Source organism: Buteo buteo, chromosome 12 (genome assembly GCF_964188355.1).
Source record: "Buteo buteo chromosome 12, bButBut1.hap1.1, whole genome shotgun sequence".
Lineage (NCBI taxonomy): Eukaryota > Metazoa > Chordata > Aves > Accipitriformes > Accipitridae > Buteo > Buteo buteo.
Window position 1 is genome coordinate 27,914,604 of NC_134182.1, and position 576,716 is coordinate 28,491,319.

Sequence of the window (576,716 nt, forward strand, 5' to 3'; positions counted from 1 at the left end):
TTTGACAATGTTTCACACCTCAGATACCACAAAAGGGATATTTTTTAGCCAGCAAACAATAAACTTTACAATTTTAATGGCAAAAGGCTCAATGCATTTGTTGACCAACTTGGAAATGGCTGTGACTTTCCACATTTTGAACTTGTCCTCATGCTGTTCTTTCTTCTTTTTTTTTTTTTCCATAAAATTTAGTTGATAAAATATATATATATTTACTACTGATACATCCTTTTCTGGAATTACCCACTGGTGGGACCAGTGTAAGTTCTGTATCTATCAGTTTGTCTCCTCCTTAGCTCTATTTTATACCACTGTTATAATGAGAAAGAACATAGCCACGGACAGAGTGAAATGGACTTAGCAAACATACACTTCAATGCATAGCACTTAGATAAGCATTTCCAACCATGATGTGTAAATAAATTATAAAATACAAGCAACTCTATAAAACAAGAACATCCTGAGTTTACAAATAAATTATATCCTTCATACATAGAATATGATGTGAATGTTAGTAACCAGCAGTTTCAGCTATGGGAGGGAAAGAAGTAAAACTTAGAAAAGTTAGTATCTATGCATACATAAAACATATATGTATGTGTGCTATATGTAAATACTCACACACATACATATACAATATAGAAGGTGAATACATCCATATCTATATTATAGAGAGAATATGTAATATAGCTGAAACTGCCTCAAGCACCAATTTATTACCATTATTATAAATTTTGCTCAATACTTAAGTAGGACCACTCAAAGTAAGATGGTTTTGGTCATGTTTTATTTCCTGTCCTATTTGAAGGTGGTTTGAAATATTATAGACGAATGCTACTATTTCACTTTCAGCACCTCCATTCTTTGCAGAATCATCATGCTCTTTGTGAGCTTCAGAACGTTGCATAAGCGAGCACCAGTCTGCAGTCTGTGAAGCTGGTGGCAAAATCCGTATTGACTTCAATGGGATTAGGATAAGGGTGCTACATTTTCAAGGGAAATTGATATTTCTTTTTTTTTAAAGCTTGCTTGAGAAGGAGAAAGAAGAAAAGATAAAGACAATAATAAAACGGTTTATTATGTCCAAGAGCAGGTATGGAAGCTCAGATAACCCTGGGATGAGCGCACAATAAATGCAAGAGATAGAGATTATTAACTTTGCACTGACAAATCATTCACAGTCTTGTTTGCCATAGTTATTTGGAAACCTGTTTCAAATCTTGCGATAGCTAGCAATGGCCAGCCTTGCATCTCCAAAAACTGCTGCGTGTCGCCAGTGCAAAAGCCTATGGAGTAACAAAACAAAAGACCATGAGGACATCAGGATTAAGCAAAGTATGTCATCCATCAGTGGATTTGAGAAACAGTGCCTCTCTGTAGAGTCATCATCCACTCCTATCAGTATTTAGTGATACGAATGCTTTGATCTCTGTGGTGAGCTGGTACATCCCTGATGCTGTGCAACTGTCCCTCCCATATGAACTGGCATCAGAGGGTCGCTCAACCTCTGGTTTTATGAGAATCATATTTGCTTCTGCAATGCAGAAGCTTCAAGTTACAATTTTACAGCTACTAGGACTAGACAGAAAGCTTTATCTCATAGGCAGCTGAGAGTCCAGGCTTTCAGTTGATGTAACTATGCTGTATGCCTCATGCATATGCAGAAATTGTTGCATTTAACAGGATGATTGTAAAATATCTTGCCTTAAATTCATGACACCCTGAAATATAGAGTAGTTCATTTGGATTACTTTTACAGGCTTTAACATTTCAATGACAGCCTCTACATGGGAACTGCAGCAACTTGGCTTTGTAGGCTGAAGAACGTGTGGAAGAAAGGACCTTTAAAAGCAGCTTTCAGAATTGTTTCAAGCATAAGTTTTCCCTATAGTGTGGCATAAGTTAGCTTCATCCTGGTGAGTGCAAGAAGTTTTATAGGTACTCCTTGGAGGAGGAAGGGGGAGTGATGTTGATGCCCTCACTACTCTGCTATAACTCTCCTGACTCTTAATGCAATTGTGCCTCAGTTATACCAGTGCAGGTGAGATGAGAACAGGCCCAGTAAAGACCTAAGAAAGGAGAGCCCGAGTATCAGTTTGCTTCCTTGCCTTTCTGTGAAACAGTATTTCAGAATACTTAGATCTGAATGAATTGACAAGGAATTGTTTTGAGGCAAATACAAAGCATGCATGGCAGGAGAAAAGACACGTGTTGTTATGACAAACGCACCAGGAATTAGGCATCTCCCACACCTTCTAGGATACAACGTGACCCAGCACCCAGTGTCAGCAGGTGTGCGAGCATGGCTTTCTGCCCACTCTGAGAGCTCACACAGACCCGTGGGATGTCTGAATCCAGATCGCAGCCAAATTCTCCAGTCTAAGGTCTCACTTGAATTTGTGGCAATATAGCAAGTTCAGTCCCTTGTATAAATAAGGTTCACGAATGCCAAGATGAGCAGTTCTCAAAATGAGGGCCCAAACTGTCCCCCAGCTGCCCATGCCTGAGCACAGCAGTGGGGATGCGGAGCAGTGCTGGTATTCTGCAGCCATTACACAACCCGACAATGAAGAACTGTGATCTCCTGTTACACGTGTGAACAAAGAATTAACCTTCAAATCTAATTACGTTAACATGTTTCCTACTAAAGCTGTCCCAGAGAAATAAGATTGATTTCTGAATATGCAAATGATTCAGCATTACATTCACGTTGCTCTTGTGTATTTTGGGCAACTTGATGCCTTTTAAAAAAATCAGCATAAAACCAGCATTACGCTGGCAATTGCTTAGAGTGGGACTTCCTGGATGACTTGCAGAAGTTTATGGAACTTCTGTAAAATGCTGGCTACCGTAGACTAAGATCAATTTCATAATAAGGTCCTGATGCTTTTAATTTTCTCTTTTGAAGATATTTGAAGTATAATAATATAAATTCTGAAGTAAAAAGCTATTTTCAACAAGAAAACATTTCATAGATGTCAAATCTCCACAAATTTTCATTCCCTTTTATGCATTAAGCCACCACAACTCCTAAAAATATAGGGGCAAATTCTGAAATGTACTGACACAAAGTCAAAAAAGAGATGAGTATGGATTTTAGGATATGAATACTAGTATATGATGGGAGTGTTAATGGGTAGTCTAAATCCTCAGAAAGAAAATAATTGTAAGGACTGTGATTCTGCTCAGTTAGTACATAATTTGCAGTATGCCAAATTCATCCTTGGCATAATCCATTTGATTTCAAGAATCAGTTTTGGTCCATTGGGATAAACAAGGCAAACATATGCTCTTACTGTTTAAAATAATGGCTAGATATAAGAACTTTTTGCTATGCTTCCTCATCTACAGAGGTACCAAATCTAGACACAATGAATAATTGAGTTAATGATGCTGAGGAATATTACACATAATAGATATTTTACAGTAGCTCTGAAATGTGTCCACTTGATTTATAGAAACATCATGACTTTTGTCTAAGTCCCAGACTATGTGAGAGGGCATCTCTTGTTAATAATGCATTCTGTGCATGCACCATTTGCTATGATTTCACTTTCCTTCTATCAAGTGTATGTTTAGTTTTACTGTTCCGCTTGCCATATACCATCTCACTGCAGGTCCCCAGGGAGCCCAACATGCCCATTTTGGGCTGCTTGTTTTCAGCAGGGGAAGGACAACATGTCCCCATTACTCAATGACCACCCTCCAGCAAATGCATTTTCAGAAATGCTTAAGCTTAAAGAAGGCAACATTTAATTTCATGCGCACAACTTGAAGGGGGGGAGGTGTTCTTCCTTGAATGTGGGGACACAGCCTGGGAGACAGGCTTAGTGCAGTGTCACAGGTGAGACCGGTACAGGCCTGCCTGGGGATGCAGGGGTGTAAGAGATGGGAGCTGGCTATGAAAGTCTCTTCTCCTGTGTGTAGGTGACCTGGCAGCATGCGTCTGGGGCTCTGTGGGACTAAGCCCATAAAGAGAGATGCACTCCATATCCCAAGGGTGCTAGGTCTTCATCCAGCACAAAACTGCAGGGGAGATTCCCATGGCTCTGTAGAGTTGTACTGAATTCATGGAGCTCTGCAGAGAAAAGGTGGCCTCAACAGAACCAATACGTAAGAAGTGCTACTGAAATCATTACAGAGAGAAACAAAGCTAGATTGTTTGGGGTTTTTTTTTCAGAGTTTTTTTTTGCCTGGAGAAAGAAGAGGAGAGAGATCAGACCTATGTCCTTAATACTTACTTGGAATATGAGTTTCATGATAGGAAAATGCTGTGGAACAGACTAGAAAGCAACTTTCATATGGGACCTTTTTTCCCTCCAAGTAATCCTATAGCATGTAAGAAGGATCTTCTACAAAATCCAGTGACAACGCTAATAGAATGAATGAGATTTGTTATACAAGTTGTAGAGTATTAAAAGAAAATAAAACTACATAAATTCTATTTCTCTCTCTTTTTTTTTTTTTAAAGGGGATTTTTTGCAGCTAACCACTAGAAAATCTATCAGTATTTTTGTAGGGTTATTTTTCCATTGGGACTTGCTGCTTGGGATATTGTAAGATGGCATTAATATGGTGGTGCAGGTAAAAGAAGAGATGCATTTAAGTACAGCAGTAAATTGATGCATATTGAGTATAGGTTAAATGATGCTCTTATTTTCTCACAAGCAACAGGAGGGTAGCACAAGTGTATGTGAGAGGGATTTTTATGAATGGGCTTATTTCAATACAGAAGAAGAAGAAGAAACGTAATTCAACAAAATAATTGTTCATGCCCATATGTAATTAAAATGCAGACTTTGCACATTTCTTTAAGAAACACAAAGGATGTTCCTTCCCACATACTGTTTTGTAGATAAAGAGGCAAACAAGTAGAACATTTGAATGTGCATTGAGGCGCAGACCCTTGTCCTTTTGATGTCAATGTGAATTTTGCCATGGCTTCAGTACTGGAGAGTTGATAAGGAAAATGCTATAGCCAACATGCTTGAAGTGCTGTATCCACTCATTCATGACTTCTGTTTATTTCCAGACACACTGAGCTGAGCAGAGCCTGCAATCCTCAGGTACATCTGTGACTATGGACAGACTGGGCCAGGGACCAAAAGCTGCCAAAACATGTTTTGCAATGGTATATGTCAAAAAGAGGTGAAGCTAAATTTTATCAGTCATAGTCTCAAGAAAGAAAGACAGAATAAATCACTCATTTCTGGACTGATAAGCATGGGAGCCCTCAGTCTAAAGAGTAATTTTCCAGAAGTTATTAGCACCAGAGAAAGGGGTTAGGACAGAAGTGCCTCCTCATCCATAACTCTAGCCAGTATGAAGCTAAAAATACATGAAAAAGAAAACAGGTTATAGGGGTTGGATCAAACGGAAATGATATGTACTTCACAGTAATGTCACCTCTCCTCTCTCATACATTGCAGAACCTACGGGCTGAGAAAATTACTGTGTCCTCCAGCATGTAAGATAGTACAGAAAAACATATAAGCAAACCTTACTCACTGCTAGAAATATTTTTTGTGTGATCTGGGAAAGTTGAATTTCTCTTTGAGTGGCCTTACTCTGGTAACAAGAAAAGACAGTTAACATTTATTCATATGTTGTACTGATTAGGAAAGATCTCTACAAACACAAGTTACTTAGAAACAGCAAGTCTGAAAACACCAAGAGAAAAACAAGCTGTAAATACATTTCAAAAGTGTGTTTGTTTTTTTCCTTTTTCTTTTCTTGACTAGCACCATCTGTACACAATAAAGTATGAACATAAATGTTTGGATAATAAAGATTTGCAAGGCACTTAAACAGTTTTTCTGGATAGGTTTTCTTTTAATGAACCTCTCAACGGAAGTCCTACAACCACCTTTCCTCCTCCCTCAGCTAATGCAGGGAAAGAAGTGTCTTCTGCCAGCAGTTCTTATTTACAGACGTGTCCTTAAAGGTTCCTCAAAGTGCTCTTTTAGGCTAAGAGAATCAACAACCTTATATCTCCATTTTTCATGCTCGTCCTGTTTTTTTTAATACTACTCTTCTGTATAGTATAGCAAATCTCTCATACACACAGTTGAGACTTGACTCCAACCTTCATCCTCATTCTGTTGTCTTTGGGATGCTGTTCAGAAGGGAAAAGGAGGATGGCAGAGATGCGCATTGAAATTCTCTTGAGGTTCATACTTTATCGGTGTCTAGAGGTGATGTCAAAACAGGTGATCATCATGAGATGGGCCTTGCAGAAGTTGACACGGTTTTCCAAACGCTCAGTCACACACTCCAGGGCCTCCAGGTATTCCAGAGAATCCAGCTCAAATACCTGCTCCAGATCAACTGTGGGAAAGAAAAGACACAGATAGGAAAAGCAGATAAAACCCAGTGCTGGTTGGTGGGAGAGACAGAGTAATTCAAGTCTTCAAACCCATCAGTAACGTATAGAACATTATCTCTGGCTTGCCATTGTCATTAAAAGTTGCCTTTTCTGTTTAAAGGCTATTAAAATGGCACAGCTGCTTGCTGATAGTGAAAAATTCTGTTAAGATTGCATTGGATGCTTTTTTGAGTGATATGATCTGCCATCCTCTCCAGAACTGCAGGTGCCTTTTGTCGCACTCCAACACTGTTAAGCAAATGTTGAATGCTCAGCGTGTATTGACTCTCTCACACATTCTGCTGACCAGAAAGAGATTTAAATAGGTGCTGTGCCCTGGAAGGACAAGTCCTTTGCTGAATTCAGAACTCGGAGTTAGAAACCAACCTCCAATCTCCTTGCTCCTCACATCTCTCCCTATTCCATATGATTCTCACTAGACCTCTCAAGAGTGGCAAGGGAAGGCGTACACATCAACTACTCCAACACAGGTGCCCATATGCTGCCAGAGACCAGCTGGCAGCGGCTTCCATGGAAGCTTAGTGTGAGATACGTTGGCTGAGCCAGCACTTCCCATCTTATCTGGTCCCTGAGGTCTGTGCTGTCCTTGAGGCTTTCTGCATTTATCACACTGGAATCAGAAGCAAAGGCATCATACAGTAAGCAGACGGCAATGTATGGCAAATTCTCTGCTCCCTTTAAATCCGCCCTTTCTACCTCTCTTCCTTAATAGCATTCCTGAAACATACACTGTGGTTGTTTTGCAGGGTGTACCAATCTAGTGTTAACTTATGGCAGCTGTCAAAGGAAGAGTTAGGATGCTCTAAGAGAACACACCAGCCAACCTCCTTTTGCCACTTGCAATTATCCCAAATAAATTGAAAATATTTTTTTTTTCTAGAACTCTTTGACATGAACTCATCTGATTACTAATACTAAAATTGTTGTAGCATTAGTGCAGTACTCTTTATCTTTCTTCCTTTGAGGTGTTGAGGTTCTTTATCATTTGAATGTGAATGCCCTTTAAGCTCTCTGAACTTTACACATCTATAGTTATAACAAATGGGCCAAATTCATTTCTCATGTAAGCCCACTGGTGCCAAGGGACAAGTTTGCTCCACAGTGTTATTTTGTGGTAGAAGAACAGATTTATAATATTGCTCATATGTCTGAGTGATCTGAGGCCAAAAAAAAAATATCTCATTTTCAGGAGCTGTGGACTGAAACGCGTGAATGCTAATCTACCAATGGCAATATTCACCACTACAATGCTGTACCATTTCAACATTCAGCTCTCAGGCAAAAAAGGATTGTTCAGTTCTACTGTCAACATTTAAGAATTATAGCGACTAGCTATAGAAATACAGTCAAACTAAAAGTTGCCCTTAGGTCATATGTCGGTTCATTTTGGTTTACAAACACAGTAGCTCACATCTCATTCTTAACAAACATTTCTGCTCCCCTCCGTCCCCCCATTAAATAAACCAAAGGGCACCTATGAGTCCAGGCAATGAAATGATGTTCTTACATTCACTAAGCCATTTATTAGGATCCAGCATCAGGTACTGTTTGGTCACCTCCAGTTCTCTCATTAACCACTCGTACTTGGCCTTGACCTCAGCAATTCTCTGTTGGCGATGCTCCAGGATTTTCAGCTTGGCATTGAAACATATTACCTCCTGCCAACCAGGAAAAAGGAGCAGGGAAGGAATAGGTGAAGAGGAGAAGAAATAGCCAGATCCATTCAGTCAAATGATCTTCTAATCAATAATACTAACAATGAGCCATTTACTCTGGAAGTATATGAATCACTGCATGAAATCATCCATCATCTGTTTTATTTTTATTGCTTTTGTTTGGGTTTGATGCTTTCCATCAGTGAGCTTTGAAGACTTTGCAATGATAGTTAATAATAAACCATAATAATTAATAACAGGCAGCATCTTGAAATCAGATTAACTGTAGAAAAACATTTCTGGTTTTTGTCACTGAAGTTTGGCTAAGAAAATCTAAGCTCTTGGGAGAAGGAAATCCATGGCTTGCTGTATTAAAATCCTGAATACATCTTTGTGCTTGGTGCATGAGAAATGCAGTAGTCATATTATAAAATAAGAGAACTGGTAGCAATATAAAATTTAAAACATCCTTTAACAAAAGGAATATGTTATGAAAAGCTCTAGCAATTCACAATCGTTAATAAAGAAGATATATTTTCTGTAAAGATATGGGGCACAGTAACAGCACAGGGTGCAGTGCTGTCTGGAGACACCCAGCCTGGCCTCGTATGACTTCTGTGGGGTGGCAGCCATCAAGACGTGCAGTAAATGAGCCCACAGTGAGGGCTGTGCTGCTCTCACTAGTGTGGGAGCAGTCCCAATACCAGAACTATCCTCCTCCAAGACTGTGTGAAGGTCTCAACACTATTCTGCCTTCTGCTCTGTAGACAAATCTGCTGTGTGGGTGAAGTGCAGTGGAAAGCCCACCCCACCAAGTGATGTTTTTCTCCATACAAAATCATATCAGAGAACAACATCACAAACAGCCTAACCAAGTGGAAGGGACTAGGAAGAAAAAGTGCCTTAAAATAATAATAAAGTCTACATCCACAGCTACTCTAAAATTGGTGCTATTCCACCGACTTCAGATACTCTTCTCAATCATACCTCTCAAGAGCTGACCTTTACAATTCCCTGATCTTTTAGTAAATTTGGAGGCCTGAGGTTGGCAGGAACAACTTTGTTAGAGAGAAGACATTAGCTATCCTGAAAACAATACCATCAAAGTACTTCAGGCACCATTGATGCCTTGAAAGACATATGTGACAAGATGCTGAAGCACTAGGGGCAAAAATGCAAGGTACCAATGTCTGTTAGCTGCTGCAGAAGAAGACATAACTTAGGTCATAACTGCTCTTAAATGAGATAATAGGTTTTGCTGCCTGTTGAACTAATCATATACAATACTACACATTTTTGACTGCATAATCTGAATTCCCCCTCCTACACCCTCCAGGAGGAGGGAGACAGATTACATGGATTGCACTCACCTTGCTGTCCCCACCTCGTCGCCGCTGGAGCCTCTCCACATCATCTATCTCATAGACTTTGATCTCAAAGGGCTCCCCCAGCCCCCTCTGCCCACTTCGCAGGGGCCCATCCACCCAGCGGACCCCGGGGCTGTTGGCAGGCTTCCTTGCTGGGGAAGCAGTATCAAGTGATAAAGCTGGAATAAGCCTCCGTCTCTGTGAACCTGCGAATGCAGAAGTGCCATTTCATGTTAGCACAGTTATTGCCTCTCCTTTCTGCTCCATCTGCAGAGATGTCTACAAACTATACATAATCAGCCTTCTTACACACAGAAGAAAATGGAGCGAAAACCCAAGGACGCCATGGAAGTTGGGGTAAGCTGTAGCTGCAATGTCCTGTACCCACTCACCATAGTCGGATCCTCACATGTTCTTTGATGCCTGACTCCAGGATTTGATCCTCAGAGGGCATATGTACCCTAAAGTTTCCAGAGCTTGTGCCTGCTTCCCTTTGCTCAGGTCTCGGTGTGTACAGGTATGCCAATGAAGGACCAGAGCAGCAGGTTGGAACTGGTCTAGCTTTGCCTTCCTATCTCTTTACTGGTACTGGCTCTTACAGCCTAAGGACAAGCATTAGCCAGCCTCCGCATAGACCATCTCCAGGGGAGGTGTGGGTTTGATTTTTTTTAATCACAACACAAAAAGCACTTTGATACCCAAGTTCTTTTACTATGCTGGAGTTGAGTGCCAGTATACCACCACCTAGTCCCTTGCATAATGCCACTGTAGGCTGGGTAGAGCAGTAAAAAAACTAGAGGGGCCAAAACACCTGCAGTAAGTACACCCAAGCTTGGTGGTTGCCACCAGAGTTGCACTAGCCTTGTCTCTATTCAGTAGAATATTCTTCTAAAACATTTCCCACTTATGCACTTACTGCAGCACTGGTGATGGGCAAGAAAGCAGCAAGAACGATGGGCTGGCAGAAGAATTAGTCACTGTGTCTGCTTTAATACCAGTGCTCGTGCACACCCATCCTGCTTTATAATACCAGCACAGCGGATGGGAGCACTGCAATAGCTGAAAATGTATGATGGTTGATAAAGCCTATACTATACGGACATCATCTGCCATGTGAGTTCCCAAGTCAGAGCCTAAGGTAAAGCAAGGGAGAAAAAGTACATCACTGGCCTGATGGCAGCGGTAAGGAAGCTGAGCATATGGTTTGTTGGGAGAAAGAACAGACACACACAAAAAAGAAAAACAACTGGTTACATTTCCTTGCTTTGTTTAGTACAATCAGAGCTACGTCTGGGTTTAAAAAAAAAATAATTTTGTAGCTGACAACTCCTGCAGGGTGTCCCCTAGAAGACAGCAGGAATAGAAGGGATGGGAGAAACCAAAACCAAAAGCTGGAGCCAGCAAGTTTGAATGAAACTATTAACTGACTCCCTTGGCTGCAAGAACAAAACTGATGCCAGCAGGGAAGGGATGCAGAATGATCATGCAGGTTTTATTTTAAAAACAAGATAAAATCATTTAGAGGAATCTCCAGCACTACATTTATTGAAACTTGAATGTAAATAGCTTCAACATGTCTGCCAACTTGGTGCTTCAATGAAAGCCAACACCATCCCCCCCCTCCCCCGAAAACAAAAATATCTATTGATTGCCTAGTTTTTGGATTCGCAAGTAACAAAGCATTGTCTAGTTTCATTCATGGGAATCTGTTTCTCTGCTGACTTTGCAAACTATCACATCTTATCCCATTGATTTCTGAGTGCAGCAGTCTGTGCTAGAAACCAGCAGTTAGTAACCAGTAATTAACCTGTAAATGCTAGCTCTAAAATGGATGAGAACGGTCTATCTTGCTGTCTATCTGGAAAGCCCAGTGTACAGGCTTTTATTTGAATGCATCTGAGATAATTCTATGCAAGAAAAGGAGGCCACAGCCAAGGTGGATAGACAGGGAGCTCTACGAGGCCCCTGTATACCAAATGGCCTAAGATCTGGACTGCCCATCCTGTCACACCTATCATAGTTGTATTTACTACTCAAACCGCAGCCCAGCAAAAAAGCCCATGCCAGAACAAATGAAGCCTTACAAATACCAGCAAGAAGGAGTTATTTTACACCTGTGGTACCAGTCAGTGGGAGTGAATGTCAGCATTCACTTACCTTGAATGCAAATCAGTTAATCTCTACATTAAAATGCCTGATCAAGGGACCAATCAGATCTTGACAAAAGGAAAAGCAAGACCTGACCCATTACCATAGCTAAAAAGGGACAACAACAAGAAAGACACAGTTTGGGAAGACCACAACAAACTGCAGTGCTAAGGGTAACTCATCAGCGATGCTAGAGAAAGGCAGCCAAATGGTGAGAGCAGCTGCTTACTTGAAGGGAGGTGAGACAGGGTGACGGACTATTAAATTTTGTTACATGCAGAGAAAGATTCTGCAATGGGCTCAGCCCCTCCTGGAAAACGGGCCTTCCACTTGCTTAGATGTGAAGGGCACCGAGTACACCCCTAGTGTCACTCAAGAAAAACAGGATTTAGGCATTAAATGTTTTTTAAAATACTTTTAGGCTTTTGGCCATGGTGTCTCACAGGAGCAGTCCTTAAAATTTTGTCTGAGTGTAAAAGCAATCTCTCTCCTATCTTTGCTGCTCATCAACTTTCAGAGCCAGCAACACTTACAAGCATCAGATCTGACCTCCTGTGTAATGCAGCCAAGTGCTGCTAATTCTTTTCACTTTGTGCCCTGCATTGATGGTCACATCTCCTTTCCCGCCATGCCTATGGACTAGCTCTGGCATTTCAAGGAAGCAGTGGAGCAGACTGGAAATTCCTTCTGTCCAGCTCTCCCATGCATGGCTGAACTATGACTAAAGTAGTGCCTTTTTCTGTGGTGTTTGATTTTCTTCCTTTTTTCTTCCATCTTTCTTTTTTCCCCACTGTGGCTGTTAACACCACCTTCTCATGTAGTGGGGCACTTTTAAACCATCCCTGCTGGAAGAACTGCCTCTCCGACCAGAGCTAAAGCCCAGGCCTGAGACACTTGGGGGATGGCTCTGATTCACCTTGCCACGAGAACAGCATCAGGCTCTTATTTGGAGCAAAGCAAAACAGATGTCACTAGGGTTTGAATTACAGGGATGATGGTAAATGTTTTTGCATTTAGTTCCCATTCATATCCATTTGGCTCAATGAGAAACAGAAGCCTGTGGTCTGGAAGGAGGGCTCCAACCTAGGGCTCCGACTAATAGTGCTTATCCCTCGGAGAAGAGGCAGCAGAGACTATGGTAGTGGCAGGAGACATGCTAACATGAGCTCATTATGTTTTTCTAGCCAGAGCTCGCACCTGGATAGCCTGTGGGTTATCACAAAGGGAGGCTGCCAGCTCTCGGTGCACCAGGGGAATGCGGCAGGGCAAAGCCACCTGAGGCAGGCAGACTTGCTGCCATCTGCCCAGGGGCTCCTGCGGGACGCGGAGGCTGCCTGTGCAAGTCTCCCTGCCCTATCACAGCGGGTACGTCCATGCGTGAGGCAGAGGAGAAAGAGAAAGAGGGATGTGTTTTTATCTGAGCCTTGAATGCTGACTCAGGATGATTTATCTGAGGTTTAGAGCGCTTTCGGGAGAAATGAAATGAAAGATCTGCATCTTTGCAGTGAGGCAAAACCGAATCTAGTCTATTCTAAACATGCACTGATTAATAGGCTGCTTATTAGCACAGGTACAGAAAATAATGGTGTCTTTTGACAGGAGACTCCTGCCACTGACCTCTCCATTTAGCCTCTGTTTTTTCTGACTTCACCTTAACTGGGATCAGTAAGGAGATACAGGCAAAGCAGAGCTTCAGGGTGAGTGTCACAAAGCAGCTGACAGCTTGATCATCCGTATCCACATGCAGACACAACAATTAAATTGTTAAAATGAATAGTTTTGCATTTACATAGAAAATACCCATTCGAAGTCCCAAATTTATTGGGAGCACTTGATGGGGTTAGGATCTCATAAATTTTAACTGTATAACAAATAAAATGCTTTGTAGGAATTACAGCACATCACTCCTCTACTTCCCTGCACACATCTTACGAAGGCAGCGATCAGCTGGGGAGCTCAGCAGAAGCAGCTCTCAGCAGGTCCCTCCCGCCTCTGCCCCACGAGCTGGGACTGGGGGAGCACCCACCCTGCCCAGCACCTCAGCAAACCGGCTGACCCTCCTGCCACGTAAGTGGGATGCATTCCTCCATTAAAAAAGAGAAATTTATACCAAAAATCGACCTGAAAGAAATCCTGTAAGCTGAAGCCAGGACAGAATAATGACACTTTCATTTATGACGATACAACATGTAAAGTAACATGCCATTTGCTAAATGTCTCGGAGGATATGTTGTTCACTTAGTTTGAATTTAGCCACACTCAGAATAACCCCTCTTGAGCCTAGCTTGAGTATGAATAATCAGACTATGACATAGCCCTGAAAATGCACAGAATACAAAATTTGCTTTTGCAACAGATCTGTTCCTCTACCTTGAGCTATAGGTTAAGGTTTGGCCAGGTTAAAAGATAAAGGGGAGTTACGCAGCAGTGAGGGTGTGCAGTGTGAAAGCAGATCTGACTGAAGAGTGGCACTGACGCTACAACATACTTCAGTAAAGGTAAGTCCAGCAAAGCCTTCAGGTATCAGAAACACAGACCAAGCCAGCTAGGTATGTAAGAGAAACTTTAAGGATAAGAAGACTCATTGACCTCAGCAAAATTGCCCCACTGCATAAGGATGTGTGCTCATAAAAGTATGTGTTGACCAGGGCAGAAACTATAAGAGGTCTGGTTTTGGTTAAGTACTGTGTATTTTGGAGTGTTCTCCTTAGATTTCTTTCCAAGCACACATTCCAGACTGAGCATCTTTTCTGTGAAAAAGGTAAAGGCAAAAAGTATAAATGCAAAATCTTCATGAAAAGAAGCCTGATGCATATCTCTTCAAAGGAGGATACATCTGAATGGGATGCAAAACAACTGCTGTCCTAGAAATTTTAAGGTGTTTCAAACAGAAAATGAAACTGTAACTTGATACATCATAATTTCAGAAGTTTATAGTGTGTGCTCAAAGGCAGGATGTGGAGCCAAAGCTATTCCCCACTGCGCTTAATGTTATGGGAGGTAAAATTGCCTTTCTGTACAGAACCTGTTGTTCAGCATTTTGTTTTTTCTCACTAGACAGTCAATCCAAACTCAAGGCGATTACAAAAAACAACACTGGCTAAGTAGAGCAGTACCCCTAAGCTCCCACCATTCCTTCTGTGGCTTCATTTCCAAGAAATATTGTGCTTCCAGTAGCAATAGCATCAACCTCAAATATGGCATCAAACTGTTTGCTTACTAGGAAAGATTATCCGTCCTGTTCCCCCTGCTGCTCCTCACTGTCTGACAACAGGGCTCCTGCTTTGTTTGAGTTGAAAACACAGTGCTGACTTCTCCTCTCATTCCCATTTCCTAATGTGATCTGCCCTTACGGGCAATTGTCCATGACTGAATCAACTCCTCTCCATTCCTTTGACATCCTTTCTCCTTGTTTATTTTATAGTGCACTTTCCCCTGTGCAGTGCACATAGCTATTCACTCCTTGGATTTTCATAGAGTTTGCAGAGTTCCCTTCCCAATTACTGAAGACATTGCAAATGCTTTCAAGTGGAAGGCCACTCTGATGGTGTGGAGACTTCACCAGAAGTATTTAGGGGCCCATCTTGAGGTCAGTACTACAAACACCAAAGAATTCAGGCATTTATTGCCAGAAATTCTAAACAGCATTTGCTCATCCTGGCAACCCAGATTACATAGGAAGGACCATGTTGCACCTCAACACCTGGAATAAGAAGCGCTGACAGGATCCATCATTCAGAAGAAAATCTTCTACGTCCACCTCACTGTAAAATAATTCAGTCTGTATTCTGTGTTGACTTATATGCAATCCTGCTGTTGTGAATCAATAACAAGTACAAGGACACTTAAGGCTAGAAATCACTGCTTGTTGTACATAGGAATAAAGCAACCCTTGTTTATAATCTTCCAGCCATACCTATACTAGATATGTTGCTTCCATACCGATATAAGGAACATGCTGAGGTACAGCCTACTCCTAATTTTTTTCTACCCACCCAGTTCATTTCTTAATTTTGCTTCCTGAATTACTGTCTCACTTTAAAAGGAGCTTTTCAAGGCAGTTTAGAGCTGGTGAATGAGCACTGCTGAAACCAGATCAGGAAGCAGCCCTCCTGCAGCGTGGCAGGTTGACAAGTAATCAGGGAGATGCTCCAGGGAAGATGCACATCACAGGGGGTGAGTTTTCAGCACCCATGATCCCTAGTAAAAAATGACCAGAGTCTCTTCCAAATACTTATCTCACTACAGGCTGGATTTTGGTTTAACAGGTATTTGTCAGCATTGTGGTATTATTTAAGGAGCTGGTTATTGTTGCTACAGTACTGCACTAAATGGCTGCGCCAATCGCTTGGGCAGCAAAGGCAGAGGCTGGAGGGGGAAGGGGCTCTGCAGCCAGAGCATTAGCTCCCAACAGGACAGTGGTGGAGGCATTCCAGTGAGCTAATTCTGTGGCAGTGTCAGGAGCAGGTTTTATTTACACCCAGCCTAATGGTGTGCGACTCAGTCATGCATGTTACATGGAGCCTTCACCGTGCACAATAGCCGGCTGCCATTTCCTCTATTAAATCATTCCTATGTTCATGTGGCTGAAAGCTCAGTGCTGGCACGCAGTAGTCAAGCGTGTAAAAAATGATTACTCTGATCCCTTTCAACACAGATTTGCTGCCTGAAATGGCCTGGCTTTGACCTGGGAAAATCAATGCTGTTGTTTTAATGAACAAAAAAAAATGGGAGCTGAAGCCCATACTTCCCTTCCCTCTGCTCCCCCCAGGCCTGTCCAGCCAGCAGTTACATGCATAAAGTGGTCGCTTGCAAGCAAAGAAGCTTTTTCCTGTATAATTCTAAACATCCTTTGTCATGGTAAAGGTACAATGCAGGATATCAATTAGCTACCATCACTTGTAAGCAAGTTGAAGTAGAAATGCTGGAGATGCCCTACGGCTTTGTGATACAAAGGGCAATTTTCAGCTCCCCACACTGTGCCTTAGGCAGTCTAAACATGAACCAAATTCCTTTTCACTTGGATTCAACAAGAAAAGCTCAGACTCTTTTTGTTGGTGTTTTGTTTCATCATTATCATTTTGGCCACGTTTCAAAATGTGATGCTTTGCAATATTGGTTGGAGATGGACTTTCATAATTTACAGCCCACGGATTCAGCCTCTGTTTTTTCCTGCTGCTTTCATAGGCAGGGCTAAGTGCTTCCAGAGAGTGAATATGTTTGAATATAGAGTTTTCAGGGCTTTCCAGGAACCTCTAAATCTCCATCTTTAAAACCATCCTACCAGTAAAACCCAGAGCACACAAGTAAGAGAGAAAAACTGATTCTAATTGTTGATAATAGTTGTCATGTCATAACAGTCTGTCTTTTTATTAAAGTGTTTAAAATCATGTAGCAATTTGCTCTGCTTTGGTGGTGAAACTTAGTACTGAGAAAGAGCCGCAAGGAGTCATGAAACTTTACTGCAAAAGCCATAAAATGCTGCAGCAGGAATCTCTAATTATCTATAGTCAGACAGGTTCCCCATGCAAAGAAGATTAAACCATGTGCACAAACACACACACACCAATCCTATCCTGGACAGACAAAAGCAGGGTCCTGCAAGTGCTGAGATACACAACTCCAACTCAGGGCACAGGTTTAAACTTTAGGAAGCCATCATTTGGAAACCCTAATTTTCACCCAGTCTCCTTTCTACTTGACCTTACTTTCAACAGCATCCCTTAGATTTCTGTTTTCTGATGCTCACTGGTACTCCATGTTCAGGAAGGCTGAACTGGCCCTGACTGATGCAGGGCACTTTACAGTAAGGACTTTCTCCCCTAAACCTCACCTCTTTGACTGTCTCCTTCCTTCCCACATCTTCCTCTCATGCCCGAGTCCTGGGTCTTTGCCCCTGTGAGTGGATCTGTGCACACCAGCCAACAGGCAGCGGTCCCCACTGGTGCGTTACAACTGCTGCACACTACTTGAGCCACAGAGCACTGCCCTCAGTGTTTCACCCTGCCAGCACCTGCCCCAGCACTGGTAAGGCTCCAGGCTCAGACTCGGCCCCAAAAAACCTCAACTAGAGAAATCAAAGGAGACACGCTCCTCGGCAGAGGTCCATCCCATCTCGGCAGAGCGCTGCAAGCAGTGATAGCCTGCAGCCCTTAGGTCTAACTCCATTTCACATGGGAGTGGGACTCTCTTAGGCACCCAACCCTATTCCCAAAGGCATCAGGAAAGAAAACAGCCTCAGGAAGATCTCTGTGGTCTGTGATACAAATACAGCTTTGGTAAAATGGAGTTCAGTCGGAATGCATTTCCTGTTCACATACAGGAGTACGTATTATGAAAGCACCCCTCTCATTGCCTTTCCATTGAGCACCACTGGGCCATTGCACTTGAAATTTCTGAGGAATTAAAAAATAATATATAATTGGTGCTAGTGATGACTGTACAAACTACGCCCTAACACTTCAGTGCCCTGCTCAAGACAGCACTGCCTACCCAAGAGAGAGGAGACTAGAGCCAGAGCCAGAAATGTGGCTGAGATCCCAACTGTTTCTTAGAGGGGAAGGGCTAATGGAGCAAGCGAAGAAATCAGAGAAACCATAGTTGCACAGATGCTTGCGGGCAGAGAGGGAGGAAGGGCCTGTCACAAAAAGAAAATAACAAATTAAGCCTTTCTCTCCACTGCTCGGCAAGGGCAGGGCTGTGCGGCCAAGTCAGTTGGTGTTGAGGATAGGAGTCAAGGGTGCCTGTAATTTAACCCTGGATCTGGCTCTCACTTAATTGTAGGCATTGGGCAAGTCAGTAAAGTTCTCTGCCTTCATTTGTCCATCTGTAAAATGGGGTCTGGAATAATAGTTACACCACAGGGTGGATTAAAGAGCAGCTGTACAAAGCTTTGAAATGTACAGCTGTAGATCAGGGCTGAATAGCTCTGCTTCTGCCATAAGCAGTCACTTTGGGGCAATATATGCTGCCATGATGTTATAGGACCAATGTTAAATGATAGAAAGATGGGGATGTTTATTAAATGGATATGTTAGCTTCAGGGGAAAGGCTTATGTGCTTCATGATGTAAACACACGATTTTTCAATAGGTACCAGAATGCAAGAGGCAATTTTTTTTATTATTTTATTTTAGTTTTGTACACACAAGACTGGGCTGTCTGTGAACTGTACAGGTACCCAGGCAGAGCCCAAAATTTAACCAAAGGCTAACACAGAAGGATATGAACTAACTTTATCTTTCAAAAGCTGACAATGTAGGTCTGATGCTTCATGTATGACATCCAGGGCAGAAGCACCTACACATACAAATAATGCACTTAAGAGCATTGAAAGACAAGATCTTAATCTCAAGAAAAAAATTGATGTCTCTCCAATGTGTCAGAACTTCAAAAGTAATTGTGAGATCTGACAGGGCTGCTGGTGATTCTCTTAAAGACTCTTTATGGCTCCTCTTACAGGGGCCTTGGGCTGATTCATGTTGATCGTGTCTGACAGCTAGCATTTCTGTTAATAATAATCATAAATAAAGTGGACAAGGTTGCCTGACCTGAAATGAGCATATCTATAGTGCCATATCCATTACAGCACAGTGGATCTGTGACCGCAAATCAGGAAAGGTCCAATGCTCTTGACACTATGTATTAAAATAATATCTGTCTTTTAAGAGCTCAGAACCTTTGTCTAGTATCTGTTTCATTAAAAAGTGTTCCTTAAGAGAGAAAATTCACACTAGAACAGACCTATTGAAAGGAGATATTACAGAGGATGAAAGATTGCAAACCTTTGCGGTTTTTTTGTTTATTATGCAATAAAAATATATTTGTGAACAGCTCTAGTCTCCCTTATATCTCAGCTCCTCCTGCATTGAAGTCATAATCCTGGGTTTATGCCATCATAAATCCACTGACATGTGAAAAATTATACTATTATCAAACACATCAAAACAGAATTATGATTTCACTGCTGCAGGACCAAATGCAAACAGAAGCTGGGTTATAAGAAAGGGGTTATAAGAAAGTGAAGCCTTATTAATTTCTGGGCAGTGGTTTGCTGCTAGAGATATGGAAGGTAGTAAAGATTTTTTTTTTAATTTGCATAAAACTTCCGATTGTACTTATACACAAATACAAGTCATTCAAAACAATATAGGAATTACTTGCTGATATGGAGAATCACTCAAAAGTAAAGTATCAGAGATGATACACTGGGAATCTCTTCACAAGCAGGTAACAGGCTGAATTAAGAGAAAAGCTTTGTAAATTAGTTTGAGGGAGGTCAATGTGCTAGGCTATGCTGAGCCTACCAGCGCAGGCAACTTCCACGGACACAGGCCCTCCACTGAAAACTGTCCACCCCAGAGATTCAGGTCCAGAAACAGGTAGATATCTGCAACACTGCTGACCAAGGAGAGAGAAACTAGCCCACACAAGAAATTAGAATAAAGAGATTAATCTGTCGGCCAGCCAAAAAAGCTGTGTTTGGTGAAAAAGACAGGTCAGATGTTACACAGCAGTAAAAAAGCACCAAAGCTTAGACTCCTCACGTTCCCTGCTAAGGAAAGGTTCCTGCTCACCCCCTCGCTCAGTGCCTTTGCATACCTGCACAGCATGACAAATCAGTGTCACTGCTCTGCCAGGTAGGCTCAAGGCTGGCTAGACCATGGAAAAGCCTCTTCTCTCCAGGTGTCTTCTAGACTGCTACAAAAGCAACCTGAAACCTGAGTCTCAAACAGTCCTCTCTTCATAACTCCCTTTTCACGGCCACTGACACAACGTTCAGTCCTGCACGGGGGTTATCAAAAGCCAAAGTTGTGAGTGAAAATATAACTCTGATATAAAGTACAACACACAGATCTGAAGCTCATCTGCAATTACAACACAATGTTTTTCTCAGTCATATCTCCAGCTTTGTCCAGCCTCTAATGTGCTATCAAAGCAGAGAGAAGTGAAATGAAACAACTAGTTTTATGAGCATTGGAGTAAACAAATCCTGGTCTTCTACTGATTTAGGTTTGGGATGAACTCTGATGTCTAAAGAATCTGCAGGCTCTGCCTGAAACTTTTCTCAGAGTATTTTTTTAAGGTACCTCCCCTAGGGAATGGGGCATGTCCTCTAGTGTGTAATAAGGATAAATCTACACTGCCATTTTCTTTCTGTTCCCTCAGCTGCACAGCTGCCTGTTTTCACAGAACTTGATAAATTTTTCCATCTGAATGTCCTGTGGAAAAAGTCCATATTATATGGGCAGCTTCTCCACAAGACACAATCCAGTTGTCAGTATATACCCACAAATGCCACCTCTGTGAACAGCTTTGTTTTCCTTTTCCACAACATACAAATCTTCCTTCTTTTTCTTGCAAGTTACTATTAAAAAGTTTATATCTGAAAGCAGCTATTAGAGGAACAACTCCCCAGAAAGAGGAAAATCAATTTATTACCATGTAAACTGAAGGGATAGGAAAGAGATTTTCTCATAGGATGCAAAGATAACTTCAGAAAGATTATTTCATTGCTTGGTCTGTGCTTGCACTGTGTAGAGTGATCACTTTCAGATGCATCCTCTAAACAGGTACAATCAGCCATGCACTTATGGATATGGCTTTAATAGCAGTATCTATTGTATTCCCATCTGCGCTGCACATGTTCTTCCTGCTACCACAGTCAAGAGCATAAAGAAAGGGAGAGTTATGCATTATTCAGTTCATTCATGGCAAATGAATCCCAGAGGTGAGTATCCTAGCAAGTGAAATGGCTGGTGAATTAGGAACACTATGAGAATAACACATTTTGGACAGCCAGCGCTACTGTAGGATAAGTAGCATGCACTACATACCTGTGCACACCAGTTCCAATGCCAATGTGCATTTTTTTCAAAAGTACGCTAGGCAGGACTCACACTTCAGGTTGGGAAAACAGCACCCAGGAAAAAGGTGAGGTAACCAGCTGATGGATGTTCATCATCCCTGCCCTGCAATTTTCTGAAACACATTCTGCTGGGAAGATGTACCAGTTGCAACTGCACAGACTCTTGGCATGACCCAGGAGGCTCTTGCTATCTAATTAAAAAGTCCTGATGTAGTATGAAAGCTACTGGGGACTATATCTGAACAAAAATGAAGTCTTTCTGATCCTTTCTATGATTGCTAAAGCACTTCAGTGCAGTAGTCCCCATGTATTATTATTAATATAATTTAATTATTTGTTATCAATAAATTACTGAGAAAAGAAGGACTCATAACTCAAAAGTTAAAAACTAAGAGTCTCAGAGGCAGGATAACATCTTTCAAGGGGCATGGGCACAATTTTGTTCCATCTTCTAGGTGGGAAGAAGGAACTCCGCGGTAGTTTCAGCTGCGGGGCATCTTGCATCTTTGGGCATTCAGAGCACACAAGCAGCAAAAGTGGGCTCACAACAGATACTGCTATTCAGTAAGACTCTGGTCTTCTGCTGGTGAAATACGTGCATACCAAGAGGGGAGTCTGTGCCCAAACTGCTTAAGAATATTTCATTGCCTCACAAAGGCATCTTTCTGGAATCAAATCAGAATATTTGTATAAATAAATACATGAATGTGGCTGCCATTGGCAATACTTACCAGTTTTAGGGATAAATGTTCTTCTGTTCATGTGAAGTAAACCTAAGTGAAATGAATGAGTGGAAGACTCTGCTGCAAAGGCAATGCAACCACACAGGATTTGTGCATGTTGCAAAATTAAGAAACTTGGAGCTTAGGATGCTTATCCTGGCCTCGCTTCTCTGCTAAGAGATATAGCTGGTACTGAATTGGCTCACCCTTAGGGCTAGCCCTCCCCACCATGTACTAGTTATCTGCTTTGGTCTGCGACCCTCTTTCACAGCACTGCAAGCTTACCTGCATTTGATCGTTTCTTTGGATTTTTCAGACTTCGGCACCTGCTGCTCACGGAGCTGCTGTTCTCACTCATGGAGTCTTGTGCTGAAGAGGCGCTCCCCGTCGCCTCACTGTCCCTCATCATGCTCTCGTAGCCACTGCTCCCTCCGCTGTGGTAAAAGAGGGCTGTTTTCCCCATGGCGGGAGGCAGCTCCCCGCTCAGGACACTGCTGTTGTCGCTCCCGTGACCACTGCTGCAGCGGTGAGGTTTCCGAGGAGGGGTGATCTTGCTGTAAGGTGAAGGCAGCATGTGAACAGTTGGCTTCTCATCTCCGGCAAGGCCCCCGCGCTCGTCTGCCTCTGAGCTTCCCCGCAGCTGTAAGCCTCGGGCACTGGCGCTCCCTTGGAGCAGCTCCGAAATCCGCCCGTTGACGGCCCGAAGGGGCAATTTGGAAGCAAGGCTGGAGCCCCGGTTTCTGCTGAGGGACTGCGTTGACCAGGACATGTTCTTCCCACTCGGAGGCAAACTGGAGCTCTGCCCTACGGACTGAGGCAGAGACTTGGTCGAGAAGCTGAGTGTTTTGGTGGCAGAGGCAGACAGGCTGCGGGCCTTGGGACTTGCCAGCAGGAGCTTGCTGACTGCAGAGATCTTCGACTGGCTGGCTTTTGGGGAGGCCCCTGCCGACTGGGAGAGGCCCGAGTTGGTGGGTGAGGACATGACACTGCGGCTGAAGCTCCTTCCGGCCCTAGGCATGGTGGTGTCTTTGCCAGGGCTCATTTTGGAGCTCACGGAGGACAGGCTTTCTGCTCTTTCCAGCGACAAACACTCATAGTGGCTTCCTGTGGACCTCCCAAGGGAGTTGGTCCTGCTGGCAAGCTGCTCCAGTTTGGCACTGAAGAGCTTGCTGCTGCTGTTGTTGCCGATGCTGTCGATGCCAGGGCCCTTCTGTTTGGCATTCAGCTCCTCGGGGAAGCTGGCCAGGAAGGATCCGGGCTGGCTGGAGGGACTGCTCGTGGTGCTGCTGGCTGCGCTGTGCTGGGGGCTGGCTCTGTTCTTCTGATCCAAGCTTGACTTTCTCACCGGTGGCAGAGGAGGGGTCCCTTTGGGACGAGTGAGGACACAGTGTTTGGGAGAGGCCATTTTCTTGTCAAGGCTCGCCTTAGAAAACTGGGGGAGGGCAGAAGAGCTGACTCCACTGCTGTCAGTGGCAGTAGGAGGGAGGTGACCGCCAGGCTCCTCCGGCTTGCTTGCCTTCGGGAGCCCTCGAGGGAGGCTGCCATTCTTCAAGCCATCACTGGAATGAACAGGGCTTTGGGTTGCAGAGCCAGACGCTGCCACCTCACACCCATCCACAACCCTCTTTAGACTGTCAGATCCTGGGGAGATAGAGGCATCCCCGCTGCTGCTGCTAAACCTGTCTGCTGAGGACTGCTTTGTGCTGTGCTCAGGCTTGGCTGAAATTGCAGCTGTGTCAGGCCTTGGCCCATCACTGCTCCCAGAGCTGTCCTTTTTTACATCTTCTTCTCTCTTCAGCCAAGGGTCTTCAAATTTTATATCCTTCTTAGCACTGGATTCTTTCCCGTCATGGGGATGAGCAACCTTTGGGTCTGCAGTTACTGCCGGTACAGTGTCATCAGTATCTTGTGCTTTGAAGGGATTAACGGCAATACATGGATACACGGTAATGTTTGTCTTCATTGGGATGTAGCCTTCACAGCTGCTGAGGCTTGCAGTGTTTTTGATTGTGACAGTAGTTTTCCCTAGAGCTGATATTTTACAGCCTTTCATGGGTGGCACTTTGCCGAAAGCTTCCTCCCCCATTTCCGACAGTATAAGCATGTTGTCAGTCACTGGCTTCTGTTTGTCACTTACACAAATCATGCTGGCACTTTGTATGCTCGCAAACTCAGAAACAGGGGGTTCTGCCATTGCTTCCCCATGCCCATAGCATGCCTGGGCTATGAAGCTGTGGCACGACTGTTCACCATCACTCCCTGTGCTCATTTCACTCAGCCATGAGCTGATGGATGAGCGCCTGCTGCCATCATCCTGGGATTTGTCATCCAGGCCCAACTTTGGAAGTGGAAGGAACTGTGTGATGCTGACTTCAGACACAGGAGCTGCACTGGAGTAACATTCAAGATCTTCAGATATGCTGCTGATAATACTGACTGGCCTAGACCCAGAGGCCAAAGCCTGCACAGAGCAATCACTGTTAAAACTGATGATACTGGTTGGGCGCCCATTGTCAAGGACCCCACTAATGGTTAGCTCTTCTACAAGGGTGAACACCAGCTCGTCCTCTCCATTCAGCTCTAATGGCTGCTGCACCGTCACCATGGTGGTGCTCAGAATCTCCTTCTTGGATTCTGGAGAAATGCTTTGCTGCCGATCTTCATCAAGAATGGTCTCTTCAAAATCCCCATTGCTGGAGGACACCAATTTCTTCATGATCTGAGGGCTCATGCCTACAGGTGGGGTCCGGATTTCTGGCTGCAATAAAGATTCACTAGATGTCATCCCAGTATCCTTACTCAGGGGAGCTGGTGGGGGAGTGGAGCTGGGCAGGACTCCTTTCTGTGTATAGACCTTGCACCTCTGGGAAGGAGAAGTTGGTGGCTTGTACTCAGATGTCTTCGAGAGGCTAGCAATGCCAAGCCGGGGTGAACCCATTGGCCGAGGTTTGCCTTCCACAAATCCACAAGTGTTGAGACCTTCTCTGCTGCTCTGCAAGCTGGTGCTGTGTGCTAACTGACAAGAGCTAAGCTCTTTACTAGAGCTGCCTGTTACACTCCTGGGAGAAGATGGAGTTGAAACGTTTGTAAGTGCTCCAGAAGGAACAGGGGAATGATTTCGCTTAGTTTTGCTGGGTGTTGCATTTATATTTTCCTTGGCTTCTCTATCAGGATGCTGACATTCTGGTATCGTATCTTCCTTATCTGACTCTGGTAAGTGGCTAAGCTCTGCCAGCTGGCTTGAGACAGAGCACTTAGACATCTGGTCTGAGCTAAATTGAGCAGGCACCTCTTCAAAGGGAAATTTGTCGGTCTCTTCACTGCCATCTATGCAATCCAGCCTCTCCTGGAGCTCTGCAAAGGTGTTGCACTTCAGGCAGTCTCTTTCAGATGTGCTGGGCCCCAATTCATTAACCTCCTCTGACCTGCCCTCATTTTTGGTCTTTTGCAGAGCAGGAACTATGGGTACAAAGTCAGGGGGACCCTCATTATCTGTCAGTTCCTTATCAGAAAGGGCAGTGCCATTGGGGCCAACGTAAATCACTGTGTCACACGACTGCTCACTGCTAGATGAATAATCAGGATCACTTGATAAATGCAAAATAGGGAAGTCTGGGTCAACAGTGTTTCTAGAATGGAAAGGTCTCAGCTGGGTTGGCCTCCGCATCCTGCCCTCCTCACAAGAGCTCTCTCCTCCAGAAGAACTTGATGTGTACTGCAATATGAGAGAGAGACACCACAACATTTCAGCATTGCAAACAGCTCCTTGCACAAAGTGCATATACAGAAAGGTCACAGTCACATCTAAACTAGGAAATCTCTAAACGAAGGCACAGTACTCTGAAGCTTCTTATCCACAGTCCTACAGCAAACACAGAAAAGTAATCAGTGGAGAACCCAATGCCCCAGCTCTGTGTCCCACTTGAAATCATGAGACTTCCAAAAAAAAGTACTGAACAAATGGATTAGGGTCTTCCTTAATTGAGCCTGGCTAAAGAAATCAGATATTTGGCAAAGGCTTTGCTCTGTGTGTATGTGTGTGTGTGGAATTGTATAACATGCACTCAGAGGTCTCTGGAGACACACTGCTGCGACGGTGTGTGGACTGAATCCCTTCACTTGTCCCTCTTCAATCCATCGTCAAAAAAGGTTTTGTCAATCCATAGGCTGTTAATTTAAATGAAATGCATAAAATTCACTCATTGTGCCCAACTCACACTGTAAGCTGTACAGAAGGAACCAGGACTCTAAAACATGAAAGTGGATACAGTCCATCCTCACTCTACTTCTTGGAAAATCTATCACCTGTATTTGGAAGCAGTGGGAATAAAACTGGCATCAATGCTGGCAATGGACACACTGCTTTGCATTTATTTTGCTCCTGCTCAATCTGAGAAGCATAGAGAATATAATTCTTCGTTAATTCCAATTTCCTTTAACTCTACAGCAGTTTCATTCCTTATTATTTCATTAGCACTAAGAGGATAATTGAAAATAAATGCTCTCTGACAGCTCTGTCACTAAATGAGGCCAGCTTACAAACCTGCTAGAGCAGGTATGTCTGAACTCACTCCTCTGTATCTGAAGCTAAAGAGTTTACCCCCCACTAGTCTCTGCTCTGTGCTCTAAGCCACTTGCCTAGGACAGGGTACGTACAACAACGCACACACTTTGGAATTGATTACTGATTTTGTTACATGCTGCTTGACCCTATTAAGGATTCTTCAGGGTCTTTCTTCCTCCCTCCTCCACCATTACAAGAAGGGAGTTATACATTGTCTTACCTTAGTTTTCTTTTTCTTCATCCTGAGGACCCTTGATGCAATCTGGATGGTGGACAGCGTCTCAGCATAGTTCCCCGCAGCGGCTGAAATGTGAGCTATCATTGTGGTGCGGCAGTTCATATTCCCCAAAGACTCCCGAAGCAACATGGTGAGCTTGCTGTCTCTGCAAAACAAAATGAATTAAGGCTACATTAGCGAGCAAGGTTTCACTTTGACCATCGTGATGTGACCTGAGCCTCAGCAAGATTTTTTTCTCCTCTTTTTAATGGAATCCTAATTAGTTTCCTTCCTCAGGTTTGCACTATGTTGTGTCTGCAGCTGAGCATGCTGAAAGACCCTGGACTACACTTTAAATTTCTTTCCTTTTCCCAATTTCCCCTTTCTGTTTTCTTCTGGCCTCAGTCCTTCTGCACTGTTAACACTGCCAATACAGAGATGCAGACTAGTGTTGGAGACTAACTGTTAAGGAGCCGCTGCAGCAAACACCAAACTTCTGCCCTTTTCCAGTGCACAGTGTGCAAGCAAACTCTGGCCCAGCTCTGGAGAGCAAGAGGGTAGTGGATTAGATTAGAGGACCCAAATTTTTTCTTGCCTTCTAGGGCACTGGGTAACTCAATAATAATAATAATAATAGTTAAATCACTGAAATAATTTGGGATGATGCTGGTGAAATACAAAACAATCAAGCCTTAGGACTTTGCACAATTGTTCTTTCATATTAGATCTCTTCTTCCACTGAGGCAGAAATCAAATTTTCTGTTCTTGCCATTTACTCTACTGTTCAGCATAGGATAGCTTTTGAAATGCTGGTGCTTTATTGTGAGGCTGTCTGTGACTGGACTAAGAATATGAATTTTAACAGCAAGATGATGCATATATAATGCTTCTGTGATGGTCATCTAATCCTGTAGTCAGAAATGCACAATGTAATTTTTAAAAAGAACTTTAGCTACAAGGTGTACAGGTCAACTGGATGGTTAATTGAGAAACGGCATCCTTTTGAAAAGAGCCTCTCCTACACTAAAGGTTGTGGATGATAGTTACATATGGCTGAAAGCAAAGACAGCAACAGCCTGATATTTACCTATTGTGAAAGGAATTGTTTTCACTGTTGTAACGATAGCAATACTTTAAGTGGCTGGGCATCAGATTTTTGGGGCTCACTGCTCAATATTGACTAATAACCTATGGTGCATGTATGCCTTTGGTCATCCACTCAACGTTTCCAGCTCACAGAAATTCTGCATAAATCTGCAACTGCTGAGAACTGAAGTTATGCTTACAGGATGGGACTGACAGACGAACACCAAAATTCTTGAACCACTCTTTTTGATTGAGTAAACAACAGCATTTGGGATGCATGTTTTGAGGCATCTAGCAATAAGTCTGGGGAGCTCATAAATTGTGCTTCTCCTGAGATTTCCAGCACTTGTGATTTCAGCTAGGCTAGCAATACTGGAAGTAAACCATTTTTTGTTTCAGGATTTTTTGCTTCCATCTGCTCCAGACACATTGAAGACAGTGTGGTGTCTTTGAGAAGCAAACATCCTTAAAGACTGTACTGAGACAGCCTCACTCGTTTCACTTGTGACCTAAGGCTTCTTTGAATCCACAGATCCAGAGTTAATAGGCTGCTGTATCTCAGGTTAGTGGCCCTCCTTTCCATCAAGGAATAATTAAGATGTCAAATTTTGTACATCAGTTGCTGCCACTCCAATGCAGAGTTACGCAGAAATTATTAACATCTGCACAGAAATCAATAACAAGCCTTTCATTTGCTAGTGCTTCTATCATAGCAAAACACAAGACAACAGGGGAAAGGGCAAAAGAATACATTCTGAACATGTCGGTCTCCTGAGAATACATAACCCATGCAGCCAGCATCAGCACACTGCGGCATGGCTCTCCTAGAGGTATATGCATTATGAATATAAAATAATCTGTGCCATCTGCCTTGTACTGAAATACACACTTGCAAGAAGAAGGACGATACAAAGGAAATACCTATTCTATAATTCAAAGGATCCTCTGACATATATCAGGTAGGAAGTAAAGGGCAGATTTGTTTAGGATTAAAGCCTGAAACCTAGCAGCAAAAAAGCCCAGCCAACACTGATTTCTAATTTCAGAGTTTGCTCATTCAGCACAGTCTGCATCTTGACTATCAACTTCACTTTGCATGTAGACAAAATAACTAGCTTCATGTCACTATTGTACACTGGAAAATAAAGAGGAAGAAATTTGCTAAACACAGATTTTTGTCAATTCTAGGTATTGTCATAAGACAAGTTGACCTGTTCAAGGTTCACTGATCTCTCACAGTAGCACCCACTAACTTCTAAAGGAAAGAAAGAAAATCAAAGAGAACATAATAACACAAAAATGTGTGGCTCTAATTTTTAACTCACCCTATCCTCATCAAGTAAAATATTGGTAAAATATTTTGGATGTCTCACTGAAATTTGCTTGACAGACAGTGTGAGACACAAAGTAGATGCTTTGTTCTTCTGAATGCTGACATGGCATTTCTGCCTGAAAAAAAGAAAGGCTCTGAATTGTTTCATTAGCTGATTCATGAGCTGGTATTTGCAAAAGCAAAATTTCCTGTGAAAGCAGAAGGTTTTTTACAAAGGGATGCACTGGAAGAGCTTTGAGAAGGAAGACCTTTGTTGATTTTCTGGCTGTGCAAACTAAACTAAGACACAGGAAATTTTGAAGAAGCTCACAGAAGGGCTGCTGCTCCTGGGTGTATGTTGTTCACTGTATTAAGCAGAGGCTGGCTTGCTGAAGGTCCCAGATTTCTCACAGGAGCATAGTGAAACGCACCAATGTCTTTATAGCAAATGGGAGATCTTCAGGAATGTTAATGGTCCATTTCTATTCTGCTCCAAGAGCAATAAAATGATATGCCAAAGCAGCATGATGACCCCATTTTATATACTTGTCTTCATTCTAAATGTATTTCTATCCCATCCACTAATGTTTTTATAGTTTAGGAAATTTGCCATAACCCATCGTGAATATGGGGATATAATACACAGAGAACAATGAAGGTGGGGTCAGGATACCACACTTCAGACTCCAAAGCCTGTATATCGGTAAGTCCATTCTGCAGCCTTTTCAGTATTTAAAAGTTACCTCATTTTTCCAACTGCATCACTTGGTCTAATAAAATACATTACCCTTACTTGTAAACCTTTTCTTGCCTAACTCCTTAGATCATAGTGGCTACAGCAAAATACTACTAAATACTGTTCATACACCTCACACACAGGTAAAACCCCAAAATAAACTATGCAAAGCTCTATCTCTGGAAAAGTCCAGAGGCAGGAACCCTGGGGGCAGGAAACTAAACTCAGATGTCTCTAGGAAGTATGTCAGCAGATACGGTACAGATGATCCAGAAAGGAAGAACTGTGCAGATTGCCAGATGGAAAGGTCCAGTTTGTTCCATGGAGTAGCAGCCCTCCACATGGAGAGGAGCTCTCTCTTCTCCACGCTGCTCCCTTACCTCCCCTATATTTCCACCCTCTCACATTACAGCAGCTACTGGATGGCTTACAGTGCTATTTTCTGAATCTCTCTATAGCTACCATAAGGAACCCTAGCAGGTATTAGACCTCCCCAAAAGAGAGATGTGGCAGTGCTGCAGTGAGCACAGTGTTCTCTAGTTCTTCTCCATGCAAACTTCACCATGCAAACTGGGATCAGTGTAAATTAGTCCTTTCACTTGCTCAGTAAGAAGGAAAAATGTACAACTTCATGCTCCTCTTATACATATCTGTATTTTCCTTCCTCATGAATGATTAATTATGCTCAGATTCAAACAATACAGAATCTTATATTGAAGAATGAAGTAGTCAAGATCATGATACGTTTCCTTGGACACTGCATATATCCCACTTGCCTATGTGCATTAAGTCAAAGTCTTTAATTTCACGACTGGATACTATTTTTCCACTAGACCCTTGCCTCAATTACTGCACAGGATAAACAGTGCTCACTGAGCAAAAAGTTATTCAGTCTTTCATTTAATCCTTGCCTTTTAATGTGTGGACTTGTGCCTTATCTACTGTTAGGACTATACAAACTCAGCTCTGAATCCAGAATGACCGATTTCTTTAAAAGTTCTTTTTTTTTTTTTTTTCTTTTTCCTGTGGAGCTCATCAATGCAGTATCTGATGAATGCCTGTAAGGTGAGGTATATAATCCTCTGATAATACCTGCAGCATCGAAGACTTCAATGAATACAGGTGTTTGGTGTGAAGCACTAATCTTTCAGAGTACTGAGCATTATATAGTCTTTTATATTCAAAGTACAGCTAACTTTGACTTCTCTTGCAGAGAAAATGGGGAAGCTGGTTCTCAGCCTGGGTACCCAGAAAACCAGGAACACACAATTAATAGCCCATCTAAAAATTTTAGGAACGCATTGGCAGAGCCAGTTCTTAAGGTGGCACCAGCTCCCTTCAGAATACCTCCCTTCTCCTCCACAGCCCTCAGTCCCATTTTCTATACGCCTTCTAACTTCTGCTACAAATTAGGGAAGGAATTTATTGACAATGACCACATCACTGTACAGTCCTGATTCATCTCTAAAGCAGGTCCTTTATCTGCCTTGAAAAAGATGATAACTGAGGCGGGGCGGGGGGGTAATCCTGCAAAGACAACACAATATATAGCCCATGGGGCCAAAGTAAGTTAGCCAGGACAACCTTAATTTGACATTTCCTGCCTCTGTAGTGATTGATTTCACAATCTGAATGCTCTTATTATATATATTTTATGTAAGTTCACGTGGATTTGTGTTTGCACTTCAGTGAGACATCAGTAAGCCTGGAGCCTTCCTATGTATTAAAAAGCCTCAGTTGCTGAACTACCTGACTAGCTGGCAGCAGCAGCCAGCTGCCACCTTTTGTATGGATGAGCAGTAGAGAAGGAGGACACGACCCACAATTTACCATGAGGTTTTGCTAGTATTTGCTGCCTGTAGAAAAACAGTGGGACTCAAGAACATCACAATCTTTTCCTGTGCTGTAGGAGAGCTGTGCTTTCATGTCTTCACATCCTTTTTGCCATGCTCTACTCTCATCAGACAATCCTGTTCTCTTCTATCAGTGTCTATCCTGGGCTTTCTTCATCCAACCTTCTTACTCATTCTCATTCCCATACCGTGATCCTCACCTCCAGCTCCTCACCTAAACAGCCCAGCAGAGCTCCATTTCATCCTGCAGCGGTCTAACCAGCTACACCGGACTTTGCCAGGCTCCAGCAACACTGCTAGACACTCTCCCAGTACTAATCTCCTCTTTCCTCACCTCTTGGTCCCACTAATGTCCTCCACCGTCGCTGGTTGACCTCCAAGACCCCCTTCCCCACTCGAGTCCCCCCAGGTGCTCACTGATACCCAGCAGAGGAACCCCATAACCCTGCCATAATTTGGCATGGCTGACTGCATCATGCTGCCCAGGTGAGGCACAGGCCAGGGTGAGGGGGCACAGCATGGGCAGTGCCTGTCAGGTCCTTCAGCTTTATGAGAATCCATGTGAGCAATGTGTTTGAAGTGAGCTACATGGAAAAGAGGCAAATGGTAATTGCTTTTGTTTAGGGCTGCAAAATAGAATTCATTAATAGAAAATGAAGCAATAAGAATAAATATTATGCTCAGGAAATTCGCAGGAGTTTTTGTTGCCCAGCATCTCCGTGTGGGAGAGGGAAACACAGGACAGTTCCATACAAGGAGGGAATACTGGAGAGGAAGATCCAGCTAAAGTCTTGGAATAATGATTTTTCTGTGGAATTATTTAACCAATTCTATTATACGATTTCTTTGGGGTATTTTTTCCCCCCACCTTAATAAAAAATACTTTCTTTGTCTTCCCTTTCCTCTCACCCCACTGCTATGAGGATTTTGGCTATTCAGTGACAACAGCAGCACCATCAGGAATAGAAATAATAACATTCCAAAAGGGATACAATACAATGTTATAACTAAGCTTTAGGACATGCAAGGGGTGTGTGTGTGTGTGTGTGTGTGCTCTCTATTAATCATATACCTTGGTGTCTTCCTAGGCACTTGGCCAAAAGGAGAAAGTTGTCAACTCCCTCAAGGTGCTATTGTTACAGGATCACACTATGTATGCCCTCAGGTGTCTTGTAATCTAATTATTTATAGAGGTATGTCAAAGGAAAAAATCTCAGTAACTGTGGCAGTTATTTTTGATCATGAAGTCTTAACTCTGCTCCCTTGTGCTGATGCACTGCTTTATTCACAGTAATAAATGCTTGCATAACAAGGGAACCACAGAAATACTCCATTTGGTTTTGGCTCTTATTGCATGGAAATAATCTCTACAGAGGACAGTTTATAGCTTAAAAAGCACAAGCCCAATAGTCGATGTTACAGGTGTGTAACAGCTGAGTTCATGATGAACCAGTACAGTTTGCTTAGCTGTGTCTTTCCGTTAATAATTTTGATAGAGGGAGAAAGGAAATGGGAGCAATGTGTGTAGGCACAGGCAAAATGAGGCCAGGTGGAGTGATAAAGCCCTCAGTGGTTCAGCCACGTTAGGCCTGGCTTTGTTAGCAGAACAAAGTGAGGCAGTTTAAGAAAGATAGGTAACATGTTGGATCTTTAACCTGGGGAATCCTTCACCTGGTGAAATGAGGCATTGGGGGAATAATGAACTTGTTCCAGGTGGAAGCTGACTAGCCTTAAAGGGAAAATTAAGCAAAGTGGAAATCTCCACTGCCGCTGCAGTTAGTTATCATGTATGAGGTACACTAGGACAACCCAGAAAGCTGTGCTCACTGTATAGGGGAAGGGACAGCCAGCTGAAAGGACTGTGCTGAGGGGATACCGCTCAGGTTCACGTACTGGGAAAATCACAACCACATCTGGAAGGGATGTGACACTGCAGCAGTCAAGAGCAGGAGAAAAGTGGTGTTGTAGCCAAGTATGGGCTAACAGGGACTTATACTTAAATTCTAGTATTAGAAAATGCATATAAAATATAGGGGTGTTCCCCCTACAATTCTTGTCTTTTAAGAGCCTAACTATGCAAATTTCATATTGCAGAACAATCCTTGTGCCTGTGACAACATATGAGCATGTGGCAGATGCACAAAATAGCATCTTTTGTTTCTTTTCACCAAAGACAGAAAAGAAAATTAATGGCAGAAGGACAGAGTCCCAATAACTGCAGCTACTCTGACTCCTTGAAACAGACCATCCCTCTCACCATAAAAGGGGCTCTTTTGTATAAAAGTTGCTCCCCAAACTGATGAAACTTAGTCTACAAAACAGACAAGGAGCACCTTGTTATCCAAAAATTACATAAAAGTGCCCCACTCTTTGGAGGTCCCACTGACTGATCTCAGCAATTCAAGCTTATCCAAAGTAGAACTATCTCACAATAAAGCAGTCGCTAGCACACAACAGCTTCGCTTTTATCTACATACTAAAGAGTGCATCGTTTCTGACATTGCCAGCCCAGGTCAGAGCTGCACACTGCTATGCTAGCCCTGGAGAAGCACAGAGAAAAATGGCACCTCCATCTTCTTATTTCTGCCTTGTGCCACCAGTGAAGCTAAAGCAGCACAAGCTTTGTTTAAATACTTCAGCCAACAAGAGAAAAAAGTTCCTCGCAGTCTTTGCCCTGGCTGTGTGAATTTATGTGGTTTGGTTCAGGTGCACTTCACATTGGCAATACCAAACTGAAGACACAAACCCTTATTTACAGGTCAACGTGTTACTCAGATAAGAGCTGAGATCCAGATGTACTTTCAAGTCACAGCAAGTGCAAGTGCTGGGGTGGGAGGGAGGAGGTGGTTGGGAGGGCAGCTCTGCTGGAGACCAGTGATGGTTTCAGAGAGATGACTGCACTGAAAATGAACAAAATGATCCCTCTCACTTCTGTACTCCAACTCCCAGCACAAAGCCAAGCATCATTCACAAGCAACCATTAAAAACACACAAACAAAGCTCAAAGATAATCAAAAAGGAAGAGGATCCTAGTGGTCTGTCTCATTACAGTGCCAGCTCCTAATAAATTCTAGCTGAAAAACAGAAGCTCAATTAATCCAGGGAGCTAATTAGGCTCAGCAACTCTATGTTGGAGTTAAAGCCAGATTCCTCAAAACCAGCAATGCCACTGGTTAAGAAAACATGTGTAATAAATAGACTGTGATTTACAGGAAAAAAATTTTTCCACAGTTAAAACTAATAATGATCCAGATTTTAAATAATTTAAGGACTCTGTATGTGCCCAGGCTCTGTGCTAACTTCTACCAAGGTACGCTCACAAAGGGAAGGAAAAAGCCTTCCCTTCCCCCCATGCTGTTCCTTGTTTGGCTCCCTTACTTGGAAGCATTACAGCAACCACAAGTTTGGCTCAGCTTATCTCCATGAAGCCATTGGGTTGCTTTATATGAGAAGGCAACAGTTGTACCTGCTACGGAATAGCAACTGGAGCAGCTTCGGAGCCTGCCTGCCTCTCCTCCAGTCTACCAGTGCCCCAGCAGCGCAGCGGGAGCGCTGGGAAGGGAAGGGGTGGAGAGTGGCTGGCCAGTGCCTGTACCTATAGGGCAGCAAGAGGGGAAAACACATAGCAAGAAAGAAGCATGAGGAAACATCCCCTGACAATCTGCTGAGGACACGTTCTGGAAACCACCTTCACACCAGCCCCTCTGATGGCTAATATTGGCAGGAGCACAGCAAAGAGACACCCAGCGAGGGCATTTCCAACACCCCCGCATCAGCGTGAAGAGCAGGATCCACTCCTGTTGCTCAGCACCTCCGCTTGCAGGGCTGCTGCCCCCAGCTCCCGCTGCCTTCACAGGGTCAAGCAGTAGGGTGATGAAAGCAAGGCTCTCCACTCTGCACTCAGCGTGGCTAAGCAAAGGGGTTGTTTTTCAGAAGGCCTCGGCTCCCTGCAGCTCAGCTGCTGCCAGATTCATCGGCGGGGGTCACACGTGCTGAAGAGCCACCACCGGTGACAGCCCCTGCAGAGAGGGCAGGGCAGCGGCCACCTCGACTCCCCTTGCAGCGCAAACAAGCACCTGCCTGCCAGACTGGCACGACTCGTGTTACCCGCGCCCCAGGCAGCTAGGTGACCATTTCAGCTGCTGCCCCGGTGAATACACTACGGCAATTTGGAGGGGGGACAGAAAGGCTCCTTGCTGCCACACCAAGGACTCCTGCGCTGCCCGGCCGGAGGCAGCCCGCTGCTGCGCACACAGCGGCACCCGTGAGCCCCCGCAGCAAGCGACAGCACTTTGCCCTTTGCTTGCAAGGAGTGTTGTGATTCGTATGTATTGAGAGTGGAATACCAGGGTTATTTCCTCAAACGAAAATTAACTTCAAATGTTTGTAATTGATCCATGAATATTCATGATCTTTTGGGAGGATTTCATAATTACTTCATTCTGCTTAGGCTCATTTGATCTACAGTAGTGACAGCAGTAGTTTACACTCCTTCATCAAGATGCCAACAATTTGGCAGCATGACCTTCCCAGTTTCCTGTGCTGGAGAGCAGCTCTAGTTAGCCTAATTGCAATCCCAAATGGAGTGGTACCTGAAAATAAATTGACTGCTGTTCAGTTTTAGAAACCACTCCACTTGGCACTGCTACTAGCATAAATAGATGACATTTCCAGGAAACTGGGAAGGTCACTCAGCAAAATACTTCACATTTTGATAAGTAAGATTTTAAATGCTGACCTCCTAGAGCCTTCGGCCTACAGCATTACAGCAGAGGGCAGTGAAAGTGCACACACTTCTGTGCGGAAGAGAAAAGAAGAAAAAAGAAGGCAGACTTTGGTTGTCATTAATATTATGCAAATTACACAATTCATCTATGCCACTCACTAGACGTATTCCCAACGAAAGTTAGGCTTAAGAGTTCATATTGCCTATGCACCTGCATGCAAGCTTGCCTCATCACCTCCAGCAATAAACTTCTAGCCTGTTGGCCAGTTTGAAGAAACTTTGAGAAAATAATATAAAAGCCTCAAAGATGGTTAGTCACTGTAAATGCTGTGAGAACTGATGGCTTGAGAGGATGGAGAGAAATCTTATTTGTGCTCCCACAGAAACAAGACTGAAACTCCTTAAACTCCACTCTTGAACACACCAGAGAAAGCACACAGATGAGACAAATTCCCAACCACAGGGGAACTTTCAGCCAGTATTTATGCCCTTTTGGATATCAAAATTAAGAGACAAATTGTTAGAAAGAAACATTATTTTCTCAATGCTGATGCTCTCAGAACTGTTCATTTAGATCAACAGACCAAAAAATATGCACTCATATGAAAGTGCATCCTGACTATAAGCTGCCAAAACATAAAGTAAAGCAGTAAAAATATTAAACTAACAGCATTAAAGCAAAATAAACAGTCAGAAGCCTTAAGCATGCTTCCATCTCTGGTAACCAATTTATTATTACCTTTTAAAGTTCCTCTTCACATACAGCTCCAAACTCTGCTTCACAGAGAAGCATGAAACTGCTAAAAGCTGCTAAAAGAAGCAATCCCTATCCATTGGCAAAGAACATGGAATTTACAGCAGACAAGTGATGTGCTAACCTAGGATGGGAATCAAGCAGGTGAAGCAAGTTCCAAAACAGGGGAATTTTTTAGGTGTCACCTCCCATTTATCAGTTGGGGACACACTGGCCTCAGTTGCTTAGCTCCAAACCATCTAGGAATTAAAAAACCATGACTGTTATTTAGGAATACTGTATTGGCATGTACGGGTAATATGTACAGATCCTAGACAACGTGCATGCCCATCTCCTTCCAAAAATCTGGGTAAGTAATAAGGTGGCTAAGTACGGACTTAGCTGTCTAACTTTACACATTCTTTCTGTCTTGAGAAGACTAAGAAAGCTGAACTTCTCCTTTACACCTATCTTCTTTAAAATGCAAAATGGACTAGAAACCTGGTTTCACTTCACAGACTCCATTTACTTTACTATTCAATATATAGTTTCAGGGTCAAAATAAGTTTCTTAGACATCTGCAACAATGTTTGCAGAATCTGATGAACATGGTGTTCTCTGGCCTGAAAATCCTTGGCCTCTTTATTTGTACTGTCAACAATCAATAGGGGTAGGGTGAGCTTGTTAGGAACTGGAGAGAGACCAAAAAATCCTTTCACATAAAAATGAATGGCCATCAGACAGTGACAACTTTCATCCACAGATGGACTGAGCTACTCACACAATGGGCTGATTTAGAGATGAGATGAGACAGACTGAGTGACAACAGTGATGATGTTATGCTGCATGACAATTAAAGATCATAGATGAAGAAATGTCTACCCATGCCTGGTTTTGGTGATGTCTGAAAACAAGCCTCAAAATTGAGATTTTATGAACTGAAACCCATGGCACTATGGTCCAAACCCAGCTGTCACTGAAATCTACAGAAAGTCTCCCATAAGCTTCAGTAGGGTCTGAACTGGGCTTTTACGGATTTGGTGACTGGGTACATGAGATAATGAATAAAATAATCCCTTCTGAAGTCACATACATGGCAATGAAGTTAAACTGTGGAATCACAGGCAGTTTTATGATGACATTTTTGGCAGCATAGGGCCAAATCTAGCAGCTGCTGCAGGGCAGTGGGAATTTTGTCATCTATAAACACAGGCACAAGAATACTAAATGTCTGGTTCTTTTACCCCTCTCACACTCTATCACACTTTATTCACAGAGGACTCCAAACAAAACCTGAGGGACCCCAGTCTCCATGCAAGTACTACGTATTGTAAGTAAAAGTGGCCAAATCAATATATAATGATTTTTAATGTATATATATTTGCTATTTAAACCATTTGGAGATAGGTTGTATCAAATATATTTATATTCATCTATGCAGCAATTTAAAATATTAATGATGCACATGCATTTTTTATGTTATCTGAAGTTTCACTCCCCCTTTAAATGGATTCATCTATTTATTTTGCCCACTATAATACCATTAATTAGACAAGCTCCTCAATAGGCTCTCCAAGACTTCAGAGATCTCTTAATAGCCTGTGACAGCAAAGGAAAGGAACTCTTTTAAACTCACCATTTAGTAATTGTTACATAGCTTGCAGTTTTACCTGAGGTAACCAGAGTGTGCTTTAGAGTTCTATAGGTATCTATTATGCCCAGAAAATCAACTGTAAATTCAAGTATTTCCATGTTAATAGCTGCCTCTCCACAAGGCTGGTAGTTGGAACAGACTTGTGAGTGCCAGAAAGCAATACACAACTACTAATGTTTTATGTATTTAGTTTTAAATGATAAAAAGCTATCTATTAAAGAGTTAGCTGTTCAAAATCCCAGAAGCACTAGAACAAAATTTCAAAGACAAGCTGAGCCAGTCTTTCATAAAAAGCTCCTTTCAACCTTCAACCGTCTTCAAAAAGCCTCAAACTGGACTCATTTACAATGTGCCTGGCAGGTCCCTCTTCTGTTTACAAAGACGCTGCTGAAGCTCAGGAATTCTGCAGCTGAAAATAGTTGAGGCTGCAAGAATATTTTGGCACAGTACTCATTCTAGTCTTATACTCTCTCCTCAGCATCTGCCGTTGAATTTAGACAGAGACAGGATACTAGAAGGTCATTTGGCCTGAATCAATATGGCCATTCTTACGTTCTTAGTGTTAGGTTATAGTGGTTTACAGTGATGCTCTGCAGCCTCCTTCCTGAATCCCCTCCGCATGCCTGCTGTGCTCTCCTAAGGATGGAAAAAAGCGTTCCTCAGCACCCAGTCAATGCAGCCCTGGTCGATGTGTCTGGAGACAGAAGACAGGCCAAGAGCAAAGACAGTCATTCTGTTAAGGAGAGCGCATGCATAACAACCACAGAAGGAGAAGGAGGAGAGAGAAATGCAGTTTGGTCCTGTGAGCCTGATTCCTGTGGGACTGTCATCAAAGCGAAGGTGATACTTGGGGTGAGAAGAAACTGTGAATTAGTAGCTCCTGCCCCTACCCAGTACAGACAGTCATGTAATCCTCCTTAAGCATTTAGAAAACCCATCCTTAAAAACATTAGGGCTTCCTAGCACTGCCCACACACACTTCCATTTCAGAGTGCCACGCTGAAAGCCATCTACTCCTCTATTTGCCCATGATCCAACACGGCCCTTTGGTTTCCATTGCTCTCACTCCCCGGGGGCAGGAATGCTCCTGCCACATGTACAGACATCACTTACACGCCTCCTCACGCACTCTCTGTTCCCTGACTCTATTTGGGTATGCAAGCCAAATTAATTTCATCTTCTCTCACATGAAAAGCTAACCTGCTCCCCTTGCCAGTCTTTCTTGCACTTGCTTCCATCTGAATTCACTCTTTGTTTATATGGGTGACCAGAGCTGTATCCAGGAGAAGAATCACTAGTCCCTTGCATAAAGGCATTACAGTTTTTCTGCTGCCACTCCTAATGCCTCCTCAGACTTCATTACCTTCTCACTGTTCCATCAGCTGTGGACACCCGTGATCATTAACCAATATGCCTAAATCAGCACACACCCCACCCCCTCTTCTAGCTTGATGAGCTCCCAGATTTCAGTAGAAATTGTTAGCAGTCTGTCAGGGCAAGTCCTTGCATTAGTGCCAGTTCTATTACTGTAGCCCTCGAGGTCCCACAGCTGCTGCCGTGTGATGCTCTGATCTTCCTTTGTATAGATGATGGCTCTCAGCTTTGTGTAACCAGCCACTATGATTAGCATGCTCCTGCTTTGTGTGTCAAGGCTGCTGATAATAACACTAAACAAAAACTCTCCCAAAACTGGTCCTTGAAGAACTTCCCTGGTGGCCATCCCTCTACTCTGATAGCTCCCACTTCAATGCTAGCTACTGTCTCATCAGTCTTCACTACCTGATGCATCTCACAGCTCCTTGTTTTCTTCAGCTTAACTAATAATTGCTCAGGGGACACTACTCAGTTATTTACTCAGGTCTAGACAGATTACATTTACCACTGTTCTTTCACCTAGACATTCAGACATTAGGTATCATGTCTGCATAAAACAGAGGATGAGAGCTGTATCCAGAGGGTTGTATCCAAATGTATACCTATTTTGGGAGGAGTGTTGAATTTAAATGCACAGATAACTGTTCCAGGTTTCCCTGTCTTGGGAACAGTCAAGATACTTCAACGCTTACCCTCTGAGAAGGCAATACCTGCTGTCTGGATTTACTCTGAGGTAAGTTTTAACTCAGTCCTTCAGGATTTGTTCCTCTAACATCTGAATACTAATACTGAATTTTTGTTGCAGTGAGACTTTCTTAACACCTCAGTGTTAACTTTTGCAGCTATTGCAGTAACAAACATTGATCACTTAATTCAAAAGATCTAGCAGTGAACTCATTTAAGCTCCTCTCTTCTATCTCTCCTCCTCCTCCATACACACTGATGAGCAAATCATTTAGAGAGGGGTTTGTCTACTGACTGTATGAATTTTACTCAGCAGGAAAATACATTCATCTAATTGCATTTCAAATGGTAAGGATCTGAATAAATGAACAAGTTGTTCTATGAATAGAGGAATTAATGAAGACTAGTTTCCTGTGGGTTTGTGTCCTCCATTTCCTACATTTCTGCTGTCCCCTCTTCTGCATAGTCCCTATGACCTCACCTTGCCACATCCCACATAACTCATCTCCGCCAGCTGAAACTCCTTCCTCTCTCCCTGTTGGCTTGTGCGTGCTGGCTGGGTGGCATCCGGCTCAGCTGGCTGGCAAGCCAGCACGCAACGGAGCAGGTAACTGCTGGCTTCACACCTTCATGGCCCAGCCTGCTTCTGCCCTGTTCCTCTCCCAGTCCCAGGAGTCTTCCACAGACCTCGGATATCTGAAGTCCTGTCCCTGTGTTAAATCTGATTGGAAATGGTCAATTAAAAGGCCAATTATAAAACTTATTTGGATGACTAGCAGTGAGATGGTGTGATCGTGTATGCTTCAGCCTCTCAGGAGGTGGCTAAATATCTCTTGGAGCACACATGTCAGAGCAAGTCCTGCTCACGGAGCTTGTCAGGCTTCACAGTTTTGAAGCACAACATTGTGCATAGCAGTCATTCCTACCACCAGCTACTGAGGACAGACAGGACATTTCCTGTATTAGCATTATGAGAGTGATTAGAGCCACCTAATTATAGCTGTACAATGACAAAAATCTCAGCTCACAGATGTCAAGTTAGCCAGGCTTTTAAGTCTTTCATGTCCTGTAGCTTAGATTATTCCTGCTTTATAATTTTTCACATCCATGTTATGATTTTATGTCCAATTAATTCTGTGGGAGGACAGCAGTTCTCAAATGAACACGGAGTAAATACAATCAATAACAAACGGGCTGTTAGGAGAGCTGAAGCCATTATTGCATTGTTAATATTTTCTGTAGTTCAGGTTTAGTTTGGGGTTTTTTTTCTGTGATGTATGACATTAAATACAAAGCAAATGGTTTAAAGGTCCTGTTCTGTTTTAAAAGCCACTACTGTACCAGTTTCAAAAAAAGTAATAATGACCCAAAAGGGACCAAAGAAGTTTTGACAACCCATGAATCTTCTTGTTCATGGGTTTTGACAACCCACAAACACTGGGATTGAGTGCACCCTCAGCAAGTTTGTGGATGACACCAAGCCGTGTGGTGTGGTGGACACACTGGATGAAAGGAATGTCATCCAGAGGGACCTTGACAGGCTGGAGAGGTGGGCCTGTGCAAACTTCATGAAGTTCAACAAGGCCAAGTGCAAGGTCCTGCACATGCATCAGGGCAATCCCAAGCATAAATACAGGCTGAGCGAGGAGTGGTTTGAGAGCAGCCCTGCAGAGAAGGACTTGGGGGTGTTGGTTGATGAGAAGCTCAACATGACCCAGCAATGTGCACTTGCAGCCCAGAAAGCCAACCATATCCTGGGCTGCATCAAAAGAAGCATGACCAGCAGGTCCAGGGAGGTGATTGTCCCCCCCTACTCCACTCTCATGAGGCCCCACTTGGAGTACTGTGCTCAGCTCTGGGGCCCCCAGCATAAGAAGGACACGGACCTGTTGAAGCGAGTCCAGAGGAGGGCCACAAAGATGATTAGAGGGCTGGAACACCTCTCCTGTGAAGACAGGCTGGGAGAGTTGGGGTTGTTCAGCCTGGAGAAGAGAAGGCTCTGGGGAGACCCTATAGCAGCCTGCCAGTACCTAGAGGGGGGCTACAAGAAGGCGGGAGAGGGACTTTTTACAAGGGCTTGTAGTGATACAAGGTGTAATGGCTTTAAACTGGAAAAGGGTAGGTGTAGATTAGATGTAGAGAAGAAATTCTTTACTGTGAGGGTGGTGAGGCACTGGAACAGGTTGCCCAGAGAGGCTGTGGATGCCTCGTCCCTGGCAGTGTTCAAGGCCAGGTTGGATGGGGCTTTGAGCAACCTGGTCTAGTGGAAGGTGTCCCTGCCCATGGCAGGGGGCTTGGAACTAGATGATCTTTAAGGTCCCTTCTAACCCAAATTATTCTATGATTCTATGATTCCCTCAGAGCAGCAGATTTGCATATAGTGTAGCTAAGAGGTGTTTTTGACCCAAACTCTTAACTTGTCATATATAAAGAAAAGCTTTATTTTCATTTCAGTGTTTTTGTTGCAGTGTAATTCCAAGAAACACCAATTAGCTATCAAATGCTGACAACTTGCACTTATGACTGATTAGGGCTAGATATGAACTATAAACCTAGCACATTACCACAGTGCAACAGCTCATTACCAGTCTAGCTTTCCTAGCTAATCTTTTCTCCTAATTTTTATTTAGGGACCTTCTGGCTAGCTCATCTGAAAATTATATGCTAATGATCTGAGCAAAATTGAGAGCTTTAAATGGTAACATGGGAGAAAAAATAATTCTGTTTGATCTCTTTATGTCATGATAGATGCCATTTAATCAATTAGCACAGCAGAACATACCATTCCATTTCAGACCTGGCAAATTTAAAAGAAACCAGAAAAGGGTGAGAGCTTCACACACCTCTAGACCTTCTCCACCATGTAAAAGAGCATCATATAGTATCAGAGAATGTGTAGGAGCACAGTCACTGAGACAGTAGTTGACACACTATTTCCTGTGGGTGTCCTACAAGTCTGCCATAGGGGATTGCCAAGGATGTGACCGCTGCTAGTAGAGAGGACATGTCAGAGACAGGGTCACAGCACTGTGCACCGTGTCCTGTGGAGATGTCAGGCAGCAGGGTGACCCAACAGGCATCCTGGGGTCCCTGCTGCCAGTTAAGCGTCCAGAAGGTTTAACATGGGACACCGGGGCACTGGAATGCCCCAGAATTGGAAATGTGGCTTCCAATTATGTCTGCCTCCTTCTCCCCTAGCTGCTTGAGGTTATGGAATTATTTGAGAAACTGCAGCCAGAATTCAGATTCTAAATAACCATGGACTAAAGATCCTGCAGCAGTGACAATGAGTGCTTCACAGTTATTTGCCAGAACTATCTGATAAATAAAAACTACTTCTGAAATATATTGGAGATAAAGAAGGAAAACAACAGGATGTTTCATAATGTTACCAGTTGTTAATGAGTGCACAGGATTAAAGATGGTAAGATGTAGGTAGGGACACATAGGAAAATTTATCTGATCCACATTCTGTAAAGCTTGTATAAATTAAGGGCATCATAGAATATAAAAGTTCTATATTTAATAATTCATGTAAACAGATTGAAAGCGATGACAGAAATATTTGAGAAGCAGCACAAGATCACATTTAGGGGCTATCTCATTTCCTGCAATCTAACTGTGCTGGAGTTTCTTTTCTGAAGACTAAGAGATTCACCCAACAATACCAATATTGTACCCTGTGTTTACTGGTTCCTACTCTGAATGAGTGAAAAATAAAGATGGTAAAAATGCATATTAATGCCTTGAAAAACAAATTATGTCTCTAAATCAACCACTTGAACACATCCATTGCTGGTCTATACTTGTGCAATTCAAAACTTGGATAATGGCAGAGCACGGTATGCTGAGTGAGTTCTCAACACTCATCTAGCCCTGACCTGAAGACAATAAGTGCATAGCCTTTGATCTGCAAAAAGCTGGACCTTTTTCCTAAATATGGTGGTAGAGAATTTTACTTCCTATTATGGATGAAAGGAGCAAGAATCCCTCAGGACTCCCCTTCTTGGAACCTGCACAGCAAGAGGACTGAAGATTTGCCGATCTCTGCCCGTCTTTCTAGATCTCCCAAAAGAATGTTCTCTATTTAAATATGCAAAGGTTTGCAGATTTAACTGCCGGAAACATAATCAGACCATGGGGCTGGGAGATGTTCATTTTCTATGAGAAAGGAGCCAGAAGGAAAAAGCACCATACATACTCCTATTGCATATTATGAGATTAACCATATTATGAAATTAACAAAAGAGAACTTATTCTGGCATTCAGGTATTGCAAAATGCAGTGAAAGGTCATATGGACAGCATATAATTTATAATATTTGCATAGAATACTTAACTTTGTCCCTTTGTATTTAAGACAATAAGCATTGGTAAACTTTATTAGTTGGCTTCTGGCACAATAGGATTGTACTTCCAAATTGTGCAGTCTTAAAAAGCAACTTATATGACGCTTCAGTTACTGGCACAATTAATGTACAATTACTACGCAGAGAAGAATACAGAATTGATTAGGTTTAATATGGACTACAGACTAGACATTAGTAGGAAACATTTGGATTTTTATATTTCTGGGAGATGAATTAAGGTGAAGCAACACACTGGTAATACTTATCATGAAGCATACAGTTATTGGTTTTATATCTATACAGATAACATAAAATTATTAAGAAAGTTATTTGTCTTCTGAACTTAAGGTTAGTTTCAATAGAGAGATGCTGTTTAATGCATAAAATAGATGTGTAATTGCTAGTCAAAGTGACTCTCACATACCCACGCCATTATTGCTAGAGTTGAATATTACCCTATTATAATTTCATACACAGCCCGCAACATTCTTTATTCATAGCCCACAACTAAATGTTCCTGTTAAAAAAATGTGGTGTTTTGTTGTTACTCTCTTCAATTATCTATTGTTCTGTAATCTTCAGCGAGAGGGATACCTTTAGCAACACCAGAGTTTGCTCTCTGATTAGGCATCTGAACAGTTGCTAGTGTGAAGCTGAGATTCCTTAAAAGAATTGGGTAATGCTCCACAGAGAAGCACCATTGATGGATGGAACATGGCTAATGGAATTAAAAATGTATTTTCAAGCGTTATACTATCTTTTGCATGGGTGTGATACAATAGCATTATCAGAGAAAAATCAAAATCTTATGTATTAAAAAATGTAAATTCTTCTCTAATCAAATGAGCCAATTTTTGAAGAAAACCTTATTGTGGTATCTGTTTCCATCAGCCAGTTTATTGTCAAATATACATACTGACTTGCTTGTAATTCTTTGCTTTCATTGTCTTATCTCTCTGTGAAAAAAGATGTTTGGTAGAAAAGTTTTAGCAAAACTATGAATTTTCTTGGGACCATGAAAAAATCCATTTCAGTTTTCAGAGTATACCTAACAGATGTGATTGTGATACCAGCAGAGACCGGGGGAGTTGGGCTACAGTGCTCAGAAGCATCATGGCCCTGCCTGGACAAGGCCTGACCCTGCTGGGAAGACAGGTGACAGCCCCTAGGAGCATGTACGGTAGAGAGACCCAAAGCATCACCTTCAGATTCAGAGCAGCCTGAGCCTTCTCCCAAACAACACCCTCATCACCATGCGGCTCACTGCAGTGTGAGGGGAACGGACATGGCACCTGCAAAGGGACACAAAGGACTTCACCGGTTGTGTAATCTACTTTATGTTTATGTCTGACACACACAAAAATGATTCCAGGCAAAGCGGCCCACAGAGGACTGCAATCAAGAGTAGCTCAAAACCAACAAAAGCCACTGATTATAATGCCATTGCACAGCACGCAGCCATCCAAAATGGCAGCAGTCACCTAACAAGAGAAAAGAAAATCTGTTACTAGTTTAACAGGCTTATTTCATATTCTGTATGATGCAAAGGTCCTAAAGGTTACCAAAGCACACCCTCACTTTTTCTGTAAAACACAGTCCACAGTAAGCAGCCTCAACCCTTGGCTTCAAAAAACAGGAGTGTTTTGCAAATCTCACTGCTGCACAATGTGGTAGGGTGCCAACTGGTTCTCCTTCGCAGACATGTATTTTCAGAGTCAAATCTTATTCAGCTTTGGTCCTCCATAAGCCCCTCTTTCACATCAGTGTAAACTATTGCAACTCCAGCAGTTACCCTCAGTTCCCTTTGACATGAAAAGAACTATCTTCCACCACTCCAGAAATGTCTGCACATGAGAGAGATGAGCAGGATTCAGGAGGTGCATGTCAGCAGAGTACACAGAGCTCCTAGAAAACTCTCTCTCCGTCTCTGAAAAAGTGCAGTTATTTCTCTGACACCATACCTTTGGAAACATTTTTTTTGTTATGCAGTACATGCCAATTGGGTAGCAGATCTAGATACTGCATCTAATTCCCGTCCTCTTGCATGGGCATGTAACTTCAAAGCACATCACACAGAGCCTGTGAAAACCGTTGTTTGCAAGAGAGAGGAAACGCAGTCTAGGAGCACAAAAGATTCTGCTACTCTGTTTATAGCTGGAGGCAGACATGAAAATTGTGTTCAGTCCTTAAAAGACTGCTCTGAGGAGATTCAGGTCCCACTTGCAAAGAGATGATGAGGTGCTTTTAACAGCTCACCTTGTAAGTGCCTCCCCTCGCTTGTTCTCCGTCTGTCTCCGAGTCAAGCGGCGCAGATGCCTAGCGCAGTCTGAGCTGCCCAAGGGACTGGCACACACGACATGGGAGCTCTGTGAGACCTCTGCCCTCTGGAGCTCCCACTGAAGGCAGGCAGGACACCCAGGAAAGCTGCAGTCTGTGCAAGCTGCCTGCGTCGAGGGCAGCAAGAGAGACACTTCAATCAGTGAAAGCACCCACTCCTGCAGAGAGTGTAATACACCATGTGTTCTTTTCCGAGCCCCAAAATCCCTTCACGTCTAGGACAGCTCCCAACTTTCTCCTTTTGTTCTGTTTATAGGCTGAAGACTGTACGTCCATAGCTCCCAGGGTTGTAACAGCACCCAAACCAGCTGCCACCACCATTCTGCTACCCAGCTCTCTGCTCTTCAGAACCAGCTGTATCAAAGGGAGCCAGAAGGGCTGATATTTCTGGCAGTAGGACATATATTTTGTTATCGATTTTCAAAATGAGTGAAGCTTTATTTCTGTCCAAGAGCACAAACTAAGGAATAGGGAGAGAAACAATTTAGTAACTCTGCCCACTCCTCAAAAATAACCCATTGGAAAATAGTTTTAAATATGGCAGGTAGAACAGTTTTGCTGATGGGGTAATGAGACTAAATACAGCTAAAACAGTTAAACCTGCTGTCTGAAATTAATTTTACTGAGTCTTGTCACATATTGCTAGAAAGCATGTCACCTGATGGCATTTATAAACAAACAAAATTTTAAAAATTTAAATAATCCAAGAAGTTTTTTCTCCAGCAGGAGAGAGAGCTAATTTTAATATTTCAGAAGATAGTTCTAACCAGCCTGCTTAACTCTAAAAAGTCAATGCATATTTTAAAAAATTCACTTCACATCTGTTCATTGTGTACAGGCCTGGAGGCAACCACCAGCCCAAAAACTTTGATCATCCAGCAGAAGCTAGCTAGTATCTGAAGAGCACAAGAGGATTTGCCTTCATTGCTTTTCTCTCAAACGTGTTATGAAAATAAGAACTTCAAAAAGAGTTTGTATGGAAAAAAATAATCTTGCAATTGCAATGCCATTCAAATGCTCTTGCAGCAATAAGACAAACTGGCTGAAAGAGTCTCCATTTACAACCACACAATTCTCTTCAAAGCTTCTAGGGCCTGTCACTTCATGGAGGGGGTGGTGTTAAATGGAGTCCAAGAAAAGAAAGAGTATGAAGAAAAATTGTTCAACTATTTGCCCAGAAAACGTAAACCAAGTTTTTGTTTATTTTTAAGTTAAGGTTGCAAATACTATTTATATATTGAAGAGGAAAATCAAATAGTCCTGCTTGTGCCACTTAAGTAGTCACAAATCCCTATTTATGTGGCAAGTTCCTGTATAACCTTCTTGAGCTCCAACTTCATGGTCACAGACCCATTTAGAACCAGTCAATAGATGACTGTACATTTCCAGTTTTCACATTCACCAATTCCACCAATCATCTCCCTTGCAATCCGAAACAAACTCAACACTAGGTAACACTTAACCACATACTGCCCCTTTCAACAAATAAGCTGTTAATCATCAAATAGTGAACATGAACTATGGTATACAATATCCCTTAGCAAGGATTTGAGGATTATCTCATCTAATTAGATTTAAGCATGTTTTCTAATCTGTTGGCTTAAACCAAAGCCCAATAAAAAGATTTCCATTGACTTACACTGAGTTTTGGCTCAAGCACAGGGAGAACCTGATTTTGCAATTCAAAGAGAAAGAGACCTTAAAAAAAAAGTGTAACTAAATGAAGAAGGAAGGAAAGCAGTTAACTGAGTAAAATCATCTGGCACAGAAATGGAGACTGGACATCCCATATGCCTGCTAGGGTACAGTCTTGAGAAAGACACCACTGAGACTTTCTGGATTTCTTTGATGCCATGCAAGTCTAACAGTCCAGCCGACTGCTAGTTTTCAGACTCCCAAAAGCAGAGGAGATTCTAGTAGACACACTAGGAAATGTTTTATTAGTTATTTGTATAACTGCCAGCCATGTGCAAACACTTTCCAAACAAGGATGAAGACAAATTATCAAAATGGAAGTACAGTTATTGAAAATTGTTAAAGATTTGGTGCCAGAACTCTGCACTGAAATTGCGTAAGGCTAGCCCCTAACCAATCTGGAACTCTTTATTATGTAACTGTTATTTGTTAGTTACATGTTTATTTTGCTTTTAAATCTTTCTACCAATGTAGTGTTCACTTCAGCTCTCAGGAAGATATTCCATTGACTAACAGGAATCATTGTTAGCATGCTTTCAAGTTTAAATTCCTCTGCCTCGTTACTTAAGGATAAGAAATCATACTGCCACTTTGTCTCACCAGAAACAATTTTTTCCTTCTGTGTGTATTCACATCCTTGAAATACTACAGAGTAGTTGTCATCTCCCCTCTCAGAGGTCTCCTTTTCCCTGGAAGCTATGAAGCTTAATTTCTGTCATGGTGTTCTTCCAGGTGAGTAACCCTTTCATCTTGGACCATTCATAATTCTTCTTGCTTCTCTTTTAAATTCTCTGCAGCCTGTAACCTCTTCTTAGCAATAAGATGCCCAACTCCGAACAAGGGGCTACATACTAGCACTATACAAAGAAAAGCTATTTTCTTTGGCCATTTGCAGTGGGATGTCTCTGCTTTCTTGTCCTGAGCCACACTGATTTTGTGCAGGGAAAGAAGGATCAGTATGGAAACGAAAGTTAATTTCACAGATCATATCCATATGCAACTATTCAAGAAACCACAGGTAACCAAAAACATGAAGTAAGACTAATAAATACTGCTACATGCTTTTTGATAATTTGCTGCATTGCACAAGAGCTAGTTATTCCAAGAATATGACTATTTAAAAATTGTTCAATTATACATGAAATGAATTATCACCACATTTCCACGCAAGAAAATGTATTAATGTTCAATTGAGCCTGAACCAGTGGTGGAACAGGTGAGAATAAACTGCTGGATACCCTGACTGAAGGTTCAAAATGGCATTTTAATGAATTAAGTAGAGATTCATTTGTAGATGAAATCACCACAATGGCCTATTTGGGTCCCACTCAAGTTATATTTCAGCAATAACTGCACGCTACTGGATTGCTTGTTCATTACCAGTCAAGTCTGTGCTGGCCCAGGACCAAAGTAGTGTCCTTCCATGATGCAGCTATCTGCTGCTGATAGGAATGGCTATTTAAATGCAATCAGTAATTGCTATTAAATCTGAGTATAAGACACAAGCACTTCCCTTCTCATTTCATTTTGCAGTCCATCATTATTTGCTTGTTACAATATCTGTAAAGTGGTAATTCGTCAAGTGGTTCAGAGAGCATTAAAAGAGGTAGCTTATGAGGCCTGATTCTTCCCACTTGAACACTTGTGCAGAATGGAGCCATGTCAGCTGAGGTCTGTTGTAAAACTGTTGTAACAGGGGATCAGGATCAGTGAATGCAACACACTCTCTTACATCCAGTACACATGCACGCAGACACCTCTGCTCCAATAATTATCACGTTGCCAGTCTGGCAGGACTGAGTTGAAAACCCAAAGCTGGGGAATGGCAGCTCCGCTGAAGCTTTCCTTGAGGATTTTGTCTACTATCTCTCATTAACTTGATGATGAAACACAGTACTGTAAGACATGTGCAGATAAAGCTCAAATCTGCACTATCAGCTGTACAAACTGTCCTACAATAAAGTGCATTGTTGATGAACACTACAACAGCGATTGCTGGAGCATGCAAAATCTGTTATCCTCATGGTCCTGAGTTGCAGATTAAATTACACTAATAAAATGCAAGAAGTTTTCCTACATTCACAGCCTGTGCATCCCTGATTCCATCTATTTTATGTAGTTCCCCGGAACATAGAAGAAAATTGTCAGAAATTCAGCCTAGTAAAACTGCCAGCTACAGAAAAACCCCAAAGGTGAAAGTAATTGCCAGATGCTCCAAGTCCTCATTATATCCATGCTGACAGTGTTTCAGTGCTCTTGCTGGCAACTGCATTGCTCTTCCACGTTGCCAAAGCACTCTGGCTAGTGTCAAAGAGCATGCACCTAAGGCCAGGTCCTCAGCTGGTGTAATATGGCATTGCTCAGTGCCTTCAGTGTCTGTTCGCCAAGGCTCCGGTCCATACAACCTGGCTGCCAACATCATGGAAAAATTCTTTTGTTCCTGAGCAGCTCATGTTTTTGATAGCTAATTAAGAACTATTTCACATTCAACAAAATCTCTGTTGACTGCTCTCCTACAATTGGATCATTCAAGGGTATTTCTTATTCCTCTTTTTGAATGGGCTCATTTCTTTTTCTCTTTTGCTTCCCAGTTCTTTTTTGTGGATTGTTGTCTCCTCTACACATTATCTCAGTGTCTCTCAGAGCTCTCCCATTCATTTTGGGCCATTTCCCAGTCCTGTGACTCTGTTTCAGCTATCACTCATATCCTCATTTTCATTCATTTCCCCTTCTTCTGCTCTCACATTTCCACAAGTAAAACAGCAAAACAGTTCTTCATCCAATTCTAATATATTCAATACTAAATTAACACAGAAAGATTGGAGATTCCAAAGGTCTCATCAGATTCTTTCTGAGGCTTTCTGTGGTCTTTGTACCATGTTCTCACTGAGAAGAAGCAAAAGCAAGGAACAGAAGACCAGTAGATGCAGCAGTGGAAAGCAAAAGTGATTGAAATCTCTCAATTAAAAAAAATAAATTATTTCAGGTTTAGGCACTGATGAATTAACCATTAAACAGATTGCTCATTGGGCATGTAGTTCAGTTTTGGCATTAAATTCTTAGGCCTAGTAAGCAGACATGGTTGTGTGAATCCCACAAAACTAAGACTTAATACAAGCTTGTAAATAAGGATAAAATCTCCAATACTAATACCAGTTATTGTACAAAAATTGTATTGTGAACTGGTTTTCAGCTTTCCTTATCTCTTCCTGAAAAGTTTTCACTGACTTTTCTTCTGATAACAATAATCTAACTCATGCTATAAATGCAAAGGCAAGCCGTATAAACAAAAGGTACCTGGGATCACAGTTCTCTTCAAACACAGGGTTTTTTACACGGATGAAACAACTGCAGACAGATACACTCATTCAACCAAGAAAATAATCTGAATTACTGGATCCATCCAAACCTCATTTTCATTTTTAATTCAATAATTAACTAACAATATAAAGAAAATATCTGATATACAGCATATTTTTAGGCTCATCTTTTATATCACAATACTATAATCCAACACTTTCCCTTTTCTCTGCTTCACTTAAAAGCAGTAATAGCCTACCCTTGACCAAAAAAACACAGATTTTGCATCCCATTAGGACCATCTATGTGAGTCCTTAAGTCTAAAAAAAGGTGAAAAAATAAGGTAACAGTCCTAGCAACAGTTAAAATGTAAGTAATGCTTTTTGCCAAGTTTGAATGCCCTTTACAAAGTCCTATTTGATTTTTTTCTAGCTCAGTTTTATAAATGGGAATAAATAAATAAATACAGAAATAAATTATTTTCCAAAGGTCATGCAGAAAGAAAGAATGGATTAGCCCATGGTTTAAGCACCAGATTAGATCTTAAAACATGGTGGCTCTGCCACTAAGCCTCTTGTGCAACCTTGCACCAGTCACTTAATATCATTTTATTTTCTACAGATAGGATTAAAAAAAACCAATACCAGCATGTAAGTAAGATCTGGGAGGAACTGCAACCATATGACAGAGAAGCAGAAGTGCCAAGAATAAAATTCATGCTTTTGACTCATGCCCATCTATTTTATGGACAAGACTCCTTGGATAAGCATAAGCATGTAGTTCAAAATATAGGATGCCTCCAGAAACACTAGCACATTGGGATAGCACATTAAGAGAGAAGCCTATTAAATAAAACAAGCAACAATTTCTGAAAGAGAAATTCATACAGCCTTGCACTTTTCTAAACAGTTTTCTTACATTCTCATAGTCATTAAAATGTATAAAAATGATTATTTCCAAAACAGCATTACCATGAATTATCACCACTCCTGTTGCCTAGCAACTGGAGTAATTTTTGAATAGTGAGCTATATAAACCAGTATCTGGAGTTTGTGCAAATGGGTATTCATTTGAGGGTTTAAAACACATTCATCTTGGAAATCAGAGGCAGATAATGCAGCACTAATGTAAAGCTGAAATGCTCTTAAAAAAATAAAATGGCACTAACAATTACTGCAGCTTAGCAAAACCCTCCTGTAGCAGATCTGAGCCCTGTCAAACTAAGTCAGGGTAGGAGCTGACTCCCTTGCTCTCCCTTGGGCTTGAAACCTTTTCAATTTTTATGAAGATATTTGACATTCCTGTGGAGAAAATAATTCTTGCCCAGTCTTTTGAGGGATTTGCTCCTAACTCAAGAGCAAATTAAACTGGTGGCATTAAATGGCAATGTATTTAAGTCAAATTAAAAATTCTATTTTATAAAACATTCTATTTTATATAACATTTATATAACATTATTTATATAACACAGAACAATGTGCTTAGTAAGGTTCAAAATAGGTCTGGACATTAATAGTGACAAAAAGATAATCCACTGAGATATTAGAGAGAGATTGTAAGTACATATACGAAAGAAAGATACAAACTCCCAGAAATCACAGCCTGGTCACTCATTAGCTGCATGTTGTTGCCCATTATAGGGATTCTTGCCCATTCTTCAGACCCATGTGCAATTTAACTTGAATGCAGGACAAGATCCCAAACCGTATCAACCTGTATTGTTTGATGTCTGAAGATTTCTACATTACTTTCTTACAACTTTAGTAGACAAGTTCCTGCTAAAGCTAGAGTCAGTCTGTGTTACTATTCCCAAAATGTGGAGGGGTGTGGGGGTGTTCCCAAGGGAGAAAGATTCCAACTTAATGACTTCCAAGGCTTAGCCTTATGGGTAAGAAAAAAAAATGCAAAATGTGCTGAACAGCAGCATGTGTTTTTCACAGAGACTGCAGGCAGAGAGGCAAATTCATCTCTGGCATAAACACAGAGCCCACTGAAGGCAATGCAGTAGCATCTGCTTATACCAGCTATGAATCTGAACAAGCTTTTGCCTACAACTACTACCTGCGGAGATAAAGCTGGATACAGCACTGAAGGGAGTTTAGGAGCCTGCAGCCTCTCAGAGTTTAGAGAACTAAATTTCTGCAGTAAGAGAAAACCTGATGTCTATGAAATTGTGAGTTTCCGGGCTCCGAGGAAGCCATGCAGTGCCTACTGACAGGCTGCCATAAAATACTTAATGGCTGTTTAATAGCTCAGATAAAGAAAAGATGCTCCATTTTGTCTGCTGCTCTATGGAAATTTGCTGGGACCACACACACAATATGCAGTGCTGTCACATAAGAAAACATTTCCATTGTTTTCCTTTGGTCCCACTCAAAAAAGGCAGTTAACAAAATTTAAATTTTATCCTTAACAATGAAAGAGAACACACCTAAAGAAAGGGAAATGATCTCAGATGGATAGGCTAGCCACTGCTCTAAACAAGAGGTGCTACTGAACACATATCACATCAGTCTTTGGGATGCTCAGCCTCTTCTAGGATACAGCACATTCCACCCCCCGCCCTCCTTCCTCTTTTCTCCACCGAGGAACAGCACAGATCTGTGCTGCCGGATCACTGAGCAAATAGTATTTGCGCTCACCCAGCCACCAAGACTCTTATTTCCATTGCTCATGAACAGATCATATTTGGGAAAAAATGCTTTCTGCACTCTTCTCAGCAAGAAGTGGATAAAATTTGCTCCAAAATATGCCAATATGTTTTTCAAATTACCTTTTTAAAGTCCTCCTTAGAAACAGAGATATTCCCTCTGATTTACAGATGATCAACCACTTCCCTATATTTATAGTCTATACTATCTGCTCTTATAGGAGCAAATTCAAGAGGAGATGCTGGCCTGAAGAGAGCTTTTATCTTGTTTCAGCAGTACAGAAACGTTGATGAGCAAGTATACTGGCACCTCTGGCTGTGTAAGCTCAGAAGTGCAACAGCTGGGAATCGTAGAAGGAAGATTGGTAGCGCAGCAAGTAGAAGACATGTTTGGTTAACACTTTTCTCCCAGTCAGGCACTGCCAGGAAAGACAGCTATGGTATTTGGTAACTATTCCTTGTATGTTTAGTTCTAGCCTAGGGAGCATCATTAACATCATTTTTCTATTCCTACAGTTTGCCTTCCCTTCAGTCCATAAAAACTGACAGGAAGGAAGAGAGGCTTTTGATAAGCATAGTTTGAGGTACACTTTGTGAAGTGTAGAGTTCAAGCTATTTTCACACTATGACTAGGTGCATGATCCACAAAATATTTCATGAACGCTTATACATACAAATTTGGTTGGCCCTTAACTAAATTCCAGTCTGACTGAATTCCAGGAACAGGAATATTTCCAGAGAGCATATTTTAAGCCCAGACTGCCTAATTTTGGAAAATAAATGTTAGAAGAAAAATAAAATTATAAACAAACTCAATTCATCTTTATTTTCCAAAATGAAGACAAAACCAAAGAAGTAAAACTTGTCAATACTTTGTAATCTTGAATGAACATGCGAGAATATCTATCCTTTAATGGATACAGAAGGGAATCTAGCCACCAGATGAGGAAAAGGCTGAGGTACTTAATGCCTTCTTTGCCTTAGTCTTTAATAGGGAGACCAGTTATCCTCAGGGTACTCCGCCTCCTGAGCTGGAAGGTGAGGATGAAGAGCAGAGTATACCCTCCTTAATCCAGGAGGAAATAGTTAGTGACCTACTACGCCATCTGGACACTCACAAATCTATGGGACCCAATGGGATCCACCCAAGAGTACTGAGGGAACTGGTGGAGGTGCTTGCCAAGCCGCTCTCCACCATCTATCAGCAATCCTGGTCAACAGGGGAGGTTCCACAGGACTGGAGGCTTGCCAATGTGACTCCCATTTACAAGAAGTGTCGGAGGGAGGATCCGGGGAACTACAGGGCTGTCAGCCTGACCTCGGTACCAGGGAAGATTATGGAATGGTTTGTCTTGAGAGCACTCACATGGCAAGTCCAGGACAAGCAGGGGACCAGGCCCAGTCAGCATGGGTTTATGAAAGGCAGGTCCTGCTTGACCGACCTGATCTCCTTCTATGACCAGGTGACCCGCCTAGTGGATGAGGGAAGGGCTGTGGATTTTATCTACCTTGACTTCAGCAAGGCCTTTGACACTGTCTCTCATGGCATACTCCTTGAGAAGCTGGGATCTCATGGTTTGGACAAGTGCACTCTTTGCTGGGTGAAAAACTGGCTGGATGGACAAGCCCAGAGGGTTGTGGTGAATGGGGTGAAATCCAGTTGACAGCGGGTCACAAGTGGTGTTCCTCAGGGCTCAGTGTTGGGGCCGGTTCTGTTTAATATCTTTATCAATGATTTGGATGAGGGGATTGAGTGCACCCTCAGCAAGTTTGCAGATGACACCAAGTTGGGAGGGAGGGTCGATCTGCTTGAGGGTAGGGAGGCTCTACAGAGGGATCTGGACAGGCTGGATCGATGGGCTGAGGCCAATTGTATGAAGTTCAACAAGGCCAAGTGCCGGGTCCTGCACTTTGGTCACAGCAACCCCGTGCAGCGCTACAGGCTTGGGGAAGAGTGGCTGGAAAGCTGCCCGGCAGAGAAAGAGCTGGGGGTGCTGGCTGGCAGCCGGCTGAATACGAGCCAGCAGTGTGCCCAGGTGGCCAAGGCGGCCAACGGCATCCTGGCCTGCATCAGAAATAGTGTGGCCAGCAGGAGCAGGGAGGTGGTTGTTCCCCTGTACTCGGCACTAGGGAGGCTGCACCTTGAGTACTGTGTTCAGTTTTGGGCCCCTCACTACAGGAAAGACATTGAGGTGCTGGAGCGTGTCCAGAGAAGGGCAACCAAGTTGGTGAGGGGCCTGGAGCATAAGTCTTATGAGGAGCGGCTGAGGGAACTGGGGTTGTTTAGTTTAGAGAACAGGAGGCTGAGGGGAGACCTTATCGCTCTCTACAACTACCTGAAGGGGGGTTGTAGTGAGGTGGGTGCTGGTCTCTTCTGTCAGGTGGCTGGAGATAGAACAAGAGGAAACGGCCTCAAGTTGAGGCAAGGGAGATTTAGGTTAGATATTAGGAAAAATTTTTTTACTGGGAGGGTTGTCAGACATTGGAATAGGCTGCCCAGGGAAGTGGTTGAGTCACCATCCCTGGAGATATTAAAAAAGCACGTAGATGGGGTACTGCGTAACATGGATTAGTGGGCATGGATGATGGTTGGACTCAATGATCTTGAAGGTCTTTTCCAACCTAAATGATTCTATAATTCTATGAAAATAGTCATGTTTGCAGCCTTTAACATGATAAAAAGGGTAAAACGTATGGACTGAAATAGCCTCTGTGACTTGGTTCGTTTTTCGTGTCATCCTGTTGTTCCTAACTCCAGATGTCTTATACGTGTCCTTCATGAATGGTGACGTTCATTAGCAGTTTGATTACAAGATGCGTACAGTAAGCCATTCCTGTGATGCCAGTTGCTACTCACTAGGCTTTAGGCTAGAGAAAAGCAATACTGTCCACAAAATCAGAAACTTCTCAATAGGAAGGCTGTATGACTGTCTGGGTTGGGTAATGAATCAAACTTGCTTTCAGAGCTGCACACATGACAAATGGGGTGAGACAACGATGAAGAGAAATGAGTACAAAACATACCCACTAGGTGAGCAATTGCTCTCATTTCCCAGAAGCTACCTGCAGCAGCAAAGGCCACTTGTCTAGTGTGACAAATAGGGCCTACTTCTTTTTTGTGAGTGAAAGGCTGACACTGAGATTCAAACCATACAAAAATAAAATGCAAAGTAACCTTGGATCACAGAAAGAATCTCATGACAAACACACATGCTCATTGTGACATATATTTTCAAGAAACTAAATTCCACACAATGGACAGCAAAATAATTTTCTCTGTAGTGCTGCATTATGGCAGCAATGTTTGTCTCTGTGGAACGAATATGAAACTGGCTCTCAGATGCTTTGAAACATTAAAAAAACTTTGAACAGTCCTAGAAAACAAAATCCTAATGTGCTGAACTTCAAGCGTTAAGATCTTTAAGACACCTGGGTCCTATTCCAGCAGACTTCTTCCATTGAATCCTGAATGTCAAATACAGTGTAGCTTCCAGATGTAAGGTTAGATCGGGTGTCACTGAACCTTAGGCAGGTTTTGCCGTACCTCAGGAGGGCTGCAGTGAGCCCAGCAGACTGTCTCCCTGCTTACCCCAAGTCTGCCTCAGGCCCAGGCAAGCAAACCACTTGCAAGCATCCTCTTATTAGGTGCAACATAGAATACTACTTACTTGTACGGGATGTGTTTGCTTCCATTGACAAGGGCCAGGATGACATTGCCCAGCGCTGACAATGAGAGACAGAGGCCAGAGCTTCCCTCCCGGTTTTTGCTGAGCACTTTCACGCAGCTACCCAGGTCAATAAGGTGCAAGCGGCTGCGACCTCCAGACACTGGCATAAACAAAGAAAGCAAACAGTTAGCATGTGCCTCCAAAAACAGCTTCCCAGGAAAGCAAAAGACTCGCCAGGACTTGCGAAGAGGAAACAATCCAGAAACCTTTCCTAATTCATGTTAGCAGCAACAAACTGTAGGGGTCCTATTCACTCACTGTCAGCATTTATTGCTGCACGTTGCTGTCCATGCTGGACTTTCTTCAAAATTGCCGAGGCTTTCAGTACTCACTGGCTCCTGCAGGTTTAACTCTGAGAGTCACCGCTGTGCTTTTTTGCTTTTTTTTTTTTTTTTTTAATATAGCTCTATTAGCCTGTACCTGAGTTGGCTCTGTTTCTGTCTCTGTCTTTATTGTTCCTCTGTCCAGAAATCTATAGGCTGGGAATTGCTGCTAGGGTGAGCAGTGATCCTGTGGTAGCTTCTCTTATCTTTCCCATCTTGAATACTGGATCTTCAGAAGAACCTGTGGTGTCTGTGGGACATTCAACTTTGCTTTAAGTCTATATACTTTTACATTATAATTTGGGCTAAGAAAAGGTTTGCCATGCCATGGGTAATGGATTACCGATAAGTTGCTCTGTTCTGAAAATAGTTTCTGTCAAACTGTCAGTAGGCCCCTATGATTTTTTCTTGTTTACTCTGTATCGACACACTTCCTTTAAAGTGAAAAGATGCTACAGTTGAAACATGAAGATTAACAGACATTTACTCTATTTAAAAGCTGATGGTTCCTTATGAGCCCAGGATGGGGACTATACAGACTTTACAGAAGTGCTTCTAATTCTCTATTATCTCAAGACAATTTTCTAGCTGGGTCTTTTTATCATCTGATCCTTGACCACTCCTCCCTATTCTCAAAAGTTAGTTTAGAAGCAATCTGTAGGAAAAGGCACTTTTATTTCTAGGATCTTAACTCAACAGTTAAGAGCACTATTTGAAGACACAAACAAAACTTAAAGAGAAGCAGAAATACTTTCACATCCGAGTTTACCTCTATGCAAATAAACTCATAGCCATTTTGACACAGGACCTCAACTTATGCATCTGGTAAAAAAAAATATTAGCTGTGTGGGGAGACCAGTTCACAAGCAAAGATGGCAATGGGAGCAACTACATGATGGAGACCTTAGGAAAGAAGTTTCCAGATACATTTCATTACTTTGGGAATGTCTTATCAACCACAAGCATGTTTTTTCAATGACCCTGCATTCAGCAGCTGTGGTACAGGCACATGGTATACAGGCATGTAGGCGCCATAGGAGGTAGAAGGAAATAGGTTTACATAGATATGTGAAGAAGACACTTGTAAAACTTCTACATGCTGACAAAAAGGTGATACACGATCGTATTATGTTGCATATTCCCTCATAGAAAGTCTACTATGAAAAATGTATATAAATATAGGAAACATACAGCTACTAAAGGTATATATAACTATTAGCTGTAACTTAAAACATGTTAACATACACTGAAAAAATAAGGAGAGAGAGATTTCATTTTGCAAGCACTGAAAAACACAGGGCTGACTGCTTATTGCTACTACTTGGTGTCTTGCATTACACAAAACTTTCCATAAAAATATAAAGCTTTTCTGTAGAATATGTTATATACAATTTTATAATTCTGTTTCAGCTGTAGGTGAAAGCTAATTAAAGTGAACAACAATAAAACTACAAGTAGATTTTTATGATAAAAGAAAAAAGAAAAATTATTAAAGAGAAGGAAGAAAAGAAGATAAGAAAATAAAAGAGCAGCAAAACAGAGAGAAAAAAAGAAAGAAGAAAGAGAGAGGAAGAGAGGACTTTTTCTGTGAAAGTGGTTTATGCTATGGGATTTGAGAATAATATTCCAAAAATGTAGCCAGCATCTCTGTCAACAATTGTTAAAATACAGTAACTTCTGCTTCTTTTACGTCTTGTTAGTGCTTCAGCTACATCAGGTATTAGGCAACACAGGAGTTCCATGTAATAAATTATACTGTGATACTGGTTAAGTCATGCTGAGTATCACGAAACTGAAGTGAAGAATAAATATCTGATTAAAACTAATGTTGCTGGCTAGACATTCAAAGCGCTGTAATAGTCCCAGATTATACAACAACCCATTAAACATGTCCATGGAAGTTTCACCACTGTGCTCTCAGTTGTGGGATACTTCTCAGGAGGAAGTATCCACACGCACTACGGGCTCCTGCACTCACTGCAGAAAGCCAGGCTTTCCTGGGCAACCGTCCAGGCAGCTGCACCTTCACCTCCTCTGGACTGCTCATGGAGGACTTTTGCCTCCTCTCTAAGTGTCCTTAAAACTCTTAGACTTAAGAGTCCCTGAGTCCTCTAAGACTGCTATCCTCAGAAGGCTGAAATTACCTTTTTTGAGTATCCCTCAATGATTTACTTAGAAAAACAAAGAAATGTGTTTAATTGCTACTGAAAATGACTGCAGGTGACTTTTCTGAATTACATATAATAAATATTCCTGTTGCTAAGATTACCAGACATTGGAGAAACAAAAGAAAATGAGAGAAATCACTACCCTTCAAAATCTTAGTCATATTGTTTCCACACATATTCCTATTATACAGGTTGAGGAAATCCAGAATAAGAGAAATTATCAAATCTTTCCTTCTTATTTAATTTACAAGTCAAAGTAAGACATTTTTAGCATGGCAGATCCACTTGCTTGATCTGAAAATGAAGTTATTTGTTAGGCAAGTTCTCCACTAATGTGCCTGGCAACTATAAAGAGAAGCAGAACATTCTAACACTTCTTTTTGTCTATGGCTGCAAAGACTTTTCAGAGCTGACAGCTGAAAAATGACTGTGCCAGTTCTGCCACAATGCCATTTATTTCAATGGTGCTAAGCCTGCTTCATGACATTCCTGGTAATGAATCTAACAAGGAGGTAAGTACAGTACCAATGCGTTACTAACAGTCATTTTTTACCAAAATCGTATGTTAGCCAGCCCTTAATCTCTTACCTTTTAGAAGCTGGGTTTCTTTTTTTTTTTTTCTTTTTTTTCTTTTTCCTATCCTTTTTTAATCCTGTTACTGGAATCTTTATATCTCTACTATCTTCACATTGTTTTCTGAAAAGTCCTTCATTACAGCAGGAGACAGTGATAATCACTAGGCGCCCTTTCTGAGCAGCTGGAATTCCCCCCTCATTCAATTATCAGCGAGATCTGACCCTGCCTGGCTTGTGAGGCCACTCAGATATGGGACCTTGAAGACAGGAGGTGGTATGGCCACGAGACAAAGATATAACTACAGGCAGTGGGCAAAGCATGCCATATTATAATCCAACAGGATGATGTCTTATTTTTTTAAAATGACTCATTATAGCCACAGGAAAATATTTTTTCCCTTTTATTAATTGCATTTGAAAATAGTAGAAAAGGACTGTGTGTACATGTACTTGCATGCAGTAAAAAGCATGGAGCATTAAATAATTGCAATAATAATTCCCTGCAAATCAGCCATCTTTATTGCTATGAACCAGTCCGTTTGAGCATTCAGTCTTCCTTTCCACCGCAGGGTGGTTAATTAATAAACCTTCAGTTAATTGAGATTTCTGCCTGCCAATTCCACAGGGGTTATTACTTAAACACATGCAAACTGCATTTCCATTTAGAGCAACTTTTGGGTTTTCTATCTTATAAGTACTGTCAACGTAAATTTTCTGCATTCAAACATTAGACATTAATACTGCAGTGGTGTTCACCCACTACACATCATAGCTTGCAATCTATTCCTTATTACAAATAACTTATGTAGAGCCAGGAGCTGAAACATATGCTATTTCTGCAGAGTTGCTTAAGCCCACAAATTTAAAGAAGCAGAGGTCTCTGGTGTCTTTCAAACAAACATTTTTTCCTGGTAAAAAATGATTATTTCAAAAAAAGAATTTTAATGTGAAAGTTTTCTTTTTCTGTGGGGGTGCTTCTTATATTATACAAATCTTTTATCACTGGAACTTACTAAAAAAAGCCCCTTTGTATATCTCCAGTTATAAACAATTTGGGAGACTTGAAACAGAAGATAAATATAATAAAAAAATACAAATGGTGCGAGTCAAATGAAACCTTTGAAAATTACAGAAACATAAAAGTAGACACGGAGGTATCTTTTCCTCACAAGTGGGAGATGGAAGTAAAGACACAAGCCAGTGAAATCATCTATGGCAAAGAGAGGGAGCAAGCCAGTCTGAGAAGCCCAGAGCCTTTACAAAGAACCATGAGAGTGCTTTGTGTACATGTAGTTGGGCCAATAACTAAAGTATCATGTATCTCTGAGAAAAGCTATGGTTACGCATTGCCAGCATCAGTTTCCACACACATTGCCCTGTTTAGGTGCCGAAGAGGAATAGCTAACCTAAGGGTGGCAGGGAACGCCCGTTGCCACAATATTTTTATCCATGACCTCAACACTATCAGTAAAGATAATACCAAAAGCCAATCCGAAAAGCACTTTTTTTTAGATACAGAGGCTCACACAGTGCTGAGGACTAGCTGTTGGTATCTCTACAAATGCAACTAAATTGACAATTAATGGTAATAATCCCCAGTGGCCTTTAACGGCCTTTGGTGGGCCTTTAACAGGCAGGTGGACAGTCTGCTGGTATGAATGGCCCCACCCCATTCTGAATGGAGAACTCTGCTAATTTTCACCACTAAAGAATATTGTTTAAAGGCTTGCTTAAAGCCAGTCTCCAGGCAGGCACAGGTGAAACCAAAGGGAGCAAATAGACAGCTTACTTCCGCCTTTGCCGCTCTTCTCCATGCGGTACTGGTAGATGTGCAGAGTGAAGAGCATGTGGGAGTTGCGGTGATCCTCCTCGTCGCAATCCCGCTGGCTGCTGCGACGTGAGGCAATGGCGGCGTCGAGGAAGAAGGCAGCCTTCTCCGCCGTAGGGGCGCGGAGCTCGCTCTGATTCTGAAGCTGCGGGTTAACACAAGGGAGAAATGACCTAGAAACTCCCACACAAGTCAACACTACCAGACAACTTCCTGCAGTCAACACGCACTGTAGATACGTTGGCTTCTGATGGGACCAAAAAGGAGGAGGTGCCTGATGGAATGAGACCCTCCTGACACTGGTAGTGACAATACCATGTCCTCCAGGAGCCCCATGATTGAATCCAGGATTTTGAGGGTTCTTACTTGGGGTACCTCTGGTGGGAGTTGTTACAAATAAACCCCAACAACTGAAAACTGTCCTATGGGCTGGACAGATGAATAAATTTGTTCCTTCACTTTCCCAGAATTTTAAGCTATTTATGCTTATTAATTATTCACTGTTTTCACTGCCTTTTTTTTCCCTGCATTGATGGCTCTGGCAATCACTGTGTCGTTCTGAGGGTTAGAAGTGGAAAAAAAATAATTGTGGAAGACATGTCAATCCCAAACTCAACAGTTGGTGGAGACTGGCAGGGGCAGGACTACATGTTACCCCTCAGAAAGTGTTAGAAGGGAGCAATCCGCAGACAAATCCAGGGAACAACAGGAGTGAAGCTTGTGTTCAGCCCCATAGCATGGGGGGAGCAGCACAGCAGAGAAGCCATTTTCTTGCCCCTTCATACCACAAGCTTATGCACCTGTTCACAAGCCAGGGCAACCCATTAAAAGGAACAAGGCAGGTAATATGCATACATTCACATTTGCTGGACCTCAGTCCCAGTCCCCAGCCTGCTCTTCTCTCTCCAAAGGGACAGACAGCATAGGAGGGCAGATATTATTAACCCCCCCTAACATTAGGAATGCATGCGTGTTTCATGTCACCTAAGATTAGTTTGTCTGTGGAAGAGACATGTGACAGTATAATCTGATGGCATTAGTTTTGGCAGTACGCAGAGCTGGCCCACAGCCCATAGGATAGACTTGTTCTGTCTGGCCTAAAAACAGTGAGGAACTCTCATTCTCAGGGTTTGTTCCCCTGCTATGTAATACAGCTAGAAGTTAAGTTCTTGTAAAGAAGACAGTGCTCCTGTCTTCTCTTCGTGACCATTAATCAGCCTGAGAAGGGATAAAGCTGAGGCTGTGCATGGGATGGGGTGGCACAGTTGAAGGCTAAGCTCTCTCTAGAAAGAGGGAGGGGGGAAGGAAGGAGTTAACAAGGCAAGCAGAAGGCAGGCCAGTCTGTAGGCTGATCCCACTAATGTAAGCAACAAGAAAATGTGCATACTTGGAAAGGTCCAATGACAGACAGTATGACATATGGTGATTATTCATTTGCTATCCACACTGCTGATTTTGCATATCTGTATGGCTATAATAGAATATCCTCCCTTCATCTGAGGATTTTGAGAATTCAGGTGTAGGACACATGACTCCAGAACATCGCTGTGTCTTGTAAACACACATAAAAAGGCTTTTTTTTCTTGCAATTTAATTCAGTATTTTACACTACAGAGATACATAGACATCTCATGGAGCTACCTTTTCTCCACTGATCTAAAATAATTCATTTTGTATATAGCTGTTCTGTCTGTACCTATATGAAAATAAGCAACAAAAATGGGATATTTATTATTATTATTGCTGTTGTGCTTAAATACCTTAGTAAAGCATTAAGCTCTAATGAGAGGCTAGTTGTTACACAGTTATGCAACATATGCAACATGCGTATGCTAATGCAGATCTTAACTGTCCCATCTATCACCCCAATGGGAACTGTGAAGACTCAAGTCTCCCATCTTATATTCACTAGACTGCATCCATTACTGGATACCAGAGGGTGAGACCTCTTATGATACTGTAAGTATTTCATAAAGCACTAAAGCCAGGAGTCAAGTGAGAATGAGAACCCTAATTGTTATTTAAAATCAAGACACAACTTTGTAGTCCTCGGGTAGAATGGAAAAGAATGGAAAATATGATCTAAGTATGTCTGAAAGGCTTAAACCACAAAGAAATAAACCACAAAATTTATTACTTGCTGTTTAAAATCTCACGATTCATGACTTTTGTGGATATGAATCATGATTTTTAGATGCTTGGAGCTGGAAATAGGGTACATGACCCTGCAGGTCTGTTCCCTCCTCCCTCCATTCCCCATCCTTGGATAGGCAGTGCTCTGCAGGTTCTCGATGGAAGCAGCCATTGCCTTTAAGGTTGAAAGAATGTATTCAAGCTCCATCATGCTGGTTTGCTCCCTCTTCATCTAGTCATACAAAATTCAGATTTATTCCCTCACGGACAGCAAAAGGAAAGACTAGGCCTTTTTTTCTCCTCAAACCAAGAGGGGGGAAAAAAACAGGGCTGCTGAAACTTTCTAGTGGTTACCCAGGAAATACATGAGCCAGTTAATCATTCCTGCTAAACCTCCAAACCTGAAAAGAGTTCGAGTTATTCTTGGCTTGCCCAGCTCAGGAATTTATTTCTTGGCAGCAATTAATAAGTAGCAATTAATGCTTCCTACAACATTGCTAGAGCAAGTGCTATAAATAATGTAGTTTATAAAGAGATAAACAGCCATATTAATGGTGTCCAGCTATTTGTGCAGTACTGTAAATATTTTAGCTTGTTATTTTACAAAAGAGAGATCACACTTTCTTTTTATTTTTTTTTAAGAATGAGGTGAATTTTTGTTTGGACTGAATGTTTTCACATTTTATTGCAAACACAAGCCCCTGCTCAACATCTATTATACCAGAGGTACAAATATTTAGGCCAGGAGAGCAGATGGCCCTGCAGCTGCAGGTCATAAAGTTCTTGCATGTTTTAAAGTAAACACTTTCAAGTCTATAAACTTTATGCTCTGGGTAGTTCTTGGATTTGAACCATATCAATAGCTTAAAACAAACAAACAAAAAAAAGTCACATTTCTTGTTTCAGTGTAAAATGAACTTTGGATTTACCTGCATGCCACAAATGGGGTCTTCACAAAGGTAGACACCTGGGGACTGGCCATCTTGCAGGCTGCCTGTAGCCACTTCTGACAACAAGTCTCTCAGATTTTCTTCCTTCCCCCACACTTCCACTGCAGAAATTCGGACCGAAAAGCGGGCTCCTGTCTTCTCTTTGCGTTCATTAATCAACTTGAAGAGCCAGGAGATGGCACAAGGGATTATGCCGAGGTTTTGCATGGAATCATCCTTTCCGATCATGGTGTATGACTTCCCTGTCAGGAATGGGGGGATGGAGAAAAGATAAAATCACTCCCAGGACCTTCACAGCCTTCTGCCAAGAGAGATTATCCTGCACAGCCTCATGAAAACAACTTCTTCACTACAGTAAGGACAGTCAGCAAGGGAGAAAGATAGGCAGGCAGACAAATAGTACATGGAAAATGCAGATTAAATCTTGAGCTGTTTTCAAAAATCATTACCTCATGCATTCCTCTGACATCTCCCATTCCCCAGGCAGGTCCCTACCATGCAACACTGCAGCCTCTGCTGTGGGTGAATAGTGGGGGGAATTGAGCAGAGCAGGAGTGCCATAGTCTCTAAAAATCCCTGCTTTAGATACTGTGAGTGTGGTATTCTTTGAATACCATTTTACTTCAAAGCACTATATTACTCTTCATATGCTGGGGTTGGGATTGACATAAACCTGGTCCCAGGATCATACAGGTGTAACTTCATCCAGAAAAAAACCCAGGTACATGTGGTCATTTGGTGCAGAAGTGGGTCCACAACAAGAAATATTTTATCTGGGTCAAAACCTTTCCCCGGTTTGCTATTATTTGACTCTGCAATTATAGCTCTGGCTTGTCTCTGCTGTAAAAGTTTGCTGATGAAGAACAGACACAGAGTACTATCATACTTCTTTAGGTGTCACTACATACAATGCTCTTAGACAAGTTTTCTAAAGCTCCTAAATTTATAAGCCAAATGATAAAGGTATACATCTTTTCAGGCAAGTACTTGTGGCTTCTACCTTGCTTCATTTCTTATGTTGAATCTCTGTGGAAAAAGATCAGTGAAGAAAACATTTCTATGCACGCGTCTGTGGCAAGGTCTGGGTGTGTCCAGGGCTGGTGCAATGGTGGTGGTGCAGTTAACGAAGAAACTGCAGAGACTCAGCTGTGCTCCAGCAAAGCCCTAGCCTCCCTAAGGACATGTAGCACTTGTGAGATGCCATTAGATGGTGGCTGTGTTTTCCATCTCATTTGCCATCCTGTGTTCGGTAGGTCACAGGGTGTTAAATATCCAAGTGCTCATCCTAGTGTTACTCCTGCCTGGCCCTGAGGGGCCTTGCAGTTAGTTGGACCAGTGGCACTGCTCCATTCATTGCACTAGAGCTGGTGGCATTGCAGCATTCAGTACTCTCCAGTTTCTGTTGCCTACATTTTGGGATAATCATGGCCTGATACAGCTTGATCTTCTTTATCACTTGAAAAACTGATTTGCCCTTTTAAGTTGTATGTGTACATCTGTGTTTCTTGGAGACAGTAAAGAATGGAGATCATTGCACACATACAATACAATACAACCATCTTCATTAGAGAGACAATATTTTCAAAATACTGTTAGACAAGCATGAACAAAATACATGATTACTCTTGAAATCCAGTTATTTCAGAAGAGTAACATGTTAATGATGATGACTCTCCTTTTTATTGTCTTTCCATGAATACCTGAAATGCTGTTGATGCATTTGCAAAGAGCGAGTTTTGATCCATTGGTAACATTCAGTTAACCATTAGAACAGGATTTGTTGGAGACAGAATAGGAAGAGGTTAGTAATGAGTGAATTGTCTAACCAGGGAATAGACTATAAATCAAATTATTTGAGTGCCCAGTCACAGCACTTGAATAGGGCCATCACAAACATCAAGTACTTGAGTGGATACTCACAGCCTTTACACAGCTTGATAAAAGTGGTATTTTGGCAAACAGTCTCCAATACCAAGCACATTTGTAGAACTGTAGATCACTGTTGGATCCTTCATTAGCAATTCACTGTTGGATCATTCATTAACAATTGAAGACAGTGCTAAAAATTGCTATAGTACTCAGGGGACAGAAGGAAGCAACAACTCAAAGATAACTTCTGTTTCAAAGAGCATGCCGTCCAACATTTAGACAATATACAAAGTGAACAGATGTGTAAGCGAGAGGTGAAGGTGTAGTACAAGGTCATACATAGTGTACCATTTTCAAATACAATTACTATGCACAGACGAATGAAGTTTGTTTTCCCTAGTCTAATGTACTAGCAATCTTGGGTTAAAAATATTCACTTTGCTGCTTGAGTAGGGAAATTTAACAATACCAACCAAGCTTGGCATGGCCAAAGCAGAACACGCAGCCATCTGCGCCATTGACCACCGACTGGATCACCTCAGCCACAGTCCCAGCACATACTTCAGCCTGTCACAGGTATTTAAAAAGAAAAAGAAAAAAAAGAAGAAAAAAAAAAAAGAAACAAAAGAAAACCATTAACAATAAAAAAGAAAATCAACAGAGTATTTTCACTGGAAAATGGTCATAATGTCATCAGTGCTCCAGATAGGATGTTGAAGGATCAAAAAGTCTAATCCTGCTTGCCTCATTCATGTGACCTATGCGGCTGATGGGAATGATATTACTTGTGTAAGCACATGAAGCAGGACTTTTGCTCTGTGTCAGGTAAGTTTCATTTGCTGAAGCATCAACATCCTTTATGGGGTTAAACAAAATACACATACTGTAACAGGATGCAGTTGGTTGGTTAGAACTGCCTATTTAGGGGACTTTAAAAATACATTTTTGATTAAAAAACCGTCGAATACTAAGGAGCTTTTACAGGCTCTGTTACTTGCCCAATTATGGCCTGAGTTCAATTCCACTATCAAGTGGGTAGGGAATGTAAGGGGAACAAACAGCCTCTTTGGTATTAGTTAGGTGACATTTCTTAATTTTTCTCTACATTGTTATGAGTCTTAGCTTTTTGCAGCAGTAGATTCCATCCTGAAGACTGTAGCAGTATTTTAAGAAGTACAACATACAAATTTACCTTGGGCATTCTTAAATTTAAGACAGATTTAAGGTTCAAGCAGGTTGAATGGTCTACAGTGCTTCTACAGCAACTGCCTATCAATAGTGGGTGAAACTAAATCAGAATTCGCACTTTAGGCTTTTATGTGAAGCACTTTGCATTTGACAATAAATCATGTAAATTCACCTAGTTCATGGGTATTTCTAGACTATCTCTATAACAGTAAATAAAATGGGCAAGGAAAAGGATGGTTCACAGGCCAGCCCTTGAACTGCATCCAGGCATTAGTCTGGGAGGTGCTAGCTGCCTGGACCAGAACTAGGTCAGGGATCGACTTAATGATACGATCATATGACAGTGCTTTAGCTGGCCCTGTGTTCTAACTCTGTTTAGCTTATGAGTACAGAAACAGCCTTACAGTACTGTTTTCTAGTTATACTTTGTAATGTTACTTTACTCTTTTACTGTCCTCCTCATGACATTTGGGTAACATAGTTCATCAAACCAAAGAAGTCTAATAAAAATAAGAAATCTGAATATATACACATGAATAAAGATTTGTGGACAAATATCCCTATCCTACTATTGTAAACTGTAGAATAGAACACTGCATAAATAATCCTTGACTTCTTAATGAATAGAGGACTGCATTAGAGAACTGCAGTTCTGATCAGATCGCTGTATACACCAAATAACAAGATTTTATAATATACAATAACTTGTTGATATTGAGGATTGCCTACTAGGCACCATTTAGCACATTTATTGCACATATAATTTTAGAAGCAATTATTTACAGTGAAGAATAAAGAAAGCACAAAATTATCGAGATAGAATTTAATAAGCTGATTTCATTATGGATGACATTGGCGGACCAAATTCAGCCCTGGTCCAGCTCCACTGAAAGTACTACTGTTGCAGCAGAAACAAATTTGGCACCAGTGCATGCTATTGTTTAGATAACTATTCTGATCACACGTTGCCTACCTGTGATGCATCTTGGGGGAAAACTGCATCAAAAGCAAACATTTTGGGTGGAACCTGGTTTCCCCTTTTCTGGAAAGCATTCTGACCTCCACAGGCCAATGGGTCATAGAGTGTGATTTGCTTCTTACGGGGGTCAACTTTTAAGAAAGAGCTGGACTCAGATGTGTCTCTGGCAAGTGTGGAAGAGATGCGCACCATGACTTTGACCTGTCAGCAAACACACAAAAAGATGATCACATTTGATTAGTCTGTTGGATGCTCTAGACTGTTATGTTAAATGAACTTTCCAATTACACTCGAACAAATCATACTTGCTTGCTGTAGCTAGTGTCTCAGTGGAAGTCAGTGAAGACACAGTAATTATTATGGGCAGAATTTGGTCTAAAATACACAATGAATAAAACCAGAACTCATCTCCATCTACTTCAACAAGCAACTTGTGTATTTAGAGGTACGAGGTACATCATGGTGTTTTAGTGTCAATGTTACTCAAGTTTAATGATGAGGTACTACATCACCTGGTCTCACTCTCAATATAAATTGAAAATTAACTGTACCCCAGTGGCCCAATTAAGAAAGCTGAAAGGTAATCTAGACTGCTAAGCTATCAGAACCCCTGCAGTTTCTACGAAGCAGTCTGATCAATAAAAGCACATAAAAGCCAGATCTGTAATTTACACCTTTCGCTTCTAATCCAAATGCAAAAAGATGAAGTACTCAGTTCTAAGTGTCATCATCAAAGAGTTGTGAAAAGATCCCTGTTTTAATGGTCAGATTTTGAAATTATTGTCAAGGGAGTGGAATGTAATAAGCGATAAAAGATTTGTTAAAACATGTTAGCTCACAACTCATTAAATGGCTACATAATAAGATGTTATTCCTAAGACAAAAATACATGTTCATGGATTTAATGAGGTTATACTGCATCCTTAGCCCAGTTGGTAAGCAATTTAGATATAAGTAAAACTGATGACAATCAGTCTGGCTTTGGTTCTCCCCATAAATTCACTACCTGCAGACACATGAGTTCCTGAACTTTACAGGGCAAACATCACCTCTCTGTCAGCTCTAGCCACACCTGCAGGCACTTTGTCCTAGAGCAGACTGACTTTCACACCAAACAGACAGAACTTTCATCTTAATGCCCCTTAATTGTATGCCACTTGTATCAAACCCACCTACGGTTAGCATGCAAGTGACCACAGAGGGTCACCTCATCACAGGGCAGGAGGACATCTGCTGTTAGAACAGCAGATGCACCCTGGGAGGAGGTTGTAGCCCTAAAAGTTACACAAGGCTGCAGTCCCTGTTGGCCTCACTGAGGCTGGTGCTCTTTGTAGGTAGATCTCATTTCATACTGGCCTAAGCTCATCCCACATGGAAATAAATCAGCTGCTTTGAGAGGTAAAATCTGGGCAAATTAATTTTTGACACAACTCCTTTGAATACAACAGAATGAGACTGGAGATTAATTGGCATTATTCAGTATTTTTTTTTTATGTCTTCTCTGTATATCTGTGAGTCAGTGGTAATTTGACTATATATTTTAACCTGGGAAAACAAGTTGTCATTAGATGGCGAAATGGTCACACATCTGTGCATATGATTTCAGTTTTACACAATTAGTTGAGGGAGAGAGGAAAAATACTGCTTGGGTATGAATGGGTTCTCTTCTCAACTCCTCAGCTAAGCTGCTTATGAAACCTAACCTCTAACTGAAAAAAAGCCACTTCCAATATTTTGCCAAAGGCATTCTTCTAAACCCAACCCTAAGAAGAGCTGATTTCTGCTACGGACAAAGGCAGCCAAAACCCCATCAGTCCACATGAATTGGGCAAGGTTTGAATGTTTATTCCAGCCCTAGGTCTCCTGGCAGCTCAGAAGCACTAGTCAAATTAGCAGGGAAGGGAAGGAGTACAAGGCTGTGAATCCTAGAGGAGCAAGAAAACAAAGAACAGTATCAGACTTGATCTGTTTTCCTATTTTCAACTTTGGATGCCTTTGGCTTTTTCTACTGTGTCCCACATTTTTAAACAGATGCCAATAGCAAGAGCATTAGACTGATCTGCTGGAAACCAAAATAAATGGTAATCTTCAACTGCTTTAAATAAAATACTTGCTCTGCTTTAGAAAACTATTTCACTATAGGTTTACATGTATTTTTGCTGCTATGAATCCATGCCCTCCAGATCCTTGATCCTTGTGTGGAAAGAAGAGTTACCTGAATACCCTGGGGCTAAGTTTCTTTGGGTTTTGGACAATGGATAGTGCGTAAAATTTAACAAACTTTCATATACAGACAGTCTAAGAGTTCTTTCTGGCCTCAAACTGCACGGGCATTCAGTTTTAACTTCAGCTACACCAATTTTGTTACAGTATAATATCACCGGCTTGGGTCCTGATTTAAACCTGTTCACACAAAATCAGATTAATACCTGTCACTTCTTACTGAAATGATACCGCAAATCCTCCTAACTTCCAACAGCTACAGTGATAGAAGCTGAGGCATCAGGTTTCTCTTTCCCTGGAGTAAAAGACCAATTTAACTGAAATCCTAAAAATTTACTTGCATCAGATAAACTGAATGAACCACTATAAAAAAAGAGCTCAACTCAGAAGTCCCAGGAGTTGTCTAACAGCATACATTTTCTGACCATTTGGCTCCTCAGCTCTGGCAAATATAGACATTTCTCAAGAAAAATACTGCTATTGCCATGAACCTTTGTATTTCCTGTGCATTGGGGATTTTTGTTTTGAGACATAATGGTTCACAGAATCATAGAATCACTTAGGTTGGAAAAGACTTATAAGTTCATAAAGTCCAACTGTTAACCTAACACTACCAAGTCCACTGCTAAACCATGTCCCTAAGCACCACATCTACATAGAATCACAAAATCATTTAGGGTGGAAAAGACCATGTCCATGTGTGTTAGGGCAGAGGGACATCATATTGATTACATGTAGGTATCCTGATAGCTGGACCACTTCTTACTCCGAAGCTAGTTTGTTGGCAGCTGGCATGAAGATGTCCGTGCACCTTGGCACAGCTTATCAGGGGTAATTCCTCTCACCACCATTTAGACCAGCCTGCAGGAGCTGTCTCCATCCAAACCAGTTGTCTGACCCCTTTGTAGACAACAGAGACAAATAGGCACTTAATTCATGTGGTCTGTTTAGTGGATCTGCCTTCCAGATAAGAAGACTTGCACTCCACAGATGCTTCTTGCTTTCTCCACACCACCACAGGTATATATGATTACCTGAGACGTAGATTCCTGCATTGTAGACTAAAGTTATTCTTTTTACTGTAAGCATAATAAAAATCCTTTCCCTTGGCAGCACAGCCCCTGGCCCAAATTCAGCAGCACACACAAATCTGTGTGACAGTCTTCAGCAAAAATCACATGCTAGCAAAAATAAAGATGGGCGCATGGGCGTGATGGACACTGAACATAAGTAGTAGCAATAGATTATTTGAACTCATCTTGTAATTTGTAGACCCTAAAGTATTCTTCCAGGCCAGTTTCACACCAGTGTAACTCTTTCACATTACTCCTGATTTACATTACATTAATTGAGAAGACAATGAGATCCTGGCTGTGCAAAATATATGTCCAATATTATGCCACAGGAGCTGTGACTATAGCAAAAGCCCAACAAGCAGGCAAGATACAGGCAAACTTCAGTCCTGAGAAACACGTATTGGGATTCAGAACTGCATACATAACTGTGGCACAATAAGCTAGGCAGACCAAAACAGATTTTAAAACATCTGAGCTGGATGTATCTTCTGAGGACACAGGCAGGCTTGTGGTCTGGGAATCAGGTTGAGATTGGGGAGCTAGGACCTCTCCTAACGTCTGTGCCTCAGATGCAGTGCGATTGTGAACTAGCAATGCAATCTCTGTTTCACACTCCCCACCTGTACAACGGGCTGAGTTGCAGCTTACTTCATGGCAAGGCATACTGATACATTCAGTCATTACCAGGCCTCAAAGGACTGGCAGTTGCTATTAGGTAGGCACTCCATTATTAAACATTATTATGCATGTAACCTAAACCCAAGGATTCATGCAAAGCATTTCCCAATAGTAGTTATGACAAGAGTAAATCAACTAAGCTACAGCAGTAGAAAAGATGGGAGACCACGGCCGCCGCCTCTGCCGTTTCACAGTCCTTCGTGCAATTTATAGCTGGGGGTAGCGGGGGGAGGCTCAGAGTCCATGCTGGCCCCCGCAATCCATGCCATGGGGGAGGCAGTGCGAGGACGAGGGAACATAACTCAGCCAGCTATGGGGATAGTGCAGGAACTTAATGGACTTAAAAGACTTCAGTTCAATTTAAGGAACAGACAGGTTGAAGATCACAGTGCTGCTCTGGGGAAGGCAGAAATACAGTACGGTTAATTTGAAACTAACTGAACAGTGAAGTTTAAGAACTCTAATACTTTATGCGTACAATTTATATTTAAATAAACTGTAAATTGAACTTCTCCTTAAAAAGAAGAAAGCAGGTTTTCTGCTTCACTTCCTACGTGTCATTACTCCTTTAGTCCAATGCTACAGTTTCCCACTAATCTCCTGTAATTGAAGGGTTTAAGAGATACCACTTGCGATTAATGGGACCACTCAGTCTGCCAGAAATTCTTATCTGAATCCCAGTGATCAGGTCTTGGCAGCACTCAGCCTTAGACACACCCCTGACTGTTTCTACAGGGAAACATGAAAGCAGTCTCAAGACAAGTGCTGTTGGTAAAATAAACAACCTGGGCCTAATTTTGATCTGATTTTACACTCATGCAAATCTGGCTGAACTCAGCATGCATTATCCTAGTTTAAGAGTGGAGAGAGAGAATAAAAGAAAAGGTCACTTGCTCTGCAGCATTATTGTGCCTTTTCTAGGATATAACTTCACCTCTTAATTCTGCTCGTGCTGGAAGCATTTTTTAATGTGTTCTCTTCTGCGAGTTCACAGGATTTCATTTTGACAACTATTCCATCCAACAGGACACCCATTTACTTCTCTGGATTTCAGTTCCTGCCTACAAAGATTTCTTCTGTCCTTTAATATGTTCTACAGTCATTGAATTCCACAATATTACTCCCGACGTGCAATGCCACAAACGAAAGCAGAATCAGACAGAGCTATACTGTTTAGGTTTCCTCAATAGGGTTTCTCTGGATTTTTGTATATGCATTTATTCTATACGTGTGTGTGCGCATTTAAATTATATATGCTATTTTTTAAAAAAAGCATATACATTTTCTGAATATATCTAAAAATGTAATGTATATACATTTTTCATAATTTTCTCTGTAAATGGTAATTATTGGCACTGAGGAGTTCCTTCACAGGTACCATTCAGCAGCATCAAGGGAAGATATAGGGGAATTGCTGTAATATCACTATGCTTCTGTACTGTAAAAATAAGCACAGACCTTTTAATCAGCTCTATCACAATTTCAGCTGCCTGAACCATGTTCCTTTGCCTCCTCCTTTTTTATCTACTGTATCCCTATAGAGACACCAACTATTTCTTGAAGAAGGAATTTGCTAATTGCAGGATTTTCCCCAGCTAAGCTAAACTCAATTTGTGACCTACCATGGACCTTTTGTTATGTTCTTGCTCTGTGGAGAAGGACAAAGGTTCAGCACGCTCTGCAAAGTAGAACTGATGCCATAGGAAAAAAAAGAGAACAAGAGTACAGCCCCAGCCCCTGCCACTCCCACGTCTCCTGTGCCCGCGGGGGTCTGTCTGGAGGATCCCCAGTGAAATGAGCACAGAAGGTGGGAGAGGTAAGCTGTGTCAAATCTGCATCAAACACGAATAACTACCAACAGGCTGGAATGAGGCAACACAAGCGATTGGAGATTGACGCTGCGGATGCTATCACTTCCTTCTACTCTGGCCTGTAAGATTTTGTTTGGGGTTCATTTATCTAATTACTGCAGGGACAGAGCTAGACAGTTGTTGCTTTGGGCACTGTGCTTGCCTTTATGAGCTGCTTTTCTCATCAATCATTTGAGCAGCTTCTGCTGGACGTGTGCTGGGTGGTGGTGGGAGGCAGGAGCTGCCGTGCAGTCACGGGTGAGACAGGCCAGCTGGGGCTATTGAGCTGTATTAGCACTCCATCAATGTAATGGCAATCACTGGCTGCAGGAACAGCCTTATTGGAGGTTAATGAAGAGTGGGGTTTGTAATTTCTCACTGTTACAGTTGTAAATAATGGTGGCAGGCACGCATTTTTGCTGTAGCCAGCCACAAAATACTACAGCACAAGAAAATCTGACATCCCAAATGCTTATTAACATACATGCTTTCGCATGATGGATGTAAAGCTAGAAGCCTTTCTATAGTGCCCAGAGAATATGGAAACAGTCAGTTGGGCATTTTAAACGATCTTTTTTACAGATCATGAGACAATTAACTAATCGTGCTAACATGAAATCTAGGAGGTCAAGATAAACAGACTAAGCCCGAATGAGACAAATAGACAATTGTATGAGTGGAAGTTGCTTTAATGGAAGTCTCCTGGTCACATTTGAAAAAAAAACAACACCAAACTGGGGTAAATTATGCCAGTGTAAGCTGGTCAGGAAGCATGTGTAAACAGGCCTCATTGCCTTTTTTCTATTTTCACTAAAGTAACTCTTGTAGGCTTCAGTGCTTCACTTCAGCACAAATTAGAAGACACTCAGGCCTGATCACTCTTGTCTGGGGAAATGGCTGTTACTGCTCTGCCGCTTTGCAAAAGCAGTGAAAACAATTGAAAAAACACCACCATTAGGGCTTGGCAGGTCTCCTCTTTTTTACAACTGTCCCTGTGTTTATTTCTTGTGTAATTGCTAAAACTTTACCAGCTCATCAACCCCATCCTGTACAGCAGTTAAACTAATTTGCACTCGTAGCAATAATGGGAAGTAGCTTACTGTACCCAAACACTGATTGTATTATTCGAAAAACTTGCCCTTATCAGGATTGTACCCTTTTTCAATTGGATGATGTAACTTTATTAATAAATTCAGTAAAATCTGATGTGAAATATGCTCAGGTCATAGGGGATGGCTCAGTGACCTCTTGTTTTGTTCGCATCAGCAGTAGCTTTGAGTTTTGTGACTGTAGTTTGGTACGGTCAAAAGACAGTGCTGAGCACCGATGCTCTCTGAAACCAGCATGTACATCTGCCCAGCCACTTAGCTGTCACATTGCTACTTCAGCATTTACTGAAGGTTAACACAGAACACTGCAACTTTCTTCTGCTCTTAAAAAAAAAAAAAAAAAAAGACATGAGGATCAACCTGTCATGGAAACAACCTTTCCCTAAGTTTCCCCACATGCAGCAAACAGACTGTGTGTTCCTGGTTTTCCTTTTGCTGCCTTCTGATCTCTTTGAGGGAAGCCTGCATTTCAGACCTGCATAGCTGGGGCAGTCTGCATGTTGCCTCAAGCAGGGGGAGGATTTTTCCCAGCTTCTGACACTCTCTGCATACCTGCACATAGATCCACAGAAGCGTACCTGCACCTATGATGGGGCCAACAGCAGCCTAACTCAGCTCATGTGCAGGGATGAAATTCCAGCTTCTTTTTTTTGGAGAAGATCTTTAAACATCACTGTTAGTGGCATTATCATGAGAACTGAAAAAAGCAAAACAGCCTTCAACAATCCCAGCGTGAACAACATGGGATCAGCTGGCAAATCTTGTCTTCCCTGCAGTGGATCTGCAGATACATAAGCACGCATCTACCAGTAGAGTCAGCAGATGCCTTACTTAAGCCTCTAACACACTACTGCAAAAATTTGCTCTGCTTCTCTCACTCCGATAAGAACTTATTTTTCTTCACCGAATAGCAAGTACAGTTGGCTGCCACAAATTTCAAGATCTCATTTCCTTGGCATGAGATCTCTTTACCTTTCAAAATCAGATATTTTGCTTTACTTCAGTGACCTTTTAGAGTAGAGGGTTTCCCGCTTTCCTTTTTTCTACTTAATACGAATTTTTCAAAAGGGTCTTTAGATAGAAAGTATCTATCTAGTAAATTAAACAAGGCAAAAACTGTTCCCTGGCACAAAATGGCAAGCATCCTTCCCTGTAATTCTCATCCTCTGCTATGGTGTGGCCATATCCATTGGTCTACCAAGATGGTCACTTGCTGTGGTGGGTTGACCCTGGTTGGATGCCAGGTGCCCACCAAAGCCGCTCTATCACTCCCCCTCCTCAGCTGGGGGGGAAGAAAATATAACAGAAGGCTCGTGGGTCAAGATAAGGACAGTTTAATACAGTGATAGCAAAGGTCGCGCGTGCGAAAGCAAAGAAAAAAAAAACAGATGATGTTATTCTCTACTTCCCATCAGCAGGCGATGTCTAGCCACTTCTCGGGAAGCAGGGCTTCAGTACGCGTAGTGGTTGCTCCGGAAGACAAAATGCCCCCCCTCTGTCTCCCTTTACTTAGCTTTTATATCTGAGCTGACGTCATATGGTATGGAATATCTGTTTGGTTAGTTTAGGTCAGCTGTCCTGATTGTGTCCCCTCCCAAGATCTTGCCCTGCCCCAGCCTGCCATTGAGGGGAGGGCAAAAAATGTTGGGGAGACAGCCTTGATGCTGTGCCAGCACTGCTCAGCAGTAGCCAAAACACTGGTGTGCTATCAACACCTTTCTAGCTACTGATGCAGGGCACAGTGCTATGAGGGCTGCTGTGGGGAGTATTAACTCCATCTCAGCCAGACCCAATACACTTGCCCATGCTAATTTAAAAACCATGCCTGGAATTGTTTGGGAGAACAGTCCAGTAGTCCAACAGCATGCCAGGGACCTTGTTAACAATGCGGGAGTATGGATGATTGACTGCCGATGCCCAGGAACATTTCCTGCTCCTGTTTAATTTACTTTATAGTCTGTACTGGTTTTAGCTGGAATGGTTAATTTTCTTCATAATAGCTTCTATAGTGCTACATTTTGGATTTGTAATGAAAACAGTGTTGATGACACAGGCATGTTTTAGTTATTGCTAAGCTGTCCTTACACACCATTAAGACCTTTTCTGCTTCTCATCCCACCCCACCAGTGAGTAGGCTGGGAGCGCACAAGAAGTTGGGAGGGGACACAGCTGGGACAGCTGACCACAACTGACCAAAGGGATATTCCATACCATATGACATCATGCACAGCAATAAGAGCTGGGGAAAGAAGGAAGAAGGGGGGGACATTCAGAGTTATGGCATTTGTCTTCCCAAGTAACCATGATGTGATGGAGCCCTGCTTTCCTGGAAATGGCTGAACACCTGCCTGCCCACGGGAAGTGGTGAATGAATTCCTTGTTTTGCTTTGCTTCTGCACGCAGCTTTTGCTCTTTCTAGTAAACCGTCTTTATGTCAACCCATGAGTTTTCACTTTTACCCTTCCAATTCCCTCGCACATCCTGCTGGGAGGGAGTGAGCGAGGGGCTCTGTGGGGCTGAGCTGCCTACCAGGGTCAAACCATGACATAGTCCCAGCCACAGAACACAGCTTACCCATGTTTTCTATTCTTTAAGTTAAATACAAGAAACTCAGGTGGTGCAGTAGTGACCTCCCATGCATGTGATGTACCATATGTTGCTCTGTTCTCTTCCAACCTAGCTTGATATCTACAGATCCTACAGACAGATCAGCCAAACCCATCAAACACATGTGCGGCACCAGCGAGCCAAGCCTCCCTGAAGGAACTTCTCTGCTCTTGTGATCGATGACAAGGCTGCTGTAGTTCTTGCTGCCTACACAGGGTTGCCATCAGCCCCCAGGGGAAGAGGGAGCCAGCAGTGGTGAGCCACTTGGCTCTTTCTCATAGGCCATGCTCATATTCTGCTGCAGTGCATAAAGACTGAAGAGAACTTTGCTTCACTGATTAAAGCTTCCTCTTAGAGACCCACCCTTCCAGCAAAACATGACTGTACTGCCTTGGCTGCCACAAGGACTGGTGTTGATAGAAAGCAGTAGCAATATCAACAGTAGCAATATCTCAAGCATGTGCATTGATAATTATGTCTGCTATATAACTTCTAAGAGCCCTGGGTTCCCTTTTTGTGAAGCTGTGAAAAAGATGCATAGGATACGGCTTGGTAAGTTAAGCAGGAAGTTCATCTCATCCCTAATTAGAGAAAAGGTGGCACCGAGGGCTTCGCATTATACGTTCTCAGGAGAACAGGAATTCCCAGATGAAAAACGCTCTCTGCTTTTTTGTCTAAGGAAACAAGACTTTCTATGGAAAGAATGCAGATAAAAGACAAAGTTTCCCTTGCGCATGTCTTTGAGATGTCTTGTCAGTGCTAGAGAAACAAAGGATATACAGGTATTGCACAGAAGATGTATAATCACAATTGTAAGCTTTTCCATTATTCATAAAGATGATCTCCATGACTGCATACAAAAGGAGATTCCCCAGTCTGCACATAACAGTGTATGGCATAGCACCATAAATAATGAGTAGCGATGCAATCAGATAAGAAGGATTTACATTATTTAAGCCAAGCCAGAAGAAGTGACAAATTGCAGTTTAATGCAGATAAGTGTGGAGAAAGATGTGTAAAGCTTTGGAGTGGCAGTTGGTAATGACAGCCAGTAAAAGGGATGGTTCATGCTACTGACTAAGAAAAAGATTTGGGAGTTCATGGGGAGGAAAAGAATCCCAAAGAAAGCAAGGGGTGGCATTGCTAAAGACAGTCTATATAAATGGAAGGAGGTACAATTATCATATTAGGCAATATGGGTGAGATATCTAATAAGTGCTTGGGTATTCAGAGGAGAAATCCAGTCTCCAGAAGGGAAGTATAACCAGCCTCCAGTGCCATATGTTGCATGAAACAATCAGCAGAAACTTCAAGGATTGGAGCTAGATGCTTTAGTCAGAAATTTAATACATTATAATGCCATTGAATTCAGCAATAATTCCTTATTTATCTGCAAGTATATAAAAGGACAATTTGACCCTAGTTAGGAACAACCACCAACAAAATGAAACTTGAAAAAGGAGGAAATCATAAAACCTGGATCCAAGCAATGATATGATTTATATTGTTAGTGAACCATTCACCTGAAGATCCTACAGGGCTTTGCAAAGGCTTCTAACAGGATTAAGACATATATTTACAATTATGTTCATTTTTCAACTGCAAAAATAAAGTGTAAGAATAAATGAATCATCTAAGATCCCAGGAAAGGCTTGCTTTACCTAAACAGACTACCTGAACTCTAGTTCTGCCCTTTCTTACCCCATACCTGCAGGCTATAATGTTTACAAGGACATAAACATGATAGTGAATATACGTTTTCTTTGATGTTGTATCCTATTTAATACTACCGGCATGCTTCTATCTTTGGCAGTGGTACAGGAAGGCACAATAACTACAGAGCCCAAGCAGCCAGTCACTTAGAATTAATAAGATCCATTTGTAATGCTGTATATTATCTCTAACTAAAAATTACATTTGTTGAGCCTTAAAAGAAACCTGTGGAACAGATTTTTATGGTGGGATTGATTTTTACATGCCTCTGAAACAAACAGGATTATTTATCATGCCTGGGACAAAAGAACAGAATCATAGGATAATTTGGGTTAGAAGGGACCTTAAAGATCATCTAGTTCCAAGCCCCCTGCCATAGGCAGGGACACCTTCCACTAGACCAGGTTGCTCAAAGCCCCATCCAACCTGGCCTTGAACACTTCCAGGGATAGGGCATCCACAGCCTCTCTGGGCAACCTGTTCCAGTGCCTCACCACCCTCACAGTGAAGAACTTCTTCCCTACACCTAATCTAAACCTACCCTCTTCCAGTTTAAAGCCATTATGCCTTGTATCACTACAAGCCCTTGTAAAAAGTCCCTCTCCCGCTTTCTTGTAGCCCCCCCTTAGGTACTGGAAGGCTGCTATAGGGTCTCCCCAGAGCCTTCTCTTCTCCAGGCTGAACAACCCCAACTCTCCCAGCCTGTCTTCACAGGAGAGGTGTTCCAGCCCTCTAATCATCTTCGTGGCCCTCCTCTGGACTCGCTCCAACAGGTCTGTGTCCTTCTTATGCTGGGGGCCCCAGAGCTGAGCACAGGGGCCCAGCTCCAGGTGGGGCCTCATGAGAGTGGAATAGGGGGGGACAATCACCTCCCTGGACCTGCTGGTCATGCTTCTTTTGATGCAGCCCAGGATATGGTTGGCTTTCTGGGCTGCAAGTGCACATTGCTGGGTCATGTTGAGCTTCTCATCAACCAACACCCCCAAGTCCTTCTCTGCAGGGCTGCTCTCAAACCACTCCTCGCTCAGCCTGTATTTGTGCTTGCGATTGCCCTGACGCATGTGCAGGACCTTGCACTTGGCCTTGTTGAACTTCATGAAGTTTGCACAGGCCCACCTCTCCAGCCTGTCAAGGTCCCTCTGGATGACATTCCTTCCATCCAGTGTGCCCACCACACCACACAGCTTGGTGTCATCCACAAACTTGCTGTGGGTGCACGCAATCCCACTGGCCATGTTAGCAACAAAGATGTTAAACAGCACCGGTCCCAATAGCCCGCCCTGGGAATGCTTCTCATCACTGCTCTCCACTTGGACATCAAGACACCGACCGCAATTCTTTGAGTGTGACCATCCAGCCAATTCCTTATCCACTGAGTGCTCCATCCATCAAATCCATGTCTCTCCAATTTAGAGACAAGGTCGTCGTGCAGGACAGCGTCAAACACTTTGTGCATGTCCAGGTAGATGACATCCATTGCTCTCCCCTTATCCATCAACACTGCAAACCCATTGTAAAAGGCCACCAAATCTGTCAGGCATGATTTGTCCTTAGTGAAGCCATGTTGGCTGTCACCATCCACCTTCTTATTTTCCATGTACCCTAGTATAGTTTCCAGGAGGATCTGCTCCATGATCTTGCTGGGCACAGAGGTGAGACTCACTAGCCTGTAGTTCCCTGGGACTTCCTTTTTTCCCTTTTCAAAAATGGGGGTTAGTTTCCCCTTTTCCAGTCAGTGGGAACTTCCCCGGACTGCCATGACTTCTCAAATATGATGGATAGTGGCTTAGCCACTTCCGCCACCAGTTCCCTCCGGACCCATGGATCCATCTCATCAGGTCTCATGGACTTGTGCACCTTTAGGTTCCTTAGACAGTCTCAAACCTGATCTTCTCCTATGGTGGGCAGTTCTTCATTCTGCCAGCCCCAGAAGACGATACAAGTTGCATCTAAAGGTTCACATAACTCCATAATATCCCATCTCCAACAGTGACTCAACAGTCTGCCTTGTGAGCCTTCCACTGTGTTGGTCTGCAGTGGCATCCCACTGGTCCCGTCTGAGCTGTGCTTTGCCAATACCCACACAGCCCACATGCCACTTGCATCCTGCCAAGACACAAACTAGGGGGAACTTAAACTTTCAGGAGAGAACCACAGGCTCTGATGAGACAACTTGTAGTTTGAATCAAATCTATAGCCCATTCGGGACATTATTGGGCTTGGGCATGTTCATAGTGCCATTTGTGGGATGCTGTCCCTCCTTTTGGGCATGGGGAGAGGAGTGCCCCAGAAAGGTCTCCCATGGGTACATACAGTACATGAAGCTGCCTCTCCCAGCTCCTCCAGAACCTGTTGCTGAGGCTCTGGTTGCTTCTCCTTCCTCAGATTTTTTTTTTTTTTTTTTTTTTTTAATGCCTTCCCCAGTACTAACATTCAATTGCTTTCTGACCAGTAGTGAACATCGTGTTGGGATTTTCAGTATCCTCTAGAAGGCACTACAACCTGACTCTTACCCCTGAAGGAAAGTAAATCCAAGGAAGTCATATGTCTGAGCAAATTTGTTCCTAAAAGCTGGGGATCAGCAAACACAGCCTCTGGTGGTACAAGGATGTTCTTTCTTACTTGGAAAAATCCAAAGACTTATTAGCTAAGTCTACACTGCTGGTGCAAATGATCTCTGTGTTGTACTCTGCAGTATTGGTTCCTGGGCATGCATCTGACTCCAGGTACAGTGCAGCTCATCTCCACTGCATCCTGCGTTCCCATCGGAAGAAATCCAGTCATGCAGGCAAGGGGGATGGTACAGTATGCTTAGCAATGCTCCTGATCTGTCTGATCACAGAACCAAGACATCAGGACTGTAATGCTTTCCTGTGTTTTTTTTACTGAACATAATAGCTAAATAAGAGAATTAAAATGATACCAAACCAGAGAGGCAGACAAACAAAAAAAGACAGAAAGAAAACTAAACAGGAACCCCCAGAGAACTTAATGGAAACAGTACTTTGACAAATGAAACTTGCCTCGTGTCACAGGGAGACACTAACTTCTTTTACCCTCAGCTGTAGTATACAGCATAACACTGCTACTAAACCCCTTCCTTGATGAATACAACTCTATAGCAATGAGAAACAGCCAACAAAGTGCCCATCTGCCTAGTGACCCCTACCACTAACTATTTCATCCACTGCTTGCTGCCTTGTTAAATGCTACAATAAATAATGGCAGTGTTTGTGAATAGATCAGGTAACTAACCACTTGCCCTAGAATGAATATCCAGTGCTTGTTAGTAGTTTTTGTACATGCCCTCAGCTGTAATTCTGCAATCTTAATTCAGGCAAAATTCCCATCGTCTTCAACCTCAACTGCCATTTCCTGACTTTTGAGCACTTAACCATGCAACCTTAACATTCCTTTAACATTGCTGTTCGTCAACAGAATAATTCATTATGTTGTGTGTAGCTCAGGGACTGTGTAATTCTTCTAGCAAGTAGCAGCCTTTAATGAATGGCACCTGATCAATAATGCAGAAATCAACATCTGAGAATAAATAAAAAGCCTTTTTCATGAGGGGTGTCTGTAGGAAATGTCAAAACCATTTATCAAGGGTCCAGGCTGATAGCCTGCAGCTGCTGTCCACAAGAACTATAAAAATGAACTTTGTTGAGTCCTGCAAATATTTTTTTTGTATTGAGTACTATTAGCTTTTTCCATGACCGAAACACAAAACAAGGACTTATGGAGTATGAATGCAATGAGCATTACAAGAGCTTTTTTAAAGTAAAACTTTGCCATAATAGTACTTTGTCCCTAAGCTGCTAGTTATACAGATTATTTTATGCACCTTGGTTTCCAGGTGCACCTTTAAAACAATCCTCATTGTGACACTAGACAGGCTGAGCTGCTTAATACAAATGCAAAAATGCATTTGTATTTGGGTTTCAAAACCTCAGTTTAACAAGGCATTGGACAAACATTACAAACCAAGACAATGGTAAGCACTTTACCTCTTCCTGATATCTAGGTGAAGCATGTATCAAAGGAGCAGGTAGTTTTGACTGTTTTGAAAAGCTTTTATGTCTCTTAATGAATAATCTAACAGAGAAGCACAGGGCAAATCCAGCTCCTTTGCTGACAATTCACATCCGGCGGTAGAGTAGCAATAGTTAAGGGCTATAATCACCATTGACAAATATGAGCAAGATGATGAAAACAGCAGTTTAATGAAGTTTGCTTTAGTCCCACATGGCTTAAACCCTTCATTTTAAGTGCCAGAGTGATCCCTCCTTGTCAAATCCTAAGTCTAGGGTGATCAGTTTTCTAGGCAGGTTATTTAAATAGCTAAGAATAATCTCATTCTGGACTCTACATAACAAGCAAGGCTCCTTCCATTGCACCTATCACCAGGATGGGGACTGCATCAGCCACACAAGCTTACTTTCTAAAGATCAAGCTCTTGATCACTTAGGAGCTGCTCAAGAAGGCTTCACCTTCAGCTAGCCTGAACTATACTGACAATTTGACTTCTCTCTTTTCTCATGCAGGCAGGCAGAGTGATCTGGTGGTGGACAAGAACAAGTGGAGGACCTTGATGAGGTTGGGCAGGCAACAATTCTATGGCTCCATCCTCTCTCAGAGGTGTGTGACAGAGCTGGCTGCTTCATCTCCTCTAAAATCTTATAATTTCCACTTTAGTCACAATGATGTCACCATGAATCAACAATGAGATCCAGCATTTTCAAAACTGAGATCACTCAGCAAAGGCCTTTGTGCCTTTGGTGGGTAACAATCCCTGCAGAGACATTGCATCTCTGTTGACACTACTGGAAAGATCCTAGCTATTACACCAATGAATCTGTTTCTAAATCCATCTCTTTAAACAGTGCTTTTCCATCTACTATGAAAATTTCTGTGGTAACACTGCTATTTGTCATCGGTGGCACTGCATGCCAGACAATGGCTATGAAAGTAACAGTCAGTGCACAGGTTTCACACATGATTGAAGCAACTAGCCTTCTCTTGAGCAATAAAGGGATCTTTCATTTTAAGATAATTCATCCTCCATGCTTGTCACTACTGTAGCTTAGTATCAGGGAAGAAATGATCTCTGATGCCTTGTAACGTTTTGTCACTCATCACAAAATAGAGAGATTAATGAAGGAAAAAAGGGGGGAGGGGTTGAGGGGTTGGTTTGGGTTTTTTTAAGACACATCTTCCCACAGTAGATCAGAGCATAAGCAGAACCAGTAAGGTAAAATATACCAGAATGGTAAAAGGGAAGATAACACAACAAATACCACTTACAGACTGATTTTTAATGTGCAGCACAGAATGAAGCTTGATAAAATATTCAAACTTCAAATTGAAACGTGATCCTAAATCAGCACTGTGTGGTAGGGAGGAAGACAGCTCTACTGCCTGTCTGTCTGGTGAAGGATGGTTTTATACCACAAAACCTGAAAAAGGTATGTCTTGAAGTAAGTGGGACTGCTTGAGTACAGACTGATGATATACATTAGTATGAAAAGTGAGAAGCACAGAAAGTGAGTGTGGCCGGGGTTGGGCCAGAATCCAAATGAGAGTCATGCCAACCACAACAATATTCAGGTTTTCACTGGTGGAGCCAAAGCCCTAACTTGGATCAACTTTGGTTTTCCTCACTTCTTTCCTTCCAAATAGTTCCTGGAAGTGACAGTACCACATTTAGACAGAATGGACCACAAATCTGTCCAGCTGGGAAGCCTCAGGTACAGTCACAGGCATTATGACAACTATTACGGGGAAAAATTAACAATGTGGGGTTTTAATTGCACTTCTAAAGCTACCTTTATCACTTGTTGTCCAGTACTATAGCTGTACATTCGACCTTCATTTTTTTAAGGACTGTCCTCACAGCAACACTCAACTGTGAGTGCTGCAAGCCATGCAGCTTTGTGCTTATCTCTTTAATAGCCAAGTATCTTTCATTCTTACATAGTATTTTTGCTATACAAAGAAAAAATTGGGATATAGATCTTACTTTAGATAGTGTGCATCTCAACTTTGGGTATATTTACATCTGGCTTTTGACTCAGATTATTCAATAACATAAAGCCTAATAAATGGTAATATGTCATGGTTCACACAACTTTCTCTATACCACTGCTTTTACTGTATTTCTGTTAAATGCTGCACATCTTACCTGACTGCACGTGAATGTGCATTAGCTAATATTCAATACAAGTTTTGGTAAGGTGAATATTGCATATGAAATCACCAAAGTAAAGGAAATTCATTCTGTCATTAATTTCTACCAATTTGCATAAACGTTGCAAGAAATGTGGTCTCTGTCAAGATGCTTCAGGACATATCCTGTGAAATAACAAGATAGAACAGGGTACATTTTCAATGGAGTGACTATCTCTGGATGTCCTTGGATAGTGTGGGATTCAGGAAACCTCTTAATATTATTTTAATTAAGCTGTTACAGTCCATCATGTCAAAACATAAAAATACAGATTATATAAAACTGCATTAGGGGACCTTACAAAGCCCTGATTAATGGCCTGATAGGTTGTAAAATGAATCCAAACTGTAAATTTATACCGAGGGCTTTTCTAAAATGTGAATTATTGACTTGACAGATCATAATAACTCTTTCCAAACTATTCTGGTCTATGGTTCAAATCTTTTCTATATAGCTCACTGACATGCACAGTAAGTCTAATTTACTATGTCTCTTGCTGCACGAACATCTACAGACTGTAACATCCTCTGAAATGTATTCTGAAATATTGCAAGTGACCAGATGGACAAAGGCATGAGGAAGAAAATGTCATTAATCTATAATGACTTCCAGATAAGAGTAACTTAGAGTCCCTCCTACTAGCTCACCTGGCAGAAAAGTTTCTACCGTTAATGAGGTATACCAATGCCGGAATATGTTACATGGAATCTGCTTTATGCATCAGCTACCTTGGCTCTCCAGTGATTTCCATTAGAATAAGGTGGTTTATTTGCTGTTTTGGGATGCCATTATTTTCTATAGCCATAACACAAGACAGATATTTTTAATACCTAGCAGATTACACCTAGACTGCTATATTAACATGAACCTCAGAAAAACACTTGAACCCCAAACTTCTTATCTGGATATATTTTAATCACTTTTAATTACCTCTGAAGACTGGAGCAAACCTCAGCTCATCAGATAGGAAATCCTAGACACTGTAGGAGAAGGCGGCATTCTGGATCCTATGGAGCTCAGCCCCTATAGACCATACAGATGCAACTGGATCAAGTTACTCTGTTCCAGCAACTGACACTCACTGTTGCAAATATCTACAAAAGGCTTTAAAACATAGGCCCCTGTCCCCCAAGAGGGCAGGGATGAACTCAAAGCCTGTCTTGCTGAACATCTGGAATGTGACACTTATTTCCCTGAAGTTAAAATTCAAAACTCAGATCAGCCAGTATATTTTGCAAAATGCCTTCTTTTTCCCTTAGTAAGAGAAGGACTCTCACTTATGCATATCTCAATTGAGAATTTGTATCTTGTCGCAACATATACAGTTGAAGCTGTTTTGGTTACAAGAAATCCCAAACACATTTTAACTTGACAACTTTCAATTACATCTTTAAAAATCCCACACTCAGAATTTCTATTTTGGCAGGATAGAAACTTTGATATTTCAAAATATGATTTTGTTTTGAATAGAAATAAAAATCCACAAGACTGAAATTTTCTGAGAAATGCTGAAATTTTTTAGAATTAATTTTAAATGTCTGTGTTGGTAAAACAAAGTATTTTCCTCTCACTGACTTTAAAAATACTTTGAAAGTGTCATCTATATGATGCATTATATATAAACAAAAAGTAATTTTGAAATTAAAATAATTCCATACTTATGGAGTACTGTCAACCCAAATTTGGTTTTGGGGGGAAAAAAACCCACAAACAAAAAACCAACCAAACAAAAACAGATTGAAAAATTTTCACCTATTTTTAGCTCAATTAGTAGTTCAACTTTTAATTAATTCCATCAGTTTTTAAATAACCTGATTAGATTAATATTGGGAACTAGCATGACCTGACAGAGAGCAGCTATCCTGAAATATAGCTACTGATACAAAAAATTACATTAGATAATTAAGTTGTTGCTTTAGTAGAACTAGACCTACTAACTGGGCATGTATTAAACACTTAAGTACTGAAAGAGTTAAGAAAATCCCAGTAGAAAAAAAAAAAAATTAAAACCTTGACATTTGTCTCCATAAAACTGAGAATAATAAGATTGAGCAAATTGATATTTATAAAGAGTTCTAATCACACAATTATGTTATCTTTTTGAAGTAGTGTAACATGTATTTTGTAGAGCTAAACTATACTTCGTTACTCTCTCTCGAGATGCACACTCAGAGCAAAGTCTACAAACATTCACCACATTTCTGCATTAATAAAACCGATTCATTCTCTTAACATGAAACAAGACGAGTTAAAAAAAAAAAGATACCTCCAAAATCCAGCCTAAAAGCCAACACTTTTTTGCGCAGAAAACTTTGAAGTTTCTGCAGGCATACATGGCATACTATCCTGAATCTACATTTTCCGGAGAGTCTGCAAAAGAAAAGCAGGAATGCTTTTCATGTATAAACCTAGAAAATCATGTAGAAATCTATATAATAAACCCTTTGCAAATAGTTCCTGCATAAGAATAAAAATGTAGCGGAGGAGTATACAGAACTGCTCTAAAGAAAAATGATAGGTAGATATTTAAAATGTTTTAAAAATATTTGTCAATATTCACGCACAGACAAGCCAAAATTTATGAGATGAAATCCTGGCCCACCGACTTTATCCACAAACTATCCTTCAGACAGATTAGCTAATCATAGAACTTCAACTTGTTTAAGTCAATTCAACTCTTCAAGATTAAAGGGATCTTTTCAGGCTGGAAGGAAAAGGTTTCACTAGAAAGAATAAACAAAAGTAAGAAAGGGAGATCATGGTCAGAGGAAACTCTTAAGAAAAATAGTCAAACTCCTTGGAAAGAGGAGCATACCTGCTGGCTGGGGATCAGGGGCTGGACTTGGCCTTCGAGATTCCTCCACCTCATCCACCACCTTCTTCCTCAGAAGAGAAAAAGAAGGGCTAGCTGGGGACCACCATCGCCCCAAGGGCTAAATATCTCCCCCAGGACTTGAACGCAGGCAATTACTTTAACTCTGCTGATGCCTTTGGTGAAGAGAAGGAAGAAAGCCTACACATGGCCAAACACTTGAAACACCTTCTGCATCAGTATGGGACATCATCCCTATGTTGAGGTTCAGCTATCCTCTGTACATTGGGAAATTTGCTGTTGAAATACTGGAAACTATAGTAAGTGAAAGGTTTATAAATGACAGGAAGATGAAGCTGGCTTTTCTAGTTCTAACATCTCATGATAGATGCTTAAATAAAAAAATCACTTTGAATTCTCAAGCAGGGAAAGTAACTGTAGGAATTATAATACCAAGCATTTCCCTTCAATATGCAGTACTCACTACTACATAAGGCTATTAAGGTAACTGGATTTTTTTTTTTTAGTGTCTGGATGATGGTGTGACCTTGTCCTGGTTTCGGCTGGGATAATTTTCTTTCTAGTAGCTGGTATGGTGTTGTGTTTTGGGTTCAGTATGAGAAGAATGTTGATAACACACTGATGTTTTCAGTTGTTGCCAAGTAATATTTAGACTAAGTCAAGGATTTTTCAGCTTCCTATGCCCAGCCAGCAAGAAGGTTGGAGGGACACAAGGAGTTGGGAGGGGACACAGCCAGGAGAGCTGACCCAGACTGGCCAAGGGGTATTCCATATCATGTGATGTCATGCCCAGCATATAAACGGGGGGGAGTTGGCCTGGGATGCATGCACTCCCGCTGCTTGGGAACTGACTGGGCATCAGTCGGTGAGTGGTGAGTGATTGCACTGTGCATCACTTGTTTTGTATACTCCACTTCTTTTATTATTGTTGTTGCTTTGTTATTGCTATTATTATAATTATTAGTTTCTTCCTTTCTGTCCTATTAAACTGTTCTTAACTCACGAGTTTTACATTTTTTCCTTTCCTGATTCTCTCCCCCATCCCGGGGGGGTGGGGGGTGGGCGGGGGGCAAGTGAGTGAATGGCTGCGTGGTGCTTAGTTGCTGGCTGGGGTTAAACCGCAACAGACCTTAAGAGGATTTGTTCTGCACTTATGGTCCCAAGGGGATGCTTCAAATAATAAAACCTCCTACCACACCTGTCACCTAATTGTCCACAGGTGTTAGAAAAGAATCCTTCCTCTCCTTTTCCCCAGCCAATGCTGCTGCACAGTTTGCAACTTAGTTTAAGGTGTCCTTTAAATCACGAGGCAATGGCCTTTCATTGAAGCAGCAGGAGACGGGACTGTATAGACCACTGACCTAATCTGTGCCAAATACACATACGCATGTTCATGAGTTTGTATGGATCTATTTGATGCCCTTGCATCTCCACCCGTGCTCAATGCCTTCAAGAGCAGGTTTTCTCCTCCTTCCTTCCATTCCATTATACATTCATATACAACTCAATTCTCTGGGCCTTGCTATAGTGACTCATTAGGTAAATGCTATTAATTACATTGTAAGATACTCTACTATCTTGAGGAGAAAAGATCATCTCTTTGCCCTCAGCATCTGACAATCAATGAATCAACACTTTATCAGGCGAAATACTACTCTCTCCTGATAAATTCTATGGAATGAAGTTTTTTAAAAGTAAGGTATTGCTCAACATAGCCTCAAATTTCAAAATTACTGACAGAGTAAGTGTTAAGTAGCCCGAGAACTTGCAGGATCTCACCTTCCTTACAGTATAATTCAGGCACACAGGCAAGGCATAAAGGTGCAGGACTGTAACCACCTGCAACAAATGGCACTGTGGAAGTGTCCAAACAAGCACCAAAAATGCTGCATGGGATTGGTGGTATTCCTATTAATCTGCCATAGACACAGCCTGAACAGTTTTCTTGCAGGTCTCTATCAGCACTCTTCATTTCTCACCTCGAAATGCTCTACTGCTATTCCAGTCCTAAGCCTCTTCTGGCCAGAGATGGAAACCTGCCAAAGCATGCAGGAGTACTGTGAATGAGGTGTGCTAAAGAGTCCTCTGGGCTACAAACTCATTTTTACACAAGGTCTGAGCAAGGGTGTGAGCCCAGATGTCTAGAGATAGACTATTGCATTAACCTACTGTGCCATTTGTCTGCATTCATAACAAACTCATGCTGTATTTTACGGACACAGCTGCACTTCTCTTCAGCCGCACGGTGACAAAAGAAGTGCTATAATATTAATTTGCAGAAAAAAAAAAAAAGTTCCATGTGGAGCCATCTTTTGGACTGACAGAAGATGCATACTTTTCCACTGACACCGCAGGGAACAGTCATCAGATGTCAAGGGGGATTTTTCAAAAGCCTTCAGAGACCTAATTAGGCTACCACTGAAGCCAGTGATAAAATTCCTGTTACCTTTAGAGGAACAGGAACAGAGGTGGGCCCTTGCTGTGCTCTGCCAAAGCTTCTGCTCTCTCACCCATGTGTTATGCCACAGCTCAGACTGTTTTCCTCTGGTCATTTGGACCTGGTCCATAACCTGGTCCTATGTCATCTGTTTTTCCAGTCTGACTTAGAAGATTATTGAAACAACACTGAGCAAACTGATGACAAAGATAGAAACAACAACAATAACTGCCACTAAAGATCAATTTTTCAGTGCATGATGGAAGAGGAAACTGTCTCATCTGAGAGCTGTAAAGATTTTTAAAATACTGCTCTAAAAAATAGGGAGATTGGTGGCTGAGCTTTCCTAGTTTAACACCCTTATTGTGACCAACCGATAAATAAATTTATCCAGTGGATTCATTGACATGAAATAAAAAAGAATCGGGTTGGGGTTTTTTTTCCAATTTCAGCCAATGATAAATTCCTCTTTATTTTACTAGCTCTCTCACATTGTATTAACAGAACTTTATGAAGTGTTTGCCAGGCCAAAGGCTAATCTAATTACATAGATTTTTCTGGATCAGATCCATTTGTTACAGACTATTTCAGTGACTTGGCTTCTGTCTGTGCATGTATGTGTCTACACAAAATGATAAAATCAATGTTCTCTCCCTCAAGCTGGGAGTTTCAATACTTTTATACACAGCCTTCTCAAAAGATTCCAAATGTATTTAAAAAAAGAAGAAGAAATGGAGAGGTCATTTTTTAGCATGAGTTCATCTGAGATGATAATTTACACTGCAAAATTACTGTGTATCAAATAAATATTCTTCTCCCCAGTAAAGTCTTTAAAAATGTCTGTGTTCACTAAGACAGAGATGTAGCTTCCTTTTCTCTCCTCACTCTTCCTCTTTTCTCTGATTCCCAGCTGCTCAAATCATTACTGTTCTGCAACAGAGCCAAATTCACAACTGATGTGCAAGACTGGTTTATGCAGTGAAGGACTGTAAGTGCGTGCTTAGGTAGTCAACAGAAAACCCACATGGGTATAATGTACCTCTTGAGAGTGTAAAATGTCTATTGAAGGAGTCAAAAACAGATGTCTGGTTAGATTCATCATTCTCCTGTTCCAGTACATGAAACTCCATGTGCCGAATCACATACCAGCACATTGTGCACATGGGACAGCGCATGTCCACTTGCCTGGTGCAAGAGCCCCAGAGCTAGTGTGTGAAATGTACTGCTCCAGCCGCACCTCTCCTCCTCCTTGGCCCAAGACACCAGCCACAGCTAGTTAGCACATCAGTCAGCAGCTCAGAAAGCGGGAAAGAGGCTTCACCAGGCTTCAATATTAGGAGATGCAGTCTTGGCCATAGGGGACCTTGAGATGAGGTTCAGCTGCAGTCAGTTTCATATGCATCACATGAGACTTGACAACCTTGCTTAAATCTTAAACCCCACTAAAATTGTTTGGCACATCTCTGGCACTATGACCACGTTAAGGTGCTCCCTGACCAGCTGTTGATTCTCCCAAAGTAGGGAAAGTCTACAGAATTGCTAAATAGGAGCAAGCCTGGTTTTCTGGGAAGAACACCAACCTTTGAAGGGTTCAGCTAATTGCACACACTGAAAATCCTAACAAACCCAAACACAAGCTACATAAGAGTCATCTTCTGAGGTTCTTGAGAATATATTAGCTATTAGATGCTAAACATTTCCCCATCATCAGCAAGAACTCAGAGATATTTCAGGCATCCATGTTGGGCAATTTTCTGCTTTGCTACAAGAAAATTTCAGTGAAGCTATTCAGCCACCAGCCTGCTTGTATTCTAGTAAAGTAACTTACTACTGCTTCTCATGTTCAACCTCTATTCTCTCTCTCTCCATCTCTTTCCCTCCAACCCCTAATCATTTTGCTATAAATTTGATGACCAAAAGGGGCAGAAGAGAGCAAAGGTGACATTTACTTACCAGAAAGTAAAGTGGTTACTGGTTGAAGAAAATAATGACATCCAGGGAAGGGCCAAAGTGCAGAAACTGCCAAAGAACCTGTCTTCTACTACTGTCACCTTTAATAACGTTCATCCTGGTTTTTGTTAAAACATGAAAATGAAACCATTCAACTCAGATGGCTGCTGCCAGTCTGTCTACCTGTCAGCCTCAGAGAGGAATTTGGTTTCTGTATTTCTCTGCAGCAGCATGACAAAGTCATTGAGCTGCTGAATCCAATATTCATGTAATACACGCAATGTAAGGGCCTCCCAAGGTAAAGCAGCATATCTGGGAAATCTGTATTCCCACTGGACAGCCTCATATGGGATCACTGTGACAAAGGCGTGCCATGAGCAAAGGAAATGCTGCAGGAGCATGCACCGCTCCAAAAACTCTCAGGCAGAAGCAATGGCTGCTGACAGGGCCACTGAAAGTACACAAGAGAGCCCTGCAGCTCTTCAGCTCTTGCAACTAAGAACAAAAGATAGTGCAAACACACAAGGAAGGTCAGGAGCTGCCTAGAGCCCCTGTTATCCCTCTCATCATTCCTGTATGAAGTGAAGCACATGGGGGACTGAGAACGTGGCCACAGTACCACCCATCTGCAGACTTTCCAGTCTAAGGAAGGGGAAGGAGCAATCTGTCCACCTCGTTTCTGGTAATGTTCAAATGACTTCTCATCCAAGCCTCAAGGTGCCTGCATCCAGCCCCAGTGTCCCAGCAAAAGCCCTGCACTGAGGTTCCCAGGCATCATTCAGGTAATAGATTTTTTAAGTTTACTTGACTTTGAACTCCATAAAGCTAACGAGTGTTTTCTGAGAAGCCACAGCATACACAGAAGAGAAACCAAATTGTTCTAATTAAAGGCCTTCTCCTGTTATCAGAGGATATTGGATTAGTGCAAACCACATTAGAGGAAACTAGTTAATCCATGTTTGGTTGATTTGTACACTGGGGAAGCCAAAAGATTTTAGCAGTCACTATTATTTACAGCAGCTATAACATCCTGTCAGTTTAATGACAGAAAATCCAGCGTTACTTTTTTGGCTGAATGATGAGGGTTTTCTTTTTTTTTAAATGTACACATTTCTAACTATCTGACTTCTAAACCAATACTATAAATATACTTTGATTTGTGATGTTAACTTCAAGAATATCCATGACACGTGAATTAACTGTGCTGATAAACTACAGAGAGTTGCAAATAGGAACATGATGTAACAGCCATGGTAAGTCATTTCAGGAGTACTTTAATTCCACATGACAACAGTTCTCTTGATGGAGGGGTGGGCTGGAAGAGGCCAGGATTTGCCTGGATTATTCTCTAGGATTACTAGCGTGCATCCTGACACAACATCTACAGTTATGTTCAACAGAAAACATGAGAACTCTGTCATGTCCCACTGTGTGCGTAAGCCAGAACAGCCTATTCAGCTTTTGCATTTCTTTCTGAGTGAACATACTAACAAATAATGAGCATGCCTCCAAACACACTCTTTGTTAAAGTGAAAATGGGGTTCTTCACTTATGGTCCCAAAGTTTCCACATTCCAGGTGGGTCGTTTCTGGCCTTTTTCTCCTTGGCACACTGTTTAGACAAAGAAGCGTCTGTATGCTTCACTAACCCTGACGTTGTACTGTAGGCTTGAACTTTCAGGCTAGGTGATATTTTTCCCTTTTCTAAATGAATGCCTTGTTCAACACATTGTTGATACAGGCTGAAGAGAGGTATATTATACCATAAGGGACCAGTTTACATACAGCAATACGCTTTTTTTTATTAATGCAATCCATCATTTACCTTATCCTCTCTGTGAAAAAAACAAAAGGATCAAATTTATATGTAACTGCCCAACGCAGAGATTTTTGTAAGGCTTGTTTATGAAAAGAGAAACCAGTGTGGGAGTAAAATATAATTCATAACATATAAATACTTCCTAAAGGTACAATAAAGCTCATGGCATCAGCAGAAATAAAAAGCACTATGGGAAAAATAGTAGCAGATCCTGACATTAGAAGGCAGCAGAGAGAGGTCAGGGAGGGTAAGGGGGAGCTGGTAGCCCCACTCTGGCCCACACAGAGTGAGCAGCAGCATTAGCTGAGCAGGAGGGAAGAGAATGTGAAGATTCTGTCTTTGGTAAGTCTGTTAAAATGCTGCTTCTAGCAAGCAATATCTCAAATATCAGCTAATACAGACATTTGATATTGCAGTAATGGCATCTGGACCAATTACAGTTCTTCTGTATACCTCTTTTCACATAACCAGAGTGAAACCAAGTACTTGTCTAATTCTTCTATCTGTAAAGAAAATAAGACATGATGAATTAGGTGCAAGTTCCTAAGATTTTCGGCACCAGATCTTGAGCAGATGTAAATAAGCGCTGATCAGCAGAGCTGCTCTCACAGAGCTCTGCCCTGATCTACTCAATCATTGTCTTCTGCTGTGGCTCAGGCATGTTCCTCCCCTTTTATAACAGAGTAAGGTCAGCAGGACAACTGGGGAAAGCTGGATGGGAGTGAAGACACAGCCTGGTGTAAGAGGAAAAGACAGATTCCAAAAAAAGGGAGACAACACGGAAGACAGCCCTGAGATGAACGTGGGAGGATGAAAAAGTGGCACTAAGGAAGACAGCATGGATGGACCATATTCCTGGAAGGAAAGACATAAGGCAATGAGGGACAAGCTGTAGACAGGGGCTATTATCTGCAGAGTAAGAGTGGTATTGCAGTCCAGAAAACTAGACACAGCTAATAAAAGGGTAGGCTGGAAGGGTTAAATTTCACAGTCATTAATGAACTGAAATTATAAATTATAAATCCTGAATTTACAAGTCCTGAAATTATAAATCCTTTCAGATCTGTCACCATTGTAGTAATGATGCCCTGCCTCTTCATTTCACTGCAGAGACCATTTCTGCTTATGAGACTGTAAGCAATTAGAACAAGAGCCCTCGCCATCATGCAATATATCAGAAGACACACAGATCAGAAGACCAGCACATGACAAACTATATACTTGGGGTGCAGTTTCTATAAAGTATGTAAGAGATGCAATGGGATATAATGTTTTTGGCAGCTGCTGTCAGTTAACAACAGAAATAGAAAAAACAAAAAGCAAGAAAACTAGAGGACAAGAAACTGAAGTTACCACAGACAACTTTCTATATCAGAAATGGAATGGAAAGAAGATAGTGCCCTATTTCACTTCATCAGGAGGTGATTGCTTCTCTTGTTATTGGTATAACAAGCAGTCCTCACTGTAAGCATTTGGCTCTGTTCTGTTTTCATGTACTCTGGGCCTCCCAAACCTGTTGATCCTGTGAAAACAAGCCTTCTGAGAAAATAAGCAAAGAGTTTAGGAAAAAAGTTACACTTTTTACAGCAGCAGAAACAGCTATTGAATTCCAGCTTTGCAGCACTGCTGTACTGTGGGCTGGCAGCTTTCACAAAGAGAAGCCTCTAGGTCTGGGGTTTGTAAGCAATTTGCCACACTTGTCATCCTTGCTGTATAAAAGCCTTTCCCGGAGGACATTGTTCTAACAAAATTATCCACTGCGAAGGCCAGCAGCATGCTCATCGTGTCTCAATCAAGGCTGCATAAAGAGGAAAGTCAACCATGCATGTCTATCATTTGGACGATTAGCCTTCCTGACTGCAGACACTATTCTAAAAGGCTAGTCCTCAGAAGCACCTAATTTCTCAGTTGGAAATTATTTCTCTTTGTCTGTCAGAAGCACATAGCAATGAATGTCCTCCGAGAACAATATTCAGCAGCTTAAAGCAGAATCAATGCAAATACATCAGAAGCATCCTTGTAACCTCTCTATGACCAAATAACAACAAAGGGTATTTGTGATATGGAGTATCTGAAAAGCACAACAAAAGAAAGAAGATGAGCACAGCACACTGGTCCTCATGCACCTCCATTTACACCTTTGATACCACTCCTGTCAGTCTCCTTTGCTTAGCCTGTATTCCTTCTGCACCTCAACAGCTGTACTAAATACAATTATTTTTAAAAAGGAAAAGAAAACCGCACATGGTCAAAAAAAAAGGAAGAAGTATTTCCAAGGAACCCCTCTTAATCACAATATACTGCTTTAATCTCTGAACTGTATTCTGTATCTGATTTATACTAAATTACACTAAATTCTGTTATCAGTTAAGTTTTTCAGTAGTCTCATCTGCTTGTACTCCCTGGTAATTCAAAGAAAACTCATGAATTGCAAGTGACTTCCTTCCAGATCCACAAGTATAAGGGTTGGATGAGCATACATGATAAAATACAGCAATTTACACAACAACGTAAAAATTATTGCTTAATCTGCAATAATGATTCGTCTACCACCTTGTGTACCTTCCGCGAAGGCAAAGTTCTGAGTCAGGCAAGGTCTAAGAATTTCCAGTTCATTCTTACTTTCCTTCCTCAATTCTTTTGTGACATTTTTAACATCTACTCAAAAGAAATTCTTCAAAGGGACCAGATCTGAACCATGATGACAAAGGCATGTCTAGATGGAGCTAGGAGTAACACTGGGGTTTTTTTCAGTCTGAATTGAAAGGAAAGTTCACTTCTCTCCTTATCTGTCTTATCTCTAAGATCAGTAAAACACAGACAAATTGGCTTCTTAATGGGGGAAAAAAGGCACAAGCAAAAGCATTTTTATACTATACGGTTACAACAGCCTTTACTTTCAAGCTCAACTAAATATCAGCAAATGCAAATTAATGTCTCACTTAATATGAAGCTCTTCTTGCCAGCTTATAATCCTCCTCATCCTTCCTCCTCCTCCCCTGTACTCTTGAACTTAATGAAGTCTCTGGCAGCTATTTGGTTTGTGTAAATTAAAAGGCACCACTGCATGACAGAGGTGGGTTTTTTTGACTTCTCCATGCAGAGGCTGCGATGTGAACTGAAGGCTTCATTGCTGGGACAGCCTACCCAAGGTGCATAAATCAAAATCTATTTTTGTAATTTTTTTTTTTTAATGAAGTGAATTAAAAACTAGGGAAGATGCCATGTTGACAATTTTGTTCTCTAAAGAGACCAGGTGCTGCATAAACTGTATCCAGATGAGTTTACCTATTAACATACCTCAGCTCTATTTGACTAGGGCCATTTCAAGGGGCAAAAGGATTGTTTAGCATCTGTGCCTGTTTAATCCTGGGCTCTCAGTCAAGACTGCTAATTCACATACTGGTTTTCCTGATCTATTTGTCTATTCATTGACAGACCACCAACAGCCTTCCCTCCACTGCTCTGAATCTCCAGCTGTCTGGATTTTGAAAATATCAGGTCCTAAGACTCTCCTTTTAAGAAAGTATCTCTCCATTCTGCTTCCATTTTCAGATATAATACAAACTATTAAAATAAAACAGGCTCTCATAGTCTCTTTGAAAAATTGATTTCTCCAGCATAACATCTCTCCGAGAATCCAAAGAACAGAATTCTTGCACATCTCAGCACAGGAAAAGGCAGTTGTTGGAGGGTCCTCTGCCCGCTGTGGGGTGACTGCTGCCCTAAATAATCCCTGAACTCCAGTTACCGCACACGTTGCTGTTATGTGTGGTGTTACTGGGTGGATACAAGGGCAGCAGATCTGTGAGCATCCCCCTAAGGACTGCACAGCCAGGCAAAAGCAAGATACAATTTATCTTTCCATTCTTAAAATCCCAACAGCAGGAACACACAGTGTTCATGAAACAACCATTTCTAATTCAGTATTTGCCTTCTGCTTGTGAGAGTCATAGCTGAATTTGGCTCATATTGTTTCAGAAAGCAGTCAGTCTTACAGAGCCTTGCATCCTTTTGCCTTCTGTTCAGAAGCCTGTTTCGACTTCTAGCTCTAAAGAAATTCACTTCCAATAGTAACATTTACATGACAAATACTCAATTCAGTGTCTGATTCAGATCTTATTTGTTGTATTCCACAATTTGCTAAAACATAGCTTGTTATGAGGGATGAAAGGTCAGTCTCCAGAAAGTATCAAAATCAGTTGCCAGCCTTTAACTAGTCACAGTTTGAGTTTCTTATCAGCTGGACTTTGAACAACCATTACAAATTTGGACTTGAATCATTTACTTCAAAACAAGTAAGCATGTTGCAAGGTAATGCTGTGTGCATTTTGTCTCTGCCAGTTAGGAGGAAGATGCTAACAGTCCTCCAAGGAGATGATTGAGGGGTATGGGTGGGTGGCAGTGCTGCAGGATTAAGGTGTCGGGAAGAAGGGAGGGAGAGAGCATGTTACCACAGCTTTGCTTTATCTGTCTTGTCAGGTCATTTGATCCTAGACTAAGTAATGAACGTGTTTACTTAGTAGTGTATTTTTAAAACATTTCCCTGGGGGCCAGAGAGTTTGGTGAATAGTCTTCTATCTCACAGTAGTAAAAAGGAAATAAAAGAATTAGACTATGAGGGAGCAAGTTAAACAGAAGTGGAAGGGTAGTTAAGAGATGTAAAGATAAGTGTAACTTGCAGAGAAAGAAAAGCTGAGCTTTGTCCAGAGTCTGGTATTTTAGACTCACTTGCTAGCTAGAACATATCTTCTCTACCTGTGTTTCCACACGTTCTAGGACTACTCTGCAGGAGAGACAGATTGATATAAATCATTGTGTAACACACACACAAAAAAACCCAAAACAACAAACAAACAAAAAAACCCAGAAAAATCACAAAAAACCCAGTGAGATGCAAAAGTCTTCCTACGAAAACTCTTAGAGACTAGAAGGTACTTTCAGCTCTTCCAACCTTCCTTGAAAAAGTGAGGGGGAGGGGGGAATAAATGCAGGGCAGGCACCCACCTTGTATATTTTCTGTCTAGACAGTAACTGGGAAATCTGTAAAAAAATATTAGTAGCTTGCCTCTGTTGTACTCTTTGCAGATCTGTTTAGTCCCCCAACCGAATCTCCACAGTCTAGCCCTGAGAGACAGTGGATGCCGACAATGCCTTATAACAAGGATAGTCTAATTAATTGTTGTTTTGTGATTATTGCCTGAGAATTTAGTGAAGGGAGACCCAGACATATGAGAAGAGCAGTTTCAATCTTTATACTTTAACTCTAGTTTTCAGTAACTAATTGCATGTCTTTCCTTTTTCCCCTTTGCCTCCCTTTAGATGCAACAAAAAAGCAAACCTTTTACTGATGCATATGTAAATCACATCAGGACAAAAAAAGCCTTCCTGTTCCAGTGCCTCACCACCCTCACAGTGAAGAACTTCTTCCCTACACCTAATCTAAACCTACCCTCTTCCAGTTTAAAGCCATTATGCCTTGTATCACTACAAGCCCTTGTAAAAAGTCCCTCTCCCGCTTTCTTGTAGCCCCCCCTTAGGTACTGGAAGGCTGCTATAGGGTCTCCCCAGAGCCTTCTCTTCTCCAGGCTGAACAACCCCAACTCTCCCAGCCTGTCTTCACAGGAGAGGTGTTCCAGCCCTCTAATCATCTTCGTGGCCCTCCTCTGGACTCGCTCCAACAGGTCCGTGTCCTTCTTATGCTGGGGGCCCCAGAGCTGAGCACAGGGGCCCAGCTCCAGGTGGGGCCTCATGAGAGTGGAGTAGGGGGGGACAATCACCTCCCTGGACCTGCTGGTCATGCTTCTTTTGATGCAGCCCCGGATATGGTTGGCTTTCTGGGCTGCAAGTGCACATTGCTGGGTCATGTTGAGCTTCTCATCAACCAACACCCCCAAGTCCTTCTCTGCAGGGCTGCTCTCAAACCACTCCTCGTTCAGCCTGTATTTGTGCTTGCGATTGCCCTGACGCATGTGCAGGACCTTGCACTTGGCCTTGTTGAACTTCATGAAGTTTGCACAGGCCCACCTCTCCAGCCTGTCAAGGTCCCTCTGGATGACATTCCTTCCATCCAGTGTGCCCACCACACCACACAGCTTGGTGTCATCCACAAACTTGCTGTGGGTGCACGCAATCCCACTGGCCATGTTAGCAACAAAGATGTTAAACAGCACCGGTCCCAATAGCCCGCCCTGGGAATGCTTCTCATCACTGCTCTCCACTTGGACATCAAGACACCGACCGCAATTCTTTGAGTGTGACCATCCAGCCAATTCCTTATCCACTGAGTGCTCCATCCATCAAATCCATGTCTCTCCAATTTAGAGACAAGGTCGTCGTGCAGGACAGCGTCAAACACTTTGTGCATGTCCAGGTAGATGACGTCCATTGCTCTCCCCTTATCCATCAACACTGCAAACCCATTGTAAAAGGCCACCAAATCTGTCAGGCATGATTTGTCCTTAGTGAAGCCATGTTGGCTGTCACCATCCACCTTCTTATTTTCCATGTACCCTAGTATAGTTTCCAGGAGGATCTGCTCCATGATCTTGCTGGGAACAGAGGTGAGACTCACTAGCCTGTAGTTCCCTGGGACTTCCTTTTTTCCCTTTTCAAAAATGGGGGTTAGTTTCCCCTTTTCCAGTCAGTGGGAACTTCCCTGGACTGCCATGACTTCTCAAATATGATGGATAGTGGCTTAGCCACTTCCGCCACCAGTTCCCTCCAGACCCATGGATCCATCTCATCAGGTCTCATGGACTTGTGCACCTTTAGGTTCCTTAGACAGTCTCAAACCTGATCTTCTCCTGTGGTGGGCAGTTCCTCATTCTCCAGTCCGTGCCTTTGCCTTCTGCAACTTGGGTGGTGTGGCTGGAGCACTTGCTGGTGAAGACTGAGGCAAAAAAGTCATTGAGTACCTCAGCCTTCTCCATTTGCCTGGTAACCAGGTCTCCCGTTTCCTTCCAGAGAGGGCCCACATTCTCCCTAGTCTTCCTTTTATTACTGATGTACCTATAGAAGTTTTTCTTGTTGCCCTTGATGTCTCTGGACAGATTTAATTCTTTCAGGGCTTTGGCTTTCCCAGCGTGATCCCTGACTGCTTGGACAATTTCTCTGTATTCCTCCCAGGCTGCCTGTCCTTGCTTCCACCCTCTGTAGGCTTTCTTTTTGTGTTTGAATTTGTCCAGGAGCTACCTGGTCATCCATGCAGGTCTCCTGGCATTTTTGCCTGACTTCCTTTTTGTTGGGCTGCATCGCTCCTGAGATTGGAGGAGGTGATCCTTGAATATTAACCAGCTTTCTTGGGCCGCTCTTCCCTCCAGGGCTTTATCCCATGGTACTCTACTAAGCAGATATCTGAAGAGGACAAAGTCTGCTCTCCTGAAGGGTAGCGAGCCTGCTGTGCACCCTCCTCACTGCCCTAAGAATCTTGAACTCCACCACTTCATAGTCACTGCAGCTGAGGCTGCTCTTGAGCTTCACATTCCCCACCAGTCCCACCTTGTTAGTGAGAACAAGGTCCAGTATAGCACCTGTCCTCATTGGCTCCTCTATCACTTGGAGAAGGAAATTGTCACCAATGCATTCCAGGAACCTCCTGGATTACTTATGCCCTGCTTTGTTCCTCCAACAGATACCAGGGTGGTTGAAGCCCCCCATGAGGACCAGGGCTCGCAACGTGAGGCTGCTCCTATCTATCTATAGAGGCCCTCATCCACTTGGGTCTTCCTGGTCAGGTGGCTTCTAGCAGACCCCCACTATAATGTCACCTGTCCTTGCCTTCCCTTTAATCCTGACCCATAAACTCTCGGTTGGCTCCTCATCCATCCCCAGGTGGAACTCCATGCACTCAGCTGGCATTGACACAGAGGACGATGGCTATGGATCATGGATACAAGTATCACAGATACTCAGTTTGTTGGCAGGTTCTGTAAAGATGGCTATGAATCCTGAAAGTTTCATCATCCACATGAATTCATGTGCTCAGAGTGTTTCAGTCATCTAGTTCACAAGATGAAAATGTTCCACAAGCTGCTTTTGTCAAGAGTAAGCACAGGTCGATGGAGTCTGCCCACTTCTCATTTGGCCACTGTAGTTTACCTACTTTCACTGCTTCACCTTGAACATGAAGCTGGTGAATTCACCTACTGCTATGTTCATCCCTGATGTTCTAATCTACACCATTTACATTAGTGGAGGTAAAACCTGAATGAAGAAGAGTGACCAGGCAATAGTGTGCCACTCTATTTCAGAAGTTGACCATCAAATTGTGCTGAACACTTACAATACTAATGGCATGCACAGAAAGTTCAGGATCAGTGTGCAGACAATACACCCTTTTGTCCTTGCCTCCCTCCTCCTCCCCAGGTTATCTCTCATCCCCTCCAAAGGGCTTTCTTCTTCTGTTACTGAAGAAAGCAATATTTGAGCAACAGCTTTCTCCACCCTTTTAATCTGACAAATCATGGAGAATATTCCTGTGGCAACCAGCTGTGATAAACTATTCTGTACAGTAGATTGAATTCTTCAGTAATAACAATATTACACGAAGAAGCTTTTTGGACTATTAAAACCATGTTAAAAGCAGGATGACATGATTTATAGTCTTTGATGCTGAGCTCCCATATTGCTTGTTTCACAAATGATGTTGCTTTCCAGAAAAATGGTGGAGTAATAGTTGTGCTGCAGGTCTTTGCTAAGCTTCTTCTCCATCAGTGTATTGGGCGTTCAGCTGAATGGGCTTCCCTTGATAGCCTTATCTCTCGGTGGGCCAGTGTGGCTTGGATGGAGCTGTGTGAAATGGCACATGGCACTAGCTCCAATACCTATTTCATTGAGAGCAGAACTTGAGTGTCCTGAAAATTGCTTAGCAAACAGGACTTGAAATCAAAGTGACAGCAGTCTCATGCCCTAAGGAAGGCACATTTTGGTACCCAGCAGGGTATCAAAGAGTAGTTCTGAGTCATTTTTTTAATTCTATGGAAAGGAACCATGCAGTGGCCCCAAATCAGGTAAAGCCCTGCCAGGTCAGTGACTTACAGACATAGGCTGTGCAAGAAAGAATGGGGAGAAGGGCACAATCATCCAGTTGCAGACAACCAGATACTCACATTTCTCTTTGCCCAGCCCAGCTATTACACTTCAAGAGACTCAGAGACACTGGGGATTTCATGCCACTGCAATCTGGAGGGAGCTTACAAACCTCCAGGGAACAGTCTGCATCAATTTGTCCTGAAGCCTGAATATTTGACATTTGTAACATCTTGTCTGCCTTTTTATTGTGGGCTTGGAGTGGGAGGAGAAAATGATAAGAGGTTTTTGTAGAAGACGCCTAATAATCAGAATACTCTTCTTATTCACCATTATTAGTCCCTACTGAATTAGATGGATCAGGAAAAGATACTTCATTTCTTTGGAAATAAAGAAGAACAGTCTGAAATCTTGAGGAAATATTACGCCTATTAGTGTCTATGTAAAAGCCCTAGAAATAATGCTCATGGAGATAAGATGAAGAATAAGAAGATAACAAAGGCAAAACAGCAAAGGCAAATTTCCCCCTATGTGCTGCTCTGCAATTAACTGTTTGAAGCAATTCCCGATCCCCTTAATCTCAAGAACTCTGCTTATCTGCCCATCCAGTTATTTTTAATTTGTACTTCTATTATTACTGCTGCATTATTAATGCACCCTGATAAGATAGGAAATAGCTTGGTGGTGTTCTGTTTCAGCAATGCCTTGCGCAGCATAATAGTCTTTATGATTAATAACTCCCTCCCATCTGAGGAGATTCACGATTCCCACCACTCACTGAGTACGAGGCCCCGGGGGAATCCCGTTTCCTCCTCTGTGTTGCTATTCCATTTCCCAAAAGCAGCCTGGGCCTCCTTGTGTTTATCACGTCTGCACATGCTGTTATCAATCCGAGTGCATGCCTTCTACTTCTGTCTGGCCAGGCAATACACATCCCTGGTGCCTCAGTCAGATCTCGTGCCAGCACATACCTTAGCACTGCTCCTCATAGCTGACAAAAAGGCAATGTTTACAGTATTTTCTTGGGGCAGGTGGGGAAGGGAGGGCAGCTTTTCTAGCCACATTTCTTCCAGAATCTGGGCTCAGGTGCTGTGGCTGAGCTAGTCAAGAACAGATTTCTATAGCAAATCAAGATTTGGTTTTGGATAAACCTCCAGCAATACCAAATGATGGAAAGAAGGGGGCAAGACATTACAGCAAATACAGTTTGAAATACATATGTCATATTTTCTGTGGGAAAAGGGGGCAGGGAAGAAAGGATCAACAGTTTTTAATTTTTCCCACATCTATGTTTCTGTAATGGAGTATGTGATGCTGTAAGGGTTATTGTACAGCTTTCCTATTGGCATTTTAATACACACCACATTTTAACACCACATCTTTTTCTAACTAAGCATCTCCCCTTCAGTATAAACATTGTAAATTGAGCCAACCTGTGGAAAAATCCAACAGCAATTAATATGGATGAGAGTAACTGGGATCTACAGAAACGCAATAGAGCCTCACGGATACCTAGAGAATTTAATGTAAAATGCTGCTATTTGTATGAGCATTTTCAATCACCTCATATGAGAAAAAAGATCATGCAATGTATAGGAGGACTGAGCTAAGGAAGGAGGAGGATATTATTCTTGATTAAAATCCATGAGAAGTTACTGGAAGTGTCTTAAGGAAATGTTTAGTCCTCTCTCAAAAAAAAAATCTTCTATTTTATAAATATAAATAACTATAGCTAGTTAGCCTCCCAATTTTTTCAGATAACTTGCTCAGAAGCTCCATATATAGCTTTTTCCTATATATTCCCACTGTACTGGTAGGGAAAGGGAGATGAATACATTTAAACACATATATATATGCATCTATATATGTTTCTAGATACAAATGTACACACCATATGTATAGTGTGAATTACACATATACCTACCCATCCAACTATTGCAGATGCACCCATTCTGTTTCTCACTTCTGAGTGCTACAGGAGAGGTTTTGAGGGTCACAGGCCTTAAAAATATATTAACCTACCTCCTGATTTTTTAAGATCAGACAGGTCAATGATTTCAAACTTTGTTTTTACCTTTTCTATATAGAAAGATTCTTCCATAAAGAGAAATGCGAACATTAAAGTATTGCTTTTCATACCTGGCATTTCGTATCTCACTATCCAATGAAAGATCTTTTAACTACTAATCACTTTGGCAACAATATAGAAGAAAAAGTCTATTTACATTTGGAAAATGAAATGGCATTTGGGTATCAGGAATCCAGATCCACTAACGATATGTTTCCAAACCCCAAGCCACACTGCCTATCCTTCTGGGAAGGATTCCTCACTGGAAGTGATTCACAGGTCACGTTACAGAGCAATGAGAATCCAGGCATCTGAGGGCCAGTAGCTGTAACCTAATGGGTGTGCACATTGTGACCAGCTTTACAGATCCATCCTGGCAGAAGTACAGCTGAACATCTCTGGTCCTTAAATCAATAAAGATCAGTTCAACTTTCCTTTGGTTTGCATAAGGAAAAATGTGCAAAAGCCTGCTTGGTCCTTTTCCTTGAAGGTCTGGCTGCTTTATGCAGCCTGCTCAGTTGCATGCAGGTCTGCTCAACCAGACCCGGGTGCAATATAGTGAGCCTCCGATGTTTTTTAGACTGGAAAGCAGAGGATGCAGACTACCACCTGGAGGAGAGATGCAAGTATCTAGACCTTTCTGTAAGCATCTCGTTACTATACCTCCCAGTAGCTGGTTTTCTATTAAAGGTTCAGAGCAGAACACAAGAAGAGACTGTGTTCCTACTCAGGGAGAGTTTCATTTCACCTTACTTGAGCCAGCCAAAACACAGATATCTCATTCAAAGGCAGCTGTCTAGGTTGCCTCTGTAATCAACTGAAAAAGAAGGTAACATCTGGTAGGCAAGTCAGCCCATCCTAATATAGGTAGCACTTCTCTCCATTCCTCCATGGGAGGAATTCATATGACCAGCCTAGATCAGAAGGATAGTGATCAGTTCACTTAAGCTAGCAACATGAATCGCAGCGTAAGGGAGTGCAATGGTGGCAGTAAAGAGGGAGGAAAAAGATAGGGAGATAATGACTTGGAGCATGGGGATACAGGTGTCTCATAAAAGCACAAAAAAATCAACAAATGTCTCCAGAGACATATTCCCCAAAATGGGTTTGATTCCTAAAGGAAAAGGCAAAAAAGGGGGGAGAGATGGTGAATGAGAAGAGATATATCTAATGGTATTCCCAGTATTAAAATACAGTTCATGCTAGGCTCTTCCTCAGCTGGGCTGGTTATCTATTTAAGTTACTGTTGTACCAGAGAAACAAGGTAAAGCCCAGACCTGTAGAATGATGGAAAGCAGAATAACCTTGCAGCTGAATCAAGAGGCTCAGCTGAATCATTAGCCCACGATGTTACAGCAGTGCTGTAGCTGAGCATCCCACAGTGTCACCATCCCACCTGCAGCACTGAGTACTGCTCTCAGACACATGCTGAGAAGAGTCAAACACAAAAGGAAAAGGCTGGGAGGAGAAGAGCTTTAGGAAGTTTTAAAGGGGGGAAAAAATTGTTATAAGGCCTACAGCTGAGTACTTAAAGTACAGTGCCTGCAATTTGCATAAGATCTCAGAAAACTTGCCATGATCCCAGGTTTAGCAAACTATTCAGCATTTAATTTCCTTCCTCAGCATTGTCTGAGAGACACCCTTGTAATTTTCAGTTTCTTTCATCTTGACTTTCCTGATACATATTAACCTCTTCTTCATGGATTTAAAAATTAATTTAATGGGGTGAGAGGTGAGGGGGAGAGGGCAGGGAGGAAGGGGACATATCAAAAAGTAGTACTGAAAGTCTTAGAAATGAAGTGGAAGTGATTAACTAGAACTATTATAATGCCCCAAAATATCAACCAGCAGTACAACCTAAATTGAAAAGCAAAGGAAATAAAAAGACAATAGGTCAGAAAAACTTTGAGAAAATCAAAGTGTTAAAAACAATGACTTTTTATATTCTAGAAAAATCCAGTAGTTTTCATTCAAATTGCATAACCTTCAATGTTAAGAGACTTTAAAATGTGGCCACTATACTGTCATACTATTTCAACAACATGAGAATATGTTTAAAGCATACCTACTAGGTGACCAATATTAAAGATTTCTATAGCTTCATTAGGTTGACAACACTGAGACAGTCAAATTAATTGACCCACGTGGGCCTTATGTATAAGGCTTATAGGCAACTAGATGTCTACAAATTATGATCATTCATGCCACTAAGTGACTTCAATCAAGAAAACAGTCAACTGACCTAAAAGTTATAGATTGCTGGGCATAAAATCATGCATTTATGACAATGCAGAGGGCGCTGTATAAATCAAGTCACTTAGGAACATACAAAGCCTAGTAGCACCAGACTGAAGTGATTTCAGCAAGCTGATTTTATTTTGATCCTCAATGTTTACAGGAAAATTCCTCAAAACAGACCACAGGAAACAATACAAAACTAGGCTTTACAGCTGTTTCCCTGGGTGAAATGTACTATAAAAGAATCACGGAAAGGATTGATTCTTCCAACACAGAAATAAGAAGTATTATCAAAATGAGGTACAGCCTTTTCCATATTTTGTCTGTCCAGTTCAATTCTACTGCAAATCTCCTCTACCCACCTCCCGTGCTCACAAGCTCACTCATCAGTACAATTTCTGAATACACATAGGAAGATGTCACTAAGGAGAGGAACACCATTTTTCATATTCTTTGAGGCAAAAAAGTAATTTACTGAGCAACGGTCTCTTATCCATATTTGCTATCACCAATAGTTGGTGCTCAGATTAGGGTACAAGTCTTCCTCTATGACATATGGAAAGAGGTGCTTTTTTTCCAAAGCCAAGAGTTTAATTTAAGGACTGTAAGTTACTCTCTAGAAAAACCTCACTTTCTGTGTTGCCATTTTCAGCCCTTCCCAGTGAAAAGGGAGATGTCTACTAGTTTGAAAGATGGCTTTATTTTATGGAAAATCAGCAGAGGCGAAGGAATTAACAGAAGAGAAAGATACCTTAGTATCACGCTTGACCACACGATGCCCAGATTGGTGGAGCACTCCTAATGCCATACAGCAGAACTGCTCCATTTTGTGGATTCAGATGTAAGGACAGCAACAGTATTCTGCCTTCAATTTTCCCATTTCAGATGTAAACCTATTCCTTAGTGTCTGCCTCCATCTGCAATGCTCCAGGAAACGATTACACTAGCATCCACCTGCCATGAGCTCCTCTCTCTGGGTCTGCTCCTTGCCAACTGACCTTAGGAATCCCATTATCAGGAATGGCAGCTTGTCAGGCCAGGAACTTTGGAGCCACTTCCTAAGCTTTTAACAGCTTGCAGGTGGGCCAAAATGGACCCACTGCCCTTAAACTGGCTTATTAATAGGTAGGGGCAAGACCTAATCTTCCCCTCCTAAAGGGACTGGCTAGATTATATGGCCGAAATGCAGCCCTGCTTCTCCACGCAAGCATTCTCTCTTGCATGGTGTAAAGTTTAGGCAACAGGCCAGATTTTCTCTTAGCAGGCTTGGTTGATATGTGCTCCTAGCTCCCATGAAGTAGCAGCTTCTGCACGTCACAAAGAGAAGGAACAGCAATTATGGCCATTCTCTAAATCGTAGAAACGTGACTGCATAGAAATTTCTTTAAAATAGGTCTGTCTTTAAATCTCACAGCCAACCAAAATGCAATCTGACAGAGTACAGGCATGCCTGGGTTGGTATTTCCACATCCAGGATAAGCTTGACTTTAGAGAAAGACAAACTAAGTGTGCATAGAAAATATGATTGAGGGAGGTAAGAGATTATTGTTTGTAGCAATTGTTCCAGCTTTTATTAATTTCACCTTTTTCTTAAAGCAGTTTCAGGTATGAAAACTCCTCCCAGAAAAGCCCACCTAGCAGGAATCTAGCCAAAGAGCATGAAAGCCTCCACCAGGTCCAAACAGTAGATTTGGTGAGGAAAATCCCAGTTCTGAGCAACTCCGTCTAGAGGCAAACGGCCACCTGGATTTCATTCCAAGTGGAACTAACTATTTAATTTCTGCAACAATCATGTTGACAACAAAGATGAACACATATGTCTCCTTTAAATGCCTCAAGGGATCATCTTTTTTTTTTCTTCCCCATTTCAGTAACCATGGTAACTTTGGGCAAAACCAGCTCTCACTTCAGAAATTGTTTTCTGTGATAAAGGGTTTAAAATCACATTTGTCACCTAACCATTAACTTTTTCCCCCTATACACCTGAGTAATGAAGGACAGAGTACCTCTGCTTTACAAAGGAAAGAGAACCTATTTGATTCTCTCTGAAAAACCTTCAAGATGGATGGCAGCGAAGTGAAATACAGAACATATTTTGCAAGTTGTGCTTGGTTTTTTGCTGACCTTAACACAGGTTTTCATAAACACCTGCTTAATGTATACCATAATGTTGCCAAAAAAATCGTCACATCCACCAATCAGCTAGCCAAAATGCAAATTCTGATAGTAGAAAAGGAGGTTTCCTATATCTTTTGGACTTAATCAAGACGTGCATCAATTTTGTTCCCTTCAAATCAACTTTGCAAATCACATAAGTCTAAGAATGTCTGTCTACTTTCCACTGCACTGATACAATGAGTTGACACAGCTATTGAAAACATCTTTTGACAAAGACTATTCAAATCATGACTCATACAGGCTATAGCCAATAGAATACTTACTCATTATTAACACACATATTGCACTGTTATAGCTTGGATTAAAGCATGTCAAGGCCAGTGCAATAATTGTTGCCCTACTTAGTGAAAAGTCCAATAAACTATTTCAAGGCAGCAGATAGCTGAAATACTAGCAGTTTGCAAACCCAAAGCATTGGCATACACTTCTGACCCCTTCCAAAAGACAGTTCTGAATCTACTCAGATGAACTGCTTGGGCAGTAGGGCTTTCTTCACTGTGACTTTTGGCAGATGTACATATAAACAAGAAATAGCACAAGTGGAGAAGCAGGGACAGAAAGAACAACAAGGAGAAGAAAAACTTGAACAAACATTGGTACTGTAGGACAAAGAAATGCCCTTAAACTGAGGAAGGAATGAGACATTGAAGTCCTAGGTGAAAGGACCTGGTGGAGTAAGAAGGAAAATTGCCTTTAGTTGCTTCTCTCTGTTGGCATTCAAGATTTTGTATTTCCTTGTAAAGGAACTGAATTGAACTAACAATACCTGATGCATCCCCTTCATAATCTCTTCCCCTATCTCGAAAAGTCTGCAAAGCACTGCATCTTGACTAGCCACTTGGATCAAAAGGATAGTAGCATGTTATATGATCAATATACAAAGTGGGATGGTGTGACATAAGACCATCTTTTGATTTTTTACAATGACACTACCACTGTCTTTTTTCGGCCAAAGACATAAGACTCTGTCTGTTAATCGTCAGTGGTATTCTGCTTTTGTGGACCTCCTGCCTCCGAAGAGGAAAGGAGTATCACACCTTTCCCCACACAAATGTGCTCTCCTTCACCAAACAAGACACTTACTAGCTAGACTTTATGGTAGGAACCTTCAGTGGGGCTCAGGGAGGTGGGTACCAGCTCCCAGTGACATTCACAAAAATTCAAAGGAATGACACAGCTGAGTGCCTCTGAAAATTCTCTGCTGTTTTGGTGGAGGCAATTTCAGGTCAGACAAAATCCTTCTGATGCTTCCAGATAGAGTTTTATGCAAATCAAAGTGAGGAAAAGGCGAGCTGCAGACTAATGTAAAGGGAACAGTAGACTTTACATTTATCTCAATCAAATATTGTGCTTTAATGGAAGATTAAATTCTTACAGCCAGGCACTGAAAAATTTTAACTGAACCTTTTTTAGTATGTGACACAGGTCTTTAGGAGCAAGGCGTATGACTTAGGAGTGTCTATCACAGAACCAATCTCCTACCAGCATATTGTGGGCATTCCTGGCATTTGGCCATAGCTTGGCTCCCATTCACAGCCCTTCCCAGCCAGGTTCCGTGCTCAGCCCCTGCCAGGAGACCAGGTCCCGCATCTCTCACTCACTTGCTAGACTCTCAAAAACCCCGCTCTGTGCTGCTTCCTACCCTGCCCTACACACTTGGAAAGGTCTCCTCAGAAGCATCTGCAGTGTAACCTATTACTCCCCCTCCAAAGATTTTCATAATCTCCTCTTCTACAACACCTACTAAAGCTTGACAAGGGGTATCTAATATTAGACTGTTGATGGGTTGAGGGCACCGCTATCAAGATGACCAATAATACCTCATTGTTTCTTCTTGCTTCCCGTCTCTCTGTCTGTCTGGTCTTCCTCCCTACACTGAGATCATAAGTGCCCTGGTACAGAAACCATTTTTTTTAATCTGAATTTATACATTATTTAGCAAAATGGGTCTGGGCTCTGCAAGCAGGAGTCCTGATGCTATAGAAAAATAAAAAGTAAGCACAAGATCACAAATTACAGTCCATTTTGCTAATAGGTTGAAATGACTTCCCAAAGAAGGTACAATGACGACTTCTTTCTCCCTGGTAGAAACCTTTTGCATAAGGATCATTTTAACACACAAACATTGCTATTTTATTTTCAGATTAACAAGAACCAACAAAAAACAATTCACACCAAAAAGTAATATATAAGGAAAAGTAAACTAATCTCTGCCCAAACATAACAAATACCTCTCAGTGACAGTTTTATAAGACTACACACAGGAAAATAATAAATTAAAGAAAGCACAGAGACTACATCCATTCATCCTGAACCCTGTGCCACCTGAAAACAACCTATTTATTAAGGCTGGCAGAAAATTTTTCATACAAGCTGTTTTTCATGGGTAACGTGGGATTCAGCAAAACAACATCTTTCACAGAAAGAACATTTTGGATTTTCATCAAAAGTCTTGGTTTAGTTTCAGCTTTGTTTGACAGAAAATGGAGGGGAGGGAAGAAGATTGGGGAGCAAATCTAAGCAAACCTTAATAGAATGCCCTTACACTAGTTAATCTGAGTGCAGTCATGGAATAATTCATTATTTCTGCATGGAAAGCCTTTTTGCTCTGTTTCTTGGCTCATTGTCAAGAAGGACAAAACAGGCTTAAGGAGTATGTTCCAGAAAATGATGGGACTTGGGGAAACTGCACATACAGTCATCCAGAACAGTGGCATACTGTGTGTGTGTAAACCCAGCAAAAGCAATCTACGACTCTCAGAATACGATCATTCAAAGCAGAGAGAGAAGGAAAAGTGATGTTCGAGCTGTGGCAGTTTATGGAGCAGGACTGTTTCTCAATCCAAAAGAAAACTCTCCGCTCTCAAGAAACAACTGCGGGGATACCACACTACCACCCGGGGATCAGCTCCCTCTGCCAGCAAATGCAAACCCAAAGCACACGTGTATGTTATGATCCATACAAGCACCACTGCTAATATATTTGCAACATGGTTACAAACCTTTTATTTTATTTCCAAAAAGTTCTCCCTGAAGTGAGTGCAACAAAAAATCTGATCCTTTACTACTTTATTTCACTTTGACACTGCAGTATTTCTGCTAAGGTCAATGGTGTATCTAACAGTGAAGTAAAATGGTGATTATGCAGTCCCAACATTTCATTATTAATACCATCTTCCCCCCTTCTGTGAAGCTGAACTTTAGCTTTCAAATAATACTTCTTCCAAATTCCAGGCTGGTACAGTTTGATTTGCCAGGCCTTTTGTAAGAAAAGGTGTGAAGCATGCAGCCTGAGTATACACTCTCTAATTCTCTTCTCTTTGTCAGTTTAGACTTTAGTTGTATCCATATCCATACTAACTGCTAATTAACTTTTAAATACGTTGCTGATAGGCAAATCCTCCTAGTTTAACTCACAAAAATTACATGCCCGCACATGACAGCTGAGAAACTCTACAATTTTAAATAAATCATTGTCATCAAGTTTGCAATGAGAAGCAGAATCTTTGAAATTTCTAGTAGAAGTGAAAATATAAAATGGCAACTGTTTGGTGGCAAGTTCATTTTAGAAAACTGTGAAATGAAATTGAACCTCAAAGTCTATGATTTGAAGTACCTGACTTCCTATCCCACAGCGTCTTGGATACCCACCCACGCTGTCAAACGGACAGCTGTCAATCTAACACCAAGCTAGCAACATCCAGAGTCTGTGCCAGGGCTGCCAGCCCTATAGCTAAGAGTCTCCCTGCCAGGAAGCCCGACCAGGGCAGTCTGTGCACAGCCGTCCCCAGCGGTCTCAGAAATCCAGAGTCCTTGGTAATGGCCAGATTTCCAGTTCTGGTGAACCAGACTTTCCAGTAACAAACTGTCATGTTAGAAATTGCCCAGCCTGCTCAAACCCAAAGCAAGTTTTATCACACTGGGATTGCTGGTAAAATGCTATTTAAACACAAACCAGAAAAAAACCTAAGTGACTGAAAATAACATTTAGCTTCCCTGAACCTGCTTCCTCCACACAGGTCTACATTTTATAAATTTATACACTTAGACAAAATACTATATGAGAGAAAATGCTGAGAAAAGTAACATAGGTTTTTTTAGCATGCTCCTATCAAAACATATGCCAACCAAACTGAACATAACATGTATAAATAACAACAATAAAAAATAAAAAGCAAACAAGCTGGAAATTCCATTACCTTATCTGAAGTTTCCTCAGTCTGACAGATAAATTATATTGTTATTCTGCAGTTACTTACTTATTATGCCTCACACCTATTTCTGACATATTAAAATGAAAATTGTGCTACAGAGGTAAACTGATGGGAAACTTTGATGAAAGTATACAAACTTCAGATCATAATTATAGGGTGACTCCTAGAAGAAGACAGAGGTGAAAAATGAAACTGAATTCCAGAAACCATAGGTTAGACATATTTGTGCTAATGGAAATGTGGAAAAAAGAAAGAATTTTCTCTATTTTAGCTATATGAATTAACTTAATTTGGTTTATTACTTTGGAGAAATGTGTTAAAACTTTTTTTTAAAAACCTCTTAGCTATTTCTTGTATACTCTGATAGCTATGGGATAGTAAGTCTAAACTGAAAAGAAATATCCTCCTTCATCGGCTGGACTGCAAAATTTCAGTTTTACTCATACGGGTGGAAAGCCTGGAGCCTGTTCTGGTACATGGTGTTGATGAAGCAGCAAATCATAGGTCTGTTTGGGCATATTGCAAAACTGTTTCCCAAGCCCTATCCACTGGAAACCAATAATTAGAGGAGCAAGGAAGGTTCAGATCAAGCTTGCAGTGTTTTGAGAGAGCTATGTTTGTGTCTTTCTGTGTGTAGACACCTTTCTTCGGAAGGGGAAAACCAATAATCGGGAGAAGTGCCCACACAGTTCAACAAGGGAAATTAGCCCCTTGTTTTCATAAACACACCCTTCATTATTTCTCAGTGGAATTTTTAATTTTATTCAGATATAACCTGTCCCAAGCACAGAAAAGTAAGGATCTGGAGAGCATGGCTTCTAATGTAAATATTTTCCATAGCAGCTTCTTACAGCAATGAACAGGTTCAAGTTTAGTCCTCTCACTAAAGTCAGAGTATGCATCACTACTAAGTTTTATGAGATCATGACAGATTTGTACATTACTTCCCACCTTCCAGGCAAGATGAAAGAAAGAGAGCCCTATGTGGAGGGAATCCCTTTTCAAACAGGCATTAAACCATCCATGAAAGTAATACCGTTGTTCTTTGAAAAAAACACTGGAACTGCACAAGAAAGTGAGTATCCAAAATCAGGAGTGAAAATTCTGAAGCCAATCCTATGCTCAGCACTCCTAGATCATATATTACAATTTCTCTTCTAAACACAAAGATTTTCACCAAATTCATTGTCACTGCTTAGTATTCAATGAATATGGAAAAGCCCCGCACACAGATGCTTGCATAAGAAACTACCTTGATTAAAGCAAACTGCTGTCCTCAGCAACTGCATGCGTGTATTCCCAGATGTAATATGCCAGGCTCGCCATTTATGACAGGGAAAAAGGAAGGGCCACTCAAACAAACAACAAAGCAACAGCAAACTATATAACCACCTCCTCCATTGCCTCAACCATTTTCCATTATAAGTGTGCACCTAAACAGCATTTTAAGAGGGTATGATTACGAAGAGTGGGAAGAAATAACATGACAGAAGGAAAAAGGAGCAATTCATCATTATCAGCATAGGCTTTGTTCAAGTACATGGTATGGTGGGTTGACCCTGGCTGGACGCCAGGTGCCCACCAAAGCCGTTCTATCACTCCCCTCCTCAGCTGGACAGGGGAGAGAAAATATAACAAAGGGCTGGTGGGTCGAGATAAGGACAGGAGAGATCGCTCACCAATTACCATCACAGGCAAAACAGACTCAGCTTGGGAAAAATTAACTCAATTTATTACCAATCAACCAGAGTAGGGTAAAGAGAAATAAAACCAAATCTCAGAACACCTTCCCTCCACCCCTCACTTCTTCCCAGGCACAACTTCACTCTCGGATTCTCTACCACCGCCCCCCCCGCCCAGCGGCACAGCGGGATGGGGATGGGGTTTATGGTCAGTTCATCACACGTTATTTTCTGCCACTTCATCCTCCTCAGGGGGAGGACTCATCACTCTCTTCCCCTGCTTCAACATGGGGTCCCTCCCATGGGAGACAGTCCTCCATGAACTTCTCCAACTGGGTCCTTCCCACAGGCTGCAGTTCTTCATGAACTGCTCCAGCATGGGTCCTTTCCACGGTGTGCAGTCCTTCAGGCACAGACTGCTCCAGCGTGGGTCCCCCATGGGGTCACAGGTCCTGCCAGAAAACCTGCTCCATGGGCTCCTCTCTCCACAGATCCGCAGGTCCTGCCAGCAGCCTGCTCCAGCATGGGCTTCCCACAGGGTCACAGCCTCCTTCGGGCACCCACCTGCTCCAGTGTGGGGTTCTCCATGGGCTGCAGGTGGAGATCTGCTCCACTGTGGACCTCCATGGACTGCAGGGGGACAGCCTGCCTCACCAGGGTCTTCACCACAGGCTGCAGGGGAATCTCTGCTCCGGCACCTGGAGCACCTCCTCCCCCTCCTTCTTCACTGACCTTGGGGTCTGCAGGGTTGGTTCTCTTACATGTTCTCACTCCTCTCCGGCTGCCATTTCCGCCTGTCCCAACTTTTTTTCCCGTCTTAAATCTGTTATCCCAGAGGTGCTACCATTATCGCTGATTGGCTCGGCCTTGGCCGGCAGCAGGTCCATCTTAGAGCCGACTGGCATTGGCTCTGTCGGACACAGGGGAAGCTTCCAGCAGCTTCTTACAGAAGCCACCCCTGTAACCCCCCCGGCTACAAAAACCTGGCCACACAAAGCCAATACGCATGGCCCAGTCTTGCCCTGACTGCGCTGGAAGAAAGCCAGGAAACATGAGGTGGAAACAAATTACAGTGTGTCCAGCCAAGACACCAGTCTGGACAGCAAGGGGATCATGAACCCAGAATATGCCACAGCAAGCAACTGCTGCGCAGTTTAAACACAGCCACAGAGACCAACTGCTTCAGAAACCCTGGCAGAACAAGCATTACCACCACCTAGTAGCACTGTGGTCCCAATACAGGTGCATTTAGTGTAGCTGGCCTTGATATGTATTGCTGCTGCACGATTAGGTCTGGCTGCGTTGATGTCAACTTCAACTTTATTAGTTCACTTGCATTAATTAACTTACATTGTTAGGCCTTTATACATGTGTTCAGGGACCGATTGCAGTAAAGCCAACTGAGAAAGGACATGGTCTTTCAATTCCCTTAAAGTTTTGTGCAAGGATAAAATCTTCTCCCAGAGAAAACAAGTGTTTTAGTGATATTTGCAAGGCCTACCTTGCCCAAACCAGGGGTGTCTTTCACTTTGCTGACTGCCCTCAACAAACATGGTGGTGCAGGTGGTGGGGAGGTCTGAAGGATACTTGTGAAGCTGGTAGAGAAGAGAGGAGATTCAGGAACAGATGATGCAGAAGGCCTGTGCTTCTTCTTTTTGGAAGACAGGTTCAATTTCTGAGCAGCTCTGTGGGGAAAAATGACAAGAGTGAGGCAAAACAACCCCAAACTCATCAACATAAGCAGTCAAGAATAAAGAAAGGTATTTATCAGGTTACTACTTATGTAGGATCTCAGTTTTGATCTCACTAATCCCAACAGTTTTATAATTCTTGTTCTTCACTCATTATCGCTAGTTTAACGTCACTGACTTCACAAAGTTGCTCCAAATTTACACAGTCTGCATTAAGTAGGGTCACAATCAGGCCTCTGTTGCTATCTCATCTGTTGAAGCAATTCAGCCTGCAAGAAAGCTCCAAAACCTCCAATTAAATCAATGAGCTATACAGCAATTTCTGTTCTCAAATTAAGTTCAGTCACCAAATGGTTCACAAAGAATTGTGTCTCATTCATAAGCCTCTGATTAGAAAATGAATACTTGTGCAATGTTTGGATGTAAGCAGCCACTGTTAAGTTAATTAGTATTAAATGCTCAGGTGAATTTGCTGAGGTGTAAGAAGCCTTGCACTAGCTGTTTTAAATTTTTATCACCTCTTAAAACATAAGCCAGTCTGAAAACTGAACAATCGGTGACCAGTGAAAACATTGCTGTTTGCAATGAGATGGAGATAATCATACCAACTACAGCTGCATTAACCACAAAGCAGGGAAGACAATGACAACTGGTTTTAATACTATGGTATTCTTAGATAAGAATGCTGAAGTTTGTATAGACTTTGATTTAAAAGCTAAGCTTTTCTGGTACAGAAACTTTCCATACTTTTGTTCTGCAAAATGTTTTGTTTTGAGAGACAATTCAACATTCAGCCTTTGTTGCAACTGTTTTGTTTCAACACTTGTGTGTTCTGTACTGACCAGGGATAATGTTAATATTAATCATGATGTCCCATGCTTTCCCTTTTGTAAAATGAGCACTTTAAACAGAGCAGGTCAACTGGAGCACCATCTCAAAGGAGAGATGGATATAACAATTCATGAGGCTACTTTCATGTTGTTTGCTTTGGCAGACAAATTGTGAATTGAGATAGGTATAGAAGGAGCCTGTGCTGACAGTAGCTCTCCTTACTTTGTTTAAGTGTGACAGTCAAGACCAATAATTCTAAATCCTCTTAAGTTTTAAGAATTAGCTCCATTACACTGGTATCAGTATACATTATCCAACACTGAAATTTATAAAAGTAATTACATTATTTTATCCCAAGGAGTCAGGGAAAAAAGACTGAACCTACATACACACACACACACTCAATTCAGTATGCAAGTACCTTGTGTTTGTATCAGATGCCTCAGACACATGAACAAATTACTGCTGGGCGTGAAGTTGCCATATGTCAGCTGGTTGTGTACACACTGTGTGCACTGCCAGCATGTATTCTTTTAGCCTATGGCAAGTGAAAAGCAGTTCCAGATAGATTAGTTTTTAATAAAAGAAAAACACTAGGAAATTTTAATTGACCTGACACAGAATTACAACTCAGAAGTTTCTGTACCACCTCCTTGTCCTTGTTCTTCCCCTTCCCTCTAGCCTAAAGGCTGCAGTTCATCACCTGGCCCTCCCTTTTTAAGAGTCTGCTTTCTTTTTCATAGGAAACATAATCAAAATGTGTTGGTCAAAACCAAAGTAAAAAGCACCAATTTCTCCTTTTCCTAGCAACATTTCAATGGTTTGAGAGGATTCAAAGATTTCAGCTTCCACACTCTCTGTCATTAATGCTTTTATGACATTGTCCATGCTGAATCAAGATTTTCTGTATGTCTTAGCTTTGCTACAAAATTATTTTAAGCAAAATCTTGTACTAAGTGCAACAATTGGAAATACATATGTTAGCCAAACACACTGAAAAATTTACTTCTGTGGTCAAGCTCAGTAGTCCAGTCTTAAATATAGACAATGGCTCCACCCACTCTGGTCATACATCTGGTCCCATTGACTCACCTCGGGTGAAAACACATTTCCTAAAAGCCATTTTCTAAGTTGACTGACAGAGCCATTATCCCTCTTGCTACTAAATGCTTCTCCAGCATTTGCTGTTCTTTTTACAAAGCCAGTAGTATAATACAAACCACTTCTTGACCCAACCAAGCCCATAGCTGGCATTTTCTTAAAGAAAAAACATTGTTGGAGGTACCTGGCCTTTTCAAAACCTTGGAACTATATTCTAGTTTGACAGTTATAACCTTTGAGATTGCATTCAAATGGAAGAACCTGCATTTTCCTTTACATTTTTGGCCTGCAACTGGCAAAATGGATGAAAAAGCAATGAACTATTTCTCACAACTGCATGAGATTTTCTGTTTTTTCCCCAAGGAGAGAAAAATCAATTCATGGCAGGCTAGAAAATCATTCACAAGCCCTATCAGACTTGACTGAATTGTGAAGGGGATCAAAGAGGCAATAAGTCTCAGGTAATTCTCAGAGCATTTGACTGGGAAGAGAAGGTTATTTTAACCAGAGATAGTCTGCAGTATGACACAAACATGTACAGTGTGGCTTTCATGTGAGCACATTTGCATAAGTAAAATCATTCAGCTTGGGTGGCTAGGATTGCTATCAACACAGTTGGTCATGCCAGCTGATTCTGATTTGGCCCTGTGATCTAGCACAGGAGGTTAGAAATTCTCATATTTTACTTTTCAAGGCAAGTCAGAGGCCTGGCTCTCCCACATGGACTCTGGACCACCAGACTTCTCACGCAAAGCACCAGGCTGGACCTTGGGAGACCTGATGCTGCTGCGGTTCATGGCCTGCCTGGTCCAGCCAGCAGCTGTTTAGACTCTGCTCTTTGTGCAGAAGCCAGCTAATTTGCTTTCATTTAATATCTAGTTCTCATGGTTTAACCCCAGCCAGAAACTAAGCACCATGCAGCCGCTCACTCACTTCCCCCCTGGGATGGGGGAGAGAATTGGGGGGGGGGGGGTGGGGGGGGTGGGGGTGGGAAGTAACTCATGGGTTGAGATAAAGACAGTTTAACAGAACAGAAAGGAAGAAACTAATAGTGACAATAATAATAATAATAATAATAATAAAAAATTATAATAATAATAAAAGAATTGGAATATACAAAACAAGTGATGCACAATGCAATTGCTCACCACTCACTAACCGATGCCCAGTTAGTTCCCGAGCAGCCATCCCTTCCCCCAGGCCAACTCCCCCCAGTTTATATACTGGGCATGACATCACATGGTATGGAATACCCCTTTGGCCAGTTTGGGTCAGCTCTCCTGGCTGTGTCCCCTCCCAACTTCTTGTGCCCCTCCAGCCTTCTTGCTGGCTGGGCATAGGAAGCTGAAAAATCCTTGACTTAGTCTAAACACTACTTAGCAACAACTGAAAACATCAGTGTGTTATCAACATTCTTCTCATCCTGAACCAAAACCACAACACTATACCAGCTACTAGAAAGAAAATTAACTCTATCCCAGCCGAAACCAGGACACTAGTATAATAGGACTCTGATTTCCACTTGAGACTATGCACACTACTGCAGTAATGGAAATGGCGATGATGGCAGCATGGCTTTATGTATTGACAATAAGCTGATCATTCTCCAAGTTACATCATATCCCACTTGAGCCAAGTGATATCAGCTATGAACTATGCAGGGGTGCGCAGTGAGCTCCAGTGCAACACAAACCACTTCCCTGCTGTGTGCGGTATGGCTGTGGTAGGGATTGTGTCCACAGAGACACACAAGAAACTTGATCCAAATTAAATTTTTGAAGTGTGTAATTTTAAATGTATTAGACCACTGCGTGGACACGCTCATTCACAACAGAATTGACTTTAATGTCATTTTACTGAATTATCTTCCAAAATAATGCAGATTTAATCCAGTTTAGCTAATATGCTTTGGATTCACACCTTCAGTTAATTTGGATTATTTTTTCCTGAGAGCCCCTAAATAAACAAGCAGCTGGAGACTTTTTGAAAGCTTAAAAGATTTGTGGCAGAGGAAATAATCACAAGATCAAGATCTGAGGTTGCAGGAGGGGCATTAGAAAGCTGATTAAAGTTCAATCCAAATAAAACTGATGGATTGCTGGCAGGAAAGGGGAACTGCTTTGAATGTCCACCTGATCCATACCAAAGACTGAGATCATTTCTTGAAAGGACATTCTCTGCTTTTTGTTTTTTAAAATACAATTTGAATAAGGTATATCTTTGGGCAATCAGAATGCTTTTCACCTCCCAACTATGCAGAAATGGTGATATATTTTTTCCCTTAAAACTCCATGGGCAGGCTTGGATTTTCAAACACATTCATTTTAGAGCTTATTCCCCTACACTGGAAGCCAAATAATGACTGATTCGAACTTTCTGAAAGCTGAAGATCCTCTGGGGGATTTATTGAAAAAATGGAAGTAAACCAGCTTAGAGGTAATTCTGAGATGTGAGGGGGCAAAGTATGCTCTCTGGAAACTTGTCTAGAGAGAGGAATGAACAGAAGTGGATTAAATAATTCATTTTTAACACAGAACAAAGGCACTGCTAAGGGTGATGCAAAGATCTCTGCTAAGAAAGTTATTCATACTACTTATAAGCAATACAAGAATGAAGTTGATGAAACTCTTTAGACAAAATAAAAGGCATTATGGAAAGCTCTGTAAATACCTTGCTTAGAGAAGTCACTGGGTAATGGTTACAGTGCAACGTACGTAAGGAAACACTGTGGAAGGAACAGTTTGAAAATTCATGGTTTCTAAATTAACTCTGGCTGCTCACAAAAAGCAACTTTAGAAACTGAGAACAAATCCATACATCCACTTGTTGCTAAGCAATAGTCAGGGGAGAAAAAAACCAAACCACAAACGGTGTGATACAGCACTTAAAGAAAAGAACAATAAATAAAGCTTCCCTGCATACTTAATGTTTGTATGCCTCCAGCTCGAACAGAGTAGACTGGGACCTCATTTGGCATAAATTCATATAAGATCATGAACTTCAGTGAGCCTGGCTATGCCAACTCATGGCATGTTTGCTTCCTCTCATTTAACTAAGAAAACAGACACTGCTAATAAAATTCAAAGGACACCTGTTTAGTGTGATAAAAGAAATTACTTTTTTCACCAACACATCATCCAAGGCAAAATTAAAACTTTAGGACTCGCTGTCAAAGTAGAGGTCAGTAAGGCCAGCAGCTTTATTAGATTCAGGAGATTAGACATTTGAGTGAATACTTAAAATATTATTTACACTTGTGTCAGAGAAGGTCATTATTGGTAAGTAACACTGACTCTCACACTTCAGTAGCTGACATGCCCCTTCACTACTGACATCTGAAGAAATTTCCTTAGGTGCATATCTCTGTATAATTATTCATTACTGGAGTTTCGTATTACACTGCGATGCATCCAGTACTTATCACCCCTGGAAACTGAATTCCAGATCATAGGGGCCAGTGAGCAGGCATATCAGTTTCTGTGTCAAAATAAAAATTGAAAATATGCTGACTCTCATATCATATTTTCCATAAAGAAAATGGCTCTCAAGCTGTGGAGGCTAAACAGTCATGTACTAGCTAACTTTAATATAAATATTTACAGTTTTCATTAAAACTAAAGAGTGATTTTTCTTCTTTATTTGGAGGTATAAATTTCATTTTATAAGACACATACTCTCCACTGGGTGCACCGTTCAAGGAGTAAGGTATGAACTTTGTATGTTGCAAAGGATGGCTTACCAGAGGATGTGCTGGTTTGACAAGCCCAAAGGAGATTCATGATCTTCCCTAGTAATTAAAACACTATCTTTACTTACCCAAAACTACCTTGCCTGCTGTATCTTGGTGCTGGGTTGGAAAATAGATGGAAGTTTAGTTTGGAAACCAGTCTCTTAAACAAACTCTCAAAGCATATTTGTGCAGATATATCACTAGTTATAAAATACATGTATGTTTGTGACCAGCTGTGATGGCTACCCAGCGTGAAACACTCCTATCCTATGGTCTCTTTAGGTTGGGCACCTAAAAGTGAAAGACACCATTACCCAGCCTCACCCTCAAAACAAAAGCCCTACCGATGATTTTTTTTTTTTTTTGTAAACCCCAGCTGTAATTCTTCCTGTAGAAAAAGTAGAAATTCTTGACTGTCACCTACTAAGTAAAATGTAGTCTGCACAGTACTTTAGTTAACTGATGGAATGTCAAACAAAAATATACTGGAAGCCTGCCATTAGTTTTGATTATTTCCAACTCAAATGTTTGCAAATACGGGTTCATGGTGTATTTTCTGTTTCGGGTAAATAGGTTTATATAAAATGAGCCATTATATCATATAGGTCCTCATGTAGCTGTAAGGTAAAAACCAACAGGATACAGCAAAATTACAACCATGCAGGCTTTTTTCTATGAGAAAAGCCAGTCTTGATTTTCGGTTACACAGGGTCACTCAACAGTTGCTTTCTTCTCCAGGATCTTTAGTTACTGAATTATGTCAGTTATATGGTGGCTATACAAACTGGACACAGGGTACTAAATGGGTTGTTCACATGTTCTAATTACAGGGATGTAACCTATCTTCTCTGAATCATCACCAAAAGTGATTCTGTTTCTCCCAATCACCTGTATAGGTGATGCAGGCTCACTAAGGTGACATTACAGCCAAGTTGACCTGAGTACTACCAGCAAAAGGGGAGGCCCCATACCTGCCACTTCCCTGTCTGCATACTACCTTTCCCTCCCTTGCTTCTTTCCTCACATTTATTTTGGCTTGGCTACTACTGATTTAACCTCCTGAACTGGCTCGTGCCAAAGGGTGCTCTAAATCATTTTTCTTTGACGTGCCCAATATGCAAGCACTTCCCCGACCTTAAAATCTGAGGCATGTGGTACTAAACGTAGTTTCATGCAAAATCTCATCTTTATATTTGGAGGCCAGTGATCTGGCCAGGAGCCATGGCTTCCTTTGTGCCATGCCTTTCTTTGCATTTTCTAAAGCAAAGAGAACAGAGAAGCTTTACAAGATGTTTAACCAACAAGCTAACAGCCATGCTCTGCTGCAAGGGGTCAGGTAGCCTCTCCACCATCTGCTGCAAACCAGGGCTACCACCTGAGACACGTGCTCCATGGCAGAGCAAGAACCACCTCCAAGGGCTTTTTCTTGTACCTCAACATGGAAGAGTTTTTCTCATCCAAACTGAAAGCAAAAAGACAGAGCAATAAATCTGGCAGTTGGCTTGCTATGGCCCTTCCCAGCCCACATTCCCTGCCTTCCAACAGGACTTATGAGCTACAAATGAGAATCAGGGCAACTTTACTCCACTTTAATTCTCTGTGTGGCCAAACCCAGGGCTGTGGCATTGCAGCCTAGTAAGACATGTTAAGAATGAAATAAGAATCCTCAGAGGAACATTTCCTGGATTTGTAGTTCCAGTAAGATTCTTAGTATTTGTGTTTAATTATTTTACAATGCCTTTAAAATCTGGAGATAATTTGAGCTTTCTGCTTATGCTGTAGAAGGTATAATAAACATCTCTCTAATGCCCAGTAAACACTTGCCCCTTATTGTTCTCTTTATTTTTATGTATGTGTTCAATTTCATAGCAACAATAAAGCTGTCCCAGGCTGCAATCTTTCACTTCTTGGGTGGTTAATTCAGATGTTTTGGCCACAGTGCCTTAAGTGACTGTGCTCTCCCCTGGAACTGTATTGTAACTGTTCAGAAACTCATTATTTTTAACCTATTTAGTTCTAACAGAGTCAAAACAAGGCTTCGAACTTTATTCAGGACAGGTCTCAAAATCTGAGGCTTGTTGCACACAGGCAATCTCAGTGAAATTAACAGCTCAGACCTGCTCTTATAACAAGTTCAAATTTGTGTAAATCTCTGCCAACGGAGCTGCTCCTAGGTTGCACCAAAATGAAGATGAATATGCTTGAAGACCAGTAGCTTAATGAGAAGCTCAAAGTCCTACACAAGTACATATTGCAGGACAGAGGACTCACATTCTACACAGCTGTTATTTGGGTGAAACTCCCAGTTTTAGAGAAGGATATGACAAGATACAAAACAAACCACTTCTCATGTCGTTACTGTTTGATCCACAAGATTCTCTTCACCAGGTATCACTGTATTCCAGTAAAGATCTTTTTACCTAGCCTAAAAGATCCTGGAAAACCCTGATTCAGTGACAGATGTCCTTCTGTCTTTGGCAACAGGATCATTAATTAGCTCTCACACACAGAGGTAATGGCCAAAAAAGTAACAAATCAAGTGAACTATCACATTTGGAATTTCTACAAGAAATCATACCCTTGCCCTTCAATAGTACCCATCAAGAAAAGTACATCTTGACTCAATAGCTTGATACATTTAGCTAGAGAAAGATCATTTCTGCTTTCTTTCCTTTCTTTCCAGCACTCAAACACAGAAGACAAATCACTAGTCAATTTTTTTAAAGAGTGGGTAGAGGTTGTTTCTATTATTAACCTAACTTATTTTTCTCTCCGAAAAATGCTTTTATAAGAAATGGTACTCAGACAGATGACAGTGCTCACAGCATTATCTCGTTCTTGGAAAGCTCTGAGGATGAGTTGGGTATGTGTCACTGCATGCTTAATGCATGAAGCAAGCTGAACCATTATACTTGGATAAAATAAAATCAGATGTTTAGCACTAGTTTAATATGGGAAGAAAACCAGCTACATTTACTATAACTCAAATGATTTCAAATGTAAGCACTTACCCATTACTGCCACAGTTACTTGGCAATGTGTCTTCAAGTCCCTTGGGAAAACTGCATACGCAGGAGACCAACAACCAGAGACCAGAGTAGCCTTAATTTCGGTCGCACAGAGCTGAGGGCAAAAGCACTAGCATCTTTCAAGGAAAGGTCAGAAACAAGCTCCGTCCAGCTCAAGCTTTGGGTGTTAAGAAGTATTGCCTGTCTATACTAAAGATTTAGATTGCAAGATGCCAGCATTGCCACTAAGTAATAAGGAAGGAGATGTGCACTGTTTTATATTTGTACTGTTATTACATAAAGCAAGAAACACGCAGATCTGTCAGTCTTCAAGTGTTAGCTGGAAAATATTAGTGGCATAGATGTGCAGTTACACTGTCTTCTCCTGAAAGTACCACCAGGGATGGCTGGCAAACAGATTTTCCCCATCTCTGAGACAGCCTAGCAAACTTTAAACCATGGGACAGAACTCCTGGTTAGCCAGCCCCTAGCTGACTCTCCTCACGAGCAAGAAGTAATGACAGTTATGACAACTCAAAAACATGACTAACAGAAGCTTTGCAATGAGAGGCCCACAAACCACTGGCCATTTAATAACAGTCCTTAAAATCACATAAAGCAATTTCTTTAACTGTAAGTTTTATGGAGCTTATACGATTACAGTTATTCTATTACCTTGGATGCTAAAGCCTGACCACACACTGTGTGGAAAGTTATTTTACTACATCTCTGTCCCATTCAGCAAAAACCTCTCATAACACCAGGAGGAAAAGCAGCCAGCACACAGATTCACAGTCCATTTTGTCATTGTTTAACTTTCTGGTTGGCAGAACAATTAAACAGATACATAAAAAGGCCAAAAGGCAGGTAAGCTTTACTGGGTTTTTTGCATCATCAATATTTTGGAAGCCAGCACATTTAAAATAACACCAGCATACAAATGGTAAACAATTCTGACAACGCAGATGCACTGAAATTCAATCCACTTAAACCCAGCTCTGACAAGCAAACTCCTGTTGTAGTAAAAAATATTTCCTGTAAGAGTTCCTGTTAGTCTTGTCTTGTACTTATTCAAGTCACCACCGTGAGATAGTGACAATTCTTTGAGACAAGTTGTTTCAGCTCCTGGAGACTACCACCATTACTATGTATAATATGCTAAGGTCCAAGACCGAAGTCCTCCTCCTAACAGACTGCACACATGCTAAAATCAGTCCAACCCCAACAGCTTATAAGCAAAACAGGCAAAACAAAAGAAAGAAATTTTATGATCCCACCTTCATGGAGATATGCTGACGCGCAAAGAAATTCATGAACAGTGGCAAATAGTAATGTAATCTAGATCTCTTCAGCAGATTCACACAAATAGTTATGGTGGTTTGGGAGATGCCGAACAGCATCCCCCCAGTACCTATGAGGAGGGTATCAGGTGACGGAGTCAGGCTTTTCAAACCAGGGCATAGAAGGAGAACAAGAGCTAATGGGCATGTGTTGAAACAAGAGAAGTCTGGACAGGGTATAAGGAAAAGTGTTTTCACCCCAAGGACAGCCAAGCAAGGTTGCGCAGTCTTTGTCCTTGGGGAGGTTTAGGACCAAAATGGATAAAATCCTGGGAAACATGTCTGACCTCAGAGCTGAGCCTGCTTTGAGCAGGGGGTTGGATTAGAAACATCCTGAGGCCCTTTCCAGCCTCTCTGATCCAATGATGTTATGAAAGAAATGTTACTACAATTCTGAAAGCAGTAAAACATTACGCTTTATTTTTCCTTTCAAAATATCTTTTCTCTGAAAAGTTTCAGCAAAATCACTTAGCATCAGTCTCAGCAATTTATTCAATGCAAAATTAAAGTTTTCATTTTTAGAATACTAATTTAAATATAATTGAAGCAAATGTCAAACAACAATTTCAAACTGAAAAAGTTAATAACTACTTCTTTTTGCAAGGGTGTAACCAAAACACATTAAAAAATTTCTTGATTCTTGTTTACCTTCTGGGAGGACATAAGCTAAATCAAGCAGAAGTGATTTAATTTGAATGAAATCCACACTTCTTGCTGGGGAAAAATTTTGACAAAAATTTCACCCAAGTCACCTTTAATGTTTTGTTATAAGACCTTCTATCTCTATCTACTGAAGATTCAGGAAGCAATTCTACGCAACCTTACCATTTGCAGGGGAAGTCCTATGTGCCCAGCCTCTTGCAGGAATGCTCAGCGTTCTGCCAGCTCAGACCCCACCTCCTTTGGGAGCTGACCTTAATATTTAACCTACTTAAATCATGCTGCAGAATGAATTATTACAAAAAATTACAAAACTGGAAAACACTATTACTCTTGGCAATTACTGTTATTTTTTAAACAAACCTTTTGTTCTTGTTTTCCTATTTCCAGTAAAGTGAAATAAAAAACAACATGAAATTAAATATACCACACAAAGTAGTAAGACTTTGCCAGAAATAAGTGAACTGTACAGATGTGTGGCACAGGCACCAACAAGCAGAATTTATGAGATGTAAAGCCTTTAATCTGCAGCTTTTTGCTTATTACCTGTACAAATTTCAGTGAAAGCCAATTAATTTTCAGTTCTGAGGGTACTCCTCAGACGGTTGAGCATACTGCTAAACTGAATAAGTATTTGACATGTATTTTTATTTCTTAGCAACACTAATTTTTTTAAAATACCTCTAAAAATGAAAAGTTATTTACAATGGCTCAAAATTTTATGCCAAAAGTGTCTCTCTAAATGCATCTTGTCACATATAAAGAAGACAGAGAAACGTATTTGCTGTTTGATTTCACTTAGATCTCAACCTCTTTTGTGTGAATATGGATATTATCAACAAATCACCTCTGCTCCACCTGAATAAAGTGCCAGTAAAGCATGTTCAATATTGATAAAATACTGCTGACACTGATGGGTGCAGGGGGGAAGGAAATCAGAGGAATTAGCAAGGGTCTTGTCTGCTCTTCCAGACCACCAAAGGGACTGCCGTCTCTGAGCCTCATGGGTCCATGGTAGGTATGACAAATGCAAGCAGCCAGAAAATATTAGCCAGAAAATTCTTTTCCTTCTTAAAATGCATAGAAAACTAACCCTCTTCTTTCTTTTTGGATACAGACCTTGCTGTTGTGATATATTTTTATCACCTGCAGGCCAGCATATTGCTGTTTACTCTAATGAGAGGTAGGCACGAATATTTCACTCGGTGCAGTCAGGATGAAAGCTCATTTCCTAAGCAGGGAGATTCAGCTGTAACTCTGAGCTCTCCTATTGCCATCCTATTGTCTTTCTCCACCATTCTCTAGTGAAGGGTTAGGAGCATGACAAACTTTCTGTTCCATGTCTTTCATAAGGCAAATCATACTCAATAAACACTGGAAGCTTTTCTTCCTTGACAGCTGGCCTACTGAAAGCCGGGTCAGCTCTCTCAGCACTGGGGTCTTCTGGTTCCTCCCCCTCCAACGACCTGTAGGTTCCTGACCCACAGCACCTACTGCTTGGTGCAATCCTATCAAAAGGCACATTCCCTGCGTTACAGCTTCTTGGTACAAAGCATATGCTTCTAAAAATCCCGGTCCTCATCATCAAAACAAACAGCAGGCTAAAAACTACCTCTACCAACAACTGAGAGAAAACTTGAAAAAAAAGGAACAAAATTACCCTTCCAAGAGACCTCTCACTTAGTAATGCAGCTCCCTGACACAAGAGATCAGGCCACTGCATTGCCTTCGTCAGAGCAGAATAACTTCTCTGTGAAGTTCATTCTTTCATGAGAAGGTGTGGAAAATTGGTTCATCCACCTCCTTCATAATAAATAACCCACAATTAGGAAAACAGAATATAAGCTAGGAATCCTATGGACAGAGTTTTCTGTTGGGCTTGGAAAACATTTCCGGTACTTTTTCTCTGCAAACCTACCTCAGAAATTCTTATCATTGCCAAAGTACACCTACATGGTTCTACAATACATTTTTATCCTGCTCTCCCATTTGCTATACAGAAAAAGCTTATGAACACAGGAAGCAAGATGCAGGACAGCCTGCAGCCAGATCCTACCATCTTTCTTTGTAACAAACAGCTACAATTTGGGTCCTGTCATATAGCACCCTAAGAATAAGACAAAACCTGTATTTCTTACTATATTTCTTTTATACCAGACAAAGGGCAGGAGAAGAACAACTGGGGAACAACAGCACCTGGGACAAACTCAGCACTGTGATACTCTTAGTTTCGAATGGTAAATATCTACTGCTTTGAAAGGAATACATCAACAGAAGCCTGGAATTCAGTGGTGGTAAATCAAGCCCTCTGCAATGAAGAGAGTACAATGATGTATTTTGTAGAAGTCAGCCCCTGAAATTGAAGATGAAGATGCACAGTATGGACTACCTCAGATTAGAGAAATACGAGCAGAGGTCAGCAAATAGCTTATGCATCACAGCAGTTCCTATAGAGAGTGGATGGTATCCAAGGGAAAGCCACCTTATTTACTGTGCTGCCATACCACACAAAGGCTTATAGTTTTGTTGCATCTAACTTTTTATGGAGTTGAATGAAGAAGCTGTTTACTGCTCAAAGACTTCTTACGCATCCCATTATAGGGTAGATGATGTTGCAACATATTCTTGAGAAACCCACCACCAAAGAGTTTATGATTCAAATATCTTAAATGGTTTTATACAGCTACTTCAAGAAAATCAATCCAATTTTGCACAATTTGTTACTGTTAATCTTTGAAACAGAAGCATTCTCTTTCTTCCTACTTACAAGAGGCAGATGGATGCAATCTTCCAGAATTGTCCATCTTCTAAGCTCAGGTTGCCTCATATTTCCATGGATAGAGCTTTCTAGTCAAACTTCTTTCATTGTGCTTCCTCTTCAAGAATGCTGGTTCATCTTTATGGGACATTTTTTCAGATTAAGGGCTTTATGGAAGAAGGCCTAGAGTACTACAAGGAATCAGTTTGGCCTTGGGGAAGGATTCCAAAACCCATCAGCTGATATTAGAATTATAGCAGTGTAGCTTTTCGCATTTTTTTGAGAAAATCAATTGTGCATGTTGATGCCCTGCAGTCTGGGTTGTTGATTATCTGGAAAAGCACATCCTGCGTACAGAAAAAATTGAATATACTTTTCTTTCCAGACGAGAAGATAACAGAGAGATTAATTTGTTCCTTTTGCCCTACTACAGCTACCTGCAGCAAGGCACAAGCAATCAAAATCCTCCCTCACCCTGTGTTTGCAGCAAGAGAAGCCCTTGTTTTCCATTCTGAAAATTTGATCACCCTGACACATCCAGTGTACTGGTCATTTTAAATAACCATAAACCCCTTAACACAATGGTTAGCCAGAAAATAAAATTTGGAATTTAGCTTCTGATGTCACACTCTCTCTCACTCAAAATGGGTTTATCTGATTTAAACAAGAGAGGATGGAAACCTGATTGAGTGGGTAGTGTAGTTAAAATGCAGTTGTCCAACTGATCTGGCACGTCTGGGGTCACCTCCTTGTGTTAAAGGACCCTCCAGCTGCTCCAGAGTAAAACATTCTCCTGTTGAAGCTTCAGATGAAAATGAAAACATCATTCTATCTGTAAGATATTGATCCATTTGGGACTTAGTTAAGCTGTCTAGCTTTATCAGTTCAGGCCTCCTGGGCTCAAAACAAAACTGTGCAGTACTCTCTGAGGAGCCTCAGGCAGACTCTTCCTTCATCCTCCCACCCTGATTCTTCTGTGTCCTAACACCCAGCAAACGTAGATTTCAATCAGCCCTCCCTAAAAGGCTGCTTGCAGATACCAGCATGTCACAGCACTTTCCTTTCTCATAACCAAAAATACCACCCTGCACCCTCTCACCAAGCTGCAGAGTTTAAAACCAGTCCTTTGGCTTTAACAGGGCCCATCAGACTCATAGTGAAGAGTGAGGCTGATAGAGCAGCCAGGGTCTCCTCTGCACAGCTTTGCACACAGCCGCACGGCCTCCCATGCTCTCAGAAGCAAGGTTATTTTTAGTAAATCTTCGTTTTGCCCACTTGCAACATCACCACAAACTGTGTGCATCACTGAAGTAGCCCCGCTCAAGCAGTCATTCAAGAATGAATGTTACAACTCAGAAGGTTACAAGGGCGGGGGGGTATACTTTAGCTTAAAGTAGCTAGTAACAAAACCTTTTTACACCACAAGATATACTTCATTAAATTTCTAAATATAAATTTTATTTTTCTTCCTGATATGGTGCTTCAGTGGAAAAGCAATAGGAATACTCCGTGTATCTACTGTGCAAAAGCACTGTAAAGTTGATACAGACAGACAAGCCTTAACTTATGCCATATAAATACTTTTTTTTTTTTTTTGTCCCTGTCTAAACGTAGGTTATCCCACTGTCATTTCAGCAGTATAGCTATAGCAAATAACCTTCTCAGAGTGAAGGCATTTACTCTGGTACAGTTTATTCCCAAACTGCAAGGGGAATAGGGGAATATAATGTAAAGTACCACCAAATGATAAAATTGCAATTACACAAGAGCAGCTGTACTGATACAATTATTTTAGCAAGAAATATGCCCCACAAGAAAATGACTGCTTTATACATGTGGGAACACATACATGCAATAGATCCAGTTCACTTTCTCCTGTACAGATCAACACCCACACCAGTCCTGCACAAACCAAAGAACAGAAGCGCTGTGGAACACAGGACAGGGAGTCAATTTGGGGCCTTGCTAGCTTGGGCAAACATCATCACACTGCTTCATGTGTGGGCTGGGACAGCACAACACTGCACCAGGCAAAGCTACCATCCCACAGATCTCTCTCCTTCAGTCATCAATATCACTGACTTCTTTTTTCTTTCACTTCATTATGTGCTCTTGCAGCTATTTTACATGTATGTCGTACTACCCGTTTTTTGCTTTATCTGGTTACTGTCCCATTGATTCATTTAATCAAATAATACTGGAAACACAGCAGGTGGATGAAATGCACTCAGCTTATCACTAACATGCTGATGCCCATTCGGGGGTGATGTTACAGTCTTTACTCTATTATTAGCTCCTGCCCACTGCACTAAGTTAGACTTTCATTTGCCATTCTGTTCCCCAGCCTAGAGAGCATTTATACTCCTCTTTCGATTTATTTTCTGTTCTAGATATCTACCTCTGAAAACGAAGGTATGGAAAGAAGACCCATGGACCATGTGACACATAATTAGACAGCATTTCCTACCAGGAGAAACAGTGTATCTGCGGGGCCTTTTTGCATGGTTGTATTTCACATCTCTAGCGCTGCATGGAAACACACTCTGATCAAATTAAATGCAAAGATCACTTGTCTCTGAATGCATGATAAATCTGCTGTCCATGTTCAGTTTTGCAGGTGCCTAAGCACCTCCTGTGATGTGTGCTGCATGCCTTTAGCTCCTAGTGAGATTAATGGGACCTTAAGGGGCTGGGCAAATTTCAGGAACAGGCATTTTCTGAGTTAGTAAAGGGATTCTTATCTATGGACCTGATCCCACACCAGTATGTATACCCTGTATTGCTGCTGAAGAAAGGCGAAGCAGAAAATACTTATTCTCTTGAAGGAGATTACAGAAAGCCCTAATGTTAGAACAGTAGGCAACCAGCTCGTGAATGGAGCTTGTCAATACGACTGTTAGGAGGCTCTCAGGCAAGTTGGCTGGTGGGGTGGCCAGACAAACTGGGGTTACCACGGTGTGTGTTAGCAGAGCAAGACATGATTACACTATCATTATTTACCAAGTAAGATGCAGCATTTTTTCAAGCATGACTGAATTGCATCAGCCCTTGAACACCTGGTGAGGAGTAAAAATGGCTCACAAGCCCAGAGATGCTGGCTGCCATTGCTGCAGATAAACTCACTATCACAAGAACTACAACACCACACTTGGTAATTAAAGGAGTATAAATAGAGGGCATGTGACCATGCCATCTCCCCTTCTCTATCTGATGCCACAGAAAAAAGTAGAATGACAAAAACAAAGCTTATTTTCATGTTCTTTTCCACCAAGCTTAAATACAATTACAGCAGAAGCAGAAGGGCAGTCACACTGGCTTATATGAGGACAGTGCTGTGATATTGTGAAGGTGGTTGGGGAGACAAAAAAAAAAAGCACCAACACAAAAAAAAATATCTCAGTAGTCTATTTTAAGGAGTCATCTTATATAACAGGAAGCAAGCACAGTTATTCTGGATGCTTGAACACCGTCTGTCACATCGCCACAAGCAAAGGAAGTATAAAGAAGTATGTGTGACCATTTGAAGACTGTTACTTTTAATTAGTCTGTAATAATGATGGTTACATAAATCCTTGCAGGTTGAATTAGAGGAAGAAAGTGCCATGGAGATTAAGCCTACATAATATCTAAATCATTCCAAAGCTAAGGGGAAAATAGGCCTTTCCTTGCAAATGGCAAGCTCAGAGATGAGGGCGGCAGTCAGTGCATCGTATTTACAGGCACTAGCCACTAACACTGGTCTGAATTCTTCAGGGCAGGAATATACACTTTCAGGGAGGCAGAGTACACATAGCTGCTCCCTGGCAAAGGAGCACTTTTCTGTCCAAAAGCTAACAAGTGAAGCATCAGCTATCTATGTACAATTTAGCTGGAACCCTAGAAGGGTCCCTTAAGATTGTGGTATACCAGCTGGCTCATTAGCCGCTACCCCAGCTTAGCCTGCAAGTGCTACAGTACTGCCCAGAGCTGCTGGTGCAGAGCACTAACATGCTCCTCTACCATTTCTCTCTACTAGCACAGACATGGAATGCAGAGCAGGATGTGGTCCTCAGTTTCTTAGGTTTCTAGGTTAGGGGTCAGAATTTGGCTAGTAGCTTTGGTCACAAACAGTGTTTAGGATGAATGGATATACTAGAATTTCAAAAAGACCAGTGAAATATTTCAGTGCCTTAAAACCACATATGCATAATTTTTTTAAGCTTTAGCATACATGGAAAAAGAAATAAAATTGTCTGTATCAGATTGAAAAGAATGTTGTGTCTAACTCAAACCAGAATTTTGTTGCTTTCATTTCTGATGCCAAACCAAAAAAACAATTGTTCATACAGCTTTAGTTACTAACCTGATGAGAATTAAAGGAGGAATTGTGTGGATACTACCCAAGTTTGTGGAGCTTTACCCCAACCAACCACTGCCTGCTTCTCCCAAGGCTGCTCAGGTGTATAGATCAGAAGTAGTACATATCCAGAAATACAATGGCACAGAGAAACTTTGCAAACCTCAAAGAAAAAAAAAGATAGTTTAGGCACTAACATATAACTGTGCATAACACATCTGGGGCAAATTTTCAGGAAATCTAAGTTAGTGTCGCTTCACATACTTCTGTATGATTTCATAGCAGCTGGTTCACGGAGAGCTTGAAATTTGTCCCACTATTTATCCTGATTAAATACAAAACTAAAAGTCTACTAATTGACAAATTACTGTTGAAATAGGAGAAAAAAGCTGAAAGGATAAAAGTTAGGTCAGCTAATAAAAATATAAATAAATATAGCAAATTACAATAACTGAATATTGGTTAATGTAATGCTTTATTGGTTTTTATCCATTTAGTTCTTGGTATGCTGATTCAAAAAGAGAAAGACCCATTTAGTCACATCTTTCACATGCAATATTAAGCCTTCCCTTCATGAAAAAACATCTGCATATCTCAACGCTAGGAACTTTTCATAGTGACTAATGTATAAACCAAGGAAACATATTGTTTTGATTATACTTTTTAAATGGGCATATTGAAAGTTATAAAGGAAGCAAAGAAGGTAATAAAACTCCTCCAATTCACCATCTAAATAACCATAATCACATTACTTACATTGCCTTCCATTCCATCATTATCATTACTACATTATGGCTAGATAATCAAATGCAAGAAACTTTTCTTCATGTCTGATAATAAAATGTTTTTCTCAGATGTTCCTAGTTAGAGCTGCAGCTTCCCTCATGGAAGTGCAACAGTATGGAGGTGAAGAAAGACAGCCATAAAGAGCCCCAATTCCACAGGGACTGTGCAAAGCCCCATGGAATGGAAGAAGAGTCATGATTCCCCGGGCACACGCTACCACTGCTGAACAGACTTCATCTGAGAAGGCATCTCAACTGAATTTCATGGTAACTTCCCACCCCACGCAATACCTGCACTAGCAATAGGTTTCTCATTTATAGGAGGTTTTGAATAGCACCTTACAAGCTTTTCCCTGCAGCTTTCTGAAAGAAACTATCCATTTCTCTCTTCCATGCTGTCCAACATGTGACTGTGGCTGTGAAAGGGCAAGGTGCACAGCATGTGTGTCACTGGGAGAGGCAGAGAGGGAGATGCAAACACCTGCTGGGACTCCATTTAACCCATAACTCAAGAATTCCCTTGCAGAGAGCTGAAGAGGATAAGCCTTTAAAATGTAGAGTTTTTCCATGCACACATGCACAGAATGTAATTTCTACCTCTGTAATGAAACAAGCTAAATGTAGTTTACATAGCAAAGTACACATAAACATAAACAGCTGTAGCACATATTTCTCTTGTATACGTGCAAACCTGGGCTGTTGAAATGGCTGATGGAAAGGGCAAGTCCAAGTACTTCAGTGCAAAAGCCAAGGCTCACATGTAACAGCCAAGAAGAACTGCATTTACCTCTGCTGTCCTGCTGATCGGGAGAGTAAGCACACCCCTGAAGAGCTGCCTTTTTACCCTACCAATGATGCAATTTACAACACAGACCCATGAAGAGTTATGTTAGCACAACAAGGGGAAGGAAGAAGGAGAGCGGTCAGTAAATCATGGCATGAAATCAAGGTGTAGCCAAGAAGTGTGATGAGGAATGATTCCCTGTGTCCCCTCTCTTTCTGTGCCACCATGGTCCTTTCTTTTATCTTCCCCTCCACCCATTAATGTTCTCCCAGCTGTTGCCATAACGTGACTTTCAATTTCACTTCTCTAACTACAGTTTGATTTAAGCATGTTTGCAAAAACTCTCCTGAGATTTTTAGAATCACTGTTGCATGTCTCCTTATCCAAATAACAATGGAGCCTGCTCAGAGTTGATGATATACCATGTAGGCCCGAGGACCTGAGGCTTGATTTTTCACTACCTTGCAAACTCATTAATTGTTTACACCTCCATAAAATTCAGATGTTAAAGCATTTCAAACTCAGTTGGCCATGGTATAAATGTTTGCACAAGGGGCAGAATGTCAGAGCAAAGCATGTCCTCCTAGCAGCAAAGAGATGCTCTTAGCAACACTGCACCATCTCCCTAAGACTGCAAGAACCTCAAGTGATGGCATTTGTGTAAGGTCCCAGTAGCATCACATGGCATACAGCATGTGCAGCAAGCACACTGCAGTCCGCTCAGAAGAAAGGCATTGCCAGTGGCATCACCAACACAAAGGGGATGTGACTGAAAGCAGCATCAGAAATATGTCGCTGAGGGAGCACCAGGACAGTGGGGAAGTCACACACTCCTCAGACACACCAGGACAGTGGGGAAGTCACACACTCCTCAGACACACCAGGACAGTGGGGAAGCCACACACTCCTCAGACACAACTGTGGCTTAGACAGGCAGAACTGTCTTAAGGATTCAATGTTGTTTACAATTTCTCTGAGGCTCCCTTCTTTCCCAGGAAAAAAGTGTATCAGCGTAGCCCAATAGCACAGGTCCTGTTCAAAGTAAAAATGTGAAGACCTAATCAACAGAAAAAAAGACATTATTACTGTATATATTATTAGGTGTGCAAGGTGCCAGTGATGCTTACTGTTTTTTTTTTTTAAAAAAAAACAACAAAAAAAAACAACAAAAAACCCCCAACCAACCAAACAAACAAACCCCCACAAACACCACCACAATAATATTCGTCATCTTTTTCCTAAGCTTGTACATCATTTCATACTCTTCTATAAAACAGACTGGAATAAACTGTTCTTACAAAAACATCTAAAGGTTGTCTGATGCACATCACCATCTCTAGCAAAACCAGACTGATACTGTGTGGGATCACAGGATAATTCAGGTTGGAAGGGTGGTCTCTAGTCCACCCTCCTGCTCAAACCAGGGCCTTGGTGGCCCCCACGGAGTTCCCTCCAGCTTGTTCACCTCTCTTGCTCCGGGAGGCCCCAAGCTGGACACAGTCTAATGAGTGCTGAGCCAAGAGGGATAATCACTTCCCTTGACCTGTAGCTCTGCTCCTGTCAGCACAGCCCGGGATGCTGGTGCCCTCCCTCCCTGCCAGGGGACATGGCAGGCCATGCCTGCTTGCTGCCCAGCAGGACCCCAGGTCCTCTCCTGCAGAGCAGCTCCCCAGGCAGGCAGGGGCCAGCCTGCCATGACACAAGGGCATCATCCTGCCGAGGGCAGCAGCATCTATACAGGTATATCCGCTGACATACTGTGAAATGTGAACTGATTTCTCAAGAGAAAAAAAACCAAACCCAAATATCAGGAAAGAAAAACAGGTCCAGGAACATGTTATTCCTTCAGAGACCCTAGGGGTAGTGGACCCCTAGACCTCCTCTCTTCTCTCATGCCAAGACTAAGATTGCTCCAGTTGTGTGTGTGGTATTTTTCCAGCCAATTGTTTAATACAGGGGAAAAACAGGCTCCCACACTTCTTTGGGATGATTATTCCAGGGGGTAATAACTGAACTCTCATTCAGGAAATTGTTCCCAATACTCAGATTAAGTTTTTCTTTGTTTTATTTCCTCCATTTACTTATAACTACAACTTATCCTTTATGCTAAATAATTATTTTTCTGTCCCTCTTTGGGGGAGTTACATCCCTCAAATATTTGTGGGCTGTTCTATCCCTCAGGCCACATTAGTCACCATTTAGCCAAACTATACACATTTAGTCCTTTTTATTAGAACTCATTAATTAATCTTAATCCCCTCCTCTGAACTCCCCGATTTCTCAATCTCACTCACAAAATTGCAGCCAGTATCCCCCATGTTCCTGCACTGTAACACTGGAGACAGGAACTCTCCTTTGTGCATCCCAGTGTTTCTGGAAATACAGAATACAGTTTAGCTGTTGCATACTGCATCTCTCTGTTCCTATGCCTTCTTCAGCATTATTGTTTCCCAGTGCCAAATCCTGCTTCCCTTACCCACATGGCTAGCCCAACTGGAGCAAAGCCCACAAACAGGATTAAGAGCTGGCTTTCTCCTCCATTTGAAACTGTGTTCACTTAGGGTTTTGGTTTGGGTTTTGTTTTGTTTTTAAATTCATTGCTCTCTCTTTCAAGGTTTAGTAAAATGTTCACTTTCACAGTAATAAAGGGGCCCAATTTTGAATGGTTTGCACATGGTTTCAGTAGTATCTAAAGCTACTGAATGTTAAGCATCTAAATACCTAAAATCTGGCTTAAATACTATTAACAATGTATTGTGCTCAAGCCAGTACATTTGAGACAATTCATAGGCTGATATTTAGGAATCAATTTTCTTTCCAAGTACAGTATTTTCAGTGCTGTATACTTTAGGTCCAATAACAAGGTAGGCATAATTATGTCTCACTACTGCCCTACTTTATTTTTAGAAATGCAATGGTTCCATCACCATGGTGCTTTCTGTAAGTGTTGGCTGTAAAAAAAAAACAACAACTGACTTCTAAAAAATAACAGCAGTGTCCTGCTGCAATTAATGCTCTTAACAATCAGCTAGTATTTAATAAAAATACTGATTGAATATTCAGTGAGGCACTGCCTCACTGAAACAACAGGGATTCACTGCTGGTATCAGTGGCTTTGGATCATACCATTAAGAGCTCTGGAATGCTAAGGAGATGGCTCTGAATCACACTGACTCGGGAAATGGGTATAGAGGTAAGGACTGGGGAGCAGGCACAACACATTTATGGGGGTACATCTTACTTCCCACAGAATCAATCCTTCTCAGTGGCTACAGCATGTGTCAAGAGAGTGAGTGAAGAACATATCCTTATCCCTTTCTCTATCCATTGGGATGCTTTGTACCCTTGGAGAGGTAAAGAGGGAGTGTGAACTGACTTCTCTCCTTCCAGTGTGTGAAGGCCAAGGAGCATCCTGTCCCATTCCTCCCACAGCCTCAGCGCGCATCTACATAAATAAATCTTAGGCAGAGACCTCTGCAACGTAAGCGGCAAGAGAAAGCAAATCACAAGCCTGGCAAAATGAGAGATGGTGACATAAATACTCATCTGCTGAGTAGCCCTGGTGGTTAATGGAAAACATTTATCAGAAAAACAACCCCCACTCTGATGAAGCACTACTTAAGGATAAGTTTACTGGATCCAAATTTAACTGACAAGTGAACAGATCCTTTCCCAGGTCCTACGACGTCAGAGTATGCCAGAAAGATTATAAAGTTCAGAAGAGCCTTGACTACTCCATCAGTGAAGGACCTTGTTTTCCACTGACAGTCTTAATGTTTTTATCACTATTTAATAGTGCATCAAAAGATCAACCAAATATTCTCTTCTGCTGGCATAACATTTCTTTCTCTACCAGAAACCTGACTGTTCCAGCCATTTATATTACAAGTCCAAATGTTAGCGACATACCCTGTGCCTGTGCTCACTGTCCCTTAACTCTGACTTACCTTCAGATACATGCCAAGTTTTATCTTTCATGTGCTAGTCTCTGTCTCTGTAAAAAAATCTCCTAAGGTTTTTTTAGATCCTACCTTCCAGGTCTACAAAATTTTTCTCCAATTTGACTGAAGTTGTCTATAACTATGAGGTGGCAAACTGTAATAGATAAAGCTGATATATTCAAGCAACTGTTCTATTGCAGTTGGTTAAGTTGCAGGAGTCCTTTTGATAAAGGAATCTGGGTTTTGGTGTTGTTTAAAAAAACAAACAAACAAACAACAACAACAACAAAAAAGCTTTTTCCAAAATGAAAATCTTTGTTCCATCTAATGTTTGCAGCTTTTTTTCATTTCTTTCAAAATTTTGGATAATTTGTTTGCTGAAAAATCTATTGTGAACTAGAGTATTAAATAATGAAGGTTAAACCTTAAGGAACAAGAAGAAGAAAGGCAGTTAAGTGCTGTTCACAGCTTAACACGTTCTCTACAGTTGAGTTACTAACACGGCAAACCTTGGTACTAAATCCAGACAGTTAAAGAAATGCCATTCCAACCTAGCTGAGGACTTGCATGCACATTTCTGCAGGGTATTTCTTCCCTTGCCTTGGTCTGTTAGGGAACAGCCACAGTGTGCAGCCACCAGTCTCAGCCAGGAGGACACTGTGCACCACTTGACTGCCCAAGCTGATGATGCATGGATTGCTACTTACTCAAGAGTCCTAGATCAAATGAAGCACGCAGTGCTGTACTAGCAGTCAGAAGATGTGCTTATGCCTGGCCCCCACAGAATTTCTTGCATTTCCTCAGAAGCTGCAAGCTGCGCATTATAAAGAGACAGTGAACTAAACAAGTGTGAACTTCATCCAGAAGTTATTTCTGTTCTGCAGTAACTGCTGCTTAACACACCAACTCACCACCGCTTGGTGATGTGCCAGCATACATCCTGTTCTGCAGGAACTCTTACCATTTGATACTACTTTGGCTCTGCCTACTGCAATGATGCATCCTTCGCTTCATTAGCTGATGCAGTTTTTGCTTCATAAGAGCATAGCTCTGATTTGACAGGCATGAACACAGCAATAGCTAGTAAGTCATGACAGCGCTGTAACAGTGTGACAGCCATCTGGCTACTCAGACATGCTGTTCTAAGCCACAGTCCCTAGCAGACCTATGACATTTTGTATTGCATGGGGGTATAGGCAGCATTTCAGGTTCACCAGTCAGGCCACATAAAAGCTAACGTGTGGATCTTGAAGGTCTTTTAGTGAAAGAGGTTGTTTTACACTTTCTCCTCAATAACATGACCAGGACGTGAATAGGAAAACTCTAGGGCTAGGGAGATGTCAGCCAGAAATACCATGGGGAGCCTATCAGAGGGCTTTGTGGCAAGAAAGGAACTCCATGGCAAGAACATCATCCACAAATAATTAGATTAGAATTTTCTGCTGACAATCCCCCTGAAAGATAAAAGAGGTGAAAAGAAAGAGAAACGTGAAACTGTATTCAAAGGAAATTAGGAAAACAAACAGAAATGCAACCTAAGGCAGTGCAAGATACCTAATTGTCACTTGCAAAACAATACTTCTAATTTCATCTTTCTTCTTTTTTTAATTGGTAGGATCTGAGGCAAATGTTTATAATAATCTAAATTATTATTATAATCTAAATTAATTTACATTCTGAAAAGAATGTAGGAAAAGAAAGAAATCTTACAATGAGTAATGTAGCAGCAGTCAGTGGAGACACTGTTCAGAGGCAACTCTTCTAACTACAATCTGTGGAGAACATTATTTAAGAGTTTTCATTAAAATAGATAATATTTTCTTTGGGAATGGCTTAGGTTTAAAACAGCAGCTACACTGTATGACTAGACTGGGTCTAGCTTGTATGTTGGTTGGTCTATCACTGAATTCACCAGACCCACACAATTCACTATACTGTCTGAGTTTAAAAGGGTAAAAGTGCTGTTTGGGCAAGGGCTTTATACATAACTACAGGAGGGCCCTAGGGCACGCCTCAGGCAGCACAGGCGTGCTCTAACCCAGCAAGCAGCCCAAGAGCAAAAGTCACACTTAGGCTCCTTTTAGAAGGGTAGTTCTGACAGCAGCAACAAATAATTAGAGTGGCAAATGCTGAATCACTAACTTTCTTTTCTCTTCCCAGATCTGCACATAAATTCACATTTATGTCACCTCCAGTGAGGGGAAGTACATAGAAAACAATTAGGTGCATACATAATGCTGAACCACGTGAACCTGATTTAGCTGTCCAAACAGACAGTATCTCTAGGTTCTATACAGTCTGTGGAGAGAGAGAAACTCCTCTAAAAGACATTTAGAGCATCTACATTAGGTTCCTACTCTATGCTGATGCCAGTAAGAGTTCAGCTTCCCCATAGATTGAGAATTTCAGCAGCTGGTTTAGTAAGAATACCCTTCATTACATGCAAACCAGTTTAATACTACAACATACAACTGATATGGCCTCCTCCAGAGACTTGCAGAAAATCATAAGGCTGTCACTTCTGTTCTTAGTTGCACATGCAGGTTTTCTCCACATCTTCAACTTCAGAAGCACCTCTAAGTATATGTTGCCCTTTATAATAATTTTTCCAAAACATCCATCTTCCAAGAAATCTGGGGGTTTTTTCTAACTCAAAATAAATTTTTTCTTTCATATTGGCTCCTTAATCAAATGTCTCCCCACATCTCAAGTAGTAAAATATTTAGTTTTCACGATTAGACAACCAAATATTTATTTAAGTGCACCCACCAGGAACAGGAACATACATAATCACTAGGTTTTATCCTAGTTAGTACTTCCATTCCTGAGCGACTGACAACTAACCAAGGAACTTTCAAGTGAGCCCTCTATAACTTCAAACCGTCAGAACTAACTATAGAGGTCTTCTTCACCTAGTACATGTTTTTCCACAGCCTGGTCCAGTCCCGTTGAGGTTTGAACTGCAGGTGCTAGCGCTGGAATCAAGCAGTATTCAGAGAAAATGTAGGGAGAGGGGGACATCATGGCATCTGGTACACCAGTGACATGGAGCCTACTACACTGAGGACACGGAAAAGGAACAAAAGCAAGGAGACAACAACAACACACGAAGAGATTACGGGTAAGAAGTGTAGTGATGTGAATTATAAATCACAGTAGAGGCAAAGAGGCAACTGACTGAAAAAGAAATCATGAAGGAGCACTGAAAGTGTGTCAAAACGCAATTCGTCATTGAGCACCCTGCTCTCCACTGGAGCTGACATTACCTGCCTGATCCAGAATGATTTATCTGCTGAAATTCTAATGCATATTGCATCCGCAGTCAATTCACTGTCAGAAGACACCTTCCGCATAGAGCTTTACCAAAACAGAAGAACAGAGCAGCCCTTCTGCAGAAACTCCTTTGCACAGAAACCTTTCATCATAATCTCCTTTTGCACACGGAAAAACCTTTCAGCAGCAAAATCTACTCACAGTGAATGAACAAATTTGCCAAAATTTTGCAGAAAATTCCATTTGCAATTATCCGCATCATCTAAATCATTCTTTGTAGACAGCCACAGTGTAAAACCAAAGACATAACAGTTGCAATGATGTTATACTTAAGCAGAAGTTTCCTTCAGTTTTATCTTCATATTCTAGTTACGTCTTTACATAAGGAACAGTTTCAGCAGATAGAACCTATTTATTTATTTTGTATTGTGAAAACCTGTCTCAAAAAGTTTTAACCTTCTCTGTACTGGCAGATCCGAGTTTTCCAACCAGTCGACTGTACCAATGTCCAATCTAAAACATCCTTGCTGTAATTTGTCCCATTCATCATAAACATGGTGAAAATATTCTCTTCTACTTTTTTAGACCATTTTTTAATCCATCCTCAGTCTCCTCTGTAAATAGCCCTGTTTCTTTCAGTGTATATGATCCTTCTCACCACTCTCCTCTGTCCTCTTTCCAGTTTGTCCACCTCTTGCTGGAAGCAAAGAGCCCAGACACATGACTGCTCTCACCATAGCCAAAGGTTTGGTTGTAACTACTAATTTTTTTCTATTGCCCTATTGTGCACCCCACTGCACTGCAAACACACAAAAAAAACCCCACAACGCTCATCTTCAGATTCACAAGAGGTAAAAAGTGGCTGTCACTAAATATGGAAGTGGTGAGGTTTTTTCAAAAATGCTTGAGACACACTTAAAGCAGCAGATTAAAAGGGCATACAAGTACTTCAAACGAAACCTTCAGAAATCCAGTCCTTATCTTTTAAGTGAAGCATTCTTTCAGCCAAAAGACAGTTTCAGATGTTTTGCTGAGCATCAGCATTCACCACCACTCGATGTGCTTATCCCACATTTGAAGAACACCCTAACAATCCTTTGGAATTTAATAAATAAATAAATAAATAAAAATCTTCTAGTAACAAACATGGCAGACAAGGGTGCTATTTTGTTTTAAGCTTTTGGCTGTGGTACAACTTTGCTTCCACCGCAAAGGTAAAGGGAATTTCACCAGAGACTTCAGCCAGAGCCAAATCAGGCCAGGACCAGAGCAAAAGTCCTCTCCTGCAGCACATGCAGAAGGTGGGTCAGCACAAGTATTATAGTGTCACCTGCCACTTAGATAACTGAAACCCACCTCTGTGCCTATACTTGTACATAAAATAAGCAAGGAGTCATATTTTGGCCTCAAGACCAGCTGGTACAGCATTCAGCTAAATGCTCTCAGCCCTTAAAACAGGGTGCCTGTAACCAAACACACCCCCTGGGGATGATCTCTGGTCCCTGCTAACCTGTGAACTACGCCTAGGCCTTCTCCAAGAAAATGCCAGATGCTCACGCTAACCCTTGAACAGCACAGGCAATTGCCTGCCAGTGCTTGGGCCCGTTGCTTATCCGTGCCACAGTCAGGATGTCCACAAGGAAACAGCAGGCTGTGGGAGATAGGGGCAACAGGAGGTTTTAAGGATTTGGTAGTGTATACCTGAAAGTAGAAAGAAGGATAAAGTTCATAAGCATGTGAAAATATCACTTTTTTCCATTTAAATCAATTCGGCATGACCCCAGCTGGTCACCCAGAGAGAGAATTCAACCTGGTGGATAGGGAACGCCTGCCTCAGCACTGAATGCTGCCTCTTTTTGCCCAAAAAGTAGGAAGAATGCAGCTCCTACTAGAAGGGGTAGGAAAGAATAGGGAGGAAGGGGGCAGGGGCAGCTGCCCTGCAAAGCCACTCATCACCAGCACCCACCAGTCCCCTGTCCCTGCGGTAGGACACAGGGCTCAGCAGTAGGCACTAACTGCCAGAGAAGCTTCAATGAAGGGAAGAGGGAGTCTTAAAACCTATAATCAGATCTTATACTTCATGTGAAACTAAGCAAAATGATGCCTTATTTTTTCATCGTTAATTTTTCTTTTCTTTGTTTTTCTTCTTACTCCCACTTCTGGAGTGTTATCTTATTCTTTCAAGCCAGTTGTTTTAACTCTGGAAATATTATGTGCACTGTTCAGGGCTTCAAGACAGTAAATCTTAGAAGCAGAAAACAGTTGCTGCTCTTAAGATTAAAAACAACTCTGCATCTTTCCCCTTGATAATGTGCCTATGAAGTAAGCACAGTGAGTTAGACTGCAACGTAATCTACTGTGGTAAAATCTCGGTGTTGCCTCCATGGATTACATACCATTTAGTGTTTCAAATAAGTCATGACACTACATTTTCAACTTTTTTTTCTTTTTTTTTTAAACGGGCAGTCTCAGCCAAGACAAATGCACTGTTTGTAAACAGAAAGCTCATTCCTACTTATGGCCTGCAAGTAGACACTCAGCAGCCCTGGAGTAAGCTGTGAGCCAAGTCAGAAAGCCTTTACATTCAATTAGTAGCTTTACTTTTCCTCTTGGATTTGTAACTGCAGAAACCAATTTAGGATGAGAATGAGCAGAATCCTGGGAGCTGTCAGGAACATGGCAGTGCACTAAGCAGAACTCCACTTGACAGAAACCACACAAAGAAAATACTGAACTCACTTCCCTGCCCTTGGCTCTCCCTGTCACCTTCGCATGCAGTGCTCCCAGGTCCCTCCTCTCTCGTTTCCAATTATTCCTCTTCTCATGTCATGCTTGATGGACAGCACAATCAAATGTACTGTAGAAAGGGAACTAGGAAAACTAATTGGAGCAATGCACGTCATTATCTACTTGTTCAATTCTCTTATATATTTTCCTTTAAATAATTATCTGTTTTGTTAACTTGAGTTGGAGAAGGATTGACAACTTCTATTTCTTATGTTAACTATATGGGGGTCTATTCCAGTGGACACTGAGAGCTCAGAGAGTACATGCCATAATAAGAAAAGAATGAGTGGAAAAAACCACAACATTTATTTAAGGTGTTTGTATTACTGTTTGAATTTTTCAAATTCTAAAATACTGTTTGATTTGTGTTTAAATGATTGGTGAAGTAGTAATACCAGCATTTTGGGGAATCTTCAGACATAAATCTGAGAGGATCTTTCCTGCCTCAGACCAAAATAATAATAAGAAAGGCCTGCCTCAATATTAATTTTTATCAAGCACCCAATCTAGCCACTTACAGAATCTATCATATTAGGCCTCAATGTTATAATCCTAGAAGTATCTGATATTACATTACATCTAAATGGAATAACCAATAAAATGTGTCACTTTGCTCTGGTTCTTTTCAAGGATGACACTGATTTATGTTTCCAGAATTCCAATTACATCACTAGACCACAATTAACCAATACACTGGAATGATCCATAACATGCATACAGAGAAATGATCTGAAATTTCATTTCAGATCAAATTGTAGCCTTGTTCCACTGAACAATACTGCTAGGATCCTCAGTAGTTATCACTGAGTGGATGCTCTCCAGAACAGCCTGTGTGTGCCAGGTATATCTGAAGTGTTAAGGACTGTAAAGGACATAACATCTACAAGCCTCTGAAGTGCTCGAGAGAGCCTAATAATAGGACTCTTCACCCCTTTCCTGCAATTGTGCACTATTTGGTACAATGCCTTCAGCTTTCCTTGCAGTGAGGGAATGCCTGAGAAATTCTTCCTGGGAAGACTTAAATTTTATTCCATGCCTTCTGTAAGGATGGCTGGTGAAAACAATTCCTGTGGAAGAGATCTAACACAAAATTTTATTTCAAGGAAATGTAAATGGTTGGGGTCTTTTACTGGACATCCTTCCTTGACAGAAGGCACACGTGGCATTGTACCATCAGTAACGCCTAGTCCAGGTAGAGAACTTAGCCCACGTAAAAGATCAAGGAAGAAATCACAATTGTGATGAGGCAACCAAAGTTCCGATTAGTTTCCAGCATCAATTTTTTGACCCAAATCTTTCTTTTTATACTTTTTTTTTTTAACAGAAGAGAGAAGAAGGGTTAATTCTTCTTTAAAAAAACCTTAATATAAAATATAAAATCTTACCAAAAATTTAGACAGCAATAAAATGTTTTAAATTTTCACCAAAAACATCTACACACATTGTTTCTCATACAAGCCCTGTTCAAAGCTGCTCTGGAAATAAAGGCATGCTACAAAAAGCCCAAAGTGCAATCTTTTATGTGCTATGCTTGCTTTAATACACAAGATCACATCTCTCCTTCCAGTGGCTGAATTTAAAAAGTATTAAAACTTACTACTTATACACAGTTAACGGACTAATTCCTTTAGCTCAAGGAACAAAACGGGCTTTCTGAGTCCAAAGCTGCTAGTGCTTAGTGACCACTCTGTAAGTTCAGTCAATCTTTCAGTATTTCAGGACAATTTAACCATCTCAGATCAAGAGTAGCACAGTTGCAGAGACTCCTGAAGTGACTTTATGCCCTGCCACCCCAGGCTCACCTGAGCTACAAGCCCTGGTGCTGCACTAAACACATGACACCAAGCATGAGTGCCCTGGAAGCACAGTACAAGATATTAGCTCCTGCTGGACCCAGTTGCAGAAGGACACCTGGATCTAACCAGACAAGCCAGACCCAAGTTGACGTGCCTCCACATGAGCTGCTCAGGCAATGCTTCCTAGATCTGTAGGTTCTTGGAAATCATCTTAGCTGCAATGAAGAGCAGCACAGATGGATGCTCTGACTGAGCAAATAACCCTGACCTCCTATCTGCTCTGCAGAAGTCAGCATTGCATTAGTAGCTCCAGCACAAAACTATCCAAATTGTGGATAAGTTGGCTGTGCGTAACAGTCACTCAGCTGTCTCCCCTTAGTACTGCACTATCTGGGTTTTTCAGAGTGTTTCAGTTCCCATCTTATCTTGTGTAATGGAGAATCAATTATAACACAGAATTACGTTAAATGCTGGTAGAAGCATTGATGAGCTACATAATACCTCTTACTGTAAGATAGGGACAGTTTCCAGATATAGCAAGCAAAGTTATTTCTTTCAAAAACACATATGCATAAAGTAACAGGCCAGTTCACTGAACTTATCATTAAAACTGGATGTTTGAGACAGGAGCACGTATGGGTATAAATGGCTATGTGCTGGCATATGCTGGCGTGCATGCGGGTGCACAAGCTCATATGCACCTACTCATGCTCTGCAGCAAATGAATTTTCTCAAAAATAGCTCATTATACTGTAAACTGAGTTATACTGACAATAACTACCCATGGCAACTGCCAAATGTATAAAAAGCATACAAACACTCCTTTCAAAGCACAGTCTGTGCTTGAATCTGCCTTTTTAAAGCTTGTACGAAAACAGTGGGATGCAATAATACAAGCCTAATTTGTGAAATTCTGCAAAAGAGAAGGGAATAGTTGAGTAAGTTTCTGAAGAAGCTATATTAACGAGATTTTTTGGTATTAAAGTCAAAAGCATCATCCTGCAACCCTGTCTGACCTCCTGCATAGAAACTCACTCAGCAAGCACTGCTATGAACCCACGCCTTCTGTTGAGATATCATGTATTGTTTAAATACATTAGAGGAAAAAAACCCAAAAACATTCACTGCAGAAGTCTCTTCCAGTCTTCCAAGGCTAACAGCTCTAAGCCTCATTTTTAAACCCTGTGCAGCTACTCAGAACATTGATGGGATACATATGTTACCAGGTAGCTAATTAATATGCATGAAAAACCAAATCAGTCATGATATGACACTACCAAGCACAAGTAGTATCTACTGCAATACAGAAGATGACTGTAAAACCCAATTTTACTGGGCATGAACCATAAAATGCACTATACATGCATTTAAACATGCTCAAATATTTGCCTAAGATACTTTATATGATAAAAAATTAATAATTCAACAACCAAATATCTATGTCAAAAAAAACTTTTGAGCCATCTATATATGGCCCATAACAAAACATACTGAACACATTTGCTTGGAGAATGTTCTCCTTTCCACATATGGGATCATTTTCATTAAATGGAAAAATTGAAAAACTTGCAAATGGAAAGGGAAGAATTTAATTTAAAGTTTCATTAAAGAGCTTGCTAAGGAAAATGGCTAGTAGTCCCAGCTGTGTACACATTATGCAGCATGCACTAACCAAAAAAATTAATAAATAAGCAAACAAATAAAGGAAGGGGCATGCCAGCAAAGCTGACATCCTTGGCATCCACTCGACACGCTTATAAAGCATAAAGCAATTACCTACTCTAGCACTTGGGGTTAGAGCATCTTTATGCACCTTCATGAGCTCACAGATGCTTGAGAATGTAACAACTTAGCTTTTCTAATTCAGCATTATCCCAGAACTGGGCAGGAGCCTGTCTCTACTGTGATGGAGTTTGAGGATGACCTAAGCCACAAGGTACTCCTGGATATTTTTCTGAGGGTTCTAAAAGAAAATCAAGTCAGTTTTGACAAGCTGCTGGCAATAACACCAAAAGCACTGCCAACATGCTCAAGGCATTCAATATGTTAACAGGTAGTAGACCAGATGCTATTCACATTACTGCTGTTGAACTTACCTTTGATATTATTAGGAGTTCAGCAAAAAATACTCTTCCCCTCACCAGCATCATCAGCACCATCAGCACACCACTGCCACCAATCCAGAAAGTTCAAAAGGCCTAAGAAAGGAATGATCCCCAGGGTATCAGCACACACCACACCTACAGACCACAGGCAAGGGCCAAACTGTGAAGATGATTCATCCACCTACAGATTATTTCCTGCCACCCTTGTTTTCTTGCAGAGCCTTCAGCCAGGGGCAAGGAGTGGGCTGTAGAAAGATGAATTGTTCTGGCATCAATCAGCCAAGTGCTGGCCACTCTGTTCCCCAAGGGCTCTGCTGCCTCTCCCTGTCACGTGGCCTGATGCACATCCATTACATGAACAAGACACAAGCTGGCATTGTGAAACCATGGGTGCAACCTACAGGCTGATCTTGGGATGGAAACATGTTCAGTCATGTGAGGGGAGACACTACAACAGGCCACAGGTACCTTCAAAAAAGAATGGGCATCGCTGCGATCCAGGCACCAGCAAGGCATGATACAGCTTTTGGATACAGGCTTTTGCCTGCTTGGTATGTTGTTGTCTGCTCTTCTCAGACTTTCTCACGCTGGTACAAGCAAAAGGAACAAGCAAATCTCTCTGCAGGTCAACAGGCTTCAGCTAATATTCTTGATATGTTTGTAGGCAAAGTCTTCTCTGGGAACAGAAGCATACAGAGAAGGACTTCATGAATCTAGTAAGTTTGCTTGCTTAAATCAATTAGTGGGGGAAAAAAAATACTAAGTTTAGATCTCCACAGCTCCAAGGATAATTCACTTTGTGGATAACTAAAGGCAATCCCCAAACAGGGCTGGATAACACATACTTGCTTATTTGGGGCAACATTTCTTAATAGCAACCTCAGTAGGACTCAGCTGAAAGGCTGATTTTTGAGAACAAGTAGCAATAGGAACAAGTAATGCCATTACTTCTCACACTGCCTAATGCAATTACGCAACATCTGCTCACAGAACACTGCCACAAGACTTTTCATCCACCTGCACTACTCCATTCAGAAGAAGAAACATCTCTTCTATTTTGGTCTATATTAAAATGCTCCTGTTAAAGCCAGTAGCAGTGTTAGCATTAGGAGCAGAATTGAAATCCAAATCACATATCCAACTCTTGCCACTCACTATTTTGAAAAGGCATTTCCTGTTGTTCAGAATTCACTATATTACAGTCTGTGCTAAGGGAAAATGGGAATCTCCTGCTGCTAACTAACACACAGTAGAGACAAGACATCTACCATAGATAGAAGAGACACTAATAAAACACAGTGAAAACTGTCTGGCAGTACACCTCTTTTGCATCCAGTGGTTAATGATTTTAACTAAAATCTGCTTTCTTTAAATATCTTTACCCACAAATCTCCCTCTGCCCACCTAAGCCATTACAGCTTTCTTAGTGACTGCTCCTCACCTGTCTGTTAGCATTATTATAAAAGTTATCTGATGTAAAAGCACCGGAGTAAATCAGCAGCTGAGGGTGAAAATGCAAATGCTGTGGTTATCAGAGCTAACAGAGCCAGCCTGTCTGCAAGCCTTTGCATGTACATTGGGATGACTGGGCCTTGGGAAGGCTCTGTCACATCAGGCCCTAACACACTGTACTCCTTCATTGTCACAATTAAAGCTCAGGATGGGTTTTTTTTAAGGTGATGTGAACATATCTGAACAGGTAAGATGGAGCTTACCAGCTGCCAGCTACAAATACGGTACTGGGAGGGTGTCTGTGGAGCTGGTTTTTAAAACAAGGGCTCCCAAGTGACATAGCATCCCTGTAGTGAGGAAAATCACCCAATCCCATCCACAGTCCACAGATACAGAACATTATTCACCTTGATCCCACTGTTTATATCTGGGCACTGGCTCTACATTAGACTCCTATTGTTTCTGTCCCGTCTTTAAATTCTTCATTTTAAGGAAAAAGGAAATGGTAGCAACTGAAAAGCACAATGTCTTGAAAACCATTCGCTTCCTCCCACCCCCACTGCCTAAAAGGCTCATCTCAACAGCTCCACATAAGTACCAACTAAAATTCATTACTTCATTCACACAGTGTAACACCAGCCCCAGCATCTCTCTCCTCTCATTCTCTCCAATGGTTGCCCCAGATAAACAGGCCTTAGTTATGGTTCACAGGCTCCATTTGCCACATGCACCTCTTCATCACAGTTTCATTTTTAATGAAGGTTTTGACACTGGTGAAGTAAATTATAATCTGCTAGTGAACTTCTAATTAAGCATACAGAGCTGATAGTGATAACCTTAGCATGTCTGCCTGACTTTTCACTTTAGAAGCCCTTGAGGTTTCCGGTTCAACTTCTAGCTTCTCTGATCACAGAAGAACAATGAGGTTGAAAATGCAAGTAGTGCAATATGGCACACGTCCTCAGCGGTACTGCAGTACTGAAGATAAGCCATAGGTGGCAGAAACAAAATCCTGTCAAAGGAGAAAGCCCGAGACAAAACAACCAGCAGAGATATAGGCACATTTTCATTTTAGTCTCCCATTTGACCCATATTAAAGTATCGGTAGGCTTGCAATCACTGCATTTCTATTTGTTCAAAGGCCTTCTTTTCCATGAGAGAAGGTGGATAAATTTAACAGCTGATCTTTCTGTGCTTGGTTGTTCCATATAGGAACATTTTTACAGAATTAGTATCTTATATGTTCAGAAATCTTAATGGTCTCTTACACCTGTAGATTTTGTAACATTTTATAATGTTAAATGTTCTGTAAATTTCTTCATTTCCCTCCCAGATTGATTGGCCATGAAGTGCAACCTTATTACTTGAAGGGACTGTAAATTATGTGAAAATACCACCTATGTATTGTATAAAAAGTGTGTTGAGAAGCACAGGGTTTGGAGTCTCAACATAAACAGAAAACACAGGGTAGACAGGTAAAGTTTATGTGTTTTCCTCTAGTAAATGGGTTTCTATAAGGCATCAAAAACTGCTGAATACCCTGACAACTCTAAGGAGTCTTGAGTCGTTGGACCTCAGTACTCGGGTTTGCCTTGGAAATTCTAAATCTGATATGGGAAAGCCATACTTACAGTTCAAACCAGTCAGTATGTGCACATTGACCTCTACTTCAGCCTACATGCACAGTCGAATGGCTGGCTTTGCACAATGTCCAAGATGCAAAGAAAGTTACAGCAACCCTAGATTAGTTCTCTTAAAAAGAAAGCAAAGCCAAACAAATTATGCTTTTATAGTAAAGGTATCTAAAATATGATTATCATATCCTAGATCAACAAAAAGCACTAACTATTGCATCACAAATATCACTCACTGGAATCCACAAATATATGAAAAATATTTTAACAGAAAACACTGCACTTCCAGTTCCAGAGACATAGCTTGCTCATATATTACCTGAGTGTACAACAAAGACGCAAAATAAGCTACCAGTGCAGGAAATAGAGTGTATTTGTATCAAGGGATGGAGAGGCCATATGATAAAACTTTCCTTTGTGCTCCTATCTGCAATCCAAAGCTCTCACTAAATTTAAAAAGTCAGTTCAAACTGGACAGGACACTGTATGCCGTGCTTTCAGAATTTCAGAGGAAAGTGCAACAGACAACAAAATTCACTGCTTTCAGAAAAGGTACTCTCTATATTTACATTTATATTGAAATGTACAGGAAACAACAAGTGATACTAATGATACAGTGCTAGAGCCTGTATTGTTATCCTGCCTTTCACTTACTCTAATATAATGTTTTATCTTACAAAGTACACATTGTTTATACTGTGGCATAATTTAATATCATGGTGTAAAACTGAAGCTCAGGAAGTAGAGAAAAATAGTACAGGCACCTCAGTGTTACATTATGGATAATTTTTTCTTTAAGAAAAGTTTTTGTTCAATCTTTTAGTAAGCTTTTTATAATTTGACAAACAATTGTAATTTCACATTTTTTTTCCAAATACAGTATAAGCCTAAGAGAATGCAGGCAGATACATCAATTTATTATGTTACCAATTAAGGACACAGTTCTACATTTCTTCTACAAAGAATGTATACAACTACAGGGTATTTTTTTCAAGTCATACTTCATTGGGTTTTTTCTCCTCTTCTCATGGGAAATTCCCATCAAATATAATAAGGATGAAACCAATAAAAGTCTGAAAGAAATTAAACAAACTCTGTAGAAATTACTCTAAACAATATATGGGTCATAGGAGAGTTCAAAAAAATATTTATGTAACTAACTGAATTCTATAGCAGAGAGGCATTACCCTTTTAAATCCCATGAGCTGTTTTAAGAAGTCTATGAATAGGAGATAGCCCTCCACCAAATTCTATAGGACTTTTTAATCAATGAAACAAATACCCCAGCTCTCCCCAGGAGCAATCCGAAAGGAGAATGTGTAAAACAGCAGTGGAAAGTTTTCAGAAAAATAACCCTTTTTACCTTCATATTTTAGTAGATTTTTATAAAGAGCAGTACAAATGACGACAGAAGGGAAGCAGGGGGAAATAAACAATCATGAAAGCTCACTTTTTACACCTTAGTAGCTGATAAGAAATGATGAAGTACAAAGTAAATGAATGAATAATTTAAAATTTTCTTATTATAACAGACCATAGGATGGAAAACTACCAATGAAAAGGAAGACACAATGAGATATGAGGTATATTAACTGAAGAAAATACTGAGCTGACGAAAAAAGAGGCATTCTTGCTGACCCTTATTTTATGGGTCTCAATCAGACAAAACTCTTAAGGAAGAATCAACATTTTTTGTCAGCAGTTTTTATTTGGTGGAGAGTGGAAGGGAATGGGGAAGGGAATTTTTAGTTTCCTTTTTTAACTGGAAAAATATGATTGACCAGCAGTAAGTCAATGCAACCAAAAGAATATTTTAAAAGCCAAGAATTCAAATATACTATGAAAATAACAAATGCAGAAGTAGAGCTATATGAAAGCACATTTCTGAAGGCTTTCTTGCTTCATTTAAAATGCAAGGCACTTGTCTTGGAAATGATAAATTGAGACAATACTTTCAGGCTCCCTTGGTGCCATTACACCCAATCATACAGGGTGACATTTCTTTGATTTCCACTCCAAGACTTCATTATATTTTGTATAATTTCCCACCAAAAAGAACTCAGAAGGGAATAATTCCGTTAGTGTACAAGTATATTTTTCTATGTCTACATCTCTGTTCCATATATTTTAATAATTGACATGTTCATGTAAATTGACAAAACGATCAAGCATTCTCATTTTAGTCTCTGACTTTGGAAATCAAACTGCAGTCTTTAAGTTATGTTTTAAATAAACTGTGAATAAAATTACTATAGCCTTGCAATTTTTTCTATTATATCTGACAGTTTTGGTTCTGGTGTTTGAAACTGCTAACCCAACCCTCAGCAACCTCTCTATGATGTTCTGGCATAGCCCACACAAGCTGTCTATGCTGAACTCGCAAGGCTGAGTACCAGAAAATCTATGTGGCAGGACAGGCACTTTCTCGTAATGTTATTCAGAATTAATTTGGCCTATTATGAGGCTGCCAAGTCAAATGGCCACTGTGAACAACCAGAAGCAGAGGACCCTGTAAGGATAGGGTCCTGATGGCAATAAAAGTCTCAGTACTATGGCATTATCACCCTCCTTCTTCTGGACAACTCTTAGAAATATATTTGAACAGCTCTCTTACCCATTTATCCGCTAAACTTGTTTCCTGCTTGAATACTTCATTGCCTCTTACATGTACAAATGCAGGCTTGTGGTGGTGTGGAAAAGGAATTGTGTTATCCATCTTCAGAGCTTTTGCTGCATTTTTCAAAATCCAGTGAAGCATATATTACAAAGGAAAATATGTAAAGCAAGAGCGCTGTGCTAACCACTAACACAGTAGGACTGCAATTCAGAGAGAATTACCAATTCCTTAGCACTGCCTTCACAGCCACTATGTCTTACAGTGTATTAGAGAGATTGTTCTGAAACCATCATGGTCGAAAGTAGACATTTTCCTGGAAGTAAAATGCATGTAACAGCTGAGCTCCCCAGTACAAAGATTCACTCTGTATCAAAGAGAAAAAATATATTTATCTTCACTTTGTTTTTGCCTAATGGTATGTCTGAGTGTATTGATTGTTCTGCTTCTCCATCCTAACATCCTATCAAATCTGCACAGCAGCTTCCACAAACACAGTTCTCTTTTACTAGGACTTGTTAAACACCCCTGCTGTGACAGCAGCAGACCATGACCCACACCAAAGAAAAAACAAAATGTGTGTGAAAGTTCATAACATCAGCAAATATCCATGATGGTATTGCTTTTCTCACCTTTTTTTCAGAAAAGCTTCACAGACGGTTCCTCATCCCACAAAAGTCATGTTGCTGATTCATCAGCATCCTTTTACCCCTGCATCGCTCCTTGCTGCCTCCTGTGATGCCACTGTAGAGCCCACAGTAATAAACCCAGCAGATTTATTAGCCTGGGCTTTGCTACGTATCCAGCTTCTTGTGTGGGTGTGTACCACCAGGATGGCATGCAGTCCCAACTGGGAACAGGTGAACAACACAAAAATTTGAGTCAGCTCATCAAGTGTTTTTTTTTTCTACGACATACCTCATAATTGAGCCTCCATATTTTCTTACTCTAATCCTCAAGGATTACAGTCATGGTTCTACAACTGTTAATACCACATCTGCATATTCCCAGTTTACTCAGCAGTGCCATTTGCTCTAACTGGGAGAAAAGCATACAATTGTATTTCTCTTGACCTAGCTAAATCACTAGATAGAGTGTTCATGCTGCCATTTCTGCAAACGCTGGGAGGACAGATTATGCTCAATCTAGTTGAAAAAGTCTACAGGGGCAAATTAGCCCTTTGCTTATCTTAAACAAACATGACCTGTCAGAATTGCTTGATGTCATTTCACTGATTTGCACCACTTACCTAGTGTTTTTCATCTGGTTCTGGATGGCCTTAAAACAAATTTACCAATTTGTGAAACCACTGCCCAATACTCTTTTTTACCTGGTGCTCCCCCTTGAAAGAAACACTTTTGATACTGAAAGATCCGTTCAGAAATCACAGAAGTACATGCTCAACATTTTAAAGTCCAACTACAAACTCCAACAACTGCTTAATATAAGTCCACGCCTTAGTAGCCTGAGGTATAAAAAATAAGTAGTGCCTTACTGAGTCATGCAGAGCCTGCTTCACTAAGAAAATACTATAAAAGCAACTGGCTTTTATTCCTCTACCTCTCATACACGCTTATGCTAAGTAGAGAATGGGAACACCAGGAACACCAGTGTGAAACTGTTAGAGAGTCACAAGATAAGACAACTGCAGAGGCAGTGCAAACGTATCCCTGGTTTCATCTGTTCAATGGAAACTAAAAACATGAGCTCAGACAAGTTCAAGTACTTTAGCTCACATACTATTCCAGCAACACACATAGGTCTGAATGCACCACCTTGCAGCAGGCTAATAGAATGATTTATTGTCTCTGTTGAATTGTCTTGGCAACCTGACAGCTGTCATTGAGAGAGGTACCAAATAAATAGTATAGCATGTTTCATTTTTTAAAAAAACTACATTAAATTTAATCAGGTTTTCTGGTTAAAGCACCCAAAAGTAGGGCAACACAAGAGTTCAAACTTCAGCTATCAAGACCCCTCTGTTCATAATACTTGAAGCAGTCTTTAAAACCACATTGTTTTGTACAGAGTGCATTATTATAGGAAATGTTCTCTCCACAGCTGTCCTGCAGAGAACAGTTGATCAGATCACTATTAATTTTATGCATACCGGTTTTACACTGAAAGTAGATCAAGACAGCAACTTATCTGACCCTACAGAATTAAATCAGGGGAAGCTGTAAGGTGCAAGAAGCAGGAAACAAAACAGAGGTAAGGTGATATCAGAAAGAACATTGGGTTCTTTAGCAGAAAAAGAGAAAAGAGGAGCTACCTACTGAAAAAAATGCCAGTCTCCTCAAATGCAGGTTCTTTTCCTCGGCAAACCCAGAATGTAGGATGTAGGGGAGGCCAATGCATGAAAGCCCTCAAGCTAGAGAGAGAGCTAGAGAAAAATGGCAGCAGCTGCCTGAGCAAGATCCTAATATCATCGTATGAACAGTGCAGCAGCTTGGACTGTGTCTTATGAGTAGGAGGATAAGCCACCAACTTTAAAAGATTTGCAAGGAAAGGAGAAGATCTCAGTAAGAACACAGTTAGAGAATTTTTGTGTTTTATCTCCTTTCTTGCTATTTATCTTTGAGTGAATGAACAATATACTTGTTCTTAATGGATACTTTTGGGTCACAGTCAACCTATGCTCTCAGAGGGAAGATGCTTCTCTGGTGCCTAATACAACCAAGGTCTCCCTCTATCACAGGCAGCAGCAGCTAGGCCTCAATCCAAGGAGCACCCCTAGGTGGGGTTGAACCATAGGATCCCATCTGGACACAGTTTAATGATGCCATGGTTGTCACCATGCTTATGAGTCACCTGACACTGGGCATTTCATGACAGACAACTGCCCTCAGCACCTCTCACTGCAGATTTTAAGTATTATTTTCTTCCTTCACCTGACTCCAGCTCTGAAGTTCTTCCTCTTCTCTAGCACTGACTTTGGTGCTTGTTCAACTCACGGTCACCAGCAGACCTAACTAAACCCAGCCAACAGTTTTCTGCTAACACAGCAGCTATTACAAAGAGAAATGAACACAGTGCTTTGTACTTCCAACCAACTTTCTGTCTTTAAAAGACTCATTACCCTGAAACAAATAATAGTTTTTATTATTTATGGCTTGGCTCTTCATAAATTTGTGGGTTTTCTGTAGGCATCTAAAACTAATCTTTGGACACCCTCTGGACATAGAGAAGATTCTTTCCAAACCATTGCTTGACACTGAATTGAATGCTTATTTTGATTATTTTGATGGTGGTTGAAATGGGGTGGTGTACACTGCTGTGCCAACACTGGCACATTGTGGAAGTATCCCATCACCATCTATGGATCGAAAACAGCACAAAGTAGCAGCATGCTGGAATTTTTTTTTTCCATTTTATGCCTATTCTTTAAAGACTCATGTCACTACTTCAGACACTCCATTCCACTGTTCATCCTTACAAATATGACAATTTTTTCACAATCCTTTTTTCTGAGCAGACACTAGATATACACTGAAACGTGTCCCTTTGTCAAGAGAATTAGCCACTTTTCTGCAAAGTGACTTCACAAATCAGTCAGGTTTCACTGTCTCGTACTTAGTCTTTTTAAAGATCAAAGGTCACTGACTAAAAACTATGATGACTGCACATAGCATACACACCACCACGGGACATGCAAAGAAGCATGACTCAGTTTCTGCTGTTAATTAAGTGAAAATTTTGACTTTTTAAGGTATAATTGCAGCTTTCTCTTCAAATGCAATAAAAACAGGTCTAAACATTACCCTTTGGCTGTCTTTCTCCTCTTTGCTCCAGAAACCACATTTCCCTTTCTCACAAAGTAGTGACAACCCAGCTTGTTACTTCACGTTACTGCAGGTTTGTCATGATGTTTAGGGCTAAGAAATATTTAACCTGTAACCAGCTTCTCAGTGCCATTTTCTCCAGCTGATGTGTCATTTGCAACAGAATTACTAATCAGTTTCATGACCCAGCCAGAACTAGAGGACTTAGTAAGTCTCACCCAACTACTTGCAATGCTGTTTAGGAATTTAATTTCCAAAAGTGATTTCTTATTCCCTTTAAGAAATGGTTACATAATTAATTTTTAAGTTGGGACTGAAATGGTTGGAGAAGGAAGCCCAGTAAATAACCTCCAAACAAATATCCTGTGCAACAAAAGGACAAGCTATCCAGGGTGTTTCAAGCACCATTTAATTCCTTTGCATATCATTCAGACTGGTAAGCCCTGAACCCTCCAGCTGTTTCCACTCTGAAATGTTGCTAAAAGAGGCAGCATGAGGTTCCTTTTTCACTGTCTTTCAATTATCCTGAGCAAATTAACTCTGCTTTCAAATTCACAAGATTTTTATTCTCTTATTGCCAACCCAAAATGCTCAAGCTGAAAGAAAACTGTGTCCTTTCTGGCTCACTTGTTTAGCGCCAAGGAGAGCTCTGGTGTAGGTGAGCTGCCTTGTGCCTCCTGCCTTCATGCAAAGGATGCACACACAGCTCTATAGCTCCTGGAGGAAAACAGGAATGTGTGGGCCAAAGAAACTCTCTCTCCCATGGCTTTATGGGTTCTGTAATGCTAACAGAACTTAAAAGTTTTAAAAACATGTTTCTTTCTTTACAGCTAATGGCTCTAATTTGGAATACACACAAAGAGCAACACTGATAAAGAGAAAGATGAAGTCCATCAAGAATATAGTTTGTTAATGTAAAGCACAGTCTACCTTATTCATGTGGGACAAAGAATCAGCTTCTTGTTACTTCACATGATAAATATGTTGATCATGACTTGAAAAATAAGTGACTACTGCATATGGGAAACAATAGTACTCTGCCACAATTGCCGTGCAAATCTGAAATTTGTTATTTGGTGTAAGTTACAATCTCTTAAGACCATCAAAAACTGTAGGCTTCACAATTACAAAAAATTATTGTACACTTGTAAACTGATAAAAAGGGGCCAAACAGCCCTTTTCTACAGTGATCTCTCATTTGGCAACTTGAAAATATGTTGATTCTGGGATGAAAAACGACCCTTAAAATAAGAAGGTGTTTGCCCAAATTCTTATGCTTTGAATTAATTTCCATTTCAGCTGACTAAACAGCAAAAGCCTTGCCCACAAAACTGGAATGGAGTTCCCAATACAACAGAAGACTGTTAATAGTTTTAGTCTTAATTCCAAGGTACTGAGTTTTTAAAAAGCAAACAATGTCCAGCTCTCGAGCAGTTCTGGCCATGGTTTCTTGCTGCTCAGTAAGTCACCTCCCAGCTGCAAGGGAGGCTCTGCCAAAAGCCATGCTGATACAGACAGCGCTGCCTAGATCAACCTACAGAAAGAGTTGTAGAAGTCAGATGGGGGTCTGTCAGTTAGTAGAACAATGATGCACAATTAATGTATTAACAAGGGTAGAACAATATAATCATACGCAAATAGCACTCCATTTACCATACACTAGTCCACAGGCAGACAGATGGCAATAAATCCATAGCATTTTTCAGATCTTATCTGCAGAACTAGAATGTATACAGAGAAGCCCCAGACATGTAGTGCAGAGCTATGAATAGGTAAAATTTCATATTTCAACAATAAAAAGATGAATAAATAAATAGCAAACTGATAAGACGAGACATCAGCAAAATGCTAAACAAAGTACTATTCATGTTTAAATACATATATATTCCTTTTTTTTCCCCAGACAAAAAAAACACCCTAGGGATGTTAGGGCTGAGATTATTCAATGCTGAGCTGATACTAAAACCAGAAGGAAATTAAGAATGACCTTGTACAAGTGAACCAGCAAATGATGCTCATTAACAACCAGCCCTAGAAAGGCAGTGTTGGAGGTAACAATGTACAGTGAGTGAGGGTTACCATGGCCACTGGTTCAGGGACATTTAGGAGGAGCTTAAGAACAGTAAAGAGAATTGTGTCAACAGCATTAAATATACCTGATGAAAATCATGCATTAAGAAAACACTGAGCTAACATTTATTTAACAGAGAAAGGCGCTCCACTAATGCTATTCAGAACCGCTTTGTGCATAAAAGTATTGATTTGATACTACTGATTAGGTAACTCTTTCCCCTCCAGTTGTCAATAAAGATCATAACGCAAAGGCTTTGAGTACAAATGGTGCCAGAAAACTTTGTGGCAGGTTGATTTTCTCTCTTTCTTACTGAGAGATTACGTCAACTGAAATACCTCTTAATAATTTTAATTAGTTTCTTTCCTCTTTTTAGGTCAATTGAAATTTAATTAAAATTATCTCTGTAAAGGAACGAGGCTTGCCTAATGCTGTTCAGCATCATTCATTTAGAGCAAGCTGCACTCAGATGACTGTCCAGTGGCCCATGACGTTGTGTACAATTTATAATCCAAATGCCAAAAAGAAAAAGAGAGAGAAAAAATAAAATTTATTTTAACTGGGATATGGAGTTAATGAGTATGAATTCTTCTTATGTTATTATCTAAACTACCTTGTCTGGCATCCAGTTAATTATCAGCTATAGCCTCAACAAAGAGCATTCTTTTACAAAGTTTCTGTAAAGTTAAAGCCTTCTTTCTCTGCAAGTAAAGACAGACTTATTCCGTGTAGGTTAAAACAGAAAGATGAAGCCCTGAGCTAAGAGGTTACCTTACCCAAAGCCGTGCAATACCTGTTGATGTTACTTTCAGTGATAAGTATCACCTAACAGCTGTCAGACACCTTACAAAGAACTTGAGCCAGCTTCCATCATATTAAAGACTTTTATTGGTTTTAGTGGGAACTGGATCACTCTCTAATACCTGTCCATGTACTGTCAAAAATAATCTGTGATATTTGTTCAATTAAAAATTCTGAATTTACTCTAATAAGTAAACCAACATTAACTCACTTTCCACAGAAGCAAAATGCATTTGTTCACACCCACACCCCCAGCCTAAGTATGTATACCCAAGCATACTTTATTGCTGAAAGTTTCATGTAAACAATGCTTCTGAAGTGATGCTCATCCAGGTCAAAGACCAGAAGTAATGCCTGAACACACTGGGTGGGTTGCCACGGTAAAGGATGTTCTGTCATTTACAAACTATGAGATTCAAAGATGACTGAATCAGCCTCTTCATCCTGATGATGAAAACTCCAGGATGATAATTCATATCTAATAATGTCTGTGCTTGCACCAGTATACCACGCAGAGAGAAATTAAATTTGGTTCACATTTTGTCCTAGTTTTTTAATTATCCTGATATCAGAAGACTAGAGCCACATTCTTGAAATTATTCAAAAACCTTCAAATAAAAACAAACAGAAATAATAAACCCAGTCATACCTTTTTTTCTATAAAGAAAACACGTTCCCATACTAAACAGTTATTTATGAAAGCAAACTACAATGTGCTTTTTTTTTTTTTTAAACTTCAGCATTTTCATATTTTTCAAAAGAGTGCAGCTGATACAGCTGTCAGGAATATCTCTATATTCATATGCTACCAAGAGATTAAAAGAAATAACGTTAGAAGGCCTACACGATGTAAGTACTTTTTCAGGTTGAGGTTAGAGTAATACAAATTTTTATTGCAACTCTTGAAGTGCAGAGCCCAGATAGAACATTTCTGCTCCTTTCTTTTGGAGACAAATACAGAAAAGCATGGGACAAACTGCACATTTATTCCAGAGGTACAATTTTGTCCACAGCTATATTTGAAAGAAAAAAAGCCTTTTACCACAGGTAGTAGTTTTCTTGATTTTACTTGGGAAACACCAAGAATGAAGATTTACGATGATTAAAGATTTAAATTGAACCCATGTACAATTTTGAGCTGATTACTGATTATTTTAATTCATTCAGTTGAAAAAGAAGGGACAGATTGTATAGGCAACTCAAGAGCTGGCAAAATAATCAAAAACATCTCAGAACTAATTTGACTGACTTGCATGTTTCACATCCTGTAAGTTCAGAAAACCTGTCTTTACAGGAGGTCTTCTGAATCATGAACTACTGATAGCAGGGCAATGATTGTAATAATGCAAGACCAGTATAAAGCTCAGCGGTGAGAGGGACAAATGCAATTTGGCATATGAACTAAAGTAATACCAAAGAAAGACTTCATCATTTCATTGACTCCTCGTTGATTCCAGCAGCAGAGCCCACAGTGTGGTGAATGAGCCATAATGATAAACTGCACTTTACATCACCTTTCCATTGCTAGACACCAGTGTCATTAGTCACCTTGTTTGGCCATGGTACCCTTTTGTAACAATCAGCATCGCTGTTCATGGATTAAGAAACAACAGGAGAACAGGTTTGCCCTCTCGTTAGGTTTAATCTTGACCAGTGAAGCTGATGGCAAAACTCCCATCAATATCAAAACAGGGTAAGATTTATCTCCTAATTGTTATTACTAATAATTTATAATTGACATCACCATTGGCCTCTACTACATACTATCCACATACTACATACAGTAAGAAATGAGGATAGCTCTGATGTTCTGACACAGGCCCAGTACCACCCTCTTGCACTTCTGCTGAGGTCCTTGCTGAAGGCACTCTGCCAACTGTGTAATGCAGGCAGGGACCAGAGGGAGGTGAAGTGGGGGACAACATTTGGAAACGTGAGAGGAGCATAAGAGCCTTGCTAAAGATAGGCTTGATACTTCTGAGGTGCTTCAGTCCATTAGATTTATTAAAAATGGAAACAAAGAAAGGCTTTGCACCATTTTTAGGTTCAAAACTGACAAAAGTTGACAAGGCAAATGTATTTTTTTGTTTCTGAACATTTGAATGAGGTTGCTTATATTACAGATGAGTAGAAGCCATATTTACTATCACAGTGGGGGAAAAAAACACAAACAAAAAATATCCCCCCACCATCCTGAGTGGTGTAGCACTGAGGTCCTGAGCTTGCTAAAAGATGGACTGCATAGCAGAGAGTGCACCTGGCTGACTCCCCTTCCTCAGAACCTTTTACTAAAGGAAATCACACTGAGCAAAACAATGCAGCAAGCCTATAAATTTGCATTTTTAAACATTACAGTTTGTGTTTCAGATTCCTCTTGCCACACTGAGACAGTCTGCAATTCATATAGCTCCTAGTCAGTGCAGACCAATTATGCTGGGTTTGTTCTTGGCAGGTCACCTAACTAGCTCCACACTGATGCAAAGCCAGGATTCAGTACAGAAGACTTTGTCTGTTGGGAAAGCTTTTTAAAAAAAAAAAAAAAAAAAAAAAATTCATCAGAACTGACTCCTTTGCACCAGACCAGGTAGGCAAGGACTAGATAGGAAGGTAGAAGAAAGGGATTATTTCCGTGACTACTTATCCCCTTTGTGTTAGTCGGTACAACTGAAATGCTTAAGGGATATTAAAACATGATGTTGGAAGTTAGTCAGAAGTAAATTACAAGCTTCTAAATCTGACCAAGAATAAGGGCGTAGAAAGGAAGGAATTGTGCCCTAAAGGAATCTCCATAGCTCTCCCAAGCTCAATTTCACTCAAGTTTACCTTAAGGCAAAGCACTTCTTGTAGCTGTTCTCAAAGTAATGAAGTTTGAATACCATGTCTTACTCTTTCCACAGACTTAAATGGTGCATTAGTAGTAGAAGGTACTATTTAATGTAAATAAAAAGTGGCAGTAACCAAATATTTAGATATATGATTTTTTTCTATTTTTTTTAGTGCAACTAGTACATCCCTTGCTCACATTCAGCAGAAACTTTCTACACAAATAGCGTCACTCAAAAAGAAAAAAGAATTCAAATGGTCAAACATCAAGCACTATGCATCATGACAATAGGTGGAAGAGTGAAATCCATAATTCTACAACTTAGAATTTGTGCAATTAAGAGACATTTAGAAAAACATTTTTGCAAACTGAATATTTAATAAATTTTAACTTAAATTCCTGTTCACTGAAAAGCACATACACTGTTCGACTCTTCCTCAGACTGCACAGCTTCTCAGCTCAGCTCTTTCTCCTGGCCCCACCCTGACTCACCATTACAACTTCCTTGCTGCTTCTGCAAGATGTGCCCACCACCCTCTCACCCTCCCCCAGTCTACATTCAGTGCCTTCTCATTTTGAGATCTGCTGATTTATGTACCCAGAAAAGAGCATCATGATCACCACGGTGCCATCACATAACAGGCCACAGATATGCATTGCACATTTATAGAAATCACCATTAATAAGCTTTCACCAGTCTTCAATCTGCAATGGTTAACTGTCCTCATAGTAAAGACCTTATATCAACTCTGAGCCTTTCTTTCTTTCCCAGACACTGCCTCTCTTTACACACCCAGTAGACTTAAGAGTCCTTAACTACCAAACTTCACATCAATGCAATTATATTTAATCAACTCTACTTGATATTTCTTTCTGATGCTATTACAAGTCATTTTGACAAGAACTATTTTCCATAAGTTCATGTTGATTGGCATTAATTACATTGCCTTCTTTTAATTCTTTATTAATTAATCTTTATTAATTTCAATATGCTGCTCTGTTTTGCAGGGTGCATAACTGGATCTCCATGAACAACAGTATACTTTCAAAATGGTAGAGAAGTTTGAGAAAAACAGCAAAGAACCACGTTGTAGAAGCTGCAAGTTAAAATCAAACATCATCTGTCTTTAAGCTCACTGTTCAGTCCTGACAAAGCAACTCAAACCCACCTGGCAGAACAGGGAGCTTCTTACAGAAATGGCTGCTGGGTGGACAGAGCTGGGGGGAAGATGCAAAGCAGGAGTGAGAAGCCTCACAGCACATGGGGAACAGGCAAATGTCCCTCACCAAGGCAAGGAGGCTGAGTCCCCACCAGCCTGCAGAATGCCTGAAGTGCACTGATGTTCCTGAGGACTCAAGGGGCACAACCAACATTGCTGTTCCCCAACCACATCCCTGCAGAAAAAACTACCAGAATACTGAGCCCATGCACAATTTGACCTGAGGGACTCCATTGCCATATACACGGTCATCTCCACCTTTTTGCAGGCTTTGCTATTGCTGGATAGAACCCTACTGAATCTGGGGAGAAGTGGAAAAGAAAAAAAAAAAATCAGAAAGAAGGAAAAGACTAATTTCTGGTGCTAAATGATGGGAAAATTGATCCCACAGAGCACTCAGTGCCACTCTGAACACCTCCTGTGGCTACCTAGGCATATCACAGGAATCATTTAAAACACTGCTTTTTTAGCAACAATCAGGGTAACACCATCTTGACTGATGAATTGAAAAACTCAATATTTGACCTGTATAAAATTTATAATGACTAATTCAATAAACTCCATGAATGTTTATATAAAGGTACAGCTCACTCTTCTTTCTCACCAGCCATCATTTACAGACTTGTTTGCTAATCATAATTTTCACATATTTAGAAACCATGATTTTTAAAAAGCCCATGAGAATTTACATATGACTGAAAGCACCTGTTCCCAAGCTTTTATTGTTTACAGTGATTTACAAATTCTTTTGAACAAACAAAGCCAAGGCAGCCTTTCTGTACAGATATACAAATTATCAGGTATTGTAGGAGTCAAATCTCAGTTACTTCATGATCTAGACAAACCCAAATCTTAAACTGGAGGTTGGCAATTGGCTAATATCCTTTCTGGCGCAGCCTGCATCCACAATTTAACAACCAAGTGATTTTTTTTTTTTTATTACAATTCAGTACTTAAACAAGTAGCATTTATGTTTTGAGACATACAAATAGCCACCCAAATGTTTGTGTTGCTTTTACGAAATAAGGTATGTTTTGCCATGTGGTACCTCTCCATCTTCATGCCTTTGAAGGTGCAACAGTATTACTCAGGATTAAGTTAGAGATAACACTCCTTCTTCTCTCCTACAAGATTCTAATTTTAGCCCCCCCCCAGCCTCTTGCCCCTTTCAGCTGTGCTGAAACAATCATTTGCAGTACAGTGCTGTAAACAAAATCACTGGATGATTCTTCAGGTTAAAAACCAAAACAAAACAAAAAAACCCTTAACATTGCTGGACGGCTATTCTTAATGTTGGTCATTCAATAGTGTAGCGTGCTGGGCTGGCCCACAGTTTCATCAGCACAATCAAAGGGAATGTGTAGAGCCAAACCAGGGCAAGAGTAAGCATCTGGGGAAGATGAGGGATAGGAATTTCTTAACTTGATTACACAGCAAAAATTCTCAGTGTCCTAAAATTAATGAACTAAGATGCACATGAAAGCAAATACCAATGGAGAAGGAGCTAAGGAACAATAACAGGAGAGCAGGAGCAAATGGTAAAATGAGTTAGGACAGATGACCAGGGAACCACAAAAGGTTGAAGAATCCCCACAGGCCATAGGAAACCTTCAGAGGTGGGAAATCCTTTCAGAGGAGGAAGACTTATGTAATGGGAGTATCATACGAATCAGAAAAGATCAAACTGTTAGACAGCTGTATTGGGCTCTAATGAAATGCTGTTGGCCATAGCACTACGAACACTATAAACTTCAAGTCAATGTAGTCTCCAGCACCACTTTCAGTAAAGAGCTCTTTTGCCCTTGGAATCTTCAAGACTTAGCTTATATAGGGGAACAGAAAATACCACATCCTCTGTTTGCTCCTAAGGATTTTGAAAGCTCTCCTTTACTTGACCATGCTTTGATCTTCTATCAGACTTTTTGGTAAAATACGGGGAATATCATGGCCAGAAGACTACAGTTTCTCAGTCGCTGTATCCTCCCTCGTGGGAAGGGATTGAGAATCAGAACATCCCCTGCGCATTTCCAGAGAATACATGCATTACAGGATACCAGACTCTAGTCCTCGCACAGCTGAGCACAGCTCCTCTGTCAATTCACTTGACCACCAAGCCAGGTAGCTCTTCCTAACTCAGCAGTTCATCTCTCCAGCTGCCTCAGCCCTTTGTGCCTGCATCCAGACCAGGGGCCTAGTGGAAGCACTCTGTGCTCCGTTACTTCTTCCTCAGAAACCATAGCATAGGGAGAAGACAGTGCCAGCCAGGTCTCACGGGCACAAGTACAACTTACCAGGTGCTGCAACATCAACTTTGAAGCAACAGAATGAAGAAAGAGATGAAGAATTTTTCCCTTCACGGAGAAATTCTAAATAACAACATCATCCCCACAGACTAAAATTCCAGCTCAAGGTGGGGCACTGCCTAAAGACTTGTGAGCTCATAAAGATGTAAAAACAAGGGCCAGAAGACAGCAGCCTCCCCAAAGTAGGGAAAAAGAGACTTGAGGGTGAACAGGGACGCTCTATGAGCATTGTACCACTTTGCATTTATTTTCCTGTGCTTGCCAGGTCAGAAGGTGTTGGGTAAAACTAGGCAGGTCCAGCTAGTCAAGAGAGACTCACTGAGGAAGTTAAACAATCTCCCATTCTGATACCTGTACTAAGGAGGAAAGTCTGAAATCAGTTTTATAGACATGTATTTGCATGCTCCAGTATCATCTTTGTGTCTCCAACTACATGGGTGTGGAGGGAATTTGCTGTTTGCAAACAGACACGTAGAGAGGAAATGCTCAACTTAAAAACCGTAATTAGCACTTGCTGCTGTTTTTCTGTGGCTTGCGTGCAAAATGAATTGTGCCTGGGCTGAATTTCCTGGCTCTTCTTTAGTCCCTCTTTCACTAGTAACTGAAGCAATAAGAAAACTAGTGGTACTACTTAATTGCCAATGCAGTAAGGTTCATGGAGAGGAGATGAATGTCACTCCTGTATTCATCTCTGCTGACCCTCCATAGTGGGAGTCAAAGAAGTTTTAAATTATGCTAGTTCCAGTGTAAAAATAAAAGAGTGCTGAAAAAACTGAGCAGTCCAACAAAAATTACAGTTCAGACAGGTCTAATTATTGGCCTGTTCCTCATATGCTACAGACAGAGGATTGGGACGTACTCTGAGAATGTGATAGATACTTACAGTCTGGTAATTTTCGCAGGCAATGCAGCAATTCCTCCCCTTCCCTGTATTAATCAGATCCTCAGCCAATTTCTCTGCAAATCACCACGGGAGAAATCTTTTCGCAGACTGCTCTGTGATTTTGCAGCCACTTTTCAGCCCCATGACAGACGCAGCTCTGGGCTTTCACCTTCTAACCCTAATCCTAGGCCTTGGTTAAGCTTTAGCTCTCCCAGCACCGTGGGCCACAAGAACAAGCTTACAGGGCAGAAACCTTTCCACAGCTTGTGTTGTTGTTTCGCATCCCCTCTCCAGCCTCACGCCCACTGCAGGTCCAGGCTTTGCCCTTCTCCTAACCCCAGCCCCAGCTCTTGGTCTGTCAGGGCCCTGAGGGCACCCACAGGCCTTACAGGTCCTGGTCAGCCCCCCTGGAGCTCCCCCCCCCCGGCCCACAGCCCGGGACCCCATGTCAGCCCCCGGGGCCATCAGTCCCCGCCCCAGCGATGCCGCAGCAGGGCCAGTCTCAGCTCCCTACAGCCCTGTCCTGCCACGGGCCTCGCTGAGCTGGGCCTACCCACGGGCCCACGTCCCGGCCTGGCCTCAGCCTGTCCCCAGCACACAGGGTTGCCCCGATGGCCCCTGGCTGGGTGGTGAGACAGGCCCTGGCTGCCCGGGCCTGCCCTGCCCCTCCCCATGGGGAGCCCCCCAGCCCTGCAGCACCTGACAAGACCTTGGCATCGGCCGAGCCTTCATCCCCCTCAGCCCACAGCAGCAGCCCGCACGGAAAAGCTCTCCAGGGAAAAATCCTTTTGTGGATTTGAGCACACAACCATCTGGTGCTCAAATCAGCACAGTCTGCGATGATGGCTTTTTCCATGAAACACCAATATTTAATTGTTCCTGAGTACGTGAAACAGAGGCTCGGGCTGTCACTGCTGTTTGACTCCCAGCCAAAGACTTTGTAAAGCAAATATGAGTGAACCGTCATGGGTGTTCCACAGTGTTACCCATGTTCACTACAAGAAGAGCAGAGAAAACAGTAGCTACAGAAATTCCTACATCTAAAATCTGAAATCACACATCTTACCAAATATATAATCAGTTCACTCTCTCCTGACTATGCATTTCTCAAGCAGAAGCAATGGAAAATATAGCATCAGAGATTAGAAACTGAAACTTAAAGTTCAGATTTTGAGCATGATCTCTAAGACCAGTCCCAGCAAAAATGAATTGCACAATAGTCAGATTTCATATATAAGCAGTTTATACTTCTAGAACAGTATCGCACTGAAGGCATATCTCTATTATCTTCTCTCCAATGAGACAATGATCTCTTTGTCCACCGAGATGAACACATAGGATGGTCAGGGGCTGGAGCATGTAACGTATGAGGAGATACTGAGAACTGGATTTACTTAGCCTTGAGTAGGTGAAGGGGAGCTCTTAGTGCTCTCTACAACTGATGAGAGGGTTTAGAAAAGACAGGGCCAGACTCACTCTTGGAGGTGCACAGGGACAGAAGGAGAGGCAAAAGACACCAATTGCAACACAGGAAATTCAAATTATACATAAAGAATTTATTTTTTTTTCACCATGAGCATGCCCAACCACGGGAACAGGGACTTGGAAGCTGTAAAAACTCCATCCAGAGATATTCAAAGCTCCATGAGGCATGGCCCTGAGTAACTTGATTTAACTGGACCTGAGCAGAGAGTTGGACTAGATGACCTCCAGGTGTTTCTTCCAATCTGAATTATTCTGTGATTTTTACAAACATTAGCTTTTAAGAGGCATGCAAAATACCACTGTAGCATATTTGAGTATAAAGCTTCAAACATTTGTGTCTTTGACAAATACAAAGCCAGCAAGGGATAAAATGAGATTCTGCTGTAAATTAAAGAGGAATTTTGTTTCCATGAACATCTGGGATATGTGTGCAATTGCCATACCGCTAAACAAAGAGCTGGCATGAAGAAAAAGAAAAGGATCTGTTTTCATTTAGGATATTGTCCCTTGGAGCTAACATATTGTATAATGTGTTTGGGGTTTAAGTGTAGTTATTTGTTAGGAATTAATTATAAACATAATTTTCAAAATTCAAGAACAGTGCTTTATGGCAGAACCAGAGATAAATCTGAATCAGAACACAGCTATAAAATCTGCCTCCTGGAAGTACTGAAAAAGCTGTAATCACTTCACAGGTACAATTTCAGAAGTTACCTAGATGTGCAGGAATCCAGATTCCAGTGGTAGTCACTGTTACTGAAGCTCGTAAGCACTTCAATAATTTTTGAAAATGGGACCTAGGCTCCTGAAACATTCCCATCTCAGTGCTCTTGGAAACCTGGTCTCTTCAGCAATTTTGAATTTTTTAGTCTAGGAATATATGATTCTTGTATTAGCAATGTACTTGTTATTTTTAATGCAAATAAAACCTGAAACTTTTAGTCTGAACATACTTTTCAGGTTCAGGTGTAAACTTCAGCCTAGATCCATGCCATCCTTAGGCATGGCAATTTCTTAGCAACTTTATTAATGGGAAAGTCAAAACCTCTGTGTATAGAAATTTGGTACCTAACCTGAGTCTAGGAAGATTGAGGCATTTGGTTGAACATCACCCCAGCTTGGCATGCTGCAAACATATAAGCTGACCCATAGGAAGTACTGAAGACAGACATTTCTGAAACAATGTCTCTCTCCTAGACCACAGCACTTTTGCAGCACAGAACTAGGCACCTATGTGGAAAAGGGAGTCACAGCCCCAAATTTCTTTCTGGGTATAGTCACAAAGTCACACATAACAGCTGGCACCTCTCTTATTTTAGGCATGGCTGCTGGAGGAAGTGAATGGGAGCGACAGCACCTGCCCAGCCCTGCTCTCCGGGTCTAGGGAAGGGCTTACTCCCTCTCACTTTGCTGCCAGTGGCCCTGTGGATTTCACACTCCTCCCTACACAGTGGAGCATCCTCAGCTGACATTATTGGAGTGAGAACCTATTCCACCCTTGCATATCATTTAAAGACATTCCTTTGGGTAGCATGAGCTGTCATTTTTTATTTTCAGGTTCAGGGAGGCCTAGAACCCAGTTCTCCAGTTTCCTGGAGAAATGCACAAACCTCTAGGTTACTATACAAAAGTCAGGCATATTCGCACAGTACAATGGTAGTTCCCTGAGGCACGAAGGATATCTGCTATCACCTCTTCTGTATATATATATATATATGTGCATAAGCAGGTGTCCTGGCAGGAAGGTAAGCTTCATTCCAGCACAGAGTTGTACTTAAATGCATTTTGGTTTTGACTCAAACTGAGGTTGAATCCCTCTCCAGCCATAAGGGAAGCAAAATTTTTACATGTCCTCTCTATTTGCTCTATCATACTACTCGCTAAGCAAAACCAATGTGCTGAGCACAATATAAGCAAAAAAATCAGCGCTGTGTCTGTGCCCACGTTCAAGGCATCCTGAAGATTTTGCTTCCTGTGATACCAGGTGTCAATAATGTGTAACAAACTCTTACCATTATATAATATAATTTCACATAAGATAACAATGTGACTAATTCTTACATACAAATCCTGTTTATAGGAAGAATAAGGCATTAGAATGACAAATGTGATGAGCAAGAAATAACTTGGACAAATTCGGCTTTCCTTTGTCATTCAACAGTTACTAAATCCAATGCGATTATTCATAAAAGGCCCTTGATATTTCCTGCTCAAATTTGTTGACAATTAGTTTACTGATCCCATTGTTTGGACCCTCTGTGAAGGATATAGCCCCTGTGAAAACCCACTGACTCCTTTTGCCTGCAGTATGCCTTGCTTACCTTCTCTGACCAATTAATCCTGTTGACTCAGGTGTTGCTAGCTTATCAGTCCACTCTTCACAGGTGAGCAAAGGAAATTTTATGCAAGGGCTGCTCCTATTGCTTATGTTAATCAAACTTTACTGATTCAGATTTTGCCTCCTCCCAGCAAACCCCGACATCTTTCCAGCATGCAGACAATTACATTACATACTGCGCACTTGTCTGAAGCATTTATCTGTGTTGTAGAGCTTCTCTGCAGCAGACAGCATGTCGGTGCCTGTGGATTCTCTGAATTCCCAAAGATGGGAACCAGATGCTACCATAACTACTCATACAAAAAAATAGTCTCTCCCTATAAAAAGAGCCCTTGAAGAATTTTATTCAGATTTTATGAGCCATCAAGTAGAACAGCTGGGATTTTTTTTGGTTGGGTTTGGATTTTTTGGTTTTGGGGTGGGGTTTTTCTGCATTGGTTTCATCAATTCCGTAATTTTAAAGCACAGACATTTGTCCCAAAGCCTTTGCCTTCAGATACAGTATGGTTTTTATTTCAGCTTTGGCTGCTAAATTCACCTCTTAATTTATATGTCAAACTATTAGGATGCTCTTTCCCACTCGTATGATTTTTACTGATCTACTTGTGTCAGCAATGAACGCCCATCAGCCTTGCTGACTGATGTCCTCAACTGAAGAGGCAAAGGAAGAAGTAAAGCATTTATAACTTCAGGAAAGCTTTTTTTTTAATGATATATACTGATGGACTTTCTGAAACAGACAAGAAACTGATGGAATCTCAAAAGAACAGGGAAACAATACACCACTAAAGCATATGTGTGCCCAGAGAAGCTACAAAAAAACCAAAGATTCCCACATCTTGTTGCATAAAAAGGCAAAAATGAAAATTCCAGATACTGGCAGTTTAAAACAAAACAAAACAAAACAAAAAACCCAAACCTTTGAAGTTCAGCTACAAAAAAAATGCATCAATTAAAAGACTGACTTGTTAATCACTCCCAGCTAAATTAAGAAAATTAATAATTTACCCTTTTCTTCATGGCAATTTTTTCTTGTGCTTTGTTACAGTGTTGCTGTCTGAAAAAGGAGCAGAAATAATATTCCTTGTTGCTGCACCTTCACACACAAGTATGTCTTCCCAGATTAAGTGAGACTATTATGACTCTCTAATGAAACTTCCAGCAAAAGCAATGGATCATCCCTACATTGAATCTCTTAAAGCCCCCCAAACTGTGGTTAACTACAGCCTTTTCCGTTCAAATATCAATTTTAATTTAAAAAGCAGACACCAAAAGAGAACTCTCTGCTACTCTTGTTCATTTCAGCAGGTCATTGCCCTTTCCTAAACATGCTTCCTAAACATGCACACTTCATTATGATTCTGAGTTTGTCTAGATTCAACTTCCTGCCATTACATCTTGACATGCTTTTGTCTGCTAGACTGGAATCCTCTAGTATCACATTTCTGTTCCCTGCAGAGGTTCCCTGCACACTGTCAACACATCTCTTTCTAAATCTGTTTGATAAACTAAAGTCAAGCTGTTGGAAGGCATGTTTTCCAAACTTCTAATCATCTTAGTGTCTCTTCTCTGAGGCTTCTACATTTTTTCAACATCTTTCTTGAATGTGGACATCAGAACTAGACAGAGTATTCTAGCAGTGGCCATATCTAATCCTAATGCAGAGTTAAAGTAACTTCCCAGTCTCTCTTCATATGTTCTTATTCTTACAGATATTCAAGAGTTGCATTAGCCCTCCTGACCACAGTGTCCCACTGTGTGCTCATATGCAACTAATTAACCATGACACAGAGATCCTTTCCAGTAAGCGCTTCTCAGTACATAGGTTCCTATTCTGTAAACATGGTCTACATTCTTTACTATTGGATTTATGATATTACATTTGGCATTGATGTAACACCTATTGTTGGTCCAGAGGACTAAGCAATCTGTTACTAACAGCCTTCCCAACACCACCTGAAAGGTTTAACAATATTTTTCCAGTTAATGCCCTATGGCATTCTGTATCTCCACAGAATCCCAACAGGAGCAGAGTCATTTAATATAATACATATTTCATCTAGTTTAGTCTATTTAATGCATTCCCAATTTGTTTCGTGTTGCTGTAAAGTATTAATCAAGAATTCACAGGGTGTTAACTCAAATAGATCAGGGAAATCCACATAGATTGTATTGTATCAGTTGTACTTTAACTAAATATGTAATCACTTCAGGAAAAACAATTCAAGCCAATATGACCCAACACCTGTTTTCCATAATCCTAAACTCATTGGCAATATATATTTATTTATTTTTTAAATTGTATCCCATCCCTGGTATTTTCCTGTTTGCCCTGGATTAATGTCAAGTCCAGTATTGTTCCTGGAGACCTGGATTGTTCCACTAAACCCGTAAATAGTGGCATATAGCTCACTGATGCTCCCAGAATTTCATGATTTAGTGAAACACTTATATTTCCTTTTCAGAGTTTTATTTTGTTTTCCTTCCTTCTAGTCCCATTCCCATGCATAGCTTGATTCAAGAGATATATGTATTCCTCACTCCTATGAGTTCACAACATTATTTCACAAGTTCTGCAATACAAAATGTTTCTCTTCAACCTGTGGAATCATAGGATTATTCTTCTCAGCTTTCATTATGCAAGTCCACTTCTGACCTTCATGCATGGGGGCGGGGGGGGGGGGGGGGGGGGGCCACACAGCAAAAAACAACCAAGAATCTCTGTGTGTGAAACCTAAAGACTCTTACAACTCAAAGGTTCAAGAAATTATCTTTTGCTTTATCTCATGATGGTTTGTGTCTCATTTGTGACAGGTAATAGTTGAGGTCAACAGAAATGCCAGCTTTGGAGCACACACCCTACTGTGTAGTGTCCTATGGAGACAACCAAAATAAATCAAAATAAGCAAGGTTCAAACAGGAAGTCCAGGGCTAATTAACTGCCCTGAACTAAAGGCCATGGGGCCCTGGGGAATCTCTGAACAGTGCTATCTTGCACATTTTAGAAATACGTATTTGGACATAACTCAGACGTCTTTCACCTTGCGCAACTAGTCAGATATTTCCACAACATCACATAGCTGAATTAAAGTAGTTCTGTCTTAATAAAATGTTGATGCTGCTGTAGGAAAGGACAAACATGGTGGGAGAGCTGGAAAAGGAATAGCTATTGCAGTGAAAAAGCTTAGATTCACATTAATTTGTTTCTCTTTCAGTAATAAAAAGCAAAAGGAGAAACAGGCAAATTTGAACTTTCATACAGTGTTGATATGCTCTATCGTGGACAGGTTAGTAACTCAGCTTGCTTATAGATGGCTTGAACAAGAGACACAATACTGTGTAATTTCTCTCTATGTACTTTTTCCTTTCTAATAAAAGGCTGGCTGATTTCTCGCTTTATTTGCATACAAAGAGGTATTCCAAAAAGAAATGGAAATAACTTTTGCTAATATTGTCTTTTCTGTCTTTGCCTAAATTTCCACAGTTTTCACTTATCCAGGATTCTTTCTTAGATTCAAAGAGATTACTGCTGTAATTCTCACAACAAAGTAACTACCTTGGTTCCTTTCTGTTATGACTGTTGGGATAATAAAACCAAAGATTGCCTCACTATTTATCAGCAGTAGTTTTTAGCCTGGTTATTCAAAGAAATGAGGATGACTAATATACAATCTATGTGAATCTCTCTGACTATACCTTAAAAGGACATTTGAATCCATTGACCAATGTTAACCAGAAGAATAGAGATCTTAAAGAAATTGTCTATTAATTTCCTGAAAATAGACAGCTGAATAGAAGACGCAGACCCTGTCAACACTTTGACTGAAGAAATCGCTGCCAATTCTTTATTAAACAACAGAAAATACACTTGAATTCCCTCTAGAATTCCCCAATCATAAGAAAACCTCTAAAGCTACAGCCCAAAGTCATGAAATCTCAAGAAATGCATTCACAGGGAAACCATTAGCTGCAATGTTCCTGTAATTACTTATTTCCTAAATGTGTACATTAATTTCTTGTTTTATCCTGTAACAGGTCTGTCTCCTGAAAGGCAGCTAGTACTGTCAAATCAAGATGTGTGGTAGAATGCTCTGGAGCCCATCCTGTATGCAATGCACGCATGTAACCATGAACTTGAGTTACTCAGAAAAGAGCAAACTAATAGTTTGACTGAAATATGCCAATGGACAGCAGTTGTAAAATGGACATCATGTTCAATCTACAGGTGAGCAAAGAGGTGAGGTTCTAAATATCTATTTGCCACAATCCACCTAGTCATGTACACAGGTTTACTGAGGTCTTATCATATTTTATAATCACATCCCAGGGATGCTTATATACAAGCCCAACTGGCAGTTGTCTACCTAATGTTAAATTATTTGGCAATAAACAAATACTTCAACATTTCAAGCCATTTTCTTGTTGGAGTTTTTATTCTATGAGCAAAGAAAATAAAATGGTCTGTATTCACTGGTAATTGTAAGGAAAAACCATTCAGCAGCTGAATAGATTGCTCTCAAGGTTAAGAAAACATTGACTCTTTGAGCAGGTGGTGGAGAACTCTACAGACAAGGTAAATCACAGCTGGAATTTCAAGGCTGCTGGGGCAGCGCTGTAACAGTACTTCTTGTAACAGGAAAGCAGTAATCAGAATACAAAGTTTGCCACTCTGAACTTCCAGGTGTTTAGGAAAAAGTCTTCTTACTATGGATTTATGATCTCTTTGAGTGAAGGTTAGTTTGTTGGTGTTAAAAACAGAGAGGAAAAAACAACTGATGGTGCATATAATTGTCTGCTATAGACAGTGCAACTACATCAATTCATCTTTCTCCCTCCACAAGCCAAGATAGAGACACTATAAATCAAAACTCTTATGTCAGGTTTAAGGGAAGCAAGAAATATGCAAAACAGTAAATCAACACGAGGTTGCCTATACTATAGTTAGCAGTCACAACTATACTAGAAGTCAGAAGATTAATGCTGACCGTTTTTATTTCCACTGCCCTAAGACTAAAAGGCAAGATTAAACACCAAGAGACTTTGGTAACAGGTGCTGAGGGATTACAGTATATGCTGCTAGCAATTTTTCTCAATGTACATGTCAGGTGTAGGGAAAGGCAGCGCCAAGGGAAGGAAATAGCCTGAGTTCCTTTTAAGTTTTCCTAAATCAGCAGGGAACAGGTGTTCATGTAACAAGGACTCTGGCACCCCAAAAACTGCCTGTTAGAAATTAGAAGGCCAAACCTATCCTTAGTTAGCCTCCCCTTTTGGGATCTACTGAAATCAGCAGGAAATCACAAGACGTGGCGAGAAGTAGAAAAGAAGTTTCCTCTGTTTTAGCATAGTGTATGGAAAGCAGCAGGAGTTCAGCTTCCATACACGTAGGTACTTTTGTACTGAATGCTTGAAATCACCTAGGACAATTAGGAATACAAATCCATGAAAAATTGCCTCCTTCCTTAGCAAACCACAAAAATAATCAGTGCCTCAGTGCCATATCATCAGCATCCAATATCTTCCCAGGAATGCAAAGCATTTATCAGTACACAACATCCAAGACATGAGAGTTGCAGCAAGAATGGGGCCAGTACAGTCATTTACAGGTCTAAAATTTCTCATCTGTAATAGCAGCAATCAGTGAGGTACAAATAGAGAAAGTAAACTTTAAGCTAAGGCAATATCTCAGAAACATCAGACAAAGGCCATTGCTAACTACTGAAGACAGGACGTGTCTTGGTTACCTTCCTCTGCCTCGACAGAGACTACGTAACAGAGCTTCTACAAAGCATGTACATTGCATGAAGTAGATTAAGTAGGTGTTTGCATTACTGGCTCTTTTCATTGTAATATAATCAGTTATTGACTCTAGGATTGGAGAGAGATGGACAGTGTTTACTTACTAGCTAATGGAGTCCCTGGTTACCATAAATTTTCAGGGAGTTGTAACTGAGAAAATAAGCAGACAGAAAAAAAGGAGGGAAAAGCACATATAAATGTACTGTATTCCCAGATGAATTTTTTTAATTTAAAAATTGAACATAACTGATCATTTAAAAATTAATAGGGAAAATTAATTCTAGATGCAAGTTCACAAACTTGTGTACATAAAAAAGTAAAAATGAAAATTATGCAAAGCACTCACACATTTACAGAAACAAAAAGTTGTAAATAAACACCACAGATCATTACAGGAATTTGAAAAACTCTAAGATTCTGCTTTTCAGGCAATATATATTAGAAACAATTAATATAATGAATTATACTTAGGAGACAAGTATTTTAAAATAAGGAGACATCTATTTTAAAATAATCTCTTAAGCACAAAAAATTTCATGGTATGTGTTCTTTGCTTTATAGTTCCAGATATTCATAACACGGAATTGGGGACAGCATCACAGAGAAACAACATAGTATCTCAAAACTTCCCAAAGACAAAGGGAAGAAAGGAGAGCTTTACTTAGAAAATTATCAAGATTTCTCAAGGCTCTGAAAGGCTAGTTACACAAGAAACTCGAAATCTTGATGACCATTTCAATAACAACATTATTCAGTGATTGCCATTACCATCAATACTAAACATACCATATGTGGGGCAAATGCAGATCAGAAAACATTCACTTTGTGCAGTGCACAGAAGCAGGTGTAGCATATTTCAATACGGACATATCATCAAAGTAACATACCTTTTGTGTATTGGAATCTTAATTTCTCTGTTCAATGGTCAATAAATTGTTCCTGGATAGTAATCTTTTACTTTACATTGTTCTAAATAATTATTTTTAAAACACGTTTAGTCCAGAAAACTATATTTGTTAACTTAAGGTAAACGCCCCTGTACATCTGAAGTGGATTACTTTGACACTGGGAACATGAGGAAGATTTACATCCTTTTTATCAGTTATGCACTTTGAGGCTAAGCAGATGGCACACCCCTGCAAGTATAGTATTCTATGATAATCTAAGGGTAATTTTAGCTTACTTCTTTTTGTAGCTCCATGGAACGCTCCCAAAATCCTGTTTAAAAATCAGGGTGCATTATCTGTATTTTGAGCTATGAATAAAAGCTATTGATCTGCAGCCAACATACAGTGGATCTAATTGGCATGAAGGTTCAAATTATTTCTGTTTATAGCCCAATGCCAAATTAAACATATCACAACTAGATTTCCAACCCAGGCCTAAATGTGGACACATTTTCTTAAGTTTTTGTTTAAATAGCAGCAGCATGCAAGTATCTAAAGATTCAAACACCATGGTTTCGGACATGTACCCTACAGACTTCCTATTAAAAATGGACCTTGTCTGGAATCTTGTTGCTGAACCTTTTTGTAATCAAAAGATATGAACAGATTCAAACAAAACTGCCATGGGGAATGTGTCAGCTTTGGAAAAAAAAAAACAATCACTGGAAATTGTTTGGCACCCAAGATAGAACTACTATGCAAAATTAGAAATCATTCAAATATCTTTGCTTTCCCTCATCCAGATGTGGCACTTAAGTCCTAATTTTTTTATTCTGTATCAGATCATTCCCTCTACTACTAGGCACTGGCTATTCTTGCACGTAGCTCACAGTGTCTTTCCTGCTAGGACATTTTTATTTTGTTTACATTGAACCATAGAAAAAGAGTATTCTTTATGCCCCAACTGCCAGCCACCTTTGGCTGCAGGAGAGTCAAGATTCCCTTTTGGTTGGCATTTACTTTATACACATGAAATAACACCAACAACAGGAAGCAGAAATGGCCTGTTAGTTGGGGCTCTCACAGTAATAGGGAGCACAGAAAAGCAGTGACTATGAACATAGATCTTCTACATTTCTGATGAATGTTGAGCAAATATGAAAAAACAGCCCCTGAAGTTGTGCACTCAAACCTAGGTGCCAATTTTAAAAATTTGTTTCATGGTCTTTCAGGTTGACTGAGATCATTGTGATTGAAATTTCCCCTACTAGTCAGCCCCAAGACAGGCTTTGAAGGTAGAAATATTTGTGAAAATTATTTACAGATGTTTTAAAACTTGCTGCCAGCATTCCTACTGAAAGACAGTCTATGGATCTTTTATCTTAACATTCCCCTTTTTACGTATTTCTTATGCAGTATATGATGAGGATGAGGGAAAAGAGTAGAAATTCTGATCAGGGTTGTTAATATATAGTTCTTCAAAATGTCTGAGACTGACTGCAATTTAACCATTAAGTTTAGTTTGTTCAGCTAATGAAAGAAAATCTTGTTAGGTTCTGCATAGTTTAGACAGCAAGAAACCAAAATATGTTTTCACCCAAGTCTCAGAAAATAATTTTCTCTTAGGGATGTTGAGGTCACCAATATTTGACATCGAGGACTTCTCAAGCAGTGCCTAAACCAGGGAACCACTGCATGGCTTGAAAGAGCAGTTCATGAAAAAGCACTATCATCCGAGTCATCTGCAGTTCAGACCATTTAAAAACATTTAAAACTTCAACAGAACTTTCTTCAGAAAGGCACAGGACAAGCAGCTTTCACCCTCTGGGAGATTCCAGACCTGGCTCCACATCTGCTAGCATAACACTTCAGCTACACCACTTACAGCCAGACTACTGATACAAAACAAATGCTTCTCCCACGGAGCTTCCCAAGCCAAAGCTGCGCTCTGTGGTACAGGGACACCCACTCCAACCCATTTCCTTCTCTACTAGCTGCTGCCTCTGTTTCTTACCTGCTTTTGCTGCCTGTGTTCTGACAAACCCTCTGTTGCAATGCCAGGAAAAGTTTGTTTTTGTGAACTTCCCCCAGACCTCCGAAAAATTCAAGCCAGGACCTTAAAATGGTATGACTAATTTAAACCAATACAGAGCCCTTAAGGAAAAGCCCTGGTGTTCCTGGATTCTAAGCCTTTGGGCTTTAAAAATTTTCCCCATCAGCAGAAAGATTGTGCAGACTAGCTTATTACTTTAAGTTTCAACAAAAGTCACATAATATTGCACCTATAAGGAAAACCAGCAATCATCAAAAGTTGCGTGATAAGCTGACAGTTTATCACATACATGCAAAAAAACAGTGAGGCATGAGATTCTGGGGTCTCTGGAGTGCTAAGTCATCAGAACAGCACAGTGGCTTTAACAAGAGGGACCCACAAATACTGTCCTCCTAAAAGCTTTGTGGTTCATGCAATATGTACCAGAATTTTTAAAAAGATTCAAAAAAGATTCTCAGGAGTGGAAGGGAAATCTGTGGAGCATTCAGCAGCATTTTGAACACAACATTCGCAATACCCCTTGCCAGTAAGGCATTGCCTCACCTCCTCCTCCCCCAGCTGCCAAACCACACTGGGATGGAGAATGAGTGTGGAAAGGGTCACCAGCAGTTTTTCCAAGAATGGAGGTAATTGTAACTAGAGCTTATCCCATGCTGAGTAGCTACATGTCAGTTATACATGAAGCTAAGGTTTTCTATTCTTATTTTGTCTCAAAATAAGAAGTTTTTAAAAAATCCAGACATTTCTGCATTTCATTTGGAAAACATGCCTTGCTACACCTACAACAGTAGCATTGTGTGGCCCTGCTTAGTGTTCAAGCTGCATAAAGACATGGAAAATGATCCCTAGAACAGATTTTTCAGGCTACTTTCAAGATTATCTATATTCCCATTAGGCTCAATTAATCCAAATATGACTATATCTGATTTCAGACCGAGGCGGGCTTTTGTTCAAGATACACTGTTACATTTCCTGACCAGCAACAGGAAACAATTTTCAAGACTACCATTTAAAAATATCTCCTTCTCAAAAATTTTTACCTTTTTTTGAGGTCCAAAGTGAAATGGGCTTTTAAGTTTCTCCTTTGTCCTGATGCAATAAAAGTTTTTCCTTTCCAAGAAAGCAAGCTTACTGTGACAAGGCAAACAAGGAAGAATACCAAGATCCCAAAAACTTTTAGGTATTGTATTGAAAAGCTCTAGTCCAGTTTTGAGTTCTAGTTCCTGCACCATGCTACCACCCTTTGAGAGACTATTAAAACTCTACAGCCCAGTCACAACAGAGAAGTTTTATTCAGAAGGGCAGGCTTGTTTATGGAGTAGCCAGGCCAAAGCTGAAGTCAGAGTCCCAGAAATTTTCTCCATGTAGAAACCAGCATAGATAGGAACAAGGTTCAGTACAATGCCCCTTGACCTCCTAGAGCTTTACAAAGATACCAGGGAGATGAGCAATGGAAGGCCCTTCCCTCAGTTCTTTGGCATCATCAGCACCAGCATATTACTTCTCTCTTAACTGGAGATGGCACACTCCTACATTGCGCTTGGAGGACACAAGGCAAGAGGTTAGTACACCTGAGACTGCGATGGCCCAAAAATGCAGTGCGTCTTATGACAAAGATCCAAACTGGAGGCAAAACTTTACTCATGTAAAAATCCTAAAATGGTCTTTTTGTGTAAAGAATCTTACCATTATTTCACATTCACTAAATGAATTATTTTAATCACAAATGTGTACTAAAAGGCAAGATGATGGTAAATTAGCATGGATTGGAGGATATCTGAGACAAAAATGAGTGATAACCCTGAACAGAAAGGCAAATTTGGTGTTTATCTTTAGAAGTACAATCAATTGAATTCAGTTTCTGTGTCAGAATCACCATTAGAAATTCATTATTCATACCTATATCATCCATTATTCATAAGCCTACCAGCAGAGCACTTTGGACAGTTTTCAATGTTTGTTCCTTTAAAACTCTCACATACTGTCCCATGGGAATCCTGACATATCATAAGTTCTCTTGCAGTGATATCCCGACAAATGACAATTCACAGGTTGCAGCCCCTTTAGCTGGCTTGGAAATCTGTCAGCTATAGATCATGAAACATAACAGTCAAGTACTGAGACAACTGATAAGTCTCCTGGCTTTTCAAAAGATTGAAAGTCACTGTGGCCTTCAGACACTTCTCCATGGCTCAATGCCAGCTGTAAGCCAGTTAAGTGAGTATCACTGTTAGGCTAGTAGTGCCTGAGAACAGAAAAATTATGAGCTCCCAGTATTGCACTCCTGATGCTTCTCAAGTAATTACAACCAAAAGTTCCCATGGATGCCTTGACATTTCTTCCATACTGCAGCATTTTAGTTAATTGGGTTTTTTCCTGATGATAGATGACTTTCATATCTGAACCTCATCTGAGGTTTGCTTTCCTTGTTGGGCACTTAGAGTGGAATACTGTGGGACATTATTCAAATTTCAAAAGAATATTTCCTACTCTTCTACTTCCAACTTCAACTTCACATTAGCAAATTTCCCTGGTTGTGTAATAATTTCTTACTTACTGACCATGAAAACATGATATGTGACACACGTTCAAAAAAAAACAGGCATAGCTGCTAGTCAGTACTCCATGTGCCACTTACAATCAGAAAAAGCAAAAGGTTAGAATTCATATGCCTGGTACAAATGACTGTTTCATATTGTAAACAGCGCACCACATTAATGAGTTTGACAACCACTGCCTTCTACTTTGTATTTCATAATACACATACATGTGGGTTTTTACGCTTCTTACCACCACTTTACAAAAATGCAAATAGACACATAAGTTGTAAGACAAAAATTAATGAGATGCACATTTTGAAAACAAGTTGCGCATTTTCTTGTCAAAAGGTCAAGCAGTGAATGACTGACTTGGATTTGCTGCTCAAACTGTCAGCAGATGATATAACTTGAAGTCCAGAACAAAACTGACTTATATAAGTGATGTTAATGTAATTATGCAATACCCCAAACTGAACCAGGCATTTTTGTATTGCTAAGTACAGTTTAAAAATAAACAGTCTAAACATGAGATCTCTGCTGGGCCAAGCACACCCAAGAATTCAAACCATCAGCTAGAAACTTAAGAGTTCTTCTTAAAATGCTGTGATACACTCTACGGATTTTGAGTAAATTTAATTAGTTTCCTACATTTCAGCAGAGTATATTAAGAGCAAATGAATTCTCTCAGCATAAAACAGTGAAACAATGAAGAACAAATGAGTTAAACCATCTTCATAAATCAATTCATGCTAAAATATGTGCTAACCCCAATCTGCACTCTGGTTAGATATTACCATGTGAGTACATTCAGCAACTTTAATTTAAACTTGAAGTTAAACAGAAAAGGGCAGCAAATTGAGACCACTGTCATCATTCACACTTGCTATTGCAGCATCACATCTGTAGAGAAAAAATGGCAGAGCTGCCCCAAACAATATTCACTGGATCTTCTAAAATGCTATTCTTAATCTTCTTAATGACTCACTTGTGTGACACTGACTGAACATATGCAGTCCTCATGTTTGTGAGGAAAAATAGGAGAGGAAAATCTTCTTTCCAGATTTATAGAGCCCAACAACTTCATAAGTTTTCCATTTACCTTTAAAATAAAATAGAATCATGTGGAATTACTAATAGTTGGCTCTCTAAAGGGTAGGAAATTAATCTGAATATGCTTGAGGTGTTCACTCAAAAGTTCACTCCATGTTTTGAAATTCAGATCTCTCACTAGACTGGATTGGAAGTGCTGTAAAAATAGCTTATTCTCTTATTTCATTACTTCCACAACTCTTCCCAAGTCAGTCTTGTAATTATTGAAAAGCATTAAGACACAAGGATTATTTCAACTTCTTCTGTTACATAAGGATTCAACTGGGCTAAAAAGATTATATTCTGCAAGTATATGCAGATTATGTCCTGCAGAGCATATTTCTGCACAGAAAAATATTTCCATTGTTGATAATGGATATTTCACTTATTAGCTGCTATGCCGATTAAGCAAACCATTTTTACTGAAAAATTAATAAAGACAGTCATAAGATTTTTTTAACGAAACTTTATCTCGCTGAGATTTTTCTGAAACATTGGCTGAATATTCAACAGAAGGGGTGCTCTAAGGCTGAATTTAGGCCCTCAGGTCAACTCAACAGCATGGCAGGGACAGAAACTGAAATCAGAAACCTTAACTTTTCAGTTTGAAAATGGAAATCTTCATAATTTCCTTAGATGGAAGTAAATTCAATAAAGCCTGAAGGTTGCCTGCCGAACAGAACTATCCATCTCCAGTTAGCTCTACAATTAATTGCCTATCTCAGAAAATTACTTGGATGGGCCTTTCTCATCCAGGGATACACCCCTCCAAAAATGTCACTAAATCGGGTATTATTTTGGGAGCACAATCACATCTTAACCCAAATCAAGAATTAAAAGGACATTTTGCAGAAGAGGGTAGAAGTATCATCCCCATCTTACAGACAAATGTATACAGGTGGATTAAACAACATTTTCATGGTAATTCCTGCAAGTTTGTGATAGACCTGTATCTATAGCCATGTTTCAACATGTGTGCTGTAGTCTGTCAACCCCACTTCTTCACTACAGAATTATCTCCTTTGAAAGAAATTATGTTTCCAGAGAAGGAAAATCTGAGAAATCTCTCTTACCTGGCAAAAAATGATGCTGCCACGGAGGTGCCTGTGGATACTTCACTGGCAACATATGTGCTCTGGGAAGCAGGGAAGCTGTACAAGGAGGGTTTATCTGCATTGTAGCGGTTCAATGCTGCTTCAGTCAGGCCCTCTCGACTAGTCTCTGTCATAAGCTGAGATATCTGAAGACAGAAAAAAACAAAAGTGTCATCAGCTAAAGCTCACTAGCTGACCCCTCCTCATCCAGAAGTACCTCTGGGTTGCAGATCGAGTAAGAGAGGCATTCCATTCACTACATCTTTGCTGCTTTGTGAACAAGTTTATTGCTTCTGTCATGCTGATCTACAGTACTTTGGCTCAGCTCTAACCTTGTCTGCATTAAAACTAATGGGATAAATTCATCCCATCACAAGAAATGTCAATAATGTCTATGGCTTTCCATCCATATGGAAAAGAAAGAGTAAAGCATAATCCTTGCTCAGTTTTACCTCAGGGTACAAGAGAGACAGCTTAGATACGTGTAAGATATTTACATTTTACTTCAGGAAAAAAAAAATACATTAGTTTGCCTTTGTAAAATAACAGCACTAGTGTATTAAGTATTTTTGTTACCTTTCTCCAGAAAAGCCAGCACGCAGCATAGGAAGGAGTCCCTTGGGATCCTAGACTATTTATCATCTCTCTGGAAAATTGGGATCATTACCACTCACTTTCACTGGCTTTCTTAACAGGTTTTAAATATCCCGTGATTTCATTCTTCTGATGGCCCATTTGACATTTTTTCCCCTGTTAGGAAGCCTCATCTCAGCCATTCATTGTCTGGAAAAAGCATATGGAGTTTAACCAGGCTTGACCCAGCTCTCCTCAAATTAACTGAAAGATCTTTATTGAGTTCAGAGAAAGCTAGGTCAGCCCTATTGAAGTACTTCTTCAAAACTTTTATTTCAGTTTCTTGACTATTACTTCTGCATGAACTTACAGTGGTGTGATGTCATCTATTGTACTTAATGCAATTTCTAACAACTTCGCTTTCCTCTTTCCCTCATTTCAACCACAAATAACTTTTGTTAGCTAATGCATGTCACAAAATTGCAACATATGTCTAAAAAGAACACTCCTAAATTATTGCTAGCAATCATCCAGGCATAGCTTCCTTCCTCCGGCAAAAAGTTTGCAAGAACCCGTCTCTCACATGTTCAATTTCAGTTCTCATGCCTATCCTTACCACCACAATAACAACAGAACATCTTTGTGAGGCACATCAAGAAAGGCACTTGAGATCATCCTGTAGTTCTTTTTCTGGTTAGGCTTGCTTTATTTCAGCTATTAAACATTTCAGTTATTAAAGGCAAAGTTGAAGAACTGTGATTTGTATTTGGGAGGGGAAGAGACATGTCATATGGTAACATTTTTTAGATCAACTCTCAAGCCACCTCTGTTCCTTTTATAGAGAATTGTTACCCATTCTACTATGGCTAAGAGGGTAATCTAAGAGTTTATCCTTATATTACATATTTTTAGGCCAATCAGTTTAATGCTTCAAGAACAGGAATGCTAAACTAGTCACTCTATTTCATGAGGAACCAGTAAAATTGCTGAAAGTACACCTATCATGTTAGTCACACACTGAGCCCTCCTAATTTACCGATTCACTACACTGAATGAGCAGCGCTCTCAGAAACTGAAATCCTGGATTTAAATCATCTCGTACTACTGTTAAAAAGCAGGAATTTAGGCTGGCTGCCAGGATACCTCCCTACATTTCCAGCATGCAGGCAAACAGATATTTGTTCTTCAGTGTTCTGCTAACCTATGTATGTCCACTTGGGGCATCCAATACACTTGAATTCACTAAGCAATAATTCCTCAAATTTTCCATATTTTTTCTAACTCAGCTATTTATGTTTGCAGTGAACTAGCACAAGACTCTCCCCTATCCCCTCAAATTATCCTAAAACCAGTTTCATCATCTAACATGTTGGGAACTGCTAGGTAGACAGATTTAAAAAGCTCTCCCTTCAGAGCAGAGTACACATATAAACATAACCTCATCCTAGTACATCCAATTCATATATCTGAAAATCAGGGATGGATCATCATTAATCAATTGCTTTTGCTGACAGTGTCACCAGGAAGTGCCACTCACTTCCATGGCAACCTGACAACAGTTAATAAGTTGATGAGTTGGCTTATTTCAACTACAATCTCAATTGCAATCATAACCTCCCCATCTTCTGCCAAATAAAGATTTGCAGCCTCAAATATGAATTTCCATAGCCAGTGCAGCACATTTCTGTTGGTGTCAGCAGATCCCCTGAAGTTGCAAGATGGTGAAGCTTGAGAGAGGCAATTCATCCAACTGCAAAACAGGAAAGGATTTGTGTGTTTTGGTGTTTTGGACACCCAGAAAACATCCATCGTGACATGGGCATAAAAGCAGTAACTAAATTATTTTGGCAGTTATAGAAACATTCAGGTGATCCATGCCCATGTTCGTAAGTCCTATTAATATGAACAGCACAGAGCAAACAGAGCAACAAAAAGCCTCAAACTGATTGTGGAAATTGCCTGAAAGGTATTACTCAGAAGCTTCCTCAAAAGCTGATTAGATGCCTGGTTTACGAGTTTTTGAATAACGAGTTCTTAAATACAAGCACTCCAGAACAATTACTCTCATACCAAAGAGACATGAGATTCTTTTAGAAAGATATAAATATAAACCATTCCCCCACACCTATGCACCCAGAGAGAAATAGATACTAGTCAGCAAATGGAATGTTAATGCTTTCTAATAAATGGGGATGAAGACCTTATAAAGCCTGTATTTACATCACATTTTCTCATAGTAGAATGCAAAGGAACTGAAGAAGCACCTGGAAATAATCAAACATTTACAAATTCTGTATTTGTGGAGTACCACACTATCCATATGACAGAGACGGAAGACAGATAAATAATACTAATTTTAGGAATTGCATATACTATGGACAGATGCAGAATAGGGTTGTTTCTATATAAATGTAGGCTTTTCATTAGCACCGTGATTTTGTCATGTGTCCTACACAACAGTCCAAGTACTACAGGGATGGTCAGCTGCTCACACTGCAAGCTGTGAAACATCTGTATGGTACTATGCTGGTTTCAGCTGGGATAGAGTTAATTTTCTTTCTAGTAGCTGGTATAGTGTTTTGTCTTGGATTCAGTACGAGAAGAATGTTGATAACACACTGATGTTTTCAGTTGTTGCCAAGCAGCATTTAGACTAAGTCAAGGATTTTTTGGCTTCCTATGCCCAGCCAGCAAGAAGGCTGGAGGGACACAAGAAGGTGGCAGGCAACACAGCCAGGAGAGCTGACCCAAACTGGCCAAAGGGGTATTCCATACCATGTGACGTCATGCCCAGTATATAAACTGGGGGGGAGTGAACTGGGAGGGATAGCTGCTTGGGAACTAACTGGGCAGTTCAGCGAGTGGTAAGCAATTGCATTGTGCATCACTTGTTTTGTATATTCCACTTTTATTATTATTGTCACTTTATTATCATTATTAGTTTCTTCCTTTCTGTCCTATTAAACTGTTCTTATCTCAGCCCACGAGTTTTACCTTTTTTTTCCCCAATTCTCTCCCCTATCCCACTGAGTGGGGGGAAGTGAGCAAGCAGCTGCGTGGTGCTTAGTTGCTGGCTGGGTTAAACCACAACAGGTACTGACCCCCAGAGCCTGCTGGAGAGGCAGCAACTCTCCTTCCCATTCATTCACACAGCTTGCTTTGTTACAGAAAACAGGAAGCTACTGTTGACATTGATATTGATGTATTATCTGTGAAAAGCAGCATTCCAGTGTAAACAGCCACGTCAGAGAGCCCTCCCTGAGCTGCCCTGGATGGACACTCATGATGGGGCATGTTGGGCTTGTAAGCACCCTCTTGATACTGAGGGTCCAGCACCACCGCCTGGTTTCCTTACCTATGCTGGCACACTTTCTGGGTAAAAATCCATTTCTCAGTATGAACTCTGTCAGAACTAAACTCCCAAATACACATACTGTCTGTCCTTGAGCTCCATCAATTTACTGTTTGCCTCAGCAGGGACACTTCTTAGTTGACAGTGTATTACAAGGATACCAAAATGGGAACATACTTTATTTTACCTAACACAAGACAGACAAATTAAGACAAAAAAAGAACTGGCTTAAACCACAGTCCAGGATCTCCTAATCTAGGAATGGTTTCCAGTTTTAGCACTTGCTTACTTTGTCAGCCAATGTGGGATTTTTCAACAGTGAAATGTCTCTAGAAGCAACGAAAGCTGAAATGTTTCCCTGAATTTCAAACATTCTACTATTCCTTAGATGGGAAGCCTGTAACACCACTTGATGTTATACAGGTAAAAGCCCACAGAAGTACCCTGTGATACTGCAACACTCATAACCTGAAGCAGAACATCAGGTTTTGCTTGAACGAGTTCCTCAAGTCACTCTGTTGCTATCTTTTCTTTATATCAAAGCAAGAACAGGATGATAACAAACTAGAACTTGATACTTAATTATGGAATTGTCCCTTTGGTCAGGCAGCCAGTGGAGATGAAAGGGCAAAGACAGCGCTATGCCAAATTCTGGGCCAGGCTGGGAACCTTTTTTGTGTCCAGTACTTATCAGAGTATTGTTTATACTGCACAAATTTGTACATCCAGGTCAATCCACAGGCTGAGTACCTCACTAGACACCTAGACACATGCCCACAATATTTGACTAATAAGTCCTCACTTATTCCCAGAATTCAAAATATATACAAAAAGTAGTAGGCAGAAAGAAGTCCAGAGAATTCATATATCCAGAGACTACTGACTTCGAGTCAGTTCTGTTGCATTTCTTTCTTTTGCCTTGTAGATCAGACAGTGTAGAAATCATTTAAATTATTATACTAAACCGAAGAGTGGGCTTTGGAGGTAATCTTACCATCTCATTTACTCTGTCCTCCAGTCACAGTACCAAATTATCCCTTTCTGCTCTGACATTGCTCACTGAAGTTCACACATACAAAAACTTGATTAAATGCACCTGGGATATATCAAGCATTTAAGGAAAAATACTCATAGAACAGACATTTCCAAAGCTCTTTGATAATTTCTTTTTTTTTCCCCATCCCACTTCAAAAGACAGAGTTGAAAATTACACTTTGAACATTAAGAAACTCATACTCTTGTTCGGATTTTTCTTTTTTGCCTTCCCCACTCCCCCCCACCTGCCAATAATGTATGCCTGGCAAGTACAGTTCATGTAAATCTGCCTCAGTGTTGCTGTCTCTCTCACTAGATACTGTTTCTGGATTTAAGGGGAAAAAGAAGAATCAGTTCCTCGATTCTCTTCTGTGAGTATCCACATAGTGTATATGTGAGGTTGAAGATCAGTTAATAGGATATATTTTGAGAAATTCCTTTATTGAATTGTTGGCAGCACATCACTGCCTGGATAAGCAGTGAAAAGACAAAGCATGGAACAACGCAACCTTTCATGCCTCAATAAAAACCTTTTAAGTGCACATGGAACAAGACAGATGTCCCTCCCAAGGCCCCATTTTTTTTCTCCTGTCTCATAAAAGCAAGGCATCCATTAACCTCCTCTTCCACTGCTTTCTGACAGTATACTGCAAGAGCTGGAGATAAGTCATGATTTAAATTCTCTACTTCATAGGAAAAAGATGGCTCTGCAGTTAAACCACAGGTATGAGGCAGACTAGATTCTCTTCCTACTCCAATTAAAGAGTCACTCTGTGCATAAGACTTGCCATCATGCAGTATGAGGTTAATTATATTTGCATAAGGGTGTTTTACAGCCAAGATCGTTAATGTTTCTAAAGCTCCTAACTGAGGACCCCCAACTGAAATTACTGGACAAATGGAAGTTAGCATTTATGAAAGATGTGAAACAGTCTTTGCTCTGGAGGTAGTGAAGCATTCAGGAACATCTTCAAAATCTAGTTTACATCAATGACTGAAGAATGAACTGCATGCACAGAAATGTATGAAATCTATCCAGTCTGAAGGCAAATTCAAGATACAAATCTGTGTTCAAATTCACCATAAAGCAATCCTCCATGTCCAGAGATCCTAATCTCAGGAGAGAGGCTCACTAGCAAGAAGAAACTGAAGGTAAAAAGCTCTCTTTCATAAACACACACACACACTCATGAATGACTTCTTTGGCAATCCACTCTTGATTCAGAGCAGCACTGAATTTTCTGCCCAATAAATACCGATGAAGTTACTTCCTGGCTTATTTTGGGCAGCAAAAGTCTACATTAACCAAGAAAAAGGTTCTTCTTAAAGACCCTCCCTTTAAAAGATGAGTGGAGGGAAGCTCTAAAGGATACCTCTCTAAGCTTTAGCACACCAAAAACATCATAAATTCTTATAAACCTGCTTAGAACACAAGCTTAGCAGCTTAATTTCAAGTTTTCCATTATGCAGTCAGGTGTTCTGGTTCTTCTGAAATATTAATCTTTTACCTTCTGTCCAACTCCTTTTGGCTCATCACAGTTTACTCTCAGTCATAACAAGATAAAGTTATTCTTCCTGTTTGGCTCAAGGATCCTGGTTTCTGGTCTATGGAAGTGATGAAGCACTGGGAGAGGCATCTCACAGTACATCATTCACATGTGTCTTTTTTCTGACACATGTATAGAATACCAAATCTTTCCCAAGAACTAAGCGACCCTGGTTTTCCTGGGCTTGACCTACTCCTACCAATTCTTACAGGTTGAGGCGAGAACTCTAGTTTACAAATTATTTTTGAAAACTCAAAGAATTCCTCCACTTTCTTTAGTGTACGAGAGTTCGCTGTCTGATGTGACAGTGTGGTGGATTGCAGAACAAGATAAAAATCTTCAGTCTTCAGTAAGCCACCAGCTTCCCAGCCACTACAAATTTCAGCAGAATAACTTGCCTATAGGAAGCAGCATCAGAAAACAAACGGAGCAGGAGCTGACAATTCTTGAGTCTCTTCAGCAGAAGGGATGTTAATGAAGGAAATATTGGAGTTCTACTTCACCTAGACAAGGCATCTCTCAACAAGGGAATGTATCACTAAGTAGTAGGTCCTCTTCCTACAATTTGGGTATTTTATCTGAGCCCCTCTGGAAATATTGACTTCACCCCTTTTACCCAACATGGAAGTTCTGCATTAAGTTCTATGCAGTAACAAAAAAGTGCAGCATGAACTTATGTATGGTAGCATTCAAAAGACAAGATGACAGCTGGGATCCACTGTGCTCAGTGCCAAAAAGAAGAAAAGAGAAATGTGGATAATTTGACATTTCCTATATTTCATTTTCATAATTTTAGAGTGTTGTTGGGAGAGGTTAGCATGTGAAAATAGAAAAGGGAAATACTTAAGAGTCAGTTTCAAATATCATTGTTAAATACAGCTTCAAATGCTTTGAGATAAATCTGGTAGAGGGTTTAACGAACTACCAGTAAATTGAAGTGGGGTTTTGGGGGCAGAAAGAAAGAGGAATCTTGTGCTGCCCACACAACTATCAAATTAACTTTAACGCACCCTTCACAGGGCAAAAAGGGACAATTACACCATTCAATCAGAGCAACTTGAAAGTGGTGGGGATTTGCTAAGTCAGCCATCTTTAATATACCACAGAGTATACTCTGTATCTGTCACAACTCACTCACTACAACAGAGGTGACATTTAAGGAATTATTCAGGACAAAATCCACCTTAAGAAAAAATAATTTTGAAATGGTAGCAAGTTCTTGTAGATAAGGGCTCTGGCATAGTCTTATAGCATCTTGCCATTTGATTATGACCTTTTTTCTCTCATAGCAGAATACTAAGCTGCTATAGCTCGAGACCACTGCAACTGCTGATATAGACACTGTGAGCAAGAGCAAGACAGTAACTCCTGATAGTCCTTTCCTGTCAAAAGAATGTGTTCTATGAGGAAGAGGCTGAAAAAGGACATGCATAAAGTCTGCTGCATTCAGTCTTTTTCTTGGATGTAGACACACCAAATACTGCTTAGCAAAGGCAACTGACTACTCACTGTGAATACTGAAACTCTAGAGAGGGTCCTTGGGCATGCTTTGCTCCTGCTTTATTCAAATCTGCACATAAAATCTGAAATACTGATCTAGCAGAAGGGGCTACCATAACAGCACAGATTTTGTGCCTACACGCAAAACAGTGCACCTTAGAAAGAGTCAGGTTTTTTCAAAGGGGGAATCACTGGGATGACAAGAATGCTGATTATGCTTTGCATTTAACAAGGAAGAGTCAGACTCTATTTAGCATAAACTACTTTTACTTAAACATTACTTAAGTTACCACGACAGCACCTAGAGCTTAATTGCAACCTCCAGCTTCCTGCTGTCCAAAAGAAAGATGACCTTTGACTGTTGCAGCCACCTCCTATGTCCCCCTATGAACAAGATAGCTATTTAACACAGATCCAGTGCACTCCTCAGCACAGATGAAATCCCAATTTCTGCAGACATGGGCACATTCTCCCATTAAAACTGCCATGATACAGTTAGTTCCATCTCATGCTCAAGAACCCATACCATTAAATGAAATAGTTTACAGCAAATCACTGAATATGATCAGCTACTTAGAGGCTGATCCAACAGCTGATCAGACATCCAAATAACGATAGATTTCTCTACTGTAAGACATTTTCCTCTGATTCTTCCTCCTAAGAGTTCTGCCTTACAAAGGAGTATTTTGGAAATTTTTTATTTTATGCTGTATTTTCCATTGTAAATAATGACACTATTTTCTCAGTGTATTGGGTCTGGCTGAGATGGAGTTAATTCTCCCCATAGTAGCCCTCATAGTGCTGTGCTCTGCATTGGTAGCTAGAAAGGTGTTGATAACACACCAGTGTTTTGGCTACTGCTGAGCAGTGCTGACACAGCATCGAGGCTGTCTCTCCAACATTTTTGCCCCCCCTCGGCAGGCTGGGGCTGGGCAAGATCTTGGGAGGGGACATAACCAGGACAGCTGACCTAAACTAACCAAACAGATATTCCGTACCATATGACATCAGCTCAGATATAAAAGCTAAGTAAAGGGAGACGGGGGGGGGGGGGGGGGGGGGGGCATTTTTGTCTTCCAGAGCAACCACTGCGCATACTGAAGCTCTGCTTCCCACGAAGTGGCTAGACATCGCCTGCTGATGGGAAGTAGAGAATAACATCATTTGTTTTTCTTTGCTTTCGCACACAACCTTTGCTTTCATTTTATTAAACTGTCCTTATCTTGACCCACAAGCCTTTTGTTATATTTTCTCCCCCCTGTCCAGCTGAGGAGGGGGAGTGATAGAGCAGCTTTGGTGGGCACCTGGCGCCCAGCCAGGGTCAACCCACCACACTCAGCCATCCAGTATTCTCCCTCTTAGTTTCACTCATTCACTCTGCACATTCTTGCCCTAGGCTTTTGAACTGAAATGCAAAGCAAAACAAAACCAAAACCATACAGTACAACAGTACTGCCTGAAAATCTGTGAGTGACTTCTTGAGCACGCTCTCCTCAAAAATACTGAATAAGAATTGCATTGGCAACAATGAAAGCTTTATTATAAAACAGGAAATCTGCTCTATTAAGCCTATGACAATGGTTCATTTGCTTGATCAGCAAATTCTCATACAGACCTTAACTTGGTAAATATAAGTTGATGAACATTCCCAAGCAACCTCCATCACTGAGACATGAGAGACATAGACTCATTTTAGTCGAGCTTAGCAATGAATTCACTTTTCTCAGTTTGCCAGTGCCCTCCTGAACTAAGTAATCCATGGAAGAAATAGTTAGTACTCTATCTACATCAAAAGCAATCAGTATATTGAGTCTGAAATAGCATTGACCAAGCCTGCTTCTTGCTCGCTTACTTTGTACCAATATATTTATGAAGCAGAAAAGCAAACAGACGAAAAAAATATTGGAGAAGGGGAAATTGCATGATCTGAAGCATTCAAGACAGCAAATATCTACCTCAAGTGAACTTAGCCCTTGTATAGAAGTTGCAGATTCTAGTCTGCAGTGCTCCTTTAGTCTGAGTGACATAGCCTACAAATTTTATTTATTGGCTACTACTTCATTATCAAACTATTTTCTGAAAGGTAAGGCCTCTACCTTGTTACAAAAACACAACAGCTGTCATAGCTCACCTTCCTCAATGCCTTCAATGCTTTCTGATGTCCATTCAGGATCATGCCAGCCTCTCCTATTGCTCCCCAAGGAAGCTACATCTCCTATTGCTCCCCAAGGAAGCTACAGGCAGGGTAGCCATCCTGGGATGTTGCTCACCCTCCATACCCTGCAGCTCCCTCGGTGAAGCAGACTCCCCATGGGCAGACCCCTGCAAGACTGTGAGCTATCCCTTGTGAGTAAAGCACCACCAGCTAGACCCAAATATGCCTCTCATTCATGAAGCTCCACCAGCCAAGTCTCTGTGGACAGAGCAGCAATATAAGGGTTCCCAGTTGGCATATTCCCATACTTACTCTGCAAACGAAAAATAGGAACAGCAGCTAGCAAAAAGAGGTTCTGGTCTCAGTTTTGTGTCCCTAGGCATTTCAGCAATGCAAAAAGATACTGTGCAGCAACACAATAAAACTGCTTCCTTTCTCGTCAAGAAGATGACAATAACATGGCAAGCTGCGGGAAAGCTGAGGCCACCTATAGCTTTCAGAAGTTTTTTTTAAATCTACTTTTATTAAGGTGCTAATTCTCCTAATTACCTGTATATCTTGCTGCTGCATTATAAAGCTGTGCAGCTGGAAATTAATTGGATCTTTTTCTACTATGACTTTTATTTGCTATCAGATTCGTACCATTTCACAAGAGAAAAGGCCTTTCTTTTGCGTGGCTCAGTTAAAGTTGCTTTTGGACATCCGTATTCAGCGACCACACCGTAATCCCTTGTTGCATCAGCTACCTTTTAAGACCTCAACAGCCACACTAATTGTGCTAAAATAACTAGTGACGCAATGAAGAGTGTGTGTGGACTATGAAAGATGAGCACATCTGAATTCTGTCTGTACACATGGGGGAGCAGCTAAATGAAGTGACTGCACTTCTGAAGCTGAGGCACAAGTCTCTCTAGTTCACTACGTGCAGGAGTAATACATTTGTTATGAAAACAAACTTTCATTTCTCTGATCAGTTACTAACCTGCCAGCAATGTCAAGGCATCATAAGAAGTTCAAATCTTACTGTAGCTGTTTCCCTATCACAAACAGTGATCTGTAAGGCATTGACCTTTCACTTGTCAGTTGACAAGAACAGGTCTAGAAGCTACCAGAGTGTGTCAGCATGTGGGCTTAACTTAAATGGCAGTATTGACCCAGAAAGCAACCTCTTTCTATAGCTAGCAAGAGAGTAAGCAATAAAAAACACCATTAGTTTTTCCACACATAGGTGTATGAACTGGATCATTAGTCGTTATTTAAAAGACATTATGATCAAGTTCTACCAGGAAAACACATGAGGAGAGGGAACTACTTCATTTCCAGTATGAAAAAAATCTGACAGGCTTAGATCCCTGCAATGATTATTGCATAAGAATGTGGCATAATGCAAATTCAGCCCACACACATAATCACCTCAAGATCTGACCTTTTTGGGGGGTAAGATCAGTACACATCTGACAGGTCTCTTACCCAGCTGCTCATGGAAAGGTGCGTGGGTTTGACCCCCAGGGATCTAGCAAATGCCTTGAATCTATTTAGAAACTAGTACCATCCCAGTGGCTTCCCCATCAGAAAAAAATTATGAGTATCAGCTTTTCTATAAACTGCTGCCAAAGATTTAATTATCTTAGCGCTGGCAGATACCACAATAATACAAATTGTTTTCTCTGTGTGTTAGGTCACAAGACTATCAGTAATGTACCTTATAAAGGGAGGAACAAGAGGACTTGAATCTTGCATGAGGCATGAACTGCTGAACAAATACAAAAGAGCTGCTTGCAGAAAAGAGTCAACTCATTTAGAAGCCAGGCATATTTTGGACCAAGCCATATAGAACCCTGGGAAATTTGCATTGAGAGAGACTGTGAAACCTTTCTCAACTCATCAAATATTCTATGTTTGAAGATTTATTCTGTAGTATCCTTTTCCATACACTTTCCTAAATCGTCTTCACATAGAAGTACGTTTTTAAAAACTGATTAAATAAAAGTTAACCTCTGACACCAATGATTGTTGATACTGCTTACGCAGCTTTCTCTTTTGCTGCCTCACTGAAACTTTAACAACTCATCATCTGAAAGGACTCTGAGGAGAGTCTTGTATATCCTGATCCTTCTTTAGTGGAATAAAACTCAAGGTGCACATTTTACTGCTTTGTTGAATTTCCATCTCTCAAGACAGGTCTAAGGCTCCAAGTACTCTCAGCTCTTCTGAAAATCCACTGAAACCTGCAAGCAGCAAAGAAAGCTTTAAAAAAGAAATACTGTGTTCAGATCTTAGTGTCTAGTTATCAAGTTGATGGGTCCCTTCCCTCCATTTCAATTTAGCTTAACCAATGCTACAACACATCTTCCAGTGTATTACCTGCATTTCAGTAAGACCTCTCATCCTAAAAAGAGCAATTTGTCTCATTCCTGAAGAAGAAAGCATCTTTTCTGATACCTCTGTTTGGGCTCGATTCCACAGGAAACATTTAGGACTGCAAAGTATCCAGTCTTCTGCATGAAAATTAGTTCTTAAAATGTTATCAGCTTCAATGCTCACAATGAAATTAAAGTCACTGAAGTTGCACATACTCAGGTGAACCATTCAACTCATCATTTGTAATGCTATCTAGGAGCCAGTTTTCTTTCTGAATGCTGACTAACTGGCATTGTATGAGATTATGAGGGCTCAGGCACAGAAATAAGTTGTGGTGCTGAGTCATAACAGCAGTCCAGGTGCACACCCTTAGCCTGTGGCAAACACAAGGTAATAATGATTTATCTTACAATCACTTGTCTAGACCTAAGTCAAAGAAACCAAGTCAAATTATCTTGAATTTGCTGTAAATTATGAATATGCATTCACAGTTTCCATGTATTAGTAAGCTTGCTAAAAAGTTATCAAGCTGATAATGTGTCTGAGTCCTAAGACTTACATTAGGCTAGGATAGCCAGAATAGGAGCCTTTATGCAAGGTTGAATGCAGAGCTGCTCAAAAGTTACACTAAATGTTCAGAAGGGTTCAGTGGGACTAAATGTAAGTGTGGGGGATTGGCTATTGGTCCAAAAATGCACTGAAGATGTGCAGAAGTGAAAACAAGAGAAGTACCAACAGAGTGGTCTTGCAAGAAAGGCACTTTCAGCGGCTGAATTCCAGCTGGAAAAGGCTCAGAACTGTGAGCCTTGCACTTGCCTAGAAAACACTCTTATTTCTTCCCCACAAATAGAGATGTTGATACACTCTTCAGAAGTCAATAGCACATCCTTTCAATGCAAATACCTTGCAAGACCCTGACACCAGCCAACATCTCAAGTCAAAAAGCATGACAATATCATGTTCTTCTTTTCCCACAGGGAAACAGAATTTACCTCAACGTCTGTGCTGAAAACTTCCACCATAGCAGTGAATTGCTCAAATCGTGGCCTAATCCACCATCTCATAATGTAACAGTCATGCTGAATTGCATTGCCCTTTGGCTTTGTGTAGCTGCCTTCCCCTTTTCTGGCCCTACTATTAATAGTCCCTTGCAGGTGTTCCTTCTTTCACAGTACCAACATGGAGATGTGGTAATAGCTAATTTCACAGTTATCAGTGCTAATGGGAGCTGCCATGAAATTGTCTCATTTCCAGAGGAGTCAGTATGCAGTTGCTAAAGAAAAAAAACAAGGCAGTTCTGCAGAAGCTATGCATCAGCAGGAGTGACCTCTCTATAAATTTAACAAGGTTGGTCCTTCTAATCTCTGTCACAATACACGAACACCTGTCTTACTTTCACATTAATAATAAAAATGTCCTGCTGCGCTTTTAAAATTATTTTATGACAGCAACAACCATCATTTTTAACAGGAATACATGAAAAGAATTCAAAAGGTGCCAGAAGAGCCTTCAAATGAGACCAGCAGCTGGACAGAAACAGTTCCTTCCTGGCCCTGAAGGTGAATGCCTTAAGGCATAGATTTGGTTGCCTTATTACCTTAGGTTGCATAGCTACAGCTGTTATTAGCAGTCATAAAAATCACTCAACTATAAGCATTTGACTTGGAGGCCGCTTCCTGGGGTGAATTCTATAGGCCGACTAGGTGCTGAGTTATGCTATGTTGTCTTCTGTTTGCTCTAGATTTACTGCCCTCTCAGCTAACAAAAGCAAAAAAGAGGAGGAGCTCCTCCTCAACTGAACATCAAATTAAGCTCTGTTGGTGCATACTATAAATCGTTAGGAACTGGGTCTCTCTCTGTTCTGGTCCCCTCTCAGTGCCACAAAGAGGTCAGCTTGTGAGCATCAGACTGCACACTTGCTACATACTCTGCTGAATGGGATGGACCTTCTTACACAGCACCAAACATTCTCAGCTTTTTACGTATGCTCCTAGTCTACTTCTATTTTCCAAGCTAATCCTGGTTTTGCCTCCTCTCATTTGCTGCAACTTCTAATAGGTTTTCAATCAAAATTGTTTCAGTTGGCCATTTTTGATTTACAAGTCTTGAAGGGATCCAAGCTGAGCACAGTTTTCCAGGCGCTAGCTCAACATTACATTAGCTGAAGCAGACCTAGCATTTAATTCAAGTGCACACAATGGTCTTTCCCCAGTATATGTAATCTGCATTTTAGTCTGCAGGAACCATCATCATCCATCTTCACTATGACAGCTTTACAGTATGATGATCATATTCCCACGTTTTCCCTTAGGGCCCTTGTACACTAAGAACTTTAAGCATGCCGACTGTCCATTCTCAGCTGGAATTTAGTGCACATGCTCTTGCAGACTGAGTAATTGATACCAATCCCCATCTGCACTAACCAGCTAAATAAGGTGAGGTGAAGAACAGCATTTTCTCCTTACCACTGATTTTAGATGACCCTTCTTTTTAGACACTGCCAAGACACATAAGTCCTTTACTTTTCTCAAATGGCATTAAAAAAAATCAGTGCTCAGTGAGGAAGATATGAACTACGGACATGCATATTTTCAAAATTGCACAGTTCTGAAAAGTGAATAATAGAGAGGAAGGGGCACAGGCTCTAGTCTGGCTGTGCCCTACAGCCCTTTCTGAAAAGGCAGGAGAGGGAACAATTGAACATCCATACCCTGCAGCACCAACAAATGGCAGCCATTCCTCAAAAGATGATATTCTTTCAAATTCTATCAGTATAACCTGTCATGAGAATTTTGAGTGGACAAATAATAACCACTTAATTAATCAAGGTTTATTTTCTGGTAAAACAGAACTCAGATCAAACCAAGGGTGGACTCTCTGCAGCATTACTGATCTCGTATCAGCCATTTCCTGTCTAGGAGAAGGGCTGTAAAGGACAAATAAATGACAGTCATATGCAAAGTGTTATGCATCTTACTACACAATGTGTTTAACTTTAGAATGCAGTGCCCACAGTAAATACTGACGGTTATTTACTCTTTACTCATAGGTACACTCTGTGTATACTTTCACAGCAAAATTTGTTCACAGCACATACACAGAAAGTTCTTCCAGTTTTTGTTATAAATTACTGCCTGTCTTTGTAGTACATCAATCTCAGGTAGACTTGTACTTTGTGAATCATCTAAGGCCCCTGTCATTTCCTTAATTTCTGCCTCCTTGTAGACTTATTATTTTCCAATTTTTACCACTAACAATTGCTAATTTTTATTCTTGTTCCATTACATACCCTGATCACTTTTCCTGTTGGCACCCTAAGAGACAGGAGAGAACAAAAACTACCTGGGAAAACTTAAAAGATCTTAACAATCAAAAGTCAGAAGGTTAAGAGAGAATATCAGCGTAAGAAAATTGTCTGGAAGTATACAGTCAAGTCTTATAGTTACATTTACTTCTTCCTAATAAAAGTCAGCCTAAATAACCTTCAAATGGTATGTCTCTACTTATTTTTTCTTTTATCTCTCTCTTTTTAGAAAAGAAAAAAAAAACAACACAGCAACAAAGAATATACAGTTTCTTCTACATAGGGCACAAAGACAAAAAGTCATTGCCCCAAGGAGTTTGCACAATAAACTAAACTGACGAAACGCACTTCACTAGGGTCTAAAAATAAACAGTGATTAAAATCAGTGCAGGAAATATTGGTTGATTTTTTTATAAGCAAATAGCAAGATTACATTAACTGGCCCCTTGGGAATGAAACAGATCTACAATAAATTTAATTAAATGCATTTAATGAAGTCCAAATATAAAAACAACAGGCTCATCATCTGAAATGATGCCTAAACTCTAGTAAACCATTCTGAACTGTAATAAATGTCTCCTGGTTATCTTCAGTTTTCATTTTGGCTTTCAGCACTCCACACAGAATTTTTATTTGCATATGAAATGTTTCGGATTTTTTCCCCTTCAACTTGTTTACTTGGTTTGTAATGTAAAAGTTTCAGAAGCTACTTTTAAATCAATTTTTGAAAGGAAGTCTTTATTCTATTTTAATTAACTTTTAATAGAGCATTATGGACTGATTTTCTGCTCCATAATGACATGCCAAAAGAATGATCACTGACTACAGGTCAGTGGAAGTGCAGTGTTATCATCCGTATAACTGAAGAAAAAGGTCTCACGTGTCTCTTCACAAGGTATGCTGTAGGCATTTACTAAGTCAGCTTGCACAGTCATTTACAGGAGGACAAAGGAAATACAAGATGGGCATGAACTAGCTCCAAAACATAGAGCACTATTCCATATGCAGGATAATAAAGAACCAAGCCTGAAACACTTCTAAAACTGCAGCTTAGTGTGTATTCTTAAGAGGGGCTGAAACACTCCCCCTTCTACATTAGCTTTCAGAACTCAGTGTATTCCGATTCTTTGATTTTCTTAGTATCAGCAGAATGGCACATAGCTACAAAGATGCAAAAGCATGATGATGCTCTGTCACCAGTGGAGTGAACTTGATTTCAGATCAGAATCTATCCTGAAGTTTATCAGCAATTTCTTTTGGAAAAGCAGCATAAGAGTCTTTCCTAGAGGAAATGAAGTGGAAGAAAAAGATATATTTGTGTGTCTATATACATAAACACATGCACACACAAATAAACCAGATTGAGGATGCCCCAAAAAATCAGAAGTGGAATGAATATATTTATGCATTAAACCATTAGATTCTCCATACTATTTATGGATTAAACCAAAAAATTCAGGGATAATTCTCCCAATACTTCCCACCACTACGTTGCTCAGCTCACAATGGCCACAGTAACGGAAGCCATGTAAAACAGATGCAGACTAGCTTTGCAACCAACCCAAAGGACTAGAACTCCAAAATACCCATTGCTGCATAGTGTCCCCTACAGACAGTGGGCTTCATGTGCACAGGGTTCAGTCCTATCCAACAGAGATAGACAATTATGAAAGTTCAAGAAAAAGAGTTTAGTTTCCGAGGTAAATTTTCCAACAGAATAGCATTGTGGAATGTTCCCTAGGAAGAAACAGAGCATTATACAAGGATGACAGAATTTTAGTATTTGCTGGAACTACTTCTATTAGAAATTAAACCAGAGTAAACAAGAAGGAAGACTTGTTGTTTACTATCCTGGACTCAGAAGCTTTTTGAAAGAATACATTTCAATGGTGCTAAAACCTAAAAAACTTCAGAAGTCAATTTAAAACTTCTATAGTCTTGTGCTTTCCCAAGGGCATGCTTTCAAGTGAATCCCTGTAAAGCAAAGCCCTTGTTTTCAAGTTTTTTTTCTTTTCAGAAAGCACAGTAGCAGCTTGTTGTAAATGGTAAAGTGTATGAACTCTGTGCAGTTGATAAAAATTCCAGCTCAAGCCATATTTGAAGATAAAAAGCAATCAACCAGTAAGATTTTTTTAGTCAGTCTCTTCTGTTTCCAAAGTTTTTCCAAATTACTGTGAACCTTTATAATGGCTCCATTTCACAATCCACTCTGATATTGATTCTTCCAGGCAGGCACAGAAAAATCTAACTTCCACATATCAAATGATAAGATGACCCTTTTTGTCCCAAGTGTAACAGAAGAAAATGTTATTTTCTCAATTCTTCGCAAACTGCATAGCACCCATCTCAGGCATATCCTTCCACTTTCCTGTACATCTGCTTCTTAACACATAAAGCACGGGATAATAAAGTTTGTTTCATTCAAAGGTATTGCCAACGTTTAGTTTTGATGCTCAAAGTATTTTGTGTCCTTTTACAGGAATGGACTTTAAAGTCTGCAAAATATTATACAGTTACCACTCCAGCTCTCTCTCAGCTGAGTTTACATCACGTTTCCTTGTAGAATTTCATTTCCCCCCTCCCCGCCATGTCCATGCAACATTTAAAAAGTCTTGGAAGCAAATTCTCTAGTGGCCTAAGCACAAACCATTCTCTTGCTCTTGTAGAGTTGTGGCTACTGACAGGTCCCTTTGGCTTTCTGTGGTACCATCTATGGATTCTCCAAGAAATTACAAAGAGGCATTCCTACTCTATGTATTCAACTTGGGCACAAGAACACTAGCAGCAATAGCATTAACAAAATTCTTTTTTTCCTCACAATTGATATAAAATTATCCAGCACATTAAACAGGATACTGGGGAGCAATCAGTTGTTTTCCAGTATTTCTGTTAAGCATTTGTAACTAATATGCCTGTATGTAATATGTAACTGCCCTCCCACCCTCTCGCTCCCACACTCAAAAGGAAGCCAAGCTATAATAAGGCTCCACTGCCACACTTGAAACCACCTTTACTGGAGAAGATACAAGGAATAATGTGCTCTATTATTCATATTCATTATATCATAAAATTCCTAGAGGCCCCAGAACTAACAGTCCCTTGCAGCAGTGCCAACTGTCCCTGCTTCAGAGACAAAGCATTGAAGGGGCAGGGAGAAGAGGCAGATAGTCACAATATATGATTGAAGTCATTGAGCAGTGGATAAAAAAGGAAACAGAGAAACCCACATCACTGAGCTTGGAAAAATCTCATAATGTACGTAACCTGCACACACATAACTCCTTTCCAGAAATCTTGAATTTCATTCAAAATCTGCCCTAGCTATCATCAGGGCAGGTGTCTGCATTCCACCTACTTTTATATAAGTAGGAATAAATCTTGATAACCTGGTCTCTGGCAATGTTTAAAAGGATCTTTACAAAGGCTCTGAAGTGCAAGACAACACTCAGGAGATAATCAGCATCACTACTAAATCCTGGCTGCAAATGGCACTTCGAGGCATTTAGGATTACAGAGGCAAAGACCCTTGTGATGACTGACTAGGGCAGAGAATAATGCAAAGCTGGTAACATGAGAACTAGATTTTTCCTTCCAAAGCACTTATTTACCTGAAAACAACTTGATTGTTTATTTAGCATTTACACCTAAAAATAAAATAAAATAGATAAGCCTTAGGACACCCTCTGATATTCTTGTAATTTGTCAGGAACCCTTAGCTGTGTTGTTCTCCTAAGTCACCTGAATAGTAGCTGGTTATATTATTTGCTGAACAGGACAAAAAAATGATAGTTTTGGTTTACATTACTTCAAAGCAAAAAAAACCCAGAAATCTTCCACAAGCTTGCATGCTAAGCCTCAGTTAAACCTACCTAACTTTGCAAGACTCTTCATGATGACTTTCATCAAAGCTGGTCCAAATGTAGACAAAGCTTTCTGAGCACATTTTCCCTATCAGTCCTGTCTGTGATCACTGCCATGATATACCTGTATGGTACAATTGAGAATCATTGGCAATGAATGTCACGCAAAGTTTTCAGGGATCAGAGAAACTGATGATATCTTATTACTATACATTTTCTTCTGATGCATTCTGTATAATTTCTTTAATAAGACTTGAGTTAATTTTCCATCTTCTATGTTGCACTGCAGTAACTGAGAAAATATACAGGAATAAAACAGAGATGATTGTGCTTATGATTTGTGTTTAAATCCAGCAACACTGCCTAGCTCCAGCAGCCTAAAACCTGTCAGGAAGAAAAGCAACAATAAACCCTATCTATCGGCTATCTGTCTCTTACAAGAAAGAAAATATCACTCTCTATGCTTTAAAATAGAAATCTTTTTCAAAACTAGGCCTAAAGTCTGCTTTTAGTAATAGCCTTGACTTTCTTGCAAAGTAATAGATAGTGCAGTAAAAGATGTAAAGAAATTGCAGAATTCACATCATAGGTGTGCTTTATAATTATCCAGTGACACCAAGCTGCACTCACTGTAGATCATGCAGCCACAATGTAGTTAAGGAAGCAGAAGCGATTTCATCAAGCATAGTTCCAACCTTTAATTCTTTTTCTGTCTTTCCCACTAGCCAAAAGCCTGTGCATAAATTTAGCCAGCTACTTAATAAACACATATATATGCCACTTTCACAAATTCAAAAAAAGGTCAAACAATTTGAAGCATGACAGACACATGTATTTGATTCGAAGAGCTGTCGCAACAACTTTACTTGCACTCTCATCCATACAACTATTACCTTGCACTGGTTGCAGCTTAGTCACTTGATGTTCACATCTACCAGTCAGACCTGAGACTTTCTTGGTTTATAAAACAAAGTCCTCAGATACCTTAATGGCACGCGCGATGGTGACTCTTGCGCTCCCATACAAGGAAGAGCTACAGATGCTTATGCTGAGATTTGCTAGTGACATTAAGCACAGTGAGCATCAACCAATCCCTTGGAAGATGAGGGCTTGTTAACTTCCCGTCCCCTTCAACCTTTGGAGCAGTTCTGAATTCAGCCAGAGAGGTTAGGTGAGAGTGAAAGGTGAAATGCAATTTCATTTCTCCTCAGAGCAGTCTATAGATTTAAAAGATGGTTTCACTAGCTGGGAGGGGCTTTTTCTCACCCCTGTAGAGATACAATCCTTAGTCTTCATAAAATACAGCTAGACACATTCAAAGTTCAAAAGCTGCTGGACAACCAGCCTTCTGCTTTCATTGTCAGGAGGAGCAGTTCCAACAGACTCTTCAGCATGCAGTCAGGCCAGAGTTGTAGGGAAAAAGAAAGCTTCCCATTCCACCAGCCCAAAAGGAAGTTGAGCCCCACTTAGAGTGCAAGACACCATATTCACTCCCATCACCACAGCTGTTCTCACTCTCTGGCTGATCAGATCTTACAGGGTTGATGTTGATCTCATTCTTACCTGTATTACACGGATATAGCCATGTTAACTGCAAAGCAATTATCCTGGAGTGAGACAGAAGACAGTCTGGCCCCAAATATATTTTATCTGACAACACCCGCCTCTCAAGTTAACAATGCTCTGGATTATAAAGGAACACCAACAACTTTAATTCAAATCCACTGAATTAAAGAGAGCTGTCCCAACAGAGAATTTGATGCTCTGTTTCTGACACCAGCTCAGAAACACTTTAGAGAAAACAATGGGTTTACATGATAGCTGTGTGGAATCACATTTCAGAGTTACATCAGCCTCCAGCTATTTATTCCTTACTTCCCAGAAGCACAGCACAGCATCAAAGAAAAAGGATTTGTCTATTTATTTTTCACACAGTAATACAATTCTTCATATTTAAAAGCCCAAATCTTTTTCTAAGCAAAAGAAAAGGTTGGAACAGGATTTTACAAAGAGGAAAAAAAAAATTTATGATGATGTTCCTAAACCTTATCTTAATTTTATGTCCCATTTACATAAAACAATATAAGAAATAAATGTCTCTGTCAAGGAGACAATACATCGATTTGTGTCTTCTTTGAGTGGTATCCCTTGGGAATCTAAAGGGAAACTCCTAAAAATTTGCTTTTTAATTCTTTTGTCATCCCCTCCTTCCTATCTCAGTTAGAATGAGTTGCTGTTGGTTTTGTACATTTCTATTTTCTCTCTTCTTGCAACAGATGCTGACCAGTAGCAAGATACAGGAGGAATATCAGCCACAGGACTGAATCTTTATGCAGTGTTAAAGACCAACATGTTGCTCATATAAATGATTCAACCCAAGAGAGTTTTTAGAAGCCATGAATCTTCACACACTTGAGTAAGAAATTTAAAAAAAAAAATTAAAATAATTCTGAAATGTACAACACTTACATTGAACTCTGGCAATGTTGTTGAAACTGTTGGAAAAGCAGTCTTCGCTAATCTGTTTATCACAGGCCTCCATCCAAAACACAAGCACCAGTCATGTGGTGTTTATCCTTCACCAGGTTCAGGCTCTAACCTAGGCTCTCTCTTCAGCTGCCACTCACAAGCCGCTTTCAGAACAGAGGGACAAAGAGTGTAAGAGCTGACTAAGTACGTCAGGATCCTTTTCCCAGTCAGCCCAGTTACACCTGTGCTGGAAAGCTTCAGTGGTACTTTCAGGAATTCCAGTCCTTAGCCATAGATTGGGGATATTTAAAGGAAGCCTTCTCCATAGAATGTAAGATACCAATTGCCTTATGCTATATGGAAATTTATCCCTTACCTTTTTTTTATCCTAATATCAGAAAGAAGGAATTTTTTTATTGCCCACATAAACACATAATCCTTTTATGAATTTTCCTAAGATCTTGGCCTCAATACTATTTCCACGGCAGTAAGCCCCACAGAACTGTACACTGCATGAAAAGCATATTTCCTCTTCTCACTTCCAAACTGGCTGTCTTTTAACTTAACTTAACTCTCTGTGTTCTTGAGCTATGAAATAAAGCAGAGAGCTGACCATTTCTCTCTCTGATTCTGTGCCTACTTATATACAGTGTGGGAAATAAAGGGACAACTTTGTGTCAATGTATGACTTTGTGTTCTCCCTCTCTCCATCCCACCTCTACATCATTTTTCTCACTGTTAAAACATCTCCCCTCCTCTCAGTTTATACTTTTGTTCAATGATGCAAGCAATCAGCACAGCTATTATTTCAGAAAAGAAACTAGTCTCACATGTGGACAAAATCCTTAAGCTACAGGGGAGGAAACCAAGACACTAAATCCTCACTAATTGTGATCTTCTGGCTTTCGCTAATTTACAGGATTAACTCACTCCTCTAATAGTCCACAGATTTCTTCCTCACATCACAGTTGAGTCATGGGGTTTTCATACTCATAGGATAAGCCTACTTAGCTCTTTTCAGTCCATGGGATAGCCTTTACCTCTTTCTTCCCTTGGTCACCCCAGTATCATGAAGGGGAAAAGTAATCATTCTAAGGTCATTAAGCCATGCATAAAAATGCCGTAAGAGATCAAATCAGACCAGAGTAATGCAAAAAAGAAACCCCTCCTACAGTTCACATAGACTTCAGTTTCCCCTCTTGATGATATTAGAGAATCGGTATACAACTAGACTGCTAGTTGAGAGGGTGGACAGGAGGATTGAAATACAAATAGCCAACTCCTGTTACTATACAAACTGAATGATCAAACAATCATGGCAAAATGTCAGCTGATGACATACACCAGCTTTAGTAGGGTCATATCTAATTATTAGTGATGTGGTTTAAAAAGGCTTTTAGTCAGAGGAAAGCTACTTCAGAGGTAACAACAAGGGGGAAGAGGGCAACAGAGATAATTAAGCAGAGATATAATTTCAGTGCCAATGAATTTGTTTGACAATCTGTTTCTTGGCCCAGTCAAACAATCTTTGGAAATAAAATTCCTGCACTTTCAGTCTACAGTCTCGCTATAGAGTTACTTTGTTAGAGTCCAGGTCATAGTATTTAAAAAAAAAAATCAGTGCAAGAATTTGCACACGTTTGTTCAGCATCATCATTCATGAGCTTGCATAGGAACAAGGAACATAGGAAATAGGAAAAAAGTTTTCTACTATGTTCAGGGAGCCATCACACTCAAATGTGAATCTCATTCAACTGCTATTGAAACATAAGCCATCCAAAAAATTCTGGACCAAAACTTAACTGCACAAATGCAAAATACCTCCTGTGTTAGGTATCTCATACTGAGTTGTGTGTGGTCGCATAAGAAAATGGTACTAGAAGAGACAGTACACAAATCTCCTTTTATTTTGTTGGTAAGATGCTCGGGCAAAATAGGTCTGCTTCTAGGAAGCATGGAATAATTATAGAAGACACCTTGTAGTCTACAGATGGAGCAAGTAACTTCATTTCTGTACCTTGCATTATATGCTTTAAAAGGTACTTAAATTACCCTAGCACTGTTGCAGCAGTCATTAACATTTTAGCTTTAACTGGCTGAACACTTTAAGAAGCGATAGAAACAGCAGCAAGTGGAAACAAAATAAGTTAGACAGCAGAGACTTGGGAAAAAAAAAAGCTTGGAATCAAAATTCTGGATGGGAATACCCCACACACAGGCACTGGCTCTGTATGTGAACTCTCCATCTTGTGCCCAACTCTAATCATTACCAGTTTCTTTTTAAAGGCCTGTGGCTGAAAGAACTGATGTGTTATGAGACAGCCATGACCTAAGTAAACTCCAAACAAATCATACATCACTGCAAAACTCCAGAACAAGCTGGTATTTTCTCAGAGAACAGTGTTCTTCTAAACACACATTATACGTAAAGAGGAAACAGAAAGCACATACTGTAGGCTTTCATCAATTGTACACAAACAAAGCCTTTGATAACTCTCTGAATAGGCTTGACATCATTACGCCTGGGGCCAAGAGGCTGTCGGTAGTTTAAGATCTCATTTTCCAAACTTTTGGTCAAAAGGGTCTTTTTAAGTGCAGGGGAGAAAGGAACAATTTTTCCTTGAATATCATTATGTTCACAATACCCATACTCAAATCCTTACATGCACTACCTTTTTCCCTACCAAATTCAAACTTCACAACCTCAAGGTCTGGAGCAGGAGGTGCTCACCCACATCAACAGCCACATTTTCTGTTATGCATCTGTCCCTTTCATGGCCCACATTGTTTCTGGGACAGTTGGCCTTTTCCAGTTCCCTGGTTCTTTCTTACCTTCCTGTCACTCAAATCTACCAAACACGCTGTGCTAAATTTTTTTTTGTTTGCCTTTTTAAATAATCTACTTAAAGACATGAAAAGATTCTTATGCAGATCCAGGAAGGTAAGTAGAGGACCGAGGAAATGCCCACCGTTTTATGTTCTGCAGCTGTATTGGGTTTGTGTGGCCAGGTTTTGGTAGTGGGGGGCTACAGGGGTGGCTTCTGTGAGAAGCTGCTAGAAGCTTCCCCCCATGTCTGACAGAGCCAATGCCAGCTGGCTCCAAGACGGACCCACCGCTGGCCAAGGCGGTGGTCATGCCACCTCTGGGATAACAGATTTAAGAAGGGGGAAAAAAACCCTCTGTGCAATTGCAGCCAGAGAGAGGAGTGAGAACATGTAAGAGAACCAACCCTGCAGACCCCCAGGTCAGTGAAGAAGGAGGGGGAGAAGGTGCTCCAGGTGCTGGAGCAGAGATTCCCCTGCAGCTTGTGGTGAAGACCCTGGTGAGGCAGGCTGTCCCCCTGCTGCCCATGGAGGTCCACAGTGGAGCAGATCTCCACCTGCAGCCCGGGGAGGACCCCACGCCGGAGCAGGTGGGTGCCCGAAGGAGGCTGTGACCCCATGGGAAGCCCACGCTGGAGCAGGCTCCTGGCAGGACCTGTGGATCTGTGGAGAGAGGAGCCCACGCTGGAGCAGGTTTTCTGGCAGGACTTGTGACCCCGTGGGAGACCCACGCTGGAGCAGTCTGTGCCTGAAGGACTGCAGCCCGTGGAAGGGACCCATGTTGGAGCAGTTCATGAAGAACTGCAGCCTGTGGGAAGGACCCACATTGGAGAAGTTTGTGGAGGACTGTCTCCTGTAGGAGGGACCCCACACTGGAGCAGGGGAAGAGTGTGAGGAGTCCTGCCCCTGAGGAGGAAGGAGCGGCAGAGACAACGTGTGATGAACTGACCCCAACCCCCATTCCCTGTCCCCCTGCGTCACTGGCAGGGGAAGAGGTAGAGAAAATTGGGAGTGGAGTTGGGCCTGGGAAGAAGTGAGGGGTGGGGGGAAGGTGTTTTAAGATTTGGTTTTATTTCTTATTACCCTACTCTGGTTGCTTGGCAATAAATTAAGTTAATTTTCCCTAAATCAAGTCTGTTTTGCCCGTGACAGTAATTAGTTGAGTGATCTCTCCCTGTCCTTATCTCGACCCACAAGCCTTTAGTTATATTTTCTCATCCCTGTCCGGTTGAGTGGGGGAGTGATAGAGAGACTGCATGACACTTAGTTGCTGGCTAGGGTTAAACCATGACAGCAACTCACACCACAATGCAGTTAATGCCATGCTTTCTGTTTAGAGGCACAACATTTGAGAACCATGCAGTTAATTTAGGTTAAAAGAGGGCACCCTTAAGAGGAACAACTACTTCTAAACAATGGAGCGCTTTTACACCAGAAAAAGTGTTTTAGTGTAACCAGCTTAATCTAGTCACTATTTTCAACTCCTTTCCCTTTGAAAGCAAACCCTAAATCAGTCTGAACTACTAAGGACTCAAATCTATCTTATTCTTTAGTGTGGTGGTTTTGTTTTAGTTGCTTTAGCAGCTTTGGATAATAAAATAATAAGAATGTTATGCATTCTATTTAGTATCACATTCTCTATAAAAATTACAAGAAGAAATGATTTCATCAAGGTATTTGGACTTTCGGCTCCTACATTAGTACCTCAGGCTCAAAGGTTTCTTTTTCTTTAGAAGTGTTGTGTAATAACTGGTAAGCAACAGAAAGGTACTTAACACTGTGGTATCCTGTAATTCACGTTAGCAGCTGCACAAATAATTACAGCCCTTCTCAGGTAAAAACTCACCAATTTAAATGAGTTTTCTCTGAGCAGGGAAGGATTGAAATCCCTTTGAGTGATAGGGAGATCAACAGAAGCCTTTACAAGTGTTAAAACACAGTCTGATCCCCAGGGTATACAAATGCTACCTGCTGATGACTGAGGGAGCACAGTTTTCAGACTCTGGATCAAATTCTATTGAATTTTGGCTGGTATTTTCCTATACCTATTCAACAAAAAGGGGTCACTTTTCCCCTGACCAGGTAACCATTTCAGCATACCAGAGTTTGTAGGAGGGTTTTGATGGGCCATGCTTTATGTTTAATATCAATCAATTGCCTTTCCCTGCCTCTGATTCCCTGTTTTGTAAGAGGGCCACTTACCAGCAAAATTTGATTCAGCCCCTTACAGAAAACAATGTCAGCTGTTCATTTGTGACCCAGGCCTAGTGGACCTCACAGGTTTTTGGAACCAGGTCTTTGTTTCTGTCTAGTCAAGGGGTGGCTAAATATGGAATCACATAGAACAGGACCAGTGAGGACTGATGGGGTCATCTACGCCATCTCCTAATCTCCAGGTGGGACCAGTTTTGCCTAAACAATTCTTAGCAGTTATTTCTCTGACTTATTCTTAGGAGACTCCACTGATGAGTTCCCATAATACCTCCATGAAGTTACTGGAAAGTTTCTTTTACATCTGACATGCATCTCCAGTTAAAGACAGTATTACTTCTTCTATTTTTCAGTCTTTAAACATATAATACATTACTAAATCTGGTAAAGTATAAATTCACATTTGTTTTACTTAGTCCTGATAGCAATTACTCTTTCTGCAAAAGTAGTTGAATAGTGGCATGTCATTTAAGACTCGCCCTACACTATGGCAGCAGCTGAGCCCTACAATATCACAACAATCACTTCATATTTTTTGTTTGTTTGTTTTTTCTACCAGAACTGAAACAAAAGTTGTCATTCGTTCACCATAACAAGGTTCTAATTTTAGGCAGTCTGGAAGGGAGGATCTTAGGAAGGAAGTAACATCTTAGAACTTACAACAATAGGAATACTTTTTGGTGCCTAAAATTGCCATGAGTCAATTCTGACCCACAGAACTTCATTTCGAAACCAGTGTTTTCTCTTTTTGGTGATATTTCAAGGAAGAAAACACGGTCAGTTTTCAAGGTACTCAACCATTTCTGTCAAGTTATCTAGACTGTCTAACAAAAGCTAATTTACAATGGGAGGTGTCTATAACAGGCGCCATTAAGTCTAGAGCCAAGACACTGACTTCTCCCTGGACATCAATTTAACAAGATTATGATGTAAAAGGGTACTGTACCTCTCCGTGTGAAGTGCAAGGCTTTTTATCCCAAGAAATTATTTTTTATTCCTCTTAGCTAATGCACAGTGAGGTTTTTCTAATCACTTCTTAAGGGAAGGCAAGAAAATTTAATTAATATATAGACATCTGCAAGTAAGTAACTAGCGCCTCTTTTTTTAATTCACCTTCAGATCAAGAAGGGTTCTAATTAAGATAACATTCATCTTCCTAGTGCTCTTCCCCAGTAGTTCTGTAAGTGCATAACAAAAAATATATTTATATGGGAGAGAGATCTAAAATGTTCTGAAAATGTGTAGCAAATAAGATTGGTTTCTGTACACAAAAGCAGAAAAAGCAAAGCCTGCATCTTCCTACTACTTCAAATTACAAATAAAATACTTTTCAAAGTTTTTCTTCTTACTTGACTAATTCCCAGTCTGATATGGATACTACATAACCAAACACTAAAATCCTTTCAACACATTTAAAGACAAAAGCTATCATTATTATTCTTTGACTGGACAATTAAATGTGACACTTGAGTAAAGTCAGAATTTTAACATTTGAAGGTGGAATCTTAAAGAGAATATAAAACTTAGTATCAACACAGTCCATCATTGCTAGGTTTGTTTGGGTTTTTTTTCAGTTTGTCTGGGTTTTGTTTGGGGTTTGTTTGTGGGGTGTCTTTTCTATTTCAAGGTTATTGAAATGAGTGGTAAATGGTAGGGAACAGTCCTTAATCTAACTGGAGCCAAACTGGGAAGTTTTGAACAATTGATACTCCTTACTGAATATTTTTAAGACAAAATGAACCATCTAGGAACTATGAACATTATTAAAAAGTAAACAAAACCACATTTTCATAGAAGATGAACCTAAAAGATTGTGAATGCAATAAAACTGAACTGATTTTCTTAACACAACTAATAATTATTCAGTTTTCTTAATGTGTGTTGTTAAGGGGGTTTTTGTAGATGAAACATAGATGAGAATTTTTTTTTTTCCTTAGATCAAACTATGATCACATACTGACCTTCCCAAATGTGATTCAGGTTCACTAGAGCATAAATCCACAAAACTATAAAGTCACATATTTTCCAGATAAAGTAACTGTAGTTCACTTCTGGTTTTACCAAGTCTTCTTTGGTGCATGAAAATATCTTAATGCTTATGAATAACATCACTTTTTTCTGGCTGTAATACCAGTTACTCATACTGATAAATGTTAAATATTAATTTAGGGACCTATCTTGCAATCTGTTCATAACTTAGTAGAAAGACCAACTTCCAAAGATATTTATGTGCCTAAGGAAGGCAACAGGATGGCTGGGAGAACTCAGAAAGAATAGGCTTATGTCATAATCTGCAAGTGCTTGGGCACTCTGAAAATCCCACCACCTGCAGCTAAGTGCATCAGGAAGCCTAACTCCTGTCACAAAAACCCCTCCTGTGCCAGCTGGTGTGGAGGGGTTCTACACATACTTATGGGTGTGGTATACCAGAAAACATCAGGACAAAGAGGAGGAAAAGGACATGCTGAGAAGTACATGAAATTCTCCCCAGAACTGCTAAGCTCTGGAGACTAGTGGACCTGTTGAATTCATGAGAACTGATACAAATCAAACCACCAAGAATCAGTTGAATCTGCAGAAGGCCACCAGCACACACTAGCATCAATAAGAATGTATGTAGTTTAGAACACATCAACAAAGGTAGCGCCTGCTATATGTACACAAAGACTACAGGATCATATGGACACATGATGAACCAAAAGACCTTCTGGGTACTTTCTGAATACCGACCCAGAAGTCACTGGTACACTAGTGCCACTTTCCACTTGTGAGTAAACAAGTGTGGTTGGCTCCCAGCTGTTGCTCCAAGTATGATGAGCAAGAGTGAGTGAGAACTGCATAAGGGAATAATTGCATATACCGTATGAATAGTTACCTGCTATTAAACACAACAGCTTGGTTCTATTACTAATAACAGCTGAATTAATAAAAGATGTTCTAATTAATACTGGTTGTAATCTGTGTCTCCCCGAACTCAACGCCCTGTCAGGGAAACAGGAATTCATAGCACTCCTTGTTCTGGTGCTCACTTTATGAATGGCTCTACTTCTACACAACAGGCACAACCAGTGTTAACATGTCCATGCAAGCTTTGATGGGAAGAAAACAAACATGTTTTGTTATTTTAAAATACTTACTTGGTAGGGATATAGAGTGACACCATTCGTTCTTGACAAAGACCAGGTGCCATCAAGGTACTGATGAGCCTGGATGGCCACAGAGTTGAGAACGTTACCATTGCTGGGGCTGGTGGCCATCTGAAAGCTGACCTTGGCTTGGTGTCCAGGAGAGCCATTTTTCTTCTCCACTCCATTGACAATTCCTAGACTGTTGGGTTTTCCACTGTGTTTGTTGGCAACAAAGCCTGTATAATTAGATGTAGCATAAGGAGCAGGCATGTATGCCCAGTCCCTGGGCTGCAGGCTGCCCATGTGCCTGGGACTCACTAACGTGGGGATATTGGAGAGAGGTGGGGGAGAGCCTGGCGAGGCATCGTAATGTTCTGAGTTGGCAGCTTGCTCTAAGGTCAGCACCATCTGAATTGCCTCTTGCTTCAACTGGTTCAGGTGTGTGGCACAAACATCACATCTGTTGTCCTTCTCATTCCATGCTTTACGAATAGTATTGGGAACTTGGAGCTTGTCATGAATCACCGAAGAGAAACCTGGGTCCTAAAAATCAAACAGAGAAGCAGGGGGAGAGAGAAATGTTTAACCATGTCTACCACAGTGAAACGTTATTACTGCTGATTGTGCATTTCAAAAGCCAATTTATGAGATAAGCTTAGAATGCAAACAAAGGCCATTAGATACAGTCAACATATGCCAGCAGCAGAGCTGAACAAAAATGAGAAACTAGATTGTGTTGGGAAGAGAAAATTCTTTTACTTTTACTGATAAGTGGCAAATATTATAATTCAACTGCAAGCTTCAATGCATGGCAGAGAGAATGAATTAACCTGCTTCACACCACTGCACCTAATTTCTGGCTTGAATGAAATCTACTCTTAGTTACACAGGTGAGATCAAGAGCAACTCCACTAAAACCAGTGGGCTTGTAGCAAGGTTCACAAATTCACCTACTCATCAATACCAGCTTTTGGTACTCAGAAAATCCAGGAAATACTCTGCAACAAAAATGTAAAATTTCAAAGCCTGCTGTAAAGAAAAAAAAATGAAAAGACAGAAGTACCATTACTCTCCCAAAATCCTTCTCAGAATTCAGAACAGGTGGATATTTGATAAAGTTTGAGAGCTTTTCAGCATTTCATTTACCAAGAATACACTTTTCAGCCAGAAATAAAAACTTTTTCTGTTAGTGAAATGTTCTACCACTATTTTGGGTATTATGTAAAATAAAACAATAAATTTATTTAGAAAATAGAACATATATAGGGTCAATAATTTGTAAAGAATAAGTTTCTTCTTGGAAAGCATAGTTTTGGTGCAAAACCATGTGATCAGGTTTAAAGCCTCTTGCCCCATATCCTTACCTGATGGGTAGATCTTTGAATGTCAGTGGTGCTATCCACAGAGCCATATGCCACCCTGACATGACTACAGTCATTGAATCCTGGCCTAAATTGCAAAGTGCTTCACTAAGTTGTGAAGGCAAACAGCAATCTTAGCAAGGGCTTACCACCAAACTTGCCTAGTTCTTACAGTATCATGCAGTTTCAGAAACGTACAGCAATGAGGTGTGTGTTATGCAAATAGTGACAGTTATGTGATGGAAACATTTATTGGAAATTTTTCACCACATTTTTGGTTTTACAGACCAGGCAGGGCAGACTTCACCTTCCCCTCCTTAAGTTTTGAGGACTTATTGGTGGATTTTCTTATGACTACTCAAAAAGGTTTACAATCAGTAGTATCAGAATCTTATTTTTTTCTTCTTCATCTTTGTGGCTTTGGCAGCTTTAGCAGCAAACTGAGAACAGACTGGAAGAGTGCATGGGGGGTAGGGAGGAAATCACACAAACACCACCCTTATCAAGTAATTTGATGAACCCCATGACAAGCAAGATAGACAAATAGATAGTTTGGCTGTGCTGGGAAAGAATGGGTAGGGGTATAATACAGGGAGGGAGAGAATTCATTGGTAGAGGGTTATATTCATTATGATCCGTCTTTATTATATACTCAAGCATTTTATTTTCACTGTTTAACTACCGTGAACAGCTCCTCAGCATGCAGTGATTAATTGATTCATAAATCATAGTGCCTCTTTATGCACAGCAGCAAAAGAGCAGTTCTAGTCCCAGAAGCCCAAGAGAGTCATATAAGCTGATGGGAAACAACAGGAGGCTGAGATCTGATCAAGCCTCAAGCTGGTCATTTCTATTCTATGCACAAAGGGGGTCAGAGTATCAAAGTGTGTCAGTAAGACAGGAACTGGATTCTGCACCAACCCTCCCCCTTTAACCTTCGGGAAAGGGACTGGTGGAAATCAGGGGGAAAAAACAGGATGCAAAAGATGTCAAATCTTATTTTCCATCCCAGACCATAACTAGGTCAACAGATCACATCAGATATAGGCACCCCATCCATGATGCCAGGTATGCAGGGAAAGGACTCTCTACTTTTCCCCTAATAAGCTAAAACAAAGCTACCTATATAGCTGAAGTGAGGTGTGAGTCTTCTTTCCAGGCTGATCCACATCAGTCCAGGAAAAATCCTTGCCAGCTCTTCCTTCAGCTAGCTAGTGCCACAGAGCTAGTTGTTGTTCCTTTAAAGTTAACTTCCCTTAGACAACTGGGCTTGAACCCAGGTAACTATATACAATATTCAGATCCAGCAGCAGTTCAACATGGAAATTCCTGGACACTGTGATGAATATTCCAAGGAAATAAAGCCTTCTCTAAAGTAAGCAAATGTCAGCATGATATAAATATGCAAGTAGCACACCAACTTTAAAGAGTGCTGGACAGCAGTGAATTCAGCTTCATCTCAGTGTTAAAACAAACATCAGATCATTCTCTGATACAACAATAAACAGAGAGAGAGAGAGAGAGAGGGAGGTGGGGAAGAAGAAAGACTATTCCTCCTCAGGAGCAGAAAGGAGGAAAACAGGCACAACCTGAACTGATTACTCCCAAGACTGGCTCTACTGATCTGTCAGACTCTACTAGATGGATAGCTCAACACTGGATCCAAGTCTGGAATATGAAACAGAAAAGCCTACAGGACAGCAAATAAATTTGGAGAAACCCAGGTTCCAGAAACACATTAGTCACATTTTGTTCTCAAAACAAAACTGATAGAGCCTAAAATAGAGTTTACTTTCTTATTCTGCACTGGGCAGCTCCATCACAATTTCACAGAAGTATTAGCTGACAAGCTTTCAACACATTTAGCAGGAAGGAGGCCAAAGCTGGACAGTCACTACATCCTTGCTCGAATAGCAGGGAAATGCAGCTACCAGCACTTTCTGTTTCAGTGTTTCATCTGCAATCATCTGCACACATTCCCCTAGGAATGCTTATTAGTTCAATAAATAGTATCTTGTCCCATGTGAAATAGTGATGGGCAAGCCTTACTGAGCGCTTTGAGCTAGCTGCACTAAACAGCAGGAGTTGGAAAGGTTATACTCACTACTGAAACTTGTGAGGTCTAAGAAACTCCACACTCCCTGGCATGAGAGCAGATTTGCTTGTGAAATCTGAGGTTGACATTGGAAATACCATTTATATTTTGACACTCATTTCCAGTCCTGACAGAACAAAGTACAATGACACTGAAAACTGAAACAGAACTTTAAAAATCACAAAAGAGTTTGGTATGAGTTCAGGGCAAAGGTTCATGATGGTTTCTCTTATTGCTGTAATGGTTCACCCATCTTTAGTATAAACAGCATTACTATAAACTCCTATTCCTATAATAAACAAATGAAAGCCTGTAAGAGGTCTGAAAGCTTCAGGAGATCAGTCACAACACAGACCATAGCATAAATGCACAAGGCAAGCAGTGAACTAAACAGAGTGCACCCTGAGCTTTGCTGCAAGGAACCTTTTCACATTACCGTTTTAGTTTTCAAGCTCAAGTAAACACCAATTCCAGCTATGTTTAGTTGTTCATCTTCTCCACTGTAACCAGCTAACAATTAATCCCTCATCTTTGGTCCTGAGCTAAAATATGACATGGGAAAAACAGAAGAGGGAAGGAAATTTTGCTTTTTAGAGACCCATCATAGACAGATAGGAGGAGGAATTCTTGCTTTACCCAGTGAAAATGTACCCAGCGAAGAGGCAGTAGTTAAACAGTGAAGTACACAGACAGCTGTACCAGAGTAAATGCAGTCCTGACCTCATGGAGGAGGAGGAACAGCACTACTATATGATCAGGTAAAGGCAATGCAGAAGCATCCTCCTCTCCTGTATAGTTTTCATGATGTTTTAACTCCACCACTAAGAAAGCAGACTACAAAGAGAATAATCCTTTCCTTCCTGCTACCCAGCTTTGTGTCCATCTTTCTCAACGGAGGAAGCAAACAACCACTTTCAGCATGAAACGCAGTCTGTTTCCGACATATATTTACACAAAGCTCACTAGCAGACATGATGAAAACATGCAGAGCTCAACTGGTGGACAGAGAGGCGGGCAAGAAATAGGATGAACAATCTGCACTTTTACATGTTACATGGAACCTAGTTGATCATAGATTCATGTACAAATACCTCATACACATACTACTTTTTGGCAAACATAACAGGCAGCCACTAGGACATACTCCCTAAGATTTTGTGCACAACTGGATTTGATTTGGTCAACTATAGCCTGTGCAAGTTAGACATTGTAACCCTATGTCATTATTCCACCTCAGAGAAAACTCAACTATACAATGAATCTCAATACCTTCTTACCAAATAGTGTTCTTCAACACCAATATTATTCATTGCTCTTCAGGGAAAAACAAAGCAGTCAATATTAACTAAAACAGAGAGGTCAGCTTTTGCTTGAAGATGCTTCCATAAGACTCATGGAGTTCTTTTGTTCCTGAAGGGGTCCAGGCAGCAATGACTGCTGGTATGTAATCCATCATACAAGGTGAGGGGAGAAGTAGGGGAAAGCAATGATCAAAGTTCTGCCCAGGAAGAAGTGCGTTTTCCAAACTCTCACTCTCCACAGGTGGGGAGTAAAAGAACTAATTAAGAAACATTAGTAGGAGGAAAGCCTTAACCCTGATAAAAAACACATGTTTTTCCATGACTGTGCAAACATCTCTGCTCTAAACACAATCCTGTTAGTCCATGGCTGGTCTCTAAATGGCAGGGGGGGCACGGGGCTGGAATCCCCTCTGTTCTCCTTTCTCTCTTGAGGGTGTACTTTCCAGCCCAATAAAGAGATTATACTTGTAAATTTACCTTCCAGAGGCATTTGGGCGATTTTCCAAGTGACTTTGCACCTAACTTAAACATGTCCTATCACTCTAGGCTACATTTCAGAGATTTGCTGTTTTCAGCATTCCAGAGCCCCAACAGTTGAAAAACAGCTCCTCACTGTTACAATGGCACCACTTCTGTTAAAGCAGATGTTCAAATAAACTGAAGTCAATGGCAGTCTTTCCTAACATAAGCATGACAGGATACACATTATGACTATAAATTAGTAGCACTGTACCATCAAACTGAGCTTGGAACCCTTAGATAAAAATCAGTTAGCTTTGCTAAGTAAAGACTGAATCATGCGAGTTATCTAAGGTGGCAGGATCTCTGCTAGCACAAGCAGTGGTTTGGTAAGTAAAAGCCAAAGTTGCACATGAGCAAGACCAAGGGAGCTGTGAGGTAGCCTCCCTTTTTCTATTGCTCTGTACAAAGCAACTGACATTCTCTGGGCAAGACCACACAGCCTTACACTCTCTGTCATAGAAGACTCCCCTCACACCCAATATATCTTCTTCACATGAGCCATGCATTACCAGTCCCAGCTGAGCAAATGAAACTCATCTCCTTTGCTAGAAAAGGAGACCATATTTCCCTCTTGTCCTTCTGAAACTCTCTCTCCCCAGCAGGAATGTCCCCCTACAAGCAGTGTTATTACGTGTTGGGGAGAAGAGAGAGAGGAGGCAATCCTGAACTGGAGAGCTGTAAGTAGGGAACTTGGACAAAAGGAGAGAGAGAGGTCACGAGGAAAGCATAGTGGAATAAGAAAGAGGCTTTTTACATTAGCCTATTCCCAGCAAGCGTTTGTAAAGAGACTGTCTTACCAACTGCAGTAAAAAATTGTGCAGCATTATCATATCCCATCTCTATCACCATTTTTGTCCCTCAAAATTGAAGGACTGCTTTCTGCTGCTGACTTCAGCCTTCCGTTTCAAAAAGGTCATGAGAGTGCTCCCTGTCCTACAGTCAGTATCTCCAGAACACATCTGGGGGACTAGTTCTTTTCAGGGATGGGGGGAAAGGAAAAATCAAATCTTAATTCTGCCTGGTGTAGGCCTCACAACATTACTATTTTCAAGGTGATTTTCTTGAGCTGGCACATGCTACTCACATTTGGACTTTTATAATTTAACATTTGTCAGTATAAACCAGCCATTCTGCAGCCAGGAAAATGTGCTCCTTTGGTTTAGGCTCTCTGTTTTCTTATCTGAAAGAGACAGAAAGTCTGAGCAAGGCTCACCTTACAAACTTACAGCAGCAGGAAGCAGAAGAGAGAAGACCCTGGAAAAACAGGAGGATTAAAAATGGGGAGGAGGGACAGAAGAAGGGGAAAAATAAAAAGTGTTTTGTAATTGCTCCATGGATTGGCTTATGGCTCTGATGATGGATCAGCACTGACGGACCTACAGCTGTACACATCTGGCACACAGGTGTTTGTGTTAGCATTTGATAGCTAGACAGCAGCCAGATTTTTAATTGGGTTGGGAAGAAGAGATGAAATAGCAGCAGGAAAATCTAAATATACATTCCACGGTGCAAATCCAAGCCTTGCCCAATGAGCTCTGCTACGCATTTGTCTAGAGCTCTGCAGCCCAGACTGAATCTGTGGCCACAGCATGCATAGGGTATCCTGGAGGGAAACGTCTTCTACAGCTATGTGGTAGACAAACTCAGCTGTTGCTGAAGGGGCAGAATGTGTCAGCACCCTTTTTATAGCACAAAGAATAGAAACAAACTCAGAATTGCAGAAGCCTCATCACTTGTGCTGGAAAAAGCAGCAGCTCCATTCTCTCCTCCTTGCTTTGTATTTTCCTGCCTGAATGTTGACGGATTGCATTTGCTTTCTTAGCCACCAGAGCACACTATGAGCTTGTGTTCAACTGATTATTCACCTTGACCCCCTAGTACTTTTCTGCATCATTGCTATAAGCAGTCTTGTGTCATGCATGCAACCCAGATGTATCACAGATGCATTTTTGCTCAAGTCTCCAGTCAACCCACAGAACTCAGTTGCTATTGCTGCCTCTTCACTCACCTGGGAGCTGGCTACAAATTTGACCTAACTATTGTTAGAATTAGAGGCTTTCAAGAGCTTATGAACTATTAGCTTTATCAACCAAATGTTTAGTCTCACTCCTTACCATAGTGGCAAATGTGATGATACCTTTTTTTCATAAAATCCTCTGATTGCCATTCACAAATACATTGTTCTTTATTGTTGATATCCTGTTACCCACCCTTTCAAACCCATCTGGGATAAGCATGAAGCATGACTAACCTATGATTACATGGGCCAGACCTGTTAAAATACTGGAATAACATTAGTTTTTCTTTGATCCTTTCAAACTTCCCCATTATTCCAAGCTTTGATAAACATCAGATCAACAGATCACTTGAACCTCTTTGAGTAACCAAGCTACAATAGCAATTACTGTTCTGACACACCTCCACATTTTCAAAGTTCAGCCTGCTTTTCCTGTGAGAAGAGCATTACAGTTCTTTGATGATTGCTAGCACTGAGCTACTATTGACACTGTAACCAGTGATTTCTCAAACAGCTGTCATACCTGAAGAATGGTAACTAAACATCATGAGTGTGAAGGTCAGGACAGTATTTGTGACACCTATGTACTTACTGTTCTCCTGATTTATAAAGGGCTTTGTAGCAAGCTGAAACCTCTTGTAACTGCTTTTCAAACATGAGAATCATCTCCCTTTTATTTTAGGCAAACATTCACTAGAAAAATTGTGGGGTTTACTTCATAACTTAGCATTCTCAAAAAGTCTATTCAATGTGTAACATTTTTTATCAAATTTGTTCAGCTTCAGCGCATCTACAATTGACACGTATCAGAGAATCAAAACTTTTCTGTCATATTCAGCTTACTTTTGTATCCTGTTTTTTTAAACCATTTCTGCATGCTCACTTTTATGCTTTTTTCTCTACTCTAAGAAACATTAATTATCTTTAAATTGCATGCAAGATCACTGTTTTGGAAGTGGAAAAAAAAAGGAAAAGAAAAAAATCGATAGATTTATACAGGTTATTGGTTGCTTTTACAATGGGTAAAGAGCTTTGCCTTTGCATGTCCAATCTTCCTTTTGTTTGTTTGGTTTGGGTGGGGGTGGTTTGTTTTTTGGTTGGTTTTGGTTTTTTTTTTAATTCACTCAGCTTTTAGAAACAATTTTACCAATTTCTCCACACTGAGGTTCCAACCTGGTTCAGCAAACCTACCTTTCGTTCATCTTGGATATGCTCTCCTCAAGCAACACTCATTCAGGGTCTCTTCCCTAGTTTCTTTTCTGCCACTATCAGATTTCCACCCTTCTCAACTTGACTGGAGAGGAGTTGGGAAGGTCAAGGATATGGATTGACTAGAATTAGAGCATGGCAAGCCTTAGTACAGCACTAATTCTGGTAGTTAAAACATGAAGAGTTTTATTGCAGTTTCAAAATTCACACTTTAAGTTGACTTTCTTTCATGTCCTTCAATATGAAAACACCAGGCAACCCAAGTAATCTTAATCTTAGCAAAGCTGCAAGTAAAAGTAAAATCCTGCCCACTTTATTCAAATCGGATGGACCTTATCTGCATCCCATTGAGGAAACAGAATGAATTTTGTTCCTAACCACTGGGAAAGTATATCACAAAGACAACAGTCACTTCACAGTAATAATGAAGTCTCTCCCATGCACATTCACAGTCAGAGGCACATGAAAAATTGAAATGTATTTGCTGCTTTTCAGTGTTTCCATTTTGCATTAGATAAATAGCATTGTTAAAAACATGTAATTTGGAAATAGGACTGAGTCTCCCCCCCTGCACTGATTCTCAAATCTTTGTCCATGCAGAGCATTCCAAGCTGCATACAAACCTGGCTGTTATTCATCAGCAGCAGTCACATCTCACTAGTTTTGACTGGGGATTTCCATCAGCTTTTTATCCTGACTGAGCTAAAGAACATGCACCTCAACATCTGCAGAGCTGTTACATGCCTTCTTTAGGAGCTATTTCCTTCATGTGAATGCACCCAGGATTGAGCAAGCGGGCAGTGTGAAAGCTAGAGGGTTAGTTAAGACTCTGAAAAACAGTCTCAGATCACCATGCAACCCTTGTGGTTGCAGGGGGAGAAGATGAGATATCTACTTGAAGTTGATGGTGCGAATTGGGAGGGACAAAGGAGGGGGAGAGGAGAAATCAAGGCAATGATCTACGAAAGGATTATTTTTTTCCAATTAATTTCCAATACAAATAATTTGAAGGTCTACTCATGGGGTCAGCAAAGATATGGAACTGTTGACCTAGAAGAAAGATCACAACATCTCTATTAATGTGTTGTATGCCACCCTGCTTTCCCAAAAGACTTTATGCTGTGTTTCAGGTGGACACAAGTTGCGTAAGAGCATCCTGTAAGCAGCTCTGAGGTTTGAGGGCACCTGTCTGAAACATCCTCCTTGACACATACCAGGCCTGCAGCAGGCTGCTGCTTTAAATAGTAGCCACATACCAGGTGCTGACAGCCACTTGCTCCACAGGCAGCTAATGTCCCCTGCTGTCTAGCCATACAGACTCTCACAATCTCACTTCGATCTGCTAAATCTTTCCCCCTCAGTAACATTTGGCCTGTTACTATTTACCACCTCCTTCTCACCCCAAGCCATTCACTCACAAAAGGGCTGCTTTGCTTGCTCTTGCCTCAGGATTCTTCAAACTCCCATCATGTCCAAGATCAAACTACATTTCAGTGACTCAACCTCCTGGAAATCCCCTTTTTTCCTCAAGGAGGGAAAAGCACCACCATCCTGTTCCTTTCCTGCCAGCAATACCATGTCCATGCTCCCTCCCCTGGTTTGCCCAGCCTTTTGCAGATTAGCCTCAGGCTTACCAGGCTTATCAGGTGCACAGCTCCCAAACTCAGCAGATACCCTTTGACCCTTCTCCTGCCCTTCAGCCCTGATGTCCCGCCTCACTCTGTGCACTAATCCCAGCTTCAGGTTAATTGATACCATACCTACCACTTTGGCTGTGCATGACATTATATGACATTATTCATTATTTTTATTAGCACTTGGTTTTGTTTTTATCAATAATGTGAACTAAGAAAAGAAAAATCCCAGCATAACCCATTGAAATTTTATTCTAACAGTTTTACATTATCTCAGGGTGGGTTGCGTTTGCTTGTGAAAGCTCCTCAGCTTTGATGTAATACCAGGCGGTAACCAGATATAGTTTTGTATTTATAGCTGTTTCCATTAACACAGTTATATTAGGAGCTTGTTAATGATCTAATTATCAAATTGTCTAATTATGGTTTTGCTTAATTTCTTTTCTGTGCATGGAATCATTTGTAATTATTGCCTGTGATCCCTGGAACCCCTAAAATGAGAGGTAACGTATCAAAGACTTTTCTTTGGAAGTGAAATTTGTATATGTAAATACACTTCTCTCCCTATAATTTTATCACTTCTGATGCCCTCATATTCTACATATTTCTCATGTACAACAGTTGAGATATATTGATACCACTTTTATGCTTGTACAGAAATATTACAGACATGAAAACAAACAAAAATGCACCATGAAAGTTAAAATCTTTATCTTAGAGGATGCTGAGTGCCCCCAACCTCCATGCAGTCAAAGAAATCTAAGAGCATTAGAACAGACATGAAAGAACATTTATTCCACCTAGTATACAGGGCAGGAAGCAGGAGCACACCTCAGCTTTTCAGCTGGAAATAATTTCAGGAGCAAAGTTGTTTGCAGGTTTCCACTCCAGTTGCAAGATCAGCTTATGTTTGGTTAGCACGGTATAAATATTTGGGGTATGCAAAGGGGAGGAAGAAGAAAAAACAAGAACACAAAAAACCTAAAAAAAGTAACAAGAATCTGCCAACTGTCAGTGGGAACAGAATTACACTGTCACGACTATTTCACATACAGTATGAGCATAAACTGCAGTACATAGGACACCTTTTCACCAGGCAAAGCTCTATTCTCCAGCCTTGGGGCAGTTGCACTGTTTAACTATGCCAACACAGCTCAAGTGGTAGAATGTGTGTTATGACAAGCCTGTAACACACAGCCTTTTTCTCTTAAGTCTGCTACAAATGTACCTACTAAATTTCATTAAATTGTGTCTGCATGCAACTTTCTACACAAACTATAAACTAATCTGTGTACTTCAGCATGTGCTTCAGCTCCCAATTCAGCAGACTCTGCATCTGCTGAGGCAGGGATTGCACAGGATTTGGTATTTTGTGCCAAGGGTAGGTGACAAGAGACTGGGTTCAAGGGGCTGGTGAGTGCAGGAAGATGTGTGGGGAAGATAAGCTGCGATCAGGATGGAAACTGTCAGGCTGCTGAGTGTGGCTTTACATGTATGGTGAGAAATAAGACAATTTCTCTAAATTAGTCACTTGTTTTACCCACTGACATTGCCAAATAGGAACTCAGTCTACACTGGTGTAGAAAATATCTTGAACTCTGAAATCTCCCAAATGTATCTGCAAATGCTCCAATTTGTCCAACTCCACTCACTGTGGCTTTTGCAGATGCCAAAGGACCTGCTTTTGGCTGGTCCCTCACAAGGTGATCCAGAACACACCTACCACAGCAGCACTGACTCAAGCTGACACAGCTGCATCATGCAAGGCTGCTCTGACAGAAGGTACCGGCTTGGGTCCAGAGGCTGATGGGTCACTTGGCTGCCAGGCATCTGGTGATGTGGGTATAGCAGAAACCTTAATGGATCTGAAGCCAACTGAAGTTGGTATAGAGTACAATACTATTCTTGGTCAGACCCCTGGGAACACCATTGCTTCTGAACACTTACAGCCAGCAGCAAGCAACATGGTCTAACATTTACCACTGCACTTCTCCAGGCTGGTAAATGCTCTGTTTCAATACATATCTTTACAGTCACATTTGTGACATTAGGGGAGCTTTGGAGTACAGCTAATAACCTCTTTTGTTGTTATCACCTATTAAAAAAAAGAACAGCCCAAATTCATAAAGTAGGCATCATTTCAGTTCAGAACTATTGGGTTTGTTGAAAAGTACTCACACTGTGCAACCCCAGGCTGTCACAGCCTCCGCAGCCTGTATCCCATCCTCCGCACCCTCACAAAATCCCAAGTGATTCAAATGGTGGAAGACGTGACAGGGCTCCGTTGGAAAGCATTCTCACCAAGGTCTCAATGAAAGTATTCAGAGCTGAAGGAGACCAAGCACTCCCCTCCCTGCATCCATTCACTGCGAACAGAAGCCTCAAGCCCTTGCTGTGGGACCACGGGGGACAGGCACATAATGAGCCCTCACTGCCAAACAGCACAGTGTTGCTGGCCCCCCCATGACACCGATCTACAAGTGTGGGCTAACAACATGCCTCCCCTACTGTCACCACAGCTCATGTTCTGCCCTGAATAAGCTGACTGCTGACAAGCCCAAGAGGGGATCAGCCTCTTGACTTGTGTGGTCTGATGAAGGCTAAGATTACAAATCTTTTTCCAAATAGTCCCCAAGTGAGCCATGAAAAAAAAAAAAAAAAAAAAAAAAAACCAAAAAAAAAAACCAACCACACACAAACCATTACCCAGGCTCAAACCAAAATACAATGTTCCTCAGGTTACAGTGTCAGCTGAAAAGCTCTCTAACCAGTAGGGAGGAGAATGGATTTCCAACCTTTGTAAAGATTAAAGACACTGATCATGACTTCAGACTAATACAGTGCTCCTTGTGCACCCAGCCACAGCATAATCAATAGGGAAATGGGAATGGCATCTGAAAGGATGAAGCTGTTAGTTCTAGAGGTAGCCACTGCCACTATGGCACTGCTCTTGAAATACACTGGATAAGGCTACCCACTCTCTCCCTCTACCCAAGGGCACCTCCTCCAATTAATCTACAGAGTGACCCTCTGTAAACTCAGGCTCCAGGTTCTCTGTTACTGATTCAGCTCTATAGATTCAGAAATCAAACCCAATTTAAGAAAACTTAGACATACCTCCTTAAACAACAGTGATTTATGATCAGTAGAGTAGCCCAGTGGCCTCTTAAAACACCTTGTAAGAATTTCAGCAACAACTGGTTAAGTAAATATGTTATATAGTCTACATACCTGCATAATCCATGCAACCTGACAAAAAAAAAATCTACTTTTTATTTATTGACAGACAAGCTGACATCTGAATTTAGATTTTAAAAAAATAAATAAATGGTGTCAACATCATCCTGGAAAGATGCTTCAAGGAAAACAGTGCAGGGAAGGGGGAAACAAGGAGTTGTTATTGTACTGGCTTAAATTTGTTTTTGTCTGAATAGCTGAAAGCTACATAGCCAGAAAGAAAAAAGAAATCCAACTTCAATTTTGAGATAGAAAGCTCTCCTATCACTGCATTACCTTATTTTCCTTAGTTTCATTTCCAGAGTCTGGGTCTCATTAATTTAAATTTAGTATTAGTCTCTGTTTAGCTCTCACACATAACACTACTCCTTCCGATTCACACAGACCTACCTGGGCAGTTCCTTCAGAGATTGCTTTGTTGTTCTCTGAAGCAGATGGGGCACGGGCTAAGGAGCACAGTATCTTGGAATTAGCACCAAACCTCGTTATTTCTAATGCTGTAGCAAAGAGCCACACTGAGATGGAGGCAAAGTGAGAGTAGGAAGGCAGGAGTCTGAGCAGATCAGCAGTGATTAAAGGTGCCACTGTGGCTTTAGGCTACATTCACAAAGCATGGCAATATAGAAGCATTATGCTTGTCCTTTGCTGCCAGCTTCCACAGCAGTATCTGGAATCTGGACCTTGGTGCCTGCAGCCCTTAGATAGCCACAAGGAGCAACATGGACACTTGAGCAGCGACACCTGGCAGGGAAACCACGTAACCTCGCAAAGAAAAGCTGCCAAACATGAGGTTGTATCTTGCAGTTATAAACCCCCAGAGCTGTGTTCTACTAGGATTCACTCATTAGATCCTCCCCAACTGCTAAGGCAGCTGCACCATTTGCTCCACACAGCAGTAAGGCTGCACCCCTTTAGGCCAACAGCACTTGGCAGAGCAGCCTTCTGGGGTTTAAAAACTCCATCTCCTCAGAAGCAGCACTGTCTACCTTCAGGCATGGCAAGATAAGACATGCTATCTATTCTTCTTGCAGAAGGTGTGCTGCTGAGCAGCCATCACTGTGTTACTTGTGGGCCCAAAGTCCAGCTCACCACAAGCGGACATGGGCATGGAGGAGCTTTGGGTCAGGTGAAGTCAGTGCTGCCACCACGTCTTCTTCTTCACACAGCTGACTGAGGTGAGGCAGCTCCCAAGGAGCAAGGCAAGTATGAAGGCTGCAACAGGGAAGGTGGGGAAAGGCTGCAGAGCTGGGAGCTGGTGAGAGAAGTGACCCTCTGCATGCCCTGATGTTGTGGCCTTAATCCACTGGTCTGGTAGAAACCAGTCTTAATTGTTGAGGGCAGTGGCCTGAGCAGGGAGCCTGAGGTTTTCCAGGCCTTGCCGGACACCATCATGTATAAGCTGTTTTATGCCAAGGCTGCTTAGTGCAACAGCAGCACCAGTCAGGATAAGTCTGCCTTTTGGCACAGGAGTGCCATTTACTTGGCTCTTGCCACACGCCTCTGAATATGACTAATCTTGTATGGGAAATGATCAGTCATCATGAGGCATCAACACAACCAAAGAGAAGTCCCCCAATTCAACTGATGTAATTTAATACATCCAAGACCAGACTTCCAAATCAGATATTGCCACCTTATACAACTTCTTGAAATTCACTGCCACCACCTCTAAACTTGAGGCCTAGCTTTAGATATTCCATGCATTAAGTTAGAAGAGACAAATTCTCCTCAAAGATCACATGGGCTTTGTTACATTGGGGGGGCCGGAGAACACAAGAAAAAAAAAAGGAGAAAAAAAGCAGTCATCAGGTAATCAAAATCCTAAAAAAGAAAAATGGAACAGAATATCCATTGTCAGCCCTTCTACTCAGGACCTGGGCACAGGATAGAGACTGCCCTACAATAATCTACTTATTACTTTGTATTTACTTTTTCTTATGAGCAGAATAACACAGGCACAAGAGCCCTAGGACATTGCACTACTCAAGCTAGCAAGACTATTAGATATGCCCCATAGGGAAAACAAACTGCACTTGCAGACCGGGAGCTGCATGTAAGGACCAGATTCCTATATGCCAACAGACCATTTGGGGAGCGTACAGTGGCCCCACTTACTGCGTTTAAAGTGGAGGGGGTTTTTTTTCTTACCCATAGCTCAAGTTTATGGGTGGAAATATAGTTGCATTGCACAATCAAATTGCTCAATACATTTTTAATTATAAGCATTTTAGCTATTTTTGCAACCATTTGTACAGTTTGGTATTAATAACCAGAACTGTGGCTCCAGCTCACAGTCTCTGTCTGAAATTATTTCACATATTTTATCAACACTACACAAGCTACATGTAAGGTCTTCGAGGCTTTTACAGAAGTGATACCAGAACACTGGGATCTTTTTGTTTTATTAATGTTTACAGAGTCTGCATTGAGGACTCCACTGATTACCATAGGGACTGGCAGCCTGGTGTTACTGGGAAGTCCAACTCACCCTCCCTCCCCTTCTCCCCCAATTTTAATGCTTTTGGTGTTCTCAGCTAAACCCTGCATTTAGTATTGTAATTTAACTCATTCTCCCATGTTACCATTCATAGAATATTTTCTGGCATGCTCACAAAATTCCACCAGAGACCTTTTTTGGCATCCACTTCTATAGCATTTTATGAATTTATTGTGCAAAACTTAAGGGACACAGAAAGAGAACGATTACAGAGACATCACTTGGTATCCAGTGCAAATATAACTGTAACAAAGTTTGATGTGTGTATATACATTCAGAGTTTTTATGGCTGCTTTTTTTAAAACTAAACATTGAATACACTACTGCATATTAAGGTCATTTTATTTCTAGGGAGAGTTATACCTGCACAGCTAGAACATTTTACAACATCTTCCATAACAGACGTGAACCTCTGATTCCCCACCCCACTTCCTGCCCCTGTTCCCAGCCAGGCTTTGTAGGCAATCGTTTTCACATTTATTCTTGGGAGCAATGTCAGCCATGTCAGATGCATAAGGTGTTACCAGTGCTCTTGCACATAAATAAGCACAGAAATGTTTTCTGTCCTGAACTCTGTTATGGCTGGTTTCATCATGTTCATAATAGCATTTAAAAAATTAACACAGAATATGTCCTTTGCTACTTAATAACATATAAAGTCAGCTTTCAGAAGACAACACAAAAATAAACCATAAAGGTTTGAAGACAGTACAAGTTATTCCTGTTAATCACATCTGGAAGTGTTTTTTAACTTCAAGAAGGGAATGTGCAGTTCAATGAATAAATAATTCTGACTCTATCCTGACAACATCAGCCCCAAACAGAAAACTCAAAAACATGCATTTCCTATACTCTCCTTGCCCAAGTTCCCATTCTGGCTGAGCCAAGAGTGCTTGGTAGAATCTGAGTGAGAGGGAAGGAAAGCAATAGAATCGCAGAACATTTGAGGTTGGAAGGGACCCATGGAGGTCATCTCATCCAACCCTCATGCTCAAGCATGGCCACCTAGAGCAGGCTGCCCAGGACCATGTCCAGATGGCTTTTGGGTATGTCCAAGGTGAGAGACTCCACAACCCCTCTGGGCAACCTATGCCAGTGTTAAGTCACCCACGTAGGGGAAGTGTTTCCTGATGTTCAGGTGGAAGCTCATAACACTTTTTCTCATTTCTTTTGGAGCAATCCAGATCTCTCTGTGGGCTATGGTACCTGGCAGAACTGATGCAGCACACCGAGCAAGGTACAAAACCCATCCAGAATTCAAACCACCATTTGGGACACAATTCCTAAAGATTCCCCATCTTCAGGCGTACTCACTATACTGGCACCTAGGACGCCAACATGAAGACTCATCACAGCAACCACTACTATTAAAAGTCATTCTCCCTTACTTCCCCAGAAGAAGGAATCCTTGGGCTTCCTTTACAGAGACAGAGGAGAGATCACCTACTGTACATGTACAAACTGGGCTCAGAACACATATGATCACATTGACTGCCAAATACATTGTGGCACGCTCCAAAACAGCAGCAAATGTGCAAACTGGTGCAGTGCAGCCCTTGGGTAAATACTCTGCCTGGGTGAGAAGCAGCCATCATTCAGCTGATAGATCCCACTAGATTTGGGACACTGCCTTAAGTCTTAAACCTATTCTTGATTCAATGCATTAAAATGCCTTTCAGATCTCGTCCCCAGAAAGTAATTCCTATGTCATGCTTCATTTGCAGCTTTTAGCACATCACTCATGAGATAAATCCAAGAAACAGGTTGCCTAGGCCACTATATGCAGTATCTAAAATAGAAAGGATTTTTTAGGGTAAAGCAAGTAGTCTGCAATCTGGCGATTCCTCACATAGCCATACAAGGCTGTAAAGCACTTCCATAGGGAGGGAGGCATTTCTGCTGTAATGGCTTATAATGTGCAGTAACCTACAGAAATTTTGTCCCTTTGTCTTCTGCAAAGGCTTATTCATTTCATATTAAAACAAGTCTGTGAAAACAGAAGTAATAGTATGAGAAAGTGCCAAGATGATAGTTTTAAGTGGTGTCACAGCAGTACTGTGTGCAGAAAATCCCATGGGAGGGAAATGGGTGTCATACCTACCACTGAGCTATAGAAAGGCTTGGCCAACACACACAGTGCCTGAGTACCCATGCTGCAGACCCACACAGCCTGTTCACAGGGCTCCACTGAGCCTTGACACAAGTACAAAAACCAGATTTCAAAAGATATTTGCTATACCATTCTCTCAATTCTGCTCTCAGAGAGCACAGAGGCACAATGCAGACAAACAGCTGTGGGTGCTGAGTACCGCCCCCCCCCCAACACTTTCCTGCCTCTCTGAGCTCCCCAGGGTTTCCAGCTACCAGAAGCTTTTCAGAAGTCAAGATACCACTGCAATATGTAAGTGGCTGAAAAAATTAAACTTAAATAGAAACCCTATAGAGCTAAAAATAACTGTAGACTATTCTCATATTGGTTGTTGTTGGGGGGGGCGGGGAACAGGGAAGAAAAGCACAGTAACAAATCCAGATATTACACGACTTACTCCATGGAACATCTTTTCTTTATTATGTTTATTAAAGAGCTCCTATCCAAAACCTCAAATTACCCTAATTTGAAACATATTAGGCTTTTTTGATGTAAAATACTAACCAAAAGAAACTAAATCTTGCAAAAGCAAGAAAGAATCCAATTTTTTTGCCTCTAACTATAAACAACTTGCATTGCAGTCAGACAACAAGAGCAGGTTTTTAGGTCTTTAAAGCACTCGATATCCTTTTAAACACTCAGGGCCTGGTCTTGCTCACACTAAATCCATTAGGACCAAATTCCAGGACTGCACCTCTTTCAATTTTCCCCCTCACAAAGTCCCCAAGTTTTTCTTTATTCCTTCACTCTAAGTACTGCACAAACATGCAACAACTTTCCTTTTTTCTAGCCTTTTGTGAATTAAAAAAAAAAACCCTCCCATAAAACATCGGATTACTTTGTATATGGCACTTCAAAGTATTATCAGCAAATGTAGCACACAACAGTTACCATTAAGGAAATGCTACAAGAACACTGCATGCTGAGAATTAACTCCCTTTTCCACCTTCTCTGCAAAATGGAGAAAATCATGTTCTCACTTAAAATTAGAGAAGTTTAAATTAGGAAAAATTAGGTTCTTGGAGTATTTTATTTTCCCTTTCCAAAAGGGACAAACAGAAAAGCAAATTCCTGGGGCCCTCTCTTTTACCAGGTTCTCCTTACATAAGCAACCTTTGATCAAATATCTGAGCAAATTAATACCATCCAGTTAGTTATTTGTTTTCTCAGTGTCCGCTTCTTCAAAACAGCTCATGATTATCAGCCTCTCAGTTGGGGCATAGTTTGAAAAGCTCCATAACTTTGGAAGTGCTGCTACTCAAGAATTTAATTGTTACTAACAGAGCTTCTAACCAACATCCTGCCAGCTCAGCTACGTGTGTAATGAAGATTTTAAAAGTTGATTTATTTTTTTTAGGTATGGCACAGAAACAGTACCATTAATGGATGAAGGGTGTTGATCTAAGTGAAACACAAACACTAGTGAGCAGACAGTATGAAAGTGGATATTTGACATTTTGTTCTGCCTAAGTTCTACTACACTCACCACAGCAGTATGCAATCATCTTTCAGCTGTAAGTTAAACTGTTAAGTTTTCATCTTCTCCCCAGATGGAGAAGCACATGAAATAGAGTATGAACACTTCTTTTGACATACCACGTATTTATGCCAACAGACATCAACCACACAAATCACAATATACTCATTAGAGAAAACCAAGTCAAAGAAATGACTTTGTATGTGGAACAGGCTGCAGGGAGACTTGCAGTGAATTTTACTGAGACTTATCCTCAAGTCTGCTGCATAAGGGCTGTGTCTCCATCAAAAAAACCCACTTTTTGTAGTTTCAGTCTGAAGAGTAGTCTTGGATCTTCAGTTCTTATTCCAGAACTTAATTAAATTCTTATTTAATTAATGTTTTAGTTATGCTAAGCCCATGCACTGAGCATTCCAGGTTTGACACTGTATTTCCTCAGAAGTCATTGCAAAGAGGGGAGGACAGGTTGCATTGCCAAGGAGCTATGCTTCAGCAGTAGCAGAAATGCTTCTGCAATAGCAGAAATACATCAAACTGAAGGCTTTGTGCATTGTGCACTTCTCTATGCATATTCATTTCACCTTTTAACCTGAAGAAAATTAAGCCTAAGTGTTTAAAATATATATAAAAGCTGAAAGATACAGATTTATGCCTCCCAAGACATGTTCCATGCAGTACAGACTAGCTAACAGATATGCCTCAAATTCTGCTAACTCCTCTACTAGATTAGCACTCAAAATTCAATGAAAAAAAGTTTTAGTTCTCTGCTTCGATCTCGCATAAAGTTAAGTGTCTTGCAAGCCAACAGACTAGCAAGGGTACACTGCAAATTCTTCTTTCTCATGTTACCATACAGATCATCACTGTATTTGACAAGTAACCAAAGCCCAGACATCAGGAAACAGAGGGAGACCATACTAAACACACAAAACTAGAAACTGGAGGAAATTACACCTCACTTGAAAGCCAGATCTTGCCCAGCTGACAAATCAACTAGCACATGTGTGTGGAGTACTTTTTTTTTTTTTCCCCTGCCAAGACTCCCCCCAATGAACTGATGAGACATCCACTTTTCTCCATCCAGAGTAAGATTTATAGTGTCTTATGAAGCAGGCTGTTAATATAAGACCAGAAACTCAACATGGCGAGAGGAAAACAATACGCAAGTGTGAATGGAATTGATGCAGGAAGTTGAAGTAAATGGAAAAGAAAATCAAAAGAGTCAGCAAGGTGAAACTTTATTGACCAAGGAAAGGCTCATTCATTACATAAAAACTTCAGCATAGAAAGCATTAGCCTTCCTGACCTGGAATCTGTGATAAGCTTCTTCATTTAGGGATCCCTCAATGACAATTCCATCTACTTTGGAGATATGATTTTAGTAGTGCTACTAAAAGACAAATACCTGGGGCTGGTTTCTACTGGTGCAAGCACGCTTTTCATCTAAGGAATCAACACTGAGTCTGAGAACCATATCTTTAAATCAGAGTAGTCCACACACTTACTGGGCTTTGGGGCACAGTCACAAGTCAAGTTGAATGATTTTGTGACTTTCATAGTTCTGCTACCACAGTTTTCACCTCTTCTGAAAGGCTGACAACTACATGTCCTCAAAAAGACACAACTAATGGTAGTAGCAGCTCCTCAGTGACACAGTAGGATAACCAAGAATTTGCACCGGTAACATCAGGCATTAAAAGAGTCAACAGGACTCAAAAGCTTTCAATTCAGTTCATATCTGAACAGCATTTGGACAGCATCATAAAGCCATAAAAAGAGAGGATATACAAAGATGGGTTACTCTAACACCACTGGAGCCTAAGCCCACATTACAGTTAGAGGAGAAAGACAGGTTACTTTTAAGAGTGTCTGAGTTTGTAAAGTCACCTTTGGAGGATTGTGCCTTTCTCCACTGACTATAAAAATACCCTAAATCTATCAAATGTTTTGAATGAACATAACACTGCAAGTAATTTTTTTTGCATAATATGACTAAAATACTGAAATATATTCTAAGTCATTTTCTCCACAGAAAAAGCAAAATTGTTGCTTGTGGTTTATTTGCATGAATTCCTAATGCAAAGCCCCAGCCTAGAATTCCTTAAGCACAAGAAGAGGAAAGCACAAAGACCTTGCCTTGACCAGCTTTGCTTACGTTCTCCCAGAAGTGGGGACACTCCATATGACTTCCAATGGCACCTATGCAGAGGCAAGGTCAAAGGTAATACAAGGAAAAAGAAAGGGTGTACTTTATTTCACAGGAGAAAACTTCACAAAACAATACAGTATAAAATAACCAGTATGCCTTTTTCTTCCACAGGCTATTTTGAAAGGAACATGCATAAAACTTTAAGAATCAGCCTAGCACAAGATAAAGTCCATAGACTTCAGAACATGGTTTAGTGGGCATGGCTGCTGGTTGGACTCAATGAACTTGAAGGTCTTTTCCAACCTAAATGATTGTATGATTCTATGACTATGCCAGTTTATTTCAGTTCAGACTCACAATTCTCAGACCATTTTTTCACATTGAAAAACATCACCAAGATTAAGGGGCTCTTGAGATCACTACACTAAGCACATCTTTATATTCTGAAGAATCATACAGTACTGTGAAATACAAATCACAAAGAGGCAACTTACTCTTAGCTTTTGTACATAAGAAATGTGCTTTCTATCTATTAGCTCTCATCCTTTAAATCAGATTAGGCACTAAGTATAACTCCACCTACTACTCAGTAGAAGAACAAAGGCAAACAGGATGGTTTATGGCTGGGGTCACTTACCCAGTTCCTAAATGACCAGAAGGCTATTCCAAAAAACTATACCCATTAAAGTGTTCAGAATAACCAACATGAATAACAGAAGTGGTGCAGCACCCCTGAGATGACAGAAAACCACCACACTTGGAATTGTTTCTTTCCATTAGCCCACAGATTGAATATCAACCTTGGACTTCCCAGTGGCAAAAGATTAGAAAGTAAAGCACAGTCGGGCATCCCTGCTCCTCTAGTCCAAGTAAGTAGTGACAGGTACAGGAGAAAGGAACACAGTCTCTGTCACAAGAGGATGAACCCACCACTGCTGTGGCAGCTTTATTTATATCCAAGAAACATCAAGAGATCACAGCCAGATTAAACTGAGAGCCTGTGCAGAGTCAGGAATCAAATCCGTATGTTCCAAATCCTATACAGAGTCATCAATTGTCTTCAGCTAAACTAGGAGGATGCCTTCAAGATTATTCTGTTAATACTGAACAACGAGGAAATCGAGTGTTTCTGTTCTTTGTCCTCTCTTAATTTGCTCTTCATTAACATTAAAGCCATTTAATTTACTAAGAGGAAATAATTGCCGTGAAAACAGTAAATACCTTAGATTTCTGAATCCTGAAATTAACAATAGTCTCACAACAAATCTGATGTATGAAATGTTGATGGTTCCCTGGGATGTGGAAGCACAATACTAAGTAATACAGATGTTACACAGGAGCACAGAAGAAAAAAAAAAAACAAGGAAGAATACTATACACACACTCCCATAGAACAAAAACCCCCACGATAATCAAAAAACAGTAAAGTGAACAGCACTAGTGTATAAAAAACATCACTGTAAAATTGAAAATGTACAGCAAATTACAGACCAGTATGGCTAAAACTTCTGAGACAAATGCAGTTCCAACCAACACAGAAGTGGCCTTTTCTGCTGGCTGTGGATTGATTTTCTTTGGGCTTATCCTTGAAGACAATATACCTTCCTGAATGGGTGTGTCTTCCACTCCTGTCCTCAAGAGCAGTGGACTAACACTTTATCATGGTTCTTCAGCACAATGAAACTGCTTCAGTTTTGGCATCATTCACAGGATCCCCTTACAAATGTTGGGACTTCAGCATTTACTTACAAGAAAGAAAAGAGAAAGACTAGTGTTTTGATCTGAAATTCACTAATCAGCTGCTTGTCCTCACCAAACTTCTAAACACAAATTTAGCAGCCACCCCTAATTTCCTGTCCCAGTTGTAAAAAGTGAAGCCATTCATGAAACACTTGATAAAAATGTAGGCAGCTCTGTTTCATAACATATATACCCCACTTGCAATTCAAAGCGGCTCATAGCAATGAAGACAAGGTATTCATGTTGCCCTGATGCTAACAGCACAAGTCTTCACTGCGACAAAGATGCAGCAGCACAAACTTTAACCGAAGTTCATACTGTCAAATTTGTATGTGAGCACCGAAGTACTGATCATCATCATTCCAGGCTCCCCAAACTGCCCACAGAGACGTGACGTCTTCTGAATCTTTTTCAGGAGGTGCCTTAAAGTCAGTTATCCAACAGACATGCTCTTACCTACTGACTGTAGAAAGCCAGTAAAAAGACTGTACTGATGCAGGTACAGAATTCAGTTATGTACCTCCAATTAGTATGATTAATGGACCTGCAGCGTTTAATTAGGGTTATAAGGCCAAGCACATACCAGGATCCCCCACATCTTTGGGCAGTTATCTCTGAAGTCCACGCTATTACTTCTTCTTCGTTATCATTTTCCACATTAGTTAGCTTAAAGACTATGCAGATACACCATATCTGATACAGCTACCCCTTTATTTCACTGTACAGCCACAGCCTTAGCTTGACCCAATACATTTGGTCCCTTGTTGCAGTTTAAGTAGTACTCAGGCAGAGAAAAAAAAAAAAAGCTAAAGGTGCAGCCAGCCTGCCCCTCCCTGTGTTACTGTACATCACTCCCTGTTCTCGGTGTGGTTACTGAACCTGCAAGTGTGGCTGGAAGCCACATGGCCTGTGAATCACACAAGCAGATGCCAGCACTCCTGTGCCTGTGCTGCAGTGACACCACCAAGTGCTGATGTCCTTCAGACCAGAGGCTTAGATCCCAATCTCAAAAGCTTTCTAAAACATGGGCATCCACACGTTCGACAGCTACAGTGCTGATACAGATTAGAGGAAAGTTTAGACTCATAGAATTGTTTAGGTTAGAAAAGACCTTTAAGATCATCAAGTCCAACCATTAACCTAGCACTGCCAAGCCCACCACTAAACCATGTCCCTAAGCACCACGTCTACGCATCTTTTAAATACCTTCAAGGATGGTTGACTCAACCGCTTCCCCTGGGCAGCCTATTCCAATGCTTCATAACCCTTTTGGTGACAAAATTTTTCCTAATATCCAATCTATACCTCCCCTAGTGCAACTTGAGGCTGTTTCCTCTCATCCTGTCACTTGGTAGAAGAGACCAACACCCGCCTCGCTACAACCTCCTTTCAGGTAGTTGTAGAGAGTGATAAGGTCTACCCTCAGCCTCCTTTTCTCCAGGCTAAACAACCCCAGTTCCCTCAGCCACTCCAGTCTGGAGGCTTGTTCTCCAGACCCTTCACCAGCTCTGTTGCCCTTCTTTGGACACACTCCAGCACCTCAATGTCTTTCTTGTAGTGAGGGGCCCCAAACTGAACACAGTATTTGAGGTGCTGCCTCACCAGTGCCGAGTACAGGGGACAATCACTTCCCTGGGCACGCTGCCAGGTCATATTCAGATGGCTGTTGACCAATGCCCCCGGGTTCTTTTCTGCCAGGCAGCTTTCCTGACAGTCTTCCCCAAGTCTGTAGTGTTGCACAGGGTTCTTTTGACCTACACGCGGGACCCAGCACTTAGCATTGTTGAACCCCATACAATTGGCCTTGGCTGACCCTCAAAAGGCAGGATGCCAAAGTAGGAATCCACGTGACAGGAGAGATGATTAAAAAACAAAACAAACAAACAAAAAAAACACACCAAAAACCCCACAACTCATCCACGCTCCTGTCTGGCACCACATTTCTGACTGATACTGGCATTTCCCAATTTCTGCTCAGCAGCTGACAGTTTATGGTATCTTCTTTATCAGTTTCTGAATACACAAAACACTTTTTGGGTGACATTAGGCTTTTTATTCTGTCTCTCTGCACCTTTGTATTGACTGACAAGGAAGATTTTCCACGTTCTCACTCTGATTTAGAAACACTGTCACCCTTTGGTGCAAATCTGACATAAATATTGGTAATTGCACGTGATGTAAAACAGCCAAGCCCCATTTTTATTGTAAGTATGGGGCAGCAGGGGGAGGTTCTGCCTGGGTAAGCTGGTATGGCTCCAATTAAAACTCAGTTTTAATTGACCTGCCCCACAGATATGTAAAGCAAACCAGCCTTCCCACACTCCAAAGCAATTCTGAGGACCTGCTCAGCCCTCCATTACAAAGACATGCACATGCATTCTGCAGGACTAAGTCAGATGCTTTCAACAAACACGCAGAGCTCCCAGCTAATACATTTCTGACTAGACATCTTCTGAAGAACAGACAGTATTATACAGGTAACAATCCCCTAATATGAGGCTAATATTAAATGAAAAGAATAGCCACTATTTTTTTACAGTGACACAATAACCTCATATTAAAAATGCTGCACTAATGCATACATCTCTAACATATTTTGTTTCTACAGTTTGAGTGTCATTTCTCAGACTGTATGCAGCTTTTCAATAATTCAACTTCACAGTGCAATAGATTTGGAAATGGGGAAAAATGGCATTTAATAAGCATCTTTACATAGAGCCTACAACCCAGTACTGCCTACAGCTGAGCAAATTACACCAACTTATCTGATTTTAGAAACAGAGCAGTCCTAGCTAATACTTAGATGGGAATTAACCTGGGAATCCAAGGTACTAAAAAAAACCCCAACAAAAACAACAACAAACAAAACCACCACCACACACGCTACTGAATATTGGGCCACCACTGAACACCTGATAAATAGGAATTAAAAACTGAAATTGTCTGTGTGCAATGGCATAGTTAGCTATAGGGAGATGAGCATTACACTCTCAGATGCATTACAACCTAAGCCTATCATCTTTACCACACTAGAGCAGGAAGAGCAGCATTAAGGAACAGAAGGGTGACCCATAGCAACATTAAGAATCAAGATTCTACTCATCTTCAGATCTTTATGGGCAGATGGCATGGTCAGAAAAGGCAGGAAGTTAAAATTGCTATCCCCCATGTTTCTTCAAATGTGGCACCACAGCAACCTGAACAGTGCTGAGAAGGGTAAAGAAGAGGTACTGCAAGTCAGAAAGAAGCAACCTGCATCACTTTCCTAAGGGACAGTTTTGCTGCCAGCTCAGCAGCCCAAGTTCTCACATACCCCCTGCTTACTTGCAGAGCTCCCCTCTATTACTGAGCAGCATGATACCTGCAACCCTGGGCCCTTGGCCGCAGCAAAGCTCAGCTACCCCAAAAAACAGAGGATGGAAGTCAGGAGGCACACCACTTCTACTGCTGAATACAATGAAAACTCCAACTCTTAGCTTGAAAAGCAAGTTGAGTTTATTTGGCCATAATGGTAGCTCTGCTAGTTGAGTACTTGATAGACAGCCCTACACACTTAAAAACAAGTTAAAATTAAATAATATACTCTTTCAACCAGCCTATGTGTCCACCTTGTCTGTGAACTTATCCACATACTCATCAAGTTGCTCCACTGCCCTGCTTTCTTAGCAGTACCACATAGTTACCACTAGCTAAAATGCAGCATCCAGTAGTACAAAAGGGTAATAAGACGTGACTGTTTTATGGGATTTGCAGGGTTAGGTTGCAGTTTAAATAAAACATGGCAAAGTTAAATGAAGATAGACTTGCTCTGGTATATAAGAGGATGAAGGAAAAGTGTTGCCAAGTACACCACTACCTCTATACCCAGCTGCACCTCAGTTGAAGTTCTGAAACAGAAATGGAAAATTAATTGAGGAGTTTTACCTATAGAATTTTAAAAAGCACTATGAAGAGGGCTTTGATGAATTGCTACTGGAGTACAGTGGCTGACCATGTTTGTATGTGGCTTCAAAGACATAGGTCTCTAGGTGCCAAAAATGAGAGAAGTATGGAAAAGGGCACAAGAAAGAAACAAAGGAGAAATAGGTCCCACTGGAAAAATACCTCTATGCACACCTGCCTCTCTCCTCTTATTGCACCTCTTCTCAAGTCATTCATCTTGGCTTCAGCAATACCTACCACAGTGGGTTGAGCGCCAGCCAAATTGTTCACAAATTCCAGCTCAATGTGGTGATAACAGCAGCAAAAAATTTAAGGAAAGGGTGGAAGGGAAGTGGGGATAAAAAGGGAAAGCCATCAGCCTGGTCTCTATCACTCAACACTAAAAACTCATTTGTATCTAAGTTGTCTTCTCCTGCAGTGGTGGACACTTAGTATCTGACTTTGGAAGCATGAAGCCATTTCTGCAGAGCAATCAGGCTCCCTCTCAGCAGGGAGCCATCTTCACAGGAGGTCACGAGAGACATCTCAGGAATTAGATCTGGGACGAGTGCATGGAGCCTGGTAGACATTCTTTAGTTTGTCCTCCCTGAGTGAGCAGAGAAGCAGGCTAAAAACTGTTTTCAGGCACAAAAAGGAAGTGTTCTTGTTCCTTGTAATCCTGTTAAAAGGAGTCACTGTGTCAATTTTCCTTTTTTGTTTTGTTTCTTTTTTAACAAGGTTAGCATAGTAATTATCTTACAGAGTACAAAAGACATTATAGTAAAGAAACTTCAAAATGCGCGGGTGAGGGGAGACTAAAAATCCTTAGTCCTTGGTGCCAAGCTGCTTTCATGCCTGGTTGTTATGCCTGGCACATGGCCAAAAAGAGGAGTTTCTTGGTAGTGGTGGGTTTGGTTTTTCTTCTTTTTCTATGAAAACTGAGCAAGCAGCACAGCCAAGCAACACATTGTCTCCTGCAGTTCAATAGGCTATTATTTACATTGAACATCATATACCCAGGCAGACAAATACAGAGCTGTAAATCCCACCTAACGTCTAGGTGCATTATTTGTGACAGGTCACATCTCTCTGATGTTGTCCTACCCTATATCCCAACTGCAAGGCTGCAATGCCCACAATTCCCCTGTTGGCCCTCAGGTGGGGTTTATTCTCCTCCCTGCTCTTCCAGCTACACTAAACCATCTGTGCTAGAATGAAATGGCTCCCTGTCTCTGATAGATAGCATTTATGGCTGCCTGGAATGCAATAGTTGTACCAAAGGGATGCTATTTCGGTATCTCCATCCCTTACAATTTTATTAGCATCTGGCAGCTACTGACGGTCTCTCAAGTGGGAGAAAGAATGGGTACAGAAACATGCCTCTGAAACAGAAAGATTACCTGTAAAATGGTGGGATTTTGTGGGGGATTTAACTGAAAGCCAGCCTCTGAGGTTTCTTGTCATAAACTTAACTGGCAAAAGACTTCCACTTCAAGAAACAACAGTGAAACAGTGAATTACCATCAGCTTTGAGGTAAGCAGGTACTTTGCAAGCAGCACCAAGAGTTCACAGAATCTGTTTTCTACCACATGCAGAAAACAGCCTGGCCACCTGTGGACGTGCCTTAGCCTCAGGAGATGGGGTCTTGCCCCAGCTCTGGGACAACAGGCAGCTGTCAAGGCATTGGGAAGAGTCAACAAGATTCCCACAGTTAGTTAAGCTGCAATTTCATACCCACCACCACCATTCTGCATACATCTCCGTATTCGGCCATAGCTCCTTTAAAAATGTGTCTACATTTTTACTTTACATGTTATGGTCTGGCCCTTTGGCTTGTCTCAAAATGATAAATATCTGGGAAGCACTGTTATCCCCATGCAGAACAACTGTAACAGCCAGCTTATGATGTGCAGGCCAGGACTCAACTGGATATCAGACTGATTCTTCTTAGGATGCATTCACCAGATCAAAATTTAAAGAGAAAATCTCAGTAATGAGAAGGAAAATTCTAATTCACAAAGAAATGCCTTCCTTTTATGGCACAAAATACTAGGACAGGTCAGAGGCAAGGGGGGGAAAAGGAAGAGCTTTGAAGGAAACAGGTACAGCACTACTTTGTCATGTACCCTCCAGTTCTTCACCAAATATTTCTCAAACACTGAGTCTCTGAACAGGCTGTAGAAGGAACAAATTTGACTATATTTTAGGCATTCTTGCTAGCGCATCACCCACTCAACAACACAGCTGTAAACTCGGTTTTACTACTCAGTTAAAACAGGGCTCATGGCTGTGTGTCACAAGACTAGTACAAAAGTGACCAGAGCCAGAGACAAATCTCGGCTGCTGTGCTTCTGCCTTAAGAATGGGACTTCCAAGAGGACACAGCAAATCCAAGACAGTGATAAAATTCACATTGATGCAAATGACCAAGGAGTTCAGTCAACAGTGAAATTCTGACCTTATTTGTCTTCTGATGCAATACACACCCTTTCTGAAATCTCTTCTTCCACGGCTTCCTGCTGATAGTGAGCTTCTGCAATCAGTATCTATACGGCACCCAGCAAAAATGCCTATCCAGCACTTCTCCATGCAAGATATGCACTTGGAGAACAAGTGCAGAAGAGCAGAACTTGCAACCCCAGTTACAGAGCAGCAAGTTCCACAGTGAATGCCATTGCCAACACTACAAAGTTTCAGACACCAAAATCTGGCCTGGTAGTCTAAAGAATGTCTTTGTGCCACTGCTAATCTGATGAAATGAGTTATCTGCAGAATTTGAAGAGAATGTTAGATTGGGGGGGGGGGGGGGGGTTAAGTAATATGCATATGAAAGACTGTATTTTGCTTCCCTGTCTTCTGTGGCCCCAATAATCCGGGTGTTTGTAATAAGGCATAGGTAACAGAGATGCTGTTTCCTACCACCATACTCTTATGCAGAATACCACTGTCTGAACCACCAAGCAATACACTCTGTTACTCACTTGCTCAGGGAGAAGAAAAGTTTTATCTCCTCATACAAAATGGCTCTAAAAAGGCAAACTTTCTCCTATGTCATGCGGGCACTCTGCTTCGCTCAGGCTAGGTCTTGAACTTACATTTATTATGAACACACTTACCCAAATACCCTGACAACATGTTTCAGTCTCTAGGATCTGCTTTCATTTTCCCCAGATGTTGCACCTCAGAATCCGGGAAAATATTTTCTCCATGGAGGTTGTGCAAACACTTCCCCACAGTGAGTTTTCTCTGACTATCCCTTAAAAAGTTTGCTCAAAAAAAAATTTTTTTAATAAAATCACTTGACACTTCTGACTGTACAGGGAAGGGGGAAAGGAAATCAGCAGTCCCTAGGCAGTCAGGGGCCAGAAGGATTGCGCATGAGCAGTTTGCCCTCTGCCCTCTCAAGGCTACAGAAACAATAGTTTCTTCAATAATGGACAATTTAAGGGCTAGAGTGGGGAATTACACACTATTGCACAGGCGAGGTTCTTTGCTTGAGCCCACTAATGGCACTGTTCACATGGAGCACGTACATTTATGCATATGTAATATTTGTGGGATGTCTTTCATATCTAATCTTCTCTAAGATTTCTCTTCTTATTTCATCTTAGCAAGATGCAATTTTATTTTGAATATTTAAGATGCAAACAACTGCTGATTGGCTATTACTTTTTTTTTTTCCCATCCCCCCATAAGTTTATTCTAAAATGAGAAAACTCGGATAACCTGATGGAAAAAACCACCATAACAGGATTTGATCTCACTTCCTTTGATATGTGAAACAAAAACAGTTACGCCAGGAGACTTACAGAAACACTTATGGAAAATTACAGGTGATGAATAACCCACAGGAAGACTCATTTTGTTCCCTGAATGCAATACTGAGAATTAAAATAATAGAAAAGAAAGGCTACTAGATCAAATCACATTTTGGTTCCTACCAAAAGCTATATTCATTCCAGTTCCCATGATACTTTCCATCTGTTTGCTCCAAGCTTTGCTTCATCAAGTAAGGAAAAAAAATATCTGATAAATCTGTAAGCAGATCAGATACTTTAATTGGTTTTGCTGAAGCTATAAGTATTTCTGTCACAAATTCAGAGAATAAATCCCATTTGCCTGGCTCACAAACACTGTCCTGCTGTTTTCCCTTGGACTAGCCACACGAACAAAGAAAACAACACTTTTCCAGGAGGAATACAAAATTGGTATTTCTTTCTTGTGTTGTCATACTTTTAAAATGTAACAAAGAGTCAGAGCAGAGCCCATTCCAACACCCCAACTCCCTTTGGCAAGAAATACAAGATAGCCAGCACTGAGAAAGAGAGAGCAAGGAGCCCAGGCCCATTCCATGTTCTGTTCTTTGGAAGAAATGGATCAATCAGCCCAATGGGACAGCAGGGCTTTACTAAAAGCAGTAACAACTGCATGACAAGTCTTTTTCTGCCTCCCAGGCAAGAAATCCTCTGTCAATAGATTTAAATGAAAATCTAGATTTAAATTAGAAAAGTTTAAACCTTTAATGTTTGTTGCATGCTAGTGGATGTGTTGTACATAATTCCAGTGTATCTGTCCTTATTAAATAATCAGGTGAAGGACTGTGCAACAAAATTTCCACTACAAGAGAACAAAAATCCAAGACAAATCTGATCTGTTCAAGTCATATATCATTTGCTTGTAACAGATCCAATATACCATCCTGACAAAGTCATCTGTTACCAAGCTTGTGCTGAAGACTTCAGGGATCACCTTCATCACAGCAGTTAACAGCTCAAATAAATCTTGTGGTGAAACTCACAGGAATATATTTTTTTTTTAACTCCGTATCATAAGAAACATAAAACACAGCAATCCAAGGCTTCCAAAAGGCTTTCACTGGACAGTCCATGGCTTACTGGAAGGACCCTGAAGACGCATTCCCTACCAGTTGCGATTGCACAAAGCCTCTATCTCTGAGCCATAATTTTGTAACAGCCCAGAGATGATGAGAACTACAGATTGACATTAGGCAAGCACATCATGTGTGTGGCTTTCTCTTAACGTGAATGGCAGCTGGAGACAGTCAGTGCCACAGAACCATACCGCTCCCCTCTATGCTGAGCCACAGCTCATGAACCACTGTCAAATTTAAACCTAACAAAAGCAAAAGAAAAGAAGAATTTGTTAACACTACCCTGTCATGCTAAGCATGCTCCATATGTTTAAGATCTCCTGTGATCTTCAGACAATGAACTAATACATTACATAGACCTGCATAAAAATAATAAACTCAGTTTAGCAGAACCACTTTGTGTGTGTATATGTTTGACAGAAATCTAGCCACAGATATCTAACCACATAAAAATCAGGCAACCAGCTCAACTTAACATTCCTTTGGCTACCTTAGATTATGTTGTGCCCACATCTCCTGACACGACTGATGCCTCCATTCCCATTATCCCCAGTGCAGATCTTAACTAGCATTGTGCAAAACTATCACAACAAAACCCAAAGCTAAAACAAACTGTAAGGTGCAGAGACAATGTTAAACTATGGAACTAAACTAGTTTTGCTCAAGCCATTGCAGTTTCATTAAGACCCCAAAGTAAAAGCCAGCCTCTTTGAGTAAATGTACTTTTAGGATTTTAGTGTCGTTTTAGTTTTATCACAAACCCAAACAAACTCTGTTTGTGAGCATCAAACTGTCATTTTACCAGTCCTCCATCTCTCCTTGCTTGAAGTTCTGTCCACAGTAAACAGACCACAAAATCATTTTCTTAAACCAAACCAAAAGTTGAATGCTATTAAAAGAACAAAAGAGTAGAAGCCCTAGATCTACTCTCCCTTCAGAGAAAAATTTTATTTCCCAGTTTCACAGGCTGTCCTGCCTGACACCCTGCTGCCAAGTTACAGAAGTAGAGCATACACTTCTATGTCCAGTTTCCATTTCAGAGGAAACCACAAGACCTCACAGACACACATACATGAACACAAGGGCTATCTAGTTTTACACAAGTCTTGGTTTTGTTCTGTGGGTTTATACACAGCAAGTAAAATACACACACACCCCCCCCCCAAAAAAACCCACACTTAAGGAAAGGCAAACTATCTGCTACTATGCAGTTTTAAAGTTAAAGGCAGCAGCCTGAAGAAAAAGAGACATACCCCTTTAAGGAAAGTTATTTACAAGGTTTGCCTTAAAAATAGTTTTTGTAACAAGCTATTTTAATTTTTAAAAGTTAAAACTAATTTTCATACTAGAGTGGGCAAATTCTCCAATACATAAAATGGCAAACCTCCAGACTGGCATTCTTTAACAAAGCACAGCTAATCTCATTCTTCTTATTAATGATTTAAGATCTAAACTGGTTACATCCATCTTCTTTCTTAGCCCTAATTAAAGTCAGAGCTAAAACGGGTGTCAGTAGAGCAAAGATCTCCAGTTACCACTACAATTCAAGGGTATTCTGACAGTGTATCTCACTTTAGAACTCCATTCTCTCAAAAGAGGAGTACTGAAGTGAGAGATGTTACTCCTAAATTGCAGTGCTAATAATCATTTGCTGTCTGTGCTTACGTTCAGTCCCCTTGAAGAACTCATGGCTTATAGAATAAACTTCCATAGAAAGATGCTGAGCCAGAAATCAAGATGCAGAAAGTTGCATGCTTGGCTGCATGACTTACTCAAACTTTTTCACACCACTTCCCACCAACTTGTAGCTTCATTGAAGGCTTTTTGCTTCCCATTTAAGCCATCTGTTGGGGGCCTAAGTACCAGCCACCCATCTAACCATTGGGATCTCTAACCAGTTCAGCAGAGACTTATTATGAGAAAGATGAGCTATCTCAGCTGGTTGACAACTTAATATGATTAAAGATGGGGCATGAAAACAGCAGTTAAATCACCACTAGTCCAAACAGCTGCAGGATACACTGGATGGCATCTTCTCTGACTTGCACACAGGCAAAGCCCAGGACAAACTGAAATTATTTGTGACTAAGGCTATGGTGCCTTAGTGTCAAGACAAGAGCAGTGAATATAAACAAGCAGTTAAGACAAACTTCAGAACATCTATAAAGGAAATTCAGACTTAGTCACAGCACTGTTCAATTTGCTGCAAAATAGAGCTATCTTGATCTGTCTGTCCACACATGCGCACACCTCTCCCCTAGTACTGGGTCAGGATTCGTCACATGGCAACATCTTTCCAAACACTAGTGCTCTTACTCAGATGCAGTTTCCAGTTAAGCAAAATCTGATAGCCAACCACAAGAGTATACATAGGCAGCAGATATACTCAGTCATTTATGCAACATTTATTTTATTACAGTGAGAAGCAAAGTTTGTCCCTTGGAGTTTCAGAGACTTTTTTTTTTTTTTTTAAGTCTAGAAAAATAAGAAACATCTAAATAGTACTGACTAGCAATAGGTGCAGTATTAGGAAAAACATATTTAATAGATCAAATACTACATTGCATCAACAAGTTTCATCCATATAATAGTCTCTAGAGAATTTCCTCTTATTAATTCAAGACAAGACACTAATTCACAACAGATATAATTTGACAAATGTACTTCACATTTTTCTAGCATATGTCAACTATGATCTTTTAGAATTCATTCCATAGTACTTTGTCAAGATTCTTACTCCACAGAACAATCACAGCGTGTTGACTATATTTGATGTGCAAAGACTCTAATTCTGACCCACAGTGGGTAACAAGGATTGGCTAGAAAAGGCACTTGAAATAGCTTCTGGTGTCTGACTAGACTGATTTTTAAAGCATTTCCAGCATGAGCAATCATGCTTAGTAATTTCAAATAGGATTTCTGCGAACTGCTATGGATGTGATTTTCAAATTAAAGTTGCACTTAAGCAGAGAACACATTTACTGGATTATTTCAGTGCCCAGAGACAATGCAACATCAATATCATGAGAACAGCTAAGAGCAAGTTCATTTCAAGTTTTGGCTGTGCATGTGGGAAGAAATACAACTACGGAAGAGGGGAGATTTCTGTATATTCATCTGCCTCTATTTTTAACTGATAATCTGTTTTTCCAGAGCTTTGGGGGAAAGAGACATTTCCCATAGAGAGAGAGAGAATCCAATTTCTTTCAGTTTTCTTTCAAACTATTTACATAAAGAAATATCCAGTGAAACTACACACTTGTACCACTGCACTGAAGTAAGACTGTTAGAGACACAGAATTCCTAATGTTGCCTGCTGAAACATCAAGTTTCAGGGTCAAATATTAAGTGATCTGAAGTGGCAAAACACTGTTAGAAGCTTTACCACCAGTCCACTCCTTCCCAGTGGGACCTACCTCAGGCACCTTAGTACCACATAACCTAACCAAAGCGTCCATGTAGGAATGGGTCAGAAGCTTGGTTAGCCATCATGCTTTCTGTTGTCCTTTTTCTGTAAAATCCTCAACAAAGTTTTCCAAGTAGTACTCTGGTTCTTGTTTAGATTTCCCTCTCAAACCTTGATCATTACCTCTGCTAGTAATACAGAGGACCAGTACTGTAAACTCCATTAACTGCTTAGTTATAATTTTAGATCTAAAGGGACTTTCAGTTCAGTTGACCAATTTTATTACTTTGCATGGCTGCTCACTTACTTATAAGTATGCACCTAAAGGAAGTGAAGGAATAAGTCCAAAGAAGGTCCTCTTTACCTAATGAGGCTGCTTTGCTCTCCAGGATATGTACAATAGGGGACAACAGCAGAGGAAACATATTCCAACAGAAAAGAGTAGGATCGCCGTGAAAAGCTTAACATCAAAATATATCACAGCAAAGACACACACCACACTAACTGGAGACTACAGTCTTTATTCCTAGAAAGAATAGTTCATGGAAGCCCTATCCCTATTGAAAACTCCCTCACAGAAAACTGAATTTATCAAATTAGCAGAAACTACTGTTGCTCAGATTTGGAGTATAGTAAATAGAACAGCATATAGCCTAGTGGGGATGTACCCAAGAGAGGAAAAAATAGTAAAACAAAATTAAAATGGACACTTTACCAAAGATTTTGAAAAGATAAACATTTACCAATAAAGTAAATGAAGGGCGAAGAATTCTGGCAGTTGAGTCAGAATATTAATCCAAAACACTGAGGACAAAAAGGAATAATCCCCTCATTCAAGGACACCTACCAGCCGTATCTGCAGAAGCAGAAAAACAGTTAAAGTGTAAAACCACAGAGCTAGGAACTGCCATTACCACTGTTGGTTAAAAAAAAAAAAAAAAAAAAAAAAATTTGAACCACTGCATCAAACTGTTCCTGAGAAATCCAGTTGAAGCTGGGAATCTCTCACAAAAGACTAGTTGAAATGACTGGGCTACACTGCCCTTCCCAAGACGACGAAGTCTCCTTTGCTACTTATCTCCTCATTACTCTTCCACCTTCTAAAGCTGACAATATCTTGCTCCCTTCTGGTGGGACAGCCAGGCACACTAGTGTGTCAGTGCTGGAGAACAAAGCCAAAGGAAAAGGTACAAAAGCAGTAACAGCAGCTCCACACCCTGACGCTCCCTCCCACTGAAGTCACTTCAGAAAACAGCTATTTGTTTCCATGTGGACATGTTTGAACACAAAAAGCTTTCTTATTTTTCCAAGTTTCCAGTATGTCCATCTGGGCACCATTCACGCCTATGTCAAAAGTACAGTGTAGTCCTATTCCCTGTAATTCATCAAATCATAAGATTTTTAGCAGGACCATTACAATCACAATCCAACACAATAGTTGCTCTCTGTGCTGCAGCAGCCCTTAGCACAGCAACTATACTACAACAGAAAGTATTCTTGGGTGTTTCTGTAGAAATAGCTGAATGCAGCAGCCCCGCACTGAGAACCATCCCAGGCAGATGATGCATTACTCTGCAAGAAGCCCCAAAAGGCACAAACAAAGTAGAAGGAATAAAATAAACAAGATTTTCTATGACCCTAAGGATGGGATTATAACATTTATTTTTTTTTAAGCTTGAGCAGGAAGCCTTTCTAAATTACATTTCTTGGATTTTATTGTATTATCTTCATGGTGCAGTTATTACACATTAAAGGTAATGACTCTCTTCTGCAAGTAACCTAATATTGAACATGATTGATAACCCCTATCTGGGCTTTAGAGAACACTGAATTTCCTAAATGGAAGGAGGGAACAGAGTCGGATGAGGTGAACAGGGAATAGCTTGAGTGGATTATATGTATGCATATGAAAAACCAACTGCTAGGTTTTCACTAGAACACAGTATTTTCTTGAAAACACCCACTAATGGCAAACAAATAGGAAAAAAATCCCCAGATCTTCCATTTGTAGGTAATTCTGCTCAGACTACAAGTATAGATATTCTTCTTGTTGTTGTTCTTATCCATCTGATAATTTTATAAACACACACATACACAAAGACTCACACAGTACGTACACATACACACACCAATGGTCAGGAGTTGATGGGAAATTCAGGTTCAGAATTTATAGACCAAGGGAATTGTGGCTATTTTGATTTCTTTTGTTCCTTTAAATTATCTGTGTATGCTGGACTCACTGAACAGACTACTGATGCCCAATTGTCTTGAGACACTCTGAAGCACCAGGTTTATTCGGGCACTAAAGAAATCATGGGGCAATAGGGAAGAAGGCCCAACTGGAGCATGCAATGGAGACTTCCAGTAATATCCGGGAGAGACAGATTCTGACTCACCCACCTGGAACAAAGTGTCCACACCCATAAGAATCCCATTTCTCTGTGAGATCTAATGACTTCCGTCCTTTTAAGACTAGGTTATCATCTCTAGTACAAGGCAAAACAAACCTAGGCCCTAAGAAAGAACTGCTTCTTCAGAAACTGATTTCTCTTTCTCTCACCCAGTGTTAACAAGCAAAGATGTGTCTTGGTATTCTTCAGGTCCTTGCCCATTCCCCTAGTAGCTTTCTCACTCTCTAGCCCACCTACTTATTAATGAATCATCTCACTGCTCAAGCAAGCCTGGTTAAACTGGCTTGGCTACAATCATTACATTGCTTTTAAACTAGGAAAGTGAAGAGAAATAAAAAAGCAGTTAAATTAAAAATAGTTCATTATAAAACAGACAAATTTCTTTGTGAAACAGTAGAAGTGTTGTTTGTGGGGTCTGTTTCTTGTTTGGGGGGCCAGGGGGGTGTTCTGGTTTGGTTTTTTAATGTAAGTTTTGCCAGAGACCAGATAATCCTTTAAAGGCACTATACAATCAGTTAATAGCCTCCTAATCATTAAACCAGAGTAAGCCACCAACAAGAAACAGCCTGTGATCTAACTGTAAAGCAAAGTAGCTCCTGTCAGACCTCTTTGGAGAAGTTGCCCTGTGATTTTTAAAGCTATTTTATTCATTCAAGCACTCACATTGTTAGCTTTCCCCTCAAGGAAAAAAAAAAAAAAAAAAAAAAAAAAAGAAAAAAAAAAAAAAGAGTTCCCTAAACCCACTAAGTCAATAGAAACACTTTGATCCAGCAGAACTTGATTGTTTGTCAAGGTTTTGAGAAGTGCAGTTGTCCCTTCTTGCAGAAGGGGAGAACATGCTCTCTTCTCTGTCCAGCAGAGCAGGCCAGGGGAAGCAGGACAAGGAAGATAGCCTGGAGTCGGTTCCCTTCAGCCCTGTTGTTTGCCAGAGGAGGAACCACCAGCATCTACTCACTCCTCCTGAGATCCCAACAAGCTCTGCGTGGGCAGCAGGGAGGCTGCAGGGGAGAACGACATTTGTTAGAGATTGTGTGGGGCTAACAGGGTGACACCTCCAGGAGGTGGTAAGAGCTATTTCAGAGTCACTGTACCAAACTTCCAGAAGAGCTGAACACTGTCCCCACCCCTCCTCCTCACACACACAGACACTGAGAAACAGCAAAATTTTAAAGTGATTTTTAAAAATTAAAGTGTCATATTATGGATGTAGGTATTCATGATGTCAGTCTTTTGATTTTTTTAAGACTTGGCGACTTTTGTACTTGTCATGATGACATCAAGCAGTGGAAAGATTTTGTCTACTTTAAAACTTCTTCCAGTAACAATTTCCTGAGATAACCCTCCATTAATAATATCCCAGAATACTTCTCATTTCAAAACTGAAGGAATTGTTTATCCTTTATTCTTAAATTTGTCAGCTACAAGTTAGGGCCTCTGAGCTATGACATAGGATATTTTCCAAAGTCAAGAGTTTATAAACAGAACAAGCTCATGTATTCAAATACTGAAGAAGGGAAACAATGGAAAAATAAAAACAAACCCAAAAGCAACCGCTTGGAACTATGGAGAAGGAAATAAGTCATCGGTGCAGCACCTCTTGACATTATTTGTTCTCTCATTCATGTTACAAGGTAGGACACTGTGCAAAAGTGGTTAAACAATAACCCATGACCTTCAACAAGAGTTAGGGAAGAACTTTTGTCCCCTGCAAGCTCTGTTGATTGTCCATTTTCACAGACACTGTCTCCTGTCTATCTTCTAACACAGGAGTTTGAGCTTTGCATCTTTACTGTGCCAACAGTCTCTTAGAATACATCATGTCCTCTAAAATAAAGGGGTTCGGGTTTTTTTCTAAAACATTCTCAAACTTAAGAGCAGGACTCCTCACTTTTTATTTAAACCACATCCAGAATGCTTATTGACTTCAAAACTTCATATTCACATCCAAATAAGTACATCAGAGGAAGTCTGAGGTCTGAAATGCCAAAAGCTCCGGGCTTACCTACAGCTGCTCCTAAACAGACAAGTACTTATCTGTACAAGCAGATTCAATGAAATCAGTACAGCATGAAGCGTGCAAGAGATATCTGAAACACACAGTTTGCTGTTTACCTGTAAGGTTAAGTGGAACTTAAAAAAAAGAAGTATTTGGGAACGAGTGGAATGAATACCAAGAATGTTATCCCACAATAATGAAATCAACTCAGGTGACTGAAAAGCTGTCTGCATAAATGATATGAAGACTGCTGCACTAAAATTTATGCACAAAGGCCAAAATGCAGTCTGTGGCAGTAGGTTAAAAAATTACAGCACTATAATTCAGTAATATTTCATGCTTTGGTATTTTTTTCCTTGAACTGCTCTTAGAATAATTTTTCCTGACACCACCTTTCTTTACAAACTTGAATAATCTCACTGGTCTTCTAAACTGTCTTTCTGAGCTTCTGTTCTGATGCATCAGAGCAATACATGATAATAGCAAGTAATTTGCCCAAACCACACTCTCACCACTCAATTTAGAAACACACACTCACATGCTAAGTTTCCAAGACTTTATTTTCTTCTTATACTGGTTTTAATGTGGTAAAACTTTCTACATACTTAAACTTCGTTGCTTCCCGCTTCCCTGTCTATTAGCTCAGAAACAGCCAAAGACTAGAGTGAAGAAAGAACAAAGCAACTCCCAGCTCATAGTAACAGGGAGATCTAACCTAACATCTAATACTCTGCTAGAAAATAATCTGAAAATGTAAATTTATGCAGTACTAAAAAAAGTCCCCATTACCAAACAAAAAAATAAATAAAAAAAAAAACAAAAAAAAAAAAACAAAAAAACATCTCCACCCGCTTCTGCTCCATGAGAAACCTAAGCAGTACACAGTCCCTAAATAAGAACTGTTCTTGAATGCAGCTCATTCCCAATAAGGGAGAAACAGAGGAAGTGGGAAAAGTTACATACAATGAAATTCTCTTCCCCCACTTCAGACACAAACAACTAACCAACAAGAGCCTGTAGTGACCAATGCTGGACACTCAACCACCTATGGAACTTTACAAGTTAGGTCTACTCCTAGATCTGTTACTAGACTTAGGCTTAGAAGGAATAGGTATGGGCTTGCAATATCCAAAGAGTAAATTTAATTCTGTTCGACATATATTTGATTCACATTAAGAACTACTGAAACTTTTTAAGTAAACCGGTGTATTGTAAGTGACTTGTAATTTGGGGAATAAAAAAGACACTGGATTGTAAAACTAACTAAAAGGTTACCAAAATTAACTTACCTCTCTAGCTTTCATTTCCCAAAATGATTTAGCAAATGTCTCCTTATCATACACAGGCAGTGTGTTTGTAGGCAACTGAAAGTGAGTAGTTGAGCTCTCAGTCTAAACCAGAAGTGATGAATGATAAGAAAGATTTTGGAAAGGGGTTAATTTGTCTTTTTGACAGCTGAGTTAAGATAGGGGTCATTGAAGTCTCTCTCAATCCTACAAATTAGCCTTACATTCTCAGACACAAAATTTCAAGGTTACATCTACCAAAGCCATTATAATAACAACTCAGTAGAATCCTTTGCTGAGGTTTTAGTAAGTATTTTTTCCTGCAATGCACACAGAGCACATCTACAGGCACTTTGTGCCAAGAATGATTTCAACTATATTCTCATGGTAGGGTCCCCTCCCCCAGGCTTGCTATCCCAACCAGGGGACTTCAGACATGTCCTAGTCAGACAAATCTATTTCCTATGGAACTCCACTCCCAAAAATCAGTTTGGAGGCTCAGTCAAGCTGCCCACATGAATGTTGACTGAAAGGTTAAGATTCAGACAAAAGCTCAAAATGGAACTCATCTGGTACACACAAAACAGGGATTCAGAGCTTGGAAGCAGAAGTTGCAGCAACCTGGGAAAGCACAAGCCAGGGGACACTGTGGGTCCCTGCAATAAACAGTCACTTGTGGACCATCCTGTTTGGGACAACACCAGTAAATAGTTCAAAGACTTTGAGCCACTAGAGCAGGAATGACAGAAATCCAATCTTGCCAAACATTTCCAGCTATGATTAGAAAACTCCAAAAGAGACCCTGAAGCCACCAGTTAAGTAACTTTTTTTCAGGTTTAATATTTTGTTATATCGAGATTTTTACACTCACACAAGACACCATATTATCACAAATTACTGGGGGGGGGGGGGGGAGACTGGTAAAGGTAGGCCTAAAATGACAACAAATCAGCTTTCCTGGGGTGTCTCTTCATGGGAGCGCTGGGAGTACCTCATGCTGGTTTAACTCATCTCCTACCTGCACTTCTCACAAGACAGATGCATTGGTAAGAACATGTGCAAAATCACTGCAGAGCAGATGACATAGTAACTTATTAACGTGTCAAAGACTTTGGTGACTGGGATAACTAATCCTAAGATAGGGAACTGAAAGAACTGAAGGCTTTCTACAAGAAAAAGCAAGGAATCTTAACTCGTAAATTTGAGGTTTCACCTTGGGAACAGTTTTCTCCTGCACAAAGTGTTCACATGATCCATCATGTGGACTGGGAGCGAAATCAAACCATAACGTAGAAGAAATCTTATTTCTAAGCAGAAAATATTTTACTATTTTGGAGGTTTCTATTTCCGCTCCTCAAACGAAGGCCTTACTATAGTAAGAGATGGTGCCCCAAGTTTAAAGCAAAGATCCAGAACAGCTTTCTGAGTGATAAGAAATTACTACAAGATGTGGTTTCTTGTACACAATCTTTAGAGAACTTACACCTCCCCTCCCACCATGCTGGTGCTGGCAGCTTCTTGCTAGTTACCTCCAATGAAAAAAGGACAAGCCACAGGGGTGGGTTTCAAACCCAAACTCTACTCAGTCCTCCAATGCAGATTCCCCATTAAAACTGCCAGCATATAGACACCCAAGATCCACCAGTTAGTTTTCAGAGAATTATATGCTTAAATACCTTTCTGAATCCATTATAACAAGCTTGAGCAGACTTAGCATTTCAACTAGAGGAGACCCTTGCACACACTTAATTCATTACATACGAGTTTCTCCCTTGGTAGAGACAACATGCTCCATCACAAACCCTCTCTTTCAGAAACAGCAGCATCCTATTCCTCATAGAAAAGGTGAAAGTAAGTGCTATAAATGAATAGTATCTTGAAAGAAACATCCAGTAGAAGTACATCCTTTTACACTTTGTGACCAAAATTTCTGATAAATTTCCTTTGAATATTTAAATTATATTTTCCATGCTACTTGCTATCTCTTCTTCTTCTCCAGCTCGTTACCTACAGTAATTGATACAGTATTAAAACAGCACATTTATGTACAACATATCTTACTTGTATTAAACTTCTCAAGAATGCTCTGAACTCTTGAACCTTACAGAAAGAAACAGAACGTAGTTTCAATAATTGACTTCAAAACAACTTTTCATTATCCTGTTTCTCACATCCCAGCAGTTATGTTGAGAAGAGTCAGTACTGACAAGCACAAAACTGTACCTAATTATCAAACAGATCTAACAACATTGCATGCAAGTGGGCATTTGTATTGTCTGTAAACAAGATAATACCTTCAGTGTGCTCTCTGATTTTAAAAGACATACATAAAACTCACAGGTACAACCTAGATGAAACATCAGGCCTTCAACATATTTTCTTTTACTTCCTTCTTGTGATCTCTTCTTTGAAGGGTTACAAACAACAACTCTTCTAAACAAATATTAGTATCTTATGGATTGCCATAAGTCACATTTTTAATTGGCTAGTTCTTTTCCATGTAAGACATTGCCACCACCTGGTAGATATCTCTGAACAAGTGTGAGTACGCTTAAAACCCCACAAGCTCAAGTATTTTATGGCTGCCCTCAGCCATAAAGCCCTCAGATCTTTACACTTCCCTTCAGGAAACCAAATTTATCTTCAGGATTTGTTCCAAGTATAGACTATATTTGTAAGGAAAAAAGATCCATCAGTAGCATTTCCCACTGAATTACAACCTGGTAGTTACAGTTGGCTTACAGCATTCCTCTTCTCTCCTTCCTAAAAACCTATATAGAACCGTATCAGTGAAAGAAAATCCATTAAAAAACATCCCTTTATCACTTCCATTATGACCTTTCCCTATATCTGCTATGAAAGCCAAACCATCTTATTTACTTTAGAAAAAGGGGATCTAGATGTATGATAACTGCTGCAGAGTGGTTTGCTTTTTCAAATGCCAGCAGGCAAGTCTTTGGGATACTAACTAGTTCTTGATGCTCCCCAGTGCTATACCTAGTTAACAGAGGATGGCTTAAGGACAGACTAGTTTGGTTCTGGTGGTTGTTGTGGGTTTTTTTTCTTTAAACAAAATCAGCACATCAAAATAATATTTCTGCTTAATAGTCAATACCAATGTTCCGAACACTAAATCTTTTCCTATATAATCAATGACCAACTGATCATCAGGATCTATATTTAGCACCAACAGGTTACCATACCACAGTAAATCTTCCGCATTAAAAAAAAAATAAATCTGTAACCCAGACTTCTGCAGGACATGTATATTTCTCAAAGGTAGAAGGCATGCCAGGTTTGCTTCAGAAGAAAGAGCCAAACCCAACTGCAGTTTGCTTTAATTTTTTCTTATTGTTGTTTGGCATAGTTTATTTTTCTCCTTTTATAACTTTAAGAAAGGAAAAGCGGGGGGGAGAGGGGGGGAAGCGGGGGGCAGCGCTGAGTCCAAACAGATCTGTGAATTGGTGCTATGGTGGTTCTGGGGTTTGACTGAAGGAGAGCAATCTCTCCCTGGAGGGGGAGCCAATGCCAGAATGATTTAGGGAGTAGAAAGCCCGGGTAAAGCCAATATTTAGTCTAGAAGGAACTCTACAATGGCGTTACTGTGTGCAGTTCAACCTATTAAGTGTCCTCTTTCCATTCCTTACTCAGGGAAACAAAAGTCAGTGCACAAAGCTTTACCTCAGAGACCACTGCAGGTTTCACACATTATCGCAGGTCCTAGTCCCAGTTTTGATCCTGACTCTCCATGGCATTATCCATAGGTGCTATGTGACTTTCACAGCTTTCATTCCACCAACAAGCTCATCCCGAGCCTCAGCAATGGGAGGCTGCACTGCACATCTGCCCTGCACAAATACTTCAGATCAAGGCAGATAACAAATATGGGAATACCTGCTGCTAGCAGCATCAGATGTGGAGGTCTCCACTCATAGGAAAACACTTCTCATTGGTTTGCTGGACCCAAGTGTATGCCATTACCATCTATTCTGTAGCATGAAGACAACTACAGGAAAAGCCACACAGCACAACATGCTAGTCAATACAGACTGTGCAAAGCCTACTGTTGCCATCTATTCGAGTTCCTCAGCATGTAAATAGTGAATGAATCGCAAGCAATTTCTCATCTGTTTCTATTTCTGAAAACACTGTCAGAAAAGCTTCCTAGTAAAGGTTGTTAAAGAAACTAAGTCACTAAGTAGTAAAATATCTTGGATCAGCAATGAGCCAAGAAACAAAAAGAAGGCAAAAAAGGAGGAGCCAGTTCTTCAGTACAGCAGGTCAGCTGCGAGTTGTGAAAAAGTACATTGGCTTATTTTAAAGTATATTTTCCTGCAAGTGAATCCCTAGAATCATATTTGCTGAATGCTGTCTTTAGCTACCCTGAAAACTCAGTTGCAGAACCTGCAGGTCCTGCAGTTTGGTAGCCCCACATGAAACAGGTGAAGCCTGGAAAGAGGCCCACTGCTAATCGAGCAGACCTGAAATGACTAAAATGAATGTTAATCTCTAGTCACTAACCTGTTCATTCTTTAGCTATTTAAAATAGAAAAGAGAGCTTTGATCCAGCTCCAACACAAATACTGTTGTTTACATACAGTGTTCAATATGTTCAGCCTTGATCTGAAATTATTTCAGAGATTGGCTGCATATTTCACAACTCTCGCTATTAACACCCAAGACTCTTCTGGCTCAGAAATGCTGGACTGACTTTCTTGCAGGTAAACATTCATTTACCTATGAGAAAAACATACTTTAACAGCTGCTGCCTTGTCAACTGAAAAGACTTTTAACAATAACCTCTCCAGAGGTTAAAGAGTGCAAAGACATGGCTGGCACCAGTAACTTGTAGAAAGTATTTCAGTGTTACAGATAAAAGGAGGAGTGGGCTTGGTACCTACTGTTTGGAAAGCTGTATTGAAACAGCTTTTTTTTTTTTTAAATTCTGTGAAACATTCAATTCAATATGATGGAAACAGATTCTGAAGGCAAAAGTAGATACTTCTTAAAAAAACACAGCTGGAAGGAGGTAAATATTTTACTATATGGTTGGTGCTTTGGGGTGGCAGCCTTGAACATACCTTCACATTGTACAGGAACCAGTGGAAGGCTCGATACCTGGCTGTTATCAATAGCTGTTAGCATTTAGTAGGAACATAACATTTGCTGCATAGGGAACAAAATGAAGGATTGCAAGAGAAAGCCATTTCCCTTGTATATCTGATCTAAACCAAAACAGATTTCACATAGTATTCACTGAAGCAGGAGTAGTGCTTTCCAAAGATTTGGGTCAGCTGCAATTCTTACCTGTACCAAGTAACAAGAAACTCTGCTGCAGCCATGGTCCCAGAAATGAGGGTGCCCCTCTGGGCAGGGACTTGCACTTTTTCAGGACCTGCCATCTTGAGCAAGGAGACATCAGCCTCTCTTTCCTCCCTCACAATACACACAAGTCCTGGCAGCTGCACAGCTGGAAGACCAGCTTGCACTGAAGCAATTCCTCTGCAGAAATACGTCTCTCCTTTTCCCAGAAACTCAGCCCCTTTCCCCTCCCCAGTCCTTAAACACCAGTCTTATAGCTAAAGAATTGCTTCGCGCCTGCAGCCAACTGAAGGAAAGTCTAGAAAAATAGTTTGAAATTCCTCATCTGAGCACAGGATGCTGACAGGTGGGCTGACCACTATTCTTTCCTTTGTACAGCTTGCTTATAGCAGGAAGGAGCTCACAAGATGTAGCAGGACAAAACAAATAAACCAGAAAAAAAAAAATCTAATTACTATTTTCCACCTCTTTAATTGCATCTAGCATTGTATCTTTTAAATTCTTAGTTAGAGAATTCTTCCTGTTACCCTGTGTCTCTAAACTTATATATCAACCATCTTTAGGGACATAGGATTATCTAGAACCTCACCTACTCACTTCACCACTAAAATACTTCATAAAGCACACTGCATCTCTCCTGTATCCCAAACACGCATCTTGCCACCACCTATTCTGACAGCCATAGACATCTGTCAAGAAAGGAAGATGTTTCAGGTCAGACTACTTTAGAAGACATTGTATTTTATTTACATTCATTTTATACAAGAGTACAACTAAAATTTTAGATAAAGCACCTTCAGCTAAGATTTAATACCTTCAGTTAATGTGTCCTGTTGCCACTCCAGATCACACAATCCCAAGCTTGGCTTTGATAAGATGGCTCATAAGCTCGATATTCCTGACAACCCAAGAGTATGGACACAGAAGAGAATAGGGTAAACATAAAAGTTTATACTTGAAAACAGAAATAAATAAATAAATAATGAAAAGGTACAAGTCCCAGTTATTTAAAGACCACTTTAACAATCTATTCTATGTTTAGAAGCTTGTTCAAATAAAAAGCTATGCATACTGGCTAGCATTCAGGCATGGTAAGGAGACACTGATGCCCTTTTTCTCAATGTCTGTGTCAATGAACCACTTAAGGTTTTAAGAAAAGCTGCTGAATTTGTGAGTTTAACTTTTCAGTTATTTCATAAGAGGATAGAGGTCAACAAGAATTTAAACATTATAAAAACAAAAAAAAAAGGCCATGCTGACCTCTTACACTTCTCCAACCAAACACAGGATGTCTGTTAGATTAGCTAAGAGGCATGCTGCTTGTTAAGTACACAGTGTTTCAACACAACATGCTTTCATTCCGTTATAAACACTTAATAGCAAGCACGCATCACAAGACACAGTGGAAGAGCTCCCCTACTGGGCTGATTGCTCACCATTCAAAAGCTTGCAAACTACTTGAATTAACCGCTAAATAAATCTGTATACCTACCCCTTTTCTCCTCCCACAGCACTGAAACCCCCAGTGGCTGGCAGTAATCCAAGCCAGAGCTTGAATTACTGCAGAGCCCAAGAACCTCTTGGTTCATACCCACTCACTCTTTCCCCTCCCTTCCCTCACCCCAGCTTATATCTGATGTTTTTACTGGGATTGTGAACTGTTGGTAATAAATGGGTAACTTTCTGCTTCTCCAGTCAATTCTCCAAGCAATAAGCACAAAGTGTATTTGGAAAGCCACAGATGGGGAGAAACGCTCCCCTCTTTGTACTTCCTCAACTTGCAGGTCCTGTTTGAATTTCAGTTAAAACACAAAGGGATCAGCATGGTGTGATGCAAGAAGATGAAGAATCTTTTTGCAAAGTAGGTGCCATTTAACAGATCAAAATCATACCACAGATCAAAACTATGTAATGTCTCTCCCTTGCAATGTGTCAGGGTCTCTGAAGTCACACTGCTTTTCTTACAGTTAGTCATGGTGCATAAAACAAAGCATATGCTTAAGTACTTCCAGGATTGGAGGCTAAAATTTCTGATGATTTTGTCATTATCTGATGTCTACACAGATCTTTCTCTAGCCTTCCTTCTGCTGTTACACTAATGTATGGTAGCTTTACCTAAGGCATGCCTGGCAGAAATTGAGGCCAAGTCACAGTACAACTTGTAGAGGAATCCAGAGAAATCCAGAGGAAAGAAAATCTCCCAGGCCTGTCATTGAGTTTGCAGCTACCTCTGCAGGAAAACTGCACTGTGTAAAAAAAGGCAGGAAAAAAAAAAAAAAAGGACAGAAAAAGCATCAGGGAGTATCTCTAATCTTAGCCTCAACTTTCCAAAAGCAGGAGTTACCTGCAGTTATCAGTGATACTTTAAATAACAACACAGCAGCAAGAAAGACAAAATATGGGAATTCAAGACTAAAAGGTATCACTTTCTAAACAGATCTCATGGACAGATTCCTCAATAATTATGTTCCTTGGGCATAGTTTTTATTAAAATATCACCATACCCTCCTTTTTTTATTTTACATCCTTCTCACACCCTACTCACCAGCATGCATGTGCTTTAAACACTCCAGTGGACATTCCTTTGCTTTAACTATGTTCTATACACATTCAGCCACTGAAAAGAAGTTGAAATATAGCATTAGAACACCATGTAAGAAATGCTACACCAGAAACATGGCCCAGCTAGAACTTCTGCTCTAACCAACTGACTTCTTGAGGAAGATGCAAAACCCTTAAAATGCAGCCTGATGTGCAATATACCAGAAGTCACTTTTTCCCCTCCTCCCTCCTTTAGTGACCAGCTTGTCCTAAAAAACAAAGACTGACATCCCGTAGCTGATTTGAGAGCATTTCAATCCTGACTACTGCAGCCACAGAAACAGTTTCTTTTCTATGAAAAATGAATACAAAAACAACAAAAAAAAAAGTGTATCTTCAGAGATTGTTTCAGTATTGTATCTTTACAGCATGTTCCCTATGTCATTTACTGCAGGCTCATTGTAGGTTTCCTCTCATTTTTGTTGCCTTCATGGTTCAATTGTTTGGGAGAGATTGGCCCAAGAAATAGCTTTTGATGCTGGGATGCGTTTAAGAAAAGCACTGGGGACCCAGGTCAACGCAAGGACTGGGAATGCAGATACAAATCAACAGCTGGATACAGTTCCACCCCAGTCTTTACTTTTCCCCCCCACAAAAACCACAAATACTGTGATATTGCCTGTTTCTGGAAGGCCCCCTCACCAAATTGTCAGCACACAAGTAATACGTAGCTGTACCCAAACTGCAATAGGAGCAAGTTTGGTATGTCCTGAGACCAATACAGGAAAGGTTTAACTCCCTTAAAAATTAAATCCCCTCTTAATGCCTATATTCCCCAGCAATTGAGGACATTCAGATTCAAAACACTGGCCAGTTTCCATTTTTTGCAATCAGGGATTAATATGTCATAGTTAATAAAGCTGTAACAGGAACACATACAGTTCTTGCCTGTGAATCCTGATTTAGAACATGAAGAAATAGACTCTAATAGCACAAAAATAATTGTTATATCAAAAGCCAGGCCACATTTTGCCTGTCTTTACCTATAGCACAGGCCAAATACTACTAATGTCCTCAACTGATTTAGATTTAGTCACATATTACAAGCATGCTGGCAAGCAGCCAGAAGAGATCATCAGCAGATGGCAGAATTGACTACAGTCTATTCTGTAGTTAGACCACACAGCTGTGTCTGTATTTACTGGGGAAATAAGACTTTTGAAGGGGAGGAGAAAAAAAGTCGGATTCAGAAGGCTCTGTAGATTATTCCTCCCCACACACACCCACCCCACCCCTCCAAGGAAAAAATGAGAAAGATAAAATACATGTGGGCTACAGAGAAATGTCTTGAATGGGAAGCTAAGCTGTAGTCCACTAGTATTTACTAACGAGCATGTTTCTGATTTCTACACAATTGCTGTGGACATATTCCTGGTCAACCAGATGATTCAGGCTTTATCTCTGTTTTCTCAGGTGTCTGGGAGGATTACATAGCAAGATACCCAGCACATACAGGTCAGAATTAACAGGCTCCAACATACAGCATACAGGACAACTAGGGTGTCAACTTTGGTCCAAGTTTTAGAAAGGTCTTACAACAATATTTGAGGTGGCTGTATTACCTGTCTGAAAACAGGGACTTTAAATCTCATCCCTCCCTAGACAATCCTCATTGCTATACTAGAACCAAGGCATACAAACTATCATCATCAGTTGTACCATGGTTTAGAGAAATCAGCTAAAGTCAGAGGCACATGTGCTACATACTGTTCAAGTGCTCAGCTGAAGACCAGCCCTTCGTTGGGCAGCTTGCAATCCCTGTAAAACAAGACAAGTAATACTTCATTCCACCCTTTTTTCAGCTTTTCGTAGATGGAGCTGAGCATCACCGTGGCTTTCTCAGCTTCACAGCCTGTCAGAGAAGGTTTTACTGCTGAATCTCAGTGGCATAGCTCAGTCACAAAGCCATGCCCAAACCAAACTCGAGTCCACAGCCCAAGTCCACAGATGGAATGAAAACCCATGAGTAGTTCCAGTTTGCCAAGAGCTACAGTACATGTAAAAGTTAGTAACAGAGAAGAATTAAGGGAAAGAGAGAAAGGGGAAGATTGCGGGAGGATCTGGGGATGGGGAGGAGAAATCATTAGCAATGTTACCACTGACTTTCCTTAAACCCTTTCCCAAAAGCTTTGGACATGATTGTCTGAGTTGATTTTTTTTCAGATGAGGTAACAAAGTCTTGCAAAGCTAGGGATCATAAACAGTCTACCACTAGCCAGCTAATTTATATGATTATTTGCAGTTTTAAGCTTAATCAGCACCACATGTCCCCACGAGATGACTGAGTAGCACTGCACAAGGTTAGACCATCTGGTGCTGGGTTTTTACTTTCTTTTGATTTTTTTAACTGTTACCACCAATTCTTGTGTGCCCAACTGTTTCGCTGAGCTTCCGTCCCTTCTTTGGCTAGATAGAGATCCCATGTATAGACATAAATGCAAACAAAGAGAATATTTTTGCCTCCCACCTCCACAATCACTCACAAGCACATAATTTCTCAAACACTTCCATGCCTTATGCAGAACTCCTTTCCTTGCCTTCTTCAGTTCACCCTTTTCCACCCTCATCTATTCTGACCTTGTGGTGGGTTGATGTTGGCTGGACACCAGGTGCCCACCAAAGCCATTCTATCACTCCCCTCCTCAGCTGGACAGGGGAGAGAAAATATGACAAAGGGCTCCTGGGTCAAGATAAGGACAGGAGAGAGCACTCGCCAATTACCATCCTGGGCAAAACAGACACAACTTGGGGAAAATTAACTCAATTTATTACCAATCAACCAGAGTAGGGTAATGAGAAATAAAACCAAATCTCAGAACACCTTCCCTCCACCCCTCACTTCTTCCTGGGCACAACTTCACTCCTGGATTCTCTACCTACCCCCACCAGCAGCACACAGGGACAGGGAATGGGGTTTACGGTCAGTTCATCACATGTTGTCTCTGCTGCTTCATCCTCCTCAGGGGGAGGGCTCATCACACTCTTCCCCTGCTCCAGCATGGGGTCCCTCCCACAAGAGACAGTCCTCCATGAACTTCTCCAACGTGGGTCCTTCTCAGGGCTGCAGTTCTTCATGACCTGCTCCAGCATGGGTCCTTTCCACGGTGTGCAGTCCTTCAGGCACAGACTGCTCCAGCGTGGGTCCCCCATGGGGTCACAAGCCCTGCCAGAAAGCCTGCTCCAGCGTGGGCTCCTCTCTCCACAGGGCCACAGGTCCTGCCAGGACCCTACTCCAGTGCGGGCTTCCCACAGGGTCACAGCCTCCTTCGGGCACCCACCTGCTCCAGCGTGGGGTCCTCCCCGGGCTGCAGGTGGAGATCTGCTCCACTGTGGAACTCCCTGGGCTGCAGGGGGACAGCCTGCCTCACCAGGGTCTTCCCCATGGGCTGCGGGGGAATCTCTGCTCTGGCGCCTGGAGCATCTCCTCCCCCTCCTTCTACACTGACCTGGGGGTCTGCAGGGTTGGTTCTCTTACATGTTCTCACTCTCTCTCCAGCTGCCTTTTCTGTCTCTGTCCTGCAACTTTTTTTTTCCTTCTTAAAAGGAAATGTTATCACAGAGGCATTACCACTATCGCTGATTGGCTTGGCCTTGGCCAGCAGCAGGTCCGGCTTAGAGCCAGCTGGTGTTGGCTGTCGGACACAGGGGAAGCTTCCAGCAGCTTCTTACAGAAGCCACCCCTGTAACTCCCCCGGCTACCAAAACCTTGCCACACAAAGCCAATACAGACTCTTAGTAAAACAAGTAATATCAGTCCAAGAAAAGTAATGTCATGTCTTCTAATGACAGTCCATGTTGACCAGATGACCCCTACGGAGAGTACATAAGCAGTGTTCAGCATGACCACATCCGTCTTCATTCCCCAAAAGAAGATCCAGTGCCCACGTAAGAGTGCCAAGTTTTTTCCTTACTCAGTGTAAGAGCTCTGATGAAAACAGGTATGCACATGCTGCTCACGTGCCTTGCTCACTCCTGCAAGCATTCATTGCCAGAATCTCTCATCAGTCACCACAGCTTCTTGAGTGAAAGAGTTTAAAAACAACATTGCATATTTTAGAGCAGGACTTGATGCTTCATCCAACTGCTCCTATCAAAATATTCTCCTTAATCTACAACTAAAGATAATTCAGCTAAATATAAAACATCCAATACCAAAGAGCTGTGATAAATCAATTTTCCTTGCCTGCAGTACAGTCTGGATTTAGCCACTTAGTACATCTTAATAAACAAGTTACTGATTCAAAGGAAAATAATGAAATGCTTTGCCTTGAGGGACAGCTTTACTTAATAGTTTGGTGTTAGAATGACAGAACATACGATCTGTCAGTATGAACATCTTTTGTTCTCTGGAACGTTTTGAAAATGGGTGGTCTGTCTGCCTCACAGTAGACAATGCTTAAGCATAATGCCCCTTCATACACAGCAATGCCCTTAAAAACATAGGAAAACAATTTTGTTAATTGGTAATGAAATCAAACAGAAATCCCAAAACAAAAAGATGCGCTCCTGTGGAAAGTGATTTCCTAGTTTCCAAAGTTTGTGATGTACTATATACCAAGTGACAGATTTTAAAAAGTCAAACAAACAAGCAGCTGAAGGACTGTTGGCAAGTTTTTTCAGCAGATAAAAAGTTTGACAAAATAATGAACTTCAGAGCAGTATTATGGCTGAAGCTGCCATCCCTATTTGCCATACTCCTGACAAACACAGACATGGCATCAATTGAGGAAGCTCAGCTTCTCTGTGCTCCAAGTAGTCATGTGCCTACAGATACTTGTGACATGAATATCATAAAATGGACAATAAGCATGAAGCCAATCCTCCCTGCAAACACAGACCAACTGCAATGTGAAAATTACTGCATCTTTAATTATCTGTCCCCACACATATATTTATTTTCTAGATACAGCTGCATATATTTCATTTATAAGCCGAATGGATTGTTACAAGGGTAGATTTAAAATAACTCCACCAACCTTGAAAGAAATTCCTCTCTAGAGACACCACCATGAGAGATACTGGCATGTGATCCCATATGCAGCTCACCCGTACCCAAACAAAATAATTCTCTGCCACAGCCAGTAGCAACACTGATGTTTATTATGATTATTTAATCCTTATCCCAAAAATACACACATATTGACAGACAGTGGAAGAAGCAATTGTTTCCTCTCCCCTTTCTGAGGGACCATACACCAATCTGCCACCCCTCAGGTTATCTGCAAAGCACAGAAATAGCTGTATCTGATCACGGTAATAGTCCATCCACCTCTTCTATACCAATTCATTTAGGGGTTCGTTTGTGCCCTGATGCGTGAGAGTTTCTCCCCTTCTAGATATTTAATCCGATTTTGAGTAACATGAGCCCTTCCGGGTTCAAGTTTCCCTCAGCCTCTAGTCACCCTAGTTTGTCAATTATATCAAAATTAGCGATCACATTTGTAACCCCCTTTGCAACAAATGCCTCTAGTTGACAGACTCGAAGCATAAAAGGCATTTTATATTGAAGTGATCCTGCAACGATGAGTACGGAAAGGCGGGGGGGGGGGGAAGAGGCGAGGGAGTTTGCGATCCCACAGGAAGCAACTCAGAAGGGAAAAATGGAAAGCTGTTCTTTTCTATAGGGTAGCATTAAAAGGCCCCACAGCAAAATGTTCTTCTGGGGATGAAAGTCAAGATATGTAACAAGAGCTCAATAAGGCTTCATCAAGAGCTCTTTCAGGATCTTAAAAGTCAAAAGAGGAGTGGTACAAAAATGCAAACAAAGATGCATTGATACGGGTGAGTATAGAGACTAGTACAAGCAGAGAGAGACAGAAGTCAGAAAGGCTAAGGCACAGGCACATTATGAGTCACAACTACCAAGGGAAATAGAAAATGACAATAAGGAAGTTAGATTAATAATTAGAAGTGAAAGGATGCAGAATAGACAGATCCATTACTGTAGGAAAGTCTTTTGTTAACCAACAGAGAATGTGGGGAAATACCCAATGGCACAGCACACACTGAATTACTTTTACCTTAGGGTTCACTTCATTTTTAATCAGAATTAAGAACTTAGAATTGTAAGATAGGAAAAAATAGAAAAAAGATAAAATAATATAAGCAGTATAATAATATATATAAGGATATATTTAGGCTGGCATGGTTTAATGAGATGTACCAAGGAGGCTTAAAGAATAAAGTAGTTTTTAAGAATTCATACAGGATAGGTAGACTCCTAGAAGGACAAACCGAATTACTAGCTGTAGAAAAGAAGTGATGAGAAGGCATGGTCAGTATAGCTTTGATACCCATAAAAATACTGAAATGAAAGAAGAAAACTTAGAAACATGTAGGGAATAACAGCAGTCCACAGAGAGCAAATAATGTTAAGTCAATATATGACTTAAAAGATGGCAGAAAAGTAGTAGATGTGCAACTCAACTGCCTGAATACAAGTGAGCTATACCACATGATATTTCATTTGTAGACTAAGGAAGCATGGTTTATATCAAATTACACCTGAAGAAGCTGGCTGAAAAGACATTCTTGATCAATCATTCTTGGTAGTTCACTATCAAGCTAGGAAAGCGTGAAGCATGGCACTACAAGGATTTACTCAGGGTCCAGCACTACACAATATTTTTAACAGTGACTTGATGAAAGACTGAGTGCACTTGCAGATTTTGTGGAACTTACCAGTCCAGGAGAAGCATTACAGGCACCTTAAAGGACAGGGCTAACATGCAACACCATTTCTCCATTCCCAAATAAAGACATTTCATTGTTTCTCCAAATAAAAGTTATTGATCCAGTAAATGGAAAAAGAAACCCCTCAGATTCAAGAAAGGGTACAAGTGCTTGAGCAGTAGTCTTGCAGTATTTAGAGAAGAAAAAGTGTAACTTTCTAGCACTCTCAACCTGCTGGTTTGATACTGTTCTTCAAGCTGCTGTCTCTAAGAAGCACAATGTTTGATGGGCTCATTCTATTCATTGGAAATCATTCTGTCAGGCAATGATAACAGTAACCTGACAAGTACTGAGTCATGGTTTATTATAAAAGCTTGAGTATACTCAAAGTTTCAGAAAGTTAATAATAGCTGAACTTTGTATTGACAAACAGCTTAACTGCCTAGGCCCAAACACATGTTGAGAGCTGCTATCAGGCTGAACAGAAATACTCAGACATAAATAGTTCCATCACACTTTTGAAACCATGAGGGTTTCAAGCCTCCAGAGACATCTAGACCTTAAGTGTCATGAAGTGGTTGAAACTGGCATCAAAACAGCTCTGAAGAGCACATAGAAGTATGCTTGCAAAACCACCTTTCATGTGCTCATTTTCACATAAACAATGGCGACCTGGAGCAAAGAGGATTACCTCACAGATATTGATGACCACTTGGAGTCGACATCACAAAGTTTCATTTCAAGCATCAGCTATGTCTAGCATAGCTAGCACCCCAGAAATGTCTCACTTTGCAGCCATTAGCAGCAACTGTAAGCACTCCTGTACTTCAAGAAACACATCACTGGACAGAGGAGATGAGGTAGAATAAAGGATGGCTTTTGGAAAGAAGAAGGTTGCTGCGACACCCGGAGCTCAAGACTGCAAGCTGGCAAACTAGCTGCTACCAGACAAAAAAGCCCAGAATGAAATGTCAGCTTCTGGAAAGCTTTTGTAAGGATTTCTTTCTTATTACTCTGTCTGCCACATCAGTTACTGTTCCTGAAATGAAACAGCAGGGACAGAACCATCAAGCTTCTTTCAGGTAAAACAGTAATTGAGCACGAGAGTTTTGCCTCCATAAGCAAGATTTGCACATCTCACTTCCATCAAGTATATGCTTAAACCATTATCTCCCCTCCCCCAGTTATGGAGGGTGCAACATCTGAAGGTCAGGTTCTCCTTTGCTCATGTAATCAAATCCTCTTTTTCAAGGTCCTGTGTCTCCCTTGGGGCAGCCAATAAAGCAGAGGAAGAAGGGAGGAAAATGTACTCTGTATGCTACCTCATGGCTATAGAGCAAATATGCAATACTATTTCAATAAGTAAATGGAGAACCAATTTACAAACTGTCAATTCCACTACAGATTTCAGCTCTTGAAGATTTGCGATTCAAGTTTTTAGGAAAGGGACACATTATTTCATGATAGTAATTCCAAGCCTTCACAGAACCTGCAGTTTGAAGAAAACCACACACAAAACCTTGGTAGTTTAAACTACAAAATAAGGAAAAAAACATAGAGTATATAGCAAAAAAAAGTGTGACTAAAGCTTTTTAAATTAAACTTTATTATTTTATACTGCTCAGATACCATAACTGGCAGCAGCAGGCCACAGGTGGCACAGTAGATGTCTTATCACTCATCCTACAACTTCTTTGCTTCTTGGGACCAGTTTGTTTTTGGAATAGCAGACTTCGATAGGGCTTCTACCCAGGGCTGTTCCTTTGTTTACAGATGCTGTACCTCCTACTCAGTGCCAACCTTTTTAAGCTTTATAGAGCATCTATAGTAACTATTTCAAAATTAAAAGAAATATCAGCACGCTAACACTTGTAAACAAGCCATCAACTGTTCTCCCAAACAAAACAGTACAAACAGGATTATCTGGGAGAAAAATCTTGCTTTTCAGAAGTATATGTGTGAGACAGTACAAAGACAAAGGAGAATACATTCTCCTATTCACTTTCTTAGTTCCGTCCAAATTCATACCATCACTGGTAACAGCTTAATGTACAATTCCAAGCACCCAAGGAACTGTTCTAAACACTAAAGAGACACAAAAAAAGTAAGGTGTGTACCACAGAGCAAATAGTGCATGCCTCACCAAAAGAAATAAAAGTGCACCGTATTTCTGATTTGTCTCACATTCACATCCAACCACAAGTACAGCTAGAATCGTCTTGCAAATAAGATGTTTCTATCTTTAACAGTGAAATACTTTTCAACTTTGACAAGACGACATTACACCAGATGACCAAGAATGTTATTCTTGGAAACAGAAAAACTAAGATTTTCTATGAAAAGGCATAGACTCATGTTTTACACATTAGTTAACTCCTGTTTGACACAAGCTATGTTGGCACATGCAGACCCCCTGAGGATACTCATAATAAAGACTTGGGGGAAAAAAGGAAAAAAAAAAAAAAGGCAAGCAGACACACATCTGTTTAGGAGTCAAAACTAGTCCACAGATTGAAAGGCTGCAACCCACACTTCACACTAAGGTAATGCATCAAAGAGGCCCCTTGCGCACAAGACTACCATTTTTCCCTGCAAGTACCAATAACTGTGCTTAATATGTGTAGCCTTTGATGTCTATTAATAAAAATAATCCAAGGCCTTCTTGATAGACAGATATTTTTGCTATGAGTGTTAGCATCTGGGTCCGATCCTCTCCTCAAAAAAATTAGACCTTTACAGAAAGACCTTTACAAAAGAAAAATGAACGAGAATTCTACAATAAACTTGGAAAAAAAGAACTACTGTGGTCTGTATTTTGTTGAGGGGGTGGGTGTTTGGATTTTTTGGGTTTTGTTTTAATTTTTTTTTCTAAATAGAGGATTAATCCCTCTGCTCTCCTGTGCCTTTACACCTAAGATGTCATCTTCCAGACATCTCAGCGGGTGTGTTCTAACCCACCCATAGCTTCAGGGATTAATTAGGCATTCCCTGTGCCTGAAAGAGACCATCATTTCTTACCCAGTGATTACTATTTGCAGGTCTGTTTGATTACAGGCCTATTTAATAGCATTGTTTCTTCAAAGCTGACCCAACGTACTAAAGTGTTTCCAGTGTTGCTACCTGTGAAATTGAAGGAAATCCTTCATTTTTATGATTACTGCAGCCCTCTGGAAAAGCTGAAGGAAACTATGATTAAATTAATAAGTTCAATCAACTGATCCCTATTGTCAGACTTGCAAGCTTTTTGTGCTCCAGTCCATTCTTTCCACCAGTTCAGCCCCCTACAAGAGCTACATTTTTGCTTATTCAAGATCTACTTGCTCTTGAGGTCGTGTTTAAAGGAGAGGGGAAGGGCCAAGAGCTGTTAAACTCACTGTTGGGAGACATCACAAACAAAAAGAATTCATCAACAGATTTACTCATACATTCACAAGCAAAAAAAAGTCATAACAAATCTTTTATCATCAGCTTCAAAGATGTAACAACTAAGTGGAACGCTTTTGTTTTGAGCAATGCATTTCTGAATCCCATATTTCTGCTCCTCCTGAGCAAGTCAGCACAAAGGCAAAGCTAGCAGCAGCAAATTAAGAGTGGAAAGAAAGGGGAGAGAGATACGTACCTTCCATATTTAATTGCACTGGGTAGCATCTGTGGAAACATTTCTGTAATTCATCAGGTAAGCTAGAAATTCAACTGTCTACATAGCTGTTCACCAGAACTGCACAGTGACACATCCTATTTGCACCTCATTGAAGAAAGTGAGAAAGATGCTCTTCATTTCTTTTTCCTCAGCCTATACTACCCAGCTTATGAATTCCACACCAACTAAGGTATCAGCTCCTCCTGCAGAGGTTGGGGAATCAGAAAATTACAGCATTTCCTCTGGAAAAAAAAAAAAAATCTTTGAATATCACCACTTATTTGATTGAGCAAATAGTTGGATTATTCCATAAACTGCTCCTTATGGTACTATTTAGACACATGATTTGTAGAAGTATACACAACTTCAGTCACCAAGAGACACAGAAATCTGAAGAAGGCTCAGTAATTAAGACAGATCTGTGTCAGAAGTTTATTGCATGCTCCTTCCCTGTTGAGGGTAATATCAAGGCTGTGGATGCAGTTCCTCTAGCACTGGATATGTATGTGTTAGCATTAGGATTTCACAACAGAAAAATTAATTGCTTAATTGAAATTTCTCTTGATCCTCTCCTGCAGTCAGATAAATCACCATTATACAACACTTAACACCACCTACAGGAAACTGACAGTAATACCTCCCCAGATAGATAAGCAATTTGATGGGAAGGGGGACAAAACCAAACTAGAAGTCTATCAACCATATGGATTTTTATTAAATCTATAGTAACTGGGCAGAGGGTTAGCCCAAAACAGTACGTTTACCTGAATGTTTCTTCTATCCTGAAACAGAGTATTGATGAACAAAGCCCAAAAAAAAAAAAGAGTGGAAACATTCACCTTCCTGCCATGTCTCTGCAATAGACTGTATTTCCTCACACTTATAGTACTTTGAAATATTTATGGGAAGAAGCAATGCACATAAAAGCCTCCTCTATTGAACTGCTGGAGGAGAACTGCTTTTCTTAGTGTTTTGATCCCAGATGACTACTAGAACTTCAACCTAAAATAAACTTCCTAAAGTAATGTTACAAAAGAAGGGAAACATTACATATAACCTGGCAGAGTAATTCCTGTCCTCAGATTGGATTCAGCATCACTAGAACATGGGGGTAAAGCATGCATTAATCGCAGAATAGGATCACAGAACCCCACAGACTGAAGGGGACCTCAGGAAGCCTTGGAACCAACCTCCTTCCCAAAGCAGGGCCAGCTGATAGGAGTACACTCAGCTGAGCTGATTTCACTATCACCAAGAAGCATTTCTCATACCAGTTTGAAGTGAGCCATCCTGACCATAGTACATCAATACCTTCACTGCAAGGAAGATTGAAGGGAAGAAGAAAAAGAGGGGTGAGGGGTGCTGATGAGCCCTACTACCTGAAATCAGGACACATGAAGAATCAGCAGCAGTTAAGAACTCCCACAACAACCTCGTTGTAACTGTCACTCATGCCTGCTTGTCTCTCCCATGAGTAGAACCAAACCACACTCTAAATCAACATGATAATCTAGAATTTTCCTCTCTGCTAAGATTTATGCCTTACATTTTCTTTACTCTAAGTAGTCCCAGTGATAGCACAATATAGAAAGTTAAATATGTAAATCTTTGCTGGTTTAGAAACAGAGAGACTCCTACCACCATTTCATGCTATTTAAAAAACACTTCCCCGTGATCAGCCTTAGCACTTTTTTAATCTTTATTAGAATTATTCTCTGTGCCTGCAGCTAGTCTTCCCAAAATGCAGGGAAACAGATGCACAGTAAAAACTCTACTTATACCCTGGATGAGACTAATCAATACAACTCTAAATTGTGTGTTTATTTCCACTTCTTTTAAGGGAAACAACAACTAAAAAGCAACAACTTGTATCTGGAGGATGGGTAATTATGGACAGCAAGTGTCATTTCAATATAAATAGGGGAAATAAATGCAAATTACACAACACTTAACTCTTACGAATTGGCTGTTAACTGAGACAATAGTCTACAAGATGTTGTTTGGAGTATCTCATTAATAAAATTCAAAATTGTTTTCAGTAATTATGTGCAATCATTGTCATTTTATCACTGGCCAAAAATAGTCCCTCACTGCATGCTTCAACATATAATTATGTCACAGATTGCCGAGAAAATCATCCTGTCTATAGGAGAGAATTGGAATTGTACCACACTAACACAGAAGTGTCACACACTAGCAAAAGGAAACTTTCGTTTGGTGATGAATTTGCTGCTAGAGAGGACTAGTAAATGCTCTTGAAAGACCAAGGACAGCACTTAGAGTGATGGGCCACTTTCATAAACTGATTTTAGCAGATCTAGAAAAACATCTTCCACACCTTCTTTTCACTTGAGAGGTTTATTGTCACTGGCTTTTACTTTCAAGAACACCTGTACCTGAACTTTAATCTTCTGGTTTGGTTCATAACATTGAGTACTGCACACCTATTTGTGAATTACCTTGACAAGCTGCTCTGCAACAGGCAAGTAAAACACTAGTTCTGCAGCAGCACAAGGGAATAAGTAGCCCCAACTGCTCAGTCCCCGTACCAACATGTTTGGAGGAACATAAGCAACAATCAGCTCTCCTGCAACCTAGTACACCTAGTTACCCAACAAGCTCAAACACTGTTTCCTTGATTACTGTGGAGACTGTGCCACAAGCAGTGCTTGTCTGTTTTTACCTACAGCAAACAGAGCCAGAGCCTAGTCTGGGACACGGCAATCTGGGCAGAGGCCAGCACATTAAACCTGCAGCTGGAAATTCCCTATAGCGCCTGGATGTCCCCCTTCTCTCGCCATACCCTGCATCCAAACCCAATGTTTTTCCCACACATATCCTAGCTCTGTGCTTCACTTCACACTTCCAGGCAACTTGCAGCATAACCCCATCAACCCCTTCATCCTCCCTGAAGATTCCCATAGCCTATCCTTCCCCTTGACCTTACACACACCCTCACATCCTACCTCCTCCTTGCCTGTTACTGGCACACATCTGTCTTACAGGTACAGAGTTAGTGACAGCCCAATTATTTCTGTGATTTTAATACACTGCAATGTCAGAATCTCCTCAGTTGAAACAGTTGGAAACCCCCCCCCCCCGCCCCCTTTTTTCTTCCCCAGAGCTATGCCCACCTAGGCAGAAATAGGAACAGGAGAAATAAGCATAAATTCAAATGAGAGCAGCTGGCTACTTCTTCATCTGCTGCACATACATGGGCACACACACAGAGGCTTGCCCACATCACTGACAAGAGCTATTCTCAAGTGCCTGTGACATTGCAGGCCACCTGAAACCTGTCAGAGTAGAAAGACAGACATAACTAGGCCTGGCAAATTTGATGAACGTTTATTTGGGATGTAATTTTGCCTACAATTTTTTTTTTAATGTGTCTGCTGTATCTTTCATTCTTTACAACACAATCTGCCCCTCTTTGTGCAGTTCAGAACTGCAACTTCAGGCTGCCCTGAATTAAACAGATGCATTTAACTTTCAGGAGAAAGTAAAAATATTTTTCTTTTTAGATGATAGATGTAATTTATAGGGGAATAGATGCATGAAATATATTTGCAACTGAATGCCCTCAGGTTTTTATGTGAGGTCCTAAAACACTCAGTAAACATTACCTGAAAACTCACCTTTTGCATCTAACTTTTTCATCAGCAGTAAAACCTCCCAGCCTTTGCCATCCATTCTTTCCACATAGATACAACCTGACACATTGTCCTGGTTTTGGCTAGGATAGAGCTAATTTTTTCCTAGCAGCTGGTATAGTGTTGTGTTTTGGATTTAGTATGAGAATAATGTTGATAGCAACAACCAAAAACATCAGTGTGTTAAGTATACTAAGTCAAAGATTTTTCAGCTTCTCATGCCCAGCCAGCAAGAAGGCTGGAGGGGCACAAGAAGTTGACACAGCCAGGAGAGCTGACCTAAACCGGCCAAAGGGATATTCCATACCATGGGACGTCATGTCCCATACATAAACTGGGGGGAAAGCTGGCCAAGGGCTGCTGCTCAGGAACTAACTGGGTATTGGTCAGTGAGTGGTGAGCAATTGCATTGTGCATCACTTGTTTTGTATATTCCAATCCTTTTATTCTTATTATTATTATTACCATTATTATTCTTTTCTTCCTTTTTCTGTCCTGTCTTTATCTCAACCCATACATTTTACTTTTTTCTTCCCAATTCTCTCCCCCACCCCACTGGTGGGGGGGAAGTGAACGAGCTGCATGGTGCTTAGTTGCTGACTGGGGTTAAACCATGACACACATGAAAGAATGCGGGGAGTTATCCTCAACTGTCACTTGCTAATTTTGCCAGATAAAAATCTGGTCCTATGGATTTTAAGAGTGATGAAAATTTGTCTTTGCAAGCATGAGTTTAAATACTTTTAAAGAAAATCAAACACACACAACAGGATTTCCTAATAAGAAGGCCAAAAACATAAAATGTACATGTTCTTAAACAAAAGTGTACAGTACTTTTATAAGAGAACTGGAAAAAATTAAAGATGTAAAAATAAATAACAAAATTAAAAGGGATATACAAAATCAAGGGAGAGATTAATCTCTCCTGTCAGCACTCAATTAACTCAATGAAGTTAATAAACTCATTCAAGTGAAGAAGAAAACATGACAGTGTTCCCTCACTAGTCCAAAAGTCAGTCTTGGCTTATTGACAGATCTATCTCCAGCTCTACAAATCATGCTCCCACCAAAAGTCAATCAATGCTTTTCGGAAGGGACAATTTTAGGCAGCAGTTGAAACTAAAATCGAAGTCATCTGTGCTGCATCTCCCTAGGGGAAGAGAACAGACCAAAGGAAAAGTAGACAGAATAACTGCCTTACAAGGAGGATAATGACAGGTAGTTTGACAAGCACCATACTGACTTTATAAAATGTTTCACACACACAAATTATGCAATGCAGCTAATAACACGACGGGGGTGGAAGGAGGCTGGAAAAGCAGAACACTGTTCGTTCATTCTCATGAGATGTTGTTCATACTTTACAGAAGTGTCTGTCTGTGTTTTGACAACCTGCCAGTCCATCACTACCTAAAGCACAAGACTTGCTGTAGGCAATTTGACCCTTTTCTTCCTTTCCTACGCCCTCTTGCTTATTCTAAAGAATATAGGCTCTCCAGTAATAGCATCTGATGTTTTTAAAGGCAAGCTATAGTTCAGGATTATTTTGCATGTTGAGAAAGCCCACAGGCACACTCAGTATTTTCTCTGCAACTGCAGCTAGCTCTCTGTTATCAGGAAGAATGGCAATTACCGTTTTGTTATTCAAACATTTTTCAAACTTGGGACTAAAGTGAGAGTGGGTCTAGAACTTCACCCAAAATAGATGCTTTAAGCATTAGGTTAACTGAGTGTGGACTTTGGCTTTTTTTTTTTTTACTTCTATTTGTTCACATAGTTTTAGTGATAAAAATAAAATTACACCTCTAAATAGAGGTGTTCATATGCCTTATTTTTTCCACAGGTAGCAGTACCTAAGTTGATAGACAGATCATGATCCCTGTTTGTACCAAGTTCTTCAGTTGCCATTCAACAGTGAGGGTTAGAAATGTGATGGGAACTACTTGAATTACAAGACTTAAAATAAGGAAGAATTAAAGGGTAAGTCACAAACTAATATTTGAAATGGGAGATGAGAAAGAGATGGGAGATGCACTTTCTGCCTTTACTTTGCGTACAAACCAGGTATCTACAATCTGTACCCACAAGCAATCTCAAATAAAATACACCAAAAAAAAAAAACCAAACAAAAAAAACCAAAAACAAACCCCACAACACATAGAGCCTTACATCCTTTCCTCTCCATCTGCTACATCTGTTTAGGCATTTGGTACATAATTTCCCCTCTGTTTTGTTAACCGAAATGAAAAACAAACAAAAAAAAGTCGTACAAAAAGAAAAGGGAGAATTGGGTTCTTAACAGTGCATTGCTTTGGACAGGCTGGCAATCTTGACTGTTGAAGGTTTTCCTTCTTCCCAAGATAGGTTTCAGCTAAACCATCAGATTACTGCACTCTGAAATCCAGTGTTCAACCTGTTAACTGGGAAGGTGTATTGGATTTAGCTGGGATGGAGATAATTTTCTTCACAGCAGCCTATATGCATTTTAGATCGCTGACCAAAACAGTGTTGGTAACACACCAACATATTAGCTATTGCTATGCAGCCCCAAGGCTTTCTCTGTTTCTCACTGTGCCATCGCAGTGAGCAGGCTGGAGATGGGCAAGAGGTTTGGAGGTGACACAGCCCCAGGACAGCTGACCCCAACTGACCAAAGGGATGTTCCAGACCATACAACATCATGCTTAGCAGTAAAACTGAGGGAGGGAGATTTTCTAAAGTAGCTGTTGCTCAGAGACTGGCTGGGCATTGGTCTGCTGGTGGTGAGTGATTGCTTTTGCATTGCTTGTTTTTCAGGGTGGAAATGGGGGGGGGGATGTCCTTTTTTTCTTCACTTAAACTGCCTTTATCTCAACCCATGAGGGTTTTCCCCTTGCTTTTGGCCTTCTATTCTCATCCCCACCCTGCTGGAGGAGGGTGAGCAAGTGGCTAGGGGCTTACCTTCCAGCTGGGGTCAGCCTACCACTGAGGGGCTGCTTAGGTGGGTGGCAGCTCTACTGGTTGGGGAAGATTGGAAGTGGGGCACATGTACGATTTGATCACATACTCCTTTCAAACATCCAGAAAACAGCATTTTTTCAGTATTACTGACATACAGTTGCATTTGAACTAGAAATTTAGCTCACCATTGGGCCTGATTAGGAATTGCCTCTCAAATCAACGAACCATTTTCAAATGCATGCCTAACCTGATGACAAATTGCTTCTGCCTTCTCTGTGCCAAGTACCTTTACAGGGGGTTTAAGGCAGAGTTTAAGTGCTTAGTGTCCTGAAAGGTGTTAATATTTAGTCCCACATTCAACACCTGATGAGTGATTCACAGCAAGTCAAGTCAAAGCTCACTTCTACCAGTCTGTGTAATTCCTTTCTACTACTGCCCACACCATAACAGCAATAAAGCACTTAATACTGTGTTCAACTCAGATAACATACTGCATCTGAAATAGTCTTTTAAACAGCACAGGCAAAGGCAACTCATGCCTGGCTCATATGACCTTTCCTCCAAAGTATTTTTTATAGCTACATCCACCAGACTAAATGCTGATATCCTCATCCAAGCAAAACCTATTCTGAAGCCCCAAGAATTTCTCCAGACATTACTTGAACAGCAGACTAGGTGTTAAGCTCAGCACAGTGCTGATTTCAGGAAAAAAAGGCTCTGTTTTGTAGGTATTTGAAAGAAAATAACACAGAAAATCCAGCAGGTCTGAATGTTAAAATCTGACGTAATTACCTGACACCACTGATGACAGAATCAGCTCAGGTTGAGAGCATCCTGTGGTCCCTGCTGCCTTGCACATTACACATTTTGACTAGGACTAGGATGTGTCAAACAAAACATAGAATAATGATTTCCACCCTTTTGCACTCATTTTGCTCTAGCCCAAGTGACCACAGAGAATTAAGAACCAAGCTGTGCCTGAGTCTAGGCAAACTGTTCTGATTCACAAATCAAGGGTTTCCTCACACAGTCATCCTACCGTGGATTTTAAAAGACTGAAGAGGGTCATGCTCCTATGACCACAGACTAAAGAATTTAGCTGAAATGCCATGCACTGGTTCACACAAAAGCAAGAAGCAGGAGAGGGGGCTTGTGCATTAGCGTCATATGAATATCACATACACCATGTACCTTAATGACATACCAACTGACAAAACAGATGCCACACACTATGCTGCCTCTGAACACAGGGTACAAAGTAGGCATACATATGTGGATACAGACCAGCCCCCCAGTGCTTCGTGGGGAAGCCTCCACATTACAGCTAGCCCAGAGCTGGCAAGAAGGGTGGAACTGCTACAGCAGAAGCACGCTGCACTAATTGTGTAAGCTCCAGGCAACACAGCAAGAAAGGGGGAAGGTCAGATAAAGTGCTTGCTGACATGTCAAGCTAGCAGTCACGCTTAGAGCATGAGAACCACTTACCTACACCAAGGAATCATTACTGACCTTTGCAGACATATCGGCACAGAATCAGCCTGCAGTTCAATCGCTTGCAGGATCAGAGGCATAGCCATATACGCTATTTACTAAAGAACAATCCCCAAGAAAAGGCTGTCACAATATAAACACAAAGGTTTGATTGTGTTGCCACTTTTACCTAATCTGAAAGCAAGGTGACAACCTGTGAGACCATTTCACAGCTTTTGATTTCTCAGTCCAACAGCTTCTCCCCACCCATGCCTACAGAGTAGAGCACTAAGCACAGGGCAGGGTGAAAGATGCAAGACCTAGAATTATAGGCCATTTACCAAAGTTACCTCCTTTTGTCTTTGGGTAGAAACTTCCTAAAAGTTATAGCATTATAATGACCCAGGTAGTGAATAACCCTTGCAGGGTCAAGTTTCACTACAGTCATAAAAACAGCTGCCTAGACAAAGAGAAAAAGGAGTGGAGATGTTTGAGGAAACATTTTCTTTCCCTCCAATACTTTATCTGTTGAAAGTTCAGGGACTTGGGGAAAAGTTTTCATCAATATAACAGCATTTTCTCTCTCATTTGCTTCTACAATAAAAGCAGAATAAGCAGCTGTGTTTACAGTTTGCAACTTAGAATTTATTTTTTTTATTACCATGTCAAATTTTTCATGGTGACTTAATCATCAAATCCATTTATGCTATTACTATTGTGGTGATAAGTTAGAGTGATAATACTGTTTAACCACAACACATCGAAGTTTTACAACACCTTTCACCTGAAGATTTCTGTAGAAAACATGAAGTTTCCTGTGGCCCTTATATAATGGGTCCTTTGGTTGTAGTACTTCAGACGGCGAAACTCAGGCATTGGAATTTGCACACAGTTACACAGCAAGTCTGTGAAACTTGCATCTCCATCTCACGGCCTCAGTCCTAAAATCCTTCTACAGGTCTCGCATGCTCTGGAAACATAGGGAGACACCATATCCTGAGTTTGGTAACCCCTCTTCTGGGGCTACACAGCATTTAGAAGTGTTAGAAATATGATCCTAATCTTTCAGAACAGAAAGCTGTCTAGGTGGATGACTATTGATATAACATGATTAATCAGTATTCCCATGTCACAAGCAAGGGAATAAATACTCAGAGTGACACCCTCAGACTTTCTGCTTAGTTTAAATGTTGTTGCTATTGTTTAAGAACGGAGAGTGGTCCTATCTTTCGTGTACATGGTGCACACCATAATAGGACCCTGCTTTCCACAGATACTTAGCATTCAGCGCAAGATGCAAATAATGAAATACAACAGCCAACATAATGGAGTCTCTCCAAGAGGCGTGAAAAGGTAAAACAAAGCAGGAGACAACTCAGCCAGTACTAATGAAGCAAGAAAGAATATGACATTGTGTACAAACTTTCATAAACAATTTTATTGATCTGTATTTTTTCTACTCCTAACCTGCCCCATTATGAATATGACACAATCTCATGTAACACTTTAGATAACATTAAGCTTGGCCTTGAAAACATAACATTAAGGAGTCTGTTGTTTCCCTTTAATTAATGCCCTACCGTGTCTGAGAAACTCAGTTGCAATTGAAGCAGCACTCTATCCACTCAAAAGTCAGAGAAAATTCTCCATTTGCAGTTGACAAACCCTCTAAAGTCTATCCAAAAAACTACTCATCCTGTTTTCCTCTAGTCAGTGTCATTCTCTGCACCAAGTTTAGGAGAATTTAAACAGACATGTATCTTGTGCTGCATTCTATATGGTACATCAGCCAACCAACCTTGTGATTCAAATCTATCTGCTACACGCTGCACTAAAGAAAAATAGAATGAGGCTGGGAAAACTTATCTTGACAGATAGAAGCAGAGCTGTATTATTGGCCTGCCAGCTAGAAACAGTCCTGAATTTAGCTGGTCCTTCTGCTCAAAGAAACTTGCTACTCAGCTAGATCTGTAGCTAAACATCTTGTTGGCAGCACAAATATGCTATTAAGTCCCAGTACATGGCAACCTATTAGAGCACACAAAAAAGATACTAATAAACTCATCAATCTAAGAAGATAAACAATGATGTACCAGCCTTTGACAGCCTGGGATACAACATGATTTCATTACATTTTGGGTTGGCTTCCCCCCCAAAATTCTTTACTCTCCTTTAGTGAAAAGGATCTGACCAAAAACTTGGTGCATCAGAATACCCTGTAGATCCAAAAAAACTGCATCTCATCTCTTAAGAACTGGCTGGTTGGGTAGATCTGTTTATTCAATTTTTTTTTACTTGTGAAAAATGATAAAACTCCTATACCACTAGACTGAATTAAACAGTAGAGGTTCAACAGGAAACAGTTGCTGTTCTTTTTTTTAATGTACTTATCACACTGAAACATGGGTCCATCTCTTCCCCTCCACATGCCTCTGATCCTTCTTGTTAGGGGTGTAGGCAGTATCAGAGTGCTGAAAGATTATAAACAGATTTGAACTGTGCCACAGGCCAGTCCACTGGAATTAATAATGCTTCTCTGCAAGGTACATAATTTGCAGGAGGCTGCGCAGCTTAGGAGACAGGAAGGTCTGTGGAGGGTTTTCCACACCTCTTGTAACAGGCAACTGAGACATTTCCAAGTTCTCAAAGTAACGTACAAAGAAACATGGTTTCTAATATATACAGAAAGCCCACTCATTAGTTGTGTTTATTAGTTATTCTTCAAATGGTTTGAAGTTCAAACTTGGATTAACTTTCATTATTGTGATTAGGTACTAGAGAACAACTCTGCTCAAAATTATAGGTATAGGTAAGAATTGCTCTGTTGCTTTAAGATTTGCATAATTTAGAAGTGTTTAGAAGTGTCATCAACACCAGTTGTTGGGGGGGGGGGGGGGGAAACAACAAACGTTATTCAGTGCTTCCTTCAATACCTTTTCATCTACAGAGCTCATTCTGCAGTCAGGTGTGGTGGACATGACAAAAAGACTAGAGACCTGGCTTCATTTGTGTCCAGAGACTATCCAGGTCCTTCAGATCTGTTTCATGTACACACAAAACTAAATTCTTCTTGAAACATTTATATGGCTCAGGGATGAAAAAAGTGCTATTAATACAAATAACGTAGCTTGCATTTCTCTGTATTTTAAATACTGTTTTATAATGGTCTTTCCACTTCACAGTGAAGAATCCCTTTACTCAGTGACATCCAACTCTCAATTAAAAAATACCTGGGAAAAAGAGTCAAAGAGGTAGCTCACATAACTATGCCAGTGAGTAGCTAGATAGATGTGGTTATATTCCTGCAATTTCTCTGAAAAGAAAACAAAAATATTTCAACTCATTATGTTTACAGGGAAACATCTGTCTCCACTACACATGGCATTCACATTACTAAGCAAACTGAATGGGCACATTTCACTGATACTGACGGGCAGCTGGCACATGGTGAGGCTTCTGTCTTGTCACCCTGCTACCAGGCACACACTAATGCCACAGCCTAGCCTATGACCCAGCCCTTCAAAAATATGTTGGTATGTGTTACGTGGGCAACATTCCGTTGAAGTCCATGAAATTACTTATGGTTAACTAGCTCATACTATGACATTTTATTACATAGCTGAGAGAATGACAGAAGTGATACAGTTGCAAAAATTCAGAATCAAATCCTGCATGGTGCTACCAATTATATATCAACTCTTTGTCATGATGCGATTTACCACCCACAATCTTCTCTTCTCCCTGTCCCCAGCTGTAGACCTTCATGTCCAAAAAAAACCTAAAATATCTAGATCTTGCCATTCTTTTTCCAGACACTCATTCCACTTCATTCCCAAGCAGTTTTTTATCAACATGAAATTCAGAAAGAATTAGCTATTTCTCATTATTGTACAGAAACCTCCAATACACAGGAAAATATAAAGTGTGGGAGGGGAAATTTCCACAGAAGTACAACAAATTAGTCTGATGCTTAAAACGCATTTCTCTGCAAAGCTACTGAAGACTCCATCAGGATTTCTTTTCTGCACTTAAGATGCTCTGCAGGATCATTTCCTGCAGAAATGACAGAACTTTATTTAAATGTTATTTAACTAGAACATATCACACAGCTCAAGCTAACAGATATTTATTGTACTTACATGTATAAAGAACTCCTAACTGGTTTGTAGGATTTTTCTCAGGTTCCTGCAGCAAGTGCTACGCTTTATCATACAGTTACAGGATGCAGAAAGCAATTTTGCTTCTTGGTCACAAATACTTGCTGCTTAAGCTCCTCTTCTGGCCTGAAGTTCTTCAGACAGAGTTCTTTTTAATCTCATGAAGAAGGAGAAACCACAACACTTCAAATGAAATTGTTAATGAACCAAAGTCATCCTTCTTCATCCAAAAGTACTATTTCTCTTATTTGCTTTCTCATTTGAAGAACATAAGAGAACAGCAGCAGCCTCAGCATGTTTCCCTTAGCCATACCATCTCTTTTTATGAGATTATCAACTATAATAGAGTATTGACCTGCTTATAACCATCATTCAGTAACCGAGCTTTTATCCCCCCCCCCCCAAAAAAAAAAAGTGAAGTGAAATTATAAAGCTACAGCAATCACTGCTAGTGGATCCCTCTAGCCATCTCTGCCTTTAACTCAAGAGCAAAGCAAAACACTAAACAGAGTGAGATACTGCTATCATAGCTGGGGCAATATGGAATGGGGCACAGGGCAGTTACAAAGAACACTAGTCCAATTAGGGAAGTTTGAGTGTCAGGCTGCTGAATTCCCTATCATTTCCTGGCACCACTGCCTTTAATTAGGCCTTGGATTGATTACTGCCTTTGTTCTCCATTGACCCACCACTGACTCTGACAGGGGTTGTATTTTCCCCTGCTACAATTAGAAGACAAAGTTCTGAGCGTCAGCAAGCATTACACAGGCAACCAGGCTGCTTAATACTACAGAGCCTTTGGAGAGAAGATGTGTTTGTGACATTAACACCCACTTCTTTCTTTAAAGGATACAGTAGGATGGAAACAGTCCTGGTCCAACAGTAAATTACAGTTGCAGTTAATTTAAATTTGCCAGGGTATTTATATGCAGTGTATTAAAAAAAAAAAAAACAAACACAGAGCATGACTAGCAAAACAATCTACCTGGTTCTTCTGTAATCCAAACTAAGAGGAAGGTAAGCAAGAGAGGGTGGAACAGACTGCTGTTTGAGCATTTAGTTTGTAAAATAGCAGCAACTAGGCTGGAGAAAGTAATTTTGTATGCAGGTACGTAGAATATAAAGCTTTATGGCAATCTAGAGCACTATGGACATCCACAGAGCTAAAGTAGCAATGCAAAAATACATTAAACAAAGTAAAACCTGAAAGAATGTAACACAAAAAAAAAATCTGTTTCTATATTTATTATTCTGCGTTTCATATTTTGGTAGCACTTAGAGGCAACAGCTAAAAAAATAACTAAAAAAATACCAAGATCTCTGTATTGGTTTTATGTGGCAAGGTTTTGGTAGCGGGGGGGGTTACAGGGGTGGCTTCTGTAAGAAGCTGCTGGAAGCTTCCCCTGTGTTCGAGAGAGAGCGAGCCCATACCAGTCGGCTCTGAGACGGACCCGCCGCCGGCCAAGGCCGAGCCAATCAGTGATAGTGGTAACGCCTCTGTGATAACATTTTTAAGAAGGAAAAAAGTTGGGAGAGTGAGTAACAGCCGCGGGAGAGAGGAGTGAGAACATGTAAGAGAAACAAGCCTGCGGACACCAAGGTCAGTGAAGAAGGAGGGGGAGGAGATGCTCCAGGCGCCGGAGCGGAGATTCCCCTGCAGCCCGTGGGGAAGACCCTGGTGAGGCAGGCTGTCCCCCTGCAGTCCAGGGAGGTCCACGGTGGAGCAGATCTCCACCTGCAGCCCGTGGAGGACCCCACGCCGGAGCAGGTGGGTTCCCGAAGGAGGCTGTGACCCCGTGGGAACCCCGCGCTGGAGCAGGTTCCTGGCAGGACCTGCGGATCTGCGGAGAGAGGAGCCCGTGGAGCAGGTTTTCTGGCAGGACTTGTGACCCCGTGGGGGACCCGCGCTGGAGCAGTCTGCTCCTGAAGGACTGCACACCGTGGAAAGGACCCATGCTGGAGCAGTTCGTGAAGAACTGCAGCCCGTGGGAATGGCCCACGTTGGAGAAGTTCGTGGAGGACTGACCCCGTGGGTGGGACCCCACGCTGGAGCGGGGGAAGAGTGTGATCAGCCCTCACCCTGAGGAGGCGAAGCGGCAGAAAATAACGTGTGATGACCGTAAACCCCATCCCTGTCCCCCTTGTGCCGCTGGGGGGGTTTGGTGGAGAAATCCGGGAGTGAAGTTGTGCCCGGGAAGAAGGGAGGGGTGGTGGGAAGGTGTTCTGAGATTTCGTTTTATTTCTCATTACCTTACTCTGGCTGATTTGTAATAAATTGAGTTAATTTTCCCTAAGCTGAGTCTGTTTTGCCCGTGACAGTAATTAGTGAATGATCTCTCCTGTCCTTATCTCGACCCGCAAGTTTTTGTTATATTTTTCTCTCCCCTGTCCAGCTGAGGATGGGGGAGTGATAGAACGGCTCTGGTGGGCACCTGGCGTTTAGCCAGGGTCAACCCATCACAATCTCTTATGCCATGCACTGTACAAAGACAGACAGCTTTTTCCCAATTAGAATTTACAGTCTTAGTAGAAAGGAGTCAGGGCAAAGAAACAAAGGTAAAAATAACTTGTAGGTAGCACAGTTTGTTCAAGGCCATATGATTTGCCTATGCTACTGCAAAAAAGAGAATTCCAGCTTCCACATAGGTTAGCAGCTATTCACTATGCCACATTGCTTTTTGTCATTAAAACACAGGTCCTGGGAATCAAACTATCAGGCTCTCTGTGACTGTGACAAGTCATTTTGCTCCTCCATACCTTTGATCTCTAGTCATAAATCCCTTAGAGCAGACAAAAGGCTGAAGGATAATTCATTAATACTCATGAATCATTTGAGTGCATTTTCAAAACTGAACTTAAGTATTTATTCTAGAACAAAGTCCAGATATTAAAAAAGTCTTAATGCATTTTGAATAATTAAACTGTCTGAACATGGGAAGGTTCCTATTAAGTATGATTCTCATTGGTACAAGTAGGCAGTTCAGAGGACATTAGAAATTGACAGCAATGAAAAAATTGGAGGATTTTTTCCTCCTCTTCCCTGGCCTTTTCTCTTCCCATCACTCATGCTTGGCAAGTTCCCACAGTGCAGGACAGCAGCCACCTGTGGAACCAGAATGACACTAGTCAATTCTGCCAGCAAGCCCAGGTGACCAGCCTCTAGAGGATTTGCTCAGGTAGAAAATGAGTATCTAGCACCCATATTCCTCTACCACATCAGTGTTCCCACCACTGCAGGCACATCCATCTCCACTGAGAGGGGAGATTATCAGGGCTCATTTCTACCTTGCCAGTCCATAGTTACTATTTTGGCCCAAAAGACAACTGCAATGAGTGAGCTTTCAGATTTGCTCCTTAGAATGGACAGGGGTAGAACAAGCTCAGAATTCTGTGAATTCAAAAGCATGCTTGCTTGGTGTCTGGCACCCGGGTCTGATATTAGTCCCACTATCTCTTTAAAATTTAACAATTAGAGGTATGTGTTTATTTTTACCAAGAAGCTTCTGCCAAGGAACTTGAGGTGTTTTTTGTAGGCTTGTCAAAATAGCTACAATTCCAAAAAGGACCGAGACAGAGTTACTGGGTATATGGGGCAGAAGTGTTAAGAAAAGGGCATTGGATGATGCAAGAGAAATAGAGCAATGTTTACTCTACTCCAAGGATTCCTTGAACTTGTTGAAATACCTTTAACAGGTAGAAGGAGCCCTGTATTTGTATTAAACCCCAAAGTATGATCAGCAGTCACAGCCAGGGGACTTGCAATTAGTTCTTTTTTTCCACCACAGCTGAATGAAGAGTAACTGAATTAACAGCACAATAGCCACAAAAAGATGGAAATCCAATTTCTGTTCCTATCTACTCCCTGCATCAGTGGAACACCATAAGCTTCAGTAGAGAAATCTTAGCCTACAGGACCACAAGATCAGCCCTAAGGTCTGTGGCTAATGAAGAGCTATAACAAAACTAAAGTTTTGAAGCACAGTAAAGTGCCCAGGATATAATTTTAAGAAGTGCAGTGGTATCCCACAATAAACTTACAACCCAGGAAGAAACTGGTATTACCGGGACGTGCTATTTTGTGGCTAATAAGTTGTTTTTTCAGTATCCCCCTTATAATTAAAATGCAGATGAGTTAAATCTCATGGTGCTTTAGCAGAAGTCCTCATCTTTCACAATACCCGTCCATCCGTATTTTGAACGTAAATTGCTGAGCCATTGTCACTTTCCAGTTAACAATCCAGACCTCACAGATTTCAGCCTTCCTGAACACCAAAGGGTTAAGGCAGAAACTTTCAGTGACTGCAGATTAAGAAGTGACACCAATTTGCTGTTATAATTGCAAGCAAATATAAATTTGTTCTGTTGCAATGCAGATGCAGCATTTGATTCATTAAGTAGATACTCCTCTTTGCTCATAGGCACAGCATGGCAGGTCCGAAGGAGAATACTGAACACCTAAGGCATGTGTCTCAAAGGAGCTTAGCGGCTTACTGCCTGTGCTGACCAGAAATACAAAACCAAGCAGAGCCCCATGCACTTGTTGTCACACTCCCTCCCAAAGGCAGAGAGCCCTGCACTAGACTGTTTTGCCATTTAGGAAAAGCAGCTCAAGGTAGGTCTCCATGTTGTACAGCTGCAGAAAAGAAACCTTCTGCATTGGACTGACTGTTAAGGAGACAGACACTAGGACAGCCTACCACAAACACCTCAGTCTCAGTGGAGTTAAATCACATCTTTTCAGTCCGCACAGGGGGAACACAGATATGTCTGTAAAATGCATTCATGGTTTTCAAGCACCTTTCCCCTTCTTATAGACCTTCTTCAATTAGATGGTATTTAATCCACTATTTGTCACCCCAAGTGGTCACTCATAGCCACACATAAGTAGAGCATGAAACACTATTTAGACTGTTACTACTGTCAATACTGTACTTGTCTACCTACTTGCATTGGCATACTAAATTCACTGCCCTCAGACCAATTCCAAGGGTAGCCATTCTTTTAATTAAATTGGCACCTCTGCCCATTTTTCTATCACCTACCAAAAAAAAAATACGAGGAATACTAACAGAAGTGTAATAACTAAGACCGCAGTATATGAAAAAGCTGGCTTTTTCCCCCTCTAGTTACAAGTACATTTTTTCATCATGCAGTCATAAACTGTGAGGAAAAAATCATTTGCCTGCGGCTATATGTAGTCATAGTGTTTACAAATATTCTGATATCAGATGAGCAGTTCATGTCTTAATCACTCAACTGGGTGTAGATGTCTGGCTCTAGAAAACACAAATACCTCCATACTGAAGGAGAACATGGGTGAAACAAGGTCTGATTTACTGAGTAACATTTAATGCATCAAGTCCCCTTTTTGCTGGTACCAGGGGTTTGGGAAAGGGGTTAGTTTTGCCAGGTTAGCTCCCTAACAAGCTCACCACAATGTCAGAAAAGTAAGTGCTGGCACAAAAGACAGGGCAAGAATGCACACTTGAGAGGACAGGACTGCAGAGGCAAGGCAACAGGGGCCCAGAGAGGCTGTACAATCTCTGGCCTTGGAGATGCTCATAATTTCACTGCATGAGTCCCAGAACAAGCTGATCTAACACTGAAGTCCACCCTGCTTTGAAGAGGAGGCTGGACTAAGTAACTTCCAGGAGTCCCTTCCAACCCAAAACATCTGCCATCAAGCCTGGCAGCACTCCGGCCCAGGGGAGCTGCATTGGTATACTACACACCTTTCCAATTCCACAGAATTGGATCAGTGACCTTGGTTTGAATTTTCCATCTGTGCTGACATTTGGTAAAAGAATGATTAAAAGGGGCAATGGGGGTACAAAAACAAATTGTAGCTTTATTAGGCCTGTGTTTGTTTGTAGGCAGATCTACCTTTCCTCTCATGCAGCCAGTTCAGCAGGCTGTGGTTAGCCCTATAAAGATTTAATTGTGCCATGTCGCCCCAATTCAGTCGGCTTGTTCACATTATCACCTCTGATGTTAGTTGAGACATGCTCTTTGATAACACCTGGTACCCAGTTAGGCCTGCTTTAAGACACCTACGTACGCACCGCTAGCTCCCATTTTGTTCAGTGTTCAAAACTCTTGCTTACACATCTGCTTTTAGTTATTAATGCGTGAGCAAGCTTGCTAAAGGCAATAATGTATTCCCAAGGCCCTAACTTCACTTAAAACTGTATTTTCATGATTCTCTACCACCAAATGAAAGACAATACTAAAGCTTGGCTATAAAATCAAGTCTAACTTGCGGAAGAGAAAATTGTTACAACAGCGATTCCAGTTGTAGTTCTCAATTCCTTTAAGCCAAGCTTAAGAAGCCTTGTTTACAGAACCACCAAAGCCTTTGCAGTTTACTAGAGGCTGTAAGGAATTCACAGCAACTCTGAAAAATCAAGTCAACAGATTTTGGAATAACTTCACCAACCTGAAAACTGACAGATCCTTCACAGTAAGTTGCTTTCCTTGCTAATCAATAACAAGATTAAAATGAAGGAAGACTGAAGTCTGATCCATTCTGGTTTACCAGCTCCTGTAGACCCTGGCTGCCAGGCAACACAGCAAGCCATTTCCTTAGGGTTAGAGTTAATTGCTATAATCATAGAGCCAGCAGCAATCCTATCCAGGTGAGTCATTAGTTAGGAAAAGAAAATTATCAAAAGAGAGCAGAAAATGGGGTAGAGAGGTTAAAACAGCATAGAAGTTTTTTAAAGGAAAGAGGTGTACAGTGTGTTTGGTGGTTACAGGAAGAGAAACAGCAGTATATAAAGAAAGCATAGGGCTGTAGCCAATTAGCTACTCCATGTTTTGGGTGCTCTAACAAGCCTCAGACTGTCTGACAGGATCCTTCAAGAGACAATGAAGAACTCCAGTACTGCTTCACCCAACACAGGGGAGGCCTCTAACAAATGCTGGAACATCTACAGAAACATTTCACCCTTGTTTTACACCCTGTAATTTCACCAGAGTCACTACAGTTGCCAGAATAAAAACAAAGATGGAGTCTGGTGCAGGATGTACAGTTTAAAATGAACATAATTATTTTCCAGTTAATTGTACATGCACTGCAATATGTTTCCAGTGGATTTTTTACCTTAATTCCCCATGCCGGTCTCCAGCTCACTCACAGCATGCCACTGGAGGTCTGACATAAAAACAGTATTATAACAGAGCATGCAGGTTGCCACAGATGGTTCACATTAAAGGCAGCCTAACAAGCCATTCCACAGACAAAGAGGCAGCACATCCAGCATTGCCCACAGTGAGAACAGTGTCTCCAAACATGCCTGCCTCAAGAGGCACTGCAGCACTGATGCCCAGTCTCAGAACCCACAGCCACTTGGCTGACATCCAGGAACAAGATCTACAGGACTGGACTCTCAAAGCATTGGCCAAAAAAAGCAAGCACGTACCTGCAATCCAGCCATCCAGCAACAGTGGGGTCAGCTTTACAGAAAGTTATTCTTCTGCATTAGGTGCACCCAGCATCAGAAGCACTTTGAAAGACCCTCTGCTACCTACAGGGCTACGCAACTTTTTTAATGAAGCCTAGCAACACATAGTGGACTCTGGTAGGCACCAGAAGAAACACAAGATGATAAACAGCTTTGAGGAACTTTGAGGAACTTGGCCAAAATATCGACAAAAGTGGAGACTGTTAGAGCAGCAGCGTACACTCAAACACTCTTTAACTGTGGATGATGAAAAATTTCAATGTTACCTTGAAAAGTTACTATTAATGTAACAGCCAGCAAGAAAGCAGCCATTAAGTGATTTACCCATGACAGCAAATGTTATTATTTCTTGTTCTTAGCATGTTTTTTTTCTGAAAGATGAAGCTTTCTCAGAACGGACGTTCATCTCCAAGATCACTCTATAGAATTGCAGTAAAGCATTAGCCTGGTTTCCCATTCACCTGGCAAAACTGCAGACAACAGAGTAGCTTGGGATGTGCTTTCTGCCTGCTGTTCTCAGGGTCTAAACCTGAGGCTCATGAGGATTATAGACAGGATCTAAATAAATGTTTGGAATACTAATAATGATGTTTATGTTTGGATCAGAAAGGATGTAAAAAGAGAAATGTTACAGATGCTTTTCTTTGTTTGACAAGCATCGTAAGAGCAATACAAACCTCAATGAAAAGGAAGAGCATTAAAATCTGAAAACTGGTATTTCTGCAGTTTAAACCTTGTGAATAATGACAGTAACAAAGAATGTCTAGGGATAGGAAACAGAGAGGGAACACATTTGAGATATCATGTAAGCCAGTACAAATTGTTACTTAAATTCTAGATGCGTTCTCAAGACAAACTTTTCAGGAAGCAGAAAAATGCTTTCAAGTAAACATTTACTTCTCCACTGGCAAGAAAAACACAGAACATTAATTGGAATAGATTGTTCAAACTAATGAAATGACAAAGGCCCCCTTTCTGTTCTTTCAGATACAGTTTAATAGCATTTTTATGTTGTCAAGCCTTGCATCATCCATTTGATCTCTGGAAAGGCAGAGAGGCAGACAGAATACAAACCAAACATTAACAAATACCACATGAATACAGAATGCCTAACAGCATGCCATTCACAACAGCAGACAGCCAAGGACAATTAAATTATTCATAGATATGAACTGTCCAAGGTAGGAGGAAAAAAGAAAGAATTAATGAACACTCTCTGAAAAATCACCAAAAAAGTACCCAACCCCATTAGCAATTTCTCTCTCTCTTTTTTTTTTTGTTAAACTAACAGCCAGCTTCTGGTATCAATCAGAATCAGAAGTCAAGGTCTTTCTAAGAGACTTTTTGTCATAACTGGGTAATTAGATACTGTATATTCAACTGCCATATTCAAATCCCTTTAAGGCCAACAGCTTTGAAATGCAAACCACAACTCCTCTCTTCCTCTCTGTACAGAGTCAGAAGAGCCAATGCTGAGCCAGCATACAAGAGCTGCTACAGAATGAGACGGGCAACGTTAGCAGGAAAGGAAAAAGCCCATTAGTCAAGAGCACAAGCAAGACACCTGGACTGTGTTTTATGCAACTAATTAGTTCACCAAGTTGCTCTGTATCTCCTCTCCTCAGCTGTAAAAAAAAAAGAAGAGAAAGACATTTTACTGAGATGAGATCTACATGCATACTCCAGTAATAGGCTCATTGATGTGAATATTTGCAACTGTGAGAAGTCCTGTGACTTCCATGAGCATCTAAGTGTTACAAACCACTTGACTCTACCTCTAGGAGCATCTGCCCTCTTCCATGGAGTGATTTTAAAAGGTCTTTTCCTATCAAAACCTCTGTGAGGAAAGTCCCATTCCACATCATGAGCAAATATTAAAGCTTTTTACAAAAAGCCAGCAAAACAGACAGAAATAGCCTGAGGACAAAGCCTAAGACAGCAAGAAGCTGATGGCTCCAATAGTCAAGCAACAATTTAAGAGAGCTGCAGCACCAGAGCGGAGCAGACAGCTGTGGACAGCCATCAACACCACAACAGGGTGGTAGGACAGGACATATATCCTCACCTCAGCGGCACCCAAACTCCCTGTCAGATTTCTTTACATTGCCAGTGAAGGCAGACTTCAGCTAAGGTGCTTGTTAATGTAATCTGGTAGGTAAGTTATGCATGCATGGTAAGTCCTTCTGCCCTGAAGCACAGTGTTACCTTTCTGCTGCTCTGTCAGAGGTTACCATTTTACATCCTTGCAGCTAAACCCACAGGCATTTATTTCTCAGAGCCCCAAGGTTTGACATATTGGCTGGAATTAAGAAGAGCAGGGAACTTATCTGGATCTTTATGTACTGGAAGTATATGCTAACTACCAAACGATGCGTTTTTTCTAGGTTGGCCAGAAATTCTACCCTGATCTCAAGACACCTTTCCATCAAAGCTTAAATCACCAGAGTTTCAGTTTCAATGACAAGTTATTCTAGAAAATCACCTCAAAGAAGTCAAAAAAATACATATTGAAGAAAGTCAAAGAGCAAGCCTGATTCTTTTCGTGCAGTGATGTCCAGTGGTAACAAGGAAAAGATGAGAGGCTTTACTCCAGTGCAAAATAGATTTGCAGACTGTCTCACTGCCTTTTAAAGACAGTAATCATGATTCTTCAAAAAGGAAAAGAAAGAATCCAAGACCTCTCTCTTTTCTTTCCCAGTCACCACAACTTCTACTAAAACAACCACAACAAAATAAAACAACAAAAAAAAACCCCACGCTTATTACTGACCTTAATTATACATGCGCCTGGCCAAATAACAGAATACATAGAACACATTTCATTTTAGGTTTCCAGAACTAAAAGGCCTGTCCTTTGCCCTGAAAGCCTTTTTGTCCAATTGCAAAAAGCTGTATGGCTAATCAGTGAGAGGACAGTGGGAGTTCTGCAGTCATTGCTGCAGAAAGCGGTGCAGAAAAAGAAATATATACACACATACACATATATGAACATAAAGAGAGCGAACTCATAAAAGCTGCACTGAAGCAATGAATCCTATCCTCTCATTTCATATGGAGGTGGGTAAATAATGGCACAACAGAGATTTCATTCATGCAGAGGTCTTGGGTATGCTGGGAAGTCTCAGTCTGACAATTTGCTGCAGATGCTTGCTTAGAGGAGCCATTTATCAGTGTCACCCATGCGCATTACAACACACTGCTTCCTCAGCAGCATGATTCCACACCAGCTTCCCACATAGCACACTCTGGTCCTTGATATTTCAGACAGAAATAGCCTTTATCTGGACCTTAGCAGTGTGTGCTTATTGAAAGTATTCCTATTATCCAAAGTGCATGCATTTGGAGTAGAAAAGGGACAGAATTTATTTCCTTTGCTGGTAAAAAGAACAGCAAATTAAGAGAAGTCACAACAGTTACCCTTCCTCTTCTCCCCCTCCTCTTTACACCCCTGTTTAGTTCATTGCTTATAAAGAGCTAACAAATATTACCATCAGTAGAGCTGACTCCTGGAGGATACAGGCATCCTGGATGTTTCATCTCTTGTTAAACTTAATTGGAATATTAAACAGGCAAGACAGTGGCAGACAAGCTAGAAGAAACTAAGTAAGGAATTGACAAAGAGGGCTGGCAATTTAAAACACTTCAGTCTGTGAAGTGCTTCATTTAGAGCCATCAGTGCCAGTGCATTCAGCCCTCATGTATACCCCCCCACCTTTAGCTCTCCTCTACACCTTAAGTCTTTTCTATTCTGTTTTTAAAGTATTTGGAACAAGTACTACTACTTAATAGCACGCCCTTACAGTGTCCAGTATACTACTACTACTACTACTGAATTAGTAAGCTCAACACTAGGAATTCAAATTAAACTGCAAATCAAACATTTTTTCCTCCAAAGACAGGCACATGGAAAGGAGAAGCCAGGCTGAATTTATAACTATTGCTGATGCACTAAAATGTATGTCATTTATTTTCTATGTTGGGTGAAACTGTGAGTGTAATGGGTTGAGTCCCTATTTTATACCAGGTCTCAAATGGACAGTATGGAATGTATAGGTCTTTGTGACTGGTAAACAAAAGAGAAACAAGTGAATTAGATGTAAGAAGGAAAATCTAGTTATATCCTTAGATCACAGGATGCACCAGTACCTTCGTCTTTGGAAAACCTAATTTCAGAATGAAAAATACTAAAGTGCATTAAAATAAAGGTAACTTTGGTTTAACTGCCTTTTACTCTTCTGGCTGCTTGCTGGTTTCTGTTGTGAGAGAAAGAAATTGAGAGATGAAAAATTATAGGGATGGCTTTTTTAAGAGAAAAAACACCTAACAACTCAAAACAAATCACAACCTTCATATGAATTATTTCTGTAAAGCTTTAAAGACATCAGCAGTGAGCTCAGCCTTTTAAGGAACTTGGGTTTATCACCCATTTCTCCCTGCTTCCCCAGTGTGCCACCTTTCCCATGGAAGCACTGTTTCTTTGCTGCCTGGACCAACCAAGGCACACTTCATTCTTGTTTCCATAGCCTGTCTTCTTCCTCTCAAAGCCCCGTACTTCTCCCTGCAGTGGGCCTTTCCTAATCTCACAGCAGCTTATGTCTTTTAGGGCACCAAAAACGTATTGGCCAATCTGCTGTAAGTGCCTACCCTCACCCCTCACAACTTTAAAAATTGTTAACAGTGATGTTGAAGCCAAACACCCAACAGTTCACCAGTCAAGAAAAGGATAAAGGAGATATGTGATCAAATACCTCTAACAATTAAAGATGATTGCAGTGGGGAAAGCAATTCTGAAAAGATTTTTTTTTTAAACATCAGCACTCTCATCAAGAGCTTAAAAGAACCAGATCCCAACTGTTCATTTAAAATGAGAAGGTATTTCAATGAGCTGCCTGTCCCATCTCATATTCCTCACCAAACAGCCTCTTTGCAGAGCACTGAATCAATGACTTCACAAAAGCCAACTCTGCAAAATCTTGCGGACCCTTGTTTTCATGGCGATGGGAGAGTGTACCCAAAAGCTCCCTTAAGCCAGTTTCTTCTCTTACTCACCCTACCCACCGTAACTTCTTTCTCCCACCTCTAAATCTAAACCAAAATCCACAGAAATTTTGTCAAATCCATTATTCAAAAATGGATTTGACACACAGGAAAAAAAAGGAAGTCTGATTAGGCATGGTAAAAGAGCAGCTCTGGATTTAGGCTTACCACCCATGCTGCAAAACCGCTTACAAAGCCATCACTAACGGCCTTCCAGCTACCCATCATTTCCCCACATTCAGTCTGCCCAGATAGCTAGCTATTCCTTTCTAACAAATACCATTTTAATTGCATCTCCCACTTTGTTAGCCTTCTCGACCTCCACTAAAAGCCATCTACGGTCTAACAATCTCTTAAATCTGACACTCGCACCGACTAGCACACTTGTATGCCTTCCTGCTAGGTTCACATGTATGCAGGCTTATTGTCAAGAATTTCCATTAGGAATCTAATGAGTATGAGCTGAAATGACAGCTTTAGGACTAGTGGGGAGAGAAAAGGGGGGGAGGGAGTGAAAAGGGAGAGGTGAATAGGAAAGAATATGTATGTGTATTGCAAATGCCCCCTGTCACGAAAGAGTTCATTGTGCCTTTCTGGTGCCAGGGCTTCTCCAGTCCCAACACCTCCCTCCAAGCAACAAATGCCAGCCATACAGCCTCAGCCACTGTTAACTCTTCCTGTGGGAACACTGCCAGCAATTTCAGCAATATTAACCCTGGGAATACTAACATGATTTAGAGGACTTGTTAAATTTTAATGATACCATTAGAAAAGAGGAAAAACACACAAGTCACAACTCCCAATTTGGTGCATTTGGCTGCTGAATAGGATATTAATGTTTTTCTTTGCCCAGCACTATTAAATGAGCAGTGAAACTAATAGAGAAATGAAGAGTAATGACTTCTATTCTTGCTGTTCAGTGCCTGCTTAAAGCCAAGACTACCTTATTGCCCACTAGGCTTTCTGCTGGAGTCCGTCAGGTGGATGGAGTAAACGGGTAATTCTTTCAGCATTTGCCATTTAGCAGGTCACAGGTTCATTTAGCTAAGAGGCACAGAAAAATAAAACTGTCCAATTGAAATAGTAGCATACAATCATTCAGGTTATTGGTTAGAAGGCAGAAGCCCACTCTCCTGAATAACTTCCGCATAATCAAGTCCAAGTTTGGCTTCGGTAAGACAGGAGTTTGCCCAAGTGACCCTTACAGGAGCTGGGACAGAAACATGCAAAGGTCAAGTTCCGCCCCTCTTTTAGCGAAGGACTCCAGAGCAACCATCTTCTTCAGCCCTGCAGGACTCTTTCATATCTTCAAGTGCGCCTGTGATAAAAGGAATAGGCAATTTCCAACAGAACAACACAGCAGCCCACAGAAATTGAGGGGTTGTATTCCTGAACCCTCATTTATCTTCAGTTAATTAGGAGAGTGGGAGAGAAAGAGGGAATGAAACATGCACAACTTGGGGAAAGTTAATTCCACCACTGAGGTGCATCTGCTCAAACAGTTCTGAACAAAGTTGAAACCCCCAAACCACTGTGAATTTTCTCTTTTTCTTCAGAAAAAGAAAATATTTACTGTGGTGGGTGTCAAAATCTCCTTTCATTTGCTTTTCCCCAAACATTCGTGTGAGTAGAATTTTGTTCCCATGCAAGCCCATGAAATAGAGAAGCTGTTGTGAATACTCAGGTGCAAATAAACAATCACGTCAAAGTATTTATGATTTAGGGGCCATGGTGAAATAAGTTAGAGTACAGGTTTGTTATTAATACATCACAGAACATCTGCAAGTCGAAACACAGTTGTAAAAAAACAAATACATATAAAGCAAGTTCCACCTGAAGGTAATTTGGAAGCCAAAACACTTATGCAGACTGTATTCCCAATTTAAGATTTTCCTACAGACACTAGACCTGGATGGATGCTCTACATCAGTCATATCACACTGGATACATATATCCTATCTCCAGCACACACAGTTCCTCTGACATACACCACCAGTAAGAAATTTTAAATGTTTTCCAAAGCCACACTCACATTGGCTTGCAGTATTTTTTTCACTAGAATAAAATAATTTTTAAAAGGCATTTGATGCTCTTTTCTTGAATCACCAAATCCATTGAACAAGATCATTGACCAGCCACAAACAAAGCAGATACCATAGAGCCTGTAAGTTAAGTTCTCCTACTTGTAGGGCAACAAAGTGAGCAGACTCAGCCCTACTTTGTTTAATAGGAAGGCACGACAAATTTAAATATGCATTACAAAAATCTTATACCAACACAGGATTTACTTATGTGAATCTAGAAGTGTCCAGTTCCTTCTGAGGAGAAGCAAGTCTTTTGTTTTCATCACAAACTGTAAACCTAGTCCAATTTAATACCCCATCAGTTCCCTCAGGTCTCTCAAACAGAACTTCCTTGGCAATTCCACCCCCCACCCCCGCCAAAGACTACTACTGAATACAGTTTCAGAGGAAAGCTGAGAAGAGGAAACCAGTCTGAATGTTTCTTCAGTCTGAAATCTTTTCTTCCCTCCCAGAAAACACAGAACATTTTATAATATACAAGAAATGCAAGATCAACCATAGACTATACAATTTAATAGTATAGATTGAACAGAATAGCAGGTCTTAGTGACACCTAAAAGTAAACACAGTTGAAGATGAAAATAAATTTTAAGAAGTATACCAATGCTGGAATGGTAAGTAGCTTTTAACAGCCTTACTACACTGTCTTATTTCAAATAAAATAAATTGAATTCTGGTACCACAACAATAACTCTGAGCTGCAATTGAATACACCAATTTCTTAAAACTGATTCTTTTGTCTAGTTGGGATCGTATTTTCTGTTACTTTCTCTTTCATAAAGTAATTAAAAAGTAATCCCTATATTCTGTACTAGTTACAGCTGAGGTTACGGTTGGATGCATTGTGCTGCTCTCATCAGTACCCTTCTCATCAGAGATCACTGGCTCCTCGCATCTGCTGTTGTAATAGCACATCTAGTCACTCCCTGACCTTTCAATCAAAAGGATTTGAGTTTAGAAAGCAGGGCTATTGAAAGCATTTGAACTATCTATCATTTTGATAAGAACTAAGGCAGGGAGCAACCACTGTGTATTCACACAGGAGACCTGCAGGGATGCTAACTTATGACCTTCATATGGAGAGGAGAAAGAAAGGGCACACTGGGAAACCCACAAGGGGCCAGGATGTCTTAGCCCTGCTCAGCCCAAGCAGCATGTCTGACTGCTGCTTTAAATGCATGCAAGTATTCTGTGGTTTGAGGTATATGATAGGTAGAGCTGTGGCCTAAATGAAACCCTGCTGATTACAATGAAGTTAGAATCCCTTCACTAGGGCCAATTTCATGTAAGTGAATAGACTGACAAGGTTCAGATCCAGACCTCTTTTTTTTTTTTCTTTCCTCTCTCTCCCCCCGCCACTTGCACTGTTTTTATAAGTAGCCAGCAATAGTTCATGTTATACAAAGAAGAGTTTTCAGTATTTGACATTTCTTGCAGGATCTTTTGAACAGCCTCCATACCAGCTCAGAACAGTCCAGTCAACATTCCCCTGTCCTATGAGGTGTCTTGTGTGGGTCCATGCTTTTTCTTGGAAAAACCTTAAAAATGTTAGTTAACCTTAAAAAAGTAGTTAATCAAAACACTACTAAGCTATACTGTAATATCAGTTAAAGAGGGAACTGGATGGAAAAGAAGCATAAAAAAAATTAATATTGTGGCCGTAGATGCTACAGGATATTACAACTATACCAAGAAGGTGTCTGATTATATATTTCAGGTTTCAAAACCAGACATCTAAACACAGTTCTTAGCAGCTTCATTATGCTTATTTATTTTTTTTTAAAACCCTGTTTTAATGTAGGAAAGTTGCATTGAAGACAACTGAAAATAAAACTGGGCAACATAAATTACTGGGGATTTTTGTTCCATAAACCTATGAATAAGGATGTAGCCATGGTATGATCATCTAAAACAACCTTGCTCCAGTGACCACCCCATGTTAACAGAAACCATTCCATGAAACATTGCTAAGTCTTTGAAACATGGAAGCTGAAGCTTCTAAAGAAAAGCAGCATTTCAATGTGTGACTTGCAGCAGACTACTTGCAGTTATTACTTTACCACTGCTTTCTAGAAGAGCAATACCTTAATTAACTGATGTGACTTCCATCAGTGTCACAGTGTAACCAAAATTTGGTCCAATAATGGGAAAGACTGTGGAAGACACTTCTAGAACTTTCCACTCTTGTGATACTATTTTGTTTATCAGATTGTTGTTACATACTATAGCTTGCTTAATTCAAAGTAAACATCCAATCTGCCTTTCTGAAGTCAGGGACAGTTCATGAATTGCAGCTTCAGCAACAAATAATGTGGACTAGGAATTATTTATCCAGCGGGGGGGCAGAAGGAGGGGAGAGCCCATATGCTTGTATTCCTCACATTTTATTAACATACCTGCCTCTCAAGCTACAGCATGACACTTTGCTAAGATCTAAGCTAGCAATTTAACTTAGAACATCTCTCACGCTTTTGACATGCAGACCGCATGTCACAAAATGCTACATTTCCTACTACATCATTATATACAGAGCATGACAGTCAAGTTTATTGTGGTGGCGGGCTGCAAGTTCAGTGCTTGGAAGCACCCCAATTACATGATGTCAAAGGCTACAGCTGCTGATGGGGCAAAACTGCAATGTCTTTCAACCCTACATACACAGCACTGCAACATTCTAATAATCTGCTGACACAGGCATGAATCCCATTACATGCCAAAGGCCCGTACTGGTAACATGTGACATTTTTTCTAACACTGTCTGGGGAATTCAGCATGAACTACCTTTCTTCCTCTTCCCCTTCCAAAATTATACGCCCAAATCCTACGCATGTTATACAAGATTGCTACGGATGTTGCAAAATTTACTTCTAGGAAAATAATAAGGCTATCTAAAGGTACAACGTGATTTTAGAGATCAGTGCAGCGTTCACAGCATGTATAAAGCACCTTGAAGGAACTTTGTCACTTAATAGCCCGGCACGAAGAGGCCAGCTACAGACTAAGCATTGACTGTGTATTTCTGAACACAATGTTTTCAGATGCACAGCCAAGTCTCAGTAAAAAGAAAAAAAAAACTTGTTCAAAGTTTTGCTCCCCTGTAGAGATTCACTTCAGATAAAACATCAATACTTCCCCCCCCCCCCGCAATAGGTCTGTCTATAGTCTAAAAGTATTTTCTTTTCTAATAGGAAAAACACTATAGTCTCAGTTCATTAAATATAGGCCTGTTCCTAATTTCCAGGGCAGTCAGTAATGGCAAGCCTCTTTGATCCCATGGAGAAAGCTGCAGAGCTAACAGTTTTGACAGCTTCCTAAAAAGCAGTCTTTAATATACAGTATCTTCACCCTTAGCTCAAAGATATTTGCACACTTGAAAGTATTTATATCATTTCACATGTTGATACTGTGGATTGTGGCAGCAAGACTTCCAGCTGCTCCTAGAAAAGGGTTTACATTAATTCATCAGGGGTGAAGGCATATCTGTTTGTCTCCACTGGACCTCTGTAAGCAGCTGTAATTCCAGTGCAAGTGAGGTAGTTTGTGGTTTCCCAACTTGCCAGGAAATATACAACTGCAAGAAGATTCGCAGAGGAGTTACACTAAATGTTTGGTATTGTGACTTGTGATGCAACACAAAAGAATGGTTGTTGTTGCCTAAACTTTAATGGAGTTAATCCTTCCAAATGCTGACAAATTACTGCCTCAGGCCATTTAAAATCACATTTCTAATACAATAATCCTATCTGCATTACAATGAGTTGGGATGAAATGATTAGGTGCCTGAGATTTTTTGCACAGTGAATTAAGTCACCATACAGACTGGCCGTGCTTGTTCACAAATTAAAGGTCTGGACAGAAATGAAATTCCATTATTCTGCCACTTGCTAAGCTTTGAGGAAGGGTTCATTACTGTCCTGTCTCTACTGGGAATGTTTCTAAAGTAGCTACAAGCTAACAGGAACCTATTTTTCATTAGATCAGTTTCAGGGCTTTCTTCATTATTAATAATTATTAGTCAAGTCTTTGACTACTGAACACCTCTGAAATAGAAAAGGCTAATTCAACAATATGCAAGCAAAAAGTGAGATAGAGCATCAGTAAATCTGTGAAAAAAAAGAAAACAAAAAACTGTACCCTGAATACAAGCCCTTTCCTTCCTTCTTCACAGACACACTGCACTAAACCAGAATTTACCCAATTCTTATACTCAGAAGCACAGACTTTTTAGCTAGGGGATAGTCCAGAATATAAACCACCTAACAACATGAGTGCTATCCATCTCTAGCATTTAATATAGCATCCTTACTTCCTGACCAAATCACAACATGCCCAAGCAGCTATCCATGTCTACACATTCAATTTACCTCTTGGTTTAAAGGCTGTGTTCAGGATTTTTGGAATCCCATACTAACAAATCTATAATCGCCAGCTTGAGACTATTCTTACTAGCATTCAATTGAATATTTGCACACAATATAATTTGATACACATAAATATAGCAACTCTTCAGTTAAACTTAATGATCATTTTTTCGTCAGATGCCTGCAAGGTTAGTGTTCCATTGAAGCCAGAGGATATCACAGGTTTGAACTCAAAGCAACCAGATTTCACACATATTCTGATAAACATGGAGTATGATGCCATAAACTTCTATACTAGAACTTTGTCTGATGCCCTTCTGAAAATATAGCCCATAAAAAAGCTTAAAATTTAAAAATAAAAAAACAATACTAGTAATTTTTGAGGCAATCCTTATCATGCAAATGTTTGACACTGTAATAAAAATCCCACAGTTACCACCAAATGCTCTAAGATCCTCTCAGTTACAAACTGCAATGTGCAACTATAACAACCACCTGTGCTAATCATTTCCCATGGGCATGCTTTGCATAGGGGTTACAATAAGATTTAATTCTCATGAAGCATAACCCCTTGTATGTACATAATTACTGTACATCATTAAGTCACATCTGTATCACAAGAGGGGAAAAAGGAAACAACAAGTTTTTAGCATTTCTCTCTTTATAAGTGGCAGGGAACCTGGCATTTTAAATGGTTAAAATAAAGTAGCACAACCGTAGTTATATATTCCTTACCTTTGTGCCTCACAAAAAAAAAAAAAAACAACCCAAAACACACCCCAAAAAACACCAAACAAAAAAAAAACCAACTAAATCCCAGGTTTTCATCCTGTTGGCATATTAGGAGAGAATGCTTCTATTTAAAACTGAAAGCTCAACACCTCAACACTAACAATGAGCTAGTCAGAAGCAGTTTGCTCTAGGTTAAATGTGGCTTTTTCTGTATCAAATTAAAAGCTTCAGTACATAGCTCCATGCATAAAGCCTGGTCTGTTTATGCAGCAATTAAGCATACTCTTCCACTTTGCAGATATACACAAACCTTTACATGATTGCATGTTGCAGAAAACATCAATGTAGGTTTACATTTGCCTAAGTTACTGCAGATTCCAATATCTGCTACGAGATGCATGTCAAAACACAGATACCCTCATATTCTGTTTGTTCTGCAACACACAATACCCCAGGTTATGTGCATCTCTAAATACAGTATAAATGTGAAACAGGTGCTACAGACTATATTTATAATGCTAATGAAATTTCTAGGCTGTCTTCAACAGCACCAACAAAAATCACGCAAGTCAGCTAGATCTGGCTGACTATAAGATGACTGATACACTTAAATGCTCCATTTAATTGTACTAATAAAGGCATATCACCAATTAGCTGTGTCCTACTGGGCACCACAGTCTTGAATTGTAAGATGCTTTGCAAGTTCTGAGGGAATACCCAGAGCCAGGAATGTGATCTGCTCCTTCCACTGAACTCAGTGGCAGGGTCAATTCTACCCCACCAAAAACCTATTCCCATAGCAGTAATCAAGAGCAGACCTCACGGGACCCTGAAAAATGCCAGCTACATTAACACAGCATGGTAGACTCCAGCCTCAACCCAAGCCAAAGTAAGTTTTCCTCAGACACAGGACAGGTTTCCAGATTCTTGCAAGAGACCCTGTACCTGTTGTGCTCAGAGCACAACCTCAGAGCATTGCTGTGGCACACACCTACACAAAAGCAGCTCACAGGCCCTGGCTGAGCCCATGCCAACACACTGCTTTCCCCTAAGCAGACACTGATCAGGCTACCCCATGGATGCCAGCAAAAACAAACTTGCAAGACCAGCACAGCATACCCAATCCAAAGAAGTCAATGGCACCAGCTGTGATATTTGTATCCCATATCACCTAGACCAAAGCCTCACTGTGCTGGGCATTGTCTGCTGAAGGCAGAAATCACAAGCCCAGACAGTTCTGAACAGTTGTAAATTAGCCAGAAAGGATGAGAGAAAGGGGTGCTTTTGCAAATAGCCACAGCCAGATAGCACCCATCCGCAGAAGGGAATTGTGTGCAAAAGGCCGGAGTACCTCCTCAACAGGATTGAGCCCACAAGTACAATTAAGCATAGCAAATAGGACAGAAGGTCACCAGAGCCTGCAAAGACCACCTTACTTGTGCCTCCTTGCATCCCTCTAAATGCACGCATTGGATATTAACAGTTTTGTAAGTGGTACTCCTACAGAACTGGAAGGTTTGGAAAGAAGGTGTAAGAAGAAAAAAGAACATAGGTAAGGGGGCTAAAGACAGAGAAGTAAGGCTTACTACTGACGTGAATAAAGATTGGCCTGTACAACACCATCAGCTAAACTATGTGAACAACAGAACAGAACAAATAATAGTAACATGAGGGTAACATCTCAGGAAGGTGAGGATGGGCAACAACTACCACTATTACAATACGAGAAGCCTGTACAAATCTTTACTTGACTGCAGAATCTGTCAATTTCTATTTAACACTGTGCCAGGGATACAAAGCCTTGATGCTGAACTTTTTATCCTCTCTCCACCCCCAATCTCAGTTATTCTGGACATATCTGTATCAGTAATTTGACACCTATACCCACAGCTGGTAATCACTGCCAAATCACACAGCCTGAAATTTGTGAAGATTTTAGTACAGGGCCACTTCCCAGGGAATCAACCATGTATTAATATGGTTAAATTGACTATTAATTTTGGTGGTTCCACCCTTCCCCTTTTCATGAATAATTCAGTTAAGCCAGCTCTTGAGACAAGGTAACAACCAGCCCTCGAGCCTTTTGTTCAAGAGAGCACAACCTCCCTCACAAACAGCACATAAATAATGGAGAGTACAAGTACAACACAACAGCAGTACCAGGGACCCTTTCTCAGCAGTCAGCTCTTTTCCATGACACCTCTTTATCGTAACCACTAATGAAAACTCTTTGAAGTTGAAGAGTAAATATTACCATTTGATAGTACCTGGACCCAACAGGGCAAACAAAATTGCATTGTATCACATTCTGGGAGCTGTAGACCCATTGACATACAACACTCACAGGGTTGCTATGGAGGAACCCAATGCTTACTATTTTGGTAGCATGGGGTCAGCCAAGGGCTGCCGGTCACTCTTTTAGGGCAGTTAGCCTTAATCTTTCTATGAACAACAAACAGGGGGGAAAAAAGAAGCAATGCCAAACAAAACAAAAACAAGGAATTTCAGAGTATGCCTTTGGAGGTACCAGACTCCCCAACAGAGGCAGAAAGCAGACTTCCAACTCTATCCATGATCAGTCAACTCTTAAAACCTGAGGCCAGATTTCAGAAACGCTTGCATGCTCTTCAGGCACAGGATTATTCAACTGATCACGCAGGGTCCAACAGCTTTAAGTATTTTTAAGTCTTCCTATTAGGAGAAGAGAAAAAAAACACACAAAAAAAACACACTGAAAAAAATCTAGTGCTTCTCTGTAAGTGAGAAGCATCACCAAGCTGTCCTTGTGTTAATAACACCCAGGAGAGCTGACTCCAATGCCGTGGTCTGCAGCAGCCTCCCTGGGTGACCTTTGGGCTCACACAGCATTTCAACGCCTCATCTGAACTTGGTGCTACAGGAGGATCTCTCCTGCACCTGGCCCCACAATGGAAGTACAAACCGTGGGCATCAGACCGTACACGCCTTACCACTAAGCTGGCTGCCAAGTCTCAGGGTGTTTTGTAAATCCATCTTGTACGGATCAAAGAAACCCAAAGGGGAAGGGACCAATGACTCCCGCGTGGCATTCCTACCCTTGCTTGCCCCTCACTGGGAACAAGAGCAAGTAGTCAGGAAATAACAACACAAAACCACCGTCAACGCAATGAAAGGGGGAGGCAAGGAGCGAGCTTGAAAGGACTGTCACAGATGCCGCCCGAAGACAGAGGCGCCCTGCTCCACATGAAGCAGGAGGAGGGGACGGGGAAAGGGAACAAGACCAAGAAGGGGGAGAACGCAAATGGACCCTCAGCGGTGACACCGGCCGAGGGGAGCCCCGGTGGCCGGCAGCCCCAAGGGAGAGCCGGCTCGCTGCCCCACCAGCTGGGGGGGGGCCGCTCCCAGGCGGCTGCGGTCCCGCCGCGCAGGCCCCCCCACCCCCCCCGCCCCAGCCCCGGCTCACCTTGCTGCTGACGGGCCCGGGGATGAGGAGCTTCAGCGCCTGCCTCTTCAGCTCCGCCAGGCGGGCGTTGCAGTGCTCGCACCAGACGCCGCGGTCGGAGCCCGGCGAGGAGCCGCCGCCGCTGCCGGAGCCCGGCGAGCCGGTGCCGAAGCCCGGCGAGCCGCCCAGCGAGCCGGGGGAGCTGGTGCCGATGCCGGGCGAGGCCGGTCCCGGCGAGCCGGTGAAGGAGCCCGGCGAGGAGGTGCCGGAGCCGGGGGACGGGGTGCCGGAGGAGCCCAGGGCAGAGCCGGCTCCCTCCGGCGCCGGGCGACTCCCCGCCCGGGACTCCTCGTACGCCTTCCGGTACCAGCTCTCGGGGGAGAAGGGGGCGGCGGGCTTGGTGGGGGAGCAGGGGTCGGTCACCTGGAGCGGGAGAAGGAGCAGCGGGTCAGGCAGGGAGGCCCGGCGGCGCCGGCAAGTTTCGCTCGGACGCTCCGCGCCCGCGGCGGCCCCCGCGCCTCGCCCGCCCCCGCGGGCGCCCGGAGCCGCCGCCCCGCACCGCGGAAGTTGAGCGGGGCCGCGGCCGGGGGCGGGGGGCGATAGCCGGCGGCGCCGGTGACCGCCGGGCGAGGGGCGCGGGAGCCCCGGCACGGCGGCGGTCACCGCTCCGAGCCGTCCCCTCCGCCGACAACTTACCCCGTATTTTCTGCTCCGCGCCGTGACGGCAATCCTCTCCTTATTTCCAGCCACTGAATTCATGGTGGCCTCGCAGCGCGGCGGGAGAATTTCCTACAGGTTTCCCAGTCCGCATCCGAAGGGAATAACCGGCCCCGGGAAGTGCCCCGCGGAGCGGGCAGGCTGCTCCCTCCGCCGGGCGCAGCCGCCGCCTCCGACGGAATCGCTCAGCCCCAAAGCGCCGTCAGTTCTCGGGAAAACGCCTGGGGCTGGGGTTTTCTCCCGGTCGGTTTTTCCTCATTGTCTTCCCTCTCATTCCCTTACAACCCTTGTTTTCACAGAAACAGCAACATCCAGAGTAGGAGCATTCCCCCCGGCAGGCAGCACAGCTCTCCTCCGCAAGTGAGGCGAAGCATCCAAGGTAGCTTTAGGAAGGTGAAGCGGGAGCGGGAGCCGCGGTCGCCCTAGCAGGGACGCCTTCTGCCCCCCGCTACCGCGGCAACTTGTTTCCTTCGCCAAGGTTTGTAACTGAGTTAAAAGAAATCCTCCAAAAATATCGGGATCCAGGCTCTGGGAGGAGCCTCCGCGTCCCTCGCAGCCAATATCCTCCTGCCCATTTGGGCCTGACAGTTTTGCAAGGAAAGGGAAGAGAAGGGAAGGGAAAAGCCGGGCGGTGGAGCCCTGTGCGCTCCCCGGTCAGCGGCGGAGCTGCCGGGCCGGCGGCTGCGAGCAGACTGCCGGAGCCTCACCGCAGGTCTGCGCGATGCCTCGGCTGCCAGGAGGGTCCATTTTATTTTGCAGTATTTCTTGATTGACGTCTGTGATTTCCCCCCTCTTCTTGAAAAGGGCGGGCGGGCGGGCGGAGGGGGGAACCTTGTTGCTTCCACCGCAGTTATTGGTTAGTTGCCTCTATTCAGGGCTTTAATGAACATGATTCACAAGTGTTCCCAATCCTCCTTAAATAACTAGGAAAGAAAAGCAAGCTGTTTTTATGACAGTCACTGGCACCTCTTTTCTGTGTTGTGATTTTACGTGTATTAATTTAACTTGCAGTCAAGGGCATAATAAATTGGTCTCTTAACAATGAAATTCCACAGACTTGTGTCCCTATCAATCCTTCCCTTCTAATTATGATTTCTTTTTGCACGTCATGTATCTGGTTACATATCCTTTTTTATTTCAAATCCTGCAGATAGCACAATCATCTCTAATAAATCTTCCTCCTCAAAACAAGTTGGCGATTTTCTCAGAAATGGATACAATAAAGAGCTAAATGCCAGATCCTCTGATAGGGTCATAACACGGATGGATTGATGCAATTGGGAAGGCAGAACACACAGGGGACTTCCGTCCACCTTTGCAACCTCCTATTGTTACTTGCGTATAAATGCATCCTTCCAGCATCCCTAATGTACCTGGGCTGTAACAGCCGTGAGGGAACAAAACCAGCCCACTGCATCACTAAGCAAGGAATCTCCCAGTGCCTTTCTGTTTTCACAGATACTCTGCCAGTGGTAAAGATGTGCAAGATGCTCTGCTGTGTTTTAACTTCACTAGGTTATCACCCTTAGAGTGGAACAGACATTCTGGATCTGGTTAAGAAAGCTTTAATCTAAAGCTGACACAAGCGATGCTGCCCAAGGTAGCCAGGCTGCATCAGTAGTGCCTTACGCATTTACACAGGTGCCTCCAAAAAGCTGATCAAACGGGCAAACAAAGGAGATGCACCCTAGCTCCTACTGCATGTGAATGGGTTTCACATAAATCCGCATGCGGAGATCCCGTGGTTTGTTCTGTAGGCAGACGTGATAGGGATGACAAGGCAACGCAGGAGAATGCCGTGCAGGTCTACGACAGTACAGAGCAGGTATACTCCGTAGGCCCCAAGACACTGTAGGCAGCCACGTGCCACTTGCACCACGGTGTGTAACTGCTCATTTTCTGGGCTCACCAATTCCGGTGGCGAACTGGCAGATTTGCATCGTTTTTCAGCAGGCCTTTAATTACCAAGCTGCTGGCTATGCCTGCCTAACCACATCTGCTCTGCCAGTGACCGCCATCCTGTGTGCAACGGCATGCCTACCTCAGGAGATGATGGCTATCCTGCGGGCAAGGGGCAGCAGCTTGACGAGCGCGCTGACAGCTTCCGAACGGCACGGTGGGGACCGGGAGGCCGAGCTCTGCCGGCACCCCGGCTTCGCTTTCCCCACCGCTCCTCGGGCCCGGGGCACTGCGCGGACCCCCCCGACGGTTCGGGCAGGGGCCATGAGGCGGGGCCTTACAGCAGGCTGGCGGAGCGCGGGGAACAAAACGGCGTTTCAAGGCTGCGTGGCTCCCAGCAGCCGGGCAGGGGGAGAGCGGAGGGAAGGCATCGGCCCGCGGGAGGCGAGGCGAGCCGAGGCAAGGCGGGCCGTGAGTGACCGCGCTCCTCCCCGGCTCGCAGCCGCAGGTTCGAGGCGGGTGCCGCCCGCCGCCCCCTCCCCAGAGCCACCGCCGCGCCACAGCCGGTCCCCGCCGTGGGGCGAGCAGCAAGGCCGACCGTTACACCGCCAATTTACCGGCCCACCTGGGCGGGAGGCGCGGGGGGGGGGGGGTCAGGCCGTGTAACCCGCAGGCGAGCGGCCCCGCCGGCGCTGAGGGGCGGCGGTGGGCGCGGCCCGGCGGGGCGGGGCGGGGCGGGGCGGGGCGCGCGGCCCGCGGCGTTGGCGGGCGGCGGGCGCCCTCTGCCGGCGGCGCGCGGCGGGGGCGGTCGGGCGGCGGCGGCCGTGGCCGGGCCGGGCCGGGCAGTGGGGGGGGAGGCGCGGGGAAGAAGGCGGGCACCGCTCCGCCGGCCCCGCTCGGGGGCAGCGGGCGAGCCGCCAGCCCCGCCGGGGCACCGGCACCGGAACGGGGTGCCGGTGCCCGGCGGCGAGCAGCGCTGTCCCTCCGCCAGAGAAATGCCCGCCGTCCCTGGGGCGGGGGGGATCGGGCTCCTCTCCGGGCACGGCTGCAAGCGTGCCTTTTTCCGGGGGTGCACTCCTCCCAGGGCTTTTAGGGGAGGAGACGTTGCCTCCCCGGCAGGGCACGGTCACCGGGGTCCTCTGCCCCGCCGCTCCCGGGGCCAGATCCTACCGGTGTGCCGCTCTGTGCCGTGCTCCCGCAGAGAGCTGGGCCTGTGGTGGGGTGCCTGCTCTCCGCCCGCCTGGCTTCCCCCCCGCGGTGTTCCCTCCTGCCCGCCGCCCGGCTGGGTGAGGGCTCCAGCGGTATAGCCCAAACCAGCTGGGTTCGCAGCCCGGGTGCCTGCCGGCAGGGTGGCTGCGGGGGAGGCCATCTCTGGCCAAGGGGCGGTGGAGCAGATGGCGTAGCCCGTGGGGGGAACGGGATCCCGTCCACACGGCAGGATCTTGAGGAGGACGCCCACGGCTTTCTCAGTCCTTAGCTGGTGGGGAAGTTTGGGTTGAGGTGGAGAAGCAGGGTCGTGAGTGGTGAGGAGGAAGAACGCCTCCGGTCAGGAAATTAGGACCTCGGAACACGGTGAAATTGTCCTCTGAGCCTGAGGAGTCTCAGTAAATTTCCACCTGCTCACCTCTTGGGTTTGGGGGAACCGTTAAGAAGAGAGCTCCTCTTCCAACTTGCCGTCTTGTGTGTCTTTATTGTCCGAGCCTGGGCGATGGCTCCGTTGCTGTTGGTGCCGCTGTCTCCCTCCTGACATTTTGGATCATTCAAGAAAGGCTTTATTGAATTGTGAAAGTTTTTGGAAGCTGAGATGTTCCAAATTCTCCAGTTTGAGGTATTTTGCTGCTAAAATCTTTCCAGTTCTTGTTATTTTGTGCTGGCCAAAGTATAGGATGCTATGGTATCACGCCAGCAAGAAGCTCTGCTAGGAACACTTTCTCTGGGTTAATGCCTTTCTGAGAAGCATTCAGGTATAGCTTTCCCCCTCTCTTTAGGCTCCCTTGTGTGGAAGTTGATAAGGTTTCCTCCTACAACCCCTCCTGCTCCGTGTGTCACTAAGGAAAGACTATTAGTTAGCAGAATCACCAACATGCCACTGACAGGCAGCTACACAGCAACCTCTCAGTTTCAAGTTCACGCATTTCTTCTGTTATCGTAACTGGTAGTCACGGGAATCTGCCTTAACCTTAGTCCTGGCAAATCATTTATGCTAGCAGTTCAGAAGTTAGACTAATTGTTCTTAATTTCAGACAGAGCTGAAAAAATGGAGCTCTTCAGACATTTATAAGCAGACAGGAGCCAAAGCCTTGGATGCAGGCAAAAGTATCGGAGGTTCGAGCAAAACCTCGTCTCAAAGCATTGAGGGTGGTCTTTGATCTCCATCTAGATATTGCACCTCTAGGGACTGTTGTGACCTGTCTTTTAGCTAGTATACAAACTTCCAGTTTCTCCATCACACTGCAGTGCATTTGTGGTGGTGTACTATCACTCTCCTGCTTTCAGTGGATTTCTTCTGAGTGTATCTTGGTGTGGGTGCAATTAAATCTGACCTAGGAGTTCAGCTTCATCACTCAAACCTGAGATGCTGGCACAAGCCCAGTTCTATGAATAAACAGCAGTTTATGAGAGCTGGAAATACTGGTTGCATCAAAGAAGTCCTTTGAGGTATTCACATTTATAATAAATCTCAGGATAAAAAGGGTGACAGCAACTGTAACTTGAAGAGTCATCACTGCCTGCACAGAAGCTTTGTTTCCAAGTTTGGTGCTAATAAGTCTCAGTATCAGGTCTTACTTACAATTTTAAAAAGCTTCCTCAGGGAGATTTGAAATGCATGACAGCTCCGATACTTGCTTAAAGCTGCATATTAATGAGCTGGAGTCCGTTGGGGGACAGGGAGGAAACTGAAGGCATTTGTAGTAATAGTGACAAAGAATTAATTGTAAAGATAGAAACAGCTAATTATTAAGAGCTACAAATAAAATCACCAGAACTTTCCCAGTTTGATACATTTCTTCTCTAAAACCACTACAGTTCTTGTTCTCATCCCCTTGTCAAAGCATAGGATCATTTCAGCAAAAAAGCGCTAGCACATTAAGCACATTAAGTCCTTTATCCTTTTGTATAGCACACACATCAGCAGAAACACACACATCCACAGCCCGAGTATTCTGCAGGATTTAGGAATTCATGCAGTACAGGAGGAAATCAGCTGTATAGACCACATTTGTACTTCTGATGGTGTAGGTAATGCTCCTTCTATAGTATCTGGGATATACTATGCTTCTGGAGTGTGTTTTTCTGCTTGCTCTTGACAATTGTTGAGTATGATATCATGAGGAATTAAGACTGGGCATTTCCTCTGTATGAGCTGGATGCTGAGGTGTTTGCTGTAGCACAATTTCTAAATCAGTCCCTAGATTTACCTTGTGTGTCCGCATAAAAAAAAGACCAACACTGGAAAATGTGTACTTCTCATGCACTGCTACAATCCCTAGTTCTGGGTGGTGTAACATGGACAGGGAACTCTCTAGGTGGTCCTTATTACAGCTTCTACTTCTTGCTGTTACCAGCAGATCTGCATCAGCATACTTTATACTTTTTCCTACTCCAAGCAACAGCAGAGTTTTACTGTCAGCCTGACAGGGGTATGTCTCCCTGTTTGCTTAGCATAGCCCTTTTGCCTCAGGGCCATTGTGCAGGTGTTTAGCCTGTGCTTTCCTTGCTCCACTGAGAGCCTCCTTCAATCTCCCTGTAATATAAAAGGAAGCCATTTGTGTTCAAATTTGGACAAAGAGTGTCATTCCTTTGCAAACCAGTTGCCTTTAAATCTCGCCCTTGCCCAATAACAATAGCAATGTATTTTCCACGAAGGGCTGTCTATTTGGATTTATATCTCAAATGTAAAATATTTCATAGATTTTCTAGAAACTGCTTTCATAGTTTCTGCCACACAGCACTGCCTACTTTCATAAATCTTTATGTTCTCAGTAAAAATCAATGCCTACTTATTAATACAATATTGATATGTGTTTCATAAGTAATAAAGGATGCGGTGTCATGCATGTACATATATTCACAGAGCAGGGTTGCATGGAGAAGTTTACAGTCATTTTATGCAGTGGGATGCATTGTAATGACAAGTCTGCAGCCAATTTCAGTTAAGTTCATAAATTCAAATACTGAAATTTGACAGAATCCCATTTTCTGTTACTCAGGCACAATAAGCTTTCATTGCAACTCCAGAACTAAAGACAAGCCTGAAAAAAAGGAACAAAGCAGGAGTATCTGTGAATCCCAAAGCACCACACTCTAGCAATGCAGATTTTACACAGAACGGTAACAGAGCAGGAAAATATTGGAGTAACAACAGCCAGTCTCAGACTCTGAAGGAGAAAGATGCAAGCTGCTTCTTGTCTAGAAGTCCTCCTTGCCTCTGTGGGCACATGGAAAAGCCATCAACTGCTTGCTGTGCCAGGCTTGGTGGAGCCACATCCAGCGTAATGCTAGAGCAGCCACCGGCATCTGTGGGGTTGTGACAGAAGCCCCCAGTGGAAGTGTCTGCTGGCTGCCTGGGCCAGCGGAGCCATGCTGAGGGGGCCCATGGCAGCCTGACCTGCTAGGACCTGGCTCTGGCATGCTGCTAGTGATTCTCCCTGAGCACAGGGACATTGGCTGGAGATGTTGGAGGGTAAAGGATTCCTTTTAAACATTCTTTAAAGACTCTCCTAACTACCTCAGGGGCAGAGGACAAACATCTTCCAAAAGAATTATTCTCAGTAATCTTCTTTGGATAGAAGAGGGGAGAAGATGGTATTAATAGCATGAACAAATAGCAGCATTAACAGGAGGAATATAGGCCAGCATGTGCCAAAGTTAGAAAACAGGCAAAGCGGCTGCTGGTGGGTAGCAAGTGCAAAGCCAGTGTGTGTGCCTGTTGCACCCTAGGAGCCAGGGACACAGGCAAGCAGTGCAGATGGCGTGGAAGGGGGTAAGCGGAGATAACATAGCGAAGCGAGCAGGTAGCCCTGAGAAACAAACAGTGAAGCATTTATATCGTCACATTTTTATGCTGCATCCTCTCTTGTTGCAGGAGTAAATTACAGCAGTACAGATCAACAACAGAGCTGGCATCACAGGCACTAACTAATCTATCGGAGTCTTGAAAGTGTAAATGCCTTAAATGAAACACTATATAAAAGGCAGCAGGCATTTCTTTTCTGCCCCTCAGCTCACCTGAGGTGAACTAATTCAACTCAGTGCTCAAACAACAGAGAATTACATTCATGATAAGCTACGTCAGAGGTCTCACCCCAGTATGTTCCTGAGATTTTTGTAACGGTAGGCTCTCCAGATCTATGAGCATCTGTTTCATCTGAAACCCTTTTTCAACTCCTTTTCAAACATTTCATACTTTTCTTTTATCACCAAGTTTAGGGTTAAAAGTGAACCTTACAGCATGCAGACTTCCAAAAATTTTAATGTTCCATTTTTCTCTTTGCTGTACATCATTCCATGCTGATTATATTCTTTATGAAGCAACTGCAGAGGGCTGATGACTGACTTATCTGCCTGACATTTCCCTCACACCTCTTTGTTACCTGCCCCTAGTTTGTCATTGCCTTGAAAGACACGTTTTGGTCCCTGTATCTCTCTCTTCATCAGCTCGCTTGGCAGCTGGGGAGGCAGAGCCGTGGCTAGACCTGCCACCTCCTGTGGACGCAGGTCTGTGGCCAAGAAAGGTATAGAAAGCTGCTCTTTGCCCTTCCCTGCCTACCCCAATGAGTTTTCCTCTAGCTTATTCATGCTCTCCTGCTCCGACTACATGAATAACCCATCAGGGGAGTCCAGGAGGGTTCATGACTGGACCCAGATGACTGCAGTTTTTGTGTCTGCCCATCAAGGGACGTTCAGACTTGGCAGCACAGCTCTGGATTGCTCAGAGCAGGGGACGAGTAAGGCATACCTGTTCCTCAGAGGGACATCGTGAGGCCGGTGCTCTGGGTGAGCTTGGTTTGCTGTGCACAGGGACTCCTTTCAGGTTAAACAAATGAGCAGTCTTGTCACTGAGCACAGAAGTCAGCGTGGGCGAGATGACACCAACAGCCTATCTGTGTGCCCAGGCAGGCTTGGGTGAAGTATTGCTGCACGGTTTCAGGGCAGGCATGCTCACAGCTTTAGGAAAGTCTCCGTCTGTCCCCTCAAGCTGTGCTCTGTCCCTGGAAGCAACACAAGCAAGGGGCAGCTGTGCTCAGCAGCGTGTCCCCACCCACTGCCTTAATGATGTGGCTCTTTTCTGAACCATAACTATTCTGTCAAACACGATGACAGGGAAAACAATCCCATAGCTTGGCAGCTAGCAACACAAACATGGTTTCAGAGGTGGGCTGGCAGCAATTGATGGGCATTTCTTCCCACTGCTGGAAACCTTTGGCAGAGTGGAATATGTTACCTCATGTTACCAAGTTCAGCAGAACTGGGTCTTCTATTCTTTAGAGAGGGCTTGCCTGCTTGTGAAAGTTTTACCAGTTTAACACAAATGGAAGTTTAAATGGCCTTAATGAAATCAGTGTGACCTACTTGGATCATTATTTGTTTGGATTTAAAGCTCCTTTTACTGGTTACATCCATTTAGCTTGTGCCCATGTGAGCAGGTGCAAGTTGAACTGGAGAGAGCCAGCTTTAAGCTGGTAGCAATGTTCAGACATAAAGCTGCATCAGTTTGGCAAAGCCTATTTAACATAACAGCCTGTCGTGGTTTAACCCCCACTGGCAGCTAAGCACCACGCAGCCACTCACTCACTCCCCCCTGCCAGCAGGATGGGGGAAGAAAATCAGAATAAAATAATAATAATAATAATGATAATAATGATGTTAATAATAATAATAATAGTAATAAATTCTAATTAAAAGGAAAACAACACCGAGATACATAAAACCGAAGAAAGACAAGTGATGCAAATGGAAGCAATTGCTTACCACCAACCAATGCCCAGCCAGTCCCCAAGCAGCAACCACCCCACCAATCTTCCCCCTAGTTTTATTGCTGAGCATGATGTGCTACCGTCTGGAATATCCCTTTGGTCAGCTGGGGTCAGCTGTCCCGGCTGTGTCCCCTCCCAACTACTTGTGCCCCCCCAGCCTCCTCGCTGGTGGGGTGGGGTGAGGAGCAGAAAAGGCCTTGGCTCTGTGTGAGCACTGCTCAGCAGTAACCATCTCGGCATTATCAACACTGTTTTCAGCACAAATCCAAAACATAGCCCCATGCTAGATACTGTGAAGAAAATTAACTCTATCCCAGCCAAAACCAGCACACAGCCATAACTGCACTGTAGAAAGATGAATATTCTGCAAATAACTGCGCTGGTGGAGGAAGAGGTTAGCACTCAGTCTGCGCCCACTGCTCCTCACTCCCTCTTTCCCAGAGGTTTCCCTCTCTTCAGACCCATCAGGATGTCTCTTTATGCATAGACAGGACTTCAGAGTACTTACAATGACCTACATTTTAATTTGATTGTTTAGCTTTGTGCATATTAAAGAAATGTTCACCCATGCAATTATCCTTATTGAACATTTTAACCAGTTCTAGGCTCACCACTATATTCATTGCTTGATGTCTGATCTGCAATGATGCAATGACATCAAATTACAGTAATTAATTTGGTCCAAATCTCCTAGCACAGGCAGGGTGAGAGTCTGGGAAGTGGCTGATGCTGTAGGAGAGTCACACTGCCACTCTGTGACCAAGGAGTTTTGGACAGCAGTCAGGTATTCGATGCGAAAATGTGATGTGCTGCAGTGACAGCTGAGGCTGGTCCTGTCTGAAAGTGTGGACCAACATTTTGGGATGAACATTGCTAGGTGAGGGCATGTGTTAATAATTTTAATGTTTACTGAGAAGCCTTGAGTGCCAGCATGTTCACACGGTTACTTCTCTAATGAGACTGCAAACCGAAACAGGTCTTTGGTCCAAAAGAGCTGGACTCAGTGCCCTGGAGCTGGCAAATCTCTGTCTTTGTGAATGTGTATGGGATGCCATCGCACACTGCTGGGAGCAGCCGGGGCTTCATTATTCATTAACAGGAACACAGCGGGGCTGGGGAGGCAGCCTGAGGACAGGATGCCTTTTGGGTCCCGAAGGCTCGGGTGATTTTGTATTGATCTGTGTTCTTGCTGGTGGTGGAAGGCTGGCATTTGCTCCCATATTATTTACACTTTAGTCTGTATGATGATGGTGTCTGCTAGGTGGAAGAGATACTGCAAGCCTGGGAGGCATGTTCTTTTAAGGTTGTTTACATACAAATAAATAAACAAACTAATACCAGTGAGTGGAAGATCTCAAGAGAAATGGAGTGTTTCTGTAGCATGGTAGGCCTGCTTAAAACAGAAGAGTGTAGTGATTCTGACTTTTTTTTCCCTAGGAAAAGCTGCACTCTGCCTCAGGGTGGTAGGGTGGTGATGAGAGGTGATCTAAGGATCACCTTATAGAGAGGAATGTATGTGAGGTTGTATCATTCAGAGAATCTTCATCTTATCTGGGCTTCAAGCTGATATATTTATCACAGAGAAAACATTTTCGTTGCTAAAAAGTATGGAGAAAGCTCCAGAGGGGCCAGAAAGAGTATTGCCAAAATTTCTAAAGTTGAAACTGTTCTATTACATGCCACACAGCTGTGAAGTTGCATTCAGAAAACCTGTAGGGAGATACAGGCCATTCTGTCAGCCAGCCACCCTGTTCCCACTTGCAAAGGTTGATGTCTCATGAAGGTGGTTCTCAGAATTACTTGGAAAGCAAACATCTTTGGCTGACAAATATAGATGACTGACTTACCTTTTTTTCTGTATATGACAGGTTTTCCCAGTTGTTCACGTTCTTTCACATGCTTGACTGGAACAAATTTTCTTAGGCTTCAAAAGGAAGGTTGTAACTTTTTAAGGAAGTGTTTTAGGAAGCTGCTCAGATGCTAACTAATCAGTGGGGGGTCCATGTGAGTTGAAGCGACTTTGCTGAATGCATCTCTGACAAATTAGGAATAAAAAATTGCTACATATAATTCAAGTCAATCTGGAAAAGAATGGGCAGCTAGGACCATATGGCAACTTCAGAATTACTAATTGCCATACAAATAACAATAAAATGAAGGCTACAAGCTTGTAGGTCCTAATGACATTCAGGACTCTGACAAAAGGTGGGTAGGTGTGTTTCTTTGTGTGACTCTGTGTTTACCATTTTCTGTGTTGAAAGAAAAACACCTATGTCTCCTCCTAAGATGAACTGTTTACTATAAAGGCTACCTACCTGGCTAGACACCTGTTGCTCTTTTTGTTTATAGCATACTAATGAAATGAAAATGGGGTTAATTAGGCATTAGAGCTGTATTCAGACTTACTAAGGAGATATTAAAACTTTAAGAAGTGAAACAAGAAATCATTATAGATACTTATCTATAGATAGTTACTTTACATGTCCCATAAGCATTAACAGTAATGGTTCTGTAAACCAATCTTGAATAATGGTCAATTCACATTCCTTTGAGCAAACAGGCCAATGAGGTGTTTTTTAATGCATTACATAAATGAGGTTAGTTTGCTAACGAAACCCAACATCCTGTATATTCAAGATTGCTCTCCAAGCTTTAGCCACATGGAATACTGATAACAGCAATCCTTAAAACTCAAGAACCTTACAGCTCTTGTCTTGATAAATGAGGATAACTTGCATATATCACAACCACAAAGACTTTTTTTTTTCATGGAGCACAAGACTAATCCAGAAATTCTTCTGCATGCCTTCTTCAAGCAGGTAAGAAGTTCCTTACTCTTAAACAGGGTCTGCATTTTCTTATTCACAACACCTGCCAAGTGGTTGGTGCCAGGATGTGGCATTTTAATGAAATTTGTTTGCTGGTGCACTTTGACATCACATCTGTTACAAGAAAGGGCCCAGGCTACCACTCTTCCTTCTCAGGCCCAACTTCTTTTTAGGGTCCTCCCTTTACTTATCTTTTATTGCTGAGCTGACGCCATATGGTGTGGAATATCCCTTTAGCCATTTTGGGCCAGCTGTCCTGGCTCTGTCCCCTCCCAGGATCTTGCCCACCCCCAGAGTTAGGGGGACGGGGGGAAATATTGGAGAGACAGCCTTGATGCTGTGCGAGCACTGCTCAGCAGCAGCCAGAACACTGGTGTGTTATCAGCACCTTTCTAGCACCAATACAGAGCACAGCACTATGAGGGCTGCTATGGGGAAAATTAACTCCATCTCAGCCAGACCCAATACGGGAGAATAAATATGAAGAATCTGTCTTAACAAACTCTGCTTACAAGGAAATAACTTCCTTTGACCCATGGACTAGATTGGCAAGCACAGACCATGCAGGAAAGTGGAACATGGAGCCCCAATTAATGAGTAATTGAAGGACTGTTCTGCAAAAATGGAAACCATTTCTAATCTGTGAATGTAGCAGAGCGTGGCCGATCTACAGATTTCTGTAATTACAGGCATCCAAAATATGTAATTTGACGCCACCAGAACCCCAGCAGAATGAGACATTCTCTCCAGGAGGAGGAAGATGGCAGTCAAAGTATGCTCTTGTGTGTGAACTTTTGACCCATCCAAGTACCACTGAAGAAGGCACAGCTTGCACCCTGAATTTTCAGTGTAGGAAATAATGATGTCCTTTGGATGCATCAGTGTGAGCACAGGTAGGAGAAGATGAGAGAGCAGTTTGGCACTGTTCGTTCCCTAATGGCATGTGTCTGGCACATTCCAGGAATCAAGATAGGCAAAGAGAACTCAAAGGAAGTAGTAAGGGTTGCAGGTTTTAGAGCAATGAGAGAGAGAGATCGAACTACACAATACCACGAAATTGGGTAGGTTAACCATGTTCCCCTAGTTTGCCTTTGATACAGCTTTTGTCTCCAGTAAACTGCTCTAGCAAGGCACAGACTTTACAACAACCCATTAGATTAGGCTTCAAGCTAAACACCTTGTGGTTCCTGTAATTTGCACTCGTGCACATTGATGTTGGTTAGAGACACAAGTATAACAACCAAACTGGTATAGGTACTCTTCCTCTATTCCGTAATATACAGGTCCCTTCAGCAACAGCCTAATTCTGCATTCAACGGTACAGGTGTTAATGGGCCAGAAGGTACTTACTTGTACAAATCATATTCTGTACATGTAGCTCAGTTCTACACAGTTTTCAGAGAGACCAATTTCTTCTCAACATGATTGCTGAGTAGGCCACTGTATAGGGACATAACCAGTTGACTTCAGATTTACATGAAAATAGAGTCTATGATGGGAACACAGAAGATACAGAGCTTGCTGAATATCATTGTGTTAATTGTGAGCCACTCTGACAAAGACCTGGGAGGTGGGAATTTTGAGACACCTTCCTGGCATCTCCAGAGGTACCTCTGTACATTTGTATGAGGTACATACCCTCAGTATGAGGGTCAAGGATGATGAAAAACACTGTACCATCTCCGTGAGATGGACACTTAATGGACAGTAAAGCTGGCCCATTATGGAGTGTTGTAGTAGATTAATGATGTTATTGGTAACATGAAGGTAGTAATGAATGTGGAGAGTTTATCTTATTTTTACAATCCTGAGTAAGATAAGTGTGACTTTCTGCAACCTGGCCTGTCATTGATGTCAATTCTTTGATATAGTTCATGTTTCTATTGTCAGTGAAGCGGCAGGGGCAGCAGGGAATTTGGGGACTGCTTTCACCGATGGGAGTCTGCTGGGGCAGCTGTAGTGGGGCTGTAAGGGGGACAGAGCAAGGCTTGCGCCCCAGATGGGGAACAGGGATGGTCTGTAAATGCTGCTGTTCAGAGGAACACTCATTGATCAGCAGGGACTGAAGATGGCCATTTCTGAACAAATTTATTTAATCTACCTACTATGCTAAAAATGCCCTTCAAACAGAAGCATATCTGTTCTTAAACAAATAGTCTAAGGCTTAAAGATTTCATCAGCAGAGCAGTAGTTTAGTGCAAGAGCTTTACCTTACAGTTTGTATCTGGTTCAGAGCATAACAAAAGGAAAGTGAACTTGCTGGTCTCGGCTGGGTGCACATGAGTGCTGGACAAACAGCAGGTAATTCCAATAGAGAAAGGGGAAGAACGTTCCTCTGTTGCCGTTTTTATTATGCTTGTTATGAATTTTCATTGCCGAAAGGTAAGTTACAAAGTTAAATTTTAGCAGTGATGAATGCAGTTCCTTCTGTTGCAGCTTGAGATACATTCATTAGCTGATGCAGAGATCTGGTTCTCAGCCAGCTCTTTGAAAGGCCAGGCAAGCTTTCTGTGCGTGTGTGAGAACGCCTTTGTCTTTTTCCCACCATTATGTACCTGTAGTTTCTGATGGTGTACCTCGTAGACCTCAATGATTATAGAAATAGGAATCATATTTGAACAGCATTAATCAGAATTTTGGCTTCCAACAAAGGATGGTACAACACATATTAAATACAGGTTAGAAAGGCATGCTGTCTTCCAGAGCTACTTACTTTCAGATTGTTTTTATTCTTTTTGAAGATACTGCCAGAAGTGAGGAAGGCAGACAATTTCCCATTTCTTGTTTAAATGAAAACTGAGAGTGAGTTTGACCATAAGCTTCTAAAACTAAGGCCTTCGCAAATGCAGAAATGTGACAACTCTATAAAAGAGCTATTACAAAACCTTTGCACCAAATAGTTTCTCATATATGCCAGTGAGAACATATTTTGTTTAAAAATAAAAGCTGTTTGTACCACAAGCATCTCTGGAGAGGGGAATACATGTATTTTTGCCTCTGAAGGGTTCTCCAGTTATCATTTCTTCCTCTCTTTTCTGAATTTCCCTGAAGATGCATTCCTTTTACTGAGGTTTCCATGGTTATTGATCTCTTGAGGTTGTCATATTAGCCCAGGCAGCTACTGTTCCTCTGTGTGTCTGTCTTTGAATGCAGGTGTTGGGTCTTCCCATTTTGTAAGGACCCTATTCGGCAAGTCCTGGTTGCCAAATTGGACTTTACTTCCAATCTTGATTTGTGTATGAAGAATTTTTTCTCTGAATTTAAATGTTATTCCTGAGCTCACCTTTTTGTAAGCATATAATAGTACAGAGCATGATTGACATTAGCTATCTTGGGTGTGAACTTTGCATGTAAAGGGTGTATGGGTTCAGCATGTCTACTTGTAGGTCATTTTTTCCAATTCTGTTTTTTCCCAAATGTTTGCAGTTCATTCATCATTTCCCCTTGTGACTGCATCACTGTAAGCCTTTGCTTCCCAGTGAGAATGGGCAGGGAGTGAGCAATGATGTTCAACTTCTGTGTTACCCTGAGAAAACAGAAGAACAGTCTTTCTCTTCATTTTATAGCTGTATGCTTCCAGCTGACATTGCCTCCTATGGGAGCAATGGTTTCGGGCTATCAAAGGCTAGCTAGCATGGCTTACAAAGTGGCTATGTTCCTCCACACTTAGGGACTAACATCTAGGGGTATAGACCATTCTCAGAACATTTAAATGGTCCTTTCCCTCAACACCAAGTGGCCAAGTTCTGAAATAAGGCTGTTACAGAAAGAGCTTATGGGGCTTCTGGGAACCCCTTGTTAAAATTCTGCCAACCCATTCAAAAGAACACTTATCATTATTCCCCTCTGCCTTCTGGAGCTCATCCTCTCAGTGGGTATTGTTAAATCATCTCTGCCAGACAGAACGTGCCCTTGGCAATTAGAAAAGTCCATATGAAGAGATTTATCTGTTACGGGTTTTTTTGTTGTTTTGTTTTTGTTTTTTTTTTTAGCTCTGCTGTGTCTGCTACTGTCCCTGGTGTTCATTTACCTGTTTTAAAGATTAAGTTCCTGGGAAAAATCCCCTACCCCAACTAATCCACTGTGTTATGCTGAAGAGGTGGCACATTTTTGAAGAGGGAAGCAGAGATCTCACCAACAAGTGTATCTCATACTATACTACTTTGCTGAAACACATTGCATCCCTTCGTGTTTTGGAAGATGGGGGAAAAAAAGTTTCAGTTGTTTATACAAGAAAATCCAAAGGACACATTTCCACACACACCCTTTCTTCATGGCCACTCAGTTTTACCCCATGGAGCCACAAGATTTCTGTGAGAACATCTTGAAAGCCCAACAGCACATTGCCAACAGGAAATGAAAAGGAAAAACCTCTTTCTTCACATTGGTGTAAACCCAATGCTTATATGCTTTCAACAGTTCCTTTTACCTCTGTTTCTAGTGCATTTTTACGATGCTTTCAGCATATGTATTTCAGTGTGACATCAAAAAGAAACCTGTCTTGGCAAAGGAGCAACAGAGGAAACTCACAGGTTGTTTATATGAATTGTAGAACACTGTAATTAAATAACATAACTATAAAAAGAGTATGTAACTAGTTTTATTGTGTGTGTCCCCTGCTTTTCATCATAGATGTTCTTAGATTAGATAGTTGGGGTTTTTTAGAGCACACAGTATTCCCAATATGAGCTTTGTAGGGCTACTGTAATAGAAAGGTGAATGACAGCAGCAATGCATTGTGCCTCCAGATGAGGAGGCACCAGAGGAAACTACCAACGAAAACAAAGTACATTCAAATAGCTGAACCTCAGACTCAGGCTAGCCTCTGTGAACTGAGTAATAGCTATCTTGGGCAAATAGACATGTCTAATAACGTGTCCTGAAAGTCAACAAACTGTGGCTCTGGTGGAGCAGTGGAGCTCTTCTTTTTCTCTTTCTTCTTTTTCTCTTCCTTTCTTTCTAGGAATGGGTTAAGTCAAGGGCCCTGTATTTAGAGTGGTCTTCTTCCCACTCCTAGTTATACAACTTCTTCAGGAAGTTCTCCCCTACTGATCTCAACAGTTGATAGTAACAAGCTATCTCTGCAACTTTGAGGAAGCCCAAAGAACTAGAGACAGGTTCTCAGTCTTCCATCAAATCTGAGTTGAATTTGAATGCACCTCTGTGTTTGAGGGAGCTCTGAAGAATGGCATTGCTTCGCAAAACAGCTTAACACCATATGAAAACTGGCTACTGTGGGGTTTTTTTTAGTTTTGTCTCTGCGATATTAAGTGCAGCTTCACCGTGCAAATAGGTATTTCAACAAAGTTTTCCTTAAAGTTGAACTACTGAGTTTTTCTTGGCTGTGTTACTATAAATTAAAATGAAGCTAAATTTCAGTCTTTGCTGCTACTTTCCATCTGGACCACACCACATCCTTAATATTCCATCACTGTAAAACCTAAACGATTGTAATGCATAAAGCTTGGATAACTTGCACATGTGGAAGACCTCCGATAGCTCTGAATTCTTGCATTATCAGCTCCAAAATCACACTTCTGAAAAACCTGAGAACTCCACTCCGGTTATTTTAATCACTAGGCTGAAGTCTAAGGGAAGACATGGCTGCATACCATAAAGCAAAGCTTAGGACCTGTTCTGCACTGAAGGATGCTGTTATCTTCGCAGGAAAGAACTACTGTTGGCAGCAAATATTCAAAGGCTTTCCTCTACATGAAACACCTTATTTCAAACTGCTACCTTTTATGCTATCATTTAGGTAGGTATTTGCAACAGGGAAGCCTGTTCTAAAAGGGCTTCTAAAAGGACTAGTTAGAGTCCAGGATAAAAGGAATTGTTTTAGTATATGAAATCGCAGAAGCAACATGTGTGTGTTTTTAAGGCTGCAGTGTTTCCAAGATAATGGCAGGAAGAGGTAATTTTAAGCCTCCATGCAGTAACATCCCTAGATTTTGCTTTCTGTACTCTGAATAATATGGGAAAGTTCTGTTTGCTGACTCTTGCTGAATCTTGCTTACTTGCATTACTGTAGACAAGAATTAACTACCTACTCCCATGGATTTACATTTTTGGTCATTTCAATGACACAACTTGCATGCTGGTTGTACATCTCTGTTAGATCTTCCACAGATGAGGCTTCGTTTAAAGAGACTAAAAGGTTTTCACAGTGCCTTGTGAGCCAGTACATCCTATTTCTGAAGCTCTTCTGCAGACAGAACTCTCTTTGAAGTCAATGGGAGCTCTGTCTGAATAAGGACTTCAGGATTTGGGCCTCAGGATATAAATGCTATGATCAATCTTTTGAGCACAATGAATAACATTTTCTTGGCTCTCAGAACTATACTAAGCCAAATAGTAGCCCCAGGGATTCAAGAAGGATAAGCAGGAGAATTTGCTTTGTTTCAACCTACATCTTTATTTGGCTTTTAAATCAGCATAGTCCCCATGCCTAGTACTGACCTGCCTGAAAAAAACCTCCAACAATAAGACCAGATGTTTCAACAGTCAGTTTTACAATCAAACCTATCATGGCATGAGACACTATGAAAGAGAGTTGTGTTCAATGAAAAACAAACATACTTGCTGTAGACTGACCTGTTTAGAAGTTGCGACCTGAACGTACAGTCTGGAACAAAAGACTTGAAGGCTGAGAACTTTATTAATTATGTGACAGGGAGGTCTATAGGCACTGATTTTGATCAGAACATCATAGTACTAGACACTGTGCAAACATCAGAGTTAGTGGTACAAAAAGTCGACAGTCTGGGTAGGCAAGACAGATACTCCCTGTCTCCTATTCCTTATAATTACTCTGACTTTATAGATGGAAATTTCAGCTAGAGAGAGATTATATGACTTACCCAATACCTCTCACAAAGTCTAGAATGAAACCTGCCTGCCAGCCTGGTGCCTTACTGTCCAGACTATGCTCTCCCTTTTACACAATGATAACAGTATATTACAGGACTTAGAAAATCATAGCTTCCCGTCCCCATCCCAGCCTTGGCTGAACTCCAGCATCCCCAGCCACTTTCCCCCCTGAAACCAAAGGCCTTGGTTCTCTCCGTTACTTGTGATGAGAGTTTGCCACTGCTGATTTCAGTGGCAGCAAGTCTAGATCCAGTGATAAGTGACACCCTGATATGGACAGCTGTCAGAGCAAGCAGCAGGGCATCAGCAGTGTGGGAGAGCAAAACTCTCTTGCATTTTCAACCCTCACAGGTTATCATGCAACTGTATTAATGAAACAAGGTACAAGAGAAAAGATAGACTGAAACAAGAGAAAGAAGGAAAAATACTGCAAATTCTTGTTGCCTGAACAGAGGGAAGAGCCTGCATGTTTTGCAGGCTTTTACCTCTGTGAAAACGCACGTGGAGGTGCACAGATGAACAGCCCAGTTCCTTTCCTGGAGTCCCAGGTCTGATGCTGGCCCTTTAGTGTTTTGGTGGAGGAAGTCCTGCAACTTCTGCTTCTGCCCACAGTCAGTGGAGAGTCTAAAAGAACTGTAAATACCATGCTGGTATGCATTGCAATGGGAAAATGTTGAAGCCTTTGGGTGTGAATATATACAGGACTGCCACTAGCAGAAAGAAAAGCTTTTTGGAGAAGCAACTCCAAAGCTGATGAGGGAAACATAAAAAGCAATATAGTATCTGGAATATGAGCAACAGGACTCCCAAATGCAAGTTCAGCAGCTGGAAGAATTTCTCCACAGTATCAATAAGACTGAGGAGAAGGTCTCCGCTATATACCAGATATGCCCTGACACAGCTGAACCGACTTGAAGTTTTAAACAAGTAAAGTCTTGTCCAGCCTACAACTTGCAGCAGTGATGTAAACAGCCTGCTGATTCAGTTGTATTTGTAGACAGTTTCCAGGGTTTGCTTCTTTGATTTCTTCTTTTTCTTTTCGTTTTCTTTTTTACATCTGGGTAATGAGTCCCCTTCCTTCTCCCTCCTTCAGCTAGGTCAAAACCCCTCTGACTTCCCCAGTTTCTTCAAAGCCTTGGCTCTTCTTCCCTGTGTGGATTTAGTCCAGGTGCTAGGCTGGTTCCTCCCTAGAGGCTTCCCGGTGCGATCCGCTCCCCTATCTCGGTTCCTGATCTTGAGGGAAGAGGCAAAACAGCCAGCAAGGAGAGGCATGTAGCAAGACACAGCTCAAGACCACTCAGCAGTTCCATTTGTCCACCTCCAAGATGCAGACAAAGTAATGTGTTTTTCCCTTCAAATTTAGAAACAAAGAGGGTTTTTAAGTTATAGCGAAATGGTTCCTTAAGTCTCCTCCCCCTTTCCCTAGGGTATGGGACCCTGCTCATCCCCAGGGAGCACAGAGATGCAGGGCACTCACAGACCCCGTCCCAGGGAGCTTCAAAGAGTCCCCTTATGCAGCCCACCACCACCGTGGGGTGGGCATGGCATGGGTTGGCAAGTCATGAAAGCCATGGACAAGGGAACAGTTGTGTGCAGCATTGCTCAGCCGCTTCTGGAGCGATGCATGAGGCAGCTCCTTCACAAGCCCATGAGATCACTTCTATGTGATTCTACCTGGCAGGGAGCACTCAGCTTTTAGGATCCTACAGAGTCTGAGATTGGCTCTTGACACTTCCTACACCTCCAATTTGGAAACTCTCTAGGCAATGGAATTTGGTTGCTTATGCCCAAAGTGAAGACTGCAACTTGCTTTTATCTGTCTTATTTGCACATATCTTTCTTGGGGACAGGTATAAGAAGATGAGGCTGGAGGAGTTGCTGTGTGATAAATTCAGACACAATCCCAATTTTTACTTGCCAGAATACCCTCTTCCCTTGGATTTACGGACTGTCACATAAAAAATTATATATACCATCAAAGTATATATGTTAAGATCCTGTCTGTGCTATGAACTGCAACTGTGTTGTACATGGACATCCTGATTTGATACAGCAGTAGCTGAGGCGGCCTCTGGGGTAGCACCACCAGAAACAAATTGTGCTCTCACTGGAGCAATGTGAGCTATGAAATGATTTCCAGAAATAAGCATCTTCCTGCTGACATCCCAGATGAGGCTGACAGTGGCTCCAAGACTGCAGAATATGAATGAAACTTGTATTCATGTCAGCCGTGTTAGAAATCCAGTACAACACACTCTATATCAAACGGAAGAAGGATTCATCTAGGGCAAATAATTTCAGCTTCCAAAGAGAGACTAAAGAAGGCTAATAAAAAATATATTTTCTTAATGGGCCTCTGTTGGTCTTGCTTTAATCTTCAAAAACCCATATCTTCACACATTATAACACTAATGATTACCTTTCTTTTTCATTCTTACTGACACATTAAATACCCAGTAAACGTGTTAACAAGAGTGCATTGCAGAGTCTTAAGACCAGTGCAACTGTGGTTCCCAGGTGAAAACCCAGCTTAGAACTAGGCAAATGTTGTTTACCTGCATTAACTCTTTGTTCCCTTACTGTTTAAGAAAATATCAGTGAAGGACAACTTGGGTCAGAGAAGTAAAAAGAGAATTAAAAAATGGTCTGATTCAGATTGCTTCCATCACCACATTTATATCGTGCTGATCTCTTCTTTGTGAAGCATAGCAGCTCCCTTGCAGCTATGTAGGAAAACAGCTCCTCTGAGCTTCCAGCTCAAGTGAAACAAATGGGTAGAGCAAAAGACGTGACATGAGGAGCCCTGTGCTCTGTTCTCAGCTCTGCCACTAGAAGGGCATGAGAGGGGGTAAGGCATTCAATGCCTCTCTGTGTCACTCTTCCCTGGATTTCATCAGCCGGTGAAGTCTGCTGATGACCCAGAGCTGGGATATGCAGTTAAGACAGAGGAGTGGTAGGACACTGTACAGGAGGAAACCCAACTTGATAGAGAGTAGAAAAACAGAAATGGGGTGGAAGGTGTGGAGCACAAAGTGCAAGATGGTGCCCTTGAGGATCAGACCACAGAATCTTCTCTTACAAGCTGAGACTTCATTAGTTGAGGGCAACCGCTGGTCACTTGTTAGAAGATGATGTACAAGTCAAGAACTCGAGAGGAAAGAACTTGAACTCAAGTTAAAGGACAACTGTACTGTAACAGTCAAGAAAATGCTTAAGCTAGAAATGAGAAGAGCAGTGAGGTCTGTGGTGGTCTTCTAGCAAGGATAGTTGAGACTCATACTCTACACTAACATTTTTCAAAAAATGGTGCCTCATCAGTTTCTGAAAATCAAATTCCAGTCCTACGATCCTAAGTTTTAAATAGTTTAAGCTCCTGACTTTCAAACTGGTTATGAAAGGGGAACTGTTTATTGCCTATAGTAACAGAGGTATTCTCAAAGATTACTTTGTAAATTTGACTACAGCAATGGTTTGAGTGTTACCTGCATGTTTAAAATGGAAGCAAAGTATCATGTGCCAGTAGGTGAGTAACATAAAATGGAACTAACTGGCCCAGTTTAATTGCCTATGGTAAACAAAACACAATCATTTAACAAAACCTAGAAATTGTAGAAAGTTTATTTGATCTGTTATATTATTTCAAAAGGAGTAACCTACCTGCTGCCTTATTAGTTAAACACAAACAGGGATTACATTTAAATATAAAGCACGGCTTCACAATTTTAGTCATCTTAAGGTACTCACTTACCTACTTATCACCCGCTTTCACAGGTCTCATTTTCCATTAGTTTTTCAGAAGCAATTGTAAAGTCATTTCTTGACTCCATTAACATAATTTTTCCTGTTATTTTCAAACAGGATTTCATGATTTCTTTTCCAGACCTTACACAGTATCTCTGTTAAGAGCTCTTTTTCCAGGTGTGAATATATTTCAATACATATACAGAACCCAAGGAAATATAGCTACACAGATTTTATTTTACTTATAAGCACAAAGTCACAAGCTGAGCTTTGTTATACTTTAAAATACATATTTCAACTAACTGCCAAGCTACACTGCTGTTACCAAAAGGCATCTCAAACAGTAAAGGGGAAGATCTTAAGTTTCATCTACTATCATCATTGAAATGTAGTCTCTGTAGTGAACAGAATTTGTTTCTGGATCTAGAGCAGTGGAGAGCATGTCCTCCATTTCTTCCTGAGTAAAGGGCTCACCTGAAAGACAGCAGAGAATAACACTTTGTCTTGATAAGTATTCTTTTCAGGGCTGGTAAATTACACCGCTTTTTCCTTGCAGGGATCTCCTTTTGGTCCTCACACAGAGGAGAAAAGGAGCAATACTAAGGATCCGATTCCTTCACTTTTGCCAATGTAAGTGCTGCACACCAAGCGAGCTGGTCTAAGGGAAAGGAGAAAGAGGACCTGGATCTTCTGATCTCCTTCTAGTCCACAGACTCCAAAACAGCCAGTTCATCTCTGCCACAGGGATTTCAAAACAACCATTTCTGGCAGAATGAATTCTTCTAATGTGTACATTAGAATTATTATCTCTCATTTGGCTATCCTTGCACTTGTATTTTCATCATGAAAGGCTTCTGCCTTTTCTCTTTTAGGAGCTTCAAAGCTGCTGATGGCCTACTTCATCCCTCTTTGAGAACAAGGTTCTCATCTGAGGATGGGTCTTGCGCAAAGCCTGCACATCATTTTGTACTTGAGGCAGGCAGGCATGAGTCAGCCATGCAAGAAAAGCAGGCTCTTCAAGGGATATTGAGGATTACATGATATACGACTTAAATCTGGTCCTTGAATCTCTTTGTTTGTGTAGGGCACTGGAATTAAGGTCAAGATAATGTAGGAATGAGTGAGCACTGAAACTACCTGAAACATCTGGAAATCTAAACTACAATTTTACAGAAGGACAGAAAAAGAGTCACATCTTTAGGAAGCACAGACATGTGCACAGAATCATAAACTATCCACACAAGATTGAATTATGACTCTTAATAATAATAATCTCTATCTTATAATGTCTGCAAGCAGGCAGATGATAAATGTTCTTTCCCTGCATTATTCACCAGTGAAACGTTCTAGTCTGCAGCCACTCATCATGGCAACAGTATTGTTTGAAGACAATGTATCTACTCCCGCAAGTTTTGGCATGCAGAATGAGGACCTCAAGGTGCCTTATACACATGTAATGTCTATTTACTTAAATACTGATATTACAAAAGTCATGTTACCTTCTTTAGTCAAATATTTGACCAGCTCCTCTTTAGTAATATATCCACATTTATGCTCATCCAAAACCTTTAAAGAAAAAGAATAAAGCTTGTGGGTTTAACCACATTTAATCAAGAATCAGCAACTTCTTTCCAACAATTAGGTACTTGAATATTTAGTTACAGACCTCAAATGCATGTAGAAGAACATCTTCTGGAATAGGCCGGTAGCTGAAACCATTGAATCAGAAAGTTAACTCACTGTTTGCCAGGCTGCTGTACTATTCTGAAAGAATAAAATAGGAGTACTAAAGGAAAGGGAAAACTTATTTTCTATGAGAATTTACTACGTTTGTCTACCAAACATTTAATTCCAGCTTGACTTTTTGGAACTGTCCATATCTTTACCTCTTACGTCTTTTATTGCACTCCTGTTTAATTTTCCTTGTGCTAAGGAGCCAGATGAATGGCTTCTGCATGTCTGGGCTGGCTGAGTGGGTTAGTAAGGATCAATAATAGTGAATCATTCCACGTAGCCAATGCACTGAACAGGAGATGGCCAAACCAAGAACACAAAGTTTTGTCTGGGTACGCTGGTAGCTAGGCAACAGATCACCCAGTGGGACTTTGACAGTCTAATGAGCTGATGATGAGCAAAGGAGGCTGGTAGCTATAAAAGAAAAGGTCTGTCTGTCACTAACAATTTCAGAGAGACAGGAGAACTGGGCACGTGTGTGCGTGCATATGTGTGCCTGATTTCAGAGCTGGAAAGGAAGCCCTGTGCAGCAATGGAGAACTTCCATATCCCAGCAGACTTCACCAACCCCCAAGAATACTAAAGAGAAGATGTTAAAGCCAGGAAGCTTCTAACTGCTTGATTGTTTCATCCAGATCCGCCTCACTCTTTTACTGTCTAAAAATCAAATGTGCTAAGAAGAAGCCTTGTTTTTTGTGATCCAAATCTCATGTGCCCTTGGATAAGTGAACTATGGACATAGTGCCCCAAAAGACAAAGTGGGTCTTGACAAGCCTGAACTAGTCTGGAGAAAGTGTGTGGGTTTGGTTTTTTGTGTGTGTGTATGTTTGTGTGGAGGGGGTGTGGAGGAGGAGAAGAGAACCCAGAGCAACAAGGTATTTTGTGAAAGGGTGAACATTGGTGTGGAGCCAGAAATGTGCCTTGAAGGCCAGAGAAGGCAAAGGTGCAGGACCCTGGGAAGGCAATGCACCTGCCCCAGCACACTGGGACCCAACACTGCTGGCTGGTCCATGTCCAGACATGGGCGCAAAGACTCTCAAACACAGCCCCAAGGTGGAGCCTGCTGTCTCTGGATGCTGCGAGAGAGTTTTGGGAAATCCTATAGCTATTTCATGTGTAGAACACCCTCCTACCAAAGGCCCTCTGTGTGCAAAATAACTTCTCAGTATTGGACAAGACTGAGTCTCCCAAAACCCTTGGCTACCATCTTTAAAATGAAAGATAAATTCCCTATAAGTAATCTTGCTTTTAGTGCAAAATGTCAAAATAGCACAAGTTCCTGTGTACAGGCAAAGATTTCTATGTTCCTTTGAATAATGAACAGCGTTTTTGTTCTAGACTTTTAGATCAGCAGTCTTTTAGAGTGCTAGTTGTGTACCTTCAACTGTACCTGGCAGTCACTTTGAGACATGAATATGAAGCTTATTTATACAACTTATTAGAAACACACTGTAACAGACCGTGCTTCTCAGTAACTGTAACTCATATGTTCAGAGAAAGTAATGGTTATGACCTCAATTTCAATGTAAAGTATTTCAGAGATGCACAAAACATATTGAATAGCAAGTTAATTCTGATTCACATTAAAAATACAAAAGCTACACATTATCACAATTCATGATTTTAAGCTGGTATTATTTATATCATCCATACAGCATAATTTTATGTAGACAAAGTAATTTTGAACGAAAATCTATCAAGCTAATGTAAACTGAGTTTAAATAACAAAAAAAATCTGTACTCCTTCCAGTTACATAAAATTACTGTAGATATATATATTCAGAATCAGCCCTGTCAATCTGGAATAAACTACAGACACAGAAAATCCACTTTCCATTACCTTCTGTCGAGTAGTACTTTTGTCATCACTGGAAGAAATTTTTCCAGATGAATGTGTCCGGTTGGTTCTTCTTCTTCTACCTAAAAATAAAACTTAAGTATGGCAGGTTACATGACTCATTAGCAAACTAATATGAAAACCAGAAAACTGGGGTGGTTCCTGCATTAAAATTACAGGGTTAGAATTTGAATATTTACGTCAGGTTTTTAGTGTCACATGGCACCATAACATCTGAGTGAAATGCTTGCGACCAAACAGAAAGAAATTCGAGGAAGAAATAATATCCCAGGCAAAATACAGGCCTGCTATTACAGACATTTTCAACAACTCAATATTGCCCTCTTGTGCTTAGAAACCATTCATGCAAAGGAACTGGATGCCTAATAACTGATCTTATCTCCCACAATAACTCAGCAGAGGTTTAAACATTCAGACTGCATTCATACTAGTAAAGTCTAGCAGGACCTGGAACATTCCCAAGCTGTGTAATGTGACCACCCACAACAGCAAAGCATTAGCACATTCCCTGGCATGATTTTGGCCTGTGCCACCTAACACTCCCCGCAGCAGTCACCAGGCCTGGCTAGGACCTTAGGGACTTTTCCCCAGCAGGCTGCTTTGTGCAGCCATGCCACGTAAAACATTTACCAGGGTAGACATGAGCTGCTCTGTGCCAGCTGGCTTCAACACCCAAGGATGTTTCTGGGCATATTTAATGTGCTAGTTTGGACATAGCCCCAGTCTAGTACACCTCGAGGATGGAATTTGTTGCCTCCAGTGTTTCATAGCCTGGCAGAGTTGTCAGGGGAAGGACCAGAGAGGCAGGCAGACTGAGTCAGGGCTGTCTGAAACAGTCCTAAGGCAGCCCATAAAATGCTACACAAAGAAAAGCTTCCCTTTGCCTCCCAAATAAATTAACAGATTAGTCCCAAAACATCGGAGACTTCTAGGAGCATTCGCACTGCATTCCTATACTTCCACCGGAGATGAGCAACATGGTAAAAACTGCTCCCTATCATCAGGGTGCATCCCTTCCCTGAAAATTTCAAGTTTTGCTCCCAAAAGGAGCCCTCTTAATGGAGCTAGCCTGTTCCTGTCTGTGTTGAAACTGGATGCATGCCTTGTGGTCTCACATGGCAGCAGCGACACCTTGCTAGGCTCCCCAAGACACAGCTCAGATCGAAAGAAGACTCAGAGAGGCACTGATCTGAAATCTCCTAACTGAGCCAGGAAAAGACAAAGTAAGAAATCTTCCTCTTGGGACCTGGGTCAGAGCTGGGGTGATGCCTGATACATCCCGTTGCTTAACCAGAGAGCTGCAAGTGCTGCTGCATGCTCTTTTCCAGTGCTCTTGAAGGGTTTTGGTTTTTAAAAGCATGCAGGCACCACCTCTTGCTGCTTTAGAGTGGAAATTGGCTTGAAAAAGCACTTTTTCCCTTCTGTTTGGTAAGCCTAGCGGAAGGGATCTTAGCAAGGAAACGAAGCTGTTGCATGCTGCATGCTAAATCAAATGGTACCTTTTACCATTACAGAATCATTTGTTTTAATCCTTGCTTGATTGAGAAGATGTAACATAACACCTAGTAAAACTTAACTTTTTTTCCAGTGACATAACAGTCAGCCAATACACTGAACTATACCATGCATCACAAATACTGAGATGTAACAGTACACAGGATGTTTTAGGGAACATCTGTCCTTCAACTAGTATTAGGTCAGAAGTCCACAGAGACAGAAAAAGAAATATGGTAACTATTTATCAGAAAGAGATAGATGTGTCCTACATTAAGCAGAACAACAAAAAGCAAGGACCCAAAACATCCATGAAGATGGTACGTTATATAAACCATGTTTAAGAGCCAAAAAATATTAGATCTGTTCATCCAAACAGTTGAAGGTCATCCTAATTTTCATACCAGAAGAGCTCACCAGCAATGACCACTTCAGAGCACAACATAACAAATACCTCTGACAGTGTCAGCCCTCACTGACAAATATCATCCAGATTTGTCTCTTTTTGTTGGTGTGCTATTTGTATTTTGCCTTCAGAAAGCAGTCTGTGGAAGAAATGTGTCCTTCCTGACAATAGACCTAGTCCTGGGAGGTGATGAGCAACCTCAGCTTCCTCTGACCTAGAAAGAACAGCTTCCGTTTCAGTGGCTCTCCAGGCCCAGCAATACCTTGAACTGTTAAAAAGTAATCCTATTTCTAACATTGGATAGATATGTGAATAAACTGAATGTATTAACCTCACCTAAGTCAGTAAGTATTCAAATTTGCAGGTATATGTATCCTCTTACTCTTCCTCATGCTCACTCCTGTTCTACACCTCATTTCCCATTCATGTTTTCCTTTTTCTGTAATTCCTCCTCTTTTCACAGTGACCGTGACAGTAACAGTATTCGCTTGTTCAAACTCTGTGAGTTTTGCTCTATTTCCTTCCTTTGAGTACATCCACAGCTTCCATAACAACTGTATTGTAGCACACATTATGTTTCGTATCTCTACTTGCACAGCCATACTGTTATTTTCCACATAACATTTGGGGACTTGAGTCACAAAGAAACAACAGAGTTATCCAGGAGATCTGTGGCAGAGCAGTGCACCAAACCTGGGATTTCAAACTCCAGGCATTGTAGTAACCCTCAGATTAGCTTTCACCATCTCTAGGCTTATCATTTAATCTTAACTTTGTAAGTAGGCCTAAAGATATTCTAAGCACAGCATTTATCATAAGGCAGTATAACAAACAGTATATGATAATTTTTAGAGATAAAATAATTACATGAATGCTGATTTGGCAGATATTAATAATTTGAGGGCAACATATGCTAGTTTAGCTACAATAAAACTAACAGGAAGATGAGATGACTGAGAGACACAAGTAGTGAGAAACTGAAATGAATCACAGCTTACAATGGGCAAATATATTGGATAAATAGCTTGGTTAGAAACTGGCCAACAGAGACAATTTTTACCTTATCTAGATTAAGATAAAATGGTATTACCATAGTCAATGATAATGGTATCTTATATAAATTAAGATATATTTGTGATTAACATAATACATCAAGGGTTCTACAAAAAGACAGTGTTCTTCTGGTACTAAGCCTGTGCCAAGGTTTCATTAGAGGCACCATGAAACCTTCTTTGAGATTTAACTTCCAGTGCAGTGTTCTTTAAGGTTAACCATTACTCTTAAATGTATTCTTTCTTCTTGCAGTATTTGTACTTTAATTTAATATCCTTATAATTGACAATGGCATACATGTTATACTGTTGTGTCTCAACAATCTTCCACCTCATAGCTGCATTGCACTGTACTTTCTTATGCATTACTTATCTCATATTTTCAGTAATGCTGAAAATTGGGGAAAAAAAATAAATTAGAAAGTCCAATCTCTTTGGGAGGGGGAGGCAGGCCTTAAACTCTCCTGGTTCCCCTGGACTGGGCAGGGGGTCAAAGCATCTGCTTCCTTTTCTCAATTCTGTATCTCGAGTCAGTTGCTCTGTTCATTTGCTGCAGACAAAAATCTCTGTGGGCCACTAAAAATATCATCTGTATTAAGCACCATAATTTATCTTTTCATTTTGTCTTGTTTGTCAGTGGGAGCTGGGACAATCTGGTACTGAGAGTACAGAACCAGAGCAGACAGATTGCAGTATCATGTTAAAAGATCTTTCTCCTCCAATGGTTCTTTGCACTTCCTCATCTGAAGCAGCTGTATCATTTTCACGAGACTTAGCACAAGATTTCTCACACTAAATTCTGATCTACAAGAGACCAGGCAAGCCTGCTGAGGAGACTACTACTGCAACCATCCAAATTTGGGGGGGTACAGAAGGAAAAGAGTAAGAGAGATCAATTCCCAGTATCCTGACCTATACATGAAAAACAAAAAAAACCTTCCCCCACCTCTCGGCCCCCGCATCTTCCATTGCTTAAGGCAGCATATCAGTTTGCAAAAATAATGTGAAGACTTCTTCCCACTTCTTTGTCCCATTTATTAACCATACCCTACCAAGGCACAAGCACACTATCCTTTCTCTTACAAGCATGAGATAAGGAGACAAAAATTAGTGCAGGAAAGAACTGTGGAGAAATGTGATTGAAGTTTCTTACCCCTGCATAACACTGGGAGAATGGGAGGACCACTAGGTCTTGTGAAGTTTTATGTGTGAATTCTGAGTTACAGGCTTAAGTAATCAAGTAAGAAAAGATTACTTACCTATAACTGAGAAATCTCAAGACTGGGAGTGACCTCATGAAGGACAGAAAGTTGAGAGGTCTGGCTATAAGATAGCAATAACAGGACGCAGTGAAAAAAAATAGCAGGTCTTCCCTCTGTGTGTTTTTGGAATTTGAAGTAGAATTTTAACACCTGCTCAAGAACTAATTTTTATTACTTAACCATCCAGTGTATGTCCATGGCATGTCCAGAAGAGTGAGATGGTTAGTTAGGGTTTGGATATCCTAATCCAACTGAGGTTTAGGACATTCTTTTTGCTCAGCCAAACCCAATTTTTCCTCTGTTTTCTATAAATGTACCTCCACCTTGGCACAGTGTCACAGTGACCTTCTGGGGTAAAAGAGCGTCAAAGATTCCTCATTTTAACCCACCAATGTTGTTACCTCATCAGCCTAAAGGCTTGCTTCAGGGCAACCTGAGAGACTGCCTGCCTGCCTGAATCACTTCCATGACACTTCCAGCCTCTGGGAGAAGAGCTTAGGTTTTCCACACAGCAAGGCAAAAGGGCCAACCTTGTGCAAGTTTAAGATTGAAAAAAATACAAAAGATCTAAACAGTTACCTTTGCAAGCAGTTCATGTAGTTCTGCCTCAGTTGGGAAGCAACCCAGTGACCTGACAATTGAACCAATCTCTCTGAAAGAAAGAAAGAACATCTTTGTCAGTAAATCTGCAATACAAGAGTGTCTGTGGAGAATCCAGATACCAATTCACAGCTTGTATATAGGAGTGTGCATGTACAAGCACACAGGCACACATAAGCGTATGTATGTGGACTTTTAACTGATGTCTCAGTAAGCAATGTGTATTTTTACAGACATTAATTATTCTGGAGCTTTTTGGAAGAGTATAATTGCTCTTGTGACTTTCCCCAAAAATTCTTCTTTACCATTGTGTTGCAGCGTACTGTGTGCAGGTTCCTTTTCAACTGCTGTCCTCTAATTGTTAAGCTTAATTTCAGTAAAGTCTACATTTATATAGTTAACAAGACACTTGGAAACCTACTGAGATGAAAGGTAACAAATAAAATACATGCTTACATTAAATGCTATAAAGATACAAATTCTAACTGCAGTAAAGAACAATTACAAAAGGTCAGGAAGGAGGCAGCCCTGCTACGCCCCTGCTGTGGTCTGAAAGAGTCAAACAGACCAACACAGTGGCTTATCACCTCCCTGTTTACGCTGCAAAATATATTCATAGCTTGCATTTACTGCTGAACCTGGTGCAGTTGTTCTGAGGATCTAAATAAAATTCTGACCTGTCCTGGTTTTGGCTGATATAGGGTTAATTTTCTTCCTAGTAGCTGGTATAGTGCTACGTCTTGGATTCAGTATGAGAAGAATGTTGATAACACACTGATGTTTTCAGTTGTTGCCAAGTAGTGTTTAGACTAAGTCAAGGATTTTTCAGCTTCTCGTGCCCAGCCAGCGAGAAGGCTGGAGGGGCACAAGAAGTTGGGAGGGGACACAGCCAGGAGAGCTGACCCAAACTGGCCAAAGGGGTATTCCATACTGTATGATGGCATGCCCAGTATATAAACTGGGGGGAGTTGGCCGGGGGGGGGGGGGGGGGGAGGGGGCGGGCAGATTGCTGCTCAGGAACTAACTGGGCATTGGTCAGCGAGTGGTGAGCAATTGTCATTTTATTATTGTTATTATTATCATTACTATTTTCTTCCTTTCTGTTCTATTAAACTGTTCTTATCTCAACCCATGAGTTTTACCATTTTCCTTCTGATTCTCTCCCCCATCCCACTGGGGGCGGGGCGGGGAGTGAGTGGGCAGCTGCGTGGTGCTTAGTTGCTGGCTGGGGTTAAACCATGACATGACCAAACTGGCAATGCCTCAAAAAAGTTTAAGAGGAACACCATCACAGACTAGAAACAAAAGTACTGTGAAGCTGTGAAAAAGAGTACTAATGAGACTTACAGTCTGATTGAAAACAAAATAACATAGGCATCAATACTGGTTGTGATTTTCAGTCCAATTCTACAACACAGAAATTCAAGCACATTTGAATAAGTATCCACAGTGCTGGTAGTTCCCATGATTCAAACCTCTGTGGTTTCTTAATCTTCACCAGTATATTTGGTGGAAAAATTAGATTGCCTAATAAAAATGGTAGATACAAGAAGAATGACCTTTGTAAAATCATCTTATAACAGTAAGGCCCCAAATGCGGCGCACAAAGCACACATAAAATTATAGGCGTCAGTCTTTGCCCTCCTCAGACAGGTCCCGAGGAGCTCCCATTCTGATTGAAAACATGTGAGAAGCACTACAATAGACGAAAGAGAGGAAAAGGCTGGCTGCACAAAAATAGTTGGAAAACAAAACCCAATCCCACACATACAGTTGTTATGAAACGAAGCCATCTGCTCAAATGACTCAGTGAAACCTTGCCCCCCGTGGACGTGAATGGAAGTTTGGCCATTGGCCTCAATGAGGTCAGAAATTTAGTCCTATTTTTATAATCCTTGTCTATGCATCCTATTTCTAGTATGGATATACTGTATTTGCTGCTTTCACTCCTGTACTCTCTCATCTTTTCCAGCTAAAAGATACCTGTAAATACTCTCTGCCTCCCCCAGAGAAACACCCAACCCAAATCATGCCTCTCTGCTGTCCCACACTACTTCTACTCTCACAGACTGCCAGAGATGGGAAGGTTGCCATCATCTCCTGCCACAGCTCACACTCAGCAAAACTGCGATGTGATGAAGGTAAGCCAGGCCCTGAAAGAGTTTGCAAAATATGGCATTGCTGGCTGCTGTTTCTGACAGTCTGTGCGTGTGCCAGCATGAGGATGTTGTTTGAAGTGTCTGTGGTCAAAAAAGTCATGCCACATTTGGTAATGACATGGAGTTTAAAGGACCCAGATAGGAAATTGTATTTTCCTCCCAGCCACTTCCTCTCTCTTAGTTCAGCAGCTGCGGTTTCTGCTGTGTAGTTTCTTGCATACAAAAATGATGGTTAAAGTGAGTTTATGTTCATACAGGTTTTGTAACACAGACGCAATAAAATTTTGGGCCATAGTTTTCACCCTACATATAACACTTTCAATGACAAGATTTGCAAAATCATGAAAGCCCTTGATTCAGGGTGTGTTGTAAGCAGCATGAAACAATACCATCTTCCTCATGCTTAATTTCTTACTGACTTGTATTTGCATTAGAAGTCATGCAATATCAATGCTGGCCTGTCAAGCCAGGGTAATTTTCCATATTCTTCACAGGAATCTGATATTTCAGGCAATAACATTCATATGTCTACAATTCTGGTTAAGAATTGTGCTGTACTGCCACCTTCTGATATAAGATAATCAGCCATTAATAATCCCATTATTGTGATACAGCCCTGCAATATGAACCTAGGAATAATTAGACAATAAATTGTTGTTCATTGTCAATAGCTGTGCTATGATAAAAATTAATGTGAAATTGTGCATTTACTATGTTAATGACTTTTGAATGTCCCCTCTCACAGGTTATGACTTACTGTCTGAATGAATAAATGTTTAAAAAGTCTATTTGTATCATTTCATTGTTGTAACATTTTCTCAAGCTCTATATCCATTACATAGTAGAGTAAGGAGTGTAGCGAATTTTACAGCTATTTAGCCAGGACTGCAGATGTAAATGACAAACAAACAAGCAACGAGTATGTCATGGTGCAGTGAGGGTTAGGGGCTCCTCAGGGCTGGGGGGGTTGTAGTGGCAGGGGCTTCCCAAGGCGGGTGGCAGGGCAGGGCCGGGCAGCCAGGGCTTGTCCCACTGCCCAGCCAGGAGCAGGCAGCCGGGGGGCACCGGGGCAGCCCCAGCCCCGGGCATCAGGCATCTCCCTGGGGATGGGCAAAGAGATTTAAGTGAGCACTCTTCCCAAAGAGCCCTATGGGCGAGGGAACAGCAACTGTACCAAGTGTGGGCGCATACCCTGAAATTCTCCCTATCTAGTACAACCGAAAAATCATTTACTCCTTTGTAGTGTTTATACTCAATAACTGATTTACAATTAAAAGCTCTGGTGATATTCTTGTGAAAATAGTAATTGGAAATATGAAAAATTACTTCAGTAAACTTTAATGACAACAGCTTATGACAACTTCAGAACCTGCTCAGTGAGACATAAACATGTGGTTTATGTATTTTATAAGAAAAGCCATATTGTTATGTGTATGGATGTTTATGTTAAAACGAAGTTAAAGTAGCACTGTCAAATATTCAAACTTTAAAAATACCAGAATCAAGATTATTTAGGAATCTTTAAATTTTACTTCTTTTAGCTGTGTATCTTGTAGTCAGTTATGCCCTCATCAGTCTAAGAGTCCATGTTTTTATCTTCCACTGAACTTTTTCTTACTCCCTCAGACATGTGTTTTGTTTATATTTCCATAACACTGCATGCTAAAGATATAGTGCATGCAGTTCTCCCTCTTGATTCCCATCTGTGCATCCCATTCCCCCCGTTCTGGTCATCTCATTTCAAAAAGGAGAAAGCTGAACAAGAAGGAGCACAAAAAAGAATGGTCAGAGCTATGGAATAGCATCTCCTAAGAGATAAAACACATCCAGACTCTTCAGACTTGAACTACTGTGATGGAGGATGGATGTGGCAGACAGCTAATGAAATCATTAATGGTGTCAAGAAGATTAATAGAGAACAATTGTTTGCTATTTATCATAAGACACAAAAAAACCCAAGCGCCACTCAAATCATAATGTGGTAGATGTACAAAAACCAACAAGAAATACTGCGAATTTACTCAATTCCTTGTATTCCTCCCCCAACTAACTACTAGTAGCCCAGATGAGGGTACTGGGCTAAATGGACTTTTGGTGCAATCAAGTATGATCACCTTCATGTTGCTGTTATTGTTGTTATTATTATGTTAAATAATCAAATTGTATGCACGGTTCTTCCAAGTCTCCTAAAAACACCTCCCTGTCAGAGCAATATCCACCTCCCACATTGCCCCAGAGGAAGAGGGACATGCAGGATGCACTGCAGTTGCAGATGCCTACAGAGAGCAGGTAACTCTGACACACACTGGCAGAGACACCCCTTGATGCCCTGGGACTATCCTGAAAGTGAGAGGACCCATACAGCATCCAGGACCTGTAGTGCCAAATGAGCTATCAAAGCAGACATTTGCTAGTAATAATTGTAGCCTTAGACTTTTTGTCTAGCTGCAGTTTCCTCTTGCCTCTTTACCCTACCAGTCCCAGCATCCCTCTCCCAAGCCAGTTTCAGTCTTCAACCACTTAACACATTGAACAATGCAAAATGTCTATTAAACAAGCAAAGACATAATTGTCCAACCAGGGCCAAAAGGACTGTTTCAATTACATTTTCTGATAAAGCAGAGGCAGGTTTAGGAACTTATTTACCTCTATACTAGATCCTGTAGTATTTCTGTGTGAAGATATTTACGAACCTGACATCCACAGTTTTATTGCATTCGTGGTCAAACACCTCAAAAGCTTCTATAATCTTTTTCTCAATTTCAGCTACTGCGCCATCTGCAAAAAGAAACATAAGAAAAGAAAAAGAAAGATTCACTGAGCTGTTGCAACTCATTTATTTCCAATTTAAGAACTGCGACAGCAGAAGCACCAAAACTGATAAAGGGGCAGACAGGAAAGGTACTTTGAAAAAGCAGAAGTTATTCTGAAAAAAAAGACTCTAAATGCAGGATCTTGTCATTTATATTAGTAATCCGGCCTTGCTATGGCACTGCAGCTACATCAAGTCTGGTGGTAATGGTGCGTCTCAGCTGCACGATCACCAAGCTGTCCAGGTGTGGACCCTGCCACAGCTCCTTCTGGACCACGAGCCTGAGCCCCTCCTGGATGCCATGGTGCCAGCGGAAGAAGCAAGGCAAACCTGGGCCCAGGCTTGCCATGAGATGGGGCTGAGTCACTTCAACCAAGTTCCTGCATCCAAGTGCTCTCATGCCCACTAAGTTAGCTATAATGTATGAAAAGCTGAGAACCAAGAATAAAGAGATGGCTAAGATATGTGCACAGTGAATGTGTCTCACGGTAAATAATTTATTGCAACAGTTTGCAAAGGAAGACAATCTCAGGGAAGGGGAAGGAGCAGTTTGCTGCATTTGGTTTTTATATCTCCATCTCAAAGAATGGGGAAAGAAGAACCACAAGTCATCACAGTTATATCTCGTCTAAAGCCAGAAATTGCGTTCTTGGGGTAATGGAAGTACCAGGAAATAAATTCTGAAGAGAAAAATGTAAAGAAAGGAAGGAGTCCATCTCAAAAAAAGCTCCCTGGCAAGGAAACCAGGGTAAATAAAGAGTGAACTGGTTAGCCCATTTATTAATGTTGTAGTTTGACTCCAAAAGACAGAATATAGGAAGCAAAGTGATAACGGAGTTGACCTCTTCATTTCCGTGGCTAAATACAGCCCCAGACTCCAACTGGCAAACCAACTCTCAGGAGGCAGCATTTCGTGAGCTAGCCCCACAGCCTCCACAGAGACGCCACAGGGAAAATTTGAGTGACAGCCAGAACATGGCTGTCTCTTTTGTATTCCCAACATCATGATAAAACATAACTCTTCTCTATCAGAACAGATTTCTTTTCTTCCTTAAGCTCATCTGGTGTTAAAAGTGTTGTTCTGCAGCTCTGTTGGACACTGTTTCCACTGACATAACAAATCCATACCTAGTTTCCTACAATCCCAATGTTTTGGGAATCCCTGGGGCTGCAGTCTACAACCATTTCTGTCATTTGCTCTCTTGCCCTCATGACAGAAATGTCTGGTTTGTGGTAAAGGGTATCAGAACTGAACCTAGCTAAAAGATACACTGGCTTTGTGATCTCCCTGTTTTTACCTTGACCCATGAGCTTTTTTATTTTCTCCCCTTGTGCTGCTGAGGCAGGCAGAGAGTGGCTGGGTGGGTGCCTGGCAGCTGCCCAAGATCAACCCAGCACAGGCTGCAAGCACTTGACTATAGTAGTGGATTGACGCAGGTATAAGGAAGCTCTTTTTCATGTAGAAGAGAGGTGTACCTTGTAACAGTACAGGTGCCTGCTGCTTTCTGCCTGTCTTTGGTACTGAACTCCCCCAAAGGATATGTAAAGAGAAGAGAGGTAGGAATATATCCTGTATTCCTCTCTCTGACTTTATTCTCCTGGTGGAAGCATGAGCAGGCACATGTACAATGGATTGGAGACTGGAGCTCACTGAGGAAGAAGAGCCCTGTTCAGTCCCCAGATACAGGACTGTCGTGGTTTAACCCCAGCCGGCAACTAAGCACCACACAGCCACTCACTCACTCCTCCCCAGGTGGGATGGGGGAGAGAATCAGAAGAGTAAAAGTGAGAAAATTCGTGGGTTGAGATAAAGGCAGTTTAATAGGTAAAATGAAAGCTGCGTGCGCAAGCAAAGCAAAGCAAGGAATTCATTCACCACTTCCCATGGGCAGGCAGGTGTTCAGCCATCTCCAGGACAGCAGGGCTCCAGCATGTGTAACAGTTACTTGGGAAGACAAATGCCAAATGTCCCCCCCTTCCCTCTTCCCCCAGCGTTATAGGTTGAGCATGACATCATATGGTCTGGAATATCCCTTTTCTTTGGTCAGCTGGGTTCAGCTCTCCCGGCTGTGTCCCCTCCCAACTCCTTGTGCCCCCCCAGCCTCCTCCCTGGTGGGGTGGGGTGAGGAGCAGAAAAGGCCTTGGCTCTGTGTGAGCACTGCTCAGCAGTAACAAAAACATCTCGGCATTATCAACACTGTTTTCAGCACAAATCCAAAACATGGCCCCATACTAGCTACTATGAAGAAAATTAACACTAGCCCAGCCAAAACCAGCACAAGGACACACTGTGTTTTTTTCATGGCTTGACAATAGTCCCTGCCTTTTATGTGCCTAAGCAGTACAAACCACATTTAATTCCTTCCAAAAAGCATAGTTAAATCTAAGTGGACCTGATTCCTTGTACAAGAGGCCCTAAAGACTTACTCTCAAACTACTAAACTCGATGGAGGTTTTTCCAGTGACTTCAAAGAGTGCTGGATCCAGTCTCCAGTGTAGACTGTTGGAATTCAGTTCTTGAGATCAGGCACTTCAATTGTACACTATGTCTTGCAATAGAGAAATGCTGAAGGAATATTTATAGCTGTATATTCTTGGCTTGATGAGTGAGCCTTCTGTAGAAATAAAAATTAACCAGGGGAAGGCAGGGAAACATTTCCAGTACTGGAACTATGTAGCCATCCAACCTTTTCAAGCTTTGCCTTCTGTGAAAATAGTATACATTAATCTTACCTGTTTCAAGAGGCCTGGCAAAGAAAGATCCTGAAATGAAATAACTTCATGATTTAATCTAAGTACCAGATAATCTATATTTCTTCTGAGAACTGAGAGGAAGTTGTGATTAAGAGCCATAACCATGGAAGAAAATATAATATGCTGTAGTCCTCTCAAAGACTCTATGTGAGATGAGTGAACACCTAATAAGCTATTGCCTAAATCTCGTCGTCCCTCTAAGGATGAAAGCCAAAGATATTCAACATAGTTCAGGATGGCAAAGCTAGTTATCTGAAGACTTCTTGGATTCACTCTAAACCTCTCTTTGGGAGGGAGAAAAAGATGGATTCCAGCTCTAGGATAAGTAATGGACAAAGGTTTAAAATGATTCCTTCAAGAAGGGCATCAAGAGATCAGACATGCAGTTAACTCAGCAGATGTGATGCTCCAATGTACTGAAATTTTTCTGCACAAGGATACTCTGCTCCATGGATAGATCAATGAAAGTTTCATGTTGCCCCGTGGAACAATTTTTTAGCAGTTTTCAGGACAGAAGTACCTACGGTCTGATCGAATAAAAGATTTTACTCACTTATTCTACTAACTAGAAAAACTATACATAATATCAAAGATAAAATTACCTGATTACTTCTAATGGCTTAAATAAGTAAATATTGAAACATACCATGCCAAAAAAGATTCCAATACCTACAACTACTTATTCCCTCAAATGTACCCTGTAGGGATGATATACCATTTTCATTTTTATGCTGCTAAAATGCTTCAGATACTTGTTGGGTTTTTCTCATTTTCTCATTCTCATGTATTTCCCTACCACATAAGCAATAAGAAGACAAAATGTCTTAAAATCCATTCCTTGGTTACATTAACTGAAAAGTGTATTCACTATCAGTTTCCTTTCCTGTACCATCCTTTGCTATTTTCTCAGTTTGTTTAGCATGAACTAGACAAATCTCTAGACACTGCCAGTTAAGTAAGACTGGCAGGGAGTTGGGAGTCCCAAATTAATTCTGCTGGTTCTTTCAGACTGAATTGTTCCTCTTCAGATTGTCCAGACTGTTCCCCAGCACGCTGAGGCCCATTTGAAGCCAGCCCTTAAGCAGCACACCTGCCTCATTTGTGACATTTCTTCTTCAAAGACCACAACTTCAGTCTTTGTAGGGAACAGAAGCAATTAAATAGATGTGGCTCTGCCAGACTCTTGAGTAATGAGCATTTTAAAAAGTGATTTCTAGTTGATACAATTTGCTAGATTCTACCATTCATTTAACTGTATGAGCTTGCTTTCTTTTCTTCCTCAGGGCCAGTTGCTCAGATGGTTCAAAAAGCCAACCCTTCCTTTAACTGAAGAGAAATTATGTGCAGAAAAAGAGGTATCAAAAGACCAGGTAGGCCAACATTAAACAACCACCTAAAATGCTGGAAAGCAGCATCTGTCTGCTGCTCACAGGAAAAGGTTTAGTCCCAGTGTAGCCTGATGAACCTATTAACACAATGCAATACTCCGAAACTCTTTTTGTACTATGTAAAAAGTAAAATTAAGGGCTGATTTGTAGAAGCACCAGTGGACTTCATTTTATTATTTAGTGTTACTGCTCAACACACCTGAAATAGTAATCTTTTAAACATTAATCTAGGTATATTTTAATAAATATGGTCGAAGTTATATTTAAATGCCTATATGCATGTGGACACCTCATTAATTACTCCATCCTCTCTTCATGGTACTAAGTTATGGTTACAAGCAGGTGTGAGGAAACCCCTGAGGTCTCTGGTGACAGGAACCCTTTCTCACATGGGGCTGCATTGCTGAACTTGAAAGGACAAGGGACACAATCCCAACTCAGTGACAGACAGTTTTAGAGTCATTTACAGGTTGTTGTTCTGATTTTATTTAAAAGTGGTGTTATTACAGCTCTTTTGTAGATCTCCCCATTCACTAACTGGGGCTTATGAGCAGGAAGTACAGAATTGTACCAGGGGCTACATACTCCAGCACCATTTCTTCTCTTTCCCACTAGCCATTATTTCAACCAAAAAAGTAGGTAGCAACCTTGGTAATGTCAGCTGAAAAACTGTGAATGGGATGCAAAGACTGCCATGACAGAACAGGAACATTTTTAAGAAGGCAATGGACACGAGAGGGGACATAACTGTGCAGGCAGCCACATGATAGAATGTGAGTCTTAAAGGCCCCTGCAATCTCCACTCGACTTCAGTGAACCTTCTCTTTCATGGATCCAAGCTACAGTATTTAACCACCCACCCCACGCTGCTCCAGCAGTCTTCCATAAGGCCCCTATGACCATCCTTTGCAAATCCTAGCTCTACCCATCATCCCCAAAATCACAAGTAATACTCTCTGTCTTGCCATACAATGCCAATCAAAAAGGAGGGGTGAGAAGGTGGTTGAGCTAAAAAAGGTTTGGCCAACAAGCAGAAATAGCTAAACAGATCTTACTCCTTAGAGCTTTAATATGGAGTTAAAATCCTAGAAACATGTCAAGATGCAGGAACACTTCCACAGTAAGAAGGGAGACTGGTGCTATTCCTGAAGAATACCATGTTCCCTTTAAGGGTGATTCCAAATTTATTATCTAGGTGTACAGGGCAAAAGGATGAAAGGGATGAACTAAAAAGCAAAAGAGATTTGTCTTTGATGTTTGCAGCCACTGTTTCATCTGACCTCTTCCAAAATCCTTCACAAAACCACAAATGGAAATAAGGGCCTAAGAACTGAAAAAAAACCCCAAATCTGACTGTAGTTCTAATGAGAAGAAATGTACAATGTATAGTTGCTTAAATAAGAAGCAAAAAACCAGTAAGAGACTTCACAATTGCAACTCTGAGGAGGTTATCAATTAGCTCTTATGAGATCTAATCGGGCTTTTAAAGCAAGTGCTAATAGGACCATCACCTAGGTCAAGCTATTAAAAAGCAGTCACAATACTCAGCATCACCAGCATAGGTGAAATCTCAAACACTCTCAAATAAGCTCATCAGTTTTATCAAGACATTGTGTTTCCAGAACAAAAAGAGAAAGCCAGTGTGGTGTCGTAAGATGAACTCTTGCTGATGACATCAGCGTAAGCTGTTCCCACACTACTGCTTCTCTTTCCTAACTCCAAAGCAAAGTATACAACTCCCTAAATTATTCTGCCACAAATGTTTGTTTTGCCTTCATGTTAAGTGTGGGGAGCTTGACTGACTTAAAAATAATTCAGAAACCTTGCCCCACCCCAAAGAAGAAAACCTTACAGTATTTAACTAATTCTAATTTAAGGAAATTACTGAGGAAAAGGAACACGGGGAGAAAATAATCTTGAGGCCATTTGGATCTGACTTATTGGCAAGACCTTTCTGCTCTGTAGAAGAAAAGACATACATTAGATTTCTTCTAGTGACCTTCTTAATTCCAGAGGAAGCTTAACGTACAGTCAGCCTAATATGCTGAAACAGTAATTGTATGCCGTTCTCTAAAAAAATTCAGGGAAGAGAAATATTTTTTTCTCTACTCTGTACCTCCTATAGCATGTATGATATTAATATATTAGATACCAGAAAAGAAAGGAACAATATGATTAAGCTGTAATCTTGGGGAATATGCAATGTTGTTTCTTTGTGTCTTGTGATACATAATGAAATAATTTAATGTATGTGCTCATTGAAGAGTCTTCATTCTGGAAAGACAAAACAAGCAGATTTTGAAGAAAACCAAGAGGTTTATAAAGCAGCTTGATTGCTCCATAAACCCATTCCTGAACTGCAATCTGAAGAAAACAGGTTGACACAAAGTATTGACGGCCCCAATGGGAAATGTGTCACCTGAGTTTAGCCATTTGGATTGAATGAAGAAATAAAAGATGCAGCATCATGAAATTTGGTATACACCAGTTCCCAAGAAATGACCAGGCTGCAGTCTTCGCTGACAGTGGTACCTACTCCAATTTGGGGATCCAAGCTATGTCCTGCAGACTCAGAAAAGTGATAATGCTCTCTCTCCTGCATGAGAAGCATCCCGTGTTATCACAGATGATACTTAGGCAATTTGAATTTCAGTCTGTTTCCTGTAGGAGAATAAAAAAGCTTAACTGCTTTCTGCATTGGTCACTTTCAAGCATTCTCAAAGAAGCAAAAATTAAGTCTCAAGAACAGCAAAAGACTTTTCTTTCATGTTTTTCAGAATTGTTGAGAACTAGCCATATCATTGCTCCCTATCATTTATGTTTGTCGTAGCACACACCATATGGTACCTAGATAAATAAGCAAACCCCATCATCAGTGTGAATCAACAAAACCAAAACCCTACAGTCATTATCATGTATGCGAGCAACCTTGGACTAAGAGAATAACCTCACCCTATTGTCATACCTCTTTTCCTAATGGTAGTACATGTGAGAGCTGAAAAATTACCTGGTTGTTTCCACCACAGTAACTGCCTTATGGAAAAACTAATAGAGAATAAAAATAAAGGGACTACATTTAAAAATAGATACACAGAATGGAGATCTCAGAGTGGAGCAATCAGAACAATCTTTGCACAGCCCCATGGCACATGGTACAAATAACCATGAGAACAAAACCACCAGCAGCAAATAGAGTTTTAGAAAAATCAAGTAATTAATTTGATGTCTAATAATAAAATACAGGCTGTCAGTTTGATGAAGGCTGTGACAAAGTTAACTGCAAAAGTTACTTCAAATTCTGACACAAAAATATTAAACATAATTTTTCCTTTTTGTCTTCTTTACATGAGACAATTGTAACATGGGCAAAATATATAATAAAGTGATGTAAAAAATTAAGCACTATCTTGACTCAAGATTTGGCTATGGAAATGAGACTATTTTATAGAACTATGTTAGTAATAACAAAATAAAAAGGGTTCAGATTAACCACAATGGAAATATTTTGGTTATTTCAGTTAAAAGTTGACAAATTCATTAAAGACTTAAAAAACAATGTTATAAAAACTGTGCATTTCAACCTCAAAGTTGAAAAATGCAATGATATACCAATATGCAAAATATATCCAGTTTGTGATAGTCAGTTGGCGGCAACTAATGGAGCGACAAGTTGCCAGTAACTTTACCTGATGAAACAAGATATCCTGAATATTATTCTAGGGTTTGATTGTTCAGAAGATGGTATTTTAAATGCCATGGCATTCTAATCTACCATAGATTCAGATGTTTTAATACATGTGGGAACCAGAACTAACAAAACTAATGGGGCAATTAATAACATAACTCAACTGTTGAGAAACAAAGTAAGTATAGAAACTATTGCTGCCTTGATAAGCAGTCAAGCTTCTAGTTCCTCTTAGAATTCTTAATCTAACTGACACCATAACATAGAACAAAACAGGGCATGGAGGATGCCATGTCAAGCTGGAAAAGAAGCCATAAATAGTCAATGCCTTTCATCACCTAGTATATCCAAAGGTGTTTAAATCCATAGATCACACTGCCTCCAAAACACAGTTCATATTAAAGTGTCATTGATTTTGTTGCGGTTTAACCCCAGCCAGCAACTAAGCACCATGCAGTCACCCACTCACTCCTCCCCACCCAGTGGGATGGGATGAAAATTGGGAAAGGAAAAAAATAAAACTTGTGGGTTGAGATGAGAACAATTTAATAGAACAGAAAGGAAGAATATAATAATGTCAGTAATAATAAAAAAATTACAATAATAAGAATAAAAGGATTGGAATATACAAAACAAGTGATGCATAATGCAATTGCTCACCACTCGCTGACCAATGCCCAGTTAGTTCCTGAGTAGCAATCCCTCCCAGCCAACTCCCCCCAGTTTATATACTGGGCATGACGTCACATGGTATGGAATATCCCTTTGGCCAGTTTGGGTCAGCTCTCCTGGCTGTGTCCCCTCCCAACTTCTTGTGCCCCTCCAGCCTTCTTGCTGGCTGGGCATGAGAAGCTGAAAAATCCTTGACTTAGTCTAAACACTACTTAGCAACAATTGAAAACATCAGTGTGTTATCAACATTCTTCTCATACTGAATCCAAAACATAGCACTATACCAGCTACTAGGAAGAAAATTAACTCTATCCCAGCTGAAACCAGGACAGATTTGAAAGTGAATATCCACCATTCACAAAGTTCTTGTCTCAGTTATCTCTCCCCACAGGTGCTGGAGTCACAGTCAAGCTTGTCTACTGCCCTCCCTTCTGGATCAAATATAGTTCTTCATCAATGGAAAAAATACTTCTTTCCCTCGTGCTACACATCCTTGTAGGTCACCAAAACCATTTTAATGCTGTCACTTCTGGTTGCTCTTGCAAGATGACATTATTTTGCCTGGTCTGTGCCGGGCAAACAGCCCTCACACCAGTCCACAGAGATCACTCTGTATCTTCAGTACTTGATAATTCATACCTATATGCCCTGAGTCATAATGATAAAACAGCTTGAACAGCTGCTGTATTAAACCTGACTCCCTCATCCTTACCAGGATCCTGTTTGCTTGCTCTGTCCAGAGCTTGCATTGTATTTCTTAAAGCCAGGGCATGCAAATGGCAAAGTATGTCAGTATGAAGCCCCAGTGGAACAACAACCACTGCCTAGGCTTGCTGCAGATAATGCATTTGCCTAAGGGAATGGAGAAGGGCAAATTACAAGGGATACCCTTGCTACCTCTGCAAATTCCTTGACAGATGCTTGCTGTAACACAAAATTGTCCATATGTTGGAGGGGACCAATAAACCATTATTTTCTGCATCCCTTCCTATACTATGACCCTGACAGCCTCCCCATGCCCAGGCTTCTGGAACAGAGGTGTTAATTTCCCTGGTTCCACCAGTCCTTCCTGGAGGTCCCCAGAATGGAGGATTGCAATTTGTCAAAGAAATAAAAGGCGTAAGGACTTCCTACACACAAAACACAAACCAAACTTACTCTAAACTTACTGAAACTATTTACAACCAAGCAGAACTTGCAAGTGAAGGGAAGAGGGGCAGGGAGTGTTAAATACTAGGAGTGGCTGAGTGGGACTGGGTCCCAGCAGGAGTCCTGCTAATGTCATACAGGGCTTCTTACAGTCTGTAAAACTCCACTAAGTGCTCTTCAGGGCTCGACATGTGGTGGGTTTGCTCATGAGGAAGACATATGGAAGACGGACTGCAAGTTTGGTGCCCCTGGAAAAAAAAAAGCAGCAGCACAGGCTGAGGATGTGGTATGGGATACAACTCTGCCCTTCCTATTACCTGGCTGAGCTGCTTACACAGAAATGCACACTGGCAGAGGTGGCAGACACCGCCAGTTGACTCTACTCGCCTTGCCCTGGAGCACTGTTCCCTCCAGGATAGCAGCACCCATTTGCTCTGCTGAACCTTCTTTCCCAGCTTTGTGCTTTTGTCATCATAATTGCATCTCTTCATTTGCCGCGTGTCATTAGTCTCTCCCCTGCCCTACAGGCAAGAAAATCCTTCCTTCCTGCCACTCAGAGAGTTCCTGAGCAGCTTGTTGGTGACAGCAAGCTCAGTCTACACAATCCTGGGACACACTGGAGAAGGAATCATACGGTTTGCTAGGGAAAAAATCCATTCTCTTGTAGGTAGTTAGTCTGAGTGATGCAACACAGGTACATATCAATCCATGTCAGTGACAGCACTTCATGTGTCCCAGGAAAAGCTCAACAAAATATGCCCTGATGTTTTTACTGTACGCAATCTGTGTAGATATTCTGTATCTAGATATTTATCTATATATACTGAAGCACCAGCCTTCATAAGCATCAGCAGAGAAGCCTGCAATCCTGGAAAATGATCAAAGGATACTACCTTGCTGTACTCAGCTAGAGTTCAATTTTCTCAAACCTGAAGCACTATCTGAGGTTTGGTGAATGATCAATTTTTCAAATTTTTTTTGGTGGGATGGTATGGAAGGAGTCCTTCCTACTTTCACTGCACAGAACAAATTTGTGATTTGGTCTGTGTCTGCCAAAGAGGAGAAATGGAGGTGCAGTGGCTGGCCAGTTGGTATGACCATGCATCTGGGATGTAGCAGGCATCATGTTCCAGGTCAAAGCAATTAAGACAAGACAGACTCTGGCAGGGATTCCTGACCTGCTGCAAGCCCAAGCAGTGGCCCATAGCATCACCTAGCCGAGACGGGCTAGTCCAGGCCTTGGAAATGGAACTGTGCAGGCTGGGACCGGGACCTGGTTACAGCACTAGATTCTCCTGCTGATGAAGTATTCTGGACCTAGCAGCACGCCCAGGAAAAAAAAGTCAGAAAAGAAAACCACAAGTTGGCCTAATTCACATTAAAATTGCAAGCCATTCTGACACATTTTCTAGTGAGTAATTTCTAAGCCGTGCTACAGCATTCATTTTACATCTGCAAGGAAAATGGTCCAGTGGAGGCCATCGTCCACTGCCTCGCTGGTAGTAGTAGGCAGAAGCCCTTCCATTAGGAAATGGCAATGCAAGTTGGATTCCCACACACACGTTTTGACAGCCAAGATGATACTGTGCAGGAGGATTACTACCTGTAAGCAGCAGGGAAGTGCACAAGCAAATACTTGGCACCCAACCCTCCTCCAGCTCCAATTTACTGTTCTGCTGCTGCTGCTCTAAGGACTTCATGCAGCTCCACCACCCACAGCCCTGAGCTCCTCCTGCCATCTCTCACTGTCCCCCTGGCTGTTGGGGGTAGTGTGGTTAGTGCCCAGTGACAAGCACCTTGCTGTGTCAGTTCATAGCTGTCTTGCACCTTTCCCTATAGCTACAGCTTACAGATTTTTATCACCCTGAGTACAAAGTCTCTCTGAGCTCTGAAACAGTCAATAGTGAGAGCTAATGCCCTGACTCGACCTTCTTAAGCACCTTACTCCTTGTATCCTAACCCACTGTCACCCCTGTATTAAGTAGTGCAGGGTCACACTGTGAACAGTAACATACAGCTTATTGCCTATATCCTCTGGAGAACACATAGCACTGGGAAACAGAAGGAATGCATGTGGGGTATGCCCTATGTATGCCCAAACCTCAGATAAAAAGTAGGGGTAATGTCTTGGAGCTTGAAAGAATCTGGAGTCATCACTACTTACAGCAGAAACGCTCAGCAGTCCTCCTGAGCATCTTTCAAAATACAACAGCACCTACCCTGACCATAGCGGTTCCTCTCTTACCAGCTTTCTCACAAGTCTGTTTGCCCACACTTTGTGCATTTGTGGTTGCAAAGTCCTTGTAGAAAAGCCAGTTTCTTTTTTGTTCCCCTAACAGTTGGTCATGTGTTCAAACATGTTTTTTTTTCCTCAAATCCGTTTTGCCTTTTTGCACTTCTTGGAGGGAAGGAGTGGCTGAAACAGGCCTCAAGATTCTGGGATGGGACAGTTACAGTGGCCTTACAGGACAGAACAAGCTATTGAGTCCTGGATCATAACAACAGGCATTTTCATTTGATAAGCTGTCAAACATTTTGTCAGGAGTAGCTGTAACATTTTTAGAGCAACGATCAGGACACAGCATGAAATGCTCAACTACAGCTCTCAGGATTTGGCTCTGCCTGCCTTCCCAAGCAGTTGGCCATAGCCACACTGCTTTAGTTCCACAGGCCTCACAACTGTTGCAGATTATTACTTTGGAAGCAGCACACAATAAGGACTCTCAGGAAGAAACACGTATCCAAATTGGACCTAACAGGTCTCAATAATGACCTAGATTTCAGCCAGCCAAGCACATCGTCATTTTGCAGCTACTCAAGTTGTGGCTGAGTCTGACTTCACAAAGCCTGGAGCTTCATGAACTAAAGCAGCAAGCTCTGATTAATATCGCTCACCCTAATTACTTGCACAGGTCCAGCTCTGACAGTGAAGCTCTCCTTCTGCCAGCTGGTGTCCACAGACAAGCTGCCAAATACTTGCCATTGCATGCAACTGACACTGAGGGCAGTGAAACAACATGCTTTGTCACACTAACTTGCAGAATGATGGGGGAAAATCCTTTCCTTTTGATATAAAGATCTTCCCTTCTGAGCAGAGGATGTGGAGATATGCCTCCAGTCATCCAAAGAAAGCAAGGACATCCCATCTATGCATAGATCTGGATAGCCTCCTATATGCCTGTGATTCACAGATAATACACAATTAGTTATCTTGCACTTCTCTTGAGGAAAGTCATGATGTTATCCTTCCTACAGTGAAGTGAAAGAAATGCCAGCGCTTGGTGCTTGTTGGCCTGCAAAAAATAAGCGTGACACTTTTTTTAAAGTCAATATCGGCTGCATGCAGTCTCCCTTTCATAAGGCAGAGATAAGCTCAGCATAAATCTCCATTAGGGATGTCTTGCACATCCCTGAAATCCCAACTCTGGCAGTTGTACCTGTCAGCACTCCTGTTGCAGCTCAGAGCTGGCAAAAACAGTAATCTCCATTGCTGCAATTTGTTCCATATCTTTCATCTCAGCCACACCTGGGATATAATGAAAGAGTTATGTCTAGCCCATACTTATAGTCTCTTTCATTACCAACAGTGAACTGTCCTGTGAGGATATATAGCTCTCCGGGTGATGCGGAGAGTCTTGCTATAGCTCCAGCTGCTGCTGAAAAGGAAAAGCTTACATTGGCTGCGACACTGGCAGAACACAACCCATGCTGCTATGCTGTGTGGTCACAGAAGGCATTTGTCCCCATTTTTCCTGGACTTTCCACAGTGCTGGCCCCAGAAGCGGATGGCAGAGCCACAAAGGACAACTCCAACACCCACACATGCACACTACAACACATATGCACCACACCAAGCTCCACCAAAATGCAGTAATGCACATGCTGCTGCATGCCCCACAACAGCAGCTCACTCTGTTGTGGTTTAACCCCAGTCAGCAACTAAGCACCATGCAGTCGCCCAGTCACTCCCCTCCACCCAGTGCAATGGGGGACAGAATCGGAAGGAAAATGGTAAAACTCGTGGGTTGAGATAATAACAGTGTAATAGAACAGAAAGGAAAAAAATAATAATGATAATAATAACAATAATAAAATGACAATAATAAGAATAAAAGGATTGGAATATACAAAACAAGTGATGCACAATGCAATTGCTCACAACGTGCTGACCAATGCCCAGTTAGTTCCTGAGAAGTGATCCACCCCCCCCAGACAACTCCCCCCAGTTTATATACTGGGCATGATGTCACATGACACGGAATATCCCTTTGGCCAGTTTGGGTCAGCTCTCCTGGCTGTGTCCCCTCCCAACTTCTTGTGCCCCTCCAGCCTTCTTGCTGGCTGGGCATGAGAAGCTGAAAAATCCTTGACTTAGTCTAAACACTACTTGGCAACAACTGAAAACATCAGTGTGTTATCAACATTCTTCTCATACTGAATCCAAGACATAACACTATACCAGCTATTAGAAAGAAAATTAACTCTGTCCCAGCCAAAACCAGGACAACTCTGCCAACGACATGGGATGGCCCCAACAGGGCACGGTATAACTCATCACCAACAGCACGCACGTACATCTGATCGCATGTGTGGCAGCACCAAACATCTGATAAACTGAATATGCCTACTAAACTGCCTCTGCCACTGATTGCTCAAGTGGTCAAGAACCAGGGACCAAACTCAAGTGGGTATTAGCGCTCTAAGAATTAATTTTTTTAAAACATAAGCCATTATAAAGTTTAACTACAGCACCACAGTAGCACTGCTAGAATACAGCAGTTTGCAAACCTTCCTCTTTTGAAAGAACTGTAATTGTCTACAATACAATAGAAGAATGAAGGGGTTTAAGTATGACTTTTAATACATGCTGTTATGTATCATATCACAAGCCCTTCAATGTGCCTGACAGGGTCTCAAATGGGTTAAAAAAAATACAGTTTCTAGACTGGTTGCAATTCTATCTGCACTACTCTGGCATGAGGGCTTTATGAAGCAAAGGAAGACTGTTACGGTGAAACAAAATGGCAAGGGATTACAGGGGTTTGCTGCAGCTGCTTGTTTTTTAAGGAGCTGTCTTGAAAGTATCACTTACAGTGCTAAATCACTTTCTTTACATATCATGAATGAATACGAACCTCCAATTTTCTTTTTGTTTGCCTAAGAGTAATATTCTAAATTTCAACAGCATTTCAGCTGACAAATTTAAGACATTTACATTTATCATCAATGTGGAGTAAGACTTATTTCTATAACCATTTGAGGCAGGTTAAGCTAAAGGAGAAAGTTGGCAAACAGGTAAAAAAAAGGATACAAGCTGTTCACAGATAAATTTCAAAATTCATGTCTAATTTGCAACCTGATCATCAGCAGTAACAGTCCAGAACCTCCTGTGACCTTATATCAGCGACACAATAATCCTTACCATTTTTAAGATGGAGCTTGGTAAGCTTTTGAAAGTTATGGTTATATACAGCCCCAGGCTGGACTCAAGGAAATCCCTTCCAATGTTACATGCATGAGGCCTTCACGTACTACCCACGCCTACGTAACATTGAACAGTAAGGATGTCGTATTTCCAAAAAGTTGGGAGTCTGTATTTTCTTAAAGATGGACATTTACAATTAAAGACCACTCCTAAAAATATCTCCCGAGACCTATCAGGTAGCACATAATCCAACCTCAAAAGCCATGGGGGCCAGAGGTAGGCTTTGGGACCTCCTGCCCCTTACCGTGCCCACAGCTTTTACCCCCGCACCGGGTACTGGCCAGCTCCGTGCAGGGAGCTCCCTGTTTCTCTGGACACCTTCTGCAGCACCCCCAGCCCCATCTCTGACTGTCCCATGCCCATCCTGTCACCTCTGCTGCGCCGGGCGCAGGGTTCACCTCCACACAGGCTGGGCTGGGACATCGCTGCCATGGCCACTTCTCCCCTCAGGATACTTCACAGGATGTGTAGGAGCTATTTTCAGCTTTTGCCCCCCACCTCAACCCTATCCCCATAGCAGAAATGGCAGCAGCGGCAGCTGGACCCCACAGCAGGATTTGGCCAGGGCAGAGCGGTGGTGTGACCAGCACCTCTGTCTGCATGGCCACCTCCCACCTGGGGGCTAAACGTTGAGCACGTTGGACAACAGGTTCACGTCAGACCTCTGTTACCTGAAAGACCATTTCCCTTCCACAACCTTCAGCCTGCCACATCTCATTGCCAATAGCAACAAAGCGGTATCTGTTCACACAAATTGCAAAAAGAACCCCAACCCCTCAGATCTGAGAATAATTAGTATGTAGACATGGAAATTCTTAATAACATGTTAACTATTGTTGGAAAGATAATTTGTGGGAGTTCTCAAGCTCCCTGTCAGGACTGCGTATCTGCTGGTTGGCATTGTTTAAAAGACAAAAAAGTTTAAAGCCTTTCTGCACACCAGCCAATTTTTTATTCAGTAAGTCAGCTAGAAGTAGAGCCAAACCAAAAAACTTCTGCCATTTTATGCACCATGGAAACAAGAAACCTGTCAATCTGCAATTACCTGTTCTACATCCATTTGAGATCAACTTTTACTGCAGGAGTATAGCCAGGAGGATCAGATCTACAGCCTCTGTTCTTCCATGGGAGATGGACATAATTTATTTTTTGTTTCACTCTCAAATAAGTACAAATATTAAAACATTACTCAGATTGATGTCAAGGTGCATATTAAACTGCATTACAGTCTAATAAAAGCTATAAACTTTTCTTACGTAATTTCTCACAGCAATGTCAACAAGAGGATATAAAAATATTCATAGTGTTCATCTGTAAATTCCACTGTGATAAAACTGCACACTGATTTCCTAAGTGATCTCATATATTCAGATTTTCTTCTAGAGCAGAAATATTGCTTGCTTGGGCCCTATGAAAGCTACTTATTTTTAACAGCTCATACTGATTTTGTATTTTTTTCCATAAATGAAACACTGCCACCTTTTAAATTAGAGATAACTTGTCTGATGGACTACTTTAGCCTGAAGGTTTATTGTGAGTTTTTAATCCATAGCTTTTGTGCCTTTCAAATGCTGATGCTTATTTGTGAAACCCTAAAAAATACATTTTTAAATACTCACTATAGCAAGACCTTTAAATGTACTCATGTGCTTAAGCATCATGTACATCATATTATCCCATTCAGTGGGATTCCCCAAAGTCATAGACAGCTTCAGCGCTTTTCTGTGTCAGGTTTGAAACTCTGACGTTAATTAAGTGTGCTCTGAGCAGAATTAATGGTTACGACTGCCAACAGTGCTCGTGGCAGCTACTAGGCTCTCTAAGCTTGGACTTGTAAGTTTATTAAAACAGAATAATTATGTGCAGTGATAGCACATTTTCAGTATCTCTAGTGATACAGAATCCAGGCAGAGCCAGGTGACATGGAGAGGGAAGGTTTAGATCCTAGCTACAGACATGGGAGGATTCGGCAGGGCAGGTGAAGTAGGGGCAACTCTGCTTCTTTGCAAGAAGGTAGTAGTTGAATGGGATATGTAGCTAGTTCTTACCAAATGTAAACTCCAGTAAATCTCTGATTTCACCAGTGTGCCACGCAGCAAACCAGGGCAGTTAAAGAGCAGACATGTATGTATGATTGAACACACTGTTACTTTATTTACATAAGGCACTAAAATTGGGGTGAAAACTTTCTCCCATCTCCACTAACAAACTCCACATGACTGTTTCATAAGTCAGGAAGAGGATCTGTGAGGCCCGATTACATATTGCAGCTGTAACTCAAACTACCCAGAACAACTACTAATCATTTACCAGAGAAAACCATCATCGCAGAATGGTTATTCTCCATCTCCGTAGCTCTTTGCATCAGAATCAGGTATCTTTCTGGAGGACATCTGCTATCCAGAACTAGTTACTCGATTTCATATGGGTGTAAGTGGGTGAAACAGGAGCTCAGACTATTTCATGTACTTCCTTTTGGATTAAAATTCATGACTTATTAATTGCATTTTAAATATGTGCTAACTGGCACAAAGAATATGGTCTTAGAAAAGCTCTAATACTGATCAATTACATAACATTACCATAATGATATAGGAACACTGAGCGTTCTCTCCTTTATGTACTTCCATGTGATTTCTTAAATCCCAGCTGGAGAAAAATATGTCTTGTCTTCTGTCTAGTTTTACTTCAGGCACTACCAGTCTGACATCTTGCTTTCAGGTTCTAGTAACATCAGTATTGAGATCAGAGATATTAAAACTTAGAAAAACTGACATGTTATGTCAAATTACAAATAAAGTATCTGAGAGCAAATGGAAGAACAGACAGACTGAATTAAGTAGCAGAAAAAGGGAAAGAAACAGAATGATGGGAGGGAAGATACGGACAAATATACAGAAGAGAACAATTAAGCAAACAGTCTAGCGTAATCAGATGGGTATGAAGAAAAAACATTAAACAATGTTGAAAGCACAAATGTAGGGATATAAATTCACACTTAAAACATGTAGCTACAGATAGTATGGGCATGATCCCATTAACACTTATGCACATACAAGATTTTGTTCACAAGAATTGCATAAGTTAGAGGGTAATATTCATGTGAGTAACATGATGTACATGAGGTTGCAGGGTTTGGACTTTCACCATTTTTCCTTGTGTACATCGCGTATATCTGTACAACATTTAAGCAGGCATTTTAACTTTGAAGAAGGTAAAACTTGAAAATAATAGGACCTAAGGGAAACCTTTACCATGAAAGCTGGTGGAACTGCAGTGCTACAAAGCACCGGAGGAATACCCTAAAGAGTAATTATTTGACAATACAACTAATGTTATTGTTCTGTTTGAAGCATAATAAAGTAAAAGTTGCAGTTTGCATAGATGTGGAATGCTTGTCAGAAGAAAGCATGATCGATGCATGAATCCAGAATCAAGGAATCCTAATTAACCCTCTAACTGCTATCTGCAAGAAGTCTAACAGCAACTCTGAAATGCGTGTAAGCGACTTATTCTTATGGGATTGCTTCTGCAGTTTAATGAGACACTGACTGTTAGCTTACTTCAACCATGTTTATAATAATAAGACACATTTATAGGGCAATAAGCAACTGGTTTGCCTAATAACAGACTATGATTCTTATGAGTGACAGAAGATAAGTCAGATGCCTTGCCCATGTGATACAGGTTATTGTCCTTATTCTAGAGATAGGAAACTAAAGCCCAGTATGTTACTTTCCATGATCCATCGGGAAGTCTGGTAGAGCCAGGAATGGAGTTTATGGGTCAAGGTCATTTAGGATGACAGCACAATTTTCCTCTAGAAGATGACATCTGATACTCTATTGAGAATAGTGTTTTACAGGATGTTAAAAAACATTAAGTGTAAAAAAAAACCAAGAGAGTCTGTCCTCAGTAATACAGTAATTTAACTTGTTACAAAGTATTCTAACATTGAAACTACAAAAACAGCATTAAAAGCCATTAATGAAGCAATCAAAAATCCATGGCCTTCCTTCTCCAAGAGTTTCTGCCTGTGGATTGACAAAACGGTGCAAAATCTCAGTATCATACATATGGGTGTCCAGAATATATGGAGCCAGAATTTCCCAATATTGCTGTTATCCTGCCAGAACTCCAGACTCCCTCTTCTCAGATGGTTCGGGAGACTTCTAGGCTGTTATCCTATCATCTCTATCTACCTCTGCCAGCACTGTGCCTCAGCTTCATTTGCAAAATGGGAAAGATGCAAAAATTATGCTTTCACAAGACTACACAAAAATTAAAAACAATATAAAAGAAATAATACTTTTAGAACAGTCCTCACTGAAGCTACATCAGTCTTATTTCTTAACTTCTGCAAGATATCTATACTGCAAACTGCACACTAGAAATACTTCTACCAAAATCAAATTACTCATTCAGCGCCATCCACAGCAACTATTTATACAGGACTTTTCTATGGAATATATTAGTTTTTTCGCAAATAAGACGAAATAATCCATTATTTAGATTATTTCATATACAACACTCAAAACTTGCAAACTATTACAACACACACAGGTTTACTTACAGAAAGGACGGATTTTAGAAGTCACAATACTGTGAGTTTTACAGAAAGTATGTTTTCCTTCAAACGATACTTGAATATTGTTGCAGGAGGAATTACCTTCAGCCTGTAGAACATAATTTCTGGCAACACTCCCTAAAGTAGAACACGCTTGCCTCTAAAAATAAGCCATGGTGCTATCAGCAGCACAGATTACTTTTTCCTGGCAGAGAGCGCCCGATGCATCCAGAAATGACTGCAAGGGGCGATGACCAACTGGCTCCAGCGGCTGGTCCAGCCATCCCGGCCGCCCTGGAAGCCACCCCACGCCATGACGAGGCGGTCGGCCTCGCCACCATCAACTCCGGGTGCGCCCTGCGTGGCTGTAACACAACCGTAAGGCAGCTGGCACCCGTGGCCGTCGCCCGCGGGTGGCATAGGCCACGGGTGCCATTGCAGTGGGCAGTGCTGGGGAGAAGCCCCTCGCCCTGAGGCGGGGGCGGGCCTGAGGTGGAGGCAGTGGTGTGGCCACCATGAATGGGGGGGGCAGGGGGGTGTATTTATATGCGTGTACGTGTGCATGCATTCATATACAGATGCATACATGCACGCATACACGCGCATACATATGTACGTCTGTGTCCCCCCGTGCGCGTCCGTGTGCCTCCCTGGTGCCAGCCCCATGACAGGCAGACCCCGCCAGCCGCCGCCTCGCCCGCCGGAGGCGGGAGGCCGGAGGCCGCGGCAGGGCGGGCCCCGCTCGACCGGCGCCCGGCGGCGGCCCGTCCCCGCCGCCAGCCCTCCCGCGCACGCCGCGGGGCGGGAGGCCCCGGCCCCGGCCCCGGCCTTACCCTCGCCGTTCCCCTCCTTCTCCGCCATGGCTGCAGCCCCGCGCCGTCGCCATGGCGACGCGGGCCCGGCCGGGCCTTCTCTTCCCGCCGCGGCTCCCCGCGGCCTGCCCGGCCGGGCTGACAGACGCAGCCACCTTCCCTCGGCCCAGAACGCTCTTCCCTTGCGGCCTTCGCGGCCTGCTAACGTACAAAGCGAGTGAAAGATGATGGAGGTAGTCGGCTGGAGGCTCTGCGTGCCGGCCTCCCGTACTGCAGCGGGCAGGGAGCCACGGCCGCAGTCCCCCCGAAAACGTCGATCGAGCCCAGAATTTGGAGGCCAGTGCGGGACCCAGCCCCGGCCTGCTCCCCAGGCCCCGTGGCCCCGCGCCACCCCACGCTGGGGTTTAGGGCCTAAAGCGATGGAAAACGTGACTGAAACCCGCACCTGGCCTGCGAGTTGGGGCACACACTGCTGTCCCCGCAGCCAGGCTCCCCACGGGACCCTCAAACCCGCCGCCACTCCGTTTCTCCTGCAAGCAGAGTTTCCCCAGCAACTGCAGAGATTCCCCTGTATCTGAGCTGCAGAAAGTGAAAGAACATTTTATTCTAAATACCGTTGTGCCGAAACAGCTAAAATATTCTGTCTTGGCGATATTAAATAAAACTGTGCAGTTTAAATTTAGCTGTGTGTTTTAGCAGACAACGCTTGTGATGCCTGGTTCTTCTGACTCTAAAACAACTGTGAAAGTAGAGAAAATATAAATATTAATATTCGGGCAAGATGCAACCATATATTCATAGAAAATAAATATTTATGAAATTCCTAGAACTAAAACCTTGTCCTCACCGCAGCAGGTGCTTGTTTGTCAGATGTTAAATTTTTGCAAAGCCCATGTGGATGACTTCCTCACACGCTCATCTCCACCTCTCAAACAAAGAGTTACGATGTGCTCAGTATTCATGGAAGCCTGAAATTCCAAAAAAGACATTGAACCCAAATAGGGCTTCTTTGCTTTAAAAGAATCACTTTTTTATAACATTTTAACATTTGCTGTTTGCCTTTCAGCCATTGATTTCTGTGTTTTTATTGGACATGGCTCAGAGTAAAGAGGGTGTAATAGATAACCAAGAGAATACATCTTTGCTCTGTTGGGAAAACAGCTGATTATGCTCTCTAACAAAGCTGATCTCTCTGAAAGGTTATCTACAGATTTGAACAGTTTACTAAAGTAATAAAATATTTCAAATTACATGTTTGACTACAGAAGTAGCACGGATTTGTTTCCTCTCAAATCAATAACAGAAGTTTTGGTGAGAACAGCATGGCAGCCAAAGTCAGAGGATGCAAAAGCAGCAGCAGAAGGAAAGGCCCTAATCTTTCAGTTTTACAGGGCTCCCATTCCTTAATCCCTCAACACCTCCACACAGAAAAACTTTGTCTTTCCTGGTTGTAGATCTATGGTTGTGGATCAGTCACGTGTTTGAAACTGAACAAAAGTGCAAAATATGTTGTTCTGGCAAGGACAGAGCTTTCTTATCTCTTCCCTCTCCTACCCCAAATGTGGAATTTCAAGTTCTTGAATATCGTGCCCAGCATTAGATTTCTTACGTCATTTTCCGGATCACATGATTCATCATAGGACATTTACAGCTCTGCTACAAATGCTACACTAATTCGAAGTGTTTACCACATTTCCTTAATAAAAGCTCTAAAAAATCCTGTTCTAGTCATTCAGGTTTTCATGCCAAATCCATACCCAGTATATGAACAATATTCATCTTTGAAATAGATAAAAATATTGCCTATTGTGTGAATTTATTGAGATTCGTGTGTTTTTAGAGTAGCCTTTGAATGGAAGTGATTCACTGCAATCATGATGTGGTAAGACAGTAACTCCACTCAGGCCACTACCTTTAACATCTTCCCAGCAATTTCACCAGGGCTTGGACTTGGCTTTCCTCACCACCCTTTCCTATTTGATGCACACTTGTCTTTGTTTCCTCCAGGAGGGATGGTAATGAAAGCAGTGTTAAAAGCCGATCAAGAAAAAGTAAATCGTGACATATGCAACAGCTATGACACGTTGTGTATGCCACAATGTCTATGTCCCATTGCAGCACGGCCCTCTGGCCCTCGTGAGCTGCTACAATAGTTCCTCAAGGAGAGCACTCTTCTGAGTATATAAAAGTATTGGTCAAATCGTGGATGTTTGTACTTGTTAAGTTTGATACCTTTAGCCTAGCTGCAGAATCTTTTGTGACTTACAGCTAATACTACTTTCAGCAAACAGTATTTTGCACTGTCCTGCCCATGTTGTTGAGATTCCACTCAGGACAATTACTGTAAATCAAAGTGCTTCATTTGCATCGTCTGCTCTAGCCAGGAGTTTCCTTTTGCTTTCAGTAACTTGCAGCCAAGTGTCAGCACCTGTTTCCCCTCTTCCCCCAATTCCTGACACACAGGGCTTTGGTGTCTTGCCTGTCTCCAGGAGCAGAATGAAATATGGAATGAGAAAGCACTTCAAAACGAGAACTCACTGCTTTAAAATTTCCTGGCAAAGTATCTTGAAAAATCTATGTAGGAAAAAAATGTTAACAATTATAATGCAGATCAAATATTGGACCTGAACCACATGACTGTTTCCCTTCTAACTTAATGCACAGACATCTCAAACCAAGGGTATGAGTGGGCTGAAACAACTAATCGCATTTTGGCACAGACAAGTACAAAAGGAAACCCAGAACTACTAATTCAACAGCTTGAAATATCAGCTGCTGCATGCAAGATCTTTAAAGAGCTCCTCTGAAGAGAACATACCCTTTTAAACTTGTAATTTTTCATTTAAAAAATGTCAGAAAATATCTCAGGGAAAATATGGAAGAAACCAGCATTGTTGATATAAAGCCTGAATCCACTGAAGTCTAATAGACTTAAGGTACCCTTGCCTCTGCACATAATTTCATCACATACATTCCTCTCAGCTATCAGGGTCCTATCACACATTTTGTATATTTTCCATGCATATGTTCAGAAATTTGGTTCAGCAATAAAAAACAGCTCTAAAATGGGAGAAGTGGTGTAAAAGATAAAGCAGTTCAAGGAGGTATAATAACATCCTACAAAGCAGTGTCCCCCCATGGCTTCAGGGTTGTGGCATTTGGACGCATCTTTGCTCCGAACACTTGCTGAAGACCTTCACTATAGAAGTCCCTCTGTGGGTCCTTGGGGACCATATAACTGAAGGCACAAAGAAGCATATTCATTTGCCCTTCACAGAGAAAGTAAATGAATAGCTACAATTCTGTGACAGGAGTCTACCTAGAACTCCTCTGTAGCTAAATAGGTACAGCCCTACCACTCAGGAGGTGTTTCCATGTCCCAGTACCCTTTTTCACCAACATAACACAAATGACCCAAGTGCATTTGGCATCTTCATTCCACTCTTCCTCTGGGATCAGCAGCTGATCTGAGTGACTCAGAAACAGCTTCTTCAAAACAGAGTATTATCTAAACATTATCTGTTCACCCAAATGATACACAGCAACCAGATAAAAACGAGAAAAAGACTCCATCATTCCTTGCCTATGCTGTATCTTTCCCTTCAGATTTTGGGTAAATTACACTGAGAACAGCTACCTCATTCCTTGATGTGTGGGAGGGAAGACAGCTTCTCTTCTGGCTTGTTCTCTTTGTTAACTGCAGGCTTTGATCCTATCCTTGGACCAGATGAAGAGAAGCCTAACAGAGTGGGCAGAGACAGACAAATAGGCATGCCCACCGTTATTTGCTCTGCCATTGACCTCTTCCAGGCTGCTGGTATTTTCTTATTAACCTCATCTGTTATAATTTTGTTTTCTTTTTGAAATATAAAAGTCTTACTGCTCTGACATACAGAACAGCAAAAAACACATAAATTGGCAAGGGAGTTCCTTTATTTTTGATACAGGTAATAAATCTAGAAGCCCAAAATCTGATCTCTTAAATAAAATGTCAGGGTATGATTCCTCGAGACATGTGGAGTTCACCGATGCTGAAAGGGGAGGATCCAGCTCTTTCTTCAGATCTTGCCCTTCTTTCTCTACTGCTGGCTGCACATCCTCCTTCTACCTTGTGCTGGCTCTGCCATTCATTGAGAGCAGAGATGAGTCATTGAAGTAGTAAAAAAAAAAATTCCATCAAAAAGTGAATAGTTTTCTGCCACATTAAGAAATTCGGTAAAGGGTCTGACAAGCATCTGAATCTGCACAGCCAGGAAGTTGGACCATGCAATTAGAAGTGAGGGAGAATAGGGAGGAAGGCAGGAAGGGTGAGAGGTTCTTTTAGAGGGAGAAGCCTCAGTGTTTGGCAGAGTCTGTAAGTAAAACTCAGAAGGAAGGAAGGGGGAAAAATAGCTTTGAAGGCTGCTTGTAATAGCAGCATCTCAAATTCTTCTCGGTCCATGGGATGGCTTTGGAACTGTACTGGCAAATATCCCTTGCTGCTCATATACAGCTACGACCCTGTGGATCTTTAGCTGTTCCTGTCCAGCTTCAGCAAAGCTGCATTTGAGGAAAAGTGACTGAATTTGCATTAAAAATTAGTTACTAGGAAAAAGGAAGCATTTCTTTCCCTCAGCAATATGCCTCAATGTCAAGGAGCTACTGGCAGTGCTCAGCCTCTGGGACTATGCCTAAAGAGCTGCAGCAGAAAAAAGCTCTCGCTTTTATATGTAAGTGCCAGGATGCTGTTCCCCATCCCACCCAGGCATAGAAATGGCCCCAGAGATCCACATATTTTAACCTTCAGACTTTATTACCATTAATTATATCTAGAAGTGAAGCCAGGATCCCCGAGAACACGGTGGCAGGAACAAAACACAATCATCCATCTGCCTAGCAACACGGGTTGCCATGAGTACTTCTCCCCGTGCTCCACAGGCAGCGGGGGCTCGCCACTGAACACCGAGCCAAGTTCAGGGGCCCCATACTGGTAAAGAAAGCCTGCTTCCTCAAATGAAGACCTTGGTTTCCATATCCAAGGCACCTGTGTTCCTCTGGAGCATAGAAGGTGTCAGCCAGCAGCCTGAAATTCAGGAATAAGGGACTTCTGGAGCAGCAAGACGTTGTCAGTGGAACTGCTCTTGCAAGAGACAAAAGCAATGGTGTTGGCAACATGAATGCCAACTCCACTCTTCTCTGTTTCCTTTGAAAAAGTTCTTTGCACATGTTTCAATACCATGCCAAAAAATCCCCAAATAACATACTATCAAATCGCTGAATTGATGTACTTAGGAAGAAAAGAAGAAAAACCCGTGAGTGGTACTGAATACATGGAAATACTCTTTAATGCCCCTAGCTCAGGAAGTCCTCGAATCACAAACCATTTGTAGGAGGCTGAGAGAGAGAGTATTTGAGATATCCGTTTGCCTGGTTCTCCACTGAGCACCTGCTTTAGGCCTCACCAGAGGAAAAGATACTCAAAGAGATGGACCTTTGATATGACCCAGAAGGCTCATTTTGGTGTTCTTAAAAAAGCAAAAGGCTCTTTGATTGTTCTTTAATATTTAAGGGAGGCCCTTTAATAATGTAGTTATCTAGAAGCTGTATAAAAATAGAGATATGTGAGAAAAACACAAAATCATAGGTTTCAGACTGACATTTGGACAATCACAATTGAATGGGAATGTTGAACACTGGAATTATGTTTATGTTACCAATGTCGTGAAGCTAGCCTTTAAAAAAAAGCTCTTATTTTGTCATTTGTTATATGATAACATGCAATTTAAGGGTATAAAGGCCATAGCATGGGTAAATTGGCCCAAAGTACATTTTACAAAGCCATCAGCTGCGACACGGGAGTAGTTAGCTTTGGGATGAGAGGAGGAACTAAGGTTACACATCTGAATGATCATATATGGCACTTAATCAGTTTACATGAGGCACGATATAGTACTTTTTAATACTTAGGAAAGTCCTCCTAGCGCATGAGTAGCAGAACTACTTTCTTTTAGATTATCTGTGAAAATTATTTGGGCATGGAGATGTTGCTGTACTCACTCGGTTAGTAATCAAAACCCAAATGAACCGGGGTATAAGAAAACCCATCAATTTAAGCACTTGTAAGATTTTTCTGTTTTCTTCAGAATGCAAGTTTTAATTTATTTTAAAAAAATCTAGACCACCTGCTTGTGAAGATAATGTTTGGACAATTTATGTAGCATTGTCCTTTTAAATCTACAGTAGGACAGTGTATTGGGTCTGTGTGGCCAGGTTTTGGTAGCGGGGGGGCTACAGGGGTGGCTTCTGTGAGAAGCTGCTGGAAGTTTCCCCTATGTCCGACAGAGCCAATGCCAGCCGGCTCCAAGACAGACCCACCGCTGGCCAAGGCCGAGCCCATCAGCAACGGTGGTAGCGCCTCTGGAATAACACATTTAAGAAGGGAAAAAAGATTCTGTGCAATTGCAGCCAGAGGGAGGAGTGAGAACATGTAAGAGAAACAGCCCTGCAGACCGCAAGGTCAGTGCAGAAGGAGGGGAGGAGATGCTCCAGGCGCCGGAGCAGAGATTCCCCCGCAGCCCGTGGGGAAGACCCTGGTGAGGCAGGCTGTCCCCCTGCAGCCCAGGGAGGTCCACGGTGGAGCAGATCTCCACCTGCAGCCCATGGAAGAACCCACGCTGGAGCAGGTGGGTTCCCGAAGGAGGCTGTGACCCCGTGGGAAGCCCACGCTGGAGCAGGCTCCTGGCAGGACCTGCGGATCTGTGGAGAGAGGAGCCCACGCTGGAGCAGGTTTTCTGGCAGGACTTGTGAGCCCGCGGGGGACCCACGCTGGAGCAGTGTGCTCCTGAAGGACTGCACACCGTGGAAGGGACCCACGCTGGAGCAGGTCATGAAGAACTGCAGCCTGTGGGAAAGACCCGTGTTGGAGGAGTTCGTGGAGGACTGTCTCCCGTGGGAGGGACCCCACGCTGGAGCAGGGGAAGAGTGTCAGGGGAAGAGTGTGAGGAGGAAGGAGCAGCAGAGACAACATGTGATGAACTGACTGCAACCCCCATTCCCTGTCCCGCTGTGCTGCTCGGGGGGGGGGGGGCAATAGAGAATTTGGGACTGAAGTTGAGCCCGAGAGGAAGGGAGGGGTAGGGGGTGAAGGTGTTTTAAGATTTGGTTTTCTTTCTCATTACCCTACTCTGATTTGATTGGTAATGAATTAAACTAATTTCCCCAAGTCAAGTCTGTTCTGCCTGTGACAGTAATTGCTGAGTGAACTCTCCCTGCCCTTATCTCAACCTACGAGCCTTCCATTATATTTTCTCTCCCCTGTCTAGCTGAGGGGGGTGTGTGTGTGATAGAGCGGCTTTGGTGGGCACCTGGTGTCCAGCCAGTGTCAACCCACCACAGACAGTAAGGGAGAAAATCATATTCTATAACAAGTCCCATTAACTTAATGTCTTCAGGATTTCACTTTACAGGTCTGACCCCACTACCTGCTCAAGTTAACTTCAGAATTTCAGTGGGAATAAGGTTAAGGTCTGTGAGACTGATCTTAATTTGATTCACAATTTATTCATCTCCACTGACACAAATGGCACAGGATTAAGACTAGTGTTATAGCATAAGCATCACCTCAATTCTTATTCATCTCAGTGGTTTTTTATTCAAAGGGCTAATTGCATGGCTAGCTTCTCTCATGGTTTCTCCAGGTTTGTGACATTTTCTTATTACTTAAATATAAGCTTTAACTTTGCAGAGATTGAATTCATTTCCACATTTAAATAATGTTAACTCTGATCTAACTAGAGATACTGTACAGAGTGTGTTTTGTAAACTTTCCTATATAGACTTACTATTGTAAAATGAAAGTTGCTTTGAAATAAAAATACACTTTGTTACTTTAAGAGCGGGAAAAAAGGAACAGAACTAAGACACATCCCAGGAATATTTTCTCTACCTTTAGAATAAGAAAGAAATTGAACTTCTGTTTGATTCCCTTGTGAGCTATATGGGACTTTGATGCACTGTGGCCAGAAGATAGATAACTGTATTAATGAAAATCTAATCTGTGCTCAGAGACTTTGCATGTTGGCTATGAATGTAAAATACCACAATAGACTGTTACACTGTCAAAAGCTGAAGTTCAGCCAATTTTACCAGGAAGAGCTGACATTTTGCTGTATTCTTCATTCTAGGGAACAGGAAAAATAAGCCATCAAAACTGCTCCACTTGTAAGTTTTGCTAGTGTAACTATTTAGATATGTCATAAATCTAGAAATAGGAAGCTTTTGTCTACTGAGCCATTTAGAGTAACTCAAACTAAGAGAGATAACAAATACTTTGGACTGGTTGAGTTGTCAGTGGCATTGTGCCAGGGCAAGCAGAGGCATCACCTGCTTTTGTATCACCTTCTCTGCCATGCCCCAGAGCATGGTCATGAAAGGATCTGAGTAGGAAACCGATTCAGCTAAAAAATTCTCTTTTTGTTGTTGTTGTTACCAGGATGTGAGCTGGGCTAGCACACCAGAAGGGACAGCCTAAGAACAACTGATTGGGGCTGAGGAAACACAGACCTGCCACCAAGCAGCAGCAGCCTGAGATTTTCGGCACAGTCCTCCATCAGTGGGTGGAAGGGTCTTTTGGTCCATCGCTGGCTTCCCTTCTCGCAACTCTGATGCCTGCCATCCTGAACTAGCTTCCAGTCATGCTCTGTTCATGTGGAGGCCCACCGAGGAAGCAAAAGCAGGGCTTGAAAAGAGAAGTAGCATCATTTATCAGACTAGCTGGCAGAGCTGGGGAAAAAAAAAAACTGGTTTTGGACATATGATCCCTTTTGCAGCCCTGAAATAGAAGTTGCATCCCTTCAACAGAATACAGTGGCCATCATTTTCAAACAAATTTAGCTTTATTTTGTTACATCATTTGGACTATTGGAGTGAAATGGCTAATTGATACCTGCAAGGTAGAGGTGAGTGTTTGCAAAGGAAGAAAGGATAAGGACATTAGACTTGTGGGACAGAAAGACAAGCAGTTAACACATGCAGAGCCCTAAGGAGTGGGGAAAACTGCAACATGCTAAACTGATACTAATAGATGCTGTAGATAGATGCAGATAAAGGAGACTTAGCAGGAAGAGGCACTTAAATATCCTGATAAAGCCATTTAAATTGTCTTAGGGTTGGACATTCAGAGCTGTATCACTTAAGCATTTATGAAGCTGTGCAATAAACCACACCAGGGAAATGACAAGCCTGAAAAATAACCCATGAAAAACAAATAGGCAACAAAGTACTAATGGGTTATTTCTCTGTGAGATGAGTTCTCATTTGCTGAATAGCCACATAAATACTTGCACAGCATAATGTAGGGAGCGACAACTGCTTAAGCCATGGTTGCTGATCAGACAGTTGCTGATCAGACACACTGATCATACACAGACCACTGTCTAAGATTACTGCAACATGTAAAGATTTGCAGCATTAGGAAAGCTGTGATCAATTACCTGCTCACTTAAGGAAGTTATAGCTAAAATTATGCAGGACAGTGAAAATGGACTACCTAATATATGCATAAGTTTCAAGCCACTAACTGAACTTTATAAAGTGGAAATATAAGTTTAGTAATCCATCTGCAACTGAGGATCAGTAAACCGTAGACAGGTAACCTCTTCCCAGTTCTATGTCATTGGCACCATGACTTACCATTAGGAATTGGATAGCTATGTAAATAAACTTGAAAGTGGTATCACTTATGGTGTGTGAGAGTTATTTTCTTATAACTGCTTATTGAAGTATATAATTAGAACACATCTTTTATCTGTTTCTTATATACTTTCATGATACAGCAGTATGTATTGACATTGCTGTATACATCATCACCACCTTGAGAGCTACAGTCAGTGTCAGTTTAGATTAACTCAACCAAACACAGTCCGAGAAGGAGGGTAGTTTTTAACTAAACTGCAAGATCTGGAAGCCTGAAGACCAAACCTTGCTGCAGTGATTTGAGGCAATACTGTTGTCTCTTGGTGACCTTACCTTCCACTGCCAGCTGGTATCTCTCGCCCTGTAACAGAAGAATCAGATCGCAATGGGTGTGGATGCCTCGGTACATCTTCTTCCACCTCCTTTCACCTCACCTTTCAACATAGCACAGCACATTTAATACTTTAAATTGATACACAAAGCTGTGACCCAGGGAGTGATCACACATCCCATTTTGTCACTTCTTAAGCAGTGCAGTTGCTGGGACAGTAAGATCATAAACCACTGTAGCTGAACTAGACAGAATCTGCCCATGAAATTATTAAATGTTGTTTCTCTGTTACCAGACCTCAGCTGTGACCCTGGATAGGCCTTTTAAACCCCATTTTTCAAACACTAACACATGTAAGTGATTTTCCATCTGTAGTTATTTACAGGATTAAGAACAAACTTCCAAGGGCTCAGAATGCCTTACCTGAAAAGTGATATCGTATCATCTATCTATTGCATGTAGGCTGAGTGTTACTGTTGTATATTTTAGTATATCTTTAAGATAGTATAGAATATCTTTAAGATAATATTTGTACCTCTTTCCCCATCCCCTTTGCAAGTAGTTTGTCTCTTAGGTGTAGTGTGGAGCATCCAAGATGCATTGAAGATACATGACTGAAGAGAAAACTAAAATTTAGTATTAAAGAGGTGAAGCTGAGCTTAATTTGTAGAAATAAGGAAATATAGAATAAGAAAACATAGAGCACATAGCAACAGGGATGTGGGAAGAATGTGGGACCTAGGGCAGATGGCATACCCAAGTGCTGAGCCTTTTGAAAAGGTCCTCCTTTTGTGTCCTGTGTGCCTCTGTGAACATCCAAGGATGCTCCTGGAAGCAGACACATCCTTGAAGCCTTCCCTTCAGTGGCACCACCACTCCTCCTCTTCCCACAGTGAAATATTTGCCTGCTAGAAGTTCAGATTTCACAGACAGGTAGGCAGGCCCATGATCACCAGATCCCAAGACACTAAATAGGCCACTGTCTGTGTTGATCTCTAGCCCTGACACCAGCAAGTTTAACAAGGTCAAATAGCAAGGTGATGCAGTAACATGTCTTCCCTTCTAACTGATGGCCAAATATATACAACCTCAATCTCACCAGCAAGCCTGCATGGCTACAGTAGTCTTTTCACTAAGCAGTTTACCTATGAAACCTTCCAAAATGGCTACCAGAAATCTGCCAGGATGCTCATGAACTGATCTGGTAGCCATGGAGATACACATGATTCTTCTGATCTAAAATTTCAGAAGTCTGAGAATCTCTTGTTCTCCTAAACAACTCTAGCAGCCAAAATTTTCAGCATATTTTCAGAAGTCCACTTTCCAGAGTGACTGAAGACCTCCTCACTAAATATGACACAGTCCCAGAAAGGACTAAAAGAGGTTTTCTGTCTTTTGGGGATTACTTTGATTCAGTAGGAGGAGGAAGAAGCTGATTTTCAGAGCTCTGTTTTTATCACTTTCCAACCTATATTCATTGCCATAAAATATGAATGCATAAAGTTATCAGCCTAGAGCTATTGGCTTCCCTATAGATTTGAGAAATGAGAAACACAGAGGAGAATCTCAGATTTGAGACTTTGAAAGAAGTAAATACCCATCTCTTTTTCTCAGTACGGACAATCTTCAGTAATATCAGAGTTACAAAGGTGGGGAAAAAAAAAAAAAGCTCCATAAATTCACAGATCACTCAAAGCTCCAGGCCTGGCATTTGGATCTGCATGAGGTGTTGTTGGTTATGAAGGAGCCAGTGCCATTAGCAGCAACCCAATGGTTGATGCTGGGAAGATGTCTTCTGCTTTTAAGAAAGCCATCTCCAAATTCTTTTGTCCATCCTCCCAACATCCTTCAATAGCCTGGCAGATTGCTGCAGATAAGAGTTGATTTTATATTAAGCATAAGGTTTCACAGACAAACCTAGATTGTAAGAGTCTTTTCTGTCAACTTTGTGATCACAAATAATTGCATGAAATTAATCACTTATATTGTCACTTGGAAATCAAGAATAAAAGTGCTAATATCTGGAAGGTGGAGAGAGAGAGCATATGTGTTATCTACTGAGAAAGACAGATAATGTGCACCGGGAAGAGAAAAGATCTGTGAGGTATTAGTGTTAGAAGAATGAAGAATGAAACATAAATGAGAGGATTTCAAAATAGAACAAAAATGAAGAACAGAAGTGAAAAAACACAGTCAAATGCTTGAAACAGAAGCATCAGAAAACAAAAGGATGAAAGAAAAACTGGATATAGATAATCAGATAGAAAAGTTGTATTTGTCAGAATGATATATAAAGGATCTTTAAGTTTTGAAAAAAAAAATGGGAGAGAGGAGGATCTAGAGATCCAAAATATCAGCAGATCTAAATGGATAATGGAAAAATCCCAGTCTTGAGGCATATACTCATACTCAATCCCAATCATGAGGCATATATGTATGCTTAGCTTTACCTCACACAAGTAACACCAGTGAGTTCAGCAGTAAGCTCCACCAGTGTAAATCACACTTCTCCCTCTCTTACACCCCCAGTTTCAGCAGATGCAGCCACAGTAAAGACTGGAAAAAAAAGAAGACAGAAATCAAATGCAATTTCCAATTCAGATAAAACATCAGACTGTTAAAAGTACTGAAAGAAAATACTTGTCCTTTATCATTAAAATGTGGCTCCAAATATACCTGAAGGGCAGAAAGGGGAAAATTAACATACTGTTACCCAGTTTTAAATGCTTTTATTTTAAAATATAGGCTGTTAGGATTTTAAGAGCTCTTGGTGCCCTGCAACAAGAAACTTTATTTCTAATTAAAATACTGTGTTTCATAAATTTCCTTTTCTTCATTCTAAGGAGTTTTCTCATTTTTGTTATTCTCTAGAATTAACAGAATCTCTTAAATGATTCCAGGAAAACCAGTAATAAATTAGTTTAATGAACTTGACCAAAGCGGCAAAGTAAACTTCAAATTTCAACAAAACTGCTTAAAATCCAGAACACACTCTGGAAGAGCGCAGTGTTTACCACTGGTATTTATTCAATGTTTTTTTAAACTTCGCTTTATTCAAACCCATTCTGGCTATCGCCCAGGAAAGCACCCTGTAGCATCCCAGCATGAGGCTGCTGACAGCCCACCCTTGTTCAGGCAGGCGGGGAAGGCAGGGAAGACAGGCAGGCTCCTCGCAGCTCTGCCAGCCCTTCTGCTTCAGCCGGCGCAGGGTGGGCTGCCCCATCCCTTGCCTTTCACGCTCTTTCTTCCTGCCCTCTGCCTGCAAGTCACAGCCTCCCTGTAAGGCCACAGCACTCATCCCAACCAAATTCTTCCTTCTTGTGTCAGGTTGCAGACTTATTCCAGCCTTGGCTCGGAGGTATCTTTGGCCTCCAGGTGCTTGTTCCGTGGCAGATTGGGCCCAAGGTGCTGCTAGCTCTGGGTGATGAGTGCATACCAGCCCTGGGCTCCTGAGGGTTTCAGGTAGCTCTCTTGCAAAGGGAAGTGCTCTGTCCCTGGCTCCGCAAGTACAAGTTTCCAGTGTGGTCCCCATCACACCAGTTAACAGTTTGCATGGCGGGGAGGAGGAGGAGGAAGGCATGAGAGAAGCAGGAGTATTTTCACCCTCATGCAAGTTTTGCTGCCGAGTATCCAAATTGGCTTCTGTGGGTTTGTTACCTGTTCACAGCAATGAAAGTGAAAAGTGACTCAGCACCCATGTTCATTCCCTTCCCTCCCAGGCTGTCAGTTTGGGGGTTATCTGGGGTAATGTTCTCCAAAGCAGTCCTTGTTCACTTGGAAGCAAACGGAGATCTTCAATGCATTGCATGTGGGCTGCTGCAAGCTGCGATCCACTGCCAGTGCAGGTCAGGTTCAAGCCAGACACTTCAATGTTACAGCAAAGTGAAATTCTGCATCATTATGATGAAGTATTTCAAGTACATGAAAGCTTTTGAAATACATAAAAATGGGGGAGACAATATAGGGAAAGCTATAAACCAGTAAGTGAGAAGTACAAAGGAACAAAAGGAAATATTACCAGAAATATTTCCTCATAATAAGGGTGCTTCAAATAAACAGTGGACCTAAAGCTTGCTTCTGATTCACTGCTGGTTGCTGAAGCAGGGCATTAAGTACAAACTCTCATATTGTCAAGCCTAAGAACTTGGGCAGGGATTGCTAGAGTTAGTTACTATGAAGTTAAAAAAACCTGTCGGCTTTTGTGATGAGACCAGCTCCAGAGAAGAAATAGAGGATAAAGGAAAAAAGCTGGGTTTAATCATTCGTTTAAAGATTTGCCCTCTGAATGATATGCATTCATTTCCTTTGAAGCTGATCAGTTATAACATTATTTTCTGTGTATTCATTTCATTTAAAGCTCCTCAGTTATAACATTATTTTCTCATGTAATTGCTTCTCTTTCAAGTGTTTTGGGGGGGGGGGGTAACTTTTAATTGCCTTTTGTGCATCAGTATATTAGAATTTCACAGTGCTACCCATAACTAGAGTATCTGAGACTTTCCCACCTGGAATAGACTGGCAATAAAAAAAACCTTCTAGGTATTGTGGACAAACTGATTCTCCTCTGTTTTGAAGGTGTGAGATTTGTGCTTGGAGTGCATGTCTTTTTTCATTCCTTTTTAACAATACTTTTGGTTTTAAGTTCTTGTAAATGATAGACAAGCACACTATTGTTACTTAGCGACGAGCTTTTATTTTATTTCAGAAACACTGTCCTGTATATGCTAATAGAATTGTTAAAACAGTTCCTTGTTATGACTGGCATGCTGTGCTCATCTTGCTTCTTACTTGTTTTAATTTTTGCTGTTGGGGATCTCTTACTTTGCTGGTAAGTGGAGCGGGAGAGAGCAGGAGAAAATAGTGCAGATGCCTCATCTCATAGAGGACTGCCAGGCAGTTCTGTTTTCTTTTGTATGAAAAAGGACTCATAAAATCCAGAATCAAATTGAGGCCTGACCCTGTAATGAACTCAGCAGAGTCACAGGAGTCCCCAGGACATAGAAAAAGCTATAGGATAGAGAGCCTGGAATTACAAATACTGGTAATTCAGGGTGCTGCACAAAACACGTTGGCCTGATGTTATTAAAAGGATGGTTTTCTTTATGTTCGCTATCAGAAAATTTTAGCTGGATAGTTTAGGAGCTTGTTAAGTCCTTGATTAGCTACCTTCCAGCACAAAGTCCCTAGAAAACTTTCAACCCTCCTCCCCCCCGGTTTTGCTGGCACTGTTCCTTTAAAGCAGCATGACCTGATGGGATATCTGGTTGTGGTTTATAATACCTGCTGGAAGGGCTGCCTGCCTTCTAGCAAGAGTGCGCTCCTGGGAGTATCCTTAGACTATGGATGTGGAACAGCAAGGTTAAGTGACAGTGCTTTTCTTCTGATGCTTATTGTCAAATAGTTGTTCTCAGAAAGTTAGTAGGGGGGTCACTGAGTTTTTGGATGCTTTCCTAGGAAATTACCTGTAGTCATTTGCTAGCAGTTACATTATTGTGTTGCCAGAAAAGTTTCTGTTGCTGCTCAGTCGGTCATATGAAATGATGCTAGTTCTTCTCATCCCAAAAATAAAGAAAGGCTGAGCAGATTTGTTCCAGCAGAGTGGGTTAAAGAGCAGTGTATGACAAAATGGCTTTCTTTCTAGGAAACATTCTACAATGAGGTAAACTTAATTGGATAAAATCCAGTTTAAAAAAATAAACAAACAAAACAAACCCCACAACCCTAACCAAACCTCTGACCTAATTTCTTTTCTTTATCCTGGTTTTCTATATTTCTTGATTTACAGATCATATAGTGTATGGTCTTAAGCGTCACTAATGCTTGTGCTGTGGTTTGCTAGTGCACAGTTAGGTTTTGTGGAGCTTTCTGAGCCCATGCATGTGTGATGGGAGGCGAGAGGGCAGAAAGGAAAAAGTTCTGTTTCCTTTTCTCACTGACTGTGCAAAGGGTTTTTTCTTTTCTTTTCTATGCTGACTTATTCTGGGGCCTAACAGAAAAGTAGCTAGACTTTGGGATGCTGCTTCCAAAGGTAAGAGTGAAGAGATCTGAGACCAAGACTGTGGGGACAGACGGTTTTGCACTTTCTAATTTGCTTTCTGCTGCTTTGATGTCTCCTGGAGCTACCTTAGCAGATCTTAGGATTTTGTAGCAACAGCCTTGTAGGATTGTCAGAGCAGTGCCTAGACAGGGAAAGCTACTTGGCACCTAGCTTTTTTTTTCTCTTTCCTTCCTTCCTTCCTTCCTTCCTTCCTATGTACTGGACATGTTTCCTATGTAGAAAGTAGTGCTGGGCAGAAGTCTGAGGTACTGCCTCTGTCTGCATGTTGTTATCCTGAGGCTGTAGAACTTAAAAACAAATAAGCCAACAGCTTCAGCTGGGATATGTACATTTGTGAATGCCCTGGGCTTCAGCTGTGTGGCATGCTCTCATGACAAAAATGGCCATCTTGAAAGCATGCTAACATGGATTAACGAACATACAAAAATAGCTTGCTTACTCAGCTTTGGCCATCACAGATTTAAGGTGTGCACTTGGACCATGGTAGTACCTTTTGTTAGCATACAATGTTCTTCTAAGTTTTAGGGGGTTTATGTGGTTTTGCCTAGCAAGGCCTTCCCAATCTGTAGAAGCTATTCTTTGTGAACTGAGGAGGGGATACAGAGGAGATGGCCTAAGAGCTGGCAGCACTCTGGTGGTGGTGTGTGGCTGCTTCCCTTTTTTGACCAAAGCATCTCAAGAGGGGAAGGACAAAGGTGTATTGAAGAGGCTTAAAGAGTAAAATGATGATAGGAGTGTACTGTGTGTACTACAGAGGGTGCAGAGCATCAGAACGGGAGGGAAAGAAAGTAAGAGTGTGTGGGGGTGAGATGGAGGGTTTGGGTTTCTTTGGGTTTTTTGTTTGGGTTTTGGGGTTGTTTTTTTCTAGAATGAGGTTGAAGAGAAAAGTTGCATTAGGCAAGAGCTGGTCTGTTGGCTGCCAGTTCTGAATTGTCCTGCCACCCACACTTCTTGTATCTGTCTTCCAAGATCAATCAGTTTTAGTTACATATATTGACCATATGTTTCTTCTGGTATATGAGCAGGAAGGTACACTGGAGCTGACACTCAACTTTAAAACCTACTTATGATTGTCTTAATAGTCCCTTAGAGAGATTAATTTATACTCTTTTGAAATGATTGCTTCACATTGTCTTCTCGCAGGAAAACAGTATTTTTTGGAAGTTGATTTACAATGCTACCTCCTCTTTCACAGACTGACTGCTATTCAGAGGGGTTTAGTCTATCTAATTTTCCTGAGTTCACAGCTCCACTCTAGTAAATGTGTATATGTGGCAAGTTACAAGAAAAATCTCAAGAAACTGCAGATGTCTGATTTCTGGAGCTGAGTATCTTCTTATGAAGTAGTTCATATGTAACACTTGAAGTGTGTGGTCGGTAAACTTCTGAATGACTCTGAATAAAGCCAAAATTAATCGTAATTTTAATGTTGGAGGAATGCAGCCTTTATTTCCAAGGCCAGGTTTGGAAACTGTGTGAGTCTGAATGCTCTGAATTGAGAAACTGTTTCTCAGAAACTCATGGGTTTGGGTTTTGACTTTTTTAAGCAAGAAAGGCTACTTTTTGAAAATGGGGAAAGGGGGATTCTTGCACTACAGGGTCCGTGGGTGCTCACCCTTTAAAGGGTGACAAACATGGGTTGTGGCTGATTTGTGATGTCCCAGTGTAGGTTTGCAGCCCTTCCTTCTGCTTGGTGGGACTGCTGAAGTACTTCATCTTCATCCAGTACAGGAAAAGCAAAATAGCATTAGGATCTTAAAAAGGACTTGTGTACTGACCCCTAACAGACAACCCACCTGGGGATGCTGTGCAGGAGTGTAATAAGAGAAAGGTGCTACTGAGGAGAAACTGGTGAACCAGACCAGTACCAGAAACCTGAATTTCAGTCCCTTGAATTCTGTTAGCTCTACTTGTAATCAGGCACTAACTATCCTTGGGTCCGAAACCATCCTTAGGACCTAACTGATCTAGTCTCTGTACAAATAATAGGCCTTATTATGGCAAAGGACCACCTCGTTTCTGAGATGAATTGGACCTCATTTGATATTAAAATATCATGGAGAGATTATAGATAGTACAAGGCAAGGTCAATCTAGTTCAGCATCCTCACCCTGATAGTGAACAGTAGTGCATGTCAGGGAGAGAGAGGAGCATAGGATGAGTGTAGTGGTATTTCTCCAAAACAGGCTCCCAACATCCTGGCAGAGTCTCCACAGATAGAGCCTACCTATGGAGATATATGGATAGGGAGTTCTTTGGGCTAAGAAATCATCAGAACTGACCCTTTGTCATGCAGCCTCACTTGTGAAAAATTAGCACTTTAAAAATGTCTGAAAATTTCTGACTGGCTCTAATAATGATTAATGAGGATTTCATGAGGAGAGATGAAAAGCGAGAAAGAAAAAGACTCGCTCCACATGCTGCCTGCTATCATAAAAGGCAGCAGAGTATTTCAAGAATGATATTCTCTTTTAAAGTAATGGTGTGTTGAATGTGGAATTCTGAAGGCACTATTAATTGAGGGTGGATGGGTTAAGGACATACAGAAGAGACGAGGAGCATATTGTGATGGTCAGACATAGGGTAAAGCATGAGAAGAACAGCCGTAACAGGACAGACAAGGCTGTAAGAGAGCAGAACTACGAAAACATAAATGCCTGGGTCCTCCTGCAACACTGAAGGTGTATGGAAAGGTTCAAAGCCCAGGTGGGATGGGACTTCTGAGACTATCAGGTCCCCTCCTGAAAGCCTGCTCTTCTTTTTGTCATCCCTTTGTCACTGCTCTTGGTGAACAGGAGGAGGGGGATGTGGAAGGACTAAGGGTGAATAATGGAAAGAACATTACGGGTGAGGAAAGCGACTAATTAAAGTCTAAAGCAGCACAAACAAAAGTGAGGGAAACCGCAGTAACTGATCTGTTGAAGAGCCAAGTCCCAGAAGGAGGATCCCAAATTACATTTGAGAGGGGAGACTGGTTTGGAGAGAAAAACATTCTTTTAAGTTAGAAAGTAGCACAGTCAGGAGGAAAATGTCATATGATGGATAAATAAAGTGCATCTGTTATGTATGGGTAGATGTCACTTTCCACCTAAATGGAAAGGAAGATTTTTTTTCATATATTTTGAGACCAAAGAAAAGGCAATTTTAATAGAGGAGTACTTGTGGTTATCAACAATGTTGTTTTGTTTTTCATATGGCCATTGCTATCATACAAGTAGCAGCTTTGCAAATTAAAGCTAAAGTGCTTTCCTCTAGCACTTTCTTGTTTCGGAAGTTCACATTACCAAACACTCATTTTTATAATATGGCTGGTATCTATCTGCATGATCTAGGAAAAGCTGAGTTGAAGGATCTACTATCTGAATTGGGAGGGCACAGCAATGAGGAGAGTGTATCCCCTTATTTTTCCCCTTCAAAGTATGAATAGGGAAGATGCAAACTCCTGAAATGTAGGACTCGAAGAGGACAGGGGAACTATCTTGGACAGTTTTTCTCAGAAGCAAATTTGTAAGAAATATGTATTTAACTTAAACATAAAAAAGCTTTTTTTTTTTTTTTTACACTGAGAGGCAGTCATTAAGGTTACATATCTATTTCAGTTACGTGTGTATTTTATGTACTTAGCTTTATAAGAAATGCTGTTCTTACCACAGTTGAATCACCTGACATCTGAAAATTGACTATTATTCTATAATAATAGGTAACATAACTGTAGTCTGAAAACACAGTCCTACTACACTTGTTTGGTAGTGTAACTAAGTGTGTGGTTAGATAGTAAGTACCCTTACCGCTATGGTATGAATTAATCTCCTTTAAAAAAAAAAAAGTTCAGCCTTCTAAGTGGTTTAATAACGAGATAGCCTTAGTAACTTTAAAAAAAATTTCTCAGGTTGGTGGTGTTAAATTTCTGGGGAAAAAAATATGATTCTTACTTTATGTATTTGTTTGTGCCTTTATATACAGGCTTGAATGCTTTAGGTTAAGTAAGTAATCTCCTGATGTGTCTCAAAGCTGTTAGCTGTTTTGTTTCTCCATGGTAACAGGAGTATAAAGCAGTATGAGCATGTTACTGAAGTAGGCAGACATGACATTGTTTGGGAATGGGATTACATGTGAGGACTGCAGCTTTAGGGTGATTCTGAACAAGGGCATTTTCTAACACAGAGGTGCTGTGAATTTGGGCAGATGTGCTAATTTAAGGCAATGTTTAGGGATCCAAAACTGGCCTAAAAGAATCTATAAAGTTTGCAGTGGTGGGAGGGATTATCAGGCATCAGGTCGATGAAGCTCTTCCAGAAGCATAACTCAACATGTGAAGAGGCCTGTGCCAGATCAAGGTCTAAACGAAGGGCTCTGTCTGAGGTTCAGATATAATACAAGTCATAAAGACTTAATGATATATTTTCTGTTTAATTTTTTTACATTCAAAAAAAGAACATGGAGGTTGGACAGGCAGATGACATCTAAATTAATGCGGAGTTTTCTGTAAGCTTCAGTCAGTAATCTTGCAATAGGACACTAGGTGAACCCTGTATACTTTTGTTCCCACCTTGGCAGAACAGTATATATAGAGAGTAGCTCAGCAGACTAGCTAAGATAGCTCTTTCATGAAGAAATGGACAAAGGTAATGATTTATACTGGTGCAGCTCGATCACGCACTGACCTCTCCCTATCACTGATGCACTCTTGCCCTTTTTTCCCCTATTGAGACAACTCTGACCTACTAGACTGAGAAAAAAAATCTACTAACTTGCATTTATAGTAAGGGAAAAGTTCTGGCAACCTTTTTCTCATCTGTATGTATTGCATGAGGGAGTTCTCCCTGTCTCTGTTCCAACAAGCCGTTGTGTAGTGACGAGTTGAGCTAACCTTGCCGACTGAGTCATGTTTCCTCCAAAGGGATACAGCCTGACTGAGGACAGAGCAGTCTATGTGCATGTGCATGTGTGCTTGGAAGAGGCCTTTCCTTGTGCTGTTAAAACAGTGTGACTTCCTCGTCTCTCCTCCCTTCCTCTCAGCACAGGTAAACGTAATTTGTTCTGGTTCAGAAGGCCACGTGACCTGTACCAACACAAGGCAACTTCATGCCAAACACACCTTCCCTTCTGTTGCACTTCATACTGATCTTCCAGTTGTTTGACTTGCTTTTCTTTTTCTGCAAGTGAAAATTAGCTTTTTATCCAGGCTCCCCAAGGAAGCAGACTTGTAGATTAGTGCTGCCTTTCTGTTCATGTGAAACCCTCTCTGCTGTTTGTTTTCAAGGAACTTTTGACCAAATTGGAAAAATTCAACCACTGTACAACTCGGTGGCTGAGGAGAGCCCCAAATTAATGCTGTGCAGAGGGAGAAAGAGGGAAAACTGAGCAGTTCTGGTTAGCAGATCAGCTCTGTGCTGAGCTCCAGACTAGTGCTTTTTGTCCGGAGGAGTGTTAATGTACTTGAAAAACCTTTGTTAGCCCCGTGGCTTTGTTAGCTAGCCCCAGCCCCATGTAGTCAAAGATCGCGTCCGTGCACGCCTCTCAGTGCTGCAGCCGGTGAAGGAATGGGTATATAGCTCTACCTTTGTCCTTACGTAACTGTGTTAACAAGGTTGAATCAGGGTAACGATTCTGAGTAGTTAGATTCGTTTTGAAACCCTTTACGCCACAAACTGTGCTGACTAGGCCCGAGATGGGCGCCCGGCAATGGGGCGGGGGAAGGAGCTGCCGGGCCTGCGAGGCTGTGGCCTGGAAACAGGGCCGGGGCTGGAGGGGGGGGGGAACGGAACGGACGACCGTTTAGTTGGTCTGGGACCTTCTTCGGGTTTAATCCACGCCAGAAGGACGGGCGGAGGCCTGCTCGGGTGACACGGTGACTGATTTCCAGTCCCCAGCGGATCGTTTTGCCGAAGGGGTGTATCGGAGCGGGGACAACGGCGGTGCCGGCGGCCGACCTTCCTGCTGCCGCCTTGCCCAACATGGCGCAGGTACAGCTGCCGGCGCGGAGCGGGCCGTGCCGGCAGGGAGAGCCGCTCTTGCCCTTCAGGCTCCGCTCCGCTCCGCGGCCCGGCGGAGCGGCGGCGGCCGGCCGGCCCACGGCTGAGAGCGGGCCGGGTCCGCGCGGAGCCGCTGCGCTCGGGCGGGTATTTACGGTACGGGCGCGCGCGGGCGGCCGTTACGGTAGCGGGGGGGAGCGGGGGGGGAGGAGGGACGACGTGCGCGGGGGCGGGGCGGGCAGTGCTGCGTGCTCGGCCCCGCGAGGCGCGTCTCCCTCGCGAGCTCGCTGAAAGGATTTGGCGCCAGGCGGGTCCGCTCTGCAGCTGCCGCAGCCGCACGAACCAGCCGCGCCACCCACCCACCGCCTCCCGCCGGGGCCCCGACCCAGAGCCGCCGCCGCCGCCGTCCGCCCCAGCCCAGAGTCGCCCGCCCAGGGATCGAGCCGCCGCCGCCGCCATGAGCTGCTCGCCCGTGAACGTGAAGAAGCTGAAGGTGTCGGAGCTGAAGGAGGAGCTGAAAAAGCGGCGCCTCTCCGACAAGGGCCTCAAGGCCGAGCTCATGGAGCGGCTCCAGGCCGCGCTAGACCAGGAGGAGGCCGGCGGGGGAGGCCCCGCCAGCAGCGCAGTTGAGCCTGGCAACGGCAGCATGGAGGGGGAGGCAGCCGAGAGCGGCGGGGGCGCCTCGCAGCTCCACCAAGGGGGAGGCCCCGACCAGGCCGCGGCCTCCACCGCGGAGGACGACGACGAGGAAGGGCTGGAGGCCGCCGATGGCGACGCCATGGAGCTGGGCGAGGAGAACGGCGAGCGGGCGGGGGCCGGGGGCGGCCCCATGGAAGAGGAGGCGGGCGGCGAGGAGGAGGAAGAGGAGGAGGAGGAGGATGAGAACGGAGACGACCAGGGCTTCCAAGAGGGGGAGGACGAACTCGCCGACGAGGAGGAGGCCGCGGCTGGGGACGCCAACGGGCACGGGGAGCAGCAGCCGCCGCAGCCCCAGCCCCAGCAGCAGCAGCAGCAGCAGCAGCCCCCGCCGCTCCTCCAGCCGCGCGGCGCCGCCAAGGAAGTCCCCGGCAAAAGCGCTGGCGGCGCCTCCGGGCCCCCGGCGGCGGCCCCCTCCGGCCCGGCGGGCCCAGCCAAGCAGCAGCAGCAGCAGAAGAAAGCGGAAGGTGGCGGCGGCGGCGGCCGCCCCGGGGCTCAGGCCACCGGCGGTGAGTGTGCGCGGCGGGAAGGGGGGGGGGGCGGTTAATCCCCCTCCCCCCGGGAACCCCCGTCGCGGGGGGGGGGCGGGGGGGCGGCAACGGCCAGGAGGGCGGTTTCCGGGGCGCGCGCGGGAGGGCGTTCGCGGCCGGCGCGACGGCGGCGCCTCCCCCGCGGGGAAGGGGGGGGGGGGCTACGGCCCCCCCCCGCCACCCCGCGCGGCACCGCGTGCTCCCCTCCAGGCGCTGCGCCGGGCCCCGCGGGGGCTGGTGGGGGGGCCGAGGGTCCCGTGAGGGGCCGTTGTGCAGGGCCGGAGGAGGAGGGGCCGTCGCGCGGGGGCGAGGGGGGGGGAGGCGAGGCGCGGGGAAGGGGCCGCCGCGCCGGGCCGCGGGGGGGGAGGGGCGGCGGCGGAGGGGCCGCTGGGGCGCGCTGTATTGTGCTGAGGAGCGCTCGGCGGCGTGACGTCACTTCCGGCCTGGGCGCCGCACGGGATGGCGTTGGGAAGGCCTGGTACAATGGAGGCGGGAGGGAGGAGGCGGAATCCCTTCCCTGCAGGCAGCCGGGCGGCCCCAGGCGGGGCTGCCGGCCGGGCCGCCGCCGGCCGAGAGGAGGCGCAGTCGTGCGGATCGCTGCCCTTGCGAGCGGCCCGGAATGTCCTGCTGGCGGCGGCGGCGGCGGGGGGGGTGGGGGGGGGCGGGTCTGGCGTGGCGGGAGGGGTTTTTGTCCGGTTTTGTGGGGTTGGGGCGGGTGGGGTGGTGTTTGTTTGGTTTTTAAATTTTTTTCTTAACCGCTTGGGAGCAGTCTGGCTTTTCTGTGGGGATCCCAACATCGAGGGTTGCACCAGCTCCTGCGTGGTGTATTGGCCGCTTCTGTCGCGGATCAGAGACAATTTAGCAGACAAGTTTTGCGTCTTCTGAGAAAATTCCAGATACGGCTTCTTATCTTAGTACAAAGCAGAATTTTTCTCTACAGTGCTATTGCCTTTCTCGTGCTGTAGGTTATCACAATTTCCAAAGTTGGAAGCGTCGTATAGGATTTTATTCCCAATTAAAGAGTTAATTTGTTTGTGTGATTAAAATAAAACATTAATTCTGTTACAGGAGATGCTAAAACAGAACAAAAACCTGGTGAGAAAAAGAGGGGAGTGAAGAGACCACGTGAAGACCATGGCCGTGGATATTTTGAATACATTGAGGAAAATAAGTACAGCAGGTAAATAAACTTGATGCTGGGCAGCATTTTCTGAATGAGAAGTAAAGTACAGAAATGCTTATTTTAACAGTGTGAAAATACATGTAGCTTTATTATCTTTGGTTTCTTTGCTTTTGTTTTGTTCAGGGCCAAGTCCCCTCAGCCACCTGTTGAAGAAGAAGATGAACATTTTGACGACACAGTGGTTTGTCTTGATACTTGTGAGTAAACATGCTTTCCTTTAGTCTGGAAAGGTGTGGTGTTATGCTTTTAATCTTAAAGCCACACTTTCTGAAATGTGGGGTGAATGCATTTGTTGACTTTCACCACCACGTAACTTTAAAAAAAAAATTGCAAGCGGTGTTTCACCCATTTTCAGTATACAAACGAGCAGAAGGGTATATGGGTCTTATATTAGCAGTAATAAGCTTGGTTTTCCTATGAAGTCTGTGATATTGTACAGTTTTCTGAAGAAATATTAATGAAAACACTAATCTAGTGTGGAAGCTAAGCTGGCCAGCTGTCGAGTGAGCATGGAACACTCTAGAAACAGCTTGAGAAGCTAACTATATAGTACCTGAGCTTTGCACTTCAGAAAGTTCTGAGAGTCAATAGTGTAGGTCATTACAGTAGTACTATTTGTGAAGTGAGCATCCTGTGTGACCTGCTAAGGTCCTATTTATGTACCAACCAGTGGAGTATTTTTTCATGTTTTCTGATAAATTTAACAACAACAAAAATCAGGTAAGGCCTCCTTAAAGTGACCCATTTGTGCGACCTGGGAGTTTGGGGCTGGCGGGGGTGCTTTGTGCAAATGGGATGGCAGAGAGAATTGGTCAGAAAGGGCATAGAAATTGACAAGTACCTACAAACGGTGCCGGGGCGGGGGGAGGGAGGTTGAGGCAGATTATAAATGTTATTGTTATTGTGATGTACCATGACTGGGGCAAAGTTGACATTTGTATTTGTGAGGGTAAGTATAAGGACTTAGTGCATTATTAGAAAACTTGAATAAGTGATGCTTGAACTCATTGGATTCTTCAAGTGCCATGGAAGGAAAGCTTAAATTTTTGCATTATCTGGCATATTGGCTAGTAGATCCATGTGTTTTTTCCCCGATAAATGTTTTGAAATGGAAGGAGGTATTAGTTTACAGTTATGTAAATTGCTGAATATGCCATCCTTGACATTTTGCTAACTAAATCTCAAGTTTCTAGCTGCTAACCTGGTGAGTAGCCACCTTTGCAAGAACTTCTGATTTTCCCAGTAACTGAGTAGTAGCTATTTTATTATTATTTCTAGTAGAAAGTTTTGTTACTGGATAGACTTTGTGATTTAGTTTAAAGTGTTGACAGACTGCTTGGAGATCAGAATCAAACATAGCTTCAAGACTGAATTGTGTAACAACTTGGCACTCTCTTTTCTGGACCATAATGATCCAGACATATAAGAGGTTTAGCACTCTTAAGTGCTTTTTATTACCTGTGTCTTACAAGGAAGCTGTAACTTCAGATTCTGTTCTCATTTGTTCTAAAAGTAACCTATACAGGTGGGTTTCTTCTGTATTATTTTATCTGGTTTTCATGCAATAAATAAAAGAAGTACTAATGAGAAAACACTTGGATCACAAATATTGTAGTTGCAACTGGGGATGGCTGTATGCAAACAAAACAAGATCTCATGCGTGAGAGTTACGTCATACAGGGAAGACTGCATTTTGGTGTACTTGGGCAGTGTGTGGATTTTACACCAGGGCAGAACTCCCTGCTCACTCATTTCGCTCCTTTCTTGTAACTGTCAAATAGGTTTGGAGTTTCTTCTATGGATTCCTTGCTCTGTGGAATTCAAATGCTATATCCTGCACCTCATGTTAGCATTTCACAATGTCTTTCTGAAACCTACTAGAAGATAAATTTGAAATTTCATGGTGTGTGGCTCTGAAGAAGTCTGTAAAACAAAGGTTTCACTTAAGTTCTTGGAGCGATAGGTGAATTCATAGTGCAGATTGTGTTCTTGGGTGAAGTACGTTCTCTTACCACATTCTGTGTGCTTAACCTATCTGCACTTGACTTAATGGACTTTATTTCAATTGGCTTAATCTAATTGGACTTGATAATTGACTATATTAACCAAAGACAGTACTACTTTCAGTGCTTAAGTAAATAGGAACACAAGTATTTTTGTTTCTCGGCTGCCCTTAGGTTTGGGCATGAGGGGTAAGAAGACTTCAAAAAAGGTATCTAGCAAGTAATGCAAAAAGCACAACGCAAATTTCTTTGCTCTATATTGATGGAAGTATCTCAGGTAACTGAAAAAAAAATGTTAGATGAGATGAAATTCAGGTTTTAAAGCAGATAGAAAAAAATAGAGGGAATTTGGTGACAGGAGTTAAGATGGCACCTTGAAAATTATTCTTGTTAGCTAGCTTTTCCTAAGATTTTTGGCTGAGCTTCAGCCTGCAGCTCCATCTAGGCATGTGTTCAGTTGCTTTCCTGAAAGATGCTGAGCACTTGCTGACAGTTTGTCTTGAAAATCACCTTTGAAAGCTGAAATCACCTTTAATGCATAACATTGGACAGCTGTACTTTATTTTGTAATAAGAGTAAACAGAATGATTTTTATGTTAACAGATAACTGTGACCTGCATTTTAAAATCTCCAGAGACCGGTTTAGTGCTTCCTCTCTGACCATGGAAAGCTTTGCTTTCCTTTGGGCTGGAGGGAGAGCTTCCTATGGAGTTTCTAAAGGCAAAGTCTGCTTTGAGATGAAGGTGAGTTAAACTGATGTTTTATGGGAGACTGTTTTGCATGCTTAAATATAATATTGTTTATATTTGTCAGTTTTTTTGGACTTAGCTGAAACTATTTCAGGTGAACAGGACTTTCAGAAGGCCTTCTCTTAGAAGCCTGTGAAATGGTTCTTGATAAAAGATTGGTCAATTGCAAAACTGCTTCCTCTTCTATAAGAACTTCCATTTAAGAAAAAAAAAGCACCTTGCCTTTGCCCTGAATGTGTAACTTCTGATCTCATTTTTGAACAAAGAATTTTATTTGGCACCTCATGCATCAACACTTGGAAGAATTTTGATACTCGCTAGTCAGAAGTTTGCATGTACTTTCTGAAGATTACAGAAAGCTTGGCTTTTTTTTTTTTTAAAGGCATATAAATTATCCCAGCAGTCCTTTTTCTGTTCCTGCTTAGTCTTTGAGTTTGACCTGCTCAAAGCAAGGGTTTGGGCTAGATGACCTCCAGAGGTCCCTTCCAACCTGAATAATTCTGACTTGTGTATGCCATGCATGTATTTAGCAGATACTTGAATTTTGAGAGCGAGAGTTCTCCTAAAGGGTAAGAATGGCGAAGAGCAATCAGCCTTGTAATAAACAGATTTCTCCCACTTTTTGGCAAAAGAAGAACAGGAGGCACAGAGTTCGGTTTTATTTATTTATTACTTAACAATTTTAAAGGCTTCTTTGCATATGATGTGCCTGTGTAAAGGCAGGCTTACTCTCCTCCTCTAGTACTTTCAAATCTAACCACTACCATGAGGAGTGGGTAGTGATCCCATTCTCCATGCTCTTTCATTGAGCGATTTCTGTGTTGGTACCTATAACTTTGGAAGGCCAGTAAAGTGAAATTGATGACAGTATTAATTGCCCTGTTCACTTTCAAATCAGTTTCACCTCGGTCATCTGACTGGAATAGTTGTGGAAACTGGTAGGATGCTGATAAGTTTTTCACTTTAGTTTGGTGAAGTTTGTAAAGGGGGTTAGAAAATAGCTGGTTGCCTACAAATTCCAGTGCTTTTAGGTGGGTTTTTTTGAATCTGGATATGTTGCTTGGAAGCTGGTAACTTGCCCAGGAAGTCTGCTTACTGTGGAAAGGGATGAGTGTAGTATTTTCCCCAGTCTTGGCAAAGCAATTTTTTTTATCCATTACCACATTTTATTGACAAAGTTAATTTTCTATTAATCCCAACTTTATGGCAATTATTTTTTTAAATACATGTATAAATTTTTGTGATTTTAATACAGTGTCAAAAGGATTAAGGCGTTTGGCCACTGAGAGGGACTGCTATGACTAAGTGCTTTGAAGGTATATGGTATCTTGCATCTTCATTGCTCAGTCAGTCAGGAGATGCAACTATTTATTCATTAGCTTGTGGTTTCACGTACTTAAGCATGTTTTATTTTTGCAGAAAGTGAAGTGTAAAGGTTCCAGATGTTACCTTTGTGTTTCCATCTTGTTAGTGTCTAATAAATACTACATACCTTTTAATGAATAATTTAAAAATAGGTTACAGAAAAGATTCCTGTTAAACACCTGTATACAAAAGACATTGACATACATGAAGTACGAGTTGGCTGGTCACTGAACACAAGTGGAATGTTGCTTGGTAAGACTTAAACATTTGGTTACTTTTGTATTATTGTGTATATGGTTGAAGTTTTGTTGTTTTTTCTTAAGCAGATGGGAAAAGCTTAGCGATTGTAGTCCGTGTGTTCTGAGAAGTCTTATCTTGAATTGTTCACTGGTTGTGGTGCAAGAAAGTTTATTACTGGGACCAAATAAAGTCATTAAATACTCAGGCCTGTAAGGAGTACATGATTTGAGAGTTAATTCTTTCAGTGGTCAGGTGTGGGTTGTGGAGAACATTCTTTTGAAGACCTGACAAGGTTAAGGATTTCTCCTTTTCGTGTAGTGTCATAAATAGGAAGAGGGGTTTTGCAGCCCCCCCCCTTTTTTTTTTTTATTATTCAAGGGTGGGGCATGGTAGAAGATTTAACCAGTGAAGAAAGATTCCTGGATAGCTACATTATAATTCTTTTGACTTGGGGGCAGAATCCTCATTTCTGAAAGTAGCTAGGAAGAAGTACAATTTCATTAGATACATGGGAACTGATCATAATGGTATTTGTAACTAATACTTGCTGCTGAGACATATCTTTGTGGGAAATGTATATAAATTTGGTATGTTCTAACATCAGCAGCAGCTTTCTAGTTAAGTACTTAAGTTCCACCTGGGTCCTTGTGTTTGACACTTTCTGTTAGCTTGTTCTTGCAGCTTCATACTCAGCTGTCACATAGGCTGAATGTCTGCTAAACTCTCTTTAAAATGGGGAGGGGTAAGTGCTACTGGAGACTAAATTCAGAAAGCCTTTTGACTATGTTACAGGTATACTGGTGCATAATCAGGTCTTCAGAGTTTAAAAATACTTGCTCATGTCTTTATGTGGCAGTTCAGTTTTATGTCAACGTGAATCTGGAACCAGCAGCATAAGGCTATTAAAGCTGGGATGGGGGAAATACTGCTGTTCCATCTCAAGTGTCAGTATTCTTGAATACAAGAACAAGCTGTAGCTGTTTAGGGGTCATAGCTTGTTTTGGCATTAAAAAAACATACTGAACAGCAGCTTACTTATGTAGCTGTGAATTGATTGTATTTCTAAAAAATGCCTATTTTTAATAAGTTTAAATTATTTCTTCAGGTGAAGAAGAGTTTTCTTATGGGTATTCTCTAAAAGGAATAAAGACATGCAATTGTGAGACTGAAGACTTTGGTGAGAAGTTTGATGAAAATGATGTGATTGGATGTTTTGCTGTAAGTTTTCACTTATATTTTCTTTTGAGGAAAAACATCCTTGAATTTTTAGACTGCTTTGATGTGAGAAGCCGTAAACCAGATACAGGAAGAACTTGGAGCAAGACAAGTTGTTTACTATAGGGAGGAGGTAGAAATAGCAGGCGTTATCAACAGTGACTGTTGTCAATGTGTTAAGGTTTTATATTCACAGAGGAATGTCTTCAAAGCCTTTTAGGAAAAAAAAAATCAGATCTTGAACGAGATGATAATTGACAGTAACTCATTTTAGGAGAAAACTTTTAAGTAGATCCTTTATAATAGAACAGTGTTGCAGAAGTTGAGTGAATATAGCCAATATAGTGAAATGTCTAATATAACTTTATAGTGCGAGGTGAGTAATTTTATCCAAACTAATGCTTTGTCTTGAAAACCAGAATTTTGATGGTGATGAAGTGGAACTCTCATATTCCAAGAATGGACAAGAGCTTGGTGTTGCATTCAAAATAAGTAAGGAAGTTCTTGATGGGCGGCCACTCTTCCCACATGTTCTCTGCCATAACTGTGCAGTTGAGTTCAACTTTGGTCAGAAGGAGGAACCTTACTTTCCTGTACCTGAAGAGTATACCTTCATCCAGAAGGTTCCCCTGGAGGATAGGGTCCGAGGACCAAAGGGACCTGAGCAAAAGAAAGATTGTGAGGTAAGTTTCTCATTGATAATCTCAAGGTTGTTGAGATAGATGAACAGAAGTGGTGGAGTTTAAGCAGACTATTGTACAACACTCTGACCTTTTTGTTTGGGAGCTTTAATATTTGGTATCCGGTGACTCTTCATCACGCCCCCACTCACTTTCCATTAGGCTTGCTGGTCTAAGTTGCATATTAAAGAAAACCTTTGAACTAGTATCTAAAATACAGAACCTGTTGTCACAGGTGGTGATGATGATTGGCTTGCCTGGAGCTGGCAAGACTACCTGGGTTACCAAACATGCAGCAGCAAATCCTGGGAAATACAACATTCTTGGGACAAACACTATTATGGACAAAATGATGGTAAGTAATATTTCTTGGTATGTTAAAGACTTGCTGTAAATCCAAGGTCTTTGGCTGCCATGGGCTTGTTTTGTATCAGAGAAATCTGAGAAACCAGCTGCTGGTTAGCTAGTGACCATTAAAGTTTTGTTGTCTTGCTGAGCTGCTAACTCGTACATGGCACAGCAGGATTCGGAAGCTTTTTGTGGTACTACATGCTTAAATAGTCAACAGTTGACTATTTCTTAGTTCTCTTTATTTTGGTGTCCTCAGAATAGAACGCTTAGCTTTGAATTAGTAATGTAATGAGTATACCTTAGATTCAGCTGTATTGATTCACCTAGTGTCTTTGTTTATAAAGCTCTATGTCTTATGGAGGCTTTGGCAATTTCAATTATGAGTTTGTAGCTGTGGCCTTGAACAATCCTTGAAGCAAGGTGAAAAGCATTTAGCAAAGAAAAATGTCAGCCACATGTATCGGGGCTACTTAAACTCTGGGAAATCTCTCTGTAGGTTGCAGGTTTTAAGCGGCAGATGGCGGACACTGGAAAACTTAACACACTGTTGCAGAGAGCTCCACAGTGTCTGGGGAAGTTCATTGAGATCGCAGCTCGTAAGAAGCGGAATTTCATTTTGGATCAGGTAGAAGCTTCAGTGAAAAAGGGTTAAGGAAGTTTTGTTATAGGCTGTAGTGCAGTAATTAAATGGGATTAAAGTTACATTGTAATAGCAGTTGTTTCACTTACTACTCATTCAGGGGACGCAAAGTTGAGATATTACTACAAGTGCTTGTCTGAACTTCTCTGGATTTATGGGATGTGGGCGGAATAGTGTTTTAACACATGGATATGAGCTCGTAACTTTGCATTATGCAGCATCTTTATGTCCAGTTATTTGTAAACTTCATTGCAAGCTCTTGTAGAGGTGAAGTCTATACACCATAAGTTGACTTCCTTAACTCTTACAATGACAGCTACGTGTAGTAAGTTACTGCATTTTTTTCAGACAAATGTGTCTGCAGCTGCGCAGAGGAGAAAAATGTGCCTGTTTGCAGGCTTCCAGCGCAAAGCAGTTGTTGTTTGCCCAAAAGATGAAGACTACAAGCAAAGAACACAAAAGAAGGCAGAGGTGGAGGGAAAAGATCTTCCAGAGCATGCAGTTCTCAAAATGAAAGGCATGGAACATAATCCTATACTGTGTTTTAGGATGCTGAGTATCTGTTTAAAGGATTAAGTAAACGTGAAGTCTAAAAAATCACTTTATCTTAAACAGTTGTACTTAAACAAAACTGGAAGACTATTGTAACTTGTAGGACAACACTATATTGTGTTCCCTCTGCTGCAGTCCTTAACACTACTCAGTTATGCTGATATGCTTCATGCAGATGCACAAAGCTGTCTTGGCATAAAGTGCCCTATATAAGTGACATATTTGGCAGAAACTGGTGTTCTGAGTGGAGGCTTATAAAAGAAAAAAAAGATATAGGCAGAATGTTTTCAAGGTTTGGAACAGTACTGGCAACTCCATGAAGACCTGTTTATTTCTTTTGTCACTGTTACATTTCTTAAATGTTCAGATTATGTAATTTTGTCCCTATGCTGAGGGAATGCAGGGGGGTGGGAGGAAGAATGGGAGAAAGGTGGTTAAGTTATGGCTTTGGTTGTAGCTGAATGTAGATGCTGAATACTCAGTGTTTTTGCAATTATAGGGAACTTCACACTGCCAGAGGTAGCAGAATGTTTTGATGAAATAATCTATGTAGAGTTGCAAAAAGAAGAAGCTCAGAAGCTTTTGGAACAATATAAAGAAGAAAGTAAGAAGTCTCTTCCACCAGAAAAGAAACAGAACACTGGCTCAAAGAAGAACAAGAAGAGCAATAAAAATCAATTTAATAGGGGTCAGAGAGGACGTGGAGGATTCAACATGCGTGGCAACTTCAGAGGGGGAGGTGAGCCAAGAAATAAGCCTGTAAATTTTGGAGGTTGCTGCTGCTGGGGGGAAGAAAGGTTGTAGTACTTGCATTGCAACTATTGCTTAGTGGCACCCTTGATTTCAATTTCAGTAAATTTAAAGTATTGGTGCAAAGTTAGTTGTCCAATTTTCAAAGTGAGGATTGTCAAAATCCTGGATTACACTGTCCATGTGGTTTGAGGCACAGTTTTGAGTTTTTATGCTAGGTTTGGTGTTTGCTTATGTGCCAGACTGTACTGGGGGCTAGTACATGGTTAAGTTACCAGTTTTCATTATGACCAGATGACTTAATCTTTGCATTGAAATTTTTATACTGAATTTGGATGTTTTATTTCTATACCATCATTATTTTGAACAATAATCTTCATGTAAGAAGTACTTGGAGACCTAACAATTACTTGATTGAAGTAACTCTCTCCCTGCAGTCCCTGGCAATCGCGGCGGATACAACAGGAGGGGAGGCAACATGCCTCAGCGAGGTGGTGGTGGTGGTGGTGGCGGCGGTGGCAGCAGCGGTGCAATTGGCTACCCATATCCTCGTGGCCCTGTCTTTCCAAGCAGAGGTGGCTACTCAAACAGAGGCAACTATAACAGAGGTGGAATGCCCAACAGGGGAAACTACAACCAGGTGATGCTTTGGGGGGATTTATTAGTTGAACTACAGTAATTTGGATGATGATGTTTGAAAGGTTTGGTGGCTGTGAATAGCCACCAACTTGGTTGTGGTACTACACTAATCACACACTGAAAGGCCTAGCTTTCTAGTTTGTTGTGTGTGCCGAGAGCTCTGAACATGGCCTAAGAAGTTCTGATGCTGATGTGGAGGTTCCAGGTTAAGACTGTACATCTGTCCTGTTAAAGATGAAGATTTTTAGGGCATGTGTGTGAAGGCTTGTGTTTGATGTTTGATTTTTTTCTCTTTTTTTTTTCCTTTTTTTTTTTCTCCAAATAGTAGTAGTAAAGTTGTTTGGCCTTAGGGTCAAGATATATCTTTATCAAGCATTTAGAGAACTTGCTGGAAATAGCTCTGGAGAGAGTCTTTGTTTTGGTGTCTGGTATCAAACATAACTAGTAAAGATATACTAGGCATGGTCTTAACTGATGGAATATCAGTGGAAGTATTTGAAAACATAATTTTGATTACTGAAGAGCCAGCAGATGGAGCCCATGCTAGTAAACATGGCTCAGGTTTGTCTAATACTGACAAACAGGGGAAATGCACTATTTTAGCTACTAGTATCAATGTCCCTTTTTTTGTAGCATAAATTGTACCTGAAGTTTTGTGGACTAGCTCTTCCGTTTTCAGTTGTATGACCCATATCCTTTTGTCTGATCAGATAACACATCCTTGTAGCAACTACAGCCTTTCCTAACTAAAAATAGGCAAGCTCTTGTATTTTTAGTTGTCCTGGTGCAGTTCAGCAGCTGGAAATAGGGTGAGTCAAAACTGGATTAGCCAGCTTTCCAGAACACTGGCAACAACAGTTTGAGCTGGCTTATTAATTCTGGGGTTCTTGCTCCATGTTTAAGAAGCAGTTGCTTGGAGGAGGGGGAGAGGCTTTTGGTATTGTTTGTTTTTTGTTGTGGGTTTTTTTTTTTGTGGCGGGGGGTGGTGGTGGTTGGGGTTTTTTTTTTAACCTCGGCCGGATACCTTGTATTTGAAAGATTCCTTATGGTCTGTGATGGTTTGGTGGTAATAGAAGGATTGGTATTAGTACATTTCTGAAAAATCTATATAGATGAAGTAGTTAAAAGCTGTTGTCCTCTTGCAGAACTTCAGAGGAAGGGGAAATAATCGTGGCTACAAAAACCAATCTCAGGGCTACAACCAGTGGCAGCAGGGTGTAAGTAGTCATAACTTGACCTTTTCACTGATTGTTAACTGGAGTGTTTCAAAATGCTGTCTGAAATAATTAGATGTGTAATCAAAACTGGATAGCAGAATCTTTTAGTGCTGGGTAATACCACTATAAATAGTTTTCTGTGCAAAACTTAATCTGGCTTGATGGTCTTGATATATCAAATATCAGCTATATCTTACCCGTCTTAATGGCATGTAGTATTTGGCTTCACATTACTACTGTGAAGTGAACTCTTAACTGCCTTCAGTTGTTTAGGAACTTGCTGCTATTTGAGAGGGCTTTAATCTTCTCAAGTTCCAGAACTAGATGTTTGTTAAACGCTTTTTTTTCTGTAAGAAATGTAACCATTATGTGATTACAGGTTAAAATTAACTATTTATCCATTTATTGCAGCAATTCTGGGGTCAGAAGCCATGGAGTCAGCATTATCACCAAGGATATTATTGAATACCCAAATAAATGAACTGATACATATTTCTCCAAAACCTTCACAAGAAGTCGACTGTTTTCTTTAGTAGGCTAACTTTTTAAACATTCCACAAGAGGAAGTGCCTGCGGGTTCCTTTTTTAGAAGCTTTGTGGGTTGATTTTTTTTCTTTTCTTTTTTTGTACATTTTTAATTGCAGTTTTAAAGTGATTCGTAAGAGAACCTCAGCATTGTGCACGATAAGAGAATGTGTCAGTATTTCAGGGTTCTACATTTTATCTGTAAAATGTGACTTTTTTTTTACCACAACAAAAGTAAAACGTTGCTTTGTACCTGGTGTCTTTTTATTAAAGAATTTTCTCCTTTTTCCCCATCCCCCAATTTCTAAGAAACAGTCGTGAGTCATGTCACAATACGATAGAAATGTTAGCAACCAGATTCGTACGGAGGCTCCTTAGTAGCCCTCATGAATACCGTGAGATTATGTAAAGCTCCATATTACACTCCATCCTCTCTATGAAGCTTCTGGGTGGGGAGGGGAGGAGGGGGAGGTAAAAGTTTCTGGCAATAACTAGGACTTTTTTGTAACATTTGGAACTCAATGAGATGCTGGGGGCAAAGAGGAAACCTGGGGCTAAATAGTGAAGGTGGAGTGTATGTAGAAGCTCTTAAAGTTGTAAAACTTGGTTGCATTATTTGTGGAGGCTCAAACTTGTGAAGGTACAACACCATAATTTCTTTTCCATTTGTTCTGCATTTTGATTCTGAAAAGAAGCTGGCTTTGCCCATTTCTTATTAAACAAAACTTGTTGTAAATCCAGTTGTCTAATGGGATCTATATGAAGTTAGCTGTGTGTCTGTATAACTCTTTCCCCACAAAATACTGTATACCTAGTGTGCTTGTAGTAGTTACTCCACCATTTTGTAAGCTAATGAAACTGTGAGTCACCCATTTTATAGCTAATTTTTAATCATGTCAATTCTCAAATGGGTGTATCTCCTTAGCCTGCTGATTCCTTTTCTCTTTAAAGAAAGTGGGTGGAGAAATTTAACTCTAGACGTTTGTTTGCAATAAAATAAATTCATTTTACTCTTGTTTTGGGATTGTTGCCATCAAGGTCTAAAATCCCTTTAAGGCTATAAAGAGGAAGAGAATGTATGAAAGCAATGATGTTGGACAGTTTTAAAGTCATTACTGTGTACATGCTGAAATACTTGTGTTTCTTGGAAAAAATCTAAACTGGTGGTTGCTCTGTTAGAGATATATCACGTGTATAATCTCACAGCTTAACATGGTTATATGTATAGGGCAGAAGTCTTTTGAGTTGCGTTTGCATCATGTAAATCCACTTAACCTATTTATTGTAAAATAGACATTAGGGAAGGAGCGGGGGAATAAACTGGACAGGGGGTAGGACAGGAGGGTTGTCATGGAGAATGAATCCTGGAGTTGAACAGAGAGCTTCAGTTTGTTTTAACTGCTATTTTGTTCAGACTTAATGCTTTTGTAAAATTGTAGTGGCAATGTTAGCTGCTAATTTCCTTGCATTTTAATGCTGTTAAGACAGAGGAGAGACAGAACTGTCCTAAGTGGGACTTGGGGGTACATGTGTGAAAACACATGTCGCTGCCAGCATCTGGGCGTTGGGATTTGCCTACTGAGTTCGTTCCTCATGGCAGTGTACAGACTAGCAGAGGCTTACCAGCAGCAAGCTAGACCTTGAGCCAGTGTAGTGTGCTTTAAACTTTTCTCAAATGTTAGTCCATTTCTAATAGTCTTCAGAAGTAAAGTTGTGTTGCTCTTCTAGCCTTCCTAGCAGATGACACTGCATATTGACATTAAACATGAACAGCACCACCCTCCTTGTTAATACTCCTTTAAATCATCCCTTTACTTTGAATGAGAAAAATGTAAATTGTTTTTAAAGAAACACTATTTAATGAACTAGAAATGTGGGGAATCTAAACCCAGATCTGTTTTGCTTAAATGGAATTTTCTTTAGACTTGCAAAAAAAGTTTAGTGTAATTAAAGTCCATCTCCCTTCTACCCTCCTCACAAGAATTAACACTTTGTATGGAGTGCTGATCCTTTGCTTATTTTGGTACTCTATAAAATGATATAGTCTTAAACTGAAATATAAGAGCCTACACTTACTATGTGGTTGTAAAGCTTGTATTTTAATTCAAAAGTCTGGGATGTTTTGTTTTCAATTCTGCAATGTATGGTGTTTAAAAAAAAAAAGGGCACACAAGAGGAAATGCTTCAACTGTCTTACACTTGAAAGAGGAGTATCCGTTTCTACTAAAAATACTCTTGTATGAAAAAAACCTGTTTTGGTAAGTTCAGGTACAGGTGTGCCTGCATTCTGAGGTACAGAATTCAAAAAAGCTTCAACATAAGCACTTGCTGAGGCAGGTGCACGTACCTTAGAGAGGGGACAGAAAAGTCCAAGTACAGCCCTGCTTGTTACTGCAGCAGAGCAGAGAGCAGCATGTGCATGCGGTTGTGTCTTCCTCCAGCCTGGGTCCACCCACAAAGGAGAGACTCCCTTAATTTATCTTGGCTCCAATTATTCCTAAAGAAGGGATTTATTTTGCCATGCGAAAATGGCTTGTATAGAAAAAGCTACCTGGAAAATCACCAATATTTAAAAAGAAACCCAAACACTTAAATCTGCAGTTTGCGTTTAACAAAGGCAATACAAAACTTAGCTGTGATGGCTACAGAAAGGTGAGGAAAGCCCAGCTGTACCTTACCAAAAGGAGAGGGCTGAGCCATCTGCCAGGTTGAGTAACTTCTCGCAGCTTACGAGGACTTGTTTACATGAGAAGTTCCTGTACTAGAGCAGCAGTGCTGCTGGCACTGGTGGTGCAGGTGCTAGTGACGTACAATAGGGGTTTGGGGTTCTTGTGTGTTCAGTTTCCTTCTAATAGAGTACAAACTGCGTTTGCTTTTTTCTAATTGAGTGGTTTTTGGTTGGGTTTTTTTTTTAATGGAGTCCAAACCTGGAGAGCCTTGGACCTGGTGCGGTAGCAGTAGGAACGTGGTGTGTGCTGTCTGTACAGCTGTTAGCAGCAACGCTGCTGCTGGTGGTACCTTCCTTGCAGCCCTGTCTGCTGAAGCTGCTGACATGTCTCATCTTACAACAGGTTGTAGCCACCCCGCATTGTGTGATGGGGCCATGTGTGCTTAGCTGCAGGCTGGAGGCAGGTCTGTGGTGGGTATCTCGAGAGGAAGTTCCCACTTAAAAAAATACTCCAGTTGTATTTCTGCCTTTCCTAGTAACAGTTGCTAGGATAAGCACAGTGTAAATGGAGGTGTTTCCCTGAGGCACCCTGGTATTGGCAAGGGGCTGTGTCCTGGGCGCTCTGAGGGTAAATGGACTTTGTAAATGGACTCCTACCTGTGGGACATCAGGGCCTGGCTTTTGTTCTGGGGTGCTGTGTGCGATCCCTGTCGCCAAACCCCAGTTCTGCTGTTGTGAGCTGGTCCCTCTAGCATGCTGCACGGCTCCTGCACTGCATGGGGAGTCCTCAGCAATGCTGTCGCGTGTGTGTAGGAGCTCGGTGCAAGCAGCACCTGAACATGGGTTCCTTTCAGTGCCTACTGCAGAATAATTCTTGATCAGCAAAGACATATTTAGAAATTCTGCCTGATTTTTCTGATAGCAGAATGAATTAAACAGCATTTTAACAATGCCACGTGCAGTCCATGCCACTTGCATAAAAAAAAAATGTTGTCTTCATGGGGTAAGCCACTGGTTTTTTGTTTGGTTTTTTTTTTAATCTCTTACAACACTCTTGACCAATGTTTTTAACAGAAATAGGTGATGATGTCATCTTTTAAGATTTGGAGGTTTCCCAGTTCATGACCCTTTGGAAAACCGGGCCAGTGCTTTCTAAAAGCACAAGCTCAGACTAAGCCACAAGAAATCAAACTGAGTTAAGAGACGTGTGAGGTACGTTAATACTCCTGCAGATGTTCAATAGCCAGGGGTTGGACTCTCCCAAGCAAAGAAGTGTGCATATACCGTAGTTGTGAACTAGTAAGGTAGGAGTAAGTACAGCGGGAGCTGTCTCAGCCTGAAGTGCTGTGGAGGATGGGGAGAGCTCCAGGATGTCAGAAAAAACTGCTGAGAGGAAAGCGGAAATTCAGTAGGGCAGCTTTGTAACTCCGGTGCTAACCAACCGGCTGTGAAGTGAGAGCAGTGCCTCTCTGTCACGCGCAGTTCACCTCATCCTAGACAAAGCCACGCCGCGTAGGTGGAGAGGGCCTCTCGTTATTTTAATAGCAGATTAGCGATTAGTTTGGCGCAGCTTTTCTCCCTTTGCCCGGTGACCGAGGCACAAGCTGTCTCCTCCAGTGCAGCAGGCCTTTCTAGAGCTAGCTGTTGCAGGGAATCGGCTGAAATCAGGACTTGGCCAGTAATTAATCTGGTTGTGACTCTTGCCTTAGTTTGTCTTTCTGCCAGCACTGGGAGTGGCAGGAAGATTCAGCAATGAATCAATTGCTACATAAACTCAGCTGTAGCTTAAAAAAGATGCTAAATGCTTAATGCAGTCAACATCCAAAGAGAAAAAATGAAGGCAAATGTAAAAAACTTGTAATATAATTACTCATGAGGGTGATGATATACAAGTGTTACTTTAGAGCACATTCTTTGTTCTCTTTTTCTGGTTTAGTAGACAATCTTTGATCTGCAGAGTAATCTTGGTCCTAAAAGTTACTGAAATAGAAACTATTGGTAAGACAGCCTAGCCAATTTTTCCCTCAAACTTTTTCATGCTCAGAAAAATGTTACCACTTGGTAGTCACGGACAGCTGCAATTTACACTAAATAATGATTCAGGGATCTGCTGCCTGGTTAGCACACAATAAGTGAAAGGGCTCTTGTTTTTCTCAGCGTTAATTCTCACTTAGCTAGGATTAGACAGCTGCTTACTAGGACACCTCTGATAACTAATGTGGCATAAAAAAGCAAGTATGTGTCTTCTGGTCTGAGTGTGGCCCTCGTTTATGTCACATCAGCCTATGTTAATTTTCTGCCACTCTGTGCTCTGGCAGTTTTCCACCAGCTTCTAACAAAAAGTGGTTTGCCTTAGATGTGGGGAGGTCTGTGCTGGTGAGGAGCACTGATGGAGCACGAGTTCTGAAATGGTGCCGATGCCCAAGAGAGTTGTAAAACAAAAAGGTCCAGAATAGCACTGAAGATGTCCCTGGATATAAAGGCAAGCTTAAAATACCAGCAATTGTTTACAAGGTGAGAGATGCAGGAACGGCGCAGTTCTTTCATCTCTGGTGAACTTTCAGCTCTGTGGGGCTGTTGAGCAAGCAGGGGAGATAAGCCCTTGTATTATAAAAGGACTTTTGTCTCTCTGGTAAGAAGGTAGTAAGAGATGGGGGAGAGGAAATGAGTAAGCCTCGTTGGAGTGATTTACTGTAATATTTTTTTTCTGAAAGAAATGACACTTGGGTTTGCTTACATCATGCTGAGAAACAAGAGTCGGAAATAGTTGAGCTAGCAGAATCCACATGCAGCATCGCATGCAGGTTGCAAGCAGCAGAGCTACATACCCAAAGACTAGCACCTTCACACTGTGCACTTTGTCGTCTCTGCTTCATGCTCCCTGCTGCTGTCGGAGCACCTGTGGGGCCTCCAGCCCAGCCTGGGAGCACTGCATTGGAAGGAATGAATTCCTGAAAGCAAAACAGGATGTTACTGTGTGGGTGGTCCACTGCACTGGGCTTTTTCTGCCTTGAGTTTTGCAGAGTCTCTGCCTCTCAGTAGGTCACAGAATCATAGAAATGTTGTTCGCAAGGCCCTCTGGAGATGTAGTCCATCCTCCCGCTTGCAGCAGGGCTGGCACTGGTACTCAGGTCAGCCGGGGCTTTGTTTAGCGGAAGCTTGAAAACCTGCCAGGGTGGAAACTACACGACCTCTCTGGGACACCTATTCCAGTGCTGCACTGCCCTTGCAGCACAACAGTTTGTCCTGCTGCTCGGCCTGAAGCTCCCAAGCTAGAGTTTGCGGCTCCTGCCACATCATCTGCAACTATCAGGAGGCGTTTGGCTCCATCTTTGTAACTGTCCTGCAGACAGTATTAGGCAGTTATGAGGTCACCACACAGCCTGGTCCTCCTCAGTCCAAGTCCAACTCCTTCCACCATTTTTCTAGAGGGCATGCGCTTGAGCTCCCTGAACACCTTAGAAGCCCTTCACTGGAGCCTCTACCTTTTTTTTGACAGCCTTGTTGACCAAGGCCCAAAGCTGGACAGCAATATTGTACGCGCTGCCTCAGCAGCGTCACGTACCAGTGGATAAGCGTGTCCCTCGATTTGTTGTCCACGTACTTCCTGATGGAGCCCAGACTGTGGTTTGCCTTACTTGCAGTGAGAACACTCTCTTGGCCCACGTTCAACTTGGCGTCCACTGTAAGTCCTATCCTTTTCAGCAGAGCGGCTATTCAGCTAGCTGCTTCCCAGCCTCTAGTGTACGCTCTATTATGCAAGCAGCTACCCTGTAATAATAATAATAGTAATAAGTATTATTTTTTTTAAAAATCTAATTTAGTAAATTGTTAAATAGTAAGCCAACCACCTCAAAAAGAAACATTAGATGTAAAGTACTTGTGCAAATTAAATATCTTGTCTATTCTCCCTGTTTGCTCTGAGACACCTTGGAGAAAGGGGCCGTGATAGCACAGCAAGAACCATTTCAGTACTTACTTACATTATCAGAGAACGCAAGACTTAAGTGTCACAAAATGCATTTGCTTTCCAGAAACTAGGACATTCCTTCAGTCGCACCTTTTGTATGAACTTGCCTGCCCCTTTTTTACAAAGAGAAGTATCATCTATCTCCTGTGTGGAGCAGGGGCCACTGAGCACCACGCTGGCTGCCGGCGCTTGAGCTGACCAGCTGGCTCCCATACATGGCTGTGGTAGGAGCTGCTTTCTCTGAAAGAAAGGAGGAGGTAGAAAGAATCACTGTGATCCAGTGCTCCGGTCCGCAGGGCAGCACGCTGAGCCCAGCTCTGCTCGGTGTTGAGGAAACTCCGCACTCTGCTCAGCAGTGGAAAAGAAGGTGGAGGCTGGGACACACTTCCAAAAAACCATCTCCCTGGTGGATCCCGGACATTCTCAGGAGGGGTCTGCTGCTACTGCTTCGGCAGCCGTGTTGGCACAGCCCTGGGATATTTATATGCCTCCACAGGTTGGCAGCTGGCCAGTCCTTTTTTTTATTTTTTCCTTTAAGGCAACACCCGCGGAAGGGAAGCGAGAGACTCCAACAGTTTCTTTCAGCAGATCTTAGCGCAGAAAACAAAGCTAAGTTTTGAAGAATGATCTTGCTTTTATAGATACTTACTGCCTTGTAAGGTGTATTAATCCAGCAAGTACCAAGTGTAAGTATCCTTCTCTAGTTCCAGAACCAACCAGTGAATAATTACACTGCTGAAAGCAACTGAAAGGCTGGTGGGGGAAGGGAGGGAGTGCATGGGCTCCTCCTTGAATAGTGGCTGTATCTTAAACGTTCCAATTAGTGTGGAACCCACTGGAGGTCACCAGTAGATGAACAGTGTTGCTCATGTATCAGTAACTGAACTCTGAATTTTGTCAGGTTTGCTGCCATACCAGGGGTATGCAATTTAATACAGGGCTGTGGTTTGTGGTGTCTCACAGCCCTGTGGTTCTCAGACCGTTCCTGAAGTGCGGGGAGCATGGCTGCAGGCCTGTGTCCACCTACGCGTGTACACACGGGCATCCTTCACTCTGCTTGAACTGAATGTTATTCCGAGGGACCGGCTGGCCAGCCCTGTGGTAGGTGGTCACTCTGTGACCCACTCAGATGCTCTCCAGATGCATCTCTTAGATGGTCTTGAGAGTGCACAGGTGGGTGACAGAGGCATACAAACTGAGGTGTGGTGTCCTCGGTAGAGGGGTGAATGGTGACACAGAAAGTGGCGAGTAGAAATGAATGGTGACTGGCTTTTGGGATGGAGAAGACCGTCGTGCTTCTTAGCGGAGGTAAGAAGCCCTCTAAGGTAGTGGTTCAAGGGGACTTTGTGAGGTTTAGAAAGAAAGGGCTGAGCTCTTTTTATCTATCTGGGACTCTGAGTAGGCAGTTACTGAAGAACATGGCACTTGAATACTATCAGAGCTAAGAAACAGAATCAAACAAGTTCTGTCACAGCCTCCCAATGCTGCCTCAGGGTGACCTCGAGGGCTTTAAATGTTAGATGAAAGCATTGTAAGCACAGCATGTGATAATCACTGGTAATTCCAGATTTCTTTGGGGGGCCTGAACAGAGTATCATCCCCTCTATTTTGAGGAACAGGCTGTTGGAATTTTTTTTGCACTCTCTTTGCTTTATGGATGACTCCTGCAACAGCCATTTGTATCTGCCCAATAATAAATCAGTTATTGGCTTTTCATCTTCAGTGATGTTGCTATTATCTCAGCTAGAGCCTGACTGTTTCCTGACAGCGAAGGGGATGTTAGCTTCCCTTTAATCACTTAAGTTAACATATCCTGAATGTTCTGTTGGCAGAGATTGTGGGCACCCTGACTGAGAATTTGCTTACAAGAAGGAGCCATGGGAAAACTAGCTGGGTGGATCTCTCATCCCGTTTCTGCAGCACCTGTGAAGTGTCACAGTGACAAGGTGGTGGAGAAGGATCTTTCTCACTCGGTTTGGCCACCTGGCAAAGGTAAAGGTGGTAAGAACTCTTGACCTGGATGATGGAAAGCATGAATATCAGCCAGAGTTGTAAAGCTTGCAGGTGAACTCCAAAAAACCGTCATGCATGTATATGCGGGCTTGAACGTCAAGATGTCTCATGGATAAATGCACACCATAATCACTGCAGTTGATCACAAGCCATTTGCCATCATTTGGAGAGATGAGGATCTGTTGTCCAGAGAGAGAGAAGCCATGTTGGCTGAGAACACACCTGCTGCTTTTTGTTACAGCATTTGACAAAATAACAAGGATTTTAAAAAACAAGCAAAGCATGTGTTTCCTTCTCTCCAGTGCTTGAAGACAAGAGAGCGGGAATCTTTGGTTCTGTTAAACAGATCACCACAATACACAGGCTAGGTGTTTTTGGAGCTCTGGCCAGTCTAAAGAGCCCTGCAGTGGTAATTATCTGCTCCCATGGTACGTTTCAGGTACTGCCAGTGGGCTCCTGGCATGTTCAGGAAACTTGATGGCTCTGATGCAGTCTTGCTCATGACATGACAGAAGCTGGAAGGATTAAAATAACCTCCTCAGAACGAACTGCTCTTAATCTTTAAAACAAGCAGATACAGGGATGCTGTGACCTATTCCCACAGGAACAGGCAGACCCACTGCTGGATGGCTCTCAGACAAAGTACAAGCCCATGCAGAAAAAAAATAGAGAGCACATGAAAACGTGGGGGCCTACGAACAGTCTTAGGGTGCTGCTAGCTGTGAATAAAAGTCTACATCTTCACATCACCCAAGGCTCTAACTTCTCTTCATCAGCCTGCTCCCCCGCCTCCATTTGAAGGTTTAGCAGCCATACTTGCTTAGTGTAGTATTTTCATTTTAAGCCTAAGAAGGATATATGTTCCAAGGCCTTGAGTCACATTAACTAAAGCTCAGCTCCACTCCTGACATTTAATTCTCAGTTCTTAAAAAAAAATAATTTTAAAAATCATCTAAGGATCATGTACTTATAATCTGAACATACTGTAAAACCTTTGTTTTGATCAGTTTTCCAAGGCAATAACAATGTATTTGTTTCAAACTTTAAATGGAGCAAACAAACAACTTTCACTGGTAACCACTGAGCTCCTGAGCTAAACGCCTGGATAGGAATGAGAGAAGTATGAGAATTAGCCTCCTAAGCTGGGGAAAATCTTTCACTTGGGAGCTCATTACAACTGAGTTCACAAAGTATTTCATTGTTACCTGGGTTGCTTACACCAGAAAAAACAAATGTAATTCCCTCCCAGCCTAAAAAATCATCCTACCACAAGCCAGACTCATTTGTTAATGACAGGAATGACCCTTCCTTTGCAGCATATGAGGACTTGGGGTGGGTGGTGACACACACAGAATAGCCTGGAAGCCTGCAAATGCAGCAAGAGCCAGCATCTCCCAAAAATCTCTGCTTGGGTCAAGACATAAATGACGAGTTTGGGATGACAGTTGTAATTGCCTCTGCTGTCAACTTCAAAAAAGTTCTTGTGTTTTGAGCCAGTCACAACTGCCAATGGCTGAAGCGTTACGTTAGCTTTAGTGAAAGGCGCTGCGGTGCAGAGGCGATCATCACACACATTTCTAGTAACAGAGCAGGCAATTAACCTTGGATTCCACGTTTCAGCCTGTTGCCTTGACAGTGACTTTCCTTCCTGAAAGGCTTGGAGGACACGTGCCCTTGCGCCATGGTGCGCTCTGGTTGCTGTTGGGAGCCCCAGGTGTGCACTCCTGCCAGAGGGGGCTGGCAAACACCTCTTCCCAAGAGTATCGCTACTGCAGGGAGTGGGACAAGTAGGGTGTGGAGGAGACAGTGGGGCCATAAACCCATCTATTTATTTTCGTGGTGTTTTAGATTGCTTTCAGGGAGGATTTTACTAACTTCAGGGATAAAAACTAATTGTGCTTGTCAGTCACCGTTCAGTGACCAAGTAACATAACTCAGTAAAATAAACACGATTTTAGCAACTTTATAGCTTGACATTGCTATACTTAATTCTTTCCTTTTTAAGGCTCATTCAGAGGGATGAAAACCAAACATCTTCAAAATTACGATTCCTCCTCTCTAGTAACAGCCTGTTAAGTTTTAACTTGAGGAATATTTTGAACCTCGATAAGGCAAGAACTATCACATCTGTCATTAGCAGCAATACTTAAAGATATCAAGTCCTATAATAAAACACAGATGCACGCTACATGTTTTCACCAATGACTTAGATTAAAAAAAAATAGCATTAATAGCGATATGGCTCGCTAATTTAAAAATTAGTTAGGAAATTGTTTTCAAATGTTAAAATTACTTCTATTAAATTACTGTAATTTTTATTTTCTTGTGAACGTATCCTAATTTACAACAACTAATAGCTTCCAGATTTTTGGGTTTTGTCCTGTCCCTCACCCTTTCAACAGGGGTTTGTAACCCATCAGTCACATTCAATCCACTTTCCATAGCTGGCACAGAAGTAGCTGTAGCCGGCGCTTTGAGTAATTACACTGACTTTTTTCCCCTGCATGTTTAACCATGAGCATTCTTCCCTCTGCTATTGCAGGCCCTCCCCTTTCACACCAAGTCCTGCTCACAGCTTCCTTGCCTTATCCCCCCCCGCCCCATTCAGCAAAGGCTCTGACTTTTGATTAGCTCAATTCCACCTCAAATTTTACTAGATAATGAAGCTCAAACGTGTTGGCGAGACTGCCTGCATATTGCCTCTTTCCCCGTTTTTCTGTTAACATCTGGCATTCTCATTTTACATTTTGTAAAGTGAAGCAGAACTATGAGATTGGCTATCTACGTAATGCAGATACATCTAGAATTTCACTGTTATTGGCCAGATTTGCTAAGACTGTAGTTAGGCTGCTATTGAGCTAACATCCTTAAATATAGTGGCTTAAACCGACACCAATTAACACTGGGGAGGATCTAATGCTGCAGTTTTCCCCAGATTTTTCAATTTACACAGTATCATGATGCTTCTCCTTTTTTCTCATCAGTCACAGTACTTGTGCATTTTGAAGGATGCCATTATGCGCATGCTAACTTCTTTCCTATCAGTATGAAACAGTATTCTCTTCTTTCTCTACAACTGCTCTTTGCCAAAGAGTAAATTTTCATCTGCATGCTTTTGTTTCCTGAACTCCCCAGCTGAACTATGACCTCGCAGTCAAAAGACCCCCTGCTTAGGTTGCAGTTCCTTTTCTTAGGTCAGATAGGAAAGAACTCAACCATGCATTAAAATAGGAGCTTGCTAAGTCCTGGTTCATGGCTCGCTCAGTTTCCCACTGCCGCTCCAATGGCTTTATGAGGCAACGCCTCCTACCCCAAAGGGAAGGAGCCTCCCCCCCCAGCACAGAATGAGGGGAAACATTTTTCTCTTCTGAATTAAGAGTTAGCTACCAGTTAACTTCTGAGTTTAGATTTTGCAGGGAGGACAGGAAGTCTTTCATCACACTAACTCCAGTTTTCTGGAGAGTTTTAATATAAAACTATTGAAATGAATGTCCTCCATAAAACTTACCTTTATTGTTTCCTCCAGAAGAAACAAGAGGAATAGAGGAAAAAAAGGAAACAGAGTATACAGTTTGTTTTCTTCTTGTAAGAGGCTAATCCACAGAGGGTAAAAGTTTAATTATCCTAGTGTAAATAGCATGTTTGTTTAGTGCTCTCAAGTATATTTCCAAATTAAATAAGTAGAGCAGTGCTGCTGTTTGCATCTGGATTCCCACACCTCCCCACACCAACTTGAGTTAACAACAGGTCACAAACTCTCTCAGACTAACAGGGTGAGGGGAAAGGACTATTTTTGCTCAGTGAATGCCTTTAGACCAAAAAGTGCTTACAGCACAACATACTATAAATCATTTTGTGAAAAAAAAAGATACATTGTGTCACTGGTGTAGACAGAAGCAAGCAAGGAATATTAGGCCATCACTCATCTTTTTACCACCTAACACTGTATTTCCAAATAAGATGGTTTCCTTGAAATTATATAGTGATATTTAACTGAAAATGTACAGTGAAATATACAAGTAGAACATGCCTTTAAAAAAAAAAAACAACACAAACACAACTACTGACCATTGCTACTTAGAAATAATGTAAATTATTATTCCACCAATTGTAAGGAAATATCTTAAATAGAAGAGCAAGATTTTTAATCAAGTAAAAAGATTAGTTACTTACATAGCTTAGACTGCTTCTGAAGTGTGATTTTATTCTTAGTTTCGCACAGACAGAACAAAGACGAAATCCTTCAACTTCACTGTGTATATAAATTATCTGAAGTTATTCTGCAGCTGAAATCTTACAAAGGCTACCAATACCACTCACCTTGCACAAGCAAAGTGGTCACCTGCTGTTTAAATGTTCCTGTTTTACAAACAGCACAACTAACAGTAGCACTGAAAGATAAGTTTACTCAAGAGAACAGCTGATGAAAGTATTTTCCTATATTGAAATGAGATGTAATTACAACTTCACTAAAATTAACCCTTCTGTTTATAATGGAAGTTAAAGCAGTCCCAAAACCTGTCATTAATCCTCCTGAGACCCTGTAACAGAACACATCAGTTCCCAGATGTTGAACAGGAGGTCAATACTATCTGTGTACACAGTCATATACATACAGACATAGATGAAACAAAGACAGACTTGTATAACGACTTAACAGATTTACTATGAATTTCTTGCTTGGATTTGCTAGGAAAACCAACATGATTTACCAGTTTTAGGCACCTCACACATTTACAGGGAAGACTGCCATTTTCAGACCACCTTCTCCCAAAGCTGTATTAGACCACAGATTCCTCTATAGCAGACTATGAATCACCTCTTTCATTGCCAGTTTGTTTTCTTTCTGGATCAAGAGAACTGCCTTCAAATAAAATTTTGTTTCTCATTCCTTCTTTAAGCATTCTTTGCCGGATCCTGTGTTGGGCCAAATTGTACCTGCAGTAAAACCTAGAGGGGGATGAAAAGAAAACAGGATTCCCTGCTTTATATGAGTGACAGTATCAAATCAGAGTTATTCAGCCAGTTGAAAAAGTTGAAACCACATATAATAATGCTAGTAAAATTCATTACAAAATGATGCATAATGAAAATACTAGGGTAACTGCTATTTCTTTAAGGCAAACATTATGCAGCCACTGAGGAGCAGGATATACAAGTCCAATGGAAAATGCTAATTGCTATAATTTGAATCTTAATGTCATGACCATTTAGTATGCTGCCTTTATAATTAGGACAGAAGGATGACATGCATATGTGAAGAAAAAAAGAAAGAATTAAGAAAGATGGAAATAACTGGCTGATTTGATCTCTTAGGCTTCCAGAAACAATAACAAGTTTAAAAAAAAAAAATTAACACAAAAATTCTAATTCATTGAACTCTCTTCCTTTAAAAAAAAAAAAGAGAGAGAGAGAACTATTTCAGGGAGAAAGAAGAGGACGCTTTGCTAAGCAAGTTTTTTGTGGAGTTTCAAAAACAGTGTGAAAGGTCACATGGGTATCATGTTGTACAAAGCAGCCAACCTAGGTCAAAATTCAAGAAGCGTTTTACATACCAGTATCCCAACATTGTGCAAATAAAGCCACCAACTGCAAAGTCACAAGATCTTCTAACTCTACCTGAAAGAAAAACAAAAATCCTCAAAAAAAATTAGAGAAAAAACCTTGGATGACTTCCCATTATTAATAAAACCTGATTTTTCCTTGCAAATAAATATATTACAAAAAGAAGGAATAAGTACTTACTAGTTGCTAAAAAATGTCCAAGACCCACAACTAAAGATCCCAGGGAGCCATAGAGCACTGATTCTCGTGCACATGGGACACTTTTAACATCAAGAAATCCTAGGAGTTTGAAGGACTGCAAGAAAAAAAAAAACAACCAAAAACGAAACACATAATAAATTTAAAAAATTACTTTTGTAGAGATCTATGATGCCAACTCCATTGTAAAATGGACTTGTTGCCTTAGTAGTCAAAAATAACCACTTGAGGATTTCCTACTTGCAGGGTTATATATCTGAGCAAAAGTGAACATGCATAGCTATATCAGGAACGGTTTCGGAAGAGTTAACTATTGATTTAGGCAGCATCATTTTGTACAAACCTGTTGATCCATCCTTTCTATTGAATATTATAAAAAGAACTATTTCATTTTTTCCTTTACATTCCCCCAAAAAAGAAGGGAGAAACCCTTCAAAATCCAGGATCTTCGTTCAAAACCAACGTACATCACAACAAACAGGTAAGATTACAATCAATTATCCAGTTAGTTATGCCACATAATTTTAATATTTGAAAAGGCAAATGTGCTTAAAAAAAGGTGAAATTACCAGAGAATGTGCATGTAGTAGAGAACCTTATACTGAACATTGAATAAAAACATTTATAAACCAGTAATTTTTAATCTAATCCTATATATAGGCAGGGCTGTGCACAGAAATTCTTCTATATACAACACATAAGTTTTTAAATGAACCTAGTGATAAAAATTATTCAAACTATTTCATACTGTCTCACACCTGTAACCTACCCTAGCTTGTAACTGCTTGTAACCATCAGTTTGCTATTTAATTTTCAAATGGTAATTCCACGTGGCATTCATAAACCCAACTGTGAACTGACAAATACACTTTTCATTTCAGACATGCCTACCCTGGCTTCTGCAAAATCCAAGTCTTCTAACGTGAACACAACTCACATTTCCCACCTGACAAACATCCTTGCACATGCGCATTCGCGCCATAAGCAGGAGTGAGAAACTACATACAAAAAGGCCTCTAGATAACATGGGTCAGGGTTAAGGTGGCTGCACTGCAGTAACATCTGCACATCTTTCTGCTGTTAAGTCTTTTGTTCAGGATGGTGTGAGAATTCGTCTTCATTCTATTGTGTTTAAACCCTTAGACCATTAAATACCATGTGTGCAACTGTATCAACTAAAATTTTGAAAGATTTTTTTAAAATGGTTTTATTTTTTGTAAAGCTATTCTGCTTGGACAAAGTAGATTTTGAAGATGGAATACTACAGTCAACTCTTTGTGGAGGGCTGACAACTCTGTGAGACAAGGCATTGTGAAATACATCTGACTCTGGTAATAGGGATGACAAGCATCTGACAACAGCTGGATTTGTATGCAAGTATGGAAATCCCCACCAATAATTTTATCTATGTTCCCTAGGGACAGCCATCAGCTGTTTCCCCATAATCCCTGTGTACAAGTGAGACAAAAAGGATTTGGTCTATGTTGGTCTAATTTCCTAACGAGTAATTTCAAGCCCTCTCATACGGAAGAAGTCACTCGATATGTTGCTGTTGTTGACTAAGAAAGTACCCCTGCTACATCCATCCAGCATGATGCACCCTTTTAAAATAGCGTTTCACCTGTTGCTATACTTGAAATCACTTGTTATGAGTTTAACCATTGCTAACCACCGGCGTTAGGATCGCTCAAGCGTCATATCAGTGTTTCACCCACAAAGAGAAAGCCCTGTAACGGGGTCCGTGGAAAAACAAACACAAAACCCCCACCCCACCCACCTGGCCCTACAGAGCCTCAGTTCTGCCGCCGGTTTCCGTCTATTGTTCCCTGATTATTTCCTCTGGAGCAAAACCCACGGGGGTTCACAAGTGGTCTGCGATAACCTCCCCTGTCCCCAGCGCTGGGCTCCCCCGCTGCTTTCGCGGGCACTGCCGCGCGTGGGACGGGGACCGTGGCGGCGGCACAGCTCCTCCTCCTCCTCCTCCTCCTCCTCCCCCCAGGGCCCGGCTGCCCTTCAGCGGGGCGGGCGGTGAACCCGTAGAATGCGTGAAAGGCTCCGTGCACCGTCGGCCTCCGGCGCCTCTGCGGGCCACAGGCCCGCCCCGGCCCCGCCACCCCCCGGGGACGACTCTCGGTCGCCGCTGCGGGGGCTTCCCCGCCGCCCAGCCGGGCCGGGACCCTACGGGCACGGCTCCCTCAGCCGCCCCCCTCGAGCAGGGCTGGGGAGGAGGGGAGGAGGGGCAGCGCTCCGGCGAGGGGGAAGGGCCCCTCGCCCCCCCCCCGCCCCCCATTACCTTCCTCGGCTCAGAGTCGCCCTCGTCCGCCATGACGTGACAGCGCCTTCGCCGGCCCGCGCCCCCTCCCCCGCCGCGCACCAGCGAGGCCGGACTACGGCCGCGTAGAGAAGGCACGAGCAGCGGCCGCTCTACCCGCCCCGGCCCGCCCCGTCTCTATGGTGCCCGCGGGGGGGGCGGGGGCGGGCGAGCGCGCCGGCGCCATTTTAGGTCTAGCGCTGAGATTCCAGCAAAATCCTTTGTTCAGTGAAATGGGTCACGGAGCAGGGCGCGCGCGCGCGGGGGCGCGCGCGGGCGCGGGAGGGAGGAGGGGGAGGGCGCGCGGCGCTGGCGCTCGGCCCGCCCCCGCCCCCCGTCGCTCCAGGCGCGCGCCTCCGCCGGGCGCGCAGGGGCGGCGGCGTCCGGCCCTCGCTGCTCCGCGCCGCGCCGCGCAGCCCGCCGGGCCCTGCCGGAGCGGCCGCGGCAGCGATCGTCGGCAGCGCCCCGAGGGCCCAGCCTGCGGGCCAGGGCGGGCCAGCCCCCGCCTCCCCGCGCCGCCGCGGTTCCCGGTCGGCCGCCGTGAGGGAGGCCGCTGCGGCAGCCCGGCGGGCCGGTGCCGCGTCACCCGTGCCCTCGGCCATCCTTCGTGCGTGGGGAGAGCGGCGCGAGTCCGCCGTACGCCGCCCTGGGGGCTTTCTGGGTGGCGGCGCGCCTCGCTGCGGGACGGGGCGTTGAGCGGGGCTTTCCAGCAGCTCCCGGCTCGGCGGCGGCGGAGCGGGAGCCCTCGCAGAGGGGCCCTGCCGCGGCCCGTCTGAGCCGAGTTACTGAACGCCCAGAGAGCGGGAGCAGGGGCAGGAGAGGAAGACGCGCTAAGCGAGTAGCACCTAGTGGGAGAAGGAGGTCATGGGAGCCTCCGGCGGGTGTGGGCAGCCTGAGCGGCGCAGGCACGGCGGGCGGGATGGGGGAGAGGTTATCGCCGGCGCCCGCGGGCCGCGGCCCAGGATGGGGTGAGGAGGAGATGTGTCGTGGTGGCGGGGGGAAGGAGGTGGAGGAAGAACGGTTTCTTTTAGGAAGAGTTGTTTCGAAAGAAGTGCTCTTGAAAATGCTCTCGTGTGGGACGTTCACAACTGAATTGGACAAAACACGAGCGGGTTCGGTAGGGCTAAGTCCTGTGCTAAATCGCGTAGGCGTACTGGAAATGATCCCTTAGATACATAATTATACCTGAAGAGGGAAATAGTGCCAAGTACCGTAGGACAAGAGTTTTATAGTTCTGGAAGATACTGTAAAAGCACATTCTGCTGCAAGAAAACAAGTCTCTACCTGCCAAGCAGTGAATTACAGGGAGGGTTCAATTTAGGACCTTCTCCATCTTAGCGATGGAGTATAACAAGGATAAGAGATGCATAGTATTCCTCTTTGATTTAAAAAACACGTTACTTTCCTAGGAGGAATGAGATGCCTTCAGACCTTGTTAAAGATTATTTATGTGTTGTTTTTTTTTAATCCTGTGCTAAATAAAATGGTCTTTTTCACACACTGAAATCTAAGCCAATTCAAGTTTTCTGTTACTACCTAAGTCTTTTCAGGAGTTTGGAAACAATGCACTTTTAGACATAATCAGTTTTCATGTATCACTAGTTGAAAAGTGCTGCTGTAATTTACATAAGCTATTTTAAATCTCTGATGGATTAGAAACAAGTTTCAATCCTTCCCAACAGTCCCAATCTATCACTGTTTTATCATCTTTGTGGACTTCACAGGCAATGCTCTGAATTCATGGAACATGCCGATTCAATGCATTTGCTATCCGTTTTAAAAAGATCAGTAAACATTGCCTGAATTGTGAGTAGTTAAGCCAGTTCAAAGCTAACGTGTTATGTATGTACTGCTGCAAACATAGGACATTTGCTATAGTATTTGAAAAACAAAATTATTGGCATAATCTCTCCTTGGAAAAGTTTGCAATGTCTGTTTTTATCTTAGTTGGTTTAAAAAAATGTAACTGCATTTTATTAAGCGATGACAAACGTTGAGGAATATAGTAAGAAATCCCAAGAGCATGCTAATATATCTGAGATTAACAAGGCCACAATGGTGAAAAACACACACTGCTTTTACTACCAGTGAGGTGGCCTGGCCTGCAGAAGTTCATATTTTGAAGGAGAAGAATGGAAAGGTCTTTTTTGCTTTGAAACAGGAAATGGGGTTTAGAATTAAGGTCCTGGAGAGCAGAATACACAAATAGAGCATCTTCTGTCTGATAGTCAAGAATAGGCTAAGGAGAAGCGCGTGGTTTTCCCTACATGTCATTTATCCCTTTTCCAGATATCTAAATCACACAGATTACACTGAAATGCCCATTGGCAATAAATGTAACATTCTAATTTTTTTTCCCTGTCTTTGGCACTCAGTCATTAATCTGCTTTACTGCTGGACCTCACGGTTCTGCTTCCTGGGCTTTAGAAGTTGCTCTTAAATTAGTAACTGTTACCCTTTGTGGTATTGGAAGTAGACAGAGGGCTGTTTGACAGTGCTTGGGACCAGCAAAGGCTCTTGGGCTGGAGCCTCCTTAGCTGAAAAGCGGAGGGGCCGCTGATGCAACACTTTGGGATAGCCTGAAGCAGGCAGCTGGGTTTCCCTTGTGGCCCGTAGGGACCTGAGGAGACGTCGGGGTGTGCGGGGGCACGGGGCAATGTCATCCGGCTCTTGAGGAGGGCAGGGCTCTTGAAGCATGAGCCTTGTACTTCTGCTGATTTTCTCCTGACGTGTTTTGAAGGCTCTGGAAGTAGGATGTTCTTTTTCACATCCTGGATTCAAATAAAAATGCGGATAATTAGTTCTAGCTAGCTAAAATGCAGGTTTTAGCCTGTTAGTTGATCGAGCGGGTTGAGGCTGTGTGGGCATGTGGTACTGTTAACGTTTATGAGGGTGACAGTACAGGGAACCTGAGAGCTGCTGAAATACGCCTGCTGCCTTGCCGACTTGATTTGCTACGAGGGCTGGACCGAACTCTGATTAAACCCTTGGTACAGCTGGCCTGGCAGAGGCATGTCCCAGAGTATCTTCCATTGTACCCTGCCGGTATGTCCTACAGGGAAGGTGGTTGGGACAGAGCCCTGGCCTACATGCCTTCCTCCACTGACAGGGATGCTGTGACGTTTCTGGAAGCCGGGCACCTTGTATATATGTTTGGGATTGCTGCCTTAGTTTTCTGGCCCTAAAGGACACGACTGATATAGAAAGATACTTGTTTACTTAATGACATTACCTGGAGCTGGAGACCCTTGGCGGAAGCTGCCTATGCTTTCTGAATTTTATCCATCATAGCATGCTGACTGACACTCGCTCTCAGCAGTTTGAACTTTTCCTATATTTATGCAGTCCTTATTTTTATTAGTGTTGATCAATAAGGTGTAGCATTCTTTGCTGTGAAGCTGCATGCCTGTCCACTCCATCCTGAAATTGCCAGCTTGGGAATGGTTTGGGTTGGTCTTTGGCAGCAATCCTTGTTCTGTCCCATCACCCTTCACCTCCGTGTTTAAAGACCAGGCAGGACATGGGGCAGCAGGCAAAAGGCACTCATGTCACAACAGTGCAGACGGGAACCTGGCTCACTGACTTCGCCAGTGCTTATTTCCTTCATCACACAGAGCGCTTGCTTCAGGGGTGTCAACCTACGTACAAGGACCTCGTCACTTATGAAGCAATTTGGGCTGTACTCCCTAGGAGGAGGAAGCCATCACACATGTGTGGAATTTCCTACCTTTGGCACATCTTGGTCATGTAAGCTGCTCCTATACCATAAGCTGTTCATGTAGCCTTGTGGAGAAGCAAGCACCTGCGAAAGATGTGACAGCCTGTCCTAAGAAATACATTTAATAGGCAGTATGGATGATAACCACTTTAGGTTGATGGCTACCATAGACCTTTCAGATAACTAACCTTCAGTGGGATGAATTCAGCATCTCCCTAAGTGTCGTGTGCTCTGCCCAGGTAGTTTGTGAAGGCTCTCCTGGTCTGTCCATAGCAGTTGTTACTGGCAAGTGGGGGCTGCTCTGTCTGTTGGTATCAAACCACTCTTGGCTTTGCCTTTCAGCTCCACACGTAGCTTAAACTCTTCCAAGGTGGGCTGCTGGCACCAGAGGTGGTCCAGGCCCTCCTCTTTGCTGTGCAATCCTGCCTTCTCGCTGGTACCACCAGCTCTGCCACCTGATGCAGCTGAAAACTAACACTACACAAAAAGCTGTTGCCTGGCCATCGTGAGGGGAGAAACACGCTGATCTTTTGAGAGCAGTGCAGATTTAGATCAAGTGCCCCAAGAAGTTTCTCCATTGCAGATGTTTTTTGGCAGGTAGCAGGCTGTCAGGTTGCTGGGCTAGTAGTTGAGGCATGCCTCAAGACAAATTTTGGATACATCCAGTGGGACTTTTTATCTGTCTTCGTGGTCACTCTGAAGCTACTTAAATAGCAGTCAAGCAATTGCTTGTGGTGACCACATGCCATTTCATAAGCCGTGAAAGCAAGGGGTACTTAGAATTGCCAGAAGTCAGGAAGAGGGTGGTTATTCCACTCATGTCCTCGGTTCTCATGAGGGTGTTTGTCCTTCAGGAGGAGGACATTATGTTACTGGATGCAAGTGTGTAGGAGTTACATATTTTGATAGTTTTGTGGTGGTAAATGGTTATCATGACAGCAGTAGGTTATGTGAGAGTAACCACCCTTGTGGGCACAGGGCAGGCACAAAAAGTGTGTGCAGGCTGCAGTTGCCAAGGCAGTCAGCAACAATACTTGTGCAATTGAATAAAAAAAATTACTTTTTTCGCCCCAAGCATTAATGCTAGTGCAAATTAAATTTCAGCTGGAAGACAGTTTTATTTTGGGTTGGCTTTGCTGATCGTTTCGGTAGGTTGACTTTGCCTAACTGCCTGGAAAAATGATCTTTTCAGCTGCAACACGTAAGATAGGTTAATGCAACATACTCCTCTAAAAGCCAGGGAAACAAGGGCAGGCTTCTAATGGCTGTATTTCTTCTACCAGATCTTTTAATCTGCTTATCTTATTCAGGCACTTGATTCAAAAAGAAAGAGGGGTTTATTGTAAAAAAGAAGTCTTACGTAAAACATGGAATCATAGAATCATGGAATGGTTTGGGTTGGAAGGGACCTTAAAGATCATCTAGTTCCAACACCCCCTGCCATGGGCAGGGACACCTTCCACTAGACCAGGTTGCTCAAAGCCCCATCCAACCTGGCCTTGAACACTGCCAGGGATGGGGCATCCACAGCCTCTCTGGACAACCTGTTCCAGTGCCTCACCACCCTCGCAGTAGAGAACTTAATGGTAAATAACATAACAATAACAGTAAATAACGTAATAGTTATAATTGCAGCTATACTGTTAAATGTAGAGCTACATTTAGAATTTCCTGACTTCTTAGTAGCAATTGGACTTAAGGATACTTCTGACTAAAAATAGAAGAGAGTTTTTCTCAGTTAAACAAATTTTTTCATATAATGTAAATTACTTCTGTTTTGTCTATAAAGCATGTCTTAAATGTCTTAATGGCAAATACTGACAGACACTAAGCTTTCTTGTATGTCACTGTAATCCACTTCAAGCCAATGATGGTAGTATTTATTTCTGCCATTTTTTGGTCCATTTTTTTAAGTTGCAACTTTGTAAGATGTAGAACTTGTTTTCTGAAACTGAAGACATTAGGAGATACATGCTATTTCTGAAACAAATGTGAATAATAATGACCTGGTAACCATAGGGTTATAGAAACAGGAGTTTGGAAGGGAACTCTTCTCTTGCCTCACATCTGCTTTACTTAGGCCTGTTTCATTCCTAACAGGTTTATCTCACTTTCTTTTAAAACTTCCCCTTCCATTTCACGTCTTAGTTTTTCAAAATACAGTAGCTGTCCTGAGGTTTCTATCACGAACTGTGGAGGGGGGTTATTATGAACTCTGATCTTCGTGTTCCATATCTGTCATATGAATGTGTCAGGCTTAATCTTTATTAATTCCTGAGGGAAAACTGGAGACTAGAACTAATAAGATATTTGTATGGTAATTGTTTCTTTTGCGATGTGGTTTCTGAGAAGTCATAACAAACTGAAGAGGGTTGTGCCAGTAAGAAATTTATTTAGAAATAAGCTGTTTAAACAGCACAACAGAACTAGAAAATTCATAGAGGAAAAGAAAGAAAATCTACTGAAGGCTATTAAATGCTCAGGCACCTTCTCAGGCATAAGAATTCTCTCAGCACAAGTTGCTGGAGGCTGCAAGGGTGTTCTGAGGAAGTATCATGGTGTTCTTCTCCTGTCCTTACACTTTTCCCTATATATTCAACACTGGCTAAATTAACTTTTTGCATTACTCACTGTGGTTCTTGCATTTTTGCCAAGATTAGGCTGAAGCTCAGAGAAGGGAAAGAACCCTCTTATTGCTTTAATGTGCTATGGTCTGGACAACTGGTTCACTTTTAACACAGACAGTGATATAATATAATGATATCACTGAACTGAAGGGTAAGAGAGGAGAGAAGTGGTGTGCCAGGAGCCACTTTGATGATGTGTTTTGCATGCAATGTGCCATTAAAGTAGATGTATAATTAGCAGCATACAGGGAAAGAGGAGTCACATTCAAGGAGCAGAGAATATCAAAGTAGACACTCAAATCAGACAGCTGGAGAGGATGTTCAGAAATGATGCCATGTATCAACTAGAAAAAAAAAGTATACTGCATCAGGTAGATCTCATTACACCTTGGGGTTTCTTTCTTCAATTTTTTTCTTCTTTTTTTTTTTTTGGGGGGGGGGGGGGGCAGGGTAAGGGGTTTGGGGGTTTGATTTTAATTTTGTAATCAAGTACCAAACATTCTGGAGTAGGTTTCACTGACTTATCCCCACCCCACCTTGTCTGGTGCCACGGCTGTCCGCTAGTACCCTGCCAGATGCAAGGTGTTTTGTTCCACTGGAAGTAACAGTATACTCCTAAGACAGCTGCCATCCAAAATAGCTGGAAAGATTCAGAGAAGTCAGGGTATGTTTTTTCATCATGCTACAAAGGCTGGTTTCAGTATACCAGGGCAGGATCTCCTATGCAAAATGGCACACCTTTGGCAATGGGCTTCAGGAAGATCTCATAAGAAACAGCCAGTCTGCAAGGCTGAGATTTGAGAGATCAAAGTCAAACACAACATATTATTTCCAAACAGTTGTTCCAGATTTGCAGGCACCTCAGGTGTCCTGCTATGGTGTCCAGATTCCCTGGCAAGAATTCAAGGTTTTTCTCATTTGTGACAGGAATGAGTTCATGTCTTGCACACCGAGTGTTAATTTAGCATATAAATATTTCTGCACCTGGTGTGGTTTCTGCTGCTTTCTGAGAAGGATCAGAGATTAAAAATACTTCATATCTTGTTGCTAGTGTTTTTGCATCCAGTATTTTTTGCTCTTTTCCTGATGCCACGCTGTGACCTGGCCTGAAGGCTGAGTCAGTCTGTTGGTGACTGGCTACCAAGGGCTACGACCTTCTGTCGGATTTTGATTTTGGAGGATGCTAGTTTTGTGCCTAAAGCATTGCGTGCTGGGGCTAAAGTCACTTACATCTATGAATTAACTCTACAGAGCACCTGATGCAAGACAGCCAGCAGAATTTGGTGGGGGACAGAAGCTGTGCTCTGAGGTTTTGGAAGAAAGTAGGGCAACTTGAGCTCTCTGGGGTGCTGGAGGAATTGTTCCTGGGTGGACCGGGGGGGATTTGTGTACACCCTCGGCACGGAACTGCTAGTGGTCGTCCACCTCCATGTGCACAGCGGTGCCACTGGGGAAGCCTTCAGGAGTCTCCCTTAGTGTAGGGCCCAGTGCTGTTATCCTCACCAGTGAGATAGCTAGCTGCTCCTTAAATTCAGTTTCAGACCTCCTGAACATGGGCATCTATTCAGTGGCTACTGATCTATGCAGAAAGGTTTCTTTATTTATGCTGGTAGTTTTATTTTCCCATACATTTTCCCATGCTGATAGTTTTATTTTCCCAGCATGTCAGACTTGTGCCTTCCCAGTACCTCTGCAGAAACAAGAGCAGAAGCTAAACATGTGCTTAATTACCTCACTTACAAACTGTTTAAAATTCTTAGAGAGCTGGATACAATTGGTGTCTAATAGATTAGTTTTTCTGGTCTGCTGAAGCTAAAATAGCCTAACACCAGCCAGAGGTAGCTGGTGAGTTATTCTTCCAGTCCTGGGGAAGTCTGTGTTGGCAGGAAACTTTTACAACAGGCTTCACTGAACTTGGTGCTTCAGAGAGGGGCCATTTCTAAGGTGAGGAAGGGAAAGGAGTGCTTATTTTGATGAACGGTCCTTCAGAGTGCTAACTTGGGCTTATGATAGTGTAATTCTGAATAATAGTGTAGGTTCCACCTGATTCCCACCTCGTCCTTACGCTTGGGAGCAATACGTACATTCCCGTATTTTATGGTTTCCTTTTTACATTTCTTTACCTCCTGTGAGGTTACTTTAAACTCGATCAAGATGATCATTGCAATACAGTAGTTTGTCTTAAATCCCCCATCTTTTTGAAATGCTCCCCCATCTTTTTCAAATACTTGTAATGAATATTAAAAAACTAATGCTGTTCAAAGTTCTGGGTTTGGTGGTGGTTTTTTTTTCCAACCTAACTACAGGCAAGCCTTAGATTTATTTGGCACATAGTAAAGGTCTCTTTAAAATCTTATCTATAACTGGCATAATTTTCTGTTCAGGCAAATTGTGGTGAAAGACCAATTCCTAACAAGAACTTCAGGCACTACGCTGTTATTTTTAAGTCAAATCACCCTCACCATTTCATTTATTAGATCTTTCTCCAAAAAATGCAGAGCTGCTGTGCACTCAGAGGAGTAAAATTTAAGCATTTTGATTTTTATTTAAAACTCAGTAACCATCAGCTCCTTAGTTACTAGGGGTATGTCTGCTAAGAACAATCTGTCACCTGTCACTGGGCTTTTAAGCGACTGATTTCAGATCCAGAGCTAAGACAGGTAATTAACGAAATCGTGCAGACTTCAGTTGAGAAAAGTGGTAATTTTTGATATTATCGTTATCCACAAGAGTGCTGCTTTTTCAGTTAATTTCACATTCTTATACAATTTCAATCTATAGTTACGAAGAATGACATAGAGACTGATTTTAGCTCATTTGTAAAGGTGTATCAGCTACAGACTGTCCAGAATCTATGAATTTATATAAATGCTGGTTAAACCTAATTTTTTCATAATTACTAGAGCTCGGTTTCTGGAAAGTTTCTAGAATCCATTTTAACACACATACACTGATATTTCACCAAAACACTAAGCTCCCCAAATCCTTAAAGCTTCTTGATAACTTCAAATTTGTTGAGGTTATTAGTATGATTTTTGGGGGAAAAAGGGGTCAGAGTACAGACACTGAATTTCGACAAGTGCTAAAACATCATGTAATCAGTGAAGAATAGCATCATTAAATAAAACAATAAAACCTGTTTTCTTGTCCAGAAGTTACCATATTTAAAGGCACTATAAACTCAGGAGAAATAGGGCTGGAAGGGATCCCAAGGTGTCATTTTGTCCAAAATTGTGTAGGAAGTGTGGGCTAGACGAAAACAGCACACAAGTCCTTTCTGCCTCTAGCATCCTCCTTGCATATGTACACCTTCAGGTCATCATTACAAATGAATGCTTCCACAACATACTGATGTGAAGGGAACATTAAATTTCATGTATTTAATTTTTAGTACTGATATATTATCTTGTTGGTGCAGCCTGCTTTCCCATCCAGCTAACATGTCTGATGAGAGTAAATCAAACTTCTGAGAAAGCTGTGATTTGGAGAGACAGGTACCATACCTTGTATGTCTCCTGTTGTGAGTCAGGCTGGTTGGGGCTGTCTGCATGGAGCGGGAACCTGAGCAGTCCAAGCAGGTTAGCTGGAGGAGCCCCAAGAAGTGAAGTCTCACTTGGTTTTTAGATCCACAGAAGAGCAGCTGTAACTGTGTTCCCTTCTGTCCTGGTTTCAGCTGGGATAGAGTTAATTTTCTTTCTAGTAGCTGGTGTAGTGCTGTATTTGGAGTTTGGTATGAGAGGAATGTTGATAACACTGATGTTTTCAATTGTTGCCAAGTGGTGTTTAGACTAAGTCAAGGAATTTTCAGCTTGTCGTGCCCAGCCAGCAAGACACTTTCTCTCACAGGGAGCTGCTACTGGCTGCTTTGTTGGTCTCCCTTTCACCTTCCAAGCCAAGAATTTGCTACAGCTTTGCTTATTCCTGGGGGACCTTTGCGCTAGCAGAGCTATGTCTGCCTACGCTGCGTTTACCTCTGGCCTTACCACATGCACTGTGGAAGCTGAACATAGTCTCCCTGCGAAAGGGTGGACCCTGGACAAGAAGCCGAGTGCCAGTCTTCCCCACAGCCTCTGAATGAGTGCTGTGCCCGGCACAACCTTGGCGAGGAAGCAAGACACTTCCCCCGTTGGCTTGCGACCCACCATCCCATCCTCACTGGCTGCCTGCGTCCTTTTTGACTTTCCTTGTGTCACCACCTGGCTCGGGGCTTTAACAACCATCTCGAGAGCCCTGAGGAGCCATCCCACATTTCTCCAGAGCTCTGGGTAACCTGCCCTCACTAGCCTTGAGCATACTAGCCTGTCAGAGAGAAGGAGGTGGCCATGATGGCTTCTGTATTCCAGCCTGTAGAAAGCAGTGGTGGAAGACTGCTTTTATGGTGCTTTGTGTCAAGCTGACAGGAAAGGGGAAGGAGCTGGTACATAGTGTGTGTAAATGCTCCTTCAAAAGGAGTTGGTGGGAAATGGGGTGGTTGGAGAGAAACTTGATAAAGGGTCTGAAAACAACAGCCACAGATGGGAAATTTGATAAAGGTTAGAGAGGTCAGAGGCAGAGCTGGTGGCTCCTGCCCTAGACGGTTTGAAGGAACCTTCCCAGCCAAGAAACTTCCTCCTCCCCCTCCATGATCAAAAGCTTTCTCTGTCTTTGCCCCATTTCAGCTCTCAGGAGAGATCACCTATCCTTCCACTGACAGCTTCATGACCATACATGCCCCATGCTCCCTCCTCAGTGGGGTCCTGATAGGCAGACCTCTTTTGCCCCAGAAGCTTTGCCTCCTGCGGGAAGAAGCACCGAGGCATGCAGATATCTTCACCTCTGTTTTCCATGGAAGGTTCTGGACAGCTATTCATCCAGGGTCAGGAGGGGCCATCAGCAACCCTTGGGCAATGTTCTCTGCCTCTTCCAGGTCCCCCACAGGATACAAATACTAGGGAAGTGTGCAGCTCTAGGCAAAGATCAGACATGTAGTTACAGAAGTGGGTCAGCAAAAGTGTCCAAACACCACAAAGACTTCTTGGTACCACTGTACGATTCTCACCCCAACCCAGCAGTGCTGACCCCCTCCTACAGATCTCATCATTGATCTTCCATGGTTAGAAGGTAACATGCTTAGTCCAGGCTTAGTTGATCTGTTCAGAAATATTCAGTTTCACTGCCTTTTTGAAGGTCCCTTCCTGCTTCAGAAACTATTCTAAAACCATATTCAAAATTCCCCAGGCTGCTTGCCAGCAGTCACTGACCAAAGAAGTTCCATCTGGGGGAAAATTCTTCCAGTTAGTGGAAGTGAAGTTGTTCTTACCTATGTGTTGCCCTCAGACAGAGGAAGTGAATGCATGAGTCAGATTAAAAAAAATAAAATGCCTCTATTGTGTTATCACTCATCAGGATACACGGATTTCTTATGTGTCATTTGCTTGACTTGCCTGCAGCAATTCTGGATGTATATCTGCCAGCCCCAGTTTCTTCTCACATTGCTGAGGATACTCAAGTCTTACTGCTGTAGGACCGCAGCTGCATGGCAGCGTTGGTGAACTGAAAGAACACCTCGGTGTTGCGAGAGAAAGCTACAGAGAAAATATTCAGTAACACTATCAGAAGGCCCTGCTATTGTGCTTCAGGATAGAGTTCAGTTATCACTGTGTGATCAAACTGGATTTGTCAATGTCTCAGACAATTTTCAGTTAACGAGTTGCACGAGATGCTCTCTACAAGGCTGATGGGTGATCTTCCAGTACTTTGTGTGCTGCTATTGGAAAGGAACACTGGGAACCAATTTTGAAACTCACTGTCTCCATTCCCATAGAGACTGTGGATCAAGCAAATTCTAGACTGAAAATTGGTTTGCAAGCTGATGTGTTTGACTGAACAGGGGTAAGAAAGACCAGCTGAACAATCTGGGAGTCAGACATGAGCATTCATATCCTGATTTGAGGGTTTGACTGTCTCAGGGGCAACTAGAGGCTTCGACAGCAAAAAAGAACGTAAGGACGTGCACCCCTGAGCAGCCAGTGTTGCTGCCTCTGCTGGGATGCGTCACCCAGTGCGCTGACCTCACGCTGCTCTTCTCCACTTTTCTTCACCTGGCTGTTCAAGGCTGTTTTATTTAGAATAGAAGAGCAATTAAGCCTGACAACACAACTCTCTGAACTACAGTGTAAGAAAGAATAAAGAAGATTTTGAAAACAAACCTATCCTTTACTCAGTGGGTCCTTACAAGGCAGATAGCCTTTCCTCTAGGGTTTCCTTGAGTCCCTCTCATCTTCTGTCCAGGCTCCTGCCTTGTCTTCTCAACATCAGTTTAACTTCTGACCAAGCTTCCTCCCTAAATCCTTGGTTTGATGCAAAACCTGATGGCTGTCCAAGACCTTTATTTACTATGGGACCCATGTCCTGACTCTGCTCTGGCCCTAACCATTTAGACAACACCCTGGCACTATGTTTTTCCTAGCAGCTCCTAAGTGCTAAGCCATGGCTGGACCAGCTGGAACATTGTCCTGGTTTCAGCTGGGATAGAGTTAATTTTCTTCCTAGTAGCTGGTATAGTGCTATGTTTTGAATTTGGTATGAGAAGAATGTTGATAACACACTGACGTTTTCAGTTGTTGCCAAGTAATGTTTAGACTAAGTCAAGGATATTTCAGCTTCTCATGCCCAGCCAGCAAGAAGGCTGGAGGGGCACAAGAAGTTGGGAGGGGACACAGCCAGGAGAGCTGACCCAAACTGGCCAAAGGGGTATTCCATACCATGGGATGTCAGGCCCAGTATATAAACTGGGGGGAGTTGGCTGGGAGGGATTGCCACTCGGGAACTTATTGAGCATCGGTCGGCGGGTGGTGAGCAATTGCATTGTGCATCACTTGTATATTCCAATCCTTTTATTATTATTATTGTCATTTTATTATTGTTATTATTATCATTATTAGTTTCTTCTTTTCTGTTCTATTAGCTGTTCTTATCTCAACCTATGAGTTTTACTTTTTTTTTTCTGATTCTCTCTCCCATCCCATTGGGTGGGGGGGAATGAGTGAGCGGCTGTGTGGTGCTTAGTTGCTGGCAGGGGTTAAACCATGACAAACATGAAGCCACACACTTTGCAAGCTCATCAGGAGAGTGACTGAGCTGTTCTCCCAAGGAATGCCACCCATGTGGGTGAGAGGGTTTCAGAGGAGATGGAGTACTTTGAGACAAACTGCTCATCCAGGAAGAAAGGTAGTAGGTTGGAAAGCTGATTCCCTCACATCAGCCTCTACCTTCCCTGGCAAGGCTCCAAAGAGCATCTGAGCCTCTTGTGACGTGAGCTGGTAGGAGGGTTCAGAAGGAAATCTGGGAAAGGCTACACAATGGAGAGCTTACTCAATCTTGCAAATCCTGTCCATGTCAAACAAGTTCCTTTCAAGTATGTGTGAGTTTCGTTACTCCCATGACAGTACTAAATCAGCTGGAAAAGTACTTTATGTTTGGGTGGCTAAACCAAGAGGGACCTGGTGCCAGTATGTAGGCAACTGAGTCATGTCCTGACTGTCCAGCAGCTTGAGTCTGAAGAACCCAAGCCACAGCTCCTCTCTCTATACATTTAATCACTGCCTTATATGTTGTATAATGCAATCTTCTTTTGCTGTCCTCACCTATGGAGTGACCGTTCTGTTCTTTTCAGCTAATTAATCATTTTATTGATAGGCTAAGCATATATGTAAAATCAAGTCACTGGCAGCACCATGCGTCTGTTCACACTGCGTATCTTCAGATACCAAAGTTAGACTTCAGAGCTACCTGTTTCTTCCATAAAATACCATATCTGTCTTCTGAGGAGCTTTGCTCTTCCTTCGACGGACTATAGACCATCATGTTCTACTTCTTAATTTAGCATCTAATTGCTTATTAGTTGTACTGTAAAGTTCTTGATGACTTCAGTTACAGGGCTACAGTAATTAGTGTTTATATTCCTGAGGCCTGCGTAGCAGCGCTTTAACGCTGCTTAAGGAGATGAAACACTCCACAACAGAGCATGAATTGAGCTCCCAGGATTTCTAATTTTACATCCTCAAGTTTTGTAGAGCCTTGCTGTCGGAGTCTTTCCAGAAATGGGGTCATGGGTAATCCAGTATAGTTATTTTGAGTGGATTTCACAGCAGAGATACAGAAAAATATTCACGGGAAGCTTCCAAGGTCACGTAGCTTTCACTGCACTGAGGAACATGGGGACTTTTCAATAATGAACACTCGTTTGTTAGTGCTATGATCAGCTGTCATTTGCAGGACTTGAACAAAAATATTTGATGTTTGATTTGGCTGCCTTCCGCATTTCTGTATTCTTGACTACATTTTTGTAAAATGTTGGAGCAACTTCTAGAAATTTATCAGAACTCATGCTAAGAATGAATTCCACCCTGCTAACATCTGCTTCCAGATGTTTTCTCTGATTCGCCTGATTATTATCCATTGGGAAGGCTGTTCTTCCACTGAAGTGATTATGTGCAGGTGCTAGCACTGCATTGAGTTGAACATGTGCAGTCCATGTGGCCATTCTGCTGCCTTTCAGAGGAGATGTGAGTCGCTGCTGTCATGGTGGCCACAGCTTGTCTTCACACCATTGGTTCTGACCATTAAACACAGGCCTCTGCGTGCTACCTAACCTGGGCTGTGGCATTTCTCGTTAGGCTAAATGCCTATTTTCATGGACTCTTTCCAAATGCAACTTGATTGAGTAATTCATAATAAGTAGGGAGAGTTAAGCTTTTTAAGTTTTGCACGTTTTCCTGCCAATTATTCCATCAAAGACTGGCTCACTTTGTTGCTACGGAGCTTCTCTGCGAGGCACGACTTTGGTTTATTCAATAGTACATGTATTTCTGAAAGCAACTTACATAAGAGTTGGCCTACCCAAACTTCATCTTCATACAAGACTGATTTTTGACCGCTTGATGGCCTCATCAGATATCAAAGCAGACACTGAATACAGTTGTCCCCAGTTCAATATTCGTGTAAGGGGGACAGGCAGCTTCACAATAACTGCGCTTGTCTCTAACCTGCCTTTGCTGCCTTTTCTCCTTCCACTTGACGTGCTGCAGCATAGTGTCCTTGCAGCCTCTTGGAGGTCTCGCCACGCAATCATACCTTGCTACTGCTTCTGCTGGCCAGGCTTTTCCAGGGCAGACTATAGCTTTCAGCCCTCAGAGGTGGCAACAGCGCTGCCTCCTGCACTGGCGCGAGCTGTACCCACCTGGATGGAGCTAATGGGACCAGGAAGTCCCTGCTCCTTCCTCCTCCTCCTCCTCCTCCTCCTCTCCCCTGCCTGGGGTTTGTTCAGCAACGCAGGGCAGGCGATGCAGAGCTCGCTGCCGGCAGGTTGTCTCGGGGGTACTTGCAACTTCTCTGACACTGTTTTTATGCCACACGCAGGGCGATGAAGTGACACGTCCCTCTACTTTTGTTAGAGCAAAGCAAATCTCTTGGCTTTAATCTTGGAAGTCCTTTTTATAACATCAATTTTGCAGCAGCTGGTTTCCATGGAAACCAAGAAATGACTCGTAGCACATACAGGAGAGAAGACCGCTGACCTGCTTGTCCTTCCCCCTGCGTGCCGCCGGGCTTCCCTCCGTCTGCCCATGCACACACGTTGCTCATTGCCATCAGACGGACCAGCCTGGGCCCAGAGGCTTCAGCTGGGTCCACGGCCAGCAGCCCCAGGTCAGTGCCTGTCCCGGCTGCCACCCGTCCTCGTCATCCCGCCTCATCCTGCCTCTCTGGGCAGCTTGTCCCGCAGCCGGGGGAGGAGGGCAGAGGGAGGAAGGGTCTCGAGATGTCTTCACCCTCCCCTCCCACCGCTGTAGCGTTCCCAGGCCCCAGCAGTGACGGAAGGATTTGTGCTCAGCTTTGAATGTACATGTCCCCCTTCCTTTTTGGACTCCTTACCCGCTCAGATGACATGTTTTGTTCACTCATTTATTCCGCTGCTCCTAGTGTACTCCTATAGGTTAACTTTTTAAACAAGTATATTTAGAATACCAGTCCTATATGTCTCGCACTTAATTTACAAATATTCCTGGAATTCTTCCTAAATGCTACCAGAAATATCTGCTCTGGTGAAGTCTTACCAGCTTACTTGCTGGCTGTCGTGGTTTAAACCCAGCCAGCAACTAGGCACCACGCAGCCGCTCGCTCACTCCCCCCTGACCCAGTGGGATGGGGAGGAGAATCAGAAAAAAGTAAAACTCATGGATTGAGATAACACCGATTTAATAACGAAAGTAAAATAAAATGTAATACTACTACTACTACTACTACTAGTAATGAAAAGGAATAAAATAAAATAAAACAAAATAAAATAAAATAAACTAGAGAAGACAAGTTATGCAAAATGCAGTTGCTCACCACCTGCTGACCAATGCCCAAGCAGTGCTCCGCCCCTCCTGGCCAACTCCCCCCAGTTTATATACTGGATATGATGTCCTATGGTATGGAATATCCCTGTGGCTAGTTCGGGTCAGCTGTCCTGCCGTGCTCCCTCCCAGCTTCTTGCGCACCTCCTCGCTGGCAGAGCATGGGAAACTGAAAAATCCTTAACTTAGGATAAGCCCTGCTTAGCAACAGCTAAAACATCAGCGTGTTATCAACATTATTCTCACACTAAATCCAAAACACAGCACTGTACCAGCTACTAAGAAGAAAATTAACTCTATCCCAGCCAAAACCAGGGCACTGGCATTTCCATGTTAAGGTTACGTTACCTGCTTCTCTTTAAATGCACTAGGTACAAACACATCCTTGTGGCTTTTGAGTACGAGCAGTATGAGCCGGGTGAACATCTGTCTGTGCCTGTGCTGTGTCCTCGTTGAATTGTCCTGCCTGGAAAGTGTTCTTTTCCAGCCACAGACCATGAAGGGATTGGCAAGAAGAGGGAGCAGAGAGCTGCTCTCTCGTTGGGGGTGATGGCTGAGGTGTCCCAGCACTGTTACTCCGACATGAAATGCGGTGGTGCCGGCTGGATGTTTACTTGGGATCAGCCACGGGATGGCTTGTAGCATTTCCATAATCAAAGACTTTGACTTGTATCAGGAGAATTAGTGCCTGGCACCAGGTGATATTTTTTTAATGGGCTCATGGACTTCCTTGAGCTTTCAGCAACCAGATGTAGATGAGGTGCTCTTTCTCTGGGTGGTTTTTGGACTTAACTAGACTCGAAGGTAAGCTCTTCCAGCCAGCAAAGAGCAGCGACTGCTTCGAATGGCCTTGGTGGCCAGGCCCTCTCTGCGCCTCAGGGCAGAGCAGGCACCTCCACCATCTCAGCCTGTCTGCCGTGACTCCTCCTTTGCTTGGCTACTGGAGCTATATGTGGCTTAGCGTGCCTGCATTCTCCTGAGCCCAATCCCTGTGCCCGCAGGAGGGATGAGTGACTCAAGTCTGTCCTTTAGCCTCGTGATGCCTGAGCTCTCCCATCCCCACAGCCAGGAGTTTACCACAGAAAAAGCAGTTTCCACCTTTATTCTTGTTCCAAGCCTCATATAAGCATGGCGAGGCTAGCAGAACCCCAGCTTTTTGTTTAAATGGGAATATTGCATGATGCAAACATTAGAAAAGCCCTTTCTTTCCTCACAAAGCATAAAAGCCAGGCTATTTATTTATTTGCTGCTTGTCCAAGTGAATCAGGTTGTTGACTGAGTGCCTTAAGCACCTGTACTAAAACCTGCAGTAGAGCCTTACCCATCCCATCCCACCCCACCCCACCTCATCCCACCCCTTCCCATCCCCTGCGTGGGACTAGTACAGGAGCCAGGCTTGCTGTGCAGCTCACAGGAATGCCATTTCATTCCCCGTTCAGTTTTGAGCCCAACTTTGTAATTTTTCAGGCTCGCTTATCAGAGTCTGGCAGCATGGGAGTGGAGGGGAGCCCCCCCTGAAGGCAGGCAGTTCCTACGCCTGCACCAGGGAGGTGGGAGGGAGCGTGGTGTTTGCCCCCCGTGCCTGCTGCCTGGGCAATAAAGGCAGTGCCAGGATGAACCCTTCCCTCCCGTGGCCTTGGCCCCACAGGGAGGGACAGAGATGCTGGAGAAGACTCCAGGAGCGCTTCTGCCTAGCCTTTCTGTCATGGCCCTGCGGATGGGATGCTGGCACCAGGGACTGCAGAGGGGTGTGATGGCTGGGCTTTCTCAAGCCTCCCCACATCCATCTCACTCCCAAGGCAGGTGGTGTTTCTTGAGGAACCACAAACCCCTATAATGCTCTTCCATAACTAGAGGTTTTATCTGTGCATTTGGGTAGAGAGAGGAGACTTGTCTGACCCAGGCTCAGCTGCAGCTCTTGGTTGCATTTCTTCAGACACTGTAGGCACCAGCGTGGAGTATGTTACTTTAAAACATGGTTTTAAATTTAAAAGCAGCTTTAGCCCTTGGTCTGAGTGGCAGCTCTCCCTCATGCTGAAAGGTCACTTAACGCTAGAACAGTTGCATCAGGGGCTCCTTCTGAAGTAAGGGTAAGGTGATGCTCTGGGGAGGGGGGAACTGAGATGGAGCCCTCAAAGTCCCTTGCTGGGTCTCCAAGAGTCCGTCCTGCTCGTCTGCGTGGCCCAGTGCTGCGTAGCACTGGCTCAGGTCTCCTCACAGGGTACCCTCTGCTTCTGCTGCAGCACCCCAGTGGCAGAGATTTAACCTTGCGGACAGTCTGTCCCCATGACTCTTGTCCCAAAAGCAAGTTGCTGTTGGGAAAAGCGCACCAGAAGAGCTTTTGTGGGCTGCTCAGATGGGAGGGAAAATGTTTCCTTATCCTGAGGTCATCATGGAAGTATGATGTCATCAGCATAGGCTTCCACAGCTGAAAAACTAGAAGAGCTGCTAATCAGGTTCTTTGGCCTCTCCAGCTGCCTATAGACATGGGGTTTCCAATGTTTCTCAAAGGCTAGCTTCTCCAAATCAAGCTGACACTCACTAGAGGTGCGCTTTTAGGGTGGGTTTTTTCCTATAAAACTGAAAGATTAAAATTTATGAAGGTGATCAGCTGAAAAGTAGCCTACTTCAGCACTTTTCTCCAGCTTGCGGACAAGGCTTGAAGGCAACAGCCTGGCTTGGAAAGATGGCAGAAAGTCACCCTGGAGTCTGCAAGGAGGGACAGAATCGAGCTTTTCCAGGCTACCAGGTATACGCTGCAAAGGCCACCACTGGTGGACATTAAACAAGAGCCCGTTTCTGGGGGTTTGCTGCTACTGCAAGACATTCTCAGTAAACCTTCCCAGAAGGAAGAAGTATAGATTAGCTCATGACACAATCAGGGAAGAGTGTCATGACCTATAGGGTTACTTGGTCTGCAGGTAAAAGGCAGGCCCTCAGAGACTATTTAGGAAGTTGAACATCTGTAGAAGACAGAGTGAGGGAGAAAAAGATGACTCTGAGGAGCTGATTGCTCTGGTTGTGCTACGTACAGGTTATGCCACAGGCTAGGACCAGAAAGGTGTGTAGTCTAGCTCTGAACAGATTCCTGTTTGTTCTTGGTTTAATTCTGCAGTATTAATATATTATCAATAAATGATCACAGCAGTATAGTTAGTATGAAAGCCTTTTTTTCTCATTGGAAGACAATCTCGGCAATATTGGCACCAACCACTACACCTTTGAAGCTCAGTGCAACCTGGAGAGGTGCTAGAGGCTGTCTGTCTCTCTGAAGGATCCATTGCAGGTTCCCATGCCACGCTCATCTGTACTCTCCGAAAGCACAAGGCGAGCGTGGCATCCCTGCGCGCGTGTTGCGGCATGGCCGTTTCACCGGAGGAGCGTTTGTGCGGGGACCCGTGGGGCAGAGGCAGCGGTTTGGGCCACGGAGACTGTCCTTCCTTTAAACCTCTTAACGCACACAAATGCCATAAGGCTCCTGGAAGGGCAAAGCAGCTTAAAGAAAGCAATTGCAGAGGTGAGAGCATCCTCAAAAGCTGGGGTACTCCTTGAGGCATTTCTCTGCCCTCGACTCCGGAGTGCTGGAGGTAAGAGCCAGCCCAAGCAGCCTCCACTCAGCCGGTCACCCTGACTATTGGCGGTTCTTGTTCAGTGCTTTCACTGAACTTTCCAAGTCTCCCTGACATAAAAAGTAATTGACCTTTACAGTTGCGTTTGAGCCAGCTACGTTGCCATCAGCTCTTGCCAGTCCTCACTACTCAGATCATATTTGCTTAATGGCATGTGAATTAATTTGTTAGAAGCTGACACTTTGCTGCAGGATTAGTGTGTGAGGGTTGGTGCACAAAATTTAAGATGCAGAGCATCTTTTCAGAAAAAAAAGGAGGAAAATTCCAATGCTCTTGGAAATCTTCACTTTTAGGATGCCATGACCACAGTAATGAATGAGCTGAAGTACAGAAGAAAAATAAACTCAATCCCAGCTATTTAAAGGCTCAGCAATTCCTTCCAGGCGAAAAACAAGCAGCTATTGTGTGCCTGTGCTAGGAGGGCTGGGGGAAGGCAGCATTTCCCACAGGCAAATTAGGAATGGGAGAGCCAGAACAAAACCCACAAGCCTCAGAAGCCCACGTAGGGAACACAAGCCATTTTCTGTTCGACATGATTTGTGTTGTCATTAGGTGGGTTTAATGGGGCTTTATTCTTATTCTGGGAGGAAAACCCTGGCTTTGCTTGAGCTAACAGTAATGACCGTTCAGACCTGGGAAACATGAGGGAGCCAGCCGAAACCACATTCGCTGTGTCACTCAGGCACTCACTGGGAACAGAGGGTCTCCTCCTCCCCCCCGTCCCTTCCTGGCGCTGGAAGTTGGGCACGTTTCGCTAGAGCCTGATAAAAACCTGCCTGTGCCCTGTTTGGCAGGGGGTGTCCGATTCATGTCATTTATCTCACTGTAAAGGAAGACCCGTACCAGCCATCAGCCACGCTGGGACCAGATGGGAACCCCACAAAAGGTGCATCTGACCCCCCCACGCTGCTGCCCCCCAGTCGCCTGGGGCAGAAGACAGGGCTGGCATCACGGCTGCGGGAAAGGCTTTTTTCTCATCCGAGATGGCTTGAACCCCTTCCTAACCTTCCTGCCAAGCTATGGTGAGCCCCAGCAGGAGCGGTTCGGCAACTCAGTCGTGGCTTCTTGAAGTCCGGCATTTGGGTGCCTTGTTTCAGGCTGTGTAAGGGTGAAAGGGGTAAAGAGGTAAAAAAGGCTCCCTGAAAGGAAACCTTAATAGTTGAAACCCATGAGCCTAGTTTGAACCATCCCTTTGATGCACACGTGAAGCCCCCCTTTCACCTTTGTTGGCTTCATTCAGAAGACACTAGCAGTGACTCCTCTCCTTTCACACAACTGCACGGGCTAGAAGCAGCACAGCAGGTAATCAGCAAGTGCAGCAGGCTTTCTGCTTTGAGGACTCCAGGACTGACAAACCACTTTGAAAAGAACACGAGAACCGCTGGCCACCCATCTTCCACCTGCAGAAGGAGCCGCGTTACCTTAGCTCTGCTTGTCCTGGGCTGCTGCTCAGAGAGAGAGCTGGTGTCGTGTTAGTCACATCCCTCTCTAAGGAGACCTGGAGATATACGTAGCCCTTTATCACCTCCAAAGCAAGCTAGAACTGCACCAGTGCAGGAATCTCGCATTTCTTTATGGCTAGATCCTGGTTTAGTTTGCGTTATAATAGTTTTAGTGGACCAGATCATGTGAGAAGTATGGGATTCCTGCTCTAGCACAGCAGGAATCAGAGTTGCCGGTGGAGCATATCTGCTTTCCCAAAGCAATGCCATGGCTCCCCTGACAAGTTGTTACATTGAAAATTTTGAAGTTTTTTTATGATCTGCTTTAGATAAAACCAAAGGGTATCAGAGAAAGTCAGGAACTGTCCAACAGCCTTTTTCATTGCACTATCTAAAGCACTGTGAAAGAAAACATTTATTTGGGGAGAGTGATATGACTAAGGTGCCTTTAGCTGTAAAAAAGCTTTGCTTATTGAGAAGCAGTTCCAGTGACAAATTTGCCACATAAACCCTGCATGCCTGAAGAAACTGTTTTAGAAAATGAAATTTCAATTGAAACATCTCTATTTTCTTCAAGAACGGTTCAGTTAAACTCAGCTACTCACCCATTAAGAAACAATGCAATAATATTTTTTATGTATTGATTACCTTCCTAGAAGCAGACAGGCATTCTTGGCCATTGGATGCCACAAGTGAGTTTATCTGGAGCTCACATTATTAGTTTTAACCGATGAGCTCTGTCAAATTTGTCGAGTTTCCTTTCAGTAGGCTACAAGTTCCTCAAACTCTCTTGCAGCTCTGCTGGTGATCAGTAGGAAAAGGGAACACACCTGTATCTTGGCAGCTTCTCCAACAGGTCATGTCCTAGCCAGTCTTCACGGGCAGTGCACAGGGAGATGCCACGCTCAGCATGCACAGTGTGGTAAAACACATACCCTTTCCAGCTGTGGGGCGAGAGGGGAAGGGCAGCACCAGCTTTGACGGCCACAGGACAGCACTCAATTTTATCAGTGCCCTGAACGTGCAGAGAAGTATCTATCCTGTTAAAACACGTGGGCTCATCTGCGTTTGCTTGCAAAGTCCAGCACCAACACCACTGGGTGCTGGCAGAGCCCATCCTCAAGGGCTGCTGCCAGCTCTGTGCCCGAGCTTGGGGATGTTTGGGGAACTCGCTTTGCCGGCTGGCTTGCCACGCAGCTGCTGCGAGGAGCAGCCAGCTCTGCTGCCCAGAGCAACCACAGCTTCGAGCGAGGTGCCACCACCCCGCAGAACTGCGCAGGGCGCCAGGCTGCAACCCAACTGCTCGACCGCCCTCTCCGGGAAACAGCCTGGCAGCTTCTTAATTAAACAGCCAGGAGAGTTCCTCCAGTCTGGGTCCGCACCGGGCTGTGCCACCAGCAGCACTGCCGCTGCAGAAGCGGGTATGCCTTAGCACAAGTAGCAGTGGCTTAGGCTGGCACTGCCACTGGTACTTTACCACAGCCCGGGTACTTCTGCTCTGCTCAAAGGAGCGGGCAAGGCGCAGACGTTACAGACCCCACGCGCCTTGTGGCTGCTTAGTCTGGTGCAAATCCAGACTACAGATCTGGGCTTTCAAGCAAATTTGTAGAATATGGCCCACAATATCGGCAACATATCGCAAGCACATCCTAAGTGGTTTATACCCCAATAGCTGTAGTTAGCACACCAAATCTGAAAACATTTTGAATTTAGTCTATTAAAAACTAGTGGCTCTTAATAATGCCTCAGACAAACCAAACTGCAGCTCCAGATGCCCGTGTCAGAATATAGCCTAGAGCTTAACTATAGGAAACCCTTGGGATAGTTTTACTATCCTTTGAAAGCATCTTTCAAAAACAAAGATCAGGTTGGGTGGCGCTGACAAAACAAGCTGTAGGTACCAGGGGAATAACACACACAGCCAACTGTCTTTTTTTATAAAAGTATTTTTAATAAACTGATGGATTTAAGTTTCAGATGCTAGACAACTTGTTGCCATGTACAGGTAACAAAAGTCAAAATTCTTTGAATTTTATACAAATACTATGTAGTACAGTAAACTTGAATACAAGTTTACAAAAAATGCATCAGTGAATATTCAGCTTGTAACCAACTTCCAACAGTGAAAATTATCATGTATCAATAGTGATCAGAATTGCATTGCAAATTTTAGAAGTAATGCAACTATGTTTTTACCAAGCCACTCTGAAGTTACTGGTGCACACTGACAGTACATTGGATTTTTTTGGCTTGCTGAACAGAAAATGGCATTTAAATAAAATGACTGAGTTAAAGAATATAATACGTATCAAAAGTACTATCTTACAGAAAATTAAACAAGAATGAGAAAGTAAACAGAGCAGAACCCTGAAGTAGTGATATTTTTCTACCCGTTTTGATGGAAAAGACTCCACAGGTGTCCAGCTTTCTCACAGCATTTTGGAGTGTTCTAGTCCTAGCACAGTGTGGTCATTAGTAGACTAAAGTAATCCCTGCTTGGCAGTAATGCTGGTGAAAGGTAACTTGCTCTATTGCTAACAAATTGGAGTAACCACTGGCAGGGTGACTTCTTGGAGGCATCCAGCGGAGGCTGAGTTGACAGCACGCGATTGAAGTTACAGTACCGCTTGCTTTGATACAATACCCAACAGCCTTCAGGGTTCAGGTGTCAGTTTCCTCACAGGATTTACAAATGGATGGGTTTGAAACAAACAAACAAAAATTATGGCGCATAAGACAGTATTTTCACCTGTACAGCTACCAATAAAATGAACATTTTTGTTACAAACTTTCCAGTCTGCTTTATAAAAAATAGTCTTAGTTTTACTTCTAAATAAAAACTGTGCTGTGATCTGTCATGTTCTTGCATTGTACATGCTGTAGTTGTGTGTTAATGAAGGTGTAGAGATTTGTGACCTAACGCTCTGGATGTATCAGAAGCCTAAAAAGCTGATTTTGGTACATAAAAGTTAGGTAGCAATGAAAATTCATTCTATTCATTTTCCCTAAAACCTAGGAAAAGCTACAGTACATTGCTAGATCAGTGGCCTCAACCCTGAGCTGAAATAAAGGACCTGCCTTGGCCAAGAGACTTAGTCACATTACTACCACAGCTGCACAGCAGAGACAAAATAACCTGTCTGCAGCCTGTTGTCTTAGCTGTAAGTAGTGTGAGATTCAGTTCTGTAATGCTTGAGAGTTGACTGGAGACCACCATATTCATTTTCACTACAGGAAAAAAAGAAAGGAGAACTCAAATTCAGAGATTCAAATGAAAAAAGCACTCAACAGGGAGAGTCAGTATGTCCAGCTTCTGGAGACCAGAGAATGTAGTTAGTAGTAGACTTGTCAGTCTTAAGCGTTTCCCACTTGGTAGAAGAGATTATTAAAACACGTACCAAACTACAGTTAAAAAGACTTCTACTGTTAATCCCACTCTTTCCAGAAAGAGTCTCACTTGATTTTTTCCCCCCAGAACTGAGTGTGTGTTTCTCTGTACCTACACTGCATCACAGAAGATGAGTGAAAACTTAAAAGACTGTCTGACAAAGGATTCAACCCAACTGCCAGCAGAAAAACTTCCACTTGTTTCTAACATGAGTCAGAGCTGGCGACCAGAAGAATTCTTACTACGATACAGCCTACTGCACCTTCCTGTGGGTTTCAATGGCACTGACTACCCATGGCTAGGAGCACTCATAACATGAAGCATTCTTGCCTCCTAAGAGGACTTTTTTCTTTTAAACATCAGAAACTGTAGAGTCAGTATTTCACTTAATGGAAAAACTAAACCCAGCAACAGACTGAAAATAAAGCTTGTAAGAATCATTTATACTTCTAGTAATGCACACTTCTTTGTGAGCTGATCAGTTTACAGATGGTATGGGTTTTGTTAGTTTAAGGCAGCAAGTCTTATAAAATACACAAGCTCACCTCCCTCATGTTTGTGCTACTGTATCCTTATGTGCACAATAGAACCTCACTAATTTACACTAATGACTGGAAGAACCATTAATTCTCTTGGTAAGTGAACAAGAATAAGGCATTCCATTATATATTCTGATCACTAATTATAATTTAGCTCTAATTATAATCTACCAGCAAACATACTTCTGTGTTTTAGAAAATAATATCTCTTACCTTCAGATATAATTATGTGTGCAGATTAGTGGGTTCTGCTGTGTAAACAAGCAGGTGCATAAGCAATTTTCAGGTTTTTCTTCATTACATCTGACAAGAAACTTAATGCCACAGAAAGAGACTGTGGGAAAATAAATTAGGATTTCTCTATAATTTGTGTAGATATGCACAACTGGGCAGTAATTTATAGCTCAAAGAAAAGGACACTAATGTTTACAAACTCAAATGAAGCAAAATCAGCAGCAGAAAAGCAAGGCCATTCCCCAACCATAAATGGCTTGTATTACACTATTCCAAACTAAAAGAAATGAAAAAAAGAATACAAGCATTAACTTTGATATACAAGTTTGAAATCAAGTAAAGCAAACAGTGAAAAACTTGTTGATGCTTCTAACAGATGATGTTCACATCTCTAAATCCTGGCTGAAGTAGACTGTAAATACAAACAGAAGATAGGATGCAAACTGCATGGCTGAGTTAAAAAAAAAAAAAGGTATCAATGTGCATTGTAATGAGAAAGAAATTTCCCTTCATATGTGCAAAAATCCACAGTTTCATTAATGTAGAGGTCATACTGCTAGTAACAGATCTTAGACAAAACCAGTCTCCCTACATCCTGGAATCTACCTGTTTACATCAGCCACTTTAAGTGCACAGTACCCTGTTCACATATATAGTATTCAGCAGTTTCTGGCATTTCTCAGAAAGTTAACGTTCACCTGCCTTAAATCTTGAAAACAGAGGGGAGAGTTCATCTAGGGCATCATACCACTGCTTTTGAGTTATAACAACAGTTAAATCAAACTCAATTTCTCTCTTCTTCCATGGTGGCAGGAGTCCTTACAGGACTTGTAAACAGCAGTACACAATACTGTAAACAAATAATTTAAGTTCTGCTTTATACAAGATGTTAAGTTAACCCAGGTCTACCAAACAGGTGAAAATGAAAAGGGTGGCTTTACACAAAATCCTTCCCTTTCCTCCCAGCAATTCTTTTCACTACATAAATAATCCTGAGCTGAAACAGGGGCTGATGAGAGCCTTTTTTGCATATAAAAACAATGTTCTAGAGTCAGCTCTCATGTTCTGTCAGGAAGTCAATTGCTGGAGAGATTAAACTGAAGTATTTCAAACCATTTGTTACTTTGGAGGAGGACTTATAATTTGGTGTGGCGTCCAGTTCTAGACCCAGATGCTGAGCTTGCCAAGGAAGCTGATGCTGCTGCATCCTCAGCTTCCTCCAGCTCATCGTGTAGCTCCTGGCTAACACTAGACTGGAGGGCTGCAGGAGTTAGCCACTCCTTCGGCAGACAGCTCTGGAGAAACGGTATACAAGAACTGAAGTAGGCAAGGCGATTCACCCATCGTGGAATCTCTTTTCCACACAGAATCTAGGGGGAGAAGACAAAAGAAAGGATTAATTTGTCTTCTAGATTCAGCAGTAACAAAACTACAGTACTGTAAATAAAAAGCAAAGACTGCAAGCAGCCTTACTATTTACGTATCACAAATGCAAGTCAAGAAGCACTCAAGTTAGCTGCACTAAGACAACTTTCTCCATCAGTAAATGCAGCATCCCAAGTCATACAAGGAGACTTGTTTTCCACTGTGAGTTTGACACATGGTTCTACACTTTTTCTAGAAGTCCTAAAAAGCCTAACCACCTCACCCTTTTTGAACAGCTTCTATAAAAGGCACAGAAATGAGTTAAGGTATGCCTTCTATTCACCACTAAGTCCTCAGAAACAGAAATTGCAGGAGAAATCTTACTATTACAAAAAAGCATCCTGAAATCGAGTGGTCAAAAAGACAGTGTCAATACTACAGTTACGTGTACAGCTGAGGCTATTTACAGTGACGGCCTCTGATGACTTCGCACAAGACATCACCATCTTACAGCACACAGGCCAAGCACACGCTTCGGTTCACTGGAACAAGAGAAGCTATACAATGCAAAGCTGGTTTCGACTCCTCAAAAATATATAAAGCTGCATTAAATACTTGTTTTTACTGTACATCAGTCATTAAATGGTTATCACTATTCAAGAAGCGAGCTGTTTTACTCACTACCTCCATATTCACTTCCGATATTACTTACTCCAGTGCAAATCTGGAGAAAATCACAGCTAATGGGAGCATTACTCTGCTGTGACTGAGCAGCATTTAACTTGTATTTATATCCCTGTTTTCATAGTCAATTTGAACACTAAATAGGACAAGACATAAAACAGAAACAACATGACCATGCGGTTGAAAAGTATGGCAAAAACCTGGCCATATAGGCCAGATTTCATGCCAACTGCATCTTTGTCAGTGTCTCACCCTACTTACTTGTACCAGCACTGAACATGAATCATCATCTCAATAAAATTTTCCAGTACCAGTGGAAGATCAAACAGTCTACACAAAACACAGGCTATGCAATAAGTGTGCCATTAACTATTTTGAAAAAAAAGAACAATTAAATTTTATGGAAGTTCACCAGGGAAAAAATAGCCATCCCTTTTTTGAAGTGCTTCAATGGAACATTAGAATAAATTCTCACAAGCACAGATTGCTAACCACCAATAAAATCACAGCTGCCATTCCCCTCTTTGTCCTGGGTTCCTTGTTCCTGACCCTTCCCTTGTGTTGATACACATGAATGACCAGGCATTCAATCGTATTGGCAAACATATCATGTTAAAATACAGCTGAAGGGAAAAAGCAAAGCCCGTTCAACTCCACAGTCAGACACTCTGCATGACCACTCAGGTATCTACATGACCAGGACACAGGTGCTAGCAGAACAGTAACTTGACAAAAGCCTCTCAAGCAGAAGATTAACATTGTCTGTGAAACTTCAATGCCTTTGTTATTCTTTAACAGTAGGTCATAACTTCAAAAATTCTTTTCAGTGTGATGACTCTGTGGGGAAATACTGATAAAAATAACACATGGTTCTATCTTCAGTAGTGATCTCTGAAGCATCTGAAATGATTTTGAAATCCTGTTAGTACTTAATTTACTATGTCTCTCAATTAGGAGTGCACCCTTGCTCAAACACAAACTATGTATGACAACAATATTTAGCTTTTTTGGCAGCAAAATCTTGTGCTTTTGGACATAAGCACAAATAAAACCTGAAAAACGGTGACATCTGCCCAAGGTAACAGAGGTAGGAAGTTGGAAGTTAGGCCAAACATTCCAAAGGACAGGAAGGAGATGATGCTCTGGGAAGGACCTTTCTATAGACCTTCAAGTTTGTTTACCTCAGATAAAGCTGAAGAAAAGTGATTGCAGTTTTTGTGCATTAGGTGATAAGCATTTCCTTTGAATTCTTTTCCAAGCTCTTCTACTATTTTTTCTATGTCATCTTCCATAAAGTCAGTACTGCCTAGAACCACAGCCTCCCTAGAAGAGAAACAGAGAAAATAGGTGGTGATCAGGCTTCCATGATATAGGTGGATTACTGTTCATACATTGCTCAAAAATCACCCTACTGTGGCAAGATCTTTCTGCCCTCCAAGAATAACATAGATTCTTTCTATTCCATTTTACAGCACCACTTTCATCTTTACCATGACAGATTATTTCCTTGCCGATTGTCCACCTGTAGCTCACAAGTTCTTTGCAACTTAATTCTGACAAACACTGGATGCAATTTTCCCCTGCTCCCCAAAGGAAACTGTTTCTAAGAGACAGCTGAGAACAGGTAAGGGCTTGTAACACAGGAAACAGTCAAGGCAATCACAATGAGAAAGTGGAAAAGAGACATGGGGAAACCTTGAAGAGCAACATTTTTCAGCTTTATCTTTGAATAAAAATTTCACTACCTTGAAAAAGTGACCCCGTCATATATACTGTACGAATAACAAAAGCTACCCACAAGTCAACATAATTTGTACACATTTAAGGAATTTAATGGTATGCTAAAAATAAAGTTCTTTGCTGTAGACACTTCACTCTCATCACCTCTGTCCATCTTTCATTTCTAAGTAAAGAAAACACACTAATTTCTCCAAAAGTCAGAAATCCTGTAGTATCATTCAACACATCTATCCTCAAAAAGAAATGCAACAAGTTGTCTTTTTAATATGCCTTCTCAAAAGCAAGAAAATAGGTATCTCTCTTACTTAAATTTAAATGTTTCTCCTAGCTCAGAAGCATTTCCTGGTGAAATTTCAAATATTCCAGAAAAAGGGTACGGATGACCACCATAGGCAAATTCTGAAAGAGAAAGCTCAGATTTAACAAAAACAGCATAAAATGACAGTAAAGAACAGCAGACCTCACTGACTACATCACTTCACAAAGATCTAAAGCCAGAAACCAGACATCTTATTTACATGGGTAACAAATGCAAGGAGCTGGAAATGAATAGTTTTGTTAGTTACCAGTCAGCCTAAGTGAAAACTAACAGGAAACTTCCTGCATCAGTGTACAGGTTTAACTTGAATAACTTTACAGTAAGTATATATTATTTTCATTGTATAAGTGAGGATTTACAAGTTAAATTGTAAATCCTACCACTGTTCTTTACACCTGCTTGTCTTTAAAAGTCCACTTACATATTTATAGATTAGGGATTCAAAGTACTGCATCCTCAAAGGTCTGATGGTGCTTCTGTTCAGTGTGCACGACAGCTCTAAGTGTGGCTGCAAGTAGTGGCCCAATAGGGTTTTTTAATTTCTTGATTTGTAAGAGTTCAACTGTCCCGAGTTCTTTACTATAACAAGAAAGCAAATCAGTGCATGCGTCTGAAGCCTGCACGTAGCATCTGCTGGCATAAGCACTTACAGTACGTGCAAATACAATGGTGTGCTTTAGCTTCCTTCTGTGTCTGTAAGATAACACAACATGCCACACCCAGAGTGCAATAAAAAGATTTTAAGCATGACTTCACGCTTCCTTTCCTCAAAACTCGTAACACATCATCCAAGTCCAGCATTCAGTTTTGTGGATAATCTTTTTTTACAACAGGTTAATAAATAAAGTTTGATGTACTTTGAAAAATGCAAGTCATTGTTCTAGCAGGGGTATGACCTGCTATATGAGAAAGCTGTTAAAATCTGAACAGGAAGGGAGACACATGTATTTGGCACAGCTCAAGAACTGGGTTTCAGGCACAGCACTAGTAAGAGTCAGGTCTTTCTGGTTTGGATTAAGAGAAATCCAAAAATGTTTTAACAATACGCATTGTATTTTGTCAATTTGTTGCTTTGATAACACCTGCAAACCCAGCTACAATGTGACCATTATAGTAAGCTGAAACATCTATAGTTTAAGATAACTGCACAATGTGGTGTTTGGATCGCATGCCACACCTTTTGCTGCTTCCCCTCACCTCCAAACACATTCCAAAAAGAGAACTGAAGTAGATTTTTCTTCTTTAAATGGACTACTTTGAGCAACACCATCACCTCAGTGCATCATTATACTGCTAGGCAGGAACACCTCAGACCTGAGCCGGTGCTACAGCATGCTCAGAAACACCTTCTGGCAGCAAAGGGGATTCAAAGTGGCCTGAACAGATCAGGAAGCTGCTTCCCCAAAGTACAACCTATTTAGCAAAATCAGAATGTATTGCTGTATTTATCACAAGAGTATCATTTGTAAACAGTATGCACGAGACACATTTTGAAGAAACAGTCTCTTTAAAACAAACCAACCTACCAATAAGGAATAGACAATTTTTCCTGAGCATCACGCACTTTTAGGAGCCTATCTGCAACAGCCTATTGTTTCTGTAGTTAAAAATTAACTCCTTGCACAAAGTGCTGGCAGAATACAACATGATTCAGCCGGGCTTAGATGAAGCACACATTTGTTTTAACAACAGGTATTTCAAAATCTAAAATAAAGATTTCTATGTCTAGGTGAATAAATTGCACACTTTTTCATAGTTGCATAGCTTTATACAAGAATCAGGATAACTACAGGATTATTCATATCCAAGGTTTTTTCCAGAGGCAGAAGAGATGAGAACTTTAAGAGAACACCGATGAACAGGTTTCAGGAGTCAGACTTCCCTCACTACCTGAAAAATGTTTTTTAAATAACAGCATTACTGGAACAAAGAGTAAGTTATGTTTTTCTTGTACGTACCTCGGCCATACACCTCTATACCTGAATGGAACACTCCAATTCCAAGGGAAGAAGTATATTCATTCATCCAATACTAAAAGGAAATAAGAAAACAAAAAATACTCTATTTAGTTTCCAATACAGATTTGTCTTCTGACAGCAGACTGACATGTATTTGTCCCCCACATCAAAAACATAAAACCCTACCACAAAGTGAAACTGCACAACCCATTTTACAGGAACAGAACATGCCGTTAAAATTCCCCAACTGTACACAGTGAATTAATTCCATTAGGTTCTACTCCAGTGTTTTAGCACTGTCAATGTCTGTCAACCAAGGAGACCATACCTGGGAGAAATCCAGATCTACTTTCAATTTGTCAACAAGTTACAGGTTGTAAAGTTTTCCATTAAGTGGAATACATTCTAGAATCAACTGCAATAACTTTGCAGGAGCACTTTTTTGTTGTTGTTTTTTGTTTTTTTTTTTAAATAACATCAGAATGTAGGACTGTCATATACACACACTAGCTGTCATTTACAGTAATGACCACACTTTTACTTATGACCAGATGAGCACAAGACACACTCAGAGGTATGTAAGATGGACTGAAATTACCTAGTATATTTTGTCTTTGAGTACTCAATTAGTGGTCACCATACAAGAGACTAAGCCGTCTCCAGGCTCCTGATGTTTGTGTCTCCATACCTCAGGTGTAAATCTTTTGCACAGGTCTAACACCTGTTTCCAATATATCACTTCTATTGTAGCCAGCAGATAATAGCTGCATTGCAAAAGGAAAGCAGGAAATGATAATTTAAAAAAAAAGAAAAAAAAAGGAAAGAAAAAACACCCCCTTCCCTTAGTGCTTTCTCTTTTCTTTTTCAAAAGCAGCAGCAGCACCAGTGAGTGCCTATCAGGAGCTAACTATTACCCTCAGGACCTTAAAGATGCACAGAGTTCTAGAAAGGGAAAACCTCAAAATTACTGTCTTTCCTTGGCTACATCATCACCCTCAAAATATCAGTCTCCAAGCAGTAAAAATTTTCCAAGTGACACATAATTTAAAAAGGAACTTCAAACAAAGGCTAAAAAAAAAAAAAAAAAGCTTCAGTTGTGTCCTTAAAACTGAAATTGGCTAGCCAGAAAAACCTCTCAAAAATACAAGGAAAACATATTTTGTCAATTACACCAGTAGTGGGATACTTCCTCCCAGGTCATCTGATCCTAAAGGGCACTACTGCAAGCTTCTACAAAGCCGACTTCAAAAAGTCAGCTGGCAGGCAGGATACGAACTGAGGTAGTACCCCCAGAAAATTAATATTTGTTTAGCAAACAGGAAGATAAAGAAGCTGTCTTCTTCACACAACCTGTTGACATAAGTGCATTCTGATGTGAAGTCACTATTAAAACAGAACAACTGATGATAAAAATGCAGAAGGTTACAGGTGTCACACTTTGTTAAGATGTGCTAGCTGGAATTAGTGCATAATTTACAGGGCCCTTACAAACATTATGGCATATAACACGCATTTCTGAAAGCTAGTTTTCTCCCAATAAAAATGATACACTAGACTTTGGACTGAGAAGCTATTAATGAAAATCAAGACAAGTTAAATGGCAAAAAGAGCAAGTCACGTCAAAAGTTAGAGAATTTCAGGTGTAAGATATGGATGTATTTGGCTTTTATAGTCATCCTTATTCCAAGTATCATCAAATCTAAAATAAATGATCCCCAAATTAAGTTACAGCCATTGCCAAACATCAACGCATTATTTTTCCAGCCTAAAATTCACAATTGTGCTAGCAGGCACAGGACACAAATGACTATCTGGATAACAAGATGCTGAGGATTTGATGTTCTGTTCTATAGACAAGCCAGATGTGGGAAATTTTGTCAACATGCATTAACAGAAGACAGATTTTACTCCTTATATTTATTTAAAGTTAAGGCTCATTGAGATCTGTAGATAAATTTTGCTTAAGACTTAACTTTACCCTTTGATTTAATTTCTGGCTTTGTCAATGCATTGCTATGTTAGCTAGAGGGGTATGGATGACTATATTAATCACCTTAGTCTATTTAAAGGCCTTAGCAGTGCTTTCCTTCCTCCCCCCAGAAAAGAGCAGAGAGCTAGTTCGTATGACCAAGCTACATCCAGAAATATACTGCGTTAGATTTGCTCTGCACAGAAGGACATAAACCAGGGAGAAAACAAGAAGACGGAAAGGAAGGAGAATGATGTTAAGACTACCCAACTAACTTAATGGGTTTGTGAGCATAAAAAAAAAAATGGATGCTGTTCATTGAAGTTAAATCAAAGCTCCCAGGAAAATGGAAGAGCTACTTCAACATAAAACTGTTTCAGTTCTGAAGCCAGTCCTATCCCACACTTTACCAGCTGACCATTTAAAAATAGTTTTATGTTTATATTTATAGGCAAAACCGTAGGCACATTCAACACACAGTTTTGTCAGCACAGGAAGAAAGTATGTTTGCCTAATGAGAAGGTGTATCGAAATGAACCTAATCTAGAACAGAGCTAGACAGGGTCCCTGGTGCTCTAGTCTTTCCTCTCCCAGACACCCATTCGGCCAGAAAACTCCGGGTCCGGCCTCTGACTTCCAAGTAACCTATACATCACCATGCATCAGATCTGCTAATGCCAAGCCAGGTTATCACTGCTCTCTGAAAATGGAACAAAAGTTACACAAGATGTCCCATAAGCAGTAAAAGTAATAAAGCCTAGTTTGTTACTAAGCAGAAAAAGAGAAAAAAAATTATTCACAGTCCTCCCCTCCCACAACCCCGTGAAACCTAATGCAAGGTATAGGGAGAGGACAGAAAAGCAGGTCACCAACCCTCCTCATTGATCTGTACAGAAGCAAACAAATGGGATGGAAAGCTGCTCCAGCAAGGTGTTCAGCAGGTCCAGTGCTATTCAAGTATGCACTCCTCCTTACTGGTGCCACCTAAATACACGGAGCTCACTAGACTACAAAAACTGAGCACTGGTGGCAAATTAAACAAATGTTAGCAGCTTTGGAAGAAGTGCCTAAAGCAAGCTGGCACTTCACTTAATATTTCCAGTAAGAACAGAGTAGGTTAATTGAAGATAAAAGAATTTCAATAAGGCACAATTACTTTCCCCCTAGGAACAGTAATTATATCTAATTATTACTTAATCTGGATCAGCTCTTGGAAGGTTGGTCACATTTTCTCATTGAACAAAATGCCTTATCTCACCGAAGAAAGAAATGCAGGACAAATGCAACTTAAAGTATGCTGAATTTGGCTACAGCTGAAAAGATTATAAATGACTTACAAATAAAGACTGTAAATTAAATGACATCTATGTAGCTCGCTGGTTCAGTAACATGCTGTCAGTTCTGGAATCCCAAACTGATCCCAAAAGCCACATCCTTGCTTCCATTACACAAACTAGATTCCCTCCATTTAGTCTTGATATGAATTTTGTCATAGTAGAATGTATAGAAGAAGCACAAATCCATATCCTCAGTATTTTGCATTAAGACGGTCCTGTAAAACAGGAATTCATATTTAATGCAACTATCAGAGTAGAAATATTAGAGAAGTATTTTTCTATGTGCACAATAAAGTCATGTCACTGAAACGAAAGAAAAACACTAATCCCAGTGCTTCAAAAATATCTTCTTCATTACTTTCTTCAGAGTTTTCATTTATGTTCATACCTTAGATTGTTATAGCCTTATTTGACAAGGGAAAAAACAGGATGCTACTTTGGGCACAAAATAAAGCTAGACTCCTAAAAATAGCAGTTAGTTAAAATGAAACTATAAAGTGCTCCAGTTCTCAAAACACAATATATCAAAGTCTTCACCCTACCCTTTTAATGATCATAGAAGATTTTCAAAGGCATGAACTGCAGCACATAAACATGCCCTTAGGCTTCTCTCCCTCCTAAAGTTACCAGTACTTGAAAGTCCACTTTCTTGTACAACACACACACCCCTCCTCGCCCTTTGGTTTTATTGAAGATTTTAGCTTTTTTGGGAGTTAAGGACAATGGAAGGGTATATGCTCCAAAACCAACCGACTCAGTCCTGTAAGGAATTTCAACAGTAGCAAGGTGACCTAGTATTCCCCTGCATACCTAAGTGGCCGTCTGGGAAATGAAGCTACAGTTAGTACTCAGCTTAAAATACAGCTGTTCATATGACTGTTGCAATTATAGTAGTGTTGATTCTGTCAACCAGGTGACTAACAGTGGCCTCGTGTTCCAAAAGAGAAACAACAAACCCCAGTCCCAAACCTAAACGACAAAAAAACCCAAAGCTACCTCCAAGTGACACAAAATGTCAGAAGCAAACAGTAAACCTGCTAGTGCCTCAAAACACAGTTGGCAGGATTTGATGAATAAACAGAACTCCAAAATAGCTGCTATGAGAGACTCTTCCCTTCTCTCCCCCACTTAGTGCCCCCAAACAATGCAGTATCCTTGATTCCCGCAGGCTGTCTACATGCAGTAATGTAACTGCTATGCAACATGAAAGTGAGGCTTTAGTTTAAGCTCCTGCTTCAAACAAGTTTAAAATGGCCTGAGACATTATTTAGCGAAAGAGTTCGAGACACTCTCAGTGTACATCCTGCCTTTCAGACACTGTTAGAACCTCAGTTTTTCTTTGCAGTTTAAAATAAGTCTGTTTCTCTAATGGTCAAGTAATGTAGACATCATTATAAAACAAACACAGCTGAAGTAGGATATAGAAATATTCTGCTTAGTGGTCTCAGCTTACACTATGTATAATTTCTGGTGATGTACAGCTTCAACAAATACCACAACTGCAGACCAATGCACAAAAAGCCACCCCTACATGTGATCAAACATCTGCAAATAAATGTGGTTCCTGGCTTCTTTTGAAGATTAAGTTCATTCCACAGATGGCTGCTTTAGAGACTATGCTACTTCTTGACATAGGCAGAGCTCCACTAATGGCAACAGGACAACTATCAGTCCCCAACATGTCCTAAGGAAAAGTATGACACTAGTTTTTATGAGCACAACCTTCCTGTTGCTTTTTTTTCCCCTCCCCTCCTGTCAACTGTCAGCCTTCCTAGGATGGCTGGAATAAAACTGATCACAGCAATTCAACTCTGGAGGAAAAAGGAAAGACGATATGGGTTGCAGCAAAGAAATCTAAAGAGTAAGAGACGGAAGGAGAACCATGTGAATCAAAGAGTAGACTATCACAAGAGAAAAAGAAAAGGCATGCTGAAGTCACCTCCCACCAATGCTATTATCATAGTGAGAATGGAGTTTCTCACAGAGGCCATGGCATTACTTTCCAAGCAGGCACTTACACAGGAGACAGTCCGTTCTGCTAAGTTTTCACAGCCTGCCTGTGAACTGGGCCCAGGTGACACTTTGCACAGCTAAGCAAGTCTTCGTGAGAACGCTGGGTCTTCCATCTTAGTGAGTCAGAAGCACGTCAAGCCTTGACTTCAAAGAAAGATACTACCTTATGTAAGAGTCCTGAAACTGAAGTCCTACTTCTTCCTCTGTACAAATATTTATAGTTAATAAATGTAAAACCTTCTCTTTTCATGCTAAAAGAGCTTCTCCAATGTATATTTTTGAACCGTGGTCCAAAGTAGTCATACATATGCATGCGACAGAGCATCCTTCCCTCCTTAAGTCTAGTAAAAATAACGCATACTGACTTTTTGTCATATGAGCATCACATACGAGTTCAACCAGGTGAGCAAAGATCCCATTGTTTTTTTCCCCTCTCTCAGAAAAATTAGTGACTAGGCTGCTCCTGTCTGCAGTCTCCCCTCCTTCTCTACAATGATGGAAAAACAAAGTAGAAGTAACAGGTTATATTCACTGGAGACAGAACTCGGACACGGTGTGGGGGGAGGCACAGGATAAAATCCTTTGACAGGGACATTGATTTCTATGGTAAGTATTAGGGTGAAAGAAAATAATGACAAGAATCAGGCTAGTTCATATAATCACATATATAATTTTAATTTCAAGCCAGATAGCTCCCTATTGATTGCTATTAAATATTCTAGCATTTGAGCCTGAATATTCCCAAGCAAACAAGCTGCATTTTCTCTCTGCCAGCAGTCACTGACTCTACACTACACACCTTCAGCCTTTTAAAACACCAAAAGTTCACTTTAAAATGGTGGTGGTACGAAAGCCTATCCAAAATAAGCTAAGTAACACAAACACAGTTACCTGAAGCTAGCTGTCAATCTTACCGTCCCTCTGTCAGTACACTCAAAACGTGGTCAGAGAACTAGTGCTACTTGTTCCGATTTCCAGCGATTGAAATGCATTAACAGATAATATTTTCTTAATATTACTTATCCGCACCTCCTGTTCTATGCAGGTACTTACACCTCATTTGTTACCATGGCATTTGAGCGGCTTCCAGCTGAACATAAGACAATACAACAGTTGCTGTAGGTGTCACAGAAAAGATTACCCAGAAGGGAGGGGAGGTGAGCTCATAGGACTGCAAACCAAGCTGGAGCAATTCCTTTATTCCTACCAAGTTGCAGCCGTACCACAACTGTTCAAAAATTTCGGGCTAGGAAAAAAAAAACCCCGTTACCGACACAGCGCTAAAAAACTCTTATCCCTACAGAGGCAGTGGTTATCCCCAGCTACCCTCCTGCTGGAAAATCGGCCACTCTCAGCGTTTCCAGGAGGAGGAAAGGCAGCCCCCCCCGAGCCCGGGGGGCAGTAGCCGAGGAAGAAGAGCACTCATTCACGTCTGGCCGCTCGTTCGCGCCAGGGGGAGAGTTTCCCCCGAGAGAGGGAGCGGACCCACCCGTCACGGACAGACCCGGTCCGGCACCGCACCAAACTTCTGCTGCAGGTCACACAGACGATCTGCAGGCACTGACAGACCTCCCACCCAAATTATCGCCCCCCCCCGCCGCGGGTTCGTTATTTCTCCTGCTCCCCCGCCCTCCCCCCCCCCCGGCGGCAGCCCACGGAGCCACCTCGCGCGGGGACAGGCAGGGGAAGGGCACCAAAAGTTTCCCCGCTGCCCCCGCCCCCGCAGGCCCCCGCCGTGAGGGGGGGGCCGGGACCCCGCCCGCCGCCACAGAGCGCGGGGCCGCGCCGCCTCCCACGGCCGCGGGCCGGGCCGGGCCTGTCCGCCGCGGCGGGCCCCTGGCGCCGGGCCGGGCGCTCACCATGTCGTAGACGTTGAGGATCACCAGCTGGTTCGCCATCGCCGGCGGCCCGCGGGCGCCCCCCGCCCGCTCGGTCGCTCCCGCTGCGGCGGCGGCGGCGGCGCTGCTCAGGCCGGCGGCGGGGCGGTGGGGACCCCCGGGGGCCGCTTCCTCCTCGTCCTGCCTGTTGCTGCGGGGCGGGGGGGGGCGGCGGGCACCATGGAGCCGCCGCCGCGGAGGGACGGGGCCTCGCCCCCGGGAGACGCGCTCGGCCGGCGGCCGGCGGCGGGGGCGGGGGGGAGCGGGCGCGGGCCCCACCCCGGTAGCGATGGCGGTGCCGGTGGCGGCGGCGGGAGGGGAGAGGCGGGAAGGGAGGGAGGGAGGAGGCGAGGCGCGGGCAGCGGATCGCGCCCTAGCCTGGCGCTGGGGCTGGGGCTGGCGCTGCCGCCGGCGCCGCCGCCGCCGGGCCCGCGGGACGGGCTGGCAGCCCCGCCAATGGGCGCAAAATGGAGCCGCCGGGGCCCGCCCCCATCCTCCGCGAGGCGCGGGCCGGCGCGGACTACGGCTCCCGGCGGGCAGCGCGGCTCCCGGCCTGCCCGGCGCCGCTCCGCTCCGCTCCGCTCCGCCCCGCCCGCCGGCTGCGTGCGGCCCCGGGGCGGCGGGGGGGACGGGACGGGACACACGCTTCTCCGCGGGCCGGGGCCAGGGCCGTCTCCGTCCCGGGGAGGCGTCTGGGGTGGGTGGGCTGGCCGGAGAGTGCCGGCGGGGGCTGCCCGGCCCGCCGCTGAGGGCCCTCGGGTCGGACGGGCCCTCGGCCCGGGCCGGAGCAGACGCCGCCGCGCTGTCCCGGCTGCAGGGCTCCGGCGGGCCGCCCCGTTGTCTGCCGAGCGTGACACACGCGTGCGTTACGGCTCTTCGTTTCCAGTGGCAGGGAAGTCTGTGCCGGGGCCGTGCGGGGAGCGTCCCGCGGCGCCGCCATTTTATGCGTCTCTTCCACGGGCACAGAGTGGGCATTGGGGCAGGCGTTACCAGAGCGCTTGAGCCTTTGGGGCCGGCAGATCACCCACGCGCGGGTACTGGGGAACGCATGGCCTCTTCTAAGGCTGCAAACGCTTTCGGTGTGTGGTGGTGTAACCTTGGCGTGTAACCTCGCAAGGTAACCTTATGTATAACCTTCTGAAGTAACCTTATGTATGACCTTGCCAAGCAATAGCAAAACAAAACTCCAGCTGCTAAAACCATCAACAAGAGAAAAGATGCACTCTCTCTCCCAGCAGCTAACCTGAGGTGCAGATTCAATTTTACACAGACAACTGCTGCCCTTTTGCAGCAGGTTAAAAAAAGGTGCTTTTCACAACGGGCTGTGGATGGGCCCTTGAGACGAAGGTGCTGCAGGAAGGAGGACGTACCGCCCCAGGGGTATTCTGGCTTCCACTGTCATTTCTGGCTGCTGATGTGTAGATGTTAGATGTTTAGACCCTCTTTCTCAGCTAAAACTCCTCTTGGCTGCTGAGCTCTGAGCCCTGCGCTCCCACTTTGTGTGCAGAACAGCTCCGTCCCTCCAGTGCTGCAGCACAACTGGTGCAGACGGTTAAAGAAGCATCAGTTTATTTCCTGCTTTGGGGAGGGATCTTCGGTTAGAGGAAACTAGTATTGTTGCAAAAACTTAACCAGAGGTTTGGCTACTGGTTGCCAGAATATGAAATTCAAACGCCTCAGAGACTGGTGTGTGAACCTGTGGCTCATCTTAGCCGTATGAGGACTGTTGGCAGTAATGCCTTATTTTGCCAGTGAAACAGTAAACCTGTGGACGGGATGGCCGAACTCCTTTGGGTCACTTTCTTCGTCTGCACCTTTGGCTGGCAGCTAGGAAACAAGCTGGTAGTTAATAAATGAAAAAGTTTTGTGGGAAGAAAGTTGCTTCTATGTCGGGAATACTGAGGAAAATATGATTGTATCTTAAAAACTGGAGGGGTCAAAAACCTTATCTGAAAAGGCAGGGACTCTGTTTCCAACCAACAGTATGCATTATCTAGAAAGAAATATAGGGTGCTGGGATGACTTCTAGTGAATCACTTAGTCCTCATTCTCTCCGGTTCGTTGCCTGTCTGCAAGATGCACTGTGAAGAAAAAGGAGAGGAAAACATATCTTCTAGCCTGTGTTGACAGGAGAGAGAAATAAAATTCATATTATATTAATAAAGCTGAAGAATAAAGCCCCAAAGTGTCGTTTGACTTAAAAATGGAATTTTGGCTTTTAAATGTTAGACTTACTGCATAGAGTACTAAAACAGTACTACAGCTTTGACTTCCTCCGTGACGCAGTTTATCTTTTCATGCAGTTACCTGCAAAAGACAGGAAAATCGTTCTTTTGAGCAAAAAGACACTGATTGGCTAGGTGCCAGAAGCAATGTTAAGCATGCATGAATACTGCAGAAAGTTACGCCTTATATGGTATGTTTTATAGCAGCTTGTATTTATCTGAGTGGTTTGGAGAGCGAGAAAGTATGGTATGGGGATACTCCAAGATACTAAGATCAATTTGGCAATTTGGTAAAGGGGCAGAGATGAATAGTGATCACTGTTACCACAAAAGAAGTGTAGTGTGTGAACCCAGGGACTTCTGCCTTGTAAAACTGAAAGCCAAGCTACTTGAGCCCTTAAAAGGAACACTGAAAATCGCCTCAGAGAAGAGCACAAACCAAAATCATTGTCTACCAATCTGTACTACGTTTACTTTATGCCATGATATTTTCCTATCCTTGTATGGGAGAAATGCACTTAAAGCACAGTCTGGTTTCTTGTCTTTATGGAAAATGCCATTGTCTGTTTAGTTTTCAAAGGTGTAGAGATAGTCAAGATTAGAGGAGCACCAGTTTTCAGCCATAAAAGAGAACTGAGAGAAGACTAAGGCACCTTAGATTCACAGAGCGATGCAGAGCACCCTGCACAGATACTGCTATGCACCTCCTGTGTGTCTCCTGCGTTTGGCATACACGCAGCTAAGGTGGAACACAGATGTGCAAATGCTCCAGAAGGAACTGCAGGGTTCTCACCTATGCTTCAGCCCATGGGACTGTCCTCTCCTAAGGGAAGACCGACCTAATGTTCAGTAGGAACAGACTGTTTTCACTGGAGGTGAAATTTCAAAGTTGATTTCTGATTTTTTCTGATTTCTGTCTTGGTACAAACTGTACTGAAATAGAAGGGATGTGAATCATGCAAAATGAATCAGTAATGAATGATTAAAAATGCTCATGTATTCTTCGTGCCAGATTTCGACAGCTTTTATAATCTTTATGAAAATTTTCATAAACTCTGAATATCGAACAAAGCGATTATGAGAAGTTCAACTATTTATTTACCTATGGAGCTTTATTTTAGGACAAACAGAACAATTGCCATTAACAGTATAAGCTTTACAAGCTATCTTAACGTGCCAATAAGAAAATTCTAACTAGAAGTGCAAAAATGTCTTCAGCTAGAATGAAAAAATAGATTCAAATAAGACACAACATAACAAGTATTGTAACCTTCACATTTATATATGGAAGGAGAGAATAAGCTTGAGAGGATATATAATCCAAATACATACTTTAAAGATAGAGTTAACATTTGTTAAACAAGAAGTAAAACATGTAGTATCAAAAAAATATCTTCAGGAACATATAATACTCCTTCTGTGGACTGTGGCGCTCATTATGGGAACTGAATTGGCTGCAGCCCCTTGGATGGAGTGGAAATTTTGCATACATGTTTCTGTCAGATTTGTCACTGAAAAGATAGGCTAATAGCTTAGGTAGGTCAGCGAAAGCTGTAAGAAGGTGAGGCTAACCCCAGCATGAGGCTCAAAACTGTAGCTTAACTTAGTTTGGCTTGAAAGGTGTCTGTTAAAGGCTATTAGCCACCACTGACCTGTACTCACAAATCGGTTAAAGTTGTATTCAGTGCTGTGTCCTTTATCTTTGAAACTAAATACATTAAATGGTATTACAGAGATACAAAAAGTGCTTATAAAAACATTAATAAACAATATTTCAGCTGTCTAAAATGACACCATATGTTGACCAGTCGTTTATGGGTTGCCGTTAGTATGTTGGATAGTAAGATACCTGTCTTTTAAGTCTTGCCCTAGTTCTCTTGAAAACTGAGTATTGTTTGTATGTTAGTAGTAGTGTATTTGTAGCTGATGATAAGGATGACCGAAAAGATGAAGAGCCTGGTGACTGAATAGAGCGTAATTCTAGGTCCACCTGACCTGAAATGCAGATGAAATAGGATTAAAATACAATTACTTTTTAGATTCCTGCCTTAATTAGTCAAGGATATCTCAGATTTCATACTAGCAGTATATTCACTAAGTACAGTATCTCATGACAATATTTATTTGGTTAATTATTAGGGATTTCTTTTAATCTGTATGGTCATAACGATTCAGGATCCAATAGGAATACCTAAATTATTTGCTTTTTCAGCCAACAGTAATTGACTTTTTCAGTCAATGGCAATTCCTTTGATTAAGGAACAAGAATAAGCCTTTTCCTAATAAGAGGTGACTGTACTGGGGTCCTTAGAAGTTCATTTGGTTTAAAAAGCTTTCCAACTCCAGGTATGTTTTGTACAGAACACAGAAAATAAAATACCACAGAAGTTGGAATGAGAAGCAGGTAGTATCCACTGGTTTACCACGCTGAGGCCTGCAAGTTGGGATCTGAGTAGTATCACTGAATGCTTTTCACCTAGTCAAATAAGTTGTAAGCCTGGCTAAAGCAATTCTCTGAAGTTTCTGGATATGTTGGAGAAGTGATAATGGGGGAATGTTAAATTTTTTTTTATTCCCATCCACGCAAATCCTCTATTTTTACCAGAAGGCTGCAGAACATGATTACTGCAAGACTAATATTAATGGCTAGAAATTAGTCTAAGCAGTTGAAAGGGACGTGTCTAGCTTTGTGGATCTTGTAAGAACACTTGGATTGCAGCAAGCGAGGTTTGACAGGCTGGCAAACTTCCTGTTTGCTTTCAAATAGAGATTCTGGAGAAACTGCATCATTAAAAATGTGTGGATAAATTCTTCTGCCTTTATCTGTGAATCTTCTGCACAGAACAAGAACATGGTATCTTGTCTTTATGCTTTTGTAATATCAAGTTTATTTCACACATATTAAATAATAAAATAATAGAATAAGACTATAAGAATAATTTAATATATTAAATAACAATAATATTTAGAAATGTCTACTAGCTGTTACCTTTCAATTACACCATATGTACGGACTGCAAAGAATGCTTTTAAATAGCAAAAACTGAAACACATAAAAAAGCCCTGTTAGGTTATTTTCACAGCTGAGAGCAAAACCAGAGAATCTTATGAAACTGTCCAGTGCCCAGAATCACCCATTCTTACATATTTAATGAAAAATTTAAGTTCTTGATAAGAAGATTAGAATTATTAAATGATTCACATTATTCAAAACCTTCTAAAGTTATAAGTAACACTCAAAATGCAGTACATTATAGTCAATTTTAATATATTTGCAGTTACAATTATTTTCTCTGCACTAAAGTCAAACTTTTGGGAGCATCCAGGCATGTAAATACCCGTTTTTATGTGTCCTTTGCCTTGGAAAAAGCACTTTCTACAAGAGTCATGCCAGCAGTTCAGCAGGGCTTGTGGAGGTGTAAACAGGAGGTAACATGTTTCTGCAAAGATCAGGATATGAGGGAACATTTACGGCTTTGAGAGAGGTTAGAAAAAGCTTGAAAACTGTTCTCTTTACTGGAGGCTTAGTGTAAGCAGGGAACATTGCAGAAGCTGCAGTGCATTAAGCAGTCCTGACTGTTTTCCATCTGACCTCTGTGCTGGTGGTTCAAGGAAACAGATGTGAAAGGAGGGGAGAAGAAAAACCAGAACTCTCTCCTGTGCCAGGACCTTTTTTCAGGTTGTGAAACCTTACACTAGTTGGTTTCAAGTGTAAGGTTACCTAATAGAAGTAAGCCACCAGGAAATGTGAACATACCAGTTTATTTTCTTGATTTCTTATTGGAATTTATCTATGTTCCCAAAATATATGACAATATATGCTGGCTGGGCATGAGAAGATGAAAAATCCTTGACTTAGTCTAAACATTACTTGGCAACAACTGAAAACATCAGTGTTATCAACATTCTTCTCATACTGAACACAAAACACAGCACTATACCAGCTACTAGGAAGAAAATTAACACCATCCCAGCTGAAACCAGGACAACTTAATACATGGATTAAATGCACAAAGGAAAATCAAGTCAGAATCAAACTAAAATTATGTATACAGAGAGACCAAAGATGCAATAGGGTAAAAGAGAAACACACAAAGGAAAATCGAGTTAGAATTGATTTCTCATGATTTGTACAGAGATCAGGAATGTGAAAAGGTAGAGGAGACTGTTCCGTTGAGTCACGAGGTTCAGAAGAGACCCCCTTGCTTTCTAAATTCCTGTCAGAGTCTGGGTGCAGCTGAATCGACTCCTAGTCTTGGACTTGGTCAACGGTTTATATCTAAAGAAATTATAATAGTGGCCTGAGATTCACTGACAGTTGAATAAAGTTCACGACAGTAATTTAAGTATAGACTGGAAAAGCAATAACTTGTAATATACTTGCTATAGAATATTCAGGTTAGTACGCACACATGCGTAAAGACACTAAGAGATATACATATAAGCAAGTAAAAGAGGTACAGCTGTTAAAAATTCCCCTCGAGTTCAGTGAAAATATTCACATCAAATGCTTTGGCGTCTTTCTCAACAGGCCAAGGATTGAGCCTCCAGGAGTGGAGAGTATCAGCCCAAGTCTTGTCGGCTTTTGGCAACAGACCTCCGATCTTCACAAACGGAAAAGTTTGTGAGCTCTGAGAGGTGTCCCACTCAGAGGGAAATGCTGGTCGCAGCCCGCTGCGGCCCAGGAGACCTCAAAGGGTTTTACTTCATACCACTGTTTATAGGTTCAGGAGATGATTGGCTTTAGTCATTAGCAAATTACTGGGATTCCAGTTGTGCTGGTACCATTACACGAGTTGTGATTGAGATAAGGAAGGCTCCAGATCTGTCAGAGAATGAGTTAAGATTCAGATACGGGATGCTCCAAGGCGGTTAGGAGAGGACTGAGATATGTCTCAAGGTTGTCAGGAGAGAACAAATTACCTCTACTCCCGTCCCCCGCCTCCACTGGGGCAGCAAGAGTCCTTGAAATGGTCAGTGTGACCCCCTGCCTTAGCCATGCAAGAGTTCTTGATACAGTCAAGGGACGCGTAACCGCCCAACTCATTACACTTATGCGAAGGCCCAGCGAGACTTCCCAAGTTTGTAGATCAGCCCAGAGAGGGGGAAAAAATGCACCACCACACTCATGCAGTCCTTCATTTGTACTGTTCTGATGAAACACAAAACAGGATCTGTAATTCTGAAAAGAAACAATAAAAGAGTTACTTATTTTTGAACTAGCTTTGAAAAGCAATTAAACACAGATTCAGTGTGGTGGGTTTTTTTATGTGCAAGTAGTGGCTGAAAATTAATAGATTCTGCTACATAAATGTTCAATTGAGCATAAATTAAATGTCCACATGAACATAAATTATATAATTCAGTCCCTTGACAGACCTACTAAGAAACTGCCAATAATTTACCAAACACATATATCAGTCTTACAGTAACTGTATTTCTGCTGAAGACATCATCTTAGAGAATGTTGTGACCTTACAGTTGTAAGTCAGTCTGTATTCAGTTTACCATATTCAGTCTCTATTATACAGACCTTAAGGATACTACTAGACAGAAGAGACAGAATATAAAATAGATAGAGCACTTGGAAGATGCCTTAGAATTTATTTCTGAAAACCTTCAGAAAATATTTTCCTCAATCTGAAAGGGGCATGAAGATGCTTCATAATTATGGGTACAGTCCTGCACAAGAAAGTCCTGGACAGGACAAAGCATTAGTTCTGTGGCTATTACAGAACATACTCTGTTTTTTCCCATCCAGCTTGGCTGCTTGAAGGTGAAAACCCCAGATCTCACGGTTCGTACATTCTCCTTACCTTCTTTCAACCTCATAAAACTTGTGGGTCCCTGGCATGGCTTCCAATGGAAATCTAATCAAACAGCAAACATAAAGTGAGGTTACTTCCTCCGAGTTTCTCCAGATGTATTGTCTCTATGTACTGTGGTGTGTTGACCCTGGCTGGAGGCCAGGTGCCCACCAAAGCTGCTCTGTCACTCCCCTCCTCAGCTGGACAGGGGAGAGAAAATATAACAAAAGCCTCATGAGTCAAGGTAAGGATAGGGAGAGATCACTTACTAATTACCATCACAGGCAAAACAGACTCAACTTGGGGAAAATTAACTTAATTTATTACCAGTTGACCAGAGCAGGGTAATGAGAAATAAAACCAAATCTTAAAAACACCTTCCCCCAACCCTCCCTTCTTCCTGGGCACAGCTTCACTCCCAGATTCTCTACCTCCTCGCTGCCAGCGACGCAGGGGTACAGGGAATGGGGGTTGTCGTCAGTTCATCACACGTTGTCTCTGCCGCTCCTTCCTCCTCAGGGGCAGGACTCCTCACACTCCTCCCCTGCTCCAGCGTGGGTCCCCCGCAGGGTCACAAGTCCTGCCAGAAAACCTGCTCCAGCGTGGGCTCCTCTCTCCACAGATCCACAGGTCCTGCCAGGAGCCTGCTCCAGCACGGGCTTCCCACGGGGTCACAGCCTCCTTCGGGAACCCACCTGCTCCGGCGTGGGGTCTTCCCCGGGCTGCAGGTGGAGATCTGCTCCACCGTGGACCTCCCTGGGCTGCAGGGGGACAGCCTGCCTCACCAGGGTCTTCCCCACGGGCTGCAGGGGAATCTCTGCTCCGGCGCCTGGAGCATCTCCTCCCCTCCTTCTGCACTGACCTGGGGGTCTGCAGGGTTGGTTCTCTCACACCTTCTCACTCCTCCCTCCAGCTGCAATTGCACAGGGTTTTCTTCCCTTCTTAAATGTGTTATCCCAGAGGCGCTACCACTGTCACCGATGGGCTCATTCTTGGCCAGCGGTGGGTCTGTCTTGGAGCCGGCTGGCATTGGCTCTGTCGGACACAGGGGAAGCTTCCAGCAGCTTCTCACAGAAGCCACCCCTGTAGCCCCCCCTACTACCAAAACCTGGCCACACAAACCCAATACACGTACATGTCTATATTCATACCATTGGTATGTGTATGTAAGCTCTGTTAGAAAATCATCCTGTTAATGTAGATAGAGAGGGTACACTAACATAAAAGATGCGAAGGGTTGCTTCTGCGGAAGAATGAATTTTAGGAAAAAAGATGCATGCAAGCATTTTCCTGACTAAATAAAAGTAAAATAAAATTTTGGGTAAGAGTTTTATGTGTATTCTAAAAGTCATGTTATCTTCATAGAAAACTAGAAAAAAGGTCAGCCATGAGGAACTGACTCTCACCTACACTAATGGGCCAAGGTAATGGTGATTGAAGAGGTAGTCCTAGTGGACAGGTTTAGAAGAGGTTTGTAGTCCCATACTCAAAGGATTTTCTTATTAAAAGATGCAGAAATTTAATTAAGGTTCCATTAAGAGAACAGTTTTCTGGCAGGAGAATTGAGTCTGATTTTCTCCTTCACAAGTCTACCATCAAGAGGGTGGGAAAAGCAGATTAATCTTCACATACAATAAACTTTAACCTAATAGTGCCTGGCTAAAAAATGGCATGAAATGAGCTGTCAGAGCTATCAGAGCTCTAGCAGAGCTAACCGAGAGACCAAAACTCTTCAATTTGAATAGATAGTAAAGAATCGCTGCTTGGAGTAGAGCTCATAATGGGGAATATTATCTTCATGAATAGTGAGCTGAAAGCCTTTTCAACTTGCCTGTCTCAACAGATCTTCTGGATTCCTTTCTCCTGTTTACAAGAATGTTCCTCACTGGTAAGAGCAAGGTTATATTAACCCCATTAGCATCCACATCCAAACAGTTAGATGAAAAGCTTTTAAGTGGAAAGACATATTGCAAGTTGGTATAATAATAATAATGGAAGTGTCCTGTAAACTGAAAGTCTCAGAAGATCCTGAAGCCAATGTTGCTGAGGGAAAGTTAGACTGCTGAAGGCCAGCAAAACCACTTTGTCTTCATCCTACCTTACCTTGACAATCTCCTATGAAAGGCAGGAAACTGGGGAAGTGTGTACATCAGCTCTTCTAACCATATGATCAGGAATGAGTCTGATGCTGAAAGCCAAGCCTCCCCTAGAATGTGATATCAATAATATTATTGATACATAAGGCAAAAAGAGCAATACTGAGCAAAAAGAGTTCTCTTCAGAAGGAGCCATATGGAGAAGACAAGGGGCAATGGCTACAAGTTGCACTGGGAGAGGCTTCATCCTGATGCAAGAAAGAATTGTTTTACAGTGAGAACAACCATTCACTGGAACGATCTCCCCAGGGACGTGGTATAGTCCCCATCGCTGGAGGTTTTCAAGATGTGACTGGACATGGTACTAGATGAGATTACTTGGGCTCCCTTTCCCATGAAGGGTTGGACCAGATGAGGTTTTGGAGTTCCTTCCAACCTGGGCTGATCTATGATTCAAAACTATTTTACAAAGATATTTAAATTTATCCAGAGTTGTATTTGTGATTAAGATTAGATTCTAGCAACGAGAAGGGTACAAATAAGTCAGGCTTCTTAAATATGAGTTGATGCATAAAAGCAGCATGGTTTTTATTAGAATTATATTCTAATGGTAGAAGTGTTTTAAACAGACAGATGTAATGGTAATGATGAAATAGATTTCACCCTAAATTTAACTATAGCTGCATTTCTAGTATCAAGACCACAGATAGACAGACTACTAAAAATGCTTACTGAATTGTAATGTCATTATTGCCTCTTTAAGCAAAAGCCCAAATTTGGGGTTCTGTGAAACAATTTTGTTTAGATGGGAAATAAACGCTATGAAGTTGACCTAAATGCCAAGGAAACTACTGATAAATAGGATATCCAAATGGAATCCTTTCCAAACTGGCATTGCTAACAAAACTGTTTCTGGCTTTCATGTGGAGAGGTTTTCAAACAAATTTCTGTCTCTCTGAACAACACAGTGAAGACAAGATTTTGCAGAAATTTCAAGCCAGATACTCCAGCCTTGTGTGAAAGAACGAACTCATTCTTTGCCTTTATTTTTCAGGAAGGATGAACACAATTTTTGTTGCTTATTCTAATTCCACTGGCTTGTACCCACTCTTCTTCTGACAGCTTCCTGGTGTCTGTTTGCATTTGAGGAATGTTTTTTAGTTCTATAATCCCCCTCTGGCTTCCCGTCTAGCACTCTTCTTTGTGTTCCACTCTTCTGTATTACAAGAGTTTCAATTATTCCTATTGTTGACCACAAAGAATGCTTTACTGAGTATTAAGTGATACCTTTGCCTTTCTTGCAATATAATAACTAACAATGCTGATAATGTATTTTCAGCACAAAATTATCCTTTTAGATCATTTTATGGTTAGAACAATGCAATATTGTCATATAAGCTTTATTGCACCCTGTCAATGCTTCATCATGCCCCCCTCCTCCAAGGATATCAGTAATGCAAGAATATGAAGTAAGATAACAATAGGTTTTATTCACGCTATCACCAGCTATTTCTAAACATACATTTTCATACCTGTGGTCCCCATATTTTATCCAATGCAGAGTTTTTACTTTGTTTAAGCATCATGGGCCAAGACTGTGCTTTATACAGACAACCTCCCTGTTAAAAACACAAATTTAAAAACCCAAACCAACAGATTAAAAATGTGAATTTTAAATATGTATCATTTGAAAGTATGGTACATGAAAATGTGGCATCATGCTTCAGTATATTTGATTTACTTATCTTTAAGAGATGGTTGTATTTGTCAGGGTTGCAAATGACTAAGTAGGATCATGTCCAAACCTCCAGCATAGCTGTATATGTATACATAGAAGAGTGTCAAAGAGTTCTTTCACAAATTGAGCTGTCAGAGGAGGCTACCAAAGTTCCTGTAACACTATATGTCCATGAGGAGCTGGCTTAAATATCCTTTGCCATCCTACTGAAAAAGGAAGCAATGTACTAATTTTAAATATAAATAGATCAGGAAGAATTTCTTTTGATGACCATGTGGATTAGTTCATATAATTTTTTTTCTCTTTGGAGAGAAGGCAGTCTGAAATTTCAAAGTGATTTTTGACGTTTCATTTCCCAAACTATATTCTGTTGGGCACATTTTTCTTCTGTTTACTGTATTATTTCGATACCTCCCACATGCATAACTTTGAATAGTCTATGATGTTAAGTCCAGTATATGAAGTGTTTAAATGTTATGCAGCTATATACATCCATTCAGACTAAAGAGTTCTCAGCATGTGTAAGAACAGTCATATTTTGCATGTAGGCCATTATGCATAAAACATTTAAACTACATTCTCAGTAGATGGCTTACTTCTTTCATTAATGAGGTGTACCCATAGTCAGTTCTGCCTTTCATCTCCCATAATACAAAATTTGCTTCAACATTTCTAACATATGAATCACCATCATATCTGTAAAACATGTGGAATGTGACATCCCAGTAAAAGAGCACAAGCACACAAACAGCCTTTGTATTCAGAACTGTGTATGGATCAGTGAGCATGTCGAGCTGCCACCGTGGAGGGTAAGACAGGTATGCAGTGTGCTGACAAGACGTTTTACCCTAAGGCATCTTAAGGTGTCTTGCAATTACAGCACTGATGTGGTGCAGCAATACCCACTGAAACCAAAGCGTCCTGTACTATGTGTGAGAAGGAACATAAAGATTTGATAACATTACTCTTGCTGTTGGACTTGGATGCTTTCTGCAGCTTCACATCCCTGCATGATCTTGGTAGAAGAAGTCTTCCTTGTGCCTCACAGCTTATCAGCAGTTTACTTACAAGGAAGTAACAGGTTGGAAATACTCTTCACAATGAAGTTCCATTAGGCAACCGTATTTACCCCAGTCTTAATAGGCTATCTAAAAAAGGAGAAGTTTTAGTCAGATATTGAATGTCACACTGTTTCTCTTTTTCATATGCAGCACAACTAGAATGGAACCTATAACTCTTACCTGGTCCTCATCTGTTGGGTTCCACAGAAATTTCCTAATGAAATGAAACATTAACAATCATTAAACCTCTTATTTTTATTTATCTTGATATAACATAATGTCAATTGTTTAGACAGAAACATTTCAACCTGCCACTCTTCTCTATGACTTACAAACATAAGTAGCAAGTGTTTCCACTATACAGTTTAAACTTATGTTATTAAAAATCAACTTAAAACCGACACTTGTTTCTAAAGATTTGTAGCCAACTATTGCTATCAGCATTGCCCAGAACTAGTAACTAAAAATTTAGATAACAGAAAAATTACAGGCCCCAGTTTCTTTACACTGTTCATTTAACAGTACAAAGGTGAAAGTCTGAACTACAGCAAATGCCCATCAACCTGTTGGGATCAGGTACAGATAATGCTTTTGCAGATATTTCAGAGAGTAGTCTCAGAAAAGAAAACAATATTTCAATAGTTTTCTGCATTGATTCAATCAGGCTATTCTGGTAGAAGATACTTAGAATACTAGTTCACTTTAAGTTCACAAGTACTGTGTCTGTACTGTAACAAAAGAAAAAGATGGTAGGAACATTAATCAGAACAGCCTCATTTTATATTAAGTGATATATATTCAAATATAGCACTTTATTTCATATGACAGTATGTCCAAAATGCCTAGTCTTCTTCGGGCTGTTAATACAGTGTCCTACCCAGGTGTTTTGTAGGTAGTGAAATTATGTTTTTCACAGATGACATCTACAGATCTAAAAGACAAAGAAAAAAATAATCTGTATAAATTAGCTGCATTTAATACTTCATGCACAAACATGCAAATGATTTTTCATTATTCTATGCTTTAAGAATTATCATTATTTGTACAATAATTTTTCATCTATTATTTTGGTATTCTGAACTCTATTCACAAAAAAACCTTTCCCAATAATTTCAGGATGTTACAGAATTTTCTAAGGATATGAATTTTTCAAGAAAATATGAAAAGCTGGCTTTGGGGATGAATTTTAGGCTAGTTTCAAATTAATTCTAAAGGTAAAAGAGATCTATTGGTTATACTTTTACTTTCCTGAACTCTTTCATATGTCAGAAGTCTCAGTACAAGAATGAAGTTTGAGTTAATAATACTGTACTTCCAATCATGGATTGAACATTTCAGAGAGTTACAGGAAAATAAGGTTGAACGAACCACAGAAGATCATCTTCTGCATCCCACTGCCCCAAGACAGGATAAAGGATACTTACATTACGCTGGCTTTCCCAGGGATGATGATGAGAATTGATAATATTATGGAAAGTTGGATAGTTTATGTTTAAAAAAATCTTGATAGTTTTTTTTCCTCAGAAGTTATAAGCTATATAAGTCTGTACATAATTCTAAAAGATAAACATTTTAATTATTTTTATGCCTTTATGCAGCAAAAGAAACATTTTAAAAATCTAAGAAGTGATATATATGAGGCTAAAAATACCACTATGTCAGCATTTATTTCAACTAGTTACCCAGAAGTAAATAAATGATTAAAACTTACATCTCAACAACAATAGGCCTTCCTGGAGAGCAGTCAACATAAATAGAAGATACCTGAAAAAAATACCAACTTTTGTTTACCCAGGAAACCTTCCAGAAATAAACCTTGTCAATGCACTTTGAGGAGTCTGGTCACTACTAATGGGAATAATGACTATTGCACCAATTCTGCATACTGGTTCAGTACTACTGTTGTCCCACAAACAGGGTTCATTTACCCAGTGTGCAAGCCAATAACACAGAGAGTCAAGGTATTTTCAAATTGATTTCATTGATGTGCATCAATGGGTGCCTGTCTCAAGACAGCACACCCTTGTCTCAAAAATCCTCACATTTATACACTTAACTAATACATATTCATTGTTATTTTCCTGAATGATTGGTTCTTTCTTCTTCGCCCCTCATGTAAATTAGTGCGCAGACTCTGCCTTCTTCCTTCATTGTCTTCTTTTGAGTAGATGGTATCATTTGAGTAGGTGGTCAATGAGTCAGTGGTTGCAATCTCCCCCTGTAGAAATTTCCTTTTACCTACTTCTTCCCTAATCTTGGCAGTTCCAAGCAGTTCTTCAAGGTTTATTGACCAGACCACAATCCATTACCTTTTCTGACATGAACATAAAGCCCCATTGTCTAATAGTTAGTTCCTAAACCCTAAATCATGTCTAATTGTTCCCCTATTTTAAATATTAACTGATGGGGGCTGTACACAGGACTTTAGCAGCTCCCTGGTTATTTCAATCATACTATACATATTAATTGATAACACTATGGCTCCCTTCTTGTCCACAAACTTTTTCATATCTTACCCTCTTGGACACTTTTTCATCAATACTGTACTGTGAACTTCCTCTCTTCTGCCTTTCTACTTAGACAATGTTTATATTATTTTATGTGATTTCAGTTAACTGGAAGGATATGAATTGGAGTGAAATCCTCCTGGCAGTGGGTCAGGATTTGCTCATAAGAATCTGAGAAGCATTGTTACTGCATTTTTTTTTTTCAAATTACCTTATCAAGCTACAGCACCTACCTGATGCTGCAATTTACATGCATTTTCAAAGATGCTATGCTGCAGTTCAACTGACAGAACACCACTGGTTAATTCTCTACAAAAGAATCCCCTGCCCAAACCAGGAATTTGTGTTAGAATTTATTTTGAAATAAATCATTAACACCAAGGAAATTAAATGGAGCAGTATCAATGTCATTTCATTTGGAGGCAAGAGGCACCTATTATTATTATTACTTATTATTTCTTATTTTATTATCACATCACCTACAATGTCAGTGTCCCATTTTACTCCCACTGTACTAATACAGCTATCATTGTGGTATTACAGGTGGATGTTTGAGGGACTATGAGAGTCAGTCCTGGCAGCCTGTAATTTTTAAATACTTGTTGATTCCAGAGAAACAAGTTTGACTTTATTAGACTTCCTGGTTACATTTTTAATAATACAGCAGCTAGAATAAGTTTTGCTTTGGGAGGATGGATTGCTGTGAAATAGGTCTTTATAGATAAACACAAGTCCAATTAAAGTGAGATAGTGAAGACAGCTTAGAAAATGTGAACAGATGAAAGATTTTTTTAGTTTGCAGACAAACCACATTGTAAATGCAGAAAAGTCAACTTCACGTGGGAGGTTTGGGTTTATTATTGAACCCATTAACAGGTGCAGTAGAATCTGCAATTAGGAAGATGGAAATAAGTAGAATTACAGACATCCTATCTGAATTCACTTTTGCAGAAATCTGGCTTGTGTTGAGATAAGATGAAAGGCATAAGACAACTTACTGTTGACTCAGGCAGCCCTAAACCAGAACACTTAGCTGGTTGCTCCTATTGTAGTTTTCCATAAAGAAATCAATTACAGAAAATCATCGGTCCTTGCAAACAGTACTGAAGACAGCTGACTGTATTTCCCTTCTGTGATCTCAGATTCTGAAATGGCAAGGTTTGTTCACTAGCATTTTTAGGACTCCTTGAAGGAGAATATTAGAGTTGAATTGGAAGCTTGATTCAAAACTTTTAAAGATCAACCATTTCTGACAAAAGAATAATCAGGCTACTTTGTCCTTTGATGCAGGGCATAGTGATGATATCATCAGATGCATATAGGGGTCTTTATGGCTCTATACTCCAGTATACTAAGGCAAAGACCTTTGTCCTTGAATCCTGGGCTAAAATCAGCTGCATGAATTCTGTAACTTGCTGAGAAGCAATACATTTTGACTGATTTGGATGGAGGAAAAAAAATGGAATGGCGTATCCACACAGACATTTCGGAGATCCTGCCACCATTACAGGTACGAACTGATATGGAAAGAGAAACTGAACAGCAATGCTAAGGGGAGGGAGCAGAGAGGAGGAAGTCTGAAATACTCAAACATGCTTAAATGAAGGGCTCAAAGATGGATTCACATCACAAAAGTGACTAGGGAAGTTACCTGCCTGAAAACAACCAGATTTGACTGCATGGAGGTGCTTGGGAAAAATACAAGCAGAATTATCTCAGAAACCACAAGTAATTTCTGCTCATAAAGTAGGTTTGATAAATTTGCTAATCTGAGTTAGAAGGAAGCAGAGGAATACCTGTACTAATACTGGGCATTCAGTCCCTTATAGTCCTTCTCCCCAGGTACACAGTGCAAACTGAGAATATGTTTGCTTTTTTATGTATCCCTGTTACTATCAATGGCACAGGTGATTACCACTGTAGCTAAATAGAAATACGGTATTTTCTGCCAAGACTTGGTATCTTTGGAGGTGGGGGTGCAAGATGTAGGGCCCTGCCAATGATAGATTTCCTGATAGATTTCAGATCATTTCAGTCATTGGCGGTGACATCCTCATGGGTGATACTTGGTAGAAGAATTCAGAAGACTGCAGGAGAGCTCACCAAAGTATAAAGTCTTTGCTAATTGTTGAAGAAGGTTTTAAAATTGTCTGGTATCCTAAAGCTATGGTGGGCTTCCTCAACAAAATGAAGGTGACATTATCAATGTCTGATGATACCTGCTAAATGAATGAGTATCTGGATGAAAAAAAAGGAATGAATCCTGGTGTAAGAGCTCCAATGCCAGTGATTTTAACATGGGTTGCAGTACTGCCGATTCAAAGATGAACTCAAAGAAGAATGGCCATTTGGAGTGTTTAACCTTCTTCATGGATCATTTGCCAAGATCTTTGGCTGGATACTTCACCTAACTGAAAATGTGAAAATCTTGTCTTGGATGGAAAGCAAAAGAAGCTATTCAAAATAAAACACAATACAGAGTCTGAGCTCATTACCAATTGTCAGACCAATTTAAGGGGACATATGAGACTGGCAAAATAACTTCTAAAATATAAGTGTAATATGGGAACAGATAAATGAAAGCTGATAGTAAAGCATACAAATCACAGTAGTTAGGACTATTAGGCATCTACTTTTGCTTTCTGAGTATGTCAGGACATTTTAATTACATCCCAATTCTTTTGAAGAAAGCACAGTAAATTTAGTTAACTAAAGCATTTCAGTTCTTAGGTGACTACTTTGGGACTTTGGTGGTGCAGCCCCCTGGGTCACTCTGAGATCTCAGGAAAAGCCATGCATGCTCTGGGAAAACCTCCATTGTGCTGTTATCTTGATTACAAGTGCAGCGACTTTTGAGCATCAGGCACTCTGGCCACACCTGGGCCATCTGCTGCCTGAATTGTGTATCAGAATGATAAGAATTGTGGCCAGAATATAAAATAAAGACTGAAGCCAAACATCTTGAGACCCGATAAATAGTGATCCAAGGAGAGACCTTCTGAGCTCTCCAGGACAGCAGCAGGCTGTGTGACCCCATGTCTCCCCTGAGCTGGGACACTGGGACACCTCTTGGGGTGGATTTCCCAAGGATTGAAAGATCGTCTGTCGATGATTTCACGAGGACTTAAAAGGCCTGATTTTGCGAGGTTCACTGACTGTCCCTTGATGAATGCCAGCACATAAAGGTGAGTAATTCATGAAACTCACGAGAGAGAAATTTTAATCATAGCTTAACCTCTGTGTGTGTGGGTGTGTGTGTAAAATTTGGTTCAGAACTGTTTTATCTGTGTGTGTGCATTGGCAGTTTGGTTCAGAACTATTTGCCTGCCTGTGTGGTTCAGAACCATTTTATCTGTCTATGCGTGTGTGTGATTTGATTTAACCTCCATCTGTGTGCAACCCTGCTGTAAGTTTTGGGTGATCCTTGCCATTTTCAAATCTTTAACTAAGTTGCAAATTTGATTGTAAAAAATTCCATCGACTCACTCTGTTAAATTGGCTGATGATTAAAATTATACAACCCAATCTTGTGATCTTCCTCAAAAATATTGATAAATCCTAAATTGCTGCTAAACCAAAGCTGTGTAACAAAATCTCTTTAATGACAGTGACATATGAAGGCTTGAAGCCTCTGAAATAACAGGGAACAGTAATTAATTTTAAACATAGGAATGAGGTCCAACAACCCATGCATCCGTGGAATAACACTCTCACAAGTAGTCTGATATATTAATCTGTGCTCAAACTGATGCTTCAAAGGAGACTGAAAACACACACACATTCACCTCACAGAGAGTAATTTGGCCATTGTGTACTGGGAAAACCATACCTTTCTAACTCCTGCAGCATACCTGATGGAACAATTAAGCCTGAGATTAAATTACATACATTTTCTTGCACAGAGTTGCAAGCATTACAAAAAAGTTGAGGGCAATGGCCACTTTCTTTTATCAGACATGAAACAAATTGATTTCTTAGGCATCACATAGCAAACCTTTTCCTTCACTAACCAGATAATTTTTGTGATCCTAAAGCCTTGTTAGTATTTTTACATTCCTTTTGAACGGGGGGTATTAGAACTGGACACCAATATATTCATCTCAGCTTTATCAACACTGTGCACTGAAGCAAACTGACCTTTTTAGTTCTTATTCATATTCTCTTTCTTATATATACAAAAATCCCATTCGGTCCTTTGCTGTAGCACTGTATTAAGGCTACATGTTGTCGTGCTTATTTTAACAGTAGCTGAAGTCATCTTCTTCAGAGAATGAGGTGGCTCAGTCATGTGCCACACTCAGTACTCTCTCTTGTGCATCTTTCTAGGAAGAATAGCTCATAGTTTATATGTGGAATGTAAGGCTAATCTCCAACCCCAGATCCTCATCAGTGAATATAACCTTGGGATGTAGGTTTGTTCAACAGCTGTATTTTCATCCAAGAAAACATAAATGCTGAAAAGCCTGTCAGCTGGAACAAACAGTGAAAAGAAACTTTAGAATGAATCTATGTATTAGGTAAAATGTGCATGGGTTTTTTGTCAATAGGACCCTTATAAACCGCTTGTAACAGGATTATCTATTTTATATTTTATAAATATTTTATTTGCTTTCCCTAATGTAACTTATGTCCATTGTGGGCTACATATGGCCCTTCTTGATGTATTACAGCAACAAGCAGTATTTTCTCTTTAGCATTATTAACTATATTATTTAATTTATGTAATAACTGTCAGGGCAGTTAGTGTAGTACTGATGAGATTTTTAATTCCCACTTACCAAAACTACATTATCAGCTCAACATGTACTGAATAAATTTTCTGATACTCACAACGCCTTTGTATAATGGGCTTCTAAAGTATAGTTGGTTGGTGGTAAAATGTGAATGTCTAAAAGAGAATAAAAAATAACAATAATAAAAATCTTTAAACCACAGTGACGCTTCTACTGAGATAAAGGATATCTTCATGATGTCCAGGGAATTGGAAAAAATTGTGCAATTCCACTTCTGGAACTTATTACAAAATAAGTAATACTCATACAAATGGGTCCTTCACAGTACCTATGTTAAGTGAGAGGCTGAATCTTTTCTCTACTCATGTGGTTCTAGGTTGCCCAAACAGTGTACCTGGCATTCATCTACCCTAAATTAGATATCTGAACTATACGTTGATACATCCCATAAACTAAGAGCCTTCATTTAGTTGAGACAAGTGTCCTAGCACAAAAGACTAAGCCTGTGCTCTTTGAACCTTTCAGCAGTTTTACACTCTTCAGATTCCTTTGGAAAAGGCGCCCGAGAGATCTATTCTCATCCTACCTATGCAGCTCCTTCCTGAAACATCGGAAAATAAAAGCCCTGTTGTGCTTGCAGTGTACTTGCAAGGACTTCACAATTCAGCACCCTTGTTCCTATCTCCTGTCTTTTCCTTGCTTCATACAGACACCCTCAGTGATTTGGCGTAACTTCTTTTTGGAATCACACATTCCACTTTTCTTTGAAGATCTCCATGTCACAGAAGAGAAATGACTAGCTTCTACTGCAGACACTGCTGTAGTGAAACAACTTGGTGTCTTTAAGAGGACATGACCCTATGCATGGTAGCTACCTGGTCACCTCTACCAGAATGCCAATCCCATTCCACAGTCAGCTTCAGAAGAAGAATAAATCCTTTTTTTCTAATCAGTCACTATTTCAAACACTCCAGCACTCAGTCACCACGGCCAGTTCCCCATTCTCAGCCTCCCGTGGGGGAGAAGCACAGAGAAGAGGATTAGAATTCCCTGAGAGAGGGTGGGAAGTGGAAAGTGAGGAAGACAAAGGAAAGAAAAGGAAGATCAAAGAGCCAGGGTCACTGGACAGCAGAATTATATAGCTACCTACATCCTCAACTCTCTCTTCTTCGTAGGCACCACACAGTGAAGGAAATAGCTCCTAAGACCACAACAATTTTCCTTCAGCAACATTGCCACACACAATAAGAACACACTCTGCACAACATGATCAGGCATTCTAACATATATTAGAGGAAAACAGTGATGTCTGTGACATGACTGGAAATTAATCTGTCTCAAGAAAGGTTGCAAAGATACATCATGGCATTGAGATAGAGCTGGAAACAATCTACCCACTCTGTATCACCAGTGAGAATCACAATGCTGCATCAAGGAGGATGAGGCGTATGCCATGTGACCTGTCCTCTACACCATCTGCTTTTGGTATTTCCTATCTCTTTAGTCCAGGACCTGTCCTAAACCTTGCCAAAACAATCATGCTTAGGTCAGTGTTTTTATACTAGTGGATGGGCCTTCTTTATGGGATTGATAAAGGAGCCTTGTTTCTGAGCTATTTAGGAAAGGGTGAGCTTGTAGAGAGCAACAGGACTTAAATTCTACAAAATGGCAGTTGCTTCACAACATGCTATGATTATGGTGTAGGCATCTAAATTAGCAGGTTGTTCAAGCACAAGAGAGACACTTTTGATATGTTTGGATCATTAGACACCTGAATGAAACATCGCAGCAGGAATGGGGCAGATAAACAAGATGAAAAGCTAACAAACACTTAAGAGATATTTAAGTGTGTTCCATATGCCTAAATTTGGGTAGATGATTTCCAGCTTATGTGACTTATTGTTCATGTTTATTAAGAAATCTTATTAATATTGCAGAATTGTGTAGTTAATACACAAATTTAGAGTGCTGGCCTTAGTTAATATGCTATTTTGATTTATAGTTTTAAGGAAATAATAGCTATATCAGTAGAAAATTAATCTGCATGGACCTATGTGAGCATATACTCCGCTGCACAGTCTCAACAGCAGTGAATGCATGTGGAAAGAAGCCTTTCTCCATTCCTTCTACATACACATAAGGACTATCCCAAATATTGCCCAAATACAGCAGAAAATGAACATATATAGCAAAATATAGTGGAAATAAACTCATATTTGAAAGAAACTTGAAAAAAACCCCAACCTTACCTCATTTTTAACATAGATTCCATGAGCAACTTCATAACTGCTGCTTTTTTCTAGTTGTAGTACGTTTGGCCTGGAGACTTCCAGAGATGTACTTAGAGCGACCTTTTCCTCAAAAGCTATCAGAAACCAAAATGTCACCTCATCTCCCATGTTCAGATAGTAGACATTCAAATCATGCTGTGTTGAAAAGCTACAACTGAGTAAGAATCTTCAGAGCTAAATGTAGAGCTAAATATTTCAATTTCCAAAGGATAGGTCTGGCGGTATATTCTCAAACCATTAATTAATAACATGTATACATTAGCAGATAGATTCAATTAAAGGACCATGTTTTTCTTTCCATTTATCCACACAGGAAGCTTTACTAATTCTCTCAAGCCAGTTCTTGCAGCAAATAAGATGTTATTTTTCATTTTTATCAATATATTCCCAAAGTAGTCTGTAAGAAGAAAAGCAGCAAGAATACACATTTGTGTAATTTAAATTTACAAAAGATTATGACTGTATTTATTTCAAATTCATTTTTCTTATAGTTGTTATCTTTCTCATATGATATCTACATGTACTTCATTCATATACATACCCAAGTTAAAGAGAAATCTTTTGACAAGCTATAGAATCATAGAATTATAGAATCATTTAGGTTGGAAAAGACCTTCAAGATCATCGAGTCCAACCATCAACCATGCCCACTAAACCATGTCCTGAAGTACCCCATCTACTCGCTTTTTGAATACCTCCAGGGATGGTGACTCAACCACTTCCCTGGGCGGCCTATTCCAATGTCTGACAACCCTCCCAGTAAAAAAATTTTTCCTAATATCCAATCTAAACCTCCCCTGCCACAACTTGAGGCCATTTCCTCTTGTCCTATCACTTGTTACTTGGGAGAAGAGACTGACACCCACCTCACTGTAACCTCCTTTCAGGTAGTTGTAGAGAGTGATAAGGTCTCCCCTCAGCCTCCTTTTCTCCAGGCTAAACAATCCCCCTTCCCTCATCAGCTCCTCATTACACTTGTGCTCTAGACCCTTCACCAACTTGGTTGCCCTTCTCTGGACACGCTCCAGCACCTCAATGTCTTTCCTGTAGTGAAGGGCCCAAAACTGAACACAAGACTTGAGGTGCGGCCTCACCAGTGCTGAGTACAGGGGAACAACCACCTCCCTGCTCCTGCTGGCCACACTATTTCTGATACAGGCCAGGATGCCGTTGGCTGCCTTGGCCACCTGGGCACACCGTTGGCTCACATTCAGTCGGCTGCCAGCCAGCACCCCCAGGTCCTTTTCTGCTGGGCAGCTTTCCAGCCACTCTTCCCCAAGCCTGTAGCGCTGTATGGGGTTGCTGTGACCGAAGTGCAGGACCCGGCACTCGGCCTTGTTGAACTTCATACAATTGGCCTCAGCCCATCGATCCAGCCTGTCCAGATCCCTCTGTAGAGCCTCCCTACCCTCAAGCAGATCGACCCTCCCTCCCAACTTGGTGTCATCTGCAAACTTGCTGAGGGTGCACTCAATCCCCTCATCCAAATCATCGATAAAGATATTAAACAGAACGGGGCACAACACCGAGCCCTGGGGAACACCACTTGTGATCCACTGCCAACTGGATTTCACCCCATTCACCACAACCCTCTGGGCTTGTCCATCCAGCCAGTTTTTCACCCAGCGAAGAGTGCACTTGTCCAAGCCATGAGATGCCAGCTTCTCAAGGCGTATGCCATGAGAGACAGTGTCAAAGGCCTTGCTGAAGTCAAGGAAGATAACATACACAGCCTTTCCCTCATCCACTATGCCTAGTGGCTGAGAGACATATCTTTTGCCCTCTCAATCTCACTCTCTCTTAAAAAAAAAAAATAGGAAGAAAAAAACAGAGGATCTTGCAGGATCATTTCCTTTGTCAACTGGAATTCTTTTGCTTAAGAATCTGGGTGTCATGGGGATAGAAGATGGGTCTTTGTATAGATATAAGGACCATTATTTTGAGGAAGGAAGGCAAACTCCTTAATTTGCTTTTAATGACTGTATAAATTTCAATCTACTGACTCCAGTAGTGTTACCATGTATGATCTCATATGAGGAAGGGGGGATACCAGTGTCTTTAATAAAACAATGACTGGACAAACTAGTTCACCAAATGATCAACTACTCTAAAATACTTATACACTGCACAATGTTTTAAGTAATAATGAAATGCCAGTGGTAACTGTATACATTTCAGATACAGGAATGTTTCTGAGAAAATAGAAGGTACTCAGCACTAGCTGGAGTTTTTGAAGATATAATCCCCATAGGCACACTGGCCACTCTGGATGCATGTGCTGTTAGTACTTGAAGCCATATGGCCTGAGCAGTATTCATGAAGCATGGTCATGCTTCATCTTTTTGCACATAGGGACATAAAGGAGACCACACCATATATTCTGTAGTCCTCTCAAACCCATAATTCTATATCTAAACAGCTCTAGGAGGACCTCTTCCAGAGATAGATAGAAGATGAATAGGCATATGGCATACACATCTCAAAGAACTTTGATTAATGGTAAGTAGCCCTTTAATTTTTCTTTGACAGTATACATAATCCACCATACTAATGGTGATAACAAGAAGCTTCCCCTTCATATCCAGAGCTAATATGGAGTTATCATATGTTAAGAAAAAGATTGCTCTAAGAAACACTATCATTCATAGATGCTTTTACAATGGCATTGTAGGTGGAACTCCAAGTGGCTGCTTCTGACGTCTGACATTTTTAAGTTCTGAGTAGTATACCTTAATCTCTGAAAGCACTTTCACCGTGGAGGGGCTATTCAGCTGAACAGGCTTTGTAAGGGGTTTGTTGTGCTTTTCATTCTTCTGGCTACAGAAAGAAGGAAAGAGGAGTTTGTCTAAATAATTTTGTCCTATTCAGATTAAGATGTCTGCTGTCCAACTCAGCCCTGAAACTACAGGGAGTTTAAGAAAGAGCAGAGATTAATTAATTTCCTAACTCTAATGAAATTCAGATATGGCTGAAATTTTGAATGAGTTCCAGACCATTCCACATGGAAGAAGAGCAACCATTAGTGCCTTGATATTTTTTTTTTTTCACCCTGGTTGAAGTGACCACCTTTATACAGAGGTGAATGAGCAAACCAAATCACCATAAGCTCAGCTGTTCAGTTTACCAAAGCCATGCAATAGTAGGGCTGGCAATTCTGCCATGCTCTGCCTAGATGCTTCCTGTTCTTTGTAAGCAGTCTTTCAGCTGCTGCCATATTTCCAATGATAAGCTCAGCTCTCAAACCATCACCAGGCTATGTTGTTAGGATCCATCCTCTATGTCACATAAGATGCATCAGTAGGTAAGAGTGAGTGCCCAGTAAGCCTGATAGCTTCATCTTGCAAGCTTTGTCCCAATCAATATTTATTGTGGCCTTTGGAGCTGGCTAATTTTGCCTGAGAGAGCCTTTCCGTATGATCCTGCACACTCAGAAGGGTTTTTGATTAGAACAACAGCTCAAAACCGTAGAATAAGATCTCTCAAGTTTCATGAACAATTTTGTAGGATATGGCTGTAGCAGTGTCCAGCAGTGCTCCACTGAACTCCAAACTTCATAGAGGTGGACTCAGATTAGACTTTGGTACAGTTACCAGGTGACTCAAGTAGTAAAAAAGACATACCATTGTCTGTAGAGCGAATGGTACCTGCTTAGTTGAATTATCCTTTAACAGCCAACTAAAGATTAGCAAATACCTTGGGAAAAGACTTGATGGGGTTTCCTGAGGCTGGAATAATGAATAAAAGGACTTTTCTTAATAACACTTGTGTTCTACTTGGGAATTCCAGGTATTTTCAATATGATGCTGTGATTATAATCTGAAAGTGAGTGCCTTAAAGTTAGAAAGTTGTAAAATAATCTCTCTTTGATGTACTGAAAAACTTGTAATATTTCAGTCACCTTCTCTTGAGAGCTATCATGCCATTAAACTCCTAGTCAAACAGAATTGGACAAAAATAATCAAGTTAACTTCATGTAACAAATGCTAAGGCTGAAAGCCAGAGTTTTCATATTAGAATCATACTGAATAGGGAGTGCAGGTTAGAATCATACTGATATGGATATGTTAACCTGCAGTTAGCAATACCTGAAGAATAAATAACTAGTTTGTGAACTCTCTTCTTGGTATGTCTGTCCATCTAAAAATAATAATTTTCACTCTTGAGAGACCAATGAAATGAACAAGTATTATTCTACTACTGTCATTTACAAAAAGGTATCTTCAATGATCTCTTACTTGAAATTTCTTTTACTTTACCACTTAATTAAAAAAAATACTTTATAAGTACTTAAAATATAGTATACTTAACCAAGAATAATCTGGTGAGTAATGGTCCCATGTGACATTTCTGATGGAGAAAGTTTTGATCCAGATATTTCAAAAATATCCATTAGTTGTGTTGCTTTTGTAAGTGTAGTAAACACTCACGTCATCCCGCAGCAGCCCAGATGATAATGCTGCATTTATGTATATCATCCTCAACAGAACTGTAAGGAACAGGTAAGTAAAAATTTCTTAAGCCCCCAGACTGTCGTCTTCCTTATAAACTGCCAGAAAAAAAAGTCTGGAGGAGCTGCAGCCACTGCAGATCAGCAACAATGTAATTTCAGATGGGACTGGGTCATAGCTAACAGCCTCTCCAGATAAAGAAGCAGTGTTTGGAAAATCTAAGAACTTCAGAAAGTTTGCTGTATCTCCCATGTTATTAGATGTTTCATTATATCCAAGATAAACCTCAGAAGATGTCCATGCTGCCAAAGTACTTAATTGTTTTCCACTCTGTTAAAAAAAAATGGCAATTAGATAAATAGTAACTTCTCTTAAAGTTTATATCCAGGATGTACACTAAGAAATCAAGATGTTTTGGGATACATTTTCAGCTAATGTAATTAGGAGAGCTTCACTGAAATGCATTTACAAATTTAAGCTGTGATCCTAAAAATTATTTCATATGGCTGCATGAGCTCATGCAGTGAGAGCCACAGACAATGTGCAGACCTTATTTCAAAATGTTCTTTAAATAAACTTGTTGCTGTCTGGTCATTTCTAATTCTAAACCCAGCATTACATCAATGCAAAGTAGATCTAAAATAGATTCATCCAGACATTTAATGAAGACAATCCGTATCTTAAATGTCAAATGAGAACTACAGATAAGCCACCTGCACTGGATAGACAGATGAACACCAATGTCTTGAATGTATTCCAGTTATTTCACTTTCAGGAAGCTTGTGTTCTACTCCAAGTTTAAAAAAATAATATTAGCTTCTCTTTATAAAAAGTACCATTTATTAAAAATATGATTCCATTATGTGTCAGAGCCACATCAGTTACATTGTTATTTAGGCCTTGGGTCAAAGCATCTGAGGGAACTTTTATTTCTATCTGAGTGTTGAATCCATAATTTGTATAGCACGTTCCAAAATTTGATAGTAAAACTGCTTGTTCTTAGAAAACATGCAGACCATTTAAGGGAGAGGTTGCTATTTTGGGGGAAACAGAGTGAGATGTAATTTTCCTTGCTAGGAAGTGATTGTTTGGGCCTTGGAATTATAAAAGGAGTATCTAGAACAAAGCATTGCTGAAATACTGTTGGCTTTCCATGTATTTTTGCTATGATGTCATCAGATATTGCAGGTATATCGACTGTTCATAATCTTGAAATGGAAGAAACAACAGACAAACTTGAAAACTTCAGTCAGTTGAACTGACTGAAAGAAATTCAACTACATGATTAATGTCACATTCTTAGAAGAACTGCACCTTCAGTGGTGCAAAATTATTTCCAACTTCTGTTTTAATTCCAGAAGACAGATGATGAAAAGAAATCATGGAGAAAAAGATCAAAATTTGCCTACAGTTGGACTTTAACTTCTAAATTTACCAAACCAGCCATATTCCTATCTCAGTGCTGTCTGAGAACTGTACATGACCGAAAGATCTGGCTGAGAAGACAGTATCTGGAGTTAAAAATTAATGGTTGTAACATTGTAACTCCATGGAATAATACAACTTCCACTATTACTGAGGACACCTTCTCCCCATCCTTCCCACAACCTCCTCTGAGCTACTTGGAATGTGGAGAAGAAATTGGATTAACAGAAACTAATACCAAGCCATGTTGCAGATGATGATCAGGGCCACTGATAATTCAGCAAGAGTTGTGCTGATAAGCAGTAAGAGAAAATGGGGCTGAAAAGAGAAAACCTATGTGCAGGAATAGGCTTATTGTAAATCATGCAGACTAGCAAACGTGACAACAGAAATAGTAATGAATCTTGGGAATTTCTAAGTCTTTGGGAAGAAGAATTCTTAGCTTCTTACAGTGTGTGTCTGTGTGTGTGCGTGCATCACATTGACAGTTACACATGCATCCCTAATGCAGATATTCTAAGCACTGAAAGCAGAAAATATTAGTATGCTTGGTGAGCAACTAACACAGATAATCCTACAAAAAATAACAAATCGCATGATGTAATTCTATATCCTTATGCTTATATGCTTCACTTGCCCATGCTCAGTGTATTCCATAGATTAACTAATTTTACTAATCCATTCATTGATGGATTCCTTACAGAGATCAACAATCTGTGTGGTCCTCCAGTTTTAGGTACATAGCATACTGTCACTTTATTAGGATATACATCGATATGAACACAGCTCTAGTAGCTCCAACACATCAAGTCTGGAGTGAGTTTGAAACTTAAGAGGTTTCCTTGACAAACACTCCCGGGAAACAGAGTGTGGATAATGCAAGCTAATCAAGACAGAGAAATGATTTTTGTTACTTTTCAAATAATAGTAGCTGCAGAGCTTTCCAATATTACTTCCCTAACTTCAGTTGGCATAATATGACTCATTCATTAAATACAAAGGATAATAATGGATCTCATGGGGTGCAAAAGGCCGGCATCTCTGAAGAAGATAACTTGTTCAAATATCAAGGCCCAAACAGTTTTGTTTTACTACATCAGGATATAGCAGGACTGACAGAAACTTAAAAATTGAAAAATTCAGCTCAGTACAAAGCAGACCTGGGAGGAATATAAGCTTTCTAGTTTGGGCTTCTGGAGAAAATGTCATGCAGAACAGAATCTATTCCTATTCTTACAAACTGTTTTGTTTCCTGAGAAGCTGCTGCTGAGTTTCAGAGACCTAAGAAGCCTAAGAGCCTCTCACTGTTTACCAAATACTGAGCAAAACTTTTGAGTCTGTCCAAGGTTCCAAAAGCAAAAGAAGCTGGTAGCTCAGTTAAGACTGGCCTTGTTTCTTTTTCTCTCATTTCACTGGAAAATATGTCTCCTGAGAAACAGAGTTTGAAATTTCAGTTTTCATACCTTGTCTAGTGATAAGCATCCTGTCCAGTCTGACTAGAATTTGAATTAGTCTACAGGCTCAGTGCTCTGAAGAGGGATGCTAAGGACACTCTTGCATATGATTATTGGATACAAGTTGTTTCACTACAAACTTACTTCAGTGTTTTTCTATCAACAGATGTATTAACTTCCAGACTTATCTCAGTAAATGAAAAATTTGGAAAGGCAAAAATGATGCAAATTCTGTTCTTGTAGATGCTAACATAAGTGCCACTGGCGTCAATAAATGGTGTTTCCATAAAATAACCAAGCATATGTGAGATGATTCAGATGAATCAATAGACTCTCTTCCTTATTTGGAAGAAAAAAGACTTTTTTTTATAAAGCAATTTTATTTTCTCTTACTCGATTATTCTGCACTTCAGTTGTCTAAAAAAGCAGCAGTTAATAAGACAGAAAGAACTCACACCATTAAGAAACAATTTACTGAAATTGCCAGAATGCATATGTTCCCATTTCGAGGGGTGGGGTGAATTATTTAAGCTCTGCTGTGAAAAATGCGATAGAAAAAGCCCACCTCTGGTTATAGCGACTTTTGATATGGAGCGTTGCTATGTTGCCATCTAGTGAAAAAATAGAAGGGTACAATGGATAATGACTGAGGGAGAGCAAACCAAACCTACATAAACAATACTACATATCCCATTAAAAGTCAAACTCATTTCTTGCAGTATAATACACAGCATTAATTACACGTTGAGAGTAAACTCTTTAAAAAAGCAAGTAAAGTCACAAAATAGTAGTGAACTTCTTATAATTGACATTAAGAGAGTGTGTAAAAATGGGTAAGGGTCAGATGGTGAATGTGCTGCAGGAAATATCTACAGCTGAGAACCCCTTGTAAAATGTAAACCCAGAGTCATTCTTACTACCCCATGACAAAATTTAGCTGATATATTTGGATTAGCTTCACTGAAGGCCTATGTAGGATAAAACTTCACAGATCACAAAACTTGTTGACAAATACCTTTGCTGCACATAACTCCTGTATGTTCACATCACTATTATTTACTGGTTAGTTCTATTTTCTCATGAACTCATAATCATATAAAAACTGTGAATTTTTGTCATTATTGACCTGTTGTGTTTTCATGGCACACCGCAAAATATGGTGAATGCTACACAGTCTTAGAAAGGAAAAGAAGTAATTGCCCTAAAATGCAGTAAGCAGTGATAAAAGTAGAGCAACTGACAGTATCAGAGTCCTTATATTAGTTCTAATATTTACTGGTCCAAAATACTAGAAATAACAGGGCAGAAGAGTTTCATCAGGGGCTCCAGCACAGAAAAAACAGGAATTGAAGGGGATGGCACTGCTTCAGGAAGCTCTTCAAATGTCAGGTTTGTCTGGATACATGAATTGCCCTCTTTGTGACTGTCCAGAGTCACCAAAATCTTACCACAATCCCTTTATTTATTTATAAGAAAACAGACAATAGTTGCTTGTGAAAAGAAAGAAAATAATTCATCCTTTGGAATCCTACGATGTTCCTAAGAAAAAAGCTCCTATGAACATCACTTGATGGTGGGTACTGTAGTATGAGGAGGCTCCGGGATCCCTTTTGCTTTTCCCTCACCTTCCAACCACTTCCTTGCTGTCCTATTTTCTATACAGAACATGCAAACCTCCAGTCAAAGCATGACTGTAATATAAGCAAGCATTAAAAGAAGGATTAATACTTTGGGTATTATTTTATCACATATGTTTAGAACCATATTACTACTGCCATTGCCCTATTACTGCTTATCAAGGGTATAGTTAACTCCTGATTCACAGAAAATGCTGAATTCTTCAGCAACAGGTGAAAGAAAATGTCTAAGATGTGGTACTTTGCACGAATACCTGAACTTTACCCTAAGCAAGCTAGCAGAGACACTGGAAGCAGTTTAACTGAATCTGAATGATATTCTGCCTGAGCTACCTTACTTCTTTTTTGAAATTCTGCCTGAAATAGCACATAAAGTAAAAATGTGCAACCCCCACTTAGAAGTCTAGAGAAGGCTAAGGAAGGGTATCTGTCCAAGATTCTTTTCTAAATGAGGATGAGGTATTCAACACACCACCTTACACAAGTCCTGAACTTCCAGGAATGGCATACCTGAATGGGGGGATATGTTGGAACTTTGAGCTGATACCTACAACTTGACAATTAAGACTCAAAGATCATTCATTACAGTAACAATTTTAGGTGATTTTTGATCTTGCTTTCTACTCCATGAGCTTCTGTGCATATGAAGTAGAACAATTACATGTAGTGAGTTTTTTATGATTGACAGAAAGGCCTGCATAACTTTAAGTACTATGGTGAATGAAACAAAGGGCAGCTAAACATGTAGATGACAAGCTGTCTTCAAAGAAGAGGAAAAATAGCAAAATTATTATTGAAGCACAAAGTTATATCAAAGTAGAAAAAAGAGGCTCAGAGATGGGCCTTTCATCAACAGCTCTCATCAACAGCTCTCATCATGGCCCTACTCATCAACAGCTGTTTGAAGAGTTGCAAGTGTAGGTATTTTAAAAAGCAGTCCACAAAAAAACTCCAACAAAAACCATACCCTAATTTTGGATGCTCCTGAGAATAGTACTTTTCTTTTTTCAAATAGGTATGAACAACAGGTTCCTGCCCCAAATTCCAAACCAGCCTGCTGAGTATCTGAGAACACTGTTTAAGTAAAATAAAGGTTATTTTTGTCCAGTTAGTGTAAAGCTGTTTATTTCAACATTTCTCTTTTGAAATTCTGAAGTTGTAATAAGCTTTGATATTATAAAATAAATTTTTAAACAATGACATACCATTGAAATCATATTTACTCAATCTATACATTTCAGAATACATAACAGTCAGAGCCAAGTTCAGTTTTCTCTGCGTTCTTTCCAGAGCAGCAGACAGAAAACAAAACCACTTTCCTAACATCTAGTTATCTAACAACAAAAATGCCCTCACAATACAATTAATATTGCTACCTTTTTCTTCTGTTTCATTTTAATCTTGAAGATAGTAATAAATGTTAAAAAATTAAAAGATATAATGATGGCAACTTAAAATAATAATAAAAAATATTAAAATAAATTGTGGTCCCATGCATGCATGCCTCGTGTCAGATACTGTACCAAAGACTAATCACTTTCTGCCATTTGTTTAGGTCAGAAACCCATTCCTAACAAAATTTATTGTACATATTAATCCCTACAACTAATCCATGTCAGATAATGTCTTAAATAAATCTCCATTCAGTCCAGAGAACTATCTGTATAGATCAGCTTGTACATAGGTTGTCACATTTTAGGTCTAAATTAAACCAGTAAATTGACATCCCTGTTTATCACATATCATGACTTCCACAATGCTTTTGCTTAAACCTTTTTCCAACAGTTTGCTATGCAGGTGCATGAGGAAATCTGAAAAGAGACTTCTGTTTAACTGTCACACATTACTGCCAGTTACAATTTCTTAATATAATTTTCACAAAGACTAGAATTTGACTGAATCACTAAAACTTGCTAATTATTCTATCTCTATGAAATAGACAATAGGTTTCACCTCACTCTTTATACCTGTGTTACTGTTGCAGTATTAGCAGGAGAGAAAACCCTGCAAACTTGTTTTCTGTAACACAGTAAAAGGAAATAAGTAAAGATGTATGCAGGCAGTATATTTCAATAAGACATTTCCACTTTCAACTGGTAAATTTTCACAAGACATGCATTTTAACTTTTTTCTTAAGTGGCATCATTTCAACGTACTTGTGATGGAATAATTGCAGTGTGGTTCAGTTCGGAAGCATCTGCACTTTCAGAATCATATATCCACAAAAATAACTTCTAACAAGTAAAAAAGAGACACAAGTTGATAGTTTTTTAACAAACACCAGTATTCTACCACTGTGATAGTATTTCTTCTTGTGACGACACATAGCAATATTAACTTGGGCAAAGCATATGCTGCAAGCTAGTACTGTACTCTTTCTTTTTGATGTGAACAGGCAACACCAACTGAGGGAAGCAGCACCTCCTTTCTCAGAAATAAAGGGAGAAAGAGTAAGAATTTATGCAGAAGAATTTTTTGTCCTCTGAAGCTGTCATACTTCCCTTAGAAATCCTTCCTCAGTCTCTCTCCACTCTTGTGGGCTATGCAGCTATATACAGCCTGTTCTGCTGCAGCAAAGGAAGAGGGGTTACTCACTGCTGAAACAAAACAGGACTTGTTTCTTGTCAAGGAAATGTTACGAAGCTGTCATTTAAATGTGCACCATGTATGCTTCCATGACTGGCACATCGCTGATATACTGCTCTTGCAGTCAGGAAGAAAGCAAACGCCTGGTATTTCCATCTCATGGTATACGCAGGGGCAATCATTCAGCGAGGCAAACTCACCACCTTTACCACAAAGTATAGTGGTGTAAGGATGTGCACAGAGGCAGTTATCATAAAACAGCTGACATGCTGCAAGTTTACATCCTACAGTTCGCATCCTGCAGTTTTCTATTCATCTACTCAAATCAAAATGCCAAGTTTTGCAATCCATCCTTAGAATAGAGCAAGCTGAGTAATCATACAGCTGCTTGCTCAGAGGTGGCTGAGTAGAATAACTTGCACAGGGAGAATATAAGCTTGCTTCCACAGCTGTGAAGTTCAATCATTTTTAGCAGACTGCAAACTACTTATGAATTCAGTTTGTTAGCAAGGACACTTTTTTTACTATTTAAAGTTTTTGTATTTCCCCACATGATCACAATCTCTCTCACAGTCAAAGAGGGGGTGAGATAGGAAATAATTTATGTTACCATCTCTTTATATTAAATTTGGCAGATGCTATGAAATAAGGAATTTTATAAACAAGATTATATTAGTTTCCTGTACCAATGGAATGTTTAATCAGATTCATTGTATGCCACACACATTTTAAAAATCTCAAACAAGTACACAAATTCAAATAAATGAATAGTAGGTTGGTCTGACATTACTCAGCCTGAATTTGTGTCAAAATTGTTTTCCATAAAAATGAGAAAAAAAAATTTGAGAAGAGCTAAATTAAGATATAAGGCCAAAGAACACATTCAAACTTAAATTTACCTGGCTTTCACTTATGTAGAGTGGATCTGTTCTACAAAAACAATAAATTAACATATTACTTTATTATTAAAAAGCTTGCTATTGAATAAAACTGTTTTACACAATTTAAATCAATCTGCTTGTATGAGATGTGTATACAGTGTCTAAAATAATGTTTTTAGCATACTGGCTTTGGTTGTTCCACTGCATAAATATTTTAATATTTAAAGACAGATCCATATTTGCTGATGTTTCTCATTTAAAAATACATTCTAAGCATCCTTCATAGGCTTTTTCATAACGTAACCTTTCTCTCACCAAAAAAACATACTGTTTAAAGAAAGCATGTCTTCTGAAAGTTATCAGATTAAAAAGATCAGTTTGCAAGGAAGTATACCCACTGTATCAGAGTGCACAATGGAGACCCTGTGTTGTGCCCTAAATGAGGAGAAGACTCCCCTCTCCAATGAGGAAGACATGCTCCTCTCTGTAATGACAAAACAGGGAGCAAAGTGCTGCTTGTGTTAGAATTGGGGTCTCCAAGTCTTCTGCACTCTTGCTGCAGCTGGAATGGGTAAGGTCTGAGGTCGAGGGAAAGGCAAGGAAACTGCTGTATCTTGGATGTCAGAAATACAATAGAATTAGGATTGCATGAAATCAAACCCCATTAAACATCCTGGATGAAATGTTAATTCTGATGAAGTCAATGCTAAGCATCCACTGCCTTCAAAAGAGGTCAAGAATTCATCCATCAGTTCAAGTGGAAAAAAGAAGCTGTAGACAAGGATCAGAGTTTATAATATGGAAGCATGTTTTAATCACCACTCAAGTAAAATGTTAAAAATCTACCAATTATCTTCAAATTTACTAAAAAATTCCATATGACTACAAAACTAAATTTGCAGTTTTCAAGCAAAGACGCAAGTAATACTAACTAGTGTGACTGAAGTAGAAGAAAAAAGTCTGATCTATGGTTCTTCTAGGATAAGAGAGATTGCTGCTATTAAGGCTGTCTTTGGCTTCTTGTCAATCACGTTTTGTTTAAGTTTGGTAACTGTACTCAATGCATTCCTTCCAGCAAAACAAAACAAAAAAGCAATTAAGTGCTCCTTTCTGCAGCAATATCTGGGAAGTAGAGGAAGACATTTGCTGGCAATATTAACACTAATCAAAACAGAAAACATGCAAGAAAGTTTACCCTGGGGTTGACAGAAAAAAATCTGAGTAAGGAGCTTACTAGCCTACTATACAATAAACAGAACAGTTACATGGCTTTGAGGGCAAGCACATGATGCTTTGTATTACACAGGAGTTTTCAGAGGGGTTCAAAAACTGTGAAAAAGAAAGCTACTGCTGTTTATTTCTATTATGTTCAGAAAAACAGGACTTTGCACACCTATTTCGTGAGCAAAAGTATGCAATTAAAAATATTCCTGACTAGCATTATAGATGTTTTCCTCCTAAATAAATAAAGCAAGCCAAATACTGGCAAACTCCATGGATGATAGGAGCAGAATACAAGTTACTGTTTTCACCTAAAAACTACTGGTTTTATTCAGGAAATCTACAAAACTTTTTCAGTAGTCTCATGACTTTCCTAGTGCTTCCAAGTATAAGCTGATCATAACTCTGGTAGGGCTTCCTAGACTGACAACCACTAGGGTTCCTGCCTGGTCCTACTATGTTAAAACATGTGCTTTTATGCTTCACTACTCATTTTTTCTTGGCCTGTCTAGCACACTTCACAATCATGCTCTCTGCCTCCACACAAGTGGCGCCCTCTGTTCAATTATTTTTAATTCCTATTTGTTTGAGCAGAGGTTTTTTAGATGCAACTTCACTCTGACATAGCCTTCTTCAGAGATGTTAGAGTGTGCAGGGAGACATGCTTACATTTTAAGGTTTAAAAATCATTACTTTAGTGAGTAGGATAAACACACATACATAGACAAAAGAATAAAGTCTCTGCCTCATTTTTCTCGCTTCTAACAAGCATTCTTTGGAATCCTGCAACAGCATCCAAGACATTTTTATTTCTACAATTCACTCTTTCCAAGAAACATACTTGTTTCTGACCCTTGCAATCAAAATCCCCCTGCATTCCACAGTAGATATGTTCTTCAATAGCCTTCAGACCTGTTAGACATACATCCTCCCAAGTTCATCTCTTTCCTTTGTAATCTATTGCTTATGAGCTGCCTTCTGTAATAATTCTGTCTTGAAACACTGATTTACCCTGGACAATGGCTGGCTGCATTTTTGTTCCGTGCTACATCTGAATCCACATGTCAATATCCTCTTTTCATGTTCTATGGATTTTAATTCAATATGCAAACAAAGCAGTTCTTAATTTGACCCATACATATATATATATACATACAATATCCAACATTATGCAAAAATCATAAATTCCAAACTGTCAGGTTTTTCATTTATTCACATAGATCATGAAAAATACCATCCCTGTTAGAAAATGTTACTATTATATATTTCCAAACATATTCACACAGAAAAAAACCCTTACCTGTCTGTTTGTGAAGCTGCTGTCACATACCACATGAAACAATGAGAATGATCAGAAGCTGGCAAATACCACTCTTTACCCTCAAATGTGTAGAAGACAGAAACATGTTTTGCTTTGATACACTGTTCTTCCTAGTGCTACTGGTTTATGTTTTACTTGTATCAATATATACATCTACATAATGCTTTATTACTTACAGAAAAAGCTTTGATTTATGAATAGTCCAATTGAATTCAGTAAGACTATTTACAAACACACAAGCATGCTTGGAAACTCCAGGTCCTAAAGCCTTGGTCAATAATCACATATGTAGGTTACAACTCATCCCAGCACTTGCTACCTCTCGTTCAACCAGTAGTTGAAAACTCGAACAGCTGAAGCTATTCTGGAATAGCTCAAGAGATACTGGTAGGAAATCGAAATATTAAAGGCGACAAGAGAGCTTGAACACATGGGTAGAATTTAGGATTATTTAGATAGAAAGGGTGAGGTGAAACATAAATGGGAGAGAAGTAGGGTTTTGCACTGGGAAAGGCTCATAGGAGAAGGAGAGAGTTAGAGAACATGAACACATAGGCAACAATTGGTTTTGATGTTCATGAAATAAGTGGCAGCAATCCCATCCAGTAAGAGAAAATACTAAATTAAGAGAGGTTTCTTACATGAAATGTATTTGTTCTGTTTTGTTTTGTTTTAAATGCCTGTATATTAGATCCTTTCTGCATAGAATGCACTGCATTTATGCAGTTTACGTATGTTTTTGTGCCACCTTAAATGGCGGTGTAAATGGGGACATAGACCCAATACTATTCACTTCTTTGTAACAGTCTTATCTAATGAACAGGGATTCAACATGGTATTAGAAACTTCCTTAATACCTTTAAAAGACACTATAGCTCCTTCTAGTCAGTGATCACAATAAGGATTCAGCATGAGCTTCTTCAGATCCAAAACCAATTACAGTTCAGATACCAAAACACCAATTACATTCTTTACAAAATACTGAAAAAAATCCTAGTAAGTCAAGGGTTTTTTTTGTAAACATGGTAGAAATCTGTGACAATATCCACATAAGCTGTGCTGTTCCAGTGTAACAGGCAGGAAATACTACTATTACAAACCCATTTAAGAATCAAGAGTTCTGATGAACTTAGTAAGAAAATGAATAATGTCTGCACAACGGTTTCTTATCTCTCATTTAATGTAAGATTAAAATCTGTTAAGATTGTCCCATACATTTTTTAATCTTTAATCATACTACAGAATTTGGTATAAAAGCACTCAATAGTCATTACAAAACTACTGTGAGAAAGCTGAGTTCTTCTGCAGCTGTATATAAGCAAGCTGCCTTTTGTCCCCAGAGAAGATAAGGGATGCAGATAGGTCTGTAAAGCAAGCAGAGTAACTGGATCTTAAAGGGGTAAGTGTAAAATATTTAGTAGTTCAATAAAATAAAAGACTCTATCAGAAATCTCAGAATTCATTGATTCATCTTGCAAGCAAATGAACCACCTCTACACTAGTTAAACTCTGTTCTTACTTGGAAGTTTTCCTTCCCAACCTTTAGAGATAAAGACAGGTTATTTGTAAATAGCATATTCAATTCTGGAGCTCTATTTCACAACAGACTATGGGTGCTGTGAGGCATCAGCATCCAAACCATCACCAAGTACACAATGGCACAATGATCAGACCACAGTTAATTTTCTCACAATTTATTTTCACAGCTTACCTCAGCCTTTATTATTGGTTTTACTCTGTCAGTCCCAGCAAATGGACAGTTCAGTGTTGGTTTTGGTGAACTAAAATTATTTTAAAAATAAACATGACTCATAGCACAAATGTTTAACATTAGTTAACATGAGATATGTGCATCTGAGAATCGATTAGATTAAATCTTGAAACTTTAGGATTTCAGGGTCCTCTTCATAAGTTTGTGCAAGAGAAAAACCCCACACTTCTATTAAACAGAGAGTACAATCTAGCAGTTCAGCACTCCAGTGACAGACAATCTACATCTCTAAGACTGAATGTTTATAGTTTTAGGGCATTATTTCTAAGCACATTGGACAAAATTTAAAAGAAAAAAAAAAAGAAAGAAGAATGTGAGAGAAACTTAAGCCTAAAAGCATGTAAAATATTCATTAAGCTTTTGGGTCAAGTTTTTTCTTACATGTATGTGAGACAACCCAGCTACTGTACAGTATCAGTGACACTTTGGGGAACTACAAGTTGACTGTCTCTCAACAGCTACATAAACAAGCCCCTTAATGACAGACAACTGGCAGGGCACACTTCCCAGCCCCTGAGCTCTCTAAGAATGTGGTATGGGTCATTCTAGAGACATGCACATCTTGGTCACCTGCCTTGAAGGTCACACTTCACCCCATTCACCAGTTTAGTCTCATCCTATCTTGTTCCAAAACGTCAGATAGGATTAGTAGCAAAATAAATTAAGGATTTATCAGGACTCGGGTATTATGGGTTACAGGTTAACAGAGACAAAAATCTTTATTCTAACCTATATTTGACAACCAAATACAATCTTGGTTGGTGCAGCAGCTCTCATCCACAGCCCTTGTGGCACTTTCAAGAGATGGTGAACTCAGGGTGCTGTTTTTAAACAGATAAAGCTGATGCAAACCAGGGCTACTGTGCTCCCCTCCCTTGAGCTGACACTTTTGCAGTAACCTGGATGAGGGAACTATTCTAACCAAAAACCAGACCTAGGAAAAAGGAAAAGTTTTCAGCCAATTCAAGATCTTTCTTAGTCAAATATTGTATGATATTTGGCATCCTGTTTTAATGAACAAAAACAACAAAAAGGATTCATCCATTTATTAGCGTCTTTGTTTGTTTGTTTCCCTTACACAGTGCTTCATTCTCCTTGAGACATATTCTGAGAAATTTATAAATCTATAAAGTCCTGCAAAATATGAATCACCCAATATCTATCACATGCATTATATTAAACTTTCAATGGCTGATGCTGTCAAAGGCTAAGACCGAGACAGAACACAGTATCTTTGTACACACTTAACATATTGTAACACTAAGGAACAGGGAACTTATTCACACCTGCCTTGGAGAGTAAGCTGCCACTTGGATCAGAAGAAGCAATGAAATTCTGGGGGGGGAACAACACTGTAATAAAAGCTAACTTGTATCATATATGTCCATTTTCGTATTTAACATATTATAGGTAAATATTTAAATTACAGTACCATACATACAAAAAACTCCATTTCATTTCTGCTCTGCAAAGACAACAATTCGTTTGCTGTTCTTTCAGAGAAGACAATATGCAGATCTGAAGAACACACTTAAAATTTTTTTACTCTCTTTTTTTTTTTGTATTATTACATAAAATAATTGTCTTTGTAAATCAAAATCTACAAATCTCATTTCCAAGGAAAGGATTTAGCTTTACAACTTTTCAATGACAGAATTTTATTTTCCTGTTTATCTCCACTTTTGTCAGCTGCTACCTTATTTACACTTGCATGTAAAAAACACACTTCTGTAAACTGCCTATGAAATTTCAAAAGTATCCAGTAATATCTTAACTTTTCTTTCACTGAATTCAAAATCTTGCTATTGTGATGTGTATGATTTTTTAAGCTCTTACCTTTTATCTTCTGCAGTACATACATCAGGAAATTCCCACTCAATAAATGAAGTTCCTTCATATTCTAGAAATATCTAATCAAAGAGTTGATAACACTTGCTAGTGTGTGCAAATATATCAATCGTGACAACATATACAGATATTACTTTATAATGTTCTTAATCTTGTTTTTATCATGATAAAAAGATTAATGAATGTAACAAAAATAATTAGGGTAAATTTTAACTGGAAAAACTAATTTAAAAACAGTAATAACAAGCAACAAGCAGGGATCAATTACATTAGCACACTGTTCAAATAAAATTATGTATGTCCTAACTGTATAATGATTTCTATTCCTCCTAAGCTAAGCTGACAGCATTCTGGACAGTCTGAAGTGCTACAGTTGCCAATCGTGTCTGGCACAGTGATTCTTAGACTTTTTTTGACCATGGCACTAAACACCCTACATTTTTTGTGGGCCACTGTACATCTTAACATTAAATTAAAACAGGAAAATACTCTAAAGATGCTGTAAATAATCAGGAAGTAAAATTAACTTACCTTTTACTGAATGTTTTAATGAGATAAATGTGACAAATTTAAATAACACAGTTCTGTAGGACACCTGCAGATTAGCTAACCATGGCCCACAGACCACTTTTCTGCAACCACTGTTCTAGTGTAGATAAGACCTCAGTGTAAAATATCTGAGTATTTCATCATTGTCACAGGTAAAACCGTTTTAACAGAAAACTCATACCATGGACCACGTGCCCTGACATTTTCATTGCCAAGGGCTATTTTTTCATCGCATACTTCCCCTGAAACTCAGAAATTGCTTACACTAGGAAAAACAGTACCAGAAAAGTATTAACATTGTTCACTAGTCCTTCAACACAATTAAGAAGTATTAATAAGGAGAAAGAAATAGCACTCCATGACCCATCAGCCATGCTGAGCATTAGCTAATAGTCCAGTTTACCTTCTTGTTACAGCATTTTCCCTTCATTCATGCTCACCGTTGATTTTCTGAACTACTGCAGTTCTTACCAAAATTCTCCTCTAAACTACTTTGTGTTTCAATTTTTTTAAAATACATGATCAGAATATGTGGGATACTTCATCAGAATGATTGAAAACATATAGATGTAACAATTCTGCATATCTCTTCAACACATCTGAATGAAATGCAGATCTCGCACTGCTTCCGTTCAGTGTTTATTTATTAAAAATTCCTGTCTGAGTCTCCTGCAGTTTATTGGGAGGCAGGAAATCCAGTCATATGAAAAGCCTGAATATAACCAAATTAGAGTGAAATTTGTGATAAATGTAACTGCCTCAGTTCTTCATATCCAGTCACTAACATTGAACAATTCAGAAGACAATACAACTTAAACTTTATCAGTATACACTTCTACCATGGGTTCAGTTTTACAAAGTCAATCCCGTATACCAGCTTGCGAATGCCAGAAAAGGCAGCCACATTCCTTCATTCCTTGAACATAAACTCTTGCCACTTTGTGCCACCCCTAAATGCCCACCTGACCTCTCACAGAGCAGATTCAGCTTGCCCAAATAGCAAACCAAGTTAATATAGTCCACAAATGTTAGAGGAAAAAAACAGTATGGTAACATTGCATGTTCTCGCTGGTTTTCTTGCTTATACTAAATGAACTGAAATAAGTGCAATTGGGAGTTTCTGCACAGTTTTATTCTAAGCTCTTACTTATACTACAGCAAATGCCTGTTTTTGACAAGGGGCATTAGACACCAGCTGTGTTTGTACTTTAGTCAAGAGTTACCATGTTTTAGAACTATACTATAAATACAGTTGGTGAATCATGCCAATAAAGAGTATTTAATATGTTTTACAGTATTAGAATGAAAGCTTCCATTTAGTTTACAAAGAAAAGGGGGTGGAGGAATGACAGACCCCTAAGACCATGTATTAAATAAAAATTCTAAACCTTGCAGTACCAATCAGTATTGATTAGCTTGATCTTAATTAAATACTTACAGGTTTTCTGGAAGTGAAGAGTTCATAGTTTTCTTCACTGGTTCTACACCTACCAAGAAAACATACCAAAACATAAATCTCAAAACTCTTCAACACCAAATAAAAATAGCAGAACAATGGATTCGTATGCCTGAGACCTCTTTGGAAAGTGGCATTACACTAATACCACACTGTTAGGACACTACCATGACAGGCTCAAATTTATTCTGAGATTTGAGGGAAAATTTGTGTTGGCAACAGTGAGATGTTAATACAATTCAGCTATACTGGAAAACCATATCCTGAAACATTAATCTGGACCATTGTTTGGGGAGTCATGAGATGATCTATGGCCTCAGAAGTGAGTGCACTAAAACAAAGTTTGCCATTGCGTCAGCAAGACTGGAGAAACTGACTTCAGCAGTTCCTTGTGGCTTTTAGTGACTTCCCACAGGCTCTGTGCAGCAATACAGAAATCATGGCTGGTTTTTTTTTCAGCACAAGCAGATGAAAATATTAATACTATGGACTACACTGAATGTTTAAGGAACTATTTGCTCTTTGAAGTGTATACAGGCAATTGCCTTGTATCATTTGTAATTGCTGAACATCTCTGTACTGAACTGACTACTTTGTCATAGCATCTCTTTGCAGCGACATTCAGGATTTAGATATTTGCAATTATTTTTTTTTAAATGTTCTCTGTCAAGTCCGTATTTAATTTTCTGTTATGTACCTTCCCAGCTTTGCAAGACATAACCTTTTCTCCAGTGGCTTTTACAGATCCTCAAATTCTTGGTTAAAGTAAACCTGAAGGAGCAAAGAAGCAACTAATATCAAACTCTACGACTTGCCAGACAGCTGCAGATTGTGACTGCTCAGTGAGTCAGGTTTTTGAATAGCTGTCTTAGCAATAATTACGTCATTCAGACTTACGTCTTTTTAATAGCTACTTTACAGAAAAAAAATCTTCCCCCAGGGGTGTTGATTCTGTGAAGCAGGAAAGAATGAAAACAGCCACTGAGACATCAGTTCCACATGTAAACCCTCAAGTATGCATGATGAAGGCATTTCTCTGCTATGGGTTTTTTCCATTATTTTTTTAACTTGTGAATAAGCCTGGGGCCATGTTCCGGTGTCTCTGGAGAAAATGGCCTCTTACATTTAGCCCCTGCTTCTACAAACCCTAGTTTACATTCTTATCATTAAGTCAGCAAAACTAACCATATAGGCAAAGCTGTGATATACTGCAAACCCACGCCAGCAGGCCTGACATCTGTGACAGGTAGGCCTTGCCCACAGAAGACGTAACCTGAGGGGAAACGGGGAGCCGCACCAGACCGAGACCCTCCGGCTGGCAGGGACCAGAGACTCCGGCTCTGGTTCAGGAGCGGTGCGGGGACACCTGTAGCACGTCAGGCCGCGGGCTGCTACTGCCTCCCAGACAGCCAGCTCTGGCGAACGGACACGGGACCTGTGGCCACCAAACCCCAGGCCGCATATATCGAGCCGAGGCCAGACCCGACGCACAGAAGCAACCCCCCCATGCCTCCCCTCAGCGCCCTTGCCCCCTCCTTCCCCCTCCGCAAGGCGCAGCCGCCACCCAGCCTCAGCAGGGCCAGCGACGCCCGGTGAGGCGCCGTGGCCGCTCCGCCGCAGCGGCCCCTCCCCGCTCCCCAGCCGACACGGCCTCGCGCCGCCGTTGGGGCGCACGGGGCAAGCGAGCAGGAGCCAGCCCGCCACAGGTGCGGCCCCCGGGGACTACGCGCCCCAGCATGCACCGCGCCCGGTCCCCCGCGGCGCCCTGCGCGGGGGAGGCCGCGCGGCTCGCTGGGTAATGTAGTCCGGGCTGCGAGGCGCGGGGGGAGCGGCGCGAAGGCGAGGGAAGGGGGTGGGGGGGAAGGCGCCGGGAGAGGCACCGGCGGCTCCCGTTTTCCGCGGGGGAGCGGGGCGGGGATCCGCCTGAGGGCAGGGGTCTGCCCGGCGGGGAGCGGCGGGGGAGGCCGCGCTGGCGGGGCCGGTAGGCGGCGGCACCTGGACGCGGCAGCGGCACCACCGCCCGCCCGGGAGGAGGCGGAGGCGGGGGGGGGGGGAGCGGAGCCGCCGCGCGCTGCCGCATGTGCCTGGAGCGGAGCCGGAGCGGGCAGCGCGAGCCATGGCGGAGCATGGCGCCCCGGCGCCCGCCATCCCCAACGGCGAGTGCGCCGCCCGCCTCCCCGGCAACAAGGTGACCGTCGTGCTGGGGGCCCAGTGGGGCGACGAGGGCAAAGGCAAGGTGGTGGACCTGCTGGCGCAGGACGCCGACATCGTCTGCAGGTGCCAGGTGAGGAGGCGGCCGGGGCGCGGGGGAGGCCGCGGGTGTCACCTTGAGGCGGGCGGCCCCGCCGCCCGGCTCCGCGCGGGCACTGGTTCTCGCCCCTCTTTTACCCCAGCGCCCGCCTCGGCGCGGGGCCGGGCGGCGGTGCCCGGTGAGGCGGCGGAGCTCCCGCCGCGCAGGGCGGGCTGCGGGGCAGCGAAGCCCTCCCCGGCGGGGCAGGAGCCGCCGGGGAGAGCCCCGCGGCCGGGCTCCGCAGCCCTCCCGCTCTTCCTTTGTCCCCGTCCCGGCGCCGGGGGGAGGAGGAGGAGGAGGAGGAAGGCGCCCTCCTCGCCGCCGAGAGCCGTCCTCCAGCAGGAGGAATGCGCCCGCCGGGGTCGCGTCCCCCCCCCCCAGGCCCGCCGCCGCAGCAGCAGCACTCTTTGTCTGGGGGGCGCCGGGAAGGGGCCGCGCTCGGCGGTTCCCGCAGCATCGCCGCTGGGAGCGGGGCGAGGAGCCCTCGCCGCCGGCGGCGTGGCCTAAGCCGCACCGCCTGCGAGCGTGCTCGCCGTCCCCTCTCGGGGCGGGGGTGGGGGGTGTAACGCTGGTCCCCGCACGAAACCAGCAGTTAGCTACAGGATGCACGTGAGGGTGTGCGTGCAGCCCGCAACAACTTGGTCATCTTCAGATAAAACTAGCTCTTCAAAGACTCGCCTGCCCTTGCTTCAAGAACGTGGTTGTGTCAATGAAATCCCATCTTCCTCTGTTGATTGATTTACTTATTTATTTTTAATTTTTCTTCTGGAGGCCTTATTCCAGCAAAAGAGCGCAAAAAGTCAGTCTGGCGTGCAAGCAGAGTACTCCTAAATGCCTACGTAAAAACAACACAGTTCTGAGGAGGCGTTTTTCTTAACGTTTCTAGTGCAATAATTCTGTAGAGCACAACATAATGAACTAAAACTATGTACCGTTTTCTCTTGAAGGTAAGAGGTACAGCAGCGTAAGATGCCTACAGCATATGCAGACTTCACGTAGGTGTCGTTATCTGTACGCTTTTGTTGAACGCACAACTTAAATTTGCTCTTAAATAAATATATTTTGGAAGAGCGTACCATTTGCAAAAGAATGCAAACACTGGAGCATTGTGTTATCTAATGAGAACTGCACGTAAAACTGGTGTTTTGAAAACCCAGTCAGTTGCAAAGCTGACAAATCAAAAACTCAAACTTCAGAGACTTTAATTTTGAAGTAAACAAACTTAAATAGCTGTTTTTGCAAATGAATTACTTTTTCCCTTTTTTTTTTTTTTAATAATACGATCTGATGTGGTGCTGTGGCATGGTCGCCTGGCTTTGTGAGTTATAGAGCACAGTGACTCAGTTAGTCCTTTATGACTGTTCTTGAAACCTGAAGGGCGTCTAGGTAACTGTGTATGTTTAACGCTAAGAAGTTTTGGTGGAGAGAGAGAGTCAGATGGTAAATTTTTGTGTGCATGTGTTTTAATGTGTTTGTTACTTCTTTTGAATCAGCTGGGTAAAGGATCAAGAAAAGGGAAAAATTACGACATTATCTCAGGCTTGAATTTCATGACCAGTTGTGCCATTTCTAACAGCTTGTTGCTCATGCTAAAGGAAGGAGCTTTTCTTCCTTCTTTCTTCCCTTTCCTGTTGATGGCTGTGCTGTCTGGGTCTCCTCCCATGCACTGACTCTGGCACTTGAACACTTTGTTAAGTTGATTAACTCACCAAAATGGCAGGAAACTATTTTTTGTTGGATTTACTTTCTGCTGTTTTAGTAAATAAAACTGAATTTAATGGTCTTGGAGGACCTTAATGAAAAGAGGAGCCCAAGATAGGGTAAGCACAAAGAACAGTTTCTCAGAAGTAGAAGGGAAGATAGGAATATTCTCTTTCGGTGGTACTGAGCTATTAAGTCATCTTGCTGTGTATGCAAGCATATTCTAGATGCTACTGTTAGTGCTGGTAAATTAGAGTATGACTCTTGCGCTTTTCATAGTGGTACAAGTCCAGAAAGAAAGACTGGAACACACTTAGTCTGCCTATTGTTAATATCAGCTTTCTGTAATTGGAGCTTCTGATTCTTATTTTGCCATTATACCCTTATTCATTCTAGGATGGTTCTTTCTATTCATTGTGCCACAGAGTTGCTAGAATGCCTGTGGATGAGATCAAATATTTCTAGCATGTTCTTGTGAAAAATTTATTAGTACAGCTATTTTCTTGGAGGACTTGGGAAGTTGTTGCAGCAGGTCTAAGATGTCTTGGAAACTTCCGTTATATTTGCAGTGAAACTGGGAGCTCTAGTGTGGGTTTCATATCACTGTCCTTGGTTCTGTGCAGATGCAGAGCATAAAAGTGGTCCTATCCCAGAACTGAGAATTGACTATCACTTTTACAGTCCCTGTAAAGGCATTGCAAGAAGTTGTACTCTAAAATCTGTGGCCATACCATCATGTATTCTAGGTAGCAGGTGTGCTAATGACTTCAGCCACTTGTTTAACTAGTTGACTATGGCCTCTGGAATGAGGTGCTTGCTTAGGTACAATCAGCTGAATAAGTGTGTCAGGAAATAAGATGTATTATGGCTCTACTTCTAAGTACCACCCTCCAAAGTGTTTTATCTAGGTTTAGAGGTGGTTGAAAGGACTCTTGTGCTCAGTGCAAGAGTATGGGATTTTATTTTCAGGAGACAGATTCACATTTATTAAAAGTGGTATTATGGTTTCAACAACAACTGTTTGAAGAGACTAAGCTAGAATTAAAACACATCCAAGGGCTGTATGTATGTATTTGCTAATGCAGCTGCACTGGCAATTGTGATAGTTTCATGAAGGCACTGCTGGTGTAGAGGGTTCAGATGCAGTTAATATAAACATGTTGACATGACAGGCAAAGTATGTACTTGTTCTTCCACTGTTAAATTTGAATTGGCCTTCATTTACCTCTAGGAGGTATCTTGTAAAATGATGCTTTTGATAAAACAAATGTATTGGTGAGACTTCTGCACTTAAACCTGCATCTGGTCATCTGGCTTATAGAGCAAAGTCTTTTTACCTGCTAGCACATAAATCATAGTCCAGACAGTAAAATAGAGCAAGAATTGGTTTGAGATTCAGGAGTAGTTGCCATAAAAACTGCGCTTTTGTGGGTTTTTTTGATTGACATAGTTTCCCTCTTAGTAAGCAGCTGGCCTTACTGCCATTTAAAAGTACACATTGTATTTTTTTCCAATTCCACAGGTAATGGAAAGTTAAAGGAAAATGCTTCTTGTTCCAATTAAGGGACTTCCTACCATTGCAGAATGCAACCAAATTAGGGAATTTAATTACCAGATTCTAATTTGTTATTGGATATAGGAATGGCAAATTAATGCCACCAAGTTATTTTAGGTGGTCATTTTATCAAAACAAATACTGTACTAAAATGCGCTATGTATCTCTTACATTAACACCACCTCCTCCACCCAATCCTCCAGTGTATGCAGTACAGCAAAAAAATGTAATGTCTGCACTGCATGATTCTGTTCTCATTTACTCATTTCATCACCAAATTTTTGGTCATTTACTGTTGGAGGTAGCTGATTTATTCAGAGTATATAATTCACACAGGTGAGTAAGATTTGTCTTCACATTTTTTTAAGCCATGCTTCCTATGCTAAAGAATCCTATTTTCCTGCTTCTTCAGTTCTGTTGTACATCTTGTTACTACTTCAGAACGGAATTGCAGCTTCTTACCACATCTTCTCAACTGATTTCGCTGTGGTCTGCCTGTGACTTACCATTACTGCTCTGCCTGCTGTGGGGTCACACGATTCCTACTCCTGAACTCCTAATGCATGGCAGTTGCAATGTGTAGATTCTTCGTACTCCCTTTTTCTTCTTCCTCCCCCCAAACAACAGTGTGTATAGTGACGCCACTGCTGATCACTTGATAATGTGGTGATTACAGTGCAACAAGTAGTAGAGAAGTTTTCAGTGTGCACATTCTTGGGGTGAAGCAGTTACCATTGATCGGCTGATAACTGCCAACTGAAGTCCTCAGACCAATGCTGCCTAATGCTGCCATATCACTAGTCTGTATATAGCCACTTTTTTTTGAAAAACTGTAATTTTCTTATCTTCCATTCACCAAGCCTGCTTTTTCTTTTTTCCTAAATGTTCTCGTTTGAAAAGGTGTTTCAGTCTGGAGCCTTTGCAGGCCATGCAGAATTAGGAATAGCAGAATCAGTAGCTATAGCTATTAGTGCTTTTTTAGCTGCTCAGGCATTCGATACGTGATGTCTAGCTAGAGCTCTCATTTTTTTTTTAAGTGCTGGGTGCACTTTTGGACCTTGTAGTGGTTGGCAGCGTGCCAATAATATGCTCTGGTGAGGAAAGAGAGGTCAGTAAAATGAGTTCTTTAGCCTGCCCCATCAGTGAGTCATATGCTTTACAGACCTGCTTTAGAGCATCACTGATAGGTGATCTCTTGTTATTGTAAGCAATCACAATGTCTCAATTATTTCTAACAGAAGAACAATTGAAATCTGATTTTCCAGTTCATAAAGTTTGTACCATTAAAAAAGGAGATCTTAATAGCACTAAAGAGCAAATTACACCTTGATCTACTGGTTTCTTATTGTTCTTTCAATCTTGCTGTTAGTTACTACAAAAGCTTACTGTGTTTGGTTGGTTAAGAAGCAGTACTCCATAGCAGCTTATTAAGATTTCAAATAAATTTTTTATTTCTACTGTACTACCTCACACATTTGGAAGATGTTCTCTGTAAATATTCCCAAAGTCACTTTTTGTTTTTCATATCCTTTCTTAAATATTCTTGTGAAATGTAGCAAGCATCGGTGGGGTTTCATGTAGTGGTAGACCAATCTGTGCTTTCAACATTTTTCTTGTTCCTTATCTGCCCTGCCTCACTTATCTCTTTTATCTCTTAGGGATAGATTGGTCTTTATTCTGGACTTGGATAATGAATCCTGTTCCCCACCTAACATACGTAGACATTGCAACATTATAAGGTTTTGCAGATCACGTGAAACTAAGCCAAAACCAGATCTAGAGAGCCTTTCTGAATATTGTCTTTAAATAGCAGTTCCTCAGAGCAAGTTCTGTCAGTATAGAGAAATGCATGGAGTTTTTTGAGATGAACAGATTAAGTAAAGTTAATGTTTTCTTTTATTTGTTAGGAGAATACAGGTGAATGTGTAAAACATAGTGTGCTTATTCTGTCATATTCTGCCTCAGACCATGCTCTTGATCTTGTTCTGATGCAACAATTCTTGTACTACACAGTCAAAAATTTCTGAAGACTAGCCAAAATTTCAGAAACTTTGATTAAGTGTGTGACATGATGACTCCTTGAACTAGGTTTAGATCTTACAAACGTGAATGGATTGTCAAGGAAGAAAATCGCTAGCTGCTGGATGTTGTTTATACTGAAATTCAGGAGTAGGTTATGCAGTAGTTTGTTAGCTGCTAATTCATTGGGGGCAGAAGGGGGTAAGCAAGATAGTCACAACATCTGGGATGTGAGAGAATGAATTAGTTATCAAAACCTTGATTTTTTTATTTTTTTTTAATTTTGTTTTTAAAGGGGAATGGTTTGCAATCCGAAGTTCAAAATAGATTTTTGGCAATATGTATTGAAATGAGAAGCAAATAGCCTAGTAATTGCAAAGCTATGTCTAGTTGGGGTGCATCATAGGAGTTCAGATATGTCTTTTTACTATACTGATCAACTTTTAAAAAGTGTGTTCAGTGTTCCCGGAATCTGATTGTGGCAAGAAGGAGCCTTTCTTGTGTTTCTTGTAAGTTATGGTAGTATCTAGCTTTCTTGATGTATTTTTTACTTTTCATCTAAGAGTTAAATGAAAATGTTTACAACCAAATGATGCCAAAGCAACATTGACTTGCTTCTTGCCCAACTTGGCAGTCATTTGTACAGCCAGCTCAGAAACAACAGTGGTTGCCCTGAGCTAAAAATGAATGCTGGAATGTGGTAGCAATAAAAGTAAACTGTAGAAAAAATTATGCACACACACATCTGATGGAGAGAGTTGAAAGGAGTGTATGGCTTCTTCCTTAACATAGCATGAGATAACATCTCTTTAAACTAGACAACTAATTTCTATTCCAGAGGAGAGAACTTGAAAGACTTTGCTCTACCCTGAGGCATCGTATTTTTGAGACAGACAACTTGGCATGATCACGTCATAAGAAAAGGCAGTGATTGTCATCGTAGTCTTTTTGGGTAGATAGTTCTCTTAAACGCATATGTCAGTATTTCAGAGCTGCTTTAAATACTTTTGTATCTAGTATCAGTATAGAGAGCCATTCACAATATGCTTTTAATAGTAATTTCAGTCTGCTATTCTAATAACTTTTTTTTCCCTATGCACCTCCACTGTTAGGTAAAGTTGCAGTAAGGTAGACCAGTCTTAGCAGTTATGGGAGTACTGCTGTATGTGAGGCATCAGGGTTTGAACTGCTTTCTTGTCTTGATCTGTTCAAGACGGATTTAACTGTTCTGGTTTTTATGCTAAAGTCTAGTCTGTCCTTAACTAATGAAGATACACTCAGAAAATAAAATGCAACTTCAACTTTCAACTTGCATAGATCTAAAATGGAGAAAGATACACTGTTGTTCCTCCATCTTGGTTTCAAATGCACTTTATTTTTTATGTGTTCCTGCAGTGACTTCTTACTTGCATCTTCTACTTATGTATGTACACATGCCTCATACTTAAGTGTATGCTTCCTTGGCTAGCACACATGGCACACGTTTACTTTTGCTCTTTGTGCTCTATACAAAGGTTTTAAAAAGCAGAGAACGTTTTTTGTTTGTTTGTTTGTTTTTCCTTACAAAGGAGGAGAGTATTTTTGCTTTCGGTTTGTTAACAGGCAGCTCTTGTTTTGCTGATTATCCAAGTTGGTACATTAATGTTTCCTGTTAGACAGTTTGCACTTCTCCCCCTCCCCCCCCTTCAAAAAAAAGGAAGGGGAAAACCCAAAATTTGAAGCTAGAATGAATTTAAGATTGAGAGTCTTTCAGTGAATGATAGATATACTAAGTGTGTATGTTTTTCCTGGAAGAGTCCCATGTGTGTGTCAGGAAAATGGGAGAACTGCAAATCCTCCTCCCTTAAACTGGAAGGACAAGTGGTCAGGTCCTTTGCATACTTTTCAGGTAAATCAGTGAGATTGGCTGCAAACCCAGGAGCATGGAACTTTTCTGAGCAAACTCACCAGAGGAAAAAGTCCTGGTTAAGGATTTCTCTATAAGCATTTGAGTATGGCTTTGTATCATTTTCAAAGTCTTTTTGGAGAATGAGATTCCATGCTTCCTCAATTGTTGGCTTCACTTAGCTTCGGATGAGCTCTTGTTAGCAGGCATTGCATATAAAACACACTGGAGCTTGTAACTCCCAGTTTGATGATTTTTTTTAAAATTTAAAATTTTTATGTCCTTGGTAAACATTAATATTGTTGAAGCATATTTATGGAAAGGCAAATGAGTTATTCTTGAATAAATTACTTCTTAGGAAACATTCTGGTTGTACCTTCATATTTAGCAAAACCCAAAACAAAACCCATGGCGGTGGTTGTTTCAACCTCAGTGTTCTGTTAGCCAAGTTTTGGTAGTGGCTGGTTAAGCACTGTAAACCTGAAGTCTTACCTGATAAACTTTCTTGCACTATTTTAATTCATCAAGAAGATAATATTTTTGTCTAAAGAGGGCATTTTTAATCCTGACAATAAAGGTCATGATGCAGAAAGGTTGGTGAAGTAGTCATCAATTAGACTTTCTGAAGACAGGCATAAGTCATTACTATTTTGTCAAATTAACTTCATTAAATTATCAAGACACTGCCATAACTCCAAAAAAGATTTCTGCTTATTTGTCCAGTGAATTAGCTCAATACATGAATGTTCCTTGGGGGCTTTTGACTAGTACAGCAATGCAATTCTAGAAGAAAAATTGCTGTTAAATATTATTATGAATGCTCCTTCTCCATGCTTTATACATGATTTGGAAGCTCTTCTGCACGGACAGAATTTAACAAGCTGAAGAGCTGTTGTGCTATGTGAAGGCTTAAAGTGAGAAGACTTGTCTTGCTTCAAGGTTGTTCATATATTCTTTTGAGTTTACCAGTTTGGCTCCAGAACACACCTTTCTAAGAGTTACACTTCTAAAAATTGTTTCAGTCTTCAGAGCTATAAGGAAAAAAAAAAATCATGAAACTGTAGTCAGGTACTTGCATTAATATTGTTGCTAGTTCTCTTCAGTTCTTTAGCCAAAATACTTCAGTTGGCAGTCAAGGTATTTAAAAGGTATAGAATACAAGAGAAAATAAGCCATTTTGCATAGATCAGGGAAGTGCTGAAATGATTTACCTGAAGATTACAGTAGATGTCCTTTTAGAAATACTGTTCAGTCAATATGTTTAAAATGTAGTCCTCTGATACTATTGATGAGTCTTCAGTATGTTTTCCAGTGGTACTGTCTGGACCATGGTACAGTATTGTGGTAACTGGTGTGTTTGAGTCATGTGCATGAGTGTATTGTTTGTGGTAAGTATTGCCTTCCAGTGCTTCGACAATGTTTTTTGGCTAGCAGGAGTCACGTGTTTGATTTATTGAAATTTCAAGCTTGTTTCCAGTAAAATGTCAACTAGCAGATAATTTTTTTTCCTTCCCAATTATTATTTTCAGGCACTCAAAACTATTGCAAAAAGGGTGTTTCCTAAGAATGTTTATCAAACAGCCCCCAGATGTGCAATACTTGCAGCTGTCTTTGCTATCTTTGCTAACCCCCCTCTGTGCATATGTAACTGATTCTGTTCACATTTGCCAGGATAGGTATGTTTTAGAATAGTATCTTGTTTTGTGTGTAGTACTGACCAACCTATCTAAATGGAATATATGGATGCAGATTCTTGGGTGTGGTGCTTACACTGAGAAGGATTTTTAGGCTATTTAATCTTCTTTAGCAAGCTGAAGACTCCCCTCCCTTTTTTTTTTTGTTTGCTTTAAAAAATATCTCTGAGCAGTTTACCACTGTAAAAGGAAATTTCAAAAGTGGTATTTCATAGGGAATGTTTTTGGAATCAGGCTTCTAGAAAGTGGGTAAATATAGGGTTTTGTTACCTGGATTGCTGTCAATTCTAACAGTACTCGTGTGATAATTTGTTTATTACTACGCACCTTTCTGTCAGAGTCCTGTATACTTAGCTGTTCTACATGTTGAATAGCCTGGATATTTCAGGATTACCAGCGTAGTGGTCAGGGATCATATGCTTTTTCAAGGAAGTGATTTAAGCATACCACACCAGTAAAATTGGAATAATGCCTTTTTAAAAAGCTTATGCATTTAGTTATCTTACAACAACAGGTTTTGCTTAAAAATGTTATAGATTGGGTAATGATCTTGTGCCTGATATCACTTTCACTATTCCACTTAATGACTTAAAATACTCTAAAATAATGGTATAATATAATAGTGTCAGGATCATGAAAGGAGAAAAAAGGCTGCTGTGTCTTAATAGGATTTTAAATTGTTCATCCATCAGAGCATCAAACTAAAAAGTCCCTAAACTAAATCCATACACTGAAATGCATAGGCTCATGCTGCTTGTTCATGATGACTTTCACCCTGTCTCTCCAAATAAATGGAAAGAAATCTTTCATTCCAGTCCAGCTGGCACCCTTTTGAGCAGGATATGTGCAGGAGTTTAAAAAAAAAAAAAACAACCAACACAACAAAACAATAACCAAACAAACCCTCCAAAAAACAAACCAACAACTCTTTTTAAAGAGTACTGGGAAACTGTCATGGCTGAGGTGGTCTTTTGGTTTGGTTTGTTTCTTTTTGCATCAAGGCTATGATTAAAACAGCTATTTCTAAGATGCCCAACTTCATAATTCCGTGAATTGTTTGATACTGGGGGGGGGAAATAGGTGTTTGATGCCCCCTTCACTTTGAGCAAGCTCGTGTTTTTCCCCTGTTATCAGCACAAATGTTCAGTGTCACCTGGTGGCAGTTACTCCTTCAGCATTGCTGGCAGCAGTGCAGGCAGCAACTGGTAATCTGAAAACTGGAGGCTGGGTCCAGCCATGAAACCAACCACTCTAACTTTGGTGTGTTGTTTCAAAGTCTTGAGCAAAAACAGTGGGCCTTGGTTGAAAAGTTGGGGAAATTCAATTAGAGACACAATTTAACATTGCTATTGGGTAAAGCTGTGGGCTGCTGAAAGGGCTGACGCCTTGGTCACTGAAGAATCCTTTGGGAGAGGAGAGAGAATGGTTGCGAATACTGTGTTGAAAGATATGAGGAGAAAAAATAGTGCAAGGAAAAAAGAAAGGACAAACAAACTGAATGGAAACCTCAGAGTATGCTAAAATGGCAATGCTGTGCCTTGATAGAGATGCACAAATACATGGTGCTATATCTAAGCCAAGTATGCTTGGGACTTCAGGAGTAGTAAGCCTGTGTTAGCCTCTTGATAGGAGTATAGTGTGTTGTTACTGGTTCTTATTGCTCTTTGTTTTGGGTAGATGCTTTGTTGCTAGATGGAGAATCTGTTTTATGTTCTGTTCTTTAGCAAAGCATGCACCTATTTTTAATGTATACTCAGTTTTCTGTGATGAAATGAGCCCAAGTTCAGAGGCTGTTTTCTAATGTAAAGAAAACCTGTAAAGAAATGGTTCTTTTTTTTTTTTTTTTAAAATACTGTTCTGTCTTCTAAGTGAGCATTATTAGAACCTAAGGGAGATCATTTCTATTCTTACCTAAATAGCCTAGTAATAACCTGATCTAGAGAGATACTTCAGTGTTAAATAAGTAAAAGTTAAGCATTATGCATATTAAATTTGTGAAGTGTTTAGTCTCTGGTGTAATATTAACAAGAACTGATTTTTCTACTTGATAATTTCCAACTGTACACTTCTAGTTCACAGTATTTGAATGCTAGGTGATGCAGCCTTTTGGGCAATAAACACCTGTGCTTGTTGTCTGACTGTGTCCTTGGTATGTTTCAGGGATGATGCTGTACTAAGGAAATTTTCAGGTAACTAGCAGACACCTTTTGGCATGACTTCCAGAATGAAAAGACTTGAAATAAAAAATGTTGGGATATTCTAGATTGTGTCTGTTGAAATGAGAGGCTCATGGCATGTAAGGATTCTGCTGTATGTATCCAAACTTGAAGGATGTGTGCAGGGGATACTTAAGTATGCAAAACCCAATTTATCTCCTCTGTGGTAATTACATGTTTAAGAAAATAATATACACAGTTGTTGGTAGAATAAAAATCAGAATTAATTTTCAGTGATTAATGTTTAGAGTATTATGATTTTTTAATTATTTTTAAAATTACAATTTTTTTCTTAATAGCTGTTTGAACTGACAGACAGGTTTGGGAGGAGAGAGGAAAAAGGTTGTGAAATGACTTTTAAGAGAGACAGTCTTATTTAGGTTCAAAATTTTGATTTTGCTCTTCTGGCAGATGATCTGAGGGTTTACAAAAAAACCCCAACTTTATGAAGGAGGTTCAGTGGGTTTGTGTTTAGCAGGTACTTGGACCTTGAAAGCTCTCTTCTGGTCCCACCTATTCTGCCTATCCTGAACTGGTGGGTTTTTTTGGTCCTTCTGCAAGTTTAACTTACCTAAAAATTGCTAAAAGGATCTTTTTTTTTTCTCTTAAGAGGGCTTTCTTGCTTGTGTTTTGCATTAGGTATTTGTGTCTTTGCTGTCTTTCAGAAAGCCTCTTTTGCATAATTTTGGAATAAAATATTGCATTGCAATACCGAGCAAGTGAAGTCTTGAGTCTGTTAGACATTCCTGACTGTCATGCTATTCAGTCTTATTGATTAACTTTCTTCTTAATTTTTTTTTTTTTTTTTAATCCACACAATATTATTTCTCTTACGCTGGCAAAGCCAGCTCTGCCTTGGCTGCCTGACCTCCTCCACAGCCTGCATTCTGACTTCTGGAGGGGCTTCCTCTGCTACTGTTCTGCAGAATGGGAAGAAAGCACCCCAGTGAAGAAGTTCTTTGTTCAGAGTGCCACTGGTGCTGCCTTGTACCTCTCGTGTATAAGAAGTCATCTTTTCCAAGAAGTCATCTTTTCCACCCCTCAATCCTTTTCTGCAATCTGTCTATTTGTAGCTGAATCCAGAGTTGCCTTGCCCTAATGAGTGAGTATGTTGGCCATGGCACACTCGTTGGCTCAGATGAAGGAAATCTTGCCGTTGTGCAGGGAGAAAGGGAAAAGGAGTCACCACTACATGCACGTAGCATATTCCAGACTGAGCAAGAGCATCTTTTGGTCTTGCCATGCACTTGGCCTCTCTCTCTGTGTTGGCCCAAGGTAGGTGTTTCAGTTTTCACGTGGCTGGGAGAGAACTCCTGTGGTTTGGCTACCTAGAAGGTTACTGAGATATGGTAGACTGATTACTCTATTTAGTTAACTGGGGAGTATTGCCAGCCTCAAGAAATTACTTTTATGTCTTAATTTCCCTCTGGCAAAAGCTTTATACAATGTATTGAAGATCATTTGAGCATGAACTTTGTTTAACTAATGGTGAAAATAAATTCCACAGTTAGTTCTCCATTAATAATGTTTAAACATTTGAATCAAAGGAGTGTTAGCTTGAATGACCTAACTGGTCCCATTTGGTTTAGTGTGATGAGGGAGGAGGAGTGAGAAATCCGGATGGAAAGCATTGAAGCCAGGAGTGACCTCATCAGTTTATACCTTGAATAATGCCCAGAGGCAATAGTTGCCTACGTTACAAAGATGTTGGCATTATCATCAATTTCTGGAGGAGGGGAAAAAACCCCAAAACAAACCCAAACCCCATAACCTAACAACAACCTACCCCTCCACCCCACCGCCACTAGAACTCTGAGTTCAGGTTTCTGTAATTGGAATTGTTTACCAAACCCGTGTTGTGCAATGTCTGAGCACACAACATGTGTACACTTTACTGCTAGTTCACTGTAAGTGTACAGTGTGAACCATTCTTTTAATGTATTACAATTCCTAACTCTGTAACTATACGCTTGCACTTCTGCAGTTAAGGTAGAGTTTACCTGTAAATCAACAGCAGAATTTTGAAAACCGAATTAATGAAATGCTGTTGTTTTAATGCTCTCCTAGAATATAGTTTGAAATTTAAAATATTTTTCAAAATGACACATTTTGACAGAACGACATCCAAAGCATGATGGGGACTGACTTAATGTTCTACCAGACGGCTGCTCTCAGTAGTGCATTTGGGATTGAATCTTTTCATATCGTAGGAATCATAATATAAACAACTAAATTCTGAGATTCAAATTTGAGTCCAATCTGAAAACAAGTATTTGGAAACCTTGAGGTATTAGAATGGCCTAGGAGTGTGTTCAGATGGCAATTCATCACACATCATGTCAAGTTTTCTACTTTAGTCTCTAGCAAAATCCCTTAAAGTATAACTGCTCACAGTAAACATGCAGAAGTATATATAACTAGCTTGCTTCTAGATGAAGTGTGAGCTGTGTTGTGCGTGTAGTTCAAGGTTTAAAAAGTAAGATGCCATTTTTATTCTGTCAGCCAGGGGGTATTTTCCAATGAGCATGGAAACAACACACCTTGGCATTACTCAGCAGTGCAGGGGAGAAATCTGGACACCACCAAAACCCAGCAGTTGTTCTCATGATTAACAGAGTCTGAGTCTGCATGCTGTACACCTTACTCAAGCAGACGGGACCGCTGAACTTTAAGTTACCACATCTGAATGGCACCAATAGCTTGGCAGACTTCAAAAGATTAAGAATTTATTGTTAATTGTGATCTAATCTCTACAATGGCCAATTTTTCTTTCTCTTTATTTGACATTCATGATGCTAGAAAACCTTTTTTTTTTTTTAACTAAATCGAGAAGCAAAACATGAAATGAAATCATCCAGTTAGTAGGGGATTTCAAATGAATAGTCATTCACTAATCCTAGTGTTGCTTATGGATTAGTAGTCCCGTTTATTTATGCTGCAGTGGGAGAATTTGGACTCATCTTCCCATATGTAAATTACTACTACCTCAGTACTTCAGTGTTGTACTTAGGCCTATTTATTGAATTTTCATTTAAAGCACTTCAGTGCTCTTGTTAAATTTGTCTGGACTGATATTACTGGTGAATCAAACAGAAAGGACTAATTTGAAGAATCTGAGGAAGAAGATAACTACCACTTTCAGCAGATGTACTTGACTGTAAATGCTGCTTTAGTATATAGCTGTTCTTTCTTCCTCAGGAAAGGTTTTGCTTAGGTTCTGAAACACTGAGTAGAAAACCAATGTCTTTTCCTACTTAAAAAAGCTTGTATATTTTATGTATGTATATAACTTGTTAGTTCTTAGAATATTATCTAGTTTTAGAGTAACTTGTAGTAGCTCAGGAGTATCAGCATTGCGTTTAAGAAATAGTTGTAAATGATCTACCTGCTAATGTAGCTAGTTAACATCCTTTCAAATCAAAGATACAACTGTAGAGTTGGTAGACTGCTAAATAATCTTTCTTAACAGCTACTGTTGAATAGAAAGGATGGAAGGACGAAGAGGAAGGTTACACCTGAACATTTATTATTTTCTTAAAAGAATAAACTTGAAAGGCTTGCTTTATTTATGTATTCAATATGTTTCACATGTTGTGAATTGAAAATTTGGCATTCTCTGATTAAGTCAGATCATTTGCAGTGAAAACCATCTGCATCCAGAAATCTTTACCACTTCTTCAAGGTACAGTTCACTGCATGGAAAAACTCTACTAAATTACTAAATCATTTAAACTTTTTTTAAATTCAGACATTTCCTTTGTTGGGTGAAGGTTTGTAAGTCTTCCCTGTTTCCAAAGGAGGTGGAACGGCTGTAAGTCCTGAAATAAATAATGCTGAAATTACAAGAATTTTCATTGCTAACTTCACTGAGATTAGGCTTTTACCTGTGGCATGTGTATTTACATGTTGGCACAAATGTTTGATATCTAATAATATTCTTTATTTGTAATGTCAGATATATGGCTTTATGTATTGCATTTATGCTTTGTAAATGTAGTAGTAGTGAGTAGCTGTTGAGTCCATTGCTTAGAAAAGATCTTTTGTGATACATTATTCTGAAAACTTTCAGATTTATAATTTCATAGATTAATTTTTCATATGGTTTCTTTTTTCTTTTCATATAATGCCTTTCTTCAGTTTGTCTTGTGCTGAAAGAAGGCTTAGATTAAAAGTCTTTTCTTTAAGGCTTTCCTTCTATGAAGCAGTTCATTTATTTCTGGTGCAAGGTGCCTGTAAAGGATGTTCCTGTAGTTATGACAAACAGAACCATTTTGTATGTAACCTTGTCTTGCACCAATGACTCGGTCACAAGAGAGTGTACGCTTATTTTCAAAAGTACAACAAACAAGAACTGGGGATATTTAGTAACTATTTTGTAATCTTTTTTGTTTCATAGGCCTGTCTTGACCCTCTTTAAGACTTGGTCATCGGCTTCTTTTTGTATTTTAGACGTACTTCACAGTTTAACAAATCTCTTAATACTCTCTGTGGTAATGAAAAAAGCTAGAAATGCTAAGGGTTAGGTTTCCGGTATCTTACAAAACCACAGTCATCTTAGTTGCCTCTAGATTCACTCCTTAACAGCATATTTCAGATATAAATGACTTGTATTATTACAGACCTCTTTTATCACTGAGGAGGTACAGAATGAACAAGTTAACTTCTCTGGTTACTACTCATAGAAAAACACTCAAAAGACTGAACCCAAAATTCAGAACAACAAGCCTGCACATTGCCAGTTAGACTTACCTTTCCCAATAGATGTATGGGTTTATATACTCAGTTTAACTGGTGATTTTTTTTTTTGTAAGGTTGCAGTTCCACTTTTAATACTTACTAGGTTCCTATTACAGTTAGAGAGAGTAAAACTGATGATGGCTTTTAGAAGTGTTTGCATGTACTGGAATATTTATGCTTCTGTCCAATAATTTTTAGAAAGTTTTAATCTTATTCCAAGCTTTTGTACCTTTGATAAACCAAAATACTGTCCAAAGTCTATATAATGGATAATACTGATGTTGAAATTGTCGAGTTTGACAAAACAAGTTTGGCTGATTTCCTGGGAGGAGATCTCTCAAAGATCTTTTGTCAGTAACAGAAACAAAGGCTGCAGAATTGGAGCTGGAACCAGTTTATTCCATCTTTATACTGTGTTCGTTTGTCTTTTAGTATCAAAAACTATTAACACTTTTTTTTCTTTCTCCTCCCACCCGCCCCCACCCCCAGGGAGGCAATAATGCAGGGCATACAGTTGTTGTGGATTCTGTGGAGTATGACTTTCATCTTCTGCCAAGTGGGATCATCAATCCAAAAGTCACTGCATTCATTGGTAAGTGGGACATCTCTAAAAACTAGACAATACTGTAGCTACAGACTTCTGACAAGTTAAAATAGCAAAGTATATCTGAGGACCTACAGGATCAGGATATTTCATTCTCAAATTCTCATAGGCCTGAACTGCTCTACTATCTTCTTAATACTGTCTTAACTCAGTTGTGAAGTTTGGATTATGGAGGTTTCTTTTATTGTCTTGGATAGTTCATCTTTGTTCTTGTCTGTCCTATCAATGCAAACAGCTAGCTGCCCAGTGTATCTTCATTCTCCTGCTCCCTCTTATTTTCTCTACCAATTATTTCTTTTATTCTCAGAATTCTTCCTCTCTGTTTTAACCTTCAACCCTGCTAAGTAACTACCAGTACCTTTTGAAAGATAGATCTTTCCTCCCTTTTCCGTTGGGTTGTGAAATGAATGCTGACTCCAAAAGACTTCTGCACTATATAGTTCTTACCAAGAAGTCCTCTCTGGAGAATACATTAGAAGGTTTAGGGCAGTGGCAGTACTATGTGATGTCAGGATCTATGATCTGTTTGCTTCCTGAAGGGGGGTTTAGGTTGTCCTGTCTGTTGTCCCCACAACCCTATTTACCCCACTCCCTCTCTTGGAATCCTGTTGCCAATCCTACATTGTTTATTTTCTTTGGAATGCTTGTATGACCAACCTACTTAATAATGCTGTGTAGCCCTTAAAATTTCCTTCTAAAAATTAAGGTAAATATAAAACATGTCGACACAGCATTATAACTGTGCATGTACTCATGTGCTTGTTTAGCAAATCACACGAGTCTCTGGATTGCTAAAGGCTATGACCTATCAACACTTCCATCCTGCTTTTTTGATACCCAGAACTCCTGTCCCTTACACAGTGTACTTCTCCAAATCAGGAGTCTATTGCCATGCTCTTCCTGTCACTTCTTCCTGCATATCTCATTGCTTTGAGTCTATAGTCTTGCCTCTCAGCTTGGTACATGTGCCAGGAGTAAGTGGTCATTGACACTTTGCTGAACACCATAGCAACTAAAGAGCCTCTGATGCTAGTTACTTGGTTCACAAACAGTACTTGCTGAATTCTTGGGTCCAGCTTGTAGTGACTTTATGCTTGCAGTCAGCATTAACTCTTTACTTGATGGGAATTGGTGGTTAATTGCATCTTTTCAGCTGTGTTACATTGTGACTTGATAGCGAGATAGTTTTGGATCAACTTGCCCTGCCTAATACTTCTACAGAAATTGAGCCAATAGGCATGAAAATTCCTCTGATGAAAGGGACGTTGGGATGTTAACTGCTTCTAGTTTTGCGGGCTGTGGCAGATGGTAGTACTTTTATTCTCTTTTGATGTGTTACTGTGTTATGTTTCTTTAGAAGATTATTGCTTGACAACAGTAAAAAAGGATGCTCATTTGCCCTATTTTGTTTGGTGGACTCGGGATTGAGTAGGAAAGACCCCATCCTTTAAAAATATAGTAGACAGGAGAGAGCTTTTTACAAATTGTCTTGTCTGTATCTGCTATCTCTTGGTCTTGTCTGTTTGGAAGTTTGTTGTTCTAACTTCCTTTAGGTCTGCTCTGTGTTTAAAACCTCTTTTGGGAAAAAAAAAAAAAATCTGGCTTAAGGTTCCACTGAAAGGGCTTATAGGTTAAAAAAAAAAAAAGGGTGGGGGGCAAGGGCAAAATGATTGGAGTGTTAGAATAGATTATTACTATTGATTAGGACTGTACCATGAAGGTTACAGTGACGTCTTAAATACGTTGTATTTTGGTGTTTAGAATGCTTTTGTCTATGTGAAATTAAGTAATATGCAAATAGTTACAAATGGCAGGTCCCTTCATTCTTCAGCTAGATGTTACCATGCTGATAGCTTTGGATCTGCTGATGTACTGAGTTTGGTATGACCTTAAGATGGTTCAGTTTTGCTAAATGGAAATGTTCCTTCTTAAGCAGTCAGTGATGCTGTTTAATTGTATGAATTAGTAGTCTTTTTCTGAGCAATGTGACAGCTGTAGGAAAGCGAGCTTGCTTTTGATAGAGCTTTTTCCTCTGTTATTTTTGCTAGTCTGTTAACAACCCCAACTCTATATACAGAATATTCTGTGTCTATTTACAGCAGAAGAGTGCCTGAGGGGATGCTAATGTTTATAATGATGATAGAAATGTGCTAAGCTTTTAAAAAACAATAGGGTTATTAAAATGAAGTACAAAGGGAAGTTAATTTTAGATACAAGGAAGTTGCATTCTGGACTGTCCCACGATGCTGTTACTGTTTGTCCTGATAAAGTTTGTTGAGTTTATTAGAAAGATTCAATGCATTTAGTTAGAAACACATACTTTAGGGGTAAATAAGTCTTTAACAGATTAATTCATAAGACTAACAATTGCAATGTCTTCAAAGTTTAAAAACTTAAACAAAATACTCTGCATTCAAAACGTGAAGTGTCTTTGAATTGTTTGGAATGTTTTTTTCCATGCTCAACATAATTCACTAAATTTTGCGTAATGGTTTTCTTCAGGAAATGGTGTTGTAATTCATTTGCCAGGACTCTTTGAAGAAGCTGAAAAAAACTTAAAGAAAGGAAAAGGTGAGAAGATTTTAAGATACTACCCTTCAAATAGTTTGTGTGGCCCTCCTCAAAAGATTTAGATTGCGGATGCCTCTGTAGAGGTTACGTACAGGTTTCTTTTTTTCTAGAAATCCATTTAGCTGCTAGTTCTTGACAGGAGTCTCGCTAGAAGTCCCAAGGCCCTCATGGGAAGACGGACAAAAGGAGTCTCTGTACAGTTTCAGAAAAGAACATATTCTAAATATGAATTATCTGCAGACATTTTTCTTTGCTTAAAGCAGTGAATTTAAGAAATGAAACAACTTGTCGAAGTGTGTTACCTGTTCATAGTCATTTTACTTCTTACAATATTAGTGTACAGTTTGATACATGTTAGTGTAAACAAATGCTGTGGTAATTGCTTCCTGATTCAGAACTCAGTTTGGATACTTTCTGTTATGTGTATAGCCATGTTTGGCAGCAGTCTACTGTAAGTGAAGTAAAGCAATGCTCTCGATTATTCAAAAACAAAAAGCTACTGATTGATTGCTGAAATTGAGGAACTCGTAGAATAGCTAGTATTCTTCCTCAGAATAAGCCTGACTTTCTCAGCTTTATAGGCTGATGCCAAGTTTTAATTATTGAAATCTACTGGGGGTTTTTTCTCTGGAATGTGATTGTTCAATCTTTAAATAGATTGACTGAAGACTAAATATGAGAAGTATTTATCCTTTATACATTAGAAGACAAAAATGCTATATAAAACATAATTTGAGCTATTTCATTTTGTCTTTTAAGGGCTAGAAGGCTGGGAAAAAAGACTAATAATTTCCGACAGGGCTCATATTGGTAAGTTCCTGTTCGTGGTTTGTTTTTTTTTTTGTTGGTTTTTTTTGTTAACATTTATTTTCTCTGAACTTCCAATGGCAGTAAAAGCATGACAATTTTTAGCCATCTCTTCATATAGGTATATACTTTTCTTTGGAGTAAGCTTTGGTTTATTGAAGGTCCTAGAAAAAATCACTTGCCACTCAGGATCCTCCCAGGTTTATATTCTAGTGACTCTCTAATCCTATTCTATAAGCATAACCTAGGCGGAAAAGCAGGTTCACTTTCCAAATCAAAGATCAGAGGTGCAAAGCAGTCAAAAAGCAGTTCAGAAGTTAATTGACTGAAGGATTCATTTCCCCCTTTGGTGTAAGAGCAGTGTTGCTTATAGCAACTTCTCTGCTGTGAAACCACTTGACTGGGCGTGACTTCTAAACTAACAGGCTCCCTACCAAGTAAATTGCTACATACTTCAGAAAGGAGACTTTATGGGAAGGACTCTATAGGGATGGAGAGAATGGCAGCCCTCCTCCCAGGATGCTCCTCAGTCAAGCGTTGATTCCAGCCTATGTTCCAGACAACTCTGCAGTTCAAAGCCTGGAGTAAAATAGCGTTTAGAATCCAAACCACTTGCAACAGGGCTTCGGAGGCTCTTGCTATATCACTCCTGGGACATCTTTATTACATAAATTCATCCTTTAAATTAGATCTTTAGATGTCGTAACATAATAGTTACGTAACTGCATGTATTGGGAAATGGGCTTATTGCTGCTCAGGTAGTCATCTTCTGAAGATGCAAACTTGATAGGTCATTATCAGATAAAAGCTTATAACACCGGAAAAAAGGTTTTGCTTTTGGTTTTGCTTTTTTTTTATAAAAAAAACCAACACAAAAACCCACAATCCGGAATAGTTTAGTGAGTGAACATTTTATTTCAGAATAAATACATTTTTACTTTGGAGTAACTACTGAGTTTTAAATAGTTGAATAACTGTGCCTAAGTTACTAAAATCCTTTCTGAGAGTAGAATCACTGTAGGTTAATTACTTGGAAATGACTAGATTGTTAGAAAAACTGTTCTGCGGTGATTATATTGCAATGGCAATACTGTGAACTTTTCATAGCTAAACCGGTCTTGAGTAAAAAGGACCAGTTATTGACTGTCACCCATAATTATTCGACCTGTTAACATAAATGAACTTTGAGAATGCTTCTGTTTAGAAAGTTTTGATGACGGTCTGGAGATCTATTGCAATGATAAATACGTCTTCTCTAAATTGGGTTTTGGTGATCTGTGAATGATTAGTCTGTAACAAAAGATCAGCCAAAAATAGGTTCAAACTGCTGGGGATAATCTAATCCTTTAAATTATAGAGATGTGTGGAAAGAAACACAAAATAAATTGGGAAAGCAAACAAGGAGAACCACTCTTGTTTTAAAGAGACTAGAGTACTTATTTAATGAGTCTGTTTCTTGCAAGTTTTCAGTCTTTCCTATGTAATGTGTGGATTAGTTGTTTAACTTTCAGGAGGTAGTCCTTAAGAAAAATAAGCTGCCTTCTGTTAACCTGCAAATTGTTCCACCACTGTTTGTATTTGACATGAGTCATGTCAGATTTTTTTATTTTTTTTTTTTTGCTTTTATGGTAGACAGAATTGGTGCAAGGAATACTTTGCCTAATCTGTCAATAATACGTAATGCTTTAAAAAATAATTGGGGCTTGTGAAGATGACTTCTGTTTACATAACAGGTGTTGGTGGGAGCTTTTGTATTTCCAAATGTATTTTAATTGATGTTGTCTAAAACATAAAAATAAAGTGGTTTAAGAAATCTTTAGAATGAATAAGAATTTTTACTTAGAAGTTCCCACTGTAAATTTCAGCAGTTGACATTTTTTACTATAACCTGTTTTCCCAGATCTTTTTTCAACTGCATATTTTCTTTCTTTCCTGTCCATATATTCTTTTGGGCCACTACTAAGCTGAAATGGCTTAGTAGGGGGAGGTGTATATACAGTCTGCAAGTATTCTACAAAATAAACACTTAAAAAAAAAAAGTCAGTCTCTGAAGAACCTCAGAACTTTCCTGTGAAAAAATGTAACTTGTAAAAGAGGAGAAAAAACTCTTGCCATTTTATTTGCCTCTCTTCAGTGTGTATATTTTTGTTTTCCACATTGATGAACAGGGCTAGAGTTGGTTTGAAGAAATAGTTACTGAGATGGTAATTTGTTTTACACAGATTTTCTACTTAAATTATTTTTTTATTTTCTTAGTCTTTGATTTCCATCAGGCTGCTGATGGCATCCAAGAACAACAGAGGCAAGAACAAGCAGGAAAGAAGTAGGTAGTTTTGTTTTGTCAAACATAGGATGACTTAGTACAAACGTATGACTTGATACATTGGACTTCTGTTATTGTTTGTCATTGAGTTTAAACAAGTATTAATTATCCTTATAACTCTTCAATGTGGAGTATGCAGGGATCATTTCTTACACTTTTGTCCGCCAGTGGCTAGCAAAAGATTATATTCTTAATGAAAGGGTTGTATCTTGATATTTTGCCTCACAAAAAAGTTCCTAGTTCCTAATTTGCTTTATAAAAAGTGTTCCTGCTTCCTAATGTTTTGTTTACTGGAGGTGTTTGTTTCTGTAAAAATATATTTCTGTTTATGAAGATCAAAGGACCCTTCCGTCATATCCAAATAACTGAAAGGTCTGATATGACTAATTTGGTATCTCACAATGCTTCATTGTCAGAAGTGCATGTAAGTGTTCACGTTGTCTACTATGTGCTGCTACTGACTTTCTGAAGCTTTTCAAACTTTTAGAAACTAGCTGCTATGTTTCTAACTTGTGATTTTCAAGTAGCTCACTAGTTCTTTAGGATGGGGAAAAAGCTGGCAGAATTAACTGTGCCATGTCTACAGCTGGAAAGTAATGCAGCACTATAGACTTCTGAGATACCAGTGAACTTAATCTCTCTTCTTGGAAGTTTGTCTGATGGATGAAAAGTAATTCAGGCTTCCTTACTGAGACCTGTAAAAGGTATCATCCATGACAATAACCTTTAAAAGAATGTCTGATTTGGGCATATCTTGCTTTACACAGGTTGATATTGAGTGATAACTTGTCAATTATTCTTACACTGGGTCATTTTCGCACTTGACTGTGCTGTACCAGCTGTCTTGTTACCTGCTATTTTAGGAATTACAAAGTAAACAGGATGAACATACATATATATCTCTCTCTATAATGTATATGGAAGAATATACATATTTTTCTTGTATGAGCTAGTATGTGTATATCAGCTGTGCTTGAATGTTTATGGACCACAAACTAAAATTGCTGTATAACAATATTTGCAGTTAAAAACACTGTCAGTCAGTCAGCTACTTGTGAGAAGGAACCACTTTATTAGTTAGTGTTAAAGGTTGTAAGGGCAAGCCCAATGAAGAAATAACCACTTTTCTCCAATTAATTTGTTTTAAAGAAACCCAGAAAAAAAGTTACATTCAAAGTTAAAAAACTTAAGTCGCTCTTAAAAGGGCTGTATTTCTTCTTTCTGTGGGGTTCTTGAAATTCTGCAACAATCATACAGTTTTCAAGCTTGTTAGAACTGCTGATGGATTGAAAATGCTAAACTATCTATTTCCTCCTAAATTTTAAGGCTCTCTAAGTGACTGTAGTGGGGGAGAGAACTACTACAGGCTGGTTAAGAGCAGGCTATCCTGAACTACTTATCAAAAGACTGTCTCCTGTTTGGCAGTGGGGTGGAGAATTGAAATAGCCTGCTAGCATGTCGAATGGTAGATTTGACTGCATAGCATATTTGGTATTAAAATTCTTTTGTGTCTAACACTTCAAAGTTGATCATTATAAATAGAAAGTTTATTTTTTTTTAACTGAATGCTTTTATCTGTTCAAATGTAGCTCAAAAACAGTCACAAGTAAGGCTCATGTAGCTTCCGTTGCAGAAAGGTTATAGAAAAGGTAAACTAATATAGTATATTATGTTTATACAGTTGTTTTAACTTCTATAAATACAGTCTTCTGACAGCTTAACTCTTTTGTGAATTGGCAGGTCTTAATGAAACAAAATAAATGGAAACCAACTCCTCCTTAAAAAAAGTTCTCTGTGGAGGGTGTGAATTAAACAATTATTTAAGCCACAGTGTCCTGGTCTGGTTAATGATACTGTGTAACTCGAAGTTGATCAGAATTTCTTTCTTCTTGCACTGGAGGCAAACACATCACTCCCTAAGATTACTCAGTATTGAGTCCAATTGGAAGAATCTGTTTTTTTCCAAGAGTATTGTTTAATCTACTCCAAACTACTAATGACCTAACTAAAATGAATTATGTACTAATGATGAACTGTGTTTCAGTTCACTCACAAACCAATTGATACCCTTTATGTTAAAGTTTAGATATGACCTGTACCTTCTACTTGCAATGGAGTCCCTCTTGAATCGAGTTACGGTATGGTACCTTCAAGGCAGTTTGAAGAAATCTGGGCCACTCTGCATATGCAGAATTTATAATTGAAGAAGATAAGGCTCTGTGTGTCTGCTCAGGGAAAAAACAACAAGCAAAACAGTTAAAACTAAGTGCAAAACTAAGCTTAGCAATGTACAGCACATTTCTGAAAATGCTGCACACCTGTTCACTTCTTAAAAAGTTATTTAAGCTTTTGAGAGTGATGGGGAAGGTGTTTGATAATCTGCCTATGATGAGTGCAGTTTGGCTCCATTTTGATAGCTATTTAGCAAGACTCTGGCAGAAGACGCTTTCTGAATGAACTAGCTGTACTTCTCTGACAGTAAAGTCAGTGCAAGCAAATTGTATCTTTTTGTTATCACTGACAAGCTGAAAAAGGCTTTCGCGTAGAGTGGGTAGGTAAGGGTAAGGAAAATAATTCAGGTTTTCAGAATCGGCTACAGTGGAAAATCTATTCCTGAACCTGTGCTAATGTACAGCATTTTGAGTATCATTGTCACTCTTAGATGCTCGGCAGCGATTTCTGTTTTCCTGGCTCCAACTGAGGCATTTAGAATTAAATGAAATATTTCTTACATACAAACTTGAAATCCATACTGTTTGTGCTGTTGCGTTACGGAGGACTTTCATTAGGTCTTCAGGACCGCGTTTTAGGAAAGTGTTTAGTTAGTTTCAGTTCATAGTACTGCAGGATGTTGTCTTGGCATTCAGTTCCTTAAGTGTAAAAGTTGGGAATTGCATACAAATAAATACGTAATTGTTCACTGAAGTATGAAAAGTTATTGGTTTAAAAACAGAAGTGTGTAGGAGATTAATATCTTTATGTCTATAAACAGTGATATTCTGAAACTAAGTTGCATATTAAAAGTATCTCATGTTTTAAGTGCTTAAAACAAAGTTCTAAATGCTCACAATTAACAGCATTTTATTTTATGCCAAGTATGTATTAGCTTTAAAGAAAACACATCTTAGTTTTATATCAAGAATAACTCCTGTTATTATCTTTTGAAAGTTTGGGAACTACCAAAAAAGGAATTGGTCCAGTATATTCTTCAAAAGCAGCTCGAAGTGGACTCAGAATGTGTGATCTTGTTTCTGATTTTGATGAATTTTCTGAGAGGTAATTTCTGTATTTTAATGCACAGTTTTAAGCATAGTTTTCAGTTTCTGGGTACTACTCTGGTTGCTGTTACTTTTTATATTAAAAATTATTTTAAAATATGAAATTAATTTTATTTATAATTTTATTATTTTTCTCTTTTATAATTGTTAAAATATTTTATTGTTTAAAACTGTTTATTCACTAGATAATTGCAGATATGTAACCAGTAAAACCTAAGGTTGGTGGGGGCGTGAGGAGGAAAACAAACAAAAACCTTAGTGAAGCGTTTTTACCTTCCAGGTTCAAAGTGTTAGCCAATCAGTACAAAGCGATATATCCTACCTTAGAGATAGATATTGAAGGGGAATTGAAAAAGCTCAAGGTAAGCCTGCTTCTGTCTGTTAAATGATGTAATCACTGTGTGCAGTTACTGATATGTAAATTTCCTGGTGACTGATGCTTGCCCTTGTGTGAGGAGTTAAAACATAACACACATTACAGGAAATTGGTATGTATCAATTTTAAAGAGTCTGCTAGCATCCCTAAAGACACTTTTGACCCTGCTTTATGCAGCATTTCAAAATTTCAAGAGAAATACTGTGAACTTGTAAGAAAAAGGCTTGTATAGGGAGAATTATTTTTGACTTCCACTTGCTCAAACATACTGGCTAGGAGAAAAAAACCCTAAAATAGTAGTTGGGGAACGTATGTTTCATTGTAAAGCAGAATATTAATTCCTTGTGTCAGAAACTTAAGAACTGAAGTAAATTATTATTCTAATAAGCCTTAAGGGAAGAAAAAAAAATACGAACAACATATTAAAACGTAAGTTGATAGCAGCAGAACTAATCAAGCCTGACTGCCAGCAAACTAGTCTTCTGGTTAATTATGAATTCTGATTTGATGTTTTCCCTGCAATTGGGCCAGTTGTGAGATTTCTCACTAGTATTAATTTTCTTATGCCTAACAGTGTGATTTTTGTGGTGCACCTAAGTTCTTATTTGGAAGAAATTGTCAGGTGTTTTACCCTTACCCAGCCTTTTTGTTCATGCATTTTATAGAAACTTAACTGTGTGAGACTATGTTGAGCTGTAGTATTTTTATCAATATGTAGGCCTAAAAATCAGTTCAAGTTGAGTGTTTTATAATGCTTTATAGTTTACTTAGTACACATTAGGATTATAGAATATCTGAAACTATTTGTAGCTTGAGGAAAATTACTTGCACTTAATCTTTGTTTTATGCTATGCACTTGATTAAATTCTGAAAGACAAAGTGTTATATTTCATGTGAAGTGGATCATTAGAATGAGAACTTCCATATGTTCTCATGGGGAAAGGGCTGTGTACCAAGTGTTAATCTGAACATTACCGGCTTCTTACATCCAGCTACTCAGTGGCATTCAGGCACTTCACACTTAATTCCAATAAATAACTTTTTACTTCTACTTACAAACATACGTGTATATATGTCACAAATTAATGCTGCTTTATACTTGTGTGCATTTGTTGGCTTCAGATGGCCAGAAGCGGAACTCCCCACATGCTGGTTTTGGGGGAGAAATTTTGAACACTTGGAAATGAATTACTGAATACAGTAAAGTATTGTGATTATACTCAAGCTTGAGTTGAACCATTTCAAAAGTTTGGAATTTATACCCCCCCCCCCCCCCTTTTTTTCCCCTCTTTTGTTCTTTCTTTCCTCCTAGGAAGAGCATACATGTCTATTGTATAAATCAGAGTCTAATGTTCTTCCTTCCCTTGTTCACCCATTATGGCATATTTAGCATTTCTTTGTTTGCTTTTCCTTTTCAAAAGGAATAAGAGCATTGTTATGAGAGAGGAATAGCACTTGTACTCTGGCTGGCTTTATCATAATGAAATTATACTATACAATAGTCTTTTGTATTATTCAGGGCTGCATGGAAAAAGTAAAACCAATGGTAAGGGATGGTGTTTATTTCATGTATGAGGCTTTACATGGACCACCAAAGAAGATCTTAGTAGAAGGTGCAAATGCAGCACTGCTGGACATTGATTTTGGTAGGTATAACCTTTTTGAGACACATGTTGCTGTATACTTACGTTGTGAAAGAGGAACACTAAATATAAACTCTTCCGTGCTTAGCTGTTCTTACGGCAGAAATGTTTGGTATTTGGGAAGAACAGTACTACATATGACTAGCAAATAATTAGAGGAAAAAGTTTTTAATTAAATCAAAAAAGCTTTAGACTCTCCCAAGATTAATTATTTGAATGACAGTAAAGATCAAGGGACTTTTCTTAAGCAGAGTGTAACTATTACTTCAGTGTCCATAAATTTCATATGAAATAAGTCACAGTTGTATACGTCTGTGGAAGACACCTGAGAAGAAAAATGGAGAGCTTTGAGAGGCAAGGTATATATGCAAAGTAGTTGTTGACTTTTGAAGAATCAGCTTGCCTTTTTTTTTTTTTTTTTTTTTTAAAAAAAAAAACCCTTTGTATAACATTTAGTTTTCAGCTGTTTCATGGTGTAAGGAAAGATGTTGGGAATCTGGATTGCTAATGAGGCAAGAGTAAAATATTATTCCCAATCAATTTGAAATTATAAATGGTGAAGTTTTTCTTAAAACACTGTAATTTGGCTAATAAAATTAGAAGCTTCTTGATAGAAGCAGCTTTTTTTTTTTTTTGAGATTATTATGTTTGTTAACATTATGTTGCAAGGACAGATAAATTATTATACCTCTGTATAGGCATAAGCAGCCTATATGATTGGCTCCTGCATTTTGTCCCATTTTTCTTCAGTCTCACTAGCCTTATAACTGCATCATTTTTATTGTTGGAAAGATGCTTAAGCCTGAAGTTGAAACCTGTAAAGACTACTGTCAAACAAATACAAAATTGGTACACACTCTGCTTTCAACTGATAGGAGTTCTGATATTAGGCATTTTCAAATATAGTGAGTTTGAAAGCCTCTTTCTTGTGCCTCTTTCTCTCTTCTCCTGACACAAGGAAGATGCATCTAAGGCTGGTCACTGTAAGTGTACGCACCAAGTTTTCCCATGATAATCTGAATATTGGGAGAAACTTCCTTTTTTAACAAGTCAAAAAAAAAAAAAAAAAGAGAAAGAAGTCTTCAAATATGCTTGTCACAGGGAAATGTTTTGATGGAAAACTTGAGATATTTGGAGAAAACTCTGGGGGGGGTGTTTTTTGTAAGTAGTGAGGATTTTAGATTTCATGTATGTATAGGAAATGCAAATAGTCTGAAACTCATCAGATATGTCTATAATATGTACAGAATTGTTCGGGCACTTATATTTTTCTCCTGCCTCTGCTGTGAGACCCACACACAGAGAGTATATCTCCCCTCCTTAGGTAGATACCATGAGTGGATTGGGCACTTGGGTTAACAATAGACAAGTCCCAGTCAAAAGATGTGACAGTGCCAAATTTGATTATTGAGCATTCTAAACGGGGCTATTTTCTGTGCCTTTGTGCACAGAAGTCTTAATACTGAAGTGAGTTTTATGAGTGTGTGTCTGTTGATGGTGAAGATGGTAAATCCCCAGCCTTGCAGTCCATCCGGCTTTTCTGGAGCATGTAATGAAGCTCACATGTGCATGTGTCTGGGGGTTGGGGTGTAGGGGTGGGGGTGTGTGGTCTTCTGTGTATTTAAACACTGAGTAAGGATAAACCAATGTCACTACACCAGGCTGGGAGCTGAAAATGAGTAAGAATTGTCTCATTGACTCTGTGACATCCACTAGCTGTATTTTCTGTCAGTAAAGAAAAGCTCAACTTTGGTGTCCAAAGAAGGATAAAAACTAATTAGTGCTTGCAAACTGGTGTGACATATCACCTGTAAGTCTGTGTCTTTCTCTTGAGAGGTTTGAGTTAGACAAAAGAAGCTAGAGATACCTGAAGCTAGTTTGCAAAATGTCACTGAACAGTCTCTGAAGGGTTCTGCCTTTTTAAAGTTGTCTATATTGCTTTCATTTCCTTTTGTTTTGGCTGTTCCTCTCTTGTCCATTTCTGATTCTTATACCAAAAGAAAAGAAAGTCTGAAGCATGAGGTAGAAGATTCTCACTTATATGTAGTTACTGTGTGGCTGAAGTGTTTGTTCACAATTCAAATCAACTAAGGACTGGCATGCTTTGTTTCATCTTCCATTACTTAAAAAAAAAAAAAAAAGTGTAAACCCAAGGATTTTGAGATGTTTGACTCTTTTATCTTTGCTGTCCAGGCTGTTTTTTAAACAAGGGCTGAATATTTAATTAGAGACTAACTCACCACTAATGAACTAGACTATATTCCAGGAGTCTTTTTTTCTTTTTTTTTTTTTCCTTTAATTGTGGAAAAAATTTTTTTTTTCATTTGATTATGTAAGCAAAATTTTTCTTTCTGGAATTCTACATTTCTTTGCAATTTCTTATCCTTAATACGTGCTGACCAGTTTGTAGAGCTTGTATTTTATTTTTTCTCCCAAAATGAAAAGTGATAAACTTGTATTTTCTAACCTTTTAATACCATTTTCTTAAGAGAAGTGTCTCCCTTGAAATTTTCATTGTTCTATTAGTGAGTATATTTTATGTAAGATAGCAAGGCATGGTTTTCTGGTGTCTTACTGCAATTTTTGACTTGTATGATCATTCAGAATTGTCATGTAGTCAACTTTTGCATCTGTACCAGTTGAAGTAAGTGGTAAGATTCCTACCTTTTTCAGTAAAGAAGGATCACACAACTTACATACAAAGCTAAGAGCTCATTAAATATCTTCTTGACCACAAAATACATTTATTATGTGTTTTCTTTTTTAGTGTTGTAACACCTAGGTAAGTGCAATGCAAGTACTAATCCTCACCAGGTTGGATTTTTATATGCATATTTTTTTAATAGTTTAAAACCAGTGTTTTAATAAGTTTTTAAAACAAATTTTTTTAATAGGCACATATCCTTTTGTGACTTCATCGAACTGCACAGTTGGAGGTGTGTGTACAGGTCTGGGCATGCCACCGCAGAATGTCGGGGAAGTGTATGGAGTTGTGAAAGCATATACAACAAGAGTTGGAATTGGTGCCTTTCCTACAGAACAAAATAATGTGAGTATTATCAGCCCTAGATGTGACCTGTAACTGGGTGAAATAACTTGGTGTGTCTGTCTTATGTTAAATCAGTGGTACTGGTTAAATGCAAGTAGATGACAGTGTGTTTGGATGCTCATTCTTCCAGTTCTAGACTGAGCTTACAGGACTACCAAATCTGATTGTCAGTTTCTCAGACCTTCCTGTGGAATAGAAGGCTAGAGCAGGAACAAATTTTGAGAGATTTGCTCAAATAGCATTCTCTTGAATTAGAAATAGCATTTTGTATTTCTATTTTCATCCCAATGGACAACTTTGTGAAAAATTGGGGAAAGAACTTCTAAGGTAATTTACAATGTTGTTAAATATACACCTGCCTCGTATATTGCAAATAAAAAAAAAAGGCTTATGTAATAGTATTACTCTTTGTTAGGAAATTGGAGAATTGCTGCAAACGAGAGGTAAAGAGTTTGGCGTTACCACTGGTAGAAAAAGAAGATGTGGCTGGCTGGACCTTGTGTTACTCCGATATGCCTACATGATTAATGGATTTACTGCGTGAGTTATTTTGACAGCTTTGCTGGCAACTTGACATAAAAAGCATGAAATGCTACAGATTACTGTAAATTCTACATATACTAGTTAGTAACATTCAGACTGTTAGTATTGATTTGTTGATTGTTTTGATATTTTGATAAATTAACTGTCCTTCATTTTTCCTAGCATTAAATGTTTTTTTTATTTGACATTTTCATACTCATAAATTTTTCTTTCCTTTACTTATGGCATGTTGTTGTTTCTCATTTAAAATGATCCAAGAAGCACTTACGTATCTTAGTACTTGATGCTTCAGGGTACCCCAACCCCTGCCATCCTGCCAAACCAAATCAAATGCATTACAAGGGCCTTAAAACCTGATACAGTTTGTGGGGTTTTGTTTTGTTAGTTTGTTTTCAAAATAAGACAGATGGGAACCCGTCAGTATCTTCAGCAGTATGTGTAAGTGTAGAAAATTTGGATATGACTTTGGGATTTGTCGTGGTTTAACCCCAGCCAGCAACTAAACACCACGCAGCCGCTCACTCACTCCCCCCCCATCCAGCGGGATGAGGGAGAAAATCAGAAAAAGAAGTAAAACTCGTGGGTTGAGATAAGAACGATTTAATAGAACAGAAAAGAAGAAACTAATAATGATAATGATAACACTAATAAAATGACAACAGTAGTAATAAAAGGATTGAAATGTACAAATGATGCGCAGGGCAATTGCTCACCACCCGCCGACCGACACCCAGCCAGTCCCCGAGCAGCGACTCCCTGCCCCCCCCTTCCCAGTTCCTAAACTAGATGGGACGTCCCATGGTATGGAATACACCGTTGGCCAGTTTGGGTCAGGTGCCCCGGCTGGGCATGAGAAGCTGAAAAAATCCTTGACTATAGTCTAAACACTACTGAGCAACAACTGAAAACATCAGTGTTATCAACATTCTTCACATAGTGAACTCAAAACATAGCACTGCACCAGCTACTAGGAAGACAGTTAACTCTATCCCAGCTGAAACCAGGACAGGATTTTAACTAAAATGAAAAATAGGTATCTGAAACAAAACTGGTATAAAATTTCTAGTAGATCAAACTATGTAAATACATGCTTTACTTACATTTTCCTGTTTTTCTTGTCCTTTGTGTTTTTTATTTAAAATAGGATGCAGCCAGGTATTTACAGAGCCAGTGTTTGATTATTTTGCTGCTTTCACTGCAGGACAGGAACATTTGGCAGAGGACAGAAACAGACAGCAACAGGCATCATGCTATGAAGCCATCTGAAATGAATGGTCATAAAGTATCTTGGGGGAAAACCCTGACCAATTAAATTTCTAAGACTTAAAGTTATAGACCAGTAACTTTAATTGGAGAATACCTGTTCTTTGAATTTTGCCGTTTTCTTACAGTAGTAAATCTAAGGATGCGGATGCAACAAAAAGCCTGTTTAAGTTTTCTTCTCTTTTTTGTTTTAAAGTCACACCAGATAAATAGATTAGTGCCATACAAGCTATTTTTCTAAGGAAAGAATTAATTGCAATGTGCAGGAAACAATTTTTCTTTTGGTATTTTTACAATGTGATGAGAGTTGAGAGGTGTTGAACTTCTTTAACCAGAGTCATGTTTCTGTATAGATTGGCACTTACCAAATTGGATATCTTGGATGTATTTCCAGAAATCAAAGTTGGTGTTGCATACAAACTAGATGGTGAAATCATACCTCATTTTCCTGGTAAGACTGCTTGTTTAACAGTTTTAGATTTTAGTGAACTGTAATCTGATACTTAAATGCATTTGACTTTTACTTGTAAAATTTATGCAGCATCAAGACATTAACATCTTCCCAAATGCACAGAGACACACTGTACCACACCTGTACCTGCACCCTCAAGACACCTCTACCAAATACTGTCATTTATCTGCTAGAAAGATGCAAAGTGCTGTATAAAGCTTCTTAAATGTGAAGGTTGTTACTGCTTTATCCCTTTCCTTTAATACAGCCTGCATTACCTTCAAGCTCAGTTGGAAGCTTGTTTCACACTCTAAACCCGGTGTCTTATTCCCACTACTGTATCCCCTCTTCTAGCAGGACAAGTCTTCATTTAAGCATGTGGTGAACCACATGAGAGAACTGATCTGGTTGAAAAACCAGATTTTTCTCTCCCTGTGTTATTTTTCTAACAGTTCATTTCCCTTTAATGGTTCACAGAGTAGCCAAAAACCTGTCACACCTACGCAATGGAAAAAAGGGAGAAGGGGTGGGGGAGGAAATGAGCAATTAGTTTAGATGAAAGCAAGACTGTTTTTTGATGCAGGACCACCATACATCAGCTTGGCATGATAGAAAGGATAGCTCCTGAGGAGGACAGTGATCATTTTTACCTGAAAAATGTATCTGCATGTTAAAATATTCAAATATTAAGCCTAGTGTTTTCATGGATAATGCCTCTTTTTCAGTTTGCTGTAGCAGAGATACTCCAGAAAAAGGAAGAATGTTAACTAGTACTAAAGATTGGGCTTTCTCATTTTCTAATGTGCGCATAGATGCCTGTTTCTGTTCTAATTGCTACCTCAGGGTTTGATGCTGGTCACAGGTTACAATTTTTCATGTGATATCATCAGCAGAGAACTTTTTGTGGGTGAGGAGATCAACTGTAGTAATCAGATACAACTCACAGCAGGATTTATGTAGTATAAAGATGTAATTATGTATAAAGGAATAAGTGATGATCTGCCAGTAGTTCTTGCAAATAGCACATACCTGTTAGGGAAATTCATAAGGCATTAACAAAAAATCTTGTTTCTCCATGTGCTTGGGGGAGTTCTCTAATTGATTTGCCTTCCAGTATCTTCAAACAAAAGTGCCAGTTACAATCTGAATGCATACTGAATGACATGGCATGCACTTTTATTCAGGAAATTTACTACTCATCTTGCACTAAACCAGGGAATGCTTTTCCCTTTTAAGACTTGTATTCCCTGATCGATACCCTTATCAAAATATTAAGGAAATTTGTGTGTACTTTAGATGGCTGTTGAACGTAATGGGGATTGCATGTTTGAATTGAGAACTACTTAGTAAATGCTTCATCTGTAGCCCTGTCATCTAAGCTGGGGGCTATTTGGACTTCGTGTGCTCAAGCCAGGAGGACCTTCTCTGGCAGTCCATCATTAAAGATGACATAAATAGGTGGCCATGTTTTCCAGTGCTAAGACTTAAGTGATTACTTTTTTTTTTCCCCCATTCATTTTGTGTCTCAGATGGGACAAGAATCTTGTTACAGTTCCTGAGGGCAGACTTTGCTCCTTGTATATGCCCAGGTAACAGGTAGCTGACATTTGGTCATAGCACCACAACGTGGCTGACCTGCATAACTGTATTTTTCTTCAATGTATGAACAATTAAGAATTCTGGTAGAAATTTAGTAGAAGTTGTTGTCTTTGCTGTTGATGTGCTGTCTTCCTTAAGTGTCAGGAAGGAGTTTGAGCTGAACTTCTGGTAAGCTGGAAGATGCTGTCTCTCACAGTGCCTCTGTGTTCCACACCTCTCTCTCTGCTATACTCCTCAACATTTGGCAGCATTTTCAGCACATATGCTGCAGGTTACTTATTACCCCTGCCCCTGGCATAAAAAACAAAAGGTAACTTTCTTCACACTTTGTGTTTTGCAGACCATTAGATTATTTTTGATGTCTACATCTCTGCATGCTGTGCACTTGTATAATTAATTTATTTTTAAAAACTTGCCTCTTTGACATTTTGAATTTAATTTAGAAGAGATCTAGTCTGGGAATCTCTTGCTGGCAGGGTATTTCTTTCTCTCTCCCCTCCCTACCCTCCCACTCTCTTGGAGATGTTAGTGATTTACCCTTCTTGTGAAATGACTGTCTCTAAATTAGAAGCACACACAGTGCCCACCATCTCAGGAAAAACATGCCATATTTCATATATTGTTCCTTTTTCCAGCTGGATCAGAGAATCATACGAGTCTCACTCCGTTTTTTTAGCTTAGATGTATGTGGGCATTTCATAATCTCCTGTTAAGAAGGAACTGAAAATGTCTTGTAAATTCACAGCTGACTTCAGTTGGTGTCGTTGAGGCTGTAGTCTTTTGCTATGGAGCTGGCCAGTATCTCCATTTCTATTCAGTCATAGGAGTTTATGAAAGAAAGATAGAACTCCCTGCTAGCTCTGAGCTGATCAGTTTAAAAGGAATATGAAAGCCATGGTGTAGTTCTGCTAATGACTCCTGTCCGAGTTCAGGCGTCGGGTGATCTCAGCACAGATAGACACAACCTCTAGCTCAGGAGACTTTGAAAGCACAGGAACTTAGGAAATTGGGAGATTATTTTGGAGAAGCTTTACTTCATGCTTGCCTTTTTTTTTTTTTCTTGTGCTCTTTCCCTGGGCATCTACTGTAGATTAAAGAGCTAGGACACTGTGCTAGTTGCACCTTTGGTCTGACCTATACGACTGTTTTTATGTTCAGTTTCAGGAAATTGCTGGAGGATCCTTCTCTTAAAATGGTGCCAAGATTCTAAATTTCAGCTATTCTTTTTTGAGTTGGAAATAACATCACATAATTCCTTCTCCAAATTATACTACCAGACTACCAGATATCATTATATCTGCTCTCTCTGTTACCTAATTCAGCTGTTAATAGGGAATATTCCAGAAAGCCTAAAAGATAAATCCCCTAAGGGAAGAGCTCAGATAAGTCTAAATGGTGACTACATCTGCTACTACACTGAGCTCAGTTTATGGCTTATCTTTCCCACTCATTATCTTTTATCACACCTGCTGGAGCAAAATGAGAGAATCGTTTGAAACATCAAGAAATTTATCCCTTCTTGTTCTTCCTCTCTTTTGGGGAAGTAAGGAATTGAACTAATACAGAGTAATGGAAGATTGTAGACAAGATTAGACCGTTCAGTTCTAAGTGCTTTCAGCTTTCTCCCAGCTAGCCTCATCAGAGAGGCTTCAAAATAAAAAATGCCTGTGGACCTCCAAGGTTAGGTGTTCAGTCACTTTCCTTCTTCAGAAAGAGAGAGGCTAGCATCCTATTCTAGACTATCTGCACTGCCCAGAGATTAGTTTGTGGTTTTGCACTTTGAACATAACTGGACAGCAGACGACACCTCAGTTGTTAACTACTGATGACATTAAAGAAAGTGCTTATCCTTGGCTTCTGCAACCCAACATCCTTAATTTTCCTGTCTGTCCTGACTACAACAAGTATTGATTCAGGATCATTTGCCTTAACCTGTGAACACCTCAGTCCAAAAATTGTGCATTTCTTCACTGTTGTAGGCTTTGAAGTCACTAGAGCATAGTCCTCTTTCACCCTTACTCAAAATGCCTAGTTTATAAAGGCTGTCCTTACAACATTGCTACTATTGAAATCTTACTTGCACCGGGACAAATTATTCAGTATGCTGAGCCTGAGTTTGTTGGCTACACACACACTGATGCTTTTTGCACCTCTACTGTGCCTCTTGCACCTAAAACCCTTTCCCAGGTTGACTAGCTGTCTTTGCAGGAATGACTTGATCTGAGGCATGGAGCCTACATAACATTACAGTGCCTTTGGCAGAACTCTGTCTTTTTCAGGATGGCAAGAATGCCTGACACCTCCCATTTTTTATCAATGTATTTTGAGGATTTTCAGGCTTAAGGGTTTTGTTTTGCTGCCCACTGTCATTCCAAGACTAATGTTCAGATAATTACTGGAATGATTCAGTTCCAGAACAATGTGCCTAGCATCTTTTCCAGTACTTGAAATCATCACAGGATTCAGAGTTAATGGACAACATTGTAGCAAGTTACCAAATGATGGACAAAATGGAATACACTCATTGCTTCTATTCTGAGAAGTAATTGGAAGAGTTACTGTTCATACATCATGTGGGACCCCACACTGATTGACAAATTCATTGTAGAGTTTTGGGGCAAAGGGTCTGTGGGCATCAGAAATCTATTATGTATGAACTGCATCTTAGGACTATGTTTAGTAACCTATGCCATTTTAAAATATGTTTTAACTGCCTGATACTTACAAGCTGGTGCCTAATTTTGCTTTCACATCACCAAATTCCCTTGTGAAGGGGGAGTTGGATCTTGGTATGTGTTCAGAAAAAAAAATAAATAATCAACATTTTGGGGAATTACTTTTCCTGAAAGGTTGTTTTCTGAACTTAAAAGATTGTGTTTTAAGCAAAATATAGGCATGTGACTGTGAGTACTGGAATTCGTAAAGTCTAAGTCCTGACAGTTACTGGATTTTTTTTTTTCTGTGCTTATATTAACAAAAAAGGACACTTCAGCACCTTCAGTGCTGGTATTAGCTTATGAGTAAACCTGTTTGTATAAGAAAAGAATAAAAAGCTTTACAGTTATGTATTTAGTGGTAGAGAATATATAATCTTTGTGGACATAATATTTTTGTTCCTGTTTGCTTCTCAGCCAACCAGGAAGTCTTAAATAAAGTAGAGGTTCAGTATGAGACACTCCCAGGATGGGATACAGACATATCAAATGCAAGGACATTTGATGAGCTGCCTGTAAATGCACAAAATTATGTTCGCTTTATAGAAATGGAGTTGGGTGTTCCTGGTAAGTAATCCAGATTTTTTTGTTGTTGTTGTTGTTTTGGTTTTTTCCTGCTCCATGAAACCTATCTTGTACTTTGTCTTAATGAACATTCAAAATATTGAAAACTAATTTGCAGCTGTGCTTATTCTGATGTACCTGGTGATACTTGTAATTATTGTTTTACTACTTTTTATTTATCTGTTTAGCTGTTGAATTGAAAGCTTTGGAAAGTTTTAATATGCATTCTTTCTTTGGCTTATACTATAGTTCTTGTTCAACTGAGATTTTTATAACTTGCTTAAGTGTTTTTCAGATTGTTTATAATAGGGGTTTAGTTCTGCCATTATCAAGTCAGTGGGACTACTGGTATATCAATGTAATTTAAATATATGTGACAGTAAGAGGTCCTAAACTAAGAGATTTCTCTTATGCTCCCTAATAAAGATGATCCTGTGGTTCCATCCAGAGATAGGAATTAGGAGATAATGCAAATCTTTACTTTTCTGACAGTTTCTACGTATCTTTTTTCCTATGATCTGGAAAACCCATTTATTTATTATGGCAGCTTCAAGACTGTTCCTGCTTTTCTAAGTTATCAATGCATTCTTACTTTGAGAACAATAGACATAGTTATCATTTCTTGACGTACTAATGCTATATGCTGTGTTTTTCTTCAGACTGTGGTACTTAAGTGCTTAAGAAGATAAGTTTGTATCTCATCTTAAGATACAATCCAATCTTGCTTTGTATTACTTATAATAAAAGTTTGCTTTTCTCTTCTGCAGTTAAATGGATTGGAGTAGGGAAATCCAGGGAATCAATGATCCAGCTGTTTTAAAGATTTCAGATGCATGGAAGAAAGCACACTCCTCAAAAGACTGCTCATTCTTAAATGCATTAGTAGCCCGCAAAGCAAAGATGTTGGAAAGATAGATTTTTGCATGGAAAGAAATGCTAGAGTTGATACCCCCAAATCAATCGCTACTCCTGAAAGAGACTTTTAACATGAACCTGTATCAATTCTTGTTCTACTGCAATTTCCAGGACACTTGTCATTGTTGTTCAAGGTGCCATCAGATTATTTTTTTTTCTTTACCTAATATTTACTTCATAATGTAATTCCTGTTTGAAAATCTAAGGTAGCATTACTTTCATGACTGTTTGTCTTTGTTATCCTCTCTCTGCTTTTGGCGGTGTTACTTCCCTGAAATTTTAGACAGTAAAAATAATGCAGTTTTGCACAGATAGTTTTACATCCTCATTATTTGTATTCCTAAAGCTGTTGTATTCTTAATGGCTGCTCTTGTGAGTGATTAAAGAGGGGGATTCTGATTTTATAATGCTATAAATGCTGTCTAAATTATTGTGTGATCTGTTTTTTTTAAAAAAAAGATGTGATACCAAGTTGTTAAGAATGTCCAGGTTTTTTTAGCTGTATAACACAGAAACTTACTCTTTGTAACTCACAGAGGATACTCAAGTGTTTACCAGGAAGTGTGCCCAGAAAGTTAGAAAATTGATATTGTAAAAAGTTCATTTGCGATTATTAAAGAACCGTTCTGATTTTGAGTTAAATGTTTTATAATGTTACTCTTTTTTTTTTTTTCTGGTATTTTAAAAACGCTGTACTTCTCTACTTCCAAGGCGCATATCTCAAACTGTTTCCCTAATTAAATGAGGTTATATTTATATTTGGTGAGAAGTCTAACATTTTGATGCCCTTTTAAATTCCTTTCTATATAGCCAGTAGAAGATCTTTCTCTGGAGAACTGGCAAAGCACAGACACTTTTATAATTATAAGTTGAAGATGCTTTAGAAATAGCATTTAAAGTATTCAATATATTTGCTTTAAATGTAGGGAAAATAACAAGTATTCACCTCAAGACATCTGATGTACTTTGGCTTATTAGTGTTGGGAAATGTTCTAGAATTATTTTAATTTATAACCATTATTATATATTCCAAAGAATGTTACTTGTTTTGGCAACAATTCAATAATTACATATTCCCTTTCCAGATTTTTTGAGAATGACTTTGTTTTTACACAGTGTGCTATGGTATTCATGTGCATCCTTTTCACTTAAAATAAAATTTACTTTGTTTCCTAAAAACAAGTTTGTGTCAGGGTGGGGCAGGAGTTTTAGATTTAGTTTAGTAGATTTTGGCTATGCAGGTGAATATAAGAAACTTTTAATGCAAAATAAAAGATATGAGGCCTTCCAGATTATGTCTTAGGTAACCAGACGTTTCCTGAAATGCAGTAGATTTGTTGGATTGATGCTGCTGTTGGGGTGTTCAGCACAATGTTTGTGTTCTCAACTGGCATAAAATAAAATTGATTATCATAAGGGGAGGAACAGCAGGGTTGAAGGATAAAAATGCTGATATTTAAGGAGCACTTTCTATTGAATTGTTTGCATGTGACAGCAGTAAGCAGGGTATGTATTTTGCTTGTGTAATATGTGGAAAGAGAAGGATACTATTGGCAAATACATTTAAAGATCATTATCCTCAGCATTAAAAACCAAACAACTTCATACTCAGTTTTTTATGGAGGGGATGAGGGTCTAGTTTTCCTGTCAGCCTCGCAGTCCAGGAGAGAACCATACCCTCCCTCCCTAGCTAAGGGACATCTTGAATTAAAAATGTCTTCCTAATTCCTTGGTGAAGAGAAGGAAGGATAGAACTGTGTGAAACATAAATTCCAATGTTCATTTAGAAGGAAAAAAAATACTACTGTTTTCTAGGTGATGGAGGGAATTGACCTTGCAATGTGAACAATAGGTAATAATTACTAAATATTCTTGTCTTCCTGTAGCTGTAGAAGGCACCAAGGGGATTTGTGCTGTCAGTGAAACTACCAGGCAAGGACTGGGGGCCTAGCTGGTTCAAGGAGTGAGTAAATAAATAAACAAGAGCATGCTTTCCTTCTACAGTGAGTGAATAAATGAGGGCTTACTATGTAGTTGTGTTTCACTTATGCCAAGCAGAGACCTCCAAGTTCAAGGCCTGTTTCAATTCTTTCACCATTGTAACTCCACTGTACAAGCTACTCTTGTTTTCCAGTTGAGGAATTCATTTTCCCAGATGAGGCAGGATTTCTAAGCAATATAGCTATAGGCTAAAATGGTACAAACTATTTGTGCAGTTAAAGAAACAAAACAGAATTGTCTTGCGTGAGAGTGATTTATGTTCTTTTGCTTTCTCTTAAGTTGAGCTGAGATTTTTCTTTGATTCTTCCACTCAAGTGCAGGCCTGGAAAGTTGAAAACATCCTCCTACCAGTGCTTGTCCAGATAATATGTGGTCTGGGATCTGTTGGCGTATATTTGCTCTAGTGACCTGGAGTGAAGAATTTTTCCTCTTTAAATTTCAGGTGGTTAAACCTGACATCTGTAAAGCTTATGTCCCCGAATGCCAGTTTTGCATAAGTTTTGCTAGAGTGAGTTCTTGGACTAGTGCACAAACACTTTCCTGGTGTTAAACAATGGTTATAGAATGGTTATATTCTACCAAATTTTCCCCTCCCCCAATGCTACTTTTTCTACCCCTTATTTCATTTGTACATATGGGGAAATAGGCTGGGATGTGTTATCACCAACCTGAATGTTGTAGAAACAAATGTTAACAGTTATGGAGGTCGTTTCAAGTGCTGTATGCTCTGCTCTTGAAACCATGCTATGTTCAACTATGGAAGCAAGGAGGAAGAAGAGAAGAACAGCCTAATACTCTACCACCAGCAGTGTGTTTAGCAGGGGCAAAGTTACATGTCTTTGAAGGTGCTTTTAGTTTTTTCTCCAGACAAAATTCACTGTTCTGCTTTTTTTTTCTCCCTTCATTAGTCAAGAGCCCTTTGGCCTCAAAGGAATTGCCACACTCATTGGCAAAAGGCTTTTGGTTGTCTGTCACAGGCTAGTAATAAGCTGTAATAAAAGGAAAAACCTTTGTACTTCAATGACAAGCATGTATTTCTCAGGCCCTTCCTGTATACTCCCTCCCTCTGTGAAGTCTCTTCTGTTGCTAGCATGTGAAGGGAGAGGATGGCAGCGTAGGATAGTAGTTGAAATTGATTGTCCTTCAAGTGTCCCCTCCCGCTAATGGGATGTTTTCAGGAGGCACAGATAGATACCTGTTAGACCTGACAAGGCTGATGACAGACAAGGTATTTTGATCTCACACCATTCTTGCTGCCACTGAAATATTTACGAGGCTGATTCTCCTAGGCTTGTGCTGTACTGCAGCATTTAATAGCCCTTAGGTCCCTACGGTTTAGTGAGCCTCCTTTACTAAATAGGAGGGGAAGCGAGGCATACTTCTGCTGCTTTGCCGTTACATTTGTACTCCATGTGTAATTGGGTTTTGGTATGTAGCTAATGGACAAAACCTTCAGAAAGTGGCAGACAGATGCTGATGCAGTGCATGACAGCTGCTCTCCTCAATCATCATCCTGGAAATCTACTTTCTAACAGAAGATCATAGTTTCCTTTTGCTGTCACAGCCAGCTCCCTTAATGAAACATAGTCAGAGGTTTGGCTGGTTTAGAGAAAGTAGAGGGCAAAGTAGCTGGGAATGAAGATAAGGGACAACTCAATCTGGTGAGTTTTCTCCCACCCATACTGTTCCTAGTGTCTGAAACAGTGAAACTTAGTAAACCTACTGGTATAGTAATCAAGCACACTTTCTTTGGTGCATGACAGCTTTACCTACTTAAGGCAGACTGCTGTGCATACATACATACACACAGATGCTGCTTTATTTGCAGACTTAAAATTTTACACCATACTTTGTTGGTCTGAGTGTTACAACTCATTTGACATGTCATCTTCAAAATACCTTGCAATAAATACATGTTCAAGTATCTTCCATTCAACTTTAGACAGATAATGTTGAGTTAAATCCTAATGTTCTTCACTGCCACTTTAGAACTGTCAAATCAAGTGTATCAAAGCAATGTATTTTTCTCTTGCTATGTTAGTTTTTTTTCAGTGAAGAGTCCATTTGTGCATACATCCAGGTACTTAACTCTAACTCTTTTGATACACACTACTGGCATTATCTGCGTGATATCTACTACTGGCTATCTGTGTTTGAGTAGCTGTTTTTAGATAACAGTCTGCACAAGTGCAGATAGTTTGCCTTATTGGTTGCCCATTCACTGGTTGCCCTCTGCATATAGAGAGGGAACTGGGATTTACCTGAGTGTTGGTAGTGGGGGGAGGGTGTGACTTTGGGGGACAGGTGGCAGCTCTTTTCTGGAAAAAGTGAGATGACTAATCACTTTTTTCTCTGTGCAATTTAGGACTAGTTTGTTTACAGCAGAGCAAACCTCCCTAGTTCATCTTCTATGCCCCTTTTGACAGGAAAAACAGCATAGATTACTTACTTGTGTTGAGATACGGCAAGTCAAATGGTGCTTTCTATGAAGATTGATTGGTACCGGTTGCTGGTGGTGTTTTTTTTTTTTTTTTGAAAATGTAGTACTTCTTGAGAGCTGAATTGTCAAGGTCAGGTTGTAATGGAGTTTCAGCTTCATGGTTTACTGGAGCTGGTTGCAGTTTACTGGAAAGGTCTAGGCAAAAAGCATAAATTATTCTGTAATCTCATACTGACATATGGTATGTAAATACCATGATCCACCCAAAGGGTAGCCAGCATTATAAATGTACTTTCTAATCTCCTGCTGAAATGAGCACTCAGTATAATGCAGCTGTAATCTAATAGATATTAACAGCCTGAGAATGTACAGTAAGACCTTAATAATTCAGTATTGTTCAATTGGCTCCATCTGACTTGTAATTAGCAAGATAAGGGTTGTGCCTTTTGCAGTCGAGCACCTAGCTGCATTAGTTTAATATTACTAGACTTTTTAAAGCCTTGACTTCTCAATAGGAATAGCCTACAACATTTTAAATATTTTTTTTAAATAGTAATACAACAAATTTTCATGGGGGCGACGACCCAGCATTTTTTTACAACAATTTCCATTCTAGATTCTCATAAGCATAATAAATTCAGGTCATGCAGCACTCCTGGTATGGCCAAAAACTTTTGGTTGTAGTTTTGGTTTACTCTGCCTGGATTCTCTTCTTGTTCCTCTTTTAGGCCAAAGTCATAAAAAATCATTAGAAGTTGTTGCAATGTTGCCCACAATAGGCATAAAAGGGAAAGGCTTACTCCACAGTTCTTAGGGGTTTATGTTGATGCACAAGCTCACCCTGGAGCTCCTCTGGATGCATGTGCCTTGTGGACCTGTCTTAGCTGCCCAGGATAGAAACCACAGACATCCTTTCCAGGATGAACAACTGAGCTGATGAAGCAAGCAAATAGAAGATGGTGAAGGTACAAGCAGGAATCCCACCCAAGCTGTGGAAAAGCAGTTTTTCTTATACGGCAGTTATGGAAAGAAAATATTTTTGTCCCACTACAGACCTTAAAAGCAAATAAGGGAATGACATTGATAACAAGGCAAAGTCTTGCATCTTTTGAAAAAAAGTGAGTTTGTGCGGATGAATTATTTTTTTTTATTATTATTTTTTTTAATTTAAGAAATAAAAGTGGGCAGAATTCCCCCCCCCCCCCCCCCCCCGGTACCCTTCTGAAATGCTAAGAGTCTTGAGCAGATTTTTTTTATACAACTAAATGATAGCCTGGCCTGTGCACATAATGTGTGCTGTGTGTTCATGAGGCTTACCCTAGTGGCAATATTGGTGCAAGATCTATAAACTCCCTTAGTTTATTTGTGGAGTAAGACAGTAAGACATGCCAAATTCCTGCAAACAATGATGTAAAATGTTGGAGGTTTTTTTGTTAAGGAGCTGCTGATGGACCTAAAATACCTTGCTTATGTGGCTTGAATATATTAATCTCCATTCTGGTAGCAAAATCTGCTATGGAATAGTATACCTATTAGGAATCCCCCAGGAAAAAAAGAACCAGTGTATGCATGTAAAATAAAGGTTCTACAAAATGTTAAATTTTGCAGAGCTGTGGGAGTTTCTAGAATGAGTTGTACAATATTAGTGGCAGGTCTCAGAGTAGAAACAAAGGTAAGAACCAGTTAACTTATTTAAACAGTATTTTATAATTCAGGACAACAGCATGCTGTTCTGTGACTCAAAGCAGAATTTCTTTGCAGACTGATTCATTATATCAGTGGGTCTGATGGTCTGCTCATTTGTCACAATTAAGTAATAATTTATTCTACCTCCTGAGGAATTAAATTTGGCTGCTGTGTATAAAACACTGACTCACCAGTATTTGGAAAATAAAGTAGATGTTTTCTGTAATTTGTTGCCCATCAGAGTTGGTGAATTATGTTTTGGCCACTCCATGGCAACTACTTCACTGGAGCGTGAATTAATATTGCAGCTCCAAGAGTTTGATGTTAAAATCGGTTCTCACCAGAGATGTTAGTCAGACTATTGTTTTGAATAGTGTCATGACACAGCCATCTTAGAAACTCCTTGAATGCATCCACAGTTTGATTTTTTTTTTCTAAAACTAAGACCATTGCATCTTCCACTTAGTTGTACAGCATGATGTAAAAAATCCTTATCCAATTCAGTCTACAAAAGAATGTATTTTCATGCTTTAGATAATTTCAGTCAATCTTGGAAAATGTAGCTATACAACATACAAAAGTGACAACTCCAACACTCACACACAATATGAGCTGTTGAGAATCACTGTTATATTTACCAACATTTCCATATCCCTGTCAGCCAGTTCTGCACAACTGTTGTCCTCATCATAGTCAGCAGCACCAACAGAGATTCCTCTCCTCTCCCCAACTCCTCCCCGGGGGTGATTCTTCTCCAGTTTTACCCTTAGCGCGGCTTCAGTGGGAAGTGTTCCTCATCCCTCATCTTTGGGAAATGGGGGACGTTGCATCTTCTTTCCTCCAGCAGGAATCATGTGTTGAGGTTGCCAACCCAGCTACCTGAGATTGTGCCAGTAGCGACTGTGTCTACCACAGAACTGAGAAGCTTTCTTCCAAACCTCGGCTTGCTTACTGGTCTCCTGGTGTACACTTCAAAGGCCCTCATGTTAGCATTTATCCTCCATCCTGGATACATCAGGAATATTTTTTAAATTTGCCATTTGAATGCCTAAGTTACAGCTTTCTCTTGTAACTTTGCACATAAAACTTTATAGTTACAAGTCTCAGAAGCTTTTAGGAGTTGAAGTATTAGGAAAAACCTCATCATGCTGTGAACTAAAGTGGCTTTGGTCTTAACAGACAAGGGATGTAAAGCTCAGTAGGAAGGAGAGAGCCTAAGACAGAGGTTAAATGGTTCATGCAGGAGCCTGCAGGGAGTCTGTTGCAGTCAAGGGAAAGCAGTATATCCAAATGCTACAGCCATACAATTAAAATTGCAGGACCATCTGTAATCTACCTGCTCATGCTAAGTAATAATCAACCATAAAAAATATCCTAGTCTTGTTTTTGAAGCGTACTGATCTTAACACACTGAAAAACGATTCTTCTTCCAGGATGAAATCCATTCTGCTTTTGAAAACCACAGAAGTTCACACCAATAAAATTTATTTAACTAAGTGGTATTTCTGTTTACAGATTGGGTGAAGACTGAGGCTGCAATGTGAGCTTACCTTTCCTGGTTCATGCCGTGGGGTTTACAGGCTTAGATAAATCATAGAACAAAGATCAGAAAAGGCACTTCTTGCAGGCACAGTCGTGGAGGCTGTCTGCCTGCGCTCCCTTTCCCTTGCTAGGCTGGTGTGAGCAAGTCCCTCTACCTCACTCAGCCTGGCTTTGTGATGGTTCCTCCTTTCCTTACTGGCATTGGAAGGGGAGTGCCTCTTGGCCTCGGGGCAAGGGGAGCAGTCCCACTGGTGCCAGCCTTGCGAGTGCATTTTTGAGGGCTGTTTGAGCCAATTTACTAGCAGTGTTGCAGTTGACTGTATACACAATAAAACGGACTGGTGTACGGAAGGTGGAGATCTAAGAGCTAGACAGGGGAGGGGAAAAGCTCATCTATCAGCAAATCACTTGGAAACTTGTGCCCCTGCACACCCAAGCCACTGTGCCGAGTGCTGCTGCGCTTCGGTAAATTAGATGGTAGTGTCTGCTAGTCCTCAGGTTGCATTCTCTTCAAGTTACTCCTAGATTCGAGTGTAGGAGCATCTCCTGACAGTGGTGAAGTTTAAAGAAGAAAGTCAAAGGGTGAGAAAACAAAAAAGATCCGACACAGGAGGGAGTCCAGGGTTGGGTCTTCAAGGGTAAACCTTTTTCTGATGCTTTATTGGACATGCTCTCCAGTACATCTTACTTGCTGTAGGCAGAAAGTAAAGCTTTCTTTAACCTTTCTGGAATTGGAAACGTAGGCGTAATTTGAGTCTGGATTTTTTTATGCACCCTTCTGTCATATGAGCTATGACCTACATCTCAGCACTGAAAGAGGGAGACTTAAGGAAAGGGTGAGGTGGGGCAAGGAAGAAGGAAGAGCTTTGCTTCTGAGACACAGACCCCTGGAGCCAGGAGGGACCATGAAGGGCCTCGAGTCGCTGGGGCCTGGGATGGGAGGAGGATCTCTACCTTCAGTGATCCAGACCCTTGCCTCACCTCCTACCCTGAGACTTCACAGCCTCCCCGATAATCTGCTCCCAGCATTTCACCCTTAGACATTTTCTCCAACCATCCACTCAGATCGCTCCTGCTGCAATTTAAGCTTGCTGTTCGGTGGTCTGTTTGCTATGGATAGGGAGGACAGATTATTCCCTTTTTCTCTGCAGCAATGTTTTGGGTATTTGCTACATCCCAGTTGTTTTTTCCTCAGGCTGATCAATTCTCTGAAGCTTTGCTTGGAGTTCATTTTTAGCTGTCTCCAAGGCTGTTCGTTTGGGTTATTTTCCTGTGTCACTGGGGAGTGGGGACCTGAAAATGGTTACAGTTTGTTCACTGATGTTTGCAGTGCTGAGTGGAAGGGATGGATGACATCATGTATCTTGCATCAGGAAATCTAGTTATGGATTCTAGTATGATATTTCCCATCTTTCCAATGGCGTAGCTTTGCTGATTCATATTTCGGTCCATTTTGCATTTGTTCTGTTGATTTTTTTTTTTGCTTGCACGTAGCAACTTGCCCACAGCCTTACTGCATTGCAGTCTATTTTTCTCAGACCATTTCTCCAATTTGGTAGAATAATTTTGAACTCTTACCCTGTTTTCTAATGTATTTTCAGTTTCTCTCAGCTTTGCATCACCTGCTCATTTACTAAGTACACTCTATCCCATCGCTGACTTCACCAATGAAAAATTGGAATTGTACGGAAGCAGAACCCGTTCACTGAATACATTTTGCTGTTTTGATGGTGAACCGCTTTCCAGGGTGTGATTTTGTTTCCCCTGACCAATTCTGCACCTACCCCAAAGCAGTTTTATCTAGACCACATTCCTTCATTTGCTTATGAAAACATCCTGCAAGTCAGAACATGTCACCATTCGAGCTGATACCAGCAGCTTGCTAATGCCGTCAAGAAAACGTCCTGATTTTCACCTTGTGGTTGCTGAGCTTTGTGCCAAACCAGTTCGCCTTGCTAAATAGGCAGAAAACAAACCGGTGGAAAATAAGCAGAGAGGTGCCTGTGGGTTCGGCAGGTTGACTTGGCCCAGCAAAGAGTCCTGGGAGCAGCGGAGGTGCCACCAGGGAGGGGACGACACTCAACCGCCAAGCGTAACGTCGCGCTGAGCCGGCGTCGGGGCCTTGCCGAAGCCCGGAGGTGGCGTTTGCAGCTTCCCGTGAGGAGGAAGGTTGAGTTTGCCTGTTGGGTAAAGAATTGGGAGGCAGATGCAAACAATGTTTTCATTAATTTCTAGCTAATTGTAACTTAATCATAACTAATGATTAAGGTGATCTTAGGTAATCTTTTTTAATCGGATGATTTTTTGTGCCACTTTTTTAATGTGAGAACACCCTAAACATACTTGGTCAGTCAACCACGATTCATTAATTAATATGGATGACAGCCCTGCATACTGAATCACTGAAAAGCAATTCCAAAAAGGACATACATGTCTCACACGTGTTCTCTCTCGCTCGCCTCAGTATCAAGCTGCCTCCACAGCAGGATGGAAAGATGGGTTTTCTTCATGGCGACCACCCGGCTCGCTCCAGGCTCTGGCCATCTCTGCAGGAGACCAGTTCAGCTCTCATCCAGAAACAGGCAATGACCGTCAGATTCAATCCTGGTATTCTGCAGCCGTTCTGTCTTCCTGTTTTCTCCCCTCAGACAAAATTGTGTCAACCCGGTAACCTTGGCACAGGTGGAGACTTGTCCCTGGAAGAGCGTCCTGCAAGTGGTGGGGCGGCACAGGAGGTGAGAGGCAGAACGTGGTAGTGGCAGAGGGCACGTGCCTGAGCTGGCCCTGGGCTTTGCTGGGTTGGCAGTTTGGAAGAGAAAGAGCAATTTACAAATTTGGCACAGTCTGAAAGGGGAAAATTAGACACAGTAAGTAAAGAAACCTGCAAAGTTATTTTTATAACTATAAAAATTATAACTATTTTTATGACTATGAAGTCATTCGTGAGGACAGAGCTGGAATTTAAAAGCCCCTTGGCTGCGACACTGGTCCTGTTCACGGCCGTGGTCTGTGCCCAGTAGCAGGCAAGTGGGAGATTTCATTCCTTATTGCAAGAAATCCAACTCATTCCCATTATCTTTTTTTTGTCTTAAATAAAGGAAAGGATTGAGAAGATTTGCCTCTTTCCTGTCAACTTACCCTCCCAGAAGTTTCCCAACACCGCCCTGGCCTCGAAGCTCACGCTAAGCATTTCCCTTCAGGCGCTGCCCTCTGCAAAGTCTTTTCGGATGGAGGCAGCTGGAGAGCTGAAGTTTGCCGGCAAGCCGAAAGCGAGCACCTCTGCCACCTGAGAGCCGCCGTCCTGGTCCGGGGCCGGGCAGCTCACCGTTTGCTGGCAGACAAAGGGAGCCACATCTGAGCCGTGCTGAGGCTGCACTTGCCGGAAGAAACCTAACAATTCTTATTTAGCAAATTGACAAAATCCTATCATTGCAATTAAGGGGATATGTAATTAACTGTGTCTTAATTACAGCAGCTGCCACTTCATCTGAATGCAGCAATTTGCGGAGAAACCGGGGGAGATGCTTTAAATTCGTGTGTGTAAACAGCGCAAGCACAAACAGCGCGGCGTGTGTGACTCCTGGGGGTGCGATGCCCTGCCCCGGGGGGCACGGGGCAAAGGCGAAGGCTCGCTGGCTGCCAGCCTGCCTGGCCGGGGTGGCCGCTGGAAATCTTCCGGCTAGGCAGAGAGCTTCTGAAACCCCAGCTATGAACCTATCACCCAGGGGTTTTCAAGCGTTTTGCTCCGCCTCGGCTTGCCGAGCTGCAGGGCTGAGCGTTGCCCAGCGCCGCAAAGACCTCCTGACCGAGGAACCTTTTAAAGAGCTTCTCGCTCCCGACTCCCGGCCTCTGTAGGAGCGCGAGCCCCCGTTGTGTGTGCCAAGGTGTGCTGGGCGAGATGAATTTCACTTGGTCTCTCACCGTGCACTTTCAGGGCTTCATCACTCTCGGCTGGCAGGAGCAAACCGTGAAAGGAGCGGCAGGAGCACTCGCTCTGCCAGCCTGTTTCTCTTCTGTCCCCTCCCCGGCTGCGCTGCCGGTGAGCCGGCTGACCCCGTCCGGCTGCCGCAGGTCTGCACGACGTTTTCAAAGTGTTTGCACCCTTTGCTGCTGCAGCCTTCCCTGGCTTACGTGAGCCATTTCCCGGGAGCTGCTGTGGACTTCCAGGGTGGCCGAGTTCTCCCTGCTGAGGTACCCAGGAGGTGATGGTGTTGGCAGATCCACCTGGGTACAAACCACCTGGGTTTTGCCACCTTTCCGGCCCGCCTCAGCGGTTGCCTGCTCCTGCTTCCTGCCTGTAACCAGGACTTGGTGACTGCCTGGGCGGGTTTAGGGTAGAGAGTTGTGACGGGATGGACGTGGTTTTCCATACCTGGAGAGACAGCGTGAGGTTCCCGGTTCTTCTGAGGCAAGAGCTATGGATGCTTAGCAGGTAAGAAGAGGGTGCTGCTCTGCCGAGACCTCCTTCCAGCTCTGCTCCCCAGCAGCAACTCCTCCTGGAGATCGTGCTGAGGAGCCATCTTTTCCCTCTGTGCCTCACCTTACCCACCAGTAACGGGCTCAGAGAATTCGCTTGACCTCAGCACGCAGCAACTGTGCCTCAGGTACAGCTCACAAATACTGAGCTAAGCCCAGAAGGCACTTATTGCTGAGCTGTAGCTTGGAAGGAGGGGTGATGCCCCCCGACCCCTGCTGCTAATAAATAGGATTGATGCTAGAAAGGCTAAGGACTGCGCCTGCTGAAGTTGGTAGATGTTATTTGGGCTCCGTAATTCAGCTGCGTTGATTTGTCCCATATGTTTCACACGTGAAGTAAAAAGCTTCTCTCTACCAAGCCAGCACAGGAAGGATATCCTGCTCGGTACTGGCAATGTTCCTCCTAACTGAAACCTAAACTATTTTCTGAGTATTTCAGTACTGTGCAGCATCAGAAAAAACTGGCTTATTAATATACACATCAAGATTTGAAAAGATGGGATGACATCCCATCACTATTTGAATGACGGCATGAGCTCCCATGGACACTGGCATGACCAGAATTTCACCAATCACTGCTACTCAGCTGTCACAAGCTATCTTCACATCATGCTGCGGGCCTCCGGATTGCAGTCAATGGCACTTTCAAGAAACAAAAAACACAGTTAAAACTTGTTAAAACGTGTCCATATTAATCTCTTAAAAAGCACTTAGTCCCAGTAGCTTTACATGCTGAATGAGGCTTCATGGAAAACTTTTTAAAGTATGTTTCTCTTTCTGTCTTCTTGGGATGGAGTCCTACCCGCATGGTGGTTTTAATACCAGTTATATTTGCAGGGATACATGCGCTTTGTTTCATCGACCTTAGGATTTTGCTAACCACATTTTTAAAGGTAAAATAATATAATATTCTGACTCGGTTATTTCCACAGCACTTCTCTGTGGTGTTACTGGCTGTGCTTTGGGTATGGTCTTAGCAGCAGATATTACATAAAAAAAATAGAAGAAAACAAAGCAGCCTTTCAATTTGTTTAACCCAAGTGCAGCATCTAGGCAGCAGTGATGTAATTTTCATAGCCACAGAGCACTTCAGCTTTCACCGATGTCACTTGCGGGCTCCAGTATGGGTGCCAGGCATCTAGCTTTCAGTAACAGGATTTGGAAACGCCACTCAAAGGTTCCCATTGCCGTCCAAGTGACCTTAGCGACGAGCACAAAAGAAATGCAGAAAATATCGGACACCAGAAAATGTTTTTTCTCCAAGTTCCCCGTTTGATAGGTGCAGGGTCTTGTCCCACCCTACTGATACTACCATCTTCATAGGACGCATAAAATGCTGTCAGCACAGTCACCTACTGAAGACCTCCCTCGACACTGCCATCAGCTAAGTGAATTATGTTTGCTCTCCCACTTACCTGGAGAGACAAATCCGCAGCTGGTCACACTTAGGCAGTTTATGTTCGAGCATCTGTTACGCAGTTAAAAATTTTTTTTTTGACATCAAGGTGTTTAACAGCAGCGAATGTCCGACACCCCGGAGGTGGTGAAAGGTCTGTGAAAGCCCTCCCTACCCTACCCCTGTTGTTTCAGCAGCTGAGATCCCTGGATTAGAGGGGCTTGCTGGTTTTTGCTAACGCACCTCCCCTCTGACCCATACCATCTCTGTCACCCAAATGCTGGCCCCTCTCTGCAGGAGGCAGGCAGGAACCGTCGGCTCTATCAAATCGCGGGGTGTGAACAAAGGATCGTGAGGAACGGGAATGAGATCACCAAATCCATTTGATTTATTCGGGATTTGAGCCTAGGTCTTCTGGGTGAAAATGAGTGTGTTAACCCACTGTGGGAGTTAATTCCTTGCCTAGTCATTATTCAGGCACCATTAAAGTATGCATTGTGCTGGAGGTCAAATCAGATTACTCTAAAGAATTTGGAATGGGAAAAATGCTGGAGGTTTTTCATCAGCCTAAGTGTTTGGTTATCTCAGTGTTTAGCTATTTATATTGTGCCTGTCACTGTGGCATGTCACTGTATAAACAAAGGGATGCTCTAAATCTCTTATTATTTTAATGGCATTGATGTTCTTCAGCTGGGGAAAAAAGAAAATAATTTCCCCCTGGAAGATAACAGAGTAAGTGGTTTAACGTAAACGGCGGCTCTGGGAAAACTGCTCTTACAGGCTTACCCAGGCAGAACGGTCCAGCAGCTCCACACCGCTGGCACCAGCAGCCGCCCAGTCGCACCTGGAGATGTTGCTACCCGCACCCTCTCCTAACGCCAGGGACAAGCCCCCACTGCTGCACGCAGGGCTACCCTGCAACAGCAAAAATGCAAGGAGGATGACAGCCTGGATCTATTTAACGCTTAAGGAGAGGAAGAGGAGCAGCACTGCGTGACTCTGAGCTCTCGTGCACAAGTGTAACTCTGAGCAGAGCTCTCCTCTGCAGAGGTAAGCTGGGTGCCTCGTTCAAATCATACGCTCTGGCAGCAGGGGGGAGAAGCGACACATGGGCTGGATCAAGGAGTATTCATTTCTTGGCGATTCACAAAGATACAACTTGTAATTGCAGATCCAGACATATGCTGCCCTTATCACAGAAAAGAAAAATGCCAGGATAATAGCTCTGTGCTGGAGGGGGATCAGCGAGGCAGAAGGGAGCAAACGAGGGGTGCAAGAAGTCAGCTCCCACCCTGGAGAAACCTGTCTGGCTTTCTGGTCGTGCCAGCAAGGGGAAAGGACCCAGAAACTGGAAGCAACTTGAAAACCAGATCGAATTGGTCTGTGACTGCAAAATATGATGATGGTCCCCCTTGGGGACACATGATAGCTGGGGAGAAAGTCTAAATACTGAGACTATTTTAGTGCCGAGAGACGGTGCTCGGGGAGTGTTGGTGTCTGGCACTCTCCTGTCAGGATGAGAGAGGAAGGGTGAGAGCCCCGACTGGCAGTATTGGGGATGACAGGCAAAAGGACCCTCCTAAGGCTGAAAGAGGCCTCCATAATCTGTGGGGCTTTCATGTGGAAATAAGGCCTAGACCATCACTCTGTTAGCTCCCTCCAGTTGACTCCCAAACTTTCTGACCAGCTTGACGAAGGTGATGTTCTCAAAGACGTTCAGTCCCTGCAGGTTGGTTCCTTTGTGCAAACAAGCACGTGGGAAGAAAACACAAACCCAGACCCGCAGGAGCTCAGGTACAGCATTAGCCAGGTGCTGGGAAGGAAAGAGGGTGTATGAGCAACACAGCTGCAGATCTGTGCCTTCTGCAGTGCAAAATGGAGAAACTGCTAGAGGGAGCGCGTTAGACAAGGGGTAATCCAGGAGCAGGACACACAGTTGTAAGGATCCAAGCCTGCCCAGCAGTACCTATTTGTAATTAATTTCAAATCGAATCTGAAATTTCCATGAATTTCTCCATCCAGGGACTGAAACACCTTTGTGTACTTTGAAATCCCCAAGGGGATGTGTGTCCTGAGCACAGGGCTCAGTGCAAGCCCCATGCTCGAGGAGTTTAAGGGACATCAGAAATGTCCTGAGCTGCAGTGCCTGGTCAGCATGGGAGAACAGGACTGAGAGGTCACAAACCCAAAAGCAGGAGGAGCACCCTCCTGCCATCTCTGCCACTCTTCACGTGTGAGGGACTGAGATAGATTGGAAGTCCTCTCGAGGCACTTCCAGCCCCGCTGGCTATGAATCCGATACAGAGCTGAAACAGTGTATACCCAAAATGTCTTTGTTCCAGGCCAGTAATGCAGGGAGCACAGACCACTAAACACCAGACAAGGATCCAAGCCAGGTCATTCGTGTTTTGACCTAGCACGCAGGGGGCTGGCTCTGCGTGTTAAAGGAGATATACAAATTGCTGCCTCTGTTTCAAAATATCCTGGTTCAGGCCTTATCTTCAACCTGCAGCAAGGGATCCTGGAAGCACAGCGTAAGATCAACTTCCTAAGGAGGCAGTTATTTGGTGCACGCAGTCTCAGTGGTGAAAAACACTTTGTTGTTGCCACGTCAGGGATGGTCCCGCTCTTGCATGCACCTGGATTTCACCCAAGGCAGATCTGTGCCCTCATCAGGAACAAGAACCACCGAGCAGCCGTGTGCTTCTATACACTGAAACATGCAAAACCAGGGGTAGTCACGTACTGGGGTGCCAGATGCTCAGGTACTGGGGCAACCTGGAAAAGTGTCCTTTGTGGCTGCCTTTGCCTTCTCCCCAGATTCACCTGGACTAGCTCCTCATTGCCTAACCCTTCATTGACCTAGTGGCCTTATACCTCCAGCACACTCCTGCAGGATACTGGCAGGAGTTTCCTAGTCTAGCAACTTCTTCCCCATGGTATGTATGTGATGGCATTCAGGGCTTACCTCCCACATGGGCTTCTGAGCCCATGCATCTCTTTGGGCCTGGACCCCTAATGTGCAAATGCCTGCTGATCAGCATGGCTTTTTTTTTCCAGTAGCATGGACTCAATTTACAAGGCAAACTAGGATGATTGCACTCCTACCATGTTGTGCCAGCCTGCTTTGTCTGTCTGCTCCAGCCTGGCAGTTTGACCAGGTCCTGAATTCAGTGATAGTCAGCCTGTAGCAACTGCAGGAGGGCAGGAATGGGAGACACTGTCCCATTCTCCCGTAGGGAGATGCGCCTGATGCTGGCTGGGTGCACCTGTGGGTATGTGAAAGCCAGGATCCTGCCGACAGTCTGCCTTGCACAATTGTTTGACCATTCATTTTTGTTTTCAATGTTAAAGAAATATTACAAAAGAATTACACTGAGGATTGCTAATTTAACCTTTGATGGAGCCCATTTAACACCTCGGTGGAAGACTGTGATGTTTAGCTCTTGTTCTCCAGCAGTAGCAGTATCCACTGATATCTTTTAAAAGACAACTGGGGCAGAAGTGATGCTTATGCTGTGAAATAGGTCAAACGTGATGCGACACCTTATCCGTTTAGCTGTGAACCCCACCATTGCTACTCAGCCTCTGTATTGATTATCCAACAATTTTAAAATGCTCCTGAAACCTTTGCCTCTCGCCTCGTATAATTGCATTAAGGAGTAAGCACTGGCCCCATGTCCTTTCAGCTCAGAGGATCCAATTATTGTTTCTCATTTCTGCAGCCCAGGAAAAGAGAGAGGGCCATCTTAACGCACAGATGGCCTGTGATTTACATCAGGAGCCATGGGGGTTAGGGACCATCCCAGCAGAGAAAGCTCACTAGCCTTTCTTTTATTGAAGTGTCTGCGAATGATGTGTAGTCAAAATCCCGGCCACCTGTGGCCATTAAAGATCCAGTGGTGCTTTTTGCAGGACTAACACCCACATCCTGAGCACATTCGAGGCAGACGGGGTGCGGGGGGAAATACAGTCCAGCTTCCTAAATCCTACTTCCTGACTAAATTGCAAGAAAGAGGCATTATCTCCTTCCTGCCCTGAGTTTTCCTGTAATGTTATTAAATTGTAGGCAACCAAATAGTTGCTGCATATTGCCCCAGAGCTGGGAGCGTTTCTGCTGTGAATTCAGGAGATCCAAACCTGTCATTTCAGTTTGTGAATTGCCTGGGAATGGCGCTTGCTGCCTTGAGTCCTGCAGGCAATTTTACAAGGCTGGAAAATATGCCCAAGTCTGCAAAAGACTGAAATATTAGCAAAACAAACCAAAAAAAAAATTGAATGCAATTTTAAGCTTCACTTTAAATCATTGGATTCGTATGAAAGATTAAAACATCCATGTAGGAGCTGAACTGCTGGGGAGGAGGCTCGGCTTTGACAACAGCAATGGTGCAGCCGTGTCACGAGTAGGTGCTTCCTGGCGCAGGGTGGCAATGTCTGGAAGAGACACAAACCACACTTGGGCTTGTTCTTCCGCTAATTGCATGACTTTTACTGAGGAATACACAAAATAAGCACTTAAAATTAGGCTCTGAGAGCTCTTGCTTAAATGAAGAGACTGTCAATATTTGCAGAGCGATGCTTGGGCTCACCCAGACAGTATCTGAGTACATCGCACTTGAATGGCTGAATATATGGAGCACTCTCTTCCCCTTCTCTGCTTAATGAAAAACAAAATGGGGAGAGCCTGATTTTGCTTTTCAGATTCATTGTGTTCACGTTTTTTCCAGATGCTTCCAAACTTGGTCTTGACTTTTCAGCAACTACTTCAAATAGCAGACTCAGCACAATGGTACATACTAAGACACAAAACAGAAGGGGGGGGGGGGAAAAGACCTTTTTTCCCCCAAATGTTGTAGGTTTCTGCTTCTCTAATCTCCCTTTCTGTCTGGGTTGTGAGATGAAATACCCAGAGCAGACACCGACTGATTCCGGAAGCAGAGCGGGAGTGCGTTGCCTGAGGGCTGAATTGAATTGTAACAGCGTGATCTTGCCAGGGTGGCTGGGTAAAGCATACCATACAACACCCTCATTTCTTGCACTTTTATCACTAAGAAAGTGATGGGCATTACCATCCCAGGTGGCTCGCATCTCTTTGTGAATTTTTTATTTTACTTTGCTGGAATAGCAGGACACGAGAACCTGGTCTGAGGCAATTTCATGCTTCTCGGGTAGGGCCAAACTCTGTTGGATCTGTAGTGCTGCAAGCTGAAAGTATCCCCAGTGAAGGCTTCTGCCCTCTAATCTTTCTGTGCTCAAAGCATTTCTTATCCATCCCTGACCTCTGATCCCTTTGGTATCTCTGGCTTTTGCAGTTAGCTGCCCTCCCTTGCAAAACCTTCCCTTTCTCTGTCTCCCAGACGATGGGGAGGCTGATTCCCACCGCAGGGGATAGAAAGTTTTGCACTCCACAGCAAGCGCAGCTGCTTCCCTGCCCCATTGCATCCATCACCCTGCATGCACCTTGTTGGGTACCTCTGCTGGAAACAGCAAGTGTGGGCGCAGTTTACCTAACAGCACTTCCCACCACTTCCATCTAGATCTCCATGTGATGAAAGTCTTGGAAACCTACTTTATAAAGCAGGCTGAATATTATCTTGCCCATACAGCTGGGGAAACTACAGCTCAGATGCTTGCTAAAAGTCCTATCACATGAGGATCTCGGTTTCCATTTTCCTGAACAGATGTCCTGGCCATGGCACCATGATGCGTTCACCAGTTGCCCCATTTCTTCACACAGCAGGTCCCTGAATGCGAGGAGATGTTCCCCACCCTGGAAGCGCTTGCTGGCCCATCCCTCAGATCAGGGGATACAATTTCCAACCCTGATTTCCTGGAACAAACCAGCCATAAAAGCAGAAGTATCTGACAAATTTGGTCTGGCACAGACTGTTCAGTGCAAATCTTAATGCAAATAAGAGAAATGTCAGTGCTAAAAGAAAAAGAGTATTTAGGAAAAAAAAAATAATCTTGCGCTGTTTTGTGGCATTTGTGCATAAAATAATGAGACCAAATATATCACCATTGGATTTGAGCCAGGTAAGTTCATAACGTCTAATCCAGCTGGTGGATCATGACTCCCTTCATTATTTAAAGCAATGCTGTGGGAAACGACACACAGCAAAGCTAACAAGATGGTGCTTGAGCTGCCATACTCCTGGCAGCCGAACAAATGCAGCGTGCGTTTTCTCACACCAGCAGGGAGAGGAAAGGAAAACGTGGAGCTAACGAGGAGCCCAGCATCCCCTCACGACGCAGACTGAGCCTCACCCGCTGCCATCTCCCCTGCAGTCTGGCTCTGTTCGCCTCAAGTGAGAGTGTTTCCCTGCTCCTCCCGACCACAGTCCTGGGGTTTGTAAGGTGGCGTGAAACCCAGCCAGGAGAGGGCTGTGCTGGAGCAGAGCGGTCCACCCGGCTCTCCAGCGTCTCTCTCCGATGCCGGGAGACAGGTGGCAAGCACCTACTTTGCAATGCTTCCCCTAAGCACGGTCCTCGGCAGCTTAGGGATGGAGTCAGAGGATCAGCCCTTCGGCAACTTATTTTCTTCTCCCGATTCACCCAGTGTCCCACACAAACTTTTTGGGTCATGGCATCGGCGTGGAGATCATGTCTTGGTTGCATTGTCTTGCGATACCCTCAGCCATCTTCCCCTCTCCTGGTATCCGTGCCCCTCCTGCACTTCTGCCTCCTTGCTTGTGCCTCCTCCACCACTCAGCTGATGGGGCCTCCCAGTTTTTGGCACTGTTGATTTGGGGATGGTCTATAGGCTCCGCCACACGCCTGTCCCTGCACACGGTGCCCTGCCTGTCCCCTGCCAGTCCTGCCTGGCCTCCTTGCAGGAGCTGGAGGACGTCGCCCCAGGACCCCCAGCACGTCCCCACCCCTAAAGAGCCTCCAGCACCTTTCAGCTCTGGAAGGCGTCATGCTGCCTTGTGTTTAAGATGATGTTTTTCAGGCTGTGAGCACTGTGGGTCCAGCGTGGCTGCCACAGCAGGGAGGACACGAGGGCTCTGTGTAACTCGGGCTGTACGGGTTGGCTCAGAGGTGGCCATGTGTGCATGTCTGCATCGTTCTGTATAGTTGTGGGGAGGCTGATCGGGGTGCAACAGCACTGGCACGCACGACTGCTTCTCCTCCTCCGTACTTAGATCTTTCAGCTCTTCTTCGCCTGTTTTGGAAGCGGCTTTCTGTGGAAAAAATAAAAGGACACCCTTGCTTCCTTGCTCGTGATATATAGCTGCTAGGAAAAAGCATTTTTTATTTTTCTAGGCAAAATTTAAAAGATATCCTGGTCATGACATTTGTTTTCCCTCTGAGGTTTGTTTTCCAGGAACGTTGATTCTCGTCTCGGAGAGCTGGTCGGGCACTTCGGAGAGCTTGGCGCTTGTCAGCGTGGTCCTTAATTGATGCATCAACAGGGCTGTCAGTCTCTCAAGCATCTCCCAAATATATGAGATACGCAGATATAAACAAAAGCTCAAGGCACAACCAAAAGTACAAATACATGATTAAGTAACTTCCTTGCAAATCAATTTTCACCCGCTTTTTTCCTCCTCTGTCTCAAACTGACAAGCTCCTCTGTCATCCATCCAGGCTTCCAAGACAAAAAGCAGGGCAAGACAAACATTACCTTCTATGGTGGGAAAACAAATTGACCCCTCTTTGTATTGTAGGTGAATTCTTCCATTTCTCCTTTACAGAAAACAAAGAAGACAATGTTATCCACATATTTGTACATTGGCATCTGAGTCCTGGAGCTCAAACAAGAGGAGACAAAGAGCAGGAAACAGAAACAGCTTTGTTGAAGTGCTGGGTGTTTCAGCAGGTGGGTGGAGAATGAGGAAGGACAAGAGACATAAAAGAGCCCATAAACACCCAGAAATAGGTGTGGTGCTTCCACCGTGTGCTCAACAGCTGCCTGGGGATGGTTTCCTTGGAGGGCAAACATTGACTGCCTGCAGGCTGAGCTCAGGAAGCAATCATTTTGGGCAACGATTTTGGGTGGAGGGGGCAGAGGCCAGGTCTGGGCTGTGGGGAGAGCAGGAGGAGCAGAGGGACGGCGCCTGCTCGGAGGATGCTGAGCAGCAGAGTCCTGAGGCTTGGGAAGCCAAGCGTCTGGCTGGGCACCGGCTCCGGCATTGTGGTTGCTGCTGGCTCTGCAGCTCTGCTGGCTGTTTTGCTGAGGCAATTTGGGAGACCCACCACAGTGCTGCTTTCCTCAGGCTCCCAAATCCCAAATACACCATTAAACCCTCTTGCTGGCTTGGGAGGGAGGGAGGGAAATGCACCTCGCAGGTGCTGTCCACAGGTGAGCGGGCGCCCCAGCACTGCCACTGACCCATGTGCAAGGCAGGGAAACCCGCGCAAAGAGCACTGGCACATTTCCCACCCAACAGGTCTTGTTCAAAAGCCCTTTCCCAGGAAAAGGGTGAGCACGGTAAATGCCTGCTTGCTGAGCCAAGAAGCAGCACCTCTCCCGGCAGCACCCTCCCTTGCTGCTCTCTGCATGTGCCACTGCCCTCTCTGCTTCCAGCCAGCGTGGAAAACTGCCTCTTTCTTTCCTCGTTACCCTCCGTCTTCTCATTTCTAGAGCGAACAAACACAATGCCATTGACCGCACCTGAAACGCAGTGTTTTCGGTCAGGCTGGCCTTTCTGGTGGTTGGGCAGGGGCTGCTCACCGGTGGCAGCTCAGGGTGAAGCGGCGTCAACCCCAGGCCGAGGGCTGCTGCGGCCTAGGCTTGGGCTGAGCGTTGGGAAAAGCGACGCGTTTGCGCCTGCACGGTGGGGTGAGGCACGCGCCAGAGAAAGGGAGCGGGACAGTTGCCGCAGCATCACCTCTGCGGTGATGTGTGGAGTTGCACAAACTCTTTAAGGCCGCTTTTGGGTTTTCCTTGAGGGAAGCCCCTCCGCTTTTGCTCTCCTGCTGCTTTACAGGCAGCCCTGCAGGCACGGGATGATGCCGGGGAGGAGGATGTGGCAGGGAGCGGGGATGGGGACAGGGAAGCCCATGAGCACACGAGATGCTCCCGAACCACGGAGGATGAAGCCAAGAGGCCTCCAGAGCTCCTCCCAGCAGCCGCCCAGGGCAAGCGTTAGCGCATTTTTTATTTTTGGACGTCGGCTGGGCGTTAGAAAGTTTTGTGAAGTGACGGCGGCTGCCCGAGCACAAACTCTCCCGCCATCCCCTCAGAGAAAGGTGAGGTGCCGTGCAGCCCTGGGCATCCAGACGCCCTCCCCGCCCCGGGGACGGGGGATACGGAGGCTCAGCCCCGGCGCTAGTCGGCCCAGCCTGCCAGTGACCCGAGGTGCGGAAGGTTTGATGTTGCAAGGCGGCGAGGGTCCCCGCCGGGCCCCCGATTGCTTGTGCCCGGCCCCTGGGGAGCGCTGGATGCTGGCGGGGGGGTCGGGAAAGCGGAGGAGACATCCCCGGGGGTTCGCAGCGCCGCGCCATCCAATTCGTTGCTTGCTCGTCGCCTCCCGTCGGGGGCAAAGGACCCAAAGCCGAGGCCCGTCCCTGCGCCCACCCCTCGGTATCCCGCCGCAGGGGCGGTAACGGCTCCTTCCCATCTCCCAGGACCAGCACCGCGGGCTCAGGACCCCCCCCCCCCGCCTCCCCCGGCAGCCGCCTGAGCCCGCACGGCCTTCCGCTGCCGGCAGCCCGGAGCGGAGCGGGCCGGGGCGGTGGGAGGGGACGGAGGCCGGCCCCGGGCGGCAGGTGGAGCCGCGGCGGGGCTGCGGGCCGGGCCGGCCCCGGCGGACGCTAGAGGTCTCCCGCCGCTCACGGTTGGGCGGTGCCGGGGCGCAGCCGGCGGGACCGCGGCGGGCGCCGCAGCCGGCGGGGGCCGAGGGCGGAAGGGAACCGCCGGGGCTGGGCCGCCGCTCCGCCGCCTGCCTCCGGCCCCGGGGGGGAGCGGCTGGCCCCCGCAGCGCCGAGCTGCCCGCTCGTAGCCACCGCGGCTGCCAGCAGAGCGCGGTCAGCGGGGACCGGGGCGCTGGGGGCGAGCGGGGCTTCTGGGAGCGAGTTAACACCCAGGGCATTAACCTGCCCCTGGGGGTTTTGCTGGGCTTTTTGGGGGTGGTGTTTGGGTTTTTCTTTTCCTTTCCTTTTTCTGCCGTATTACACAAGGTGAATTCTCAGCCGGCTTCTCCGCGGGCCGTGCAAACGTCCTGCGCCCGAACGGACGAAGCGGTTCTGCTGCAAGCTCGGGTCGATGCGGAGCGACCGCACATCGCGCCCGGCTCCTGGCCGTCCGCTTTGTTCCTTTGTTCGCCACCCGCGAGGCGCACGCCGCGCCAGCGCTCCCAGGTGCTCGCGCCTTGGAAGGGAGAAAGGAATCAAAGCAGTGGCCAGTTTAAAAGGGCATTTCACCGGCTGATTTTAGGGCTGCGATGAGTCCCAACTATAAAACCTGACTGAGAACTGAACGACAATCGAGAGTGCAGGAGGTGGTTTTTTTCTTTTTTTCTTTTTTTTTTTTCTTCCCCCAGAGACTCTGGGTTTTGTTTCAGAAACTTCATAGGCGTAGGAGCTGGCTGCAAAGGTTGAACCAGATCTATTCCAAGTTTTATCTGCCTCACAAAAGTCATTTTGGCAGCCGGGGAACCGACAAGACCTGAATCCAAAACCCAGCAGAAGTTCCCTGTTAGAAACTTTAGAGCAGGAAAATGTCTAGCACTTCGAAACAATGTAGGCTTTCATGTGAAGCTCTTTGCAAACTTACAACACAGTAAAAAGTTCTTGGATTAAACCCTGTTTACTCGCATTGCACGCTGACACCAAGTCCAGGTTCCTGTACCCAAGGCGAAGGGCCTGCGAGAGTGTGCAAAAATCGGCTCTAAGTGCATATTTGTGTATGGCACCAACACAAAAAAGCTGTGACAAGCAACTGAATGAAGTAAATGCTTTTCCTACCGGAGTAGTTCAGCGAGTGCATCTGAGGCCATTCCTCTTCTCCTTTCGAGTTTGACATTTTCCTGGCCCTGTATGCTAATGGAAACCGTCCTAAACTGGCAGGTATCACCTGCCCCTGCAGGGAAGCAGCATCTCCCTCTCCTAGTACTTGCCACCAGTGAAAATTTCTGGAAACAAGTGAGAAAGCTGAGTTAAAAGGTTTTATCTTGCACTTGTAACACTGCTGCTGAATGTGATACAGACCGGTGAGAATCTGAACCTGTTACAAAACCACCATTCAGCATGGAAGCAAGTTTTCTCGAGCATCACAACGTGTCCCCACATTGCCCTTCTGAGCTCCCCGATACGAGGCTTTCCTCTCGCCAAAGACCTCTCAGATGGGGCAGTGATTGCCAGGGGAGGAAATGATAGCCGAGGAAAGTGGAATTAGCCATAGTGCAGACAGGGCTTGTGTGTCACTGGTTCCCCTTGAAAAATACGTTCATTTTACTTGTGATTTGAATTGCAGCTGCAGTTTGAATTGCGGGACCCTCTGTGCTGCGCCACGCACAACTGCATAATAACAAGACGGCGTGTTCTCCACTTGATTGCGATCCGAGCAGGGTGCTCCCTCGCACCCAGCCGAAATGGCTCCCAGCCAGGGCCCACCAGCCTGCCTGGGGGGAGGAAAACCACCTCCACTGGGAGCTGAGGGTGCAATAATTCGCAGGAAGAAGTACTCCTGGTTTGTGGAAAACTTAAGGGTATCACAGAAGGCTGTAAAACCAAAAAGGCAGTCGGGTAAAGGATGATGCTGCAAAGGACAGGGCTATATATTAGACTGCTTGCAGCCTCACGGGACTGAGGGTGCTTGGTAGCCATCAGTAGGAAGGCTCCGGCTGTGTGGGAGCATCAGGACTTTGGGAGTGACACCTGGAAGCTATTAGGCTTCACACAAACAGTTCTCCGAGCTGCTCCAGGAAGACCAACGGTTAAAACCAACATTAAGCTTCAGTGTACATACTCCATGACTGTCTGGACATGGCAGCTCTTAGAATAACATTCTTGACCTTAATAACGTCTTTTACCTAGGGAATCAAAACACCCTCGTGCATGACCTCATGGTGTACGTGATAGCAGGGCAGTTAGTGCATGCAGGGGTCCCAGCTCTGAGGCTGAGGAAGTCTCATTCCAGTGCTTTTTCTAATGATGTATTTACCTGCTTACATGTGCCAGGTAAAGTGCACTGAGACATTTTAATCAGCATTTTCAGGAGACCTTTCTTGTCTTGGCCTGAGAAGCCTTGTCTGCATCCTGTTTCAGCTGTCCATCTCCTCCTGTCTAATAGTTGTTGTGCTACAGGATTTAGATTTGAAAACAGTGAAGCTCCATGGACAGGTGACCCAGAAACTTTCTGGAAGCACGATCAAGGCAGATATATAACTTCTTTGATGACTTTTTGTATTTAAGTGCTTTTCTCCTCTGCTTTATTTCTGGGTTCCCATCAACAGAGCTTTCTTATTTATCTACTTCAACCATGATGTCTCCTTCCAGGGCTGCTATTTAATTATTTTCCTGTAATATGCATCTGGAAGCACTGTAGTTTCTTTCCTCTGTATTACCGTGCACGTGATTTGTTTTCTTGCTATCCAGCTGGATCGTGTTTTTTTATAGATGGAGATTTACTGAAGTGAGAATCCTTTCTCCAATTAAATGCTCTCAGTTTAAGAAATCATTCTCATTTTACGTGCAAAAGGATCTTGAAGCTGATCCAGGCAATACAAGGTAACTGATGTTTCCTCCTTGGTGAGGTGGGTTTTTTCAAGTTGGTTGTGCTGTATCAGGGAGAGCACTGCGTACTCAGAAGGTTATTCATAAACAATGAGCATACAGAAGTCTTGGCCGTCTGCTGAAGTGAAAAGGGAGAGAGAGAACAAGCCCACAGCTCCTCCTGAGGCTGAGTGTCACCATCAACATCTGCCCCAAAGCATTGGCATTCATGATGGATTTGTGCTTTCCAGGGAGGGTGCTCCTGGTCATGGGGAGTCTGGACCCGGGCAGGTGATGCCCTGCCCACATTGAAAGGCAGAGTTCAATTTTAAGGCAAGAAATCCCTTTAGTGCAGTAATTTGGGGAGACATCACAAATTTATGGATGCTGGAGCCACTCTTTATCATTTGAAGCTTTTCTTTGAGACCTGTACCTGGACAGCATGTGCTGAAGATGAAATGCCAACTCAATCAGTCTTCAGTGAGATGTTGTTGCATTTTTTTTTTTTCCTGAAGATACATTTAAAGGGCAACTCATTTGCATAACATTTTCATATCCTCGGTCTTGAAACGGCTTAAGGAGCCAGGACTATGATCTGAAATCTGATATTCTTACCTTTTGTGGTGGCAGAGGACAGGGGTAAATGTCATTAAAAAATGTCTTCATTCCTTTTGTAAAAGAGCATTGTGTAAACTGGGAAAGAGAGTCAATGAAGGGTTAAAATAGTAAATAGTGTTATAGCTTAGGGTTTTTTTATTGCCTTACCCCAGGCATTTACTGTGGGTTCTCTGCGTGAAATGTGGTGGAATTATTGTGAAGACGTGTTGTTTAAATATTAAACATTAATGCTCTTCTTTTGATGGTGAAGCCAGTATTAAACCCGTTAATTTTTCATTAAAGCACCTAGAGCCAAATTTGTTTAAACTCTCAGTTTGCTGTCATCTTCATAATAGAAAGCACCAAGCAAAAGCCACACAGACCTGAGAATAAACAGGAGCGAAATGTGGGAGCCAGCTCCAGGCTTCCTCGCAGGGTGGAGGGGAGATGAAGGGGAAGAGAGAAGCAGCAGGAGGGGAAGGAAGCAGAAAAGCAGCTCTGGGAAGAGAGGATGAGGGAGGAAAAGATGAGCATGTACAGAGCAACAGGAAAGGGTTTGTAAGCATCAAACACACCAGTATGGCGATGGGGCCGGTGCAACTTCTGCTCAGCAAAAGGCGTAAGCTCGTCTCGGGTTGGAGGCAGGTCAGCGTCGGGGGATGCCGCCTGCTCCTGCGGACGAGCCACTGCGGGCAGGCGAGGGATGTGGGGTTTCTCAGCTAGAGCCGGTGCCCTCGCAGCATTGCCAGGGGCAACTAAAGGCAGTGACACTTCACGGCTGAGTTTGGCCCCAGGTGCATTATTTTATCTCAGCGTGACGGCGAGATGTGTAAGTCAGCTCCTATTCACCATTCCTAGCGTCGCGGGCTGCACCTGTAAAATCACATCCAGGTGGGAGCCTGTACCTTCACCATTCTTTTGCGATCACCGGAAAGAAAAATAACTCACAGGAGGTGTTTGTGTGTGATCCTTTGGAGCATAAATGATTTTAAGCTGTGGTTGGCGGGTACGGTAGTGGCTGGGCAGGGAGATGGAGTAGGAAGCGCTGGATGAGGCTGCATTTGCCAAGCAAGGAGAAGGATTTTACAGTAATTGAGATGTGAAATGCTGAGAGTCTTGACAAGAGTTTTAGCTGTACAGATGGGTAAGGAAGGCCATATCTCAGAGATGTTATGCAGAAAGAATCTGCAAGCAGCAGAGAGTGAGCTTGGATGTGAGCCCGGGGGAGGCACCCGCAGGAGCCGCTGCCCAGGTGACTCCGTGGAGTGACAGCGCGGAGCGATGGATGGAGGGATGGAGGGATGGGTGGGCGTCTGGGTGGAGGGACGGGGTTGTGCAGAGCTATCAGAAACAGGATCTGTAAGAGGGAGAGGCAGAAGATGGGTGGCCGTGTTTTAACCTTGCTGTGTGCAAGCTGATGGCTGCTTGTCCACACAAAGCTGAGAGACTTCAGGTTTTGATATGGGTAGGAGACAAAATAACACGTCCTCATGGCTAACGAAGGACTAGCACCATGGCCTTCGTTCAGTGAGATTTCCAGCTACACAGAAGACCAAAAAGCAATTGATTAATATTTAATATAGGCTAGAAATAATCAGGAAAACAGGCCCATATTTAACGTTGGTCATTGGACTTTTTTTTTTTAAACACCACTTTTCCATTGTTTTAACCAATCCAAGTAATGCTGAGGGAAAAGTCCTATTCGATTTAATAAAGGTGACATTGACAAGGACTTATAGACATGTTATAGAATGACTACAAAATCTGGGGGGTCGTGATACACG

At 41.6% G+C, this 576,716-nt stretch overlaps 7 protein-coding genes across 15 annotated transcripts; 2 read left to right on the forward strand and 5 right to left on the reverse strand.

Annotated features, from left to right (window-relative positions):
• Window positions 1-4,566: 4,566 nt before the first annotated feature.
• KIF26B (kinesin family member 26B) lies at window positions 4,567-316,881 on the reverse strand. Its single transcript, XM_075043158.1, has 15 exons — window positions 316,744-316,881; window positions 316,069-316,470; window positions 221,204-221,737; window positions 190,856-191,022; window positions 120,586-120,769; window positions 71,149-71,355; window positions 69,461-69,554; window positions 67,098-67,360; window positions 63,997-64,180; window positions 59,082-59,241; window positions 26,929-27,091; window positions 22,430-25,859; window positions 9,411-9,613; window positions 7,893-8,043; window positions 4,567-6,327 (listed from the first exon to the last, which is right to left on the reverse strand). Exons 1-15 carry the CDS (start codon window positions 316,804-316,806, stop codon window positions 6,179-6,181), a joined length of 6,354 nt encoding a protein of 2,117 aa, XP_074899259.1. The 5' UTR covers window positions 316,807-316,881; the 3' UTR covers window positions 4,567-6,178.
• A 22,057-nt stretch (window positions 316,882-338,938) lies between these two features.
• Window positions 338,939-373,598, reverse strand: DRC8 (dynein regulatory complex subunit 8). Its single transcript, XM_075043160.1, has 7 exons — window positions 372,990-373,598; window positions 352,338-352,422; window positions 347,465-347,537; window positions 342,654-342,733; window positions 340,746-340,788; window positions 340,579-340,645; window positions 338,939-339,553 (listed from the first exon to the last, which is right to left on the reverse strand). Exons 1-7 carry the CDS (start codon window positions 373,015-373,017, stop codon window positions 339,438-339,440), a joined length of 492 nt encoding a protein of 163 aa, XP_074899261.1. The 5' UTR covers window positions 373,018-373,598; the 3' UTR covers window positions 338,939-339,437.
• A 21,671-nt stretch (window positions 373,599-395,269) lies between these two features.
• Window positions 395,270-409,349, forward strand: HNRNPU (heterogeneous nuclear ribonucleoprotein U). Its single transcript, XM_075043161.1, has 14 exons — window positions 395,270-396,209; window positions 397,299-397,410; window positions 397,537-397,610; window positions 400,020-400,159; window positions 401,683-401,782; window positions 402,876-402,988; window positions 403,405-403,668; window positions 403,901-404,020; window positions 404,513-404,641; window positions 405,005-405,173; window positions 405,708-405,947; window positions 406,396-406,598; window positions 407,743-407,814; window positions 408,226-409,349. Exons 1-14 carry the CDS (start codon window positions 395,462-395,464, stop codon window positions 408,277-408,279), a joined length of 2,538 nt encoding a protein of 845 aa, XP_074899262.1. The 5' UTR covers window positions 395,270-395,461; the 3' UTR covers window positions 408,280-409,349.
• A 4,239-nt stretch (window positions 409,350-413,588) lies between these two features.
• Window positions 413,589-425,309, reverse strand: COX20 (cytochrome c oxidase assembly factor COX20). 6 transcript variants are annotated; one of them, XR_012652519.1, is made up of 7 exons: window positions 425,047-425,309; window positions 422,736-422,850; window positions 422,546-422,609; window positions 421,810-421,940; window positions 414,991-415,217; window positions 414,573-414,778; window positions 413,592-413,958 (listed from the first exon to the last, which is right to left on the reverse strand). XR_012652519.1 is itself a non-coding variant. In XM_075043162.1 (6 exons), the coding sequence occupies exons 1-5, from the start codon at window positions 425,077-425,079 to the stop codon at window positions 415,111-415,113; spliced, it is 450 nt and encodes a 149-aa protein (XP_074899263.1). In that variant the 5' UTR covers window positions 425,080-425,308; the 3' UTR covers window positions 413,589-414,778; window positions 415,068-415,110. The 6 variants fall into 6 exon arrangements, 3 of the variants coding, with proteins under 3 accessions (XP_074899263.1, XP_074899264.1, XP_074899265.1); XR_012652518.1 differs by having other exon boundaries at window positions 413,595-413,958; window positions 415,068-415,217; window positions 425,047-425,308; XM_075043162.1 differs by having other exon boundaries at window positions 413,589-414,778; window positions 415,068-415,217; window positions 425,047-425,308.
• A 23,480-nt stretch (window positions 425,310-448,789) lies between these two features.
• Window positions 448,790-464,690, reverse strand: DESI2 (desumoylating isopeptidase 2). Of its 4 annotated transcripts, XM_075043165.1 has the most exons (6): window positions 462,411-463,445; window positions 460,393-460,607; window positions 457,087-457,159; window positions 455,115-455,208; window positions 454,251-454,392; window positions 448,790-452,390 (listed from the first exon to the last, which is right to left on the reverse strand). In XM_075043165.1, the coding sequence occupies exons 2-6, from the start codon at window positions 460,417-460,419 to the stop codon at window positions 452,157-452,159; spliced, it is 570 nt and encodes a 189-aa protein (XP_074899266.1). In that variant the 5' UTR covers window positions 460,420-460,607; window positions 462,411-463,445; the 3' UTR covers window positions 448,790-452,156. The 4 variants fall into 4 exon arrangements, with proteins under 4 accessions (XP_074899266.1, XP_074899270.1, XP_074899269.1 ...); XM_075043169.1 differs by lacking the exons at window positions 460,393-460,607; window positions 462,411-463,445 and adding an exon at window positions 464,265-464,690; XM_075043168.1 differs by lacking the exons at window positions 460,393-460,607; window positions 462,411-463,445 and adding an exon at window positions 463,459-463,487.
• A 1,887-nt stretch (window positions 464,691-466,577) lies between these two features.
• Window positions 466,578-501,727, reverse strand: CATSPERE (catsper channel auxiliary subunit epsilon). The gene is given in 14 exon segments (XM_075042185.1): window positions 466,578-466,589; window positions 471,558-471,689; window positions 476,745-476,844; window positions 478,921-478,973; window positions 491,049-491,117; window positions 491,119-491,163; window positions 491,165-491,222; window positions 491,224-491,272; window positions 491,275-491,518; window positions 491,902-491,989; window positions 496,672-496,778; window positions 497,861-497,938; window positions 499,190-499,220; window positions 501,693-501,727. Coding segments are annotated over 14 exon segments (1,101 nt in total).
• A 7,637-nt stretch (window positions 501,728-509,364) lies between these two features.
• ADSS2 (adenylosuccinate synthase 2) lies at window positions 509,365-548,776 on the forward strand. The gene is made up of 13 exons (XM_075043170.1): window positions 509,365-509,621; window positions 525,924-526,026; window positions 528,541-528,609; window positions 529,369-529,419; window positions 531,673-531,739; window positions 534,908-535,015; window positions 535,298-535,379; window positions 536,913-537,039; window positions 539,931-540,085; window positions 540,501-540,625; window positions 542,245-542,342; window positions 547,073-547,222; window positions 547,987-548,776. Exons 1-13 carry the CDS (start codon window positions 509,454-509,456, stop codon window positions 548,037-548,039), a joined length of 1,356 nt encoding a protein of 451 aa, XP_074899271.1. The 5' UTR covers window positions 509,365-509,453; the 3' UTR covers window positions 548,040-548,776.
• The last annotated feature ends 27,940 nt before the right edge of the window (window positions 548,777-576,716 follow it).

Bases quoted from the DNA above. Each gene is read 5' to 3' on its own strand.
- KIF26B (XM_075043158.1), bottom strand. From the start codon at position 316,806: ATGAATTCAGTGGCTGGAAATAAGGAGAGGATTGCCGTCACGGCGCGG. The intron at 59,242-63,996 runs GTAAGCTGTCTA...TGTTTATGCCAG, and splicing joins GAAGAGCGGCAAAGGCGGAA to TGTCTGGAGGTCGCAGCCGC. The intron at 27,092-59,081 runs GTAAGTAGTATT...TTTGTTTTGCAG, and splicing joins AGCAAACACATCCCGTACAA to AGACAGCAAGCTCACCATGT.
- DRC8 (XM_075043160.1), bottom strand. From the start codon at position 373,017: ATGGCGGAGAAGGAGGGGAACGGCGAGG. The intron at 340,789-342,653 runs GTAATGGAAAGT...CAATGGTTTCAG, and splicing joins AAAGTACTACTCGACAGAAG to CTACCGGCCTATTCCAGAAG. The intron at 339,554-340,578 runs GTAACATGACTT...GCTGTCTTTCAG, and splicing joins CAAATATTTGACTAAAGAAG to GTGAGCCCTTTACTCAGGAA.
- HNRNPU (XM_075043161.1), top strand. From the start codon at position 395,462: ATGAGCTGCTCGCCCGTGAACGTGAAGAAGCTGAAGGTGTCGGAGCTG. The intron at 397,611-400,019 runs GTGAGTAAACAT...TTATGTTAACAG, and splicing joins AGTGGTTTGTCTTGATACTT to ATAACTGTGACCTGCATTTT. The intron at 400,160-401,682 runs GTGAGTTAAACT...ATTTAAAAATAG, and splicing joins AAGTCTGCTTTGAGATGAAG to GTTACAGAAAAGATTCCTGT.
- COX20 (XM_075043162.1), bottom strand. From the start codon at position 425,079: ATGGCGGACGAGGGCGACTCTGAGCCGAGGAAG. The intron at 422,851-425,046 runs GTAATGGGGGGC...TTTTTCTTGCAG, and splicing joins GCGACTCTGAGCCGAGGAAG to TCCTTCAAACTCCTAGGATT. The intron at 421,941-422,545 runs GTATGTAAAACG...ATCCCCCTCTAG, and splicing joins TGCACAATGTTGGGATACTG to GTTTTACTGCAGGTACAATT.
- DESI2 (XM_075043169.1), bottom strand. From the start codon at position 464,303: ATGGCGAACCAGCTGGTGATCCTCAACGTCTACGACATG. The intron at 454,393-455,114 runs GTAAGAGAGATA...TTTCTCTTCTAG, and splicing joins GGAGAAACATTTAAATTTAA to GGAGGCTGTGGTTCTAGGCA. The intron at 452,391-454,250 runs GTAAACAAACTT...TTCTCCCCCTAG, and splicing joins TTTCTTCAGCTTTATCTGAG to ATTCTGTGTGGAAAAGAGAT.
- ADSS2 (XM_075043170.1), top strand. From the start codon at position 509,454: ATGGCGGAGCATGGCGCCCCGGCGCCCGCCATCCCCAACGGCGAGTGC. The intron at 529,420-531,672 runs GTAAGTTCCTGT...TTATTTTCTTAG, and splicing joins TTCCGACAGGGCTCATATTG to TCTTTGATTTCCATCAGGCT. The intron at 542,343-547,072 runs GTAAGACTGCTT...TTTGCTTCTCAG, and splicing joins AATCATACCTCATTTTCCTG to CCAACCAGGAAGTCTTAAAT.